The sequence below is a fragment of the Macaca thibetana genome, chromosome 2 (genome assembly GCF_024542745.1).
Source record: "Macaca thibetana thibetana isolate TM-01 chromosome 2, ASM2454274v1, whole genome shotgun sequence".
NCBI lineage: Eukaryota > Metazoa > Chordata > Mammalia > Primates > Cercopithecidae > Macaca > Macaca thibetana.
In genome coordinates, this window is record NC_065579.1 from 121,613,702 (window position 1) to 122,190,417 (window position 576,716).

A 576,716-nucleotide genomic window follows, 5' to 3' on the forward strand; every position below is an offset into this window, starting at 1 on the left:
ACCTCCACCTTTGTTCTTCTTATTCAAGATTGCATTAGCTATTGGAGTTTTTGATAGTTCCAAATGAGTTTCAGATTTTTTTTCTATTTCTGTGAAAAATGCCATTGTAATTTGATACCAAAAGACAGGTAACAAAAGTAAAATTAAACAAGTAGGACTACATCAAACTGAAAAGTTTCTGCACAGCAAAGGAAACAACGAACAAAATAAAAAAGCAACCTACAAAATGGGAGAAAATATTTGTAAACTATATGTCTGGTAAGGGGTTAAAATAAAAAATATATAAGTAACTAATACAACTCAATATCAAATATAATAATAAACTGATTAAAAAATGGGAAAAGGACCTGAATAGACATTTTTTCCAAAGAAGACATACAAATGACCAACAGGTATATTAAAAGATATCCAACATCACTAATCATCAGGGAAATGCAAACAAAACCACAATGGGATATTACCTCACACCTGTTGAGGATGGCTATTAACAAAAAGTCAGAAGATAACAAATGTTAGTGAGGAAGTAGAGAAAAGGAAATCTGTATACTGTTGGTGGAAATGTAAATTGATATAGCCATTATGGAAAACAGTATGGAGGTTCCTCAAAAAATTAAAAATGGAACTACTATATGATCCAACAGTCTCAGTTCTAAGTATATTCAAATGAAACAAAATCACTATTTTGAAGAGACACCTGCACTGTCATGTTCATTGCAGCATTATTCATAATAGCCAAGATATGGGATCAGCCTAAGTGTCTATTGGTAGATGATTGGATAAAAACAATGTAAGAGAGATGTGTGTGTGTGTGTGTGTGTGTTTGTATGTGTATACATATATGTGTGTGTGTAATGGAATATTATATTTTTAAAAGTTTTTAAAAAGAAGAAAATCTTGCCATTTGCAACAACATGGATGAGCCTGAAGGACATTATACTAAGTGAAATAAGCCAGACACAGAAAGACAAATACTGCATGATCTCACTTATATGTGAAATATGTGAAATCTGAAACAACACTGACCTCAGTAACAGAATGTAGAACAGGATGAGGGATGGGGAAGAAAGGGAGGATATTGGTCAAAGGGCACAAATATTCAGTTATAAGATAGGACACCTAATATAAACTGTGTTGACTACAGTTAATAATAATGTATTGTATATGTGGAATCTGCTAAGAGAGTACATCTCAAGTGTTCACACCACACACACACACATACACACACCCCCACACAGTAACAATGAGATGATGGATAAGTTAACTTGATTGTGGTAACCATTTTTCTTTGTAGACACATATCAAAACATCATGTTGTATACCCTAAATATATGCAATTTGTATGTGTCAATTATACCTTAATAAAGCTGGGTGGTGGGAAACTAACCCCAAATCTCGGAAGCTTGCAGCTTATAAGAAAAAGGGTTCACTTCTCATGTATGCCATCTGCTATGTCCCCACCCAAATCTCACCTTGCATTATAATAATCCCCACATGTCAAGGGCGGGGCCAGGTGGAGATAATGGAATCATGGGGGTGGTTTCTCCTATACTGTCCTTGTGGTAGTAAGTCTATGAGATCTGAAGATTGTATAAATGGGAGTGCCCCTGCACAAGCTCTCACTTGCCTGCTGCCATGTAAAACATGCCTTTGCTACTCCTTCACCTTCTGCCATGATTGTGAGGCCTCCCCAGCCATGTGGAACTGTGAGTAAATTAAACCTCTTTTTCTCTATAAATTACTCAGTCTCAGGTATGTCTTTATTAGCAACATGAGAACAGAGAAATACACCACCTATCATCTTGGGTCTTTACTCCAAGTCTTCTTAGTCTGGAAGGAGGCTGATAGAGTAGCCACCATGCTGAACACTGTCACACATTGTGGCAGAGGAAAAGGCTCCCAAGAGTCTTGCATTAGCAATTTAATGTTCCAGCTTGGAAGCTACCACTCAAAACTCATTGGCTGGAAATAGTCACTCAGCCTTACCCAAAAAACACAAAGAGAAGGACAATCCCACTATGTACCAGGAAGGCAAAGAACCAGCGATACTTGACAAACAGCACTCACAACTAAAACAGATCTCTGAGACTTTTTTGTTATATCCACACCTGAACAAATTGAAATAAGATTCCTTTCTTTAGAATTACAAAAAGGCTTAAGTATAGAAAAATTGCTGGAGAGGGACTTCAAAATTAGACTGGAGTCAGATTATGAAGGGTCTTGTATGTTTTGCTAAAGAGTTAGTGATTTTTTCCTGTGTTCAATGGGAAGTCTTAATGGACTTAATTCAGTAGAAAAAGGGACCATCGTTCTTAACCAAGGGATCACTTGATTAGATTGGTATTTTAGAAATGTCACTCTAGCTACCATATGGAAATACTGGATGATTTATTGAATGAGCGAATGTGTTGAAATGGGAAGCCAGTTAGGAAGCTGGCATGAGTAGACGTGGATTTGAAATAAAGCAGTGTTCATGGGAATGAGCAAGACAAACTAGATTGAAAGAAAACAACATAAGAAGTACAATTTGCAGGACTTGGAGGAAGCCTGAGATTTACAGTTTAGACAACTAAGTGGGTGTTAAAACTAATCATTTTGTTAGGAATGTAGAGGAGACAATAGTTCATAGGCCTTGTCCATCATGCATGGTCTCTGAAAATTCTGAGATTAACTTTTGACCTAATACCCTGCCTACATTTCTCACTCTTTTCTTTTCTTTCTGGATTAGTAAGGAATAAACTTCAAGTCCTCTTTTTTGTTCAAATTGTGATCCTCCAGAAATTTAAGTGCCAAGTCGATAGCATTCCCAGATTTTCACTATACAAGCTGCTGTTTTGAAATGAGCTGTGGTACATGGTGGAGTCTATATCTGATTTATTTAGTCAGTCCATACTGACTACTAGGGCCTCAGGATTTTGTTATAAAATTGGGCATGTGAAAATGGAAGTTCAGGTTGCCACAGTTTAGTTCAGATCTTCTCTCTGGAATAAATTGGAGATGGAATTTAATGTTCGACATTAGTTATTTAAATAAATGAATATATATGAGACTGATATAAATACAGAATATTTTTTAACAGATTGAACACAGTTCTTTTGCTAATGCTAAAGATACAGGTTAGGTAGTGAAAGTCAGAGTCACAAATTATGGCAGAGGGCAAAATTAGGGGAGATCCCAGATTTTTTTTTTTTTTTTTTTTTTTTTTTAATTTATTTATTATTATTATACTTTAAGTTGTAGGGTACATGTGCATAACGTGCAGGTTTGTTACATATGTATACTTGTGCCATGTTGCTGTGCTGCACCCATCAACTCGTCATTTACATCAGGTATAACTCCCAATGCAATCCCTCCCCCCTCCCCCCTCCCCATGATAGGCCCCGGTGTGTGATGTTCCCCTTCCTGAGTCCGAGTGATCTCATTGTTCAGTTCCCACCTATGAGTGAGAACATGCGGTGTTTGGTTTTCTGTTCTTGTGATAGTTTGCTAAGAATGATGGATTCCAGCTGCACCCAAGTCCCTACAAAGGACTCAAACTCATCCTTTTTTATGGCTGCATAGTATTCCATGGTGTATATGTGCCACATTTTCTTAATCCAATCTGTCACTGATGGACATTTGGGTTGATTCCAAGTCTTTGCTATTGTGAATAGTGCTGCAATAAACATACGTGTGCATGTGTCTTTATAGCAGCATAATTTATAATCCTTTGGGTATATACCCAGTAATGGGATGGCTGGGTCATATGGTACATCTAGTTCTAGATCCTTGAGAAATCGCCATACTGTTTTCCATAATGGTTGAACTAGTTTACAATCCCACCAACAGTGTAAAAGTGTTCCTATTTCTCCACATCCTCTCCAGCACCTGTTGTTTCCTGACTTTTTAATGATTGCCATTCTAACTGGTGTGAGATGGTATCTCATTGTGGTTTTGATTTGCATTTCTCTGATGGCCAGTGATGATGAGCATTTTTTCATGTGTCTGTTGGCTGTATGAATGTCTTCTTTTGAGAAATGTCTGTTCATGTCCTTTGCCCACTTTTTGATGGGGTTGTTTGTTTTTTTCTTGTAAATTTGTTTGAGTTCTTTGTAGGTTCTGGATATTAGCCCTTTGTCAGATGAGTAGATTGCAAAAATTTTCTCCCATTCTGTAGGTTGCCTGTTCACTCTGATGGTAGTGTCTTTTGCTGTGCAGAAGCTCTTTAGTTTAATGAGATCCCATTTGTCAATTTTGGCTTTTGCTGCCGTTGCTTTTGGTGTTTTAGACATGGAGATCCCAGATTCTTGTGCAGAGATGGATGGAAATCCATTAGTCTACCATTATTGAAGCAATTTTCACAGTGTACTACTAATGAAAGTCAAAATATTGAATATATCCTTTAATATTACCATACATGTATGTATTATAATGTAATATTACTAAACCATATATTGTATATCTCTGTGTTTCTAGACTTTGTGGCCCCTGTTTATAAGCTATAATAATTGCAATGTCACTCAGATGTCGTTTTCCTTTAACATCTGTGTGGATCTTGTTTAAGGATGGTCATTCTAGGATCCATTTCTTATATCTGTTCATAGAAAGTGAAATTCCAAAAACCATAATTCCCAGACTTTTTTGCAAACTGGCTGCTAACCAGGTTCAGCCAATGGGAGGTGATGTTGAAAAAGTGCAGGGCAGAAAGAAAGGAGCAGCCGGGATATTTCTGTTCTTCTCTCTGCCTTTCAGGCAGCATCTTGTCTGCAGCTGCATTCCCTGCATGTTCCCAGCTCCTACTGGATATACACTTCCTCTCTGTTCCTCATTTCCTCTGAACAGCCTCTTCTTTAGCTCCAGCTCCCATTGAGTAGCTACACTCCCAGGATTCCAGCTTTTGCCTGACAGTCCAAGACAAATGGTCCCTGGGCCAGCTCCTCCTCCCAGGTTTCATCTCCCTCCAAGCATCCCTAACTCCTGGGCACTGATAATGTGCCTCTTCTCTTGGTCCCCCAGTTCTAGCAGTAATAGCACCCTCTTACCATTGTTAAACTCTGAGTTGGCTTACCTTTCCCTATTCACTGTCAGCTCTTCTAACACCTCTGCGACTAGATCCCCAAATTAAACCTTTTACTGTAGTACCTTGGAAAGGATCCTCTGTATAGTCCAGAAAGATGGACTTTAGTCTTCAAGATGGCTTCAAGGGGATATTGAAAGTTACAAGGATAAGTCAGTGGCACAGACACTAAGGGACAAGATTTTGTAGTCACGCCTTGGTGGGGAAGAAAGTATGACTCTAAGAGGATCTTTTGCTGAATGGATATTTCAGAAGAAAGGTGAGACAAGGCTCTGAATGGGCTCTTTTATCTCCTCCTGCCCCATCCCCTTCTCCAGATTTTAATATTAACATTCTCAGAGCACAGTCTCAAGGAAAAATGGACAACCCATTAACAGTCCTATTCTCCATATTCTCACACCAAACATGCCCTAAGAGAAAACTTGGCTGCTTCCTCTGAGAACAACATTGAAAAAAAGAGAGACATTAATAGATTAATAAATTATTAAGCACTAAATCAGTGTTTAACAGCATCCTTTGAAAGCAATCTTTTGATGCCTCGTGTAGGATGGAAAAATGAGGTTATCTAACCAGTTAAGTTGCCTGACTCTAGCATATGTCTGATTTTTCACAGACAGAAGAGAGCAACACCTTCTACTAAATTCAATGGACTTAGAACACTCAGGCAACAAGAAATCAGAGCATGAACAAAAATAGTAGAGTCTACAAGTTAACCTTGTAGGCTTATGAATCTGACAGGACTGGGTTTGAATCCTAACTATTCCGCCTACTAGCTTTGTGACTTTGGGTGACTTAAACTAAATCTCTGTGCCTCATTTTTCTGAACTTTAAAATGAGGATAATAGCATCTACCTCTTTGGATAGTTGTGAAGATTCAAAAAGATACCTTTTGTAAAGTATTATTAGAGTACTGTTCTCTGTTCTCCGGAAGAGCTGAGAAAGTAAAGAGTTGAAGAAACTTGAAGGCTTAGCATTAGTGACTCTTAACCACTCAAATGAGTAAGAATTACTGGAGGAGTTTGTTAAGAATGTAGGATGTTATGCTCTGCCCCCTGAAATTCTGATTCAAAAGGTCTGGAGGTGTATCCTTAAAATGTGCATTTTTAATAGATTTATACCCAAGATTTGAATGCATGTAGAACAAAGATCCCATTATGAGAAATACTTTCATTTATTACTTCATTCTTTATCTATTTGCAAAATTTCCTTTGAATTCACTATTTCCTTTACATCCATGATTTGTCTAAATTCTAATGTTTACTCAGTGCATCATCTGCACTCTGCCAGTTCTGGCAACCTGGACGTGGGTAGTGGTTAAGTCACTTACTGACCAGATAGTTTTGAATAAGTCTCTTCATTGCTTGAAACCTTAGTTTTGTCATCTAGAGTGAGATAATAATATTTGTCCTGTGTACCTCTCAGGGCTACTAAAAGGATCAGTGGAGGAAAAGGGTATAAAAGCATTTTTAAACTACAAGGCACTATACCAGTGTTAGTTATTATTATATGGGGCCTGTTTGATTACAATCTCAACTGAGGTATAAAATGGAAGAGTTTTATTTTTCTTTACCTGATGCTACCTATGTGTTGTTGAAGCTTATCTTTATCACTATAGAGCAAGCTCTCTTAATATATCTTATTTCAATCCCATGACTTTTCAGTCATTATTGGTTATTAAATCAGTCTTGTTTTGGTCAAGTCTTAGTGTGGCCCATCTTCAATTTCACACTCAGCCCAAACTGTTTTTCTTTTCCCTTACCCAGCACAGGCTAGATTTATGGAACCAGTAGTTTAGAGGGAAGGGGGTATCATGCCAACACCTCATCTTTTATCCCAAACCCTACTCTTCCTCCTCTTCCTTCAACAGGGAGGGAGAAAAAGTAATGTGTTCTATGTCCTTAGATCACAGCACTGTGATGCACTGGCTGTTCTTTTTGTGGGCAGTAATGGCCACTTCCTTGTGTGAACTACCCCTGTGTAACATTGACTAGGTGGCTCTTTTATTTTTCTTTACCATGAAAGTTGATCTCTCATGGTCTACAGAGTTGTTGTAGGCTTTTGCAGACCCCAAAAACACAAACCAGGTGAGAAGTTCCATCCCAACCAGCTTCCCTAGTATCGATTACTTTTCAATGGATTTGTCCCCATGTTCCTGCTGGTAGCACTGAGTTACATACCCTTGACTCCAGCCCATTTGCTTCACACCTAGGTGGGTCTCACACAAACCTGAGGCCCTAACTCTTATCTTTTCTCTCCACCCCAGTTCTCATGCCCTATTGATATAGGAGGTAGAAATGAATTATTTAGGCAGATAGTGAGGGCAAAAGAGACCTCGGTGGAATTTCCCTTCTAACCAAAAGCAGCCCCCCAAATTATTACTTTTCTAACAGAACAGCCTGAAAAATCAAGCTGCAAACATAAATAAGGAAGCTAGATGCTTGCATGGGGGAATGCCAGCAGCTGCACCAATAGAAAAGGGCTACCTGGTGGTCAGGCATGTCCAACATGGAAGCTTCATCTTCCCTTTTTTCGTTACCACATGTATGGTAATAGATAAATGGACAACATGGCACAGTTCAGACAGAGAACCTGCCTGCATAATAAAAGATGGGGTGGGGGCACACAGAGATTTGTGCCCTATGCAAATGACACACCTGGTCCAAACAGTTTTTTGCACCCTATGTAAATCAGACACTGCCTCCCCACCAGCTCATCTATAAAACGCCCTGCATTTCACCATGGATCCAGCAACTCATTTCTCCAGGACCCCTCTCTGCAGTAGAGAGCTATTCTCTTTCTTTAAACCGCTCTTAACCTCACTCTTTGTGTGTTCTTGTCCTTGTTCTCCATGGCCATGAGACAATGAATCTCGGGTGTTAGTCCAGACGACAAGGCTATTTCACTATGGGCATGGATTGGATCCATTTTACGGTCATACCACCAATTTATTCAGCAATGCCTTTTCCCCCACATTGGGAACTCAAAAGTAGGCAGCAAGTCTGACTGCTCAGTGAACAAGCAAGTGGTGAAGGATGATGGTCGTCTTTCTTTCCCAAAAAACCACTAAGCTTTCTAAAGTGATTTTCTCATCCATACCTGCCCCCCGCCCGAGGAAGGGAAACAAAATGAGTTCCATCTCACCCTATCCCCACTCCCCAAAGAGAAGAGAGGATATGGTCAAGTGCAGTTCCATTAAACTGGCATTTCTCAGCAAATCCCATAATAGGTGAGAATCATATGGCTGAATGTGAGAGTAACAGGGTATGTTTTGATCACAGGTAAGGGTTACTACCAATTCCTCAAAAATTGGAAAGACCCACACAGAACCCCTTAATAGCTGTTATATGGTAATTATCAATCATAGCCTGGATGTCTCAGGACTCCCCAGATGTAAGATTGTGGTTATCATTAGGGCTATTCACTGACATGTCTTGTCTCTTCCTTTAGGTACATGTTGGGATTGTATTTCCTTGCCCCTTTCAAATTTGATATGGTCATGAGACTTGATATGACCTAAGAAACATGTGTCAGTTCTGGACTGAGAAATTTAGGACCCAGTGGCCCACACTCACGTTTCTGTTTTCCTGGCCCTAGCAAGCCAGCAGTGATGTTCCCGATGGTCCAGCCGCCACCAGATTGGATTGCTGAGAATACCTTTGATGGACATGAAGCACAACATGGAGGTTTTGATCCAAGACTTTTGGAATGTCATTGCAACATAATCTAGCCTAAGCTGGATACAAAGGGATGAGTGGAAGTCAAAACATTGAAAAATAATTCTCAAAGATAATCCACCCAGTTCAGTGGAGTAAATACACAATGAGTAGGAAGAGTGTCATAAAACTGCCTAATCTTAGAAGACCTGAGAATAACTGAGAAGGGGAGCACATTACGTTTGTCTAGAGAAGATAAGGAACAATCCCAATGACTACTTTTATTAGCAGTGGTCAAATTTCTCATTTTTTTGCATGACTGTGGCATGTGGTCCCATACTGTGGATACTCTGGTGATAGTAAAGTGAATGCCAGTGGAGGAGGGCTGCACGTGTTTGGAAACTCAATAACAGTTTATGTAAATATGAGCAATGGAAACAATTTACTTCCCTTATTGAAGAGTTTAGTGTTGCTTTGTTTCCTTCAACTGATAACATTTGATAAAGTTGCAGAAATGGGAAATTTCAAAATTTTAATAATTTAGAAAGACTGTTCGTTTGTTTGTTTGTTTATTTATTTATTTATTGAGGTGGAGTCTCGCTCTGTCACCCAGGCTGGAGTGCAATGGCACGGTCTCAGCTCACTGCAACTTCCGCCTCCCGGGTTCAAGCAATTCTCCTGCCTCAGCCTCCCAAGTAACTGGGATTACAGATGTGTGCCACTGCCTGGCTAATTTTTTTATTTTTAGTAGAGACAGGGTTTCACCCTGTTGGCCAGGCTGGTCTCGAACTCCTGACCTCTGGTGGTCTGCCCACCTTGACCTCTCAAAGTGCTGGGATTACAGAAAGACTGTCTTTTTAAAAAGCAATAAAACTTCAGAAAAAGAAAAGACAAGCCCACGGATGAATAAAATATTTGCAGTACACATACATGATTTAAAAAAAAACTTGCCTCTACAATATACAAAGAACTCATAAAACTCAAAAATAGAAAAACAAAACTCAAGCAATGGCCAATAGATCTGAATAGACGCCTCACCAACTAATACATATAGTTGGCAAATAAGCATAGAAAAAGATGATGAATATCATATGTCATTAGAGAATTGCAAGTTAAAACAACAGTGAAATATCATTACACATCTATCAGAATGGCTAAAAAATATTGACAATACCAAATGCTGCTGAAGATATGGAACAATAGGAACTTTCATTCATTGCTAGTGGAAATAGAATATGGTACAGCCACTCCAGAACTGACAGTTTCTCACAAAGATACACATAGTCTTACCATATCATTAAGCATTATGTCCACACAAAACCCGCACACGAATGTTTATAGCAGCTTTATTCATAACTGCCAAAAACTGGAGGCAACCAAGATGTTCATCAACAACTGTGGTACATCCATACAATGGAGTATATTCAGCTGTAAAAAGAAATGAGCTATGAAGTCACAAAAAAAATGGAGAGACTTTAAATTCACACGCTAAGTAGGATGGTTAATGTGGCGACTTGGCTAGGTCATGGGACCCGGGTATTTGGTCAAACATTATTCAAAATGTTTCTGTGAATGTATTTTTTTTTTTTTTAGCTGAGATTAACATTTAGATCAGTAGACTTCGAGTAAAGCAGATTACCCTTCATAATATGGGTGGATCTCCTCCAATCAGTTGAAGGCCTTAATAGAAAAAGACTGAGGCTCCCTGATGAAGAAGGAATTTTGCCAGGCAACTGCCTTCAAAGTTGAACTGCAGCATCAGCCCTTCCCTGGATCTCCACCCAGCCAACTTACCCTGCAGATTGTATTGTATGATTCTAACCATGTGACATTCTGGAAAAGGCAAAACAATTTGACAGTGAAAATATAAGCGGTTGCCAGGGGCTCAGGGAGGTGGGGCAAGGATGAATAGGTAGAACATAGAAACTATTTATTAGGTCAGAAAACTCTTCTAAATGATACTGTAATGGTGAATACATGACATCATGCATTTGTCAAAATCCACAGAATGTACAACACAGAACCTTAATACAAACTATGGATTCCATTTAATAATGTGTCAATATTGGTTCATATTTTTCCACATCTATGCTAGAGATAATAAAATGAGACTCACAGAGTTGTCATGAAAATTAAATGAGAGAATATGTGAAACGTTCTGGGCCTTGTGACTGGCTCAAACAATGGCACAGATGTAACCATGTAGATGGCGCTCGGAGAAAGAGGAGGAGAGGAAAGGAAAAAAAGAAGGAAGAAATAACCAATTTGAGGGCAGATGAAGGCTTCAGAATATTACAGGTTTTTCATATTCAATTACTGTCATTATTACCTTCAGCAACATAAGACCCTAGATTCAAGTATCATCCTACAGGTTAGAAACAAAGGATAGAAAAAAGTAGAATCTTTAAAAAATAATTTCAAGTTATATATGAGTCATATTGAAACTCTTCCTTTTTATAGCAGAGAGGCAAAACGCCATCTAAGCTCCCAATTAAAAAAAAAAAAAAAGTCCGAATATTTTCCAGAATAAAACTGTAAGTTTGAAAGGAAAGTGGATATTTGGTCTCAGTTTCCACCTTCACTTTCACTTTGAATAGCCTGGCAGAAAAGTTAAAATCTAATCAGGACATATTAGAGTTTGGGCATTTTTGAAAGAATTAAGATTTTAGCACGATTTTACTTAATTCTTTTACAACTTTTTTCCTTCCTGATGCGAATGTTATGCCACATAGAAGCTGAAGAGCTGCGTAGCATGCCCCAGTTTCCACAGCAAAGGCTGAAAAACTTTAATTGTCTTAAACGAAGAGTCCTTTGCCCTGGATTTGCTGGAGAACCTCTATTTTAAGCGGCTCTTCTTATTATCCTGTCTCAGAGACTATTTTTCAAAGCCCTGATTTTGCCTGTATGCCAAACTGTAGGAAGTCATATGATTTGGGGCTGAATCTACTGCATAAGGTCTAGTATTTAAAGTGCCAGAGAAAACTTAACATTTTAATAGAGGAGACTTAGAAACATACTACCTCATTTGACTGGAGGTAGAAGTGTAGAGAATTTGTCCCAAGCCCCAAAGCTAGTTTGTGATAAGCCAGGATTTGTACCCAGATCTATGGGACTTCAGAGATCACACTGTTAATGACACTTTTCATTTCTGAGTTCTTGAACCCCAACACCTAAGTGATTGTCTTTGAGATGAATCCCATTCCAAAAGTACAATTCAGGGGGCAAAATTAACCTAAAGGGAATCCCATTCTTTGGCCAAATCCATCAAGAACTCTAAAACATATCAAATGCACAGTCCAAACACCTGAAATCCTCTTTCCTCACCTACCCTCACAGCCAACAACTGCCCTGTAACAACTGTCAGAATATACTCCCCACTCCTCCTTCATCTCAGGCCACTAGTAGATCAGCTCACTACTATAGGCCTAAATCCTTTGCCTTTCCCTCCCTTCTTTCCATTTTACTCTCCATTCTCACCCCACTCTCCCAGCCCCTTTTTCTTAACTCTGCATTCTCAAAGCCCCAAGAACCTGTCTTCTGAAGTCAGAGCTTCCCTAAGCCAAAACTATCTCAGAACCTTTTATTTTAAGCAAATATGGGGAGGAGAGAAGAGTGGAGCATTCTCAAATTGTAAATGCTAATATTTTGTCTTTTTTTACACTTGCAAGATCTCCTAAGTCAGATTTTAAATCTCACTCATTTCTGAATCTCTCATATATGATTTCTGGTTGCTACCCTAGATTACACTGGAAGCAGCAACCCTATTTCCAACATTATCTATTCAGGCTTTGCCATAAGGCTTTGTACCCTAAGAAACCTAAGTAACCCCTGTTTTCAATAATTACTCCTGGGACACTCATGGCATTTTTTTATTAGCCATTATGGCAGATTATGTTTTCCAGAAATGGCTGCAATAATCCATATCCCATCCCACATGCTCTTCTTACAGTGTGACCTTGACACTCCTCCATCAGGCATTAGGGTCAGTGTTCTCTCCCTTTGAACCTGGGCGTACTTTTGTCTCTACCAATGGAATACAGGGAAAGTGGCAGTGATTTCCAAGGCTAGGACATAAAAGGCATCACAATTTCTACCTTGGTCTTGGGTCACTCACTTTGGGAAAGTTAGCTGCCATGCCTTGAGAACTCTCACACAACATGGTAGAGAGGAACTGGAGCTCCAACCAACAGCCAGCATCACATTGTCAGGCATGTAAATGAGTCACGTAGTACGTAGGTCCTTCCACCCCACTCAAGCCTTCAAATGCCTGTAGCCCTGGCCAAAATAGGACCGCAACTGTGCAAGAGACTCAACCAAGAACTGAGCAATAGAAACTGGAAGTGATAATATATCAATATTGCTGTTTTAAGCCACCAAATTGTGGGCTGATTTTTTGCAGCAATACATCAATAAACTAGCCATTATAACCTAATCTTAAATTGATCCCAGCATTACATCAATCCAGACGAATTTTGATGTATGTTTCAGGGAAGGAACTGTTTCAAAAAAATTAAGGCCAGAATGGAGGTGCGGTGGGATTCTCTTATTGCCCCAAAGAAATAGGGAGCACTGGGACCAGAGAAAATGCCCTTGAAAGATGAGTGAATTCAGAAAATAGACTACTTTTACTTTTCAGCCTTTTCTGAGACCCTGAATTGATATAGTTGCTGTGGCCAAATCCTAATTCTCTGGATGAGAAAGAATATTTGATCATGGGGTGAGAATTTAAATCTTTCTCATTGAAGCCCCAAATGAACTCTGTATCATTCAGGATCATAACATTCACAGTCTCTGAATTTTCTTCTGTGTCGGGGGAAAAATTCATTCCCAGGTATGAGCCAATGTGGACTTCTGAAAGCCTACTATTAAAGAATTTGAGAACCCAACAGTAATCTGATGGTGACTTCAAGGTCAGGGAGGCACTGGTCTTGCTTTGCAGGGACACAGGCTGGGCTGGCAACATCAACAGTCACTGAAGGAGGGCCATGGCATACCGTCCAGAGGGATCAGACAGGCTATGGAAAAATGATGACCTGCCAAATAAGCTTCAGTACGAAGGGAAGGACAAGATGCCCTATATTTGTAGAGACACAGTTTTCTTCTTCCTCCTCAGGACACTCAGGTTCCTGCTTATTACTGCCCAGAATGTCTCAGTGAACAGGAAAGGGGACCTGCTAGATACCATTGGAAGGAAAAAATTGGTGCTGGTGATTAATTTCCCGAGACTCTAACTTCCACCTGCAACTGGGGTATTTCTCCCTTTAACTTGAACACAGCAAACAGCTACTTGGGGGAAGATGCATTTTGAGATATGTTTCTGAGTCAGGCTGACCCCTCTTATCTCCAAGGAATAATGGATCACTCAGGTTTCCTCAAGCCATGGGAGTTATTAGAAGAACAAATATGGAAATAAGCAAGATAGCATAAGAGTTATGACTGCTTCTTGACACACAAACACAGGAAACATCACATTCCCCAATTTTTCGAAATTAGATCAAATCTAATATCACCACCCCCCATTACCACATTGGTAGAAATCTAATCTTAGTCATTTCGGAGAAATGGATAAATAAGAACCCTGGAACCTATGGAAGTCCAGTGAGATTGGGCAAGAGATTCTGATACTTATAGTTCATTGTGGATAGCAGCTAGAATGTTCCTTGACTAAATTCCCCTACATTCATTCAGATATGCTCATGGCATCCACTCGCTTTAGGATTTGGCTCCCAAAGTCACAGCATATAGTCCTCACGCTCCAGACACGCACATGCCACCACTGTTATAGGGCTGCCTCTCCTAGGTGCTAAATGGAGGGATATACACCCTCCCCTCTAATCCCAGTGATGGAGAGCCCCACTCTTGCTCATCGCCTCCTGCCCTCAACCCCTAGAAGCCTATCCTTTTGACAGTGGCAGCAGCTGGTAAGAGCACTCAGTACCAGATACAGATAATAAGATGGTGCCTTGTCTATGCAAAATGTGAAAACAATAATAAAACTCACAAGTCTGTTTTTTTAAAAAAATTATCACCTTGCAGGCAATTTTAAAATACTCATTTCTGCCCAGGGGCAGACCATTCCTACTTCTCATCCTTGGTATGGCCACTACCTTTTGAACAGTCAAGAATTATGTTCTTATGAGCCTAGAGTTGGAAACAATTCTCTCTCTTTCTCTCTCTCTGTCTCTCTCTCTCTCTTTGAGACAGAGACCCTGGAGAGCCATGGCCCAATCATGGCTCACTGTATCCTTGACCAACTGGGCTCAGGTGATCCTCCTACCTCAGCCTCCAGAGTAGCTGGGACCACAGGTGCACGAAAATAAAATTTTCAACTTTTTATACATGAAGAGTTTTATAACCTGGTGTTATGGAAAGAACAGCAACTACAATACCTCTGGCTTCATGGGAATAAGAACCTGAGCTTTCCAGTGAATCCTCATTATTCTTGTTGCATGGAGCTTTCCCACTTGGCTTCTTGCCTCTGACCCAATCAATGGTGGGATAGGTTCATAGGGTGCTCCAATGTTGATTTATGAGGAAGGACCCTCATTTAAGTGGAATGTAGGTTTGGTAGATATAGTGAGATTTAACCTACCCAACAGAGTTTCAATTTGTTGGGTGCCTTTCAAGGTGGGTAGGTCAGGGAAAAGGATGGGGTCTGGAGTGGCACACTGCATGAGCTGTGTGAAATGCCTTTACATGTGGCTCAGATGGTTGAATAAGGCCATGCCAGGTCAGCATCCAGGGCTAAATACCTGCTACTGCCTTGGTAGGAAACTTCTTTCTGCCTCAAATTCCCTACCCAGGAGGGAGGATTAATACCTTCAGGATAAGCCCTCAGAGGATGTCTGACCAGATAACAAAAAGGAATAAGTGACTTCCAGGATAGAGGATACTTACCTATTTCATAGCTTAAGGTACATAGCTTATTTCCTAGCTATTACTAAGCTTAAGGTACCATTTAGTAAGGAGGAAAAATGAATTTAAAGCAGTGCATCTCAAAGTGTGGTCCATGAACCAACATTATCTGCATCAACTGTGAACTTGTTAGAAACAACCTTAGTTGTTTTAACCAAATGATAATTTGGAGCTGTTTATTACTGCAGCATGTGTATACTATTCTCACTGATATAACTACAAATCAAGAGTTGTGACATGGACCAAAACTAGTGCTTCAAGAAAATTTATAGCTCTAGATATGTATATAAGAAAAAAAAGAAAGGCTGAAAATTTATGAGCTAAGCAACTAGTTAAAGGAACTAAAACCAACAACAACCACATAGACTCAAGGGAAACAGAAGAAAAAATTTTTAAAGCAAAATAAAAAACATAAAGTTTAAATAGAGATAATTCAGTAAGTCAAAAGTCAGTTCTTTGAAAAGACTAGAAAAGTCAACAAACCTCTAGTGAGTCTGATCAAGAGACAAACAGAAGGCAAAATCTGAAGAAAAAAAAAAGTTATTTGGGCTAGAAAGGGGCTATATTGATCAGGATAATGCAAACCAGACACTCGAAAAACACCCCAAATCTCAGTGGCCTAAAATATTCTTATCACAATCCAGTGTAGGTCAGTTAGCTCTACTGGGTGACTGTCATCCAAATGTTGAAACAGACTGCAGAATTGTCTGTTTCACTGATAGGAACAGACAACTGCCACCAGAGCAACCAGGAACAGGGTGGATTTGAATGGTGCACCTGGACTTCCAGAATTCTAGCCCACTGGCTTTTCAGGCTTGCTCTTACTATTTTATTAGTCTGGAAATAATGTGACCCCACATTTTATGTGCTTCAATTTTTTGGACCCTGCTATGGTTAGGCTTTGTGTCCCCACCCAAATCTCATCTTGAATTATAATCCCCATAATCCACATGTGTCAAAGGAGAGACCAGGTGGAGGTAAGTGAATCATGGGGGCAGTTTCACCCATGCTGTTCTCATGAAAGTGAGTGAGTTCTCACCAGATCTGATGGTTTTATAAGGGACTCTTCTCCCATTTGCTTGGCCCTTCTCCTTTGTAGCACCTTGTGAAGAAGGTGTCTTGCTTCCCCTTCACCTTTCACCATGATTGTAAGTTTCCTGAGGCCTCCCCAGCCATGCTGAACTGTGAATCAATTAAACCTCTTTCTTTTATAAATTACCCAGTCTCAGTCAATTCTTTATAGCAGTATGAAAACAGACTAAAACAGACCCCACGTATTGTTTCTGATAGGGCCGTGTTGTATTTGTGTAAAAAACTAAGTCACAGAAGCATTTATTATATGTCACCATTTTTTAAAGCTCGAAAACAACGAAAATTAGATAATATATTGTTTAGAAATGTAAGCAAGTAGGGTAATAATATTTCACAAAAAGCAGGGGAAAAATAAACACAAAATTTAAGAGTGTGGTTAACTTGAGAGTATATTCAGGCAAATTCAGTTGTTTTAATACTGTTCTAGTTCTTGAGTCAGATAGCGTGTTTTCAGTATCCTTTTTGTTATTGTATTTTATGTCTAACTGTGTCCTATATGTTCTTCTGTATGTATTAAGTACTCCCTCTAGTTACCCTCAGTTTCCACTTTGATTTTTGACCTTAGCTTCTCAATTTCTCAGCTTTACCGTCTATGAAGTAGGGATCATCAGATTAGTTTCTACTTCTCTCATTGGGAAAGAGTAAATGACTATAGTAGTTCCCTCCTCATCAATGGTTTTGCTTTCCATGGTTTCAGTTACCCATGGTCAACTGTGGTTTGAAATACTAAATGGAAAGTTTCAGAGATAAACAATTCATAAGTTTTAAATGGCACACTGTTCTGGGTATGGTTATAATTGTCCTGTTTTATTACTAGTTTTTGTTAATCTCTTACTGTATCGAATTTGTAAATTAAACTTTATCATAGGTATATATAGGAAAAAACATAGTCTATATAAGGTTTGGTACTATGTATAGTTTTGGGCATCCACTGGGAGTCTTGGAAGATATCCTCCATAGGCAAAAGGGGACTAGTGTATTTTGAGATCTTAGTGCAAAAAGTGTCCATACATTTTAATTTCTTCAGCTTCTCCAAAAAGAAGCAGGCTTAGGACAGTGGAGAAAGGACAAGATGTTGTGTTCCTGTTGCAGTATGGGACAGTGGAGAAAGGACAAGATGTTGTGTTCCTGTTGCAGTATGGCTGTCTAGTTAATGATCTCATGATCCTCACACAGGATAGGCTTTCTGTCCTCTGGGGATAGAAGTGTGACACCCCAGGCTTTGTCACATGTGACAATGTATTAAAAATGAGTTTCCCATATTTGCATAAGAGGGAACTGTGGGACAAAAGGCAAAAAAGGAAAGAAACAGAGAGAAGAAAGGAGGGAGGTAGGAACCAGGATAAGAAGAAGACCAAGACCAACTGTCTTTAATGAACCTGCTTCCTTCCTGTGAGCTCCAGTGTCCCTGTGAGAAGCTAAAGTACTTTTCACTGTCTAATTCTACTTGCTCATCCAAGAACTGGTAATTCTCTCGAGCAACAAACAGGCGCTCCATAGCAAAGACCCGAAGTCATTAACTTGTGCCCAAGACCTGTCTCCCTACTTCTAAGAATACATTTCAGGGGTCCCAGAGAAAGAAATGATACTTTTAATATTAATACACAAAACAGGAAACAACCCCAGTGTGTATTTTCTGGATAATTCTACCCAAGAGAGTTAATGAGCAATAATAGTTTTAAAGGCTAGAGCAGTTGGGGCAATATTTATTCATCTGTCACAGCCTATGAAATACAAAGGATAAAACAAAAGGCATTACAGGTTGGGGAAAATAAACAAGCAGCCAGTGAGGCTGAGTGGAGCTTTTCAAAGAAGCTGTAAAACGTACTCCGATGCAAAAGAGGAAAATTAAAGATCAAAAGGAAATTATCATATTCAAGCGGTTCTGCAGTACACAGCCTCACCTCTCCTGGACTTTGAGGGGAAAGCCGTCAGTGGTAATAATTAAGGAAGCCTGCACTTGTTTTTTTAATAAATATTTCATGATATGTCATCTGCTTCTGAGAGGAGCCGTAACACGCCACAGTCACTGCATACTTAGCAGTTGTGGAATGACAAAAACTGGGCTAATTATGCTAAGATCATACAAATTTAGAAGCAAAGACAGTGAAAGCTGACAGGCCATGTCAAGGGCTATGAATTTGGGTTATACACAGAACTCCAGGAGTTAGCAGTGTCAGCTCGTTATGTGCCAGGCACCCCTGCAGGTCTTACTCACTGGGGCACCCTTGCGAAGAGTTCTAAAAAACACTTTTTGGCAAGAACAGCACTTCAGAGGCTTTCAGATGTGAGTGGACCAAAACCAGAAGAGCCTGCATCCCGCCTTTCCCAATGGCAGAGAGACCTTAAGACTCAGACTGCAAATAATCCTGCCTGTTTTGACCTCTTTAAGTAAGGAAAATTTCTTAATCTCTTTGAAGTTCTGTTTCATTATTCATTAATTTCCCAAATATATGTTGAGCACCTACTCAGTGTCAGGTACTGGCACTAGGCAGTGGTAGCATAGCTCTGAATCAGACCGGCATGTGTGCCCTGGTGGCGGTTTCATTCTAAAGAAAGACTGATAAGAAACAAGTGAAATATGCAATGATTCATGTTAAGAAGAAAGGTAAATCAGGGATGACGGATCAGAAGTGTTGGAGCTGAGTGATTGGGAATTTTTTGTTGTTGTTGTTGAGACACTCACTGAGAACGTTGTAGATGAGGCTGAAGGAAGTAAGGGAAAGAGCTGAGAGGATATCTGAGAGCTGAGAACCCCAGGCAGAGCGGCAGCAAGCACAAAAGCTCTGTGCTCAGCGTGTCAGAGAAGCAGTCAGGCTGCAAGAAGGCCGGGAGAAGAGTCAAGTAGGGTGAGGTTAATAGGAAATGAGGTCAGAGAGGCCATGAAGAGGTGGCAGATCACAAAGTCTTCACAGTTAATTGTAAGGACTTGGATTTTATGCTGATGAGATAAGCAACCATCAGAGGGTGTAGAGCAGAGGGACACTGATATGGCTTGGCTCTGTATCCCCACCCAGATCGCATGTTGAATTGTAATCCCCAGTGTTGGGGGAGGGACCTGGTGGGAGGTGATTGGATCATGGGGTGGTTTCTAATGGCTTAGCACCATCCTCCTAGTGCTGTCTCGAGTGAGTTCTCACGAGACCTGGTTGTTTAAAAGTGTGTAGACTTCCCCTTTCACTCTCTGTCTCTCCCGGCCATGTGAAGATGTGTTTGCCTTTGCCTTCCGCTATGATCGTAAGTTTCTTGTGGCTTCCCCAGCCAGTCTTCCGGTTTTAGTCAGTGTTCTCTAGAGGGACAGAACTAATAGGATAGATGTATAGATGTATATATGAAGGAAAGTTTATCAGCAGAATTGACTTACACAATCACAAGTTAAAGTCCCACAATAGGGATTCTGCAAGCTGAGGAGCCAGAAAGCTCGTCCAAGTCCCAAAACCTCAAAAGTAGAGAATCTAATACTGCAGCCTTCAGTCTGTGGCCAAAGGCCAGGGAAATCCTGGCAAACCACTGGTGTAAGTCCAAGAGTCCAAAGGCTGAAGAACTTGGTGTGTGATGTTCAAGGGTAAGAAGCATCCAGCATGGGAGAAAGATGGAGGCCAAAAGACTTAGCCAATCTGTCTTTCCATGTTCTTCTGCCTGCCTTTATTCTAGCCATGCTGGCAGCTGATTAGATTGTGGCCACCCAGATGGATTGAAGGTGGGTCTGCCTTTCCCAGCCCACTGACTAAAATGTTAATCTCCTTTGGCAACACCCTCACAGACAAACCTGGAACAATAATTTGCATCCTTCCATCCACTCAAGTGACTCTCAATATTAACCATCACACTTCCTGTACAGCCTGTTGAACCATGAGCCAATTAAACCTCTTTTCTTTATAAATTACCCAGTTTCAGGTAGTTCTTTATAGCAACGTGAGAACAGACTAATACAAACACACCAACCAACAATATTCCAGCAGCACTACTCTGGCTGTTATGTTGAGAACTGACCACAATGGGGCAAAGTCAGAAGTAGCGAGACCAGTCAGGAGGCTTTCGCAATAATTCAGGTAAGAGACAATGATGGCTTAGACTAGGGAGTAGCAGTAGAAACCCAGATGAGAGAGGTTCAGAGGCAGTACTGGCAGGATTGTTTTCATGAATGTGGAATGTCAGACTAAGCAAGAGTTCAAGAGTGAATCCAAGATTTTTGGCCTGAGCAATTGAAAGAACAGAGTTAACACTTTCAGAGAAGGGTTGCCTTTGTCCATCAGCTGTAACAGAATACCTGAGACTGGGCAATTTGTAAAGGCTATAAATTTATTTCTCATGGTTCTGGAGGCTGGGAAGTTCAAGGTCAAGGGGCCCACATCTGGCAAGGTACTTACAGCATCATCCCAGTCTGGAAGGTCGAAGGGCAAGAGCACATGGGAGGTGGGGAGGAGAGGGAGCCAAACTTATTCTTTTATCAGGCACCCACTCCTCACTGCAGTGATAACACACCCTTTCCTGCAATAATGGTATTAATCCATTCATGAGGGCAGGGCTGTCATGACCTAACACCTCTTAAAGGTGCCACCTCTCCACACTGTTGTTTTGGGGAATAAGTTTCCAACACATTAACTTTGAGAAATACCATAGCAAAGGTGTAACTGGAAAAAAAGCACATTTAGAGGGGGAAGAATATCAAGAGCCTGGCTTAGATCATTCTCATATGCCTGAGAATGTTCAGATATTGAGTGGGCAATTGGGTATGTGGATCCAAAGTTTAAGATGTAGTCTCAGCTCAATGTATTACATTGGAAGTCACCGACATCTAGCTGGTACTTAACGCCATGAGGCCAGACGATATTACCCAAGAAGTGAGTCTAAATGGAAAACAGTAGAGAACAACCAAAAACTGTGTCCCAGGGCATTCTAATACTTCTTCAAAATGGTGAATGATGACATCTGCAAAATGGAAGTAATAATATTGTATCTCATTGAGCTGTGAGGCCTCAAGAATGAATACATGGAAAAAGCACCAAGCTCGTATGTCCTAGCATGTAGTGTAACTATTAAGTAAATTTAAATGAAGCCAAACTACCCTGTTGAAGGTAATAATTCCTATCAACCAGGAGCAGATAATAAGACCTACAGGGGTTTAGGCGTTTCCTGCTTAATGTCATGGTGCCAAGGAGTTTTAGAGATAAGATTTGAACCTGGGTTTTGTAACTCTAAATCAAGGATTTTGTCTTTGGTTGCCACATGGTTTCCTGTTAATGAACAAGTCACATACCTGTCTTCAAGGAGCTTACACTTCAGTAGTGGGAGCGATAAGGCAGTGTATACATTTTAAAAGATTTAAGTGACAGTCTAAAATGTGAGGAGTCTTAGACCCCGTGTCCTATAAGCTCTAGTTGTGGGAACCCTTGGTCTCCTATTCATGTCCAGGCTATGAGATGTGGCCCAGTTGATCCTGCCTTCTTATGAGGTCCTCGTGGTTATTCATGGAGAGACAGTTGTGAAGATTTTCCCTCTCTAATTCTTAGGCCAACTGGAATGCTGGGTCTGGCATTACTCACTGTACCAGCTTGGAATTTAAGAACCATTTTAGGTGACCATCATCAACTTCTACTTAAAGACAGTGCCTGGCCAGTCAGTCCTTCATGGGAAAGCCTTACCCTTTTTTAGCCTTTTTGAACAGTTTCTTTACATGCTGATGGGGGAATGCCTGTGGATGAAAGCTTTTCCTTTTGCTCTAGTGACAGAGTCAGGCTGGCTTTGTGTAAGCAAAGGTGGTAAAAGGAACTCGTGATTAAATGACACATTCCAAGGTCTTAAAGCTTCCTAGATCAGAACTAGAACCACATAGAAATGCCAATTTTGGGTCTGTGGCAGCGTGTCATATGGCAGTTGTCTTTCACATCTTCCTCCTTTCATTATTATAATAATGTGGTAGAGGTTGTGGGGCTTCTATTCATTATCAGTATCCTCATTTTAGAGTAGAGAAAACTGAAGCTCAGAAAGATTCTACATCTGGCTTATGGCACCACAGCTAGGAAATGACGGACCAAAGATTTGAACCCAAACTTTCAGATTCTACATTATCAACTCTCATCATAGGAACATGCTATTGATTACTCTTTGGTGATTTGCTATCATTGCATAGCCAGGTAGTATCCAGACCTTCTGATTCCATGATCCCAGTACATAGTCTACATACTGCAGTGACATGCCATCTCTCATGATCAAAACAATCTTTAAGAAGTGCTTTTTGACCAGGCATGGTGGCTCATGCCTGTAATCCCAGCACTTTGGGAGGTCAAGGTGGGCAGATCACCTGAGGTCAGGGGTTCTAGACCAGCCTGGCCAAGAGGATGAAACACCATCCCTACTAAAAATACAAAAACTAGCTGTGTGTGGCGGTGGGTGCCTATAATGCCAACTATTCAGGAGGCTGAGGCGGGAGAATCACTTGAATCCAGGAGGGGGAGGTTGCAGTGAGCTCAGATTGTACCATTGCACTCAAGCCTGGGCAACAGAGCGAGACTCTTTCAAAAAAACAGAAGAAAGAAAAGAAGGGCTTTTTATTATTTTTCTAGTAACCTTCCCTAGGGTGTGATTTATAATGGACTCACACAATCCTGAAATTTTCTCTACAGCAAGAAACATAATTTTGATGTTCTATTTTAGAAATGCTGGTTTTCAGTGGCCATAGACATTCTCCAACATCCAGAAACACTTATCTACATGATCCCACAGTATCTTTCTCAAAAGGATTGATCGACTCATGGGTTTTCCTTTTCACCAAATTGAATCGGCTGTTGATTTGGCATTATTAAATGCCAGTTAAGTGCCTACACATGTAATGTCTACATCTGTAATCCACCCCAGATAAAAGTTCTCAAATGTCAGTAGTCACCCACATGCTCTTCAAAACCCCAAATCCACACCGGTCCCACACTTTCATGACTGCCTTTTTCACTCCCCACGTAAACATTCATTGTTTTCTAAATGTCCTTGTTATGCCAGCCAAAAATAAGTATCCACTCACAGCAACCCACTCAGAAAAAGTTTTCACTTCAATTCTTTTTCCAAATGTTCAAAGGGGGGATGGATATCACAGAATGTGAGACCCAACAACTGATTTTGATAAGGCCTATTGGATTTATGTTTTTCTCCCATATAATTGGCTAAGAAAGAAATATAAGCATTTCCCTAACTAAAAACCAAGGCAAGATCACTTAGATCATACCAAGTACAGTTTGTTCTATAGACAGAAAACCTGCCTGGGCTCCGTGGAAGTTGATTTTTTTTTTTTGTAGAAATTGATGGAGGATTTGCAATCCCCATATCCTGCTGGTCACTTCTCTAATATGCTTTAAGGACAGGAGAGAAAACCAGCATCCCCTCAATTAGTTCTTTCCTGGTAATATTTTATCACTGTACAAATGGGCCAGAAAGTGACTTTGAGCTGAAAACCTGGAGCCCTACAAAGACACAACAGTACTATTTAATGTCTGCCAATTAACCACCAAGCCTTGGAATCATCCAACTAATGAGACAAAGAAATAGCATGGCACTGAGAATGCTGTTGGACTTGCTGGTGAATATCCTTCCTGCTCATTTGTAGTGGAAAAAGCGGGGGGCAGGCATTAAAATTACCTCTGTAGGTCATTTTATCTGCAAAAAATGTGCATTTGTGGGAGCAAGGAAGAGCAATGTTCCCTCTGCCTGACAAACTCCCATCACACCAGCAAGCCAAGCACTGCTGATGCCCAGTGTCACAGACACTGCAAGCACCTACGATAACTTTTCTTCCCTATTTATTCTGCCTCTTTCCTTCCTTGACTGTATTCTGGGGCAAACATTAGCAGTTAAACTTATCTAGCTATTAAAATACTCATTCTATGTTTTAAGAAGATTATTTATGGGATGGAAAAATATTTATAACAAATAATTAGTGAAAACGGGTTTCAAAAAAAGTGGGTAATGCACGATCCCAGTTTTATTGTTGAAAAGAAAGAATGTCTAGAAGAATATCAAAACATTAACATGGATCTAATGAGACATTATGCAACCAGGAGTAATTTTAACATGCTTTTTTTTTGGTTTTAACTAAATCTTTCTCAATTTTACGAAAAAAACATTTGGTACTTAAAAATTACACATTATCAGGCCATTGCCATCAATTTAACAAACATTGGTTGCCTACATACTGTGGGACCTTGTAGTGCATGCTAAAATAATATGAAAGGAAAGAGGGTTCCTTGTCTTCCATAGATTTACAGTCTAGTTAGTTGGCCAGAAGACAAATAACATAGAGGTAATCTAAATATGATGAAAGATACTTCTAATTTTTAAATAAACATAAACATAGAATACTTTTAGATATATAGAAAAAATTGAGCAGACAGAACAGAGATTTCCTATATACTTCATACCCAGTTTCCTCTATTACCATCTATGTTAATAGAGCACATTTGTCACAATTAATGAACTAATATCAATACATTACTATGAACTAATTCCCATCCTTTATTTAGATCTTCTTAGTTTTTCCTCTAATGCCCTTTTTCTGTTCCAGGATCCCATCCAGGATGCCACATTGCATTTAGTTGTCATATCTTCTTAGGCTCCTCTAGGTTGTGACAATTTCTTAGACTTCTCTTGTGTTTGATAACCTTGCTAAATTTAAGGAGTACTTGTGAGGTATTTTGCAGAGTGTTTCTCAATGGGTGATATGGTTTGGCTCTGTGTCCCCACCCAAATCTCATCTCAAATTGTAATCCCCATATATGGAGAAAGGGACCTGATGGGAGGTGATTGGATCGTGGGGACAGTTTCCCCCATACTGTTATGCGATAGTAAATTCTCATGACAGCTGATGGTTTTGTAAGTGGTGGTTTTGCCTGCTCTCTTTTTCTCCTGCTGCCTTGTGAAGAAGGTGCCCTGCTTTCCTTTCACCTTTCACCAAGATTGTAAGTTTCCTGAGGCCTCCCCAGCCATACAGCACTCTGAGTCAATTAAACCTCTTTATTAATTAATCAGTCTCAGGGAAGTTCTTTATAGCAGTGTGAAAACAGACTAATACAATTCGGAATTTGTCTGATATTTGTCTCATGATTAGATTGGAGTTACTGTTTTTTTAAGAGGAAGATTACATAGATAATTTTTCACCATATGATAGGCCACTTTCACCATATCATATCAAGGATGCATGTTTTCAACATGTCTTAATCATTGTTGTTGTTAACCTTTGTCACCTGGCTGGGTGAGTTATTGTTTGTTAGTTTTCTCCAATGTAAAGTTACTATTTTTCCCCTATCCATACTGTAAATGCTCTTTGGAAGGAAGTCACTATGCATAGCTCACACTTAAGAAGTGAGGAGTGGTACTGCACCTTTTTAAGGGCACAGCATGCATATAAATTATTTGGAATTCTTCTCAGGGGAGGTTTTGCTTCTCTACATGTATTTGTCTATTCAATTATTTATATATACTAGTATGGACTCATGGATGTTTATTTTATACTGTGAGTCATAATCCAATACTACTTTATTTACTTTGTTGCTGAAATTTTCTCAGCTTTGGCCACTGGGAGCTTTTTCACTGCCCCTGTGACATGCCCCCAGTGTTGTGGTGTGTGTGTGTGGGAGGTGGGGGGTGTGTGTGTGGGAGGTGGGGGGTATGTGTGTGTTTTAGCACTTCCTTATTTTTTGGTAATACAACATGCTCCAGGCTTATCTTGTGTATTTTCTGCCTCAGTTCTAAAGTCAGCCATTTTTCCAAGGATCCCTGGTTCCCTTTGCTGGAGAATCATATTAGAAACCAAGACTTGGGCCCTAGGTGTGCTCACTGTTACTAAGGTATCATTGTTTTTAGGCTGTCTCAACAAACAAAGTAAGGCGATATATACAGATCTACTAACTCAGCTATAAACATATAAGTATTTCTACATGTAACTCTCTATATCTTACTAGGCTAAACATACATTCATACTGCTGCTGCTGAGTCTAATTGATTACCACATGGATCATTCTAGACCCTTCCCCTTGTTTATTTGTAACCTCCCACTCTAATAGTAAGAAACCAACAAAATCATCAGAACCTCTGGAAATATGGTCAACATCTCAACATGTTTCAAAGCTCCCATTTATTCTAATATGCTGTCAGAATTGAGAGCCAATGAACTTGTCAGATTATTCTAGTCCTCATTCCTACTTCTCCCATTCCTAGGTCTTGTCCTCAAGAAGTGTTTGAAAATATCTGTTGCTTGAATGAAGTTGAGGCTGAGGTTTGAGGTCATGTGGACATGCTATGGACATGGAAAGGAAGGAAGGGAAGAATTTGAGGGTTAGGAGCAGAAGATACTGCTAGAAAAAGAAGAGACAATCAAAAAAGTTAGACAAAAGAAGAGAAGTGAAGCCACTGTCTTCATGTGCATGAACTAAATGCATATAAAGGCCTTTGCTCAACATTTTTCCATCTACACAGAAGCAAGAGGAGAAAACGCAGGCTAAAATTCCAGCAAGTATGCTTAGCTATAAAGAATAATTTCTTCACTGTAAAGATGTAAAAATAGAGAACAGTCTGTGAAACACTAGCCCCTGTGAATCTATTAAAAACTCCTGCAGACACTGAGACTGAATTAGGTCAGCTGAAAAATGCAGTTTAGAAAGGGAGTTAAAACTGTTAAGAGAATGTTTTTCAGTCTTTCTTCTTCCAGAAAGCACTTAATACCCTACTGGATCAAGACCCCCATTCTGGTTTGAATGTGTCTTCAAAGTTCACTTTTTGGAAGCTTAATCCCCAATGCAACAGTGTTGGGAGGTGGGGCCTAATAAGAGGGGATTAGGTCATGAGGGCCCCGCCTTCAAGAATGGATTATGTTGTTATCTTAGGAGTGGGTTATTTATTAAGAGAGTGGGTTCTTGATAAAAGGATGTGTTTGCCTCTCCCTTTCTCTTATGCCCCCTCAAACTCTCTTGCCCATCTATATCCTCCATGGGATGATGCAGCAAGAAGGCCTTTTCTAACAGGCCTCTCAACCTTTGACCTCCCAGCCTCTAGAACTGTAAGAAACAAATCTCTGTTCTTTGTAAATTACCCAGTCTGTGGTATTCTGTTATAGCAACACAGCACAGACTAAGCCTTCTCCCATCCCAGCAACATGGTTATTTACTTACAGGTAAGATGGGCGGGTGACATCAAATCCCTGCCGAGCTTTACCTCTTTCTCTCCCACTCATCTACACATGCCTATGAGCCTCACTGTGTCCCCTTATTCTCCCAGGAGAATGCAGTGCACTGCCTAGCGCGAGATGGGCTCAGTTGGACATCTGTCTCAAATGCAGCATCTTACGTCACTCTTTCCCTTTCCTCTGCAGCCATACTGATCTTCTTTCACTTCTCCAAATATGTGCTCTTTCTCACCATGAGATCTTTGCACAAGCAGTTTCTTGCTCCTCCTTTATCTAGTTAACTTCTTCCCAGCTGTTCAATCTCAGCCCAAACATTACTTCCTCAGAGAAGCCCTCCCTGACTACATTGACTAAGTCAGTCTCCTTTGTCTTATGGCTTCACAGAACCATGTCCCTATCCTGCAGAGCCTATACATATACAATTGCTAGCTTTAGTCTTTGATTAGTATCTGTCTCTCCTTCCAGATTGTAAGCTCCTCTACCAAACTATAAAGGCATTGTTCTGGTTATTTATTGCTGCCTAACAAATCCCCATAAAATGCAATGGCTTAAAACAACCACCACCACCTTGATTTTGCACATGAATCTGCAGTTTGGGCAGGAGTTGGTGGGGACAGCTCATCTCTGCTCCATGTGTCTTCAGCTCCACTGGAGCTGGAGGTTGCACTCTGAGATGACTCCTGCACAAGGCTGGTAGGGAGTTTTGACTATCATTTCATCTGCACATGGTGGCCTCTCCACTGGATTTCAAGAGTAAGCATCCCAAGAAAAGGAAAGTAGAGGTTGCAAGTTTCCTAAGGCTTGAGACTAGAAATTGACACATTTTTGCCATATTCTACTGGTCACCAGTCAAAAACTCAGATTCAGAGAGAGAAGACACAGAGCCCCCCTTTCCCTCAATGCAAGGAGTGTAAAAAAATTGGGGGCCATATTTTAAAAATACACAAGCATGATTTTTGTCTAGGCTTCTGTCTCATTCTCTCCTGAACATTTGGCACAAAGTCTGGAACAGAAGAGATACCAAGCTGAATGAGGAAATACATGAGTGGTGCTCTTTGTGTACCAGAGAATCTGTGGTTGGCCAGGATAATTTTGAACTGACCCAAGCTTTGTGAGTATCTGAACTTTGTCTACAAGCCAGCCTGTTACACCAAACCAATACCTGGGAACCTCACTTAGGAGGAGGCCAGTTTATTCAAGTGCACTCCTCGATTCCTGACTCTTTTTTGTATAGTTGTGAGGGAAGATGGCAAACAAGTCATTCTCACAATTAGCAAAAATGGCAATTACAGACACTTGCCTGAAAACACAGTGTTACTTTAAATTAGTTACACATGACTAATGCAAGTAATACCCACCCACGGTTGACATTCAACACCACCCACAGCAGAGCTTGCAGCCGCTAATCTAAAACCACTGGGGAAATTAGGCTTGCATAAAGCTAGCCTGGGAAGAATCTACTCAGTTATGAATCCTGAAAGCAGCTTCATTCATTCATTCATTCCAACCCAGCTTTCTCCTCCACTCATTGGCCTGATTATAATGGAAAACCCTCACTGAGCTCCTACTATGCATCAGGCACCATCTTAAACGCTTTGCTAACATTGACTCAATTCATCCTCACAACAACCCATGAGCTTGTTTCTTTTTTTATCGTCTCTCTGGTGGCAGACAGACACGAAGATGACCCCATGATGCCCACCTCCTGGTATTCATGCCTTCATGTGATCCTCTCCCCTTTAGTATAGGCAGAATCTGTGACAAAGGGAATGGGATATGTTTGTTCACATTGTGCTTTTCATATGCTGAAGTCTCTCTCTTTCTGTCTCCATAGTCAGCTTTGAAGAAAAAGTTAGCTGCTATGAGTCCCACAGCCAAAAAGAAATGAAATTTGCCAACAACCTGAGTGAGTTGGAAGTGGGCTCTCCCCAGCTGAGCCTCCAGATGAGAAACAAACCATGGTTCACACCTTGACAGCAGCCTTGTAGGGGACCCAGCTAGGCACCAGACTCCTGGCCCATAGAAACTGTGAGATCATAAATGTGGTTGCTCTAAGCTACTAAGTTGTGTTACTTTGTGATGCAGCAGTAGCTAATGAACACCCATTTTACAAGAAGGACACGTGGGATATTAACCATGCTGCTGAGGTGATCCCTGGGATTTAAATTGGCTCTTCCAATAATAATAAGAGCTACTATTTCTGAGCCCTTACAACAAGCCAGGCATTTTGCCAGGTGCTTCACCCATGTTATTTCCTTTACTTCTCACAAAAATGTTGTGCAATAGGCACTACTCTCATTTTACTTTATAGCTAAGTAAACTGAAATCATAAAGGTTATTTGACCAAACTTACAGCTCTTTAGTGTTGAAACCAGGATATGAACCCAGGCAGCTTAACTCCAGAGCTTATTATTTACTCTTAACTCTGTATTCTTTTGCTTCCTGGAACAATGCAACTAACTGTAGGTTTATTCTCATAAAGTGGGAAGGCTCAGGTCTCTAACCCAGGCTAGGATTCTCAGAGCTGAAGCTAGGCAAAGAAACTGAATGGAGAGGTAAAAATTGTCTTCTCAAATTGCAGCTCCTAGAGGTAAGATAGTCATCAATGATGAAGCTACAGCAAACAAAAGTCTGAGCCAAATATCATAAGCATCATGAGGGCTCTGGGAGGGAGATTTAAAGTCTGAGTGAGGCAAGATCATGAAGACAGCACCCTCATCAGGAATGTAGTTGGAGAAAGAGGGGCTACAATAGCCCTTTTGTAAGTTCAACTGCCTCCCTGCAACCTCACAGGTACAGTCTTACGGTGAAAATCTAGAGAAATTCTGCAGGTAAGCTGGGCATGTCTGGGGCACCTAATCTGTTAACCAGGAGCACCTTGTTAATTATGGATCTATGAAACAGACATGAGAATATAGCACTATACACTCAGAATTGCTAGGGTGGCCTTACACCAGTTCTAGGGTAGAACCTGCCAGCATCCTATGGCCTGGTCATTTCAAAAACACTGCAGGACAGCTAGGAGAGAAGGCCAGGTGGAAATGGGATCTAGGGGCTGCTGTAACTTGATTTAGCTTGGCCTAGATTCTGTCTGTTCTGACGATGTAATAGGCCCCAAAGATGAGTGACACAGTCCCTGCCCTCAAGAAACTCACATTTGAGTAGAACACATACAGGTCAGCAAACCACTAGGAAACCAGAAAGTTTATATAAGCTAGAGCAGAGGTCCACATGAAATGTGATGGGAGAAACTAACTCCAAATAGCAGAACTTGGGGAGGATTCATGAAGGTAGCATTCTGTATGATTCTGGAAAAGTGGTTAAGTATTAAATAGGTAGAAGCAAAGAGAAAGGTTGTGTACTGAAGGATATAGAGGTAAGAGATAGCAACAGTATTCATAGAGCAACAAGAAATAAGTTTGGCCACAGTGTGAGAAGACAGGTAAACTAAGTAATGGGTTACAAAGGGAAAAAATAGGCTGGGGCCAGATTATCTAGGATTTGAAATGCAAAAAAAAGGGATATTAGATCATTATTATTTAGTATGAGGAGTTCTAGAATATTTGAAAAGGAAAGTATTTAAATTTGCCTGACATTTAGGGAAACATCATGTCTCCCTCGTTTAATACCGTCCTGAATGAAAAGGGCATTGTTTCTTAGAAAATTTCTAAGGAACACTGATCACATGCAAGTTTCCATAAGCCAAAGAGTCCTCTTATAAAATACGCATCAAAAATATGTATATTCCTTGAAGATCTGCAATGCATGTTAAGATATTAGAACAGCTTGGATGTCCTGCAGTAGAAAAACCTATTTAACTCTATTTCACCCAGTGTTTTCCCAACTATTTAATTACAAATTTCTTTCTACAACCAAACACATCTTACTATCTCTTGAAACTACAGGACATGTTACTGCAAAGGATGCATGCTCTGTCTTCTCCAGTTTTTCTACCAAAGAGCTTCTTAAAGTAATGCCCAAGTTCTTACTACTTCTTACAAGAAGGTTGAAACGACGATATCTTTTTAGCGTTTAATGAGTGAGTTTGGCTAAAAGGGATGAACTGAGGATGACTCCACTAAGTGCCCTGACATCTAAGAAAATATTGAGTCAGTCTTTTCTGCTTCAAAGAACAGGACACTTACAGGTTTCACTGTCGTCCTAGCTATTCTAAGGTCCCAGATGGACTTGTCTCCATACAAGTATCAGAGCATATTCCACATTAATTACAAGTGTCCATTAGAAGGCCCAGGAGTGGCTTTTCAGGCAAGTAAATGGGGCCAGAACAGATCTATGAAAGCACAGGGCCTGATATAAATCAGACCAAAACTACCAAGGGGTCTTCATTGGGATCAGGAGCATGATTCAGCCATAAAATGATTCATAGCTTCTTCTTCTATATAAACATTTTGTGCCCCATGGAAGGATTCTTTACCATCTATTCCAGGCAACAGACCCAAAGATACAGCACAGAAAGGGAGCATAATTTGGCTATAAAAATGTTGTAATAAGTGATTTTATATAACTGAAATGCCAGTTCCTTTACTACTTCCTCCCACTCACTTTACAACCAGTTAATATTTTTCTGAACTTTTGTGTTGTATTCCACTCAGCTGCCTCTGCAATCGTTTTTGCCTATTTTTTTGCCAGAGCCACAAGAATAAAGCTGTCAGATGGTCTGTAAAGCCATTTTTCTTGTCTGGCAAATTGTCTAGAAGCAACCAGAACCTCCTACCTGCTCTACTATGTACGATAAGAAGCCTGTCTTAACAAAATAGAATTTAAATATTCTTTTGACCCATGTTATCTATAGGCATATATAATGAAATAAGTGAAAATACATTTCACTGGCTTTTTTTTTTTACCTTGCTCCAATGGGATTGAGGTAGATATTCCTGTTAAGCAACTCTGGTGTTGACATGCTTAGAGAGATGTTATACAGCTCTCCAACAGGAATATCAAGATATTTGAACAGCAATAATAAATGTGGCTGCTCCTAGGGGAAGAAGGATACATCAAGAAAGTGCCCCAGAAGAAGAAGATTAAGAACTGAAGTGAGCTAATGGTATACAGTGGTTAGGATTTGAATGTGATGAGGATTTATAGTTTCAATTAGTCCCGGAGAACAATTTTAGAAAGTTATTAGCAAGCGACTGGCATTAGCAAAGATGACTCATTTGTGTATTGCCCAAGATTAGCTGGGTCTTTTAGTTGTTTACAAACACGCATACTGGCTCGTATTGAATGTGTAGAAGTGACTGCAACATTACATATTCAGAGCTCTTTAGCAGAAATGAAGCCTAGAGCTTTGGTTTCTTACTGTTCCTGTGTGGGCAAAGCAAAACTCAATTTTGCACCATTTTCTTTAGTTCACAAAAGAAGGTAAGTTTCCCCACCTGTTCTAATCTCCGACATGCTATTTCAAATGAATAGTTTTCCCATTCAACAAACTCCTTCATATTTAAAATTCTTAAATGCCTCAAATACTCCATGTTGTGTTGCCTAGAATACAAACTAATTTTTTAAATCTCCCTACTGGATTGTTTTCTACTGAAACCCGTAAATCTTTACATTGGACTGTGCATATTTTTCTCTTTTAAAGCCTTTGGGGCGTTATTCATACAGGGCAAAAATTCTCAAATAGATTAGAATCCTGGTTGAGGCATCTGCAAACACAACAAAAAGCACTCAGTCTCAGGGAGTTGAAAGCTGTGCCTGGTTTTGTTCGTCAAAAGCCATGGAAGGTATTACATCACCTTGAGCCAGCAGACCTTGACCTTAGCCTCCCACTGAGCAATGAGACAGTTTCCCCAGGCCCTGAATGTGGGAAATACAAAGGAACCCTTCCCACACACAGTGACATTAGGATTCCTCATGGGATGACAAGGCCTTGCTCCAGGGATGATGTTTCCCACTATAGGAGAACATCTACTGCCTTTGATGAGCTGAGTCTACAGGGCTATTGAAGGTATGGTTCTTTGACCTCAAAATTCAAGTGCCTAAAAAATATCCATTTCTTTATTTTCTCTATTTTGTAACCTAACTAAAGATATTCCTTATTTGAAAAACATACACTTTAAATAGAAATATATATTTTCCGAAATCTGATTAATGTGTCTAAATCTTTGTTTCTTCAGCTGAGAAAAACTAGTGTGTGACATGGAATCTGGGAGGCGTATCTGACAGAAAACAGTGCCAGAGACTGCCCACATTGACCAGTCCTATTCCACTGTGGACTTTTGAGCCTGAGCATCCTTCTATTATACTTCTTTGTCAATAAATGCACTACTATGCACCCATTACCTTCTGGGCTCTTATCTTCTTGTTTCCTAACCCTCCTATACATAAATAAATTTAATAGACCCAAGTATTTACACAGGTAAGAGAAGCTGAGATCCCAAGAGGATTTTGTTTTCGTCCTAAAATCCTAAGGCAAAGAGACACCAAGGATCCAGCTCTCTTTGTGAGATGAGGAAGAAGATAACTCAAACATGCTAATATCTCTAAAACTTTATCCTGCCTTTAGTCTGTTGCAGGTATAAAGAGTTCAGAGTTCTACTGTTCATTTTTTCCCTTCCTATCTAGAAAATGAATGTCTTTCTCTCAGTTTTGATTATCTTTGGACTTGCTGGGGGAGGTGGGAATTTGAACATGTGGGACTAGATTCTAGAGCCATGGGGAGATAAGGACATGGTTTTGGTAGTGGTTATGAGTACAGAGCTATGATGTCAACTCCAGCTTTAAGGATTATGGCCTGGACATTGACCAATCAGATAGACACCCACGAAATGAGTGCTGACTGATACAGAAATGATATTGCTGTACTGCTAAATACTGGTAGACTATTAGCGACTATTAGCTCAGAAATATTATACATGTTGGGTGATTTGATTGAGCTAATTGGAATAGCAATCTATAACCAAGCCAGGAAAGATACTGAAAAAATATGCCTCTCCCCAAGTCAGAGATATTAACAGCAATATAAAATAATACATATTGTATGTGCATTTGTATGAATATTATGTATATACTCATACACAAGTAAATATATACTCATACAAAAACAAATAAAAGGCCAGGTGCAGTGGCTCATGCCTGTAATCCCAGCACCTTGGGAGGCTGAGGTGGAGGACTGCTTGAGCCCAGGATTTCGAGACCAGTGTGGGCAACACAGTAAGACCTCATATCTACAAATAAAAACATTAGCTGGGCATGGTAGCATGTACTTGTGGTCCCAGCTACTGGTCCCATCTGAGGTGGGAGGATCGCTTGAGCCTGGGAGGTTGAAGCTGTAGTGAGCTATGACTGCACTGCTGCACTCCAGCCTGAGTGACAGAGCAAGACCTCATCTCAAAAAAAATCCCAAATATATGTATACATGTATATATATGTACACACACACACACACACACACACACACACCTGTATCCATCCAAAGGTAAATAACAAATAATATGTTGACATGGCAATTTTAAATCTACGCTTCAGAGATATGTCAACCAAAAAGAGAGGGAGCTAAGGTTTTGATCCACCAACTCCAGTCAGCTACTAATAGGAAGTTGCTCTGGGAACATTAATTCTCTGGCACTTGCATCCTGTCCCATGAATGTGCAAGTGAATGGGCTCCCTTGACCAGAGAAAGCCCTTAGGCAAAGAGACACAGTAGCTCACAGTTGGAAGCCTTTGGGTCTCTTGGCATGGAAATGGAGAGTGCTTAGGAAACATGGGCAGGCCAACACTGTCAGTGTCTGCTGCAGGAGCCAGCTGCTCCAGGCTGTCTGCCTCAATTCAAGTCCAATGGATGGAAGAAGACCCTCCCTTTCTAATAATTCTAATTAGTCTGACCAAAGTTCTGGAATGTAAATCTTATAGCCTCCAGTAGGTTCCAGTTTCATTGCTGTGGTTAGTCAAGCTTGGGCATGTGACACCAGCCAAACCACATGCGTAATTTTTTGTACATTTCAAAATAGCTAGAAGAGAAGAACTGTAATGTTTCCAATACAAAGAAAAGATAAATGTTCAAGGTGACTGATATCCTAGTGACCCTGATTTGATCATTAAATATTAGATACACGCATCAAAATAAAACGCATACCCCCAAAATACATACAACCATGATATATCATTTAAAATTTTAAAACATACATAAGGAAAGTAGGGAAGGCTGATATCTCTTAGAATTTCAGGTATTGGTATGTTAGGAATAGGGTAGAATCAATACAAGGCAGAAAAGATAAACCCAAGAAAATGTGACTTGCTGATGTTGCAAGTGCTGAAATATAGATACAGTCTTCTCATTGCAACTCAGCCATGAGTTGAAATCTCTTGGAACACATGACTGTACCTGAATCTCTAAAAGGCCAGTGGTGGGGATCACAATGTTGTCTAGCCCTTTGTCTAATGCATTTTTTCTTTTTTTTTTTTTTTTGCCCTGGGTTTTGGCTGTAGTGGTTGGGAGACCTTGGAAAAAAGAAATTCAGGTAAAAGGAGCCAAAAATTAAAACACAGAGGCAAATGTCAGCCTAGTTATTCTTTCATACAATAGAAGGGTGGAGGAGTTGTAAGAAATAATTGACTTTGTCAATGGGCAGCTTAGGATGGTCAGTATAGAAGACCATCTATTTTAGATTTTACAATATAAAGGCTAAAGCGATTACAGACTCGATCTCCCTAAGAAAATAAAAATAGGGAGAGATACTTAGAACCAATGAGCATTGAAAGATGCTTGGTTATATTAGTTATATTTAAACACTATAATATTTTATGGGTTCTATGTCTGATCAATGACAGAACAGGCTATTTTATTTCATTTTAAGTTTTTCATAAGTATTACATCACTGTATAAATTAAGAACAATGCAAATTCTATGTTTGCACACTTAAGAGAAACTATATTGTTATCACAGCAAGAGAGAATTTCCCTTCCCAACAGTTTTGACAAAAGTATTGGCCCTCAGAGGCTCCAACCAGAACAGATGTCAACAGTGGTTCTGAAGTGCTCCTTTGCAGGTGGAGAGGTCAAATTGCCAGGCCATTTAGAGAAATGTTAGATGAACTTCTACTGGTATTCTCAGTCTTGCTTTGATATACGACTGCCTGTTTTTGTTTATACACAAGTGGTAGAGGAAGAAAGAATGCTACTTGACCTAAAAAATTTTGCATTTGACCTCATTATATGTATCAGTGTTTGACAAATGATGCTTCCTGATGGAAAGAGCACCACTGGTTTAAGAGCTCTTGTGCTGCATTGTGATACATAGAAAGAAATGTAACTCACATGTGGTTGCTAAGAATTTTTCATATGCAAACACTTCTTTTGAGGGTACTGTAACATGTGGGATCTGCAAAGAAGCTCCAAAAGGCTGAAATCTACTTTGTGTACTCTGAATTTTAATATGCGGGGAACAGCAGGCTGTCTACCCATACAAATTGGCTTTTAAAACCAAGCATTTAATCTTAAGGCAAATAATCTGTTATTTTAATAATTAATTCAACTCCTTGAAAAAGATGGTTAGAAGCCAGTTACCAAGAGATTTAAAAATAGTTATTTTATTGGGTTCAACTTTAAATGAAAGTTTAATGTTTAGAATTAGGCAAGTGAGGATATGAATGTTTGAATAATAAGTTTAGGTTATTTTGATAATAAATTCAAAAGACGATTAATGGTAAGTTTGTAGCAACTGGTGAAATAAACAAGGTCAAGAGAGGATTCAGAACAGTATATGTAGAGGACTTTTGGGGAAAATGAAGAGAGAAAAATATGGAAGGAGAGATGGTCAAGATGCAGCAATTCTTTCCCTTGGTTTTATGTCAAACTTCTTTTCTATTTTTACTAGAGTGTCATGAAACATGCAAAAGGATTTCAGAAAACAAAATTTCACAGTGAACTTTTAGTGAGAGAAGTTTTTTGTTTTTTTTTAAATGTTTAAAATAGAAGAGGTAAAGAATATCAGTACCAGTGGAAAGGAACTAGATAGAAATTCACAAGGACTAGATTTTAGATTTAGCTCTACCAATATCCAGATAACTTTGGACAAGTCTTAACCTTACTCTATCCCAGTTTCTTTTAAAAATAAAGATGATGGACTTAACAATCCTAAATATTTCTTTGAACCTTAAATTAAGTGGTTCTATGCAATAGTTTAAAAAAAAGTTAATGTAAATCTTACAGCCTCCAGGAGGTTCAAGTGCAACGCTGTGATTGAATCTTAAATTATGTGATTCTAGACAATGCTTTTTTTAAGTTTAATGCATTAATGTATTAGAATTCCAACAGAAATCCTAAATCAGATATCAGTAGCAATTGTAAGCACTGACATATATTCATATGAGAAATAAAACCAAGTTAGAAACATAATTGAACATTTTCTCAAGCTGGTTTCATGTTCTCCAACAGCCTACATAGTGAGTGATGTTATTTAATAAAAATTAAAAGGCAATAATAAACATTTTGAGTCATATTTATTTCCTTTAATAAATATAATGAGTGTTTGAAGGCAAGAAAATGGTATTTTAACTCTGCTTCCTTTTTTCCTTTTTTCTTCCACTAAAATCTATTGAATTTTCCTCTAGCTTTTTAGGGAGGCTAAAACAAACAAAATCACATCAATGTATATACGGCAAGCATCTTCTTTTCATAGGACTCTTTGCCTGTGCACTGATTCCTTCCCTGTAGGTTAGCAGTTCAGGGAATAGTGTTTATTTGTTAACTCCAGGTGCTAAACGGGTTCAGACACAAAGCACTTTATTGAAGAACCTGGATTCCATAAAAATAATCTCTGCATTTCTTTTATATAAAAGGAGATCTGGGACTAAATTCAAAATGTTTTAAGTCTATTTTAAGTAGAATGAAGTCATTGAAGATTAGAAATTGATGTTTAGGTTTCTGGTTTGTTCAAAGAAATAGTGCTGCCGTTCTTGAACTGGAGGTTAGACAAGGACCAGATCTGGGAGGAAAGATGATGACTTCATCCTGTTTGTGTGCACTGGAGGTGCCTTGGAGAGGGTCAAATGGAACGGTCCTAGGAGACATAGAACGTATGAGTCTAGAGTCTAGTAAAGAGGTTGTGGCTGGAGACATCAGCCTGGAAGTCACTGGTATGTCTTTCTGTTTATTAAAACAACGATCCCATGAAAAAGAGTGCCTGAGAATAAATTACTACGAGACAGACACCTCCCATGCTTTACCTCAGGTATGCACTGCAACAATTTCATGGGTAAATAAAGTTAACTTCATTTTACAAATGAAGAAACTGAGGCTCGGAGGCAAGCAGACCAGAGGTTTTCCCATGGTGAAACATCCTATACTTTTTATTAGGTCAAAATAATTACATGTGGCTCTTCCCTCCCCAACCTCCATTCTAATCAGAATAAGCAGTTGCTGGTGGAAATTGGTCAAGGAGGAGATTTTGCCTATGGTTTCTCAGAGGACCTGTGTGACTTCTACTCTAGAGGATGTATGCTATCAAATAATGAGAAGAGATCAAATTGAAGAGAAGAAAAGCCACAAGCCATCCTTTTTGCACAATCAACTATACAGTAAGACAAGTTTGATATTTGTATTATTATTTCTCATCCTTACTTGAGCCTTGCCAGCCCAAGAGTTTAATTTTCTTGCAATCCTTTTTCTATTATTATCATTCTATTTTCATTAAGTGTCTGTCACTGGACTTCTCTGTGGTCAGAATTCCAATATCTCAGGTAATTGTCAATGCTAACTTGGACTTCAGCATTATCCCACCATCATGGGTTTTTCCTTATTGACCTGTCCAGCTCTTTTTTTTTTTTTTTTTTTTGTCATTTCAACCTTGACACTGGAAGCCAGTCACAGACACACACACATACACATACACAGCTATTCCTGGAAACACAGGGCTGAGATTGGAGTCTGCTGGGACTAGGGAGGGAGAAACTATGCAAATTAGATAACTGTAAAGCAAATACCGTAATAACTTGAAGTTCGTGCTAACGCAGATTTCCAAGACCCAGACAGTCCCCATGGAAACAGGACTTTGCTGTTGCAGTTACATCAGAATTATCTTAGGTAAGTAATCAGTAATAGCACACACTGTCTTTCCTCATTGTCCTTGTCACAATGGTGAATCCTCAACTGCAAAGAGAGAACAAAAGGAGAGGCTGGATGATAGGTAAAATGCCCTCTAGAAAGCCCCAACAACAATGGAGAGAGGCAACAATGGGAGTTTAAGCAATAAGGGTTTTTTTTTTTTAAATAGATAACAATGAATGAGTACATTTATCTGCAGGCTGGTCAGTAATTTGCTAAAGAGGCTACAGTTCTGGATATCTCACTTCTATCAGTGGATATTTACTGTGCCCCAAATATCAAGACTTTATGTTAGAGCCTGGCGAGGGGCAAGTCTAAAAGTCTAAGTTCCATTGAGCTTGGAGCTTATACAATGGTGATGGGTAAGAGTGGAGTTTTTAAAACAATAATATAAAATCTTGAATACAGAATTAAGTACTGGGCATTAGAAGGGTCCCAAGGAAAAAAGGGGCTTTAAAGTGTATGCTTCACTGGTATCTTGATAAATCCACCCCTGATTTTAGAAATAGAGTGTAATAAATAATGATAAACATAAAAGCAACAATACCAGCAGCAGTAGCGGCTACTCTGTGCTCAGTGCCTAGCTCTGTGCCAAGCACTTAACATGGATTGTTCCATAAATTTGATAAGAATCTCACAACAACCCCCATGAATTACATACCATTTTTTGGTATGGAGGAAATTAAGGCTCAGTAACTTGTTAAAAGACATAAAGTGGTAGAAGTGGATTCAAAATGAGCCTTATTTTAAAAAATAATCTCTTAACCACCAAGATATAAAGTTCTCAAGAAGTTCTCAATAGAATCATCGCAACATTAAGGGAGGTACCTGAGCCAGTCTTGAGAAGTTCAGAAAAACTTTTTTCTGGGAAAGATAATACTTAAAGCGGCATTTCTCAACCTTACCAATATTGACATTTGGAGGCTGGATAATTCTTTGCTGTGGGAGCTGTCTTATGCATTGTAGAGGGTTTAGCAGCATCCCTGGCCTCTACCCCGATTAGATGTCAGTAGCACCCTCTCTTCAGTTCGGAATAACAAAAAATGTCTTCAGACATTCCTTATGTCCTCTTGTGGAGGAGGTGCAAAATCTCCCATTTGAGAACCAATAACTTAAAGAATGAGTAAGAGGTAACTACATGAGAAAGTGGCAAGTTTTGGTGGGGTGTGGGGAGGGGCAATCCAGAAAGAGGGTGCAGCAAAAACAAATGGAGAGCAGTAAAAAATAGCATGACAGGCATGGTAGGTACCCGTCAGGTAAGGAAAGCAGGCACCTGGATGCTACTTGAGGTTACAGCCCATGGCAGGGGATTTGTTGGTGGCAAAGTAGGAAGGTACCAGTTTACACAGGTCATTGTGTTACATGCTAAGGAGTTAACGTTTTATCCTATAAGAAGGAATGGCAAACATAAAACTCTCACAACACCTGATAGGGACAGGATCACAGGTACATTTTTCAATTGTTACTCTCATTGCTTTGCAGATAATGTATCTGATGGGGACAAGTCCAGTTCAGTTAAATTTGCCTTTTTCTTTACTTTTTTCTTTGTTTTTATTTTTTATTTTTTGAAACACGATCTTGCTGTACTGTCCAGCCTGGAGTGCATGGTACAATCATGGCTCACTTCAGCCTCCACTTACAACTCCTGGACTCAAGCAATCCTCCCATCTGAGCCTCCTGAGTAGGTAAGACTATAGGCACGTGGCACCACACCTGACAAATTTTTCTTATCATAGGATCTCGCTATGTTGACCAGGCTGGTCTCAAACTTCTGGCCCCAAGTGATTTTCCCACTTCTGCCTCCCAAAGTGCTAAGACTACAGTCCCGCCCTCCATGATCTCTAGATATTATCCAAAAGTCCCAGAGAAATCGGTGCATGGATGGTTTAATGACAACCCACTTTCTTCTCTGGAAGAAAGAACTCAGTACAGCCCTACCAGAAGGTGGGATGGCAATGCCATCTTCAGACTTGAGTGTTGGGGAGGCCTTTTCTGCTTTCCAATAGCAAATGTTTTACAAGAGAAATAGGGCACAGAGCAGATGAAGGCAGCCATGGAAAATCTGTATGAATTATCCACTCTGTTGATCTGTGCTTAAAATACAGAAGGGAAAGTAAAGAATCAAAAATGTGTCCATGAGCATCCCAACTGACTTACATCCAGATTGAACAATTTGAATGCTAAGAGCAGCATTTTGATAGTATGGCAGACATTGCTCATTGCCCAGTTAACCCATTCTCCCCTTCATCCTTACTAACAACATCTTGATTTTGTGCAGGCAACAATGTTCCCAGCTAAAATTACCTACTTTGCCAGACTCCTATGCAGTTAGAGGTGGCCCAGTAACCCAAGATGCATGCAGGCATTACTGGATTGGGTTTCCAAAAAAAGCTTTCAAAAGGGGCAGGCTCAACTGCATGACCCTTTGGGCTTTTGAACTTCCTTACCTGGAAATGAGACCTACAGCTAAAAATGAAACAACTATCTTGTTATCATGAGGTGACTATCATGAAGATGAAAACCTCCACACCAAATAGGTGGAAAGAAAAGTAGGAAAGAGGTGGAGAGAATGATTCAATCTTTGATGTATCCGTGCTGCATTGCTTCCCTCAAAATGTCTCAATCGTTTTATGCAGCTGAGCAAATTCATGATCTCAAACAGCAACTCAAGCAACTCCAGGAAAGAAAAAAAAAATTGACTACAGGAGGAGATATCTAAGAGAATCCTGGTGATACTTATGGTGCTACAAGAAAAAAATAATCCTCGCACCCAAGAAGAAACAATGAAACCTTATTTTTCATGTAAATTTCTACTCCTGTTTGGTTCAAGCATTTGAACTGCTGAATAAGATTTTTTTTGAGTGCCGCTGAGGGAAGTATTATCAATCTAGAATGCACCAGAAAGAAAGCAGCAGAAAGATTACAAACAACTTTTCTAAACCCTTGTCAAATGTTTACCAGAAAGAGCAGCACGAATTAACAAACGCAGACATTTTAGTTAAAGAAAAAAGTAACTCAACTCTGATTCCTGAGACATATAACACAGGACGTCTATCAACCCATTTACCCTCATCCAACTGAAATGGCTACCAAACTCTAAAATTAGTAGGGCATGTTGGGAAGACATCTTATTCCTTGTATTACAGATCTGTTGACATGTCAGTAGCATTTTCCTTTGCAAGTTATAAAATTTCCTTTCCTCAATCTTCAAATAGGCACTTCCCCTTCCCCAAAGTCTCTTTTGTCACCAACTGCCATAACCAACCAATCAGCGAAACAAATTTCAGTTCATAAAAGAAAACCATGGGTGACCTACTGAGTACCATAATTTCATTTCCATAACAAAGACTGATATGCAACCCATGCCCAAAATCTGGAACAGCTATAATTGTGGCTGAATAGTCTATCTTCTGTTGGGATTCATATCAAACTCTATGTTTGAACTTGAGATACAAGAACTTTTGTATTATAAAACATAAAACCTAGGTAGTGAGTTTGAATTTTCTGCATTTATTTTCCATGGGTAATAAAAACTCATTGTTTCCAATGTTTGTGTAACTAAACTTTATCAGTTGGAGATAATCTTTAATTCAGAAGTTTTAGCTGTCTGTCAAGCAACACCGGTGAAAAGAAATCTGGAAGGTTCTTGACAGGCCCTCCTGAATATGGAAATTTAATGAATTAATCTTACTAATTCGTTGGTGAGAAACAGTAAACTAGCATGTGTCAGTGGGCACGCGTGTGGGCACGTGGTAGAAGAGGGTATAAGGAAGTAAAAATAATTTTTGTAGTATGGATGCACAAAATATTTTTAATATAAAGAAATATTAATTACCATTTTTCAGTGGGTAGCCTACGGAATCCATAGATTGAAGGAGTAGCCATAGGCAAAATGTAATAAAAATATTGGGATTGCATCATAATGGGGTGGGATTGTACAAGTTAATTGGCTATGAACAGACTCTCAAGAAGACTCTCAAGAAGAACATGCATTTCAAATGTCTGTAGTCTTCATTTATTTTTTCTTTTTTTAACTTTCGTGAGATATTTGCAGTGTTTACACGGAATGGAATTGTGGCATATTTTCCATAAAATACTCAGTTTAAAAAATTTATTTTTAAAAAGATTTTCTAACACTTTTCTTAAAGCTATAAATACTCCCCATCCAGTACTCTCTTTTCACTATCTCCCACTGGAAATACTGCAATTTCTCTAGCCCTAGATAAATGACCATTGGTTTTTTAGTACAAAAATTATATTACTCTTGATTTGATCCTAAGCCAGGTAGAATGTTGCTTTGAATTCAAACCCTTGCTAAAACACAGAGCACACGAAAAGTCTTTATTAATAAAGATTTATGATATTCCATGTATCAATATACCTAACTCACATGGACACAAACTATAAGATATACCTTTCATAACTGGAAATCTAGATATAATTTGGGCTGCAGGCATAGTGTGATCAAGGCTGTGGCTCATTTTCTTTGGGTTTCTCTTGCCATTGCTTTGTCTATGAAAGATTTGTTCTTAGGTAACTTTCCTTTTGTCTGCAGTACATCTATCAGTATGAACTGGGATATTGCAAAAAAGTGGAACTTCTCCCCAGCCCTAAAAGCCTTTCACTAGTTGAACTGGTTGGGAGACATGACTCTGCTTAGGCTTCTCGACCAATCACAGGAAAAAGCTTTCCTATACTTGGCTAGTCAGGATGGGGTGTACTCTTGGTGCTGGGGATAGAATCAGTTTCAGGGGCATCACATGGTGTTGTAGGAAGAAGGGTGGTTCTGAGACCTAAATAGAGGAGGAAGAAAGAAATGGCTGCTAGAGAAATAATTAACAAAGTCTACTGCACCCAGCATTAGTGAAATCCTAGGAAAGAGCCTGAATGTGAAGCAGATGAGAGACACGGGCATCTGTCTCTTGGTGGGGCATTTCTAAGAAAGACTCACATTTGTGAATTTTTATTTTATTTTTTTTAAGAGACACAAGATCTTGCTCTGTTGTCCAGACTGGAGTGTAGTGGAAGGATGACAGCTCACTGTAGTCTCAAACTTCTGAGCTCAAGTGATCTTCTCACCTTGGCCTCCTAAATAGCTGAGACTACAGGTGCATGCCACTAGACCTGACTAATTTTTAAAATTTTTGTGGAGATGGGATCTCACTGTGTTGTGCAGGCTGGTTTCATACTCCTGGGGACAAGTGTTCCTCCTGCCTTAGCCTCCCAAAGTGCTGGGATTATAGGCGTGAGCCACCATGGCTGACCCGTTTGTGAATTTTAATAGATGATTGGTCAATAAACCAAAGTAAAAGAAGAATCATGCAATATTTAGCTCTAGGAGTAGCCATTACTGGTTAGGAAGAAAACTTGAATGTGGGGGGATGGTGATTTCTTGTGTCATGTAGAATTTAAGATATTCACATTTCTTCAGGAAACCATAAATTCCTATGGCTGAGAAAGTACTTGAAACATTAGGTTCAGCCTCTGCCTGCAGGTAGGCAGGTAGGCAGGGAGGTAAATGTCTAAACTTATGATTTCCAGGCCTTTATAGAAATCTTGCCACATTTTCACAGGATTTTTCATAGGTTAAATTCTTAACAGCAAAATTAATGGATCAAAGAATGTTTCCATTTAAACATTTGACAACTATTGCCAAAATACACTTTGAAATGTCATGCCAATGTACACTATCCACCACAGTATTTTAAAGCACAATTCTCACATTTTTGCCAGCATTAAATGTTATCAAATCTTAAATTCCTACTAATCTGATAGATAATGTAAGTAATGTTTTAAGTGCCTTTAAGTACAAGCATGGTTGAATCTCTTTTTATATTTTTATTAACTCTTAATTTGTATTTAATTACTGTAAGGGGGTGATTTATCATATGTTTATACTAATTCAGCTGCCATTTGCAGCGGAATTAGTTGTGTTTTATAATGTCCTCCGTAAGAGCTAAGGAATTAATAATATTAAGAGCCATCTTAGAGCAGAACCATTTTTAGGGTGCCAAGTAGTTTTGTCACCTAGTTTGTAATTTATCAGTTTTATTTGACCTGGGGATACGGAGGAGGCCAAGCATGTGTCTTAGATTATTTGCTCTAAATATAATCTATCTTAGCCAACATTTTGATAAGTGGAGTGATTAGACAAGTTGGGATGATTTTTCTAAGATGAGCTCATTATTCTCTGATGAAGTCTACATCAGTGATCATGGGATGATGGGACTACTCATATGTTAGGTTTGACAGTTTTTGAGTGTGAAATGCAAGAAACTTTGTTTGAAACATTGGCTAGAAGACCTCTGCATCTCCCTTTGAGAGAGGCAACAGGAGTAGTATTTGGTTAGAAAACAATCAAGCAATCAGGTTAACAGCATAAATTAAATAGAATCAGCTAATGGGGGAAGTTCCTCCATTTCCATTTCAATTTCTCCTATCTTTGTGCTCTTCCCCACATCCAAAGGTCCATTCATCCTGCGCCCTCCCTCACTCACTAAGCTCCAGGCTCCCAACCTGTGGGGAATACTTATCACAGCCAAACTCTCTCCTGCCTCAGGGCCTTTGCATTTGCTATCCCCCTCTTCTAGCCTTCTTCTAGGACTCTCTAAGGCTGGCTTTTCTCTTCCAGTATCTACTGGAAGGTCATCTCCTCAGAGGTGGCCCCAGCTCTCTTTTATTACAAGACTCTGTTTCTGGCCGGGCGCGGTGGCTCAAGCCTGTAATCCCAGTACTTTGGGAGGCCGAGGCGGGTGGATCACGAGGTCAGGAGATCGAGACCATCCTGGCTAACATGGTGAAATCTCGCCTCTACAAAAAATTAGCCGGGCGCAGTGGCGGGCGCCTGTAGTCCCAGCTACTCGGGAGGCTTAGGCAGGAGAATGGCGTGAACCCAGGAGGCGGAGCTTGCAGTGAGCCGAGATCGCGCCACTGCACTCCAGCCTGGGCGACACAGCAAGACTCCGTCTCAAAAAAAAAAAAAAAAAAAAAAAAAAAAAAAAAAAAAGACTGTTTCTTTCTTTCCTGGTCCTTATCACAATTGCTTAATGGTATAATTTTTTTTTAATGTAAAGTGGAATCTTTTTAAAAAATAATTATTTTGCTTGTTTACTTATGCACTTTATAGAAAATAGGCTCCATGAGAAGTAGGATCTTGATTGTCTAGTTTGCATTAAATTTGTAAAATGTCTCTGTTTTGTGCTTGAGCAATGGAAACATTTCGAGGCCTCCGTGGGAATCAAATGATGGAAATACACTTCCCTAGGCTTCAGTAGGATGGATTACAAAGTCGAGGCTTCTTTCCATGATGCGGTTGAACACAGAGTATTTACAATAATTCACAACTCCCCATCCCCCCCAAAAAACCTGCAATTATAAGCACTATTGAGACTGTGTTTCAAGTTGAAAGTACACTTGCCATCAATTTAGCTTGTGTTGCAGTAACACTTTTAACCAGAGCTATAATTATGCTCACGGTATGAAAAGTTACATCAGTTTATACTGACACTTGATTGCTCAGTTCATCATTACCAAATGTCTATAAAAATGAACTAGAAGCTGGAAGCATATCCTTGACTCACTCTCTTGCTTAATTACATTTATGAACAGAAGCAATTGGTCGCATATATTATCTGTGGTTTAGAAGTTTGCATTTAACAATATTTGTCACAAGAATAGCACTAGCAAAAGGAAAGGCAAAACCAATACTATGCTTTCATTAAATATGTATATATATACATATATATATAAGTATAGGTATATACTTAAACATAAAGACATTTTATGTGTACTTTTTATGTTTTTATATATAAGTATACATTTTATTCAATTTATTTTTATTTGCATACAAGTATATATTTATACAAAGGATATATAATATCTATTTATGTTATGTATATTATTTATATAAAATGCATTATTCTCATACATATAAATAACAATTTGCCTGATCCATTAAATGCAAAATGTCCAAAGTAGCAACTGTTTGGGTATAACCTAGACATCATTTTTCATAAATTACACAGTCACTGCATTACAAATATTCCTTTTGATTTGTTATCTCTTATGTAGTCGTCATGCCTAAATTAAATAGACATTTTCAACTCATAAGAAAGGGAAATCTGAGTCCTTTAAGGAACAATTCTAAGTTGAACCTTAATCTTTCCCATATTCTCTCTACTTGTGTGTCAGATTTCTTCTTCTGTTTTTTTTTTTTTTTTAGACAGAGTCTTGCTCTGTTGCCCAGGATGAAGTGCAGTGGTGAGATCTCCGCTCATTTCAACCTCTGCCTTCCAGGTTCAAGCGATTCTCCTGCCTTGGCCTCCCGAGTAGCTGGGACTACAGGTATGCACCACCATGCCTGGCTAATTTCTGTATTTTTAGTAGAGACGGGGTTTCGCCATGTTGGTCAGGCTGTTCTCAAACTCCTGACCTCAGGTGATCCTCCCGCTGCGACCTCCCAAAGTGCTGTGATTACAGGCGTGAGCCACCGTGTCCAGCCTCTGGTTTCTCCTTAATGTCCTCAGATATTTTTATACTTTATAAGGTAAAGTGTAAAAATACCTCTTCTCTGAGGTTGGGAAGGTACTTGCTATTTAGAAAAAGTCAGGAAACATCCTCTTCTGGGAAGCATTCTTACTGTCTGATAATTATTCAATCATGACTCAGTTGCTTTATGCCTGCAATATGAGAAGTACTTATGACAGAACCTTTTGGTCTGTATCATAGCCCTATTACTATGGCTGACGAATGCCAGAGTGGGAGACGAGAGAGGAAAGGGGTCATTGTTTAACACGTTTCTTCCCAGAGCTAATCTCTGGCATTCAACTTTCTAAAAGTTGGGCTTCAAGACCATTGCATACATCATTAATAGCCAGACACAGCCTACAGACCTTACCCCAAAAGGCCTCTATTAGAATGGGATTCGACATATTGGCCTCATCTGTGTTAGAGTACAGGAAGTCTGTGGAGACTGACAGTGAGCATCTTTAATAATCTCTTTGCTGTAAATCCTGGAAGCATGGTGTTAGGGTAACAAACTAGGAAACAGAAGAGACTCTTGAAAACACCCCCAGGATAAGCAACCTTAGCCAGCAGCTGAATTTGATCAACTCCACTGACAAGGGCTGGTGGTGGTGCCCACTACCATCAGTTATTCAGGTTTACCCAGGCAAGGAGAACCAGATCGACAACCTTTTCATTGCCTGACACCCAAACCGTATCCTCTGCATTTAAGTCTTTTGGGTGAAAAGGCCTGGGGACCTAAGAAACATTTCCAGGGAATCTCATGTTTCTCAAAGTGACTATTTCAATGTTGATAAAAATTGGGCAGCAGTATGGCCCCCTCTAATCTCCGGGGAGCCAAGGTGAGAGGGAAGTCACTATTAGACAACAGAGAAACTGTCTCCTGCTCCTTGCCAAATGCAAAACATGCTTTCCTGAAGGTTCAACACCACTCTTCAAAATTCTCACTTTTTTCAAACCTGCTGTATTCATTTGCAGTTAGGATCAAAGCATGTCATCATTTGCACATACTAGGTACAGGTTGGAATAACATCCAGTTGTGAAATAACAGCCATGATATGAACCAGAAATCAAACTAGAAATCCCACAGGACTACATAGAACTGAAAGAATGCTTCCTCTTGCTGATACCCCACTCTACACCCATTCTAACATGTGGTGTTTTGATACATTCTGATGGGATGTGCTGAGTCTCATTCATATTAATTTGGCCCTCAATATGAATACAAGTATGAGTGAAATATGTAAGTGTATTGAACGAGACGAATAAGCCATATAAATCTCCCAACGTTGCCTTCAATCCATGTGATGCTTTTCTTGCAGCTGGCACTGTAGTCAAGAAAGTCCTTTTGTTTGTTTACTGAAACATAAATCTGCCAGAAGAGCCTAACTCTAAATTACTGTTGCATTTCTGATGGAAAGCTGCCACATAATTTAAATTCCAACAGCTCTACAGGTTCTCATATTTCTTATTTGTAACTTGCCACCTCACAGACAAAGTGCATTGTACTATCATTTTAATAAATAGTCTTTGAGCAAAAGCTGTTTTTCTTTGTGTCCAAATTCCATCTGTTTTTTTTTTTTTCCTCTCTTTACTGACACATCCTGAGATTCAATAAAGGACTTTGAAAAGTCATTTCATTTCAAAGGTAGCCATTACATTTCAACAGCCAATAAACCAAATGACCAAATAGAACGGTGTCTTCAAACCACCAGAGGAGATGAGTGAGTGACAATTCTGGTTTGTCATTTCCTCTGAAGGGAAAGGATGTCGTTGATTTCTCTTGTTCAGCCACTTAGTTGTGAGTAAACATTATTTTTTAGAAAATCAGTTTTCTCGGGTTTTCTCATCAACGAAGTATCTTCCCCATAACGGTAGATAATTACCAAGTGCATTTGTGAAAATGGAGTCTATCTTCACGACAGAGATGGTGCTTAGATACGGATTAAGCCCAGTTGGATTCACCGTCCGAGCTATGAAGAAATGGATATCATGTGACTTTTAATCTTGTATGAAACAAAAAGATTAAACTGTCAATATTACGATGAGCTGCCGTGACGAGCCCTGTGATAGAATCGCACTCTCAGAGCTGTTTCTAATGATATGTATGCAAGGCATAGATTTTTCCTGATAATGCATGTAATTAGAGAACAGAACAAAATGTTCTGTTCAAATTCATGACATGCCCAACTAATAAAGGAAGAGAGAATAAGGCCCTTACTATTTATTTGCACGAAAAAGCTTCAATATAGGATACACTTTAGAGAAATTAGTTTTAATCTAGGTGACTAGATGAGATTTTGACCCTGAACTGTTTTCTGAGTTGACCTGTGAGAATTTATGCAGCAATAAGACTGTGATGCTTACAAACCAGACAGGCATTGCTTTTTTTCATTAATTCCTGAACGTCTTATATAGTCAAGAGAAGCAGAAAATTGGTCCTTTTAAAAGCTCACTTTATGAGAATTTGCTTTTATGAAACATAATCACAAAAGCTGATAGGCATCTTAGCAGGAATATATTCTTTTTAAATGTAGACATTCAAGAAGTTAGATACATTGATTCAGTGGTGATGATTCTCCACTGACCTGTATAAAACAGAAATCTTTGGTTGTATATTGTTATGAATATATTTGGGAGGCCTCATGCTATCATCGTACCAGCTCTTCAGGGTGAATTATGGACCCCACAATCAGCACTTGAAAGAAAGCTTTATATCAACTCTTGTGTTTATTTTTCCATGATAAAGGTTAGTGTCACATCCACTGGATAGATGCATGAAATTACTTTTAAGAGTTTTTTTGCCCCCTTATTTAAAAAGAAATGGCTGATATCAACAGTATCCAGGTAATGGATCATGTAACAGCAGTAATCTACACTTACAATTCAATAGAAAGTAGCTAAGCATGAGATAAAAGGCAAAGGCCTCATGTACGTTTCAGCACCACTTGACACAGTAGTAAGTAAGAGCAGCTGTCATATTCCTCATGTAGATATGAAATATAAAAGCAGTCTGGCCCATATTAGTAAAAGGCACCAAGATCCACTTGGATTCCTAAGCCAGAAAGACAAGTCATCATTGCTTCCTTCATCTTTCCTTCCACTTCCAAGCCATCAACAACTTCTATCAATTTTCTCTTCCCATTTATATTACAGATTTGTCCCTTCTTTTTGGCTCCAGCCTGGCTCAGACTATCATTTCTGATTGCCTAGTGTTCTAAAAATTGGTTTTGTTGTTGTTGTTATCTCTCTATCCTTGGCCTCCTCTAATCCATCTTCCTACAAAGCACATAAGTAATCAGATTATATTGATCTAGCTTAAAACCTTCAATGGCTTCCCCTTACATTTAGAGTATATCCAAATGCAGTAAACTCAGATCCTTAAGATCTAGCCTCTTGTTCTGTGTCTCACATCATTTCCCATGGAGCCAACCAACAACACCATAGCCATAATCCTCAGCCATCCTCATTTTCTTTCCTACTTCTAGGCATGCTATTTCCTCTGCCTGGATCATTCCTCACCCTGCTTCCTCCTCATATCTCAGCTAAAATAGCCTTTCTTCTTGGTTGTAGTGTCCAGAGTAATCTTGCCCTACTCAGCTTTGTTGTGGTTATCAAAATCTGTATTTTGGGTGTAAATCTCTTTATTTGTTCATCTTCCTGTGACAATTAAGGCAGACACACTGTGTGTCTTGGTTGCTATCACATCTACATATCTACAAGTCCTCCATCAAAATTGGCTGAATGCATACATGAACATATTACAATAGCACTTTCATAGGGAGAGGCTGCCAAAATGTAGAGATGAAGATAAATTCCAGAGGAAGGAAACCGCCTGTTCTTGACTTGCTTTTATGTTCTGGAATCATAGATTTCCCCCACACAAATATTAAATGTGCAATTATATATACTTTTCACAAGGAGAAAGTGGGGAGGAATGAATACTCTCACATATTGCAATCATAAAGCTTGCTTAAAGTGTGTATTTTGGCTGGGCATGGTGGCTCACACTTGTAATCTCAGCACTTTGGGAGGCCGAGGCAGGTGAATCACTGGAGGTCAGAAGTTTGAGACCAGACTGGCCAATATGGCAAAACCCTGTCTCTACTAAAAATACAAAAATTAGCCGGTGTGGTGGCGGGTATCTGTAGTCCCAGGTACTCAGGAGGTTGAGGCAAAAGAATCACTTGAACCCGAGAGGTGGGGGTTGCAATGAGTCGAGATCGCGCCACTGCACTCCAGCCTGGGCAACAAGAGCTAGACTCCGTCTCAACAACAACAACAATAACAACAAAAATAAAAGAAAAAGAAAAAAGTGTGTATTTTATTTGTGAGTGAGTGCGCCCGATTTTTTTTCTGAAAGTGAGCTATACCCTCCTGGAAGCTGTGCTATCTCTTCTGGGCCACTTAAGTAACAAAGATACTAAAGTTGTTAACGCATCCCCAAGTGCTGCATTTATTGCCAAAGCACATGTACTCTGGTTATTTCCACTTGTGTGTATTCACTGTACAGAACAAGTGTAGCAGGCTTGTGATGATGTAAAAAAGTTCTTGGCTGACATTATTAAATCCTTTGTAAATCAAGGTACAAAAAGAGAGCTGAAGAAACTATGTTACAACAATATGTAAGAAAGATAAAAGATGTCATGGACACGTGTATGTTTTGAGTGGACAAAATATTTTACAATGTTATTGTATTTTAAGTACTATTTTCTTCTTCTTATTCATTGCCCAAAGAAAATTCAGAAAGCAAGTAAAAAATAGTTAATGAACAAATTACAATTGTATTTACTGAACTGACATCATTGTCAAAGGTATAAGTTTTATCTCATATAATTTAAAACATTAAAATGTAAGAAATATAATCATATTAAGGAATATAACAAGCTGTATGTAAATTTTAAGAAAAAATGGTAAAACTAATATAAAAAGTCGATTTTGGAGACACACATCTAACTCCAATGGTTATGAGTACAGTGTTCTCTGCAATTAGGGATAATTTAAAGGCAATTTTTATAAACATGGCTAAAATGTAAGTAAGTGTAATATTCATTTTCATAAACCAGGGACAGGCACTGTCAAATGTAATTCATTCAGTCAAATAAATTAGTCTGTCCAGTAAAGGTTAGGCACTAGAGTGAGTCTGACCTCATCGGGCAGAAGGGCTCATTCCTCTAGAGAACATTGCCTATCCCACACTGAAGGGATTCTGACCAACTCAGATGTAAAATAGCCTGGAAAGTCGGGCATAGAGACTCTGCCTCTATGGCTTACGCACTGGTGTAAGTCCTTAGCTGAGTGGACACGGTTATACAGAAACACACATGAGGTCCATGAACTTGTGGGTCCATATGCATATCTGCATGTGCACACATTTTACTATAGCTAATGTACTGGCGGTAATACAGTAATACTACAAAACTCAAGGCTCTTATAGCAAATGAGGGAGGTGGGAATCAGCAAGTTTATGTTTTTAAAATCAGAAAGATTCTTACTAATTGTCCCTCCAAAGGAAAGCGATAAAAAGTCAGCCTATGTCTTTAGCTCAGGCAAACAAACAAACAAACAAACAAAAGACACTACAGACACGAAGATCTGATGAAGAGAGACAGAAAGTATAGGACCATGCAATCAGAAGAAGGCCTTCTGCAAAGGAGTCACAAAAGGACCATCTTTCAAATATTAGAGGGGGAAAATACTTTTACTTAAAAAGAAAATCTCCACTTGACGCTAGAGTCCTTCTGGGGAAGTAGCAAGATTCATGTTTTTAGGAATTGGCTCTCCTAACACCTCTCAAGGTGGAACAAGCATGATAGACAAAGGAGATTAGAACTCCTGGCAGACGGTTTTCAGCAGCTGCTAAGAGAGGAAAAGCAAAATAGTACAGTCTTACTGTAACCACATATGCATACATACATGCACACAGACACATGTGCACACATACCCATGCAGACATGCAAATACATGCCCACTGTTTTAGTTCATTCAGGCTGTTACAACAGAATACCAGAGACTGAGTGACATATAAGCAACAGAAACTTCTTTCTCATAGTTCTGGAGGCTGGCAAGTCCAAGATCCAGGGACCAACAGATTGAGTGTCTGGTGAGGGCTTCCTCCCTAGATGGCAGTGTTTTCACTGTAACTTCAGATGGCAGGAAAGAGAGATCTCTCTGGAGTCCCTTTTGTAAGGGTACTAATGCCATTCATGATCATACTGAATCCATCCTCAAATCTCAATCCACTTCACTGGCCTTTGTGGGAATCCGAGTTGAGTAGATCCTAAGACAGGAATTCAGGTGCATGTGATTGACTGAAGGGATGTTTTTGATAAAGGGAGCCAGGGAGCGGGGCAGAATTGGACCAAGCAAGGATGTGGGCTCAGCTGGAACCTCCATTCAGCTGGATCTCAAGAGAAGCTCTGAAGCATAAGCTGCACCACAGAGTTGTCCCACTTTGAAGCAAAGGGGTTGGTCTTTTGATCCCTGTGTTTGGTATTGGATGTGGGCAATTCTCAGGTCTGGGAATAGCCTACTAGTTAAGAATAACCTTCTTTGCTGAGAATTCTCTCGTGAACAAGATAAATGTCAGCTACTAGCAGCAAAACTCATAGCAGCTGGGAGATGAGTGAGCTTTTCTAGTAAAGTAGATCTTGGCATCAAAAGCATCCACCATAGATATTATGGTTATAGAGAGTCATTTGGACTACATAGACCATCCTCTATGTGCAAAATTCACTGATGGTCTTGACGTTTCACAAAGGCAGAATTTTTAATTAAACTGTCCTAAAAAGACAATCTGGATGCATTACACACTACAAACTTGGCCATAATAATGTCCCATAATGTACATCTCTTAATTTATACACTTAATGTATACTTAATTTATCGTAAAGGTACGATCCAACCCTATTAAGTCTAGCAAGTAGTTACTGATCACTTGCTCTCTGCAAATCATGATGAGATATATCATTTGATCTTTTCAAGCATCCTGCAGGCATAAGCAGACTAGGTATTCTTAGCTTCTCGCATAACAAATTAGAGGACACAAAGTAGACCAAATGCAACTCCTTTAAATAGAGTTGAAAGCCGCAAAAGGGTTAATTTACTTTCCCAAAGTCACAAAGGTGAAATGTGGATAAACAAGAACCTTAAAACAGTCTTTTGGATGCTTTTTCTGTTTTTGAATAAGCATTCAAACTAAAGTATTCATAAGTGGGCATTTATAAATAATAAATATGCATGGTCCCAGAAGGATAAAAAAGAAATTTATCCAGCAATTAAATAATTGTAGTCACAGGAAGTTGTAAAGATAGTGCAGAGAGCTCTCCCCACCCAGTTTACATAATTATACTATAATATCAAGATAAGAAAATTGACACTGGTAAAAGGTGTGTGTATAGTTCTATGCCATTTTATCTCATGTGGATTTGTGAAACCACTGCCAAATAGACCTTCCCATGCCACTTCCTTATAGTCACACTTAGTCACAGCTCTCACCACCCCTGACATCTGGAAAACAATAATCTGTTCTCCATCTTTACAATTTTGTCATTTTCTGAATCTTACATAAATGGAATCATACAAACACGACCTATCAAGAAGGGCCTTTATCACTTAGCATGACATCCTTGAGTTTTATCCAGGGTGTTGTATTTATCAATACTTCACACCTTTTTATTTCTGGGTGGTATTCCATGATATGGATGTATAGCACTTTGTTCAGCCATTCACCTACTGGGGACATTTTGTTTGTTTCATTGATTTTATCTATTGTTTTTAATTTCATTAATTTCTGGCTTATAGTTAATATTTCCTTTCCTCTGCTTGCTTTGGGTTTAACTTGCCCCTATTTTTCTAGTTTCCTAATATGGGAGAATATTGATTTGAGGCATGTCATCTTTTCTAATTCCATGGATTGATTAGAAGTAATTGTATAGTTTCCAAGAGCTTGGAGATTTTTCTATTATTAATTTCTAGTCTGAGAACACATTTCTATGATTTCAATTATTTTAAATTTGTTGAGGTTTGTTTTATGGCCCAGATTATGGGTCTATGTTCTGTGAATGCTTGAACAGATTGTGTAGTCTGCTGTAATTCGGTAGAACATTCTATATGTATTGATAAGATCCTGTTGGTTGATGGCATTGATGATATATCCCTGATGATTTTCTGTACAATTGTTCTATCAATTGTTGAGAGAGTGGTGTTGACATCTGAAACTATAATTATGGGTTTGTCCATTTTTCTCTCAGTTCTCAGTTTTTGTTTCACCTATTTTGTGACTGTATCATTTGGTGCATGCACATTTAAGATCCTCATGTCTTCCTGGTGAACTGACATTTTTAACATAAATGTCTCTCTCTGTCCTTGGTAATTGTCTTCGGTTCAAAGTCTAATTTATCTGATATTAATATAATTACTTCTGGTTTATTTTTCTTGTCTTTCTTGTTTTTTACTTTAAAATAACAGCTTTATTGGTACATAATTCATATGCATAAATTTCACCCTGTCAACATGTACAACTACGAGGATTTTAGTATAATCACGGAGTTGTGCAACCGTCACCACTAACTAATTTTAGGACAATTTAATCACCAAAAAGAAACACCACAACCATTCAGTCACTCCTTCTTTATCTCTCCATCCAGTCCTTGGCAATTACTAACCTACCATTTTTTTCTCTATGAATTTGTATATTCTAGGCATTTCATGGAATTACATAACGTATGGCCTTTTGTGACTTTTTTCACTTAGTACAATGTATCCAAGATTCTCCATGTTGAAGCATGCATCAATATTTCATTTCTTTTTGTGGCTGAATAACATTTTATTCTGTGGATATACCATATTTTACTTATTCATTCATCAGTTGTCAGATATTTGGTTTGTTTGCACCTTTTGGTTATTTTGAATAATGCTACTATAAAAGTTAATGTAAAAGCTTTTGTGTACACATATGTTCAGATTTCTTCAGGGTGTATACCTAGAATAGGGGAACTGTTGGATCATATGGTAACTCTGTGTTTATCATTTTGAGGATATGCCAAACTGTTTTCCAAAGTGGCTTCACCATTTTACAATTCCATCAACAATGTATGAAGGTTCTCATTTTCTGCATCGTCACGAACACTAGTTTTTGTCTTTTTGACTTAGCTATCTTAGTGGGTATTAAATGGAATTTATTGTAGATTTGATTTGCACTTTTTGAATGACTAACAACGTTGAATATCTTTTTAGTGTTTATTGGCCAATGGCATATCTTCTTTGAAGAAATGTTTACTCATCTCTTTTGCATATTTTTAAATTGGGTTATCTGTTGAGTGGTAAGAACCCTTTATATATTCTGCTATTCTGCATAAAATCCCTTACCACATACATGATTTGCAAATATTTTTTTCCCATTCTGTGGACTGGTTTTCTGCTGGTGTCCTTTGAAACACAAAAGTTTTAAATTTTGACCACGTCCTATTTACCTATTTGTTCTTTTGCTGCTTTTGTGTTTGCTTTGGTGTCATACTTAGGAAATCATTGCCTAATTCAAGGTCACAAAGATTTATTCCTATACTGTTTTCTAAGAGTTTTATATTTTAGTTCTTAAATTTAGGGCTGCAATCCATTCTGAGTTAATTTTCTGTATGGTGTGGTTGATGTTTGCATGGAAATCTCCATTCATCCTTTTATCTTCAAACTATCTATATAATAATTTCAGTGAGTTTCTTATAGATGGAATATAGATGGGTCATCTGGCAACTTTTGTCTTAATTGGTCTACTTAGACCATTTATATTTAATGTAATTATTGACATATTAGAACATAAGTCTACCATTTTATGTTTTGTTTCTGTTTTTTTTTTTCTCTTTTTTATTTGTCTGCTTTCTTTTTCCTCTATTTCCATGGGTTACTTGAACACCTTTTAGAATTTATTTTGATTTACCTGTAACATTTTTTGAGCATATTTCTCTATATGTATAGCTCTTTCAGTGATTTCTGTAGGTATTGTATTTATATATACATACAACTTATCGCAGTCTACTGGTATCCTCTTTTTACCAGTTTGAATGAAGTATAGAAATCTTACCTTCCTTTACATCTCATTACACTTTTCCATTTAGGAAATAATTGCCTTAAATATATCTATCCTTTACATACATTGAGATCCCCATTAGATATTATTATAATTTTTGCTTCCTTTGTCAAAACAAATTTGGAAAATGCAAGAAGAGAGGGAAAGTCTATTATGTTTTGCTCTTTCCATCATTCCCTCTTCCTTTCTGATGTTTCAAGTTTTTTTCTTTTATCCTTTCTTTTTTTCAGAGAACTTTCTTCAGCCATAGATTAGGTCTACTGACAAACCTCTTTATTTTCCATTTTCTAAGAATGCTTTCATTTCTTACTGATTTTTGAAGGATATTTTCATTGGATATAAGATTCTGGGTTGACATTTTTTTGCAGCATTTTAAAAAAATGTTGTGACACTTCCTTCTGGCATCCATGATTTCTGATGAGACAGCCGTTGTCAACTAAATTTTTTATCCTATAATTAAAGCATCATTTCTTTCTGACTGCTTTCAAGACTTTTTCTTTATCTTTTGCTTTCAGAAGTTTGACTATCACGTGCTTTGGCAAAAATTTTTTGCAATTATTCTGCTTGGGACTTGTTCAGCTTCTTGAATCTATAGGTGTATACCTTTTGCCAAATTTGAAATGTTTTCAGTTATCATTTCTTTGAATACTTTCCTTTCATCCTCTTTCACCCCTCATCTTGGACTCCAAGCCATGAATGTTAGATTTAAAAAAAAAAATAGTTACCCTGTCTCTGAATATAACTCCTATTTGTATAACTCTATCATAGGCATGTGTACATATCCATAATATGCATATGCATATGTCTATGTACATTATTATATATATTTAATACATGTAATTGCATAATAAGCATGTATGACTTATTAATATAACAAATATATGTAATACATTAATTAAAATATAAGATACAAATAATATATGTAATCTGATAGAGAGAGAGAGAGCGAGAGTGAGAGAGAGAGAGTTTATTTTCTCCTTTGTTTAAAGTTGGGATTTCTATTACTCTATATTCAGGTTGACTGATTCTTTTTCTGTCCTCTCCATTCTACTGTTAAGTGAATTCATTTAATTTTCTTATTTCTGTTCTAAAGTTTCCATTTGATTCTTCCTTGTATCTTTTTATCTTTGAAGAGACTTTTCATTTTTCATACATTTCAAGTTTATTCTGAAAGAAACATTTTTATGATTGCTGCTTAAAATATTGATCAGATAATTTTCACATCTTCGTCAACTTGGTGTTGGTGTCTATTTATTGTCTTTTCTCATTGAAGTTGGAATCTTCCTGGTTATTCATGGGATGGATAATTATTTATTATTAAAACCTGAACATTTTGTACTTGCGAGGCTGAGGCAGGAGAATCACTTGAACCTGGGAGGTGGAGGTTGCAGTGAACCGAGATTGTGCCACTGCACTCCAGCCTGGCAACAGAGTGAGACTTCGTCTAGAGAAAACAAAACAAAACAAAACAAAAAAACCTGAACATTTTGATATTATGTTGTGAGATCTGGACCTTCTTTATATCTTTGGTTTTAGCAGGCCTCCTATGACACTGGTCTGTCAGGAAAGTGGATGCTCCCTACCAAGTATGGGGTAGAAACTCAGATTCTTGACTATTCTTCTGTTGTAACTTAGTGGTGAAGGGCTTCTCACCACCCCAGTGGCAAAAAAGAGGGGCATCTCTTTATCACCAGGTCAGAACAGGGATCTCGTTTTATTTGTGGTGTGTGGCTGAAGCAGATAAGTTATTGTCTAAAGGGGTTTTTCTTTTTTTGTTTTGCATAGCTTCCCCTTTCCTAGTCCTTTGGCTGGAGAGAGTGGGCTTTTGTTAGGGCATGTTTTGTTTCAACCATTGGCATTTCTGGATTGCTGACTTCAGGCAAAAAGAAAACTTGGAGGAACTCACCACCATGTCATTTCTGGTTCCAAGGTCCCTCGCTATCTGGGTTTCCTTCTGTTTTCTCACCTTTTAGAGTCTTCTTATGTTGGTTTACCTATACTATCCAGGTTTTTTAGCTGTCCTTACTGAGAGAAATAGGAAAAAGTACATCTATTTTATCTTTCTGAAAGCAGAAGCTCTCATCCAGGAAATTTTTAGAAACCCTGTTGTTCAAGCCCGCATTGGCCAATTTGAGTGTGATTGATGATTCTTCTATGGTCTCATTGGAGTGTCCACTGCCCTTGCTCTCAGTTCCTCTTCTGCCAGTAGTTAAAGTTATTTTACTGGTATGATGCCTTGTACCAAAAAATGTTAACCTTCTGTGTGGAGAGCTGAACCCAGCTTTTTCCTTGAGATTTCTGCCAAAATTAGAAGCTAATTACAGACTTTAAAAATTCCTTGAATTTGTTGTTGTTGTTGTTGTTCTCAAACTCCTACAAACTTTTGCTTTACTTCTCAGTTTAGTCTTGAGTATTTTATGGTTGGTCTGTTATTTCATAATTCCTAGAGTGGCAAAACTATGCTAATCTTTCAGAAAATCTACATGGTTAATATTACCATATTCAATGATATTAAATATAAGCCCTATATAACACTCAAGAAGAAGCACCACAAGTCTATGATTGGTTAGGCGGTGTATCAGTAGATTCTGACATAAAACAGAGAGCATGCTCAAATTAGGATATTTAGAGGAGGGTTTATTTTACAGAAACAACTTATCAAAAATATAAAAATAAAAAGAGACAGAAAACTATTTATAAAAGTGATATGATAAAGATGAAGGAGAATGTGTCTACACCACTAAAAAGGAGAGAGTCACACAGAGAAGTTAGTTTTGAGATCAGTTTAGAGAAAATACAAGCCAAAGCAGTGTCAAAGGGATAAAACATATATATATCTGGACCTCTCTTTTGTTTCTCCCTCCAGTCTCCTCTAGGAGCTCCCAATAGTTGAACTCAAAAGGAAGCCATAGGATAAGGAAACCCATGTCAGCCTCTTGGGACACAAAGCCAAGTTAAAAGAGGGCCTGTGGAATATATTCAGCCTAGATGGTTTATTTGTTAATATTCAGGTGTAAATCTGAGCAGTGAGTTAGGTGGTGTGCTGATGGAAAGTTAGAGTCAAGAATTTAAATTTTGAATCCTATAAAATACTCAGACCAATACTAGGAATTTGAGTAAGTGGAAAGCTATAACTTGCTTAAAAATTTATGCTTGTGAAATACTGATGATGGCTTTTAGCTAGTGTCCCTATAACCAAAATATGGGGTAACCTGGGCTCTGGGTTTCTAGTTTTTCCTTGATGAATTTACTTGGGAAGTTAATCATGAGTGTCAGGCAGAAATTACTGAATAACTTTTCAAATCTTCCAGTTTCTCTTCTCTATCTTCTGCCATGATTTCTGGCACTTAATACCGATCTCATGTTCAGGGAATGACAAGAAAAGGCTGAAAAAGTAGTAAGAAGGTAGTACATGATTGTTTTTCTTTCCTACATTCTCACAAATTTCAGCTTAGTAATTGAGTGATGCAATCTCCAGGATTAGCACTGAAATATTATTTTTATTCCCCTAATATAGTGCATAATTAGGAGATCCTTTTCATAGGAGATGCTTTCATTTTTAGCTTCTTTGAGCCCAAAGAAGTATGGAACCAACTTTGGAAGCAGCCTGGTTATAGCTTTAGTATTCAAATGGTATTTCATCTGCAGTTATCACAAGCCTTGAGATATAGGAAATCTCTCAAACCTGGTGATCCATGACTGATATTAATGCCAATACCTTCCCATGGAATCCTATGAAGGTGAACGCGGAGCAAATAGGAAATGAGAAAAGAGGATGGATTGGTGATTGCAAATAAAGGCAATTGACTATAGACTCTCTGTCTTCTTAGAGGATGCACCAAAGCCAACATACTTCATGAGATAATGTGTTCTGGAGTGGAAAGTGGGGAGGGTAATGGGAAGAAATTATAGCCCAGAGCACTGCTTTTAAAGCAAATGAAACCTCTAGAAATCGAGAGGTAGAAGGCCATTCAATCCCACCAGTTACTACTTTGACAATTGAGAGAGCAGAGAAAAGGAACAAGCTTTTGAAAGAGTTTTGAACAATCTATTGAAAAAATGGGGTCGTGTCATGTGCTGCATGAAGATGTTTCAGTCAGCGACAGGCCAGGCATATGAGAATGATCTCATAAAATTATAATACCATGTTTTTACTGTACCTTTTCTATGGCTAGACATATTCATATATAAAAATACTTACCATTGTGTTACAGCTGCCTATAGTATTTATTACAACCACATGCTGTACAGGTTTGTAGCCTAGGAGTAATAGCCTATACAATCTAGCCTAAGTGTGTAGTAAGCTATACCATCTGGTTTGTGTAACTGTCTGCAATGATGTTGGCACAATGACAAAGTCACCTAACGATGCATTTCTCAGACTGTATACCCATTGTTAAGTGTCGCTTGTCTGTACTCAAAAGTACACATGCTTCTCGAACTACAGTGGAGTTACATCCCAATGAACCCATCATAAGTTGAAAATATAAGTTGAAAATGCATGTAATACTCCTAACCTACCAAACATCATAGCTTAGCCTAGCTTACCTTAAACATTCTCAGAACACTTACATTCGCCTATGGTTGGGCAAAACCTTCTGGCAACACATTACAGTGTACAGTATTTGTTGTTTACACTCGTGATCACCTGAGGCTCTCTGCTGCTGCCCAGCATCATAAAGAGAGCATTTTACTACTTTCTACTGAATGTGTATTGATTTAGCACCATCGTAGAGCCGAAAACTCTTAAGTTGGACCATGGCAAGTCTGGACTATTTGTACTGATTTTGAGACAATTTTCTACATTGTTGAGGAGGACATAGAAACTATTAACATCTTTTAGTAGATATGAAACATATGGTATCATATCAAATTAGCTATGCTGGTAATTAACTCAGGTTAAATTATTCCATTTCCAGTGCTAGATTTTCTCATTATAGAATTGTTTCAAGTAAGAAAAGACAGATGGTACTTCACTTTTATTTTCACTTATTCTAGTTTTGGGTATTGTTTAACTTGCTTCTTTACTGGTAGAGTATACTACTGTATATTTTTATATTGAAAATGTATACATATTTTTAATGAGATATAGCAGTAAAACTTTTGAAGGTTTTATGGTTTCCCATGAGTTTGTGGTTCCTTTAAAAACTGGTGGCAGAAGACCTTGGGGAAGGGGGGAAGTGTCAAACAAATTGTTCTGGCACTTTCCCTAACATCGAATGTGAAAAAGAGAGTCAATAAGGAGTTTTGATGTTAGGAGTTCTTTTTTCTTTTCATCTTCCCTCCCCATCTTCAGTGAGTACTTTATGGACTATTAAATTAAAATTAAAAAATACTGACTCACAAGTACCTGTTACTGACCTTACCCAAAATGTCCTAGAAGTACTTATCGAAAAGAGAAAACCTATGCACTTAACCAAATGGGAATTTATGTTAAATAACAAACACCGAATGGTTTGGGTTTGGACTTTGCAGCTTGAAGGGGTCCTGGAACTGCTATACTCGCAATGTGACAAATAAATATTTACTTAAAAATATTTCTACTCGAGTAGAAAATATCAGTCTCAGGGATGATAAAAATAATTTTTAATATAGCAGGTTATGTTTGGCAAGCAAATGGAAACAGTACTTATTTGAAACAATTAACATATAAAAATCATTGCCCTTTGCTATGTGAAATTGATCTACAAATTCAATGTTAATAGAGGTAGGTGATCCCAGTCAGGAATTCCCAACCAGTGTGCCCTGAATGGATTAAAAGTACCCAGGGATCCAGCTACTCTAGAAGCTGAGGCAGGAGGATCATTTGAGGTCAGGAGCTTGAGAGCAGCCTGGGCAACATAGACTCTATCTCTCAAAAAATTAAAAAAAAAAAATAAAGTATGCAGGGATATTATTCCTTACATACTTCAGGGCTGCCTATTGGGAGGCCCCAGACCAGGCAGACTCTGGTATCTTCGACACGTATTTTATGTATGTTTTGATATGAAAATATCTGGAAAGCACTGGCTCTAGTTATAGACTATTACATTTAAAAAGATACGTGAACTGCTATGTATGGGAAGTTTGACCAGGACCGTTTATAAAAGTTCTCTTTGTAATAATAGCTTTCTTTTGAAGAGAAAAATACATGTACCCCTCAAAATTTGCTCTCACATTTGAAAAGACAGTCTATCTTCAGCTTAAGAGTGAGACTTCCTCCTATTTGGGAGAATGAAATGAGGGTTTAGAAATGATGCCTTAATATGACCAGGAAAATCAGAGTGTCTTTAATTCGGCGATGATCTAATTTTATGTAGAGTAAGTCTACAGCCTGAAGGGAGGCTGGTTGGAAAAAATATACCTGTGTTACATGATGTCATTATGCCATATACTTCTTCACTTGGAAAATATCACCTATGACAAGCCACTGTTCAAGGGGAGGGGCCCAAAGACAGCAGGAAACCCAGCCCTGGATGAAAAATGTTTGATATTGATAGTATTTGACATCAGTAGTTGTGATGTGTTTTCTCATTCGAAGCAATGGCAAAATAAAGGAAAATAAAATAGAGCTTACAAATATATCAACTCAAAAGAGGCCTGAGATCTAAATCTTTCTTCAGAAAATTGGGGTTTGGTTGGTGAGGAAATTGTAATTCCTAACAGAGTGTTTACTGGATTGAGCAAAGAGCCCAAATTGGTTCCTTCTCATGAGGGTGCTCAAAAGTCTGTGCAATGTTTCTGAAAGACAGTACACTATACAGTTCTATTCAGCTAGTCTCCATTGCAGCCTTGTTTGCTCCACAGTATAATCGTTCCCTGACTTCCTTTCCATTTAATGTCTTTACCACTTGCTCTACATAGCTTTTTAGTAACTGCATACTGAGTAGTTCTCATAGGAACAGGAGCTGAAATGACTGATGAATTCATAGAAACAGAAACATGTTTTCTCCCAGTGCAACTTGTCTTCCAGCAAAGTTTCATGTCCATGAAAAAATAATTTGCCATTAAGAAAACAACACTATTCATTTTAATTAATGCATTTTCTACAAGTAATCATCAAAAAGATCAGATGAGCCAGTATTTACAAATTCACATTTTTAGTAGGTGTGTTTGACTCCTCCATAGATCTTGTCTTCTGCCTAAATGTTCCTCTAAAATATTTTGATTTATTATGATTAAGTGTAAGCTAGGTTGGACCATTAATTAATTACAAAGAAATTTGAGTTAAACCCGGACATTAATAACAGCATTAGAAAAAAATGCACTGGGTCTACATGCTAAACAGAGAGCTGTAAGCTGGTTGTGAAATTTTACCTTCTTTGAAGATGACTGATACCAGGAGTTAAAACAGGCACCCTCTGGGTTTAATTTAGCCCACAGGGTGTTTTCTTTGGACGGTACCATATTTTAAAACAAATCAGAATTAGTGACCACCACTTGAAAATTAGGAGAGTTTTACACAAAATCAAGGATGTTTTTGATTTCAGTTTTTTTAAAAAATCACCTCTTAGCATGGCTGAGCCTGCAATCTTTAGGGACTATCTCCAGTTGGCCCTTTAAGCAAGTGAGCAGTCTAGTGTGGCAAGTTTCCCACCCAGTGCAAGTCACTCATTCATCCAAATAGCCACTCAAGAAATATTTCCTGAGCACCTACCATATGCCAGCAGACATTGTGCTAGATTCTGCCATCCTCAAACTTACAGCTTAAGGGGAAATGGACAGTAAGCAATTCTACAAAACTGCACATTTAGAGGAGTGCTATGAAGTAAAAGCTGCTATGGAAGCATTTCACAGGATGTCCTGAGCTATTCTGGGAATAGGAGAGAAAGGGTCAGAGGTTTCCCTGCAGAAGCACATGTAGGAGCTGGGATGTGAAGGACTGGAAGAGGTCACTTAGGCACAGTGTGTTCTAGGGAGAGCGAAGAGTAGAAGAGTTGAAGCGACCCTAGATTGTTCAAGGACTTCAAGGAAGTTCCGTATGTTCAGCCAAAGAACAAGTGGCTGGCTGGCATGAATGTGGCAAGGAGTAGGCACATGCAGGGTCAGACCTGGAGTCCTAGGGTTCATGGTAAAATGACTGGTCTTCATATTTAAGAGCAGTGGATAGACATTGAGGAGTTTTTCAGCAAGTATCAGAAACAAATATTTTTTGCTTCAAAAATAACATTCTGGTTTAGCGGGTGGGGAAAAGGCTCATAGGAGGCAAGAATAGAAGCAGTCAAGGATGATATGATCTAGAGTTGACCCTATAGAAAATGGCTCAAAAAACTGAAATGAAACTGAAAAACTTTAAAGATACTGGAAATTATACAAGGTCATAAAAGGAGGCATTCCATTTGCTGCCCCAAATCTACTCTCCCCTGCTCTGTGCACAGGAGTTTGGCCCACATAGACTGTCTCCACAAGTTCCCTTACCTGCTACTTTCTGGTATGTTCAGCCAATGGGCAACACCAGCAGGAGATCAGAGGGTGGCAGGTGTTAGGTCAGGGTATTTATTGAGCCAGCTCCCTCTTTGATGGATGGCTAGATCACTACTAATTACATTCCTTTTCCAAAGAGCACAGCTCTTGTCAGACTACATCTCTCTCCAATTTCTGTACCCTTTCCTGGTCCTTGCCCTTCAAGCTTTGAGACAGCAGTGGTTTCTCACTGTTACCCACACAGGGTTTCATCATTCATTGTCTGTTTCCCTTAACTTTGCCCATACATTTTTAAATAGTCCCTTCATTAAATTCTCCTTGGTTACCCCCATTTGAGTGTGCCATTTGTTTCCTGCCAGGATCCTTGAACTTAGCCCGAACTGGAAACAAGTCAATTTCAGTATTTAAAAAATTCCTTACCCTAGTATCTTTAAAGGTAAAGAGGCAAAAATCAATGGTAATAAAAATCACACTGACAAATCCAAAAGAGAAGCATTAGAGGCTTCATTCTTCTCACAAGCTCTCTTAGAATGTGATCAAGAAAGCATCAAGAATGAAAAAGCACATGAGAGAGGCGTAGGAAGGGATATGAAGTTGATATTGTTTTGTAGTGGATCCCCGCCATCAGCTCAGTTGCTGGGAGTATGGGTGGCTGCAGTCTCAGCTGAGGTGCTCTGTAGGTCATGCCTTCAGTCACAGAGTCAGCATGCAAAGACTGGTGGATGAGGGTGTACAAAGGCCCATGTAGGTCAACCCTGATGGTTATCTAAGGTCCAGGCTGAGGATCTGTCTGCCATTGCTGGTGCAATATCTACCATCTGCCAGTCCTGCTTCCCTCGACCCTCACAGATGTTGACCCCACGGACACTCTCCAATAAACTTTCTATATGGAAGCATCTACTTCAGAATCCCCTTCCTAAGGAACCTGATGGAAGGCCAGTATTACCATCTATTTTTTTTATATTAAAAACATAAAACCTCAAATGTCAGAAATGCAAATAGAGATATGATAATATAATAGAGAGAAGTTTTGTGTTTGTTTGTTGTTGTTGTTTTTTGAGATGGAGTCTCGCTCTGTCACCCAGGCGAGAGTACAGTGGTGCCACCTCGACTCACTACAACCTCCGCCTTTCTGGTTCAAGTGATTCTTCTGCCTCAGCCTCCCGGGTAGCTGGGACTACAGGCATGTGCCACCATCCCTGACTAATTTTTTGTATTCTTAGTAGAGATGGGGTTTCACCATGTTAGCTAGGATGGTCTCAATCTCCTGACCTCATAGAGTGAGTTTTATAAAAGTCTATGCAATATTGATTTTCTTAATATGGATTTCTATATTAATAACTAGATGTAGCCAATTTGTCTTTTTATGTATAGATGACTGACACAAAATTCTCTGTGTTAAAAGTACAGTATTCTTGTGGTTTTAGAAAGTAACACTGTTTTAAAGATGATTAAGAGGAATGACCTTTTGAGAAATATTTCACATGAAGATGTGTCTATCACAGGAGGCTGTTAAAAGGGACAGACAAGGGTTGTGGTATGATGTACATTTCCCCTAGGATATTCGTAAATTTAGCTACTGTTTACTCAGTCCTTGCTATATGCCAGACCATGTGGTAAATGCTCTACGTGTATCATCTCATGTAATCTACAAAATAACCCTTTGAGGGAGATAATTTTACTATCCCCACAAGTAGACTAGAAGAGCATCCTGCCAAAAGTAGGACAATGTGGGTTCAAGTCACTGAATCTTCATAGGCATTAATTTCTTAGCTGACATGGGCATGAGAGCTAACCTACAGATGTGTGGCAAGGACTAAATGAGATGCAAGAGGGCTGTGGAAGTGCTTTTCAAACTAAGTTATTATGCAAATGTTAGGAATGATAATCAATGTAGTTTATGTGTGTGTGAATGAGCAAGTGATCAGGTGCATGTGTGCTTGAGAGAATGGGTCCTCAACAGACTAGCAAATTGGCACCTTCATTTCATTATTGTATCCATCAATGATCATGATATGTGAACTAGAATTTCTATTTCAGATGGTTCAGTTGCCACAAATGAAAGGATCATATGCCAATAGGAAGAAAAAAGTGAGATAATGGGATCAGAAAAATGACAAAGTTGAAATTAGCTGGGCATGGTGGCATGCACCTGTATTCCCAGCTACTTGGGAGGCTGAGGTGGGGGGATTGCTTGAGCCCAGGAAATCTAGGCTGCAGTGAGCTGAGATTGTGCCACTGCACTCCAGCTTGAGCAATAGAGTGAGACCCTCTCTCAAAAAAAAAAAAAAAAAAAAAAAAAAAGGAAAAATGACAAAGTGGAAAAGCATTTTATAACACAAAACATGATTTCTACTGTTCCCTTTTCCTTTTTCAAACAGTATTGGTAATTATCATTGTTATTATTCAAAGCAGAAAGTGATCATTTCTGCATTCTATGGAGTAAACTGGTTCTTCTGCTCCTTGACAGTCAAAAATATGTTTGCTCAACAATACTCCACTCATCATCTTCAAAAAATTATCTGGTCAGAAGTCTTTCAAGTCTCACCAGTTCACTTTAAAATGACAAAACACTAGTCACAGAGTCAAATGGAGTTTCTCAGCCTCATGTCATCATGATTGGTGGGATTCATGTCAGTATTTTTTAAGAACTACAATAAGTTTCACTTCTATCATTTGGCGTGTTGGTTCACTGGGAAACATTTATAACTAATGCTGTTGTTCATATACAGACTATGGAAGAAGAATGCAGCTCCAAATGGGAAATATGCTGAAAGTCTACCTGCATAAATTTGACTTAATATTACTAACTTGAGTGGACAGATCATTGTTCACAGGCTTGGGTGAGTAAAACCAGTGTCTTGGAGCTTGAATTATAGGGAGAAGAACACTGGCTTATTAGACAAGCTTCGAATGCAAATGTGACACAGAAATTTCCATAGGCTCTGTTCTGATAATTTAAAAAATATATTTTTGAGAGCCTTGGAGAAGGTATTGCATGGAGTAGTAACCTAATTGTAAGGTTTGCACTTCATCTAATAGCAAGGATAATAAAATCTCAAGAACAATCTTTCAGGAACCTTTGGGAGTGTTTAAAAGATTTGGCATAATTATCACCATAGTTTTGTCTTTAGGCATAGAAGAAAAGGGGAGGATCTTCAAGTGATCTTGGAATGGCCTAAACATCATTCATTCATTTATTTATTCAAAATATAGTCCTAGAACAATCACTATATTCCAGATTCTGTGCAAAGACTGAATATAAACAAAACATAAAGCTTTTTTTTTTTTTTTTTTTTTTTTTTTTTTTTTTTTTTTTTTTTTTAGTTCTCAAAGTGCTTACAGACCTGTGTTTCATTATATTAAGAGAAATGGGCTCTTTCTCTTATTTGGACAAAAGGTAATTCTTCACTTTTGACTGTATGTTGCTTATGACAGTTACAATTGGAGAATGGAAAGGAAATTAGGAATGATGGGTGTAAGGGGAGAAGAGATAGAAGAAAATAATAAAACAAGAAGGAAATCAAAGGCAACGTTATCATAGTTGCTTCAGGGAAATTACACCTTGATCCAGAATTGAGGTACAGCTGCCCTAGAAGTGGTCAGCTCAATAACTCTTGAACCTTTGTTTCATCTTCCCCAACCTCAAATTCTCTCTCTTTAGAAGATGACTCTACAGGTGAATGACTGCACGCAAACCCTTCTCAAGCACTGTTTGTTGAGGAATTCTAGCTTAAGACAAGTGCTATTCAGACAGTTTAGCTAAGTCTGGGTCTACATCCACGGCCCCCTTTGCTAATTTAAACATACAGATATTTAACTGGTACCATGAGCCACACAGCTGTCTCTATGTGATGAGGTCTAGCCTTCTGTGAAAGTAGTTATAATTTTATTTTATCATATTATATTTCATTTTACTGTTCAGTGTGGTACAGAAGACCAAGTCCTAAGCTGGCAAATATACAGATAATAAATGTTTAATATCATTGTTTATTGGGGAAAATCAAATTAAAACCCCACAACATACCACTATACAATTATTAAAAATGAATAAAATAAAATTTAAAATTCTGACAGTACCACGTGCTTTTGAGAATGCAGAGCAGCTGCAACTCTTATATGTTGCTGATGGGAATGCAAAATGGCACAGCTACTTTGGAAAGCAGTCTGGTAATTTCTTAGAAAGCTAAACAGACATTTACCACATCACTCAATAATCCACTCAATCAAAATATTCTTCAGTTAATGAATAGATTTAAAAAATGGCGGTACATCCATGCAATGAAGTACCATCCAGCAATGAATAGGAATGTATTACTGACACATGCAACAACATGAATAGGAATGTATTACTGACACATGCAACAACATGGATGACTTTCAAATGAATGATGCTAAGTAAAATAAGCTAGACTCAAAGGGCTATACACTATATGATTCCATTTAAATGATATTATCACTAAAGGTGAACGATAGAGGCAGAAAAGAGATTAATAGTTTTCTGTGGCTGGAGGTGAGGAGAAGGGTTGATTACAAAAGGTCATCAACCTTTTGTATGGGGAAACTTGCTATAGCTATTCTGTATCTTGATTATAATGTTTGTTACAGCACTATATTTATTAAAAACCCATTGAAATTTACATTAAATTTGAATAAAATTAAATAAAAACACAATGTAAAAATTTATATTTTACGTTACAGATGATTTAATTTTATTCTACGAAAATTATACTTCTGTAAACCAGACTTGAATATAAAGCTTATGTATCAGCCACCAAAAACATTTCTAAGAGTTGCATGTATTTTTAATCTTATCTGGGTTCCAAGAATATAGTTTGTTCTTTAAAACATATATTTTTAATTGAAAAATAAAAATTGTATATATTGGTCATGTTCAACATGTTTTGAAATATGTATACACTGTGAAATGGCTAAATTGAGCTAATTAATATGTGCAATATCTCACATACTTTTAATTGAGTTGATTATTTTTTAGACAAATATAGAATGAAAGTCTAATTTCTTCTAGAATTACTAATATAGATTTCACTATTAATTATAGTCAAAAAGTACACTCTGTGGGAGAGCAACAAATATTCTCACTGAATGGAAAGAAAGAAAGAAGTGAATATGTGGATATATTTTACAAAGATATCAAGGTGAAACACTAAATAACAAATTGTTTTGATTTTCTTGCTGAAGAGGCACTATTACAAAGAAGGAACAAATTTCAAAGTAGAAAAACAATATTCAGAACAAATGATAAAGAAAAGCAGAAATGGTGTTAATTAGCAATGAGCAAAGGACTAAGCATGAAAAGTCAATTTGTTTTACAGAGACAGCAGTACGAATATACTCTCTATACAGTAGAAAAGGCAAGATGAAAAGTACACATCTTACTACTCCAGAGAGAACAGAATGAATGTAGTTGACATAACAATCCTCAAAATGACATGCAGAAATATTTAGCAGGACTCATTATATAAACTGAAAGAAGCCTTAAACCATACAGTCATGCTCAGTCCAATTACAATGAACAAATTTTCTAAATTAGCTGAATAGAAAATGAAACTATGTTACAAATCAATGGAAAATGAAACTCACATTTCAGTTTAATTTATACATTTCGGGTAATCTATAACTGTATAGATTACCTCACATAGGTATAGGAATAATTACTCACATATGAAGAGTGATTTTAAAATATCATCCCTAGAAGGAAAAGTGAGTCTTTACATTTGTAGAGAATGAAAAGTATAAAGTGGATATAGTGTCTTATAATCTATTGATATATACATGCAGATGTTAAACTTATTTTAAAAACAAAGTACTGCTTTGTTTAAGAAAATACCTACCTTTGTTCTTTCAGTACCATAAAAGCTATAATTTTATTTTCAATTCCAAAACAAAAACAATTTCCAAAACTTAAATTTGTAGCTAAAAATCTTCTCACAATGGACATTTGAATTTGTGGTACTTAGAGTCTACAGGTTGTCAAATGGCGCTGAGTGTCTTGCTGGAGCCAGCAATCTCAGGGCGAAGACTCTGAAGCTGTGGGCTATGGCAGAAGTTGAGCCCCTGAAGTGCACATGGAAATTCACTCACTGAATAATGGACTGCCACATGGCTGACTAGGGATACCAGTTATCCTTTGAAGAAAGATCAAAGTTACTGGCAAATAATCATTTTGAGTGGAAAATGGAGGGAGGATAGCCAGAACCTGTCAGAGTGCCCACATGAAGAAGCTGGGAGTACAGGAAAAAAAGCAGCAAAAGTCTGGCTGAGACTGACCCCTCAGCCAGAGCCCAGCAAAAAGGATAGGTGGGAGTGCTTCTCTGTTCTCCTTACCCCTCTGACAATCTGCTGACTGCTAAACTGATGGGAAGCCCCTCTGTCCCTATGACCAACAACAACACTATCAGTGTCAATGGCAATTAGAGATCTTCCTTGGAATAGGGAACTGGGTGGCCAGCTTGCACAGCCATGCAACACCCTCTTACCTCCTGTTCGAGACAGTGGACACCATAATAGTTGTGCACCTGTGGCACCACTGTCTTACCTGGAGCTCCACTCTTGAACTGCAATAACACCAGACCTCTCACAGACGATCCCCATAACGCACTCTGATTTTGGCAAACACAAGGAACTGGCAGATCTCTAGGAAGTTGTGGGTTTCCTGGAGAATTAACCCTCAGTGCATACCACCACAAGGAAGTGGAGAGCACAGACCGCCAAAGCCTTCCCCAGGACAAAGGAAACACAAGTGCAGTGCCAACCACTGAAGGGGGTACTACCAAAGGCTGGGAACAGACGTGGAGAGGGGGTCATCTCTCACCCCTGCCCCCTCCCCAGTAGACTGTTACAGACATGACTATGACTATGGTTATTTCCAATGAGCACGATGAGTGCACACTGGACAAGGTTGCTTTCCCCACTTCTCCAATGACTCTACCCCAGCTGAAGGCAAGCACATGCTCAGGAGAGTTCTTTCTGCACTTCAGTAGCTCCACCCCAGGTGGGGACAAATTCATGCTGACAGCCTACGGCTCCTACACTTAAGTACCATCTACTGGATGGCAGCCTGAATTATACCACCAAACAAAAATACATTGCTATGATATACAGTATCTGAGAAAGCAACAGAATAAACCTATCTGCAACCAAGGAACCCATACAGAACCTTGACCCTCTGACAGTATCCAGATATAACACCAATCAATCATACACAACATACACTATGGTCATATCCTCAATGGAAAAAGGAATAGAAAATTTAAAAGCCCAATCCAAGCAAAACGATATTCAAAAAAAGAAGTATCACTTTCCTCAGATAAGTATTCAGCACAACATCTCTGGCAATACAAAAAGCCAGCATGTTTTGGTTCCTTCACAATGGATCCTAGCCAGAATAAAATGTCAAAAGTGACACACATAGAATTCAGAATATGAATGGCAAGGAAGCTCAATGAGATCCAAAAGAAAATTGAAATCCAATATAAAGAAGCCAGAAAAAAAAATCTAAGATTTGAAAGACAACATAGTTATATTAAGAAAAAAAACAAACACAAATTCTGGAGTTAAAAAATTTCCTACAAGAATGTCAAAGTATAATTGGAAGTCTTAACAACAGACCAGAATAAGCAGAAGAAATAATTTCAGAGCTTGAAGACTGGTCTTTCGAGTTAACCCAGTCAGAAAAAAATAAAAAAGAATTAAAATAACCAATACCTTTGGGAAAAATGAGATTCTGTAAAATGACCAAACCTATGATTTATTGGCATTACTGAGAAAGAAGAGAAAGTGAGTAACTTGGAAAACAAATTGAGGGTATAATTCAATAAAATTTCCCCAATATTGCAACAGACATTGGCATACAGATACAAAAAATCCATACAACTCCTGTGAGGTACTATGTAAGACAACCATCCTCAAGGCATATAGTCATCAGATTACCTAAAGTCAACATGAAAGAATATCTTGCAGGTAAGTAGAGGAAGAGGTCCAATTATCTACAAAGGGAATTCCATCAGACTAACAGCAGACTTCTCAGCAGAAACCTTACAAGCCAGAAGAGATTGGGGGCCTAGTTTTAGCCTTCTTAAAGAAAGAAATGCCAGCCAAGAAGTTCATATGCCACCAAACTAAGCTTTATAAACAAAGGAGAAGTAAAGTCCCTCCCAGAGAAGCAAACACTGAGGAAATTCATCATCATCAGACTGATGTAAGAAGAAATGCTTAAGGAAGTTCTAGAAATGGAAACAAAGGAACAATACTTGCTACCACAAAAGCATATGTAAGTACAAAGCCCACAGACCCTATAAAATAACTACACAATCAAGATTGCAAAGCAGCTAGCTAACACTATGACAGGAATGAAACCTCATATATCAATATTAACTTTGAAAGTAAACAGCCTAAATGCTCCACTTAAAAGATATAAAGTGGGCCAGATGCAGTGACTCAAACCTGTAATCTCAGCACTTGGGGAGGCCAAGGTGGGCAGATCACGAAGTCAGGAGATTGAGACCATCCTGGCCAACATGGTGAAACCCCGTCTCTACCAAAAATACAAAAATTAGCTGGGCATGGTGGCACATGCCTGTAATCTCAACTACTTGGGAGGCTGAGGCAGGAGAATCGCTTGAACCAGGGAGTTGGAGGTTGCAGTGAGCCGAGATCGTGCCACTGCACTCCAGACTGGTGACAGAGCAAGACTCGGTCTCAATAATAATAAAAAAAGACATAAAGCGGCAAACTGAATAATAAACAAGATCCATTCATCTGCTGTTTTCAAGAGACCCATCTCAAATGTAAATAACATCCATAGGCTCAAAGTAAAGGTATGAAGAAAGATTTATTCATGCAACAATAAAAAACAGAAAAGAGCAGAGGTCATTATTCTTGTATCAGATAAAACAGACTTCAAACCAAAAACGGTAAGAAAAGACAAAGAAGATTATTATATAATGATAAGGGTTTAATTCAACAAGAAGATTTAACTATCCTAAATATATATGCAACCAACATTAGAACACTCAGATTTATAAAACAATTAGACTACTAGACACTAGTCTGGTAGTGTCTATCTAAGAAAAGAGATAGATGACCACATAATAATAGTGGGGGACTGCAACACCCCATTGACAGCATTAGACAGATAATTGAGGCAGAAAATTAACAAAGAAATTCTGCACTTATATTCGACACTTAGCCAATTTGACCTAATAGACATCTACAGAATACTCTGCCCAACAACCATAGAATATGCATTCTTCTCATCTGCACATGGAACAGACTCTAAGATTGACCACGTGCTCTGTCATAGAACAAGTCTTCTTAAATTCAAAAAAACTGAAATCATACCAAGCATTTTCGCAGACCACAGTGACACAAAAATAGAAATTAATTTGAAGAGGACCTCTCAAAACCACACAAACATATGGAAACTAAACAACTTGCTCCTGAATGACTTTTGGGTAAACAATGAAATTAAGACAGAAATCAAAAAAAATTTTGAAACAAGTGAAAATAGAGCCACAACATACCAAAACCTATGAGATGTGGTGAAAGCAACATTAAGAGGAAATTTTATAGCACTAAACACATACATCAAAAAGATAGAAAACTCCCAAATTAACAAGCTAATGTCATACCTAAAAGAACTAGAAAATCAAGAACAAACTAGACCCAAAACTAGCAGAAGAAAAGAAATAACTAAAATTGAGGAGAACTAAATGAAATTGAGACAAAATAAACTACTAGGGATCATAGAAACAAAAAATTGTTTTTGAAAGGATAAATAGGATTGATAGACCACTAGCTCAATTAACAAAGAAAGGAGGGAGAGAAGATCCAAATAAGCATAATCAGAAATGACAAAGGTGAATTACAACTGATTCCACTGAAATACAAAAGATCCTCAGAGACTACTATGAACATCTCTAAGTGCACAAACTAGAAAACCTAAAGAAAATGGACATATTTCTGCAAACACACAACTTCCCAAGGTTGCAACACGAAGAAACACAAATCCTGAAGAGACCAATAATGAGTTATGAAATTGAATTAGTAATGTAGAAAATCTATCAAGCAAAAAGAAAGCCCTGAACCAGATGGATTCAAAGCCAAATTCTACCACACATACGAAGAGCTGGTATCAATCCTACTGAAACTATCCCAAAAAAATCAGAAAGAAGGGATTCCTCCATAACTCATTCTGCAAATCCAGTATCATCCTGACACCAAAATCTAGCAAGGGCACAACAAAAAGACAACTACAGGCCAATATCCCTGATAAACACAGACACAAAAATTTGCGACAAAATAATAATAAACTGAATCCAGCAGCACATCACAAAGGTAATTCACCACAATTAAGTGAGCTTTATTCCTGGAATAGAAGGATAGTTTAGCATATGTGATTCATCACATAAATAATTAAAAACAAAACCATATATGATCATCTTAAAAGAGGCAGAAAAAACATTTGGTAAAATCCAACATCCCTTCTTAATAAAACCACCCAACAAACTAGGCATCAAGGGAACATACCTCAAAATAATAAGATCCATCTATAATAAACCACAGCCAATATTATACTGAATGGGCAAAAGTTGGAAGCATTCTCCCTAAGAACTAGAAGGACCACTATCATCACTCCTATTCCATATGGTACTTGAAGACCTAGCCAGAGTGATCAGGCAAGAGAAAGAACTTAAAGGTATCTAATAGAAAAAGAGAGAGTCAAATTATCTTTCTTCACTGCTGAGATCATTCTATACCTAGAAAACCCTGGCCGGGCGCGGTGGCTCACGCCTGTAATCCCAGCACTTTGGGAGGCCGAGGCGGGCGGATCACAAGGTCAGGAGATTGAGACCACAGTGAAACCCCGTCTCTACTAAAAATACAAAAAATTAGCCGGGCGTGGTTGTGGGCGCCTGTAGTCCCAGCTACTCGGGAGGCTGAGGCAGGAGAATGGCGTGAACCCGGGAGGTGGAGCTTGCAGTGAGCCGAGATCGCGCCACTGCACTCCAGCCTGGGCGACACAGCGAGACTCTGTCTCAAAAAAAAAAAAAAAAAAAAGAAAACCCTAAAAACTCAGCCAAAATGCTCCTATAACTGATAAATGACTTCAGTAGCATTTCATGATACAAAATCGACATACAAAAATCAGTAGCATTTATATACACCGATAGCATTCAAGCTGAGAGTCAAATCAAGAGTGCAATCCCATTTACAATAGCCAAAAGAAGAAATAAAATACCTCAGCATATATTTAACCAAAGAAATGAAAGATCTCTACAAGGAGAACTACAAATGCTGCTGAAAGAAATCAAAGATGATGCCAAAAATAGAAAAACATTTCATGCTCATGAGTTAGAAGAATCTATATCATTAAAATGGCCATAGTGCCCAAAGCAGTTTACAGATTCAATGCTATTTCTATCAAAGTACCAATATCATTTTTTTTCACAGAAATAGAAAAAACTATTCTAAAATTCATATGGAACCAAAAAAGAGCCTGAATAAACAAAGCAATCCTAAGCAAAAAGAACAAAGCTGGAGGCATCACATTACCTGTCTTCAAACTATGCTACAAGGCTACAGTGTCCAAAACAGCATGGTACTGGTACAAAAACAGACACATAGACCAATGGAAGAGAATAGAGAACCCAGAAATAAAGCCACACACCTACAACAAACTGATCTCTAACAAACTCAACAAAAATAAACAGTAGGGAAAAGACTCCCTTATTCAGTAAATAATGTTGGGATAACTAGGTGTACATTTGCAGGAGAATGAAACTGGAGCCCTACCTATTGCTGCATACAAAAATTAACTCAAGATCATTAAAGTCTTAAATGTAGGACCTAAAACTATAACAATCCTAGAAGAAAACCTAGGAAATATCCTTCTCTATATTGGCCTTCGCAAATAATTTATGGCTAAGTCCTCAAAAGCAATTGCAACACAAACAAAAATTACTAAGAGGGACCTAATTAAACTAAAGAGCTTCTGCACAACAGCAACAAAAAACTATCAAGGTAGTAAACAGACAAGCTGTACAATGAGAGAAAATATTCACAAACTATGCATCTGACAAAGGTCTAATATCGACAATCTATAAGGAACTTAAATATATAAGCAAAACCAAATAACCCCATTAAAAAGTAGGCAAAGGACATGAACATATACTTCTCAAAAAAAGACATATATGCAACCAAAAAGCATATGAAAAAGTGCTCATCATCAGTAATAATCAGAGAAATGCAAATTAAAACCACAATGAGACACTATCTCCCACCAGTCAGAATGGCTTGTGTTAAAAAGCAAGCATGCAAACAAACAAACAGATAGTAACAACAAAAAACAAACAAACAGATACTGGCAAGACTGCCAAGAAAACAGACACATACATGGTTGGTGGGAAAGTAAGTTAGTCTAACCATTATGGAGAACAGTTTGGAGATTCCTTGAAGAACTAAGAGTTGAATTACCATTCAACCCAGCAATCCCATTGCTGGGTATACACCCAAAGGAAAAGAAATCATTCTACCCAAAAGACACATGTACTCATATGTTCATTCCAGCAGTATTCACAATAGCAAAAATATGGAATCAACCCAGGTGCCCATCAGTGGTGGATTGGATAAAGAAAATGTGATACATATACACTATGGAACACTATGCAGCTATACAAAAGAACAAAATCATGTTCTTTGTAGCAACATGGATGCAGCTGGAGGCTGTTTTCCTATGCAAATGAACACAAGAACAGAAAGCCAAATACCACATATTCTCACTTATAAGTGGGGGCTAAACACAGGGTACACATGGACATAAAGATGGGAACAACAGACACTGGGGACTACTAGGTTGGGGAGAGAAGTGGAGACAATTGCTGACAAACTACCTATTGGGTACTATGCTCACTACCTGGGTGATGGGTTCGATCATACCCCAAATCCCAGCATCATGCAATATACCTTTGTAACCAACCTGCACATGTACCCCCTGATTCTAAAATCAAAGTTAAAAAAAGAACACAATTCTAAGATGTATGCATAGCCTTCCTAAGCTTTTAAGGTATTATGAATCAGAAAAAGTTAAGAACCACTGGTCTAAAATAAATACAAGTACATAATTTTAACATGGTGAATGCTAAATGCTCTCACCTCAGTGGATACAATTTTTAGCTGATTAGCTGGTTTTAACTTTTTTGTTTTTAAAAAATAAAAATTATGAGTATAAGACTAATACTTGTTAGTATGCATTTGGACACTGAAAAATACAATGTGTTTCTGTCATACAACCTTCTTTCCCAGAACCTAATCAGGCATTATTGCTAAAAATAAAGCAAAAAACACACTACACAATAAATCAAGAACATCCACATTGGGATATGTATCTTCCAGGCAATTAACAATATATATCTGTATTTTGAACTTTCCATTTTGAAATAATTACAGATTCACAAGAGTTGCCAAAAAATTGCAGAGGTAGATCCCATGTATTCTGCACCCAGTTTCCCCCTACATGAACATCTTGCTTAAATACAGTACAATATCTAAACCAGCAAATTGACATTGGTACAGTCCACAGAGCTTATTTAGATTTCATCATTTTGCATATGTATTTGTATATGTGTAGTTTCTATGCAATTTTATCCATGTGTAGAAATGTGTAACTACTACCACACACAAGTGTTCCATCACCACAAGGCTCCTTCATGCTATCCTTTTATAGGCACACCACCCACCACCATCTCTAATTCCTAGTAGCCACCAATTTGTTCTCCATCTTTATAATTTTGTTATATCAAGAAAATTTTATAAATGGAAGTACATAGTATGTAACCTTCTGAGATGGGCTTTTTTTCCCTTGAGGTCCATTGAAGTTGTTGCATCAATATTTTTTTTTCTTTGTGTTGCTGCACCGTATTCCATGGTATGAATACACAACTATAACATTAACCTGTGGAGGAATACTTGGGTTGTTTCTAGTTTATGGCTGCTACCAAAGAAAAAATAAAACTACTATGAACATCCGTGTTAATATATATTTGTATGTTATGTAGAGAGTATATATATATATATATATATACACACACACACACACACACACACAAAGTCTTACATGTGAATGCTGATACCAGATTCATTCGTAACAGTAAAAAACTCAATACAAACCAAATATCCATCAACTAGATTACAGATGAACAGTAGTGGAATATCCACATCCATACAATAAAGTATTGTTCAGCAATTAAAAGGAACTACTGATACTTGCAATGCCATGGATGAATCTCAAAGCATTATACTAAATAAAGAGAGTCAGAAATAAATGAGTAACTACTTTCAGAATAGGCCACGTGCCATGTCATATGGTATAGTTTGGATATTTGTCCCCACCCAAATCTCATGTTGAAATGCAATCCTCAGTCTTGGAGGTGTGACCTGGTGGAAGTTACTGGATCATGGGGGCAGATCCCTCATTGATGGGTTGGGCCATCCCCTTAGTGATACATGATATCTCGTTCTGAGATTACATGAGATCTGGTCATTTAAAAGTGTGTGGCACCTCTCCACTTCACACACACTCTCTCTCACTTTTGTTCCTGCCATGTGAGATGCCTACTCCCCTGTCACCTTCCACCATGATTGTAAGATTCCTGAAGCCTCCCCAGAAGCAGATGCTAGTGCTACGCTTCCCGTACAGCCTGCAGAACTAGAAACCAATTAAACCTATTTTCTTATTAATTACCCAGTCTCAGGTACTTATTTACAGGAATATGAGAATGGCCTAATACACCATAGAACAAACCTCAATAAATGTTTTAAAATAAAATTATCACAAAAATATTCTCCAACCACAATGAAATAAAACTAGAGATTGATAGCAAGAAAAATCCCTAAATTTGTGAAAGTTAAATAACACACTCCTAAATAATCCATGGACCAAAAAAGAAATCAAAAGGGAAACCATAAAATATTTTGAAATAAATTAAAATGAAAATACAACGTATCAACACTAGTATAATGCTGCTAATACAATGCTTGGAGGAAAATGTGTAGTCATAAATTTCTACATTAGGAAAGAATATCTCAAATCAATAACCCAAACTTCCATTTTATGATGCTCAAAAAAGAAGAACAAGCTAAACCTAAAACAAGCAGAAGAAAGGAAATAACAAAGATTAGGGTAGAAATACAGAATAGAAAAGTAATAGAGAAGACTGATAAAAACAAAAAAGTTTCTTTAACAAAGTCAACCAAATTGACAAACCTTTAGTTAGATTGACCACTATAAAAAGAGAGGAGATTCAAATTGCCAGAATCAGAAATAAAAGATGAAACATTACCACAACCTTACAGAAATATAAATGATTATAAAGGAATTCTATGAAAAATTGTAAGTCAAAAATTGGAAAATTTACATGAAATGGACAAATTTCTACAAAGACACAAACTATCAAAACTGACTTAAAAAGAAGTAAGCCATTTTACTAGACCTGTAACAAGTAGGAAGGTTGAATTACTAATCAAAAGACTACCCACAAAGAAAAGAAGACAAGACCAGACCCAGATTATTTCACTGCTGACTTCTTCCAAATATTCAAAGAAGAATAACAATTCTTCAAAACCTCTTCCAAAAAATTGAAGAGGAGTGAACACATTTCAAATTATTTTATGAGGCCAGTATTATCCTGATACTATAAACAGACAAGACATCACAAGAAAAGAAAACTATAGACCAATATCTTTTATAAACATGGATGCAAAATCTTTAACAAAATACTAGTGAACTGAACCCAGCAATATATATATATATAATTATATATCAAAATTAAATGAAGTTTATTCTAGGAATGCAAGGTTGATTTAATATCAGAAAATCAATTAATATAATACCTACAATGAATAGAAGTTTTAAAAATTACATGATCATATCAGTAATGCAGAAAAAGCATCTGATACAATCCAAAACCCTTTTAAGATTAAAAAAAAAACACTCAAAAATCTTGGAATAGACATGAACTTCCCCAATCAGATAAAAGGCATCTATAAAAAACTCACAACAAACCTATGCCTAATGGTACAAAACTAAATGTTTCCTCCTAAGAGCAGGAAGAAGACAAAGATATCCATTCTCACTCCTATTCAACATTATACTGAAGGGACTAGCAAGGACAATTAGGCAAAAAAGAAAGAAAGAGAGAGAGAAGGAAAGAGAGAAGGAAGGAAGGAAGGAAGGAAGGAAGGAAGGAAGGAAGGAAGGAAGGAAGGAAGGAAGGAAGGAGGGAGGGAGGGAGGGAGGGAGGGAGGGAAGAAGCAAGGAAGGAAGGAAAAATTAAAAAATAAAAGGCATCTGGATTGGAAAGGAAGAAGTAAAGCAATCTATATTTGTAGAAGATATGATCTAATATGTAGAAAATCCTAAGAAATCCATTTAAAAATATTAGATCTAATAAATGAGTTTAGCAAGGTTGCAGAATACAAGACCAATATATAAAAATCAATGTATTTCTATTCAATTGCAATGAACTAACTGAAAATAAAATTAGGAAAACAATTCCATTTACAATAGCATCGAAAATACTTAGGAATAAATTTGAAAAAGCAGTGTAAAACGTATACTCTGAAAACTACAAAAGTTGTTGAAAGAAATTAAATATGATCAAATAGCTAAGAAAACATTCCATTTTCTTAGATGGGAAGATGTAACATTGTTAAGATAGCAATACTTACCAAACTAATCAACAGATTTATCTCACTTCTCATCAAAATCTCAGCTGACTTTGTAGAAATTGGCAAGCTTATTCTAAATTCATATGGAATTGAACAGGAAGGAGAATAGCCAAAACAATCTTAAAAAAGAACAAAGTTGGAGGACACACAATTCCCAATTTCAATCCTTACTACAAATCAACAGTAATGAGGACAGTGTGGGACTGGCATAAGGATAGACACGTAGATTTATGGAATAGAATTGAGAGTACAGAAATAAACCCTACATTTCTAGATAACTGTTTTTAGACAATGATGCCAAGACTATTAAATATGGAAAGAATTGTCTTTATAACAAATGGTGCTGAGACAACTGTGCAGCTTCATGCAAAAGAATGAAATTAGACCCGATGCAAACTTTCCTTACATAAAATTAACTCAAAATAGATCAAAGCACTAAATGCAAGAGCTAAAATTATAAAATACTCAGAGGAAAATATAGGTAAAACTATCACCTGGATTTAGTAAAGGATTCATAGAAATGACACTACAAGCATGAGTAACTCGTAGAAACGACACTAAAAACATGAGCAACAAATAAAAAAGTAGATAAATTGACTCCATCAAAATTCAAAATGTGTTTCAAAGGATGCCATCAAGGAAGTGAAAAAAATAATCCCCAGAACGTGAGAAAAATTTTGCAAATTATGTATCTAATTTGCATCTAGGAATTTGCATCTAATCTACTACAAGGAACTTGTATCTAGTATACAAAACAAACTGTTACAATTCAATAAAAAATACTAATAATTTTTAAATGGGCAAGGGATATGAACAGACATTTCTTTAAAAAAGATACAAATGGACCGGGCGCGGTGGCTCAAGCCTGTAATCCCAGCACTTTGGGAGGCCGAGACGGGCGGATCACGAGGTCAGGAGAACGAGACCATCTGGCTAACACGGTGAAACCCCGTCTCTACTAAAAAATACAAAAAACTAGCTGGGCGAGGTGGCGGGCGCCTGTAGTCCCAGCTACTCGAGAGGCTGAGGCAGGAGAATGGCGTAACCCGGGGGGCGGAGCTTGCAGTGAGCAGAGATCCAGCCACTGCACTCCAGCCTGGGCAACAGAGCGAGACTCTGTTTCAAAACAAACAAACAAACAAACAAACAAAAAAGATACAAATGGTCAGAAAGTATGTAAAAAGTTGCTCAACATCCTCAGTGATCAGAAAAAGGCAAATCAAAACTGCAATGAGATAAAACCAACTAAAATGACTAGAATCAAAAAGTCAGATAGTAATAGGTGGTAGCAGGAATGTGGAGAAATCAGAACCCTCATACACTGCAGATTGGAATGTAAAATGATGCCAATGCTTAGGAAAACATCCTGGTAGTTTATCAAATAATTAAAAATAGAGTTACCCTATGACCCAGAAATTCTGCTTCATCTAGGAGAAACAAAACTGTATGTCCATACTTTTACACAATGTTCATGATAATATATTCATAATAGCCAAAAGGTAGAAACAGCTCAAATGTCTATCAACTGATGAATGTATTTAATATCAACCAAATGTACTATATGTATGTAAAGGAATGTTATTCAGCCATAGAAAGGAATGAAGTGCTGACACATGCTACAACATGAATGAGCCTTGAAAACATTATGCTAAATGAACAAAAGACAGGCACAAAAGACCACATGTTATATGCTTCCATTCATATGAAATGTCCAGAATAGGAAAATCTATACAGAAAGTAGATTAGTGATTGCTTAGGGACGTGGGGATAGGGAGGTAGGGGAGTGTTATCTAAAAGGTATGAGGTTTATTTTTGAGGGAACGAAAATGTTCTAAAATTGACTAAGGTGATTGTTGCACATATCACTGAATATACTAAAAACCATTGAACTTTAAAAGGTGAATTGTATAGTATGTGAATTATAGTTCAATGAAGCAGTTACAATTTTATTAAAAGAATACCTACCGTATGTTTCCATTTACATGAAATTCTAGAAGAGGCAATATTATAATGACAATAATTAAGTAGATCAGTCATCATCATGGACCATGTATTAGTCTATTCTCACAGTGCTAATAAAGACATATCCGAGACTTGGTAATTTATAAAGAAAAGAGGTTTAATTGAGTCACAGTCCCACATGGCTGGGGAGGCCTTACATTCATGGTGGAAGACAAAGGAGAAGCAAAGTCATGTCTTACATGATGGCAGGTAAGAGAGTCTTCACAGGGGAACTCCCATTTATAAAATCATCAGATCTCGTGAGACTTATTTACTACAGAGAACAGTATGGGGGAAACCACCCCCATATCGAAACCACATCGAACCAGGACTGGGGAGAGGGATGGACTGCAGAAAGGTCCAAGAAGAATTTTCAAGATTATGGAATTATTCTATATCATGATTCCAATGGTGGTCATGTTACAGTATACATTGTCAAAACATCATTTGTTCATTTAACATTAAAGACTTTTAAGATATTCAAATTATATCTCAAGGCTGATTTTCAAGATAATATTTTTTTAAACACCAAGTGACGTGAGATTTTGTTAGGTCATGAATTTTCCAGATAAAATACCAATGCCAAGTGACAGCACAAATATTTTGATAGCCTTGGTAAACGCTAAATACTTTATCTACTATATCCAGTTTTTTTACAAAAGCAGATATTTTACACATCATTGCAAAGTATTCTTCCATTAGGTGGTCAGACATTGACACATTTGGTCATAAATCGGTCCCAAAACACACATCTAGCTTTAAGATAAAGACCTTTAGTTATGTGATAGAATCTATAAAGTGGAAATTATATATGGATACAAAGCAGTTTTCTTCCCTAAATAGTTCTTCAGAAAACAGAGTTTCTTCATATGCAAGTCTTTATATGTTCTTTCATTACAGAGTACTTTTTAAAATAGTTTATTTTGAACTTGTCAAAATTGAGTCTTTAAAAGAATAGAAATAAATTTAACAAAGATTTGGTGTTTTTCTTGGAGAAATGCTCTCATTATGGCAAGACTGGATGTCATTGTAAGCAAGTCTTTTAAAGAGCAATCCAGAAAGTGATTACACTGGGGAGATTCAGAATACAAACCTACAGGACAAATGGTGGCCCTCATTTACTTGTATGCTCTAGCAAAATTAATATACCAAAACTGAACGGGGTTGAACTTTAAAAGTTAATGTTTGGGGTCCATGTGCAATGATTCTAGTTGTTAATTGTTAGTAGGTGAATACACAGTCATGTTCTGTGGGCCTAACCTACTGGTCTTGCTCTGCATTGGGAGAGAGAGATTCAACCAACCAAGGGATATGCTGAAACAAAATAGGAAGCTACATCTGTTATGGGTCTCTGACTTGGGACCAAGCCATCTGCCCATCAGAACTGTGGCCAATTTCACTGTTAGTGGATGTGCAAGTTTCACTAGGAACACACTGAAAAATAAAAAACAGCCCATTAGTTTCCCAGAGAATGAACAACAAGCATGATGATAATGCACAATTTTAAAGGTGGTGGTTTCACACACTTCAAATATCTCCATGGTAGTGGCCAAATAGCATAATGTTCGAGAACATGGACTGTGAAACCAGACAGCATGGCTTTGCATCTTGAATCTACCATTTATAAATCACTAACCTTTCTGTGTCTCAGTTCCCTCTTCTGCAAAACAAGGATATTAGTAGCACTTAATATCTACTGGGTTGACACGTGGGTTGAATAAGTTAGTAGATGTAAAGTGTTCAGAACAGTGCCAAGCAGCATTTAAGTTTCATTTATCACTTGAGGTAGGATAGGCAAATGTCATTATCCCCCTTTCACAGATGGGAAAAAGGCTTAGAAAGTGTGAATGAATCACACAGCCAACCAGTGGCTGAGTCAGAACCAAACTGTTCAACTTCTGACTCTAGTGTTCTACCCTATCAGTCACACACCCGGATATGGTTTGGATCTGTGTGCCCACTCAAATCTCATTTTGAATTGTAATCCCCAATGTTGGAGGTGGGGCCTGGTGGGAGGTGACTGGTTCATGGGGGTGGGTTCCCATGGTTTAGCACCATCCCATTTTGTACTGTCCTTGCAATGGTGAGTGAATTCTTGTGAGATCTGATTGTTTGAAAGTGTGTAGCACACAGAGAGGGGAACAACACACACCAGGGCCTATTGGGGGGTGGGGAGTGAGGGAAGGGAACTTAGAGGATGGGTTAATAGGTGCAGAAAACCACCATGGTTAATAGTTAATAGACGCAGAAAACCACTGTATACCTATGTAACAAACCTGCATGTTCTGCACATGGATCCTGTTTTTTTTTTGTAGAAGAAATTTTTAAAAAAATCTGATTATGCACTAAAAAATACAGTATGTAGCACCTCCCCCATCTCTCTTGTTTCTGCTCCTACCATAGGGGACATCTCACGCCCCCTTTTCCACCATAATTGGAAACTTCCTGAGGTCCCCCCAGAAGCAGAAGCTACTATTCCTCCTGTACAGCCTGCATAACCATGAGCCACTCTTTTCTTTATAAGTTACCCAGTCTCAAGTATTTCTTTATAGCAGTGCAAGAATAGACTGATACACATCCTTAAATTCAGAATCAAAGATGGGCCTGTCTCATTCAATGGTAAGAAAACCAATGAGCAAAGATCCATTCACTTTCTCACTGGGACACTAGAAACTGCAAAAACTTGTGTAGGCCATTACAGCAGGGCTTTTCAAAATGCCATCAGAGGGTCAAATATTCAGTTTAGTGGGTTGCAACTTTGAAAAAAAAGTAAAACACAGTAGAATAGGAAATACGATGCATCAAAAATTGTAAGGGTAATTACTATATTGTGATATGTTGGTTTAACTATGTACATTCTGTACTCATGTACACATATGAATGTGATCGTATTATTTTCCACAATTATTCACTCCCCGCGCCACCTGCCCTTCCTTGTTGGAGAATTATGCCAGGCATCCTACTCTGCTGCTAGCTCACTTGCAGGGTTCCCATGACCGTGGTGTGCTTCCTCACCATATTGATGTTTGCAGTGGGCCATAAGATTCACTAGAGTCAATGGAATGTAAGTATGCGACACACACCAAGCCTGAGCAGTAGTGTTTAGAGCAATTATATAGGTTTGCTCAGTGCTTTACTCTTTCCATTTGCCATAAGCACATCTTAGGATAGGGCTGCTGCCTTAGGCAGAGTTCTGGAATGACAGAACAGGGTTGTGGCCCTTCTACAGACTAGAAGAGAGAGTTACAGCCTAGAACAGAGCCACCACTGATGAACAGCCTGCATGTACATAATGAGGAATTAACCTTTATTTTGACACCCCTGAGATTTTAAGTTGTTTGTTACCATAATATAACCTGGCCAAAGATGACTAACAGGTATGTTTATGTGTGTTGGACTGATGAAATAAATGTATTTCTTACTGAGGAAGGTGGTCAAAAAATTTGAAAATCGCTTGATTAAATAACTGTCTCAGTCAGTTTGGGCTATAACAGAATCCCATCGACTGGGTGACTGAAACAACGAACATTTATTTCTTACAGTTCTGAAGGTTGTAAGTCTGAGATCAGGGTGCCAGCAGGATTGGGTCCTTGGTGAAGGCCATCTTCCTGGTTTACAAATGTTCATCTTTTTGTTGTGGCCTCACCTGGTGGAGAGAGTGGGAGCTCTAGTCTCTATATTCCTTCATAAGGGCACTAACAGCATTCATGAGGGCTCCACACTCATGGCCTAATTACTTCTAAAGGTCCTGCCTCCAGATACGATCACACTGGGGATTTAGGCTGTAGAATTTAATTTTGGGGAGACACAAACATTTGGTCTATAGCAATGACCATTTAGAAACTTGATTCTTTAAGACCAGCCTGGCTAACACGGTGAAACGCCATCTCCACTAAAAATACAAAAGTTATCTGGGCATGGTGGCACACACCTGTAATCCCAGCTACTCCTGTGGCTGAGGCACGACAATCCCTTGAACTCGGGAGAAGGAGGTTGCAGTGAGCTGAGATAGCACCACTGCACTCCAGCCTGGTGATAGAGTGAGAGTCTATCTAAAAAAAAAAAAAAAAAGAAATAAATAAATTTGGTTCTTTAAAACATTAGCTTAGTTCACTTGACACACTTAGGTATTTCTCTAGATTTCCTATTTGTTTATATTAGTTTGAAAATGCTTCACTTGTATTTTTATTTTTGTCTGCTTTTCATAGGACAGACTTTAATTCCTTCTATCCCTTAAGAATTAGACCAATATTTTTCAAATTATGGCATCTGTATATCAATTAACAGATTTTCAGACATATGCACTGCCTTACATAGAAAATTATAGTAAGAATGCAACAGTATTTATTATTTGGTGGTAATAATAATTACATTTAATGAGAGATTGTTTTGTAATATACTAATAATATAAACTAATATCATAAATGAAGTAAGGTACACAATGACATCTGGGTCAAATGTACATCCAAATTATGAAGACCATGTCAGCTCATTATCTGACACTGAAGATAATAATCATACCACATAACACACTCAAATGTTGGAACTTGAAGGATCACAGTGAATGGAATCTTAATCTTGTCTTCAGCTGTAGAAAGTAGTTTTTCTTTTGCTGTTACAGTTTTTGGATGGGTGTTTAATCATACCAAAAAACATGTCAATGATTTCTTTCACAGTTGAGTGGGAGTGAGGGAAACACACCAAGCATTTGAAATGAATTCAACTTGCAAAGACTGAGGTGTTTGTACCACAATTTGTTCTTCTTAAAAAACCCTGGTGTCTTATCTCCAACAATAAAAAAACAATGACAATGCTTCCTTGAAGTGATAGGTGCATGCACTCAAGACTGAATAAATCACTAAAATCTGCCACTTGAGCAAACCATCTGAAATGATAGAAAAGGTCTCTATTGGCATCATCACTGTAATGAAGAAATGTGATTTTTAAATCCCATCTTTCATCTTCAAGGTTCACTTAAGCATCTTGTTCCATAACAGGAGTGTGAAAGGGTAGAGTTTTGAAACTGCTACATATTCTTTTTTACAGTATTCTGTAAAGAGTTAAAATCAATAGCCATAATTCATTAATATTCATATTGTTTACTGTTTCTTTCATATTAAACCAAGATCTGGAGACATACTATTTTCTATAAATAGTGATATTAGATTGATAATCAGGTACAACTACTTTAATTCAAAATCCTTCAATGCTTCATATGTAGTTGCTGCATCTTTGCTACTGATTACAACATACGTTTTCTATTCCACCTTATAGCTTTTTAATGACCATCAAGCAAAATATCTCATCTGCAGAATGGATGCTCAATGGTAAATAAAACAGAAACTCATCAAGCCCTTCCCTCTCTTGGCTATAGCATGAAAAGGCTAAGAAACCTTAACATGGTATCCAATCGTGCTGCAAAGCACCTGCCTACTCACACAATGTGGTTTCTTCTCCCTGATGCCACTTGCATTATATAGTGACCATCGGCATCATCTGATGAAGGAACTTTGCTGAAGGGTCACTCGGCTTTCTTTCCAAATATGTTGCTAATTCTGCTACCTTTGCCATGAGGATGCAACTCTGCATGATGCCTTTGTTTTGTTCCCTTCTCTGTCCGCATCAAAACAATTCATCAGTTTTGTACCGGAAACGATTTTGCATTTCCCATTCTGAGAAAACACAATTAGTTTACCAGTTAAAATTTGAAGAAGATAAAAAACATAAATATTTTACAACATTATTGAATTTTAAAAATTGATAATGCACTGAGCATTGGGTTATCTATAGGTCCCATAAAATCCAACTTTTAGATGTTCATCATTATACTTTATAGACAAATTTTGCTGTTTTGCTGACTTACACCTAATTTTGTATGTGCCAGGAAACATAGATTGGGTTTAGTCTTTATGCTTACAATTTCATCTTAAGCTATAGTAAATAATAAAAAGTAAATAATTTTACTTGTTTCATCACTACTTTTAAGCTTGAACCATTTCCAGCCATTTATTTATTTTAGTCAATTGGTAGAATAACATAACAGCAAAAAATGCCCATGTCATAAAATTACTTTAGTTGAGATGAACTGTACCTTGTTATCTACTTGGAAGAGCATTAAAAAAATGCTTTTATGAGGCTATTAAATGACACTTCGCCACTGGTTGATTTCTGAATATGGGGATCATTGACTAGTGTTCTCATTTACCTTTCCAATTTCCTAATTCGGGCCTCCTTTAAAAAGTCACCATTCTTTCTTAGAAAGGGATATTAATACAGTGTCTATTCATATTAACCCCATCATGTTGTCATCATTCTTCTGATTAAAAATTAATGAATACTGAGAAACAAATTTTCCTCTATCAAAGGGCCAGTCTTACTTTTTAATGGTTTGTGTATTCAATCCAATCAACATTTTTAAGTTGTTGATGGATATTCTGAATATTACAATTTTTATCATTTTTAAATGGGTAATTTTGTAAAATGACAAGACCATAAAGGACTACCTTTGCATGTTCTCTGCTATAGAAAATCACAGGCACTTGTTTTTAGAGAAGAAAAAAAATCAATATTGACAAAAGTCCTGTAGAAAGATCTTTAATGCCTTTGGTCAGTAGTCATCATACCAGATGCAGTCTTTTTAATGTGGACCTTTTTGGTTTAATCCTTCTTAATCTTTAATATAACGATGATTAGATTAAATGGTAATGTATATTGAATAAAAATTTGCTAGCAAATATCTTTACTATAACACATTATTACATGAGATATTTTAATCAGCTGTTAAAATTTGATACATGTTGGTATTTTTAGTATTTATATGGCTAATATAGCTACCTAGATCATCCAACAATGTGTAACTAAAAATATTTATCATTACTAGAAATACAGAAGAAGTCATGGTTAAAACTTAGGCTTTTATGTCATTCTCAACTGGGCTAAAACCTTATGTTCTCACAAACGATGTGATCTTGATGAAGCAACAACTTCTCAGATCTGTTTCTTTATTACTACTCAATTGCAAGCCACATAAGGGTAAGGACCTTATCTACTGAGCTCATATTTTATCACCAGCTTTTAACACATTGCCTGGAATATGGTAGTTAATTAATAAATATTTAATGACTGAAATAATACATTGAATAATGGGGGCAGTAACATAATTTACCTCATAGGGTAGATGCAAACTTGAAATAAGATTAGGCATGTACAGCTTTAGAAGAGAAACATGATTAATTAGTTATTATTAGGGTGACCGTATAATTTGACATACATATTGGGACACTTGAGAATAAACAGAGGTTGCCATTAATAGTTACATGGGGGCAAAAGATGTGAACTAAGGCCATCCAAGTCAAAGTAAGGTATGTAGTCACTCCAGCTCTGGCAATTATTATTAGGCAGTATAGGAAACCAAGGATAGAAGGAAATGTATAATTGTAGATATGTAATATATAATTACTTGAAAATGGTTGCAATGTAGACAAATAAAACCACAGTAATAGTGTTTAACGTGGCAAAAACTGCCCCCACCTACTTGCCCAAAGCATTAGAGAGAAGGAACAGTAGAAAAATGACGTTTCCTGAGTCCAAATTTCCACATTGGTTTTTTCAGATTCTTTTAACTTACCAAGTTGAACTAGATTAATAATTCTCTTTCAAGATTCCTTGTCAAATCTCTCACAGCGATTGTTTTTCACCTCTCATATTCTTGGCCCTGCCCTGTCTAAGTAGAAGATCTCAAATTCTAATTCAACAGCTTACATATCGACCTGTTTCCTGGCCAATGTTTGTTCTTCCTCAGGATATCTCTGTACTATTACCTGCTCTCTCTTCTACCTCTTCTGTCTATAAAAAAGACATATCTTTCCTTTAGGCCATGGCTCCTCGTCCCACACTTTATTTATTTATTTATTTATTTACTTATTTATTTATTTGAGACAGGGTCTTACTCTGTCCTCCAGGCTGGAGTGTCGTGGTGCAATGTTGGCTCACTGCAGCCTTGACTTCCTGACTCAAGTGATCCTCCCACCTCAGCCTCCCGAGCAGCTGGGACCACAGGTGCTCACCACCACACCCAGCTATTTTTTTGTATTTTTAGTAAAGATGGGGTTTTGCCACATCGCCCAGGCTGGGACACTTCGCATCATATCCTCCAAGATTTTTTTTTTTTTTGTAGATGGAGTCTTGCTATGTAACCCAGGTTGAAGTATAGTGGCGCGATCTTGGCTCACTGCAGCCTCTGCCTCCTTTGCCTCCCGGGTTCCAGGGATTCTCCTGCCTCAGCCCCCTGGGTAGCTGGGATTACAGGCACATGCCGCCATGCCTGGTTAATTTTTGTATTTTTAGTAGAGACGGGGTTTCGCCATGTTGGCCAGGCTAGTCTTGAACTCCTGACCTCAGGTGATCCACCTGCCTCGGCTTCCCAAAGTGCTGGGATTACAGGCGTGAGTCACCGCGCCTGACCCAGGATGTTCTTCTATCAGTTTTTCACTCTATTCTTACTGGTTTCTTCAATATCTCCTTCCTGATAAGATTCAGAAGTCTGGATCTTATGCTCTGGAATCATAAACATTCAGGTTCTAATTCTGGGTTTTCGATCTCTGTGTGATCTTAGGAAAGCTGCTTAACATCACTGAGCCTCAGTTTCTTCATGGTAAAGTGGTAATTATAATGCCTAGCTCAAAGAATAGCAAGGAAGATTAAATGAGATAATGTACACAAAATGTCTAGGAGACTACTGGGGAAGATATTGGCACCTTAGATTCAAACACTGGTGCACATCCTCTCCTCTAAGCAAATAATAAGGGTAGGCAGAATCTTAAAAGAGAAAAGTAGTAACATATGTGGAGGCTAAAAAATAAGATAAATGTATCTGGAACCAAAAACTGAACAGAAATACAAAGTCATAAAAGGAGCTGAAAGTGGAGGCCTGTTGGACTCTGTTTCCGAAACAGGCAGTGGCTACCAAGAGCTAGGCTTCTATGTGTCAACAAGGACCAAAGGAAAGGCACACAAGCGAGGCGACTGGAGTCAGGCTCACTCCTAGAAGACAGGGATCCAGTATCTGGGGAGAAACTTATCCATCCCATTGGCAGCATCATTTTCCTTTTTCAACTACAGGCTGCAGTTGTTTTCTACTCACTCCCATCTTAAGGCACCTGTAAGTGCTGTGTTCATAATTCACAGTTTCTATTTCTCTTCCCATACCGCTAGACTTTTATTGAATGTGCATTTTGCATTCCTGTGAAAAACTCACAGTGATTTATACTGATATCCCAGTGGAGGAGGAACCTCAAGGTGACATTAAAAGGACTCAGGGTCCAGTTGCTGAATGTAGACAATGGAAAGAGGGAGCAAGAGGAGGGAAAAGAAGGAAGGAGAGAAAAGAAAACAAGAACAATCAACAAAAGTAAATTAAATACTGATTTATCTGCAGCAGAATTTATTCCTGAAAAAAATCTATTTTATAAAGGAAACTGATGATGCCTAAAATAAATGTTTAAGATATTTAAAGACAAAAATGAGTAAAACCGTGAACATAATAGATTATGACACATAGACTTGGGAGAAAAGAAATAACGATGAGTAAAGAAACTGATGAAATATGTCAGCAAATTTAATGAAGTATTGACTATTTTGGGTGTGTGTTAAACAACATTGTGTTTAGAGAAAAACAACAAGATGGGGAAAGGGAGCAATTTGGTTAATGAAATTGTGATAAGTAGGAGGATAGAAATGATTAAAAATAGATTTGTTTAAAATATTTATAATTAAATAGGTATGTGAAAAAAATTAAGGGTTGCCACTAAAAGTAAACAATACAAGATATGCTTTCTGTATTTGTTTTCTACATCTGTATAACAAATTATCACAAATTTTGCAGCTTAAAAAATACATATGTTATCTCAGAGTGTCTGTGGGTCAGGAGTATGGGCACAGGCTGGCTGGGTCTTCTCTGTTCAGTGTCTCACCAGGTTGCAATCAAAGTGTGGGCCTAGCTGTGTCCTCAACTGAAGTCTCCATTAGGAAAAAATCTACTTCCAACCTTCCTAAGGTTGTTGGCAGAATTCGCGTCCTTGCAGCTTTACGTCTGGAATCCCAGAATTCCTGCTAGTGTCGGTGAGACGCTGCTCTCAGCTCCCAGGAGATATTCCCAGGTTGTTGTCACCTGACTCCCTCCAAAGGCAGTTCACAAAATGACTGTTTCTTTGAGGTCAGCAGGAGAATCTCTCAGACTCCTGTTTCTGATCTCTAAACCTTCATTTGAAGGGCTCCCATAATTAGATCAGGCCCAACCAGGATATCCTCCCTCTTCATTAAGTTAACTGATTAGAGACTTAAATTGCATCTTCAAAATCCCTTCCCCTTGGCGGTACAATGTAACCTAAGCACCAGAGTGCTGTTCCGTCATATGCACCAATCCCGCCCACACTCCAGGGAAGATTATACAAGAAGGAAGGAATTTTAGGGGGCCACCTTAGAATCTGCCAACCACAGTCTGTCCTCTGAATCCCCAATAATTTCTATTCCTCCCAGATGCAACATGTATTTACCCCTCCCAAAGTTCCCACAAGTCTTATCTCATTACAGCAACATTTTACAGTCCAGTAATACCGTATATTTGTATGTGTATAACTTTTTCAACTGAAAAGGAGCAATAGGAAACAAAAATGAATGATAAACAGAAGAAACAAAAAATTGTAGAAAGAAATACAAACAAACCAATAATCACAACAAACATAAAGAAATTAAGTTTACTTTTTGAAAGATATAGATTTTTTAAATGGGTAAAGTGCACAGAGTCCAGCTATATGATTCTTAAAAAACTACAACAAAATGCAGAAAGATTAAAAGAAAGGAACTAAAAACGATATGGCAGTAAAATTGTAATCCCCAAATATCTAGGGTTCTAATATAACATCAGATAAAATGAACCTAAATCCAAATTATTACAGGGTTAAAGAAGAATACTACTAATGATACAAAAATAACTTCCTAAGATATATAATAATCATTAATGTATGCATATCTAACAGCATTCTCTCTCTCTACGCGCACACACACACACATACACACACACAATCATATTGAAACTGGGAACTTTTAACACAACTCTATTACGTCTATTAACTTAATAATAATAGAAGAGATTTGAAAACAGAATGAACATGTTTGACGTAAGGCAATATAATAAAATTTGTACCTGTATGTTCTCTTCAAATACAAAGGTGCCATTTACAGTAATTAACTGTATTACAATGAAATGTCAACACATCTCAAAGTTTCAATATCATAGCGACTATGTTATCTCACCATAATGAAATTAAACCAGAAATTAAAAATTAAAAGATAGATAAAAGATCTTATATTTAGAACTCTAGAACATTCACTCCTAAATAACATAATTCAAAGGAAAATAACAGTGAGAGAATTATAAAGTATTTAGGACAGAACACTAATGAAAAGACAGCTGAAACTGCAAAATTAGTAAGATGTAGATAAAAATATTTACAGGTAAGTTTAAATGGATCTATTCATTATCAAGAAAGACTAAATATAAATGAGTTAAGTATTTAACTAAAGATCTAGATAAAGAATTTAGAAAAAGTAACTCAAAATAATCAGAAGAAAAAATAACAAACATTATCAAGAAATACATAAAATAGAAAACGATAATACACTGGGGCGAATGAACGTGACCATAGCTTGGTTCTCTGAGAAACAGAAAAGGCTGTAGCAATACTAATTTTTTAAGAATAATAGGCATAAATAAACAATAACAGCAAGAAAAAAGGAGAAAGATACACCACAGATATTAAAAACGTAATAGTCTGAGAATCAACGTAATTACATTCTGCTTGTTGGTGATTGAGGTAAGATGTCAATTCTTGTGAAAAAGACAATCAGAAAAAAGGAGAAATTTTACTAGAACTCTTCTTGAAAAGTATTATTTGCTTTCAGGAAAGATCAGAAGACAAGAAACTGCCCTACAGATTTTGGATGTCGTTGTCTGAAGATGTGATGGTTGGTAGTGTGGCAACCATATTGGATCATGAGGGTGAAACCAAGGGAATAAGAGAAGCTAACAAGAACATTGCTGAACCCCTGAAGAACCAACTCCAGAACCGCCCTATTTTCAGATTCCTGTTATGTGGGATAATACAGTATTTATGTTTAATTACCTCTTATAAGAATATTCTATGACTTGGAGCCAAATACATTCTAATGGATATAACATTCTGGAACCAGTTTCTTAATTTTGTTTTATAAATAGGTTATAAATAGAGATGCAGAGTTTTTTTTCCCCCCCACTGGAATGGAATAATCTGAGAGACCTTCTCTCATGGATGGCTAATAGGTACAGGAGTCAGGAATGAAGAGAGGCTGTTATATAGAACGTTTTGAACTCTGATGGAGGTGCTGAACAATAAGCAGGATTAACAAGTGATGTGACAGAAGCTCTCCAAAGGGAAAGGACCAATGGCTCATTCCCCACCCATTTAAGGAGCCAGAGCTCTTGGCAATCTGAACATGGTTCTCGATTATACATACTCTTCATCCTCATAACTCTTCAAATGCCTTTATTAAACAAGTACACTTCTTGCACACATTACCCACCTGGACACAATTCTAAAATATTTTTGGTGAATGAACAGTTACAAGCCATGCCCTTCCATTTGCCAGTTACATTAGCATGCAGCTGAACCCAAATGTAAAAAAATAATTTTGTGATGGTATTCATTAATTTGGAAAAGTAATTTCAGCAAGTATCTTAGCAAAGTAAATCTTTAACATAAAAAAAAGCTGATGGCACACTTACTCAGATTTTGGTGGGTGACATTCTCTTGGATACCGGTTATATTCCCATTTGAGTTTCCTCTTTCTTGCTTTATGTGCATATAACTTTCTTTTTTTCCATAAAAGTACCTGAAATTGGAGAGAGATTCTTGTAATGATTTTTTTCTTGCAATATGTTTAGATGCACAACAACTGTATGTCATCTATAAGATCCTGTTACTCCTATTCCTTGATGGAAACATCGTGTCACTGGTTCTTCTCCCACTGGAGGAATATGCTTTGAGGGCTGAACTTTTATCCCTGTCTCTCCCTCATTTATTAGGAAAACAATGTCATTGTCTTCTCAGATTGCTGACATTTGAATAAGGCAGCTAAAACAAGTAAATGTTCTTATGTCCAGATGGAAATAGCAACCATGCACAAAATTTTCTTATAAAACAGATAATAGAGTGACTATAATAGAGGCTAGACCGGAAGTCAGGACTCTTGGGTCCGATTGTTCAATCTTAGGTTGGTTCTGAGATGCCAGAAAAAAACAGTATCACTCAAGAGTCTTTTGGTTCCTTTTTGGGCTGCACCTATAAATGGTAATTATACTTTTCTATTATAGAGTTCACCATCTATTGTGATGTGTAACTATCTCAAAGGAGTAGTTGACAGCTTAGTTAATGCATGGAGTATAAATCACATTGAGTCTCTCACAGGAATGCAAAATGTACATTAAATACAAAGTCTAGCAGCATGAGAAGGGAAATAGAAACTGTGAATCATGAACACAGCACTTACAGATGTCTTAAGATGTGGGTTATGTGGAATACAACTGCAGCCTGTAGTTAAAAAAGGAAACTGATGCTACTGGTGGGAAGGGTTGTTTTCTAGGGCAGGGCTCAGGAGATAGACAAGGCAGATTTTTACCCCAGACTTGAAAATGGGCCGTTGTGTGAGCCTTGGCAACTGTGGTACAGCCTACAAGGTCTAAAATGGCCTGGCCCCTGCCCACTTCTCTATTATTAGATTGATAGCATTAACGGCCCAATTCTTCATCCTTTCTTGTATCTATGCTTTTATTCTTTCTTTTTTGCCATGGGGTTTTAAGCAATTCCTACAAAGAGGTAGAGTATATTTGGGGTATCTTGATTTTGAGTTTGGCCATGTGACTTGCTTTGGCTAACAGGATTTTAGTGGTTGTGATACTAACAGATGTCTAGAAAGTGCTTGCATATATTTGGTTTTGCTCTTGCTCCTCTGGGATGGTGAGGGGAACATGCCCTGGCTAGGCTGCTGAAGGATGAGACACACAGAACAGAGCCAAGCTGCCCAGGTGTCCCAGCCAACAGCAACCTAGATCAACCATCAGCCAGCTGGTTCCCAGACATGTGAATAAGCCAAACCAACAGGAATAACTGCCCAGTTGTGCTTACCCTAGATCACTGTCACAGACGCATAGGCAAAATAGATGCTTATGGTTACAAACCACTGAGTTTTGAGATGATTTGTTATACAGCATGTGGCTTTCAATCTGATATACTTTCCAACACTTTCCCGTTGCTCTCCACACTCACTCCAGCAACATTAGACTTATCTATTTAAGAGAACTTTTCATGTACCCCAGGACAGGATCCTTGCACATGCTGTTCTCCCTCTGCCTGGAGCTGTCTCTTATGCTTCTCCCCTGGCCCCTTACTTTGGCCAGCTCCTTAGCTGAAATACATTTATTCATCAGTTCTTAGCTCAAAAGTAGCTTCCTTAGGCAAGCTTTCCTTCCAACCCAGAGTAAGTCAGCTTTCTTTACAATTGCAATATATTCTCATGTATTTGTGTTACTTTATATTAGAGAACTTTTTACTGATGTCTCTGTTAATGAATGATACTCTAATTTTTTGTGATAGTTAAGCTGGTCTCCCCCATGAGATTGCAAAGTCCATGACTTTAGAGGATGCAACTGTTATCTGCATCTCCATTGTATCCTGTTGAAGCAGATAATGTAGTGTATTAGGCACAGGCTACCTAATGTAGTGACAGGCACCAATTTTTATTGAATGAGGATATAAGTTGTATCCTCCACCTGTTGTGGGTGATGACTGTTGAGTTACATTTGTAGCCTTCTCCAGAATTATGCCTTGAGTGACTGGAGCTGCCTCATTCAAAGATACCTGAGAGGTACACAAACAAGCCCTCTCCCCAGAGGAAGCCTGTAATCAGTGACTCATAGATGTAGGTATGGAATAGTCCAGCCTGCTTGCCTCTGAATGAGATGACCTCCATGGTGAAATTTATGCCCTAGAGCTCCCCGAGAGATCGGGCCTAGGCTCGACTTCTACAATCACATCTTTGCCAGGTTCCTTTCCCTGCACTAATCTGTGCCTTCATCCTGCTTTATGCTTCTCCTGAGAACTTGACCTCAATAAATCACTTGCAGAAAAATTCCTATTTTAGGTTCTACTTCTCACCAAACCCAAATAAAGACATGCATTAAATTTGAGCATTTCTTGCTCAACCAAAAAATAAAATAGCCAAAAGAACCTTGAAATAGTATCCATTGGTATAAATCTTCGGATAGACAAAAATTATAGCTCACTCTTCTCAAAGAGTACAGAAATTCATAGACATCTGATAATTTGGAGGTTGGTTAGAACCTCCATGGTTATTAAAGCAAAGTTTTATTCATTCCTGGAAATGTTTATTCTCATAATTGTACCACTACACAATAATACATTTCTTAACAGCACTATTCAAGTAGAGAGCATATTTGATGTCTGACTGCCAGCATTTTCATCTCCCTTATATTTGTGAGTTTCTGCTTTCAGAAGATAATTAGAGAATAGGTGATGGTGGCTGGAAAAATGCCCGTCATACAGTCTTAAAAGAAAAATGATATAAGGCTACACACAGTGCAATCTTAAATAATAAAACAAACCTATCCATCTCTCTATCTAGGCATTGGAAAATCAGTGAAAGGAAGCATACCAAGATGTGAACAGTAGTAGTAAAGTTATGAGATATTTTTATTTCATCTTTTACAATTTTACAGTCTTTACATTTTAAACAGAAAGCATGACTGCAGTTTTTGAAAAAATGCGGTTTTAAAAAAGGGTAACTCAGCAAACAGATCAAATAAAGAACAATGGCACTTCCTCCCCCTTCCCCCACCCTCACCCCCCCGTAAATGAGCTCTGTTCAAAAGTCTGAGAAGGGAGACTTCTATTTCTGGGAAGATGGAGCAGATATACTTTCATTTTCTCCTCCCCACATGTAAACTAAAATTTCTGGACATTCTACATCAAATATAAGATGGCTTTGAAAAGTGAAGAAAATCAGATCTCCTAGGGATCTAAGGAAACAAGACACAACACAGTGGTGAGTTCCCTGGGTTTTCATTTTGCCTCATATATCCCAGACTTAGAACTGAAGAAGCTGGAGAAATGCCAATGGGCACAGCTAAGGAAACCCCCAACAAAAGCCTGTTGTCTCTAGCCAAAGGACCAGGAAGGAGCAGCCTAACAAGGCAGGACCCTTCTATACACACTCTACTTCAGTGGGACACCACAGAAGCAACCTGTGACCCCAGTCCTACTGAAGCCCACGAAGGCTGAGTGGGGCGCTCTGACTTCCACCCTCACCAGGCTATAAGGAGGAACCCAATCCTCTCTGGTATCAGAAAGGCTGAGTAGAGGGTTCGTTTGTTTATCTCTTCAAGACAGTAACAAGACTCCCTACCTCCTACGTGGGATCAGTGGAGAACATATGGGGAGCCTGGCTTTCCACCCCAACTCAGCAGTAAAGAGGTATCCGCCCAACTACTCACCGTTGTGGAGTCAGAGGAGGCCTAACAGAGAGGCAGGGCTTCCACCACCACTCCCAACTAAAGAGGCCGTAACTCTCCTCTGTGGTGCTAGTGGGGCCATGGCGGGGGGGGGTGCAGCACTAGGCATTCCTCGCTCTCCCAGCCTGGGGGATTCAGTCAGTGGAGGCGTAATGAGAAGTCAGAGCGCCCACCCACCCAGGAGTGATAAGGAGCCTCCCTTCAGGTGTGAACCAAGGCCACTTAGTTGTCCACCCAACATGGCAGCAGTGAGGTATCTCCTTCCTCCTCTGTGGGAGTAGTGTTAGAGGAAGCTGGCTCGAACAGATTTAAACACGATCCAAAGTCTCAGAACGTAACATCCACAATGTCCAAGTTTCAATCAAATGGCATGCTTCATACTAGGAAGATTCAAACTGAATGAAAAAAAAGGTGGTCCATGGATGCCAACACGGAGATGATAGGAATGGCAGAATCATCTAGACAGTTTAAAGCAACCATCATAAAAATGCTGGCACTGAACAGTTATGAACACACTTGAAATAGGAACAAAGAGAAAGTTTCAGCAAAGAAACAGGATATAAAGAACCAAATGGAAAGTTTAGAACTGAAAAATACAGCAACCAAAATAAAAAAACAAAAAATGGATGAGCTGAACAGCAAAATGGAGAGCATAGAGAAAAGAATCTGTGAACTGAAAGACAGAATGATAGAAATTACTCAATTTGAACAATGCACAGAAAACAGACAGAAAAAGTGAAAACAACCGCAGGGACCTGTGGGATTATAACAGAAGAGCTAATATTTATGTCACCGAACTCCTGGATTGAGAGGAGGAAGAAAGTGGGGCTGGAAACATACTTGAAGATATAATAGCTGAAAATTTACCAAATTTGGCTAAAGACATACACCTTTAGAATCAAGAAGCTGAACGAAACTCAAGATTTTCAAGAATAAGTCTGAGTATGATTATGTAGGCTATGAAAGCTACCAGATAATCACTTTGTTCAGGTTATAAAGTTGTTGTTTTTACCTATGAAAAGGACTCAGAGACCATCAGTGATGCTGCAGTATCAGTGTTAGACAGTGTCTAGCCAGATCGACTATTATGACTTCAGTTAGCCCAGGAAGATTCAAATTAAGTATAGAAATGTTTAAGACACTCCATTGTTCAATATTTTTGTGCATTTGATATTTTATGCATTTTCCACATGTAAGAAATATTTAGATTAACAGGTCAGTGTCCTGTTTCCATACAATCTAACATGTGTGACTAAGCACATGATTAGAAATTGGCAATTTTAAGTTGAAATCTTACTGAGTATGCAGGCAATATCAGCATATTTAAGAGAACTTAAGAATTTCTTGACTATTTTAAAACTTTAGTTAAATTTGTGAGAATTTCTTAAATGCTTGGAATGGCCTAGCATAAAATTGAAAACAAAAATGAAATGAAATAGATTAAATTTGTACAGGCAGTTTGTGTGTTTAAAGGAGTTTCACTGCTTGAAAACATGAATCAATCCCCTTAAAGGTGACTTTTCAAAATTGGATAGATTTATAAATAGAATGAGAAGATCTACAAATTCAGAAAGTTGGCTTTAAAATTTGTAACTTAATCAATTATTCACAATTAAACCTCTGAAAGATCTTTTCAATGTCTAAAACCTACCCCTAAAGACATAAAATCCCTCCCACTAACATATACATGAACACGTGGTATGATCATCATCTATGGGAAAAAATCTTAAGTTTTTCTAGTGTGGAAACACTAGAAAACTAGAAACTTGGCCGGGCGTGGTGGCTTACGATTGTAATCCCAGCACTTTGGGAGGCTGAGGAGGGCGGATCACGAGGTCAGGAGATCAAGACCATCCTGGCTAACACGGTGAAACCCCCTCTCTACTAAAAACACAAAAAATTAGCCGGGCGAGGTGGTGGGCGCCTGTAGTCCCAGCTACTCCGGAGACTGAGGCAGGAGAGTGGCGTAAACCCGGGAGGCAGAGCTTGCAGTGAGCAGAGATTGCACCACCGCACTCCAGCCTGGGCGACAGAGCGAGACTCCGTCTCAAAAAAAAAAAGAGAAAAGTGGAAAGTTGCATCACTTCTCCAAGTCCTGTCCAGTTCAAGTGAGTAGTTCTAAGCATGTCTGGATTACATTCCTTGAGTAGAGGAGGATATTGTCTCTTTAATCCGTGTTATCCCTGCAGCTGCCATGGTGCCAGGGAAGAGCAGATGTTAGAGAAACATTTGAATTCAACTTAATCAGCTACATTTTCCAAGCTCTATTTTAAAATGGTGTATTCTGCGACAGTGGTCCTGAAGAGGTTTGGCTTCCAAGGATGAAATGACTCAGAAGAACCTGAAGCTCACCAGCCATATTTGCAACCTGAGAGCTCATAGGATGACAACGTTGAGCAGAATGTAGCCCCCTCCAGCAATCTGTTACAATTAGGGAAGAACTGTTAGCTGCCTGGGACATGCTTTTTTGTATACTCAGGAGGCAAAGTTCTGACATGTTGCCTTTAACCAGCCATGTTTCTGAGGTGCTGATGGTCCTTACACAATGCCTCTTTCTAAATAGCAAGCTTCACCCCCATGAAACACCTCAGTATAGATCAACATACTGTTTGATATTCATTACTGGAACAAAATGTGGCGTACTTTCAAATACTAGAATTTTAGACACTGCACTTCAAAGTTAAGGAGACTTACAACAACATGAAAAACGTCATCAATAATTACAACTGATATTATAGAAAAAGTTAAGTTCTATATGTTGAACAAAACTGGGTGGCATATCCAAGAAATACATGCTCTTTGAAAACCAGCAACAAATTATATTATTCCAATTAAAGATCTAGAACTAAATTGAGCGTTCATTCTGAGATACTAAAATGCAAAGTGAGTGAGATTTTTAAATGTTATTTGAAAAGCTTTAAAACAAACTTACTTGGGTTTGTATTTACCATATTTTTTTGTTGTTTAATATTTATCTCCCCAAAAAGAATATTATTAAAAGAACAGTATAACTTACATAAGTTTTCACAATAGAACATTTGTAAATTCAAAATCTCAGAGAAATGTGTAAATGAATTTGCATCTTTTGAAGTTTAATACATTTATCTATTAAGTGTACTCTTCTCTCAACTTTATGCAGTGCTTTTTCTTTTGGTAATTTTTATCTTTATTATACCAATGACCCATATTTACTATAGTAAATTAATACATATAATTAAATCAGAGTTTCTCAACCTTGGCACTATTGACACTTTGGGTTGAATAATTCTTTGCTATGGAGGGCAGTCCCTGTGTTAATGAATGTTCAGTAGCATCCTTGGTCTCTACCTACTAGAAGTGAAGAGTGTTCCCAGTTTTAATAAAGAGAAGTGTCTCTAGACATTGTGAAGTTTTCCCAGGGAGAGCAACATTGTCCTTAGTTGAGAGCCACTAATTTATGAAAAAAAAACAAAGGCACCCATTTTTCTTCCACACTTATATTTTAGTTTATATTCTTATGGTCAATTTTCTCTATCTATATAGAGATGCATCCATGCATCTAGCTATAAGATATTCTATATATGGAATATATATAAACACATATTTAAAATTAGCATTATTACTTCTCTTTTGCAGCATGTATTATGAACTTTCTTTCACAAAAAAGTATACATTTATTTCTTCATTTTTTAAATGGCTACATAATATTCCACTGTTTATATACAATATTATTTATTCCATTTACTACTTTTAGATATTGAAGTTATTCCCAATGTTTGATAAAACTGTGCCTTTGGTTGGGTATGATATTCTTGGGAAACACTTTCTTCCCCTAAAATTTTCGCAGATTTGTTGCACTGTCTTTTGTTATTAAAAATGGCTGAGAAATATGAGTTTAGTAAAATTTCTTCTTCTCTGCATTTGCTCATCTGCATGTTTAGTCAAGGCACCCAAAGGATTCTTTCTTTATTCTTAAAGTTGAAAACCTGTCTTTAAAGTATCAACTTATTGATATTTCCTAAAATACAGTGTTTCTTTTCAGTCTTTTGGCAAAATTTCACATTCATTTCAATAAACTTTTATTCTATTATATCTTTAGAATAACTTTCATTTTTAGTTGCTGGTCTTTTCTACTTTAAGCACACCAATTATCCTTGTATTGGATTGTCCTTGTCCTATGTATTATTGTCTCCTAGTTCCTTTAATTTCTTTATTTCCCCCTCTGCATTCATGGTGAATCATACAATCCATCATTTTATACGTTTCCATTTTTTCTGGCATCTGCATTTTATTTATTATTATTATTATTATTTTGAGATGGAGTTTCACTTTTGTTACCCAGGTTGGAGTGCAATGGCGCAATCTCCACCTCCTGGGTTCAAGTGATTCCCCTGCCTCAGCCTCCCAAGTAGCTGGGATTACAGGTGCCTGCCACCACATCCAGCCAATTTTTGTATTTTTAGTAGAGGAGGGGTGTCACCATGTTGACCCAGCTGGTCTCAAATTCCTAACCTCAGGTGATCTGCCCCCTTCAGCCTCCTCAAGTGCTGGGATTACAGGTGTGAGCCACCATGCCTGGCGGGCATTTTCTTTTAATGAATCCATAACCCACATTTATTATGGTAAATTAGTAAATGTAGTTAAACTAGGATTTCTCAACCTTGATATTAATGACATTTTGGGTAGAAAACTCTTCACTGGGGGTGGGGGCTCTCCTGTGCATTGCAATATATTTAGGATTCATTACTTTTTGTGATTTATTGGTTAGTTCTTGAATATTGTTTTCCTCCTTCTCCATTGGTTTTCTTACCTCCCTTTTCTTCTTTTTCTGTTTTTGTGTATTTTATCACTTTTTGTTTATTAACTGAATTAATAGTTTTATTAAGCATTACACTAATAAGTTGTTTAGGGATTTAAAAAATGTTTTTCTTTAGTTATATGTTTTGCCAAAAGGGATTATTGGTCTATTAAAGGTGGTGCCTTCATTTTTCTGCCGTTGGCTGATCCCTCTTTCCTTTACTGAATAGCACAGATGCCATGCTGTTTCTGTTTCTTGTTTTCTTGGTCATGATGAACACAGCAGCTCTGTCTGCCTTCTCTTTGTTCTGATATATTGTGTCCTAATTCTCCCTGATCTGCTTATCTGAGATCAGTTGTCTACCTCTCTGAGAGCTGGGAAGCGCATATGCAATCCTTTCCTGAGGCTGTGTGCCATTGGTGGAAATGTGTTGTGTGTAGTGGGTAGGGTAGGAGAGGGTGGATGGGAGCTGTTCAGCTGGGCCTGTGTACAGTCTTGTTCGGAAGACCTGCACCATGCTGTCTCCTCTGTGATTTTGCTAAGCATCTACCTAGTTGGAGGTGTATGCTATTGCCATTTATTAGCCCTGGATGGTGGGAAGAAAAGGCGCTCTCTGGCTTTCAGTACAGAGATTTCAACAATTGTTTCTGTCACACAGATCAGCCCAGGCATTGTTTTCCTGTTTCAACTGTTCCCCCCAGAAGTCATTTCCATACCCCACAGAAGTAGCACTATGAGCATTTTCAAGGCTGTTAATCTGCACTAAAAAACTGACCTCTGGAAACATTATACTGATTATATAGTAAACACTAAATTAATGAAGAGTATCTGTTTTCTTATATTTTTGTCAACCTTGATTATTAATACTTTTATTTTTAATACAAGTAGATTTTTTAAAAACATAAAAGTATGAGAAAACATAGTTTAATGAATTTCAATGTATGCAAATATTTTACAATTTGTTTGAAATTCACATGTAATATTCTGAAAGTTTACAACTGTCAATGTGTCCACACAAATTATGTAACATTTGAAACAATTAACAGAAATTTAAAGGGTTCTCATTTAACTGAATGTTTAAAAGTTCTCTTGAAACGAAGCAATCTTGGAAGAAATTATTTAAAACATAGAATCATTAAAAAATATGTTTAATAAAGAACAACAATATAAATGTTTCAGGATAGAGTCATCTAGTTGGGAAACAATGACCTTTTAACTAGAGGTCCAAAATTCTTTTGAAAAATTAATAGATTTTTTATTGGAATCCAGGGAGCAAGGCTACTACTGTTCTTTTCATAAACACACAAAAAGTTAGTACCAATTGGCAAGGTCACCTGTTTGTATTCATGAGATCGTATACATGAAGAGTGATAAATAAAACCCAACCAATACTTTTATTAATGTACAGGAATCCCCCCTTACCTGCAGGGCATCCAAGACTCCCAAACGAATGCCTAAAACCACATATAGTACCAAGCCCTACACATAGCATGTCTTTTCCTAGACATATATACTTATGAAAAGGTTTAATTTATAAATGAGGCACAGTAAGAGACAAACAAGAATAAAATTGAACAATTATAACAATGTGCTGTACTAAAAGTTATATGAATATGGTCTCTCTCAAAACATTTTATTGTACCATACTAATCTATTTTCTGACTGTAGTTGACCACAGGTGACTAAAACTGAAATGTGAAACCATGGATAAGGGAGGACTACTGTATGTGATTCCTAATACAAGGCTATTTATTTATTTAAAACGATTTATCATTGTGATGTTGTTTGTGCTTTTTAATACAAGGTCCTTCAAAAATTATTTGTTTTGCTCAGGGCAACTAGTTATGAAGATTTAAAGCACATTAATGTTCAACATTAAAAGGTAATTGAAAAAGAAAACTCCAAATAGAATCTTCAAATCTTCTAGTCTCCCCCATTGTCTGATGTTTGAAAACAGATGTGTTAATGACTACTACATCATGGCTTACTTTCATTTTTTTTCTTCCCTAGCTAGGAAAGGAATTAGGAGAGCTCCCAATAAACATGCCTCTATTTTGCTGCCTCTACAAACACAAGGAAGGAACAAGAACAACAACAACAACAACAACAACAACAACAACAAAAACCTGACAATTATATATATCCCATAGCTGGCATATACAATTTAATTAATTCTGGATTTGTGAAATTTGGCATAAGGTGCCTAGGAATTGCTCCTGGCCTACTTAGAATATGAAAATATGAGATAAGACTGCTGGACCTAAACTTCTCCAGAAGAAGGGTAAAGGCTGCAAACTAAATTTTCTCCTAATATGATAAAACTGCCTCCAGGCTTTATCTCTTCTGCCCCTCTGCCTTTTGTCTTTTGGATGGTCATGGTTATAGATGTTGGGAAGGCACTGTTAAAGAGAAGGCACTTGGAATTAGATCCCTAGAGAATGGCCCTTGCCTTATGCAAGTCCAGGAGGTGCAATTCACACTGTAGTTCATATGACCTGCCAGTTGCTTATGGTGATCTTTCTGCTTCTAAACCTTGCTTCCCAAAGTATGAGATACACAGGGCAAGCAATACATTCAAGAACCCAGCTTGGTAAATGTCTTTGCCTCCAACATTCTTTCAAACGATCATTAAGTGGCACAACCTTTGTGAATTTGGGTCCCCACAGGTACAAAACAAAGACCAGCAGCTTTTGACTCAGAAAACCCAGTTTCAATCCTGACTAGCCACATGCTAGTTTTGTGCTCTTGGTCATGTTGCCTAAATTCTCTGAGTTACGATGTTCTCACCAGTAAAACAACAATGATAGATTCATAGAGTTGCTAAAGAGGATTAATTAGGATAGCATAGGTAAAGTTCCTGGCACACAGAAAGCAATTAATCAATGTGAGCCTCTCTGAAGTGAAAGTAATGCATCCTAATACCCAGGAGATTTAGACCAGAGAGCTATACTGTCTAATATGGCAGCCACTAGCAACATGTGATTATCAGTTAATTAGCATTAGACTTTAAAATTTAGTTCCCAGGATGCTCAATAGTCACATGTGATGGATAACTATATGGACAGCACTGATATTTACCACTGCCATCATACAGAAAGTTCTATTGGACAACAGAAGAAATGATAGAATTAAACAAGAACCCAAAGTCCAGAAGCCAAAATCTTTGCCATTAACTATGAAACTTCAGAGGAGAAACTTTATCTCACTTTGTCACAATTTCCTCACTGGTAAAATGGATACTGCCTTTGCAGTAATGTGGTGGGGATCAGGTACACTGAAGTTACTTTTTTTTCCTTGCTTTCTCTTTATATTCCCAGGACCCCAAGACTAAACAATACATGACATAATCACTAGCAAGGATCACTTTGAGGATGAGTTAGTTGATGGGTGCAGCCCTTTGGTAGTTTAATATTCATAGCCATGATTTGGTATTATTCCAATGCACCTGTAAGCAGTTAAGAACAGCATATGTTCAAAAGTGCAGGAGTTACTGCAGACAGTTCTTGTGGTGATGGAAAGACACAAACTAACAAACCTGAATTGGTTTTCATTGGCAAGTGGGTTTTTGTAGACTTTTTGTAGCTCTCACAGGGTTTAAAATGGAAAGATCAAATATCATATTCCCTACTTTTCCATTTCTGTTTCACTTTAATGCCTAAATCTACCTTTTCCAGGTTTGAAAACAATATTCCGTTGCTGTCATTTTGGGGGCAATGTTGTATTTTATTTATTTATCTAGAGCTGGGGTTGGCAAACCTTTTATGTAAAGGGTCAAAGAGGAAACATTTTAGGGTCATAAGGTTTCTATCACAACTACTCAACTCTGCTGTGTAACATGAAAGTAGCCACAGACAACATGCACACAAATGGGTGTGTCTGTGACAATAAAACTTAATTTACTAAAATAGGCCCTTGGGTCTTAGCTGCCAACTCCAGATCTAGAAAGATATGAAAGAACATATCCTTTTCACTTCCCCACATTGTTTTTCCCCCACTATGATATATATTTTCTCTTATTTTATTTTTGAACATAGTTTATCCTACAAATGATCACAATCAGACATCCAAATATTTACTTTAGTAATGTGAAAAAAATAATCTTCCTTCTCATTTTTATCAAGGTTTTGCACTTAAAAAACAATATAATTCTTCATGACATTTTTTTTTTCCTCAGAGAGAAAACTGAGAGGAAGAGATATGAAAATAAAATGTAGAAGAATTGTAATCTCGTTCTTGGAGGAGGGGATAAAGCAAGTAAATCATTTATTTGATTATTTCATAAAAGGGTTAATAACAAGTACATAGCCTTTTATTTTCAAATAAGCTCAAAGCCAAAACAATCAAAAGCATTGATTACAATTCAAGATGAGATTTTGGGTGGGGACACAGCCAAACCATATCAGGTAGTTAATACATTAAATGTAAACTTGTCTGAATTTTTATGGCCTGTAATACATTTATTATATAGAAGACCACAAAAATTCTTGTAAATGAACCAGGGCTTGGTTCAGGAATAGGTTACTGACCTGAAATTGATCACTGGAGTCATAAAGACTCAATTTTGGGAGGTGTCTTAGAGTTACCGAGAGAAGCTTCTTTCCTTCCTCTCTCCTTCCTCCCAATATTACTCTTTCTTTCACTTATTTGCTCATTTATTTTCTCTTTCCCTCTCCTCCCTCTCTCTTTCTTTTCTGAGGATGCTAAGTTTGAGAACCTCACATGTAATGGCCAGCAGCCACTATTCACCTGTAAAAATGGCCTGCCTGAGAATAAAACTAATCGAGACAAGCTACGCTAAGGATGCAAAAAGAACAAGCTCTGATGGCTTTGAGCTTATTTGAAAATAAAAGGCTATTTGCTTGTTATTAACCCTTTTATGAAATAATCACATAAATGATTTAATTGCTTTATCCCCTCCTCCAAATTGGGTTGACTGGAAACATCAATGATTGTGATTCAACATAGTGATTCACAGTCCTCTTCAGAGATCAAAACATTTAAAAATGTCTGTTGACGTAATACAGGTTTTTTTTTTGTTTGTTTTGTTTTGTTTTTACTACACCAACTAGTGATTAAGCTATCAAAAACCAAAACACACCTAAGAAGATGTTAATTTTTTCATTCATTGCATAGGCATCAAGAAAGGATGTAAGACTGATCTATCAAATAGTTTATTTCTCCATGGCAAACATGGCTCTAAACAATAATGACTTTTATACTTTGGTCCACACATGAAATTTATAAGAACAATGTAAGCTGGTAAAAAAACAAAAATGTTTGGTCTGCTACATATTTATACATTGAAAGGAAAATTAATGGTGGCAATTGAGCCTTGCTAAATGGAAGGAGTTTATACTGGTATCTCCCTTTGCGTTACGCAGACTGACATCACAGTTTAAACTGTCAGACATCTGAGACACATTCCTGGGATTCTGGCTTGTGTATAACTTTTACGCATTCAACAATCTCCTAACACAGAAATGAGTATCTGATAAAGTTGAGTGGAGCTGGAATAATCCTGGAATGACCCAAATTATCAAATTTTAGAGACACACCTAAGACACTAAGGCTAGTGTCTTTGTAGAAAAAAAATTATTTGAGGAATAAAATTGACTAAAATGAGAAATACATACAAATGTTTCAGCTTACAAAACATAATTTTATTTAAATTTGTATAGATAAAAATCTACCAAAATTTAAACAAAAACTTTATGCAAATCCTTTCCCACAACAAAATTGGACATCATGGAAAAACCCCACATTCAAATAAGGTTCCCATCTTTCTATCATAAACGGATAGATTCTGGGAGGATGAGGAGTAAGAGATAAACGAGGAGAGAAGATACTGATACCCAATACAATCTGATCTTCAGTGTTGTCTCATCTTGAAATGACTTAATAACAGAGATTTCCATAAGAATCAGGATTCATTTTTGACACAAAAATGGAAGCTTCCACTCCAAAATCACAAATAAGGCTTCTGGTTTTCTTTTTAGAGTGAGGTAAACAGTATATTCAATATTAAGGCAAATGGTAAAAACACATGGATGGTATATTAATGCAGACCTTCCATTATTAAATATATTTTGGAACACTCACGGATTTTTCAAACATATGTTGGAATTAGAAACCTGTAAAATCTGCTGCAGTGTGTAATAGCTATTTGCTTGAATGTCTTAGCAGTGCCTTTTTAGTAGCTAATGTGTTCAGTGTAATCTTGTGCCTTTTTAGTAATTAATATATTTCATCATGGGTTTGGGCTATGACCTGATTTGAGAAAGGAAGTTCTGAGAATCTGCCTAGCTGTGCCCACAAATCCATTGCTGTGAAGACTCCGGCAGCATCCAGCATGTCCATTTCTGCCTTCTCCTCACTCTGTAAAATGAAATGGGCTGAGCCCTTCAAAATGGGCAATGCAGCCTCTGATGGCAATCTCTTGACTGTTCCTGGTGGACCTGGAGTATCTTCTGGCCAAGTCATCTCATTCAAAGGTGTGCCTGGGGACTATTTAACATGAGAACTGCTTTTCTGCCCTATTAGAGTGAACAACTCCTTTAGGAGAAATGTAGGAGAAATGTAATAGAATTTAAGTGTCTAATGAAATATCTCACGCTATATCATTTCCTGTCCTTTTATCTAGTTGGCAAGACAGAGCCTATTAATAAACAAAGACCTTGAAAGCAGGCCTGGCTGGTTCTCCACCACAGACTCCTGCACCTCTTCTGCAGTGGAGTGCTATTGCTGGAAAGCAGCTGCCCAGCCAGAAACTACATTTCCCAGGCCCCCTTGCATCTCGAAGGGGACATGTGACTGAGTTCTGGCCAAAGGAATGTCACATGGCCATGACAATCTCCAAAGGGACTCTTCATACTCTGTTTTCCTCGTGTGCTTTCTAGAGTGTTCCTAGTTGGGGCAGCCCTGGAAGTCACCTTTTTGGTTTTGGTTGTGTTTTGTCTTGTTTTTTGTTTTTGAGACAGGCTCTCGCTCTGTCACCCAAGATGGAGTGCAGTGGTGTGATCTCAGCTCACTGCAGCCTCAACCTCCGGGGTCCAAGTGATCCTCCCACCTCAGCCTCCTAAGTAGCTGAAACTAAAGGCACGCACCACCACGCCCAGCTATTTTTTGTAGAGATGGGGTTTTTCCACATTGCCCAGGCTGGTCCTGAACTCCTAAGCTCAAGCAATCCATCTGCCTTGGCCTCCCAAAGTGCTGGGATGAAAGGCATGAGCCTTGCGCCCAGCCAAGTCACTTTTTGAAGATGGCAATGACTCCTCCAGCCTGGATACTTTAATAACTCTGTGGAGCCAAGCATCCTACCCACTCATCCTCTTAGACCTTATGGGAATGAGAAAGACCTTTCTATAATGTTAAGACTCTGAAATTTCTGCATTCTTCTGTTGTTACAGAAGGAGCTAGCATTATTTTGACTAACATATGACTTTGTAAATGCTGTGGAAGGCAGCTTCTGAAATGGCTTTCAAAGATCAATCACTCCTGCCTCCTGGTAGTCACATCTTTATAGAATCTGTCCCCCTTGAGTATGATCTGGACGCAGAGCCTTGCTTCTAATGGATAAGAACATGGCAAAAGTGATGGAATGTCACTTCTGAGACTAGGTTACAAAAGCCTATAGCTTCAGTCTTGCTCCCTTTCACACTTTGTTCACTCTGATGAAGCAAACTACCCTGCTCTGAGCTGCCCTCTGGAGAGACTCACCTGGCAAGGAACTGAGGGCAACCTCTGGCCAATGGCTGATGAGAAACTGAGGCTCTGGGTCTAATAGCCAAGGAGGAAGTGCATCCGGCCAACAACCATATGAGTGATCTTGGAAGCAAATTCTTCCTTAGTCAAGCCTTGAGATGTCTATAGCCCGGCTGACACTGTGATTGCAGCATTGTGAGAGACCCTGAGTGAGAGGATCCACCTAAGCCACACCCAGATTCCTGACCACAGAAACTGTGAGATAATCACTGTTCTTTTTGTTAAGCTGCTAAATTTGGGGGTAATTTGTTAAGCACTGATAGATAAGTAATGCAGATGTAAAAATTTATTATTTCATTAATACAACCTGTGTGCACTTTGATTCATTTGACTGTGGCAGGTGTTAGATACCAGGCTAAGGAATTTAGACATTAATCAATAAGCACGGCTTTCATGGAGTAATGACAGAGTGTGAAGCAAAAGCCCTGATGGACACAGGAGCAAATCAGTCTTTGGACCAGAAGGTAAACGACAGTTACATGTGTAAATTTTGTTTTAGACAGAGTCTTGCTCTGTCACCCAGGCTGAGTGCAGTGGCGTGATCTCGGCTCACTGCAACCTTCAACTCCCTGGTTCAAGCAATTCTCCTGCCTCAGCCTCCTGAGTAGCTGAAATTAGAGGCAGTGGCCACCTCTCCCAGCCAATTTTTGTATTTTTAGTAGAGATAGGGTCTCACCATGTTGGCCAGGCTGATCTTAAACTCCTGACCTCAAGTGATCTACCCACCTCAGCCTCCCAAAGTCTGGGATTAGAGGCATGAGCCACCATGCCCCATGTGTAAATTTCTATCTCCTCCTGCAGAGACATGGACTAGGCTCTTCTCCCTCTTCCTTTCTTTTTTTGAGCACCTTCCAATCTCAACACAGCTCCAAGACCTCCAGATAGGTGCAGGAGTGGTGCTCTTGATGTCTTCCTCCATCTCAGATCCTGCTCTTTCTGGAGACTAGTTTTTATCATGGTTCCCGCCTATTCAGGGAACTTCTTATTCAGTTTTACCTGAGTTCCTTTGCATGTTTATGGATGAAATGAGCTCTTGATCTTTTAACTTTTTGAGATAACTTTAATGAGTTCTGCTTCCTTGCAACCAAGTAATCTAAATAATTCAGTTCCTTAATTAATATCCTCTTTAGCACCGAACTTAGCACCAGTATTCACAAGGGAAAAGAAATGATTTGGAAATTCATGAGCACCCAGATGTGCTGGGCCACTGCCCTTGCTGGGCTCTCCACCCTGAGCTCTGTTGGGCTGATACCTCTCTCTGCTGAGCTGACACCATTCATTCACGAGGCATCTGTTAAATGGCATTTCTTTGGGGATGTCTTTCTTATCACCACCTCCCCATGCCCCAACTAAAGCAGGGGCTGGTACAATGAACTTCCAGAGTACCTGGTATTTCTAAAATCTTACCATGGATGAAGACTTATTGGGATGGCTCACTGATGTTTCCCTCGTCCCCTCCAAACATCCACTTTCCTTTGTCAGCGTTGCTCACCAGATACCTCCCAATATCTGTTAGCTAGCAGTACGTGCTGACCGATGGGGTAACTCCAGATGGGTTCCCACACACAGTGTGCTTGACGAGGAGTGGGTGGGTACTTTTTGACAGATCTCCTTGCTGTCCTAACAACTCTTTCCTAAAGGGTTGAAATAGACACCCCAAACTGCTCAAGGTGCAATCAGGAGGGATTTTTTGGGGGGTCCTCTCAGGATTCCCCAGGGGTTTTGGGAGTGGCTCCTTTCGCTAGGAAGGGCCCAGGAAGAGCTGGCTGTGCTCACTGCCCTAAGTGAGGACTCCAAGCTGTTACCACTCCTCCCAACCTGTAGCAGCTCCAGGTGCCCCAGACAAGTGAGGCCTTGCTCGAGGCTAACACTGGTGGACAGGGCCAGGGGAAGAAAGGGGAGGGAGCAGCTCCCCAGAAAACCAGAGCCCTTCTCTCCTCCCAGCTGCTCCTGCAGTGCTGCGTGAAAATGCCTAATTGCTTCATAATTCTAGGATCCACAAAAATGAATTTTAATTACACTTGCAGTTACGCTTTAATTACAGCCTTAATTATTAAGCATATACTAGGCATGCTCAGAACTAAGCAGTTTTTGAAGGGATTCTCATGTTCAAATACAAAGCTCATCTGTGATGAGAAATGGGTCATATGCAGAGCCATTGTGACCAGGCAGAAACTTGTTACAGAAGGGGAAGGGAGTAGAGAGAGACAGAGAGGAGAAAGAGAGAGAGAGAGAGAGACAAATGAAGAGAGAGACAAGAGACAGAGGCATGGGGAATAGTCCAAAAAGGAACAGACATATGAAAATAAAGAGACAGGTAGAGAGTAAGAGAAAGTAAAGGAAAAAAGTGAGTTTGCCACGTGCCTTACACACCAGCCTGTACCCTGATGCTGGCACACGTCTTTGCAGCATTCAACCTGGTTTCTTCTTGAAGGCATGGCTCTACTGCCCACTGACCCTGCCCCGGTAGTTAATAACCAGCTGCTTCCTCCTTCCTGTTGAGGGAACAACTGGAAGGGGAGATGGGGACACTCAGAGAAAAGCGGTTAAAAGGAAACCAGCTGGGCATGGTGGCCTGTAGTCCCAGTTACTCAGGAGGCTGAAGTCAGAGGATCGTTTGAGCCCAGGAGGTCGAGGCTGCAGTGAGCTGTGACTGCACCACTGCACTCCAGCCTGGGCAACAGAGTGAGACCCTGTCTCTATTTTCAAAATAAATAAATAAATAAATAAATAAATATAAATGAAATACAATAAAATAAAAATAAAACAGCAGACAGTGGAACCAGGTCATTGAAAAAGAAAAGGAAGAAAAGAATTAGAGGAAGGCTTGGAAATGATCACAAGTTTGTGCGTTCCTTTTTTTGTAAAATGATATTATTTGAGTATTTAAGGTTAGTTTCTTAATTCACCAAGTGTCTGACATCTATTCCCCAACCCTCTCTCTGCCTTTACTTCTAAATAGAAATTATCATAGCTGCTTTAAACTCTGACATGGAATTAAGTGTTCTAAAGAGAGTGTTTATGCCTGTGCACAGAATTACAAAGGAAATTGATCTCCTTCCCACATTTAAATGGTGCTACTGCCATGTTCTAATATTTATTAAATGCTGCATTGCTTTTTAATGAGCCTTCAGGACAACACTTTTAATAACCACCTGTACAGATAACTGATCAACTCATGCTGCTGGAACCTCAGGCACTTCTTAATATCTGCTTGTTGAGAGCCATTCAGTTAAATGGTTATCTACTCACTGCAGCCCTTAAAAATGGAAAATCAAAGGGGAATGAATTTAAAATGGAATCTTGCTCTACTACTAGGGGATATTATAAATAATAATTATTAAAATGTTAAAAACTCGTGACCTCCTCAGCATGTTACCAGTGACTTTCTGCCACTGGGTGGAGTAAGAGAGCTGTAAACAAAGATGCAAGGTTAATTTATCAAAATTTCTTCTTTGCTTTTATTACACACAAGAGAAAATAAAGGTAGTGGGCACATGGCACAGGATTTTGTTGGCAAGGTGCAAAGGCCTCCTGCCTTTTATCATAAGGCTGTGAAATCATTTTCCAGTCTGGAAATACGTAGAAACAGTAATTTAAAAATTATTATTTTAATAGGAATTCAGTTTTTTAAAAAAGAATACAGCACTTAGCACTCACGGAGTACACATTAGGTGCAACAAATGTTTGTTGGATACATGAATTAAGAGGTTCACAAGTATCTTAAAACTTAATCGTCAGAGCAACCCTACAGTCGACACCATTTTAATCCCCATTTTACAGGGGAGGCAACTAAAACACTTAGGAGGCTTAGGAACTGGCCTGACATCCCCAGCAAGTCAGAGGCTGAGCCAGGACTTGAACCCAGGTTCATCTGAGTGCAAAGCCACATAAACACGCAGCTGGCCTTTTAAGTGCTAGAAGGAATTCTAGGCATCCTTTTGGATAAGTCTCTTATTTTCACTAGAGGAAAATGAGGCCCCGAGATGTCAGACAAATTGCTTGGATCAAACAACCAGTTAACCCTGACAGGTCTGATTCTTGGTCTAGTGCTCCGAGTCAGGGCTGGCAAGTTCTAGCTTTTGGGCAAAAAGCCAGCCAGTTGCCTCTTTTTGTATCACCTGCAAGTTAAGAATAGGGTTTACATTTTTAAATAGCTAGGAGGAAAAAAATCACAGGAACATTTTATGATACATGAAAATTACATGAAATTCAAATTCCAGCATCCATAAATAACTTTTTCGTGGAACACAGCCAAACTGATTTGCTTAGAGATCATCAGTGGCTGCTTGTGCTTTGCAATGGGAGGGGTCAGTCGCTGTGGTGCAGACAGTATGGCCTCAAAAGCCTGAAGTATTTCAGCCCCTCTGCTGGAAATAACTGAGTCTTTTCCCCCCACTGGGAGAGGGGAATTCAGTGGAAATAAGCCAAATTCTCTAAAGCAGCAAATTCCTCCTCAAATGTCCACTGCTCCTGTACCCTTGCTCTTCCTCCCTTAGTCTCCTTTCAAGTGGCAATCAGATAGAGGAGGTCCATTTTCTTGGTGACCTATAAATTTAGATAACTTCTCATGTCTCTTTTGCCTTGTTATTTTATGTCAGAAACAGAATAATTCATTGAGAATCAGAGGGAAAACTTCTGCTATGTCAGCAGCTCTTACTTGTTTGAGATGATATGTGCCAAATACCTAGCACCATGCTTGGCAGCCAACATCATTAGCCATCCATGTGGCCTCAGTCGAGATACCGACAAGGGTTTAGATGATAATAAGGATAGATAACATTTACTAAGCCAAGGACTATTGCAAATTATTTAAAAACTCATCGGCTCCTTACAACCTTAGAGAGTTGCCCTATTTTTATTCCCATTTTGCAGAGGAAGAAGCTGAGATTTTAAACCCGGTTCTGTTCCCAAGTAGCTGAACAACCTGGGGAAGTTATTGCAGCTTTGAGGCTTTATATTTCTCCTTGAATGAGTATCTTAACTAAATGCTTCGCACCCCTAACATTTTATGAAGATTAAAGATGACATAAGATATTCTGTGTGGCTGTGTTGTACCCACACCTAATTTCCTCGATGATTTCTTCTCGCACAGTAAGAAGAAATCAACACTTGGGGTAGGAATGTGATAGTTATTCGGACTATCACAGAAGGAGCCCCCAGCTCCAGTAGCAGGAAGCCAATGGCTAGGTTCTTTTCTACACAGTTTCAAAGAATGATGTGTATGTGCTATGATCATGCAAGCAAGGCTTAGGATCAAGTTTAACATATTCACTGAGAGCTTATGCTAGTTGCTTATGCTTTCAATTATGTTAACCCTTAAAAAAAGCAACATAGATACTTAACCAAAGTGAAAGGAGCCTTAATATTAAACTAGAATGGAATGAACCCTCTGGCAAGCAAGAACACCTTACACTTCTATGCTTACCCGCCATCATCTGCTAAGGATAAGACAATTCTTTTAAAGAAGGGCTGTTTTATACACCCAGACATCTGCATGTGAATTTACCTTTCATGCTTCCCTTGAACCTTCCTGCTAGCTTTCAAGGCATGCATACTCTAATTTATGGATGATTTAAGAAATTTTCAAAGGTAATTTTAACAGTGTGAGACTTTTGTCGAAAATGCTGACTGTGGTACACCATTACTGCCTGAGACGGAATCACCCTCATCACTGCGTCACTGAGTGTGATCCTGTCCTTATGTGGGGAAATGACTGAGTGGACCTCATTGCTAATATTTTCCTTGGGAGGAAGTCAGATTCTAAGAGCTTAATATTGCCTGCCAAATTCTTACTTGACTCTCATGAGACATTTCAGAGCTTAGGGGAGAGGGAGATTTAGACACAGACAACATGAAGATTTTCCAGAATTTTAGGTCTTGCTCCTGGCCTTTTCTCTACACCAGGGATCTGCAAGCTATAGCTCATGGGCCAAATCTGTTCCACTATCTGTTTTCAGTAAAAAAAGATTTACTGTGGCACAGCCATGTCCATTCCTCTACCTATCGTCTATTGCTGTTTCTACACTACAATGGCAGAGCTGAGTAATCACAATAGGGAATATACAGTCACAAAGCCTAAAATCCTGCTCTTTACAGAAAAAGTTTGCAGACCTTTGCTCTATACAATCCAAATTTCTGGCCTTGTGCTAAAGGGCCAGGTGAAGACAAGAATCATCTTCATCTGGTGTTTCCAAGCTTGCAGTCCCTACTTCCGACTCTTGATATAGTGGTGGGAAGCTATACTTCTAGGAGAGAAAAAGCCCACCTATGGTCTCTTTGAATCGACAATGGCAAATATTGGCTCGAATTTCCACTCCCTCCACCCCTTCCCACATGTGTGGTTGGAAAGATCATAGAACTCTTTTTCCACTGAGCTGGGATATAGCCTCAGAATCTTTCTTGGCACAGCACTGCTCAGGCAGCCACTGCCAATAAAGAGAAGGTGGCATGAGATGAAAGCTGTCTTCCCTCATCTAAAACATTTCTCATGAAGTCTTTCCCCGTAGGTAGTTCTGCCTCAGGACAGCCTCAAGGTGGCGCTCTCTGGAAGAGTCTTAGCGGGACACACTAAGCCTCTACAAGATGCTACAGACTGAATCACGTGTATGTCTCCTCCTGATATCTATGTGCTCGCTCGCTCTTTTTGATGGCTCATCAAATATGACTTTTAAGTGGAAATTGAGGCAGGAAGAAATGAACTGACTACTCACTCAGAAGATACCCGAGACCACACAGTGGTGTCCTGATACCATAAGGCAGCACTCAGGATATGCCAGTCCTGGTACCTGCCCAGTTTTAAAACCTCTCCTTATAAAAATGGCCACACCCACAGCTGCTGCTCAGGGAAGCAACTTCAGGCTCTTGTTCCTGAAGGGATGACCACAGCCTAGAGTGGGGCAGCCACCCGACCAAAGGCAGCCCACTCCTGGGGCAGATAAGACCGATGATGTGCATTGGGGGATGTTTCCTTCGATGCAGAGGGACAGTCATTAGTGTAAGCCCTCCTGTTCTTTTTGCCTATCACTGGCTCCATCTGGGATTGGTGATGGTGTAGGGAGCTGACTGAATACTCGAATGGAGAAAGTTGGCATGGATAGACCCGCCCCTTCCTCTGGCCTTCCTTTTAGGGATATGCCACTCAGAGTGAGTCCAGGTCATCCTCTGCTCCTTGGGTTCCATCCTGGGGTGGAAGGTACACTGACGTCCAGTGGTGCCTGTGACTGGGTTTACAAAGCTGCCTAATTCTGGGGCTCAGAGTAAGGAGCTCACTGTTGGTCACACAATAAGGTGCATCCTCCAACTACTTTTTCCTTTGGTGATGAAGGTACTATTTTTGTTTCCTCAGTCTATTTTATTTCTCACTGGGATCAGAACCCAGGTGGAAAAGGGTCTGTTGGGCCCCTTCAAAGACCCTAACCCCATGGCTTGGTTGGATGAGCTGTGGACAACGGGAGTGGTGACTATTAGATAAGCTAATTAGATTGGCTACCTATGGGATCTGGACTGTTAGGGAACACCGTGGGATCAAGATGGCCTTCCTGAGAGGCCAGAAGGTCTCAGAGGCACCAAGAAAAAACACAAAGGAGTGAGAAAATCAGTTCTGTGGACCATACTCTGAGAACCACTACAGTAAAAGCAGTAGCAGACACTTTAATATGATAACTATCCAAAAGTCTTGTATACTTCATCAACAAACTCAGATTACTATACTCAAGCAGCCCCACTGAGTCATCATTTACTGTATTAATCTGTTCTCACGCTGCTAATAAAGACATACCCAACAATGGGTAATTTATAAAGGAAAGGGGTTTAATTGACTCACAGTTACACATGGCTGGGAGGCCTCACAATAATGGTGGAAAAGTAAGGGACGTCTTACATGGTGGCAGGCAAGAGAGAGCATGTGTAGGGGAATTCCCCTTTGTAAAACTATCAGATCTTGTGAGGCTTATCCACTATCACAAGAACAGCACAGGAAAAACCCACCCCCATGATTCAATTATCTCCCACAGGGTCCCGCCCACAACACGTGGGGATTATTACAATTCAAAATGAGATTTGGGTGGGGACACAGAGTCAAGCCATATCATTTACAGTATCAATCTTGGAACAGCTCAGTTTTCCCAAGCTCTGTGTTAGAGCCATAATTCCCTGGAGACCGAAAAAGTCCAAGGATATTTTGACCCTGCTGGTGTACCCCCATCCTTTGACATTAAGACTCCCAAACAGCTGTAGCCTGTGTTGTTCTCCGTGCTTGCCTCTCTTTTTGTATCTCTTTCTTCTTCCACTCTCTGCCACTCTCCTTTCTCTCTCCTTCCCTGAGACTGTCTGCCTCACATGCTTAGATCTGCACAATACGGACTTGATAGAAATAATAATCACAAAGGAAAAATGAAAATAGCACACACTCCAGTCAGCAAAGCCTAATATGAACATTAAAACATACCAATGAATTACATCTTCTTAGAAGTGTAAATGCAGCATAATTGATCCCAATAAAAGTCATAAAAGGAAAATAACTGACAAAGCTACAATGAAAAAAAGTTGATCAAGGAGTTGATGAGTGCATCAGTATTGGTGTATTTCTGATTAAAATGTTGATGTCAGACTGTTTCCAGGGTCAAAGTGATCAGAGACCCTCAGATTTTAAGAGTCTACTCTTCTCCTGTTCTTAAAGGGGGACAGGTCTCTATTAGCAAATTATATTATTGTTTGTCACTGGAAATAACTAGAAATGAATGCACACTATGATTGACCCATTCTTTCTGGTGATCCTTTCTGTGCCTGAGTTGTCACAACGGCCCACAATGTGTTAGTTATTCATACATTTCTAGAAAGGCTAGTTACCCTGCCTTAAACTTTTCCCAAAAGATTTAAAGGAGTGCATCTTTTATTTTCATACTCTGCTTAGTATTCCAGAAGAATTAAATAATTTTTATAATACCCAGACGATATTCATGCTGAAATATGCAAAATACCACATTCAAAGATTATTTTTCTTAATAGTCTCTGCTGATTGCACCAGAGGTCTGCCTGAGATACTAAGAAGCAGCTTTGACATTTCTAAATTTGTTAGATGTTCAGATTTGCATCTTTTAAGTAAATGTACTTCCAAGGTTTATGCCTGTGGTTTTTTAATTAGTTAATTAGTATATTAGTAAATACCATGTGCAGGTCAATGAGCTTTAGGCATTAAAGAGGATCAAGAGAGATGTAAAAAAATATGTCAGTTACTAGATGGCTGGGAAAATAAAATGGAAAAAATTAACAATATAAGATGATATCTATAAAACGGTAACAAGTGTTACCTGCTAATAGGAACTGCTTCTATCTTAGTAGAAGTAGCCATCAGGGGATCCCAGACAGCCACCAGACTCGTTTGCTGAATCTTCAGAAATATTGATAACTTCACAATGTCCACTGGATCATGAAGGAATTGAATGTGATAGCTCGGGATGAGATCAAAGAGGGCACTGTCTCCCAAATTTATGTAAAGAAAAATACACATAGTGACCTTTCTCAGCCACTACCCTCTTTCCACTATTATAGCTCCTCTCTTATTATAAGAACCTGGGATCTTTATCAAGAGAGAAAAAGGAAGAGAGCTTTGGACATTTCTGGAGTCCTAGCTGGTGTCCTTTTCTTCTTCTTGTGGAAATTGGCATCATGTGATAAACGTCCTCGGATAGGTACAGGCTCTCACACTCAACGTGAAACTACCAGGGATACTCACTAATATTCATATGTGTGATTTCTGCGAATGCAGGAGCCCCATAGCAAGACAAGACCTATCCCAACATTGTATTGGCCATGCATAATAAACAAAGGGAAGATGAAGCATTCTGTTATAACTGTACTCTTGGCACTGATCATAGGTGAAACAATGCAGAAATTTGGAGAAGGTATTATCCATAAAGGGAACTAAATGCAAATCAAGGCAATGCTTTTTAGACTAAGGAAATACAGACTCCTGATAATGTTTCCATTAAAGTCAGTGTCTAGAGTAGCTTTGCTCACTTTCATTGGCACAACCCACTTTTATGCTTATTCAACATGGACTATTATAGTTATAGTAGATTTAGAGATGTGAGTTAGCAAAGTAGTATAAAAGGAGAATTTTCAAGTTGAGTCTGGAGGATAGGTAAGATTTGAATCAATGCAAAGGAAGAAGGAAGGAGTGAGTAGAGGATCAAAAGTCAGTCATCAAGTAAGTCATCATCCATACCTGAGAGTTGGTACTGGGGTCATAACAGTGGTAAAAACTGAAGCCCAGCACCTGGGTAGATCAGAAGGCTGTCCTGGAGAGAGTAATGGTTTTATAGCAATATGTTATGGCTAAAAGAAGAGAGTGGGAAAACTGAGTAGGTACCGAGTTAACGACATTAGGTAGAACCAAAAACCCAAGCAGAATTGCCACAGATATAAAGTGACATGGATGCAAGAGCAGAGAGGAAAGGAGATGAGAGAACAAGGGGAATCTAAGGAATTTAAATTTGTGAACCAGGAGAATGATGGCATAGTTGATGGACTTGGGAACGTCAGAAAGGGAACTCAATAAGAGCGTGGGAGAGGATCAGAGACGAAGCTGCAACACTGGATAGAATGCATGTAGGGAAAGACGTGTGAATACAGAGGACCATCCAAGGAGAGATGTGACAGACAAAAGGAGAAGTTACGCTCCTTTTAAAGGCCCTTCATAAACCACATGCAGAACTGGCTGCACAGGAAACTGCTTTTCTGCAGGGACAGCTCAGTGAAAATGAAAAACAACCAAAACAAAAATATCTTGTCACAAATAGTGGTTCTCAGTACTTCCAGTGGAGAAAAAGTTGCCAATGACAGGGACCTTTGGGAAATGTCTTTTATCTTCCATCTAAATTTTTCACTTGCTTTCCTCTACGTCAAAACATAAATTCTTATTCTCCCACAATTTTCTCTACGTTTAGTTGTAGTTTATCCAACCTTAGAGTATGATTTGGTTCCTTCTGTTGTTTCTAAATAGAGCAAGTCTTCATTGTCTGCAAGGACAAAGAAAGATAAAGTGGTACAAACAGATGGGAACATTTTGGACACTTTTAGTGGTAGTTTCTATTTGACCTGACATTACACTATACTCTGTTTTGATGGATGAATTTCTCAAGGTTCTTTATTCGTATCAATATTAAAATTGGCTCAGACTCCCAGAACACACACCATTGTCTAGCTAGGGAGAGTGAGGTAAAAAGGGGTCTTTGTCATCCCAGTAGCTATTACAAAGCCAAGTGACACTAAAAATGAGATGTGATGGAAAAATGTTACCAGAGACTGAATTACAATGGTAAATAATTTCTATTGCTAATATTTATTAAGTACTTTCTAAGTTTCAGGCATGCTGCCACATGTTTACAACAGTCTGAAGAACTGTGAGATTTTCAGTGACCCAGATAGCAGACATTTCAAAACCCAATGGCACATTTTGTTACTAGTATCTATTTCCTGTGAATACAGTAAGTGGCCTTCTTGTTTGTTCTGTGACCATTCAGAAGATCCAGGATCCTTGCCATAAGTCTCTCTAACATGTAGCCCACAGTTTAAAGATTCTGTTGCCCTCCCACAATGTATTAAAAATATCCTGATGAGAAAAGTCTTAATCAATCAAATCAGGCTTGGTGTAGTAGGATTTTGTGGACAAAACTTTGTTCTCAGCTGTATAATAATTACAAGCTGTTTTACCAGTGGATCAGGAAAGGATTATTCTCCTCTTTGAAAATGGTAACTTTATAATTACATGTATTTACTTGCCTTATCAGAATAGAACTCACCAACTGAGACAGAGGATTATTTTTATTCAAAAGACTCTTGGGTGAAATGAACAGCTACATATTTGGGGGAAATTCAGCCTTTGCAACCAATTGTTTCTGGTATGAATAAAGAACAAATTACCTGAAATGAGGTTTTCTTTTTTTCCTTTTTGAAATGTATACAAAACTTGGCACAAAAATTACCTAGACAGTTAACTTGGCCCAACCCATGAAACTGTTGAGAAATGTGCATTTATTGACAGCTCTATACAGTGAGTGTACAAAGCGTTTTGGCCAACCAAACACAGTATACAAAATGTTTTCAGTGGTTTTATAGTTCTTTATCAGAATCCACCAACATCATATAATAATTTTTTTAAGAATTCATTTTTCTTTATTACTGTCCCATTTAAATCTGGAGGAAACTTCTTTGTCTCAGATATTTCTGAAGAGAAATTTGCTTGTTTCTCAGGTGTGCATTATGATTCCAAATTGAGCTCTTAATATACTAATAATAAACCTCCAGATAATTTGTAGACTGGATCCCGTTTCTCTTAGCCAAATCTTCTCAATTTTATTTTCCACCCAATACCAAAAGGTTTGTTTCAGCAACATAAACATTTTGTCTTTCTTTTGCCAAATATCTTTAAAAACAATTATCCCACCCCCTTCATTCTTACCAATCTCTCTAACATTCCCTAAACTCTCTCTAAAGTTGTTGTGACTATAAACACATTCTGTGTCTTTCGCTTTCTTGACTAGGCACTGTACCTCCTCTGGGTGGACACTTTCTTATCCTGGATTCTGAAATACAGACAAATTGGAGCCACAAATAGAAGAGTACAAATCGTGTCCTTTTCAGCATGGACTCGGTATGCTAAGAAGGTCACAGTTTGCACTCCTATTTGCTACAGGATGGTATGTGATCCTTTGGTCTGCTGGAGGAGAGAAAGAAACCTATGGGTATTAAAGAGTTCAGACGCAGTCACAGAGTTTTCAGCTGTGTCCCATATGCTTGGTGGCTATTCATTCTTCAAGTCTTCAGTTATGCTAGGTTCTAAGACAAAGAAGTGAGAGCAGTGATAATGCCTTTACCTCCTATCAAAAAGGCAGCCTCGGTAGATTGACTCTGGGCTGAGTAGCTTTGAAAACATTTTCATTCGGCGTATTAGAGCCCAAGGTTTGCCGCTAACACCCAGAATACGTGGAGAACAGGGGCCCCTGGCTGAGTGGTGGAATTAATTGTTCTAGGCAGGGTGAATGCAGATCCGAGCCAGGGTCCCGTTCTGTGTCTGATGATGTCCCCTGGCCTCTTTGCACTTTTCTGGATTTAGGCATTCTCTCCAGTGCTTGTTTCCAACGTATGCTCTGTACAGAGTTAATATTCCATCTTCTGTTCTTTATTCAAGCCCTGTCCCCTTGCAAGGTAAGACGGACCTGTTTCCCACCTCCACCCCCAGCCTCTCCGAGGTCATTCTCATGCTGCTGTCATTGGAGACATGGCTCTTGGAGGAGGGTCTGATGTTTTTGTCAGTGCATGCCCCTGCTCTTCTGTATGTTTGATTCTCATTGTCCTTTCTCTTCCTACTCTCCAGGTCTCTATTTTCTGCATGTCCTGTTCATCACTTTGCTCTCTGCCTCACCAGTGCCCACTTACCTCTGCATCTCCTTCCTCCTTCACTGTCCCCTGTGGACGTGTCCGTACTGGGACCAGTTTCACTTCACAGTGACATATTTCACCTCTCCTGCCTTATCACTCACATCCTCTCCCCATTTTCCCTGCAGATCCCCCTTCCTCCTGGTGTTCAGTTCATCATCATCAACTTAAACCAAGTAAGACACTGAGGGAAGCCCACGCTGCCATCAAGCCTCAAATCTGCTCCATTGTCTAAAAAACACTTCTTAATGCTTAAACTTTACCACACGTAAACATTAGACAAAGGCTCACAGGACCTGATCAAAGTATTAGTTAGGCTAGCTTTCTTAGATCTAATATATTAATTTCCAGGTAAATAATCTACTATATTTGGCCCTTTGGGTTTTCATTTTACCCCTAGGATAACGTGAGTAATTGAATTTATCCCATGTTAGACATCAACTGCCTCACCTTAGAGAAAACGTCCTAACACACTTTAGACGGGGTTGCGGGGAGCTCCTTAAGGTAAAAACCGCTTTCATAGTAATAGTGGTAGTAATAACAACAATAAGAGAATACTATGTTGACATTTGTACTGATAGGTCAAAAGTAATGGTAGGCAAAACTGCTGGCATGTTATCATGGAATCAAGGCAGTGGCACCATACTTTGCTAGTAATCATTGTACTTTTTTTTGAGATGGGGTCTTGCTAAGTTGCCCAGGCTGGAGTATAGTGGCATGATCATAGCTCACTGCAGCCTTGAACTCCTGGGCTCAAGCAATCCTCCTGCCTCAGTCTCCTGATTGGCTGGGACTAGAGGCATGCACCACTACCCCGACTGATCATAGTACTTTTTACTACCACACACTCACAGTACAGAAAAAAAAAATTATTTCACTAAACCTCAACCCTTGAGTACACATCTTTTTGATTCTCTTTGTGACCAAATGATAAACACACATAAAGCACTTCTGCAGCATCCTGAACTGTTGTGAGGAAAAGTGTTTGTGCAATCGTCTGGGTATCAAGCTAAACTGCTCGCTTTTCCATGAAATGCTGTAATTCCATGAAATTTCTTGGAATAAAGACTGACACACTATAGTTGCTCTGAGTTGGTTAGTTGGCAGACATTTTCTTAAACATGAGTGAAGTGAGTCTGTCCCATCAAGGAAAACAACTTAACTGTCTTGTGGTTGATAAAATTTGCACTATAAAGTGAAATTCAAATTCTAGACAATGTGCACCTGCCCTGTGAACTTAACAGCTTCCTAATAAAAAGCTTTTCTGATATGATGGTGGTAATATTAATGCATGTGATTTTTTTTTTTGATATTGTACATTGAAATGAGACAACCTTTGGAAGATCTGCATAATCATAAATTTCTGGATAATCAATGAATGATTTTGAACCATACATGGATAAAACTCACTTAATGTGTAAGACAGATCAATGGCTTTTAATGGAATATGAAAAATTCATCGAGATAGTTTCAGATTTCACATGGACACTAATTTTCAATAAACTATAAGCTATAGACTTTTAGTGTAATACCAAAGAATATTCAAAACTATATGAAAAGAGCATTAAAAACTCCCCCTGGCTGGGTGTGGTGGCTTAAGCCTATAATCCCAACATTTTGGGAGGCTGAGGCAGGAGGATCACTTGAAGCCAGGAGTTCAAGACCAGCCTGGGCAACAAACAAACAAACAAACACACAGACAGACAAAACTACTCTTTTTTTTTTTTAAATACGTATGTCTCTGAGGCCAGATTTTCTTCATATACTTCAACCAAAACATGTTATAACATTTTATGTAGATACAGATAATCTAGACGTGAAAAGGATTTACAAACCTGTAAAACAATATCATTATTCTTACTAAAACTTTTTAAAAACAGTTATTTTCACAAAATATGTAATACATACTGATATATAAAAATACTATAAAAATATACAATTTATTTTTTAAGAATTTTTTAAATTCCAAGAAATTTCAGTTATTAAATTTATTTATCAATTAAATCAAGTAAATATTGACAAATATAAGCCAAAAAACCAAAGTTTTTTGGGATCCTTAATTATGATGAATAATTCTCAGAGAAACATTTCTCAGAGTGTTTTTCCCCAAACACTAATCTCATAAAATGATTCATAAATAAAAGGGCTTTCACTCTGAAGTAAGTTTGGGATATCTGGAGAATCGTAACACTTGCCATACTTGGAGAGCTACAACCCACATTAGTTTGTTAGAGGCCCAGGGAAATCCTGCTGTATTGCGTTTGTTTCATATTATACAATCCAGTGTTTCCTTCTATTAGGAAGTCTGTGAATCCAGAACATGCTGGTCATCTGATCTTGGAGAGAGGGTACTGGCACAGCGGAAATCTACCATGACTCACCTTCAAGCCGGACCACCAGGGGCACCTTGAGTTCTAGCTCCCGGCAGGCTTTGGTGATCCCATTGGCAATGATGGCACAGTTGACGATACCACCAAAAATATTGACAAGGATGGCTTCAACCTGAAATCAAAAATAAAAAGTTACCCATCAAAATGCGGATCGCCAACAGTCTCAAAAACAACTGGCTAAATAATAGAGACCATTAAGATAAGACTCCTTGTTTTTTGTTTTTGTTTTAAACAGAGCACAAAATACAAAAAAGACTGATAACATGTTAAGCAAGCTCATATTAGTAATGAATTAATAAATATCACAACATAACATTACCAAATTTTCCCATCAATCACTCTTTTGAACTCAAAATGAATTTAATCATCATTCATTTGTCTATTATATAATATCTTCTTTTTTCTGAAAATATTGTCTATTCTTTTTATAAGTAGTATCATTTAAAATTTCTTGCACTTAGGCTTTTTTCCTCCCGATTTACAATTACATTTTTATATGTCATGGTGCCTCACACAATATTTCAAAATTAGAAACCATTTATTGTTTTGTATTAAAAGGTAAAAAAGATTCAAATGTTTTCATGCTTCCTTAATACCTCTTTGATATGCTAGAAGTTATGTTCTCAAAAATCAGAGATAGTTTAATTATCTTAGACAGTAACCTTTTTGATTAAGAAAAAGACTCTTGAAATAAGGAGATGCAAGCTTATAGCATAAGTAACAATGTAAGGAAAGTCAAGCTACTGACTGGAGCTTCTCAGAAATGTAAATGTAAACCCGTCATGTTAACTTGCTTGTACATATTCCATATTCAAAGGCATGTGGGCCAAAAAAAAAAAAAAAAAAAAAAAAAATCAACAAACAAACAAACTCTACTTGTCCTGACTTGATAAATAGGCATCAGAAAATCCTGTATAATTAACATGAAGAACGAGATAATGAAGAGAATTCATTACCTAGATTAATTGATAACACCCACAGAAAAATGGCTATTCATCAAGCTGGAGGCATCAAAATTCCAACAATAGAGTCACAATTAAATTATGCCACACTAATTGTAAAGCATATATATATGTGCTGCATAAAAATCCCATTATTTCAGTGTGTTAAATTACCTACACTAAACATATGAGAAGAGAATATCTTACATTTGTATAGCATTTAACTGTTTAGAAAGTGGATTACACAAATCCTTATTTTTATAGTGAGCCTTTCCAGAACCCTATTCATAAGGTACGGTGAAGGTTGACTCTCTAGCTGAGAAAGCCATCGGGTACATTCAGGGAATATTGTCCCAAGGTCACACAGCTGTCATGTGGCTGTGGCCAGGCCCAAAGTCAGCCCCCTAGATTGCCTACTGATTTGTTCATTGATGTCAGTTGCTAGGGCTGGGACCTTGGGCAACTTACAGAACCTCTCTTGAACATTTCCTCATCTGTATCACAGGAATAAAAAGAGGACCTAGCCCACAGGATGCTGAAAGGCCTAAATGAGATAATACATGTGAAATGTTTACCACATGGCTTTAAATGTACTTAATGGATATTTACACATGCATTTATTCAGCAAGCAGTGATGAAAGTGGGCAGGTTACCTAGAGAGCAAGTAAGAAAACCTTTTTCAGTAGACTGCAGCTCATGCTGAATATGGAATATAATGGAAATACAAACTTATTGTATTTCCATTATGTAAATATAATGGAAATACAAACTTATTGAAGTTCAACAAAAAGGTAATGTCTTAAGAATCAAAGAAATGAACAATATTTTTCAAACCAATTAGAGATTGGGGCTACTCCCAAAAAAGAAATCTCCCATTACCATTCACAGCAGGCCGACTGGTAAGCAGAAGCTTGCTTTCTAATGACAGCTATTAAATGCTGTTAGTATTGAGACTTGGTACAGCAGCAGTTTCCAAATAACTGTGGGATGGAGAGGAACTTGCCAGAACAATAGAAGAAAAACATTCAGGAGCAAGAACGACTCCACGGGGTCCGTGATAGAAACTCAGGACCTGCTGAGGCTCAGTAAGGTTTGTGCAGAGGAACTTGGCATTCTAGTAAAACACACATTGGCACCTGCATGCCTCTGCCATGTTCCGGCCTGCACGTTCCTTAAGGACAAGTTCGGATGTCAACTTCTCAGGGAATTCTCATGAAATTAGAATCACTGACTCTGTTTAACCCATCTAAAGCTTTATGATCATTTTATAGATTATAGTTCACATGATACTCTTATGTGAATTCACCTAAACAGGCAGGAGTGAGGGATAGGAGCGAAAAGGACAGAAGGGGCTTGAGACCCTGTGATTCAACTCTACTTAGTGGGTGAGTCCCTGGAGTAAATGTCAAACAGGAGCTGTGAATCAGTGTTGCCTCAATTGGCATCAGTTCCCATAAGTCTCTCATGTATCAGTATCTCGTGTTTAATTAAGAGTCCGACGTTAAAAATAGACACTCTTCATACAACCACTTGTGCCTAAAATTCAACTACTTTAGTTGGTGCTGAACTCCAGGAAAAGCCTTCTTTTCTAACTGCAGAGGAATAAATGGCTTTGTTAGACTTACTGAGAAATGAATAGCTGTTGTTCTCCAATGTACTTGATTCTCCTCTTACCTTCCTCTCCCCAACCCCAAGATGCAACTCCTGTGTTTGGATCATCTTTGTGCTTCTCTAAGACAAAGATTATGTATTTTTCCATTTTTTAATGATCAGTAGCCAGCACAGTCCATGACATGGCATAATCATGTACGAATAATGGTTTAACAATGAATGAATTAATTTCAACAGACACCTGATGAACATCTCCTTTGTACCAGGTACAGAATTAAGTTCTTGGGATATGCAGAAGGATAAAATATCATCAACTGTCCTCAGGGAAGAATTCAAAGACTAGTTTGAGAGCCAGACCAATAAACTGGCAATGACAATACAGGGTCTACAGATGGTCTCACACAGCCAAGACCAGCGCAGAGGCAGTGATGCAGGCTGCTGATATGACAGAGGATTTTTGGAAGAGGTGACGGTCTGGTAGACAAGAAGAAAAAAAAGAGCAGGATCTGAGATAAAGGGAGCAGCCAGGATAAAGGCAGATATGTCACCCAACTTAGTTTATTGAGGAACTAATGGTTGAATGGTGAAGTAACTTAAGATAATACAGGTGAGGCCGAGATTGTCAGGTGCCAGAGGCCAGGGATGGGAACTTGGATCCTCTTATTTCTTCCTTTTTATTTTATTTATTTGTTTTTTGAGACACATTTTCACTGTGTTGCCCAGGCTGGAGTGCAGTGGTGCAGTCTTGAGTCATTGCAACCTCCGCCTCCCGGGTTCTCATACCTCAGCCTCCCAAGTAGCTGGGACTACAGGCCCCTGCCACCACACCTGGCTAGTTTTTGTATTATTAGTAGAGACGTGGTTTTGACATGTTGGCCAGCTGTCTTGAACTCCTGACCTCTACTGATCCTCCTGCCTTGGCCTCCCAAAGTGTTGGGATTATAGGTGTGAGCCGCCAGGCCTAGCCTCTTCCTTCTTTAGAACTGGGTGGAGGCAAGTCTTGAAAGTAGCCTCCTTGAAAGGCAGAAGAGAAGTTATAGGAGGGGAACAGAAGGACAGAGGAGATTGAGTGCATGAGAGACAATGAGAAATACAGAACAACCATGAGAGAGCATGGGGGTGAGAGAAAGAGAGAGAGAGAGAGAGAGAAAGAGAGTGAGAAAGAGAATGAGTGAACAAGAAGTAGTAAGAGAAGCCATGAGAGAATGCAAAAGAATAAGAGAGAGAGAGAAAATGCAAAAGGGAGAGTGAGAAGTCATGAGGAAGATAGAGAAGCAGAAAGAGTATGACCAATACTAACAAAGTAATTGAGATTTCTACAAGAAGAGCAACAAGACCTAGAAATACGCAGGCTGCTTAGCTCAGGGAAATGGGATTGTTTAGGACACACGATATACCACAGCACCCTAAGAGGGAAGTCACCACCCTGGGTGGTGAGAAGATGCTACTCAACCAGAGATTATGCTATTCTCGCCTTCTCTCCTACTGTAAAGTAATTTGCTGCAGTCATGCACTTTAATGGAAATCTGATTTAAGGTTTAACTCTGGGCCAATTTCTATAATTAACTACTGTAATCTGCAATCTCAAACTGGGAATGAAATTAAGATAGTTTAAAAATGAAAGCCTCGTGACATCATTATTATTATTTAGCATTTATAAAGCATGTCAAATTGTCAATGTGTGCCTCACATGTTCATTCATTTTACAACTACTAACTGCTGTTCCATGACGTTATCAACAGTAACTTTTAATTATTTTCCCCCAGCCCCCTGGCAAAGAGAATTTTTTTTTTTTTTTTTTTTTTTAAGAATTCAGTGTTAGGTCTATTTAAGTACCCAGAGACTCTCCCGGAAGATCCCAAGTGCTTTTGGGAACCGAGGCTTTTTCTAATTCTCGGGTGACAATTATGAGGGTTGCTATTTACTGTTTCACAAAAGTAAAGATCATCTAATGAGGAAGCTGAAGTGCCAGATACAGGGCCCAGGTCCCCAGATCCCAGACAGCTGATCCCAAGGCAAGTTTGCGCTGGCAGCTGTGCAGGTGGTCGGGCAGTCCACGTGCAAGTTTTTCAAATGTCTGTGGGTGTTTTGCTTTGCAAAACACACTCTAGCTGCAGATTTTAGTCCACAATTAAAAGTAAAAACCAAACTTTGAAAAAAGAACAGCTACAGCCCTTGCTATTTATCAAGCTTCTGTCAACATCATCCCCACTGCCCAAATAAACAAACCAACAAAAATCAATACTAAACCTCTTCTTTGGAACATGGATCCTTTTGATTATCTGATGAACATTAGGGATTCCCCAGTCAGGTGAATTCACAAACACAACATTTTGGGGGGATAATAGTAGTTAAATCCCATGGCTGCCCTGCTCCTACAGGATATGGCCTCCAAGACCTCCAATGGCAAGTGGTAACCCACAGCACATGGATTCAGGATAGGGCTATGAGTTTCAGATAATGGCAAGTGTTAGTGCACACCATATGTATTCAGGAGAGGATTGTGAGTTTCAGAGGAATTGTGAATTTTTCGCAGCTGTCTATAGAATTTTTGTCTAAATGTGTACTTTTCTAGGCAAAGTGTCCATGGTCCTTAAGAGTTGATATATGAATAGCAATCACAAATACAACCATAATTAATGTTACTAAAGCATTTAGCAGGTTGTATTCAGTATTCTAATTATTGTATGTGTACTAACACATTTAACACATGAGTATCACAGGAGGTGGGTACAATCATCCCCAGATTGAGGTGAAGATCTGGGAGAATCAAGGGGTCACAGCTTTATCTACTGTCAAATATCCTTCTGAGCCAGCAAACCTAGAGAAGCCCTATAATGAGTGCTGGCTTAGTCTCTTCATGTTCATTACCACAGCCAACTCTGCCATACACTTGTGAGACAGATATCACCTACCTCCCTTTCGCAGATGAGAAAACCAAGACTCAGAGGGGTAAAAACAACTTGTGTCAAATTATGCAGCCTGTACGTTGTCAGTCTAACAAATTTAGCTTTTTCTTCAACATGATAATGACTCCCCTTAATGAAATAAAAATATTGCAAGATTGCTCAATAAAAAGAATTATTAATTTAATATATATATTCTTCAGGGCCTACTATGGGCCCTGTGCTTGTAGTCAGTAGCTAAGCCAGCAAGAAAGATTTTAAAATTAGGCAAAAAGGTTCTATATATCTAAAACTGCAAACCATGATAATAGTTATGAAGGGGAGGAAAATGCTAGGTCCTATGTGAGTAGTGGGACAAGACCCATATTACACTAGGTGGTGAGGGAGGGCCTCTCATAGGCAGAGACATTTATGCTAGAGTCTGAAGGGCAGTCCAGAAGATGGCAAGTAGATCAAGATTAAGAGAGGGAGAAAAGTATCTTAAGACAACAGAATGCTATGTATAAAGGTGGAGGGACAGAAAAGAGTGTGGTGCATTTGAGAACCTGAACAGAATATGGAGTGTCAGGTTCCTGGGGCCTAAGAAGTAGAGTGATGGAAACGAGATGGGCCCCCTCACAAATCATGCAGAGCCTCATAGGGCAAATGCCATGACAGAGTTTGAGAAGTCTTTGGTTTTAAGACACCTACATAGACTGTAGTAAGGTCAGGCAGGAAATTAACATTTATTGAGCATCTACAATGAATTTACAATAAGCTTATATATGTATTTTTTTTGGTCAAATGATCCTTTATTGAAATATTTTCCTTTGTGCTTAACTGGCTGGGCATTCCACAGCACCACTGTTGATGTCATCTATGATGTCATGGGGGTGGCGGCCATCAACATTACAGCCTACAGACTGGGCAGTGCCCAGGATCTCTTTAATGGTTCCAGAGAGTTCTCTGGCTAAGGATCGGTGCCGCATCTGTCGAGCAATGTTGACGATCTCATCAAAAGTGATATTCCCACTGTGTTTAATGTTTTTCTGTTTCTTTCTGTCTCTTGGTGGTTCCTTGAGGGCTTTGATGATCAGGGCAGAGGCAGAAGGCACCACCTCAATCTGGGCCTGTCTGTTCTGAATGGTCAGTTTCACTGTAATCCTCAGGCCCTTCCAGTCACCCGTTGCCTTGTCAATGTCATCACCAACCTTTTTTGGAGACAGACGCAGGGGGCCGATCTTGGGGGCCAGCGCAGAAGTGGCACCGACTTCACCTCCGGTGCACCTCAGGTATAGGACTTTGATCTCGTTGGGGTCGAACTTCGGCGGCATGGTGGAGGCGGCTGGTGTGGGATGAACCCGGATTCGGGACGACCGAAGAAAGTTGCACCTTCGCCCCCTCCGAGCCGAAAGCCGAGAGCTATATATGTATTTTTAACCTCCATTTTATAGATAAACTGAGGCTCAGAAAATTTAGGGTCTCCTAGTTATTAAGCAGTTATAGTTCAAACCAATGTCTGTTTCACTACAGCACATGCAGGGCAGTCAGGAACAGCTGGGTAATGATAGGGGAGCCACTGACATCCACCAGAGGTTGACAACGTTTCTCTTTTAAGAGCTCTATCAGTACAGATTTTAGGTTTTGTGAGCCAGTCTCTGTCACAGCTACTTACCCTTGTTGCAGCATGAAAGCAATCATAGACAAACAATATGTAAGTGAATGAGCATGGTCGTATTCCAATAAAACTTTATTTACAAAAACAAGTGGTGGGTCAGATTTGGCCCACAGATCATAGTTTGCCAACCTGACATAGATGTGACTTGGTTCATTTCCCCTCAAATTCACCGCAAGTATTCCATCACCCCTCCTTCTTTGTGTCATTTGATGTATCTTTGATAACACTTTTCAGACATTACGTTGTCTCTCTTTGTTGTGTTATTTTCTTGCCATCACTGATAACACTAAGGTACCCAGGAAGTAGTGGTGGCCAATTACATAAAGGAGTCCAACCAACTTTAACAACATTACTTTAAAACAAAACCTGTTACCTTAACAAGTTCATAGAAGGAAAGCCTCTGTTTTGTTCTTTTTTCCTCCCTGACATTGACTGGAAGTGAACAAATAGAAAACTTTCACAGTAAGTCAGCCACTTGGCAATGGTTATTGCAAATAGTTAAGTGCTGCATTGTATTTAGAAATACTGTAGCATATACAAGAAGCACAGTAAGTGCAACTATTAGGTTTTGTCTTTTCCTATTCCAATCAGGAATGCTAATTTAGTCCCACTGCAGCAGCACGAGGTTGATAAAAATCAAGCAAGCATGTTTATATTAGTCAAGATAAGGACTTTAAAAAAAAATCACAAGCTATTTTAATTCTGAACGTTGTTGCTTTTGTTTAAGCATCTGTTTTTGTGAAACTGTTTTTCTTTCTTTTTTGTTGTTTTTATTTTCCTGATGAATTCTAATCATGTCTTCTAATCCATTGGCAGCCAACGAAGAAAAATAAATGGTGAAGGAAATGAGATGCAGCTTGGATAATTGATGTTTGTATGCCTGGCTTTAATAAAAAATACTCTGCTAAATTAGAGGGGAGTCTAAATGGATTCAGTCAATAAGGAAGTGATTCAGGTGAGGAATTCAATCTTGGGCTTTATTGTAATAATACAAATAAACCAACAGATTGGTTCGATTGGGACCAGATTTGCCTTCTGCTGAAATTCTGGCAAGCTGCTCAGGCTCACATTTCTACCTTTGGTATATTCTTGGAGTTTGAAATTATTTTCTTTCGTATGAATTCAAATGCCACGATCCTTGGAATAAAGCAATTCATATACCTCCAAAATAGCTAAAATTGACATGTGAAAAATAGCATTCCTCGAAAGATACCCTCCCACTCTGCCCTTTTAATTTCTTCCAAGGAAAAAAGAAATAATTTTAGTGAGTCCACGATCCTGCCCGAAAATCTCAAAATCAAAAGGAAATGTCTTATACAACACCCTTAATACAAAACAAGATTTGGGAATTTTAAATTCATCAGTTGAGATGAACCAATCATTTTATTCCAACTTCTCTGAACTGAGAGCATGGAAACGACATCTTATGGATAGATCCTCTGGGGACAGTAACTTGTTGGAGAGTCAAGTTTCCATTCAGGTTGACCTCTGACAGCAGTCAGGTGAACCTAGGGAAATGGGTCTAATTGGACTCTAATCTGTCCTTACTCTGTTTATTCTCTTCTTCCTATATTCTTCACTTTACTTACATTCTATAATTTACTCCTTGCTAGAATAAGCAAAATTGTATGGAGGATTAAGGTTTATTGAGTGTTAATTTTCCTAGGTGCTAGAAATTATGTATTTCAACTTTCCCTGGTAAATAAACAAACTCAATGAGCTTAAACGTCACACAGCAGTAGGCAATGGAGTCAAGATTTAAACTAAGTCAGTCTTACTGTAAAGTCCATGTTCTTTCCACTCCCTCTGGTAGTCTCTCTATAATCAGAGACTCCCAAGATTAGTCAAGAGTTCCAGCTCCATGTTGGTCCTATTTCCAAGCTTCAAGGACATGCTTCTGAGTCCTGTATTCTGGTGCCCAAGTATTTCTTGCTTTCAAATTTTGCTGCTGAATTAAAATCAATCTTTTGATTTGTAAGATATCTTTTATAGGTTTGTGGACCAATGGGTTTTAGTTCTTTACAAATAAAGATATTTCCTGTTTACTGATAAAAGAGTTGTCCAGAGCTCATGGTTTGCATTTCCTAGTTAGATGGGGCTGGGGAGGGGTCATGAAGGTACAAGAGTGGGGCCTGGCCTTCAAACACTAAACTCTGTCCTGAGCTGAAACAGATGTTCCTAACAAGACCTCTCTCTGCAGACTGATAGCTCCTCCTCCCCATTTCTGAAACACTGAAATTTATACTGTTGCCACTAATACTCTTTGAAATTACGGTCATAAAAATTCTAATGGTGAGACATCATCATCAATACAGATTTTAGATATCAGGCAGTGGAATGGCCACTGGAAGGCATGGTAACTCTGTACGTGGCTGCTCGGAGAATGATGATGGGGGCACATTCTAGTTCCATGGCAGAGATCTTTGACCTGTTAACAATGTCTGTCACGGAAGTGGAGGAAAGAGTCAATGCAAGTGTATAATATATTTGTTTCCTTAACTTTGGAGTTACATGACACATATTAATTACACATAATTATAACTAACGGTGTAGCCTGTCAACATTGCCCCTCCTTTAATAATTTTTACAAAGAAAAGATCAGGCAGTAAAGAAATCCAATTCACATCCTGCATAACTACCAAGAATATATTAATTATGTAGGTTTAGGTATATGTAAAGCAAAAAATTTAAATATAGACTTCCAGCTCTAAAGAGAATGAAGACATCTTCCATTAGGAATACTGGTATAGCTTAACAGGTTAAAAACTAATGTGAATACTGCACCATATAAATTATAAAGCCATACTTCCTCCCAAAACAAGGACCTGTTTCCTTAAATCAAACTTCTCCAAAGTATATTCTATGGAGTATTAGACCTAAGTAATGCTCCTTGAAAAAATCTTCTGGTCAAATAATTTGGATTCTAGCTTAATGTGAGCTTTAGCAGACCATCTGTGTTCTAAGTTATAACACTTTAATTTAGTCATTTTCTGCAAAAGCGTCAATGGGTTGGAAATGTGATCTGCAGAGAGCTGTCAGAAAAGGTGTGTAGGAGCTGGTATATTTGTGATTAGGTGGCACAGAGATCTAGGGTCCTTCTTTACATAGATGCTAATCATTTCATCATTTAGGTCAAAGTTATAGTATCTACAAAAGTAGAAGCCTTTCACAATCAAGAATAGCAACTACAAAGGCCCTGGTCAGGCCAAGGGTGGCATATAAATGCTTCTGTAGTTGTCAGCAGACAGGGTAGTAGTGGTTAAGTCAGGTATTAACAGGATTTTCGGAAGAAGAAAAATCTAAAGACGGAAATATTGATTGGCATTATAAATAGGAACAGGAGACAAGGAGTTAAACGGACTGAAGGGCACAGAAATTTGGGGGAATAGCACAAACACAGTTTCTACTTTTTCCAGCAATAGTTCCCATATCCTTCTGAACTGAGAATCAGAACCATTGTCATGATTACAAAACAAAAACCACTTGGACATTTAGAATGGCAAATGCAAGGTTCTTTTTTGAGTGCTGTGTGTTTAAAATAAATCATGCAAAAACTACCATAATGTATAATTTGGCCACAGAGATATTCAAAGCTAAAAAAAAAATAGAGCAAAGAGATTTTGGTCATACTATTTCATAAAAGGGCATCAAAAGACTTCAAAAAAGAGGTATATAATTCTCTCTTAACAAATCAGCTATTAGAATTGACTGTTCAGAAATATTTGGTTACAAAACTGTCTTTCCAGCTTAACAGATAATTGCTTTCAAAGCAGGATACTCATTGCTTATAATGCAATATCTATATTTCATTTGTAATGGGAGTTACATTGGTGCAGATTAAGAATATTTATTGGCACATTCTTTCTGAGCCACATTTTGTCCAATCATCTCAGACTTATGTCATCTTGATGCATGTAAATATCCATCATCATTTGTTGGAGGGTTAATATAGAGAACACCCATAAAATTGGCAACTTGGTGAAGGACCCATTTATTAATCTATAAACAGGATGTCTATCCATCTATCATTGCAACGTATCAGTCTCCACAGGGTTACTGTCCCTACAAGCAAGAGGGAAAAAAAATATTTCCATGAGTGCTTTCTTCTCCTTTATTTGTGATTAACATCAATTAGAAAAAAAAAATAGCCAAGCAGAGAGAACCAAAACTTAGGACCACACAGATTCACACTTCACACCACAGAGAAATGAAGACAAATTTAGTTAATGGCAAAACCCACTGTTTCTGTAAATAACAAATCTAATGTAAAACAAAGGTGGAATATAATGATTCTGTGAGGTTTTAGGCATCTGTTCAAATAAACCTATTTGATCATTTAGTTTTCTGGAAAAATAAGGGGTTGATAAAGATTCATATCAAAATCCTAGTGGATAAATATCTGGCTGGAAAGAGTAAAAACATAAAATTCCAGCGAAGATATCAGTGATCTATAAGCTATTTCTTATAGGCTAAAATTTATATTAAAATTATTTTAAGTAAAAGTATTTTTAAAACACATACATGTTTTATTCATTACAAATCTCACTAGTATATTTGTGAAAGGCAATTTACTGCCAAATTTCTTTACAAAAACAAGTTTCCACTTCATTTCCCCAAATCCCCACCTTTTGTTCATTCCAGTAAAATGACTCTAATGCCAAACCTCACACTCAGAATCTTAAATTCTGAAATTTCAGAATTTTCAGTCACTGCTGAAAAAATTCATTAATATCTCAAACTTAAATTCAGGTGAATTAAGAGGAAAACCAAATAAAAAATAATGCAAGAAAGTTATAACATTTATTATAAAAATCAACATCCCATTTGAATTAAGGCTCCTCTGAAATGCCTGGGCAGGGCTGGTGCCCGGTAATACTTAATATCAGGAGGAATGGAATCTTGTAGAATTCATTCTACACTGACCAGCAGTATCAAGTGTCACTGTTGCCAAAAACATTCTCAGCTGTAGATAATATTATAAAATTACTAATATCACTGTCTGACCTTGCTGTTATCTGTTGTGTGGAACTCAGATCTATTTATTTAGCTGTTCAGCAAACGTCAGTATACCACGTCTGGAGCAAATTACAAACTACATTGGCAGAGCACTCCCCCACAGCTTGTTAAGTAAGGAATTGAACAAAATGCTTTCTACCTCAAAGTGTCTAAATCATTGATTGGCCACACCTTCTCTCATCCATGGTTAACTTTTCGTGGACCTCGAAGAGTTCTCTAGCTATTAGACTCCTTTTCCAAAAGGATTCCAGAATATTCTATTCTCTGAGGCACATGTTAAACAGACTATCAAAACATCATGATTTGGGACCTAGCTGTGCTGCAGAATTGTCAGGGGCCTCTCCAGATCCTCTCCACTCTTTTGCAACCTCCTCTTGGACCTGGGAGGCTGACTAGAGAGAACAGATTAACGGGTTCCTTTTGGATCTGACATCTGGGGAACCCTGGCAGGAGGAGAGGGAATCTGGGGCATTTATTCCCCCATCCTTCCCAGTATGATTGTCTTGGGTGGCTGTTTCCTCCACAGAAGGTATCTGAGCATCTCAAGAAAGTCTTCATTACAGGATATTCTCTTCTGGTCAAGTAGTCACCTCCTTCTCTCTCTTTCAGCTTTGGGACAGAAGCGATCCCAGGCTGCCAGCCCAGGTTCCCTTAACCCCACATACACCGTCATTATCAATATTTTAAAAAGTAAACTTTCCTCCATATACTGTGAGATGAGTGTGCCATTGTTTCCTTTTAAGACTGATAATGTGCCATTCTGACCAACCCAGCTTGCTTTTGGGAAAATCCATTCAACCTTCTAGAACTGGAAGGTTAATATTTTTTTCAGTTACCCCCTCTCCACAAGATAACCATGGTCATGGGTTACACAATGAAATAAAAGTCAAATAAATCTGCACATTCTCAGCACAAGCCATTAAATGAGTATTATCACAAACATTTCTTTCCTTGGCTCTTTTTGGGACATGGCTAATACCTAAGAATCTGAAATTGTTGCTCATTAGCTGTCTGGATCTACACCCCAGTTAAAGGCAGAAAAAGGAAAACAAGCTAAAGGCTTTATTATCTTGGGTCCTGTCCATTATAAATGACAGATGATGGCTTGTCAGGTGAAAACGAGCTTCTCAGCACTAAAATGGCTTCATTTAGTTTATTAGCCACAAACAGAACTAAGGAAAGTCCATCAAGAAGGTGACTTGCAATCCTTATTTTCAGCATAATGAAAGATGGGCTCAATAAGACTGAATCCCCATGTGGTCTCCTAGTCTGTCTAAAGAAGGAACATGTGTAACATGGAGACAAACTCGAGAAGATGGTTAATATTTAAAAATGTAGATCTGCAATCTTGAACAAAAGGCGTTGTTTAACTTCCATAAAATGCCAGTGACCCAGCTGCAAGTAGTCACCATACATTTATCTCAAAAGCCACATTATTCTATTCTACTAAGCAAATAAACTGTGTTATTGAGCTGTTAACAGTCAACCAAAAAAAATTCCCAAAAGGAATATGTATAGGATGGCTTAACAACCAAGAAAAACTGTGGGGAAGGAAACTAAAGCTCTCAAATTTCACATGGCTTTTCTAGGAATTGAGCAGCATTCAGTAAAGACAGATACACACACAGTACCTAAGTCTACAATGTAGACAAGCATTTGCTTTCCTGATATGCTAGAGCTTCCTTTTGTCTTCCCTGCTCTGTAACTCTCCTTTATTCTCTGAAATGTCTGGACAAATGTCCCTGTTTGCAGATGCCTACCTCATCCATCTTATCACACGTTTCTCAGTATGGGTTTATCACATGAACATGTATTTTCCAATATGTTAGATCCAAAAAATAGTTTTCAACCTGTTTAATGTCTATTGTGTGTCCTATCAAAGTAGAAACTTCTTGGGCTGACAACAATATTTTTGTAAATGTCTTGATGTGCCACCTTTTAATTTCCTTTTTATTTTCATGATTGCCTTGAATATCATGTCAAAGTTCTTACCCCGGAAACCTGGATGGTCTTCTGTGTTGCTCAAGGCTAGCTGAGGTCATCTCCCATTTTTTTGTTTGTCTTGAGTAGGTGATGCTTCCTGTAATGCCCATTTCTGCTACATGAGTTCCCTTTCGTACTATGCCATCTAACTAGACTCTAAAGTTCTTGTCACCTAGTTGAGAAGACTAATGTCCGCCTTGGCAGATTTGAGAACAGGAATTCCATCCCAGTTTCATGTTACAGTTCCAAATGACTGTTTTTATAGATGTATCGAGTACCTTGATGTTGGGGGTACTTCTTATGGGAGATTCTATTGACTAACTGACTTGCAGAGTGTTAATTTTAATTGGAAGATGTGGTTTCAAACTCAGTGCCAGGCAGGTGAGTAAATGAGTAGACAGGTATTAGATTAAGACAACAGAAAATACTCTGACATACCAGCAAGGACATTTTAAAAAGGGGCAGTTGCTATACAATCCATCCAATTGTTGCCATGGGAATGTAGGCCTATTATGCCCAGATCTTTCCAGTTTTCAAAAGCCAAAATTCTGGATTTTTAAAAACACTAGGCTTACTAGACAAAATGTATCTGAGAACAGCATCTGTCCTTACTGCTTAATCTATGTATTTCCCATGACTACACAGATGTATCAACATCCTGGAAGATGCTTTCCAAACCAGTGCATCTTTCCTGATACTGTTGCTACCCTCTCTAACTTTCAGATTTTCCCTCTCCCTCAAATAATCTGAGAATTTCTATTTCTTTTTTCTTTATGAGGTGTCATCTTGGCTCTGTTGCCCCGACTGGAGTGCAATGTTACGATCACAGCTCATTGCAGACTTGACCTTCCAGGCTCAAGCAATCCCACCTCAGGCTCTTGAGTAGTTGGGACTACAGGCATGTGCCACATGCCCAGATAATTTTTTAAAAAGTTTTTGGTAGAGATGGAGCCTCGCTATGTTGCCTAGGCTGGTCCCAAAATCCTGGGCTCAAGTGATCCTCCTGCTTAGCCCTCCCAAAGTACTGGGATTACAAGTGTGAGCCACCATGCCTGGCCAGAATTTGAAAATATTTCTGCATATAATGAAATATTCGGTTGGAAAACTGTTGCATGTGTGAATGACAGAATGCAGAATAAAGCTACAGAGAGAGAAAGAGAGAAAAGAAACCAAGCAAGTTTGGAGAAGGACACAAGTAGGATTTCTCAGGCTACAAAAACGACTGAAGAGTTACACAGCATGAATTTACATATGGCAGCAATCATACTAAGGCTGAAGTAGCTATCACTTCTTAATCACTTACTAGATGCCAGGCTCTTCCTAAATCTTTTATATGTCCTAACTTACTGATATCTCACCACGACCCTGTAAAGAAGGTAACTACTTTCCATATTTTACAGATGGCATACAGTATAGAGGCATTAGGTAACTCCTCTAAGCCACACATTTGGTAATCCTAAACCCTCATGTGACTCCAGATCTACTGTGTCGTATGGTTTGCCCTATAATCTTCCACTCTAACACCTTCAGTCACCCTACTGGCCAACTTGGCTCAAATCCTTGTCAGAGCTTAAAATGTCCTTTCTATACATCCAGATGCAACACATTCCTTAAACATGAGACAAATTCTCCCTTGAAGATCTCCTTCCATGATAGTTTTAAAATATGCCCGCAAATCCCTTAATGTTCTTCTCTTCAAGATGTAGAGCTTAATCATCCTCCTCTGGACCATGGGCTAGACTGGATCACTATCCATTCTAATGAGCAGAATATGGTAGACATGACAGTGTGCGAATTTTGAGACCAAGTTATGAAGAGTACTGGGCCTCCTTCCTCTTTGTTCTCTCTCTTGGATCACTCACTCTGGGCAAGCCAACTGCCATACCATAAGGACGAATGCTCAAGAGACGTCTATCCAGCAAGGAACCAAGGCCTCAGGCCTCCTACCAACTGCCATGTGAGTCATTTTGGAAGCAGACTGATCCTCCAGCCCCAATCAATCAAGTCTTGAGATGACAGTGAACCTGGCATACTTCTTGACTGCAACCTCATGAGAGACCCTGAGGCAGAACGAACCTACAACCAATACCAGATGTCACTTATCAATAAACTCAAGGTTGAATTGTTGGTTCACTGATAGGCAGAGTTTTCAATAAGAATTTAGGTAGCTCTTTCAATAAAATATTTTTCACACTTAAATTAATGGCAGATTATTGAATAAACATGAATATGCTTTTACCATTTAATGACCACATATGAAAATTGAAATGAATCCTTTGCCATACTGAAATATACTAAACTGCAAGTTCTAAAAAGTGACATAGATTCATACTTTTAAAGAGATGATTTTCCTAAATTTTACACTTAAAAAATCCCACTATAATAATACTGCTTTGGAATAGGCTAGCTTTTCTTTTTCTTAATCAGGACTATGTACAGGGAATATGAGATAATTTGGTATCCTATCAGAATCTTATTTCTCTGACATGAGTAAGTTGGGCTGATTTCTATAATGATCTGTTACATATGCCTTAAGTCTTCAAGTGCAATGTGTGTTAAATGAAAAGTACTGTGGAATTAACATCACAATTACATCTTAACAAATTGCAGGAAATAATCTAAATTTGTTAAGTACATTGCTAAGTATATGACTATCCACATAAAGTTTAATCAATTTCATGACAAAATCTACTTCAAACCCTCCGAAATTCTGATTGTGTTCCTTAATATAGGCTATTGAAAATTATTAAAATATGTGATTTAGTGCTACAATAAGTGAATTAAGGCAAGATCAAGATGAACTACAACTGAGACAGGTATCCACTAGAGGCCAGTGTACTTCGGCGTGGAGAAGGAATTTATAACCAATCCCTGTGGAAAAACCAACATTATTTCTACTATTCAAAAGTGGAGGTCTTGTGAATTGACAAAAAAAAAAAATGATGAAGAAAGCTTTTTTGATTCTCTGAAAAGAAAATTTCAAAGGATAAGAAAGATGAGTTAAGGAAGGATGAGTCATGAAAAATAAGAGCAAAGAGAATTCTTGTCTACAGAAAAAAAAAACAGTACTACACTGTACTGTTTGATGTTTCACCAACGTAAGTGTAAATTTTCAAGATACTTGGTGTAATTGTAAGCTTTTTCATAAATGTTTCATTTGGCAATATATTGGAAATAATTAAAGAACTCGAGTACTTAGAAAGTACCACAGTAATTTCATTTTCAGGGTAGTCGTCATTGCTAGCTGCGTAGACAAGGCCAAGGGTTTTGAAATGGCAGGGAACAAAACTGCTTGTCTGCAATTTTCTTCTCTTAAACAACTGTATTCAGAACAAGTACCAAATGGTTCCTTCTCAAATATGGAATAATTTATATAAACTCACCTAGCACTATATTCATACTGTAAAAGACATTTCTTAATAATGGTGCTACATGACGCTTACAATACTTTTTAACAAGGAACTGAACTAGTTTCTCAAAACTAAAAATAGGAGTGGAGATGAAAATCTGATTGTTTAGTAAAGCGTAGAGAGTAACAGTAGGTAGAATCCTGAGTCAGAGATTTTACTTTGTAGGAGTGAAGGCTGAATGATTTAACACATAACCCACGGATGTGTACTCTTTCCTCTTTTCCTCCAGCAGAGAAAGGCACCTTATGTAATGTGGGCATGCCGGGGAGATGAATGAATCAGAAAATCTTAGAGCTAGGCAGGACCTGAGGGTTCAGCCAGCCGCAGCTTGAACCTTTTCAAAGACAGGGAGCTTCCTCCTTTGCAAGATGGGCCATTGCATCCCTCCATTGCATTGTTGAGGCTACAGCTGTTTGAAAGTTATTCTTTAATCTTTATATTGTGGGACCTCATCTGATACAACAAAATACTGTTCTAGCTTCTGAGGCCAAAAAGAAGACATAAGATACAAAGATAAATAACACATGATCCTGACTTCGAGGAGCTGTAAAATTCCACCCATGGAGTAGGGTTCTGATTCTGATCTCTGCAACAAAAGCACTGGCTCTATCACTTACTAGGTGTGTGAATTAGCTAACTTCTTTGGGCCTCAGTTTCTTCATCTTTAAAATGGGGATAATAATATTAGTACCTACCTTTGCAGGGTTGGTGCCAGGATTAAATGAGATAATTAAAATAAGGCACTAAGCCCAGTACCTATTAACCAGTACTTATTATATACCTATAACCAGTACTTATTAGTAGTCAGCAATTATTGCTACTCACCACTTACCTGGCATATAAGTAATTCAACCCTTTCCAAACTCCTATGAGCTATGATTTTATTTCCACTATTTTTAGAGACAGGAAAACTGGGGCTCAGGGAGCTGAAGTAGTTTGCCAAGATCAGCAGCTAGTTAATAGCCAGACAAGGATTTGAACACAGGTTTATCTAATGACAAGAGCTTTCACCATTACATTAAGCTGTTTTGATGAACAGTAAAGCGAATTCCTAATCCTAAAGTGACAGGGCCAGTATTCACTGACAAAAGCTATGACACATCCCTAATTTTTCCTTTCTCTGATATAAATATAGTTAGTGCCAAAAGCTAACCACAAGATCCCTGCCTTCCTGGCCATGGCAGAACGGGGGCCCTGGAGATGGAAGAATCTTTGAAGTCCCTGAGTCCTGCTTCCAGTGAGCTATCTTGCTTGCTGTCCCAACCTCTGTTCCTGAAGCCCATACCATCCTGATTAATCTCTGCCTCCATAGAGGTGGGGCTTCCACTGCCTTTAACTGTTCCTCATGGGATAATCACAAATGGCCTGGACCTCTCCTGGAACTCAGGGATAACAAAAAAGTATTGAGAGAGAACTATCTAGTTGGGAATAAAGACACACAGGTGAACGTTATAAGAAATGCATTCAGTGAAACCTTTGAAATAGTTGTGTGTGCTCTAGGCCAAGTCATGGGTTAAAAACAAAAAAGGTCTGCACAATGTTAGGGTCAGAATACGATGGTATGCCATTTAAGAGTATTTCTAGGTTGCTTGCTTCCTGATACTACAAAAGCATGCTCAGTCATCTCTGTTCTCTATCACCAAGCACTCAGTCCTGTGATGAAAGGATGCTGGCATTCCATTTACATCAGCTAAATTTACAAAGAAACTGACTGTCTGTTGATGGCCTGTTTAGAGGAACCAATTAAAATAACTCTAAATCATGTCTGTAATTTTCTGAAGAGATACACTTACCACACCCCACTTAGAACACCAGGTCAGATGTTATCCTGGTCTCTTCTGATGTAGATTTTCTACTCCTTTGAACTTAAAAGATACAGTTCTGACTATTCATTAGGAAGGTACATAAGAAATTGGCTTACAAACTACAGTGAATCAGAATGTCCAACTGTCTGACTCTGGCTCTGAGAAATGTAACTAAAATCATGAACCGTAATACTAACAAAAAATTATGGTCCTTTATCTGGGAAGGTCTGTGCTTTCATACAGCTAGTAAGGCCAGAGGAAACAATTTAAACTCAAATCTTAGTGACTGTTTTCTTAAAGTCTTATATTAGAAGCATTCTCTCTCAAATGTTAATGAGAAGAGAAATTTATGTTGAGTTGACCCCCAATTTATGACAGTATGATATGAAATTTCCTCCTCCTTGTCAAAAATGAGGCTTCTCCAAATAAGTGTCAAACTATTATAATTTACAATGATTTAAAAACTGTTATTGACATGATCCACAGAGTGGATAATAAACAAGCAGGAAAAGAAATAGGATAATTGTGAGGTGAAAAAAAATTAGAACGACAGGTTGCATGATTGAATTGGAAGCTGAAAATCAAAACCTGCTGAACCATGCAATCATTTCACAGAGGCATGTTTCTCTTTAAGATGTTTAAGAAAAGGTGAGGGAAACATCAAAGACACTGCCAGGAAGGCAGGGATGGTTTGATTGCTTCATGAAGAGAATTAATTGGCATGTATTAGGAAGCTGCAGACTTTGATATGGGCAGCAGCACCCAGTTGGTTTGATTTATTATCATGATTACACAGAAACCAATTTATTTGCAAGGCATAAAGTATACACTTGCCATCCTAAATTCAGGAGAAAAATGGGGAAAATGGACTTGGGTGAAAAAAGGAAAATGAAATTGAATTGAGTCTGAAGTGACTTAACAATCAAATATAAGTCCAAGCATTTGTCACAAGTCAGGTATCTCGTCTACAAAACAGGTAACGTAATAAATGGACTTTACTAAAATGTACTGACCTGAAAATTGTTTGTGATTTTGTTTTATAACAATGCAATATACCATACTGGTGGTAAGTGAGAAAGATAATAATCTAGAACAATGTGTTCCAAAAACGAATTTGGCTGTATATTGGCAAATTATATTTTCATCTCTGGCTTCAGGAGAAGTAAGGGAAAGACTAAAACACAAAGTAGTAGGAGGAGTATTATTAAATATAAGTGTGGGATGGTGTGGGAAATAATAGATTATTTTCTTGTTACTGATTTGCAAAGGTCCATACACCACAAAGTAAAACTATTGTTCTTTCTCTGTTAATTTGATATTGAAGAATAAGGAGAATCTCAAAAGGACTACTCAATCCACAACTACCCTACAACATGACTTAAAGACACATGTAGGAGTCCTTTTCATATTTCAAAAAACAATCCTCCATTAGGCAGCATGATAAAGTAAAAAACAATCAAAGAAATATACACACACATACAAAGACATACACCATATGCATACTGTGCATGTGTGTGAGTGTGAGTGTGTGTGTGTGTATCTTAATTCTAAAGAAGGTGCTTGTTGTATGTTCCAATGAGACTTAGTAAGAAACATGACTGTCATCTCTTCCTTTCCCCTTGCAGTAATCCTAGTTTTACCATCAGGCACATATGGGTTTTTCAATAACCATAACTCAGATAAACATGTAATATCTAAGAATAGTTAACTTTTTATTAAGGCTGTTAGTCTGTGTGAGGTGTAATGCTAAGCACATCATAAGTATCAGGTCATTTCATCCACACAAGAAGTTCAGGTGTTGACACTGGAGATCACAGAGGTTAATAACTTGCCCATAGTCCTGTAGCTGCTTAATGTCTGAGCAGGAATTTCAATCTGGGTCTATCTGACCATGCAGCTTACCCAAACTCTTATCTAACCTGATACCCTGTCTACCACATTTAAAGACCCATTCTTTTTAAAGACTCACTTTAAAGACCCATTTAAAGACCCACTGTCCTACCACTGCCAGGGTACCCCACATACTCTATTACACTACAATATGACCCTAGACATATGATAACAGAGTCCTTTTTATAGTTCCCAGAACAATTCTCCCTCAGTAAAAAACAAGCAAAGAAGCAGGGATGCAAAACAATTCACTAGCAGTCAGGTGGGAGACCTGGGTTCTAGTCTTTGCTCTTCCCTGATTTAGGTACAGGACCTTGGACACATCTCTTCATCTCTCAGGACCTCACTTGCATCACCTATTAGAAAATCCTTGAGAAACATTTCTGCACAAACACACTGAATGTATAGTTAAGTAATATGTGTCAATCACAGTGAAGATCACTAGCACCAGATTGTTGTTTTTATTCCACTATGGTATGTTTATATAAATATTTTACTGCTATAAAAATGAAAGATAAATAGCATTCATTGGGAGAATGGGGCTTAGCAACTCCATGTTTTGTCATCTACTACTACATATCTAGGTCAAATTTGGCTTTTATGAATAAATGAAGAATGAAGACAAAAACTGCAAATTGGAAGAGTTTAATTAGAATATAAAGACTGTTAAGAGAACTGAATTGCATCTTTGACATAAACTGGACTAGGAAAATAATCAAAATTGGCTTTTTAAAAGTCTATTTGTGTTATGTTGAGGAGGAGGATAGTCTGATGAGAAACGTTTTCAATTCTTAGAATAAAAGCAAAGAAGATTTGCACAGTAATCAGTCTACATGCATACAGTACAGTCCTTCAAGGCAGGAAGTTGTTTACTCAAATGAGGCAAGTAAATGCAGAACAGAGGTGAATGGCTGTCAGCTCTACCTGAGGCGCAGAGACTAAGCTTCAAAACTTCGGGTTTTTCTTTCACCCTAAATAGCTTCGATGAGAAATACGATAAGACAGGGAGGTTTAAAATAAGAACATTCAGGCCGGGCGCAGTGGCTCACACCTGTAATCCCAGCACTTTGGGAGGCTGAGGCAGGCAGATCACAAGGTCAAGAGATTGAGATCATCCTGGCCAACATGATGAAACTCTGTCTCTACTAAAAATACAAATAAATTAGCTGGGTGTGGTGGTGCATGCCTGTAGCCCCAGCTACTTGGGAGGCTGAGGCAGAAGAATTGCTTGAACCTGGGAGGCAGAGGTTACAGTGAGCTGAGATCGCGCCACTGCACTCCAGCCTGGTGACAGAGTGAGACTCCATCTCAACAACAACAAAAAAGAACATTCAACATGATTTTACTAAGATCTTACAATATGTGTACAACTGTGTTGAGACGTGCGGACAAAGGAAATCTGTGACCAGAAAGCCATTCTTTTCCTTTGTTAATTTTATAATCTAGTGGTGAACTTCATGTTGAGAATGAGAAAGAGATTTCAAAGGCACAGCTCAACTAAGAACATCTTATAAACCATAAAGTTCCAGTTTAATAGCTACTTTACCATTTACTAAGATAATGCCTATAAGGAGGTAACTGTGGACTCTTTATTATCTGTGCATCTTACTAAAGGGCGGGCAATTGATGGATAGAGCATCTGTATCATTTACACTTAATAAGCATCTTCAGCTACAACAAGAGAGATGGTCAATACTCAGAAGGTTGTGGAGACACCCATCACATTAGGTGGAAGCTTCTGGACCTGAGAATGGAAGGTAGAATTATATGGTCAGGGTCTTTGGAGACAGATTTATTAGGCTGAAGAAGATAGATTTTCCTGGATCAGGCTGCCAAGGTTGTGGATGGTTAACAGGTGTAGTGATGTGGTTTGGCTCTGTGTCCCCACCCAAATCTTGCCTTGCACTGTAATAATCCCCAGGTGTCAAGGGTGGGACCAGGTGGATATTACTGGATCATGCGGGCAGTTCCCCCATGCTGTTCTTGTGACACCGAGTGAGTCTCACGAAATCTGATGGTTTTATAAGTGTCTGGCATTTCCCGTACTTGCATCCTCTCTCCCACCATCCTGTGAAGAGGTACCTTCCACCATGATTGTAAGTTTCCTAAGGACTCCCCGGCCATGCGGAACTGTAAGTCAATTAAACCCCTTATCTTTATAAATTACCCAGTCTAAGGTGTTCCTTACTAGCAACGTGAGAATGGAGTAATACACCTAGGAATAATTTTATGCATTTCCATAAAATGCATGTTTGTAATGTTTCCATTACAGGGCTAACCTGATATGAGTACTCAAAGTCTGGACACTATAATTCCCTCCTCCCAACATCCACCAACTTCATTTAGGCTTTTTCTGTGCCTGGCCTTTGAGTCCATCTTCCTCATGCCTGCCTCACCTCTTAGAGCCCAAATACTCACATATCATGTTGCCTTTATTAATATTTGCCCAGTTTTGTCTTATCCCCTGCTCTACAAGATTCTGTAAAGATGAGAGCAGAAGTTACTTCTTATTTCTACTATTTTAAAATAAAAATCTTTTAGACATTTTAACATTTCTGACATCAGAATCCCCCTTAGAATGAGTATCTCCCTTTTCTGAAGTGGGTTTTGTTCCTAAAACACCATTATTAAAACAGTGGGCTATCTTACTATAGCTAAGATTCAAGAGCAGAAGAAATACTGCATTCCGTTGTTTAGGTCCTGACCAATAACAGGACTGACTATACACCACTTCTTTTCCTCTTCTTCCACTTCATGAAGTCTCTAACAGATCTCATGTGTTTGGTGGAAAATCAAAACTGCAGAAATTGATAAATACTCTGATTTTGTTTTCTCTGTACTTGATCTTCAAGGATTGCTTTAGTGCAATATAAAAGCAAATGGTGGTTCATTTAAAAAAGATCAGTGAATGACATCTCTTAGGAACTCTTTTGTCACCGATAAAAATAGTTCCATCTACCTGGAATAATCTTGTAATCCACTTAAACATTTGTACATAATTCTTCAAGCGCTGATATACAATGGTGAGGGGACTCAGCCCACTGTGCCTGGGGAAGAGGAGAAAAAAGGGGGAATCTAAAGCCCAATTTACCACTTTATCTCACAAACATGATTATCTTTTTGAAATCTCTATTTCCATTCACAGAGATTCAAGGACTCTTTATTTTCCCAATTATCCTTCTCTGGATGGACTCTAGTTACCAACCTCCCTCCTAAAATGTAGGATGATGCATTGGAACTGCTGCACTCTGCAGCTACTTACTGTCCAGTGGTAATACAGGGATGTGTTTTGAAATACGGAATATGGTGTAAAATTGCCTGGACTCAACATACTAGCTTTACCCATACTAGTTCTGTGTCCTCGGGTTAGTTATGAATCTCTTCTATGCCTCCTTTTCTTGGCTGTAAAATAGATAATAATGCCTTAAAATACAATAATCCACATGAAGTACAAGAGCCTGGCACATCAAAAGAGCTCAGTAACTGCTGGCCATTACTAAAACCACCAGCACCACTGCTGACACCACCATTTTCACTACTGCTGCTTGATGGAGGACCCCAAATGAACTGCTGCAGGACAACGATTATGGAAGTGACAGCAGCATTCCTTGGCCTCCAAGATTTGGCCCCATTTTCTCTGGCTGAATATGTTGCTTAGCATTCCACTTTTAGCCAATCTGAACAATCTCTTTATTGTCTTCTCCTGCTCAATCATCTAGCCTAAAAGCCCTTACCTTCTCTTACACCCTTCCAACTCTTCTGCTATCAAGGCTGCTCATTGAGCCTACTCAACGTCTTCCACACACAATCGCCTCCCCTTCCCCCTCATCTTTAGCCAGAGAATCATTTTGCATTTGATTAAGTGGTCTTCTAGTTTTAAATTCAATGTCATATAAGATTACTATGATTTATGGCTTCCTAATTGACATGAATTTACTTTGTTTTTCTAATTATAGGGCAAAGAACTTCCTATTTTTACTTGGTATTGCCTTCTTGTACTTAGCATCATTTTAGGAATACGGAATAAGATCTAGGTAGTATCAATGGACTGACTCACACCTCTGTTTTAAGTGCATTATTTATCCCTAGAATATTGGGATGCTTGGAAAGTAAGAGAATTAATTTTATATGTCAACTTGACTGGAAAATGGGATATCCAGATATCTGGTAAAACATTATTTCTGAGGGTGTCTGAGAGTGTTTCCACAAGAGATTAGCATTTGAATTCGTGGGCTGAATAGAGAATACCCACCCTCACCAAAATGGGTGGGCACCATCCAATCTGTTGGGGGCCTATGCATAAAAAAAGGTGGAGCAAGGGAGGATTTGCTCTCTCTTTGTGATTATTTAGCTGGGGTATCTTCCTTCTGCCATTGCCACCCCTGGTTCCCAGGGCTTCAGACACAGAATGGATGCTAAGCCATTAGCTCTCTGGCTCTCAGGCCTTCAAACTACACCACCTGCCTTCCTAGGTCTCTAACTTACAGACAGCAGATAGTGGGACTCCTCAGCCTTCATGACTGTATGAGCCAATACCTTATAATAAATCTCTTTACATCTCTTATTAGTCCTGTTTGTCTGGTGAACTCTAAAACAGGTGAAGTAAATTTCCACTGGACACCATGCTACTGCATAAACATTCAAACCATTGAGGTTTCCAGTAACCTAAAAATAAATAAAATTTAGTCTCAAATAGAGACTTGTAAAATGTTACTATAAGCTCAAAAGGATTCTAACGTATAGTTAGAGAGGAATTCCAGCTCAGGAAGATCCTGCTTTCCTGTAATAAAGAATAAAACCCAATTATCAATTGTCTCACTTAACATAAGACAAAACTCCTATGAGAAAGATTCTGTATCTGAGAGTACTAGAGAATGCTAAGGAGTGCTATTCCAGGAGGTTAGACAAGACAAGATTGCCAAGGTTTAGTATTTTAAAATGCTTGCTCTTTCCTGAGCTAAAAAAATAGACTAAACAAGCAAACAAACAATAATAAAATCCCATAATCACAATTATTTCACTACTTGTAAATATCAGTGATATATTAGCACCTGAGGTCATTAAGTTTGGTTTGTACAATAACCAAAACATACTTGATAGCAAGTAAAATAGACATATAAGAAAGAATATGTTGGCTAAACAAAAAAAGCTCTGATTACCCAAAATGCTAATAATGGCTCTGAACAGACAATTAAAACTCTTCATTTCAAACTCTATTTGTTCAGAATGTGAATACGGACTCTTCTGAAATTTACTTTTGCAATATTTAAGGAAAAGTATTTGCTGAGTAAAAAAATATGTATTACAATAAGATTGTAAAGAACATACTTAATATATGCAAGAAAATAAACTTTTCTCCAGTGTTGAAATGCCTCATTTATAAATACTTGATTCCTTAATAGCATGACTCTCTTTTCTGCTAAAATAGGTGGCAGGCTGGGCACAGTGGCTCACGTCTGTAATCCCAACACTTTGGGAGGCCAAGGCAGCCAGATCACGAGGTCAGGAGATTGAGACTATCCTGCCCAACATGGTGAAACCCCATCTCTACAAAAGTACAAACAATTAGCCAGGCATGGTGGTGCGTGCCTATAGTCCCAACTACCTGGGAGGCTGAGGAGGGGAATTGTTTAAACCCTGGAAGCGGAGGTTGCAGTGAGCCGAGATCTTGCCACTGCACTCCAGCCTGGCAACAGAGCAAGACTCCATCTCAAAAACAAACAAACAAAAAATAGGTGGCAAAATCCATCTATTTGACCAAGCATCTTTGCCTACTTTAAACACATAAAATGATAAGTAATACTAAGGATGTAATTTACAACAGGATTTCTTCCTACTGATTGGCCTTATACTAAGGATGAACAAAAGGTTTTATATATTACTTGACAGAACAGTTTTTTGTTGAATGAAACTGATTATTAGTAATGGTTCCAGCCATCTAAAATAATCAAAGACATATATTTTATGTTATTACTCTTTTTAGAAAAAATTATTTTCCTTTAAAAGTAGCCTACCGATTCACATGTGAAACTGAATCTATTGTAAGATCTGGCTTTAAAATAACTTTGAGGAGGAGAGGACCTTGACAAGAAAGTAAACAATAGAAAACAGGTCAGCAACTCAAGACTTGACTTTATTGTTCATAGACACAAACGCTTGGTTTCAGAAATGCATTAATATTAAGGAAGCTACTGGTCAACACTATTTCTATGGGCACATTATATCCCAGAACTAATGTTGTCAACTGACTATCTAGTTGGTAGGAAAAGTCAGTTCAACCTTAAAACCTAAGTTAAATATAACAAATAATAACTATTTAGGGGCCAGCAGCTGGTGGCTCAGTTGGGCACTAGAGACCATGTTTGCTCTCTTTGGGTGGTACATTGAGTGTGTGTAACCTTAAGAAACGCAGGAAGGGGATGATGGATGGTCTGTTCAGATTCCCTTTGTCCCAACTGCATTTTTCAGCTGTCAAGAGATACTGTAGCAGGGACTAGATTTAACAATGGGAGGCTAGCCAGGGGGCAAACTACCTTTTCAAATACACCCCTGGCAGATGACAACAAGCATCTTTACTTTTAAACCCACCGGTATTGTTTTGCTGGTTTATTAAACTTGTTTCAATAAACAAGCAGCAAGTAACTGGCTGCATATTATACTAGACTAAGAAGCTTTTTATAGACAGCAATTGGTCTTAGTAAATGCTGTATCCTGCAGGTCTAGGACACTACTAGAGGTGATAATACTAATTTATGATCACCAAGGCCTGACCTGAAATACAAAGTCATATGCACTGGTGAAACCTTGGGCAAACAGCTGCAAAGGAAACTTTCTGTAGTCAACTATAAACGCTCCAGCTATACAATATTATATTCCAAATTTGTTGTTTATTTTTTATATCTCATTTCTATCCTTATGCCTAGAGCTTCCTTTTTCTTTACACCTGGTCAAATCCTGCCTACCCTTAGAAGCTTCATTTAAGATTCTTCTTATGACCTCTCCATGCATAATTATCCTTCACATTCATCCAACATGGTGACCCCGATCTGCTAGGTTCTAAGCCTCCAGTTGTTACCATATGCCATACCATTTTACCTTTCTGTCTTTTATATCCCTCTGGTTCTTCTATCAGAATATAGAGTTATCAAATAATCATATCATATGTCTTTACCTCAAGATTTTGAATTTGCTGAGGGCAGAAATTGAATCTTTGTTATTTCTGTTACGCTTTCACCTAGAAGGTCCTTCTGTTACACCAAAGTCAGAGTTCTAAAAGGAAGAGGAACTCCATACTCATTTATTGGATTGAATTAAATGGAAGGAATAACTAATTTCTCTCGAGCTTCCTTATCTTAAAATCTTCTGAATAGATAAGAAACAAAGTTGAGATGGTATCTTGTTATGCTGTATTGTTGTTCTCCCCTATGTTAGGAGACAGGTTGTCTATTATTTGTCTTTTGGGTTTTTCTCACTGTACTTCTGGGGGAGTGGGGAGGTTGCTGCTAGCCATTTCCTCTAATAAAAGTTCAAAACAGCCCTTCTATAAAAGCTATCCCATAAAACATCACTTTATAACCATTTGAAAAACCCTAAAGTTGACCTCCAGGAGAAACCACTTCATATGGCTTCCCCAAACCCTGTTTAACGAGTTTTAAAATATTTACCTGGAATGTTACTTGAGCTAAATATGTTACTGGTTTATTTTTTCATTCCATTTACCAGTTGTGACCTCATCTGTGCTTGAAATTGGCTGAAAGGAACCAATTTTATTCAGGGAAACTTTCGGATGCGAGGCGTGATGCCCACTAAGTATAAAGATAGTAAGGTGGAGGGTGGGTGTGGAAGGAGACAGAATCCTTTCTAGTTGTAGAAGATGGGGGAGGGGGCCCAGATTCAAGTGACTGAGTGACCTTTCTTTTTGCTAGCTGCTGTGTGAGGAAGAAAGGCTCTTTCTTCCTAAACAGAACTGAGAAATGAGGTATAAACTGAGTAGCGAGGTAGATGAGCCTACCACATTTGCTGATTAATAAGCAAACTGCTCAAATGCCCAGAGGGAGAGAGAGTTCCCAGCAGAATTAATAATAAATCCAGAGATTGGGTGAATTAAATTTAAGGTGTAAAGACTAAACCAGGGTCATATTAGCCAGGAAGTATGAGGTTCAGGATGTAGTAAAAAAGAAACTTATTTGCACAGAGATGCTTAGTTGGCCTAGCTCTACAAAAGCATCTATAAAACACAGCTTTTTAACTGTTTTCTTGCTGGTTTAATAATTAGCTTAATTTCTGTTCACAAAAAAATTATAGTTAAAAAAAAGTTATCATTACCTATGGGAACTCTGTCTAACTGAGCTATGAGGGCAAATCCAAGATGCCACCACACAAATACTAGAGGTTGACAAAGTGCATGGGAAGAAAGAGGTCTCGTGAGTACTGATCTTGCAACCCAAAATCATTAAAGTATGAGTAACTGCTACATATGCAAACTGAGTAAATGAAATATCTGTTAGAAATCTCTTTGAAAAGCAGAAAAGCACACAAATATATACGATCATTTCTGTTGTTTAACATAATCAAGAAATTGATGCTGCTAAAATAAGTTCAATTTAAAATTGTGGCCAGGCATAGTGGCTCATGCCTGTTATCCCAGCACTTCGGGAGGCCAAGGCGAGAGGATCTCTTGAGCTCAGGAGATTGAGACCAGCCGGGAAACATAGCAAGAACCTCTCTCTACAAAAAATGAAAAACATTAGTCAGGCATAGTGGTGCATACCTGCAGTCCCAGCTACTGGGGAGGCTGAGGTGGGAGGATTTCTTGGGCCTGGGAGGTCGAGACTGCAGTGTGTGGTGATCACGCCACTGTACTCCAGTCTGGGTGACAGAGTGAAGTCCTGTCTCTAACAACAACAACAACAACAATGTGGGACAGTGAACCGGCTTTTAAATATTATACATAGGGTACCTAACAAAAAAAAAGGTGTTAAAATTATTTCTCAACACTTAGGATTAGAGAAGGCCAGCAGTAATATTTTATACTCGCTGGGAGAAGGGTAGATGGTAGTCAAATCTGAATACAAAGCAAAGGCTTCATTTAAAAAATGCATTTCCTTCTTTATCAGATTTCATACATATGTGACTATGTGTACCACACAGCAACATGAGATGCAATGAGTTCATTTCTTTTCTCCTTTCATTCCAAATAAATGGACAAGAGAACTGTACTCAGAAAGAACTGGGTCAAGTCCAATCTCATACATTGTACTAGTTCTCAAATGTGCATTCTTTCTACGTCTCATCTGTTATTAGATAAGTTCTTCACCAGTAACTAATGATAATTAAATGTATAAATCTGTGAATAATTTACTTGTGCTTCTAAATGAAATAGAAAAGACTCAAGGTCAGTCATATAATAGCTTTTCTTGCACTCACTTGCTTTCTCCTGTTTATCTGCTTGAGTGGGTGAACTATAGGAATATCTCTCCTCCATGGGCTGGTGTAGCTACAGCTGACAAAGGTTCGAGGACCACAGTTCTCATTCTTAGCAAATCACAAGTACACTTGTATGACTGCGGTTTGCAGCCTTGTCATATTGATTTAGGCCCAAACAATATGCTTTCGGGATCCTTTAACAATTATTTTCCTTTTGAACAAAAAATAGGAAGAACAATAAACTTAAAAGGCTATAATACCTCAATCTTTTCCTTCAAATGCAAGGTGGCTCTGGCTGAAGCAGAAAATATGTATTATTAACACTAGCAGTTGTTAATAGTGGTAATGATAATATTTAATCTCCACCACATGGCGATAATGGGTTTTTTATTATTAAAGTAAGATGCAGCCTTTATTTATAGACATTATTAAGTCAGAGAAAATGAAAATGCAAAATTACTACACAGTTCAAATGGCAGCAGCCCTTAAGACGCAGTGGGGAGAATGTACATGCATCATCTTATGGATTAAAAAGAATACACATTATCTAAGCCCAATGTTATGTCCATACATATGTGCCTCTAAGGTTGCAAGAATAGGAAAGCTAGGGAAAGCAAAGAAAATATTCTTTTAGATGTGATTTTCTATTAAGAAAAATGGGCCCTAAATGTAATCAGTTTTTCTTTAACCAAGTACAGACAAGACAACATTATATGCTCACTCAGTTATGACTGTTTTCCCCTTAAATAACCTCACTTAGGAACAAAGACGAACATAGCTAAATGGAATTTCCACTAACCATTTAATGTAGTTAGATGTTCTTTTCTTCATATATTTTAGACTGAAGTTCTATTAATACTGTTTGTAATATAAGTATGTGAGAAATAGCGTCTCCCAAAAGTGGTCCTGAAATTGTATTTGCTATCCGAAGAGATGCATGTGTTATAGCAGTAAATTTGGTACTTGGGAAACTATTTTATTTGGTTTGAGCAATTCTAAAAAAATTAAGGACAAACATTAGTTTTGAGCATCACAGAAAGATATGTAATGAAGTCAAGTCTTAAAGTGCTTCAGGTAATTTTAAGAACCAAGGCCTCAAAAGTGAGAAAAATAACCTGCTTTTTTTGCAAAGACAAGATTACTGCTAATAATAAATGAACAGGAAAACAGAGAAAACCTTGCTTTGCCTCGGTTCCTGCAGGAGAAAAACTATCTGGTCTGAAACAACCTGAAGCAATTTCCCGCTCTCTAGCCTTTTGCCAGACACCCATATCACAGTGACCCATAGTGGACCCCAAAGAGAGCCCACAAGAAGATGCGTTCAGTCATTATGGAAGGCTTCACCATGCTAAATAATGGACTGGAGGAGGGAGGGTAAACCAACATCAAGAAGGCCAGAGGGCAAATCTTCACTGAATGGCATTTATAAAAATCCTGTAGCCAAACAAGACCAACGATTCAAAAATCTTCACTGGTTGCAGGATTCGGACTGGGAGAAACCAACTAGTAGCAATGTGCTAGTCAAGTCTGTTGCCTAGATTACTAGAGGACTTTTACTAACTTGTCACTATATCATCATCAATATTATTACTAGAAATTTACATGATACTTTTCATCAGCAAGTGTTAGGTAAAAATTAACCAGTATTTTTGTATAAACATCTCATTTAGTGCTTAAAGAAAATTACAAGTGATATATGACCACCAAATTTTCAATATTATATAATCTTGAATACAAATTATATATTTTTTGTAGGTATTTAAATACAAATGCACACATTTCAACTTTCTTCTCACTACACAATCAAATGTTTTTCAAATATTACCTGTGTTTAAACACCTACATGTACTTTGTCCTTTTTCTTTGCTTTTTCTTATCTTTTACTTATTATTTTCTTTTAAATATTGCCATTTTGTAAAATAACATATGATCAAGATAGGAAACAGAAAAACACAAAAAAGTAGATCAAATCACAGAATCCTAACACTGAAACACATGGAGTATTATTAATTTTGTATATTTCCTTCCAGTATGTTTCTGGGAGTGGGGAGAAGTTTTATGCCAGGGGTTGTTAAAAAAAATACTGTGTGAAAAGAAAGGGCAAGTAGCAGTCCCCAAGACTGAAAATTCAGTCTTCTTTAATAACTGAATTCTTTCATTTCTATTCATTAGATGTGAGTCAGCAGGTCTAGTCCACATGCAAAGGGAAGGGATTACACAAGAGCCTGAACAACAAGAGATAAGGATCAATCACTAGGGGCCATTTTAAAGGCTGCCTGAAAATATAATCCTGTGTTAAACATCTTCTTGCATCAAAAATGCTGGTATTATTTTCTTAAGACAAAATACCAGACATGGACTACAAGGCGAAATGATATGACAGTTTTTTTTAACGTCCTGATAGAATCAGTCTTTGTGTGGAAGGATACATCCCACTTGGTAATACATCTTATTCATTTAATAGTTGCTGACTCCTATTCAGTAATAAATTATTATAGATGTTCTCATCCTTAATCATATTAATATCAGTCTTTAACTTTTTTGGCTGTAGAGAGGCTGGCTTTATTATAAGGGTAAATTTCTTTCATTTTTTTAAAAAAAGAAGAGGCTTTTATGACATGTGGCAGTTTATAAAATATGGATTTAGGTGGGGAGAATTTCATGCATCAGAAAATTTGGTTGAATGTAAAGTTCTTAAGAGATGATAATGATTGTGATAAAAAATTATAATCATCAGAATAACTTAATTACTACTATGACTGAGCCACTATGAAATATCACTTTCCCATTTTATGGAACAGAAAACTGATGCTAATGTAGTATGATGGGTTTAAGGATATGTCCATCTTTGATACTCCCTTCAAGAGATGGAACTCACTTGTTCCTTGGAGTATGGGCAGGCTTAGTGGCTCACTTCTAGTGAAAAGAATATATATATACGTGATGCACTGTCGCTTCTGAGATTAGTGACAAAAAGACTGTGGCTCAGTGCAATCAAATTAGAACTCAGGATTTAAAAACTCACTCAAAACCACACAACTATGTGGAAACTGAACAACCTGTTCTTGAATGACTACTGGGTAACTAACGAAATTAAGGCAGAAATAAATAAGTTCTTTGAAACCAATGAGAACAAAGACACAACGTACCAGAATCTTTGGGACACAGCTAAGGCAGTGTTTACAGGGAAATTTATAGTACTAAATGCCCACCGGAGAAAGCAAGAAAGAGCTAAAATCGATCCCCTAAGATCACAATTAGAAGAACTAGAGAAGCAGGAGCAAACAAATTCAAAAGGTGACAGAAAACAAGAAATAACTAAGATCAGAGCAGAACTGAAGGAGATAAGGACATGAAAACCCCATCAAAAAAAAAAAAAAAAATCAATGAATCCAAGAGCTGTTTTTCTAAAAGATTAACAAAATAGATAGACCACTAGCCAGACTAATAAAGAAGAAAAGAGAGAAGAATCAAATAGACACAATGAAAAATGATAAAAGGGAGATCATCACTGATCCCACAAAAATACAAATCACCATCACAGAATACTATAAACACCTCTACACAGATAAACTAGAAAATCTAGAAGAAATTGATAAATGCCTAGACACACACACTCTCCCAAGACTAAACTAGCAAGAAGTCGAATCCCTGAATAGACCAATAACAAGTTCTGAAATTAAGGCAGTAATCAACAGCCTATTAACCAAAAAAAGTCCAGGACCAGATGGATTCACAGTCGAATTCTACCAGAGGTACAAAAAGGAGTGGGTACCATTCTTTCTGAAACTCTTCCAAACAATAGAAAAAGAGGGACACTCCTCCCTAACTCATTTTATTAGGACTGCATCATCCTGATACCAAAACATGGCAGAGACACAACAAAGAAAGAAAATTTCAGACCAGTATCCCTGATGAACACTGATCTGAATATCCTCAATAAAATTCTGGCAAACCAAATCCAGCAGCACATCAAAAAGCTTATCTACCCATGATCCAGTAGGCTTCAACCCTGGGATGCAAGGCTGGTTCAACATATGCAAATCAATAAACATAATAAATCATATAAACAGAACCAAAGACAAAAACCACATGATTGTCTCAATAGATGCAGAAAAGACCTTTGATAAAATTCAACACCTCCTCATGCTAAAAAGTCTGAATCAACTAGGTATTGATGGAATGTATCTCAAAATAATAAGAGCTATTTATGACAATCCCACAGCCAATATCACACTGAATGGGCAAAAGCTGGAAGCGTTTCCTTTGAAAACCGGCACAAGACAAGGATGCCCTCTGTCACCACTCCTATTCAACATAGTATTGGAAGTTCTGGCCAGGGCAATCAGGCAAGAGAAAGAAATAAAGGGTATTCAAATAGGAAGAGAGGAAGTCAAATTGTCTCTGTTTGCATATGACATGATTGTATATTTAGAAAACCCCATTGTCTCAGGACAAAATCTTCTTAAGGTAATAGGCAACTTCAGCAAAGTCTGAGGATACAGAATCAGTGTGCAAAAATCATAAGCATTCCTACACACCAATAACAAACAGCCAAGTCATGAGTGAACTCCCATTCACAATTGCTACTAAGAGAATAAAATACGTAGGAATACAACTTGAAAGGGATGTGAAGGACCTCTTCAAGGAGAATTACAAACCACTGCTCAAGGAAATAAGAGGGGACACAAAAAAATGGAAAAACATTCCATGCTCATGGATAGGAAGAATCAATATCATCAAAATGGCCGTACTGTCAAAAGGGATTTACAGATTCAATGCTATCCCCATCAAGCTATCACTGACTTTCTTCACAAAATTAGAAAAATCTACTTGAAATTTCATATGGAACCAAAAAATAGCCCGTACAGCCAGGACAATCCTAAGCAAAAAGAACAAAGCTGGAGGCGTCCCACTACCTGAGTTCAAACTATGCTACAAGGCTACAGTAACAAAAACAGCATGGTACTAGTACCATATTCCCTATTTAATAAACGGTGTTTGGAAAACTGGCTACCCATATGCAGAAAACTGAAACTGGACCCCTCCCTTACACCTTATGCAAAAACTAACTCAAGATGGATTAAAGTCTTAAATGTAAGACCTAAAACCATAAAAACCCTAGAAGAGAACCTAGGCAATACCATTCACGACATAGGCATAGGCAAAGACTTTCTGACTAAAACACCAAAAGCAATGGCAAAAAAAGCCAAAATTGACAAATGGGATCTAATCAAACTAAAGAGCTTCTGCACAGAAAAAGAAACTATCACTAGAGTGAACAGGCAACCTACAGAACGGGAGAAAATTTTTGTAATCTACCCATCTGACAAAGGGCTAATATCCAGCATCTACAAAGAACTTAAACAAATTTACAATAAAAAAACAAACAACCCCATCAAAAAGTGGGCAAAGGGTATGAACAGACACTTCTCAAAAGAATACATTTATGCGGCCAACAAATATATGAAAAAAAGATCATCATCATCGGTCATCAGACAAATGCAAATTTCTCTAATTTTGCACAATGCGAAATCATCTCATGCCAGTCAGAATGGCGATCATTAAAAAGTCAGGAAACAACAGATGCTGGAGAAGATGTGGAGAAATAGGAATGCTTTTACATTGTTGGTGGGAGTGTAAATTAGTTCAACCATTGTGGAAGACAGTGTGGCAATTCCTCAAGGATCTAGAACTAGAAGTACCATTTGACCAAGCAATCCCATTACTGGGTATAAACACAAAGGATTATAAATCATTTTACTATAAAGACACATGTACGTGTATGTTTACTGTGGCACTGTTCACAATAGCAAAGACTTGGAACCAACCCAAATGCCCATCAGTGACAGACTGGATAAAGAAAATGTGGCACATATATACCATGGGATACTATGCAGCCATAAAAAGGATGAGTTCATGTCCTTTGCAGGACGTGGATGAAGCTGGAAACCATCATTCTCAGCAAACTAACACAGGAACAGAAAACTAAACACTGCATATTCTCACTCGTAAGTAGGAGTTGAACAATGAGAACACATGGACACAGGGAGGGGAACATCACACACTGGGGCCTGTCAGGGGCTGGGGGTCTAGCAGAGGGATAGCATTAGGACAAATACCTAATGCAGATGACAGGTTGATGGGTGCAGCAACCCAGCATGGCATGTGTATACCTATGTAACAAACCTGCACATTTTGCAAATGTATCTCAGAACTTAAAAAAAAAAAAAAAAAAAAAGACTGTGGCTTCAGTGTTGTATTGAGTCTCCTGTCTTGTCATGTGTAGCCCTGTGGAGAATCATGGGAAGGAATTGAAGCCTCCTGCAAATATGCCTGTGTGTGAGCTTGAAAACGCTCCAAATACTTCTGAGACTGCATCCCTAACCAACAGTTCGACTGTAACCTCATGGGACACCCCTGGCCAGAACAATCCAGCTAAGCTGCTCCTGTATTTCCAACCCTCAAAAACTGGGAGTGATAACAGCTGTTGTTCTAAGCTGCTCAACTTTAGGATCTTTTGCTACAAAATAATATAGATAACTAACATATACAGTAATCTACCCAAGATGACATTGATAGAAGTGGCAGAGTTCAAGCTGTCAACCACTTCCAACATACTTGCTGTTAGGAAAGAAGGAGAGGGCATGAAAGGAACCAAGAAAAATAACTCAGAATATTTCCCCACTGCTGTTAATGAAAAGAGAAATAAAAGGGCAAACATACTGGCTTCCCATCTGCTCCTCCTCCCAAATCTTACATAAAACACTTTGCCATCTTTCTTCCCCATCAGTATCTTGTTCTGAAATATCTAAAAAACCTGTCAAGTAAAACGCCTTTTTAAAAAGGGTTGATTTAATCAATGAGGATGTCTACTTTCAAATCACAACCGAATTCCCCAGAACAGTGGTTCTCAAACTATGGTACCTGGAACAGCGGCATCAGTATTGGCCTGAAGCTAGTTACAACTGCACATTTAGGGTCCCCACCCCGGGCTAGTAAATTGGAATCTCTAAAGGTGGCGCTCAAGAATCTGTGTTCTAACAGGCTTTCCAGGGGATTCTTACGCACACTGCTCTAGATTAAAGACTCCTGTGAAATGATAGTGGCTGTCCTAGAACTTTCTTCCTACTGATGGCTGAAAGTGTTTTTCAGATAAGACCAAAGACTTTGGGTGGCCTTCAGCCTAATGAAAATATTTAGAGATTTAATTACTAAATGCCAACTCATACAAATGTAAAGATCTTTCCTACAGAGACTTTGTGATGAATTGAATGCATTTTTTAATCAACTGCTTGGCAAGCAGTATGAGTTTTCTTGTTTGTAAACATCTATACTAATGCTAAACATATTTATTCACAACTTGACAAGAAATACTGCCCTGTAATTAATCATTTCACAGTCCAAATTCAGACGAAATAAAAATGCACTCCTGAAATGTGCATCCCCTTCACAACTGTAAGAGTCACACACATAAATAATACAATCAGCCCTCCCTATCCATGGGTTCTACATCCATGGAATCAACTAATCATGGACTAAAAATATTCAGAAATGAAAAAAAGGATGGTTTTGCCTGTGCTAAACATGTATAGACTTTCTTTGGTCATACTCCATAAACAATGCAGTATAACAACTACTTACATAGCAAGTACATTGTATTAGGTATTAGAAGTAATCTGGAGATGATTTAAAGTATAAAGGAGGATATGTCTAGGTTACATGCATATATTGTATCATGTTTTATCAAGGACTTGAGCATGTGCTGATTTTGGTATCTGCAAGGGAGTCTGGAACCAATTCCCCAAGGATATTGAGGAACTAATGAAATTAGATCTCTCTGGTATCTAAATTGCACATATGTACAGTTTTTTTCTTTTTCTTTTTTTTTTTTTAAGACAGAGTCTCACTCTGTCACTCAGGCTGGAGTGTAGTGGTGCAATCTCCACTTACAGAAACCTCCACCTCCCGGGTTCAGGGGTTCAGAGGACTATCCTGCCTCAGTCTCCAGAGTAGCTGAGACTACAGGTGCCTGCCACCACGCCTGGCTAATTTTTTGTTTGTTTGTTTGTTAATAGAGATGAGGTTTCACCATATTGGCCAGGCTATTCTCGAACTCCTGACATTCTGATGTGCCCGCCTCAGCCTCCCAAAGTGCTGGGATTACAGGCGTGAGCCACTGCACCCGGCCATGTGCAGGTAGTTTTAGGCAAAACAATGCCAGGCATTCAATGAATGTTGGTCATTAAAAGGGTATATCACTTTTAGAGAAATATATAACTATTCACTTTATTCACTATAATCACTATTCACTTCATTTTAAATTGTGACTTATTAAAAACAGGTTATCTATTAATTGCATACTTGCATTAATGTAATCCTTAATAAGATGCAAATTTTTAAATAATCCTTTATGTTTGAGGAAGAAAATGGTTAAAAATCAAAAAAGGGTAACATTAGTTTTTTGAAACAGGTTAAAATCATCACTAGTAATTAGCTCATGAAAATTCATTGTTCTCTGGTTCACTAGTTTTATTTAAGTGTGTTCTCAAAATGCAGATGTTAACAGGAATCACCTTCTACTGAATAACATGCCAAAATTCAAGGTCAATAAAACTGAGTTAATTTAAAAAAATCATTTTACCTACTCACATCTAGGATTTCTACCTCATTTCTCAAATGTAATAATACTAGAAGTACCATAAAATACTACAATTAAATACAAAACTCACTATAAAGTTGAACCCCAACAATGAGAGGGAATGTGTTATCAAGTAATTACCAAACAGCGACTGTTTAAATACAGAAAATACGACTTTATAAGTGTAGGAATGCGTTTTTTTCCTACCGTCTTTTCAATATTCATGAGCAGTTATCACATGGCAGGCACTGGGATAGATGGAGGTAGCTACAAAATCAGAAAAACTCTGATTTGATTATGCCCACAATCTGGGGGTACAGAAGTGGAAAAATGTGTGTCATGGAGGGCAGGAGAAATGCAGAATACAATACAATGAGTGCACACAGAAAACAGGAACAAGATACTTTAGGAAGAAGCTTTGATTCCCACAATAGAAGTATTAGGTCATTAATGAACTACATTCCAAATCAACATATTTGCCAATGGAAAAGAAAGTTCATAAAAACGTCAAAAAATTTGTTCAGTTTTATTTATTTATGGAGACAATTATTTATGTATTTATTTATTGAGACGGAGTCTTGCTCTGTAGCCCAGGATGGAGTACAGTGGTGCAATCTCAGCTCACTGCAACCTCTGCCTCCCGAGTTCAAGTGATTCTCATGCCTCAGTCTCCTGAGTAGCTGGGATTATAGACGTGTGCCACCATGGCCGGCTAATTTTTATATTTTTAGTAAAGACAGGGTTTTGCCATGTTGGCCAGGCTGGTCTCAAACTCCTGACCTCAGATGATCCGCCTGCCTAGGCCTCCCAAAGTGCTGGGATTACAGGCATGACCCACCGCACCCAGCTGAGAAAATTTGTTTCAAAAAGTAGATAAAAATTAAAATATTAATATGTTGCTTTAGCAGTTATACTTCTAACAATTTATCAGAAATATGAAAGTTCATAAGAACATATAGCTGGTACCAGGAAACAATATACTTTTATAATAATGTTTAAACTGCATGAGAAAACACCATTTCTGAATCAAGTGTAAAAAAAGTGGTTTTTTTTTCTTTTAGTTATTCTGACTGCTTGTCATTGTTACTGTTGATTCTGGTAGTGAAAAAAACCTTTTGAATTCCATTGAGATAGTAACGAACATAGAATTATAACAATAGACAGATGGAAGTAATATAAAAACACTGTTGAATTTGAATATTTTTTGCTTTTTTGCTTTCACAGAAACACATTATTGTATATTTACTTTATGTAAGTGAGGTATTTTATGGTGTTTTCTAAATTCTATTAAGAACATTCTATAAAGAAAAGGTGACTGTGACAGACAGATTAAAATCCTATCCACAGGCAGGCCTATTTGGCAAACCACTCTGATTAAGTGGCTCCTTTTTATTTCAGGGATATATATCTCTTCCCCCTTTAGGAAATATGTGAATGTTTTCCAAAAGCAAGTAAAGAGTGCCACATCTTAAGCACTAGAAAGCCTATGAGCTTTATCTGGAATCTCTGCTTTCATAGGCTTGTGAAGAAAATCTGAACATGCAGAGAGGTAGTCACTGTCACATATTGAAGTTTAACAGTGACTACAGGAAGTATAAAAGCCCAAAACTCTACACTCATTCTGCAGTCATACAAAGAGCAGAGGGTGAATAATTTAACTTCCAAAAAAAGTAGTCCAGTCCTTTACTTCAAATTCTTCAATAATCCTCCTTTTCCTATAGGAGTCATCAGATATATACATAACACCTCTGCTCTATTTTTTTTATTGGGGGGCCACACCAGTGCACCCTGTTTGTTATTTGCTGAATATTTTATTTTCTTTTTGAGTCAGAGTCTTACTCTGTTGCCCAGGCTGGGGTGCAGTGACACGATCTCGCTCACTGCAGCTTCTACCTCCCAGGTTCAAGCAATTCTCATGCTCAGCCTCCTGAGTAGCTGGGACTACAGGTGTGTGGCACCATGCCCAGCTAATTTGTGTACTTTTAGTAGAGATGTGGTTTTGCCATGTTGGCTAGGCCGCTCTTGAACTCCTGGCCTCAAGTGATCCACCTGCCTTGGCCTCCCAAAGTGATGGGATTACAGGCATGAGACTGCACTCCGCCATTCTGAATATTTTAAAGCTTAAATACATTATTTGAAAAGAGAACAGTATCACTATCAATACTAAAAAAAATTAATTCCTATAAATTGAAGATAATAAAATGCAAATAACAGTAATTTTAAATTAACTAATTAATTTAGAGACAGGGTCTTGCTCTGTTGCCCAGGCTGGAGTGCAGTGGCATAATCATAGCTCACTGCAGCCTTGAACTCCTGGGCTAAATCAATCCTCTCAACTTATCCTCCCCAGCAGCGAGGACAACAGGCAAGTGCCACCACACCTGGCTAACTTTTAAATATTTTTTTTGAGATGGGGTTTTGCTATGATTTTTTTTTTTGCTATGATTCCCAGGCTGATCTCAAACACCTGGGCTCAAACAATCCTTTCACCTCAGCCTCCTGAGTAGCTGAAACTACAGGCTCAAGCCACCAAGCCTGGGAAAATGTACAATATTTTTATTAAATTGTAACTAGATACAGGCTGCCAGTGGCTCTGAGCCAAAGCAAAGTGTTAAAGCCATATTGGCACCGAGAGACTTTCTTGAGATTTTCTGGAATTGAAAAATAACTAAAGAGGGAATACACTTTCTCATTTTCCCCCCAATATTGTATTGTGAAAATTTTCAAGCATACAGAGAAGTTGAAAAAAATTGAACAGTGAACACCTATATGCCCATCATCTAGATACTATCATCTGGCATTTGCTGTATTTCCTCTTTCAGACATCATCTTTCTATTTATTCCTCTATGGAGGAATCAAGGCTATTTAATTTAATATTGGTATTTAACTACCTAGATTCTCAAGAATCACCAGGTTCCAATTCACAATTTTGGAAAGACTATTGTAAAAGATAACAACATCATTACCCAGCTCTTGGCCCATTCCAGAAGGCTTGCTACTATATCTGGCCCATGGCTGTCTTTCTTCCTTATCTCTAGTACCTAACACATAAGTGCAAAACTAAACTAACTCTGCTTGCCATAAATGCCATTCACAGCCTGGCCCTAATTCACTTCTTTGGCCTCATGGTATGTCCAACAGCTAGTGTTTATTGAGCGCCTACTCTGTGCTAGGCCTTGTTCTAGGAATTTCACTTGCTTATCTCATAAAACCCTCAAAACAGTTCTATGAAGAAGGTCTTCCCTCCTATTATTCCTAGTTTATAGGTGAGAAAGTGGTAACAGTGTCTTATAATTGAACAACTCAACACGCTGTCCAATTTTTGCAGTGGCCTCCACTCAGCCCATGTATGTTTCTTCTAACACCTTTCACAATTCTATTCTTAATCTGTAGTTTTGGCTGCTTGAATATATTTCCTACACTTCCTTCATCCAAACTTTACTCATTTGTTTAGACCTAACTCAAACGTCACCTCCTCCATGAGACATGCTCAAATATTTTAAGAATTAAATAAATGAATCAATATTTGCAAGGTCAAAATGTACATTTGATAAACTAACTGAAATATTAAGTCTTCTTTTTCGTAAGTGAGTCTGAAGACAACCAAAATGGGACTATTTCTCACATACAGTTGTCAGAAAAGAGTGACAAAACAAAAATCAACCAGATGTTAAATAATCCTCAAGGGAGGTACACCAACATGTTTAGGCATCAAGCAAGTACAGACGAATAAATCCAACCCAAGACACTCCCCTGTATCAGAGATAACATCTAATAAATTCCTCTAATTGTCATTCTGCAACTGAAACTATTCAGGACTGCATTTCTTAATTATAGTTCAATTAGTAGCTTTGTTTACAAGTCATGAATACCATTTTAATTTTGCAGATCTTGGCGACACATATAAGAATCTTCTAGCCATTGCACTGCATTTTGAAATCGCATAATCTTGCATGTTTTAAAGGAGCCTCTGGCATTATTTTCTTTTCAATGGAATCATAGATGAAGGTCTAAAGTAGACCTTCCCATTCTCTTTCTGAACTCCTTTAAGTTCTTAAACTAATTATAACCCTGAAATGCATCATTCATCTCTTTTGTGTGCCGAGTATTTTCAGCATATTTCTCTTCTTTACCCTGCAGCTGATTAGCAAGGACTACAACACTGAATATCAAATATTATGATTTTTGAGTTATATGAGCATTTTCTTTTTCACAGGAATAATACGAAGAAAATTACCTCAGTATATTCAGACTTCTAAAACAAAACACCATTAACCGGATAGCTTATAAACAACAGAAACTTATTTCTCACAGTTCTGGAGTCTGGAAAGATCACAATCCAGGCACCCGCAGATTTGATGTCTGGTTAGGGCCTGTTTCCTGGATCATAGGTGGTGCCACCTTCTTGCTGTGTCCTCACATGGCAGAAGGAATGAAGGAGCTCCCTTGGGCCTATTTCATAAGGACACTAATCACATTCATGAGAGCCCAACCTCATGAGCTAATCACCTGCTAAAGGCCCCACTTCCTAATATCATCACCTTGAGGGTTAGGATTTCAACTTACGAATGGTGGGGAGAGGAGCACAAACATTCAGAACACAACAAAATTATTTAGCATGAATATATATATGTATTGCTTTACTGGTTACCTGGCTACAAATCAGGAAGTAAGAAAACAATCTTTCAATGCAGTTATTTTCAAGCAGTGGGAAACTCTTGATATTCCTTAATAGAGGGGCCACATCAAGCCTGTGGCTCCCAAGAAGGCAATGCCTCTTGAAAACCGGTGTGTTCACTGGTCACATGTGTATCATACACAACTGATACACAATTCTAGCTGTGTACGCCAGAAATATATCTAGATATATCCAGAATGCCATGATGTACTTGGGCAAAACCTCAAGGCTGTCATTGTCGTGCTTTTTTTTGTGTGTGTGTGTATGTATATGTGTGCAAATGGCTTAAATATTCCATTACTGCCTATTGTTCTTACATAAAACTTATGGAGAAAATTAGATGTTAACAGGCTGGCTGATGACAGCCTTATATCAATATAAATTGCTTAAAATATTCTTAGGCATAAGTGGATGTAAATTTTTATGTTCCTTCCCAATATTGGATAAGAAGTTGACAGAGCTGCACAAAAATTGCAAAAGAAACATACTAAATCACAAGCTCTTTAAGTACAGGGATGAGGGGCGACATCTTACCCATTTATATATCTCCAGGATTTGGAACAGTAGCTGGTATACAGAGTAGTTGTTGAATAAACAATATGAAAAACTCAGCTTTGAGATCAGGAAACAGAGTAAAGGATAGGGTTGTGGTTGCACTGGTGGTTACAAGACAATACTTTTTTACCTTTCAAACTAAGAAAAACATCAAATATATAAAAAAAAATAGAGAGAAGGTGAAATAATATATAGTCTACCCATGTATCCTCTACCTACCTTTAGCAGTATTTAATGATTTGCCATATTTGCTTTCTCCCTCTCTTCCTCTCTATATCTATCTCTATACAGATATATGTAGCTATACATATATAGATAGATGGATAGTTGTTGAAGCATTTCATACTGAGTGGCCTACATCACGACACTTCACTCCCAAATGCATCTCCTAAAAATAGGAGCATTGTCCTAATCACATTACAACATGTAAGAAAATGAACAATTCCCCTATTATCATTTAATATGCAACCTGTAGTGAAATATTCCCAGTTATTCCAAGAATGTTTTATAGACACACATATCCAAAGCAGTATGCATTCAAAGTTCACACTGCATGTAGTTCTTAGGGTCTATTTCATCATGTTCAGTGTTTTAGATTTACTTATTTCAAGTTTTCTATTTCTATATATATTTTAGTCCATTTGTCCCTGAATTGTAGCAAGTATTTTGAAATCCATAACTTGAAACTGAGCTTTGTAGATTAAGGCAAAAAGGACATTGTAGATGCCTCTGGCCCATCCTCCCCACACTCTGAGTAAGTGAGGGTCTTCTGGTCCATCCTCCTGCACATCGGGCGTTACTTCGCTCTTGACATACACTTGTGATGTGGGGCATAAATCTCCATAAGCATCTTTCATGTTTGCCTAACCAACTCAGTTTAAATCCCATGACTAAAAAGGGAGCCTACTTTCCAGAATCGGATTGGAGGAAAAGAGGAGATTTTAAATTTCTTCCTGCTCCTAAAAATGGAATCTTTGAAAGTGATATATACTGGCAATGTAAAATAATTTTGATGGGGAGAGAATGCAGAAATTAACTTTCTAACTTAAACAATTTCAATTTTATAATTCTCAATGTTAACACAAACACTATAATCAAAATTCACTATACTGTGCTCTAGGTACTGGGTGGAGGGAAAAAAAAACACTGATGGACAGAGATCCTGTTAGGGAATATGGCAGATAAAGTGAAAAAGCATGAGGAATAAAGATTTTCAAATATGGGTATCTGAAAGGGTAGGCCTTGGCATTTTGTTCTACTACCCAGTGTTTCAGTCCAGCAAGAATACCACAATATTCCAGGTCATTACATCCCTCACCCTGCCCTAAGAATATGTGGGGTAAGGGGCACTGTTGTGCCCAAGGCTCTTCAAATTTAATGTATTATCAGCACTGTTATTACATTTAACTAATTCTATCACTGGAAGTAATAAGACCTCAATCGGGGTGATTCACTCCCATGATATTGACTGGTATAAGGCAGAGACTATCAGGATACCAAGTGTTAATTCTTTTTTTCTTCATTAGTGGCAGTATCTCAAGAGAATGTCAATTTTATAATATTTTCAGCATCCCCTTCAACCTGGAATCATGTGATTGCTATCTGGGTAGAGAGGTGGGACTTCGGGGATTCAGCCTGGCCTTCCTCCTCCTTTGATACTTGAATATCTTAAATTATACTGCATAGGACTCTTCTTTATTACCAATCAAATAAAAAATTAATTGGGTCAAAAATATATGGCCCATTATTTGCAAGGGCTATAACATAGGCAGATCTTAGGGAATATCAGCAAAGCCAAAGGAGAAAAATAGGTCCCTCAATGGAGAAAATCAATGCTCCTCAAATGTAACCGAAAAAGGTGCTTGTCTGCTCAATCCCAGTATCAGCCCTCATTCAAAGGTTTATTGGAATATACTGAATTGAATATAGATAGTAAAAGAAGATGTAGCCGATAATAGGAACAGAGTTGCCCTGTGATCCATGGTATGTGAGGGTATAGGGAAAAACACACTCAACTCAAACAAGGGGTATGGTAATTTCAGGCTTCATTAGAAACACAGGGAGGTGAAATCAATTGTAAGCCAGACAGGAAAGAATCAAAATCAGTTAGAAAAGAAATTTTAATTTCAAGCTTCTAAGGAGAAACTATAAATAATGCAAGGTTTAAAACATATTAGCAAAAATACATCACGGTATCTCTCTCAAGCAAAACAGCTAAACTTGAAACTTTCTTGAGGACATTCAGTTCTGAATATTTAAAAGCAAATGCACATATTTGCCAGAGAGAAAAACATGTTTAGAGGGAAAATATTAAAATGAAGTCTGGGATGATACACACCAAAATATTAATGTGGACATAAATGACTCCAGGTTATTTTCCTTTTCTTCTTTATACCTTTATGTAGTTTTTAAAATTTTAAATTATGAATGCATAATTTTTGTAATTAGATAAACAGCTTTTTGCAAAAAGGAAAACATTCAAGTCATCATATAATAACACTGTATGAACATTAGACATGAAAGGCTCATCACAAGCAAACATTTCCCAAATATCCTCCACAAGACAATCTAATGACTTGCTCTTAATGAAAGAATGGTCCCTTCTCTCTCCAATCTCCAGTTTTGGGTACTGCTAATGGTTAAGACCAGTGCCTCTGAGTTTGTAGACTCTAGTATGGTTCTCCAGAGCTTCAGCATTAAATGTATCTGGAAACAGGTAAGGTATCAGTCCAGAAGAAAAGAACAGATTTTTAGTTTCCTTCTCCTAAAAATGTCATGCTCTAAAGTGATACATGGAAATGTAAAACAACTTTGGTGGGGAGAATGTGCAGAAATTAACTCTGTAACTTGAATAACATCAATTTTATGATTCTCAATGTTATAACTATTAGAAGTACAGAATCTCTGTCCCTAACTGAGACCTGCTTGAATTGGGGAAGTGGGGAAGTTATTGGGGAATTACTGAATTAAGGAATTTATTCTACCCTTCTACTTACAGAAGATGCCCCAGGAAAACTGTGGATAGTGGTGCTATTTAAACTAAGAGATACAGAAATAAAATTATTTCATTTGTCAAAACTATATAAATTGTTTTCCATCAATATCTACTTATAAAAACAGAAGAACAAAAGCAGCCATTTTTTTAGCTGTTTTTATTGTTAAAACAGCTACTACTACTATTACTACTACACTACAAGAGAGCAATAACATTTATGGGACTTCTACCATGCATGAGAGACAGTGGTACATGCTTGGGATAGTCCGTTACAATGGTGTTCTTTAATGAACCACATCAATGTTTATAAAGGCCTTTGCATAGTCCCTTCCCCTTGGATCCTGGCTGAGTCTGTGACTTCCTTTAGTCCCTAAAATGTGGCAGCAGAGATGCTGAACCAGTTTCAGGCCAACGCCTTGAGAAGGCTTGGAAGTCTCTGCCTTTGCCCTCTCGGATGCTTACGGGCCACATAGGGAGTCTGGTTACTCTGCTGAAGGGGCCCTTTGGAAAGATCACATGGAGACAGAGAGGCCTTCAACAACCGGGGATGAGGGAAGAGGCCTGCCTTCCCAGAACCTGCCAGCTGAATGCAGTCACACGACTGAACACTGACAAGGACAGTGGAAAAAGGGCCTACCTAGCCCCAGGCCAGATTGCTGAATCATAAGAAAATAAAATGGTTCTATTAAGTTTTAGGGTGGTATGCTATGCAGAAATAATAACCAAAACAGTTCTTTATAGACATTTGACTCATTTTAATCTCATAACAACCCTAAGAAATAGGCACTAATAACATCATCCTTCTACAGAAGCATTTATCCAATTTGAATAATGCCTCCTATCAATAAGTGAAGGGGGTAGGGCTTCACTGCATAAGAACAATTCTGTATATTATCAAACACACGGCAGTTCCATTTCTGATCTGAGGGTGGGGCATTTCCTATTATTGACCGTGTCTTATCATCTCTAAAGTAAAGAGAGTGAATAACTCACTGAATGTCTAAGATTCTTTTCAGCTCTGAAATTCCACGACTCTAAATAAGTAGTCAGTGCTTATTATTTATACAGTAGTTTTCAACACATCACATCACATCACACACACAAGCAAAGGTCAGAGGGGCAAAAAGCACCTTGAGAACATCCCATCCCAACTGCCCAGGCCATCTGAATCACAGGAACCACTTCACCAGTCAGAAAGAGACAGCTGAATGCATATTAAAACACTCTGAGTATGCTGCCTTTCTGGAATATCGTTAAACAACTCAGTCTGTCATATGGTCCTTTGAGTTTTTCAATTAAAAAAGAAATGGCAAACGTAAATATTACCATCTCCTTTTCAGTCTGCTAATTTGTGTTTAGGAAAGTCTTCCGACAAGAAAAACACACGGTTAATCACCTTTGAGACCCAATATAACAAAGTAGCCTGGAAAGAGAAAAGGGGCTTTTTTTAATGATTTAAATTGTTATGTGGTCAATCAAATCTAATCTATTCTAATTTATTCACATGGAAGGTCAATTATCCAAATGCTCTTAATTCAACCTGCCTCCGATCTTGGTGACCAGTGAACCATCCAAAGGGCAGCTGTTTTGTGTGTGTGTGTTTTAATATGAATTCGTTATCACATTTTTACATTTTCCTCATTCTCAACTATTTAAGCTAACATGGCCTGCTTGACGAAGTACACTTAAGCAGAGGGAAACACACTTACTGCTCTTTGTATTCTGAAATAAAAACATTCTCTAAGGCCTTTTTGGAGTCAATGTACACAGAAAACCCACCAGATTCACGCTATCACCATCTGTTTGAAGGAAAACACCAAGCAGGCAGCAAATCTACTTCCCAGGCAAATCGCCCCGTTCCCTAAAACTATTCCATCTTCAAAACAAGCCTAAAATGCATGTCAGGAAAAACATCCATGTGTCTTTACTCTTTTTATGAAGGCTTTTGCTTGCTGATTTGCTCAAGGGTCAAGTTTAAATTTGAGTCAATTTGTTTATTTGTCATGTAATGAAAAAGAAATTTACCGGGGAAGAACAGAACTATTGAAAGTACCCCATGGTAAATGAGAGAAAGTATGCCAAAGTTCTTCGCACCAAGACTAAATTAGTTGAGAATTGTATTTGGATGCTAGGAACAAATAAATAAATATAAGAACTTAAACATACAAGGATTTATTCTCTTACATAAAGGAACACTGGTGGTAGATAGGCCCGGGATGGTAGGATGCTACCAGGAGTCCATCAGGAACTCAGATGCCTTTGGTTTGTCTCCTCTACCATGCAATGGTACCGTCCTAAGGTTATTTCTCCATCTAAGAGGGCTGCTGGAGCCCCTGCCATGGTAAAGTCATTCCAAGCAACAGGGAGGAGCAGGGAAAAGGGCTCCCTTCTCAGCTGCTTCAGCTTCTTAAAAACAGCCTGGCCAGAGGTCCCACATCAAAACTTTGGTTTATGTATCACTGGCCAGAAAGCAATGACATGATTCCACCTAGCTGAAAGGGAAGTGGAACAATATCATAGAACTGACATTCTGTTGAGATTCTACTATTAAGGAAGAAAAAAAAATTGATATTGGATGTCTCAGTAGGCCCTGCCTTATACCAATTAATGTATTGGTAGTAAATCACTACTGATTGAGGTCTTATTATTTCCAGTAGTAGAAGTGTAGCTAAGAATAGTAACAGTGGTAGTAACACCTTAAATCTGAAAAACTTCCACGTAAAAGTTACAATCTGGTTCACACAATAATCACATGATAGTACAGTAAATGTGACAATAATAATGATAGCAGAAATTAATAGCAGTATCTGTCATTTACTAAACACCAGATTCTGTGCTGAGTACTATAATACCTTATTCTCATCAATCTTCACATCAACTTTGTGAGGTTTTCATTAACTCCATTTTATGGAGAAGACATGGACTTCAGAGATGGGAAGTGACTTTTCTAAGGTTATACACTTCATGAGGAAAACAGAACTACAATTCCATCAAAGCCCTCCTGATCACACTGGTGTTAATCATTCCCCTGATTAGGTCATTAATATCCCATTTTACAGCTAAGGAAACTGAGGTCCAAATTATCAGAGTGCTTTAATTCACTATAATATTGAACCAATGGTAGGATTTTTATTATAAAAATCCTAACAGGGCCAGAAAAGGACTTAGGAAATCTAGCCTCTCATCCTAGCTCTATACTTTAATAGTGATCTTGATCTGATAGTAAAAATAATACATGCCCACTGGGAAGGAAAAATTAAAACTATACAGTAAAGAAGAGAGTAAAAAAATCATCCCAACACTAAGGTGGGGAAAATACAGGCAATGCAAACATTCTAGTGAGCATTCTCTGGGGTTTATCTGATAAGATATAAAGAAGGGGAGGGGAAGTGGAGGGACAGAGGTTCCATAATTTGTCTAACATCTCTGTGCTGCAGAGCCAGCACTCAGGTTCACTCTGCCCAAGTGCCCAGTGTACTCTGACCCAAGGCACTCATGAGTCCTACCTTTCCTGCTGAAAGGCATTCCCATTATATGCAAGATTTAAAACTCTATGAAAAGGGACTGCTCTTTCTTTTCATGGGTTTTTAAGAAAATGCCTTTTTAAATTTCTCTTGCAAGCTCTGAGATAAAGAAAACTGAAATACGACCATTAACAATTTACCCACAGCATGCATGAGTTTAACGCTCCAAATGATACTCAGGGTTCTCAACATTAACAGTGCATTGAAGCCAACTCATTTCTCATTTTCTGTTGCCAACTCCATAAATCTGCTTGAAGTCTTGAAAGTATAGATTATATATTTAAGTGATTCTTGTATTCTGGCAAGTAAAAACATAAAATGTAATTCAAATTCCATATAACGGTATCGGAAGAAGCATAAAGATGGCATTCTGAGGGGGAAGGGGTTTGTGCATTTAATATTTTTGGAATCATATATTATGTATCAGGCACTGGGAAAACAGAGATCAATCAGAAAAGGAGGACCTTCCATCTAGTACTAGTACTAGTACTAACTAGTACTAGTATTTTCATCTAGCAGCTAGGGGTCCCCAGCCTGGACACTAGTGTTGGGAAGGTTGGAAAATGCCTTGTTATGGTGAGCTGTTTGTGTGCTGTTGAACAGCATCCCTGACCTCTTCCCACTAGATGCCAGTAGCATACCCACTCCAAAATGACAATAATAAATGTCTCCAGACATTGCCAAATGTCCCCTGGTGGGTAGCATGGCACCCAGCTGAGAAGAGCTGATTTGGTCCATCCCCTCCAGTTCACAGAACCTGGGAAGATTTCCAAGGAGACAGGGATAACAGGCAGGCAAAGTGAGGAGGGAGAGGAAGAACATTCTGGGAGAAGGGTCTCTGGAACAGATGGTAGAGATCATGCCAGCAAGGGGAGGTAAGGTCATGCAGGGCCGGATGACACAAGCTTCTGAATCTCTGACTCAGAAGTTTAGAATTTAGTTTGCAGGAAGTGGGAATGTGGTATTATTTTACATATATATATATGTAAAAAAAAAAAATATATATATATATATATATATATGTTTTCGTCCACAGTTCCTAGCTGTTAACTCCCGCAGCCCCTGTTACAGCCTTTTGTTATAATGTTGGGGCACTTTAGGTCTCAGAAGCAAACCTCAAAAAACAATCTCTCTCGCTCTCTGACCTTCTCCTGCCTTCCTTTCACCTGCTCCTTTTTCTCCCCACAGCAGGCTTTAGAAACTGAAAATACACTCCAATCTTCCCCCACTTTTCTGATTGTGGGTCATTAGACCTTCATTTCAGAAGGGGTCCTGTATCATACCTAAGAAGAAGGAACGCTGCACAGGGAGGCCAAGAATCTGTACAGACAGGCCTTGCTGGGTGTTCCCACTCAGTCTACTAGTATTAGATCGTATCTTTTCTGTCTAGTCACATTTCAACATGGCTGTCAGTCATGCCCATCCAATAGAGTCTCCATAAAAGGTACAAGAGGATGGGGTTCAGGAGCTTCTGGAGAGCTGAATTCATGGAGGTTTCTGCAGGGTGGTATGCCCAGGAAGGGCCTAGAAGCTCTGAGTCCCTTCCCATACTACATCCTATGCATTTCTTTACCTGTATCTTCTGTAACATCCTTTATAATAAACCAATAAGCATAAGTCAGGATTTACCTGAGTTTTGTGTGCCACCCCAGCAAATGAACTGAACCCAAGGAGGAGGTCATGAGAACCCCAATTTACAGCTGGTTGGTGAGAAACACAGGTAAAACAACCTGGAGCTTGCAACTGGCATCGAAAGTAGGGGGCAGTTTTGTGGGACTGAGCCCTCAACCTGTGGGATCTGAGATTATCTCCAGGTGGAGTGTCAGAACTGAATTCAATTAGAGGATGCCCAGCTGGTGTCTGCTGCAGAATTGATTGCTTGCTTATTGGTGGGGAAAACCCCCCGCATAGTTGATCACAGAAGACTTCTGTGTTGACTGTTGTGGTGTGAAAACAGAGAAAATACAGTTTGTGTTTTTCCATTCAGGGATCAAGTTTGTGAGCAGAAACTGCAGTAAAATGCACAAAAAGCAAGTCCTATGAGGCGAGTGTGACCGTGTGCTGCTGCCATTTGATTGCTTTAATTAAAGAGAAGTAGCAGATGAAGTAATTATAGCCCTTCTCTGAGACGGTCTTCTTAACAAGGTGTTGAATGTCATTGAAAATTTTCTGGATTTTAAAACAGAAATACATTGAGACAGAGAAAGTATTTTGCACATTGCCTAACACATAGAGTACCCTCACTGTTAATTCCTCATTGTTACCATTCTTGTTGCTGGCTGTCTTAAAGCAGGGCGGGGCACTGATGGCTGATGTCAGCATTTCTCAGTATGGGCCCAAGGCACCCTGGTGCCTTGGAAGTGTTAATAATATCTGTACATGCATACAGATGTGCAGACACAGAGAATTATTTTCTTTCAAAAATTTATCTTTTAAAAAGGAAACTGACAAAGGATGTAGAATAACGGAAACATTTATCTTCATATATTTTGTTATAAATGCTTACCTAGTTTATATTTTCTTATTAATGAGAAGGGTATCTAAATAAAATATTTTCTTGAATTAATTTGTTTATGGGGCCATGCTTTTCCTGTTCTCGCTCAAGAGATCCTGTTGGTGTCCCACTTATACTTAATTGAGATACTGTTAGCCTGGAAAATACTGTCCTGATCAAGTTGACTGGGGCTGTATGGAAAAGGCCCTGGCTTTGGTAACCAGAGATTATGCCAGGGCCAGGGACCATCTTGAAATAAAGAGAAAGAAAGTATCATCCTGTGAAAAGGTCAAGGAGGAAGCCGTCTCGCCAGCTGTCTGCAAACCTCACTTCAAGGCAACCAATTGACAGAGGTATGAAAACAGCAGCAGGGCTAAGGAAACACATCTGTGAATGCCCAGACAATTGAGCATCATTGTTTAGGAGTTGGAAGGCCATCTCTTCCTGTGCATTTGAGGCAATTTTCTCTTGTGACATACTATGTTTTGTGTTCCTGAACATTTAACCTCTGGATTTGGACAGCAGAGACCTGGCCCAAGCTCATTCCTTTTAGGAGTCCTCAAATGGTTACTGAAAGTGACACTTTTCTAATTATTCTGTCAAGCATCAATCTCAGAAGTTCCAAGTTCTTCCATGCTCTGACTGACAGGGCAATCAGAACTTTACTTAAAGCATAAGCACCAACCTCTCCTGGACAGCAGGAGTGCCTCACATGTCCAAAGACAGAAAAATTCACAGCTCTAAGAAGGTAAGAAGCCCTTTTGGGCGTGCAATTTTACAAGTGTGTGTACGCATTCTTCCTGGGAATAGTGCTTTTTGATCTGGCATATCTTTGAAACGGGACATCCCTAATTCCAAATTTCAACCATCATTGCTATGATTTTACATATGCGCTGCTGAAAACTCAATCAAAACGCACGGCCAAAAAGCCAGTCTCAAAGATCTCTCTCAATCAAGGCAGACCAGAGAGCGCAGGGAAGGAGCAGATGTCTACACTCCTTCAACTCCAAGTCAAAACTTATAATTCCACTTTCTTACACGCTACACTTCTGAGAGAAAAATGTGGGCAAAAGGAAGCACAGGAACTGTCACAACAAGAGAATATTCTTATTAATCACATTTAGGCAAATTCCATTTATTTGTTCTTCTCCAAAAGTGACCTCCATATATTAACAGATGCCCTACTTTACTTTGTCTTTTAGAAATCAGTTGCTTGTAATCTCTGAGACAATATATAGAAAGAGAAATGAGATTGGTGGATCAGTCTTCAACTGGTTTGAAGGTGATGGTAAAAGTCTATGAAAGCTGCCAGCATGGTGCTAAAAATCAAAAAGGCATGGCATAGGGACATGGGTTATATGATGAGTGAGAGCTGCCAGGATGAATCGGAAGAGGGCCTTGACAGTCAACTGCCTGAAATACATTACAGGGCTAAAGAAAGCAGGGCACCTGTGGTTATGTCCCTGATATAAGCAGACAGCCACCATATCTTCAAGATCCCAGAGGCACGGAGAAAAAGTAGGTAATTCAAATAGAGGCAATTTGGAGACACCTAGACTAATACAATTAGTCTCCAACTAGTCTCTGTTTTCTCTTCCTTTTCCATAATGCGTACTCCTATCTTTGTCTAAGATTTCATCATTCTGGTGCTTAAAACCTTTCAGAGGCTTCCCATTTTATCCAGAATGAATTCAAACTTCCTGATTTGGCTTGCAAGTCCTTTCAGAGCTGGGCCCAGCTTCACTCTCAGCGCCTCCTCACTCACTCTGCTCTGAAACATTCAGAGCTCTCTCCTGCCTTCGAGCCTTGGCATGGGCTTTTCCCCTGCTCTTTTCACTTTGCTCCAAATCAATGAGGTTCACTCATTTACATCATTCAGTCTCCACTCAAATGTCACCTCCTGAGAGAAGCCCTCCCTGGCCACTCCATCTACAGCAATTGCTGTCTCAATGCTAAGGTCATCAGAATGCACCTCAGATTCTGAACTGCAGGCAACATGACTGGCTGCACTGGGGGCAAGGCTATGCTTCCCCTGGGCTGCTCCCAGTTGAGTAGGGGCATCCAATCTTCCTTCCCTCTCTCCTTCACTCAGAGTCGGACCTACATCACAGTCTGATGACTGAGCCAACCTCTCCTGGCTGCTTTCCCATTTTCTTTCAAAGGGATTTCTGCTGATAAAATCCTTGCACATTTAATCCTGTCTTGATGGCATCTGGGACCCTAGCATATTTATTACTACCCTGTTTTACTATCTTCTTAGTACTATAGAAAATTATCTACGGTGGCACCCAGCAATCAGCATTCTCCATGCCCTTCAGGCAGTTCTTGGACATGCTCAAGTTTGAGAAACAGTGACCTATTGCTATATGGTTAATTATAGTCAGAGCGAGAATCACGACCCAGCTGCATGAATTCCCATTCATTTCTCAGCAAGCAGTACTCTTTTAATGACACATACAGTCCTTAGGTTGTATCTCTGCTTAAATAACCTGCTTTAAAAAATTGGCCAGGCATGGTGGCTCAAACCTGTAAGCTCAGCAGTTTGGGAGGCTGAGGCGGGTGGATCACCTGAGGTCAGGAGTTCAAGACTAGCCTGGCCAACATGGTGAAACTCTGTCTCTACTGAAAATACAAAAATTAGCCAGGCATGGTGGCCTATGCCTGCAATTTCAGCTACTCGGGAGGCCGAGGCGAGATAATTGCTTGAACCTGGGAGGTAGAGGTTGCAGTGAGCTGAGATAGCGCCATTGTACTTCAGCCTAGGTGAGAGTGAGACTTTGTCTTAAAAAAAAAAAGAATTTATGCTGGTCGTATTTTTACATCCATTTAAAAAGATGGATTTAATAAAATGGGCATTAACATACTAGGTAAACTGAAGGAATTTCTAGAACACTGGTTTGATCAAGGCTGACTGCCTCCATGTATCTAACTGGCTTTGTAGCTTTTTAGGCAGTAAAAATAAACTTCTCAATGTATCCCCTCTCTTGTGAGGGAAGCTTAATCTGATGTTCTGCATTACTAACATGGAAAAGCAGTCATGGTATCAAGATGGCATCTGGCAAGATGAGATGGCACTGAAGTTTGTCGCTATCGATTTCTATGTGGCAAAATCTGGGTCTTGTTTTCCCTTTTCTCCCTTTCAATCAAGTACTCTCATCTCCAGGAAGAAATGCTACTGTTTTGGTACAGTGATTGCCCAACCACAGTGCAAGTAAGTGTGATAATGACAAAAAGGATTGATTACTATCAGGAAACATATGGACAGTAAGGTATGAAATATTACCCAGCTGAACATTCAAGATACAAAGATGTAACATGCTTTACTGCTTACAAAGGGAGGCAGCCATTGGGAAGTTTGCTTTCTCACATAAATCCTGACTATCTTTCCTTTGGGGGAAAAGTATATTAAATCTAGTCCATTAGAACATTTAGATACAAGTCAGGATTCTGACAAGTAGGAATATTTAATTTGTTTTGAATTAAGAATTGAGAATGGGAACTTCCACTATGATATGAATACAGAAACCCAGACCTTCCTTGCTAATTAATGACCTCTGGCCTACAAAGTCTTCAGGAGAATTTCTAAATGTTCTCTACAACTTTGTGTTTTCTCTTACCTCTTGAGATTGATAATATAAACACACCTCGCTACGCGATAATTATCCTCTGAAATCTAAGTTTTTACTATACTAGCTACAATCTCTCGTACATCAAAACAGCAGCTCTAGTATATTTTTCTCACCTGAAATATTGAGGAATAGGAAGTTATTCGGTTTCTCACAATTTTCTTAAGCTGAAAGGGTTTGGTCAAAGCACACGTCATACCTGCTTAATTTCCAGAGAGAACACCTTTGACAGGTGAAGCGAGAAAAAAGCTGCTCCACTGCCTTCCTACACATGGAAAAAAGATGAAATGTAAAGGCCTGCAATGACAGGTTTTTCAAATAGGGTTTTAGTAAAAGAATGTGTCTTTGGAAACTTAAACTGCAATTTTACCTTGAACAAGTATAGGATAGGATATCCTTTAAAGAGATGATTTGAAAACTATAAAATATTTATTCATTCAACAAATATCTAATAAGTGACTACCAGATCAGTATAACATCATAACCAAGAGTTACTGGAAATGAATAATAATTAAATATATAATATGGTAAGAGATATGTATGTTTTATCCTGTCATTTAATACTCATAGCAACCCTGCTGAGTTGTTACTATTAATACACCCATTTCACAGGCAGGAAAAAAAAATAAGTCTTAGAGAAGTTAACTCACCTGGGAAAGTCACAGATGTAAGAGGGAACAGAGCTGGAATTCCAACCAAGGCTGACTTGTGTTTTTAACTATATGGTCTAACACCAAACTAAGTACCCTAGATTATATAATGCATGCTGTCAAGAAACGTTATTGGGAAAATAAAAAGGAGAGAAAAGAGCCATAACACAGATGCCCAAATGAGTGCTACAAGAGGGGCAAAAATGTGAAAAAAAGCAGGCCGGATGGTGTCAGATTCTGTATGATGTGTGGGTTGAGGAGATAGAGGAGGGAGTCTGGCCTCTGAGGAGGCAAAAAATCGAACTCACTCAAACTTGTTTTCTGAGTGAATCTTCAATTTGTCTAAGACTTTTCTCTGGAGTTAGGAATTTGCTAAAAAAATTAGCAGCACCTATTAGGTGCCAATATAGTATAGACATGGACCCTGTCTTCATGAAGGGCACAGTCTAGCAGAAAAAGTAAGGCAGTTTTCAAAAGACGGTCATGTAATATTTTCTGCTTCATACTCTTGCAGTGCAACTTTGCCATTCTCACATTAAGAGATGGGGTCTGTTTCTCTAACCCATTCAACTCCTTGAACCTGGGCAGGACCTGTAACTGCTCTAACAGAAGATGATAGAAGTGACACACTGTCAGTCCTGGCCTGGAAGTTTCCATTTCCTGCCTCTTGGGAGCCATTCAGTATAGATGATCACTCTGAGACCACCAGGCTATGAAAACACCAAACTACACAGAGAGATCATATGGAAGGTTAAGAGAAAGAAAAAGAGACAGGCCAAGGAGCAATGAGATGCCAGGCATACGAGGAAGCCATCTTGTGTGTCCAGCTTAATTGAGTCATCACATGGCTCTGGCTCCATCAACTGCAGCTGCATAGCAGACTCCAAGCAGGGGCTACTCAGATTAGCCATGTGAATCCACCGAAGCATGAAAGGTAGTGATAAATTGATGTTTTTAAGCCACTAAGCTTTGGGATGGTTTATTAAGGAAGCAAAGGATAATGGAATCAGAGCTGAATACAAAATTACCTGTATGACTACATAATTAAACTAAACAAGAAAGAGTATAATTTGAGAAATCCCAACAAGGAGCACGCCCTTGCCTTCAATCAGGTGTAAGGGGCTCAAACAAGGCTCTCTGCATAATTACATTCAGCTAAGACAGGAAGAGTAAGCTGAACAAAGAAAAACATGGGAAGGGAAAGTTTGGGGCAGAAGATGGAGATGCGCTCGCACAGTCTAAGTCCTGAAGACGGAGATGCGCTCACACATTCTAGGAAGGGAGACAAGATTAGTGACCAAATTAAAGCAGATGGATAAAAATTGGCATGAGGTAGGCTGGAAAGTTGGGCATGGGCTAGCTCATTACAGAGTTATAAGCTATAGTAAGCAGTTTGAGCTATATCCCAAAAGCAATGGGAGCTAAGCAAAAGGATGGAAGAAAGATTTGTGGCCACTGTGACTGTCATGAGGGATTCAGGTGAAATCAATGGGGAACCTAACTGGTTCCCCAACTGGACATAAGTTCTTGAAGATCAAGGAGAGGATGCCCTGAAGGGACACTCAACCTTTACCCCAGACCTCACATGACTAGGAAGTTCTTAGCTATAATTTATTTTAAAATAATTTTTTTGGCCAGGTGCAGTGGTTCACGCCTGTAATTCCAGCACTGTGGGAGGATGAGGCTGGTGGATCACGAGGTCAGGTGTTTGAGACCAGCCTGGTCAACACGGTAAAACCCCGTCTCTACTAAAAAATACAAAAATTACCTGGGTGTGGTGGCACATGCCTGTAGTTCCAGGTACTCAGGAGGCTGAGGTGGGAGAATTGCTTGAACCCAGGAGGCGGAGGTTGCAGTGAGCCGAGACTGCACCACTGCACTCCAGCCTGGGTGACAAAATGAGACTCCATCTCAAAATAATAATAATAATTTTTTAAAAAAAGATTATGGGCCGGGCGTGGTGGCTCACGCCTGTAATCCCAGCACTTTGGGAGACCGAGGCGGCACTATCATCTGAGGTCAGGGGTTCGAGACTAGCCTGACCAACATAGTGAAACCCCGTCTCTACTAAAGATACGAAATTAGCTAGGTGTGGTGGTTCATGCCTGTAATCCCAGCTATTCAGGAGGCTGAGGCAGGAGAATCACTTGAACCCAGGAGGTGGAGGTTGCAGTGAGCCAAGACCATGCCATTGCACTCCAGCCTGGGCAACAAGAGTGAAACTCCATATCAAAAAAAAAAAAAAAAAAGTTATGTTGTCCAGGGAATTCACTTTCTCAATTCAAATTTTATATCTCACACAATGAGTTTAATTGTATGGTCTATACATAAATCTGATCTAATTCAGGGAATAGAATGTAACTAACTTTAATAAACTAAAAAAGAATGACACAGTTCGAATAAGAAACTTTTGAATGAGAAACTTAAATCCACTTTTCACATTTCATGTGGTACTCTCAGGCCCAAGTTAGCCAAAGATGTGCACATAATGAGCTTCTTATACTTCAGCCTCTGCTTTATTCCTCTGCTTATTCCTCTCATATACTTCAGCCTACTGAGTCTGTAACTGCATTTTCTTATTTACATGCTTTTCTCTACAATAATGCAATGGTTTGAATGTCCCCTCTCAAACTCATGTTTAAATTTAATTGCCATTATGCCAGTGTTAAGAGGTGGAACCTTTAAAAAGTGATTAGGTCATGAGGGCATAGCCATCCTCAAATGCATGAATGTCTTTATTGCAAAACTTAGTTAGCTGGAGTGGGCTCCTGATGAAAAGATAAGTTCAACCCCCATTTTCTCTCTGTGTCATACACTTTCTTGCCTTTTCACTTTCTGCCATGGGATAATGTAACAAGCAGGCCCTAACCAGATGGCTGAGCAGGTGCTAGCATCATGCTCCTGGACTTCCAGCCTCTAGAACTGTAAGCCACATAAGTCTCTTTTCTTTATAAATTACACAGTCTGTGCTATTTTGTTACAGCAGCAGAAAATGAATTAAGACAAATGCCTAGGAGTTTTCAATTGTCACCACTTAGATAGACAGATACCCATTGCCATCCTTTCTATCCTTGCCCTACACACCAAACGTGTGAAATAGGGGAGCTGCTGCTTTTCAAGCACAGCTGTTACAGACCTGAAATACCCCATTCTTCTGTTGTGCCTGTTAACTGGGAGGGTGATGGGTTATGTAAAAAGGGACACTAGAGCAAGAACCCACAAGAGCACTGCAAAAGAAAAACCTGGAGAAGATAGAAAATATTGCTAACACCGTTGGCATCAGAGTGGTGTTCATTTCAATTTTGTTTCCTTTGGTGTATCCTCTAGATAAGCAAGAGTTACTGGAGAAATCATTATTTACATCACATTACTGGTGAATTGAGATGGTATTCAAATGGCATTTGGCCAGAGAACCCTGGGAAGTCTGAAGCCTTCAGCTGTGTTTATGAGGCTGCCACACAAGGGTGATGAGGGAAATAAATGTACAAGCAAAGTAAGGCTAAGTAATATGACCTCTATTATCAGCTGAGGTGAGAACCCCCAAATTTTTGTAAGACAGAATAACTGTGTTGAGGGCTTCTTTATCCCAGTTAAGTTAATGACATTAGGACATCACACTTGCCCTCTCAACTTCCATGACCCAACTGCAGCCCCTCTAAATTCAAGCTCCTTAACTTACCACTCCATTGAAACCAGAAAGCTTCACTCTTCTACAGTTACAGGAAAAGTAGCCAGAAAGAAAGACAGAGAACTCTCCATAAATGGCTAAAACTGGTCTGGTAGAGGCTGGCCTAGCCTTTTCTGGGGCAGAATACAAAAAGGTATGGGAGAGAAATGATGATGACGATGAAGAGTAACAAGAAGGCAAATTAATTTGGCCAGTTTTAGGGGAGAACCTGGTCTGTACCCTCAGCCAGGTCCTGAGGGTAGCAGAGAAGGGACAACATGCCTGGGCTCTGGATCTTTTAACCAAACCCGGCAGCTCCATTCACCAAGGCCAACTAAATATGCTTTCATGGAACAAACCACATCCATAACTCTCCTCATCCTTGTAGTAGTTTCGTGAGAGGTGAGAAAACAAGTAGACACAAAGAACTTGTTCCTCCAGAGGCCACAATGTGATTAAAGAAAACATATTAGATATATGCATACACTTCCCTATGCTTAGAGTCTTTAATGACCTTGTTTTAAGACAATTATTTTTACAAAATTACTAAAAATAATTTGATATTACATTATAAATGGATAAAATCACTGAAAAAAAAAAACTCAAGTCTAGTTTCATATTGATTTCCTACTTTGTCCATCCATGAAGACATATAAAATGAGTCCAATAGGAACAAGCAAACAACTTATTTCTTAGACTCTAATTTGAGGCATTGTTAACACAGTGATGTTCATTTATTCTATATATGGAAACAGTGATGTCTAAAAAATTCACACGTCCATATTTTACTATTGACTTATACATTAAAAAATAATTTTTTTAAAAAACAAGACCATATTTCCTTTCATGCTGGATGTGAAGTCTGTAGCAACCACTAAGTATCATGTGTTAGATCTAGATTGGAAATCTGGTAATCAAAGACATATTACAAGATATACTGGATTTTATGCTATAATTTTTATATTTTATCACAATGGCTGTTTTCTGGGTTATCTTATAATGAAGTATCCTTGATAAAAATAACTTGTTTTTACCCAACTGTCACTATTACACTTAGATTTATTTACTTTAATTATATGCAGACCCTCCAAAGCCATCTGTTAATGTCTAAATATCTATTATACTTGTTAATAGGTTTTTATTTAACACTTGGGACCATTTAGCAAAATGCATTGTTCAGCAGATGACAGAAGCCAATCAACCTTAATTAACTAAACGGTCACCAGAGGACTATTTTAGGGAAGGATAGCAAAAAATAAAATTTTTCCAACTTGTAGGTGTAGGGTTAAAAAAACAAACACTCAATGTAGTCCCATATCTCCAAGGGGGGCTGAAGTGGGGATAATAATATACTTCAAATTCCATGTATAAATGTATACTACTAAACGTATTTAAGATGATCACATTATGGTGACAGCAAAAAGACAGGAAGACAGCTAAGTATCTTAAACATAGGAAATGATTAAAAGTATAAGAGTATAATCAAATAATGGGAAATAAAATGGCCACTAAAAATCTTGTTTCAGAAAAATATTTAATGATGCCATAAAATGATTTCAGAATATTATTAAGTGGAAAAAACAGTATGATCTACACTTTAATTTTTTAAAATATGCATTTATACAGAAATAAAAAGAAAATACTAGAAGTAGATAAATTAAATTTTAATAATTGTTATTTCTGAGCTAAGGAATTATGGATGACTTTATTTTTTCGAGACAGGGTCTTACTCCAGTTGCCCAGGCTGGAGTATACTGGTGCGATCTCAGCCTACTGCAGCCTCGCCCTCCAGGACTCAGGTGTTTGTCCCACCTAGCCTGATGACTTTATTTTATTTGTGCACTTTTCTGTATTCCAAATCCTTTGTAATGACTACTGTAAAGGATTACATTATGGAGCTAAATTATTTAGGAAATAAATCCCTCAGACACTTAATTCTGAAATTTGTGACTTTTTTTTAAAAAAAGAACTAGTGATAAAGCATAGAAATTAACTTAGAATTCCAAAAAAAAAAAAAAAAAAAGAGTATTAAAAGGTGTGTTTTAGAGACTGTTAAAAATAAAAATGCCTTCTGCACCAACCTCCCAGGCAATCATTAAGAGTCTTTTGACTACACGATATAACACACATTAAGAGTGGATACTGCACACTTCATTTTAGGGTGTTTTATTTGAATTTTGACCCAACTTCATTTTAAAATGATATTTTGTTTGGAAAAGACCTAAGGCTGTTTTCTACAGATAACCTCTGAGTAGCAGCACCACCAGTCTTGAACTTCCCAAAACTTGCCAAGTGCAGTGATAAAGGTATACATTATGTTTAATTAAAACCACTTGCTTTAAGTAAATGGAGTAAGAGTTTATCATTCACATCACCTCCTGACTTCTCTTATCACGCCTGCTCAGCTCTTCTCTGAAGGAGGCTACTGTTGTTATCCTTAGTGATGGAAAATGGGTACAAGGTCAGCATCACCTTCTTGTGGCCACTGAGGTTTAAGAATAAATTAACAGGCCAGGCGTGGTGGCTCACGCCTGTAATCCCAGCACTTTGGGAGGCCAAGGCAGGAGGATCCTGAGGTCAGGAGATCGAGACCATCCTGGCTAATAATACGGTGAAACCCTGTCTCTACTAAAAACACAAAAACAAAATTAGCTGGGCGTGGTGGCGGGCACCTGTAGTCCCAGCTATTCAGGAGGCTGAGGCAGGAGAATGGCGTGAACCTGAGAGGCAGAGCTTGCAGTGAGCCGAGATCGCGCCACTGCACTCCAGACTGGGCGACAGAGCGAGACTCCGTCTCAAAAAAAAAAAATAAATTAAAAATAAATAAATAAATAAAAAGAATACACTAACAGACTAAAATTTTTTAGAACTTAATTTCTATATATTGAAGAGATGAATATTACTGTGATAAAATGCCGCAAAATAATGCCCCCAAATGAAGCTTATTTGCTACTTTCTTGCCGGTCTCATTCTATAGACTTCTGTGGCTATACCAAGTAGCTGACAGAGATGAGACAAGACGTGATTTGATTGGTGACTATAAACGACTTGGCCCCCTTTCAGAAGAACATGCCAAATCTTCCTATATTTGCTCAAATTTAACTTGCATTATGATATTGCTTTCTTTCACATTTAGAAGGGCTCATGTAATTCTAAAATACTGTTACATATAAAGTTTTAAAATAGTTTTTTAAGAAGCTTCACTTTAAATTTAAACACACACTTTACTGGCTGAATGTAACCTTCCTTTACTTTACTGAATTTTGTCTTGGTTATTTGCAGTTTTTAAAAATGCCCATGCACATGTCCAGGGCATTCACAATCCCTACAAGTCCTTTAAACTCCAGAGATTTCTCTTAGGGAAGCCCTATTCCCAGATTTCCACAGGGTTATGGGTTGTGCCTTCATCTCTTTCTAGCTCTGGTCATAGTGGTCCCTACAACCCCAACATAAGTAGGCTCCACTTTCCCCAACCTCAGAATTGCTCACTCATGATGCCAACAAAGTGTGAGTGTTCAGCTCCAACCCTGATTTCCTTTCCTGGTCTGAAGAAAAAAAAAAAGAGGAAAAATCATACTTCCCAGCAATGAATAAAAATGCAAGTATTGTAGTCTTAGTGTCATGTCTTTTGTATTAGTGTCACATAAGTGAATGGCATAAGTGATCAACAAAATATTACCATACATACAATTCAGAGCTCCCAAATCATGAGTTGGCAAGTCCTGACACTGTAAGAAAATGTAGTTAAGTCAACTTCCTATTAGCAAAACAGAAAGAATGAAAATGATATTAAACCCTACCTATCTGAAACAAGACATTAAGGGCTCACCAAAGAAAATGTTTTTTCATTTGTAAGAAAACTGAGTTATTTCTCTTCATTGTAAAAATGGCAAAGAAACTTTTGAGTTTCTCCTCCACCTAAAAAAGGCTGTGTTGATTGGAAGTTCTGATTAAAGGTGAATGTGTCCCAATTCTGAGAGCACATACCCAAAGAGGCAGGTGCTCAAGGGGACAGCCTCTAACGGACATGCAGAAACTAAACATTTCCAAAGAGATCCTACAACTTGCCAGCCCACTTAAATGTCCTATTATATGTTTCCAATGAAAAGACATCTCCTGTAGTCCAAACCTTTAAATCAAATGATTTGCTGAGCATGAAACATTCAGGTGCTATCACCAACTATGACATACTGACTTTACATAGGCATTTTCTTTATGTGTCCACCCCACCTCCCCTGCCCCATAACTGATCTTCCTTCCCCAGTTTTTTTGGGTTTTTTTTTTTTTTTTTTTTTTTTTTTTTTTTAAGAGAGAGAAACGGAGTTTTGCTACATTGCCTAGGCTTGTCTCAAACTCCTGGTCTTAAACGATCCTCCCACCTCGGCCTCTCAAAGTGCTGGGATTACAGGCATCAGCCACCATGCCCAACCAAAATGTTTCTCCTTTGCAAGTGTGTACAGTTATAAACCTGAAATACTGCCTGGAAGGATAACATTATTGATGTTGATGTACAAAAGCCCATTTAAAGCCACAGAATTTGACTATTCCTTCCCTTTCCTTCTCCCTCTCTCTCTCACACACACACACACAAGCTAATTTTGCCTATCTGCTTAATAAACTTTCAATGGGATTCAATTTATGTGTAACTAATTAATAAGCACAATGTTAACCATTAATGTTTTATATGTTGATTCTGAGAAACCAAGAGTCAGGCCCACATTCACGTAATACAGCTGTCCCTAACCCCCAAGCCATGGACCAGTACTGGTGGTGTGGCAAGCAAGCGAAGCTTCATCTGTATGTACGGCTGCTCCCCATGGCTCGCATTACCACCTGAGTTCCGCCTCCTGTCAGATCGGTGGCAGGATTAGATTCTCATGAGCATGAACCCTATTGTGAACTGTGCATGTGAGGGATCAAGGTTGTGCACTCCTTTTGAGAATCTAATGCCTGATGATCTGTTATTCTCTTCCATCACCCCCAAATGGGACAATCTGGTAGGAAAACAAGCTCAAGGTATCCACTGATTCTACATTATGGTGAGCTGTATAATTATTTCATTACATATTACAATTAATAATAATAGAAATAAAGTGCACAATAAATGTAATGCACTCAAATCATCCCCCAATCACCACCTCTTCCACTGAAACCTCGCACCCTTGGACCCTCACTCAGTAGAAAAACTGTCTTCCATGAAACCAGTCCCTGGTGCCAAAATGGTTGGGAACTAATAATCTAAGATAAGAACTGAATTTGCCTTATAATATTCTCCTAACAATGTAGCTACCAGGCTAGGCAATTCATTAATTCCAATGGCATGAGTTAATAATTCCAGAGACTGCAGCAGTGGAAGCTAACAGGAAAAAATGGAAACTGGTGGATATTTTAAATCAGTGGCATCTACATGATTCCATACTTCGCAAAACCAGGGATAGCTGATTCCAGCTCTGATTCTGGTCTTTTGGAGAAGCCATGAATATTTTCTTGTGATAATCTTGAGGCGGTCTCTACAGCCAGAATAACCATATCTACTGCCCCCTGAACAACTGTCATGATTCTTGAATCTACAGATATATGTAAACTCTCCTTGTATCTATCTGCACCGGCCTCCCATATGCTCAGGGTATCACTCTCTGTATCACTCCTTCTCAAAGTGGCCACACCGTGGCATCACCTGGACAGCTTCAAAAGTCCCGATGCCTCACTACCTCCCCCATCCCAAGAAGCTGATTTAATTGCTCTGGAGTAAGGTCTGGGTATATGGAGTACTGAAAACCCCCCTCAGATGCTTCTAATGTGTACAAGCTCCACCATTTGGCTGATTTTTTTCCCCCTGAAGGCAAACTCTAGATCTTAATCATCTCTTGATTCCCAGTGTCCTCTTCACAGCACTTCTCACAATCAGTCTGTAATTAGAAAACTGGTGAGAGGCTGGGCGTGGCCTCTCTGTAATCCCAGAACTCTGGGGGGCCGAGGCAGGCAGATAACTGGAGGTCTGGAATTTGAGGCTGGCGTGGCCAACATGGCAAAACCCCATCTCTACTAAAAATACAAAAATTAGCTGGGCGTGGTGGCAGGTGCCTGTAATCCCAGCTACCTGGGAGGCTGAGGCAGGAGAATCACTTGAACCGGAGAGGCGGAGGTTGCAGTGATGTGAGATCGCGCCACTGTACTCCAGCCTGGGCGACAGAGCAAGACTCTGTCTCAACAAAAAAAAAAAAAAAGAAAGAAAGAAAACTAGTGGAGGTTTTACTGAGTCTGTCTGCCCCATGACACTGTATGCTCCATACAATCAGGAATTATCTCTCTTTTGTTCACCACATCCCCATTCCTCAAAGAGTAGCAGAAATATGGTACAGAATGAATATTTATTTTGTGGAATAAAAGAAATTAACTGATCTATAGTGAACAAATAAAATAAAAATAACAGCAGCTAGCACTTACACAGACACTGTTTGCCAGAAACTGTTTTAAGAGCTTTACAAATATTAACACATTTATTAATCACAACAAACTTATGATAGGTACTATTATCATGTCTACTTTATAGATGAAGAAACTAAGACACACATAGATTAAGTTCCCCAAGGCCAAGCAGTTAGTGGCAGAGTCACTAGGATTCAAACTTAGGCAGCCTGGCTCTAGAATCCCTTATCAACTAGCTCAACAATGCCTGGCCAGTGGGAGACGCCCCTTAACCGTCCTTTCCATGTAAATGACCACAATACCCATAGCCCTGAAGATGGCCACCACTGCCACAATTTTATGGAATGACAACAAAGTGCCAGACACTGCTGAGCACTTCATGTGTTATTTCCTCTAACACTGGATTAACCCCATTGTACAGACCAAACAAGTGAGGTGAAGAGATTTTGATCAACAAAAAGCCAGAAACTGGCGGAGCAGGAACTGAACAGAACTCTGTCTGTCACTGAAGTGCAAGCTCTCAACCAACATATATTTAATAACCCTTTTGGTTGGATAATTGAATATTAAACAAACGAAAAATCCTAAAAATGGAAAACTAATATGCATGACAAGAATACCCTTCAACAATTCCTTGATCCCTGGTTGTTTTCACTGTTCTCTCTGTACTTTCATTAGCATGTTATATAGTATCATACGTCAAAGTTGCATCATATACACATTTAATTTATGTAAATCCAACTATACAGGCACAGAGACAGAACAAGTAAGTGAGGGGGAAAGAACCAAAATTAACGAGTAAAATCTAGTGGGAGGCTGCAACTGTTATTCCATTCAAAGTACACAAGTTCCTGAGAAAGAAGGAAGGGAATGAGCTCTACATACCCTCGTCGGGTCAGCGTCTCACCATACTATTGGGACTCTTGTGCGTAAAGGCACTAAAACGTATGGGTCACTTAAAGAATTTTCAGTGTTAATGTTGGTAGTAAATATGTTGTGCCTTAAGAACTGTCTTTAGAGCTTCACCCTCATATGGGGTGTAACACCGCTATGCAGTGGCTACAGAGAGCTAGAGATGCCCAGGATCTACAAATGGGAATTAAAAGTAGCTCAAGTCATGTCTTCTCTGGCCCACGCTCTAAGACAGACATGAACATCCAATAACATGATACAACCTTAGAGGTGCAAGAAACAGCAATGGAGTCTCATCTTGATAGTGAACGTATGAAATAAAAGAAAAGCATTCAAATCTCAATTCCCAAATGGTAGTTGATATAAAGACTATTTATCCAATAGCTAGAGAAAGTCACATGCTGATTCTCTGACCACAGAGTAATCTGTAAAGGGAGCTTGTACAAAGAGCCATCAAAGTAAAAAAGAAAACAACAAAAGAAAACATTAAATTCTGTTTTTAAAAAAAGCAGTGATTTTTTTCATTCCTCACACATACCAAGGAAAAACTCATCAAAGACCTTATGTCACCTATCATTATGAATCAATTTTCTTGACCAAACATAAAGGTTGATTCAACATCTCCATCTTGAAACACTCTATTATCATGACATTTGTCAAATACTGAAAGATCTGACCACTGTCCTTCTCCCCAGACAGCACAAGGAACCCAGATAACAAATGAAGGTTGTACTCTGTAACAAGAATAGGCAGGAGACTGAATCACAGCGAAACACTTACAAATCAAGAGGGGGAAAGAAAGCACTGAGAGTGATTAAAGGCACGAAGAGCAGTAATAGGAAAGAAATCTCTTGTGAAAAGAAGCAATTGATGGTAACTTAATGGGGACAAAAATGAATTAGATCTACCTCAATGACTGAGCTCAAGATGAGGTAATTTCATAAAGTTTATAGAAAGTCACTTAAAAATTATACAACTTGCTGTAGTCTACTTTTGGAGAGCAGGAAAATAAAAGTTCTCCATGAGAGAGTTGATCTTTAGAAAAATGCATTCACAAACCACATTGATGAACTCTACCTATTATCTGGTAGATTATCCTTAATTCTCATCTGGGTAGCAAAGTCACTTTAGAACGGATACAGTCCTCTGCGTTTCAGGGAGAGACTTTGACACTGAAATAGAAGAGAATAAAAATCTTCAAATACAAGGGGTTATAAAGTGTATGGGGAAGGAAATAAAAATAAGTGTTAAAAGAGATGAGCTCTGGGCCACCATAGGGCACAAGAGTGTGCTGAGGCAAATTCTCAGTTTGGTAAGAATAGTACTCATGGTATATGAAACAGGACTTTCTGTGTTGTTAGTGACAGAAAATCAACTCTAATTTAAGGGGTTAAAGGGAACCAGTTGGCTTACACCTGGGAAGTATGCTGAAGTAACTCACAGAAATAAGGAGGAGCTACAGAGCTATAGCAGACATTCTAAAATGCAAGCAAACATGAGAATCATCTAGAAGGCATGTTAAAACTCAGATTCCTGGGCCTCATCCCAGAGTTTCTGACTCTGAAGGTCTGGGGTGGAGCCCAAGAATCTGCATTTCTCACAAATTACCAGGTGATGCTGATGCCGCTAGTCCAACCACACTTTTGAAAACCACAGAGTCATGGAAACCTAGGCTAGAGGAACTAAGCCCTAGGATGGAAGGAGTCTCCATCATACAGTTTTGCTCCTGGAGCTTACACAGGCTTTCACCAGCTGGTAGGGAACGTAGCCTCCGGGGCCACATTATTTTCTTTTATGATCCCAGAGGTAGGCAGTCGCTTTTGTGAGGTTCCGGGGAAAAGCCCTGGGGAAGGTTCTAACTAGCTTGAGGAACTTGTGGCCAGAGACCACCCCAGAAAGCAACCTACAATGGCAGGGATGCAGTAAAGCAATTGGCCTGGCCTGGGCAAAAGCTTACTCTGTGAGTAGTAGCTGGGGAAGAGAGGATCCAAGTGAAGACACACAGAGAGAAAGAAGGCATCACATTTTACAGCATCACCAAGATCAAGGAAGTATTCCCAAAGAGACAAGAGGAAGATTCATAGAAAAGCAGGGTGAGCAAAGAAGAATAGGACAATGCGATTATCACAGCCCATAAGAAGGTTCACTTTGGCATCAAGATGTATAATCAAATTCACTTATAATGCTGTTTTTTACAAACATATATCATCTATACTCATAGAGTGCTGTTTCTTACATAATCGGTGATGATGGATCAATTTTTAAAAATAATTCCCTAACACTCACTAACTTATTATAAAATGTAATAATGCAAATTACTAAAAAATTGATCTTCCTCTTGCATGTCATGGCAAGGGTAATTAGCAATAAAAGTTTATAAATGCTTACTCTCAGTATTTGTACTTAACACAAACCTAAAACAGCTCACAAACAGGCACTGGTACATAAACTGGCCTGGGTCCAACAACACACATTCAAGCATTACTGCTCTGGACCACGTGGACCAGGGTCTTGGTCACAACTACTTAACTCATTAAGAAAATGAATGAGCATAGCTGTGTTCCAATACAACTTTATTTGCAAAAACAGGCATTGACCAGGACTTGGCCATGGACTGTAGTTTGTCTGCCCCTACTTTAGAACAGGGCTTTTCAAACTCTAATGTGCAGAGCTCTCACCTGGAGATCCTATGAAAACACAGACTGTGCATTTCTAACAGCTTTAAAATTGTTGTCAACACTGACAGTCCATGGCTGACATTCTGCTTAGTAAGGCTCCACAGACAAATCTCAGTAAACCTAGAGACCGGTATGTGACCTTAAGTATAATACTTGCTCTATACTGGGTTTTTATTGAGCCTTAAAAAGACTGCAGAAAAGACTACATCTGTCATTCAGATACCTACCTTTCTCTGCTGTAAAGAGATTATTACAATCAGAAAAAACTTGATAAGGAAAGCCCCACTGGAACCAATAGCATCAAATATCGGATGGTTTCCTACTTTCTCGAATAGCTCGTAAAGTGACACATAGTAGGTGCTCAAGAAATAACTATTGGCAGGGCATGGTGGCTCATGCCTGTAATCCCAGCACTTTGCAAGGCCGAGGCGGGCGGACCACCTGAGGTCAGGAGTTTCAGACAAGCCTGGCCAACATGGCCCTGTGTCTACTAAAAAAAAACACCAAAATTAGCTGGACATGATGGCATGCTCCTGTAGTCCCAGCTACTCAGGAGGCTGAGGTAGGAGAATCCCTTGAAACTGGGAGGTGGAGGTTGCAGTGAGCCAAGATCTTGACACTGCACTCCAGCCTGAATGACAGAGTGAGACTATTTCAAGAAGAAGGAAGGAAGGAAGGAAGGAACAAAGGAAGGAAGGGAGGAAGGGAGGGAGGAAGGGAGTGATTATTGATTGTAGGCTGGATGCAGAAATACCAAGCTGTAACCACTAGGAAGAGAAATAGAGTATGCTGATGGGGCTTCAATTTATGTCATATACCTTATTTAAGGTATTTCACACTGTAGGATAAATTGGTGCAACTTTCAATTGGTAGTGCTTTTAAGGATGTACCTGTACAGAAAAACTGAATCGAAGAATTTGTTCTTTCAGTATAAGTTCTCTTCATGTTTCTATACTTTTGTATTTTTCACTTTTGCCTCACCCACCCTTCTCATTTGAATACCAAATATCTCTTCTTTGGAATTTGGTCAGCACTGTCAGCATTTGGATTAACTATTTGGTCATTCAGCTTAATGGAGAAGAAGGCTCCACTCATGAAATGCAACTACTGATCACAGGTTATCAAACACAGAAAATAACAGAAATCATCCAAATATGAGGTGACTTTGGTATTTTCTCTCACACCTGCTACCCAAATGCCAACACTTTTGGATCATAATGACACAGGGAAGATTCTAAGTCACTTTTGTCTCCCTCTCAGAGAAATGCGCTGCTTGGGATTAACGAGCAAGTGAAACCTAGAAGGTCAAGGATTAAAGCTCCAAATGGATTTTCTACTTGCTGTTTACAATCTTTAGGCCTTTGAGTATTAGAGCAGACACCTAAATGTTTGCTCAAAAACATTCTACTGAGTTCTAATTGAGAAAAAAGGATGTGTCCAGAATACGTACAGATAACAATTAATGAAACAACCCACAGATAAGCCGGAAGAAAAATAATTAACTCGGATTTGTACCAGCTGGCCCTTGGGAATGCTAATATGTGTGTTTGCAGTGCTCCATTTCAGAAGACCTCGAAGGTGGAAATGAAGCATCCTCAGGAGAGGTTCCTGGGTATGCAGATAAAATATCCACGGATATTCAGAAAGGACCTCTAATTGCAAGAGAGTTGCCACCCAAATTAGGGTAAAGTTGCTGTGTAAACTATTTAAGTGGATAAAACTTAAAAAAAAAAATCTGTAATAAAGCAAGCAACATTGCTCAGAACACTCTGGTAGGCCAAGACAAGAGAAAGGAGGACAGCTCTGCTGGGCAGATTCTTTCATTGATAGCATTCATGTCATTGCTCACAAACTCCAACTCCAAATCACGGAACGGCAATGACATTTTTTCCTCTAAGGTCAACTATCAGAGAGGTCTGCTTGGACAAATATATCAGAAATAACAAACACCTGGCATTTTCAAGCCCCCTTTCATTTTTATATTTCAAACTAGCAGATAGCACCAGCAGATATATTACATATTTTTTTTTTATTAGTTACTCACTGGCTTTTAAAATGACACAGGTGAGCAAGACGAGGTGTATTTCACTCACTGCTTTATCCTCAGTGCCTATAAGAATGCCTGGCAGGGATGACACTTAATATATTCTTGTTTGGCTGATGTTTCTAAATAGCTTTTAATCCAGTTTGGTCATTCTGTGATCTGGGGAACTAATAACTGATTTCACAAAGGGGTCTTTGTAGAGCTGCCCCCTGACATGATGGAGAACACCCCCTAGTCAAGTCATTCTTGCTGTGTAATGAATCTTGACCTCATGGTTGACACCCTGACTTGTACCTATGGCTGAGCTCCTGCCTGGTACTTGAGTCTTTCTAAAACCAAACTTTGGCTTACAGGAGGTTTGCCATGAATGCAGTTTGGCCCCTGCACTACAGTGTGGGGTTGGTGGCACTGGCTATTTGTTAAGAGAATTACCTATATGTTGTTTGAGAATTGCCTCCCTCTGTGTGTGCTCTGGCTATCTTCTAACATGCTGCTTTAGGATAAGGCCCCCTCCCTGCTGCCACAATCCTTTCTGTACAACCAACCATTGCCTGTACTCATTGCCTCTGGCTGCTGGATAGAACCTCATCCCACTCTCCGCAAAGAGGTCCTTCCTTCCAATGCTTGCCTGACCCTGGTGAACAAGTCCAGTCCTACATTATGGCCCCCACCAGACTGCCCCATTGTATTACAGTCTTGCCAGACACATGGCATTGGCATCTAGCCTGGAAACTGAACCGTTTCAGAAGGGCAACTCATTAACTTATTATGCTTTTCTTCCTGGCTGAGAATATTCAGCTAGATGACTTATATGGAAATTAAAAAACAGGCTGACAATATGAATTTGTTCTGAAAAGATATTTTTGGGGCATCTATCATGTTCTAGGTACCATTATAGGGGCTACAGATAATGAAGTATACAATAGTTGAATAAAACAAAAACCATGAATGGGGAGAAAATTCAAGAAAGCTCTATACCTTGGTTATTTTTAAAGAATATGGAGCAAAAAGCAACAAGAAATGTAGGGATGGGGAAGGTGGCAAACAAAATACAGTATTTCTGAGCAATTTTACAGAATTTTAAAAAAGAAGTGAATGAATAAAGAGATTATTCAGTGGTGAGGACTGTAAATTGTAAAAATCACATGAAAAAGAAAAAGGAGATGGGCACAAATTATCCCCAAGGACACATCTGATGAGGGTTATAAAGATGAAAAAGACACTTAATTTAGAAGTTCACCTGGAGTATGTTACTCCTTTACAAAGACAGAAAGTTTGGTGCGAATGCACAGAGAAACCAGTGGAATCTTAAGAGGGTTTTAGTAAAATAATTCATTTGAGGATTCTAGCAAGAAAGATAATGGAAAAATAAAGGTGAGTTCATTTTCTGACCAGTAGCAAGTCTCATGCTTGAGGCCTCCTAACCCTACTGACCTAAATATACCAGGAAGACATTGAACAGGAAGATCTTAAACTGAATAACCGGGAAGGTTCATTCGGCCACCTCTGGAATGCTTAGGTAGTTTAGCATCCTAGCAACTTGGAGGGACTGTATCAAATATTAATAAATGACTCACCATTAATTCTGAGATAATTAAAACTAACTCAAATTAGAAGTCCACAGAGGTAGTAAATGTATAAAATACATAAAAAATATGTAGCTTGGTCCTGAATTATATTGATTTTCCTTTTTTATTGTTACAAAACTGTTATGTACCCCAAAGCTTTTCTTTTTCCTCTCTAAGTCTTATGGCTTACTGTGAAACAAAGCTCTTCATACTTGTTACTATTATATTTGATTGCTGACTGCATCATACCCCGCTCTAAGCAAATCTGGTTTACAAAGTTCCACATGCTTTTTGAAAGAGATCTGATATATTAGGCTTCTTTAAATAAATATCTAAATAAAAATGTCCATTATTTAATACTGCTAGGAAAATGATGATCAGGAAGACTAACAACATGAGAAGATGTTCATCAGGCAATGATGGATAATGTTGGAAGAAAAATTTCTTAAATTATAATAGTGGTTGTATTACAGGAATACAATTAGGGAATTTTTAAAAATATCTCACTTTTAGTAGGAAATGTAAATTTGTAAAGGTGAAACAGCGATCATTATCTGATATAAAAAAACTTTCAAAAACATAAAGTGAAGATAACCTAAATTTGTAAGGAAATCATTCTTAACTGAAATGTCGAAAAACTAATTAAAATTTCTTCAAGCTTTAATCATTCCATAGCTATAAAGGCAGTATGTCTAAAAAGCCATTACTGGCATATCCTAAAGGTTCTCATAATCAAATCCTTCCTTTAGGGGAACAAGTAAACTATGAAAACAAAAGATATTTTACTTTACATTTAGACTAGGGGTTTCTGATTGTCCTTTCTTTAAAAGTGTCTCAGTTTGGTGTTGGGGTGCACGTCTGTAATCCCAGCACTTTAGGAGGCTAAGACAGGCAGACCGCTTGAGCCCAGGAGTTTGAGACTAGACTGGGCAACAAACCCTGTCTCCACACACACACAAAAATTCAATTAGCCAGGTGCAGTGGCATGCACCTGCAGTCCTAGTGACTCAGGAGGCTGAGGTGGGAGGGTCTCTTCAGCCCAGGAGGCCGAGGCTGCAGTGAGCTGCGATCGCACCACTATACTCCAGCCTGGGTGACAGAATGAGACCTTGTGAAAGAGACAGACAGACAAGAAAAAAGGAAGGAAGGGAGGGAGGGAGGGAGGCAAAAAAGGTGTCTCTATCGTACAATCTAAGAAAAGCTGCTCATAATTATCCAAAAAGCTACCCAGGCAATTCTCATTATCCATAGTAGTTATGGTCTATACAGTCACTATAAGCACTGAATTAAAAATAACCATTGCTCTTAGGGGAAATACACAGTTACATTTTTAGGAGCCTCTAGTCACAATATTTTCATCAGCAGATCAATTCCTACTTTTGTTTTAAGTATGCTTCTGTTTAAGGACACTTTATTTAATATATATCGTTGCTTCTCGTGGCCAAGAGCACTGTAACTCATGCCTGAATGAAGCTTATCTAGCACCTGTATGCTCTCTGTAGGGCACATCACAGACTTCTTACACTTAGGAACGCTAGAAAGCATTCAACACTATGCTTAGGGGCCAACAGTGAAATCATACACACAAAAAAGGAAAAAATGCAAAACACATGGCCATAAATAGACTGCAAAAGGACACGTTTTACAGTATGAAAGCTGAAACAAGAAGGCAGAGGATTGCCTTGTTTGATCTCATTTGGGAACATGTGCATTGGGTGACTAAAATTTTTCGCCACTCTACACATTCCCTTGAATGACCTTGAAAGTGCTGTGGAATTACAAATGACTTTTGGAGTACAAATTAATCTTAGCACACAGGCAAGTTTCAAAATACAGAATAAGCAAATAATGATCAACTATACTAAGAATACTAAGAGAAAACAATGTAGATTAGATTACAGTGAAATTCCTCCAACACTTTAAAAGTATTCCTTGGAAATAAATAAGAATCCTATTAATAACTAGAGGAACATGTCACTTCTGATCCTAATATTCATTTTGCTTTAAACAGACCGGGAGAACTGTTCCCTTTGTGGGAGGGGTGGGGGGGAATACCATCTTTTACTTGAAATTGTACCACGGTACCTTGATTTATGAAATGACAAATTTTAAAAGTCTTAAAACAAGTTTCAGGGGAAACTAAGGAAATCATAGTAAAAAACACTAACGGGCATGAGGTGATCTCAATATACTCTACACAAAAGTATTTCAAGTATACATACTTTATTATAGTGAGACATCAAAATTTATATAAACAAATTTAAAGACAAGAGTCAGGATGCAGGAAAACATGAGTGATGACATATATAAAACTACCCATTCCCTTGATCTCAAACACACACACACACACACACACATACACACACACACACAGAGTCCTGTATTCTAAATCACTGTGAGAGTGATGTAATAATGGAAAACTAGACAAAAAATATGAAATGGCAAGTCATAAAGAGGCATTAAAACTGCTGAATAAAAGAAAAAGATTAAAAAATGCTACCTCTCCTGTTAGTAAAGAATCACAAGACATGAGAAAATAAATGGGCACTCATCTCACTGAAGTTAGCCCTCCACAGGTCCTTCAACTATTATTGAGGTAATTCAGCGATACATGTGAAAACCTTAAAATCTGCATACGTTTTGACCCTTACGCTTCTAGGAATTTATCTTACACGAATAATCCCAGCTTTATGAAAAGTTACGAGTACAAGGAGGTTCACAGCATTATTTTAAATTTGAAACACCCTGAATATAAAATAACAGAGCACTAGGTTAAGTAAACTTGTATATCCAAACCAATAAATACCATTCCACCACTGAAAATGTTATAAAGAACTGTACCAGGACAGGTAAAACAGACATGAAAAAACGAAAGAAAGCAGACTATATAATATTGTCAATTATGTGATACAAGTCTAGTTTTGTCAAAACTAGTGTGTGTATATATATGTTTTTAAAAAAGGTATATATAAATATATATATATATGTAATCTATCTTATCATTTTCTGTTTTGTTTTTCCTTATTTTAATAATTAGGAAAAGGGACTACTATTTATACAATGCCCTAAAACAAAGACAAAAGACTATTTAGCAAACTACTAAGTCGAGCCAATTTCTTAGGCAAGCCCATATGGACATGTTGCTCGTTTAGGAATGAGACCATCTTTCCTAATTCCTAATTCTCTGACAGTGGGTGGGGCAGCATGGAAGGAGGAAAAAAAGGACTCATAGTATCTGCAATCTCCTGAATCCACGGGGCACATCCCACAAGACTACATCTCACCTCTACTATACAGGAAAGGAATCAGAGACCTTCACAGTCAAAAGGATTTCAGCCTTGTTCTTCTGAATGACTTTCCCAAGTTCACTACCCACATCTAATGATACCTTTACCAGGCTTTATCTGAATTGTAAAGTAACATCTCAAAAATAATAATAGTGCAACTTTCAGATGCCCTGCCACAGAAGATTATTCTTAAGATGCAGAGATTCTTGACATTATTCTTGACCACTATTGATTTTCTTTCTGAGAAATGCACTGTTTTTTAATTGTTGCATTCAATTCCTTCTTTTTTCGATGCAATAACATTAAGGAAAACAACAACCCTAACTATTCTAATAATTACATATTTTTTCAAACTATATGGCATTATACTTTGATTCATGGTCCATTTCTCTTTAACAGTCTACAAAGGCATCTACACAGACGACTCAATCAATTCCTGAGCTTGCTGGGACTAATGACAAAATTTACTAAGCCCCAAATCTGTTAAATTCTTTAAGTCACTTACTATAAAACAAACTAGGGTGCATTAAAATCTGGATTTTGAAGACAGAGTAAAGAGTAAAAATCTTATTTTCGATTTGTTTCTGAGGGTATGTCAGTGAAGAGCATGAAAATAGATTTTGAGTGTTCCATTAGGGATGGTTTGAAAATGTGGTAGCTAGCAGATACACTGATCATGTGGAAGATACAAAACCAAATGCAGTCACCAGGACCCACTTATTACTGAGAAGTATTGGCAGGTAAAATGGACAAGCGTGAGGTGGGCAAGGAGGGCCAGACATTATTGGAAATTTTAATTAACTGGACATCAGGAAAAGATATGCAAAAATCAACATTTATGAATTCCTGACAGTGGGAAAACTACTGCCAGGGGAAAAAAGAAAAGGGCCCGGAGTGGTAGACGGTTTTCCATCCTCCAGCTTATGCAGAGTGACTGCCCCTAAATAAGGAGCTACTCTAAGTGAAAGTGGAGACTAAATGACCAGCTGCAAAATCATCAACACAAAATTAATTTTATCATTCTTAACAGACTAGACTATCAGGTCAACTACCACTAGAAAGAATGGCTGCCTGGAATTTTAATCTTTTCTACTCTATACGAAAAAAATATGTATTTTCAAGCAAGCCTGCAAGAATAGAAATGCAGGGTAGTCGTTTCAAAAATAATGCTCGCATTGTATAAAGTATTGAGCACTGTATTCGAAAATAAATTCCTACAAGAGTTCTATTGCCCTACCAAGAAAACAATCGCTTGCAGATAAGCTATTTCAGCAAATACATGTGGTGTGTAATGAAATGGGTTTTGCTTTGTTACAGTAATTAAAATGGACACCAGACCTGAAGAGTCTCCAAGCAGACAAAGCTAGTTAGGCCTCATAAGTGATCTTAACTCTGCTTGATTTGCAGACATAAACAAAACTTGAGCTATTTCTTGTAAATGCCTATGTTAAAGAAAAACTTAAGACTAACCAATTGGAAGCAGAAAGTTCTAGTTATCTAACTTATGGTTACATAACTAGAACTTTCCAACAGGATAGACCAAATAAGGCAACAGGATAACTGTAACTAATCCAATATTTTCTTTGCTTTACTTTCGTGACCTATAAAAATCGTCCCTTTACGTTCTTTTGATGGAGCCCTGGAAGCACTTTTGGTTTGGAGCTGCTCAACCTGTGAATCACTGGTTATTCAAATCAACTCTTGACAATTTTATGGCACCTCAGTTTATGTTTAAACAGCTCCGTGCCTCTGTTATAAGCATGTATCTGAAAGAAAACAGGATATTCTTCTTTGTGCTTAAACTCTAAATGTGCAATAATTTAAAAATATGAGACAGCACAAGTAAATCCTAAAATATATTTATTAAAATGTAAGGCATTTGCATATACCTGATACTGAAAATATGGCATGCAGTTTTACTTCTCTGGCTTCACATTCTGAAGTTTCTGAAGCATATACCATAGAGCACAAAAAGAGCTGGCCTCTTCTCAAATTTATAACAAATGATATTTTGTTCTTCTTGCAAACATGAATTTAATCCTCCCTTTATTAAATTGTTTCCTTGGTTGTCTGAGCAGAGAATCATTGTAAGCTACTGAGTCACTTACACCTTCCATCTTCATGTCAATTTCAAAACAACACATGCAGTAACACTGATTATCACTGAACCTGTATCAGACACCTCCCATTTCTGTAGATGTGCATTTATTCTAAATCCAAGTTTTGGAAGTGATAATGGAATGAAACACTCAGAAAATATCAAAAGCTAAAGTTTTCACTGTGCTTTAGGAAGGTTTGCAAGTTGGTACTTAAAACAATGCTTTAGGGTATTATTTTCATGTCTATAGATGAGGCAATAGAAGTTTAAAGAGTATATTCAAATGGCTAACAAATACGTGAAAAGGTGCTCTACCTCATTAGTCATGACAGAAAGGCCATAATGAGATAATGCCTCATACTTAACTGAATGACTAAAATTGAAAAGACTAACGAGTAGCAAAAGTAAAGTAAAAGATAACAAATGCAAAAGAGTATACAGTACATGATTCCAGTGATACTAAGTTTAAAAATAGGCAAAACAAATCTGTGATATTAGAAATTACCTTTGAGGGCCAAGTACAGTGGCTCCTGCCTATAACCCAAGCACTTTGGGAGGCCAAGGCAGGAGGACCCCTTGAGGTCAGGAGTTCGAGACCAGCCTGGGCAACAAGGCAAAACCCCGTCTCTACTAAAAACACAAAAATTAGCCGGGCATGGTGACACATGCCTTTAGTCCCAGCTACTCAGGAGGCTAAAAGTCAGAAGAAAAAAAAAAAAGAAAAAAAGAAAAGAAAAGAAATTACCTTTGGAGAGAAAGCAGGGTAGGAAAATGATGGGGACTACATGAGGAGGCTTCCAGGATCACTGTTATGTTCTATTTCTATTTCTTTTTCTTTTCTTTTTCTTTTTTTTTTCAGATGAAGTCTTGCTCTTATCTCCCAGGCGAGAGTGCAATGGTGTGATCTTGGCTCACTGCAACCTCTGCCTCCTGGGTTCAAGCAATTCTCCTGCTGCAGCCTCCTGATTAGCTGGGATTACAGGCGCCTGCAACCACACCCGGCTAATTTTTGTATTTTAAGTAGAGACGGGGTTTCACCATTTTGGCCAGGCTGGTCTCGAACGGCCGACCTCAAGTGATCCGCCCGCCTTGGCCTCCCAAAGTGCTGGGATTACAGCCGTGAGCCACCGCGCCTGGCCATGTTCTATTTCTCGATCTGGCTGGAGGTTAGATGATATGTTCACTTTGTAATAATTCATCAAGCTGTATACTTAAAATTTGTATACTGTTCTATATGTAGATTATACTTTAATAAAAGTTTATTAAATTTTTTAAATGATACTGTCATATGAAATTATTTTCCCTCTAAATGGCAAGTGTGCATGTGTCTCAACTTGTGTAACAAAACAACCCTCTGAGGTTAAGCACTGCTACTATCACCACTTTATAAGTGAGGATATCAAGGCACACAGAAGTTAAATAGCGGGCCCAAGGTCCCACAACCAGTAAGTGGTAAAGACAATACTGGAACCCAGCCAGTCTGGCATGAGAATCCCACTAAGAGTCCCTTCCATTCTTCAACTTGTCCTTGGTGCTTAGGTAGCACATTTCTTCATAGATATTTCAAGGGCTTTGAAAATATGACTCAAAGTTGGATCTAAACCAGGAAGTACAATCAAATCCAATGAGGTGCCTTTACTAATGCCAATCATGTACTTTTGCTTTTCAAAACTAGGCCCTCAGAGAGCAAAAGATTTGTTTATCTTTGGCCAACAGAGTTGGGGTCACTGGGGAGATTCGTGCCAAGTGTCCTTTCCTTGTATTCACTTCACAAGATGTTTCGTGTAAGTGAACACAAGGTGTTCTGTGTAAGTGAACGCAAACTTACACAAAAGTTTGTTACATTTGCTACACCTTTGGAATTCTAAGTTCAGAACTAAAATAGAAACCAGGGTATAATTTGGAAAACAAAAACCCAAGGATAACATTCTATACAGTGCTTTTCTTTTAAATGTCTTCAAATTCTTAACAGAAAACCACAAAACCCTACTTCTATTTCCTATTTTATATTATTTTTGCTCTTTATGATTTAAAGAATACTAATGCTTAGAATTAGTGATGAAGACCACCAGCAGAACAAACTCTATTACTTTTCTCTCATCTCAAGCTCAGCTGGAAGATAAGAGAATTATAAAATATTTAATGATACACTTCATATGAATTCAGTTCAGTAAGTGAGTTTATCTTGAAAAGACTCTTGTTTTATTCAGCTTGGTAGAGGAACTTCATTTCACATATATGATAAAAATAATAAGAAACACATTAGTTATAGAGATACTTGTGTTAGGTCCAAGTGAAAATCAGCATTTGGGTTAACAGTCAAGCAAAAGAAGTAACATTTTCTGCTCTATGACTGACATCATGAGTGGAAATATATGTCAACCTGTAATAATTTTATTCAATGACGCTTGTTTACTAATCAACAGAATTATCTTAGACATACTGCAAATAAGCAGTTGTTAACATCAGTTGATAAAAGTTTAACAAAAACTGGTGTTCTGTAATTTTGACTTTCTGTGTATTCAACTAACCAACCATTTTATCTAACAAGATAATCGATACCTTTGAAATAATTAGCTTTGGGCTCTCAGGAACCTCTACTTTTGGGCATGTGGACACGAAATAATTACTGCCAAAAACTACAGCCAGTTTCCTTGCAAAATCACATCAACTCATCTATACTATTTTTTAGGTTCTGTTCTCTAAATTTTGTGAAATGAAGCCAGGATTGAAAATACTCATTACATTTCTATGTTTTTTAACCGGTTTTGAAATTTCAAGATTTGGAAAAAGTACTGTGAGATGAGCTGTGCATTCATTTTCCTGATATAGCATGAGAAAAATAAAATAACTCCCACATACCTTTATCTACCCAAGATGACAGCTAATCTCAAAAAAAAGTTGAAATAATCCAAGCATTTGAAAATATTCCATAAAGTCAAAATTTTGGAAGAGAATAGTTTTTTAAAAAGGAAAAAATGGCTCTGACAGTAATTTTTCCACTCTCCCTCCCCACCCTATAGGTTTTACAAAATTAAAATTTGAGGTGAGGCACTAAGAAAAGCTATTTCAGCGAAATCCAATGATTGTCCTGGTAGATTTCATCTTTCAATGACTCTCTATTATTCTTTGCACAGAGTTTCAGCAGATGCTGGAAGTTCAGTATTTTATTACAGTTGTCTGTCCTCTGGGTACTTTGTGGTTCGAGCAGCTTAAGGAGCTGTCTCTCTCGGTATTTACAGATTTCAATTGGTTTGGGAATCTCTGGGAGGAAAATGATTCTTCCCTTAGAAAGCAGTAGGAAGAAAGAATAAGTGAATTAATACATGATTAGGGAGCCACTGATAGGTATTTCTACCTAACCAATGAAAACAAAGCGCTTATGTAAGTGGAAACATTGTTCTTTTGGCGAATACCTTCCTCATGGCTGGCTGCCTTTGAACTTCAATAACTTTGCTATTCCTGAATGGCACTGGAGAATTGAAAATAAGTGCTAATAATACCTTGCCGTCTGTTTTGTGAGTCAGAAGAAAAGATAAGCAAAAATATAAGGCCACCAACTATTTAAGTCATGAGAAAAACAGACAAGTGTACTACCAATATAAGACAAAATTTTATGCATGCAAAACAAAACAGGCTATTGCCAGTATATTTATTAATGGGAAGCTTCCATATTTAGTTCAGACCACATTTCATTTTTTAAAAATCTGGTATTATTTTCATTTATGATTTTCTTAGTAATGATTCAGATTTCCTACATCTTCAGATACTTTAGTAACCAACTCAATTTATTAGATACTCTAACAATATTGAGAAAATGATTCTCAAATAAAGTTTAGGCCAATTGTGATGGCTCATGCCTGTAATTCCAGTGCTCTGAGAGCCTGAGGTAGGAGGATCACTTGAGGCCAGGAGTTTGAGACCAGCCTGAGCAACATGGCGAGACAAAAAAAAAAAATTTGCCAGCCATGGTGGCATGCACCTGTAGTCCTAGCTACTCAAGAGGCTGTGAGGGGAGGATAGCTTGGGTCCAGGAGATCGAGGCTATAGTGAGCTATGATCGCACCATAGCACTATGGTCTAGGTGACAGAATGAGACCCTGTCTCTAAAAAAAGTAATTAAAAAAATAGAGAAAAAGTTTTATATCAAATTGTTGTGGCATATACGTACTTCACAGGCCTGTTAAAAGAATGAAATGAAAACCATGTACACTAGTCTCTCAAAATATTTTGGTCTTTCTATGTAATAAGCATCTACCTAAACCACGTTATAGTCAACTGAGTATCTACAGGTAAAACAAAGCATACTGATATTTAACTTGGTTACTAAACTAGCTGATTAAATATTAACTGAATGCCCACACTGCCCCTAGCATGGGTGTGGTAGCTACATTCTAGTCAACTACCCTCAAGTTAAAAAGATGCACATGAAGCAGCAATAGAAACTATGAAACCAGGTACAGTTACTTGCTACTTAGTGCATATGTTACAAACTAATGGTCAGTGATAAAAATTAGAAAGCATACAAAAGAAGGTGGGGCCATTATTTCCCAGTGATATATGATCCTACAACCCTAAGATTTTCCAATATTTGGTAATACCTTCAGCATCTTTATGGAAGGAATCATAGTACACCTTCCCTCTAAATCATGTAAGCATAGGACCAGTCGCTTCTGTGTAAATTACCCAAATAAAGTTCATGCCAACCAATGTTTCAACTGGCACACTGTATTTTTTTTATTTCCTTCCACTTCTCAGGACTGTACACACAACCTCTGAAGTAAGATCCCAGGAGCTATTTATAAGCCTTTTACCCAAAACGAGAGTTAAATCATCATGTATTCCAATGCGATATAAGATAGAAGTTGCAGGCTGGGCGCAGTGGCTCATGCCCGTAATCTCAGCACTCTGGGAGGCTGAGGCGGGCAGATCACAAGGTCAGGAGTTCGACCAGCCTGGCCAGCATGGAGAAACCTCGTCTCTACTAAAAATACAAAAATTAGCTGGGCATGGTGGCATGCACCTGTAATCCCAGCTACTCAAGAGGCTGAGGAAGGAGAATCGCTTGAACCCAGGAGATAGAGGTTTCAGTGAGCCAAGATCGCATGCCACTGTACTTGAGCCTGGGCAACAGAGGGAGACGCCATCTCAAAAAAAAGATAGAAGTTGCATCTGGGGCTGCAAAGTACACATATTGACTTATCAACTCTCACCAGGAAGAACAAGTGAGCTCTTGACGGTAAGAAATTAAACTGACATATAATCTCCCTACAAAAAGAAAGGTTACCTTAGGATCAGCTGTGAGCAATTTGAATGCTTGATATACTTGAGCTTCCTTTACGCCACCTCCAAGATCCAAGAAGTTGGCTGGCTTCCCACCATTAAGGAAAATGATATCACAAGTAGCCATGGCTAGCCCAGCACCATTCACTGTGAAATGCAAATGGGACACAAGACAGGCTAAATTTAGCAACATGAAATGGTCCATAAACATTTTCCCTCCCCCATATTGCCAAGAGAGAACTCTGTCATTGCCAGGCCAATTTATGTCCTGTTTGGAATTCCATTAAACCAGATTAGTGCATAGACTTTTAGGATAAAGAATCAGGACGTGTATATGCAAACAATGAAGCAAAAAAGACTTGGGAATGAGGAACAGGATGTATTGGGAAGTTAAATCAATCTGGGAAACAGAAAGAAGGAAAGCTTTAAGTAAGTAACCGATTTGGGCCAGTAGTAAAGAAGGATGTTTTAGGTTCTGGAAAGTGTAAGCTTAAGAGAATCAGGAGGCAGAGAAACAAGCTATGAGAAGTTGCTAGGGCCTATGAATTACATTCTTTTTAATATACTTTAAGAAATAGTGAATGAAGAATGGAATTCTCTTAATGTTTTGCTTGCTGAGAATACGCTCCTCTGAATGTGGCATCTCTGGGACTGAAGCACAGTGGTCCCAACTTCAGTGGGATTTTATACCTTTCTACACTTAGTACAGTCATGCATGTTTATATAATGTTACCTGGATAAACTTAGAAACAAATGAACAAATGACAGCACAAAAACAATATTCCTATCCCCTTGTTCTTTTTTCAAATTAACATAAGCAATGCTCACTAGCAACCCAATCGTTAAAACTGGAACCAAAATGTGCCAACATCTTAGGAGCCCTTCTTAAGAAAGTAGGTGAAGAGTTTTAACATCAAAATTCTTGTTTTCCAGGGCTAAGTTTTATTGATCAATTACACTTATTTTGCTTCTTAAGCTTAATGATATAAAATTACTTTCCTCAAGACAGAAAAAAAAAATCTCCTGAACACAGCAGAAACTCACAAGGTAAAGTACCCTTCATTTTTCTGACCCTCCAATTCCCTAGAAAAGCCTATGAACTGTGACTAATTAAATTTGGAGTAACTCAAATAAAAATGGTTTATACAGAATCTTAAAACAATTTGAAATGCGTAAATCATAGATTTTGAGGCTGCTACGTGGTCAAACCATGCACATTCCTACAGAGGCTATAAATAATCTGTATTTAATTTGTTTTAAACCCATATACACTTCCCCTTTCTAAATGCCTACAAATATTGAGAGTGCATTAGCTTATCAGGATCAGAATGATGTGAGTGATCTGGTACATTACAGTTATTGCTCCAATACAAAGCAAGAGCTTTTGGTATCACTTATAATTGGATGTCATTTTCTATTGTACTGAACAGCAAACTCTTGGATGAGGTCTTTTCAGTTCTGAATATAATGATATTGTTGGTTTAATGAGCTACAAATCATTTTTATTTTAATTCCATTAAGATTAAGACCTCAGTTTCCAGTACAATGAATTGATTCTACCAGAAACACAGTCTTGTGCAATTAAGTCAGAAGCGTATAAATCTGAGCACTATAAGCTGTGAACAATAGAAGCTGTACTGCCTCTATAGCCTCATTCTTATCTCAGCTGGAGAAGCCATTTTCACAAATTTAGATGAGTGTGATGAAATCAATTGTTTTATTAATAAACTAACATAATGGATTAAACATTTTATCATTTGGTTATCACAGAATCTGAAACTTTAGTAAAGTGATTAAAGTGTATGTCCTCTTCTATTTCCTCTGATAAAGGAATTTTGTTTTAAACCTAAATTTCAGAAGAGTTCTAGCATATTAATACTGAGTTGAGCAGCAAAGGTTCTAATTTTTTACTAAGCAAAGTTTAACTGAGATGTTTTAAGTCAGTAGTTCTCAATTGGGGTGATTTTTGTATACCACAGTCATTTGGAACTGTCTGAAGACTTTCATTTTAATTTATTGATTTACATGGGTTTATCTGTCATCACAACTGGGGGTTGTTACTAGTATCTAGAGGTTAGGATGCTAAACATCTTATGATGTACAGGATAGCAAAGAATTATCCCACCCAAACTCTCAATAGTGCCAGAGTTGAGAAATTCTGCGTTAACCCAGTAACCATTAATCAAAACAAACTTTGAGAAGAAACTTGGATTGTTTTCTACGACCTTTCAGCTACAAAAAAACTTGTATGCTTACTTCTTCTTGGTAAATGACATTTCAGAAATCCAGGGTTCCTAAATTCTATAAAAATCCACAAAGCATTCTTTTGATATAACTGCTTCTTACCAAAGCAGGCAATGTTCCCATCTAGTCCTATGTATTTTAGATCATATTTGGCAGCTTCATTTTCAATGGGCTCATTCTCGGATTTGTCGTCCATAGCAAATATGTCTTTTTGTCGGAATTCTGCGTTGTCATCGAAGTTTATCTTGGCATCAAAACAGACAACTAAATAAAGAAGAAAACAATCATACTTGAATATCTCTTGAGGATCTATAAATTAAGTTCTTCAGGCTGGTGGGCACAAGAGAAGGGAAAGTAAGTGCTGTCATTTTTTTTCTCATGCTACAGGCAGGAGTGGCTACTGTGGCTTTCTTGACCTTTAAATTTTAGGGTTTGGTCCCTGTTGTCAAGGGACTTACGTTCTAGTAAAGAACATAGTAATTTGTATCTGTTGTTCTCATTTCAATAGAATAACAACAAAAGTTGCCATCAACCATCAAAAGTTACAGACTGGCACAGCTTCACAGATACAGCTTTGATTCATTATTTTTATTACATATTTTTAGTATTTAACCACTAATTATCAACTTTCTCTTCTATGTAAAGAGAGACTAAATAATACTATTAATTATTTTGTCCTCTTTTGTCCTTTTCTTGATACGGTGAAGTGAAATTTTTATTGAATCAGTATCCTCTCTAGTATTTCCAAAAGATTTAGTGGAAAGAATGCCAGGCTAGAATCACTCAATCTTTATTTGATCCTTAACTAACTCTGTAACATATATTAAAAATACAAATTGTATACACGTGACTCTTGAACAACATGGGTTTGAACTGTGAGGGTCCACTTACAGGTGGATTTTTATTCTCAAAATGTAAAGCCCAAGAGGGTTGACTTTTCACATACGCGGGCTCTGCAGGACCAACTGCAGGAATTGAGTATGAATGAAGTTTGGTATATTTGAGATTCCTGGAACCGATTCCCTGCATATACTGAGGGACAACTGTATTTAAAGCATACAACATCATGTTTTGATATACACCTAACACAGTGAAATAATTAAACACAGTGAAATGATTACTATACTGAAGCAAATTAACACATCTATCTTCTCATACAGTTTTTGGTTTTGGTTTTTGGTGTGGGAGAGCACTTGAAATATATTCTTTTAGCAATTTCCAGCATACATTACTAACTCCGCAACCTTGATAAAATAACCTAGTTCTTCTCTGGGCCTTGGTTTTTTAATTGGAAAAAATGGAAGTAACAATCCTTAAAACTAGGGCCATGCCCTTGATCTGTGCAGGACCATCTTTATTTTTTTTTGAGACGGAGTTTCGCTCGTTGCCCAGGCTGGAGTGCAGTAGCGCGATTTCGGCTCACCACAACCACTGCCTCCCGGGTTCAAGCAATTCTCCTACCTCCTCCTCCCAACTAACTGGGATTACAGGCATGCGCCACCACACCCGGCTAATTTTTTATTTTTTATTTTTTATTGTTAGCAGAGATGGGTTTCTCCATGTTGGCCAGCCTGGTCTTGAACTCCTGACCTCAGGTATCTGCCCACCTTGGCCTCCCAAAGTGCTGGGATTACAGGCATGAGCCACCGCGCCTGGCCTGTGCAGGACCATCTTATGGCACTTCAGATTCAAGTTATAAGACACGAAAAGACCAAGACTGGTCAGTTACAATGCCAGGATGCCAGGCATTATTGCACAATTGTCTCCAGCTTCTGGTGCTGGTGGAAATCTCCTGGACCCTGCAAAACTCAATCCGTGATAGAGATAGACTACAGGGCACTTTCCTTGATTTACAGCTCTCCTATACATACAATCAGGGAGAGACTGCAGTGGAGAGGGTGGCATTATTTGTGTCTGAGTTCTGACCCCTTTTATTATCTCTCTTAGTGTAGAAATTAGTGTTCTGTGATGACATGTCATCATAATGGTTTTTTGTTTGTTTTGGAGATGGAGTGTCACTCTGTTACCCAGGCTGGAGTGCAGTGGCGCAATCTTGGCTCACTGCAACCTCCACCTCCCGGGTTCAAGCGATTCGCCTGCCTCAGCCTCCTGAGTAGTTGGGACTACAGGCGCCCGCCACCACGCCCAGCTAATTTTTTATATTTTTAGTAGAGAACGGGGTTTCATCATGTTAGCCAGGATGGTCTCGATCTACTGACCTTGTGATCCGCCCGCCTCAGCCTCCCAAAGTCCTGGGATTACAGGTGTGAGCCACTGCGCCCGGCCAATGTTCTTTTACTTAACTTGGGATATTGATAGCCACGAATCTTTGACCAATAATTTATAGATACTACCTATTCTCCTGCAGCGTTGCTGACAGGCACCTGACTCTTGAAAGGGAAACAGCCACAGAGCATTTCTCACTTACTGTAAAGCAGTGGCTATAATCTCCTAATTCTACTTGCTTCTTATGAAAATAAAACATGGCTGTATATGGCATCTTGGCATTAGAGACCCTAGGTAGAGGGTTTTCTCCGAGGGTTTTCCTACCACAATATTCAAGCACTTTGATACAAATCTGTGTAGACCGGCATACTAACATCTAAGAATGCTTGTTATAAGTATATACACAGACCACACATGACTTAAAGTAGCATTGAGTGACAAGAGAGAATCTTATATGGAAGTTAATATCTGTTTAAATCCTTAGCCTTGCCCCAAAATGCCCAACCACTTTGTCCACACACTGTGAATAGCTGGAGTGAATGAGTAATTACTTTCCAGAATATGGAAAGCTTAATGACAGAATCCTACAATTACTAAAGGAATTGGCCAATATTCTCTGCTTGCTACAGTGGAATTTTCTCAGCAGTTAATGACCAGCATAATAATCAATAAAAAAGCAACTTCATACTTGGCTTTCCACTAGGTTTATAAATACATTCTAATTAATTTATTAGTAATTTTAGCTCCTCCATTACTCATTGGCAAGACTACTTATAACTGACACCTTCAAAATGAATGGACAAAGGTTATCAAATTGACTTCCTAAGGGAAGAGTTTCAAATAAAGGCATTCTTGGTTGAGATCAGTAATCAAGTAAATCAAAAGAGTTTCAAGCTGACCTTTGCTCCTTACAAGGACTATAGTTACAAGCTGCTTCAGAGAGAGAATAATTAATGGGTATGTATGCAAAGTTCAAAAGGCAATCCCAACTAAATGCCTGCAAAGCTAGATTTTCAGAGGATGCTTTTCTGTGGTATGACGTTCTCTCCAGGGAACCATCTTGACAGAACTTTGCAGTTAACCCAGAGCTTCAAGACGGTGATGATGGGATAAAAGGGGTGTATATCTACAATGGTCCTGTGCCAATTGTTAGCTCTCTGTAGAGAAAACTAAACAACCTAATTGGATCATTGCATGTATGTCTAAGTGTTTTGGGAAGTTAAAAACACTACCTAAATAGGAAGTAATTTATTTAGAGGACTTAGGAGTTAAGAAAGGGGATTCTAATTGAACTGCCACCTTCAAGACCTAAGTCTTTATTTAGTGGGTAAGGGATGAAAAACTTTAAGGATGTAAAGGGATTCTTTTAGACACATTTGTTATGCCTGTTTTGTATTTTAAAAGTACACTGTGGTAGTGTGATTTATAATAAGAAATATTATTTTGGTCTTCATCCCTAATTCCTGGCATAGCGCTCTAAAACCCTTTTGATTTCCTAAGCAATAGGGGTTCTAAGAGAATCTTGTGTTCTAACATTTTACCTTTGACCCTGATTCCTGATGCAGAGCTCCTAATCCCTTGGGATTTTCTGGAAGATAAGAGAGTCTTTTGTTTTATTAAGGTAAGTCTTGGTGGAGGCTTCTGTATGGGGCTGGTCGCCATAAAGACCAAACTATGATTAGAAGCTTGGAAATTTCAGTCCCACCTCCATGCTCCAGAAAGAATAATGGATCATCCCTATGTAATAAAGCCTCCATAAAAATTTCACAACTCCAGGGGATTGGAGAGCTTACAGGTTGCCAAACACAGGGAGGTGCTACAGGGTGGCTCACCTGTGGCGTATAGGGAAGCTTGTCACCCTTCATGCATACCCTGCCCTATTTACCTCTTCATCTGGCTGTTCATTTGTATCATTTAAAATATCCTTTCGGCCGGGCGCGGTGGCTCAAGCCTGTAATCCCAGCACTTTGGGAGGCCGAGACGGGCGGATCACGAGGTCAGGAGATCCTGGCTAACACAGTGAAACCCCGTCTCTACTAAAAATACAAAAAAACTAGCCGGGCGAGGTGGCAGGCGCCTGTAATCCCAGCTACTCGGGAGGCTGAGGCAGGAGAATGGCATAAACCTGGGAGACAGAGCTTGCAGTGAGCTGAGATCCAGCCACTGTACTCCAGCCTGGGTGACAGAGCGAGACTCCGTCTCAAAAAAAAAAATAAATAAAAAATAAAATAAAATAAAATAAAATATCCTTTCAAAAAAACTAAAATAAAAAATAAAACAACCTTTATAATAAATCAGCAGTAGTAAGTAAAGTGCTTCCCTGGGTTCTGAGAGGCTTTCTAGTAAATGATGGGGCACGTAGAGAGAGTCCTGAGAACTCCCAATTTATAGCTGGCTCATCAGAAGTACCAGAGGCTTGGTCTTACAACTGACATCTAAAGTGAAGTCAGTCCCATAAGACTGACCCCTTAACCTATAGGATCTCTTCCAGATAGATAGTGAAAGAACTGAATTGAATCATAGGATACCTAGCTAGTGTCAGAGATTAGTCAGTGTTGGAAAAACTCACATATCTGGTCCAAGAAGTGTTCTTCTGTGTTGAGAATTTAGTAGGAGAAAAATGTTTGTTTTTCCCATTACACATAGTTCCAAACAAACAAAGTGCTTTCCTGTCTTACCATCTATAATGTTGTACCATCTAAATGCTTTTCCTTGAATTTGACCACTTAATGTAGACTGGCATCAAAAATACCAGGGTATAAATGACAACTCTTGGCACTTTTTAGCCAGCCATCCCTCAGCACATTAACTTCTCTTAAACCCAAGCCTTGTCTATACAATGGGGATCAGAGTATGTTCTACTCTAGGTGTCGGTGGCAGGAGAGATTGTATGCAAAGCGCTTAGCTTCCTAGACAGTGGGTCCTAGCAGGTTATTAGATGACCACACCACCCTTTGATATGCACATGCTTTTTTATACTTAAGAGCTTCTCATTATTGCAGCCCAGGCTACAGAACTCCCCTCTCTTCCTAACAATAAAAGTTATCTGTTCCTTTATACTATGAGATTTCTGTTTAAAGCAAATCTAAGCAAATGTCAGTCATATTTTACGTATGTACAGGTTACCCATGGTTTTCAATAAAAAGCCATCTTCTGATTAAATAAGAATTTTCCCAAAGGAAGAATATTAATAGTTGGCATTTTAGGTATCATAAATAGTAGAAAACAAGATTTCTGTCTAAAAGATGAGGGTAAAACAGGCTGTTGGTGACTCTCAAATGATATCACACCTGTGCATAAGGCCAAGGCTAAAGATTAGTACAGAGCAGCTCCAAATGAAGATCTAAGCCAAGGGTAGCAAACTAAGGCCCTCAAGCCAGCCCTGTTTTCATGGATAACAGATTGGAACACAGCCTTGTACATATTGCCTATGGCTGCCTTCCCAAGACAAAAGCAGAGGTGAGTAGTTGCAATAGAGGCTGTATGGCCCGCAAACCCCCAAATATTTACTAACTGGTCCTTGACAGAAAAAGTTTACCAATCCCTGCTAAGTCACAATTCTCACACTTGTATCCACTTGTCTTAACCAAGTTATAGATACACAGGTATCATGTTTTATAGTGAAGGAGAAACTTAGAAAAAGTGCATTCCATTAACATGAAAACCAAAAAAAAAAAAAGTAAAATAACAAACAAAGAAATAAAAACCTGTGGCTACACAAAAGGAGTAGATTAATCCTTGAATACTAACTGACTCTTAGATGCTTATTTCCCCCTGTAAGACCCTTCTAAATGCACTGCTTGAACGGATGTGTTAAAAATGGATTGATGTCTTTGTCAACAGCAGGGCAATAAAATAAACTTGCCTGCTTAAACCCTTAGCTTTCTCATTTAGTAAAACAACAAACAATACAAAATACATTTTCAGAGGTGCTGAGCTTGGTCCAGACCTTAAGATTTTCAATGTCACATTAATGAAACCTCAATTCTATAGAAAATTCATCTTGAACAAAGGCCATTTTTTATACAAAGTGGGTGAAAGAAACATACCTATTAATATTTATAAAACAATTTTCACCATCAAAAGCACATTGTTACATGCTTGATAGATTATACAAATGAATTTTTGTTCTGAACAAATACCAAAGAAAGCTGTGGTACTTATATGCATAGGGTGTTTTGTTGTTTTGTTTAGTAGTGTGAGATTCTGTGAGCTGCTAATTCAACAATCTTGATGGAAAACATGACTGGCAGTTAGAGGCCTCTGACCCTAGAATTTTAACAGAAGAATGTGTCACAGAATTAAACAAAAGAAAAATAGATTTCAGAGGGGAAACTTACACATAAAAGAAACATAAAAACAGCAGGAAATAAGACTGTCATAATTAGTTTGAAAAATAATGTCTTCAAGCAATGTACTGCGTTTGATTTGTGATAAATAACCATACTGTGCTATTGAAACACGTCTTGCCAAAATGGCCTTAAAATGCTGATACTTTCAAATTAGTCCCACTTCCCATTAAATATTGATGTTCTGAGAGTTGTATACTTTTTAGAACTTTTTTTTACTGGCTGTGAAAAGAGAAAATAGATATGGGGTGGGTAGGGGGGTTAGTGGAGGTAGAGAACCGAAAATGTTCTTGAAAATAGTCTTGTGTATAAAGAGAGAAACAGAGAAACACCCACCAACAACATGGGCACTTGCTAACAAGAAGCAACAGGGTAGTTATTTAGGGAAATCAATCTGAAAAAAGAAAGGAATTTGATGTGCCAGTTAACTGTGGATCACCCAGCTTTAATTCTCATGGAATCTTAGCCAGATAGTCACTGTTTCAAATTGGATCTCATTTCTTTGGCCCAATGAATGAATTTCAGCTTCCAACTGATGAAGATGCCCTAAAGCAGAAATTCTTAATCTCTAGACTATGGACAGATTGGGTGAGGTCATTCTCTGTGAACGGGGAATGTAGTATTGTGTATTGTAGTTTAGCGTCATACATGCCAGAAGCACAGCCTCCAAGTTGTGACGACTAAAAATGTTCCCTGGGGAACAAAATGCCCACCCTTCCCATGGAGTACAACTTGCTTTAAAGACATCAGAGAAAGGAGTCTGTGTACAGATAGAGCTGGCTGAAGGTGGGAAGAAATATGACATGAAATCTCACAGTGGCTAGCAAAATGAATGAATGAATACATGAATGGGCAGGTAGATAAATAAATAATGATAAAACATTGCTTCTTGCTTGGCTACAGAATTAATGAATGAATTGGCACTGCATTTGGACAAACAAGGAAAATAACAATTAATTTCTATTGACTATTTAACAGTTTATTTTTGTTTCAATAAGGTTCCATCTTTCTGGTAGGTATGTTTTGACTCAGTGTCCCTTCTTCCATTAAGAAACTGTATGTCTCCTATACCATATGATTCTTGCTCAGTGGCTGGCATGGGCACAGACATATGATCCAAGCAGGGCCAATCAGAATCATTTGAAGGGATTTAGGGGGCTGCTGAGGGACAGTTATGGAGCACTGGGAGACATCTTTGCTGCCAGCTTCTGAGAGCCTTGCTAAGAAAGAAGCCAATTTGGAGGGAAGCAGGGCTGGAGAACCAGCAAATCCCTGATTCTCTTCAGGCCTTAAGCCAGTCCACACCTTAGACTTCCCTGTTACAGGAATATAACTTTTTAACAAAAACAAAGCTAATATAGGTTCCTGTCATTAGCAACCATTATAATCCTAGCTAAGAGTCACTAAACTACATTGCAGTTAGTAGTGTCAAATTATATTTTTTGAATCAGATTATTAATCACAGAGGAAAAAAGAGTTCTTGGACTGCAGTTCTTTCTCCATGTCGAAAATTCCCTATGGGTGACTTAGTAGCATAGATATTATCAAGGCCCTTGTTCTTCACTCAACAGGGCATCACTTGCTGTACAACTATATGAACAATAACCTGAATTATTAAAAATAGCACTCACTGACCAATGGAAGGCCAAAAAAATTTTCCTACAAAGAGGTGGGTACAGGCTGGGTGCAGTGGCTCACACCTGTAATCCCAGCACTTTGGGAGGCCGAGGCGGGTGGATCACCTGGGGTCAGGAGTTGGAGACCAGCCTGGCCAATGTGGTGAAACCTCATCTCTACTAAAAATACAAAAATTAGCTGGGTGCGGTGGCAGGCACCTATAATCCCAGATACTCGGAAGGCTGAGGCAGGAGAATCACTTGAACTCAGGAGGTGGAGGCTGCAGTTTGCTTAGGCTGCACCGCTGCACTCCAGTCTGGGCGACAGAGACCCTGTCTCAAAAAAAAAAAAAAGAAAAAGAAACAACAACAACAACAACAAAAAAGAGCTGGTGCAATGTGATGCTGAGCTCCTTAAATGTTTAAGTTTAAAGAATAATTATTAAATCAAAGTTGCAATGTGGAAATTTTAATGTGAAATGTTCTGCTACTACTGATCTAAACAGAAATAACGAATACTCAGATTATAAATATTAAGATTATCAATATTGCTAAAATATAAATGACTGCTTTTACAGCTTCTAAATAAAAGATAGCTTTAGGGAATTGTGATAATGATGAAGATCAATTTGTACATTTGGTCATTAATCACCATTTCCTAATTGGGTTTAATTTGACTACTGCTCATTAGAGTTATAAACCAACATACTCATTTAATTGTGATTATAATTCAATCGCTGAACTTTTATAGTACTATGAACAAATTAATAACGAAAGATAATTTTGCTCTTAAAAATATCACATAAGACTTATGTTTTAATGAACTGTATATAAAGAATGTTTTACGATGATTCCCCTAAAAAAAAAAACTCAAGACTCTTCCATTCTCTTAATAATTAAAAATCAAACTTCAGACTCACGACGTTTTGTAAACACACTCTCAGAAAAGGTTTCCATACCTCTGTTCCCTGAAGCCAGAACACAGCTTGTGACTGCTTCCCAAAGGGTTGAATAAAAAATGTATTGCAGCCATTTTTATCCCACTCCATAGCTACAGCTGAATTTCCATTTTTCTTAATATGAAGCAAACAGGCTGCTTGTGTATACTAGTTTAAAAAGCAATATATGACCTTTAAGAACTTTTGTTAAGCCTCTGCCTTCATTTCTTGGACTTAATTATCAACATGAATTCTGACTGGTATTCCCTGCCAAACTGGAGACTACTTCTAGGTCATGTCCATGAAAGCAAATAAGTAGTTTAAATGGAAGAAAGTAGAAAAAAGGTAGGTAGCTGCAGTTGAGTCTGGAGAATCAGAATCAACATGCATGCTGGACTCAGAGGGACATGGGTTCAAATCCCAGCTTCTGTAACTTCTGACTGGCCCCTGGGACAGTTACAATGGTTTTTCAACCCTCTATAAAATGGGGATAACGACTCCTAAATTTTCAGGCTTGTGGTAAACAATATGAAAGAATATAGGTATAAGCTTATCACAGTGCCTGGCATATAAGCTCAAGAAACAGCTTCTTCCCCTTCCTTTCTTCCCTTTATAAAATACTCACAATTTTATAGCCATAGCAACTTTTTAAAAAAGTATTTATGAATAAAGGTGGCTTGTTTATAAATGACCAAGCACAGATTTATATCAGATGGTCATCTGTATAAATCATGAAATACATTATTTTCAATGGCTTCCTAAACATAAAATCTTTGCTTGTTCTTGTCTAAAATCTATACTATTCCTGGGCTACTCTGAGACTACCTGAGAAGAGGAATTTCATTTTATGAATGTTAGGGACTAGCCATTTTGTATCTGATACTGCATGCATACTCATATATGATCTCATCTTATTTTCACAACACTCTATGAGCTAGGCATCATTGCTACCACTTATTTGATTGGAAAAAAAAAAAAAAAAAAAAAGACCTGAAACTTAGGCAGGCTAAGTAAGTTGCCCAGATCTGTAGCCAAAACATGGCAGATACAGAATTTATACTTAGGCCTCTCTGGGTTTCAAAGAAATAATAGTGTAGTTTCTCTGAGTCTAGCTACAGAATCTCTGAAATGGAAATGTGCTAAGGAGAAAATATTGTCTCATCCACCTTGGTCCAAAAGTTGATGTGTTTACACATAATGATTCACCCCAGTTACCAATTCAATGCAAATTCCTCTTTACTGACTGTAACATACTAGACAACATGCAAGACACTGGAGGTGAAATGTACTAAAAAAGAGAGGTTCATGGGGCTTACAGTCTGGTATCCCTATCCTATCCATCTGCTATTCCACGGTTTTGATAGCAAAAGCTTGTGAATGTGTGTGTGGAACTCCACTTTACCCCTTACCACACATGCATTCATAAGTTTTCGCTACCATATTAATAAGAACTTATGGAATATTTGCTGTATGCAAGAAACAGTGCCGTGGTGGTAGGTACTGAGATATAAAACAGTTATTTATACTCTATAAGTACCTGATGGATAGGAGCAACCTTCACCACAAAAATGCCACCTACTACTGCCTGAAGCAGAAACTGCTGTCCAAGTAAGGTGAAAGAGCTCAACTGGGGGGGACTTGGGGCTTTACCAAGGTGATATAAATCCAGCCCAGAACACAAGGTGAAATTATATACTGATTTAGGCAAACTAAAGACATTCAAAAAGTTCCAGTTCCATAAAGGCACATGTGTTCATTATACCCAAGTGTGTGGCTCCCATTTCTACACAAATCTTTACCTTAGTAGCAGCAGTGATAGGCCTAAAAAAATAAGGTGGAGACAAAGATGTGAACGAATGTTTCTTCTCTTTTAATTTATTATTATTTATTATTATTATTTGTAGAGACAGGGTCTCAATATGTTACCCAGGCTGGTCTCAAAGTCTTGGCCTCAAATGATCCTCGTCTTGTCCTCCCAAAGTGCTGGGATTTCAGGCATGAGCCACCACACCAAGCCTGAATGTTTTTAAGTAAAACAAGCAGTAGCTTTAGTAGCTTCCTTAGAGCCCTGGCATTTGGCTACAAACAAACCTAAGTGCTGAAATGTTCAACAGCATCATGGGAGCATTTCAAACTATGGCAGAAATTAAATTACTGTAAGAAATTTATGCAAAGCTGCTGCTACAGTCTTTTGTGCAATTTATAGTTTGCATAAATAATTATAATACATTCATTTGTTTTCTCAATTCTTTTTTTTTCTTACCTTGTCCTTCTGGAGTTTCGCCAAAGGGATTCACTTCCACCTGAGTAGCATCAATTTTTAGGAAGAGATTATACAGCTTCGTAATTTGATCTGCAGCCTAAATGTGATCAAGTGAAATGGAATTACACCAAAGCAGTAAAAGAAAATTTATTTTGCTGGATTAATGAAACTTTAAAAATAGCAAGTTATGTCTTTATTTTCAGTTAGGTTTTCTGAAGGGAAAAACAGAAAAACATAATTATTTTAATTTCCGCTGCTATTCATTAAAAGGAATTGCTCACCTCTCCTCCAGACACCAGAAGAGACCATTATCAAGAAAACAAAATATTTTCAGTACGGCCTAAAACGTTGTTAATCTTTTTGTAAATTATCATGTCTCTATTAGCAGAGTTATGCTGCAATATAAGCTACAATCATTAATACAAACAAGTTCCATTTAAGTAAAAGGTAAACATGATTTTGAGAGTTTATAATGACTAGATTTTCCTTATTGTGCTGAAATAAAAGTTGTTATATTAATCAATCCAACCCATAATCTGTGAAACAACAATTACTGAGTGTCTAACGAAAATTGTTGTAAAACAGGAAGATGAAAGTGCTCAATAGTGTAGTCACTGAACAGCACAATTCAAACTGAAAATAGCTTGTCCCAAAGGCATTAACCACAAAGGGCAAGAATATCCAAGGTCGCCCTGTTAAGCCCTGACTTCATTTTTCTCACTCTGCTTGAAATTCGCTCATTCATTCATTCTTTTCAACCAACATTTCTTCACTGCCTATGACACAGCTGGCTGGTGTCCTGAGAGCTGGCGCTAGAAATGAGAACATGAATGAGCCATGCCCCCACCCTAGAAAGCTCCTGTCAATAACGAAAGGAGCATGTGATGCACAGAGCAAGAGGGTCGATCATGGAGAAGAATTAGGTATCAGTCTCATTCCCGGCTCCATTTTCCAAGCCAAAGTTTTCCCACTGCCACATTTCACTCATTGTGCCAGCCTTGGATTATTTGCAGCAGATCCATTTTCAGTTCTCCAACTCTACTCTGTGTATCAGGGAAGCTGACGCTTACAGGCTAAGTTTTCTATGTTCCTGGGTCAGCTGGTTTCCAGCTGGGGCCAGCCAATGAGAAGCAGCGGTGAGAGATGGCGGTGGGAAGAAGGGAAGAACCAGGGTACTTCCACTCCTCTCTTTCTGTCTGGGCAGCACCTCCTCCTCTGGCTCTTGCTCCCACTGGAGAAGCCCACCAGGGTTCTAGCTTCTGTATCTAAGGTCCAGTAACACCACTGCCTCATTTTTGTTCCTGGAGCATGCGGATGGATATACTCTAGGTTGCCTTTCTGTCCACTCTTGACGGAGTCTCGCTCTGTCGCCCAGGATGAAGTGCAGTGGCGGCATCTCGGCTCACTGCAACCTCTGCCTCCCAGGTCCACGCCATTCTCCTGCCTTAGCCTCCCGAGTAGCCGGGACTGCAGGCGCCCGCCACCACGCCCGGCTAATTTTTTCTATTTTTAGTACAGACAAGAGTTCCACCGTATTAGCCAGGATGGTCTCGATCTCCTGACCTCGTGATCCACCCGCCTCGGCCTCCCAAAGAGCTGGAATTACAGGCGTGAGCCACTGCGCCCGGCCCTGTCCACTTTTAAACTACTCAGCTCTTGCAGCACCTATGAACGCATCCCTAAAGTAAATCCCCCCTGGTGTAAATATTGCAGGTGGTTCCAGATTTGACTGAAGAACTCCAGATTTAATTCATGCTATGTTAATGTATTTTATGTTTACCTACAAACATCTTTAAATCCAAATTTGAGGCCCAGTAGATATAAAAGAACCCACATAACGAGTATGATTACATATTTTTAATATTAAATATTTGTATGGGTAGATAACACATGTATATGATACAAAATTCCCAAAGAACTAAAGGGTTTTCCCTGACTGAACCATTCAACCACACAGGCCCCCAGTGGTAGCACACTCATAAATGTGCCCTTCATCTGAGAGATATTCTATGCCTAAGACAGTATGCATTCCTCCTTCATCTGTCTTAAAAAAGCAAACTTGTTCCTATGCCTCATTTCTTTACTTAACAGATTTTTAGAGACACTTCATCAGCAACACAGGTAGATCAATCATATCCTTTTAATTGACTAAATAATATCTTACTGTATTGATGTGCTATAATTCCTTTAACCTTTCACTTAAATAATGACCATATGCATTGTTTCTAATAGGTTGACATTACAGCACTGCCTTATGTATCTCTGGATATTTAACATACACTTGATTAAACATTTGTAGGATAAACTATCCAGAGTGAAGCAGAAAGGAGTATAGCCATTTTAAACATCAAAAGATTCTGCTAAATTGTTCTTTTTTTTTTGAGACAGAGTCTTGCTCTGTTGCCAGGCTGGAGTGCAGTGGCGTGATCTGGGCTCACTGCAACCTGCACCTCCAGGGTTCAGGCGATTCCCCTGCCTCAGCTTCCCGAGTAGCTAGGACTAGAGGCGTGCCACCAAGCCCAGCTAGTTTTTTGTATTTTAGTAGAGATGGGTTTTCACCATGTTGGCCAGGATGGTCTCAATCTCCTGACCTCGTGATCCACCCGCCTTGGCCTCCCAAAGTGCTGGGATTACAGGTGTGAACTACCACACCTGGCCCAAATTGTTCTTCATAGAATTCGTCCCTGATTTCCACTCCTAAAAAGTGAAAATTATCAGAGACACTATTTTCCAATTCACAATCATTAGCCATTTGTATCTTTGCCAATGGGTTAGGTGAAAAAGGGTATCTCACTGATATGGTTGGGCTCTGTGTCCCCACCCAAATCTTACCTTGAATTGTAATAATTCCCATGTGTTGCAAGAGGGACCCAGTGGGAAGTAATTGAATCATGGGGACAGGATTTTCCCATGCTGTTCTCATGACAGTGAATAAGTCTCACAACATCTGGTGGTTTTATAAAGGGGGCTTCCCCTGCACAAGCTCTCTTGCCCGCACCATGCAAGAAGTCCCTTCCCTATTCCTTCGTCTTCCACCATGATTGTGAGGCTTCTCCAGCCATGTGGAACTATGAGTAAATTAAACCACTTTCCTTCTTAAATGACCCAGTCTCAGTGATGTCTTTATTATCAGTGTGAGAACAGATGAGTATACTCACATATAGTTTTAATTTATTTTATTATGAATGAGTTTGCACATTTCTATGAGTTTAAGAGATATCTTATTTTTTTTTCTGTGAATTTTGCCTATTTTCCTGTTGAGATTTTGATCTCTTATTAATTTATAGGAAGAGAGTGTGTGTGTGTGTGTGTGTGTGTGTACAATAGAGTCTTGCTTTGTCACCCAGACTGGAGTGTACTGGCACAATCATGGCTCACTGCAGCCTTGAACTCCTGGGCTCAGATGATCCTCCCACCTCAGCCTTTCAAATAGCTGGACTACAGGCACATGCCACTAGGCTCAGCTAATTTTTTTAGTTTAATTTCTTCTAGAGATGGGGGTCTCGCTACGTTACCCAGGCTGCTCTTGAATTCCTGGTCTCAAGTAATCCTCCTGCCTCAGCCCCTTTAACATTTACCTTTTGAACATTCTTTTGTTAGTTTTGCCACATGGAAATTTCACAATAATGTCACTCTTATATGGCTTCTGGCTTTGTGTCAGACTTTTAAAAGGCTAGTCCCATTCTGAGAATATTTTTTAAAATTCTCCCATTATTTTTTCTAGTATTCTTTATAATTTCTTTATTTAATGTTTCCATTTTTTTTAATCCAAATAAAATTTGAGTTAAAGTGTGAAGCCAGTAAATACTTCACTGCTGAATATTTTTTGTATTTTAGGGGGTTTTCTAGGTCATCAATGTGAGCTTGCAATGTGAGTTGCATGGGGCAGGCATCTTATGTGTCCTGGGCACTTTGGCATCCACTGTCGTCATACAACCTCTGCAGAGTCAATACTTGATAAATATTGGTTGAATTAAAGATTAATTCAATTCTAAGGGGGACTAGGGGGACTACATAATAGAAATAACTTCTGGGTACACATATATATATATATATATAAAATCTAATCCAGCTACTTCAAAACTTTTTTAAAAACTGTGATAAAATAAACAAAACATAAAATTCACCATATCTCAACCATTTTTAAGTGTCTACACAGTTCTGCAGGGTCAAGTTGGTATATTCACATTGTTGTGCAACCAATCTCTAGAACTTCTTAATCCTCCCTCACTCTGTATCGCTAAACAAACTCCTGTTCTCCTCTTACCATTCTCCTCTTACCGCAGCCTCTGGCAACATCATTCTACTTTGTGTCTATAAATTTGACTATTCTAGATAGCATCTCTCTCTCTGTCTCGCTCTCCATCTCCCCATATATATACACACACATACACACACACACTCCTCTCTCTCTATATACACACACACATATATACCTCCATATATATCTGCATATATATGTATAGATATCTATAGATAGCAGACATATAGATATTAGAGATATCTAGATACATACATACATAAAATAAAGGATATGCATATATACATACACTAGATACCTGTGGAATTATCCAGTGTTTGTCTTTTTGTGACTGGCTTATTTCACTTAACACAATATCCTCAAGCCCCATCCATACTGCAGCATGTGTCAGAATCTTCTTTTACAAGGTTCAATAAAGTTCCATCATAGCATATACCACATTTTGTTTATGAATTCATCCACAGATATACACTTAAACTGTTTCAGAACTTCTTAAGCCTACACCAACTTTGTTTAGTACAAGCCTGCGTTTTCCACACATTAATCCCATTGTAATTATACATTAGCACAGCATTTTGGGGATATTTTCTGTTTTAATTTTTACTGTTGTGCAAAGCCGGACTGTAATTTTTTGAGCAAGACTAAAACATAATTTGATCTTGGAGATATCTCCAAACCAAGCTGGTTCTCCCTTGTAGCTCTCACAATGACAAACCCTTGTAAGATGTCTTATTCCAGAGGCTATACACTAAATGGTTATAAGGGCTAGGCAGACAGAATGTGTAAGTGTGACCAGGTGTGACATGGAATGGCATGGCATGTGGCAAGTTGAAATTAGCTTTCCTGCTTTCTACATGGGTTCAAATGTTTAAAATAAGCACACGTCAAAGAGAACATTCTCCTGGTCAACTTGTAGTCAGTCGCTTACTATTGCCATTACTTTCTCAGCTCATAACCACTGTGTACAAAGGTTTTCTGCACTTTTGCCACCAACTGTGATTTTGTCTATTAAGCAATTTTTAAAAATTAAAATCTATAAAATCAAATATATGTAAATGAAAACCTGACAAGTTTATACAAATCTTTAAAAATGTCTTAACAGGAGCATAATGAGGAAGGGCCTCAGAACCACGCAGGCACAGTTGTGTGCTGCATCACCAAGATATTGTTCCCAAAGTCTATTCCATCATGCCTGGCCACTCCACCCTCAACCCTCCACCCAGTGGAATATGACATACCCCTGGAAACCCAGCGGGTGCAAGCCAAGCGGTTGGCCGTAAGAGCCCAGCTGAAACGGGAGAGTACTTGCTTCAGTACAACGACCCTAACCGCTGACAGCTCATTGAATATCCTGCCTTGATTTGTTGGACCTATGAAAGATCAGCAAATGTCTATCCTAATTTCACCCCTAAAAACTCACTCTTGGGAGCTTTGTGTGGAATTAGGCACCTCTTCTTCTCGTTTTATGATTTCAAAACTGACAGAGATAGGAAAGAAAAAATTATCCAGGAAGGCAAATTGGATCGAACATTTAACATCTAAGTCTAGCAATGATGACTATGTGTATTCTTGCTGAAATAAATCGTCTATTAATCAAAACAAAGTCTCAACAGGTTAAGAATTTTAAATATCTTTCCTGCATTCCAGAAATTATCATCAATATTCACATATGGCTCTCAAATCTAGCCAGAAGTACAAACCACTTCAAGAGGTGTTAGTGATCTTACACTGACTTGGAGCATCCGATCTTTCATCAGCCTAAATCCTAGAGACACATGTTGACAACTCATGGCACTCATGTTTTCAGAAACTAACAGTATAGATGATAATTAAGACACACTTGACAAACTTGTAAGTTTCAGTCATATGATAGACCCCCTTTATCCTCTGTTTCCCTTTCTGTGGTTTTAGTTAACCATGATCTACTGTGAGTCCAATTTATTAAATGGGAAGGACAAAATTATGGACTAAGATCCTTGGATGGAACACAGCACTAAAGTCACTGACAGATTACAACCTCTACAGCCACACTTTGATGAATTAAAAAGAAAGAGACAAACTTCTAATTATGATGTTCTTCTAAAAGGTTATCGTGAAAAACCTTCAACTATCCAGGATCCCCAACCATTGACATTATCTGTTCCTGACATCCAGCCATTGACACCCATGGCTTGATGATCCACGATCATCCAAAGTAGATGTCCCTCCTAAATTACTGCCAGGAGGTCATGAGTAGCCCAATGCTATATCGTAATGCTCCCATTACTCACCCCAGGTCTTACCATGTAGATATTGTATCATCTCACATCATCGCAAGAAGGGTGAGTATAGTACAATGAGATATTTTGAGAAAGAGACCATATTCGCATCACTTTTATTACAGCATATTGCTATTGTTCTATGTTATTATTGTTGTTAATATCTTACTGTACCTAATTTATAAGTTAAACTTTATCCAAAGTATAGATATCCAGAAAAAAAGAGTATATGTAGGGTTTGGTAGCAGGTAAGCTTCAGGCATCCACTGGAAGTCTTGGAACGTATCCTCCACAGATAAGGGGGAACTACTATATCAAGCTTTTCTATGTCTTAACGTTTTTCAACAAATTCTCACAGAAATAGACTTTAGTTGGGAACAAATACTTGGTAATTTTATGAAAAGTAAGATATCTTTATTTTTGTTGTGTCTAATATTAATCACATTTTAGAGACAACAGGCATGAGTCACAGGAACGATATTAATAATTTTACAAGACTATCATCTTACATGATATTCAACCATGAGTGAGGTACCTCCAAATGCCTAAACCACATCCTAGATGAAAATTAAGTAACTTTCAAAGTCACACTGAACCTAAGGGGCCTCTAAGATACAATTTTTTAGGAAAAGATCATTGATGATTGTTTAAATGTTTTTCCTTCTACACTGTCCCATCTGCTCATTGTACACTGGCTCTCTAGAGCATTTCACTAATCCCCACAGCTTGAGCACGCCCCATAAAGCACAGATTCCCAAGCCTACAACTCCAATGCACAGCTTTCCCTGAGCTCCCAAGCCATATATCCCTTCTACTGTAGAAATACACTTACGTGTCCCTAGATGAACAACTTCCAACATGTCTACAGCTGAGATCAACCTCTCTCTCCCTCTGCCCCTGCTCTCTCCTTCACATTCCTTTATCCATCCCTCCTCCTGTATCCTCTCAGCCAGCAGGCAGATGTCCACTGGTCTGTGAGCCCCTGAGGAACAATAGTTATTTTTCATTGTCTCTGTTCCCCAGGGCATAACAGCCTGAGCAGCAACCAATCAGTGCTCACTCCAAGCTGCTGAGAAAATGAAGATTTAAAGCCCTTCATAGAGTTAGCAGTGAAAAAAAAAAAAAAAAAAAAAAACAAATTAAAACATTTTATTTCCTTTCCTCGATAAATTAATTCAAAGGTATACTGACAATATGGCCACTTACTGACCCCTGAGTTCTCACATTTTCATCTTCCTTCCGTAGGTAACTCATTTAAAACCTAGAGTGTTTCAGGTACTAGGAAAACAAGAGTAAGACATTCAAGAGCTATAAATAACTCTTAATTTTCTCTTATAATATGTAGTGAGGGGGGAGTATCTTGTGATGTACATTATACTGTTATTAACTTCTCTAGAACTCTCTATTATGTTCACCTCCTGAGGTTTTAAATATGTGGTCAGCAGATTTTGCCCATTCCAGATTTATTTTTCTGTCATGAAAAGCCACCTATTGCTGAGTCTCTAGGAACCTCTTCAAAGTGGACAACTAGATGTGTTGTTTCACCTAGTCAGGCACATGACAAATGTTTCTTGGGCAATAAAAATAGATGCCAAGCACTTTGCCAGCTGCTGGCAACACAGCATTGAGTAGGATGGACAAAGTCCCTGCCGTGGTAAAGATTAGGATCTAGCAAAGGTGACTGCAAATAAATAAGAGAAATAGAGATGTCCAAAGTGATATGGAGGAGGCAGACAGGGTAACTGCACATATTCTGGAGCTGACTGCTGGACAGTGCAGCTTGACCACAGTGGCTATATGGAAAATGGGCTCTTGGTGACCACCACTGCCACAGGAGAAGCCCCTTAATAAACATCAAATGAATGGCTAATGTAGCTGGTATCCTCATTTGCAGGAGATGAAACCAACCACTGTAGCACATATTCAGGAATCTTCCAGGATCTTCCTTTCAACAGATCACTTTCCTGGCATCTCTTTGCTAGTCTCAGAAATGGCAATTAGTTCCTCTAACTGTCCATTGAATCCTGGCCCTTTCTCTCTCATCCTGAGGTTTAGTTCCAGATGACCCTGTCCCATTCTACCATCTTCAATCTTTTGCTTTCAAAGTGAGCCTTTATTCATTTTCAAGTAAGTAGTTTCTCTTCATTAAAGCATATATATTTCTTAAAACCTTATTCTGCTTTACCCCTCTTTGACTTGCCTACTGTTGTCATTAAACTTCCAGACAGAGTCAATCAAAAGAAAAAGACAAGACGGAAAGAAAAGAGTGCATCGTCTACTGTCTTATGGGAATAGTACTGCCTAACCAAAGGACATACTCTGTAACCTCTCCATAAAGTCCCAGGCCAGAGAACATACATACATGCACACATGCACACAATCTAGGGCCATTAAGGTGGCCTCTCTGAGTAACAGAGGAAGGAAAAAGTAAGTTTATCTGATTTAGCTGTGGGACTAGGAAGCTTGCTCCGCTAGACACATAATCAGGTGCCATGCGCTGGACCAAAGGCAGAGCAGGGCACGATGCTAGGACAGATTCTGTCCCTCAACAACTCTAAGGCCAATGTTTTGGTCTTTGAAGCCAAGGGATATTACTACAAAACTGGCATATTTTAAGCTGTTCTCAATAAAACATCAACTTTATGCCATCAATATTCATTTCAAATGCCCATTATCTATGAAAGAATAGCAATTAGCTAAATAACATGTATTATTAATATTAATACCAATAAGAATGGACCTTTATGGAGCACTATAATAAGGACTTTCACACATTATTCTACTGAATCCCCACAATAAACCTCTCAGGAGTTGTCATCATTCCCATTTTATAGAAGATGAAACTAAAGTCTGAATGAGCTGAATCACACACCTACCTGCCAGGTGGCTAAGTACCAGCAGTGCTACAGAAAAAATACAGATTACCATCCATCATAAAGTGTATGTGTCCACATGCAATACACATGCACACACATATCAAAATTCATTCAAAGACACATCATAAACATCCTCTTTTAAAACATCAGGGAAATATTTTTCTTCATCATAAACAGCTGGAAGAAGAAATTAGAAAACAATAAGTAATCCTGTTTCCTGGTAATCACAAACACTAGAGGCAATTAAGAAAGTTCCCAAATGTTTTCTGAAACAAGTCAGACACACCATCCCCCAATGGCTTATATACCTGGCTTTTCAAAGGCCCAACGAAGCCTAGATTTTCTGCCATCCGCTGAGCTTGGCTGTCTTTTATTCCTTCAAAAATGTCAATTTGCTCCTAGTAAAAATAAATCAAATAAACGAAATTTAGACAGTCAACTGAGAAGATTTACAACCTCTAAAGAAAATGCTTTGTATTTATTTGCAAATGAGTAATTAAAGTGTGGCACCTATCCAGAGATCTCTGAGCAGGGCTACCGCAGATGCCTGTAGGGTATGTTTTAATTAGCAGACCATCTACAAAACAGCTCTTCCAAAAACTATATAATTCCTCATGGTGGCATGCTGACAAGAAACTCTGATGCCAGTTTTCACTTTTAATTACTATACAGATGGCATTGACGAATATTTAGTCAGTTAATTTTTATGACATCTTTTGGAAGACCTCCAAAGTGAGGTTTTCCTGCCTACTATTAGTTAAGTTTAAAGCCTGTCATAGATAGGTTAAATATTACTTTATGATTTAAGCACTCTATTGATGATAATGATTACTGATACCTTAGCTCTACAAAATGCTATTGTCTCAAAGACACCGAGCACTGTCATTATACATTATTTCATGCATCCTCTTAACAAATGGAATGGCCTGCTTTAAATAATGTGAACTTTGAAAACAGCTAGGTGTTATCGGTAAGTCTGCATGTAAAGTCTCAATTCAGTTTCCAAGGTAATTAACTTAAATATATAACATTAGTGAAAATATTTTAAAAGCAATCACTGAAGTATGAGTACAGTAGGTCTTCAAATAACATTACTTCATTCAAGGTCGTTTTGTTATAAGGTTGAGAAAAAAAAAAAAATCAATTCCCAGCCAAGGCCACTGTCTGTGTGGAGTCTACAAATTCCCCTCTTGTCTGAGTAGGTTTTCTCTGGGTCCCCCGGTTTTCTCCCACATCCCAAATCTGTACAGGTTAGGTCAACCGGTTTGTATACACAGTCCCACTCTGAGTGGGTGTGGGTGTGATGCGGGTGCGGGTGTGGTGTGTGAGTGTGCTCTGCAATGGGATGGTGTCCCATCCACGGTGGGTTCTTTGCTTGCACCCTGTGCTCTAGCCATCAGAGACCCTGAGCTGGAATAACTGGATAAATAATTACGTTACTTGTTTTTATGAAATCTTTCTGAAATGTATACATAGCTCCTATTTATTATAATGTGTAACATTAGAAGTGTGTTGGTCTTTATTTAGGAGTTGCGTGATGTTTTTGTGAGCAGAAATATGCCATAGGAACTTAACTCTTGTTTATATCAATTAGCCTATGTATGGTAACATTGGTTTCCTTATACATTGTTTCCATTCAAGTCAAAGTTTCCAAGAACCTGTTGAGGATGCTAAGTGGGTGTTTATTGCACATTATTTAGACAAAGAGATATAAGAAATAAAATCTCCCCTTTTCAAAGGGAAACAAAAAATCATTTTCTAAAAGAAATAATAAATGTTTCTGGTGGAAAATTTTAATGCAATTTTGACCCCAAGAACCCAGATTAAAAACTTGAATTTTAGTTCTGAAAACTTATGTTTTTCTCCTTATAGCTGAGGTAGGTTAAGAAGCACTTAATACATATCACCTCATTTAATCCTTATAATCCCACAGGGTAGAAATCACCCCATGTTCATTTTACTGATTTAAAAATGAGGTTTCGAGACTTTGAGAAACTTGTGCTCTGATTAAATTTGATCTCACATCCCTGACTTGAAACTAATCTTAATATCAATAAACGAGTCAAGATTTCAAGGATTGAAAAAAACTGACAGAATCTGGACTTCATAAAGATTCTAGTTTACATCAACAGTACTGAGAGATCACAAAGCAGTTTCTAGTACATCTACTAAAAGAGAATTCATTCATCTCCTAGGAGAGAATTTCTAGATCATATATAATATTAAATGAAAGAGAGTTAACCATGAGAAATGAAAATATAGCAGTCCTCTCCCATTGGTTAATTCTTGAGGAAGATTGGATGGAAAGGAATCAGGGAGGAAGAAAAGGCAGGAAGAAGGAAAGAAGGAAGGATGGGAAAAGCAAAGACAAAAAGTCCTTGAACACTAAATACCTTGATTCCACTCAACTTTCAACTGGATACTTAGAAAGAAAAAGGGCTCAACATCTTCATACCTTAAATTGTAGAGACAGATTTACTGCTCCTGGCCTTAGACTCCACATTAAATATTTAACATCTTCTACAATAACAATCAATTAATAGCACGTAGCCAGGAATTTAAACATACCTTAAAAATGAGCTCTGGGTTTGAAGCAGCCACCTCTTCAATGTCGATGCCCCCCTGAGGGCTGCCCACCAGCACGGGGCCATTGCAGGACCGGTCCATCAGAATTGCCAGGTAGGTTTCTCTGGAAATGTCCAAGGCTTCAGCAACCATCACCTACCACATTAGTGGGAAAGTCAAATTAATTCAGCATTAAGCTGATTTCTACTTGGAAATCTATACAAACTTGCTACAGCAATCAAACGGCTTCATTTTCAGGCTCTTAAAGCCCAGTGAGTGAGTTTGCAGAGCTTTGAGAGTTCTGCTCTCATGGTGCACACAATGCCCATTTTCACCTCCTTAATTGATTCTGTTAACTTGTTCAAGTGACACGCATTTGGTTTGCCTCAAGGAACCTTCCCACTTTAATCTTCTTTTTTTCCTTCCTCAAGAAACTGTGTCACTTAAGAAATACTCTAGAGAAGTGGCTGTTATTTTAATTTGAGATATTAACAGTTCATATATATATATATATTACTACACTGACTTTTCTCAGATTTCTCTGGTGGAAAACCAAGCATGGTGACCACAGACGGATTCTTTTACAGTATGTCTGATGCTTCATATGTCTGTATATTTCTGTCGCTTTGATCACTATATTTTATTTTGTTTTATACTTTCTTTTAATTTACAAACAGAATATTTACTTGTTCAAAAATAATGGAAACGATACCAAAAATATATAAATCAGAAAGTGAAAGCAGCCCCCTGCCGCATAGCTCTACCTCAAACAAACCCCTCGGGCCCCAGAAGTCAGCGCAAATATGAGCCTAGCAGGAACCTTTGTGATAACTAGAAAAAGGCACCCCTTCCTCTGGGAGTATGTAGTCACTTGTCAGGACCATGACTGGGCAAGGGACAAGTGGGATGAAGAATGTCATTCAATTCCACGAGTGAGTGGGGACTCACTGCCTCAGCCAGGTGTCCTTTTGCTCTGTAGGACTTGAACTGCATGTAACAGCCCCACTGGGAAAACCACTGCTAACATTCTAGTCCTTTTCTATGTATCTGCAAGCGTTGCAGTAATGGAATCATCAGGAAGCATATTATACACACTAGGATGCCTTTCTTTTTTTAAATCTCTTTTTTTTTTTTTTTTTTAAGACAGAGTCTCATTCCATCACCCAGGCTGTAGTGCAGTGGCACGATCTCAGCTCACTACAACCTCTGCCTCCCATGTTCAAGTGATTCTCATGCCTCAGCCTCCCAAGTAGCTCGGCTTACAGGTGCCTGCCACCATGCTTGGCTAATTTTTGTATTTTTAGTCGAGATGGGGATTCACCATGTTGGCCAGGCTGGTCTTGAACTGTTGACCTCAAGTGATCTACCTGCCTCGGCCTCCCAAACTGCTGGGATTATAGACATAAGCCACCACGCCTAGCCTCTTTTTTAAAATCTTAATACTACAACTTAAATATCTTGCTAAGGTCTTCTCTCTTCATTGTGATTACATGGTACTTATATGATAATATTTATTTAACCATGTTCCTGTTTTTATTTATTTTTATTATTATTATTATTTTGAGACAGTCTTGCTATGTTGCTCTCAGGCTGGAGTGCAATGGCACAATCATGGCTCACTGCAGCCTTGTCCTCCCAGACTCAAACGATCCTCTCACCTCAGCCTCCTGAGTAGCCAAAACTACAGGCACGTGCCTCCATACCCACCTAATTTTTGCTTTATTTTTTGTAGAGATGGGGTCTCACTATGTTGCCCAGGCTGGTCTCAAACTCCTGGATTCAAGCAATGCACTCGCCTCGGCCTCCCAAAGTGTTGGGATTATAGGCACGAGTCATGGTTCCTGGCCTGCTGATAGACATTTACATGAACTTCAATTTTCCTAAGATGCTACTTTAGTGAGTATTTTTGTACATATATCTTTGTTCATTACTTTTAGTATCCCTGTAGATAAGTACCCTAAAAGTGAAATGTCTAGGTTTTAAACTGTGAATATTTAAAATTTTGATAAGTACTGTCCAAGTGCTTGAGAGAGGTTGTTCCAACTTACACACCTAAAGAGAACAGTGAAAGATGTCTTGGATGTTTAAAGAATATAAAAACAATCCCATAAATAATCAGTAATAGATGTGAAAACAATGAAAGCAGTTACACTGCTTTTCTTTTTTTTTTTTTTTTGGAGACAGAGTCTCGCTCTGTCGCCCAGGCTGGAGTACAGTGGCGCGATCTCAGCTCACTGCAAGCTCTGCTTCCCGGGTCCACGTCATTCTCCTGCCTCAGCCTCCCGAGCGCTGGGACTACAGGCGCCCGCCACCAAGTCCAGCTAATTTTCTGTATTTTTAGTAGAGACGGGGTTTCACCGTGGTCTCAATCTCCTGACCTCGTGATCCGTCCACCTGGGCCTTCAAAGTGCTTGGATTACAGGCGTTAGCCACCGCGTCCGGCCACATTGATTTTCTTACAAGTAGTTTGGTGATGGGTTCCACAAAAAAAGTTACAGATTAAGGATTAAGTAGCATTAGATTTTAACTACTCAGATACCACAAAAATACTTAAGTTTTAGGTCACATGAAATGGGATAAATATATGATGATCTAAAAAGCTATAATGGAATGAATACAGAACTCCTCTTTTTCAAACTTTTTTTGAATTTACCATTAGTTAAAAATAAAACATACAGGTCTTCCTATTGATTTATCAGAAATGGAAGTTCATAAGTGTATAAAAACTATTTCTCAGCACACAGTGTTAGAATTAGCACAGAACCACTCTGATTTAAAGTTGATTTTTCTCACCAACAATGAAGGTCAAACCATCAGTCAGTACTTAATTCTCTCAGCCTTCAGGCTGCCTGAAACCGTCAATTCTTTCAGAATTTCTGATTGAGGAGTAGGACAATATTTGAAGCAAAAATACTTAGCCCTATTCTTTCCTTATAAAATACAATAACAACTTGTCATTTATAGAAATAACATAAAGTTTGCCTTTCTAAGCATCAACATTAATACAAACATTTTAAGAAATTAAGATAGTCGTTTCTTCTAAAACTTTCTCTAGAAGAGAAAGCTGTTTTAAGAAATTTGGCACAAAATACAAAATGAGGAATGTGTTTGGTATATGCTTTCAGGTCCACTAGCATAACACTGTTCATTTCTAATACAGAGTTAGTTTAGTAAATAATACTTAATGACTTTCAGTAGTTATTCTTAGAGGCAACACAAAATTATAATTTTTTAGGGTAAGTGTCATTCAAGAGTCCTATTCTTAACCTTCAAAAATGTTGACAGATGTGCTCTGTATTCCACCAAATTTCTATTTGTGAAGCCCAGCTGCTGTCTGAAACAGCTCTTGCTTCATAGGAATAATGTATGACTCTTTAAGACAATGTCACCAGGAAAATGATAATTATCAAGAGATAATTCAAGAAATTTTATACAACAAAGACCAGTTTGTTGACACCGTCATGCCTTCCAAATGACCGAGGATGACAGAGTATTTTAGGAATTGTTATAGAGAAATCTAAATGGAATCCACAAACATTCATCCCTGAGCAACTCCATTAGATACATTTCAAAAGAGCTTCACCTGTGAGTTACACAAAGAATATGTTGACACGTCCTCTTTGTGGAGTCCACCAGTATAGAAAGCTTTTTAACTTTCTTTGACCTATCTACCACTGAATCTGTTTTCTTAAAAATATCATGCTACTTGAATTGTGGTCAGGAGATGAGTGCTAGCACACAAACTATTTGTAACACACCCATGAACAGAGAAGATTAAAAGTACATTCTTGAATTTTAAATTCATTACAGAGCAGTAACCACTACTGGTACTGAATCCTGGACCACATGATGAGTAGCGCTGTCTCACGGGCCCTAGTACTAGCCCCAGGAACACATAACGCATTGGCACAGACTTAGGAAACAAATATCTGATGTGTATAAATGTGTGTATGTGTTTAAATAGCTTCTCAAATAAATTTAGAATCAAAAGCTTCTATAATCTGGGGACTTCTACTTTTGAGAAAATGGAGTAGCCATATTTTTCCCTATTCTTCCTGCTAAGTACAAATAAAAACCTTGGATATATATATACATAAAACTTAAGGTGACTCTGAAAGTTATAGAGAAGAAGGGAGACTAGCTAGGGAGCTTGAGGTCCAAGGAAGCGAGTGGTAGCGCGTCTCCTGTGTTTTCTTTGGCCTCATAAATCTTAGGCAGGGTGCTGGGTGCTAGAGAAACCAGCAACCCAAAAACATTAACAGGCACAGACAAAGAAATCTCCAGGCTCACATGGTTTCACTAGGGAAGTTCACCAAGCATTTAACAAGAAATCAACACCAACTAACAATGAGTATGTTGGACACTGAAATTAAGAATCCTGTGTCACTTGTAATTGCTGTAAAAGAGAAAAATGTATGTGTAAATCTAACAAAACATATACCAAACGTGTATGCTGAAAACAATACAACGCTGATGAAATAAATCAAAGGAGACCTAAAAAAAAAGGAGAGACGTATCATATACATGGGTTGCAAGACTTAATATAACAAAAAATCAATTCCCTCCAAATTCATATACAGGTTTAATAAGATTCCTATCAAAATTTCAGCAGGATTTTTTCATAAAGACAAAATTGTTTTAGATTGTTCATAAAAAGGCATAGGAACTCGAATGGGTAAAACTGTTTTAGAAAAGAATAATAAAGCAAGAAGAGTTATTCTACTCAATTTCAGAACTTACATAAATACAGTAATTAAGACTCTGTGGTGTTGGTGGAGGGACAGACACAAAGATCAATGGAACAAAATAGAGAACCCCAAAACAGACCCAAAGAAATATGCCTAGCTGAATTTTGACAAAGATGTAAAAGCAATTCAATGGAGAAAAGATAAGCCTTTTCAAAAAATGGTGCAGGAACAATTGAATATCATATCCCCCTTGCCCCTTAAAAAATAACCTTGACCTAAGTCTCACAATTTATTCACAAGTTAACTCAAAATGGATCACAAACCTAAATATAAAACAGAAAACTATAAAACATCTAGAAAAAATATGAGAAAATTTTTATTACATAAGGCAAGGTAAACAGGACTTAGACCTGATACTAAAAATGTATAATCCATAAAGGAAATATTGATGTATTGGACTTCATCAAAATTAAACACTTTTGCCCTGCAAATGACCCTGTTGAAAAAATGAATACATATTGTTTTGCAGTTCTGGAGGTTGGGAAGTCCAAGTACTGCCATTTGGTGACATGGCCTTTCTTGCTTCATCCTCACATGGCAGAAAGTGGAAATGCAAAACAGGTCTAAGCTAGTTTCCTTCAGCCCTTTCATAAGGCACTACCAGGGATGTCCAATATTTTGGCTTCCCTGGGCCACACCGGAATAAGAAGGATTGTCTTGGGCTGCACATAAAATACACTAACGATAATTGAGCTAAGAAACTAAAATTGAAAAAAATCTCATAATATTTAAGAAAGGTGACAGATTTGTCTTGGACCACTTTCAAAGCCATCCTGGGATGCATGTGGCCTGTGGGCCGTTGGTTGGACAAGCTTGCACTAATCCATTCATGAGGGCAGAGCCTTCATGATTAATCACTTCCCAAAAGGCTCTACCTCTTAATGCCACCACAATGGGGATTAAATTTCAACACCCATTTTGGAGGGAACATTCAGACCATAGCATCCACGAACAGACAATTCACCAATGACAATCTACAGATGGTGAATAAGCACATGAAAAGATGTTCAACATCTCTAGCCATTAGGGAAATGCAAATTAAAATCACAATGAAATATTACTACATACGCATAAGAATAGCTAAAATAATACCACCACCACCAAATACGGGCTAGAATGTGGAGAACCCTGATCACTTACACATTGCTGATGGCAATGCAAAATGGAACAGCCATGCTGGAAAACATTCGTTAGTTTCTTAAGAAAACTAATCATACAACTTCCATATAGTCCAACAATTATCCCCCAAAATGAACATTTATATTTATATCAAAAACGTGTTCATGAATGTCCAGAGTGGCTTTATTTGTAATAACCAAAAACGAACCAACCCAGATGTCTTTCAACAGATGATGGTTAAACAAACTGTGGTAGGTACATCCATATCATAGATTGCTACATAGCAAGAAAAAGGACTATAATGGGATTCTTACACACTGGATGTCTGTATCAAAACATCTCATGTACCTTGTAAATATATACACCTACTATGTACCCACAAAAATTAACACAAGAAAATGGAACTAAATACTGATAAATACAACAACTTAAGAGTTTTCCACAAAACTCTCCCTGAAAAGTAAAAACAGCATGTTACCACTGCACTGTCCTGCAGCATGGTGCACTGGTAGAGACCACTGATCTGTGATGCTATGTTAATGGAGCAGACAGCTGCCATCCCAAAAGGCGGGACCCTAATTTGCTGCTAGGACAGGACCTTCTAACCATGGATGCTTTTCAGGGCTGACACATGTGATCTGTGTAGTTGTATAGGGATTTAATGTTTAGCAATAGCTGTCTTGAAATTTTAACACGGGTCCCCTGCCTTTTTATTTTGCACTGGATTCTGCAACCCAGATAGCTAGTTCTAGTGTCTGGATACACAAAAGGAATGGTGAAAGGCAGACTGGCAGGAGGGAGAGTTAGGTTCTGGTCTCAGCTCTACCACTCACAATTTCATGATTGAGGCAGGCTACTTTCCTGTGGGCTTTATTTTCTATGTGTGGATGAGGGGTGTGTGTCCACATACTATACATACTTGGGTGCTTCAGCTGATCTTCCTAATGAAATATACTCCCAGCAATAAAAATGGCTCAAAATTGTAGTCATCCCAAAATAAGGAATGGGGCATTTAGAAAAACCACCACAATAGGTAATTCTGACAGACACACCTGGAGTGGAGGGCCACTGTGTGGGAGCAGCGAATGTCCCTCATTGAGTATAAGGCTGTCATAGCAAGCACTTCTCAACTAAATAGAATACATCTGTGTTCTCAGAGGGACAGCCATTGCTTGGTCACTCACCGTCACCCACTTTTGCTAAATGCTAATGATGATAAATAATATTACTATCATAGAGCCCTTTTTATTTTTCTTCAAAGACATACCACTTACTAAACAGATTAGATGAGCTTTAAAAAATAAAATGGCACATTGCCAAAGAGCAGTATTTCATTAGATTTTGTCAAAAACTAAAAGATGGGTTTCTTTTCTATTTTTTAACACATACATAGAAAATGACCCAAAGCATCCATATTACCTTGTTAACTTTCACACCTTCTTTTGGAGTTTGTTTTGTCGCTAGATTGTACCCAATCATCTGTTTAGCCAGCTGTCCCACAACATTTGGGCTAAGAGAAAGAGAAAACAAAGAGAAAATGAATGTTTGTTGAAAATCATTTTAAAGCAGAGTCCTTACACAGAGTCTCATGTCTACACTGCAAAGGGTTCACCTTCACCCTCACAAAATCCATGGGTCTTTCTGCTTCTGTGCTACGTGTTTAGCACTGTACTAGAGGTTCACTGAGAGCAAAATAAAAATGAGTTCATGAATGAATAAATGAAACAAAAGATGCTTTGTGACCTCTTCACCCAAAAAAGTTACAGTCATAGTAAAGAGATAATGCTAAAATGCATACCAGAATCAGATAAGAGTTGACTGAAGATCCGGCAGCGGAAAACTGGGGAGATATTGAACAATGAGAGGGATAGGAAGAGGGTAAAGATCAAAGTAAATAGTAAAAAGGTGTGTGACAGGAACAGGGAGGAGAGGAAAGTGTTCAGTGCTACGAGACACAGTAGATGAAGGTGAAAAGACAGGCCAAATAAAGGAAGGCTTGGACTATCAGAGGGGAGGTACCCCAGGTGCCACTGGTAATGGGGAGTCACTGCAGGTTCTTGAATAGGAGTGACATTATGGAAGTAGCATTTCAGTTGGAAGTGGTATCATTTCCAACATTTATGATGAATCATTGATTGTCTAGGAGAGAAGGACTGTCAAGTTTTCACCAATTAGTAAGAAAAATCATTTTGTGGGAGCAGAAGGGAAACTAGGCCACTGCCAGAGCCCTCTACCTATGATTTCAGTTTGTTCTAGTTGCTTTGGCCCGCTCCTACCCCACCACAAGCATCCTCAGTGTGCCTTTCAATCTTGAGCAAGATCTTCCATAACTGCTTGGCCGAAAGACAAGGAATAACAACCTCCAGACTTACTCTTTTGTTAAATGAACACCTCCTTTCAAACCACTATTGAAGACACCTTTTCCTCTTCCTCCAGCTAAGATCTGGGCTTTTAAAACAATTTCTTTTGCATCTGAAAAAGAAAAATCCAGAGTTGGTAGCTGATTTTAAAATCTTTTTTTTGTTTTTTAAGCAACAAGGAAAGCAATAATGGCACATAACTTCCGAGTAACTGGTAAAAGCTCTCTCAAACTAACTTTGAAAACAAATGCAATGAAGAACTTCAAAAAAAAAAAAAAAAATCAATGTGCCTAATACGAAGCTTGTTTACTGAGGATATTCAAATGCTTCCTACCAGTTTAATCATCGAATACTTGACCTTCCCAAGGGAAAGCAAGGCATGTGTTCCCTTGCTCTTTTGAGTGTGTCAGAAAAAGCTAAATAAACCCTGGAAGGAGGTATTAATTTTCCTGTGGAATGGCACTCCCATATGGCAGAAGCACCAGTCTGCCAGTAAGAGGAGCTAACCATCAGAGATGTCAAAGGGAAGACTGGATTATGTGGGGGAAGGTTTAAAGACAAGACACAAAGGTCATAGTTAATAACTACATTATTGGAAACCAATAGTTTTCTGAGCAGTTGTTCTATATATTGATAGGGTTAGGCAAGGGAGGAGGAAATGGATTAAAACTAAAAGCAAGCAGTATTTTAAAATTATTGGCAAGGTAACAAAATATCCTGGGGCAAAGTGGTTGTGGAATCTTTGTTTCTCTTCACACTCTAGGAATGAAAGAACTCTCTAATCTTGACTTTTTAGATGAGAGTTATTAACACAAGTACGTTCCCTTGCAGGGAAGTTGGGTGCGTGAAGTAGCCCAGTGACAAATGGGGCCTTTAGCAAACAGGGTAGCTCCCCTCCCCAACCACCAAAAAAAAAAAAAAAAAAAAAGCCTCCAAATCAAATATGTTTAATAAACCAAACAGCACACATCTGCAGACCACAGCTGATACTGATATCCTCTGTTTGTGAGTCATCTTTATTTAAAATCAGAGAACCCAATCGATCCTCTATAAGGCCGTAAGAGTATTCTGGTTCAGTATCACAGATTTAGAATCTGCAAACCCAGGTTTCAATCTGGCCTTCATCCCTCACCCAGCTGTGTGACATGAGGCGAGTTACTTAATGTCTCTGAAACTCGGTTTATTCAACTGTGAAATGATGATGAGGGTTGTTTTAGAAATTAAATGAACATACATGAATGCTTTATCCCAGAGCCTGAAAACTCATGATTAATTAAAAACTATTGCCTCGACCAGTTAGTTCATTCATTACCTTTGTATATTGTAAAGAATGAAAGGGATCATTACAGAGATGGCTAAACCAAAAAACTAACATTTTGTTGGTATCTGCCACTGCTCAATGAAGCAAGCGCTCCATTAAGTTTGGTTATTTCAGCTACTACTGTCACTGTCATCATCACTGTAACTCACAGGCAAGCAAGTAAAAGTTCAAATGGAAAGAGCCGTGAAAGGTTTTATCATGAAGGCAATGGGGAGCTACAGAAGTATTTTACAGAAGGCATTCGGCCAGCTGATGTCACACCATTGAGGCTCCTTCACTGTCTTTATTGGTTAGTCTTCTTGTCTCCTATATTTGCTTACACTCAGAAAGCTGAAGCCGACCTTGTTCTCAGAAGCAAACACAGTTTTTTCTTAGAATGCTGTCCTGTGTACCCTCCGGCAATAATTTCTGCCCTGGATACGGACCATCACAACATCGGTCAAGCCCTGTCTTAAAATAAACTGGTTTCCATCAAGCTGAGTAGAAGACAAATTAATTGTCAGAAACTTACAAGGAAAGCAACCAAGTAAAATGAATGCACTGCATATTTAGCATACTGTAAGAACAGTAGTAAGAGCAAGGATATTGGAGTTAAACAGACCTGGTTACAATCTCCAACTGCACCTGTCACTTTCTTTGCAGAGAAGAAACAACTGAGATTCAGAAAGGTAAAAGTAGCATGCCCTTCTGTAAAGCAGTCATATTAAAGGAGTCTACAGTGTAAGGATGATGTGAAGAATAAATGAAATATAGTAAAGTGCCTGCCACAGTTTTTTAAGTCAAAATATGACAGCTATCATCATTATAATAATTTTCAGCAATTAAGAAAAAATGGCACACAGGAAGACATTTCCTATTTTTCTTTGGAAGACATCAACTGGAAAAAATACTTTTTGCTGTCTACTCAAATTTTTAATTGTGATCACTTCAAATTCTTTAAAATAACTGGCATTCCATTGCCATTATCATTTTTCATATCCTTGTCATCCCAAAGAGATGCTTTCCTCTCTGAGCTTTCCAGCAGCAAAACCTGAAAGCCAGAGAGAATACCTAATTGGGCATTGTTAATTGGCACTACATAGGCTTGATTAGATTAGCTTTAGTCATGAACCATCAAGACACAGAAACAGTTGTATCCTCAATGAAATGCTGTCAATTGAACGTGTCGCTATTTGACCTCCAGTCAAAAGCATTCCATGCAAAACAGTTGGTAGACCAAGCAACCAGTTCAGAGACTCTGAAACCATAGATCAGGACAAATAGAAAAAGACAACAACCTATGCACATCTGCAACATACACCCCAGGCCAAAAATGAGTTCACTAAAATCATCTCTTCTGATTACATCTCAAGTGCTAAATCAATATAGTAAGTCAGCAAGTCAGCAGCCCAAAGTAAAGCAAGTTTTTCTCATCTTGAGAAAAACTCTCATGAAGTAATTTAATTCAATGCTTATTTACTCAAGGTGCTGAAAATTAAGTAAAATGACTAAATCCCATTCAACAGTAACTCGTCTCTTCATTCAGTATTTACCAAATTGATTCACATGTACTAAATGTCACTGTGTCTATTTATTTAAAGATCGGATCTCTCCCAAAGCTCAAATTTCTTTTTTTTTTTTAACACTGCCTCTTGCCCCAATCCTGAACAATATTAGAAAAGAAAAGAAAAAAAAAATCCAATACATGAAATGCAATTTTTGTCTGAATAAGATGATTTAACCATCCTTTAGAAAAACAAGCTAACAGGACAGAGGAAAAAACCCCAATAGGTATTGAGGGTTTTTTTGTTTTTTTCTTTTTTTTTTTTTAGACAGAGTCTCACTTTGTCACCCAGACTGGAGTGCAGTGGTGTGATCTTGGCTCACTGCAACATCTTCCTCCCGGGTTCAAGCGATTCTGCTGCCTCAGCCTCCCGAGTAGCTGGGATTACAGGCACGTGCCACCATGCCCAGCTAATTTTTTATATTTTTAGCAGAGACGAGGCTTCCCATGTTGCTTCAGCTGGTCTCAAACTCCTGAGCTCAGGCAATCTGCCCATCTCAGTCTCCCAAAGTGCGAGGATTACAGGCATAAAATAGATTTTATATAGAAGTGGACTGCAACCTAGACATTGATAATTATATTATTGGACTCTGAGTTGGTATAACTCGGGTCTGGATAACTCCAAAGTCTTCGCTCTTAATTGCTATTTTTATATGCAGTAGCCTGAGTATGCAATGTCTTCACTAAATTTTGTTCCTTTCCTAGTGAGTTTCTGAAAATAACCAGTACTCATGGTTAAGTTTTCACTCAGTTTAATGGGAACCAGTTTATTAGAATTTACATATATTTTCATAGAAAACACTGTAAGACATATCTGACAAACTTATAAACATATAAGACTCTCAAACACAGTATCACTTAAGAGAATGATATTTAGAGCCATTTAAAAAGTCTAAGCAAAACCTCACTCTGTGGTTTTTTTTTTTACTTTATTGGCTGAATTATAACAATGCTTTTGCAAATGTTTTCTTTTCATTCTTTACCACAAGTGTTATTCTAATTATAATACAGTTTTATACCAATTTTTATAGATCCCCAATAGTCACATGCTGGATAATAAACATTCTTGGACGCAGCGGATCTAAAGGGAAAAAATCAATTCATTAAGAAAAGCATAATCTAAATAGAATACACATTTTTAATTAAGCAAGCTTTGTAAAATGTGGTTCACTTAATTTTCTTAGAGATGGCTTTCTGAAAACATATTTACACAAAGTAATGTTCACAAGACATATTTCAGAGCCATAATAGGAATCATAGTAAATGTCTGAAATGTTAATCAAATATATTTACAAAAGCAAGTTATTTTCAACTACTTTTTAAAAACAGTTCAGTGATGAATCAACTATTTGTGTCACTGAGCTGGTTTTTATTCAGCATTGCTCTTTTCTAAAATATAATACTTTCCTAAATGCTAAATGTATCACTGATACTGCAATGAGATGACTACTACAACGATCATCTATTTGGAGTCAATAATGTTGGACTTGTTGTGGAAACTGATTTCCATGGTTCACTGACTGGAGCAAAATTGGAATATCCCAGTTCTCAGCACAATTGCATTGTATAACACATAGCATGGCAATCACCTTTCATGAGATTTGATAGAATTCCTAATTGAGAAAGTTAAATTGTATTGCAGAATTTCAGACTTAACCTATTACCAGAAGGCAAGGAGAAGGGAAAGTGAAAGGCAAGAGAAGAGTCGAAAGATATTGGGTAAAGACGAACTTTTAATAAAGAATATACAATTATACAGAGATAAGCTAGAGTTTCGGTGCCAAATTCCTGAAGGAAATGAGCTCACTTCTATGTTTGCATTATGACTTCAAAACCCAAACACAAAAATAGAGAGTTACCAATCTTCAATCATTACTATAATATCACATATAGACTGACACATATTTCCTCAAGTAGCAACTGGGTTGGTGGGAATAAGATGATACTGTGATAATTCTCCATATGTCCAAAGGCATCTTTGAGACTGAAATAATTATTTCAGTTTTCAACATGTCCGACATGGACTTTTCAAATTTGGGAGAGAATTTCAAACACACAGCACATTAGAATAAACCACTTCACCGCTGGTCACATCACTTGACTGAATGAGACTGGAGATATGTGGCTTCCCAGTAGACTGCTGCCCATCAGAGATTTGAATCGTATATGTCTAAAACAGCCACTTTCAAATATAAGTAAAAGACAGAAATAGAACCATCTCCAGGACAAGGATTTTGTGATACAAATAAGAAGTTATCCAGGGAGATATTATTTCTTTTCTTTTTTTCTTTTTTTTTTTTTTTTTTTTTTTTTGAGGCGGAGTCTTCACTCTGTCGCCCAGGCTGGAGTGCAGTGGCGTGATCTCGGCTCACTGCAAGCTCCGCCTCCCGGGTTCGCGCCATTCTCCTGCCTCAGCCTCCCGAGTAGCTGGGACTACAGGCGCCCGCCACCGCGCCCGGCTAATTTTTTGTATTTTAGTAGAGACGGGGTTTCACCGTGTTAGCCAGGATGGTCTCGATCTCCTGATCTCGTGATCCGCCCGCCTCGGCCTCCCAAAGTGCAGGGATTACAGGCATGAGCCACCGCGCCCGGCCGGGAGATATTATTTCAAATCAAGAAATCCTTAACTGATAACGCTTTCATGTAAGTTTTAAATCTAAAATTTCCTTTTGAATATGATTCCATATTATGAAAAAAAATCCTTTATTCGGATACTGTGGGGGCATGATAATGCCATTTTGAAGAGTTTGAGTCTTTAAAAATGATATCTTAACACAAAACATATTTATGCTTTGGATGGAATAATTTTAATTTTAGTCCCTATAAAAATTCCTAACGTTTATTAAATCATTGTTTTTTTCATATTTGCTATACTCTTTAAAATATTGTATATTTATTACTGTATTATAGGCCACATTAAAATCTGTAATATAAATTAGGCTACTCTTCTGATCTTAGTCACTGATCTTACTTTATTGCTTTCATAACCGTTAATATACATTTTGTTGGTGATAAAATTTTTAAAGGTAGATAAAAATTACCTCTAGAAAAACCCAATTCAATTGTAATATCTTACTATTTCTCCTCAGTAAAAGATAGTTTTGCTCTTTTCATGTAGTTTAATACTAGTAAGCCAATCTTACACTGTGTCAATTATATTAAAAGATACATTTCTACACAAAAGCCTTAGGACAGAACTCCCTAACACTGATGCAAAAAAAAAAATACCCATGTGACCTCATTCAACACCCATAACTAATTAAAGAATTTTTAACACTGTAAGAATGAAACCACAGGACATTAAACAAATCTTCTGCAGATGAAGCCACTTGAAGAAATGACAGTTTTTCAGAAGAATACAAGTTTCTTCAAAAGAACAAACTTCCAGAAGAAATCTCTACTGATTAATTACAGTTTAGAGCAATCGTATTATGATATACATTGACAGTAAAAATACCTGTGTAACACTTGTAATTTCAAGAGATGCTGGAAACAGTCATGGAAGATGAAAAGCATTTATGAAAGCCAAAAGCATTTCTACTGCATTATGTGTACGTATTTAAAGAGAAGGAAGGATAAAGGAAAATTAGCTATAAAAAAAATCATGTTTCCCCCTGATTTTCAAACCAAAGATGTGAGTCAGCCAGGGTTCAATTAAGGAAGCAGAACTACTATGACTTATAGACAAGGGATTTATTATAGGAATCAAAGCTTGCACAATTACAAGAGGAGATGAGAAAGGGCAGGTCTAAAAGTGAGGTTGGAGGATCCTAGAAGCCCCCAGCCAGTCAAGCACAGGTATCAGCACCTCCAGATGGAGAAGTGGATGGCAAAGGAGGAGGTGGGGAAAAGGACTTGGGACTTGCTACTAAGTGCTACAGTTTGGATGCATGTCCCCACAATATCTCTCGTTGAAATTTGATCTCCAGTGTTGGAAGGCAGGCCTAATTGGAGGTGCTTGGGTCATGGGAGAGGATCCCTTATGAATAGATTACCTGGAACTTAAAACAAAATTAAATTTAAAAATAAATAAATAAATAAATAATCCATACTCACACAAATTCTGTGCAAACTCCTCTTTTAGTCAACTCGAACCCAAAACTATACAGGGAAGGGAATCCTGGAAAATGTAGTGCCAGTTTAAACAAGGTGACACAGTACAAGTCATCACACCTGATAGCTAAAAATCTGACAGCAGAGCCCACAAGTGTTGTGGGTTCAAAATGAACAGCTCTGAAACGTTTCTGAGTGGCTTGAGAATCCATCTCTCCGTTAGCTGCATATTACTGAAGGCTACTTGACATTAAGGGGATTCTCTTGTCGACCATAACCAGTGATGAGGAAGGGTAGAACAAAAGGTGGCCACAGCCAGAACAGCTCTTGGTGTGCACACACTCATATCCTGCTGGTGGAATATAAACTCATGAAGGTTTCATTTTCAGAGCCAATTGGAATGACTGTGAACTTTAAAATGTATGCAATATATACACTGTCTTGCTGCACCTATATTTAAAGATGTTTGTTTCACTTTTATAGCAATATTACTAATATTCAGAGATCATCCACCTTCTTGATTAGAAATCTTATATTTTCCTTAATTTCTGTTATTTAAATCCATTCCTCTCTCAGACCCTCCTCCATTAGTGATGGGCGCCCTCATAGGCAATCACAACTACTGTACAGAATCTTGGCCCTGCTGTCTGTTCATCGCCATCATTCACTGCCTATGGTCTCTGGACCATACTCCTGCCAGTGTTCTCGAGGTATTCCTGTCCACAAGGAAGGTGAGGACAATCCTTCACCTTCACATGAGTAGGTCCTTTCAGAGGGGATCCTAAAGCATTGTGGCTGAGCCCTTAGTGTCAGTTTTTTCCTTTACAGCATGGACTATATGAACACCCTCCAGGGAAGACTCTGGCTCAATCAGGCACCACTTCACGCTAAACCTGAGACCTCTGTGCCTGCAGATCACCAGGCCCTGCTGCCCAGTCATCTCCTTCTCATTCAGACACATCATCCCTCAGGAACCCTTCACCTCTCCAACCCATTCTGCTCTTTAGAGGAACTCATTCTCCAGACAGTCAATGCAGACTGAAATCAAACTCCTTCTCGCAGATCCTGAGCCCAGTGCAAATCAAGGAATCAGGCTGGGCAACTTATTTCATACAGCTGAAAAATTCACAACAGTTAAAAAGTATCTGGAATCTTTGGAGGCAATTAGGAAGGCCATCTGCTCAAGACTGATAAAAAATCCTTTGATAGCACAATCATACTTCCATGAAAACTGACATGAGAATTAAAGATTTTCATTGCAATGGAGTTATACTAGTGAAACACTAAAAATAATCCAAATGTCCACCAACATTTGGACACTATTGGGAAAATAAATTTTATGTATCCAAATAATAAAACAATAAAATGCCATATGTACAGTCATTAACAATAATTAAGTATACTTTCTAAAATTACACTTTAGGTTCTGGGATACATATGCAGAAAGTGCAGGTTTGTTACATAGGTATACACATGCCATGGTGGTTTGCTGCACCCATCAACCCGTCATCTACATCAGGTATTTCTCCTAAGGCTATCCCTCTCCTAGCCCCCAACCCACTGACAGGCCCCAATGTGTGATGTTCCCCTCCCTGTGTCCATGTGTTCTCATTGTTCAACTCCCACTTATGAGTGAGAACATGCAGTGTGTGGTTTTTTGTTCCTGTGTTAGTTTGCTGAGAATGATGGTTTCCAGCTTCATCCATGTCCCTGCAAAGGACATGAACTCATCTTTTTGTATGGCTGCATAGTATTCCATGATATATATGTGCCACATTTTCTTTATCCAGTCTGTCACTGATGGGCATTTGGGCTGGTTCCAAGTGTTTGCTATAGTGAACAGTGCCGAAATAAACATATGTGTGCATGTGTCTATATAGTAGAGTGATTTATAATCCTTTGGGTATACACTCAGTGGGATTGTTTGGTGAAACGGTATTTCTAGTTCTAGACCCTTGAAAAATTGCCACTGTCTTCTACAATGGTTGAACTAATTTACACTCCCACTAACAGTGTAAAAATGTTCCTATTTCCCAACATCTTCTCCAGCATCTGTTGTTTCCTGACTTTTTAATGATTGCCATTCTAACTGGCGTGAGATGATAGCTCACTGTGGTTTTGATTTGCATTTCTCTAATGACCAGTGATGATGAGCTTTTTCTCATATGTTTGTTGGCCACATAAACGTCTTCTTTTGAGAGGTGTCTGTTCCTATATCCTTCACCAACTTTTTGATGGGGTTGTTTTTTTCTTGTAAATTTGTTAAAGTTCCTTGTAGATTCTGGATATAGCCCTTTGTTAGATGGATAGATTGCAAAAATTTTCTCCCATTCTGTAGGTTGCCTTTTCACTCTGATGATAGTTTCTTTTGCTGTGCAGAAGCTCTTTAGTTTAATTACATCCCATTTCTCAATTTTGGCTGTTGTTGCCATTGCTTTTGGCATTTTATTCATGAAGTCTTTGCCCATGCCTATGTCCTGAATGGTATTGCCTAGGTTTTCTTGTAGGGTTTTGATGGTTTTAGGTCTTACGTTTAAGTCTTTACTCCATCTTGAGTTAATTTTTGCATAAGGTGTAAGGAAGGGGTCCAGTTTCAGTTTTCTGCATATGGCTAGCCAGTTTTCCCAACACCATTTAGGAATAGGGAGTCCTTTCCCTATTGCTTATATGTCAGGTTTGTCAAAGATCAGATTGTTGTAGATGTGTGGTGTTATTTCTGAGGCCTCTGTTGGTCTATATATGTGTTTTGGTACTAGTACCATGTCGTTTTGGTTACTGTAGCCTTGTTGTGCAGTTTGAGGTCAGATAGTGTGATGCTTCCAGTATTGTTCTTTTTGCTTAGGACTGTCTTTGTTTTAGGGGCTCTTTCTTGGTTCCATATGAAAGTTAAAGTAGTAGTTTTTACTAATTCTCTCAAGAAAGTCAATGGTAGCTTCACGGGTATAGCATTGAATCTGTAAATTACTTAGGGCAGTGTGACCATTTTCACAATATCGATTCTTCCTATCCATGAAGATGGAATGCTTTTCCATTTGTTTATGTTTTCTCTTATTTCCTTGAGCAGTGGTTTGTGGTTTTCCTTGAAGAAGTCCTTCGCATCCCTTATAAGTTGTATTCCTAGGTATTTTATTCCCTTTGTAGCAATTGTGAATGGGAGTTCACTCATGATTTGGCTCTGTTTGTCTATTATTGGTGTATAGGAATGCTTGTGATTTTTGCACATTGAATTTTTATCCTGAGACTTCGCTGAAGTTGCTTATCAGCTCAAGGGGATTTTGGGCAGAGACAATGGGGTTTTCTAAATATAAAATCATGTCATCTACTAACAGAGACAATTTGACTTCCTCCCTTCCTATTTGAATACCCTTTATTTCTTTCTATTGACTGATTGCCCTGGCCAGAACTTCTAATACTATGTTGAATAGGAGTGGTGAGAGAGGGCATGCTTGTCTTGTGCCAGTTGTCAAAGGAAATGCTTCCTGCTTCTGCCCACTCAATATGACATTGGCTGTGGGTTTGTCATAAACAGACCTTATTATTTTCAGATACGTTCCATCAATACCTAGTTTATTGAGAGTTTTTAGCATGAAGGGGTGTTGATTTTTATCAAAGGCCTTTTCTGCATCTATTGAGATAATCATGTGGTTTTTGTCTTTGGTTCTGTTTATATGCTGGATTACGTTTATTGATTTGTGTACGTTGAACCAGCTTGGCATCCCAGGGATGAAGCCGACTTGATCGTGGTGGATAAGCTTTTTGATATGCTGCTGAATTCAGTTTGCTAGTATTTTATTGAGGATTTTAGCATCAATGTTCATCAGGAATACTGGCCTGAATTTTTCTTTTTTTGTGTGTCTCTGCCAGGTTTTGGTATCAGGATGATGCTGGCTTCATAAAATGAGTTAGTGAGGAGTCCCTCTTTTTCTATTGTTTGGAATAGTTTCAGAAGGAATGGTACCAGCTCCTCTTTGTACCTCTGGTAGAATTCGGCTGTGAATCCATCTGGTCCTGGGCTTTTTCTGGTTGGTAGGCTATTAATTACTGCCTCAATTTCAGAACTTGTTATTGGTCTATTCAGGGATTCAACTTCTTTCTGATTTAGTCACGGGAAGGTGTATATGTTGAGGAATTTATCCATTTCTTCTAGACTTTCTAGTTTATTTGCATAGAGGTGTTTATAGTATTCTCTGATGGTAGTTTGTATTTCTGTGGGATCAGTGGTGATATCCCCTTTATCATTTTTTATTGTGTCTATTTGATTCTTCTCTCTTTTCTTCCTTATTACTCTGGCTAGTTGACTATCTATTTTGTTAGCCTCCTCAAAAAACACAGCTCCTGGATTCTTTGATTTTTTTGAAGGGTTTTTCATGTCTCTATCTCCTTCAGTTCTGCTCTAATCTTAGTTATTTCTTGTCTTCTGCTTGCTTTTGAATTTGTTTGCTCTTGCTTCTCTAGTTCTTTTGATTGTGATGTTAGGGTGTCTATTTTAGCTCTTTCTTGCTTTCTCCTGTGGGCACTTAGTGCTATAAATTTCCCTCTAAACACTCACTGCTTTAGCTGTGTCCCAGAAATTCTGGTACGTTATGTCTTTGTTCTCATTGGTTTCAAAGAACTTATTTATCCACTGGTTTGAAATTCTCACTGCCAACATATCAGTCTGAAGTTGAGCTGGGATGCTTGGTGGGGGGAGGGGCGTCTGCCATTAGGCTTGAGTAGATGGTTTTCCCCTAACAGTATAAACAAAGTCGCCTGGAATTTCGGACTGGGCAGAGTCCACCACAGTTTGGCAAAGCCACTGTAGCCACACTGCCTGTCTAGATTCCTCCTCTCTGGACAGGGCGTCTCTGAAAGAAAGGCAGCAGCCCCAGTCAGAGACTTATAGCTCAAACTTCCATCTCCCTGGGATACAGCACCTGCTGGAAGGGGCGGCTGTGGGCGCAGCTTCAGCAGAGTTAAAAGTTCCTGCTTGCCGGCTCTGAAGAGAGCAGCAGATCTCCCAGCACAGTGCTTGAGTTCTGCTAAGGCACAGACTGACTCCTCAAGTGGTCCCTGATCCTGATCCCCAAGGGACAGACTGCCTCCTCAAGTGGGTCCCTGATCCCTGTGCCCCTTGACTGGGAGACACCTCCAGCGGGGGTCGACAGACACCTCATACAGGAGAGCTCTGGCTGGCATCTGGCGGGTGCCCCTCTGTGATGAAGCTTCCAGAGGAAGGAACACACAGCAATCTTTGCTGTTCTGCATCTTCCACTAGTGATACTCAGGCAAACAGGTTCTGCAGTGGACCTCCAGCAAACGCCAACAGACCTGTAGCAAAAGGGACTGACTGTAAGAAGAAAAACTAACAAACAGAAAGGAATAGCATCAACATCAACAAAAAGGACGTCCACACAGAAATCCCATTCAAAAGTCACCAGCATCAAAGACCAAAGGTAGATAAACTCACAAAGATAAGGAAGAACCAGTGCAAAAAGGCTGAAAATCCCAAAACCCAGAACACCTCTTCTCCTCCAAAGGATCACAACTCCTGGCCACCAAGGGAACAAAACTGGATGAAGAATGGGTTTGACGAATTGACAGAAGTAGGTTTCAGAAGGTGGGTAACAACACGCTCCCCTGAACTAAAGAGCATGTTCTAACCCAGTGCAAAGAGGCTAAGAACCTTGAAAAAAAGGTTAGATGAATTGCTAACTAGAATAACCAGTTTAGAGAAGAACAAAAATGACCTGATGGAGCTGAAAAACACAGCATAAGAACTTCATGAAGGATACACAAATATCAGTAGCCAAATAGATCAAGCGGAAGACAGGATATCAGAAAGTGAAGATCAACTTAATGAAGATTAGAAAAAAAAGAGTGAAAAGAAACAAACAAAGCATCTAAGAAATATGGGACTATGTGAAAAGACCAAACCTACATTTGATTGGTGTACCTGAAAGTGATGGGGAGAATGGAACCAAGTTGGAAAACAGTCTTCAGGATATTATCCAGGAGAACTTCCCCAACTTAGCAAGACAGGCCAACATTCAAATTCAGGAAATACAGAGAACACCACAAAGACACTCCTCAAGAAGAACAACCCCAAGACACATAATCGTCAGATTCATCAACGTTGAAATGAAGGAAAAAATGTTAATGGCAGCCAGAGAGAAAGGTTGGGTTACCTGCAAAGAGAAGCCCATCAGACTAACAGCGGATCTCTCTGCAGAAACCCTACAAGCCAGAACAGGGGGTCCAATATTCAACATTCCTTTTTTTTTTTTTTTTTTTTTTTTTTTTTTGAGACGGAGTTTCGCTCCTTCTGCCCAGGCTGAAGTGCAACGGTGCAATCTCGGAGAAGCTTCAAGCGATTCTCCTGCCTCAGCCTCCTGAGTAGCTGAGCTGGGATTACAGGCATGCACAACCACGCCTGGCTAATTTTGTATCTTTTACTAGAGACGGGGTTTCTCCATGTTGGTCAGGCTGCTCTCAAACTCCTCTCAGGTAATCTGCCCACCTCAGCCTCCCAAAGTGCTGGGATTACAGGCCTGTGACACCACCCCCAGCCCTCAACATTCTTAAAGAATTTTCAACCCAGAATTTCATATCCAGCCAAACTAAGTTTCATAATCAAAGGAGAAATAAAATCCTTTACAGACAAGCAAATACTGGGAGATTTTGTCACCACTAGACCTGCTTTACAAGAGTTCCTAAAGGAAGCACTAAATATGGAAAGGAAAAATCGGTACCAGCCACTGCAAAAACATACCAAATTGGAAAGACCATCAATACTATGAAGAAACTGCATCAACTAACGGGCAAAATAACCAGCAGGCATCATAACAATAGGATCAAATTCACACAAAACAATATTAACCTTAAATGTAAGTGGGCTAAATGCCCTAATTAAAAGACATGGGGTGGCACATTGGATAAGAGTCAGGACCTGTCAGTGTGCTATATTCAGGAGACCCATCTCACGAGCAAACAGGCTCAAAATAAAGGGATGCAGGAATGTTTACCAAGCAAATGGAAAGCAAAAAAAAGCAGGGGTTGCAATCCTAGTCTCTGATAAAACAGACTTTAAGCCAATAAAGATCAAAAGAGACAAAGAAGGGCATTACATAGTGCTAAAGGGATCAATGCAACAAGAAGAGCTAACTATCCTAAATATATATGCACCCAATACAAGAGCACCCAGATTCATAAAGCAAGTTCTTAGAGACCTACAGAGAGACTTGGACTCCCACATAATAATAGTGGGAGACTTTAACACCCCACTGTCAATATTAGACAGGTCAATGAGACAGAAAATTAACAATGATATTCAGGACTTGAACTCAGCTCTAGACTAAGTGGACCTAATAGACATCTACAGAACTCTCCACCCCAAATCAACAGAATACACACTCTTCTCACTACCACATCACACTTATTCCAAAATTGACCACATAATTGGAAGTAAAACATTCCTCAGCAAATGCAAAAGAATGGAAATCATAACAGTCTCTCAGACCACAGTGCAATCAAATTAGAACTAAGGAGTAAGAAACTCACTCAAAACCACACAACTACATGGAAACTCAACAACCTGCTCCTGAATGACTACTGGGTAAATTAAGTACACTTTTAAGTATAAATGTCAGAAAATGCCCATACACAAACTTAGCTTTAAGCAGACCTTAATGACTAGTATTTAAAAAAAAAAAAAAAACACTTGAAAATAGTTACATAGTCATAATAAAATCTAAATAACCAAGGTTGTGTGTGGTGGTTCATGCCTGTAAGCCATTTTGTGAGGCCGAGGCAGGTGGGTTGACTTGGGAGGCTGAGGCAGGGGGGTTGCTTGAGCCCAGGAGTTTGAGACAAGCCTGGGCAACATGGTGAAACCCTGTCTCTAAAAAAGCTACAAAAATTAGCCTGGCATAGTGGCACACCTGTAGTCCAAGCTATTCGGGAGGCTGAGGAGGTCACTTGAGCCCAGGAGGTCAGGGTTGCAGTGAGCCATGATTGTGTCACTGCTCTCTAGTGTGGGCAACAGAGTGAGACCCTGTCTCAAAAACAAATAAATGAGCAATAACCAAACTATTAACTGAGGTTACCTTGAGTGGGTAGGGAGTAGTATTATGGGTACAACATTATATCTTTTATGTGTTGATTTAATTTTTTTGCAATTATCATGTGTTAGAAAAATAAAAAATAAGAGTTTAAAAACTGTGAGTAAAATATGGGCAGTTATTCATAGTAGTTTGTCTTGAATATTTACTCATTTCTATATGAGCCTTTACCATTATACCACATGGAGTCAGGGGTGTTTATATTTGAGGAAGTCTCTAGAAGATATCTTAACGACACATGGCTGAATATCTTATAACATGACCTCCTAAAGAGTCATGCAAGAAAATTGAGAGTGGCAGGAAAATGTTTTGCCCTATTAAAATATTAGTGAGCACTTACTTACTCTATGGGAATTCAAAAAGTTTTTTAAATGTCATGGCCATTGCCTTTTGTAAACTTAAAATTGACTGGAAGAAATAGACACAAACAAATTACTGAAAATTTTTTATTTAGAATAAGCATTAAGAAGCAAATTAGGAAGGGGAAATGGTGTCAAGTAAAGCTGGGAAGGAAAAAAGAGAGAAGAGCTATTGACATGGTTTGGCTCTGTGTCCCCACCCAAATCTCATCTCAAATTGTAATCCCCTGTTGTGGAGGGAGGGACCTAGTGGGAGGTGATTGGATCATGGGGATGGTTTCCTCCATGCTGTTCTCATGATAGTAAGTAAGTTCTCACAAGATATGATGGTTTAGAAGTGGCACTCCCCTTTTCACTCTCTCTCTCTCCTGCCACCTTGTGAAGAAGGTGCTTGCTTCCCCTTCGTCTTCCACCATGATTGTAAGTTTCCTGAGGCCTCCCCAGTCATGCAGAACTGTGAGTCAATTAAACCTCTTTTGTTTATAAACTACTAGTCTCAGGGAAGCAGTGTGAGAATGGACTAATACAGCTATAAGGAGAAGAGTACTTGGCCACTGTCAGGAAGAAGAGCTGTGAGACTTCTAGGAAGATGGGATTGGAGAGCAAGGACATGGAGGGAAAAACAACTAAAAAAAGGCTACTTTGCTCTTCTGTTTATTTCTGTTTGGCTTTCTTGGTTTCCTGTTTAAATTAGAAATCGCTATAGCACCACTTCAAATAAAGCAGCAAATCATGCCAGAATCCCGCACTATAAATCATTCAAATTTGCTATTTCAGATATTCAGAAAACTTCTACAGATTAAAGTTTATTTCCCTATGTTCAAGAACAGCATATAAATAGATACATTGATCATTTTTGTTAAATTTAGGTATTTTACCCCAAATGTTTTTAAGAGCTCTAATAATTTTATCATGCCAGTCTTAAAACAGCCCCCAACCAGGTAAGCTAACTCTCAGATAAAACAGCCTCCAACCAGGTAAGCTAACTCTCCTATAAAAGTTCCTCAAGGGCTCAGTGAGATTCATACTAAGCATTAGTTATTAGCAACAATAATAAAGTATATGCTCCCCTCCTCCCATCCTGCAAAGAAACACATATTCCACACTTTAAATCTGCTGTAATTCCAAATGCCAGAGATACAGAATTCCAGACAACAGCTTGATATTGTTGCCATAAAAAGGAATCCAGGAGGTATTTATCTTCAATTTTAAAGTTTGTAAAGTGGTCAATGACATGCTGGAGTTAAGCAGAAGCCAGGAATGACCTACCCCAAGAGAGATGAAAGATCTCAGAACCACTTTCCCGTGATACACACATCTACTGAGGTCCAGCATAATTTGTTATGTTGCTTTCAAATTGCACTGTGTTTTAAATTGCAATGTCTTGCTCTTTTATTGCCTGTCTTGATGCATTCATTGTGTCTGAAATCTAAGTCTATTGCTTGAATGCTAAACACAGAGGGGACTCTAGATTACATCCTGGAGGATGAAACTGAGCAGTATCAATGAACTTGGAAGAGTTTACATTTGGCTTTCAAGGGTTGTGCAGGCCTGAGAAATAGCTATTTCCTTTTCTCTTTATGCCACTTTCTTTGGTTTCCTCCTTCCTCCTTTCCTTCCTTCTCTCCTTCCCTGCCTCATGCTTTCTTCCTTTCTCCCTCCCTCCCTCCTTTCCTCTCTCCTTTTCATTCTTCCTTTTCTCACCCATTTCCCTGCAATGCTTCCAAGTTATTTAATTTGTATGTTCGACTATATCTGAGATAACTAATTTCAGTTTCAGCAGCCAGAAAGATCAGCATTTACTTCAGATTCTACCCTCCATTACACTCTCCCTCAGAACCACTCCCAAATAAGGATTTATCCACTTAAATCCCTGTGAATTAGAACACTCATTATCAATGTGCTACACCTAACCGCAGAAGCCATAAAACCTGCATCTACTTTCCTGGATTGTTTTCAAAATGACATTTCTGATTATATGTGAGCATTCAAATCTCTTCTGGGACTTTCTGCATCTTATTTTTCAATGCCTGGCTTGAGCTAGAATTCATACTGGGGGAAGTCAGGCCAAGTGTTATAAATGGGAAATGAGGGAATTAACAAGCTGGTATAAATTTTACTTCTTGGAGTAAAAGAATACAAAATTTTTTGACTTGAGTTTGGAATTATACCACCCAAGACAGCACAGGAAAATACTTAAGAGATAGCATCCATATCTGGTAAAACTGAAATAAAATTTGGCAGCTTTTAAGTAGTTCTCCAATGGTATTAGGGTGACAGAGAAATCAAGTCCTGTTTCATATGAACCAAGCAGTCCGATAGGAAGACACCCTTTGAAATTCCAATCATTACAAGAAATTTGTACTAATGATTCATATTTCAGGCCGGGCGCGGTAGCGCACACTCTGTAATCCCAGCACTTTGGGAGGCCAAGGCAGGTGGATCGCTTGAGGCCAGGAGTTTGAGACCAGCCTGGCCAACATGGTGAAGCCCCGTCTCTATTAAAAATACAAAAATTAGCCAGGCATAGTAGCACATGCCTATAATCCCAGCTACTTGGGAGACTGAGGCAGGAGAATCACTGGAACCTGGGAGGCAGAGGCTGCAGCAAGCTGAGATTGTGCCACTGCACTCCAGCCTGGGTCACAGAGTAAGACTCTGTCTCAAGACAAACAAACAAACAAACAAAATTAGCTAAGCACGGTGGCAGGTGCCTGTAATCCCAGCTACTTGGGAGGCTGAGGCAGGAGAATTGCTTGAACCCGGGAAGTGGAGGTTGCAGTGAGCTGAGATTGTGCCACTGCACTCCAGCCTGGGCGACAGAGTGAGACTCTGTCCCAACAAACAAACAAACAAACAAACAAACAAAGAAGATTCATATTTCATCATCACAGCTGGAGAACTAGCATATAAGTCTATTCCTCCTACCCACAGACAGCTTACTAATATGGCTAATATTTTTTCTATGCCCTCACATTCTCTGCTATGGTCTGAATGTTTGGGTCTCTTGTACTCAAAATTCATAAATTGATATCCTATGCCCCAAGGTGATAGTACTGGGGACGGAGGGGCAGAGCCCTCCTGCATAGGATCAGTGCCCTTCTAAATGGGACCCCAGAGGGTTCCCTCATCCCTTGTACCATGTGAGGACACAGCTAGAAGGCACCATGTGTTAACCAGAAAGCAGGCTTGCCTCAGACACTGCATCAGCCTTGGTCTTAGACTTCCCAGGCCCTAAAGCTATCAGAAACAAATTTCTGTTGTTTATAGGCCAGCCAGTCTCTGGTATTTCCTTACAGCAACCAGAATGAACTAAGATACTCCCTGAACACATAGTGTTTTACTCCATTTTCTACTTTAGTTTTCAGCAGCACTGACATCCAGAAGTAAACAACACATCTACAGAATTAGCTGAAATATTCTCCTTCGTCCTCAAGCGCTGGTGTCCTTAAACCCAGCTGCAGCCTCTTCCAGGTTCCTGACCCTTTCTCATTGCCTCCCAGCACGAGGTGGAACAGTCTGTCATAATGCATAAACATGGTTTGACTGTGGGGAGGTGGCAGATCTTGCTACCCTAGAAGAATTTCCCAGGATACCTGTCCAAAAAGCTAAAAACAGAATAACTCCAGAAAAAAAGATGTCCTAGCCTTATGCAAAGGGAACAATTTTTATGAATCAACTAAATTAACATTGACTTGGGAATGCTATCAAGTCTAACAAAGCAGATGCCACCCTTCCTCTGAAGGCCCTTGGAGTTCAAAGGAGATGCTACACCAAGGGGGACCCACGAAGCCAGGGAGGTGTTCTGTCAAACCTAATGAAGCCACTCTCCAGTTTCGCTAATCACGCCCCTTACACCGCCTCTAGTATGAACGTTTCTACCAAACGACACATACGGCATGATGCAAAACAAAATCGCTTCATTCTCCTGAAAATGACCAGTACCAGGCACACAGTAGGCCCTCGGCATACAGTCATTCATTCATAATCATCACTTCCTTTACTCTATGAAATCATACTCACAGTGTTTGCTAGGAGCTTACTGAAAAATAAGATTTGTGCTGAGCGTATTCACCATTTCTGTTTAGCAAATGACCCAACTGAAGTTAAGGGAGTTTCCCGAAGTCATACAGCTAGGAAGAAACAGAGTTGAGATTTTTAAGCCAGAAAGATCATTTTAGAGACTGTACTTTAACTTCCTCACATAGAGCCTTATTACTGATTTTTCCCCAATGTTTTATTATTAAAATTTTCAATCACAGAGAAATGTCGATATCCACATACAACCTAGATCTACAACTGTTCATATTTTGCACATTTGCTTTGTCACATCTCTCAATCAGCACAACCCATCTTATTTTTTCATGCAATTCAAAGTAAGTTCCATGCATCAGTACAGTTACTCTTAAACTCTTCAGTATCTATATCAGTTATTAGAGTTTAAAAATATTAGAGTTTAAAAATATTAATTTATAATAAAGATTAAGAACCAAATAAGGTACAGCTCCTTTGGGGAAGAGATAAAATTTAACTACAGGGAAATACCCAAATCTCATGTGTGCCAATCAATAAGTGTTAACAAATGCATATACTTATATGACTCAATTCCCAAATCAATACATCTATTATTGTTTCTGAGAACATATTACAAGAGTATCCTTAGGACAAACTAGCGAAAATATTGACAATAGGGATCACAAGTCTCTTCCTAAATACTTACTGAAACTAAGCATAACAAAATATTTAATTTATACACCTTAGCACAAAGCTCAATGTCCAATGCCTGGCCTACAAGAGGCCCCCAACAGGTATGAGACTATTCAAAGGTGTATAAAAGAGGAATCAGCTTCCCCATTATCATCTCCAAATCAGAATACTGCTTGAAACACTTCTAAATCAGTCATAGCCAATTAATTATATGCAAAATTACTGAGTTCAAAAGGATTTTTTTTAAAAACCATGAACATAGTAACTCTTTAGAAATAGAAACAATTCATTATTTACACATAAGTTTTTACAGTAATGATGTTGTGTAAGCTCAGTGGAAATTATCAAAAATAGCTGCATCCACAAGTTTCCTTCCACCACACCTGCCCAAGTATTTTTGTGTGGCTCTTCCATTTTCAACAAGGGATTGAATTTTCCTGGAAATACTTGCAACCTCAGGAAAACCCAGGATGATGCTTGGAGCTTAAGACTGATACTTAAGCAATGAAGTGATGAAAACGACTATCTTTAACCAAAAGCTTTTCTATGCTGTTAATGTCACTGTCACCTGCCTGAAGCTTGACATCATGGGACTTCAGACTTTTGATAAGCCTGCAGGATTTTTGAAAGGAAACCACCAGAAAGTACTTAGAAGATAAAAGCCAAAACATATCTGTGGTACAAACTAGAGTACGTTACTTTTTGCAAACTTTAGAAAATACAGATATAAATGTCTAAACACAGTCTGAAATGATATTAATATAAAGTCCACATCAACAGTGGTTATCTATAGGGAGTAGGGGTTGATTTTTACCTCCTTCTTTATAGTTTTGTTATAACCTGCATTCTTTACAGTGACTATTTATAATGAGAGAAAAACTATTTTCGAATTTAAATAAAAGATGTTTCTTTGACCTGGTAAGAAGAGTAACAGTACATTGCTATGAGGGAGAAAAGCCTAGTATAGTGCAAAATATATAACATTAAATATATGTACATATACACATCTATAACTGAGGATAAATCTGGAATGAAATATGCCAAGGTATTAACTCTGATTACTGGTAGAGAAAGGTTGTAATTGATAATTTTTTCTTTTTTTTGACTGCAAATTTGCTACAAGAAACGTATATTATATCTGCAAGTGGAGAAAATGACAGCTATTTTTAAATGAGCTTAGTACACATTAGATTAAATCAGCTGCCTGAGATGTGTACACAGAGACCATTCAGCTCTACTGGGCTTAACACCACTTCTTCATTTCATGGGAGGAGTGACTCAAAGTAACGGGCAAAACTGACACTTCTGAATTCAGCTGCTAATTCTCTGGTCGAACACTGGCCATATTCTTCCCTGGGCCTGGGGCACATACATCTGACCTGCTCCATGTGGGTAACAAGATTGGTCTCTGTGAAACTCGGGCCACATTACTGCATCTCAAGTCATTGACTCCTTTCGTGAAGCAGAATGGGGTGATGCACTCTCTTGAGGTGTCCCCCAACACCAACGTCTAAGATCTACAAGCAGGACTGTTAACACATCTTCCTTTTTTTTTTCTTTTTTCCTTGAGACAGGGTCTCACTCTGTCACCCAGGCTGGGGTACAGTGAAATGATCATGGCTTACTGCAGCCTCGAACTCCCGGGTTCAAGTGATCCTCCCATCTCAGCCTCCCAAGTAGCTGGGAGTAGCTGAGAACACAGGTGCACACCACCATGCCTGGATAATTTTTTTGTTTTTTTATAGAGATGGTGTTTTGTCATGTGGTCCAGGCTGGCCTCAAACTTCTGGACTCAAGCCTCCCAAGTGCTGGGATCATAGGTGTGAGCCATCACACCCAGCCAAAACGCCTCCTTTCTGTGTACATCTGTCTTACCAAGTTTACCATCTGTCTTAAATTCCTCCTAAAGAAGGTAACTTACCAGAGATAATCAGGTGCAGTGGTAAGTTCATGAGCCACAGGCCAGATGGCCTTGGATTAGAACTCACCCTTTGTCGCCTTCTAGCTGGATGAGCGGCTTTGGCCAAGGGAATAGAGGTTTGATTTTCTTATCTACAAAATGAAGCTGATAATAAAAGTGCTTACCTTTAAGAGTTGCTATGAGTATTAAATGGGGGGGGTGGGCAAAAGGCATCGAAAATACTTAACACAATGCTTAGTTTATACTGGCTTATACGTATCAAGTAAATGGTAGATGATAATGATAAATATGTTGTCCATTGGGTAAAATAATTTTTGTAGTAAGTAATCTATTACTGACTTTTGCCAAGTGTTAAAAACATATAAAACACTTATTTATTTATGTCTTGTATTTTCTGCAAGTATTCAGAAATAAGTAAAATGCGCTCATGGTTGATGAGACGGTACAACGCTAAAAAGGGTTAGATGCTTTCAAAAGCTGCCCAAATTCTAAAGACATATAGTACTGCCCTGCCACCTTCCGATGGACTAATGCGTTTATACATAAAATGAGTACCTCTGGATCCCAGATAGGATTCGCCTGCTACAAATGCACATCATGTTTTTATTTATGTTTTGATAGTTTGTTTTGTTCCAAGGCCTGTGTCTTGTCTTGCTTTTCGCTAGTCTCCCTTGTGATATCCATGGCTGTCACTAGTGTTGGTGGCCTTGGAAATCCACCACATTTTCTGGCAGAGAACACAACACTTGACTCCATCTGGAGCTGCTCAACTTTGGGTCTCATTAGCAGGCTGAGGCTTGTACCAGCACAGCACATCTCTCCCCCAACATTGATGCAGGGACTGATCCAGCCCTGTGGCAGCCTGGGAGGGAGAGAAAATGAGCTGGGAAGCAACCAGACACTGAAGCTTGGCTGGCGTTTTGTGCGGCAGAGTGAGCATACACAGCTATCTGTCCTTTAGTGTGATTACTGATGTCGCCATTATTGTTACTATAATGGTTGGGATTGTTGTTCTATGTCTTAAGGAGACCACATATTCAGCACTGGCTATGCACCAGGAACTATTCAAAGGTCATTACAAACCTCACCTCGTTTATCTTCACAGCAGTCCTCTACAGATAAAGTCACTTGCCCAATATCACATAGCTGTCAACTCCAGAGCACAAGATCCAGCCAGAGCTGAAACCTTATCCACACCACCTTAGCATGGTGCTAAGAGGCTGCCCACAGCTCTCACCTGTTCAAGCTCAGGTGAATATAAGAAGTTGGTGGGAACATGATGTGACAGTCAGCAAGAAGCCAAGCTACCCAGTTTCAAATATGACCAGAACTCCTGATGATGGCTTCTGGGGAAACTGCCTGCCAATTAAAATGGAGAAAACACCTGCACTCCAGCCTGGGCAGCAGAGCAAAACTCCATCAAAAAGACAGAAAGAAAGAAAGAAAGAGAGAGAGAGAGAAAGAGAGAGAAGGAAGGAAGGAAGGAAGGAAGGAAGGAAGGAAGGAAGGAAGGAAGGAAGGAAGGAAGGAAGGAAGGAAGGAAGGAAGGAAGGAAAGAAGGAAGGAAGGAAAGAAAAAAGAAAAGAAAAGAAAAGAGAAAACACAATGACCCAATAATAGCAAAACAAAAACCGTTCCTTTCAAGCTATATGAAAGGCTGTGCCCATCAGGTAGCTCACATGTATTAACGGCTTCAAGGACAATTTCTTTTATTGTCTATTTAACCAAACATTTTTGTGATTTAATATACCAAATTAAAATAAAACAAGGCCCACTCTATTGGTGTATTCCTCTAGTACTTTTATTATGCATGTGAAAAAAGACACTAGTCTGAATTGATGAGGTACAAAAGTCAGAGAGCAATTCTGCAAAGTAAAGGCAATACTGGCTGGTCTTAACTTCTCTACAACACTGTTACTGCAGACATGGATGTCTATAACATAGGAATACAAGAACATGGATTTCAGTTCAATAGTCTAGCATTAGATTTTGTGGATTACCATTCCAGTTCAACTCTTTCTACTTAGCTGTGTAAAACTGGAGGTCACTTAACCTCTGTAAACCTCAGTTTCTTTGTCTGCAAAACAGAGTGTAACAATAAATATTTCATGGGTTATTGGGAGAATTCAAAGATGCAATCTCTGTGAAGACTTTGCACAATGTCTGGCAACATCCCAAGTGATTGATAAATGTAAACTACTGTGTGGGTTTTATACCTTAAATTCTCTGATTTGGCCCCCAATCATTTGTAAGCTATTTCAGTGGTCTCATCATCTTCCTTTAAAAAATGCCATTCTTGCCTGAACACCTGTTAGGTGACAAGCAATATACTGAATGCTTTGTATACCTATTACTTCTAATCCACCCAATAATCACATAATTTAGAAACTATTGTCATCAATTAATTGCTTAAAACACCAGAATTCAACAGACAGTAAGACAGCCCATGCTTTTTCTATGACATCTCCCATCCCAACCAAGAAGTGGATATGAATGTTATCTTGCTGCCTAGTGCATCGAGATCAGGTACTGAAGGCTAACAATCCCTAATCTTGCCATCTTAGCCCAGACAATGACACTAGAAATTAGCTTTGCCATCCAATGTGGCATCCAGCCCCTGTGAAGACAGTACTCTTGTCCACCACAGATCTTCCATTATGGCCACTCCAGTAGGGAACTGTTCCCTTTGTCCATGGTGGCTTTGCCACAAAAGGTCCACTTGTGGCCTTCAATTAAACATTTGCTTTAATAAAATGACAAATGTTTAAAACCTCACCTTTTCTGTAGCTTTTGAGTTCAACTTACAAATCTTATCATTCTACTTAAAAGCCTAAAATTGTAAGTTTAAAATGTAATTCACTTTCAAGGGGGCTTTTGGATTTAAACAATTCAAGTTAGATACACTAAACTCCCTTAAGCAATCAGTATCATTTACAAATTTAATTTAACTTTTAATTTTTCTTAAACATTTTAAACTGCATTTACAAACTCATTATACCTATTTTCTTTTCTTAAAGTACTTCAACTTCTGACCTGGAAAGCAAAATCTACTGAGTATTAAATTGCACCAGCAATTCCCTAACAAATTAAAATAAAAGATTCCATATACTTTAAAAGCACTGCAATATTGTTTATAATCTTTGTCAAAAACTTTATCTTTCAACATAAAAATTACAAGAGTCATGGTAATTACTCAACTAAACATAGAAAGTGGAATCAATATCCACTTTGTCCGTTACTTTAATATGCTGAGTTATCTTAAACAGTAGAAACACATCAACTGAAAAATGTATGCAGAACACTAATAATTGATAAGCATTAATTATCATGGGTTTCAGAAATTGTATCGTGTTTACTAAATTCTAAACGTTCCTTGGGTTAAAAGTAACATAACCAGTAACTGAATACTTTTGAATTCCATGTCATAGACAAGGTCACAGCTCTAAGGAGCTGGGGTAGCCCTCTCGGTCAGGGTAGGAGTGATTTTTTGCATGCTCTTGATAGCCAGATTGGAGCTATTTTTACCAGTTTCCAAGACAAATGGGAACTCCCATACAGAGTGATCTCAAAGATGGCATCCCGGGGTTCCCTCAGGACGTGCTACTACCTGTTTTTACCAAATTCCATCTGATTTTGGCAGAGAGAAGTCAGCTACCCTCTGTAAGGCCGAAGCTATTACCTTTACTTACCATGTGAATGTTCTTCCACTGGAGTGTTGTCGTTGTTGTTGTTGTTGTTGTTGTTGTTAGGAATTTCAGTTGCTTTCTAATTGCCTGAGAACCTTGATGCCATGCAATAGAATTCTTTACACTCAGCTGTAATTCTTTTAAACTTCTATAAGTTGTGTCACTTGATTTAGGGAGATTTAAATTCAGTACTGTCAATGTAACCTCAATAAATTTGGTGCCAGACTCCTCTATGAATTTCTTTACTGCCTGACTGAATTCAGAATTATTTTCATTTCCTTCTTGTCTAGAAGGGGCAATATTAGTTAGAATTAGGTTTGGCTGTTAAGGGACCAAAAAATTAAAATAATACTTTGAAAACTTTACATAAGAGAGAAGTTTCTATTTCTCTCACATGAAGTCCCAAGGTGAGTTAGAGGGCTGGAGTTGCAATTGCGCAAAGATCACAGTCTGTCAACATATGGCTTCCACTTCATGGTCACACTGGCTACCAGTAGCCATAATAAAATCACACGCCCACAACTAGTTACAAGAGAGGTTGGGAAATAATTTATTCCAGGTAGCCATATACTCAGTGAAAAAGTGAGAGGTCCCCTAGTACCTGAGGACAAGTGCTGAGGGGGAGAAGAAGTGTTGTGAAGGTACTGGCGGCATGCATACTGGAGATCAAGCACCCAGGCACTGAGGGATGTTGGGGAGCTTCCTCACAAAGACACGGTAGTAGCATAGCTGACAGCACCCCAAAACTGAAGATGTTGGAGAGCACAGGGGTTGTGGGCAGAAGAGACAGAACAGTTGGGAAATTGATCACATTGATTAATAACAGTAAATTAAGGAAATAATGTATAAAAGATGAGAGCCAAGTTTCTTGCTGTTGGAGGAACTTCCAAACATGGAAATGTAGGAAGCTAGAAAGAACCCTGAGATTTAGGAATGGAATTGGAAGTATCAATATAAACCCAGTATTTTTGGTAACACAGGTAGACAGATAAATGGTTGCAGATTCATGTTTATGTATGTAAATGTACCTAGGGAGAGTAAAATGAATGTGTATATTTTACACTCACATATATTTGTGTGTATACTTACATATACATATATGTGTGTATGTGTATGTGTATACACACATACTACCTCCTGAGATGGCCTAAAAGCAGTAACGCCTCAACAATAATGATCACAACCAAGTGCCCAGATCTTAGATTCTAAATATAATCTTTCCCCAAAACAACCAGGGTTTCTTAGAGAAGTGGCTGATAGCAGGGCTGGGACAAAAAAGGGACAAGTTGACATTGAGATATCTTGTGCCATAAAGTAAGGAAGTGCTTAAAGAAATGATGAAGCCATGTCAAAAAGGCTTAGAAATGAAAGACAATCCACTAAATAAAACAAGAATTTGTAAGTCTTTGATTATATAAATAAGGTAGAAGAAAAGGCTCTTCCTTATACTAAAATACCAACCAGCAAACGATGGAAATGAGAATACCAACTGACAAAGAAAGCCAAGACAGGTGGGTGGAAGGTAGATAAGGAACATAATACTGGCATAATCTCAGAACATCTCCTCACAAAATTCTAATCACTTACAAAGGAAAAATGTCAAATACAAGGTGGAGAAACCTGGCATGTACCAATGTGAAGAGAGTAGGACAGGCCACATGCCTTCTGATGGGACATCTATAAACATTTGACTATCACTTCTATGGCATTTTCCCCGAGTGGGGGACCTGAATCTGGTCATGTGCAGATACTGGATGGATCCAGGTTGAGAGACGTTCTAAAGAGAGAAGATCTGACTTTAAAAAAACTATCAAAGACTCATCTTTAAAAAAGACTTTAAAAAAACTGATCAAACACAGGGAAAGATCAAAGAAATGTTCCAGAGTAGAAGAGATCCAAGAGAAGTGATACCTAAATGTGACATGTGTTCCTCACTGAAATCCTGGGTCAGAAAAGAAGGACAATCACCATTGGGATAGCTGGTGACCTTTTAGTGGGCTTTGTGGCTCAGGTGGCAGCAGTGCATCAACACTGTTTCCTGACTTGGAGGGCTGAATGCTGACGACGTAGCAGTGTTTTTATTATTTGGGAAATACACACCGACAATGTTTAGGAGAAATGCTGTATCATGTTTGTAGCTTCCTCTCAAATGCTAACGGTTGAGGAATCAGGATGAAAATGATATGGGAGATGTCTATATTGTACTTGGAATTCTTCCCTAAGCTTGAATTTATTTCAAAATAGAGAATTAATTTTTTTAAAAGATCAAGGCTCTATTATTTAGGAAGAGGGGGAGCCCTGAGAGACAGCTAGTGGTGTCTGCTGGTCAAGCCACAAAACATCCTACTGTATCTGCATATATTTCCTGGCTTTGTTCAGCTCTAAAATCATAGTCCTTCTTCCCATTGTCTCTGCTGCAGTTGTTTGCTATAACACCATTATCTCCTTCCCACTAGTCCATCAATGAGATCCAAACTTGCTTTATGTACAAACCAGTCAGAGTTACCAAGGGCAACATGTTTTGGGGCCAGATAACAAGATGTTTTTAACATCACAGTTTCTGTGCTGCATTTAAGAGCTTTTCGACACAACTCTGCCCTGAGGCAGAAATTGAGCAGGAATAGAAGAATGGAAATAACACACGTAAAAAACTGGAGAACGAATATAATACTCAGGCAATGTGGGGAGTATGAGATAACATAAATTGTAAAGTAGAAAACAGAAATGAGAGCAGGTTTCAGAGACATAGGCTTGGACTGCCTTTCTACCATGCACAAGACCACCTGTTGCTAGCATGATGACTAGTGTTTATTCCAAAAGTCTGGTCAATGAATCTCCCAACTAGAATTCTAGACATGTTTCTTACAGGTATAACTTAATGTTTGCAGACTTCTCCCTCACCGGAGGAGGAATAAAGGATAGGAAGAATCTCCTTCCTAGTATCAAATGCATGCAACTCTACCTCTATAATACTCAGGTGACATTTTAAGAAATACTAATATCACAAATTACATAGACATTTATAACACGGCTCCTAGCATCAATTTGTGATGAACAGAGATCGTATCTGATGTTCCTAATGAAGAGAATATCCGTTTTGTTCCTTTTCACATTCAAATTTATATTCCATAAACATTTGTTGAATTCCGACCACGTCCTGACCACCAAGATGAATAAAACAGCCAGTGCCCTTACGGAGCCCAAGGAGACAGATCCATAAACTAACAAATTTCATAAAAAGCACAGATGACATCAAATTATTTGTTTCTGGGCTTACCAAATGAAGTTCCAGACCTTCTATTTTTATTTTAACTTACTTTATTCTATTATAAAGTTAGGAACCACAGTAGGGAAACTGAACACAAACTGGCTGTAGTCTTTATCATTTAAATATGTAGAGCTGTATGATGTATCACTTAAATCAGTGGTTTCCATGGTCTATGGCTGAGCAGCATCAGAATCACTTGTAGTGCACCTTAATAATTGAGAAATCCAAAACGAACAAATCAAAATCCCAGGAATTAGATTCAGAGTTCAGTGTTTCTAAGAGTTCCACAGAGGGTTTTGATGCACAGGCAAATTTGGTCACCTCTGAAAAATCACTGTCACTAATTCTACCAAGGGTGACCTTAGCTCGCAGAACACTAGTTTGCAAAATAACAATCAGTCCCTTGGCTGTGAAATTCACAAGACTGCTGATTAATTCATTTGAATATGATTAAACTGTTTCCCTCTACCCCGGGTTTGTGAACGGTGAGGAACTGAAATGTTTGCTGCACCATCCATTATTAATGCTCTTCCCTTCCAAAGTCTGTCCCTTTGACCTCTGTTTATTCCGGCTTGTCTCCGATATGAGTTTATAGTTACTTATTATTATATGCAATTACATCATGCTGAGTGTGAGGACACCCCACAAGCTGTTAGCTATATTAACTTAATAATAGATTTCAGGGTGTGATTTCCAATTAATTTCATTTTCCATATGCACATACAGCTCCATGGGAAGCCAAAATTATAGAGTAGCCATATGGTGCCTCATAAGTAACAATTAAAACTAATTTTCTATTCTTTGACACTAAAAAAAAAAAAAAAAAAAAATCATACGGTTTAAATGCCACAGAGAAAACTGAAACTTGAACAGCATCTGTAGCTCTCTAGAAAGAAGATGCCCCACTTTCCACATTTGTGGCATGGATATTCCGGTTTCTTGCTTGGCTGTGGACTATGGTCCCACCTGGCTTGTCGCACATTTGATTCCTCACTGCTCTTACCCTGTTGGAATGTCTTAGAGCAGCTGTGAGAAAGTGCTGGGATTTCTATTTCACAACAGTGAGTCGAGTTGTAAAGAATAGTTCGTTTCCCTCAGAAACAGATGATATCCGGTAATAGAAATTTCCTACTGATCCATTTCCAAAAGGCAATATCTGAAACACCGGGGCAATCTGCCCAAGCCAAGGAGAAAATAAGCAGTTCCACTAAAAGCAGGTGATGTTTGTTAAGCAATAATGTAACTGTCCAAGGCTGAGGAGGACTGGAGAAAGGGCCCTCCCCTGGAAACTCCAGCTAGTTTGTTAACCAGATCGATGATCCTTTTACCCTTATCAAACAGTACAATTTAGTTAATTCTCAAGGGCCCTATTTTATCAAATTTATCAGCTGGGAGGTTAAAAAATAAAGGAAACATATCAAGACCCTATTCAAGATAAGCACTGTGACAAAAAATTAAAATCCTTGATTTTATTAGTCTTTCTCATAGGTTTCAACTCTTAAAACTCTCAAGTTTTTATGTGGGAGCAAATAATATCACAATGTATTAATAGATTTACTCTAAAGAATACCTTAACTACTTTGCTGAAAACATGACTAAATCTCATTACTTTTTATTTTATGACGAATCCCTTCTACAGCTAATAAATGTGCACAAGGGTGGCAGAAGGAACCATGAGAAGGTAGAGTAAGAAGTCAGAGGTCTTTTTAGATTCTAGTATGAACAAGTAAGAAAACCACCTGTATTAGTCTGTTTTCACAATGCTATAAAGATACTACCTGAGACTGGGTAATTTATAAAGGAAAGAGGTTTAATTGACTCACTGTTCCGCGAGGCTGGGGAGGCCTCAGGAAGCTTACAATCATGGCAGAAGGTGAAGGAGAAGCAAGTACCTTCTTCACAAGGTGGCAGGAGAGAGAGCGAGCCCAAGGAAGTGCCACACTTTAAAACCATCAGATCTTGTGCGAACTCACTCACTATCATGAGAACAGCATGGGGGAAACCACCTCCATGATCCAATCACCTCCCACCAAGTTCCTCCCTCCACACAGGGAGGGGACTCCAATTCAGATTTCAATGCAAGATGAGATATGGGTGAGGATATCTCACCCATAGGTAGAGCCAGACTACCATCTATATGTTTATTGTAAAGAAAAAAATAAAATTATCAGAGGTGAAACTTTGTGAAACTGACATCAAAATTTTTACCAATAAAAATTATAATGGCAGAGAATTTTTCACAGAGAATTTTCAGGGCAATAAAACTACTCTGTATAATGCTATAAGGACAAATATATATACATAAATATATATATATATATATATTTGTACAACACTCTCTGTACCTTCCTCTCAATTTTGTTATGAACCTAAAACTGCTCTAAAAAATTAAATCTTTAAAATATATCTATACAATGGCTACAAGAAAGACAAACTCTAAGTCCATGTTAGGAGTTGAACTATGCCCCCGGACCTCTGAAAATTCAGTGGCTGAAGTCCTAACCCCCAGAAACTCAGAGTGTGATCTTATTTGGAGACTGAGTTGTTGAAGATGCAGTTAGCTAAAATGGCATCATTAGGGTAGGCCACAATTCAATACAATAGTACCTTTTAAAAACTGAGAAATTTGGGAGACTCTGCCTCACAGCCTCAGAAGGATCAACCCTGCCACCACCTTGAGTGGAGACTTCTAACCTCTAGAACCATGAAACAACCAATTTCTGTTGCTCAGGTCACCCAGTTTGTGCTACTTTGCTATGGCAGCCCTAGGATATAAATATGGCCATGTTAGGCAAAGAATGTGAGATCTGGGTTCAAGCCCTGAGTCTGCCAACCACTTAGCTATGCAAGAGATGTCTCTAAGCTAGATGTCCTCTTTCAATGAGGAAGGTAAGTGTAGCCTCCTCACAGCATTGTGGTGGGGGTTCAATTATTAATACACAAAGCAGATGAGGTACAATGCACAAGTCTTGGTGTCCAGGTAAGTGTAGGATACCTGCATGGTTCTCTTCACCATGTTCCCAACCCCAGGAGTAAACTCAGCCTTTATGAGTGTGGGAGAACCTCACCTGCAATTTTAGTGCCTCCTCCAAGTAACTCCTTCATACACAGAACATCACACCAGGTCTTCCTTTTCATATTCCTGGAACCACAAACTCTCCTCCTCCTTCAAGTTAGGAAACAGCAAGACGTGGGAGTTTCTGCCCAACCTTGAGATGCCTTAGGTGGCAGTGATCAATTAAAATAGATAATCTCCCCTCCCAACTCCATTTTTTTTCCTTCCCTCTTTACCCATACTCACAAAGTGAATATAAAACCAGCATAACAAACACAAACTCAGCAAGTTAATACTAATGCAATTGTATACTTTGCTCATCTAGAATGCTAGGCTTCTGACTCTGCGAGATGCTAAAAGAACACAAAAAAATCCTCTTTGATGGCTAACATCTTCTTCCTTAAGGTAAGAACAACCCAATACTCTCAGTCATTTAGTATTATATTAGCTTTGTCTTATTCCCAGGGGCTGATTGCACCTTGTTTTAGTGACTCCTACAAATTGCACTGGTCAGAACTACCGTTAACAAGCACTGTGCCTATTATCTTTTTGTAGTAAAGGGTTAATGAATATTAAATACTACATTTATTTACTCTCATGCTGGTGGACATGGATGAGCACAGAGAAAATGAAGTGGGTCTTTAACATCTTTTGCTTTCTTGCATTAAAAACACTGCCAACATTAAGACATCCTTACATGTGGCATTTCCTGCTCAGCAAGTCTTAAAGTTCTCAACTATTTAAAAAATACCCTCCTGTCTGGCAAAATAATAACAAAAAGCTTAGCAACAGCAGCACCCTACTTGCTTTGTTAAATAACCATTCCAACAAAAAATGAGCTGGAAGATGAAGTGTATCTTTATATTCCAGCAAAAATAAATATTTAGAAAAACATGTTAGGTCAAACAAGTCCCCCTTCAACATTCAATCAACCATTCCCTCTTGGTTTGTCTTTTTTCCCCCTACTCTATTCCCATCCCTTCCATGAAAATTACTAAAGAAATTCTTGGGGTTTCACTTTTCAGTGGTGCATAATCAAAATTCAAATGAAATTAAATAGCTGTCATTATTATGAGTATCCTAGGATTCTTTATCCCTGTATATACCAGTTCAAAAGGCAGACAAATGCACACATGATGCACTTTTCTGAAGAGTTCTTACAAATAAATCTTGTGGTTGTTAGTTTGCTATTACATTATAAGGTTTTAAAAGTTACACTTTTACACTGTTGGTGGGACTGTAAACTAGTTCAACCATTGTGAAAAACAGTGTGGCGATTTCTCAAGGATCTAGAACTAAAAATACCATATGACCCAGCCATCCCATTACTGGGGATATACCCAAAGGATTATAAGTCATGCTGCTATAAAGATACATGCACATGTATGTTTATTGCGGCACTATTCACAATAGCAAAGACTTGGAATCAACCCAAATGTCCATCAGTGACAGACTGGATTAAGAAAATGTGGCACATATACACCATGGAATACTATGCAGCCATAAAAAAGGATGAGTTCGTGTCCTTTGTAGGGACATGGATGCAGCTGGAAACCATCATTCTCAGCAAACTATCGCAAGAACAGAAAACCAAATACCACATGTTCTCACTCATAGGTGGGAACTGAACAACGAGATCACTTGGACACAGGAAGGGGAACATCATACACATCAGGTCCTATTTTGGGGAGGGGAGAGGGGGGAGGGATAGCATTAGGAGATATACCTAATGTAAATGACGAGTTAATGGGTGCAGGACACCAACATGGCACATGTATACATATATAACAAACCTGCACGTTGTGCACATGTACCCTAGAACTTAAAGGATAATAATAAAAAAAAAAAAAAAAAGAGAGAGAGAGATACAATTCAAAACAAAAAAAGAAAATAAAAGTGCCCACTGGATTTTGCCATATGGGAAAAAAAAAAAGTTCAATACATCATTTGAAAAGGTTCCTCTTCTATTTTTCAGTCACTCATCCATGAAGCCTTTGGTTTCCAGCAAGGTTTTGGCCCCTCTCCCTACAGCCCTGCCCCTACGCCCTTTTGCATTTTTGATGGGGGAAATGGGAACAGGTAAGTGAGAGAATGAATGACTACTGTAAATACTTAAAGACATCAATTGACCATTCATCCCCCCTTCCCTTAGGGTAGAGCCCAGTAGAGCACAAACATTCTCACTGTAAACTCTTCCTTGTATAATCTTCAGTCATGGTGGTATCCCTTCATGTTTGCACTTTAAATATACCCTAAATGCCCAAGTTCTCCAATTTAGATTTTTTTTTTCTTTGAGACAGTCTTGCTCTGTCACCCAGGCTGGAGTGCAGTGGCGCAATCTCAGCTCATTGCAACCTCTGCTTCCCAGATTCAAGCGATTCTGCTGCCTCAGCCTCCCAAGTAGCTGGGATTACAGGCACAGGCCACCATGATCGGCTAATTTTTGTATTTTTAGTAGAGATGGGGTTTTCGCCATGTTGGCCAGGCTGGTCTCGAACTCCTGGCCTCAAATGATCCACCCGCCTCAGCCCCCCAAAGTGCTGGGATTACAGGCATGAGCCACTGCGCCCAGTCCCCAATTTAGATTTTATTTGGCAAACCATTCCCCCAATTTTATGTAATAAAGATGCAACACGATGGTTAATGGTTACGTGTACAGCAAGTTACATACACTTTTTCAACATTAATTTCCTTGTCTATAAGAAGACAGCCACTCCGGTCACCTCATAATGATGCTGAAGAATTTAAATAACTTGATTTTTATAAATTGCCTTAATACAACATCTGGCACATAGTTAAATGCTCAGTAGGTGTAAGTTCCTACTATTACTGCTATTAGTATTATCCTTATTAAGGCTAAAAAGTCTTGCAAACCTTAGTGAACTGTATATGTATGTACACAGATACAAAAATTATTTATATATTTTAATACTGTAATTTCTAAAATGGAAAACCACATAATTTACACTTTATTTTTCATTTTAATGATTAAATTAATAAAGTAATGATATGTTTGATATAGCTTAGGAATTATGTGTACGACTTATGTTCTTTTTTAAAATTATTTTTATTATAGTTTATAATTTTAATATATAATACATATATACATAATATATAATACATACTTCTAAAAAATGTGTTCTCTGAAAATTTCCCAATACCACAAAATCTGACTGGAAAATACCTTGTGTACTCCCAAAGCCAGAGCCAGAAATCACTATCTTAGAAAATTAGTTTTGGGAGTCCAACTGCTATGAACAGCGAAAAACAGCATGGTCTCTTAAGGAGTTCCAAGCCTCTTGCTCTGACTTTTAACAAGGCCCGTCATGTGTAAAATGCTCTATTGTTCCTCATTCCCTAAGTTGCAAGTCCTCAACTAGCTCAGAATAATACATTTAGCCTTTAACAAGAATAGTGAGAAAAATGAGACCGTGAGGATGTGTAAGTAAATATAATACGTCCATAAACTGGAACACCATGAACAGTGTGAAAAGAATGAAGCTGTTCCCTATATACTGACCTCTAAAATATTGTTCAGTGAAAAAATGGCAAAGTACAGAACACAATGTACAGTATGCTACCTTTTAGACTGAATGGGGTTCACTGAACTTCTTAAGGAGCCTGCAACTGAACTTTAGCAGATGTCAGAAAAGAAGTACTAGTTGTCCCTGAAGCTCTCCTTTGCCAATTAAGTAATATCTGTGAAAGAATAGAAGGAGAGGGATAACAAAGAAAATCATTAAGAATATTATAATTTTTCCTTCTAGAAAAATCAAGCGTATCTGCAATAGCAATGCAATTTGACCAATCGAACATACTCTTTCCTTCTGTAAACAGAGCAGGCTGCCAGCACAGGAAGTAACAGTGTCCATTTTTTGGACTGCTTTCCCCTTGGAAGATTATCTCCAAAGTACTGGATTGCAGCATATACACTTTGTTGAGCTGACTTACCGGGCTCACCAGCATTTTGTTTTGTTTTGGTTTGGTTTTTTCCCCTGCCATTAATAGTACTCACTCCAATCTTTACTTCATGCTTTACTTTGACTTAGACTATCAGCAACCTGCAAAGTAATCTACCAAAACAGAGAAAGAAATATATCAGCATGGCAAACTGTATTAGTGAAACTGGGTAGAAACAAAATGCCACAATTATAAACTCTATATTCACCAAAATGGACAGGAGTTACTAAACAAAATCCTCTCCTACAGGTACTATGCATCCCTGTCTTAATCATCTGTGTTTCAGATTCTATACAAAACAGTTAGCAAGCTTGTCCAATCTGTGGCCCACAGGCCGCATGCAGCTCAGGAAAGCTTTAAATGTGGCCCAATACAAAATTGAAAACTTCCTTAAAACATTATGAGAATTTTTTGCACTTTTTTTTTTTTAGTTCATGAGCTATCTATTGTTAGTATGTTTTAGGGTATGTGGCCCAAGACAATTCTTCTTCCATTATGGCCCAAGGAAGCCAAAAGACTGGACACCCCCGAGTTAGAGCTTAAAATCCAGGTACTGTAGTGGAAAGGTATCATATTTTTTAAATAATTAAAATAAGCATATCCTGCTATTTATAATCTTAGAACAATATTTTTCCTTTGTGGTGAAAATAAAATGTACCTTGTATTCTAATACAACTTCTATTCTTCCCACTGCTTTTTTTTTTTTTTTTTAACAACCAAACATACATTAGGTTTTCAAACTGTAGCATTTGAAATTAAAGTAATAAGTGAGTGACTGTGGTACCTAACAGAATCAATCAAGCCTTATCTTAAACAGAATTTTGACATGAAAACACATTAAATATGTGCTACGTGCTGGTCACTGCACTAGGTGCTGGGTATAAGGAAGCAAATAAAACAGACAGGTTCCTTGATTTCACTAGGATTATGTCTAGGGGAGAAAAGTCATTCCACACAAATAATTTCATAAACTGTTTGATTTAGTCATATATACTCTACATAGTTCCTGATTTATATAGAGTTAGTAATAAAAACTCCACTATATACAGTATAGTCTTCTTTTAAATCAATGTACTGTAGCACTACAGGGTACCTTGGAGATATCTATGTGAAAACCAATTATTTTATTATTTCAGTCTTACCCCAACCTTATAACCCAGTATTAGCTATTAAAATACAAATATGCCATACTTTTAAAAAATTAAAAACCTATTTCATTGGCCACTGGCTTAAGTACAAACTATGTAACATTGGCATGTACACAAAAACCCTTCATTGCCATCAGCATGAGATATGCCACTGCCCCTGAGAAGCATTCCTGACTCTCTAGGTAAAGTCTGTAAACTCTCTGGTTGCCATGATAATTTATCCAAATTTCCACTGTGATGTTTATCATATTGTACAAGAGTAATTTGTCATCCTCCATAACCTGTGAGCTCCTCAGATGCAGGAACACTGTCTCATTCACTACGTATCCCCAGCACTCTCACTAGTGCCTAGCATCTTGCAGCCTCTCCATACTGCTCTACTAAATGCATTGGTGAAAAAGGGGGAATTGAACACTACACGGCAGCTGTCACTTAAAGTACATATTGAGCTTCCACAAGGCAGATTCACTGCTCAAATTGGAAATGTTTTAAAAGTCTTGTTCAACTCAGCTGTCTACCCTATCTGAAAATCATTCCTTCCTCTTGTTATCTTTGATTTACTGAGGCACACTCTATTCCAGGGACCACAGTAACAACCTTGACTCAATCAGGCAAGGAGAGTATAGCATGGTGGAAGGATTCGCACACCTGTCCACTTAAGACAAGATTTTGCATTCAACGACAAGCATTTGAGTGAGCTACTCAAGCATCAGGCAGCTGATAAGCCTTTTCTGTGATCTTACTGATTTTCTGAATACGGTGAACATATTCTGCTCTATCTTTGACCTCACAAAGTTGTATTTTTACTTCTCAGGTTGCAAATTCAGAGTGGTAAAAATCATCCTAAAAACTTAACTGGAGGAAAATGGTTAAGTAAGTTTTAATTCATCAAATGACAGACTTTAGTATAATCATTAGAATTACATTTAGGGGGAATATTTTAAAATATGGAAAAAATCTCATATACCATGTTAATGTTAAAAAAGCTGAATACAACTGTATATAAAGTATAATCAAAATTTTGTGAAATAAATCTATATGAAAATAGTTACATATACATATGTATTTCCACACAGAAAAATAACTTAAAGGAGTTTCAACTCTTTCAACTATGATCATGTATTATTTATAAAAATTCTGAAAATAATGCATGCTTTTCTTCTAAAGTAAAAAACATAATTTCTTAACAGGCTCTATGGTGGATTTTGCAAAGTAACAATTCCTCTACTATCTTCCAATGATTCACTTTTCTTACATTTTTAAATTATATCTTATTCATGAAGAATGCATATACCAGAAGTAAAGATGAACCACTATGTTTCTCTCTGTGGTGAATAAATTACACTTTTAAGAAATTTTAAAAATATAATTATCTAGGACATTAAAGATTAATAGTTTCATTTATAATTATAGATTCCTTCCATCCTATGTTTTTATGCCTCATAATTGCAGTATGTCTAACCTACTTTAAAAGGCAAGAAAGACTGGGCATGGTGGCACATGCCTGTAATCCCAGCACTTTGGGAGGCCAAGGCAGGTGGATCACTTGAGCTCAGGAGTTAAAGACTAGCCTGGAAACATGGCAAAACCCATCTCTACCAAAACACAAAAAAATTAGCTGCCCATGATGGTATGTGCCTGTGGTCCCAGCTACTCGGGAGGCTGAAGTGGGAGGATTGCTTGAGCCTGGGAGGCAGAGGTTGTAGTGCACCAAGATTGTGCCACTGCACTCAACCTGGGTGACAGAGTGAGATACTGTCTCAAAAAAAAAAAAAAAAAGAAAGAAAAAGAAAAAGAAAAAAAGGTGGGGGAAGGAGGAAAAATATCAGTGGAAACTTAAAAATACTTTTAAATATAAAGTAATGCTGCATTTTAATGTGGCAGAACTATACTTCCTATATCAGGATTTTTTTTTTTTTAAGTGACAGGGTATGGCTCTGTCACCCAGGATAGAGTATAGTGATGTAATCATGGCTCACTGCAGCCTCAAACTCCTGGGCTCCAGCAGTCCTCCTGTCTCAGCCTCCCTAGTAGCTGGGGCTACAGGTGCATACCACCACACCTGGCTACATTTTTTCATTTTTAGTTTTCTATAGAGGCAGAGTCTTACTTTATTGTCCAGGCTGGTCTCAAACTCCTGGCCTCAAGCGATCCTCCCATCTCAGTTTCCCAAAGTGCTGGGATTATAGGCATGAGGTACCTTGCCCAGCCTCCTATGTCAGGAATTTAAAGACTAAAGGAAAATAGTAATTTGAAAACATTTTTGGCAACCTCTATATTCAAGTCCTTCTTTATTCCCGCTTATACAGAAAAACTTCATTCCATTTGGCAGCAGGCAAGGTGGCTCACGCCTGTAATCCTAGCATTTTGGGAGGACAAGGCAGGCGGATCACCTGAGGCCAGAAGTTTGACACTAGCCTGGCCAACATGGCGAAACCCCATCTCCACTAAAAATGCCAAAAAAAATAGCCAGGTGTGGAGGTGGGCACCTGTAGTCCCAGCTACTCAGGAGGCTGAGGCAGGAGAATTGCTTTAACACTGGAGGCAGAGGATGTGGTGAGCCCAGATCGTGCCACTGCACTCCAGCCTGGGTGACAGAGCAAGACTCTATTCTAAAAAAAAGAAAATTATTGCATTTGGAAAGAGGCTACCAGAATAATGGAACCCAAGTCAAATATCAGACCTTGCCTAAGTTTAGATGATCAACTTTTCCTTTTGTTCTTTTTTCACACTCGAAGACCCTAAAATTGATTTTTCCCCAGTTGAACCAAAGTGGAAGAGGGACAATGTTTTATTAAAAGATTCTTCATTTCCCAGCATAAACTATCTTCTTTATTTATATACAAAGAAAATCTGTCTCTCTGTTCTTGTGAAAATATTTTCAGAAGCTATCATTCCACAAAGTTAATTCAATTGTACTTGACTGAAAACAGAGAGAGGGAGAAAAGATGATGATGACAACGCTATTAGCTGCCTCAACAAAGGATAAAGATATGCACTGATCAGCTCTCTTAAGAAAAGCTGCACAAATTAAATTCCACCAAAATGTAAGAACAAGGGCATCGTGGAGAGCAGTCTTTAGTGACTTCTGTTGTGTGTGAGAGAGAGACCAGGACAGTAAAAGAACTGTGGTATTAGAGTCACTGAACTGGTTACAATCTAAGAAACATTCATCGACGGGCTTAAATGTGCTGAAGAAAAGGGTATTCATGTGACACAAAAGGCAACAGAATAAGGAGAATCCAAAATGATCCATCAAATGAATCAGACTGAGGGGCATGGTTTTGGGCCAAGTGGAGAGACCCAGCTGGCTACAACTCTGAAGGGAAAGCATCGAATAGATTTTAAAGTAGCAAAGTAAGGAAGGGATACAAATAAATAAAAGACTAAAAAGTAATATGATTCTGTGATCCTATGTAAGCCTAAGATTCCACAGCAACACAGAAAGAGATAAATGAAAGAGAAAACGTGAGAAAATGAATGTTTTCCATCCTGGTCTTAAAGAAAACTTAAGTGACTTCTTTTCAAAAGAAAAGCACAAGTATTTTCTGAACACAAACTTCGAATCATTAAAATTACCTTCCTTCATTATTCCTAAAGCAGCAAGTTTTTAAGAAATAAAGACTGAAAGCTCTAAGAACAAATTTAGAGCTATATGGAGTTTCCACTTTTTCAGTTTTCAATCCCTAAATCAGAGCTATGATTATTATAGTTGAAACTGTATTAGAAGCATGTTTAGGAAAGATGATTGGACTATTGAGCTTTTCAGTTATGATCCCCACCCCTATCCTAACTGGAATCCTGAAATTATCAAGCTTACCAAAGCTAATGTATTAATTCTCTCATTTCATGATTCATTAACTCAGTAATTTCCTGCAAGATACATGGCCAACAAAAATCTCAAAATATCCCTGAGGACATTCCAGATTAAAAATGCTAAACTCTTAGAACATAATCTTTCTAGCACTCATAGAGTTTACTATTTCTTAGTTTGTTACAACTATTTGCGTGAGATGCCTGTCTCCCCAACTAGGCTGTAACCTCCAAGCAAATGAATATAGATCAAGTAGGATTCAATATTTCTTTTTCTTATATATAGATCTGATCATATGTACTCTCACTTGGACTCTTAGGGGTGGGGCTATCATTCAGAGCCTCAGGGGCATGGCTGCTGCCCAAGTGGGCCCAGAAGGCTGGACTTTGGCCTCAGTGGGCCCAAAAGCAGAGAATAATGGAAACAAAGAGAATTATTCTCGAGTCTTAAAATATAATGGACTGGGCCGGGCGCGGTGGCTCAAGCCTGTAATCCCAGCACTTTGGGAGGCTGAAACGGGCGGATCACGAGGTCAGGAGATGGAGACCATCCTGGCTAACCCGGTGAAACCCCGTCTTTACTAAAAAATACAAAAAACTAGCCAAGCGTGGTGGCGGGCGCCAATAGTCCCAGCTACTTGGGAGGCTGAGGCAGGAGAATGGCATAAACCCAGGAGGCGGAGCTTGCAGTGAGCTGAGATCCAGCCACTGCACTCCAGCCTGGGCAACAGAGCGAAACTCCTTCTCAAAAAAAAAAAAAAAAAAAAAAAAAAAAATGAACTTTGTCCTGCTAGGTTTTGGACTTGCTTGGGACCCAGGATTCCTTTCTTCCTTCTAGCTTGTCTCTTTAGGACTAGAATGTTCATTGTATGCCTGTCCACCTATTTTGGAAGCAGATAACTTGTTTGGTTTCACAAGTTCACAGCTAGAGAAGAATTCTGCTTCAAGATGTATCATACCTAGAGCCTCATCCATGGCTAATTTAGATGAGATTTTCAACTTAGAGCTGATGCTAGATGGGTTAAGATTTTGGGGGCCGTTGGGATAGGGTGAATGTATTTTACATGCAAGAGGAAACAAATCAGGGATGGGAGGGGGCGTGCAGAAGGCAGACTGCTATGGGCTGTTTGTGTACCTCCCTAAATTCATATATTGAATTCTGAACCCCCAGTACCTCAGAGTGTCGCCATATTTAGAGACAGGGTCTTTAAAGAGGAGATTAATTTAAAATAAAGCCATTAGGGAGGGACCTGATCCAATAAGAAGATGTCCTTATAGAAGTGGGAGAGACACTAGGGACAGGTGTGCACAGAAGCAAGGACATAAGAGGACACAGCAAGGAGGTAATCATCTGCAAGTCAAGGAGAAAGGCCTCAGAATGGAATCAATACCTTGATCTTGGACTTCTAGCTTTCAGAACTGTGAAAAATAAACTTCTTTCACATAAACCACCCAGTTGGTAGCATTTTGTTATGGCAGCCCTAGCTAACCAATATGCCTGTCATTTACATTCTCCCTCAATTGTCAGTCCTGTGGCAACGTGCCACACTACTTCATCTACAAATGCACATTTGCTCCTTTTGTCAAGGACTGTGTAGTAGAAAATCTGGCCTTGCCCAAAGGGTGGTCTGGCTTTTGTCCTCAACTTCTAGGAGGTAACCTATGTCACCCCTATGGGAATATGTTTGTCTTGGGAAAGAACTATTAAGCTGGGGCCAGCTACAGCCAGTAGTCTTAGGTTAGGGGCTGGGCATGACAGAAAGATCAATTGTGTGATTTACAGTGGGGCTTTGGGTAACACAGAGGCTGAAATCAACGACACGGGCAATCGGTCAATCGATCATGCCTATATAGTGAAGCTCTCAATAAAAACTCTGGACACTGAGGCTCGGGTGAGCTTCCCTGGCTGGCAATACTCTGTACATACAGTTACAAATTAATGAGAGGAGGGTAATGCATCCTGACTCCATATGGAGAGGACACAGAAACCTGGTGTATGGAATCCTCCTAAACGCCACCTTAGATGTCTCCTCTTTCCCTGACTGATCTGAATTTGTATCTTTTCCATCATGAGCACTCAGTGAGTTTTGTTTGTCCTTTTAGCAAACTGTTGAAACTGAGGGTGGTTTGGGGGAACCTCACACTTGAAGTCAGTGTCAAAAGTAAAGACAGTCTTGGACACTGAGCCCTCTAAGTTTGCAGTTTGGATAATTCCATGTAGGGATGAAACCTCAGATGTTACCATCTCAGCAACACTTCTACCTACCCCAAACAGAGTTAATCATAATTTCCTTCCTTCTCAGTATTCCACAGCATGTAATCCTAATTTATCTGGTAATTACAGTGATTCTAAACCTGAAGAAATTTTGCCCCCCATAGAAGAGAACATTTGGCAATGTCTGGAGACAGTTCTGGTGGTTACAAGTGGGCGATGCTACTGGCATCTAGCGGGTGGAGGCCAGGGATGCTGCTAACCATCCTATGAATGCACAGGACAGCCCCCACAGCAAAGAATCATCTGACCTAAAATGTCTACATCGTCAAGTTTAAGAAACCCTGCATTAGACTGTTGACATTTACTGGATGAACCCCAGGTCTGAGACAACAACTCTTGGAGTAGTGAGACAATAGCACCCTGAATTCCAAGGGCAAGTGTCCAAATGCCAATTCCACATAAATCACTTCTGTTTAATGTCAGGCAAACATCCAAACCCTTGGCCCTCAACTATCTCATTTGTAAATGAAACTAAAATAGGATGTATTCCACAGAATTATTTACAGAAGAAATAAGATCATATACTAGAACAAGTCAGCAAACTGTTTAGACCAAAGTAAACACTGGCTAAATGTTCATCCTGTATCATTTAATTTTCCTTGTACAATGTAAAACATTTTATAAAAAAAAATTTGCACTGATTAGATTACTGGTAAAGGGTCACAAATCACTTTTTCTTTGGTTTAGAACAGATGTAGGACTCCTGGATATCATAAATGTGGGCTACTAACAAATTAAATATTTCTTTCTATGCAAAATTTGTTTTCTCTTACCAAGACCACTTATTGCTCTTTCCTTCCAATATCACCTCTTATTGGTGGCTTCCTCATGCATCCATTTTCTTCAGAGAAACAAAGTTTATACCACATATAAGAGTTACCATAAGAGGCAATGACAAAGGAAGCAATCAAGCAATCCAGAAAGGAGATTGTAGTCCACCTATTACAACCTCCTGTGAAATGCAACTGCCAGGTAGGCAGCTCCTTCCCATATGATCTTCTTCAAGGAAATTATAAATTGCCCCACATCAGACATTATTCAAGTCAAAAGCTTATCTATGCATATTATATCTGAGAACTAAAAAGGTTTAATTTATTTCCCCTGTGTCTGTGTCTCCTACAATCCTCCATCTAAGTGAATTCCCCAAGAAACAGGAATAACTTTTCCTTCAGACCCCCAAACTATCACAACACCTGGCACACAGTATATGTTAATTCATCTTTCTTGGATGAATGAAAGAAAAGATGTACAGATGGCCAAATGGATGAAAAAATTTAAGACCAAATGGAGGAACAAATAAAAGAAGGAATAAATGAATAATTAAATAGTTCTTTAGCCTATAAATAGCAGTACTACTAATTTCTGCTTGAGCTTCAACAACATTAAAATATCAGTGTTCTTACAAATATATAAGCAGGACACAATTGTTCAACAAAAGAACTTGGTTTGCAGCTATACTCTGAACGGTAAAAAAAAAAAAACAAAAAAAACAAAAACGTACTCTCTCAATGTTAATGAGTGATTTAACCCAAAGCAGTAAGAACAGGTTAGATTCTTACTGGGAGGAAGCTACTCTCCATTTTGCAACACCACACCACACACTCCAGGTTAAAACAGCCAGGAATACAACAAATATCATACTTACTGGGAGAGAATTAATGCTACTCCCCTAAGATAGAAGGCAAGATAAGGAAGTCTCCTCTTACCAGTTCTACTCAACATAGTACTAGAGGTTGACCCAGTGCAAGCAGGCAAGGAAGGAAAAAAAAGGCATTTACACTGGAAGAAAACAAAAAGATGTAACATGACCTATTCACAGAAGACACAGTTCTGTATAATGAAAATCTTAAGGAATCAATTTTAAACACAATTTGCATGAATAAACAAGAAAAGGAAGGTCACAAGATATAAAATCAAAGACACAAAAATCAATTGTATTTCAATATACAAGCAATGAATAATCTAAAAATGAAATTATTAAAGTAATTCCATTCACAGTAGCATCAAAAATAAAATACTTAGAAATAAATTTAACAAAAGAAATGAAAGACATATGCTTGAAAACTACAAAATATTGCTGAGATAAAGACCTAAATAAACAGAGAGATATTCCACATTCACAGACCGGAAGATTCAATATTGTGAAGATGGCCATACTCCCACAATTGATGTACAGGATCACCACGAACTCTAATCAAAATTCCAGCAGGTTTACTTTCAGAAATTGACAAGCAGATCCTAAAATGTATACAGAAATGCAAAACACCTAGAATTGCCAAAATGGATTTGAAAAAGGGAAAGAATATTGGAGGATTTTCACTTTCAAATTTCAAAATTTCTAATAAAGTTAACAGTTATTAAGTCAGCATGTTTCTGACATAGATTTGATTGCTTCCATTACAAATTACCACAAATTTAGTAGCTTAACAAAATGTATTATGTTACAATTCTGTAGGTCAGAAACTCCACATTGGTTTCACCAGGCTAAAATCAAGGTGTTACTGAGACAGCCGCATGGGAGGGGTCCCTGGAGAAACTCCAACCAGCCTGCCCACTGGGGTAGAGCCTGGAGAAGTTCAGGACCTTTCCAGTAGAAAGGAACCTGGCCCCTCCTTTCCTGTGTGAAACCTGGGATTCAAATGACCTGATGGGAAATGCTCTATCAAGGACTCTGGCCTGGTGAGAGTCCCTGGTTCCCCCTATTTTTTCCTTTTCACCCAATAAAACCCTGTCTTACAATTCAAATTGTCCATGAGCCTGAATTACTTTGTGGCTGTGGGACAAAGAACCCCATCTTTAGCTGAACTAAGGAAAAGTCCTGCAACAATAGCAGGGCTGCATTTTTTCCAGGAGGCACTAGGTAGCATCTGTGCCATTGCTCATTCAGGTGATTAACAGAATTCAGTTCCTGGGCTTGTAGTACTAAGACCCCTGTTTTCCTGCTGACAGTTCTCAGCTACTAGAGGCCATATACATTCCTTCGCTAGTGGCCCCCTTCCACCATTTTCAAAGCCAGTAACCACAGGTCAAGCCCCTGTCATGCTCAGATACCTCCTCCTCCTTTCATCTCTCATCTCTGACCTAATATGGAAAGGTATTCTGCCTTTAAGGACTTGTGATTAGATTGGGTCCCCCTAGTAATCCAGGATAATCTCTCATCTAAACGTTTATACTTGTTAACACATCTACAAAGTCCCTTTGGCCATATAAATAACATATTCACATGTTCCAGGGCTTAGGACATGGACATCTTTGGGGAACTACTTTTCTAATGACCACATGGTATAAAGATAGATACATAAATCAATGGAACAGAATTGAGAGTCCAGAAATAAATTCTTACATTTATAGTCAATTGATTTTTGGCAAAACTGCCAAGGCAATTCATTGGGGAGTGTATCCTCTGTTCAAAAAATGGTACTGAGACAATAACAAAATTTTAACTTAGACCCTCACCACATACCATGCACAAAAATGACCCCAAATAGATCACAGACTTAAATGTAAAAGCTAAAATAATAAACTTTTACAAGAAAATACAGGAGAAAATCTTTGAGATGTGACTCAGGTAAAAAGAAAAAAAAATTTTTAGATACAACATCAAAAGCATTCTCCAAAAAATAAAAAAATTAGTAAGTTGGACTTTGTTAAAATTCAACTTATAGACGTCAAATGGCACTACTAGAAACATGAAACGACAAGCAAAACACTGGGAAAAAGTATTTGCAAAATACATATTTAATAAAGGACTTGTCTCTAGAATTTATTAATAACTCTTACTATTCAATAAGACAAACTTCAATCAAAAAATGGGCAAACTATATGGCCAGATAATTTACCAAAGAATTTAGATAAATGGTCAATAAGTTCATGAAAAGATATTCAACTGCATTAGTTAGTTAGAAAAGGTAAATTAAAATCACAGTGAAATATCACTCTATACCTACTACAATAGCTAAAATTAAAGAGACAGAAAACAACAAAAGTTGGTGAGGACATAAAGAAATAGAAACCTTCATGCACCGATAATGGGACTGTAAAATGGTATAGCTACTTTGGAAAAAGTCTGGCAGTTTCTCAAAAAGTTAAACATAGAGCTAATGCAATCCAATAATTCCAATTCTAGGTATCTATTCAAGAGAAATGAAAACATTTGTTCACAAAGACTTACATGAATATTCACAGCAGTATTATTAATAGTAGCCTCAAAGTTCAAACAATCTAAATGTCCACCAACTGGTGAACAGATTACAAACCAAATATAACATATCCATATAATAAAATACTATTCAGCATTACAAAACAAATAACTCTTGATATATGCCAAGTCACAGAATAACCTCAAAAACAGTATGCTAAGAAGCCAGATACAAAGAGCCACATATCGTCTGATTCCATTTATATGCAATGTCCAGAAAAGGCAAACTTAGAGACTGAACGTGAATGAGGGGTTGCCTGGAGCTAGGGGTGAGAATGGCAATTAACATCAAACAGGCATTAGGGATCTTATGGGAGGGGGGTGAAAATGTTCTAAAAGTAATTTATGGTGATGGTTGTGGAACTCACTAAAGTTACTAAAAATCACTCAATTATACACTTGAAATGGGTAAATTGATGATACGTAAACTGCATTTCTATAAAGTTGTTTTAAGAATAACTTATTAAAAAAGAAAGCTAGCCAACAAGGAAACCTATGAGGATTATCCTAATAGGAAGCATGTGTTCTTGGGAAATTGTCGCAATTATGCTATTACCACTGAACCTAAGAATAAAAAAAGTCCATCTCTTTTAGACAGATTTGAAGAAAATTAGTGATAAAACACGAATCTAGTGGAATTCTAGTGGATTCTGGGCGGCTGTTCTCTGGACTCCTAAAGGACTGAAACAGAAAAACTAGGCACTTACTATCAGGCCATTCTTGTCACATGAAATATAGGTACCTCCGTGCAGGGGGCTTGACTGGGAATCCTCTTTCACTGACAGCTGAGTCCTCTTTATCTTGAATTTCCATATAACTGCAGCTGACTGAATATATTGGAAAAGATGGGCCTCCTTGGTATTTTCACAGCAGAGTTTCTGTGGACATGACTATTGCCATGAGAATAATAAGTAAGAAATATTCACCAATCAACAGAGTAGCAAACAGATAACACAGGTCAACATAGGTCTCCTCAAGAAATCCCAGATCAAGTCTTGTCTGAAAGACAGTCTCATTGAGTTTGCAGGGGTATTGTTCCTTTATAACCCAGCGACTCTCATTGAAGAGAGAGACACAGTATGCCATGACAGGATTTGTGTAAAGCAAAACACAAAAGTATTTCATATGGGCCAGTAAACAATCTGTACAAGTTTTAATAGGGGAAAAAAATAAAAAATAAAAAAGGTAGACTTAGGAAATTTTCCTGATTCAGAATCGAACAGAGTTTTCAGAAGTATTTCTCATTCACAAATGTGTTGAAACATTTTCCTCTTTAAATAGAAAATAGATGATTTGAGATAAACATATTTAAATTTCCAGAGCAATCTTGAGGAGCTGCAACAGTTTGGGGAAATGTCAAGAACACCCTCCGCTTGAGAAAACTGCTCTGCTCTGTAAGATGGAGATCATCTTAAGGAAATAGAAACCTTCTCGAAGAAACTTACTGAGTGCCACATTTTTCCCAACTGTTGATTTTTGTTAATTTCAGCTGAGAGTTACTCTCATTTGCCAACTAAATAAAAATATCTCAAACTGGGTTGGAGGCGAAAAGCATGTAAGTTGAGAAGACAGAAAATACTACAGGTTCACCTGATTCAGAGCTTGAACACTTCCAATCCTCACTAAGAATTGATAACCATATGTTTCAGATAAACTTCACTGTCAATACCAAACAGTGATTTAATTATTTTTATTTTTTACAAAAAGCCCAAAATGGATTAACTACCTGAGAGAACTCTCCTGATTGATCGACCCAGCTAGATGGTCTAAGGAAAGAATTAAGTCCAACTAGGACACTCAAAAGTGAAGTGCTGGCCAGGTGCAGTGGCTGACGCCTGTAATCCCAGCATTTGGGGAGGCTGAGGTGAGCAGATCACTTGGGGTCAGGAGTTCAAGACCAGCCTGGCCAACATGGCAAAATGTCATCTCTACTAAAAAGTACAAAAAAAATTAGACAGGCGTGGTGGCACTTGCCAGTACTCCCAGTCAGGAGGCTGAGGCAGGAGAAAAGTTTGAACCCAGGAGGCGGAGGTTGCAGTGAGCTGAGATTGTGCCACTGCACTTCAGCCTGGGTGATAGAGTGAGACAGTCTCAAAAAAAAAAAAAAAAAAAAAAAAAAGTGAAGTGCTTATACTGAAGTTACAAATAAATAAGATAAAAGGACTTTTAAGGAATCCTCTCTACTACAAAATAATTAGGACTCAGCAGAGTTTGGTTCATAAGTTTAAGTAGAATCATGAGCTAGAGGGAAAAAAAAAAGAATTGCACTAAGTAAAAGAAGACATACATAGAAATGACACAGGAGGAGATCTGATGTAAACATTAAATTTTCATAGGTACTAAATGCTAAATAAAAGACTTTCCATATTATAGAGTTCTTAAAATCTGGTGACATTTCAACCTGTGGAAACCTAACACGTTTTGCTCAGGGCAAAAATTGGGCAGCCAAAAGAATCTCTGCCAGAGCCTCTGTCTTCACTGGATCCTTCTTCTCAAATAAGGGCAGGAATGGCAAGAAAGAAGGCAAGGAACACTTCAAAGCCTCAGAAAGTGGTACGCAACCAGGGCAGCCAGGTACACGCCTCCTGTAAAGAGGTATCCACGCTACTCTCTAGCCAGCCGTCATGCTACATATTTTATATGCACTTTCTCCTTCAATTTTACTGAACAATGGAATTATATTTCCATTTGCCCAAAGACCTAAAGGCCAAGATCAGGAAGGATACCCTCTCAAGATCTTAAGAGCAATAGGAAGAAGAGAAGGTGTCAAATCTGAATTTCAAAAAGTATCATCAGTTGCAGAGAGCTTGGTGAGAGCAGGTGGAGTAAGAGGGGAAGACCAGGGGTTTATTTTGTATCTTCCTTTCTCTCTGGGCTTTCATCTCTGATTTGGTCAACACTTCTAATTCCTAACGTTTCAAAATCACATCTACTTTTGGTTAAGATGATTGATTTATAAGTTGCACAATGAATAAATAGCATAAACTCAATAATATAAGGAATACACAGTAATATGTATTACATATTATATATATAAAAACATATAATATATAATTTTAAATCCTATTTCTATATCCAATAGGTGGAGAAATAGTGGCACCTAATCAAGAGTAAGCTGGTGCCTGCTGGAACTATCTATTTTTCCAGTAAGTATTTAGACAAAATAATTAAGATAATTTATGTTTTCAAAATGTCTTAGATTGGCTTACCTAAAAACCAAAAGCATGTGAAAAATGTGTATGCCAATACTTATGTGAGGGTAGAATCTCAGGGAAGCCAGAAAGAGAGAGGACAGGGCAGTGAGGCCAGGGAGGAAGGAAAGGAATGCAAAATGGGATGTTGCCTAGGTGACCATGGCTGAACCAGAGATCACAGCTGGAAGCTTGGTTACGGGAGATGGGTGTCTCCAGAGAGGCCATACGAACCACTGTGTTTGGAAATCATCTCTGAAGGAAGAAGAATGGTGAAGATGAGGCAGAAAGGCAAGGCAAGGAATTTATCTGCAGGCTTTTTCTGACTCCTTTCTCTCCCTGGTCAAAGTCAGCCAAACATCGGTGGGAACAGCCTGAAACCCAGAGGATCTGATGGGGCTGAACTTGGGCCTCAGAGGAGAAAAAGCGTTCCCAGGCAGGACAGCAACATGGGGAGGCCCAGGGAGGTTGGGGTGACCTGGCACCAGTGCTGCAGCTCTCGAAGAAGATCCAGGAGCACCTGGCCTGGCATCAATTGGAACACATACAGAATATTTTCTAGGATTTTACAGTGTTTTCCAAAGGCCAAAATTTCTATCTTGCAATCCTAAAATTTCCTCACAAAGAAAGGAATTAGGAATTTCAGTATGTTATGTGCAATATCAGAATTTATAATTAAAATAAAGCTGAAAATAAAAGTATTTCACCCTTAAATAAAAATTTTCCTTCCTCATTAATAGATCATTTTACAATTGAGTTTCTGGTAAGTTAAAGGGTCAAAGTTCACAATTTATAAATTATGGCAAGATAAGGCAATTATAAGATTAAGAGTAGAAGAATTCAGAATGTCAAGTGGCATTAATTTAAGTGGAAATAAGTTCTCTACACATAATTTAATTAATGCCAAGTGCTCATAGAGCTTTGTTTTTCTGCGATGAAACTCGAAGTTGGATGAGACTAACACAATAATCATAGTCTGATACCCTGCCCTTCAGAACTACAAGTTTTACTGCCCATCATTTTTTTAAAATCCTATTACTCAGACTACGTGTAATATAAAATCAGGGGTAAAATCCAAACAGATGTTAATAAGCTTACTGCCACTAAATTACAAACCAAGTAACTTCCAGAGGGGTCTCTGTCCTGGCTTCTCTTTCTACCTGATTGGAAAGACTGTTCTAGGAGCACAGTGATATTCCAAGCTGGGCACTAATGTCCTTCAGTGTAGCACCTTTCAAACAAATCAGGGTGGGGTTAGAAAAAAACAAATTTTTAAAACTTGAACAGGGTAATGGAAAATAAAGTCCATGTCAGTTGTCAAAGATACTGCAATGTTATCCTTTGAAATGACGTTAGTATGTTTAAAAAAATTAACTTGTTTATCTTGTTTATAGGAAAACACATGACATTGAGTTACAAGGTAAAATAGTACCTATTATTCTGAGATACATAAACAGAAAGACACATTATAAAATATTTAAGTCGCAGATGTCAGTCAGTACAACTCCACACGACTTAAAAATCAAGGAGGTGAGTCAACAAAAAGAAAAAATAAAATAAATGAGAAACCATTAAATTAGAATATACCCTAGCAAATCTCAACATATTGATGTTTTATGGTTTTGTCCATCTTTATTTCTTATGTTACTTCTGTACAACTATATTCTAATACATTTTTAAAAATCAAACTTCATAGAATAAAGAATACAACGTAAAAATCCCTCACTTTTTTCTCTAGCATATTCAGATAAGCAACATAAGAGAAGCCCACACCAGTACCTGTTGCCATGATATCTGTATTTCATTTATAACACGCACAGATACAGCCATGTTTTGTGGCTGTGTGTATGTACTTATACATTCATATGTAAGTCTCTGGAAGGTCATACCACTACCTGACAACTGTGATTACATCTGGGTGGGAAAATTTTACTTGGTCTTCTTCATATTTTATTTTTTGAACAATTGTGCAACAAGCTCTTTTTGATTAAATTGAGGGAAATAGTGCTAAAAAGATAAAGTTAAATAAATGAAAGATACATCTGCAAAGTGGCTACATTTATCCTTTCACCCAGCATTTACTGAGTGCCTCCTCCGGGCACTGGGAGAGATGCACCAAAGCTGGCCAAAGCTGAGTCCAGAAATGAAGCCTGAGACAACAGACAAATGGCAGAGACTGTCCCTTGATTAACTATTACTCTACTTCTAGGGTGAGAATGTTATCTATAGGTCACAAAATTTGAAGCAGTTTCATCTTCCAAAACCATTGGTCAGTTTTGAACACAGTTGAGTTGAATATTATAGACTGTCAATCATAATTTCACAACTGAGTTGTCAGGGAGAAAAAAAAATTCCTACTGCACTTAGAAATGTCAAGTGTAACCCAATATATGTCAAATTAAATTGAGCTGTTTTTAGGAAATTGTTTAGAGCTGTTTATAACAGGGGGAAAACATGCAATCATCCTACATGGGTATATGAACAGGAGGCCTAGAAAATACCTTCCGAAAGTATGACCACCTGTATCTATCAAGAGTTGTGTTTGTGTTCCTGATATCAAGGATCCTCCCTCTCATGGTACCTTGTAAGGTAAATGGTGCTAACTTCCTCCGAAGAGTACTTAATCTTTTAACACTTGGATATCCAGTCACTTTTCTAATAAACATATTTCTCAAACATGTATCTCTGTGTGCTGATACAAAGGGAGTTACTGAGCATGTCACCAACGCTTAGCCATTCCCATGGTAGTCTTTTTCTTAAGACTAAATTCCAAAAATGCAGACAAATTAAGAAGGCAAAAGATCAAAAGTACATAGTACCCAGCTATTTTTTAATACTGAAAATAAGACTTGGTAAGCAGATGTGTCACACACATGTCTATGGTCAACATAATGGGGCTGTCTTCTGCCGTATTTGTTTGTCGAAAGGATTGGAAGGTCTGTCAATGAGAAGTGACTTTCTCTGGACAATTAATCTTTCTCTAAGAGATTAAACATTAGGTATTTGTTAGAAGAAGAGGACATGCAATGAAGTCATGGTTGCAATTCTTTGCTTTAATTCGATCAGTATTTACTGAGCACTTTCCTGTTGCAAGTTCTTTGCACCAAAGGTGCGATGGTGAAAAGTGAGCCTTGAACTTTTCAAGCTCAAAATCAAGTTAGGGAGACAGATGAAAAGAAGGCAAAGACAAAAGAATGCAAGATGTATAAAGTGCAGTGGCAGCATCTCAAAGTGATGCCTAACTCCAGTATGGAAAGTCAGAGACACTTCTTGGAGTACTAGGCTAAGGAGAGGTGAGCACTAAAGTACCAAAGGGAGGGAAGAATAATTACAGAAAGACCCGGTGGTATGTAAGGCAGCTTATAGGATTCAGTCAGGTAAGGATGACTTCCACCAATACAGTTAATCACCAGACATGCATTTAATGTGCAGAAATGGTAAATCAGTAAGAGTTGTAAATTAGCTCCCAAAAAGTTGGAGCACTAAATATTAACTTAAAATACCCAAATTAAGAAGCCAAATTAGGAACTCTGTTTAGTTCTCAGGTTAAACCAAGCTAGATCCTTTGAAAGTTTTGTACTTAACACTTAATAAGTACCAGAGAAATTTTGCCATGTGCATGACATATCAATATACCATATTTCCTTAAAAAAACTTATTTAATATTCAGGGGTACATGTACAGTTTTGTTATATAGGTAAATTTCACATCTCAGAGGTCTGGTGTATACATTTTTTGTCACCTAGGTAATAAGCATAGTACCTGATAGGTAGTTTTTCAATCTTCACCCTCCTCCTACTCTCCATCTTCAAGTAGGCCTTGGTGTCTGTTGCTCCCTTCTTTGTGTGTCCATATATACTCAATGTTTAGCTCCCACTTATAAGTGAGAACATGCAGTATTTGGTTTTCTGTTCTTTAGGATAGTTTGCTTAGGATAACGGCTTCCAGCTCCATTCATGTTGCTGCATAAGACATGTTCCTGTTCTTTTTTATGGTAGCATAGTATTCCATGGTATATATGTACCATATTTTCTTCATCCGATCTACCAGTGATGGACACCTAAGTTGATTCCATGTCTTTGCTATTGTGCATAGTGATATTGTGAACATATGTGTGCATGTGTCTTCATGGCAGAATGATTTACATTCCTTTGGGTATATACCCAATCATGCTGGTTAAAAGGTAGTTCTGTTTTAAGTTCTCTGAGAAATTGCCAGACTGTTTTCCACAAAGGCTGAACTAATCTACATTCCCACCAGCAGTGTATAAGTGTTCCCCTTTCTCCAAAATCTTGCCAGCATCTGCTGTTTTTGACTTTTTACTAGTAGCCATTCTGACTGACTACACCACACATCTAAACCATTCATTTCAATGGAATGACATTCCCCTCCCCAAAAAAAACACCTTTTATTACATCACACATGATCGTTCTCCCATAAGGCAATTCTCAGTCTATTCATTTTGATGTTTGTTTTCCTCCGTCAAACTTCCATAACCTCCCTCCAGTAACTCAACTGTCTCAGGGTAGTGAATGGGAGTTATTTGTATGCAGTGATAAAAGGGGAAATACTTTACATACCTTACATTGTCTTTCTTTTACCACTGAGTCCATGACATAGCTCCCTCTCCTCTGATGCCTTAGCCTCCCACTGAGACTCCAGTGGTCCTGGTATGTTCAATCACCAAGGCTCTGGGACACCACCTCCTGCCACACCATCTCTGGCCACGTCACTTCCAGCAGAGGGCCAAACCTGTTGTAGATGCCTCTGTCATCCATTGCCCCGTCCAAATTCCAACTTGGAAGAGCCACCCTAGGGAGAGCCACCATCCTCTCCGCTTGCCTGCCTCCTCACTGGTCTCCTGCTTCTGCTCTTGGCCCTCATACAGGCCAATTTCAGCTCAGCTAGAGGATCGTTTTAAAATATCATGTCACCTTGAGCTCAAAACCACAGCAAAGTTTCTCAAAGTGTAATTTACCACAAGACCCAGCAATTTCACCACTGGGGATCTACCTGTTTTGGTTTACTTTTGCTGTCATGACAGATTATCACAAATTTAAAGGCTTAAAACAATGCTCATTTATTGTCTCACAGTGTTTGCAAGTCAGAACTCTGGCAGGATGTAACTGGATTTTCTGCTTAGAGTCTCACCAGGCTAAAATCAAGCTATTGGCTGGGACTACGATTCGTATTTGCAGCTCAGAGTCCTCTTCCCACCTTACTAGTTAGTGGCAGAATTCAGTTCCTTGCAGCTACAAGACTGAGGTTTCCAGTTCCTTGACACGAGGCCCTCATCTTAAAGCCAACAATGGTACATCAAATCCTTCTCAGGCTTCAAATGTCTTTGATTTCTGCTACACCTCTCTAAATTTCTCTTCTGACTTCCTCTACTTCATCTTGTGCTTTTAAGGGTTTATGTGATCATACTGATCCATCTAGTTAATCCAGGATAATCTCCTGATCTTAAGGTCAACTGCACAGTAACTTCAGTTACATCTGCAAAGTCCTTTTTGCCATGTAATACCACATATTCAAGGGCACAAAACTAGGGGCAAAAGTCTTGGGGCCAGAATTCTGTCTATCGCAGCACCCAAGAGAAATAAAAATACATTCCACACAAAGACTTTTACACAAGTGTTCATAGCAGCATTAATCGTGATAGCCAAAAATTCAAATCAACATAAATATCTACCAGTTGGTAAATGGACAAAATGTGCTGTATCTATACAATGGAATACTCTTTGGCAACACAAAGAACAAACTACTAATACATTCAGCAATATGAATTAACCTCAAAAATATGATATTAAGTGAAAGAAGCTAGACACAAGAGACCACATGTTGTAGCATTCCATTTAAAGAAAAGACAAATCTATAGGGACACAATGTAGATTAATGGTTGCTGGAGCTGGCAGCAGTAATGAGATTAACAGTAAAGGGCATAAGGAATCTTATTAGAGGATGAAATGTTTTAAAACTGGACTACAGTGATGGTTATATAACTTGGTAAATTTACTAAACATCATGGAACTAAGCTTCTTTCACTTAATATCATGATATCATGTTTTTGAGGTTCATTCATGTTGTTGAATGTATTAATAGTTTGTTCTTTGTGTTGCCAAAGAGTATTCCATTGTGTCGTGTATTAGTCCATACAATGGAATACTCTTTGGTAACTGCTGCTATAAAGAACTGCCTGAGACTGAGTAATTTATAAAGGAAAGAGGTTTAATTGACTCACAGTTCCACATGGCTGGGGAAGCCTCAGGAAACTTACTTTCATGGTAGAGGAAGCAGCAAACACATCTCTCTTTACATGGTGGCAGGAAGGGGAAGGGCTGAGCAAAGGAGGAAGAGCCCCTTATAAAACCATCAGATCTCATGAGAACTCACTCACTATCACGAGAACAGCATGAGGGTAACCACCCCCATGATTAAATTACCTCCCACCAGGTACCTCCCCACAACACATGAGGATTATGGGAACTAAAATTCAAGATGAGATTCAGGTGGGGACACAGTCAAACCACATCATATGGATACAGTCCATTTTGTCCATTGAAATATATACTTGAAATGGGTAAATTTCATGATATATAATATATAACTTAATTAGCCTGTTAGAAAATTAAAAATAAATAAATAAAACCATCACAAAATTGTATCTTCTTTCATGCAAATTTAAAGCCAGCAACCCTCCAGTTGCATACAGAGCCCTACAGGATATTCTCCATATTCCAATTTCACCTCATGTCCCACAGCTTGCTTGCTGTCTTTCTCTAATCACCTGATACCTCCAGGAACATTCCTCCCTCAGGACCTTTCCAATTGATCCCACCAATCCAATCTTTCGAATTAGGTTAAAGTTGTTTTGGCTCCAGCTCTCCCTTAAATTAGTTGTGAATACACATGGTCTTGACCATGGAAAGAACATGAAGAGGATACTCAATGCTCCTCTCTGTTCCCTTTGTGCTCCAATGGGATAAGGGAAGATATAATGAAAAATAATGGGACTGTAAAAACTGGTACAAGTATTATGATGCTTAGAGAGCAGGCAAAGGACATTCTTCAGAAAAGGGATATTCCATCATCTGTCTCCAGCTGCCACTGGATGCCAATAAGCCACTAGAATATAAGAGCTGACTACACCAGGAATGCACATATCACTATCATGCTGATGCTTTTTCCCCGCTACCACTCATGTTCCCTTGTCCACTAAGAGTCCTGCTTTAGGCTGGGCACAGTGGCTCACACCTGTAATCCCAGCACTTTGGGAGGCTGAGGTGGGCAGATCACTTGAGGTCAAGAGTTCAAAACCAGCCTAGCCAACATGGCAAAACCCCGTCTCTACTAAAAGTAAAAAAATTAGCCAGGCATCCATGTGGTGGGTGCCTGTAATTCCAGCTACTCGGGAGGCTGAGGCAAGAGAATTGCTTGAACCCAGGAGGTGGAGGTTGTAGTGAGCTGAGATCACATCACTGCACTCCAGCCTGGGCAACAGAGCAAGACTCCATCTCAAAAAAATAATAATAATAAAATAAAAAATAAAAATTTAAAAAAGGAGTCCTGCCTTATTTCAGTTATTTCCCTGATAGATTTTCCTCCACATTTGTAAAATAATGCTGACATCAACCAACCTATATCCTAAACTAGCCAAAAGAATCACACTCACTTTATCAGAACTATGTGTGCTGCTTTCAAAAGAAACAATTACTTCTACTTTTCAAACAAGGATGAAGCATCCTACTTATAATTCTCAATGATTTCCGCAGAGATCAAGTAAGGTTCCTTCTTTACCACAGCCAAATTTCCCACCACCAGATTCACAAGGCAGAAACTTGAGAGTTCAGTGAACAGTACCAGTTAACCTCAGAGGGCTGTTGTAGTTTCTCAGTAAGCTCCTGGAACAACCTAGACTGCATGGGACAAAATTTTCTTTTTGCAAATGATGTGTTTTATTTTTTTTAAAGGAAGAGGTATGAATAATAATGAGATTCATTGATTTCAAGAGATCAGAAACAGGTAAGTTTTGTAGCAGAGTCTAATGTGCCAATTTCAGTCCTTAGGCAGTCAATTCATCTACCCTTCCCAATTGGTCTGATGTTCATGATCCTATGGGGTGTTTTTTAAAGTAAGTAAAGTAAGTATTTTAAATAAAGAAGATTAAGGATGTTGCTGGCTTCTCCTCTTTTTATATGTTCTGTTGGATGACCTTTTGAAATGCTCTAGACCAAAGTTTGTTGCTTTTGGTTTAAAGCAGCACAGTATGGTGGTTAGGAACACATGCTGGGACAGGCGGAGGTTCCAATTCCAAATGTGACATTTACTACGTTCGGAGATTTAAGTAACTTGTTCAAGGTCACACAAGTAATAACTGACATGAAAGGGATCTGAACCAAGATAGTCTGACTCCTATGGGTTTAGTCAGTACCCTAAGCTGCCTCTCATTTACTGTTATTACTACTGTTCACCCATCACCACCACCATTATTCTCCTCCTACTCCTGCTTCTCCTCATCATCATCATCACTATCAGACAGCCAGGTTATACGTAACAATTAAAACTGTTATTAATGTATCCAGTCTTGAACACCAAAAAGCCACATTCAGCAAATGTCATCCAATAAACAGTCACCACATCCATTTGTTTTTCTAATGCTATTCCGGTGAACTAGGGAAGAAAATGTCATAAAACTCATTTTACAGATTGGGGAACTGAGCTAAAAATGATTAAGTCTCCTAGCTTCCCTCGGTGACTGAGAGGCTGAGACAGAACTGATGACACCCGGCTCTGTTTGCTCGGCATTATCACTCATCTTAAAAATATTTAAGCTTCCCAAATGAAAATAGGTAGGACTATTTCTAGCCGTCTGATCTACCTGGAGACAAACAAGGCCAAGCAGGCTTGCTAAGCACATTGGAATAAAGAAAGTATTAAGACATGAGTGAGGGCCTATCATAAAGAATTCCCATGTTGCGTCTGCAGTCAGCATAATAACTGTGGCATTTCTTTTCGTTCTGCATTCAGCCTGGGTAATTCAGTGAAACCTTAAAAGTGACAAATGAATGTTGAAAAAGAGCTGACATTTCTTCCAAGATTTGAGAAGATGCCAGAAGGACCCTAGGAAAGTGCAGTGACAGCTGGAATGGAGGAGGACAGAGTTTAAAAAGCAACTTACCACTTATTTTTTGTGTTTAATTTTTATATTAAGACCACAGAAATAACAGGAGATTGTACTGAAAGGAGGAAAAAAAGCTCTTTTTTATTGTACAATTAATATTTCTAAATTAGCCGAAACCAGAATGATTGTCAAATGTGTCACCGAATCCTATAATCCAGTCCCTATGGTATCATTCATTGACAAATATTTCTATCCATTTCAAAACACACAAGGAAAAAAGACTCAAAGATTCTACCAGACCTTTAAAAAGGCCCTTAAAAATTCCAGAGCTTTATAATATTTTTCTACTACTTTGCTACATGCACATTTGCCAAAATTTCCCTAAAACAAACCACTTAAAATTAATAAATTACCTGTCAAGTCCCATAAAAACAGATGGTCACTTAGAGACAGGAAAAGATGTTAGCATTCTGTTTTACACAGCTGTTCAGACTAGGAAAAGATCATTTCATTTTCCATAACAGACAATGAACCTTGTCTAAGATTTCCAATATTATGCATAAAAATGAAAATATCATGCAGCTGCTTCTATGTTACACATCTGGTTACTGCTGAAGAAACATCTTTAATAGTAAAATGAAAATCATTATAATAAATAAGAACTAAAATTGGTCTTTGTTTTCCCTTAACAAGTATCATGCTACTTGTAAGTGCTTGGCTATCAAAAAATTTTAAGTTGCTAAATATTCCTAAATTGTGGTACTCTAATATGCTATCTAATGCAATTAAGAATTTATCAGTAATCTCCTATCCATAAGAAAGTACACACAGCTGAATATCTGACACGCCAATTGTTTCTTCCTGTTACTCCTTTCAAGAAGGTGTTTTAGTAATTTTATCAGAAATCTAACACATGAAACAATAAGTCAACACAACATTAGTGTCACACATCCAAAATGAGATTTTGATTTGTTAGTCTCCAACACATTACTTACGTTACTATAAATCGCGTGAAGATGAAGACATTTGGCACCTAAGAATAGTTATGAAATACCCAACACCAAGAGCATGCCTGTATTTATGCTCAGAGCTCTCTTGGTTCTATATTTTTAGCAAAAGACATGAAACTTGATAGCTAAATATATGACCACTTTTTCACATTACTTGCCAGGAGCACCAATGTTTAAGTCTTCAAAATGTCTACAAAATATATTGGTGACATTCAACTACTCTAAGAGATGGGGTATGTACAGCAGGGGGATTCATTTAATATTGGCAAAATGATTACAATTTGGACAGGCTACTTTGAATTAACTATTAAGTATTGAATTTGACCAGAAGTTTTCCTATCAATCCCTTGTTTAAAATTTCCAGTGAATTTCGCTGGAACAAAATCCAAGCCCCTTACAGGGCCTACAAGGCTCTGGTGACCTCTAAGACCCTGCCCATCCCTCTAACCCCATCTCCTTCCACTCCCTGACGCCATGCCTCCATGATCATCTTTCTAATCCTTGAAGTCACCAAGCTCCTGGCTATCACCCATGTGATCCACCCACTTGGAACGCCCTTCCCTTAGATCTTCTTGCAGCTGTTGAGCATTTACATCTCGCATCACAATGTCATTTCCACAGGGAAGACTTCTCCCACCATTAGTCCCACCCTTATTTTTCCATGACTATCTCACTTCCCTCTTTTATATTATTCATAGCATTGCTAACTTGAGGACAATATATTGTAATTCTTTACACGGTTTTCTGTCTTCTCTCACTAGAATTCAAGGCCACTCCCAAGAGATGCCTTACTCCAGTTATATCTCCAGCACCAAGTACCTGTACATAATACATACTAAATGAAGGAACAAACTGTTTTTCACTAAACTGACTAATATTGCGATTGAAGTGGCCAAACAATCCAATGGAATCCAACTTGTATCTTGGATACCCCACTACTGGCCTCATAATTAGACTTAATCATGGAACGAGGTGATAAGTCCTCAAGGCCTAAGGGATTGTCCAGAGCCTATATATCCCCTCCCATGCACATCCCCAGAAGTCTACCAAAATGGCCCATTTTGGGCCTCTTCTCAAGATGCGGCCTTCTGAGGGAAGCATGTGCTGTCCTCTAATTACACTCCTATGCTCAAGGGTTGGCTGTGTGCAGGAGAGGCAGATGGACCTGAACACACATACTCATGAGGCACCTCACAATGGAGAATGAAGCTGGGGGTGGAAAGAGGAACCACAGGCTAGGGGGTGGTAATCCCTAATCCCTGTGCCGCATTTTCCTGCACTAAACTCCACAAAGTCTGGGAATGCAAAATGGAAGCCAGGCCTCACAGGTCACTCTGAAAGTATGTTTGTCAGGGCAAGACATTTTATTCAATTTCAGATATACTTTAGTCTACTTGATGCAGTATTAGCTTGATTTATACATGCATTTATAAAATTTTGTATTTTGAACACATGGTGTATGGGCCTCTATTTGTCCTCCTGCCTTTGGTCCTGTAAATGTTAGGGATGAGGCCTAACTGCTACTCTGAGAACTTGATCAAGTACCTCAGTTCACTGAGTCTGTTTCTTCATTTGAGAAAGAGAAATAATTCCTGTCCTGTCAACACCTTATATTATGTGAAGAACAATACATACAAATATAAAACATAATTGTAAAACATTTCTATTATGTTGTGTCCCACATACCTCCCTATGTATTCCAGCAAGTGAGAACCATGATAATTTCCATCACCAATTCCAAAGCAACTGTGGCTTTTGAGAAACTTTTGAACTAGACAGGTGATATGGTTTGGATGTTTGTCCCCTCCAAATCTCATGTTGAATTGTAATTCCCAGTGTTGGAGGTAGAAGCTGGTGGGAGGTGTTTGGGTCATGGGGGAAGATCCCTCATGAATGGCTTGATGCCCTCCTTGCAGACATGAGTGAGTTCTCCCTCTGCGTTCATGTGAGATCTGGTTTTTAAAAGACTATGGCATGTCCTACCTCCCACTCATGCTCCCTCTGTCACCATGTGACATGCCTACTCCTGCTTTGCCTTCTGCCATGATTCTAAGTTCCTTGAGGCCTTCCCAGAAGCTGAGCAGATGCTGGTACCATGCCTCTTGTACAGCCTGCAAAACCATGAGCCAATTAAACCTCTTTTCTTAATGAATTACCCAGCCTCAGCTATTTCTTTAAAACAACACAAGAACAGACTAACACAACAGGGTTTGGCTTTTCACTGCCTATTTTTTTAGTGTTAAGTACTCTACATTTCTTCTCCATTCTACAAAGTTTCACATCTTTCCAGAAGAAAAAGATGTCCAAGTGTCTAAGACTTTGGACATTAAGAGAGAGAGAGAGTTCTTTAACAAAATTTTTAAAGTAAAAATTTCAAAAAAAGACTCTTTTCTAATTATTTATAGTTGTAGAGAGGTGCCAACTAAAAAAATATCTCATCTCCTATTTAGCCTATTGAATACTGACCTGTTTTCCAGGAAAAGTACATAATATACACTAGTGCTATGCATTTATTGATCTCTAATCGATTGCTGGGATGAACTGAACAAGAAATATACCCCTTGGGCTGTTTTAGATCTCTCCAGCTGTCTGTCCAGAAGCCTTTCCTCCCATTCCAGAGAAAGGATGATCTCAGAGATTTAATAAATCAAGAGCACAAATAGTGCACACAAGGAAGCTAGGACAAACAAAGAGAAATGCAAAATGAGCTGGCAGGTGGGTTAGGGTATAGCAGTAGATGAAACAGACTCTGCAGGGCAAGGGAAAACAGAATGAGTTGGTTTTTGTTTTGTTTTGTTTTGTTTTTGAGATGGAGTCTCGCTCTGTCACCCAGGCTGGAGTGCAGTGGTGCGATCTCGGCTCACTGCAACCACCACCTTCCAGGTTCAAGCGATTCTCTCACCTCAGCCTCCCAAGTAGCTGGGATTATAGGCGCTTGCCACCACAGCCGGCTGATTTTTGTATTTTTAGTAAAGACGGGGTTTCGCCATGTTGGCTAAGCTGGTCTCAAACTCCTGACCTCAGGTGATCCGCCTGCCTCGGCCTCCCAAAGTGCTGGGATTACAGGCATGAGCCACCACGCCCAGCCAGAATGAGTTTTCAATGGACTGAGATTGAAAAAAATCAAAACCCCTTTTCACAACTGATATGGTTTGGCTGTGTCCCCATCCAAATCTCAACTTGAATTGTATTTCCCAGAATTTCCATGTGCTGTGGGAGGGACCGAGGAGAGGTAATTGAATCATGGGGGCCAGTCTTTCCCATGCTATTCTTGTAATAGTAAGTCTCATCAGATCTGATGGGTTTATCAGGGGTTTCCGCTTTTGCTTCTTCCTCATTTTTCTCTTGCTGCCGCCACGTAAGAAGTGCCTTTCACCTCCAGCCATGTTTCTGAGACCTCCCCAGCCATGTGGAACTGTAAGTCCAATTAAACATTTTTTTCTTCCCAGTCTCGGGTATGTCTTTATCAGCAGACTAATATAACAATACATTAGATCTACCACATGGAGTACACTAGTCACTGTAGAAAAATCATAAACCACCTAAAAATAAACAACAGAAATCTGTATCACATTCCCCTTTAGAGTTCATCATATCAGAACTTTCCAATTTTCTATATAATTAAATAGTTTTACCTTGTCTCTGAAGTCTACAAATCGAATAAATGCAGCAGGAAACCTACCTGTAAATAATAACAGCAATAATAATAAAGGATTTAACATTTATTGTCTTTTTTGTTGATTGACTGATTTCCATACACTGATCTGAGTTATCGCTGTTAATTTAATGAGGACTCAGCAACAATCTGATTCAAGAAATATGATTAGTTCCTTTTGCAGATGGGGAAACTAAGACACAGGAAAGTTAAGAAGCTTGCCCAAGATCTCATGTGGGAAAATTAAAAGAAGAGTATTTAGACTCCAGAAGGTCTGGCTTTATAGAGGTAGCCAGTGGTTCACATGTAAGGGACAGAGTGAAGAACTGCCAGGAACTTGACACTTGATCAGCCAGCCCTTCAACAAATCTGTGTTCATCATTATCACACTCAAGGGTGCAAGGAAAAACAAACAACACAAATAAAGCTAATGTGAATCCAGGCCTGGAAACTCACTATCCTAGTAGAGAAGGAAGATCATACTGATAAGACCTTACGGAGCAGCTTCGTATACAATCTCTCATATGATATCGCTTCACAATATCCCTGAATTGTTATTCCCAGTTCATAGAGAAAGAAACAGAGACCAAATAAGCCAAGCAAGTTATTCAAGGTTACAAAAGTATTTAGCGGCATTCCCCATATATGAACGGTGTTAATTCAATATTAATTCAACCAGCATCCCCAAATAGTCTGGAGAATAGGTCCTCCTTGTTATTCAAGACATCAACTCAATGAGTGGGAAAGGAAATTGGTAATATCTAATCATAAGCATATGTAACTCCCACATCCTCCAAAAAAAAATACTGAATATCAAAGCCATAGCTCAAATCCAGACCTTCTAAATCCTATTCAAATATTGTTTCTACCACACCAGGTGCACTGTCAACCCACAATACTGTATAGAAAAACCCATGATGCAATTGTAAACTGTAAATCCTGATGGGTTAGGCCTTGACAAATCAAAATGAAGAAAATACACTCATTTCCCAATGTTCATGGCTTCCTTGTTTACTATAGAAGCAAACCACTATGGTGAACCTAGGTAGTCAATGAAGACTATTAGGAAAATTACCTTTGTTAGTGACAACCATTCTTCTGATACAATTTGTGTACATTACTATAGTCCAGGTGGATACACGGCAACCTCCACGTTTATTCCACCAATTCCTTTAACATGGTTTTAAAGATAAATACCACATTACATGTCTATAATATATAATGTATTTTCAAATAGTGGCTTGTTATTATATTCTTGCAATAATAATTAAAAGTTGTTCTTCTACCCTATAGGATATTTGCATCATCATACTCCAGCAAATAGCATATTCAATTGGTCTAACACATCCTCAATGCCTTTCTTCATCTATCACATCCCAAACATCAACAAGTCCTGACCTGTCCATCCAAAACACATCCCAAAGACATCTGCTCCACCACATCTCCTGTGTAAACCTCTCATTCACACCACCATCTTCTCTCACTTGGAAGACCATAATGACAGTTGATCTCTTTCTCACTTCTCCTGCAGCCCCATTAATCCATTTACCACAGGACAGTCCATAGGGTGACCGACTCATCCTGGTTTGCCTTAGGCTTTCTCAGTTTTAGCACTGAAAGTCCCATGTTCAGGAAACTCCTCATTTTTGAGCAATCAAGAGCAGTTGGTCACCCAAGACTACAGTGAACTTTTTATAAGATAGATAAGATCAGGTCATTGCAGAAATCACTAGCCACAATTCCTCATCTCTCCCTGGATCCCTTTTCCAAGTGACCATGCAGTTCTTCCCACTAGAGGTCTTGACCCCTTGTCTTTGGATTCCAACAATGGGCTATTAGCAGATGTGATACAGCAAGGAGCTTGAAACACACTTGCAGATGGGCTTGCTCTCTTGCATTCTAATGGCCACTTCCTTGTGAAAACTACACCCACACCTAGCCCACAAGTCCAAGAAGGATGAGAGGCACATGGTGCAGGCCTGGATCCAACCTGCAGCTTGCAGTCAAGCCCAAAGAGGGCCATCTCAACCCACTAATATGCAGACACTTGAGCAAGAACAAATGACTCCCTGAGTTTGGGGATGATTTGCTATCTAGCATTATCGAGGCAATACTTAACTGACATGGATTTCATCCAAACTTTTTAGTAGCTTCCCGTTTCACTTAAGAGTAAAATCAAATATACTTACCTGAGCACAAAGCCTTATATGATCTGGGCTCTAACCCATTTGCCAGACCTCACCATACTATCCTTTTCTCAACTTCATTCTCACTGATCTCCTTTCTGTTTATCAAATTGATTAAGCTGTTTCTAGTTCAGGATATTGGCCTCTCCTGTCACCTGTGCTTGAAACACTTTCATCCCAGTTCTCATGACTGGCTCCTTTTCATCCTCACAGGCCAGCTTAAAAATCACCTCCTCAGAGAAGCCTTCCTTGACTATCCTAAGTCCTAGATGATTTAATAACATGAAACCTGTGTATTTCTGTCACAGTATTTCTCACAATCTGTCAATTATTTGCTAATTTGTTTGCTTATACTCTGCATCCTCACCAAGCTCAAATATTCAAACTATCTTCTGCATATGTTAGTGGATACCAATTGAATGGCACCCAAAGGCTCAGAAAATCCCTTAGCCTGGTACCTTCTGGTGTGATGGGTAGAAGATATTTATTATTGAAAACAGACTGAAAATCAGTAAGACAGTAAAGCTATAGATGACTTTTAGCAATCATTGATATTGTTTTAAATTAAAAGTTCAAAAGGGATTTGATTTTTTAAGAGTTAGCTGGATATAACTTTTTTAAAACCAGAAAGAATTACACCAGATTTTTAGTTGTATCAGTCTTTCCAAATGAAATAATACCTCAAAATCAGACTCCAGTAACAATACCCCCTCCCCCTCCCCCCCAAAAAAATACTTTGCTTAAGTCAAAGAAAGCTGAACAAATAAAAATTTGTTTGATGTGGTATGAAATCACAAGCCTTTAGTGACAGAAGTTAAAAACAGAAGCAATGAAAGTATCATTCTCTATCATTAGTTACAGTTCCATACTACCGGTCATGTGGAAAATTTTAGCTATCCACTTCTTCAGGGACTTCAATGTTCACAAAAGACCCCTTTAAACTCCAACCACTGTGAAGTTAAAAGGCAGTGAATAGTGAAAGTAGCTGTGTTTCTATATTGAGAATACCTTTGTAATGTGAAACACAACAGACCAGTTCCTTGTTCAGCTAAAGGGGGCTGCTTGCACTATTCAAGACAGAGGCGAGGAGGCACCAGGGCTCCTGAGAGTTTTGACTAATAAAACCATCCCAAGAAGGGAAGACATAGAATGTCAGCCAGGCCTCAAGCAGGAAAGGAGTGCCGGGGTGGGAGTCTGCCCAGTCTAGGGAGTTTTGAACTTCGGGAGAAAGAGGGTGTGAAGAAATGGCTCTGCATCCTAAGTGAAGGTAAGCAACCTCATGAACATGGCTCCGGACGCTGGAGGCCCTGGTCCCTGGACTTTGGGCTTGGAAGCAAAGGCCATTGACTGTTCCTCTATCACTCTGAGAAGCTCCATTGTGCCTGGGCCTCTTAGATGATTATTTTATAAACTATGGATTAGGACAATGGTATATCTCAGAAAAGGCACGTGAGGATTCAGTGAGATAAAGCAGGATAAACACTTAACAGTGTTTATTATAGATACACTGAGTTTTCAAAACATTTCAGCCATGGTATTTTCTACCACCTAGCACACACACCAGATCAATATTTGATGAGAGCATAAGTAAATGAAAGTCTAAGGTTTTGTTGAAATGTGCTCTTTGTCTTGAAAAGGAAAAGAATTGCATAAAGGTAAAACAAGATGAATGTGTCTCCTAAGACACCAGGATGGCAGATCTGAACATCCTAGTCATGAGAAAATCATTCCATTTTGTAAATGTGCCATTGGCATTCTGGTGTATACATCATTCTCATAGGCTTGGTTGATGAACATCCAACTTCCTTAGTTTGATGAACTCTGGGTGGGTACCCATAAGTTTCCTGACCTAAAAGGCAAGGAGTGGTTTGGTTTACTTAAAGTAGTACTCCTTGACGGGTTGTCTATAGGATCTATCTCAGAAAGCAGCCATCTATACTTCCATCAGGAAACACACCTCTCTCTTACCCCTAACACAAGTAACTAGCTTTACACAGAAACAGTAAGACGGTCACAGTTACTACTTCTCTGTTTAAAGCTAGAACTGCCAACTTCTTGCTAATCATTTTGAAAGATAAATTTCATGAGAGCCAAGGAGAAAGAAAGAAAGTTAAGGACAAGGTTTCTATTTTGGGTCAGAGAAACACTCTGTTTGTTAAATGTATTATATTTAATAACGAGTCAGAAAGGGAAAGTAGTTTTCGTCTCTTCCAAGAAGGCTTCCCTGGCCACCCAGCATCTACAGTGGAATAGGCATCGCTTTTCCCTGGGTGCCCATGATATCTGGGCACACCTTTACTATCCCTGTATCCCTATGGGTTTACACATCTGTCTCTCTACCAAGCAGTGGACGTCTTGGAAGCACCAACCATTTGGAGTCATCCTTGTGCCCAACCAACCTCAGTACCTGATCATTTCAGGTACTCAATAACTGATAAATGAATTAATGTCCCATTGAAAAGAGGTTACTTAAATCACAGGCGGTTTTGAGCCCTCTCGTGTTTTCCTTATAGTCCCCTCACTTATAATACACACAACTCTGGCAAGGATGGAGAGCTACTGTCTAATACTGAGGAATATTGATTTATTTTTCCAGAAGTAGGGGAGGCAGTGACAAAAATGGCATTGAGATGAGTATATTTGGGACACCTTTAAACTGAAATGAGCACATATCCAAAGATCCTATAACTGAAAGCAGAGCTCATCAATGTAAATAGAACAAAAAGCCACTATGGACCAGGGACTTTTGTTAACATGACCTGCCAGGGATCAGAGAGAACCCACAGAAGGTGAAGCTGCCTTTGTCTAAGGAGATTCATTTCTAGTAATACCAGACCTAACCATCCCCACATTTCAACTAAGGCTGTTCTGTGGCATCAGACAGGAGGACCAGCCTGAAGAGAACCCTGGACACGAGGATGGCAACAGGCAAAGCCACCGAGTTGATATGTCCCTTCATAATTTCCCAACTTCCCACCATTGCCTATAGGGCTGCTGCTTCCTTAGTTTTACCTTCTCCCTTAAACAAAGCTTACAAACATGACCCAATGACATTAGACAAAAGCTACTGGGTATGCACACCAGAAGTCCTGCTTGGCAACTTTTAGCCTAGATGGAGGGTTCCTGGACATCTTTGTTCTCTTATTAACTCTTCAATTCAGTAACCACTTACGGAATTCATACTATGGTCCAGGTACCAGGAATGCAAAGGTGAATGGGAAACTTTTAGCCCTAGAACAAATCCAGCCTCGTCCTCCCTATCTGTTTCTGTACCCGACTCCCAGTAGTCATCCCAAACTGTCTGGAAGGCCCTTTCTTCTCTTGTTCATCCTTCATTTAAAAGCTGCATGAATTGATGGAATAATATTTAAAGCTCTCATCTTTGGCCGGGTGCAGTGGCGCACGTCTGTGGTCCCAGCACTTTGGGAGGCCAAGGCGGGTGGATCACATGATCGGGAGTTCAAGACCAGCCTGGCCAATATGGTAAAACTCCGTCTCTACTAAAAATAGAAAAATTAGCCAGGCATGGTGGCGGGTGCCTGTAGTCCCAGCTACCCAGGAGGCTGAGGGAGGAGAATCGCTTTAACCCGGAAGGCAGAGGTTTCAGTGAGCCAAGATCGTGCCCCTGAATTCCAGCCTGGGCAACAGAGTGAGACTCCATCTCAAAAAAAACAAAAACGGAAAACAAAACAAACAAACAAAAAAAAAACCTCTCATTTTCTTTTCCTTCTGTTTTTTTTTTTTTTTTTTTTGGAGATGGAGTCTTGCTCTGTCGCCCAGAGTGGAGTGCAGTGGCATGATCTCGGCTCACTGCAAGCTCTGCCTCCCGGGTTCCAGCAATTCTCCTGCCTCAGCCTCCTGAGTAGCTGGGACTACAGGCGCAAGCTGCCACACACAGCTAATTTTTTGAATTTTAGTACAGACAGGGTTTCATCGTGTTGCCCAGGCTGGTCTCAAACTCCTGAACTCAGGCAATATGCCCGCCTCAGCCTCCCAAAGTGCTAGGATTACAGGTGTTAGCCACCATGCCCAGCCAAAACTCTCATTGTTTTTCCTACAAAACAGGCTTCCTGTTAATGACAGCTGCTATCAAAGAGTCATCCTTAATCTTATTCAGGTAACCACAAACTTTATTCTTTAAATGGAGACAACTTTGAGAGTAAAAGGGATTTGCAGTTAATAATAGTTCTGGAGTAGCAGATGTATTCAAGTCTGTCCCAAGCAAACCATTAGGGATGATCACCTATACTTAGAGACAGAAATTCTAAGCTTAAATGCCAGATGAATCTTGAAGACTGTCCGGATTTCCGGAAACACCTATGCTTTATTTTGTATATGAAAAGTATCATGTGAAAGGTCACCTCACAACTATGATATAAGGAATGTGCTTCCTCTTTCTGGGTACACAGGCAACAGGTTAAATTTCAGCCCCTGCACCACCCAGTGTATGCTGTGATGTGGAACACACTACTTATCATAACAGCAAAAAGCACATCATCTACTGATGTTTCCTATGAGCCAGACACTGTTTAGGCCTAGATCACTCCTCCTATCAAAGCCATGAGTAGACACTACTGACATCCCATATTTTATAGATGAGGAAATGGAGCCTTCGAGAAGTTACAACACAGTTAAAAAGGAGTGGCACTATGCTTCAAACTAAGGCAGTCTCTTCCAGAGCCCATCTTCTTAAATACTACCGCAGTACCTTCTCAAAGACATCACTGAAGAGGTGATGATTAAGTTGAGCCACAAAAACTGGGAGATCATGACAATGATAATGATCCTAACTATCCATTATTGGAAACTTTAGAGTATGCAACTCTGCTAAACCTTATGCATGGCATGATCTCATTTTACTCTCCTGGCTCTCCTAGGAAGCAATATTACTAAGCCCGTTTTACAGATGACGAAACTGATGATTCTAGAGGCTAAGTAACTTGCCTAGGGTTGTGCAGCTATCATGGAGCAAATGCAGGATTTGAATTCAAGGCAAACTCCAGAGTCATCTTCACCATGTCAGAAGGTGCACTATGGAAGAAAGAATATGGATGAAGGCAGGAAGGAAACTGATGTGGCCACACGCTGGGAAACAGGCATAAAGAGAGGACAGTGAGGGAAAGGTAAATTGTGACTGTGTCATGCACAGCTGACTGTGTATGCCACAGTGAGTTAAAACTGAATCCACTAAACAAGGAACAGTAGTAAGAAATTCTGAGCAAGAGTGTCTCAAAGGAATCCAGGTTTTCTCATGTTTATGATGTTAATGGACAGGTTATTTATAAAGAAAATATATATTTATGTAAAGTTGTTTTTCAGTGCTACATCTAGCACCTGATGACTCTGGGAACAATTTGATTTTTGCATATCAAATACTTTTAGCACTGTTATTTTTCCCCTGTTATCCACATCCCATCTGTTTCCTCTTCCCCATACTGAAGTGACTGGTATATTTGCTCAAATAAAAGCCTGAAGACGAAAAAAAAATTCTAATACTTGGCTCACATTTAATTTGAGAGAAATAACAGACTCCCAAATCTCTTAGCTTGTTCCATGTTGAATGAAAGAAAAAAAATTACATAATTGAGATAGCTTGTTTACTTACCCAATTTTCATCCTAAGGTAGATCAAGTAATATAACTCTTTTAAACCTTCTCAATTCATTTCCTGACTTTTTTGTCCGTAGCCTAGAAAACTCAAGTGAAGCCTTAGTACTATTTGTGAACATCTGTTAAATATTGCCAATGCCTGTTACAACCACCTTGGGGAATATCGTAGCATCTTAAAAGCATACGTCCATATGTAATACTTATTCTGTTGCAATGTAAAGAAAGTATGATTCTCATTTTCTTTAAAAATTATGCAACATTTGACTTACATGCTCATCTACCTAGAAAATCTCAACCAACAGCATACGAGTCATTATATATTCATTATCAAGTTATCTGACAAGTTGTATAAAAAATATAGCTTCACACTTGGGTGTTATTGAAAAGTATTGAAAATTTTTATTTTTATCTGCTGTTGATGTTTTTAATAGTTGTTTTGTATTTCGTTTACGATAGCTCAAAACACTGGCTCTGTTCAATCCAAAAAAGAAGAAAAAAAGAAAGAGAACTTGGTGAGTGCCTCATTTGTGTGAAACATGTGTTTCATTTATCTTGGTTGCTATCTCAATCATTCCTTGAAGTACGTATTATCCCCTATTTTATAGTCAAGTAAATTGTGGTTTAGGGTAATCAGTCAAAGTAGAGCTGGGGTGGGAGCTCTGTTCTGACTGTATAGCCCATGTTTCTTCTAAGCCTTGAAGCAAAGAGACAAACGTTTTCAAAATGCCAAACACTACTTTCAGAAGCAACTGCTACATGATCATCAAGCCCATCCTTCCTTTTCCTAAGCATGGATTGAAACTGTATTTCCCAGCCACCCTTGAAGTTGGTTGAGATCATGCGATCACTTTTAGCTGAAATGATATAGTCCGTGCAAATTCCTACATGCAATCCTCCATGGTTGTTTTGCCTTTTGAGTGGTTGAAATGGGCATACTTTCCAGGTCATCTTTGGGAGCCATGTGTGGAAGACAGCGGAATGAAAAACAAAAGGAGCCTAGGTTCCTGCAGCAGACCAAGAACATCATGCTAGATGTTTATGTGAATAAGAAATAAATCCTTCTTGCACCAGGCTACTGGGAATGGGGTAGCTTATGTGCTTCAGATGCTAGCATTACCTAATATGCCAGTACAGAGAAAAACAATCCAAAAATAGCTACAAGACAAAATAACGCAATCTAGAGATTATCATAAAACCTTAAAATAATATTTTGGAAAAAAATATTTAATATTTAGACAATGTTCATTTTATAATATAGAATTTTAAAACAAAAATTATAAACAAAACTGTACTTAGTACCTTACCATATTTAGAAACAAGTTCATTCTCTCTCAATTATGTCATATACATATGTACACAGAAATTAATATTGCTGAATGAAGGCATGCATGAGAAAAATGAAAGAAAATATGTTAATATTAGTACAGGTTTCCTCTAAGTAATGAGATTAGAAGATATTTTTTACTTCTTTGTACTTTCCTATATTTTCCAATATCAAAATAATGAGCATGTTCCTTTGATAATCAGAAAAGATTTGTGTAATTATGTTTAAGATTTCTTTAAAAGGGGCAATCCACCCAGACAGATTACAGCAGTGAGGTCCTATGTCATTTACCCTAGGTAAAGTTTTTCTGCATTTATAGCCCATAAAGTACCCTCTGAACTTTCAAAACTGCCAAACTTTACACTGGGGTGAGTCAAAGGCCCCAGGGAATAATATTTCATGGGAAAGTCCTGGAAAATGAGACCATATGCCAACATAACTTCTTTGTCCATTCTCAATGAGGTAGCTTTAAAAAAACAAGTCAGCCAGGCCTATAGTCTTCCCACCTTGACCTCCCAAAAGCCAGTAATTTGGGAGGCCAAGGTGGGAAGATCACTTGAGGCCAGGAGTTTGAGACAATCCTGGCCAACATGGTGAAACCCCGTGTCTATTAAAAATATAAAAATTAGCTGGGCATGGTGGTGCACGCCTGTAATCCCAGATACTCAGGGGGCTAAGGCATGAGAATCGCCTGAACCCAGGAGGCAGAGGTTGCAGTGAGCTAAGATAGCACCTCCTAACTCCAGCTGGGGCAACAGAGAGAAACTGTGACTCAAAAAATTAAAAAATTAAAAATTAAAAAAATAAGAATAAACACAAGATAATACATAACTCCATTAATGACACACTGAAAAGACAGAAAGTAAAATTATGTTAGTTACCGTGGATACACAATCATGGGCATGAAGAGATCTAGTGGTACTCAGTACCAGTCATTAAAGGAAAGTCTTTCCCTTTGGTTTAGATGAAGATTCCAGGAGATAATATTTGTGAAATGCTCAGCACAATACTAGGCACATGGTAAAGGCCCAAAGCTTAAATGCCACCACTATTATTTTTATTGGTTAAACTGTAAGAAGAATTCATGCTTGCTTTAGTAGACTGTTAAAATTGAAGTTAAGGCATTGAGTTTCAAAGTACTGTTCTCATTTGTTTCTTAGGAAACTGAAAGGAAGCTACATGTACACTCCCATAAAGCCTGCCTGCCCACAACCCGCCTTGATCTCTCCCTTCACTCTGCAGGTCTCCTGCTGCTTCTATTCAGTGAATACCACAAGACACTTAGGGAAAAGATATTCTAGCACAGAGAAATTATAAGGAGATGACCAGAGAAGACCATTTATATTTGCAGACTTAGGAAGAAGAAAAAATAACATTTTATAACAGGGGGATCTCTTTGCCAAAATACATACAATAGAAAAATGTCATTAAAAGCTACAACTTGTTGAATGGGATATCCTCTTTATAAATACAGTTAGGGAAAACCATCAATTTCAATTCAGGTGCTCCTTTAAGGAGCATTTGCAAGTGAGCATGAGCAAGTGAACATTTTCTGAATAACAATATTTATTTGTGAGCATCTACTGCCTCTGAGGACCTATGAGAAGCACTCTATCGGATGACACTAGGTTCTTAGCAGCAAGCAACAGAAATTAACTCTAGCTGAAATAAGCATGAACTAAATTACAAAAAAGAAATTGGGAGGCTCACATAATCACCAAGAAGTCAGGAGAATCAGACTTAAAAAATGGGAAGGAAGCAAAGAGGCCAAAAGCAGCCGGGAACGCAATCAAACCACACCACAGAAACCATCTATCTGGTGAGGACACCACTGTTATTCCTAGAAAGCAGATACCGCTTCAACCTCTGATGGACCACATATGCCATTACCCTAGGAGCAGCTTTATATTATTGACTCCAAAGTCAAAATAATGGGCAGCTGATATGTTGGTAAAATGAAAACTTACTTCACAAAAATCAATGTTATCCTTGTCTGTCATTATAAGACAAAAATGACCATCATCTCAACAAAAAAGATATTAAGATCTTTTTGCAAGATCCTAACCACATGTGATAGGACAAAGCCACGACAATCAAAGAGGCTTGCAATGTATTTAATTGCCTATGGGATTAATAGTACATGTCAATCAGTAGCCAATGGGCAGCAATTCCTTTTTTACATAAAATACAATTCCTTAATGGTGTTAAGTAATTCACCAGGCTTTAGGACACGATTACATAAAACCAAAAGAGCAAGTTACCATATTGACGAATGGAAACATGTTATAGCTGAAAGCAATCAAAAACTAGCCAAGTTCAATAAAAGCTCCTTATCTCCATTTTAGGATGCATGTCATTAGCTCAGAGAAGATTAATTTCTCCATTCATAGTTCAATTTTCTTTCCTGACAAAAAATAAAAATGTGAGTTTTTGAAATGCAATTTTCTTGCTTAATCAAATGGTAAGAGTCTCATGTCAACATGCATGGAATAATTAATAAATTGTGGAGATTCTAAAAACTGAAAGGAACTAGTCCTAGACACGATTCATCTAAGTTTATATACAAACGCTTTTTTAAGACAGGTCTTTCCAGTGATATGAGAGACACAATCCTTCATTCACCTTCAAAGAGAACTGAAAAGGTAACATGAAGATCAGTCATTCACACAGTAGGTATTCTGTAATGATCTGCTGACTGTATTCATTAATTTAATCCATAAGAGAAGAAAAGTATGTACTTAATAAGCCTCCTAAGAAAATTGTATGCAACGTAAACAACTCCTCCTTTAAAGCGTGATTATAAAAGGTGGTTCCGATAAATGGCAGCAGCAATGAATATTATCCACATTAAAAACTTAATTCAAACTAAATTTGCTCTCTCAGACACGAATCCGTTTTCTATGCAAGAAAATGAGGATCTCACTCAATATCTTACCATTATGAACAGTGTTTCAGAAACAAAATGTTTGCATTACCCATTTTAAACAAATGTTCAAATTAACAAGCTTTCCCTAACTACACAGCAAAAGGTTCTATTTGCTCAGAGATAAAACCAAATGAATCATTAAGAAAATACCTGCAGATGACACAGTTTCTATATATTGCACCTTAAAATCTGCCATGTCTAGTTGTAATCCAATCTTCTAATTTGATTAATATGCATTTTCCATCTTTAAAATGCTGACCCACACATAAAAATCTCCCAAGAATATCATCACCAAGTTAGCAAAAAGGAAAATGCCAGGGGAGATTTAATCTAATCTGACTGGATTAAAATCCCATCATCTTTGTCAATTAGCTCTACAATCTCGGCATTTTTTTTAACTTTATCTTGCCTGTTTCCTTGCTTGTAAAATGACATAAGCAATGACTGAATTTGGCAACCAACTGGATATAATAGACATGAGAGATATTAAGGATGCAGAGGTATTTCAGCTGGGTAAGCACGGTGGCGAGAAGAGGAAGAGAAGGTTTGGAGCAACCAAGAGATGACAAGTTCCATTTGGGTCAGGTGTGCCAAAGACACCCATGAACAAGCGGTCAACAGACAAGTAGGAATGCAGGTTCAGGCACAAAGAAAGAGATAATTCGCACAGAGGTGACCCTGGAAATCACAGATATGATTAACATCACATTTATTTTCAAAATATTTTATAAAATGTCATTTCAAAACACATCAAAATATGAATAAAGTAGAAAGGTAAGCAAATACCTTTCAATTATTTACAAATCTTTCTAATTAAAATATGAACTCTCCTAACACATGATTAGCAGGATAGTTATTATGATGTCTCTGATCTCTCTGTGAGTTAGAATCACAACAGTAATGAACCTCCTGGAATTTGCTGCCATTGACGACAATGATGATGATGATGATGATGATAGCAATAAAATCTTATATAGCACTTTCTGAATGTTAAACGCATTATCATTCTAGGCAATTTTCTCCCATGATAGTATCATAATTATAGGGTGAAGGTCCCATTTTTTCAGTACAATCAGGAAGATGTGTGCAAAATCCAGTTTTAATCTTAACCTCAAATCTATTTGCTAAAATTTCAATTGTGCTCTTGGTTCTGTCAATCTTGTGGTGACAAGAATGTAAATACTCCGAATTTTTGCCAGATTCTTCTTGCTTTGCTCTCTCCAGCTAATCTCAGTGATGTGCACACAATTTTTATATTTATGATCAACTCTTTTCACTTTTAACCAACTAGAATTGGTTCCATATCCTCTTCTAATGCTATAAATTTCCCCTTAGACCAAAACGATTCAACAACAGAAATCAGAGGAGTCCTTCCTTCTACCAAAACTACTCACTGAGTACGGGAAGGATTACTCATTCATTCACCAAATAAGGAGCTTGAATTTTCCAAATTGCTGTTTAGCCCTAGATAGGAACAGGCCCTCTGTTGGCCATATCACCTTAAGGAGCATCACAGATATGCACAGGTGAAACCTGCATGCACACACACTCACACGCTCCTATATGCACACACACACAACCATGCATCATTCTCCATTCCTTTATCCAGCTTGATTTTGTCTATCCTTTTATCATTCTCAACCCTTTATCCAGTTTGTATTTCTTGAAAGCATACCTGAAGAACTAATTTTCTTTTACTTAAAATTGTTTTATTGTCTCTTTTTTTTCCCTCCCTTGTCCCAGCTCCAGCATGTCAATGCAACACTGTTCATTCCTCCAGAGCAGAAATTCTATTGAAAGCAAGATACAACCAGGTGCAATGGCTCTCGGCTGTAATCCCAGCACTTCGAGAGGCTGAGGCAGGAGGATCACTTGAGGCCAAACTGGGCAACACAGAGAGACCCCATCTCTACAAAAAATAAAGATATAAAAATTAGCCAGGTATAGTGGTGTGCGCCTGTAGTCCTAGCTACTGTGGAGGCTGATGTGGGAGGATCAGTCAAGCCCAGGAGTTGGAGATTGCGGTGAACTATGATTATACCACCGCACTCCAGCCTGGGTGACAGAGTGAGACCCTGTCTCTAAAAGAAGTCAAAAATAAATACAAATAAAAATAAAAAGCATAGTATACAATCCCCAACCACAATACAATGGCTAAATGTTCATAAAACAAACCCATAACTAAGAAGTCAATTAGTTCACTAAGTACATATCTCCAGGAATATCTCAAAGAGATTAGCTGCTATGCCTAAGAGAGGTGAGGGGAGTAATCAACTGGCTTCCAGAATTATCTTAAAAAACTTAGTTATACCTGTAATGCTAGTGCTTCAAAGAAAATAACAGGGAAATAAGATCAAAGACCAACTTGAACTTTACATTTCTTTGCTCTCACTTCCCAATCCCCAAACCACAAGAGTATAAAACAAAAATGATCCTTTCTTACGAAAAGGCTGGAATACAGTACTAACCTTTACTGAGTCTATTATCACAGTTCACTGAGGAGCTCTCATCCAGGTTTAGATCTAATTTTACTGGGATTTTTTCATGGTAAAAACCAATCTTGATAGTTTTTAAAAATGAAATTAATTTTCATTATTAAAATATGTCACTTCAATTTCTACATTTAATCTGAAAATTACAAATTAATTTTATTTCTAGAACGTAAATTCTATGAAGAAAAAGGGTTTGCCTGTCTTCCACAGCTATATACACAGTGCCTAGTACATGGTTGACCCTCAATAAATATTTGTTCCAGAAAAGAACACATATACATTTCAACTGACATAACATAGAGAGGGTCTGGTGTATTAGCATCTGGGAGAACTTTAAAAAGTTCAAAGAACAACAATTACTAGCTGAAGTACCTATGCACTTACTCTTAAAAGAGCATAGAAAATCAGAAAATTGAAATATGGAGAGTGCCTCTATCTTACACTCTCAACCTTTGCTACTGATCCCTGGATAAAACTGAGTTGTTACTCACAATTCTTTATTTTTAGTGGGAAACAACTGCATTCCCAAGGCTGAAGGATGCATATGCAAATCCTTCTGATGTCCATATCTGCACTGTGCTAGATGGTAGCCACTAGCCACATGAGTCTCTTGAGCACCTGAAATGTGACTGGTCTGAAATGAGATGTGCTGGAAGTGTAGAATTCCAACCAGGTTGCCGAAGATTGGGACAGAGAAATGAACACAAAATATCCCGTTGATAACGCCATTAATTCCATGCTGAAATGATGTTGTTTTAGATATATTGGAGTAAACAGAATGTATTACGAACATGAATTTTACCCATTTATTTTTCATTTTTTTAATGTGACTGTTAGAAAACTTTAAAATATTTATATGGCTCACATTATACTCCTACTAGACAGTGGCAATCCAGACTGATACCTAGAGAGTCTGCATGCCACACAGAGGGGGGATGCTCACTGAAAGGCAGACAGCAGTACCTGATCCCTAATATCTGGATCTGTAAGTAGGAAAACTGGCTAGATGTTCTACCACACAACAATCTCCCTTTGATATGGTTTGGCTGTACACACCCTAATCTCACCATGAATTGTAATAATCCCCACATGTCAAGGGTGGGGCCAGGTGGAGATAACTGAATCACTGGGGCAGTTTTTCCCATACTGTTCTAATGGTAGTAAGTCTCACGAGATCTAACGGTTTTATAAATGGGAGTTCCCCTGCATGAGTTCTCGTCTGCCACCATGTTAGACATTCCTTTGCTCTTCCTTTGTCTTCCACTATGATTGTGAGGTCTCCCCAGCCATGTGGAACTGTGAGTCCACTAAACCTCTTTCCTTTATAAATTACCCAGGCTAAGGTATGTCTTTATTAGAAGGATGAGAATAGACTAATACACTCTTAAAGACTCCCAATAGCATTGGGAAATAAGTACTATTAGCTTTGGCCTACCGATAAAGAAACTGAGGCAAGGACGGAGAAGGTATTTCTGCAAAATTACAAAGCTGGTAAAAGGGAGGGCAAAACACTGAAGCAAAGTTAGCTTGACTTTAAAGTAATGCTCTTGCCTTTGGTCTCCTCCAGTCACTCAGACGGCGCTCTCCCCATGTTCTAAGGGACTTCAAGAAGGATGTCAACAACTGATTCATCCTGCAATGAATGGCTTCTCAAGCCCTTCAGCCATGTTTCTCCCAGCCACTAATCCACAGCTAACAAAACTGGGCGAAATAGTGACTAAAATCTCTAAAAAACTACCATGGAGCGACATTCCATGTGCTGCTATCTCATGTAAAAGAATAAAGTTTTCCTAAATTGATATTTTTTGCTTCTTTAAATTGCAGTTAACATTTCCTTTGTTAGTTAACATGGATCACAATTTCCTTTTGTGTCATCAAATATTGTTGAAGGCTTCCATCCGTTCCCTCCATTATTGAGGGAATTACTGAACCATGCTCCACTGTTGCACGATTCTTCATTTCAAAAAGAGCTGGGATGAAAACTCCCTCATGCTCATACTGTAAGAATTTCTGAGGATACACCCTCCCTAAGGGATACTGAAAAGAAAGGGAAGTTGTCTGTTGTTCTACTTTTTTTTTTTTTTTTTTTTTTAAAGAGCTAGGGTCTCACTCTGTCACCCAGGCTAGAGTATATTAGTATGATCATAACCCACTGCAATCTCAAACTCCTGGGCTCAGGTGATCCTCCTGCCTAGGCCTCCAAAGTAGCTAGGACTACAGGCATATACCACCATACTAGGCTAATTTTTTTAGTTTTTGTATAAATGGGTTCTGCTATGTTGCCCAGGCTGGTCTCAAACTCTTGGACTCAAGTGATCCTCCCTCCTCAGCCTCTCAAAGTACTGAGATTATAGGCATGAGCCACCCCACAGAGCCTGTTCTAAGGTTTTTGACACTTAGGCCAAGTGCCTCCAGTGAGTGATCCTGGCGGAACTGAGGACACAGAGGTGCCTGTGAATCTCATGCAGCATGGGTCAGGCAGGGCGCGGCCTAGAGGAAACCTCTAGGTGCGCCAGGGAAGAAGGGCTCTATTCTCCTACACCCAGGCCATCACATTGAAGGCTGTTCTGTGATTCCACATCTCCTCCCAGGTCAGCAGGACTGAAGACTCACAGGAACAAAGCTCTGAAAGCAGACCCCTCCCCTTATCCTGCAGTCACCACGTGATTCCTGCACACTTACACACTTGTACACAAGACAATCTGGACTTTTTTGTTTTTGCAGTTTTAAGCTCTCCCCTGTATCTGTCCCTCTCAGTTTAACCCACAACAAAAAAAAATTAACTAGTGGGAAACCGCTACCTGTGAATTCACTGATTTGGGCAAGTGTATTTCACCCATTATGAATAAGCTTACTTAGTCTCTTAGCAGCCTCAAGAGCTTCATTCGCAGTGTCTGCTACAAAGAATCTTTGAACTCTCACTCCGTTGTCAGACATCAGTTTCTTGCTCTGGTATTCCTGCAGGTTCAGCCATCTTCTGGAGGTTAATTGAGCTGCCTACAGAAATTGAAGGAGAGAGGTAAGAACATTCATTAATAACAAGAAAAATAAAAGTCAACCTATATGGCCAGGCTTAGAGGTAATGTCGACTGGCAATCAGCAACCCAGAATTGAGAGAAGCAAAAGCAAAAAAAAAAAAAAAATCCACTTAAATTCATGCTTATTTATTTTTTAACAAAAACTGTTAAGGACAACTATACACACACAAATGAATGCAGGTTTTTTAAAAATGCTGAAAGCTGAGTGAGGTCTGTGATCTAGTTAATATTATTACATAAATATCAGTTTCCTGCTTTTGATATTGTACCACAACTACACGAGGTGTCAGTATTAGGGGAAGTTGGATGAAGGGTACATGGGGCTGCTATACTATTTTTGCAACTTCCTGTAAGTCTACAAGTATTTCACAATAAGTTATCTTAAAAACTGTTAAGGACTCTATTATATGGATATGGCTCCCCACCTCTCACCCCAAATAAATACAGAGCATAGCATTATTTTAATAACTGTATATAGACTATTAATCATTGTAAGGTTTTTCAGGAAATTTGTTTAAACACTCTGAAGTCACTGGGCCACAGACTAGTTCATTTCTTTACCATAGTTTTTAACAGAGTCTAGGTAGGGCCATTGTGTGTTTAACGAGATTATCTCTTTCATGCGCCAAGGTTGAGTGCAATAACCTGAAAGAGTCACCATTAATTAAATAGTTCCTAAACTGCAACTTGTGTATTAAAGGAATCTTGCTTAAGTTTCAAGTAGAAGTGGTTTTCCAACATGCACTACGTGTTTTTATCTGCGTTAAAAGGACATAGTCAAAGGACACAATAACATGAACAAATAAATTCTTTACATTTTATCCAATATCAACAGTATTCCCTACCAAATCCATAAGCCCCATTTTTAAAAGGAAAAAAAAAAAAGGAAAAATGAATACACTTAATGTAAGCTCCTTTCCATCCATGAGTCCTAGGCAAAGGAAACACTACTCACAAGAGGTAGGATGACAATATCATTAATGCACAAACCAAAACATCAATCACGCAACTGGATCACAAGACTGGTAGTACATGGACATCACCTGACACAATCCCTACTGGCTTCTGTCCATGGCTTTGGTGGATGTCCAAGGCAGTGTCACACAGACCATAAAAGTGAGGCCCACAGGGCTTCATCACATGGAGCCATTACCTTTCAGGACATCTACTGTGTCCTTACAATGTCATTTTCTTCTGGTATCCCCAAGCTATGATGTACTCATGGAGCTCTTTTGAAATAGGGTGATTCAAAGCTCTAGAACCCCACAACTAGACTGTGTTCTACTAAAGGGTAGAAAGTGTGCCTTAAACTTCTCTGTATCTCTATGAAAAAGGTGACAGTGCTTGACATATGAAAGACACCCAAAAAAATGCCACTTAGATGGCCAAATGAATCAACCCTGCCTTTTGTCTCCTGATACAGACAACTTTTCATTCCCAAAACTGGCCACCTCTAAAAATAAAAAAGTACAAGTTAGTCCTTAAGACCTGAAATAAACATAATACAATGTATACACAGTGGTAAAAAAATTCAAATTTCAACATGATAAAGCCTAAAGATAGCTCTCTGTTCTGTCCTTGTAGCTGCTGGTAATGATGGTTTGGTTTTGTTTTTAACATTGAAGTGGCCTATACTTCTTCTTTAGAAATAAATAATACTGGGATAAACATAAATTGCCAGACAAGCAATGCTCACATCATTTACTATATATTATTTTTTAACTATACATTATTTCTTAATCTTACTTTTTAAGTCTTGATGAAACATTAGTAATTTGAAAAACACAAACTTCTGTAAATGAACATACTCAAAGGCTTTATAGTCTTAATAGCGTGTTATATAACATACAAAGAAAAATACAAGTTTAAGGCATTTAGCGAAAAAGCTCCTTAGTGAAAGAAAACATTAAACATTAGCTGTGTGCTATTATCTAGGACCACTCTTAAAAGGCAAATGGGAACAATCAATAGATTATGTCTACGTTGACATACCAATTTAAAGCCATTAACCAAAGAAGAAAAAATATAGTTTGAAAAGAGCATTTGAGGGAGACTAAAAACAGCCACAATGTGGTTGTGGTCAATTCCTTTTCATCAGAACACTTGCCGTATTAATTTTAGATATGTTAATGCAATCTGCTGAAAACTAATTGCAATTGATCCAGAGGCCAGCTTCACAGACATATAACATATATTGACTGTTTCCACACTGACTCAAATGAAAGCCAGCTTAAAGTCTGTTGCTCTTAAATTGAAAACCAGGACAGTAAGCACAGTTCCAAAACCACTGATGACACCCAGCTATCAGTCCACAAAGGAATTCTTTTACAGAATAATCACCTATTTTTGTCAATCCAAGACTTGGAAGAGTAGGACCCTGACTGGCTCTAAAACTTCAAGACAACTTCACTTACTAAGAATTTGTAGCCGGGTGTGGGCAGGTGCAGTGGTTCACACCTGTAATCCCAATATCTTGAGAGACTGATGCAGGAAGATTGCTTGAGCCCAGTAGTTCAAGACCAGCCTGGCCAACATAGTGAGACCCTGCCTCTACACAAGGTAAAAACATTAGCTGGGTGTGGTGGTGCATGCCCATAGTCCCAGCTAATTGGGTGGCTGCGGCTGGAGGATAATTTGAGCCTGTAGGCTGAGGCTGCAGTGAGCTATGATTGTGCCACTGCACTCCAGCCTGGGTGACAGAGAGAGACTCAGTCTCAAAAAAAAAATCATAATTGTGATAAATCTACAGAAAAATAATTTATGTTTATTTCTGCATTTTCAGTTGTAAAAAAGGGTGAGGAGAAATCTGCTATGCAAATGGATGGTAGAAAGTATGCTGGAAATGTAATATAAACTGCTGAATAGTAATGATAATAGTTCCATCTACTATTAATTGAGCATTTATCTTGAGTTAGGCATTATATTAAATATTCATGGTTCATGGTTAAAACAATCAGGAAATGTCAAGAATTATTCTCTCTCTCTGTAGCTGTCATTAGTGCAAATCAAGAAATATCCCCAGTCTTCTTCCCTCTAGGCACTTTCTTACTTCAGCTGAAGTTAAGTGATGCCATTATCTACTACCTAGAGTTAGCATCAGATCTCCCAGGTTAGAGGCTCAGTCCCACAGGACTATACCCACTTCAGATGCCAGGCACAAGCCTCAGGTTATTTTACCTGTGCTTCTGACCAATCAGCTATCAACTGGGAGTTCCCATGACCCCCTCCTCGGGTTTAATAAAGTTTATAGGATGGCTAACAGAGCTCACAAAAACCACTGCTGACATTTACCAGTTATTTATAAAGGATATGACAAAAGACACTGGTGAACAGCCAGATGGAAGAGGTGTACATAACAAAGTAAGTCCATGGAGCTTCCATGCCCTCTCTGGGAGTACCACCTTCCAGATACCACCATATATTTGGCAATCTGGAAGCTCTCCAAACCTTGTCCTCTTAAGGTTTTATGGTTTTATTATATAGGCATGATTGTTACCTCATTAGCCATTGGCGATTAAGTCAACTTTCAGTCCCTCTCTCTTCCCCAGAGACTGGGAGGATGGGGCCGAAAGTCTCAATCCTCTAATTATGCCTTGGGCTTTCTAGTAACCAGTCACAATCCTGAAGCTACCTAGGGGACTCCAACCACTAGTCATATCATTAAGGTACAAAAGACACTCATCACTTCAGATATCCCAAGGGTCTTAGGAACTGTGTGTCAGGAACCAGAGGTAAAGACCAAATATGTTATTTTTTTATTATATCACAGTATCATATCAATTAACTAGTTCCAGCCAGTAAGTTGTGAGTACATATGTTGCATGACGCATTCAGGCCAACAGTTAATTGCCATCCCTCCCACCCCATCCAAGTTCGCCCTCTCTAGATATGCGGAATGGCAACATTCAAGATGGCAGCTGATCTATCAGCCAGGGACCAGAGTAAGGATGGTCATATACCAAGTGACTTTACATAAATGTGTAGTAAAAAATATACCTTTGTGGATTTTTAGCCACCGAAATTCTGGGGGTTGTTACTATTGCACAACCTTTTTGCCCAATTGGCTTTACTGACCAATAAAGCCATGTTACAAATTAGGAAACTGGGGCTGAACTTGCCTAAGATCACAGGTTACTAAGAAACAGTAAAGCTTCTGGATCAATTGGGTAACATTGTTGGTTCCCTGTGTTTGTATTATGGCCCCAGAGGCTCTGTGGTGATACAGACTGAGAAAAGAGATAAGTAAAATACTGTCCCTTTTGTCAAAAGTCTACCAGGAATAGGGCTTTCATGAAATGCTGACAGAGCTCATGTAAGGTAAAATGTAACTACTCCAGGCTTTGGGAGGGAGGGAGGTGGAAATGTGAGTAGGTCTCGTCCTAAGATGCTAGAATGGTAGAAGTTTATTTCAACTCCTAAGAAGAGCTACCTGTTATGACCCTAAACTAACATCTTTGCTGCAGGAGACATGAAGAATCTCTCAGAGAATCCATGAATTCTAAAATGCAAGCAATGGAATGGAGTATAAAGATTATCTGCCCCGTGCCTTTCGATTGTTTCTGCCAGTCATTTGCCAGCCTGCCCTCAGGACCATTCCACAGGCTCTTCTGCCTAAACTTGGCACTCTGTTCAGAGACTGAACAATAGGGGGAAGACACCAGGCTTTGTTGTCCTCTTTGTGGGTGCAACGGCATCTCCTCTGAAGCTCCAGGTCTCTCCAGACAGCTCTTTCTTCCACATTCCAGCTCCCACTGCCTCCCCTGCCATTACTTCTGCTTCCAACAGCTGGCCCTGGACTCTGCCAACACCACTTCCTTCCTCTCCTACGGCTCACGGAAGATTCCTGCTGTTGTCCATCCATCTCTGTGTTGCCTTCCCAGCCTGTGTGCCTTACAATCTTTGTTAAATTCTATTAAATGACCTCAAGGAATCCCTGTCTTCCCGACCGAGCCCTTACTGACTCAGTGCTTCGCAGGTTGAAGGTAAAGGGGAATGGCAGGATCCACTTTTACAAAGGTATTTGGGACCCTATACTGGAGAAGTTTCCCAGTTAGTCACATCTTTCAAATATTGGGGTTTCATGATACAAAGGGACCACTGGGGTCCTCAGTTTACAGTCAGGAACCTGGAGGCCTAATGAGGGAAAGTGACTTGCCTAGGGATCATATAGTAAGCCAGAGGCCTGATGAAAGCTGGACTGATTCTTAGCTTCTTTCCTTCCTTCACATGGATTTTGGCAAAGTGACCATCTTAGGAACAGCATCATGTTCTTAAACTAGCTGGGGTAGGTGGGCACCTAGGTTTTGTTCCCTTTGGACTTGTACGACATCCTTGCCATCCTTCCCTTCCTTCCTGTGTTTCTTTGACACAGCAAGCATTTCTAAGCTTGGAGGGGAACGGGAAAAATACAACTTAAAAGAAAAGCAGGCCGGGCGCGGTGGCTCAAGCCTGTAATCCCAGCACTTTGGGAGGCCGAGACGGGTGGATCACGAGGTCAGGAGATCGAGACCATCCTGGCTAACACCGTGAAACCCCATCTTTACTAAAAATACAAAAAACTAGCCGGGCGAGGTGGCGGGCGCCTGTAGTCCCAGCTACTCCGGAGGCTGAGGCAGGAGAATGGCCTAAACCCGGGAGGCGGAGCTTGCAGTGAGCTGAGATCCAGCCACTGCACTCCAGCCCGGGCTACAGAGCAAGACTCCGTCTCAAAAAAAAAAAGAAAAGAAAAAGAAAAGCAGCACATAAAGATTTAAGGGCCTATGGGAACAAGGGAGCAGAAGCAGAAGAAAAAGAATGAAAAATGAGGCAGGGGACAAAGAAAACCAAGAGATAATAAGACAGCTAAGTGGGCAAAAACTGACATAAAAACTCCAAGCACAAAACTGGACAGCTACACAGAAAAAAAAAAAAAAAAAAAAAAAAAAAAAAAAACGACATGCCCAAGAAATCATCCTTTGCCCCATGGTTTTAAAATTAGAGGTGTAGAGACAACTGAAATAGCACCTGGGGTGGGGAGGTGGGGGAATCAATAGAGAATATCAAAAGAAATGTCCCTGAGCTGGGTACCCCGAAAGGGAAAAGTGTCTACCCACTGGCTCTGCACTTGCTCCATCCTTCTTCAGCCCGACTTTGCACACTAGTATTGCTCACTTGGGAAGGCAGCATAAAGCAGTATTAGAAAGAGGCCAGGACTTACTAGTAATCAAGAAAACAGAAATTCAAACAAAACAGAAGAAGCCATTTTGCCAAAAGGAATGAAGATGCTACTGAAACACACACACACACACACACACACACACACACGAGATCTGATACTATTGTCGTTGAAGGTCTGGTGAAATGCACTTTCTCAGATACTACCCTTACAATAGAGCACTAGTGTAACCACCTTCCAAAACAATTTGACAGTGTTTATGAAAACTAAAGCACCCTCATCCTCTGACCTGGTAAGTCTGCTTCCTGGGTATCTATCCTAGCAAAACATGTACCAGAGATACATGCAAGATCTTCTCTGTGGAATCGTACATAACAAAAGGATAAGATTGGAAATGATCCAAATGCCCATCAAATAGGAGACTGGCAAAACAAACTATAATATACTCCGTGTGAAGTATTTAAAATTATCTATAGCAACACAGTATCACCATGTAACCATGTGTACCCCTACATTTCTCAGTTTCCTTGTAGCTAGTATGCCAAAACTTTTAAGAGACCATGTGCAACCCTCCAGAGCCCTATTTGTTAGCTACAAGGACCTGGAAGCCACATGTGGAGATGGTGGAGTCACAGGTGAGATTAGGCTAGATTATAAGAGTTACAACATGCGGAATGTCACCTGACCCACATATGCATGACTGAGAAATAAACGCTTGATGTGTTAACCACTGAGATCTTAGGAATAACTCATTACAACAGCATTGACTAATCTAGCCTATTAAGTCTGAACATGGTAGCACTGATTATTCTACAAGGCACAAGACTAAAAAAAACCAACAAGTTGCAGAACAATATATACAGTAGAAGAATGTATATTAGACACACATGTTCACACATGAAGCAATAATGTGTGTCTTCCAAGGAAACATAAATGCATAAGTAAATGAATAAGAAAAGGTCCAGATAATGTTCCCCAACCTACTGCCAGTAAACTTGGGAAGGGCAGACCAAGAAATTTCAACCTAATCTGTAATTTTAAAAAATTTTGTTAAATAAATTCATTTATTATTTATTCCATAAATATCAAACTACTTAAAAGCAACATTGAGAAAAAGAAATACAAGCCAGGCTTTAACACAATGGTGTAGCCTTAAGTCTCTATGAACTTGTTTGCAAAACAAAGGGCTTGCCCCTTACTTAAATGAAGCGGGGTTCTTCAAATGTGGTATGAAATCGAGGTGGGTGAGCGAAAGTCGCATTTTCTGTTATACAGAACTACCACCTCTAATATAAACTCCTGCTGTTAGATATGAAGAGGCTCTTAAACCTCATTTCGAGCTCTCAACAGCAGTGACGACAGTGGAATACAAACAAGGAATTAGCTGTAAACTCAGAGGAAAATATATTTCCCTCTCATTACAGGCATGGCAACGAAGGCAGATGCTTGGTGGGCTGTGGCAAGTCAAAAGTTAGTATGTGTTTGTTATATTTTAGTTTCGCCAATGTTGTTCTGTATGCAAATTAGCACCGATAAATCTACCTTAGTCACGTTACCTAGGAAATATGAGGCCTCAAATAAACGTGTTGGTGCAAATGAAAAGACAGATATAACTCAATGTGTCTCAATATAAGTGTCATAAAATAAAAGGCCTGCTTGTTTAAAACAGGCTCTGATGAAGAAGGCACTTTAACTGTGCCATCCCATAAAAGAGATTAAGTGGAATCCTGTTTGTAAGAGGGAAAAAATAATACCAATAATGCTGTTCTGTTTAGGCCTTAATATGATGACACCAGCATGTCAACTTCTCTTTCAGCATGAAAACATGCTACAGAAATAGGCAAGAAAAGTAACCATTGTGATTAGAAGCCTAAGCCTATGGAAAGGAACAAAATAATAATGTCAGATGTAGAAGGAAGAGTAGGAATGTGGGTACTGACACTGCTATTTTTCCCTCCACATTCAGGCTAAAGAGTGGTCTTCATTGAAAACAGAACGTCACTTTTGTTTAGCACTGCAATACTCTTCACCACTCTCCACTTGTGTTCTCCCTGTTTTGCACACTATAAGGAAATGAATCAACCAATTAATTAGCTCCCTGTGGCTGAGTTCTTAAACTCTAAAAGGGGTACAGAGAGATCCTACCTACCCTATGGATGGCAGAAATGGCAGCCGACATGAGTTTCACTTCCTCATTTATAAAATAGAGGATACTAACAGGCCCATCTTCAAAGGCTGTTGTAAAGATTAAATGAGTTAATATATGCAAATAAACTGAAATGGTGCCCATGACAAGTACTCAAAAAAAGTTACCCATTATTATTTAATTCAGAAATATAAAAGTGGAGGAAAGGTGTAACAAGTAGATATCTGGCAATCATTAAGATAAAAATAGGAGGTGATCATATAAATAATTTTGTTTTAATAGTACCCACTGAGCCCTGCTCATTGTTTTAAATACATTTGGGGAGGTATTTTTAAACTGTAATCATGGAATTTCTATACTCGAATCACTCAACAATCACAGAAAAAGAACAGTAATTGGCAAAAGGAAGAACTAGAAAAATCTCACATTCAGAAAGCATCTTAAAATGTGTTACTTAGGGCCGGGCGCAGTGGTTCACACCTGTAATACAAGGACTTTGGGAGGCCGAGGGGCACGGATTACAAGATCAAGAGATTGAGACCATCCTGGCCAGCATGGTGAAACCCCGTCTCTACTAAGAATACAAAAATTAGCCGGGCATGGTGGGCGGGCAGCTGTAGTCCCAGCTCCTCGGGAGGCTGAGGCAGGAGAATGGCTTCAACCCCGGAGGTGGAGGTTGCAGTGAGCCGAGATCTGGCCGCTGCACTCCAGCCTGGGTGACAGAGCGAGACTCCGTCTCAAAAAAAAAAAAAAAAAAAAAAAGAAAACCTGTGCTAATTAGTATAAGTAAATTCACTTTTCATCTCATCTGAACTAGGTTATCCCATCTCACAGAAGAAGTCTGAAGGTGAAAGAAGTGGGTTAAATAGCTTGTCTAAGGCCACTCATCTGATAGAGAGGCAAGGTTCAAACCCAGGTCCCCCGGCCTTAAAAAAGCCCATGAGCTTTCTATTATTACATCTGACTTTTTCTCTTTTTAGTCAGTCTGTAAATGCTGTGTCAACTAAAAACTACTTGGAACCACCACAGACAAAAACTATACTGCCATTCCTGACCTAAAATTACTGTTTTCCATTTTAAAGTATGAACGAATAAAGCGGCTGACAACTTGGTAATGATAATAATGATGATATGGTACCTGAAAAGCCAGTGTTGAAGGGATGCAAAACTTAATTAGGGTGGATGGCTAGAGAAGAAAAGTGCTTTAAAGTTCCCGCATCAAGAGAAACAACACTTGAGTTATTCTTCATAGGACATCCGACTAGGATCAGACCAGCTGCCCGAGGCCATTTTTGTTCCATTGACAACACATCTCTGATAGTACTACATGTCTTATCTAAGGCCTCCAGCAGTAAAGCAAGCAGCATCAGTTTAAAATAATAGTAATAAAATCATCTGTACTTCCAAAAAAGAATTGACATTTGAGCTTTCAGATTATCCAGAAACTGGATCATAGCAGGTTGCTATTTTAGAATTCATTCTTCTTGGGGTGCCTTGGCAAACTCTTACGTTATTGAACCAAATCAAATACTAGTGAACATTTCTGAGTCCCATGAAGTTCCAGAAACTGTGTTATTCCACTTGGAAAGCATTACCTCGTGAAATTCTCCAAATAAAGGAAGATACCAGCAGAAGTCCATTTTACAGATAAGCAAACGAAGGCTCAGAGTAACTAAGTGCCTGCTCAGGGTGACACAGCTGGTCAGAGGTAAAGCCATAATTCAAATACAGGTACGTCTGACTGAGGACCCGTGCCCTTTAAGGAGGCAGTGCTGGTGTATCATCTCCCAGTGCACAAACATGGGCCCTGAGCCTTGAAGTCAACCGGGGCAAGAGAAGAAGCAGGAGGCTCTGATTTATAGATTTCACTGCAGGAAGGTACAGAGTTGTACCGAATATGAGGTTCAATGGGAAAATGGGAAGGTGTGAAAGAGAGGTTGCTGGATGGGTTTCACCAACTCAAAAGAATTAAGATTCGCAAAGATATTGCCTTGTTCTTTTTATCCTAGGTTCAGCAGAAAAGCAGGATATATTTTAAGGAGCAAAGAAATGTAAAGCACTTTGTAGTAAGGACAAATGCCCAAAGGAGGGCTTGCTGCATAACTCTATACTGTTGCTCTGCCAGCAGCAAGAAAGAAAGGGAGGGAAAAAAAATACAACCTTGATAAACATTAGCATATTAGCACAATAGCAGAAACAAACGTATAAACGGCTCTAAAAATACCGAGCATCCTTTCAGAATCCCTGTCTGTTCCCTCCTGGAGAGTATCCTACCTCAATCACATTGCAGAAGAAAATCACCTTAATTTTACCTTGGGAACAGAAGTAGGCAAGATTTATTTATAGATAAAGAAAACAAATTAAGGTAATATAAACATATACTGGCATTTAACTCCTACCAAGGAAATCGGCAGAACCTATACTTTGTTCATTCATTTAACAATTTTCCACTGCATCCATAATGTGGTCACTGTGTTTGACATCCAAGATCTAGCAGTAATCAGCACAGACAAGTTCTTTGTGGTCACCAAGCTTTCGCCCTAGGAGGAGAGGCAGGGAAGAAAGACATGAACACATAAATGAAGAGTGTAATTACAGAGTAGCAAGTGCTATGAGGAAAATGAAAGACACATGATGAGGCCAGGTGAAGTGGCTCACACCTGTAATCCCGGCACTTTTGGAAGCCAAGGCAGGTGGATCACCTGAGGTCAGGAGTTCAAGACCAGCCTGGCCAACATGGTGAAACCCTGTCTCTACTAAAAATACAAAAATTAGCTGGGCGTGCGGGCACACACCTTTAATCCCAGGTACTCAGGAGGCTGAGGCAGGAAAATAGCTTGAACCCAGGAGGCGGAGGTTGCAGTGAGCCAAGACTGCACCACTACACACCAGCCTGGGCGAAAGAGTGAGACTCTGTCTCAAAAAAAAAGAAAAAAAAAAGAAAGACACATGAGCTGTGCAGGTCAATTTTAGACTGAGTGGTCACCTTTGAAGAAATGACATCCGTGCAGAAACCTGGAGACAGAAAAGAGGTATACTTGTGAAGGAACTGAGGCAAAGCACAGCAGGCTGAGAGGCCAGCATGTTCCAAGGCTCTGGGGCAGGAAAGGGGTTGGTACGTGCACGAATGAGGGAGTATGGTGACAGAGGAGCATGACAATGCCAGCAGGGACCAGATAATGCGGGTGCTGGTAAGATAAATCCAGAGTTTAGACTTCATTCACTCAGTTTTAAACAGGGAAGTGAGAAGATCAAATTCACGTTTTAAAAAAGTCACTGCTTTCTCTTTGGACAATAAAACCAATTGGAAAGAGCTGCATCCAACCAGATTAAGGTTAGCAAACTTTTTCTATAAAGAGTCAGATAGTAAATATTTTAGGGTTTGAGGCCAGGTGGACTCTGTTGCAACTATTCAACTCTGCCTTTGTAGTGCAAACTACCATCAATCATATACAAATTAATGGGCATGGCTATGTTCCAATAAAGCTTTATTTGGCTAGCAGGTCAGTGTGCTGATCCCTCAACTAGACTATAGAGAAGGGCAGTAGAGGTGGGGATAGAAAGAAATGAGGGGATTATGGATAAAGTTTGGTGATGAGGTAAAGCTTACTCGTGGATTAGATGTGGGTTTAAGGAAAAAAAAAAGAAATCTAGTATTAGACACAAACACACTTTACAATGTTAGTTTATATGCACATGGTAAATCTGATGTACTTGCTAGTCAAACAAAGGCACTTCTTTCAAAACAATCTTAACGTCAAATCTTTTGCCCGAACTGGCCTGTTACGGTTTGAATGTTTCTCCCCTCCAAAACTCATATTGGCACTTAATCTCCAACGTGGCAGTACTAGTGGTGGGATCTGTAAGAGGTGACTGGGTTATAAGAGCTCTGCCCTCATGAATGGACCAATCCATTCAAGGATGAATGGATTAATGGGTTAACGGATTATCAGAGGAGTGAAATTGGTGGCTTTCTAAGAAAAAGAAGAGAGATCAGAGCTAGTACTCTTAGTCCCTTCACCATGCATCCCTTGGGGACTATGTAGAAGAGTTCTCAGAAGCAAGAAGGCCCTCATCAGATACAACCCCTTGACCTTGGACTCCTCAGGCTTCATAACTGTAAGAAATAAATTCCTTTTCTTTATAAATGACCTAGTTTCAGGTTGTCTCTTATAAGCAACAGAAAATGAACTAAGACATGGCCTTTGTATTAATTATTGACATTTCTGTACATCATTGCACCACATCAGAGCTGCTGAGCCTTTGATCTTATAACCTTCTTCCATTATTTAATATCAATCTCAGCGGGCAACAGGCTGCAGTACCTCTATATGCTACAGTGGCCTATCTGAGATTCTCTCCTAGGAGAGAACACAAGGCCTCCCTGGATTAAAGAGATGCTACATAGAAAAAAACCAAAGACATTAAAGCTAAGGATTAATAAGATGTGGCCTATCCAATGGAATACTGTAAAATGGTTCAAATGAATGAACCAGCTCTTGAAATATGTCAATGCCAATATATTTACAAAGCAAAATATATGGGGAAAACTAGCAAGTTGTAGAACAAGAGGAACACATAAGAGTATTTACGCACACTTAAATAGAAAATAATAGTAAACAATCTTAGGAAGATACATACATGGATATATCAAAACCATTTGGAAGGTGACATGCCAAGTTTAGAACACTGACTATGTTAAAGGGTCAGAAGGGATCATGGATTTTCCAATGAGACAACAATAGACTTCAATTTTATCACTTTGAGAAAATATTATTTGGAACTTCTTCATACTGGACCCACAGATGACTGTGATATTAATCTCTATATTCTGTTTTTACCTGAATAAAAAGTTATCTATTTAATGTAGTTAATTTAATAACTACATTTAATTTCCCAAAGATGGGTTTATTAACAAAATGAAAGAAGGCAAGCTAGAAAAAGAAAACAAGAATTCTAATTACATTTAATAAAATTAATAATTTTCTAATTACTTTGAAAAGACTAATAAGATCTGAAGGAAACCTGAGATCATGACCAGGCAAAGGTCCATGTGACACATGAGTAACTGAGGCCTGAAGTTACAAGAGTAACTGACACACCCTCAACAGGCCAGCATTAAGTGCCCATCCCTGTGCTTAGGCACTGCCCTTGCAGCCTGCCAAGACAACATCTCTGTAGAACAGGTGAGCTCATGGAAGAAGGTGAGGATATTTGTGCCAAGTAGCTTGGTCTTATGTCAGGTTCATGTTCATAAAAATTGAGTCTCTGCTCACTTGTGGCACAAATAACTCTAGAAGACGTTTCCCGAAAATTAAGTCACTGCTCCATCTCATTTAAATATATATATATACCTATATGCATGTATGTGTCCACCCACTCAGGTGAGTCTCTGTGGTGGCAAAAGAGGGTCTGCGTTCCAAGAATCATCTCCATGCAAAGTGCTCATTTGAAAACAAATTAAAAAGAGTACGATACTAGGCCACGGACTCATTCTCTAAATTTTCAAAGAGGGGAAAATATCTTGTTCTAGGGCCATTCATTATTCGTTAAAACCTGCCCAACTATTTCACACACTTAGACATGCCATCAGAGCAGATCCTTTACAATACTCAGAGAAGGGAAAGTACTAGATATTTTTATTCAATCACGTTGCCCAAACATATCACCGGTGTGAGAGGAACAACAGCAGTGTTTTTCAAGATCTCTACATCAAATGAGCTTGCACGCTGAGCGGGTAAAGCAGAGATATTAGCAAAACACAAGCTTCCAGGGTGGCTGGGATAATGTACACGAAGGTGCTTTGTAAACCCTAAAGAACCTACGTGCACATTCACCATCACCATTACCATGGGTCAAACGTGTGCATCAGATTTGACTCCCTCACAGGGCCCTGCTACCTTCTCCACACCTTGCAGTTACCAATTTGTTAGCCCTCCTTAAATTACTCCCCAAAGTCCTTTCCAATAAATCCAGATGAAAGCTTGCAAGGGACAGACTTTATTTCAATCAACCCACTCCAGCTCCTTCTAACGATCTAATAGTGCTTAATAGTTTAGGATACATTTGAGTTTAATGGGATTTACCTGATAGCAATAGACTTCTCATCACTTCTTTATAGCGGCAGTTTTGAGTGACCTAGCTAACTCAATCTCACAAGCTTGCCTGTCACACTGGTGTGCCAAAGAAATGACTTACAGAGTAGGAAATGAGTGACCTTTGCTGGGGAAATTCCTGAGATCATCTCTCTGACATTTTGAATGTTCTCTGTGCAGAATGATAATTGGTGTCTGTGAGATCTGAAGTCCACTATTTGTGTTTAGAAAGACATTTCATTCTTGTTGATGAGTAAAATACTATTGCTATGGAAAACTAGATCTTAGATGCTTTTAAAGAAAAATAAAACATTGTAGAGAGCACCCTTTCTTTCACAATTTCATTGTCAAAATCTCCATTTATAGGAGAAATTATAATTTTGATGATTAAATTCCATTGCCCTCCCCAATATTCCACATAAAATGCCCTAGTTATAAACAAGAAAATCACATGCCAAATATTTCCATCTATGTTAGTCATCTCTTCCCTTATAGTAATTTGAATTTCTTTAGCCAGGGAGGGGGAGAGGGTAAATCATCCAAATAGTACTTTTATCTATAAGAATAATCCATAGAAGTTAAATTCAAGGTGAGCTTTCAGAAAACTAGATATCATGAAAAAGAAACTTCAAAATAATCCCTAAAAAAAAATTTATACCCAGGTGCAGAATGCACGATAATCAAATGAGCCTGCCACACTGTCCAGGAAACGTGTGAAATACATACTGTCATTCATTTGAAAAGTCCACTGTGATGACACAGAACTCAGAAAAGCATACACAAAAAGACTCCTACAAATAGACAATCTGACACAGTATCTAAGCAGCAAAGGAAACAATATCCTAAACATACTACACCCTTTTAAAATCGGAGGAGTCAAAGAACCTAAGAAACATAAAGAAAGTTCTATACTAATGATTCTTCTTTAAGGAACCCATAGTGAAATGCTAGATGATATTGCTACAAGCTAACAACTGGCCCAAACTAGAAGTGAACAGAGAATGAGGCAGAAAGGATCAAAATATGCTGTAATGTCAAGATGACAGTTCTGGGAGTTGATAATTGAGAAATAAGCTTAAGTGAGTGGCGTCAAAGGCTCTGTGGGTCATCTTCACCCTGCCATTTATTCACAGGTGACCTTTATTTATGTTAACTGAGGATATCAACCACCATGACCTTACAAGTTTGCTGGCAAAGTAAAATAAAAGATTTCTGTGAAATCTCTTTTCCACCTTGTCCAGGATCAAGAAGCAACACCAGGGAGGCGAGAAATGCACCACAATGGGGATTTGGTTCCATGACCTTCCACCAGGTAGATCCAGCCAGCATCTAAGTAGCTACCCAATGCAGGAGGAAGATAGATTCTAAACAACTCCCCCTTTTTGGCTATTACTCTCTTCTCTTGAGGACCTTTGCCTCTAAAGGAGGAGAGTCGGCTTAAAATTAAAATTGATCTCTGAAGCTCCTGCTGCCTCTGAAAACACTAGATATAAAAGCTACTCACCTTTTCAGGACAGAAGAAACACCAAGGAGGTATATTGATGGCTGGGAAAATGACCTGAGGCCTTGAGAACAAGCCCCCTCCCAAAAGCAATCTGCTGAACACCAAGTATCACCGTGTTAGCCAGGATGGTCGCGATCTCCTAACCTCGTGATCTGCCCCCCTCAGCCTCTCAAAGTTCTGGGATTACAGGTGTGAGCCACTGCACCCGGCCGCCAGGGTTATATTTTAAGTCTGAAGGCTGGGCACCCAGGGAGCAGAGCGGGGGCTCCAGCAACCAACAAAATGATCAGCATCAAGTAGCAAGCAGTATGCTGGACAAAAACAGCAATTGTAGGGTACACGGGCCCAAGAGATGAAACAGTGCCTCAGGGGACTACTAACAGGAAAAGACCAGTTACTGGCAGTCACTGATGACAGGATGCTCTAAGGCACAACAGCAAGAATGATGAAACAACACACACCAACATCATGAAAGAGAAACAGAAGAACTAATGCTGGAGGAGAAGTTGAAGGAGGACATAGCACAAAACTGTTTTTTAAAAGTATATGCTGGGCGCAGTCGCTCACACCTGTAATCCCAGCACTTTGGGAGGCTGAGGTGGGTGGATCACGAGGTCAGGAGATCGAGACCATCCTGGCTAACACGGTGAAACCCCGTCTCTACTAAAAATATAAAAAATTAGCCAGGCATGGTGGCGCGCGCCTGTAGTCCCAGCTACTCGGGAAGCTGAGGCAGGAGAATGGCGTGAACCCGGGAGGCGGAGCTTGCAGTGAGCCAAGATCACGCCACTGCACTCCAGCCTGGGCTACAGAGGGAGACTCCGTCTCAAAAAAATAATAAAAAATTTTAAAAAGCATCATACATCAGAGAGATGTGAGAGGTTCATATATGTATCAAAAAATTTTTAACTAGAAGTTTGAAGTGTTTTTGTTTTCAAAAAATGACTAGTAGAGATGGGTTGAAAGTAGACAGACTATAACCAGAAGACAAATCAGTGAGCTTAAAATTGAAGATGGGGGAATTTCATGGTCAAACATCTGGGAAATACAGTTTTATTTTCTTCACTTAAAGGTTCTCAATATATGCTTTACTTAAGGTTCTGAGGAGCTCAACCATTTAAAAAAATCTATTTAACTATATTTGCACAGTTATCCCCCAACCAATTTTGACTTGGCATCTGTGTTAAATCCCATGGAATTAGTTACTCCTTTGGGAAATGCCCTAGACTGCAAAACAGGACAAAGTACACAACTAACCATACACCATATAGAAGCAAACTGGAGCTGTTGCACATTTGTGTGAAAATACTTGTGTTTATTTGGATATTTCATAATTATCTTCTCAATGGATCTGAACAGCATCTTTGGGATTCAATGTAGTAAATCAAAAGAAAGACGAAGAGGACCCAGACTTGGGCCCTATCAGTGATGTGCCAGTTATGAAGTTATTTTGTCTCAGCTCCAAACTCTCCTTTCTAGGTGCCCATTGCTCTGCGGGGCTGATAATCCTGCAAATTACTTTCTCTTTCACCAGCTGGCTTCCTATTAGGGTCAGCCCATATGGGGCACACTATAGGGAGACTAAAGGGCTGGCAGATAAGAGATGGTATCTGTTCCTTTCTAATGTTTTGTCACCATAGCCCCTGGCCCCACACCTCCTCACCCTGGCAAAAGAAGTTGGTTTCAAGACCAGCTGGTTCCAGATTACAGGTGCTACCAGCACTCCCTGACCAGCCTCAGAGCCACTGAAACCAGCCAAGCAGCAGCCTTTCCTAAAACTCTGGGTCCCAGCTCTGCAGGACCTCTCCTCCAAGTTTCCAAGTTCTTGGAAAGCTTCAACTTCTTCCTTTTATCTTGGGTGGGGGTGGGGGTCGGGGGTGGGGAGCACTGCTTCCTGCAAGTTATAATCTCTGTTTTAGTTAGTGGTGGTTTTTTTTGGAGTTTTTTGCCCTTCTAGTCCTCCAATAGTTCCTTACTCAATTCTGTATGCTAAATTTTATCTGTTAAAATAACGAGCACAGTCTCTATCTTTCTAACTGGACCCCAAATGATAAAAGCAGGAATAGGAAGAAATGTATAAATACATAGAAATTTAGTAAATGCTTCCCTGTTTCATATTTTCTTATGTGTACTAATTTTATGTATGTATACGGCTAGACCAGCTCCATAGGGCAAACACTTGTTTTGTTCACTAATGAGTGCCCAGTGCCCAGAACACTGCATGAGACCTTGTAGGCATTCAACTTAGTTTTTCATTGAATGAAGGCAAGTATGAATGTGTAAGATGGTCAAAAGTAGATTTACCCCTATATGCAGTTGTAAGGAATATTTTGATACACTATTTGGGATGAGCAGATGAGACACCCAGAGGGCATGTTTAAGTAACCACAGATGGAAAGCAAACTTCTATCGAAGAGAAGGGAGTCTAGCTGACCACAGGACTCTTTGGTGAGTGGACATGCAACTAATATGGTTTGGCTGTGTCTGCACCCAAATCTCACCTAGAACTATAGCTTCCATAATTACCAGTGGGAGGTAACTGAATCATGGGGGCGTTTCATGATAGTAAGTCTCATGAGATCTGATGGTTTGATAAAGGAGAGTTTCCCTGCACATGCTCTCTTGCCTGCCACTCTGTAAAATGTGCTTTGCTTCTCCTTTGCCTTCTACCATGATTGTGAGGCCTCCCCAGCCATGTGGAACTGTGAGTCCACTAAACCTCTTTCCTTTATAAATTACCCAGTCTCAGATATCTCTTTATTTGCAGTGTGAAAACAAACTAATACAGCAAGTAGGGGGACTGCTCCATATTAACACAGGAGAACCTTATCCGTGAGCAGGGGGAAAAGGCAGAGAGAGGGGAAGAGAACAAGGAAGAACAGACACATGTGATGAGAATGCGTGAGAACAGATGTTGTGGATTCACATGCCTTCACATTTCTTCTCTGAAACCTGCGGCATAATCTGTTCAGTGACGCTTTGGTGTAAGAGCGTTTTCAGCTGAATATGAAGAGAGGCTGAGCACCATATTGAGTTAAGCATTGGCAAAGACAGATGTCATGTGTGGTGTTTTCTGACACCAAATATGTGTTATTTTCTCAGAATTCTCCAATTCTCCAACACCAACTGGTTGTTCAAAAATTCCATTCAATTCTGACACTAACTCCCATAGTTAGCACAAACCCCACAGGTTAAGGGCTCAGTCCCCCAGACTGCTCCTACTTCAGATGCCAGCAGCAAACAGGGTGGCAGGCCACCTACATACACAGGGGTTCTCACAATCCACTGCTCAGGTTCAATAAATCACTAGAAAAACTCACAGAACTCTGGAGAATATTTATGATTACTGGTTTATTATAAAGGATAAACCTCAGAAATGGCCAAATGGAAGAGATGCAATAGAGCATGGTATGGGGGGTGGTGCCCATATGTGTTCACCAACCTGGAAGCTCCCCTAATGTCAGTGTTTCAGAGCTTAATCAAGGTTTCATTACTTAGCCATGATTAAGAAATTGGCCATTGGTGACTGAACTCAATCTGCGGCCTCTCTCCCCTACTTAGAGGTGTTGGGGCAGGGGAGTGAAAACCAAAAGTTCTATCCACCCTTCTTGGCATGGCTAGCCCCTCCCTTGAAACTATCTAAAGGGCCACCAGGAGTCACCTCATTAGCATAAAAACCCAGGTATGGTTGAAAGGGGCTTATAAATAACAGAAGAACATTTTATAAATAACAAAAGAAGCTCCTACCACTCAAGGTTTTAGATCTGTGCCAGGAACCAGGAACCAAGACCAAATATATATATATTCATTATACCACACGTTACATGCTAGGAAAATCAGCTTTAATTACAGCATTCTCTAATCTCTGCCCCCCTCTCATCTTGCAACTCTAAAAACACAAAAGAGAAACTATGTGGTACAGCCAGGAAATGCATATTGAGCTTATAAAAGGATTCCTATGCTGTCTCTAAAAATAAAAAATAAAAAAAAAATTTAGAGAAATGTATTATGAGGATACAAGGCAATGCACACTCTATTTACAATAAAGGAATGAAACCTACTTTGTAAAGCAAATGTGGAAAAAAAAACTCCTTAATTACCTATCCTACATATTTCAAAATAAATGTTAAACAAATTCTAATTGCATCATGTTGTTTAATATTACCTATAAGAAATGTAAAGGCCTTAAGCACAAACACGTGAAGGACAGAAGGAGAAAAAAATCATTTAAACTGTAGACTTTGGTGGTTCTATTATACAGAAGATTAAATACTGATGGTCAAGGACATTAAACATAGAACGCAGTGAATTTCCCTTCTTTCGAAAACAACTGGAATAAAAAGATACTGCCATTAACACTATAAGCATTTAGTAAGTACTTGTGTAGGATAAATGATTTAAATATGGTTTTGTGGGAAGGCATCAAGATAAATGTCCATTCATTGGATAAACCCTTTTAAAACTAACAATTGTGCCAAGCACCTGATGTATAAAGATAGATGGCAAAATCCTTGCTCATAAGGCACTCCTAGCCACAAGGATTACAGGCGTCCAGCACTTGTACCAACCAGTGCTCCCACAAGCTGAACCTACAACAGACATTAGTCAATTGCTTCCTTTTCCCAAAAGAATGACCTCAGCCTCACAATCCTCATTACACAGTGTTCCACATGGATACCATCAACAGGAGTTGAAATACAAGGTGAAACCTACTTGCCTAGAATATTAAACTTTAATCAACTGTCCTGAACTCACATACGATACAAAGCCCTGTATCAGCAAGTTTTATTGTAATGCAGCCATGCCTGCCCCTTGATGTCTACTGCTGCTTTTGCTTTTGAGTAGTCTCAACAGGGACATATTGCTGCAACACTTAAAATATCCACTCCCCGGTCCTTTAAGAAAAAATTGGCAGACCAAGGTCCTATGAAGAAGACCAATGTCCTATAGGAAGATACAGATAAACTTCTTGAGAGTCCAGATGAGGAAATTGCAGCCTGATGCTCTCTTACAACAGCACTGAGAGTCCCACAGGAGGTCCTCACTAGCTACGTGACAGCATTTAGCAGCCTCCCAGCGCAGGTATGTGAAGACATTTGCTTTACTAAGCAAATGATAAGGCTCTCTGACTCTCATTAGAATCTCCCTGCTAGTCTTCCTCACTGGCCTAGACCACAGGAAAAGAAGATGACCCTCTTGCCACCTGCAGTGATACAGGTGAATGGCTGCAGCAGGGAATGTAAGGCCCAGAAGTCTAAAGTATTTACTATGGCCGGGTGTGAGAGCTCACACCTGTACTCTCAGCACTTTGGGAGGCTGAGGCAGGTGGATTGCTTGAGGCCAGGAGTTTGAGACCAGCCTTGCCAACATGGTGAAACCCCATCTCTACCAAAAATACAAAAATTAGCCGGGCGTGGTGGCATACGCCTGTAATCCCAGCTACTCAGGAGGCTGAGGCATGAGAATCGCTTGAACCTGGGAGGCGGAGGCTGCAGTGAGCTGAGATCACACCACTGCACTCCAGCCTGGGCAACAGAGTGAAGCTCCATTTCAAAAAAAATTTTAAATAAAAATTAAAAAAAATAAAGTATTTACTACGTGGTCATCTACAGAAAAAGTTTACTGACCCCTCATTTTTCATCGTAACACCTCTCAATGTATAATTATATATGTGGGTGATCTGTCAGTGTCTGCCACGTCCCATGAGACTATGATGGTCTCAAAGGCACAAACCATGTCTGGTGCATTCACCAATGCATCTCCCATGCCTGGGACAGACCTGGTGCTTCTTTAGTATTTGTTGAATGATAATTAATTAATTAGATACAAAGACCAAGAACACAATGACCCTCAATCTAAAACTGGGGCCACTGATTTGCCTTCATGGCAGACAAATAATAATGGTTCCTGTGACAATAAATTATTTGGCAAGGTCAGGCACTTCCCAGGGCTAACAGTTCAGTAATCATGTTTCTAGAATAATACAGATTTCAGCCCATATGCCCATCATTTATCTCTAAGACTTCAAAGTTTAAAAGTTTCTCTCTGCATCCAGCCATATATTATGTACAAATAAATAGACAAATAAGCCAGTTCAAGCACAAATTCTACAGGGAAAATCCAGAGCTCATTTTTTTTTTTAGACACAGTTTCACTCTGTCGCCTAGACTGGAGTGCACTGGTGCGATCTCTGCTCACTGCAGCCTCCCCTTCTTGGGTTCAAGCAATTCTCGTGCCTCAGCCTCCCAAGTAGCTGGGATTACAGGCACGCACCACCACACTCAGCTAATTTTTGTATTTTTACTAGAGACGGGGTTTCACCATGTTGGCCAGGCTGGTCTTAAACGCCTGACTTCAAGTGATCTGCCCGCCTTGCCCTCCCAAAGTGCTGAGATTACAGGTGTAAGCCACCGTGCATGGCCCAAAGCTCATTTTTTAATGAGCATCTACTATGTGCCATGTGGCATGCTTGGGCACACAGTGATGCTCAAGCATGCAGTGATGTGGTTAAGATCATGGACACTGGATCATGGACCTGTTTGAGCCCTGGCCTCACTATGATAATGACCACAACCACTTATTAATAATACAAGCTGACCAGTTATTGGGGCACTGTTTCAGTGTATTGATTTTGAAATCATAAGTAAAGGATGATCTCCAATTGCAGATGGAAAACTGAGGCACAGAAAGATTAAGACATGTTTGCAAGGTCACAAGGATACAAACCTAACTTCTAGAGCCTATGACCTTAATCACTTTACTGCCACGTTATTATGTGTAATCAATGAGATCCTGCTTTTGAGGATACATCACAGTACCTAACACAAAGCACACACTCAAAAAATGCTTTCACTATAACTATTACATCACCATAATCATCTACACTGTCAAGCACAGAACTCATTTGATCTTTCACAGATTTAACTAACGTGTAGGAAGATATTTTATAATCCTTCATATTGAGATATAAATCTGAGCTTGTCCAACTGTGCTTTTCACCATTCTCATTGCTAGAATCCACAAGCGTAGGAGGATGAAGGTACACGTAGTGCATTTTTTAATTAATGTGCTTAAGCCAGAAAACAAATGCAAGAACAAATTAATAATGAAAAGTAAAATGTTTTTAAGGTTATTTGAAAGGACATGATTATTTTTCGGGCTGTTTTGCAGACTGTCTCAAGTAAAATTTCTCTAATTTTATGCTAGATGAAGTACTTACGAACAAAATGTATCCATTAAATATTTATTATATCAATATTCATAAACAATGTAGTACAATGCAATCAGTTTCTGTAGTAAAGTCATTTACACAGAGGTCAAACCTTTCAAACACAGAAAAAGCAAACCAAAGTCTGCATGTTTTCAAACCCCAAGTTCTAAACCAAAAATCAGAGTTATTATACCCTGACTCCTTCATTCTGTATTTGATTTCTTCATGTTCTATAGCCTATAAAATAATGTAACAGGCATGATTACAATGATTTGCTCCCCAAGTTTGGATGAAATTAAATAAATATCACATAATGAAATGCCAGGAAAATACCTAGTTGTAGTAAATGCCAGTTAAAGAACAATGTTTCCTGTCAATGTCTATGTTCAATAAGTTTACCTGGCAACAGTAAAACAAAACTTTATTAGGCAGAAATATTTTAATAGACAGTTATTTCATGAATGCTGTGGGCTAGGAAGGGCCCTCAGAGGAAAAGCCATGTCAGCGTGAGTCTTGCTCAGTGTGGTTCCTTTCCTTCAAGGATGGAATCCTCTCTGCTTTCTGCCTACTTATAGTTACTCTCCAAGACTTTAAAATATTTCAATTTTTTTTTATTATACTTTAAGTTCTAAGGTACATGTGCACAAAATGCAGGTTTGTTACATATGTATACATGTGCCATGTTGGTGTCCTGCACCCATTAACTCGTCATTTACATTAGCTATATCTCCTAATGCTATCCCTCCCCCCTCCCCCCTCCCCACAATAGGACCCGGTGTGTGATGCTTCCCTTCCCGTGTCCAAGTGATCTCATTGTTCAATTCCCACCTATCAGTGAGAACATGCGGTGTTTGGTTTTCTGTCCTTGCGATAGTTTGCTGAGAATGATGGTTTCCAGCTGCATCCATGTCCTTACAAAGGACATGAACTCATCCTTTTTTATGGCTGCATAGTATTCCGTGGTGTATATGTGCCACATTTTCTTAATCCAGTCTGTCACTGATGGACATTTGGGTTGATTCCAAGTCTTTGCTATTGTGAATAGTGCTGCAATAAACATACATGTGCATGTGTCTTTATAGCAGCATGACTTATAATCCTTTGGGTATATCCCCAGTAATGGGATGGCTGGGTCAAATGGTATTTTTAGTTCTAGATCCTTGAGAAATAGCCACACTGTTTTCCACAATGGTTGAACTAGTTTACAGTCCCACCAACAGTGTAGAAGTGTTCCCATTTCTCCACATCCTCTCCAGCACCTGTTGTTTCCTGATTTTTTTAATGATTGCCATTCTAACTGGTGTGAGATGGTATCTCATTGTGGTTTTGATTTGCATTTCTCTGATGACGAATGATGATGAGCATTTTTTCATGTGTCTGCTGGCTGTATGAATGTCTTCTTTTGAGAAGTGTCTGTTCATATCCTTTGCCCACTTTTTGATGGGGTTGTTTTTTTTCTAGTAAATTTGATTGAGTTCTTTATAGGTTCTGGATATTAGCCCTTTGTCATGCTCATGGATAGGAAGAATCAATATTGTGAAAATGGCCATAATGCCCAAGGTTATTTATAGAGTCAATGCCATCCCCATTAAGCTACCGATGACTTTCTTCACACAACTGGAAAAAACTGCTTTAAAGTTCATATGGAACCAAAAAAGACCCCGCGTTGCCAAGACAATCCTAAGTCAAAAGAACAAAGCTGGAGGCATCACACTACCTGACTTCAAACTATACTACAAGGCTACAGTAATCAAAACAGCGTGGTACTGGTACCAAAACAGAGATATAGACCAATGGAACAGAACAGAGTCCTCAGAAATAATACCACACATCTACAGCCATCTGATGTTTGACAAACCTGACAAAAACAAGAAATGGGGAAAGGATTCACTATTTAATAAATGGTGCTGGGAAAATTGGCTAGCCATAAGTAGAAAGCTGAAACTGGATCCTTTCCTTACTCCTTATATGAAAATTAATTCAAGATGGATTAGAGACTTAAATGTTAGACCTAAAGCCATAAAAACCCTAGAAGAAAACCTAGGTAATACCATTCAGGACATAGGCATGGGCAAGGACTTTATGTCTAAAACACCAAAAGCAACAGCAACAAAAGCCAAAATTGACAAATGGGATCTAATTAAACTAAAGAGCTTCTGCACAGCAAAAGAAACTACCATCAGAGTGAACAGGCAACCTACAGAATGGGAGAAAATTTTTGCCATCTACTCATCTGACAAAGGACTAATATTTCAATATTTTGAAATATTTCTTATACTTTATGTATTTTGTCCAGAAGTTATCACTGTTTCATCTGCTATCTGTTAATCCAGTACAAGACTACTCCATTCCTGGAATAAAGTATTCATTTTATAATCATGGTGTTCAGAAGACTAAAATTTTGAGATGTGGTTGAATACAGAATAGAGCTGAAACATCATGTCCCCATTGTAGACACCCTCCATATATTATATAAGCCTAATGCTACAACTTCCTTTCATATCCACATGATCCTGCTGAGTTTAGCTTCTTCATAGCCAGTATATTGCAGTGCTCCGTGTCTTGTAAAAAGCTCTTTGGTGCCACAACAGGCAGGGAATTCTCTTCCTTTGCTAACTCTACCATCACCAAGGTTACTATCAAGAGTCTATAGTACTCTTCGGCTGGGCACAGTGGCTCACACCTATAATCTCAGTACTATGGGAGGCCAAGACAGGAGGACTGCTTGAGCCCAGAAGTTCAAGACCAGCCTGAGCAATATAGCAAGACCCAGTCTCAATTTGTAAACTTATATTAAAATTTAAAAAAAAAATTTTTTTAAGAGTCTATGGTTCTCTTGGAGCAGATTTCAAGAATTCTAGTGCAAACAAAGTAAACTATTAGTTATCTTATAAAGTTTATTTTCATCATTTCATTCTAATTAACTACACTTAATAATCTGCTCCTCAATGTGAATGAAAATTTCAGCAGTATTCTAGCTACAAGAGTCAGTAAACCATTGCCTAAAGAATCTAACTCATGTGGATAAGCAAACTACTCATCACTATTTATCTCTTTAACTAAAGGGTTCATTCAATCTTTGGGCCCTTGCTAGTATTTCTTAGTCTTTTCCCTGCCAAGTTCATGCTGGTAAACTTGATAGGCACAGTAGCAGGAAAATGGTATTTTTGCATATCTATCTTCCTCAGGAATCTGCTGAAACTCAGTGCAGATAATACCTATCTTCCAATTCTAACCACATGCTTGAGAATGTGCACATGTGTACATGTCATACTAACCTATCTTCCTTTTCCTGTTAGCTCCTGGCTTTACCACATAACAGCTGTGCATTCAACCCCTCTGTGCCTTTAATCCTCAACTGTAAAACAGGAATAATAAACAGGATTACTAGGAGAATAGGATGAGTAAAGTGCTTAGGACATCTGTCACGTAAGGAGAGCTCAGAAAATATCAGTTATTCTCATCTATTATACTATGATTTTTGCAATATTCAACACTGCTTCCAACATCATCATGAAGAGTCAGCAAAGCAACATGAAGTGACCTAGGACATTCAAATACATGAGGAAAATCTTCACAACACACCAGTAATTGTGCAAAAGAGGTAGGCACTGTGGCAGAACAATCACCCTTAAAAATTCATATCAAATTCCTGCCTCGGCTGAGGCTTTGCACTGGTTAACAAATTTTCAGACCTCTTGCCTACCTCTCAAAGCCCAAAAACTGTGAACTAAGCATATGAAACTCAGACAGGCAACTGAACAGTGGGAAAAGAGAATATTTACATTGTGTGTATCAGACATAAGTGAAAAAAGCTGAGATCTCAGTGAAGAGTGATTCATGGGTGACGCATATTCAGACTCAAACTGCAAACTCTGTCTCTTGGGCAGCAGCTCAAGTCTTACTTCTTTTTCACTTTAGCTGGGCCACTTACAGTCAGCCTTATGCTTGTGTCGTTCATGAAATACCTTCTGATTTGGTCAGTTTATACTCAGAATCCAGGACTTCCCCACTCTGACTCTCTCCTTTCTGAGATACCCTCCCACCCCCAATTTCCAGCTGCTTAGGGATCCTGAACTCTGTCCTTCAGTTCTCCAGTGCAAAAAGACTACAGGTTTTCCCACTGCACTCTCTCATCAAGACCAAAAAGCTGGAAGTAAAAACTGGAAACTCAAAGCATGCCTTTTGTTTCCCATTTCAACTCCCCTCCTTCCAATTTCTTTTTTTTTTTTTTTCCTGAGATGGAGTCTTGCTCTGTCACCCAGGCTGGAGTACAGTGGTACGATCTCGGCTCACTGTAAGCTCTGCCTCCTGGGTTCAGTTCACTATGTTCTCCTGCCTCAGCCTCCCGAGTAGCTGGGACTAGAGGCACCCGCCACCACTCCCGGGTAATTTTTTGTATTTTTAGTAGAGATGAGGTTTCACCGTGTTAGCCAGGATGGTCTCGATCTCCTGACCTCATGATCTGCCAGTCTCGGGCCTCCCAAAGTGCTGGGATTACAGGCACGAGCCACCGTGCCTGGCCCCCTCCTTTCAATTTCAACTCCCCTCCAAGGTCTCCCTGCCTTTGGCACTTTCCAAAACCTTCAAGTACTTGTTTTACATTTTCTCCAAAGATAGTTACTAGCTATGCAAACACCAGTCTGTTAAGAGCTTACATGGTCACACAGGAAATAGGGTCTGTCAATGATACATATTCCAGAGGGATTCAAGCTCAAGTGGAGATGTTCTTTTCTATTCCACACAGCCAGGGAACACTAACTCATGAACAGGGTAATACTTTGAAAGTTCATCCTATTAAATGACAAAGAGTCTTCACCTTAGGAGAGGAAGTCACTTCCAAGCAGAAACTCCAAAGGAATGGGTAAAGACTGGCCAAAGAATAAGTCCAGGAGCTTGTTTGGGATGAACAAACTATGCAGACAGCCTGAGAGCTATGAAAACACACAGAAAGTATGGTAATAGAAAGGGTCTAGAAAAGGAGAAGATTCTCATTCAAAGAGGTAGGAAAATGGAAACCAAGGCAGAATTTTTTTCTTTTTTTGAGATGGAGTCTTGCACTGTCGCCCAGGCTGGAGTGCGGTGGCGCGATCTTGGCTCACTGCAACCTCTGCCTCCCGGGTTCACACCATTCTCCTGCCTCAGCCTCCCAAGTAGCTGGGACTATAGGCGCCCACCACCACGCCCGGCCAATTTTTTGTGTTTTTAGTAGAGACAGGGTTTCACCATGTTAGCCAGGATGGTCTCGATCTCCTGACCTCGTGATCTGCCTGTCTCAGCCTCCCAAAGTGTTGGGATTACAGGCGTGAGCCACTGCACCCGGCCACCTGGCTAATTTTTTTTTGTATTTTTAGTAGAAATGGGGTTTCACCATGTTAGCCAAGATAGTCTCGATCTCCTGACCTCATGATCCGCCCACCTTGGCCTCCCAAAGTGCTGGGATTACAGGCATGAGCAACCGCACCCAGCCAGCAGAATTTTTTTTTTTAATAGAATCAGCTGATAATGTAATTTACTCAGAGATCCTGGTGGAGGATATAAACGTTCAGACCCAAAACAGCCAACATCCAGATGAGGGATGGCAGAGCCTCTTAAGTTTGACCAACTGGCTGCCCAGGGAGATGTAGAAAGTAAGACCTCAAGGCTTTGTCATGGTAGACATCAGTAATCACTCAGAACATCGTCATGAGTGATTACTGATGTCTACAACAGGAAGAGAGAGGAGCAGCTCAGTCTCAGGTATTCACAAGCCAAAATCAAGAATAAGGTTATGGGACTTGAAAAGAATAAGATAGGACAGATTTGTCAACATCATCATTATTAATATTACTAAGTTTCTTCAATATGCCCAGATGATGTTTAGAGTAATTCAAATTTAAGTGAAATTAAAAAGGGATATCAGACAGGCTAAAATAAAAAAGTGCCTTGAATCTTAATAAGCCCACAGTATATGAACTGCTTCTAATTAGATTCAGGAATATGACTCCTTTTGAAACCAGCTAGGAGAAAACACTTATTCAGAAGATTTCAATAAAAAATTAATAACCACTTGCTTCCACTTTATCATGCACAGTCCTCAATGGTGGATTTTAAAAAACGAAAGTACAGTCTGTCTCAGGAAAATTATACTTGTGAGTCCTTCAAAAGCTAGGACATTTTAATCAATAAAGTGTAAGGGCAATTTACTGACTTACATAAATGAACAAAATATTTGCTGTTCAAAATAAGTGAAGTCTGTCACTGAAACTGTTAAGGGTTTATATAATATACTACTAAATTAACAAAGAAAAAAAGCAGGCAAAGGCTGCCCTCCAACCTGATCTTCATGCTCCAGGGAACCAATTCTTTATCAGGATAATGGTGGCTGAGGTTTCCATAAGTTATTTTGGCACTATGCCTTTCTTTTTTGGAGAGAGATGACTTATCCAAGGTAAATCCAGTTCAGAAAGGGAGCATCTATGCCTCTAACTTTTGATCCATGTAGCTTTCCCCTATAGCATATTATGACTTGCTATAAGAGGACAGTTAAACAGGATAATTAAAGAGGGCAAGTTTCCCAACTAAATGACAACCATTAAAATTAGACATGCGGTTACAAATCAGTAAAAAGAGTGAACAGACATAGATTTTCTTAAGTACTAGTAAATTTCTACTTAGGTCCTAGGAAGTGGTGTTTACTTTATAATTACATGTTAAACTATATATATGATAGGTATTTTTTTCAGTATTTTATGCTACATTGCACAATTTTAAAAAGCTTTAAAGAAAAGTGTAAGCTTCTAAGCCTCATAGCCGTGAATTCAAATTCAGACTCTATTATTTACAAGTTGGATGAGTTTAGACAACTTACTCAACCTCTCAAAGCTTCAGTTTCCTCTTGTGTAAAATGAAGATAAATGATAGATAATGATAATGATAGCACATATTTCACAGGATTGCTGTTGAGTGTCAAAGAGAATATGCCGTTGGAATGCCTAGCACTTAGTGGCCCTGTCTGGGCTGGTCTCTCCATTGCAAAGGCCCAAAACCTGCCCCCTGCATTGTTTCCAAGCTGACATACATCAATGTATTTCCAGATTGCAACTACACTTGGCATTTCACCTCTTAGCTGACGGTGTGCAGCTGTTCATACTGCTGTAGGGCAACACACAGCTGAATGCAAACACAGTCCTTTTGCCTTACCTAGGAGCTCCACGTATCAGGGTATGCCCTATAGTTGAGAGACAGGCAAGTTTGGTGGATAAAGAAAGCCAGCAAGTGGACAATCGAACATAATTTGGGATTACTGGTCATCAAAGTCTAATTCCAGTAAGAAATCAATTCAATGGAAAGCCTTTATAGCAAGCAGACAGATTTAGAGAGGCTGTAAGGCACAGAAGAAATCACTTAGACTTGGGAGTCTGACAGATGGGTGTTCAAATCCTATCTTGGCCACTAACCAGTAACACAATTGTAGTGGATGCTGTAAGTGACTCACTAGTATCTTTTTCTAAACTATTCAGCAGCTTAGCCAATGATGGAGATTTCCGATTTTTGCCAATAACTGGCTCAGCAATGAGCATATGACCTAATCCCCAGCAGTGATAACCTACAGGAAGTCTAATAGGAAGGTTATAGGAAGAACTTCCTCTCCCCTAGAAGTTTAAGAAAATAAGAAAAAAAAAAATCTAGATTAATTAGGACCATGCGTTATAACTATCCAGTATCCAATAAATGGTCTCTAGTTCTTCAGAAGACACCTTAAAATGAGTTCTTAAAGTATTAAAATATCTTTTTCTTTATTGAAAAATCTATAAAATAGGCCCAAGTGTTTTAGGGTTTGCCAGAACTAAAATGTACCCTAGGGATCACTAGTTTAGTGGTTCTAAAACATTAATGTGAGACATTTTGTGTGAGGAACTCATTATGATATAACGATAGCAGCAGGAGGCAGAGAAATTCTAGGCAGACAAGGGCAGGTCCCTGGCAAAGCCGCACCTTCCAGCCGAAAAGCCTGAAACCCATGACCCAAAGTGAGAACTTCTATCTCTGTGTTCCCACTGGAATGTTGCCTTATCCTGAACTACTCATGGCCTGCCCTGCCCCCATCCTGTGTCTATCAAGACCCCAGACTCAGTCAGAGAGAAGCAGAGAAGTGGCTGGACACTGGAGAGAAGCAACTTCACTTCAGAGGGCTAGCTTGACAGCTTGACTTCGAAGAAGAGTCTGGCTGGAGACGACGGCCAGACTTGAGGGGAAGATTACCTGCCCATCCTCTCCCCTTTCCAGCTCCCCTTCCTGCTGAAAGTCACTTTCATCGTTCAATAAAATCCTTCACATTCACCATCCTTCAATTCCTTCACGAGACCTCATTTTTTCCAGATGTCAGACAAGAGTTCAGGAGCCACGAGTGCAGATACCAAAAAAAACCCTGTCACACTGACCCTTTGCCGTCACTGGTAGAGGGCAGCCACCCCACCCCATGAGGCAAAGGGCCCACTGACTATTAACACTTAAGCTGTCTGTGGCTAGCAGAGCTAAAAGAGCATTGTGACATGCCCTCGTGGGCTTTGGGTGTCACGGGCACCCCCACCTGGAAGCTGCCATGGAGCCCACGCAGAGTTTGCTCCTGCTGACACCCAAAAGCAGCCAGCAGGATCCCATGCTCGCTTGCCTGCATGCTCCTTCCCACAACGGGTTGAGGATGGCAGGCCGAATAAACAGAGTTTGTTCCTGCCAGCACCCAAAAGCACTCACTCCAGTTCCTGCACTCGCATGTTCTCTCCCACGAGGGGAATGAGGCACCCCTGTCACAAGTCCCGCAAAGGGGTCAAGAAAATATCCTGTGTCAATTAGAATGTAGTTCCCTGAGTTTTACCCATAGATTAAATCAAAGGGAGCCAGGAATCTGAAATTTTAACAGGTATCCCAGGTTATCCTAATGCAGGTGGCCTAAGGCTCACACTTAGCTCTCTCCACTTAACTCCCCAAACAGCATCCTACCTCTGGTCTCACCATCTCTACTTTTGCAGGTTACAGTTTACTCTGCATAAACAGCCAACGTGATCTTGAAAACTGAAATCTAACCACATGGCCTCTTTGCTACAAACCTGCCATTGGCAACACTCAATTAAAAAGCTTAACTAAGCAACGAACATAAACTTCTGTTTCTCTCCCCAATCCCAATTATTTATAACACAGGAAGACCCTGAGATATATATAACATATCAGGTTACAAGAATTCAACTTAATGAGGAATTTTAACAAACCTAGTTTGACTTACATGGCATTTATTTGCGTTTACAAGGATCATTTTAAATACATCATGTCTTGTGAGCAGCTGAAAGCTGGGAAATGACACATCATGCAAGGAGCCTTAGATCTGTACATTTGATGTGTGTTTATAGTTTGCTAGTTTGTTATACTGATTATCTTGTGCATCACTTGCATTGGTCTCATTGATTTCTTCTGTATGGTTTATAGTTTTCTTGAATGAGGCTTGGATTAAAGTTTCAATTACATAAACATTGAGTATTAAATGAATATTTGTTAAGTAGAATATTAAGTGTACTATATGTAAAACTAGAAAAAAAAACTGAAGGAACATAGGTAATAGGCCTGTTACAGGGTAAATAATGCACGGGTAAAGACTGCATAACGTCTTGTTATGTCATGCGATGATGAGTAATTCCTGAGGAAACCGTGTCCATTTTAACAGCTCACGTCAAACTTAACTGTTTATGTTATTTGTTTAGCAAAAATTGGTGTTAATTTTGAAATTTTGCCATGCATTCAAAATTTTGCTACTAAAATTAATAGTAACTATACTTGTGACTAAGGAGAATTTAGAATTTTTCCTAGGAAATTTTTAGGAACAAATTTTTTCCTAAGGCAGAAGAAGATAATAACATTTGCTTTCTGCAGATGAAAAAAAAAAGTATAGTATTTATAGTATTAGAGCAATGCAATTTAAAGCAATGAGAGGTTTTTCTCATATCTAATAAATTGGAAGACTTTTTTCTGTCACTTAGGTGTTGTGTTTTGTTTTGTTTTGTTGAGACAGGACCTTGTGCTGTCACCGAGGCTGGAGTGCAGTGGCCTGATCTTGGCTCACTGCAGCCTCGATCACCTGGGCTCAGGTGGTCCTCCAGCTTCAGCCTCCTGAGTATCTGGGACTATAGGTGCATGCAAGTAATAACTCCTGGGCTAGGTGATCCTCCTGCCATGCCCAGCTAATTTTTTTTTTAAATTTTTCGTAGAGATGGGGTCTCATAAAGTTGCCCAGGCTGGTCTCTAACTCCTGAGTTCAAGGGATTCTCCCGCAAAGACTTCCCAAAGTATGAGGATTATAGGCATGGGCCACCGCAGCCAGTCTAACTGTCATACTTGATGTTGGTCAAGATACTAGAAAACTCACATTCTTACATAGTGCACTTTGATTTTCTTACCTCTAAAAGGAAGCTGGTGTTTGGTGAGAAATAAATGAGTTAATCCACACAAAGTGCTTAGAATAGGATATGGCATATAATAAATTGTCAATAAATAGTAGTCATTATTATTGTTTTTGCTATTATTAATCAACATGAGTAGGAGTATAAATTTATACAGATTTTCTGGAGGGCAGAATGTTTCAAGAATTTGATTAGTAAGGAGAAATTTACATTCAAGGATATTAATCACATCATTAAAACAGCAGAACACTAGAAATAACACAAATGCCCACTAATAAGGAAATGACAAAATAAATGATGGCATCTATGTGAGTGCAGCCTTCTTTTCCTTCCAAATCTTTGGCAACAGAAATAATATTTGTAAAAATTTTTAATGCACGGGTGAGCACTTCTGATTTAATGTTAAGCGTGAAGGAAATAACATTGTCTAATTAGTATGATCCTAATTTTGTTTAAAAGAAACTGCATATATACATAAAACATACATGTGTGCAAAACAGTACAAAGTTCCACATTGTTATTCATAATGGCCTTCTCTAGAGCACAGATGATTGTAGGTGATTATTATGGATCTTTAAATAGTTTTCTGTGTTTTCAAATTTTTTGAAATAAGCACAAGCTAAATTTTCTAAATCAAAAAATTAGAAAAGATATGACATCACCTATTTCAGATCAGGTATCTAAAAATATAATATACATTTATTTTTTTTCCCCAAGAGTACATGTTTTTATACTAGTCATTTTATGTCAGCAACTTGGTATCCTCAAAATATTACTTACTCTTCAAAAACAGTTTCTTACAAAATCTCAAATTCCTAGAATTGAAGATTCAGTATAAAGCCAACTGCTACCTGTCAAGCTAGAAGACATCCTATTTTGAGAAGGTCAATAAAAACTACACAAGCCTAGTGACAGAAGAAGTCAGAATTTCAGGACAAAGGACCATAAAATATACAGATAATGACAAGCTAAGAAGAATTTTTTTAATCAAAAGCTTTTCTCTGAAATAATTTTTTTCATATACAAATGAAATATTTTAGGAAAGACTAGATGCTGGCTCTGCTGTCCTATCAAATAGTTTCCTATTGAGTCATTCATTCCTTCATTTCATACCATGAAATTAACTAAGACATCAGTAGCCATCAGGTAATTTCTTGAAACAAAATACAGAGCTAAGATTAGAACAATAACAACAACAAAATGGAGATTAAATGTTCTATGTCCTCTATGTAGCTGACCTCATATTAGAAACAAAAGCTTCTCCAACCATGTCTATGTTTGTTTGCAATATTGCCACTTAGTACAATAAATTCTACTGTATAGAAAAGTATGCTAATAGGTGTAAATAATACAGAAAATAAGTGTGAACTTGTGGTATAGCACAAAGCTTACCAGCCCTGAAAATTAAGAACGGATATTGAAACTCCAAATCTTAACTTCTCCATACTATTCCAAATATCACTGATTAAAGAGCTCCTCAGGTAAAAGGATGAAGCAACTCATATTTCAAATGGGATGGGGGTGGGGATGGCTGGAGGCAATATTGATTATTCTCTCAAATTTTTGCCAGTTATCCATGAACACTTTTTCATTAAATGAGAAATAAAATTATTCTCTCAACTTTTCCAGTTCTGATGATGCCATCCAGATGCCCAAACTTTCTTCCGGATAATTTAAAATTACTAATCATTCATCAAAGGCAGAAAACTCCTTGCCTTCAGTTTAATGTAAGCCTCCGCTAACCTGCAACTCGTCATCATCATGCTATAGAACCACCATGTGCTAGATGCCGGAGATAGAAAGATGAAAGAGACTTGGCCACTGCTGAGAGCGGAGAGGGAGTTAGGGAAACACATCCTGAGAAGTACTATTTAGGCTGAATCCCGAAGACGGAATGGAGAGATGCTGGCAAAAGGCATTTCCAGTAGAGGAAACTTAACGTGCAACATCCAAGTCCCGTGTTTGAAGGGACCTCACATAGTTCAGTGTGGCAAGAACGTGGGGATTTGTGTTTGCATGGAAGTCTACATGGAGCAGAAGGAAAGAGGATGACGCCCATAATAGTTTGGAAAAAGCATATGAAGGCTGTACATATACAATGTGGTACCAATATTACTCTCTGTAACACCCTTCTCATGATTCAGAAAGAATATCATGGAAAGTAAGAATTCAGCTTACTGATGAGTTAGGATGCGTTTAACCTTTCTTGCTTATGCATATCCAGTTCCTCTTGCATTATCTGTTGAAATGCTATCCTTCCTCCACTGAATTGGTTTTGCTTAGAAAGCTTTTAATTCTTTTGATGGAATTCTAGGATTTTAGAACTATTAGGTGTCCTGATATCATCTCTTACATGATAAAGCAACTGAATTTCAGAGAGGTTAAATGTGGGAAACCAGCTTACTGGTAAGTTCTGTGTGACATTTATCACCTATTACTTAGCTTGCTATTTCAAGAAAGCATACCATGTAATCCAATCTTACAGCATGCCAATACGTAAAATGATATATCAGAAAAATCTGTATGTTCGACTCATTAAAGAAAAAGACAAAAATGTATTATTATTATCATTATGAGTACTACTAATACCATCACCATCACCAACATTTGTTGAGCACTTACTATATGCACAGGACAGTCTGTCTTCACAACAGAGGATAGACAACACAGGTCAGAGCTATGATTAGAACTCGGGGAGTTTGTCTTGAGACCCTGTGTTTTTAATCCACTAAACTATATATTACAGTTACAGTATTTGTCTTAGTTACAGTATGTTATGAAAGCTGAATGAAAAGAAAATCTTCAAAACACCAATTTGATTCTATATAACAGCCATACTCTAGTGTAAAAAAGGAAATACAACAAAACAAAACAAAAAACCCACATGGATTTCTATTCTCAGTGACCATATACAAGTTTTTATTGCCCATACAAAATGGCCTTAGCTTCTGTGTTAGGATTGAATCATTTCCAAAGTTCGTTACCATCCTAAGATTCTATAAACCGCCATGGAAGTAGAATTACAATCAATATGTGCATTGTTTTTCCCCCATTCTTGAGGGAGTCAAGAAGACTTAAGCTTCTATCAAATTTTTTCCTAAGAGATCCACAGAAAGGAACCCGAGAGAAGTAAATTCATTATTACCAACCATTCAAATCCATTTCAGCATTTTTTATTCAATCAACATGTTGTAAACATTACTGAGATTATCACATGATTACATTCTCCAGGTTCCTGTGGTCCATTACACTTCAAAATTGCAGGGAAATAAAGCTTCTAAACAGAAACTATATAAACTGATTTCACCAAAATACCAAGTTTCAAGAGTCATATCTTTTTTTTTGAGATGGAGTCTCGCTCTGTCGCTCAGGCTGGAGTGCAGTGGCACGATCTTGGCTCACTGCAACCTCCGACTCCCGGGTTCAAGCAATTTTCCTGTCTCAGTCTCCCGAGTAGCTGGGACTACAGGTGTGTGCCACCATGCCCAGCTAATTTTTTGTATTTTTAATAGAGACGGGGTTTCACCATGTTAGCCAAGATGGTCTCGATCTCTTGACTTCGTGATCCGGCCGCCTGGGCCTCCCAAAGTGCTGGGATTACAAGCACGAGCCACTGCGCCCAGCCGAGATTAATATCTCTTTTAATGCAGACAGATAGAACAGCTCAGCCTGGCTTTGTTAGCCCAGAGTCCATGGGAATATTAAGCCAAATTCAATTTCACTTTCCAGAATCGCAAATGGTCCTGGACTCAAAAAATCTTAAAATCCAAGCAATGCCACACAGAGACACCAAACCATTGAGTTTGCATCGAAAACAAAATATATCCAAAGATCCAAGTATATATACTTACTTTACTAGAAGTAGAAGGTGGAAGTGCCCTGGAATGGAAATCAAAAGCTTTGTTCTAAGCAGCAAAGCTGGTCTCCCACATTTAACTTCTCTATAATTCAGTTGCTTTATCATGCAAGAGATGATGTCAAGACATCTACCAGTTCTAAAATCCTAGAATTCCATCAAAAGAATTAAAAACTTTCTAAGCAAAATCAATTCAATGGAGGAAGGATAGCATTTTAACAAATGATACAAGAGGAACTCAATGAGTAAAAAGTTAACCTCAACCTAACCTCACCCCTTATATAAAAATTAATTCAAAATGAATCATGGATTTAAGTGTAAAACTATGAAAACTTTTAGAAGATAACATAGGAGAAAACGCTGTCGATGTAGGGCTTGATGAAGACTTCCTAGACATGACACAAAAATCTTGATCCATCCAAAAAATAGATAAATTGGACTTCATCAAAACTTAGAACTTTTGCTCTGTGAAAGAACTCTTAAGAGGATGAAAAGCAGCTATGGACTGTGAGAAAATATCTGCAAACCACACATCTGGCAAAGGACTAGTAAATTGAATATATAAAGAATTTTTACTACTCAACATTATAAAAACACAATCTAATTAGAAAATGGGCAAAAGATATAAAGAGACATTTCAATGAAGAACATATGGCAGATGGTAAATAAACACATAGAAAGATGTTCAACATCAGTAGCGATTAGTTGCAAATTAAGACCACAATGAGATATCACTACATACCAATTAGGACGGCTGAAACTAAAAATAAGAAAAGTTAACAATATCCAATGCTGGCAAGGATGTAGAGAAACTGGATCTCTCATACATTCCTAGTAGGAACAAAAATAGAAGAGCCACTCTGAAAAACAGTTTGGCAGTTTCTTAAAAAGCTAAACATACACTTAAAAATGACCTAGCAATTACACTCTTGGGCATTTATCCCAGAGAAATGAAAATGTTTGTCCAAACACTTCTACATGACTTTTACAGCAGTTTTATTTGTAACAGCCAAAAACTAGAAATAAATAAAATGTCCTTCAGTGGGGAGATAGTTTTTAAAAAAAAAAAAAACAAAAAACTGTGGTATATTCATACCACGGAATACAACTCAGCAATGAAAAAGAACAAGCTATTGACAGACTTGAATGGATCTCACCTGCCCATCTCTCCAAACTCCTCTCTTCCCCCTACTCTTTCCTTCCCAGATACACTGGCTGCTTGTTACTTAAACATGCCAGGCACATGCCCCCATCTCAGGGCCTCTGCACTTCCTGCTCCCTCTGCCTGGAACACCCTTTCTCTAGATTTCCCCATGGCTCACTCTTTCACCTCCTTCATGTGTTTGCTCAAATACCACCTTACAGATGACTACTTCCTGGGAAACTCTAATTAAGGTACAACCCATTACTCACATTCTCTTCTTATTTTTCTTATCTCATCCTTCCTGCCTTATTTTTCTTAATAGCATATATGTCATCTGAACAACAGATAAAAATCTCTACTTTCTTTACAGCATCTTAGGATGGTAACGAACTTTGGAAATGATTCAATCCTAACACAGAAGCTAAGGCCACTCTGTACGGGCAATACAAACTTTTACATGGTCACTGGGAAAAAGACAATGCACAAAGAATATGCTTTGTTCCATTGTATCCTGGTGCCTAAAAATGTTCCAAGGTCATAGTAAATAGACAAATAGTACTTGCTGAAAGAATGAATTAAATATAGTTCATTCAATATATAAAGATAGTATATACTGGACTCTGCCTATCTTAGCGCCTCCCAAACTTCAGGTCACTCACACACCAACTGCAGTAATTTTCACAACAGATGCTCACCACAAGTAAAATTGTTAACTTGTTTAAGTCTACTGCCTATGTTTTTTACTTAAATACCTACTTTAGCCTCATCCTAAGCAATAAGTATTTATAAAATTACAAATTTAGAATGCTACTTATATACTTTTCATAATATACAATGCATTACTATTACATATAAATGTTCAGTAGGATATCCCTAAAATCATTCTTGATGCCTGCCAATCAGCAGTCTGTGCACCACACTGAGGCAAATGCTGTCCTTCGTTTGTCCTTCTAGTTTGCCAGACTTAGTGTAACAGGGTCATAAGAAAGCAGGAACCCATAAACATGGTTAAACTTTAGAGAAATCTCAGAGATGAGAATGGCAGCCAAATAGCATTCCCCTTCTGACGTCTGCTGGAAAGGTGCGATACCCCCAATCCTTACTGTTTACAACCACAAGTGAAAGCCAATAGTAACCCCTTGTCTATGCGGAGCTTTTCAAAGTTCACTAACAATTCCCCATCTCTGATTGTTTCCATTCCACAACTGAGGAAACTGAGGTTCAGAAAGGTAAACTGATTGACTCAAGGTCACATGATGTATGATTTTACCCAACATTTTCTGAACTGTGTATCAATTCATGCACAATAGGTTACAGCATCAAATAAGCCCAAACACGAAGCAGCTCAACACAACCATGCTTCTTGCTAAAGTCACAGTCCTGGGAAGGTGAATATGTAGATAGGATAGCTCTCCTCCACAGAGGCTCCACCATCATAACCACACAGCTTCCAAATCAACTTGGTCATCACCACCTAACAGGAAGGGAAAACACATAAAGGAAACATACAGGAGTTCTTTATAAGCTGGACTGGCCTACAGCTCCTCTACTCACATTCCGTTGGTCTAGAGCTATTCCGTGGCCTTATCCAGCTGCAAGGTAAGCTGGGAGATCCAGCACAGCCATGTGTCCAGAGAAAAGAAGAGCTGGCTTCAGTTAACAGATAATAGTTCCTGGCATGTTTTTAAAGAAAGCTCTGTCAAGGCTTTCATCTGTATAATTTATTGTAAAGTACATTAGAAAAAAATGTATATGTATCAGTAATTTACCAAGCCCATAATTTCATGGACACTATTATTTATAGAGGGGCTCAAACAAGGATTTAAATATTTTTTAATAGTGAACAGATTTAGAAGAAAAATGTGAAGTCAATCATACTGATAATTACACATCACAAAAAGCCCCGAAGAGGTATTACTATTTCTTTACCCTAGATGAAAAGTGTTAAACCAGTTGTCCGAGGCACAAAGCTAGTAAGTGGCTTACACGTCACATTAGCCATGGAAGAATCCTGCAGCAGATGCTCTCAGCACTCCATCTGCAGGGCCTCAGATGGTTCCACCATTTTTATACAGACTCACTGTGTACTCTTACTCCCAAGAGCAGCCCCAGCAGGTCTTTGTCTTGAGATGCTGAAGACAACATGCCCTTAAAGAAACTTGAAGAGGGTACATAAATACTTCAACTCTCTTGCCCCTAACTGCAACTCTGAGGTGTAACCTACACAGTTTCCATAGCTGTCCTGTGGAATTAAGCAAAGTTACCCTCTTTGGGATTCAGTTTAATAACACACCCTTCTCAGCCTCCTTCCCTTCAACTTCTCCAAACCCCTTTGAGTTTTTCCTGAGACTACCTCCCCGAAAAATCACTTTCACATGAATCCTTTTCTCAGGATCTGTGACCAGGAAACAATAAGAAAACTAGTAGGGTTACTATGGTCCAAAGTTCCCCAAACAAGAGTCACTCATACACAATTCTTGCTACATCTAGAGAACACTAATACCAGTATCGGTTTCTTTGTGATGTTTATTTTAACTTAAAGATAGAGGAAACTTTAGAGCACTACCTATACTGTTTGTATAAGTAGAAGGAAATAGCAGTATAATTAAAAAATAAAAGAATAAAATAAAAAATTTAAAAAAAAATTCTGATTATTTGAAGTACAAAGTCCTAAGCTGAAGATCTTAAAAGCACACAAGCACAAAACTGAAAATTTCTCCATGACAAAACCCTAAGGTTCCAAAGAGAGTAACAGTGAATTCAGCACTGTATGACTCACTGGTATTGGATGCTGCATCCCTGCGTTACCTAAACTCATCTCGTGTACTGCCCATGGATGTGTCCCATGCTCTGGGCAGCACTGTTTCAACAGCCATTTTGCAAAGTTAAGCATGTATCTAGCACACAGCATAATTCCTGACACATGATAGATGTACAATAAATTTTACACAGAGTTTAGTAAGGAAACTGAGTCTCTTCCCTAAAGCCACCCTGTTAATCAGTGGGCCAGAAGCAGGCAAAACTGAACCTTTTCTCTGCATACCATCTGCCCGCATTTAGAACAGAGATGTGATTCATTCCTAAAATGCCACTACGACTCTTCCTAGATGACTTCATCTACAGCAGTAAATCTACACATTTATATAGATTTTTTACTCTCTTAAGTTTGTTTTCCCCATTCTCCCCAAAACTTGTTGAGCATTCCATGGAACATTATTGCTGGCTAATTTTCACCCACTATTTGCCTACTGGCATAACCGTACCCACTTTTTATCACGCTCCTTTTCAACTACTGCTATTACTCCTTTTTTTCTTTCATTAGAACCCTCAGAAGTGATTTCACTTTTATGTTCATTATTGTTCATTTATAATCAGCTTTTGATTGCATGCTGATTGTTCTTAAATTTCAACTTTAGACTGCTGAAGAAAAACAGTGCTTGGTGTTATGCTTCTGATTACCAAAAATCAGCTGAATTAAGTTACAAAACTGAATTTCAAAAGGCCTGGAACATAGGCATTAAAATGTAGTGTTTTTGTTTAACCTTGGGTGAGCTGTCTGAATAAAGAGAATGGTTAAAAACTAAGTGAGATTAAAAATAATAATGAGGTTTGCTGGATTTATTTAAACTCAAAATAAAAAATACCAAAATTCATACATCTGAATAAGGCTCTGCATTTATTCCAATCTCTTGCTATTGTTTAAAATATTTCTAGAGCTCCTATTTGGGAAATGACATCAAGCCTGTGCCCCTTTCCTTGGAATATTCTTCCCAATTGCAACTTGTCTGTCTTTGATTTCACTTGTAGAAATGGACAGAGCTTCTCAAATCCAACACTAGCAAATAAGGTGTAGGAAACAATGTTTTGGTTGGAAAACAAGTGCAGGAAGCATAAAGCAAAAGAACTCATGGCCGTGGTCCATGAGCTAGCTCTCCAAGCAGCCAGAAAAGCATGCATCTCCAGCATAAGTTCAGAGACTCCAGAAATGCCAAGGTGAAAAAACAAAGGTCACATATTAGGTTGGTGCAAAATTACAAATTTCAAAAACCACAATTACTTTTGCACCAACCTACAATTTCAGATATGTTTGATCAAAAAAATCAATTCACACCCACATTGTCTCAAGGCAGGGTGGTTCTGGAGGTCTGTGAGGTCGAAACTATTTTCATAATAATACTAGGATGACTTTGTCACTCTCATTCTTCACAAATGTACAGAGCACAAAAAGTTCATTAATGTGTGTATTAGTATCCTAGGACTGGCATACAAAGTACCACATACTGGGTATCCTAGGACTGGTATACAAAGTACCCACATACTGTGTGGCTGAAACAACAGAAAGGTGTTCTCTCGCAGTTTAGGAGGCTTAAAGTCTGAGATCAAGGGATCAGAAGGGTTGGTTTCTTCTGAGGGCTGTGAGGGAGAATCTGGTCCATGCCTCTCTCCTAGCTTCTGGTGGTTCACAGGCAATCTTTGGTGTTCCTGGCTTGCAAAAGCGTGACTACTTTCATCTTCACATGGCTTTCTCCCTGGGTGTGTGTGCCCAAGTATAAATGTTCTCTTTTTATAAGACACCAGTCATATTGAATTAGGGTCCTTCCTAATGACTTCATTTTAACTTGATTTTCTCTGTCTCTCTATCTCCTGCCTTCTTTCTCCTTTGGAGATAGAGTCTTGACAGAGAAAATCGAGTTACATTAGGTCACATTCTGAGATACTGAAGGTTAGATTTCAACATAGGAATTTTGTGGGGGACACAATTCCACCCACTATCAGGCATAATTCAGTGGACTCATGTGAGTGGCATCCTGAAGAGATGTGCAGGGCAACAGCTGTGATAACAAGGAAGTTGTTTAAAATCTCTGAGGCGCAGTTTGCTCCTCTTTAAAATGGGTTTAGTAGCCAGGCATGGTGGCTCACACCCATAATCTCAGCACTTTAGGAGGCTGAGGTGGGAGGATCACTTGAAGCCACAAGCCTGGGCAACCAAGCAAGACCTTGTCTCTACAAAATTGAAAAAAAAAAAAAATTAGCCAGGCATAGTGGCATGTACCTGTAGTCCCAGCTAATCTAGAGGATGAGAACAGAGGATTCCTTGTGCCCAAAAGTTCAAGGCTGCAGTGAGCTGTTATATGATCTTGCCACTGCACTCCAGCCTGGGTGACACAGCAAGACCCCATTTCTACATAAATAAGTAAATAAAATAAAATGAGCTTAGCAATGTCTATAATAATGCCTTCCTCCTAGGGCTGCCATGAATACTCAACATGACAATCCTCCTCAAGTGCACAGCGCCAAGCCTGGTCCACAGAATGTGCCTGATAAACATCAGGTGTCTATTTGTACATGTGCTTCACTTCAGGTTATCCAGACACTATTAATAGCCATTGTACAGGCAAGTCCAACAGGAAAGGGCTGTGTGTGTGTGTGTGTGTGTGTGTGTGTGAGAGATGGCACCCTGCAGGGGAATGGCATTCTTGTTCCTGGCAAACAGGTTCCTGCCTTGCCTTGCTCCCTGAGTTACTGGATGGGCATCTGCCACCTGTGACACGGAACTAGAATAAAATGAATGAATGAATATAAACGATTGTCAAATAAACATTCATCAAGTCTACAATAATCATACAAATACACTAAACAACATGGTCCAAAAGTACTCAGTGTTTGTGTTCGTTTTTGAACTTGGTGGTGAAAGGAGGTGCTCCCTACCATTTTCACTTTACAAACATTTATTCTGTGATTTAAACCACAACTACTATGACCGCCATCACTCACTGATCACCAGAAATTGGGTAAATCATTATCTTACTTGTTTTTATTAATCTTTTTGAAACATATATAGAGCTTACATTTAATTCAGTGCTTAATATTAGCGGTGTTTTTGGTCTTGGAAGTTTGCTGATGTTTCTGTGACCTGAAGTATGCTGAACTTAAAAACTCTAGTTTACATCAATTAGCCTACGGAAAACTGGTTTGCTTTATGGTGAAACCATTTCTGTCCTCCAAGGCTGTGTAATTAACGTCTTATCCTCTGCCTACATTCAGTGCCGGAATGGGTATGGAAGCAGAGAACAAATTGGAATGCCTTTAGTGAGGACTTACAGTATCCCCAGAAGCCTGGCGTGCTCTCACAACACCAAACACATCTCACTGTAATTGCCCATTCCTCATCAGTCTCCAACAAACTAGACTGTAGGTTCCTTAAAGGTAGCAACTGTCTCATATCCCCAAGCTTTCTACAAACCCATCATCTACTGGGCCTAATAGTGGACCTGTGCTGCATCTGACCCACTGAAAGAATAAATGAATATGAATATTTAACAGAAATAGTATCAGGAAAGATATTTCTTAATAGACATTTTAGTTGGACATGGGAAACTGAAAATGTAGCCCAAGCTACATATCAGACAACATTTCTGCTCAGGTGAATGTTAACATAAGGTATACCTCCATTGAACACTCATGTTCATAGCAGCATTATTCATATAGCCAAAAAGAGAAAGCAACCCAAGTGTCCACCGACAAATTAATGGATAAACAAAATGATATATATGCATATCATGGAATATTATTCAGCCTAATAAGGAAGGAAATTTTTGCACATGCTACAACATAGATGAACTTTGAAGACATTATGCTAAATGAAATAAGCCAGTCATAAAAGAATAGCTATAGTATGAATCTTCTTAGATAAGGTTCCTAGAGTAGTCAAATTCACAGAGATCAAAAGTAGAACAGTGGTTGGCAGGGACTAGGGGAAGAGACTAGGGATATGGGGGAGATAGCATTGAATGGGTATAAAGTTTTAGTAGGGGAGGATGAGTAAGTTCAGGAAATGGATGTTGGTGATGGCTGCCTAACGATATAAATATAAAATAATGCCAGAGTATGGTTAAAATGGCAAAATGGTAAAAATGGCAAAAATGGTTAAAATGGTCAATTTTATATCCTGTATATTTTAATACAATAATAAATACATAACAAAAATTTTAAATTAAAGAATATACTCATTCATTGTTTTAGTACCTTTAGAAGCTTTGGAAATCAAAAACAAGGTTTCAGAGACAAAAAAGGCACTTAATGATCCAAATTTTTAATCAAAAATGCAATTCCTTTGCCACCTCCCTCAACACCCTAAAAGTTGATCACAAAACACTGCTTTGTGTCAATAAACAATTTTACCTAAACTATGACAATGTTGCTTAACGTCAAAATTCCAGGAAAAAGATTCTACTGACCTGAAAAGAAGGACTCTGAAGTATGCAGGAGGAAATAGATTCATCCTGTAGCACAGGACAAAACATCTTCAAGAAAGGAACACTGTGACTCTCGGCTTACCATAAGCATAACATTACTGATATACTGCCAATATTAAGCAAAATGAAATACCACCACTAAATATTCTCATTTGGGGCCCTTTAACATAAAGAAAATTTAGTATTTTTCTCTCATCTTCCTATAAAGTTTAACTCTGTAAGTTTCCCCCATATTAAAATTATATTTTATATAAAATATAGTCATAAAAGCTATTTTATACTGGTCATAAAAGCCTCATCATAAACTCACATCAAACAAAAAAGGAAGGATCCATTACACACTCACAACATGCCATGCTGTGAGTTTTGGACGTGGGACTCCAATCCTAAAAGCGCCCTCAGGCCCAGGCTCACTTAGGACCAGTCACAAGCCTTCTGCCTCCATATCCAACCATCCTACTCAACATTCAGCCATTCAGTCCTTCTGCATCATTTTAAAATTCATGAGGATAATCTGTTTACAACTTCGCCATCTCAAAATTTACTTAGTTTTTCTAATGTGCCAAATAGCATGTATATTTTTTTCCATGGTAATTATAAAAAAGTTAAAAACTGAAAAATTCCTTTTTTCCCTGTATTGTTGGCTTTCAGTTTTAATGACACATCACTTTAAAAGAGCCCTGAATCTTAACAAAGAAACACTCATCATTAATAGTTTATTCCCTTAATCAAAAATAATTAATAACTCTCCGCTTTCTTTGTATTACTTATTAAAGGCCTACGTAAGCCCTCAGGCTGAAATGAGAAGGCATACGAGAACTGGTTTTCCCCTCTTCCTTTCAAAGGTAGGAAAGGACTTATTAACTCAAATAAGTCCTTCAAGTCCAGGTGGTATAACACAGCATCTCAACAACAGGTAGGAGAACACAAGCAGAAGCTGGTGACAAAAAGCGAAGGATAAAAAACAGTTCCTTATAAAAATGTGAAGAGATCTCCACTGATAAGGAGAAAACCTTAATATTTTCTGGTAAAGCTAAAATGCTGATCTCTACTTCCAATCAATGCTGTGGGCACATCAATCAATGCTGTAGGCATGGGGAAGGGAGGGAAAGGGAAGGTAGGGGAGAAAATGGTGCCCTAAATGGATCAGGCCACTCCCCAGACACTGTACCCAGAGCCCTGAGCCCTGCTTCGGGCAGGAAGGAAAGCATGGTGCTGTTCCTCTCCACAAGCCTCCCGACTTAAGCCACAGACAGTAAGATGGAGGTGGATACCTTACTTAAAACCAGACAATATTGAAACAATAAAGTTTGGCAGGGCGCAGTGATTCACGTCTGTAATCCCAGCACGTTGTGAGGCCCAGGTGGGCAGATCACCTGAGGTCAGGAGTTCAAGACCAGCCTGGCCAACATGGTGAAACTCCGTCGCTACTGAAAATACAAAAATTAGCCAGGTGTGGTGGTGAGTACCTGTAGTTGCAGCTACTTGGGAGGCTGAGTCAGGAGAAACACTTGAACCTGGGAGGCAGAGGCTGCAGTGAGCCAAGATCTCACCACTGCACTCAAGCCTGGGCAACAGAGTGAGACTCTGTCTGAAAAAATATAAATAAAAATAAATAAATTCAGCTTTCAGAGATACTGAAATGTGAAAAAGAAAATAAAAAGGAATCTTACAAGGAAATATAAGTAATTGTCACAAGATCACAAAGCCATGGAGTGCTGAAGGCAAGAGTTAAACCCAGGCCGTCTGATTCCACTCATGGTGTATGTCTAGCGTCCTGGCGTAATGACTCATGGCACTGAACCAGTGCCAAAGCCGCCCAAATGATCTCCATTCCTGCATTTCTCCAACCCTCTCCACACTATATCCAGAAAGAGTACTCTAAGCATTAAACTGCCCTTGCTACTTCACTGTCTAAAACCCTTCAATGGCTCCCCATTGCCCTCCTCGAGAACAAGCTTAGCTTCATTACCAGGCCTACCAGGATCAGCAATCCTGTCCTTGCTATTGTCTCTGGCCTCATTTCTCACCTCAAACTCTATAAGGCAGCCCTCCTGAACCTCCTTAGGGCTCTCAAGTCACAACTCTAGGACTAAGACAGCCCACAAATGGAAATACAGCAAGCACAGGGAGAAATGGATGGCAGCAGAAAAAAGATGCCAGTCTCCCCACTCCCACCCAGGACCCAAACTTACACAAACCATTCCTCGTGCTTTGCCATGTCTCCATTATCAATTCACATATTATGCCAAATCCCTCCAATTTTAAAATAAAAATTAAATTCAGAGGTAAATGTTAGAAATCTATGCATTCATGGCCACTGCACTGCCTAAGTCCTATTCTTTTGGAATCATTTCCAGAAAGGGTAAAAGCTGACCATACCCAGTACACTGATCAAAGTCTGAACTCAGAATACCAGGAAACTCCGTCCTCCAACACCATCCCCCAAAGCCCACTCTGCAAAGGCAATGAAATTTCACAATTTCTCCAGCATTCTTGAAATGCTGAGGGCAGTAGTTTGTGCTAAGAGGACATTGAAAGGCATGTCCCAGGTGGCCTCCGGTTCATGCTGTGGCTACTGCCAATTCTTTAAGTGTTCCCTCACCTCAAATCTTTGATGCACGAGGTCCAGGAGCCGTCACTGCTAAGTCAACCTTGAGACGTGTAAATGTTTCTGAAATGAGTTCAACAACCAGGATGGTACAATTAAGCTTCCCATGTGAGCCTCCCCACTGCCACGTCAGGCCTCACCAGATGTTAAACCCAACTATGGGATCCTGAAGATAATCAGAGCCCGGCAGGCAGACCTTCATCCCTCTAAGCCTCAGATTTCCCAGAAGTAAACTGGGAACAATAACTCCTATTTCACATGGCTACTGCAAGGACTAAGTGAAATAAAATGTATGGAAGCACCAAGCCAGTGACTAACCCTGAGATGGGAGCACATGATAAATGCTTACTGAATCTGGGAAAGCAAAATTATTCTAGCTCAATAAAGCCTTTAGAAAAGGCCAGCGAATTTAGCTTCAAATTCAGTGCAACAGAAATAATCATCCTGGGCCCACCATCAGGTCATATGCCAAATGTCTTAAATATCATCTTATTTAATCTTTGTAACCATCTGTGCAAACGATCCCCTTTTCGAGTAGCAGTAGATCGAGGCTCAGTCAGGTTCAATAATGTGCTCCAGGTTGCAGAGAAAGAAATGGGATATCCCATAAGAATTTGAACTCAGTTGAATTTGAACCCAGACTTCGTATTTTTAATCCCCCTACTACTCTGTTGCCAAAACCCCGAAGCCAGAGAAAGACGAAGGTGAATAAGAGTCCAGAGAGGGCAACCATGCTGAGTTGATTAGCACACCTTCATCAGCACAAGTCCAAATGACCAAAGGCGAGTGTCACTCAAGGGCAAAGAGATGGGGAAAGGTAAGCAATCAGTTTAACTGCCTAGTTCAGCCCAAACAGGATCTTTCAGAGACAGAGCTTAATGATTTAACAGGGTAAGTCCTTTATCAGCATGAGGCGGGTAACTCCCTGGCACTGTGATTTTAAGCAAATGACTATAGGGCCTCTCTATGCCTCTGATTGCTTCTATAAAACATGGTGACTATGAAATCTTCCTTGCAGTGATGTTGTAAGGGTTAAAGAAATAATGTGTGGAGATTACTGCATACAGTCTTGTTACATACTACATGCCTAAGGAATAGTTCTACGATTGTGAAGGCCCTTTCACAACTAGGATTTCTATAGCCCCTTCCTTCTTCCTCACTTGCTGAAATGAGCCACATCACCCCTCAACTTTGCCTGTTCCTTACCTCCCTCTCCCTTCTCTGTGCCCCCCACTCATTCACTGAGACCACAGATGCTTACTCAATACCTACTCGGGCCAGCTGGGGAATCACTCACGCTGTTACATTAAGCTGTATCACTTTGCCTCTGTGGAGCTTACATTCTTACATTTGTAGGAGAGCGGAGAAGACAGTCGATAAATAACACTAGCAGGTACAGTCAAGTGTGATAAAGAACAAAGCAGATAAGATTACAGAGAATAATCCCTGGAAAGGCGGGGCCGGGTAAGATAATTAGGAAAAAGCCTATTTGAAGAATCAACTTTGAATCAGAAAGCTGATGAAGAGAGAGATCAGGCAACGAATGATCAGAGGGAATAGTGCTGCAGACACAGGGTAAGTGGTTGACAGAGGCCAATAGTGTCTTACAAGGCTAAGAACACAGCTCAACTGCAGCACCCACTATGTTTTAGTATAACTACGGGTTTATAGGCCAGTTGTACCAATAACCTCTGTGCCCTCTTAAGGTGGGAGCCATGTGTCTCTTCTTCCTGTCTGCATTCACTCAGTCATATTTATCTGCCCAACATTCTATTAAGCATGAGGTATAATAAGCATTTGGAAAATATTTGCTACATAAAAGATATTTGTTTGATTTTCAGTTGTGGGGGTTAAATTATTCCCTGCTGAGTTCTGGGCTTTCTGAAGCCCCATTCAGACTTCCTTGTATACCTGAAAGTGCCATTGTCCCTCAACTTCTGCTACCCACCGCCTCTCCCTTCTCCATACTAAACTGCTCACTACAACTATTCTCCCCCTGTTCTCTCACCTGTCTCTGCATGAATTCACCTGGACTGCCTTCTCCATCACCTCCACCTTCCTCACAAACTCTCAGGATTAACTTACAAATTTCATTAGTGTACTGATCTTATCATTTGTTCAAATATTTCCAAATCTCTCAAGTTCTTCAGTAAAACTTTTCCTTCAAGTAATAGAAAGTGATGCATCAAGCGACAATTGAAGATTGAGTGGTAAGACAGTTGAAGGACAAATGATCTGAGGTTACTTCTGTAATTTCTTTTCCTCCCCCAAATATGCCATATTCCTGTGACTTTCTGGGCTTTGCGCCTACAGAACTAGACCAGGGTACAAGGGCAGGAAAGTTTTCACCACTGTGGGTCTGTGCACTCAATCACTCACCCATAAAAGAAATGCCTTATTTACAGTAAAAAAAAAAAAAAAAAAAAAAAACAATTTGGGACAAAAGCTATCACTTCCCCACAAGGAAGGTCAACAGTTTAGCATCTATATTATTTGAGATGGATTCCCTTTTCTAAAAGCAGAAATTGCAGCTGTACTTCATTTTAAAATAAGAAAAATGTCAACTATGTATTCTCCTAGGCAAGAGGCAGATATAGGTAAGTCACAACTTCCAATGCGGCTGCCACAGCCTCATTTAGCTGATAAGAACTTGCACATAACCTTTAGTCCTTCACTTATAAAAGCCATGCATGCATCTTTCTCCTCCCACTTCCGTAAAGGCAGAAAATTAGGCTGGAGCCATTCTTTCTGAGTATACAACAGCAGGGGCATGGGTTTAAGCAGTTTTCTTCGACAACATACATTCCTCTGTGAGTCCCTGGACAGAAGCTCCGGGCTGCATTGAAAACATACAACAATGATTCTAAAATTGGAGGCCTGGCCAGGCACAGTGGCTCACATCTGTAATCCTAACACTTTGGGAGGCCGAAGGGGGCAGATCACTTGAGGTCAGGAGTTTGAGACGAACCTGGCTAACATGGTGAAACCCCATCTCTACTAAAAATACAAAAATCAGCCAGGTGTGGTGGCGGGCATCTGTAGTACCAGCTACTCAGGAGGCCAAGGCAGGAGAATCGCTTGTACTCAGGAGGAGGAGGTTGTAGTGAGCCAAGATCATGCCACCGCACTCCAGACTGGGTGAAAGACTGAGACGCTTTAAAAAAAAAAGTAAAATAAAATTGGAGGCCTGAAAGGCAATGCTTCTCCTACAAGAGAGCTCCATGAACTTCAACTAGCCATAAGAGAGGGCAAATACCCTAAAAGACAACAAAACCGTGCTTAGACTTAACTAAGAACGATTTCAAACTCAGTGCCCTCAGCCAACATTTCCCCTAAGACTTAACTGGTAGCATGCACTTGCCCACCATGGCAGTGTCTTGCTGTATTACACCACCAAGTACTGCACACTCTGTTCACTTGGCTATATGGACACAGCAATATGGTCCCTGTCTACCACGATTTAGTTCTTTGGAAAGACTTCTAACCATGGTTAGACTCTTACTGCTAAATTCACTGAACACTACTCTGCTAAAAGTTTCAAAGTCGGCCTAACTTAGATTTATAATAGGGGGTATGTACTGTACATTAATTACATGCTTGTGCTTTGGCTGCCAGGACTGGGATTCAGCCTCTGTAGGGTTTAAACCCCCTGAAAACTCCTTAGCAGACCCTGCAGGTCTCCATGCGATTTGGCCCTTGTATTCCTCTCAGACCTAGTCTACTACCACTTTCCTCCTCTAATTACCTAGACATGCCCAGCTCATTCTCATCTCAGTCTTTGCACTTGCTGTCTGCTCTGCCTAACGGCACTGTTCCCTTTAGTCTCACTTAGCTGGCTACCTTTCATCACTCATGTCTCAGTTCAAATGTCAAAAAGGCCATCTCCAGGATCACTTACATATAATGCTGAGCAATGTCAAGTATGTGTATGCATATATATAATTCCACCTACATAAAGTACAAAAATGAACAAAACCAGTGTTATAAGTCAGGGGACTGGTGGACCTTTGTAGGGTGGAGGTAATGACAGGCAGGAGCACCAGGGGGCCTCTGGGTTGTTGTTAAATGATCATTTTCTTGATCTGTACCTAGTTAGCTGGGCGTGCATTCAGTTTATGAAAAGTCATCAAGTTGTTCATTTATAATTGTGCATTTTTCATGACATCTTCTATTTCAGTTTTAAAAAATTATGCCAATCAAAAACACACTCTGTGAAATAGGTCTCCTCTGATCATCCAGTCTAAACTACCCTACTGTGAAGCTATTCATTCTCCATCTCATGACCCTGACTGATTTTCTTCATAGAATTTGTGATTGGCTGAAATCATTATATGTGTTCTGGCTCACTCTCTCCCACCTCCATTAAAATAAAGTATCACATGGCCAAAGACTCTGCCTGCCTCATTCACCACCCCCAAACCCCAGGGCCTACAACAGTCCTGCCAAATGGTATGGGCTGAATAAAAACTATATGAAAGATAAGAAATGACTAAAGTGGACCCTTTAAGGACACATTATCAATCAAAAGTCAAAATAGTAAAGCTAAGAGCAAAGGTTAAAAAAAAAAAATCAACGACACTAAGAATCAGGAATATGTGTCAAATGTTAAATTTAACCATAGGGAGGGGGAAGACAAAATGTCATTCCATGGGTATCTTTGAGAGACCAGTTAAAGTTATTTCTCTAAGCAGAAACTGGGTCTTTTATTTCTGTAGAGACAACAGTTTTTCACAAGGCCTGGTGGTATAAAGTAGGTCTGGGCCAAGAGTGGCAACAGATTTCTGGGATACTTGGTGAAGATTCTTAAGTATGATGGGAGAAGTGGGCCATGTTTACCAGTAATGTCTGCCACGGGCAAGGGACTATGCAGACATAATATCAAATCAGTGTACATGAAACAGATCATAGGAAGCACCCAAGAATTTGAAAATAGGCTTTCCTACAAGTCATGAGCAATACTCACCATTTTTATGGACAATTCTAAGATGGTCATAAAGAAAAAAATAAAAATGTATCTCTGGTGCTAATGACTTGGATGTTACACAGTTACTACTGGTCTGCAGATTAATTTGCATGTTGATATAATTTATTTTCACGAGGAAGGATATACTCACCAGGAAACAGCATGGTGTAACAGAAACGTAAAGGTAAGCCTTTACTCTGGAATACCACAAACTCTCACTGTAACCTTGAATGCGTCATCGAACTTCTTTAGGCCTCAATCTCTCTACCCATGAAATGAGCTGGCTGGACTAAATGATTGCTAATGTCCATTTTCAGTTGTTGGACATTGTATACATTTCTATCTTTAAAAAAAAAAACCTATTTTTGTCTTCTAAGACATTACAGAATAACACATCATCCACAAGTATGTAAATCATAGTAACCAGATGGCGTGTGTGAACAGATCTTTTTACCCAGTTTTCTTGAGAAACCAAGAGTATCTCTCCCCAACCAGATTTTCTCCTGCGTTCAGCCTCTTGTTTCTTGGTTAGGCACATAGGCTTCACATACTTCAGCTAAACACTCTGCATTTTAGGGTTCTCTGTACAATTTATGAGTTTTCACTGCCCTTGGGCCCCATGTTTCTCATCAATTCAAGGCTACACTCATGGTTAGCACCCTAGTTCTTGCTTTTTCTAACACTTAAATAATGAATAAGACTTAACTCACCTGGAGGTATTCTCCTTACTGTATTACAACAGTAATAACACTAACAAGTTATTAGTGAGTTTTAATTAGACAAAACTGCCATTCCTTTGCTACCTCACTATACTGTCAAGCACCTATTAAGAATATTACAGTAGTAAGTATTAGCACCTTTTAAATTTACATTAACAATAACAGAGAAATGGGAAAGCAGGAAACGAAAGGAGAGGGGTAAAAATAGCTCACAGATGTCATAATGAACCAAAGTTTAGAGTAACTCAAAAAACCGTCAATCGCTATTTTTTAAATTTTCTAAAAAACTATACTATGCACATCCTGGTTAAAATTGTATGAGTGATAATTTGCCTCTCATCAATTAAAAACGGGGAAATAGGCAAGGCATTAACTCTGCTGTGGCTGAATCCCTGACTGTGCTTTCTTTAAAAGGGGAGAGAGATAATCTACGGAGACTAACCAGTTCAGTGGTTGAGTGATTTCTCCAAGAGTCATCACCAACTCAAAACTTCCCTTAAGTCCTTCTGACTACTGTAACGCTTGCCATCTGCACAAGGTAAAAATCTCCTAGAGGCCAAGTTCCAATCGCTATCCAGCCCACCACTGACCCTCTTTGGTTTCATTCTCCATCGACAAGGAGGACATGGACAGGGTCAACTGTCTAATGCGTTTTAGTGACAGGCCTAATTTTTCATTGAAAAGAGGAGAAAGATCGTTTCCCATTTTTCTCCTTGGCCCATGGATTTGACCAACTCAGGCACCTTAAAAGTCTGCAAAAGCAGGTAGCCCGCAGGAAGTTCACCCGGGGGGGTGAGTTCCTAGTTGGGCTGAAATGGGTTTCCAGGCATGTTTATCACGTGGCCTAAATGTGCTCAGGGTTAGTGTGAGCCGTCTGAAAAGCAGAATTAGTATAGCTGACAATAAAACCTCAGGGCTCCAAAACCCGGTCCGAGAAACTTTTCTTAAACTTGCATCCAGCGCCTGCTTCAGCGCCTTCGCCGTGAGCCTGAGGGGCAGACAGCGGCGACTCCCGTGCTTTGGGCCGCTCACACCCCGAGGCATCCGGGGCCACCCCCGCGCCGCCCCTGCCCCACACTGGAGCGGGGGTCCCTCCTGGACCCGGGCGCGGCGCCGCTGCGCCTCCCGAAGTGGGGCGCCCGGGGGGCCGCGCACGGGGCCAGGCGGAGAGCAAGAGCAGCAGGGAGCTAGGGAAGCCCGGGCAGGCGGGCGCAGCTGTCAGCGCCCGCAGCTCCTGCCTCCACGCTCACCTGGGACCCGACCGCCAGGAAGCGAGGACGCAGTGCTAGGGCTCGCAGAAGCTTCCCGGCCTGCGTTGCCACGGGGGACGCCATCTTAAACAGGAAACCCAGCAAGGGGCAGTAGGGCGGGCGCGGGCAGGGGAAGGAGGCGGAGGAGTGGCGGGAGGAGGGGTCGGAGCAGAAGCAGGCGGGAGGAGGAGGCAGAGGCGGGCCTGGCCAGGCCGGCCCCCTGGGTCTCCGGGGCGCAGGCGTTCCTAAGGTCGCAGAGCTCTCGGTCCCCGACCTGGCCCCGGTTCACGTTGAGCGGTCCCAAGGCCTCAGGGCCTACTGTGCAGTCCGCGGGTTATGGTCCTGAGCAAAGACAGAGCCCGAGCCCTGCGGTCTTGGGGCTCAAACAGTCCCTGGATGGCCAAACAAGCGAATATTCGCCATGGCAGTGGGTGCTGGAAGGGTGGCTCACGTAGCTGACACTCTCCGCAGAGACCCCTGGTCTAGTCTTGGGGTCCCGGAGTCCTATCTGGAACAGTGGTGTTGGAGCTGAGACTTTAAGGAATAGGGACGGGTGAGGAGCCTGCAGCCCAGGGCTTCAGGTGGGTCAAGGAGAGGTCGGGGAGGCTCTCCATCCCTTAGGGAGTTGTGGGTGTTTTGTTTTGTTTTATCCTTAAACCAAGATCAACGTAAAGCTATTAGAGGATTTTAAGCCCAGTAATCAGAATGATAAAAGCGACATTCATCTGGAGTTGTGAACCCCAAATACGTGACACAGGTCTCAATCAATTTAAGAAGTTGGTTTTGCCAAAGTTAAAAACGCGCCTGTGACACAGCCTCAGGAGGTCCTGACGACAAGTGCCTAAGGCGCTCGTGGACACAGCTTGGTTTTATACATTTTAGGGAGATACGAGACATCAATCAATGTACATAAGATGTACATTGGTTTGGTCCGGAAAAGCGAGACAACTGGAAGCAGGGAGGGGCTTCCAGGTTGTCGGTAGATAGGAGACAAAGCATTGCATTCTTTTGGGTTTCTGATGAGCCTTTCCAAAGGAAGCAATCAGCTGTGCATCTATCTCTGTGAGCAGAGGGATGACTTTGAATAGAATGGGAGGCAGGTTTGCCCTAAGCAATTCCCACCTTAACTTTTCCCTTTAGCTTAGTGTTTTGGGGGTCCCAAGAGTATTTCCCTTTCATAGAGTTTACACGAGTCTAACCAATGTACATGTAATAAAAACGACAACAGCAAAGTTACTGAATATGTGCCAAGCACTTGACAAATATAAACCTGTTTAGTCTTCATAGCAACCTTTTAAGCGGGTACAAGTGTACAATTTCCATTTTGCAGAAGAGTAAACGGAGGTGCACAGAGAGGTTAAGTAACTTGCCAGAGGTGGCAGGTCTGATAAGAGATGAGATTCACATCCCTTCCACCCACCCCCAAATTAAGCACTATTTTAGATTTTTTTTTAACCTTACTCATTCTTGAGCATATGATCATGAAAAAAGGTACAATGTAACACAAGTAGACAATTGTTGCTACTAGCTTCTTTCCTAACCTCTCTGTTCGGAAAGTGGGGGAACTGAGGATTTTTATTTCAATATAATTTCTAGCCCATTTCGAGACCTAATTTTACCCACTAGATTTAGCATCTTTTGATGATGATAATGATTGCTTAAATCAATTATTGCCACGATGGTGGCAAAGTGGCAATGGTCTAACTCCATCCTTCCTTTATTAGTTTGTATTCTACTCAGAAAAACTGCGCTGTCTTCCCATCATCTCCACTGATGAAAGAAAAACTTCAGCTGAATTAAATGTAAAAGAGTTTAATTGAGCAATGAACGATTCAAGAATCGGGCAGTCCCCAGAATCACAGATTATCACAGAGACTCCAGTGCAGCCACGTGGTGGAAGAAGATTTATAGACAGAAAAAAGGGGGAAATGATGTACAGAAATCAGAAGTGAGGTACAGAACAGCTGGATTGGTTACAGCTTGGCGTTTACCTTAAACAGTTTGAACACTCAGCAATGTATAAATGGTTGAAATATGGCCACTGGGATTGGCCAAGACTTAGGTATTGTTTTAGGCGCATACTTCTAAGCTAGGTTTTCAATCTTGTCTACCTATTAAGCTAGGTTGCAGTTCGTCCACAAGGACTCAAATATAGAAGTACCGAGTCCTTCTTAGGCCATATTTAGTTCACTTCAACACTATTCTTCAGTGAATTCTTTTATTCACTTGTATCAGTGTGGACTCATGTTTCTTTTTTATTAAATAGCAAACGGATGCTCTTTCCTGATACGTATACTCTGCTGCCTCTGTTTTCAGTCATTTAATCTTCACAGGATCCCTGCAAAAGGGGTCCTACTGTTATTCCCATTTTGCCAGAGAGAAACTGGGCCACAGAGTTCCACATGACATTTACATGACTCTAAGGTCATGTGACTTGCCAAGGGTGACACAGCTTGGGATCAAATTTCCCAAAGCTGGACTCTAATCACTCTCCTTAACACCCTCCTCTTGACGAGACTGGGTTTGAGTTTCCATATTGTTCATCATTAGCCCTACTGGGTCCGCTGGGATAGAGCAAAGACTTGCTAACGTTTGAGAGTGAACGTTTAAACTTGTTGAGAGCTCTGAACATTTTGCCAAAAGGAGGAAGACCACCTATAGAATTAATCAAAGGCTGTTATTTCAGACTTTACTATGCTAAGGGAGTTGGCTACTGTCACTTTCCTTCCAAATGAGACTAGAAGGCATTTGAAAGAAGTGTTTGTTTTATAGAGATAAAGGAGAGACTCTTAAGACAGTCTTTGATTGATGAGTGTTCTTTTAAGATGCGATTTTTCTATTATGGTGGGATTTTTGAAAGTGGAGTGGGGAGAGGCTTTCTGATTGTCATCCAAGTATATTTGGTATTCTTTGGTTCACTGTCTACTGGTGCGTAACTTGGGGACTTTCCAGGCTTATCAGCCTCCTAAGAGTTTTCCTGTCTGACTTGGAAGACTGTCTGATCCTCGGCTCTGGGGTCCAAATCTTTCATCAGCAATTCCTCAGTGTCTTTACTCACATTATCTCTTTGTGCCTTCTCTGCAGCAAGTGGGTAGGGGAGAAGGGACAGAAGGAAGAAAGATAACCATTCATGTAGCATCTCCAGTGCCTAACACTGGACTTGGATTAGAAAAGGTAATCAATAAACATATGTGGAATGAGTTGCATTATAGATTTCCTTGTAAGATTTCTCCCTATTTCTTACTCCCCGCTTCCATCCTCCAACCTCCCCAAAATAGGAATCTAGATTCTACCAGAGTTCTGCCCTGTGCTTTCCTGGAACAAACATTAAGTTTTCAGCCAAACTGGACCTCCACCCACTTGAACACCTGTGGCTAGGGAAATGCCTGCTTCATAGGGTGCCAGTAAGTAGTCAGTGATCAGATGTTACATGTAAAGACCTTGCACAAGTAAAGACTTCATAAATGTTCTTTTTCTTCCTCTAGTGGGTCCATAACAAATATTTGCATGATATCGAATGTTAAACACCAGGGCCAATTTGAGATGTGGATTAGGAGACCCCTGACACTTTGTAATTTATCTTGATAGCACTAGAGAATTACAGAGATGTACAAATGCCAGACAAAAGTATTAAGATGTACAAATGCCAGACAAAAGTATTAAGAGTCTAAAGTGGTTGCCTCCAAGAAGAGGATAGAGAGTAGTGGTCAAGGAACCATTACATTTTGTTTTAGAGTTTCAAGTATTGGGATTCCTGGACTCCATCTCACACTCATGGAATCAGAATCACTTAGGATGGAGACTGGGACCTGCATTTTAAATAATCTTTTCAAAGTGATCTTTAGTTTGAGAAATAAAAAAGCAAACAAACCAAATCATAGGCATGAACTCTCAAGATGTTTCCTGGTGAATCCAAAGATGAGTTACTCTGGTATCCCCCATTTGTTTCCTAAATGTAGGACAAAAAGCTGATAAATCATAGGTGGAGATGATGACCGATGCTTTGAGAGAGCCTTGACACCTGGTACAAAACCCATTCTCTACCCGTGGTCTAAATCAGCTGGGACATGTAGAAGCATTGGCTTAAGGTGAATGAATAGCTATTCTATGCTTTTACTATGTCAAAATGGCAATTGTGAACTGCTTGAACAGTAACTACGGCCATAGGCAATAGCACTATTGAAAGCATTCTGCACTCTCTGGTATCAGATTGAAGCACAAAGTTAGACATCGCAAGTGTTGACTCTACGATTTAAAAACTCCATGGCCCTGGGCAGTTACTTAACAGTCTCAATTCCTTTATCTGTGAAAAGGGGATTATGATATGATAGTACCTATTTTGCCAATGAGATGCATTCTCAAACACTTGAGATCCCAGTGGCTGTTACCTACGATGCCTTCATTATTTGACTAAGAACTCTTTTTTGTGTGTTTATTTCTTTAGTATTTACATCTGTGAGCCTCAGTTTTCCTATTAGTAAAATGAAAGTCAAGTATGACATCTTATTTGAGCTGTGAGTTGACAGTGTAACACTTCTCATAAACTGCATGCATTTGATATATGAAGTTCTAAAACTCTACGATTAAGCTTTGTATTTCTAGCACCTTGGCTATACTGTTTCTTATTCAGTTAATCATTGCAAAAAGAAAAATAAAAACATCAGTAGGCCTACGTGCCTTCTCTTTCATCTTAGCAGTGCCTGTTAACAGTGAAATAATGTGCTCATTTTCATATTCGCACTGGTTACTCCACGGGCCCAGATTTACCAAAGAGACATATCATGAAACCCAGCAAAGGGATACTGCATCTGGCAGTTCCGGTGGTTGTTTACCATTACCTTTTCACTTAAGCATAAAAACTGTTTGACAAATAGTAACTCATTATAACCAGAAGAGTCGAATAGAATTTTTTAAGAAACAACCCTAATTTTCATGAATTACATATTTGAGTTCATGCTGCTGCGTGTCAGGAATGAAAATCACTATTACAATGATGAAATAAAGGGCATCTGTGGATGTCATTTGGTTATTTATTTTTTAATGGATAACAGATTTCTGGAATTTACAGGAGAAGAAACTTTTTGGCCTTTCATTATATGCATAGGTAATAGCCCTGTTGCAATTTGTGACAACCATTTTAACCAGTGCTTCAGTTGTATTGTTTGCCAGTGGCACAGAAAGAATGGTCATTGTGCTTAAGTTATTTTTCCCTCTTCAATAATGCATTAAAATGAATAATTTTGATGGTATTTCTCAGCAGCTTTATTTAAATGACAGTCGGTCCTCTGTATCTGTGGGTTCCACATCTATGACTCAACCAACTGCACATTGAAAATATTCTGGGGAAAAAATAAAAAATAACAATACAATAATAAAAAATGATACAAGTAAAAAAATACAGTGTAGCAACTATTTTCATAGCATTTACATTGTATTTGGTATTACAAGTAATCTAAAAATGACTTAAAGTATACAGGAAGATGTGCATACGTTGTATGGAAATACTATGTCATTTTATATCAGAGATTTGAGCATCCATGAATTTTGTTATCCATGGGAGTTCCTGGAATCAATCCTCCATGGACAGTGAGGGACGACTATGTAAGGTGCCCAGAAGAAAAGGGATTTATGACAAAAAGTGTCTCCTTTGCCAAAACTGAAGTTGCTCAAGAGAAATTCTCACTGCACCCTGGAGAGAATTCACAGCAAGCAAGTTTAGAGCAGTGGTGACAGGTCAAAGTCAAGATGAGAAAGAAGGAAGAGTAAGGAACATCATTAACTTAGGGAAGGCCCAGCTGGAGACAAGGTCAGTGGAACAAGAGAACAAGATGAAATGGTGGAAACAAGGGTGATGATATTCTTTTGGCAGGGAGTTTGGAGCTGGATGAAGAAGATGGTAAAAGCTGAGGAAAGAACATTTACACAAAGGACTATGGATGCTCTTGAACTAAAAGAGAAAAGTAGCATTAGATTGATTGTGGAAAAGAAGTTAGAAATAAAACCTAAATTCCTTTTGCGATTGGAACCTGTGGAGTTCAGCACCTTCAATATTATTAAGAAAGCTTCTTTTAAACAGTAAAGTAAAAATTAAAGGAACATTCTTTTACAAATGTCCTGCCTCATTAGAAAGTGAGCAGCCACAGCACTGATTCTTTTTCTTCTTCTCTTTTTTGTTTTTTGAGATGGAGTCTTGCTTTGTCACCCAGGCTGGAGTGCAGTGGCATGATCATAGCTCACTGCAGCTTTGAGCTCCTGGGCTCATGCAATCCTCCCACCTCAGCTTCCTGAGTAGCTGGGACTGCATATATATGCCACCATGCCCAGCTAATTAAAAAATATATGTTTTTATAGAGATAGAGGCTCACTGTGTTGCCCAGGCTGGTCTTAAACGACCGGACTCAAGCTATTCTCCCTCCTCAGCCTCCCAAAGTTATGGGATTACAGGCAAGAGCCACTGTACCCAGCCACAGGCCATGGTTCTTAGCTTAGGTATGTAACAGAATTCCTTTGGGCCATCCTCTCCAGAAATTCTGATTCAGTAGGTCTGTCTTGGGGCTTAAGGATCCGCATTCTTATAAATAATGCCCCCACTCCACTGTCTTTGTTGTAGGTGGTTCATGCTTCATGGTTGGAGAAACACCAACATTAGCCAGGCGCGGTGGCTCAAGCCTATAATCCCAGCACCTTGGGAGGCCGACGCAGGCAGATCACTTGAGGTCAGGAGTTCAAGACCAGCCTGGCCAACATGGTGAAATCCCATCTCTCCTGAAAATACAGAAATTAGCCAGGCATGGTGGCAGGCGCCTATAATCCCAGCTACTTGGGAGGCAGGGGCAGGAGAATCACTTGAATTCAGGAGACGGAGATTGCAGTGAGCAGAGATCATGCTGCTGCACTCCAACCGAATGACAGAGCAAGACTCCGTCTCGAAAAATAAATAAATACATAAATAAATAAATAAAGAAGCGCCAGCATCGAAGGTAGCACTTTGGCATAGCTAGAGGGAAGATCAGCAGCTATCCAATTCCCACCTTTCACATTCCTTTCACATTTTGTCTTCCCTTTCTTCCCGTACTTCTACCATCCTCCTCAAACTTTCCCCATCCCCTCTAAAACCTAATTTACTACATGACAGCAAGGAGAATGGACTGAGGCTCCAAAAGATGCCTCTATGCTCTTCCCTCTATCTGAAACACCCTTCCATGCTGTTCACCAGCATGAGTTTCTCTCATCCTTTGAGTTTCAGTCACCCCCTTCAGGAAGCCTCCCTGAAGCAGAAGCTAGGGGTATCTCAGTGGTTATTAGAGGTTTGTTACTGCATTTGCTACTTGTCTGCTTCATCCTTCAGGATTTTAAAATCTGCAATGACAAGGACCGTGTTTTTGCATTGTTATTACTCTGCCCACAGTACAGTGCCTGGAAGACAGGAGGTGCCCAACTGCTATTGACTGGATGGGTAAATAAATAAAGATGAAGCTGGTGCAAAAATATCCCTAATTAGAAGATGCAAAGATTCATGAGTGTCTAGAAATCTGCCAGTAGTCCCCAGTGAGAAAGGAAGTGGAGGCCCATGAAGGGAAATAACCTGCCCTGTGTGACGCACTACACTAGTTGTTTTTATATACAGTTTCTCAGAGTCCTTGGACACCTTAGAGCTCCACCTCGCTCTTTCTCCTTCCCCCTCCTTTTATTGAACACTTAGGTGCTTTCTGAATGCTTTACAAAAATTATCTTAATCCTCGCCACCGACGTATTTTACAGACGTACAAACTGAGTCTTAAAGCAGAGAATAAGTGGCCTGATGTAATGAATAGGAGAAGACCAATTCCAATCAATCTGGAATTGATTCTAGGCCAGAACTGTCCAATAGAACTTCCTGCAATGAGGAAAATATTCTATATCTGTGCTGTACATTATCACAGTCGTTAGCCCTATGTGGCTATTGAATATTTGAAATATGGCTGGTGCGACTGAGAAGATCAATTTTTAATTTCATTTCATTTTATTTAATTTATACTTAAGTTTGAATAGCCACACATGGCTAGTGGCTACCATACTGGTCAACACAGGCTATCTAATTCTGATGTACAATCTCTGCATCATCATTCCATTTTCTAAAGTGGGTTTCTCCCATAGCAGTCGTTAAAACAACAATTTGGATACAAAGAGATTATTTAAGAGGTGATCCTAGACAGCAGGAGAAGGATTGAGGAAGTGAGATGGAGAAGGTGAAAACTAATAAAAGACTACATTGATAGGGTGTAGGCACTTGAGGTTTTTTTGTTTGTTTGTTTGTTTTTTGGAAACCTTCGAGAGACTTATGGAAAATGCTATACAATTGTTTCATTGAGGAGCACAGAACTGATCATGTTTATTCACCAACTCTCATGCCTTATTGATTGAAGGATGCTCTTAGGGGCATTCACACCTGCTCTGAACTCCTTCTTCGTCTCCAGCCTGCCTCCCCTATGGGCCCTTTCATGGCCCTATACCTAGATAAAGCCTTAGGGCCAAGAGATTCAGGTGCTCGAGGCTGGGTCTATCCGCCTGAGCTGCAAATAACTTCCAGGGTGGATCAAGGGGGATGTGGGGTCAAGGTAGACTATATTGCCTCTCATTTACAATGAACCATATTAGATCATTTTAGTGTTTTATTTGGAATAGGAAAAGAGGCATTTGAGTCTGTTAGAAAAAAAGGTTCTGTATTTTGAAAAAAAGTTTTGGAACTATAGCTCTAAACTATATTCCTACCTGTTTTCCTGACCACCTCAATTACTAACTTGTGTCCTGTTCCATATTATTTCTAGCACAGCATGGATTCTCTAAACATTCCTGCAGTCTGGGCCCTGCAATGTAGCTGTAAAAATGCTGCCCTGGGATTTTCTCAGTGCAGACATAAGGAGACTCAAGCATTCTAGAAAGTGTTTGTTTGGTTGACTTTTATTGATGTGTATAAAAAGATTAGAGACAGCAAGAGAAGAAAATCTGAGAGAACCTATACTTGGTTTAAAAAAAAAAAAAAAGATTTTACAGCAGAAGTAGATAGAAGTGGTGCAAATAATGATTTCTCCTCTTCTGATATCAAGCTTTGTTAAGTTCCTGGAAAAGCAAACGTGATTATGACAGAAGTAAATTGACTGAAAGCCAAGTCAAAGAGGCAGATCAGCTTCTGAAGGAGGTCTGCTCACTTCAGCAAAGAAAGCAGGGCAAAGAATCCTAGCCTTGTCACCTAGTTAGGCCCCTAGTTCCTACAACCATGGGCTGAAATAATGTGGAGAACTCTTGATATTGTAGGCAAAATGAATGTTAGCAGAGTTCCATCAGAGATAATGGCTGGCCATGAGCTAAAGAGAGTTTAGCCACCACAAAGAAGAACCTGCCTGTGGAGATATCTCTAAGCTAAAAGCCGCTGCAAGTTTCCTTTCAAAATTCTACCTTGAAAATTTGAAATAACCTCAGATCAGTTAGCCAAAGAGTTTCCAGAAGAGTGAAGTTCATAATGCCACAAGGAAAAAACTAGAGGGAGACTAAAGTAAAATTTCATTTTTAAATTTTAATTCATCTAGCTGAGGTTGGAAAGAGTAAAATTTTTACATGAAAATATTAAGTATCTAGAAACTCTTATAAAAAGAAAAATTAAAAAGCACAATGATAGACAAAAAGGATGAGAATAAACAATTCAGAAAAAAAGATAGACGTGACCTATAAACAAGAAAAAAATGGCTAACTTCCCTGACTGCATTGAAGAAATGCAAAATAAAATATAATACTGCCTATTAAAGTTGTACATTTTTAAATAAATTAAAATGCCCAATGTGGATACAATTGTGGAGGCAGTGAGCACTCTCCTTCCTGTTGGTAGAAGTGGAAACTGAATTGTTACATCCTTCTAAAGGATAATTTGGCAATCTATTAATATATTCAGATCCTAGAATAGTTTAAAGCCTCTAGTCCAATAATTTATTCTATCTATATGTTGTCTGTTCATATATTTTCTCTTTATATATCTATAATCTGTATCTACATATATATCTAGCCTACTGCCTATCTTTGTAAATAAAGTTTTATTGGAACTCAGCCATACCTGTTGGTGCATGTATTGTCTATGGCTGCTTTCCACCTGCAATAGTAGAATTCAGTAGTGACCCTGGAGACCATACAACTAAAAACATGTAATATGCAGCCCTTTGCAGAAAAAGTTGCTAAGCCCTGCACCAGAATATAAACTCATTGACATGTAAGCTCAATGAGTGCAAATAATTTGTCTGCTTTGCTTGCTGTTGCATTCCCAATGGCTAGAACAGTGCCTGGCACACAGTAGATGCTCAATAAATATTAGTGAAATCATCAGTTGCTCCTGTTAAAGTATATTCATATTGTTTTTACATTTACTGGGTTTTGAGTTTTACAAATAATGTTGCAGTGAACACAGATCTTTGCTTACTTTTGCAATTGTATCAGACAAAATATTTTAAAAAAATAGTTAACAACTTTAACAACTTGGAAAAATACTGTTGGTATCTCAAATTTTTAAAATAGACTAAAACTTTTATAGATGACTCTAAACTTTGTTTTTAAAACTCCGTGTGTGTGTGTGTGTGTGTGTGTGTGTGTGTGTGTGTGTGTTTATGTGTGGTAACTATAAATAATTTGAAGGCTAGGAGGTGGGTGGGGTGATTTTCATTTCCTTTCTTTTCTTTTTTTTTCTTTTCTTTTTTTGAGATGGAGTCTCGCTCTGTTGCCCAGGCTGGAGCGCAGTAGTGCAATCTCAGCTCACTGCAACATCTGCCTCCCAGGTTCAAGTCATTCTCCTGCCTCAGCCTCCTGAGTAGCTGGGATTACAGGTGTACGCCACCACGCCCACCTAATTTTTGTATTTTTAGTAGAGACCAGATTTTACCATGTTGGTCAGGCTGTTCTTGAACTTCTGACCTTATGATCCACCTGCCTCAACCTCCCAAAGTGCTGGGATTACAGGCATGAGCCACCACGCCTGGCCCATTTCCTTTACTTTCTAACCTTTCTACAATGAACACAAATTGATAGGAAAAAAAGAAAATCTATTTCTCTAAAAAAATTAAAAGATCCTTTTCCTTTTGTGACTTCCATGTCCTTTTTTTTTTTTTTTTTTTTTTAACTGTAATGCTTTCCATTACTACAAATGAAATCCAAATTCTTCCACCTAATGCTTCATTCTATAGAGCCTCTGGTTTAAGTATGTATTTCTGACTGTCTCTGCAATGACTCTCCTGCACTGATGGTTTATTTACCCAGACTGTGATATTCTTTGTCCTCAGAAAAGGCCATATACATTCTACTTTGGCACAGGTATTCACAGCTTTTGACCTGTCCAGAATGCTGCCCTTTCCACCACCTTCCTGAGCCCACTGCTGCAGTGCTTAGCTCTTTCCAGTAGCCTTCCTCAGTCCTTCTCACAGTCAAATCCTCTGCCTCTAACCTCCTGCAGCATCTAAACCCAGTTGCCTTCAGGAGACAAAGCAAAGAAATCTAAATGAATAAATTAAGCCAAACAAGGGAATAAGGAGTCATGGGAGCCTTGGTAACATGTATGTGTCCTATCTAAAAGCAGTCAAATAAAATAAAGAACTGAACAATGAGATCGCTTGGACTCGGGAAGGGGGACATCACACACCGGGGCCTATCATGGGGAGGGGGGAGGGGGGAGGGATTGCATTGGGAGTTATACCTGATGTAAATGACGAGTTGATGGGTGCTGACGAGTTCATGGGTGCAGCACACCAACATGGCACAAGTATACATATGTAACAAACCTGCACGTTATGCACATGCACCCTAGAACTTAAAGTATAATAATAAAAAATAATAATAATAAAAAAAGAAGACCAAACAAAGGCAAGGATGTTGACTAAATTTGCCCTGTAGACCATGACGTTATACTGCCTGATCTTATAACCTATTTGAAACTTTACTTTAAAGCCCATGGAGTTCAGGAATGCAGAGAGAGCTGGGGGAAAGTAAGAATTAACTTCAGTTCATCATAGCATGATTCACAATAGCAAAGACATGGAATTAACCTAGGTGTCCATCAATGGTGGATTGGATAAAGAAAATATGGTACAGGTACACTATGGAATACTATGCAGCCATAAAAAAGTATCATTTCCTTTGCAGCAACATGAGTGTAGCTGGAGACCATTATCCTAAGCAAATTAACATAGGAAAGCCAAATAGCACATGTTCTCACTTGTAAGTTGGAGTTAAGTATTGGGTACACATGAACATAAAGATGGAAACAAGAGACACTGGGGACTGCCAGAGTGGGGAGAGAGGAAAAGGGACAAGGGCTGAAAAACTGCCTATTGGGTACTATGCCCACTACCTAGGTGATGGGCTCCTTCATACCCCAAACCTCAGCATCACACAATATAACCACGGAACAGACACCCCTGAATGCACATGCACCCCCTGAATCTAAGGTAAGTTCAAGTTATTAAAAAAAAAAAGATGAAGATGGAGATAGGTTGATAATGAGAGAAGAACAAGCGGTTCTGGGATTAAAGAGAAAGGTGAGGCTAGGGCTTAAGAACGGAGTAAGGGTGTCTGTGGTAGAAGATATACAGTAATTTTTTAAATGAAATTCTAATATTTTATTTTTTAAGATACAATAAAATATCTCTAGTATTACTATGAGTTAATCAAAACAGTCCAAGAAAAGATTGCTTCTTATTTATTTATTTATTTATTTATTTATTTATTTTGAGACAAAGTCTCACTCTGTTGCCCAGGTTGGAGTGCAGTGGCATGAACTCTGCTCACTGTGACCTCCACCTCCCAGTTTCAAGTGATTCTCCTGCCTCAGCCTCCCAAGTAGCTGCAACTACAGGTACTCACCACCACACCCAGCTAATTTTTCTATTTTTAGCAGAGACAGGGTTTCACCATGTTGGCCAGGCTACTCTCGAACTCCTGACCTCAAGTGATCCACACACCTCGGCCTCCCAAAGTGCTAGGATTACAGGTGTGAGCCACCAAGCCCAGTCTCTTGCTTTATCTTCTATATCTGCCCCAAACTTCTGCCTGTTGTAACAAAAACAATAAATGGCTAAGCTGTGTTGGATCTATGTTATGTTCAGGCACTGTGCTAAGCAGTTTTACTAGAAATGTCTACCTCATTTCGTTCTCCGAATAGCTTTAGGAGGTAAGTGCTATCGCACTGTTACAAAATTAGAAGGAAAACATACAGAGGAGCAAAGTAGTTTACCTTAGATGACATGGCTAAGAGGTTTCAGGACTGACATTTTAACCTAGACTCCAGTCTAGAGTAGTTCCTTTTGTTTCTCCGGGGTACAGCTCTGAGGTAAAAGAAAGGGAAGATTTGGTAACAAGGGTGTAAATGAGAATTTAATTCCCTCTGCACTATTGTCCTTTTGGGCTGGACCATTCTTTGTTGTGGGGGGCTGTCCTATGCATAGTGGGATATTTAGCATCATCCCTGGCCTCTACCATTATATGCAGTAGCCAATGCCCCCTCCTTTACACTTGTGACAATTCAAAATCTTTCTGGATACTGTAATGCCAAATATCCCCTGGAAGCAGGTGATATGGTTTGGCTGTGTCTTCATCCAAATCTCATCTTGAATTGTAGCTTCCATAATCCCCACTTGTTGTGGGTAGTTACTGAATCATGGGGATGGGTTTTTCCCATGCTGTTCTCATGATAGTGAGTAAGTCTCAGGAGATCTTATAAAGATGGCTTTATAAAGGGCAGTTCCCCTGCACATACTCTTGCCTGCTGCCATGTAAGACGTGCCTTTTGTCTTCTGCCATGATTGTGAGGCCTCCACAGCCATGTGGAACTGTGAGACCATTCAACCTTTCTTTATAAATTACCCAGTCTCGGGTATTTCTTCATAGCAGTATGAAAAGGGACTAATACACAAGGGTGGGGAGGAAGAGTAAAATCTCCCCTGGTTGAGGACCAGTATTATAAATATTTGTTCTTAGAGCAGAAATACTGTAACACTTAATATTGCCAATCTCACCTTTTTGACCTTTAATAATCCAAGATATATCTCCTCCCTCCACTAAAAAACCCACTAAAAACAACAGAGATTATTGCATGAAATGTTTTATTTTCATATATCTCATCTTTTAGAGTGGATTAATTTTTTAAAAATATAACAAGAGAGAAGCAAAAAGTTTTAACTCATCAAGCAATCATTAAATGAATTAAAATAGTAATTCCAATGTCATTAGTTTGATTTTAGCCAAGCCGAGGAAGCACTATTCTAATATTCTGCACAAAATAGCAAATTTCAATTTGAAAATTCTCCAAGCCATTAATGGTCCTGCTATCCATCTGATTTAGTAAGGGTTCAGAGGATTTGTGAGCTAAACTTTCTCAGGAAGTCATTTTTATGCTATCAGCATTAGCCTGTGCCATTAAGATTAGCTTTTCCTTGATACAAGGAGTTTTTATGTTATTGTCTGTGTCTTGTGGAAAATAATAATTTTTAATGAAAGAAACCTAAGATTAGCTCCAAATTCCCCCAGTGTGATTTCATCTCATCAGTCTTTGCAAGGGGAGAGTTTGGTGTTCCAAAGAAAATCAATTCAAACTACTAAAAACAACTGAAAAGTATGAAAAACATTTTTAAATATTTGAGTATGACTTAAAATACATGCTTTATTTATTGGTCAGTGTGAACAACCCCAGAAGGAAAAAGAGTGCTGTTGTTAAAGGTATCTGGCATCATGGACCCAACCATCACCAGGAGTTTCTCACTTCATCTCTGGTGAGTTTCTCTATTTAGCATTCCTCTTTCGAAGCAGTGGTTTTCTCAAGATGAGGAACCTAGGAGCTCCAGTGTCACATCCATACTTCCCTTTGACCAAAGAGGAAAGACAGCCCCAGCTCAAGTCTCAAAATATCTAAAAGACCCTCATGAGGTCAGCTGAGGTCCCAGATGTATTGCTGGAAATCTCAGTGGCCAAAGAGATGGCTGCTATGCCATTTGAAGTCAGATTCAGGTACAAGAGGTTTTATTAAGGAAAATTTCTCAGTAGAAAATGGTAAGGGAATAAGAAGGCAGGATAAGGAAGAGAAAATTACTGGTCAAAGCTGCAATTTCAGATGAAGCACCAGCCTAGGCCCACAGAGCGCTTAGAGCATAAATTGCATGTCAGAGTTTGTCCCCTCTCACAGCAAGGGAGCTGGGCAAAACATCACTGTGCCCGTCATTGGTTACAGTTTGCCTTGGTCAGCAGGATGTAAACCCCGGCTCTCTATAGGCAAGTTAGCTCAAAGGCAATCCTCTGAAGAAGGTTGCAGGTGCAAACTTTGCAGCAAAAGGAAGAAGTAGTTGGGGACTGGGCACACAGCATTTGGTAGAAGGGATCTGAAAGGGCCACATGGTGTTCCCTGCACATGCCAGTTCCTAAGGGTCCAAAGTGTTGGGTCTGTATGATTGGCAACCCCAATAAGCACCATGCTTTTGAGCCAGGTAGGAGAGGTTTACCAAAAGAGGGACAATGCTGTTGCTCTTTTGAAGAAGAAAGAAGTGATGGGCAGACAAAATCTGTATAGCTTCAGCTGATTTGGACTTACCAAATTTGACCCCAAGCAAGTTGCATTAAGGTCCGATAAACACACACTTAGAAAAGGACAGTTGCATTTACTGAGCATCTAATACTGTTTTATCAACAGCTTTATTGTAGTAAAATTTGCATACAATAAATGGCATGCATTTAAAGTGCACAATGTGATAAATTTTGACATATGTATACATCCATGAAGCCGGCACCACAATCAAGGTAATGAAAATCTCGTTTACCCCAGAAGTTTCCTGTGCCATCTCACTCCTCTGTATTCCTCCATCCTCAGGTAATCTCTCATATGCTTTCTATCACTATAGATTATTATGTATTTTCTAAAATGTTATATAAATAGAATCCTAGAGTATATACTCTCTTTTGTCTGTTGTATTTATTTTGAGATTAATTCATGTTGGTTTCTGCATCAGTCGTTCATTCTTTTTTATTGCTGAGTAGCATTCTGTTGTAAAGATGTACCACAATTTGTTTGTCTGTTCAGCTGTTGATGGCCTCTAACACTTTTATATGTCATGTTACATTTATATGTCATATTCTTTTCACACAACTGTGAGGTAAGTCTTATTATGCCCATTTTAGGGAAGATGCATTTAGACTTCAGAGAGAGAAACTAAGTTACCTAATTGCTCAGCTAATAAGAAGCAGAGCTTAGATCTCTGTTTTTTAACTCAATAAAGCCTATTTTTTTCTTATCTCACCATCTTTCTAAGCACAGATCTGCACACAAAGTTAGACACTCATTAGTTGATTTTTATCTACTCTAATTAGCACAGCTTACATATTCAGAAAAGCTTCTCCAATTTTATGCACTTACTTTCAGCTTTGATGCTGTATTTATACCACAGTTGGGAAATAACCTATTTTCTTCTCTCTTTTCTCTTCAAAATAATAAACCAGAAGAATTCAGTATCCAAAATTTGGTCATTTTTACTCTACTATACTGAACGATTAGCCCATTTTACTATCATGCCAAATGGCTCACAATTTAACAAATCAACAGTAAGCGTGCTCTATTCAGATGCCTTGAAATTTCAAAGTAAGATGGCAAAGGATACTAGATGAAAAACATTAAGAATTTCAGCAGATTTTGCAGTGATGAAACTTTATCTTACCTCTTAGAAAATGCCATTGCAACGGTGAAAACCCCATCTCTAGTAAAAAAAAAAAAAATACAAAAAATCAGCCTGGTGTGGTGGCGGGTGCCTGTAGTCCTAGCTACTCGGGAGGCTGAGGCAGGAGAATGGCGTGAACCCGGGAGGCGGAGCTTGCAGTGAGCCGAGATTGCGCCACTGCATTCCAGCCTGGGCGACAGAGCAAGACTCTGTCTCAAAAAAAAAAAAAAAAAAAAAAAAAAAATGCCATTGCACTGACTTTAGTGCCCTAAACTTCTAAATTGCATTTCACTTACATGTTTTCACTTGTGTATGTACAGTCTCCCCAATTCAATTGTGAACCCTTTGAGAGCATCTAGCAAGCCAACTCTGTATAAAATCTAGATGTCCAAGTTCAAAGCTCTAATTCCACTCAACCCAGATGGTATACTTTCTAATCCTGTTGGCCTAATGTTTCCAAATGGAAAGAATACAATTAGAAAGATTTTACTTGAGTTATAGAAGCCTCATAAAGCAGTGAGAGCCTAGAAGCTAAGGAGTCATGGGGAAGTTAAATAAAGCCTTAGTCATGAAGATCCTGTTTAAGCTCTGTCTATATCCCCTAAGTGCTTGCCTCTGTAATCAGCTTACTGAAAACCCTTTAATTCTCTCCACCTAAGGTCATTTCTCTGTCTTTGGAAACAAGCTTGGCCAGCATGCAGGGCAGGCTAGAAGTGCAGAAAGGTTAATGCTCCAGGAATCAATCCTAAACCAATAACAGAGAGTTGGTAGATAAGTACCCTAGCACCTTTGCTTCTGGGGATGGGTAATTCTAAAGCTGTTCTACTTTGTTTTGAGTTCCCCCAGTGAGTTGGGTTCTGTTACCCACAGCAGTTACCTGCTCAAGACATCACCCTTTATTATCTTCCTTCTCTGTCTTATGTCTCAGCTTTTCGCCCTGTGTGTCTTGGAATCACTTCTCAAATAAGCTTCTAGCACCAAAATCCCTGTCTCAGAGGCTAATACTGGGGAAAGCCAAAGACAGACGTTAACCACCATGGTACGTGTATAACATGTTGGGTTAAATATTTTATATACATTTATCCGTTCAATCCCCATAATGAAGATAAGAGGTGGATATTTTTATTCTCATTTGATGAATGAACGAATCGAAGTCTGAAAAATTTACCCATGTTTACACCTTACGTGGCAAAGTCAGGTGCCCCGCACCCCCAAATGAGTGAATCCCAACCCTATGTTTTGTATTTTTGTTTTTTTGGTTTTTCTGAGACAGAGTCTTGCTCTGTCACCCAGGCTGGAGTGCAGTGGTGTGATCTTGGCTAACTACAACCTCTGTCTCCTGGGTTTAAGAGATTCTCATGCCTCAGCCTCCCAAGTAGCTGGGATTACAGGCACCCACCACCACACCCGGCTAATTTTTGTAATTTTAGTAGAGACAGGGTTTCACCATGTTGGCCAGGCTGGTCTCCAACTGCTGACCTCAGGTGATCTGCCCGCCTTGGCCTCCCAAAGTACTGGGATTACAGGCATGAGTGACCATGCCCTGCCTCAACCCTATGTTTTATACACTATAAAAAGTCTCAAGCTAGCTTCCTTGGAATTGTGGAGTACAAAATTAACACAACTTCACCTGTTAGCACTGGAAAATGTCAACATCTTTTTCTTATATTTATGGCAGTGCCCAGGAAAGGACTGGATACATTACAGCTCCCATTAAAAGCTGGTTAAACTGCAAGGATTTTTTCTTTATTTGTTGTGACTCTTATGAAACCTTGACAAGCAGTTTAGAATGAACATTGGCTCTGCTAGCTGTGTTTGCAGAAGTAATATCAAAATGATATCCTATTCATGTTTCTGCAAGAGTAATGTCTACCATTCATTCTGGCCTTACTGATGGTGTGCTGATAAAATTACTGTAAGTGAACATTCTCATTCTGTGCCTCTCATTATTGAGGAAGGAAACTCAAGGAGTTCCAAATATATTTTATTTTTTTAATATGATAACATGCACACACAATTTTCCTCATTCTTGAATATATGCAATTTATCTATCGGAGTAGGTTTCATTTTTTATGCACTTGCTTTTATTCCTTTCTCATCCATATGTCAGAGAGAAGGGATTTTAATCACTGAAGGAGCATTTGTATAATAAAAGTGATCTCTGCAATTCCTTCAGAGAAGAGCATGAATAAATAATCTGTACATTCTTAATGCATTGCTCCAAATATGAGTTTCAATTTGCACAGAAGTTTCAATAAATTGTTTTGTGTCCCTAAAGGCCTACAGATGCCTCATGGGATACATTGTAAAGGATTCCATTTAGAAAGAATTTTGCTTATGAGTAATATATTCTCTACACTTTTCTTCCCTCTGTTAATGCCTAATGACATTGAATAATATAATCATTCTTTCTTTTTCTTTTAATAAGTGATAGGTACAACATGAACTTCAGTCTAAAGTTTCTGAATTGTTCAGAATTCATCAACAACTTTTCATTCAAGGATTTCAAAGCACAGCATACAACAAAAATTGAGGTCAAATTGTGATGTGGTTTGGCTCTGTGTTCTCACCCAAATCTCATGTTGAATTGGGATTTTGAGCATTGGAGTCAGGGCCTGGTCGGAGGTGATTGGACCATGGAGGTGGTTACTAATGGCTATGCACCATCCCCCAAGTGCTGTCTTGTGATAGAGTTCTCACATGATCCGGTTGTTTGAAAATGTGTAACATCTTCTCCTTCTCTCTCTGTCTGTCTCTCTCTCTCTCTCTCTGTCTCCTGCCATCCATAAGAAGACATGCTTGCTTCCCCTTCACCTCTGCAATGATTGTAAATTTCCTTAGGCCTCCCCAGCCATGCCTCCTGTACAGCCTGAGAAACTGCGAGTCAATTAAATCTCTTTTCTTCATAAATTACCCAGTCTCAGGTAGTTCTTTATAGCAGTGTGAGAATGGACTAACACAAATTGTAACTTGAATTTGTATAATAATTAACTTTGCATTTAACAAGTTATGCACACTACACTAAGTTTTATGTATTTTGTCTTTACAATATTCCTATGATGTGGGTACTATACTCATTTTATTGATAAACAAACTGAGACTGAGAAACGATGCTTTGCAGGAGGTCACACAATTATTACAATGTTTAAATATTAATCACAAATTTTGTCATTTTATACCTTTTTAATCAGTACTATATAGACATTCCCCTGCAGGTTAACCTAAATGTCAAATAATTTCTCTCTAATAGTTGGTACTTGTTCTGAAGGCATTAAATAGCTTGTGATTTACATTATGTTGTTGAAGGCTTTACATAATACTTTGATTGAATTATTATAAAAGGAATGGCAGTTAACATTGTTGTTACATCTCAATCCATGTTAACCAATTCAACTTAGACAACAACATCAAATTTTTCATGTTTTTGTTGCTTTGGTGGTTTAGAAGATTTCAGAAACTCTTTACATATATATGCCAATGATTCATTTCTAGATTCCTTGTGCTGGTAGTATGGGTGAAACATACTGTTTAAAACACAAATTAATTACAATGGGCAGAATAAATAAAGATTCTACCTCTTAAATTTATTTATTCATTTTATTATGATGATGATTTTTTTGAGACTGAGTCTTGCTCTGTTGCCCAGATTGGAGTGCAATGGCGTGATCTCGGCTCACTGCAACTTCCACCTCCTGGGTTCAAATGATTTTCTGCCTCAGCCTTCTGAGTAGCTTGGACTACAGGTGAGCATCACTACTCCCAGCTAATTTTTTTTGTGTGTTTAGTAGAGACAGGGTTTTGCCATGTTGGCCAGACTGGTCTCGAACCCCTGACCTCAGGTGATCCACCTGTCTCAGCCTTCCAAAGTGATGGGATTATAGGTGTGAGCCACCACACCCAAACTACCTCTTAAATTTAAATAATTGTTTTAGCTTAAGGATGTTATGAAGCTTCAAGTCTGTTATCTAGGAAGCTTGTAACACTCTAACATTAATAGAGTATCATTTTTGTAGTTGTTTATAAAATTTCATGTGAAAAATGGGACAGAAGGGAGCCAGCATGTTTTAAAAAATATTTTCGGACCTCTAACCTGTGCCAGGCATATTCCAAGGTGTTAATTACTTTCATTGCATTGTGGTAACAGTTTGAGAAGCAGAGTGCTGATAGTCCACATCCATTTTATCAAGGTTATGCAAGGTCAAGAAATTTGCCCAAGCTGAAGTCACTTGAAAGTGTCAGGGTGGGGATTTTTTTTTCCTTTAAATTTTTTTCTTTATAATTTTTTTATGTGTGGATATTTTTAGTAGAGATGGGATTTTGCTATGTTGCCCAGGCTGCTTTTGAACTCCTGAGCTCAAGCAATCCGCCGCAAACTCCCAAAGTGCTAGGATTACAGTTATGAGCTACTGGACCTGGTCCGGTGTGGAATTTTAATCATGGACCATCTAACTTCACAGTGCAGGCCTTTTCTGTTTCAGCATATCCCAAAACATGGATGACACAAACCAGTAATTACGAAGATGATAATCAGTGCTATGTGAAAATTACGTTTTTATATGGGCCAAATAAATTTGGTTAACAATAGGTGGAACAAAGTCAATCATATTTCTTTACTATAGGATTTCTCAGAGCCCATAATATGCTAATTCACAAACTAAATCTGAGTTATGGCAGGCTCCTAGGATTCCAACCCCCCAGCCTACCTGTCCTATCTGATCTTCCTCTGAGTGAGGGTGGGATTTGTGAAACTGATGGGATAGCACTCCTGTGACTAGGCTATATGATGTAGCAAAAGTGAAGGATCACAAATCAGTTGACTTTGCATTAGTCAAAAAAGAGAATCTCCTGTGTGGGCCTGACTTAATAAGAGGGACTGGGCTCTTCATGCTGACCTTGAAGAACAGACAGCTAAATGTGACAGCCTATGGAGAGAGTCCATCTCTCTCTGCTGAGGGCCTCAGTTCGACCTCTACCAGGAGCTGAATTCTACCATGTGAGCTTGGAGGAGGACCCCAAATTCCAGAAAAGAACGCAGCTAACACCATTATTTCTCACTTGTTAGACTCTGAGCAGAGGACCCAGCCAAGCTAAGCTTGGACTCCTGACCTTGATAAAAAATGGTCGTTGTTTTAAGCTGCTAAGTTTGTGGTGATGTGTTATGCAGCATGGAAAACTCATACAGAGATATAACATTTTGTTTTCAAGAAGTCTTTCTTTTTTCCCCCAGAGTATCTTATGGGACTGGTTTTCCATAGAATCCACTTTGGGAAATGCTGTGTTTTTTATGGCATTCTTTTCTCCTTCAGAGAAAGACTGATGGTTAGGCACAGCCTCTGTAACCAGGAATGGCTGGAGCTTGTGATTAAGAGGAGAAGGGATGCACGCCCCTTTGGTGAACCTGGCCTCCATGTGGGATGAAGGTTGAAGCTGATGAGTTAGTGAGATGAGGTTGACTTGATGGTTGGTAGTGAGGTGAGGTGAGGTTGAGTGGGATGGTAGTAAAGGTTGAGTTGATGAGTTAGCAATGTTTAGTGAGAGTGATGGTTAATTTTATGTGTCCACTTGACTGGGCTATGAGGTGCCCAGATATTTGGTGAAATATTATTTCTTGGTGTATCTGTGAGGGTGTTTCTAGATGAGATTGACATTTGAATTGGTGGACTGAGTAAAGCAAATTGCCCTCATTAGTGTGGGCAGGCTTCATCCAATCTGTTGAGAAGGCCTAATAAAATAAAAAGCTGTGGCAGAAAAAATTCTCTTTCTCTGTCTATTTTCAAACTGGAACATCAGTCTCCTCTTGCTTTGGGTCTTGGGTCTCCAACTTGCCTACTGCAGATCTTTGACTAATCAGTCTCCATAATCATGCAATCCAATTCCTTATAGTAAATCTATATCTATAGTTGTATCACTTATTGGTTCTATTTCTCTGGAGAACCTAGACTAATACAGCTGGGTTCACAGTGACAGAGAGTGGTAGGGACCTGGAGTCATGAGTGGACTACTCAGACAGGTCCTCACATTATGATATTTATCCTGGGGAATTATTACAGCTCCAGGCACTTCCCTTCTCATCCTTACTGATTATAAAATTCACACTATCAATGTCCCAGAATTGATGAACGATTCCTTCCAAAAACACTAAGAGAAGGAAATCAAAGTGCCTACAATTTACAATGATGAACACAAGAGTTGGATACACCATTTTTTGAGTGGGTCTTATTGGGCCATCTTCCTCTTAGAAAACATCATATTTGTGATGTTTTAGACATGGGTAGTAAAAGAGAAGGGCATATCCTAGACAACATCTAGGTTTCTGACATGTTAATAGAATGAATGATTGACAGTGGCTATTCCTGAGAAAGGATCTCAGTTAAGTGGAGAAAGATCATTAGGTAAGTCATGTTGAACTTGAGATGCTTTTGAAACATCCAAAAAAAAAAAGGAGCTGTTGAGATCTGCCTGGGCAACAAAGTGAGACCCTGTCTCTACAAAAAATAAAAAAGTTAGCTGAGCCTGCACACCTGTCATCCTAGCTACACTGGAGGCTGAGGCAGAAGGATTAATTGAGCCTAGCAGTTTGAGGATGCAGTGAGCTGTGTTCACACCATTGCACTTCAGCCTGTGTGACAGAACAAGACCCTGTCTCAAAACAACAACAACAACCAAAAAGGAACTGTTAAAATTAAATATGTGGTCTCTCCCAGGCTGAGCATATATATATATGTGCTCCATTTGCATAAAGATCATAATTGAATCTATGATCATGAATGAGATTATCCAAGGAGGGGGATCGAAAGAGAGGCCCTAAGATTCCTGAGGAATACCTATGGCTAATGGGCTGGTAAAGGAGGATGAGCCTGAAAAGATGACAAGAACCTTTTGTAAAAGCATTAGAAGATAGAGTTTGAGTTCCTACTTGAAGGATAATTAAGTTTCTGACTATAGATATCAGTAGGAAGGACATTCAGGGATAGAGGGAAGATAATGAGCTAATCATTCAGGGCAAAGTGAGCAGGGCAGATGAAGGCAAGGGCAAGATACATAGTTTGATTGTTGAGGCTGAGAGAGAGAGAATTTAAAAAGGAGATAATTGCCTTATAACAAGCAGTCTGAAATGCCATTGTACAGATTTGTGTTCATGTAGCGGACTTGTGGTTTTGAAACTCAGGAGGCCAGGTGTTAGTGCTCTGCACCTCGTGCCCTCACATCACTGTGGCACCTTTGCTGCTATCTTTTCACGTGTGGCTAACATAGTATTTTGAGACATGAATTTGTTATCTATAGAGTCACAGATATGAATCTATATTATGTTTCCTCTGTGTATTTCCTTCAACTCAAATAGGAATATGCTGTATACACTCATGTCCTGTTTTGTTTTTCCACAGTGAAGACTGCAGGTTGGAAACTCAAATTACCTGGAAGGATGAGGCAGGGAACATACGTAAACAGGTCAAGTGGACTGGGTGCAAGAGAACCAGGAGATGATGAGGTCTGTAGTAAACTGAAGAGCCACTTTTCTCCTTTAAAGGATTTAAATCTAACTTAAGCAAGAAAACAAAACACTGTGCAAGCCATACAATGCCTGTCTGTGCACTGTAGTCAGCCCCAGGCCACCTGTTTATGACCCCTTGACTAAATTTTGGAGGAATTGGGTGAAGAAGATAATAGAAAAGCAAAAAGTCTAAAACTTACAGGTATACATACCAAAATGTGCTAAAGAAGTAAAGGGGAGCCTATGATTTCCTCTCCCCATCCCTCAAGATTAGAGGTATCGCTCCAGATTGGGGAGGGGTTGGAGAGACAAAAGGGAAGTTTAGAAGGTGCCTGAATCCTGCCCTCAGGGCTGCCTGGAAGGTAGTAAAGCCTCAGGACAGTGGCTGTCCATGAACAGACACAGCATGGAAGCAGCAGAGACCCTGTGCACTGGAAGGGCCAGGTGGACAGGAAGAGTGTAGGGGTAATCGGTGCTAATTCCTTGATCCCACACATTACTGAGAACCAGGAAAACCCCTCTATTGTTGAGACTTTTGGCTCAACTGAGGATCCCTGCACTATGGCTCAACCCTGGAAATGTGGGAGAGGTCACGAGTTAGACTGAGATTTTCTTTCCACAAAAAAAAAAAAAAAAAAAAAGGAATAATCAGAAATTAAGCTATTATTTTAAAAATACAAATACAGATATATGACAAATTTTACCTACCTGGGTCTAAGGCCCAAGATTCATATCTGTTATGTACATTCTGGAGTTCTACAGAAAAATTATCTGGAAGTAAACTGAATTCACTGCTGTGGGTGACCAATTACCCTGATTTGCCAGGGCTCTCTCAGTCTTTCAAAGCTAAAATGCTAAAGCTGGGGAAATCCCAAGCAAAGCAAGACAAACTGATTCCTCTATCACTGCCAATGAAGCACTAGCACATTCCTGCCCGGAACAAGTGTAGGTTTTTGAAGAGGAGAGTGTTATGATGAGAGCTGTGTTTTGGATTAATCTACTTGCCGTGCGTATAATGAGTGGGAAGAGAAAAGAGGCCCTGAGACCAGTTCCAGTTGGGCAGTGGCTCTGATGAGAGAGAGACAGGAGTCTGGATTAGGAAAGAGGGTGTCAGAACATAGAGTAGAGGCAAGATTCAGATGATGCTGTAGTGATAAGTGATTATGTCACCAAACTGGGGGATGTGGAGTCAGGTTTTGGTTTTTCATTTAGACTAAATGAAACCTTAGCCATGCTAGCTGATTTTGAGGCAGTACCTCCATCAGGCTATGCCAGTAGTTCTCAACCAAGGAGAGACATTTGGCAATGACTAGATGTTGTTGGTTGTCTCAACTGGTGAATGCTACTGGAATCTCATAGGCAGAGGCCAGAGATGTGTATAAACATTGTACAACACACACGACAGCCCCCACAAGCAAGAATTACCCATCCCTAAGCGTCAACCATGCTGAAGTTGAGAAACTCTAAGCTATGTGAATCAGTATGAGAAACACATTACTATTATCATATATAACATATATTCTAGGTCTATGTAATGATGCATGCTCTTACAGAAAATATTTGTTACATTAGACAATGAACTTTTTCAAGTCAGGTGTTTTTGTCTCTGATTTTCCAGAACCTAGTACATAATAGATGCTGAAAAATTGTTCAATGACTGAAGAACAATAGCCATCACTTTTTTGTGCTGTTACCATGTGTTGGGCACTTCTTTATAATAGAACTCAGTGTTCACAACAACCCTCAGTGTTAGGGTTATGATCCCCTCATTTTATGGATACAAATCTGACGATCAGAGAGGTAAGTCACTTTCTATTAGGTTGATGCAAAAGTAATTGCGGTTTTTGCCATTACTTTTGCATCAACCTTATAGTAACAAAAGGAGCCAGTACTGAAACCCTTGCATTTCTGACTCTGATGTTTATTTTGCTAACTACAACACTGAACCAACTCTCTTTTAACCTGGACCCAAATTGTGTTGGCCGTAATCAAATTTCCAATTACCCGAATGCTCTAATAAGGCCTTTATAAGCTTCATAAACTATCCTCTCCTCTTTATTTTTTTGTTTATTGCCACTCTCTAAACTTGCTATTGCCATATGCACGTTGAATTTATAAATGTACCATATTAGTCAGGAACATTCTTTTTTTTATAGCAAAAACATTTCTAGATGTAGTCCTGGGATTTTTGTGTTAATATTACCAGTTGGATAGCATATTTTATATTATTTTAGTAGATAAGAAATCCTTGATGATAACAGTGAGCAAAAATTGCCACTCCTCTTCCCACTAAAAAAAAAAAAAAATCTCATTCTATTATTTTGGGGTGAAATGTAACCTAGTGCATTTTCATTTTATTCGCTGCTTATATTGTTCTCTCAGTAAATTTATTCAGGAAAGAAAAAGAAAGTTAACTGAGATGGGGAAAATTCAACAGCAATGTACAGTGAGCTCTAAAGAATGTATACTGTCGTTTACTGCTGTTAGGCTGTCTGATGGTTGATTGCTTTCTGAAAGCTCTAAAAACAGGAGATCAATATGCTGCAAAAGTCTGTTTTAGCATTGCAGGAATTTTCACCACACTGTAGTGCTATCAGTAGGTGGCTAGAATAGACTAATCCTGCAAATAATTCATAAAAAACCCCTCCACATTTTTTACCATCTGGTCCCAACTTAACTTTTCCATCTCATCTACTGTCCCCATCTACACTCTTGTCTCATAAGATCAAATATCATTGACTGAATGTGCCCTAAATATCCACCTACCTGGATGTTCAGATCTTTTGGTCTAAAGCATTCTACTCTCCTAGGTAAAGACCAGTTAGTTCTTCAAAGCCAAATTCAAATACCACACCAAATATGAGGCCTTTCCTCACCTGGTTCTCTGTAACCAGCAATCATTAACTCACTCACTCAACACATTTTTATTGAGCCCTATGTTAGGTACTGTTGGGAAAGTGACAGATGAAACAGATATGGTTGCAACCGTTCTGGAGCTTATGGCCAACAGCAGCCCAGAAACATTAACTACTGCCTTTCCTAGATTCCCACACTGTTGCTTTTTGTCTCTGTTTATGTTCTATTACATCTTTATTATTTTTATCATGGGCCTACCCCTGAGCATCATAAACAATTCAGTGTCTTATTAATCTTTGCATTTTCTCAGTCCCATCCAGTGCCTGTAGGCACTCAGCAGACTTCTGTGCAGTAGGATTAGGTTTTCTATGTGATACCTGAAATAATCCAGTAAATCACTTATGTAATTCTGTGGTTCAATTTTAATTAATTAATTTATTTTTCATTTTTTTGAGACATGGTCTTGCTCTGTCACTGAGGCTGGAGTTCGGTGGCATAAACCTGGCTCACTGCAGCCTTGACCTCCTGGATTCAAGCAATCCTCTCACCTCAGCCTTCCAAGTAGCTGGGACTACAGGCATGTGCCACCACACCTGACTAATTTTTAAAATTTTGTAGGGAAGAAGTCTCCCTATGTTACCAGGCTTGTCTTGAACTCCTAGGCTCAAGCGATCCTCCCACTTCTGTCTCCAAAAGCACTGGGATTATAGGCGGGAGCCACCATGCCTGGCCAGCTTTTATTTTTCTAATACTGGTCTCTCTTTTCTCTTTAACTGTTGCCCTGGATTTAAGTGGAAAACTAAGCAAATAGTTTTGTCTATTCAAGGTCCCTTGGTTTCTTCTGATTTTAAATGCCCCAAAATTTAAACTTGATTTACTCTAGATCTATGCTACTCAATACACGTGGCTATTGAGCACCTGAAATGTGATTAGTTTGAATTGATCTTTGCTATGAATGAAATCCAATGAAATATACACTGGATTTTAAGGATGTAAAATATCTGATTAATACTTTCATGTTGATTATATATTAAAATGATAGAACTTTGATTATATTGGGTTAAATAAACTATATTATTAAAATTTTTACCTGTTTAATTTTGCATTCTCAAATGTGGTTACCAGAAAGTTTTTAATTGCATGCATGGCTTGCATGATGTTTCTGTTGGACAGAGCTACTCTAGATTATTGTCCTTCCCCTTCTCTGGCTCTTCTTCCCAGAGCAGTTGCCATAAGGGGGCTCCTGTCTCATTCTGGTATTTGGGGTGACAGTTCTTAATGTTGGCTTTGCCGGTAGCTAGCTTGTTTCACCTTGGAGTCCAAAGGTTGTATCTGCTAGGCACATAGGAAGACATAAGGGTCTAGATTCTTGGTTTTGTTTGTTTGTTTTTTGGTCTCCCTCAAGACTATACCTGTTAGCAGGGCTTCCCAGTTTCCTTCCTGGAAATATCTGGTTGTGTATCATTTCTGTCTCCATCTATAAAGCAATTGGTCTCAGCTTCTTAGCCCAATCTTCATGGCAGAAGAGCTGCAAATGGGGAAAACAACTTCGTCCCAAGAAGCAAAATACAGTTTGATATTTCAAACTGTCGTTTCCTTCATATATATTGATTGCTTGAGTGAAAAACTCGAAACATTGAGCCATAACTTGAGTTCATCTCATGGGAAATAAAACTTAATTTCTGTCACTGTCTCACTCACTTTCAAGGCCAGAGGAGTTTTCAAAGAGGATGCTGCAATAAGCCTCACAAGAACATAGGCTTTCTTGTAAATCACTCAATGGGTAAATGTTAGTTTTGCAGACCCAGATTAAGTCCCCAGGTAAACCCAGGCATTTATAATTTCCCCAGGATTTAAAACCTCAAGCTGTGAGAATTCTCAGTTTTCACTTGTGACCGGACAGAATGGAAAGATTCCCTCTATGACTACTTGGTCTATATATTTCATACCACTCTGGGCTCCAGTTTACATCCTAATTTAACGATTCAGTGTGCAAAATTTCCTCTTTTAATACTCCATCCATCACTAGGTTGTAGCTTCAAATAGACCATCGTTATCAAAGCTTCTTGGTGAATCCCTTTGAAAATATTGCTAAGCAAAATCGCCATTCTATTTTACAACATGTCAAATGATTGTCCATGGATGCTTACTCTGCCCTTTCAATGACTAATCTGTATAATCTGTAGTCCAATCGATGAGCTGTTTTCCTCCTCCCGGGCCCTGCTGTTGTTCATACCATTTCCCTCCCTGGTAAATGTGACAGTTGTAGCTGTTGTTATTTTTCTCAAATGAGTTTAAATTGTGAATTACATCAGCTCATCACAGCCAAAGCAAACCTCTTTTTAATTGCAGATCTCAAATGTCCCCCCTCTAAATTAAAACAAAATGCACACAATGCTGCCAACTGTTTTTCCAACTCTTCCAAAATGGAGTATATCCAAAATGCTACTGATGCATTGAGCCACATTAAGACATATAAACATTTAAAATCACTTACAACTTTTTTACTGTTTGGGGAAAATGTTAACATTTTAGTTGTGGGGGTTGCCTGTGAGGATGAATGTGAGTCTGTTGATTTCTATTTGTGCCCCTTTGAAGTAAAAAAGAATTTTGCCAATTTTCAATAATCCACCAAGGAGATTTCTATGGGTTTGCAGTCAGATATAAGTGGCTGCATTGCTCTAAGAAAGGACTTTGGGGATGTCCATTTTAATAGCTATGTAACCTTGGGCTTGTCCTTTAACTTCTGTGAACTTTATCATCCTCATTCGTAGACTTTGAATGGCAATATATGCCTTGCAGAATTTGGGGAATAATTACAAATAATGAATGTAAAGTGCTTGACTTGAATAGGCACTCAGCAATGAAGCTGTCATGAAGATGCACAAAGCGACAGCATCCAAATGTCACACGATAAGCAGGCCCCTGAGTCTTTTGGGTTTCATGAACCCAAATAATTTCACGTATTTTTATTTTTAAATTAAATTTAGTTTTTAATATTTTTATGGATTCAAAGGGTACTCGAGCAGTTTTTTTTTACGTGGGTATATTTGTGCAGTGGTGTAATCTGGGCTCTTAGTGTACCCATCACCTAAATAGTGAAAATTGTACCCAATTTCAATTTTTTTTTAATGGAACTGATATAAAATGGACAAAATTTACTTTTATTTTCTTAAGTGAAAGCAACAAAGAAGAAAGCAAAGCCAACTAAACTCTCATCATTCTTGCAAAAGAAAGAAATTTAGCAACAACAACACAAAAGGAAGGACAAAATCTAAGAAAATAATACGACTCTTTAAATTAAATAAATGTAGATTCATGACAAAAGTTTTTAATTTTTCATTTCACCATGAATGAAAAAAATTCATCCAAAGCAGGCATTGTTGAACTGCTGAATACCCAGGAAAGGCTGGAACCCCTTTCTTTGTTCATGTGTTTGTCCAAAGCCTGTGTTTCTCTCCTTTGACTCTTGTTTTCTGAATGACCAACATGTTAGAGCCATATCTAATAAGAGAAATGGGATGATGGTGAGCTTCTTTTTCCCATGGAGGCTGAATTTAAATGCTGCCAGGATGTGTTGCTTTCTGATCTATTTTCAGTGACTCTTCATCTGACCTGAAAACATGCATGGTTGCTTGTTCACTGATGTTCCCATCTGTACAGATCTGCTCATATTCTCAGATTTAACAAGCCTTATTTTATCACTTTCATTTTCACTTCCTATTTGCAGAATATCACAAGTGAACTCCCTGAAAATTCTATCATCTTTGGTTTTGTTTACAATTTCTTTAGAAATAATGGTGGCCCCAGATATTTATTTCTCCTCTATGACTTGCAATGATTCATTTCTTAATTTTTAAGGATGTAAATCCTACAAAGTTGGACATTTGGTTCAACATATATGTATCAAGAGCCAAAGTATGCATTCTGTAACCATATGCGATTGTGTTCCATAAGAGAGGAAGACTTTGAGGAAGAATGTTATATGGTTATAGAATTAGAATTTGGAATTTAAAGATAGCCTTATAAACAACAGACCAAGACCTTCCATTTTAGACTGGAAAATTGTCTAAGGAGGAAAAAGACCTGCCAACAGTCATGTAGCTATTAGACCCAGGATAGAGGATGATGTGGTTTGGCAGTGTCCCTACCCAAACCCATCTTGATTTGTAGTACCCATAATCCCCACATTTCATGGGAGGGACCAGGTGGAGGTAATTGTGTCATGAGAGCTGTTTTTCCCATTCTGTTCTTGTGATAGTGAGTTAGCTAGTGAGTTAGTTCTCACGAGATCTGATGGTTTTATAAAAGGGATTTCCCCTTTGCTTGGCACTTCTCCTTGCTGCTGCCACATGAAGAAGGACGTGTTTGCTTCCCCTTGATTGTAACATATTGTAAGTTTCCTGAGGCTTCCCCGATCATGCTGAACTGTGAGCCAATTAAACCTCTTTCCTTTATAAATTACCCAGTCTGGGCTGTCTTTACTAGGAGCATGAGAATGGGCTAACACAGATGACTATAGAACTATATTGTGAAGGATATTGTATTAGTGATTGAGCTGTTACAGAATGTTTCGTATTCTGTAATTACTTAACTAGTAATGTGCTTGGAGTTTTGGGTTATGACTTATCTATGATGTACATGTGATTGTCATGAAATTTAAAGATATGAAATGCTTTTAAACTGAAATAATAATTATAAGACACAGTCAAGAAGAGAAATAGCCACTGAGGCATGAATATTCCATTTGTACCCTGAACCCAATTTCTGGTTAGATTTTAAGCATATTAACTGCATGGGGAGACAGTACCTAGAAATGACTGCTTCAGTGCCAAAAATACTGGAGTTTGAACCCTCAAAAAAATGACTTTTTGTATGAACTTCAACAATTGCTTAATCTCTTTAAGTTTAGTTTCTAATTTCTAAAACAGCAATGCTGACCTCAGAATTTTTTTTTTTACCGAAGCTAGTATTGTGATAATAAACAAGTAGAATGTATTCACTCATTGAAGCAAGATTATATCTTGAAGGTTACTGCTCTGAATAATGTTTTCATTAACAAGATATTAACTGAGCTTTTGAAGGTCAAAGTTAGGTGATCATATATGACAAAATTACAGGGAAAATTATGTTAAAAGTTTGAACAAAATGAAATATGTAGTGAAGCCATACAGCATGGTTCATGGCATCATGTATAATGATATATGGTAATAATGGTATCTGACAGGGATCAGCAAACACAACACAAGGGCCCACTACCAGTTTGTGTAAATAAAGTTTTATTGGAACACTGCTATGCCCATTTATTTACATATTGTCTATAAATATGCTGCTTTTGTGCTACAACACTAGAGTTGAATAGTTGTGACAGAGATTATATGGCCCACAAAGTCTAAAGTACTTACAATCTGGACTTTTACAGAAAATGTTTGACAATGTATGGTATATAATGATGCTGATACTATGGGGTTTTTTTTTCTCTCTCACTGAGAAGGCAGCACATAACCAAGCATCCTTTATATTTCCTTAGCATTGACTGCAGTGCTTTGCTCTGCATTCTGCACCTGTTAAGCAATCTACACATTCTATGGTGTGCTTTTACTGTCAATTTCCTATAACTTTAATAAAAATAAATTATTACATAGGATAGTGCTATGGTTTGAATAATATATTTGTCTCCTCCAAAACTCATGTTGAAATTTAATCCCCAATGTGGTGTCATTGAGAAGTCAGGACTTTAAGAAGGGATTGGGTCATGAAGGTGTTGCCCTAATGAATGGATTTATGCATTCATGAATTCATAGATTCATGTGTTAATGGGTTAGTGTATTATTAAGTGAGTGGGATTGGTGGCTTTATAAGATGAGGAAGACGGATCTGAGGTAGCACACTCAGCTCCCTCACCATGTGATGCCCTACATTGCCTTGGGACTCTGCAGAGAGTCCCAGCTAGCAAGAAGGTGCTCATCAGATGCCGTCCCTTGACCCCAGACTTCTCAGCCTCCATATCTGTAAGAAATAAATTCCTTTTCTTTATAAATTACCTAGGTTTAGGTATTCTGCTATAAATAATAAAAAAATGGAGTAAGACAAATAGTTAAGGTGGACAAAGTATCTTCCAACATGGGTGTTGTGAGGAGCTACTTACATTCCTAAAATCTGATTCATAAAACATTTATCCTAGCACAGACTTTTTGGGTTTAGTTCAGTGATTCTCAAACTTGAACATACATCAGCATTTCCTGCTGGTATGGTAAAAACACATAGTTGGCTCCACTCCTAGATATATGATTCAATAGAGGCAGTGTAGGGCCTGAGAATTTGCATTTGTAACAATTTCCCAGTGATGCTGATGCTGGTGGTTCATGAATCACCTTTGGGGACTTCCACATCTGGACTGCATGGATTGATAGAATCGTAACCTCTACAAGAGGCTAGACATATGTAATTTATACATTTAAATATATCCAGCTTCTATCACAGAGCCTGGCCCATGTTCACCCAGCACTCAATACGTATCTGTCAAGTGGATGAATAAAAAGCCACTGCTGGTTGCCTGCCAACCTGGTAGGTGAGAGACTTGGTTTGAAAGCTCTGCCTTTGGTTGTGCCAATGACTGTGAAAAATTATCTAGAAACTTAAGAAAATCTACATGGAACTCCTTGTGGTATGCCCTGAAATACAGACTATAGAGGAAATATTTTAGTGGCTCTGCAGGCTACATGGTCTCTGTTGCACCTACTGAATTCTGCCACCATAGCAGGAGAGCCACCATAGACAATATGTAATGAATGGGCATGGTTGTGCTCAAAGCAGGCATTGAGTAAGATTGTTTGCTGACTTCTCTTTTAAACCATGAATTTTAAATGATTGCATAGTATAGATGGTACATACATGGACACATGTGCCATCAATGCCCTTTAATAAATGTTGTTGTATTATAATATACATGTAGAGAATTGTATTTATTGTCTGTTGCAGTTTGATGAATTTTGTCAACTGGATATACTTGTGTGACCTGTACCCAGGGTATAATTGCCTTTTGGTAGATATGAATTGTTTCTAATTTGGGACTTTTACTAATGATGCTATTATGAGCATAGTACCTGATATACTTTATTTTATTACTACATTTGAACATTGGTTGTATTAGTTTTCTGTTCCTTCTATAATAAATTACCATGTACTTGGTGGCTTCAATAAATACAAATTTATTATCTTACAGTTTTGCAAGTCTGAAACTTGGTTTAAATCCAAGGTGTTGGCAGGGCTGTGGTCTTTTCTGGAGGCTCTCAGGGAGAATCTGTTTCCATGCCTTTTCCAGCTTCTAGAGGACACCAACATTCCATGGCTTATGGCTCTTTTTTCCAACTTCAAAACCAATAACCTTTTATTTCTCTGATCATCCTTCCATAGTCACGTCTCTCTGAACCACAGGAAAAATTCCTTGATTTTAAGGACTCATGAGATTGAATTGGACCTATTGGAGAATCCAAGATTTTCTACCTTCATCAAGATTCTTAATATAATCACATTTGCCTTTTGTCTCATAATGTATTTACAGGTTCTGAGGACTAAGGTGTGAATATTTGATGGGGAGTTGGATATTAGTCAGGCTAGCACATTGGTTATATGAATTAATCAACAAAGACTACTCTAGTTTGTAGGAAAGCAGAGTTTCAACATTTTTGCCAAATTTGCTTTTTCAAATTTTTAAAACAATAAAAAAATATACAATAGCATAATCAGTTAGCTAACATAGATCATCTGAATAATAGATACCCTTGTAATGAAAATATATATTAAGGTACCATTTACTCTTTCAGTATCATGAAACAAAACCCAGCCTACTCAGGTAGAACGTAAGCCGTATGCTATGTAGAGCTCTAACAGAAGACATTCTTTAGATTGCTATCTGTCTGTTGACCAACACACGCTCTGACAATAGCTCCTTTATGTCCTCTCCTTTCACTTGACAAGCTCTTTTGCACTCTTTGCCTTCTCATCACACATCATTTTTCATGTGATTGTTTGTTGAAGACTCATACACAGATGCTCTGTCTGGTCTCTAATGGGGCAAAAACACACAGGACAGAAACACGCAGACTGGGTGTGTTTTCTACTCTGAGATCACAAGCCTGAACATTACCATTTTTTGAACATCTTCCCAAGGGATAGTGCAAAGGGAAAAAGGGCAGAGTTTCTCATGTGTAAGAACTAATTTCAAAAAGTTCCGCAAGCATCTTTAGAGAGCTGTTCTTTAGAGACTCACTCTCCAACCAAGATCACTCTAAATGGAAAGAGAATGAATGGAAGTGCATTCAGAGAGCGCAGCCTGACCTTCTCGGGTAGTAAGGAGCCTTGTAGGAGGGATGGCTATAGAAGGTTTAGCTGCTCAGTCTAAGACAAAGAAAACCCAAAGTCGGTGAGAAGAAGGGGTTAGAAGAGCTGTCTTTAAACATCTAATGAAGTATAACATAAAAGAGGGCTTATACTGGTTTTGGAGAATGCTAAAGTAGCAATTTTCAAACTTCAGTTGTTCATTTGCATCACTTGGGAAGTTTCTGAATGCAGATTCCTAGTCTCCATTTACTGAAGGTTCTGAAAGGGCGTGGGACATAAAGCCAAATTTTGAACAAAGCACCAGAGTTGATACTGATAGAGGTATTTCAAAGATTTTATATATATATATATATAAATAAAATATATATATAAAACATTTTATATATATAAAATATATATCTAAATATATATATTCATCAGATATTTATTGAGCATTTTCAATATGACAGGCACTGTTATAAGAGTAAGGATATAGAACTGAATAAGACATACTGGCTTCCTATCCTCAAGTGGCTAATATTCTAGAGGGGGAAGGTGGACAATGAACAAATCCATTAAGAAAATGTATAGTATGTCAGACAGCAATAAGTGATAAAGAAAAAAAAAAGCAGGAAAAGGAGCTAGGAAGTACTGGAGAGAGGAGTGAAGTTGATTTTTAAATAGGTGAACTTACGTAATTTTTTTTCTTGAGACACTATCACTTTGTCACCCAAGCTGAAGTGCAGTGGTGTGATCTCAGATCATTGCAGCATTGACCTCCTGGGCTCAAGTGATCCTCCCACTTCAGCCCCCCAAGTAGCTGGGAACAGACGTGCGCCACCACGCCTGGCTAAGTTTTGTAGTTTTTGTAGAGACGGGTTCTCACTGTTGCCCAGGCTGGTCTTGAACCTGAGCTCAAGTGATCTGCCTGTCTCAACTTCCCAAAGTGCCAGGATTACAGACATGAGCCACCACACCCAGCCAATTTTTTTTTTCTCTTTTTTTTTTAGACAAAATCTTGCTTTGTCACTCTGGCTGGAGTGCAACAGCATGATCATACCTATTTGTGGCCTCAAACTCCTGGGTGCAAGGGATTCCCCTGTCTCAGACTCCTGAGAAACTGAGAGTACAGGCACACAGCGCCATGCTGAGCTAATTTTTAATTTTTTGTAGAAACGAGGTCTCACTATGTTGCCCAGGCTGGTCTTGAACTCCTGAGCTCAAGCAATGTTCTCACCTCAGCCTCCCAAAGCACTCAGATTATAGTCATAAGCCACTGCACCCAGCTGAGTAATTTAAATTAAGGAACAGAATGAAGGAAGGGAGAGAATAAGATATGTGGTTTCTGGAGGAAGAGTGTTCTATGCAGAGGGAGCAGCAAGTGCAAAACAATTTCAGGAGATGTGTGCATAAGAAGTAGTAAGATGCCAGTGTGACCTTGCAAATTGAGCAGGGAGGAGTTAGCTGAGACTATCTGTGAGGTGAGACACTCTGTTTATTCAATAGGGACATGAGGGAGGGCAGACTCCTTTGGAAAAGCAATTGATACATTTATTCTAAGAAGAAAGAACTTCAAGCCATCTTGGAAAGTTTGCATTCAAGTGCATTGGTATGTCTGTTGTAGGGAGAATTCAAATATCTGGTTGGTTGTTGAACCAAGTCACTGGTTTTCAAAACTGGCTGTGCCTCATAATCACCTGGGAAGGTAGAGGTGGCCATTTGCTCTAACAGCACTTCTTTTGTGTGTGTGTGTGTGTGTGTGTGTGTGTGTGTGTGTGTGTGTGTGTGTTTGGCTAATTATCTCTCCATGATTTGAAGTTTTGATGGGACTGATAATTGAAATACCTCTCTTTCCACGGTCAAGAAATAGAGATATAACCCAAGTCAAGTTAGTCACATCCTTTCTATTGGAATTTAATCAATTTAATCTTGACTATAGTGACACATGCATGGATAACAGTAGGGGCCAATTCTTTTTTACTATGACCTGTGGAGAAGCCATCCTTTAAGTTTTGTTTCCCAGATTCCCATAACCCTCAGTTCTTATTCTTTCCAAGGTCTGAATTTTAAGCATTTTCTTTCATTCTTTGAGCCACACTATAAACTTCCAAAATATTTATTTTCCCCTTAAAGAGGCTAGAGTTGTTTTTTATTGCTTGCACAACAACAAAAAGACAGCTCTGATACAGAGATTCACAAACATACATCTTTCCAGGTATGACTCTGATTCCATTGAATAAGATATTCAGGGATAAAATTCTAGGATTCAGTATTTTGAAAGGCTCTTTAGGTAATGCTGATTCAGTTCTGGTCCTGCAAAATACAGGCTGGAAATCCTGGATTCGATGCTTCAGACATATCCTTGCCATGAACTTCTGTGCCTCCTGACTGATTTGGAGAAAGACCGTCCAATTCTGATGCTAATTATATTTCTCTCCTTCCCTCCAGTAGTCATTCTCTTCTCAACCAGGTTCATTAACTAGTGAAAACTCAAGCCAAGTGAAAAAATTGTCTGGACCTCTATGTTAAGAGCCATGTGTAGACAAATGTCAAAGGAAGGAATGTTTGCAGGAGTCCCTACTTTGCCAGGGTCTGGCTTTGGGAGGTTGGGTAACAAATTCCCGTAACTTCATGTACTTGTAGAGAGCACACTTTCCAATTATGCTTCAGGAAACCCTATGTTTTCCAAGAAAGATACAAGGGGGCTATTGTGATATATATATGCTTATTTACTTATTTATTTTCAGTTTGTTCTGTGTATTCTACCTCCCAGTGTGAGTCCCACAAGGGCAGTGTCTTAGTCTGTTTTCTTTTGATTTAACAGAATACCACAGACTGGGTAAATTATAAACAATGGAGGTTTAATTTGGTTCAAGGTTCTTGAGGCTGGGAAGTCCTAAAGCATGGTTCTGGCATCTGATAAGAGTCATCCCATGGTGAAAGGTGGAGTGTGCACACAAAACAGAGAGAGGCACCAGGGGCTGAACTTACTTTAAGAGGAAGGGCCCAATCTCTTATTAAGCCCCACCTCTTAACATTGTTGCATTGGAGATTAGGCTCCCAGCATGTGAATTCTGGGGAGTCACATTCAAACCATAGCAGTCAGCGACCTTTTCAATTTTGTTTCCCTCTGTATGCTCAGCTTCTAGAATAGTTTCTAGCTCTTAGGAAGCTTTCATTAAGTAGTTTTAGAGTGAATTAATTTTTAAAACATCAGACCTTTACAGAGGTTTTACCAACAGTTCTGTTATTAAATATTATTTTGAAAGCCTCTCAACTATAATCAGTATTGTTCAAATTCAATGCTACAGACAAGCTACATCAGAATTACCCAAGGAACTTAAGATGTAGTTTCCTGAGATGTTCCTGAAGGGGCTGTTACAGTGAGCCAGGGGATTCGTATGGTATGTTTATGATTATTACTATTATGATTGACGTTATTGCTGTAGTGATGGCTGTTTTGAATTTGCGAGGTTTAAATGCACTTGACTAGATGATTGCTAAAGTCCCTCCCTGCACTGACATCCTAACAGGATGGTCCTGATGAGAAAAATAAGCTGAGACTTCACCTAAGTGACCCTGAGATTCCTTCCTTTCAAAATTTGGCTCTCTTCACAAGGAGTTGCTATATTGCCTCAGAGGATTTTGCTTCCTTGCTTTAGGGATAGGGAAAAGAAATCCCTTGAAATAATTTCAGGGCTTTGGGATTAAAAAAAAAAAAGGCAAGCAGAAGGGGGTGATTTCACATTCCTCTTGGGACTCTGGGATTTCGCCAGGATAGTAGAAGTTCTCCAGGATAGTAGAAGAATTAATAAATAAGACATTTATTAAAATGTCTTAGGTATGCTTCTCCTTTGTGGCAAGCACTATGGATTAGGCAGCAAAGAAGGTAGACAGATTTTCTGCTCCACAGAGCTTACAGTCTGGTGGAGGAAACAGATATTAGATAAACAATGGCATAAATAGGGATTTAAATTTGTATCAAGACCAATTCCTTATTTGGGAATATAGCAGTTGAACCACTTTATTCTTAGTGGTTCTTGTATGAACTATATTTTAGAATAACCGAAAAGCCCCAGGTGATCAAGGAAAGTTTATTTTTGTATGTGAAAAAATTCTTACTAATAAAGGAGAAAGGAGTGATAGAATCCACAAATCACTATTTTATTTCCCTCAAATAAATAGTGAATGCAGGCTACACTCATCAATGAATGGAGTCATTAAAAGGAAAGTTTGTGGGGAAATTGGCAATGAAGGAATTAGGCTGTTACATTCCTACTGTTACCTAGCATTAATTGTCTCAGTATTCTGGAGGCCAGAAGTCCAGTATCTGGCAGCACTGCGCTCCCTCCAGGGATTTTAGGGGCAAATTAGTTTCTTGCGTCTTCTAGATTCTTGGTTTCTGCCCCAGTGTTTCTTGGCTTGTGGTACATCACTGCAATCTCTGTCTTCATCTTCATAAGACCTCTGTGTTTCTCTTTCAAACTCTCTCTGCCTCTCTTCTATGAGAATATATATGATTGCACATATAGTCCACCAAGATATCTAGGGGAAATTCCTCTTCTTAAGATGCTTCAGTGAATTACGTCTTTTGCCATATAAGGTAATATGCATAGATCTGAGGATTGGGATGTGGACATATCTTTTTTGGGGCCTCCATTCACTCCACCACGTGTGTCTCCCGGTGGGATGCACTGTGAAGCACATAGCCTCACTTGCCACCTTTCCTTGACAGAAAAGCTTTTCTGTGTTTAACCAAACCCTTGGAGCTTATAATCATTTACAGAAAATATTGGAAATAGAGAAATAAATGAAATAATCCAGGCATAGTGGCTAGCTCCTGTAATCCTAGGGCTCTAGGAGGCCAAAGCAGGAGGATCACTTGAGGCCAGCCTGGGCAAACTAGCAAGACCCAATCTCTAAAAAAATTTAAATTTAAATTTATGAAAGAGTAATAAGTGAAATGACTTTCTAATCAGGTAAACACAAAATGTGGAATGTTCTACAGGACAATGGACTTTTTTTTTTTTTTTTTGGTACATATCAATGGCATGGAACAAGGTAGAAAATGGGTTGTTCTAGATTACAAGATTTAAAGACACAGCAACCAAGTTTTGTTTTGGATCCTATATGAATACTAATTAGACCAAACTAGCTCTAAAAAAGACATCTTTGAATTGATGGAGTAATTTGATTTAGAACTGGGTGTGAGTTGGTACCTAGGAATTGGAATGAATTTGATTAGCAGTGACAATAGCATTGTAGTTGTGTCACGTACTTCTTGTGTCCTGTGTCACATCCACTCAGTCCACCTTTTCCTCCCAGCTGTTGTGGCTACCCCTAGTGTTGCATAGGTAAAACTCTGTAGCACCTCCCCTAAACCTCACCACATACCTCTCTTTCTGCTCTGGGAGCCTCTGTTCCCCTGTGGGACACCTGTGGAGACTGTTCTAGCTATTCTGTCTCTTTCTGAAGCATTCCATTGCAAATCTGGGTGTGTAAGAGTTAATGCCCCGTTGGGTGATTCCTGACCAATGGGTAGGAGAACCAGTGGATAAATACTTCCCATTGTGGTCACTCAATATGTGATCTAAATTGCATTCTATAGCTCCTCTGAGAGTCCTCAGCAGAACCCAGCCCCATGTGCCCATGGAATTGGTTCTCTGAGAATGTACCCTTGGGTAGGCTTTCCCTCCTTCCCTGTTTCACTCTTCTCAGCCCCACACTCCTTGGGATCACTTCCCAAAATAACAACTTACATGCAAGCCCTTGTTTCAGGCTCTACTTTTAGGGGGAACCCAGGCTGAAATAGTGTTTTTTGTAAGAAAAAAAAAACAAAAAACAAAAAACAAAAAAAAAACCTATCAGGCTGGGTGTGGTGGCTCATGCCTGTAATCCCAGCACTTTGGGAGGCTGAGGCGGGTGGATCACCTGAGGTCAGGAGTTCGAGAAAAGACTAGCCAACATGGTGAAAACTTATCTCTACTAAAAATACAAAAATTAGCCGGGAGTAGTGGCACATGCCTGTAGTCCCAGCTGTTCGGGAGACTGAGACAGGAGAATCTCTTGAACCCAGGAGATGGAGGTTGCAGTGAGCCAGGATTGTACCACTGCACTCCAGCCTGGGTCCAGCCTGGGTGACAGAGTGAGACTCTCAAAAAAATAATAATAATTTTAAAAAATAGCTGATTTTTTTTTTTTTTTTTTTTTTGTGATGGAGTCTCACTCTTATTTGCCCAGGCTGGAGTGCAATGGCATGATCTTGGCTCAACACAACCTCCGCCTCCCGGGTTCAAGGGATTCTCCTGCCTCAGCCTCCTGAGTAGCTGGGATTACAGACATGCGCCACCATGCCCGGCTAACTTTTGTATTTTTAGTAGATATGGTGTTTCTCCATGTTGGTCAGGCTGGTCTCGAACTCCTGACCTCAGGTGATTCGCCCGCCTCGGCCTCTCAAAGTGCTGTGTTTACAGGTGTGAGCCACTGCGCCAGGCCAGCTGATTATGTTTAAGGGATGCATATTGAAGTAATTAGACATGAAATGGCATGATGCCCGGCTTCAGGTTTAAGTGTTTCACTAATATCAAAGAAGAAAGAGAAGAAAGAGCTAGATGAAACAAATGTAAATTTATAACGACTGTTGAATCTGAGTATTGAGTACACAGGAGAATATTGTCGAGTACTTTACGATTTGTTATAACAAAACATTTAAAAGGTTAAAAGTATTACAAGGTCTGTGAAATAGAGGAACAGACTACTCTGAAAGTACATACTAGAGGACCTAGTCTAGGTGGGAGATCAAAAAAGACTTGTCTGATGAAATGGCTTTTAAGCTGTGACTGAAAGGATGAAATGGATTTTTCAGACTCTTTCTCCTAAGGCACTTAAGTTGCCTTCGTGAATCCAGCCATAGTTTTAGAATTACTTCTGCACTCTTGCTTAGAACACAGGATCCTAGGCCTGCCACCCAGGACCTTCAAGGGCTGGCTCTCATTTTAGTACTTACTGCTTTTAAATGGCTCATTTCCTCTGTATTGAGTGTCTGCTCTGGGTGGCAAATCATTTTGTGTGAAATATATTCATTCACCTGTATACACCTTACAGTATCTCCAAGTGACTCTTTGAAACCTATCTTTTCTTTGTTGTGAACGATAGAGAGGAAATAGGAGGGCTATTTTAGGGTGGTCCAAAGTTGAATGAACTGTCTGGTAAACGTGACTGAATAACTACCTTCCTTGCTATTTGCAACATCGGAATGCTTAGATCTATTTGATGCCAGCAGATTCAAGTGAGGTCGTCCGTGCTGTCATTTTTGTACCGTAAATGAAGCTGTGGGGAGAAACATTTCCCCTATTAGAGTACATTCATCCTCTATGCCCAACAGATGAAAGAGGATTTCATAGCTGTATAGCTGATTGGGTTAGGAAAATGCATTTTGCCTATAATTTCAGTAAATAGCCTGTCAAGTCAGTCTTTTTAATTTGATTTGCTTTGTAATGCCTTATTTACATACAGCAGTTTTCTCCACTGATATTGACATTTAATTCCCAATGCTTATTGATACTTACCCTTACTATCATGAAGTATTACCTTGCATGCTTAACTTGCTTTGTGTATCACAAAGGGCTTTCCATATCTCATTTAGCCCTCATAGCAACCTTGTGATGTTTTTTCTTTTTTTCCTTCCCTTTCTTTTCCTCTACTTTTTTCTTTCCTCCCTTCCTCCCATCCATCCTCCTTGCCTCCCACTCATTCCTCACTGCCTTGCCTTCTCTCCTTTTCCATTCCCTTTTCTTTCTTTCCTTTCATTCCATCATTCATTATTCTTTGTCTCCCCCTCTCTTTCCTTTGCCCCCTCCTTTCCTACCTTTCTTAATTGTAGCAAATATTTTTTAAACGTTAGTTTGCAAGTTTGATAGCTTGAGTTCAAATCCCGGTTGTGTCATTCCCTATCTGTATGACCTTAGGTAAGTTACTTGAGCTTTAAGCTTGAATTCACCCATTCATAAAATGAGCATAATAATAATGTACTTTCACAATGCAGTAAGTGCTTATTTGTTTACTGGGCTCAGTCTCTGGCAGATGGAAAGCAATCAAAACTGTTTTCTATTGTTGTTATTCCCATTACTTATTACACTGTTCAGATACAGCAATGACGTGACCAATGTAATTAACATGCCCCTGGAGTTTACAATAGGCCTATCGAGATAACTGAGGCATGCAGCCAGTAAGTGGCAGAACCAGGGTTTCAATTTGGACCATGTTGTTTTCAAGGTAAGAGCCTTCTTTGCTACTCTGCTTAATGCTTTAAACAAAAAATTATCAATAACTCAGGGTTCTTTTTTTTGTTTTTAGGAAGTAGTCTCAGGATTTGTTATAATTCTATGTTGTTGTTGTACCTATATATATGTATATCTAAAAAGAATTCCCTAATTACCGGATATGCAGAACTTGTTACTACACAGGTCAAATTCTTGCCCTTCAGGAGTTTGATATCTAAGAAAGAATTATTGAGTCAGTTATATTTTTGTAATTGAATATAATTTAAACCTGTCTTAGCTATCTGCCTATTGTTTGAACAAAATTTGATTCAAAATAATGTTTTTCCAAGTTTTGCTTATTTAAGATAAGGCCATATTGGAAAAAATCCATAATTTCACGTGATGGCTACTTGCCTGAGTGATAGATGACTGCCTCATGCCTTCAACAGGAAAAGTGGATGAGACTATTTAGAATTAGAGATTAGGGCCGGGCGCGGTGGCTCACGCCTGTAATCCCAGCACTTTGGGAGGCCGAGGCGGGTGGATCACGAGGTCAGGAGATCAAGACCACCCTGGCTAACACATGTGAAACCCCGTCTCTACTAAAAATGCAAAAAATTAGCCCGGCTTGGTGGCGGGCGCCTGTAGTCCCAGGTACTCGGGAGGCTGAGGCAGGAGAATGGCGTGAACCCGGGAGGCGGAGCTTGCAGTGAGCTGAGATCGCGCCACTGCACTCCAGCCTGGGTGACAGAGCAAGACTCTGTCTCAAAAAAAAAAAAAAAAAGAATTAGAAAATAACCTGATGATTTCATAAATTATGGCAACCACGTAGCATGATTCTAACCTAAACCTCTTGTTCAGTAGCAGTGCTTCCACTGGCAGCGTCTCATAACCTGTGGGTTGTGGGGTGTGCATCCCATTGCCATGTTGGCACTGTGGTTGCACTGTACAAATGAATATTTATTCATACCAATCACTATTTGCTTAAAATTTTTATGCACTCACCACGTGTAACACAGCAGTTAAGAATGGGTAATCTATAACTGCCAAAATCTCTGCTTTACCCTTTACTAGTTACATGAATTTTCTGAGCCTCAGTTTCTCATTTGTAAAATTAACAATGGGTAATGGACTTCATGGTGTTATTGCAAAGAATTAATGAGAAGTACACATAAAACATTTTGTGTAGAGTTTGGTATACAGGAAAAAGTTATTTTTATTCATCTATTTATTAAATATTTTTTGAATACCTCATATATACTGAACAAAGGCCAAGTGCTGAAGATGCAAAGGTGGATAATACCCTGTTTAGTTTACCTTCAGAGTTCACAAAAGATGGCATAAAAAAATATTTTCAGATAGCAAGTCAGGATTATGGAAAAAAAAAAAATGATCAGTGCTCAAAGTTTCCCAATTCACACAGTTGGAGCAATATATGTCACTTATATAGTCTGACAAGGCATTTAATTTTGCCATACGTATTTCAATAACTGACTTCAGATCTGACAGTTTCCTTTAAGGTGCAGTGTCTGATGTTTCCACTTATTTCAAAGAAATGTCTTTCAAACAATACTCTGCAAAAGTTGTATGTTAGAACATTATCAATTAACCTAATGCAATTAGAGCTCAACGTTGCTGATGTGATCAATGTAAAACCTCTAGCCTTTGAATATAACACAGAATAATTTATAGTTAAACTCCACTGGATTTTTCAAATTAGATTCCATGTTATTTTAGCTGAGTAGGAACTTTACAGAGCCTCAAGGCACTCAGAAAATATAAGCAACTGAAAAAAGAAAACAGAGACTGACAGCCTTACCAAAAACCAATCAAATTTGAAATTTAACAGAAACTTGGCAGTCACATATTGTTATGCTACCACTTACTATCAAATCAGTACTGGCCATAAACTGGGTTTGTTAATTATTACAGCCTCTTACTCCTGTGTGGAGGTGAAATGGGGAAGAAAAAAAAGATGGTCATAAACCAAAGACTCAGAAGGGCATATGCCAGCTTCGATGGAAAATATTTGCTGGCTTCAGGGCATAGCAATGCACATCCTCACAATTAATAGCATCTTTCCCTCATCAGCAATGCCAGTAGAAGAAGCCACGTGTTATAGTTTCTTTGTTTGCAAATTAGAGAATATTGGAAAATTATCCTGTACTTTAAAGATCAAAACCAAAATGGCCTGACCAATCTGGATTGATGTTTCGGTTTCTTTCTTTTTTTTTTTTTTTTCCTTTTTTTTCTTCTTTTAGAGAAAGGAAAAGGGCCTCACTCTGTCACCCAGGCTGGAGTGCACTGGTGTGTTAATAGCTCACTGTAGCCTCCAACTCCTGGGCACAAATGATCCCCTACTTCAGCCTCTTGAGTAGCTTGGACTACAGGCACATGGTTGGCTATTTTTATTTTTTATTTTTTATTTTCTTTGTAGAGATAAGGGTCTTGCTTTTTTGTCAGGCTGGTCTCCAACTCCTGGCCTCCAGCACTTTGGCCTGTCAAAGTGCTGGGATTACAGGTATGGCCACCATGCCAGGCTTCAGTTTCTTCTAAATGAAAACACAGTTTAAGTGAAATGCAACATGAGAATTTTGAAGTCAATTCATCTGATAAGCCAAGTAATTTACAGAAATGATCCATGAAGATAATGTGCAACAAAAAACAGATGCCAAATTACACTGGATATTTTCTGTTTTCAGGGACAATCGGTGGATCTTTTCCCCAGTGCTGGTTTGCTTGTTGCCTTGCTTCCTAACATCACCTTCGTTGCCCGAATCCTTTCCTCCACCTTAAATTATCCATTTTTATCTTTTACCCAGCTAATCTGAGCAGTGTAGTGCCAAGGTACATTTCCAGACTAATTTTCCAGCTATTCCCATTCCACTCATTCTGCTTTCCGACTTCGTGGGACTTTCACTTCCCCTGATGACCTTTTACTGTGACCACACTTTGACATTGACTATCACTCTCTGCTTTGCTTATTTTTGCTGTGTAATAAAGTCCCACTCATTCTCCTCCAAGACCCATTTCTAACATTCCCTCCTCTATGAGGCCTTGGCTGCTGTCTACAGGTTACTTGTTCCTTCACTATTCACATTATCCTACATTTGTTCATGTGGTTTTTGTCTGCCCGAGTGGACTGTGAACTCCATGAGGGACAGAACCTAATCTCACTCACTTTTGTATTTCTAGGACCCAGCACAGGCCTGGCACAAAGTAGGCAGTTTATAGATATTTGCTGGATACTGGGCTGCTGTGTATGGTGGTTAGCATCTTACCCAAAGACATCTAGCCAAGGGAAAGGGCACTAAAATCCAGCTTGTGACCATATGTCTAGGCCTATTTCAGCCCTAAGGAGGGGCACCTGTTTTGTAATTTCTTTACCCAGGAGGGCCCCTTTTTGCAATTTCCATAGGGACATAGTATGTGCTAGTAACTGACCTTGTTGAATAGACGTATAAAGAAACAAGTAAAAGAAGTTTCCCATAATCCTCTATAGCTATTAATATTACAAAACAAATGAACAAAAAGATGCAAAAGAAGCTTTTTCACAAGACTGAAATCATCTAGTCCAGTTATCAAAATTGATCACATTTGGCAGGTAACTGCTCACCTTATATGCTATTCAACTTCTGTTTGACTAATTCTTTGAAAAATAAATCCTCACATTTGCATCTTAGGTTAGATAATTCTGTTGTCAGTGGCATCTGAATAGTATTATTTTGAATGCAAGCATTTTTTATGACTATGATTTTTTATATTGGGACTGTCCATCTCTTTCTGTCCTACACATTAGTGGTACCCTTTGGACATTCTGTAGGGTTACTGAAATGTGTCTACAAATGGTTCATGGTCTATTATGTAAGCATCTTTGTGCTCAGTTGTAAAAAAGGATGATCCTAAGGTCTTAATTATATGAGTCATTGCAATTTTAAAAAATCAAAATTTCTAGGTGGAAGTCAGGCTGTTTAGTTGATTTAAAAATATTTCTGCTAGAGTGGATTTCTTCTAGCATGTTGAAAATGCTAAATCCCATGTTGTAACACCTCACCAGAAATTATCAGTAGACCAGAAGGTAATGTGGAATATGATCTCATCATTCATCCATTCATTCACTCATTCATTTACTAAAAAATTACTTACATTTCTCCAGTAATGTAATGCTTAACATATGGTAGACAATGAATATGTGTTGACTTGAATTTATTCATATATGCATTCTTTCATTCTTTTATCAATATTTATGGGGCTGCTACCTAAGGCCAGACATTATGTGATCGATGCAGATACAGTTTCTTGGCCTGTGAAAGCATCACACCAATCTCTGTCTTCGTGTCCACATGTTGTTCACCCTGAGTGTGTCTCTGGATCCAAACTGTATCTGCAGTTTCTGTATCTGCATTGATCACCAATATATTTCTAGGACTCAACATAATGCTTAAAATAATGGATATATTTTATAGTTTCCTCTCTGAATGACAGCAGGCCTTATGAGGCATTTAATGAGTGATTCTCAGTCCTGGCTACACATTAGAACCACGTAAGGTGCCTCTTAAAAATACCCGTACCTGGGCCCTAACCCTAGACCAATTAAATCAACATCAGTGAAGGTGAGACCCAGGCATGGCTACTTTTTAAAGCTCCCCAGCATATTGTGAATTGCACCCAACATTGAGAATTACTGAGTGATTCTGTGCGCTTTTTTTAATGTCACTGGTACATCACTGCTCTGGGTTGAATACTGTCCCTCCAAGATTTACAGATTTAAGTCCGAACCCCCAGCACCTCAGAACGTGATTACCTTGTAGACGTAATCAAGTTAAAATAGGACATTAGAAGGAGTTTTAATCTAATATGACCTATGCCCTTATAAAAAAGAAGTTAGGATCCAGAGACACACACAGGATGAATGCCATGTGGACACAAAGACAGAGATTGGGGTGAGGCTTCCACAGGCCAAGGAATACCAAGACAAACCCCCAGAAGCCAGGAGAGAGGGATGGAACAGAGTAAATCAACCCTTGCAGTACATGTGTATTTTGGACTTGTAGCCTGCAGAATGATCAGAAAATAAATTTCCTTGTTTTATTTTATTTTTTTGTAGAGACAGGGTTTTAACATGTTGCCTAGGCGGGTCTTGAACTCTTGAGCTCAAATGACCTGCCCGCCTCAGCCTCCCAAAGTACTGGGATTACACTGCACCTGGCCAACTTCTGTTTTTTAGGCTTCCTCCATCTCCGACCATGTGGTACTTTGTTACAGCAGCCCTAGTGAATAGTACAATCAGCGCCTTTATAAATGCATTTTTTAAAGACCTAACTTTAAAATGTTCTGCTTCCTTCAGTCCCCATTCCCTTCTCTGGGCCATCTCCCGTCTCTGAGCCCAGGCCAGACGCTGTCTCTCTGCTTCTTCCAAGGTGGCCTTATCTTTACTAAGAGTCGGTGTTGAAACACATGACCAGCCCACCTGGAGCTAGAGACTTACAGGCTGACTCCGTGATGAATAATCAATGTGCCATAATTCCACTTGCCAAGCAAAGCTCGGCGTCGACAGCGGCTGCTTCTGGCAGATCGATAAAGTACTTGAAGACACTTGTTTCAGTGGCTCTTTAAATTCTGCATCATCATTTGATTTGCTCTGATAACATTCAAGTCTTGCCTCTTTAAGTTATTGTTTTAGCAAATTCAATTTACAATTACTTTCAATATGAAAAGCTTAAGAGATTCGGTTTAATGCCTTATTAGCTGTAAAATCAACTGCTGTTTCAACTAGGCGGAGTGAGGAGCGGTGAAAAGGCTTCGGTTCTTGGCGAAGCTTTCCCTCTGAGCTTCTGACCAGGGGCAGCTTCTTCAGTTGTGGAGCTATCTTCACAATACTTGCTTTCTAAGCTCCTGGTCATTGGACCCAAATTCAAATTACATTTCCCTCCCGTGTCAGGGATTTCTGGGGTAAAAATAAGCTACTTTGAAGACAGGTTGCTCTCAGCCGTGATTTTTTGCTCATCAAATGTGATCCATGCAACAGGCACCTTTGAAAGCTCACCATGATAATTTTATTTTTAAATGGAGGGACTAAATGGCCATTACAGAAAGTCAGCCTGATTGGAGTGTGGGTTGGGGGGAGAGAGAGTTTGTTACTGTGTTGTTTGAATCATTTATAATAATGTACTTTTGTGTCTCTGGATAACTACATATTAGGAGTGAAGAAAATCCTCACTATATGAAATATAAAAGACCTTCTTACTACGGTGTGCAAAGTCCTGTAAGCTCTTTCCAGCACCTGCTGCTTGGCCCTCTTCTTCAGTCACGCACCCCTAGTTCATTGTCCTCCTGCTCAAATCTTTGCTGCCCCCATGAGAAGAAGCTGATGCCACATCATGGCCTTTGTGTCTATCGATAGAATGCTGTTCCCTCACATTTTTCCTGGCTGTCATATCTTCTTCTGATTAAATGTCACCAAACCAGTAAAGCCTTCTTTAATCATCTTCTCCCTCCCTGCCTCAGTCACCCTCTGTTCCTTTATCTTGTTCTGTTTTTATCACAGCATTCACCTCTTTGTGTGTGAAATTATTATTTATTTGTCTGTTTTCTAATTGTCAGTCTTGCCCTCTCCACCCTCAGATGTGAGAATGGAAACTTTGTGGGAGAAGGGACCTTTGTCAATGTTCACCTCTGTTTTTCCAGTGCCAATTGATGGGCACAAAGTTGACATGGAAAGAATAGTTGTGGGTGAATAAATGACAGAAACAGTGCTTTACTTAGTGCTGCATAACACACTACCTGCAAAGTAATTAGCTAAAAACAAAAACTATACATTTCTGGATTTCCTGGGTGGCAGGCAGTTCTGCTTTCTGGCCTGGGTGGGCTCAGCTGGGACAATTAGGGTGCCCGGCTTCTCTAGCTACATACTGTTTCATGCTAGGCTTCTTCAGGCATGGTGGTCTCAGGATTTAAGAACATGAGAGCTGGCTGGATGCGGTGGCTCACGCCTGTAATCCTAGAACTTTGGGAGGCCAAGGCAGGTGGATCACCTGAGGTCAGGAGTTTAAGACCAGCCTACCAACATGGAGTCTTGCCTCTTTAAGTTATTATTTTAGCAAATTCAATTTACAATTACTTTCAATATGAAAAGCTTAAGAGATTCGGTTTAATGCCTTATTAGCTGTAAAATCAACTGCAGTTTCAACTACGCAGTCTCTACTAAAAATACAAAATTAGCCGGGCGTGGTGGCACATGCCTGTAATCCCAGCTACTTGGGAGGCTGAGGCAGGAGAATCGCTGGAACCCAGGAGGCGGAGGGCGCGGTGAGCCAAGATCATGACATTGCACTCCAGCCTGGGCAACAAGAGAGCAGAAGCTGCCAGCAGCTTAAGAAGGCCTAGGCTTTAGGACATACACAAAGTCACTTCTTCCAGATTCTGTTAGTCAAAGGAAGCCATAAGGCCAGACCAAATTCAAGTGAGTAGAGAAATACATTTGGCCTCTTGAGAGTGGTGGCAATGGAGCATGGGACCAGGAACAGGATTCATTAGGGGTTATTATTATTATTATTATGTAGTGATCTGCCCCAAGCCCCAGGTGATATAGTTTTTGTGGGAAAGTTCATTCTGACCTATATATCAATGTCAGGTTTTGGAACATAGGATTCATATCTTATATATTCATATCCCAGACATTTGCATTTGTGCCGCCTGTCATAATACCCTGCACACTATAAACAATAAATGCCTCCTTGGTTTTGCTGTTGCTACTGTACTTATATTGCTATATTTAGGATACATTTTTATGTTTACACACACATCAGTGGATGTGCAGGGATTCTCCAAAGGCCTTGGAAATTTCAAGAAAATGGGAGTGAAGTCTGGAATAAATTATATTGATTTTATTTCAGACATTTAAATTTGTTTCATCTATTGCTTTTGCTATTGAAGAGTTGATTTCAACAAGGCAGACAGAGAAAAAATAAATTGGTTTTATTGAATTCACAGTGACCTGATTAAAAAAATAGTCATTACAAGAAAAATAATCTTACATCCTATTTTATTACAGATTTTTTCCTTCAAAAATTTATTGGTTTAATATAGTAAGAGAAGACGACGATGAATTTTATTTAGCATTGTGTGGAATGGTTTGGGGGCAGTTAGAAAACACATTTCTTGAACTATTGCTTATTCAGATGATTGTAAAGATTATTTTGATCAGGAAGGCACCTCTAGCTGTTTGATGCTTTTATACTGAATGAACAACAGTCCAAAGGTCTGTAAGACAAATCACACTGGTACAGATTTAGCTCATTATTTCCTGAAAAGAAATGTTGAAATGTTAGTTGCTACTCAAATTCTTTTCTTAAAACAAAATAAAACATTCGAGTTTGACTTAGAAAATTACTAGACTGCAGATGGGAACAGAGGAGAAAGTAAAAATCACCTGATGTCTTTAAACTTCATCTTGAGTGTTTACAATTTGGAAATAGCATTCAATGTTCAATTAAAATTTGAATGTCTCTATTTGTACTCAGGAGATGAATAGATTTGGATATACTTTCTGATAACTCCTTCACTATCCAAACTGCTGCTACTACTTACTATCTGAAATCAGCAAACAAATAGATTTGGGATAACACAGACTCCCTTGTTATCTGAACTTGCTGTGCAAAATCCCAATAACTGAGAACTGATTTGGATAGCGAGAGGTACTTGGATATAGGTTATCTATACTCTTTAATGGCGTTGGTAACCCTCTGATCCCATTGTCTATACTGTTCGTAAGTTACTCTTTTCACTTAAAAATATACTGTGAAAGGAAGATTGCAGCTGGGGAGCATAGTTTGTCAATCTCTCTAAATCCGCACATAAAAATAGAGCAACCAGACAGCAAACCCCTCACACTATGTTTAGCACAAAACCACGTCACAAGATCTCTTCACAAACTCCATATCCACTCCATGGGGTGAAATGTGTGTAAACAAATAATAAACATGATGCGATAAATGCTCTGTTCTGAGCTCCCTTGAGATGAGATCAGAGTACAGAGAGTTCCTTAAAGACTTCATGGAGCTTCAAAGAATATTTACAAAGAAAAATGGCATAATAGCAACTTAGGGGGCAACTTTCACACGTAGAGTTCTTCATTCAGTATTCCCCTCATGCTTCTTATGTTTAGTTTACTCATTCAAACGTTTTTTCCCTTGTCAAACTTGGTTTGCATGGTCAGTATAATACTAGTTGTACATGTCTGGTATGAAGTTTTAAGAGTTGCTTTTTACTTTTGTAAGATCAATTATGAATCTTTCAGGAGAATATGTGATCTTGTAGATATATCAAGGTGGATAGTAAAGACTACTGAATCTAATCCTTTGTTAAAGGTGGATTCATTCTTTGTCTATTCAATGCTGACTTTACTTTTAAACAATATTTTTCAACGAAGGGCACCATACCCACAAATAATTGCAAGTTTTAAATATTATTCAATGTTTAGATGCAAAAGGAGACAATGGTTAAACCCATTACTCTTATCCTTTGGCCCTTGATATATTTCATATTATGTTAGATAGAGTTTAAGAGACTACTAACTAGTTACAAAAGCTTGTATTGTTTCTTTATAATACAAGTCAGTCATGTTAATTTCAGAAAAAAAAATAGAATACATATTAAGAATGGGATAAAAGATTACCCAGGATTCCAGTTTGTTGTTGTTGTTGTTGTTGTTGTTGTTTAGAAACCGCGTCTTGCTCTGTGGCCTAGGCAGGAGTGCAGTGGCATCTTCTTAGCTTCCTGCAACCTCGATCTCCTGGGCTCAAGTGAGCCTCTTGCCTCAGTCTCCCAAAGTGTTGGGATTACATGCCTGGCCTCATTTTCCACTTTTTGACAGTGATTACTATTAATGTTTTAGTATTTATATTCTTCCAGAGTTTTTAATGCAAATACATTGTTTTACCAAAATGAGATAATGATTTATATTGTTTTTTAAGCTTTGTCTTTTTAAAATTTCAATAAATAATGCTCTGCAGCTTTGTTTTCAATGGCTTCATAGTATTTTATTGTATGGATGTACCATAAATAAATTCACTTATTATTTATTATTGTTAAATGTTTTGATTGTTTCCAAAATATCAAAGTTTTTTACTTTCAAGGTTTCAGTGAGCTGAGATCGCACCATTGCTTTGCAGCCTGGATGACAAGAGCAAGAATCTGTCTCACAAAAAAAAACAAAACAAAACAGTTGTAATAAAAAGCTACACATTTTTTTTGGCTAATTTGTCCAATTGCTTAGCTAAGAGTAATTAATAGACATGGAATTTATGGAAAAAAATGTACATTTTAATGTTTTCAATCAGATTACCAAAGGCCCTTCGAAGTGTACCATTTTATCTCTAAGTGGTAATATATTATGGTGCCCTATTATTCACACCTTTACAAGTAATGGGCTTTTTCTCATTGTTATTTTAATTTTCGTTTGTTTAACTATTAGTAAGGTTGAACATTTTTGTTAGTTTATATTTATTACATACTAGTAAACCAAAGGAGGAGTTAATAGTAAATGAGAAGAGCTCAATTAAATTAGGCCATGGAGAGCTTATTGACTGGTCCCTTGCTCAGTGATGTAGCATAAAAATAGAAGACTTTTAAAATAAACTTTCGTTTACCTATGTTGAAATAATATGCTGCTTTGAAAAATAATTCAGTAGCCCCCTATGTACTGAAAAACAAAAAACGTATGAGACACATTGTCAAGTGTCTTAATACTTAACATAAAAAGTCACAAGGTACGACTTTCAAAAGCGCTTTCAAAATTAAATTTGTTTACGTACTTGAAAAGTTAATTTTATTATATATTTTATTTTCTTATTGAAGTGAAAAATGTAAAAAAGTTTATCTGTGATGACTCCCTCTCACCTCTACCCCAGTCATTTCGTTCTTTTCCCTGGAGGGTATCAGGTTTTGAGATTTTAAAAATCATTCTTTTAGTGATACAATTTTTATAAAAATTGATTCATATAATATACAATGTTCTGGGCCTTGCTTTTTTTTTTTTCATTTGACAGTATAACTTTCAGGCCTTGCCATATCTATACATAAGATTTCCCGACTTGTCTCTTATGGCCCCAGAAAATTCTTTTATATGGATGCAACATTTACTAGTCTCCTGGTAATGGGTATTACAATTTTCTCCGATCTTTTGCTAGTACTAAAAAAGAATGCTGCAATTAACATGTATGTGTATGTGTGTGTGTGTGTGTGTGTGTATATATATATATATATATGCATACATATAAAATTTGAAAATGGATTTTTTTAAATGTCTAAAAGCTTTAACAATAAACAAGGAGTACCTCCATGGTAGTGGGGAACTGGGTGTGCCAGGTAAGATTTTACTGTTTATTTCATGAACTGTTTTGATTGTCTAAATTTTTTTCTTGAGGTTTTAGTACTTTTAATTTTTTGAAAATGATTTTTTTTTTTCTTGAGTTTGAATCTCGCTTTTTTGCCCAGGCTAGAGTGCAGTGGCATGATCCTGGCTCACTGCAACCTCTGCCTCCAGGGTTCAAGCGATTCTCCTGCCTCAGCCTCCTGAGTAGCTGGGACTACAGGCATGCACCACCACACCTGGCTAATTTTTGTATTTTTAGTAGAGACGGAGTTCCACCACGTTGACCAGGCTGGTTTCAAACTCCTGACTTTAGGTGATCCATCCGCCTCGGCCTCCCAAAGTGCTGGGATTATAGGTGTGAGCCACCACATCCAACCTGAATTTTGAAATTATAAATTAGTACAGCCATTATGGAAAAACAGTATGGAGGTTCCACAAAGAATTAAAAATAGATCTACCATATGATCCAGCAATCTCACTACTTGGTATATATCCAACGGAAATGAAATCAGTCTGTCGAAGAGATATCTGTACTCACATGTTCACTGCAGCACTATTTACAATCGCTGAGATATGGAATCAACCAAGTGTTCATCAACAGATGAATGGATAAAGAAAACATGTACAAAATGGAACACTATTCAGTCTTAAAAAAGAGGGAAATTCTGTCGCTGGTGACAACATGGATGAACCTGGAGGACATCATGTTAAGCAAAATAAGCCAGGCACAGAAAGACAAATACTGCATAATCTCACTCATGTGTGGAATCCAAACAGTTGGCCTCACAGAAGGAGACAGTAAAATAATAGTTACCAGGGGTCAGCCAGGGGTCAGGGGGCTGGATGGAGAGATGTTTGTCAAGGGCCACAAAATTTCAATCACAGGAGGAGTGAATTCGAATGATCTATTGTACTGGCTAAAAGAATAGATTTTAAGTGTTCTCACCACAAAGAATGATAAGTATGTGAGGTAATGCACGTGTTAATTAGCTCAATTTAGCCATTCCAGAATGTATACATATTTCAAACATCTTATTGTACACAAATATATGCAATTTTTGTCAAATAAAAATTTTTAAAAAATCAATAGATTGAAAAATTAGTATTTTAGATTCAGAATTATGATGTGGACAGATAAATACCTTTGGGAAATTGGCACTGGAAAGAATTTTGATGGAATGTTGCCCACTGCTAAAACAAATTTTCCCTCCTCTGGGTGGTGGTGGTGCTGGTGGTGATGCAGATAAGTACAGTAGGTCATTGAGAAAAGAGGAGTTTTTGTCCTTTAGATTCTGAGTCCTAAAAGGAATAAAGCTGAGAACTTGATTCTGTTCTTTTGACTGTCAAATTCCTCAGCTGAAAGCCAAGGTGACTGAAAACTGGCGGGCAAGGGGTTCTGTAGCTGAAGGAATTATTTACATGTAGACATTTAATATCTCTCTAACACACTGTATTGAGGCATATTTGTAAGTCCACAAGCAATCATTTCCTGAGAAACTAAAGATTAATATGTTTAAAATAATTTATCTCATTACATGTTGACATCAGACTTTTTACTGGCTCTTAATATTTCACATTGTAATGCTTGATTAGGTTGAATATTGAACATTAGCAAGTGTAGAAACATTTATGAAAAATGACATAATTTATTTCGTGAAACCAATTCCAAATACTTGAAAACATGGGGTTAGAATTAATTCATCAAGAATATCAATAAGCTGATAAAGCAGAGACATTTTCATTTCAATCATAATCTTTAAGCTATATTCACAGAAAAATTACTTATTAAAGCAGCCGTATGTGTGATTAATGGGTTGGTAGTGGTACTAATTACTCATTAGAATGCAAGGACTAAAATACCCTAGGACTTGAAAAAATATAATGATTTTTTATTCAAAGTGTTGGCTGGGTCCCAAAGTCTCAATGGATTTGTATTTTGAGCTATAAGAACACGGTTTTGATCTAAAATGAAAGAGAAATTATTTTAGGAAGTTCTCACTTGGTACTAACATAGTGAAACCCTTCTTTTTCATATGCTTATTTAATCAAAAGATCCCCCTTTGAGATCAATAACCAGGTTACCATTTGTCTACCTGCGTTTTCAAAGTTGAAACATTGGGATATGTATGTTTTTCTTTTCTTTTTCTTTTTTTGAGACAGGGTCTCACTCAGTTACCGAGGCTGGAGTGCAGTGGTATGATCATAGCTCATTGCAGCCTCTAACTCCTGGGATCCAGCTATTCTCCCACCTTTGCCTCTGGAGTAGCTAGGACTACAAGTGCCTGCCACCATGCCCCTGTTTTTTCTTCTGAATGCTTGATCATCTACGGACAAACATTTCTCCATTTCCCATGAGTGATTGTATGGGTGCTATTTTACAATGGTGGCCTATGTGACTGTTTAAATAATAACCAAATTTAAAAATTCATAAGTTCAATTGAGCATCAAATTAGCAGCATTAATCATTATTAGAATATAAGTAGTGCATGTAAGTATTTCTTACATATTAAAAATATTTTCTCCATCATTACCACTGAACACTGCAGCTTGGAGTGAGGATAGAGATTAGGCAGAAGAAAACCTGCTATTAAGTAAAGATGCATCTTCTGAAACAAATCTTAACAATAAGAAACAATTCAAAGGAAGTTAGATTATTTTATGATTTGGATATTACAATCATGCTAAAATTCCGAGTATCAACTATAATTTTCACATGAATAACACCATTAATTTTTATAAGCTAAAATGACAAAAAAAATCCCCACCCCACAAAATACTTTCATTTTAATTAAGCACCATAGAGATTTGCTGTGAATCACAGTGGTGTTTGCTTTTGACACTGGAGACAGAAAAGAGAGCTCAATGCTTTATTTTTCATAAAAAAGTAAAAAAGTCAAGAAAGATTCTAAATATATCAAAGAATAGCTTACATACATTGAAACACCAAAGTAACATTGTGAGATATGAAAGAGTATTATCTTGTGAGTGGTGAATTTACAAAAGGTTTTGTCTGTGTAGGAAAAAGAGGGTTTAGCAACTCTGCAACTTCCTTGTTTCATGGGGATAGTAGGGAAGTGTGGCAAAAGCGCCATCACGAACAAGCAAGTAAGAAATAGCAGAATGATATGAAGCAACTATAGGCATTAACTTGAATGCTTTGCTGCCCATAAATCTCATTAAATGTATACTTTTAAATAAGATTATTTAATGTAACAGTTGAATGTGTAGCAAGCCACAGTTCATTCTCTCAAATAGGTTCCTTATAATTTTATTTATCTATTTTATTTTACTTGTATATTGGAGCAGTTGGACTAAAATAATGTATCATTCTATAGGGACAGTGGGTCAAGATTTCATTAGTAATGGAAAACTGAAACAATCCTTCTTACACAAGATTGTCAACCCAAAAGCCCCACTGAAAAGTCTATTGGTTATACAAAACTAAATTTGTTAAACCTACTGCAGTAACAGAGAACACACCTTACCAAAGTCTTGGTAGCATATGAAAATAAGAAATTAGGTGAGGACACGTATAGGTGTTTAGAGTGTGGGCTGTGCAATTTTAAGGTGAATCTTGCCAAAGAGGACACTGGATGTGATGGGGCAGAGTCCATGACAGAGGACGTCTGGGCTGGTGGGCGCCGTGAGATGAAAAGTGGGAAAGCAGCCACAGTGAGCACTATGTTAGTCTTGCTAAGTAAACAGTCTTAGTTTATGCTCTTTTCTTCCAGGAGCAAGCCTCTAAGTTATTTTTTTTTTCTTTCTTAGTATTGTTTAATGTAGGGAAAGTATGTCCCACCCCAGAATTGTTTAACTTGGGGTCAGGAAAGGATGTTGGTCTCAGTGTTCTTTAACATGATGAGAAGGAATTATGTTGATGCCAGTCTGCCTGTAAGGTGCCCCCCAGAGAACTCTGCCTGTTAGTATTCATGTCCTTATGTAATCATCTCCCTTTGAGTGTCAGCTGGGTTTACTGGCTTCTCATGAATAGAATAGGACAAAAAAAAAAAAAAAATAGGCTGTAACTTCTGAGATTAGGTTACAAAAAACCATGACTTCGGCTGGGCGCGATGGCTCACTCCTGTAATCCCAGGACTTTGGGAGGCTGAGGTGGGTGGATCACGAGGTCAGGAGACTGAGACCATCCCAGCCAACATGGTGAAACATCATCTTTACTAAAAATACAAAAATTAGCTGGGTGTGGTGGTGGGTGCCTGTAATACCAGCTACTCGGGAGGCTGAGGCAGGAGAATCCCTTGAACCCGGGAGTCGGAGGTTGCAGTGAGCAGAGATCGCCCCACTGCACTCCAGCCTGGCAACAAGAGAGACTGTCTGAAAAAAAAAAAAAAAAAAAAGAGCATGACTTCTGCTTTTCTGCTTTTCTGCTTTTCTGCTTTCTCCCTCTCCCTCATGTTGCTCTTGCTCTGGGGGAAAGAGGCTGTGAGTAGCTCCATGGAGAGGTCCATGTGTCAAGAAACTGTCTCCAGCCAACAGATACCAAGAACAGGAGGTCTGCCAACAACCATGTGAGAGAGCTTGGTCACAGATCTTCTCCAGTCAAGGGATGAGATGATTGAAGCCAGGCAAGAGACTCAGAGAGAGAGACTCAGGTGAACTGTGCCTGAATTCTTGAGCCTTAGAAACTGTGCAATGTCAATCAAGAAAAATGATAAGACAGGTCTCATTCATTTTAGGAGGTTTATTTGCCAAAGTTAAGGACACACATCCAAGAGACAGGTCTATGCCTTTCTCTGAAGATGATTTTAAGGGGTCAAAATTTAAAGGGGAAAGGGCGGGATATTGAGAAGCACACGATTTTCATGTAAGAGAGGGATAAGGAAAAATATGCATTCATGCCTTTGTCTGGCTCAGTGAATCTGCATTTTTTACATAAGATGACATGGACAAAATGGGACAGGGGAACAATCAGATATGCATTTGTGTCAGGTGGACAGGGGAATGACTGCACTTGTAAAGATCAGCTGTCAATTTACACTGGGTGAAATGTAAAATTCACCCACTATGAAATGTGAAATGCCATGGTGATATTTTCACAGAAACACTTTGGGGTAAAGATCTTGGAGCTCACGAGGAATTTCCTTGTGGACAAAATCTGGGGGAATTGTGTAGCTTTTTTCATCTTGTAGCCATCTTATTTAGGAACCAAAAAAAAGTGGGAGACAGATTTGCATGACCCAGTTCCCAGCTTAACTTTTCTCTTTGGCTTCACGAGTTTGGGGTCCCAAGATTTAATTTCCTTTCACAGCAATGATAGTATTTGTTATTTTAATTTACTATGTTTCTGGATAATTTGTTATGCAGCAATAGATAACTAATGCATGTTGACGTCATGTTTTCAGGATGCATAAACTTTCTACTGAAATTTTTACTTATTTCAGAATATGCAGATTTATTGTCCAAAATGTTGGTTAATTTACTAATTTTGCATCAAAACTTAAGAGATATGCTTCACATGTTTATTATGAACATTTCTTCGTACTGCTGTGTAGAAACTGTCCATATTTGAAGCAGATAGTGACTACTCTATGGAGAGACAGCTGAAGGGTATGATGTGGAATTAATGCTTTCCTGAGGAACACACTGGATTAGGACCTTGGAAAGAACTACTCTCTAACCTAAGGAGTATTTCTCTGCAGCGTTGTCTCTTTGGCACATGGTAGGCCTGAAGTCTACTTGAGAAGAACAGATATAAACCCAATATCTGTGTCAGATGCAATTTCCCAGCCTTGGCCTCAAAGGAGGATTTCTGGACTCTCTGTTACAGTGAGTCCTGAATTTCCCTACTGCCCGTGGTTGCTCTTCCCATCACCCAATATCTTCTGCTTAAGGGAACAGTTTTCTTCTCCCATCACCAACCCAGGGAAATTCAGTTCTTGGGAGGCAAACACAATTTCAAGACTTTATCATTGTTTAAATTTGAAAGAAAAACATATCAAAGGTGTTCTGATAAATTTTAAAAGTGATGTATGGTCACTAATTGGGGCTAGCAAAACTGGAGGGCAAACTCAGAGAAATACAGCTTCCATGCTTGTAGAGGCAATTGTGAATGGACGATTGCCAACATTGTCCTGGAAAATTTCAAGATATCAAGTTTCTCTGAGCCACTGTCAACAAGCTAATAAATTCAACTGTTTATGGTGGGGGTGAGAAAGACACAAGAACAGCCAAAATACTTTTGGGTTCTGCATATTTCCCAGTTGGCTTTGGCCTTAGATTTGGTTTTGCATAAAGCAGAAACTAAATTCTATTTCTTCCATATTCTTCCATATATTCAACTTATTGTGGGCAATACACATCTACTTTGATTGTCTGCTTTTTGGTTACTGAATTTTATAAGCTCTCCTCCATCACTAGTTTTCTTTTCTGGTCTACCAACTTTTGTGCCCATTAGTTACTCATCTGCTCTTCCCCACCGCCGCCCCCCGCCCCAGTTTTGCAACATCTCTGAAATTGTTGAACAGGGATAAAGAAACTGGTTGACAATCTATAGATAAATATGCATAGAGCAGGTGCTGTGCAAATAACTTTACCATGCATTAACTCATCTGCCCTCACCCTAGCCACATCCTTCAGGATAGACTCATCTCACCGTCACCCCTGACAAGCTGTGTGCCTTGGTTTTTCTATTCTCTGAGCCTTATTTCCCTTTATCTGCTGTTTCTTCTGCCAACTTGAAAGCTTAACAAATTCACAATTCACACTGAGAGTCTTTCCAAGTCATTGCTAAAGTCTTTATTTATCAAAGCCAATAGTTTTCCCACCCTGTTTATATTTTCTAACTTTTAATAGTCTTTACTCACAAATGGGTCTCACATCTATTCATGTAGGCTGTTGCTAAGTCTGCCGCAAAATTGGCTTCAGAAAACCTTCAAGGGCCCCAAATATCTGCATTCCCATATTGTTCTGTTTGTAGCTAAAGCATCAAAGGCCTCTGTCTGAATCATTAGAAGGCAAAGATAGTGAGCCTTTACTAGCCTATAGCCTGGTGTAGATGACTCTCCCGGGTAATCCAGAAAATCTATCCAATTTTCTGGGAAGCTGGATTCAAGATGAGGGGATTCAAGGGGGCAGAGTGTACTTAGAACCTTGGATGTGGAATAGGCAGAGCATTGTGAATGAAGGTTGGACCCAGGTAAGTCAGAGTTTTAATCAAAAGGCCACACAAGAGTGCAATGGTTCCCAAATGAACTGTACATTGAAATCACCTGGGAATCTTTTACACAATACTGAAATTTGCTTCTATTCCAGACATTCTGATTTAATTTTCTGGAGTGTGACCTGGCATAATGATTTTAAAAAATTGATCGGTTCTAACGTGCAGCAAAATTTAAGAACCATTAGAGTAATGGTTAAAGGCTTGCACTTTGAATCTAGACAGATCTTAGTTTCAATCCCAGCCCAAAACCATATGACTTTGGGCAAGTTATTTGACCACTCTGACCTCCAGGTCTTTTTGCAAATTAGAGACAATAATAGTACCTGGCACTTAGGGTTACTATTAATAATACTAAATATATGCTTAGCACAGTGTCTAGCACACAGTAAGTACTCAGAAGACTCTAGCCAATATTATTTACTACTACTACCACAGTTTCAATGTTAGAAGAAGGCTTGGCAGTGGTTAAAGGGGAGATATACTTAGTAACCAAGACACCATGGGGTGGAGAAAAACATAGCTTCTCACCAGCCCTGCCTCCAGCAATCAGGCAGTGGGAATAATAGAGAAACCTTCTGCGTGTGTGTGTGTGCTTGTGTGTGTGTGTGTGTGTGTGTGTGTGTGTGTGTGTGTGTGTTACTCCCCTGGGATTCTGCCTTGCAGGATCTCATCAATCAACCCGTTTGACTTATTACCATTATGTATAATTTTGAGGTTTGTGTCAAAGGAACAGGTTTGTCGTGGTTGCTCTAATTATGGGGAAATCACGTGTAATACGTATTACACATGTATTTTTATGGCAGGTCTTTTATGAAACAGGCTTAGTTTCTACCAATTTAACAAAGGAAGATGGGGGTGGTCTAAAGCTTAATTGGAACAATTTTAAATGCATGTTGGACTGAAGACTTACAGATTCAGATGTTTCAAATCTGTGTTGAAAACCGCTGAGAATATACTCAGAATCTTCAGGATTTAATTCACACATAGATACGTATATTTTAGATTCACATTATCCTTTATTTTATTTTTAACTAGAGTTAAGCATAATTTTGCAGATACTCGTATTGTTAGCAGATGGCTGCATTCACACTAATAAACAGCATTTTTCAATTTAATTTTTATTTTGAGTTAATTATAATTATCTCAATTATCAAAGATTCATATGCAGTTGGAAGAAATACCATATGCCCTTTACCTAACATATTTCAAAACTATATAGTACAATATCACAACCAGAATGTGGATATTGATACAGTCAAAGACAACATTTCTGTGACTTCAGTGTTCTTCATGTTGGCCTTTTGTAGCCATGCCAACCTCCCTTCCACCCCCTCCTTAGTCCTTGGCAAACATTAACTTTTTTGTTTTCCATTTATCTAATTTTGTCATTTTCAGAATATTCTATAAATGGAATCATATAGTAACTAACCTTTTGTGATTGACTTTTATCATTATGCATAATTTGGTATCCAGGTAATACTAGCTTCACAAAATGAATTGGGATATATTCTCTCCTCTTCTATTTTCTGGAAGAGATTTTGTGTAGACTAAGTGTAAATTCTTCTTTAAACATATGCTAGAATTTTCTGATGTAATGATCTAGGCCTGGAGATTTCTTTTTCTTGGAGTTTTAAAATTACAATTCAATTTTCATAATAGCTTTATGGCTATTCAAATGATCTACTTCATATTGGATATTGGGTGAATTGTGGAAATTTATTTTTTTTAAGGAACTTGTCCATTTTATGTAAACTGTCAAATTTACGTGTGTAGAGTTGTTCATAGAGTTTTCTTATTATGCTTTTGATGTCTGCAGGATCTGTAGTGATATCCCCTATTTTATTCCTGATAATGATAATTGGTGTCTTTTTTCTCTCTCTCTCTCTCTTTTTGGCCAGTATTATTAAGGTTTGTCAATCATATCGATCCTTTCAAAGAACTACCTTTTTGTTTCACTGATTTTCTCCATTGTTGGCCTGTTTTCAATTTCATTAATTGCTGCTTTCATCTTTCTTATTTCTTTCCTCCTGTTTGCTTTGTATTTATTTTGCTCTTTCTTGGTTGTTGAGGTAGGAGCTTACATTCGGGATTTGAACATTTCCTCTTTCTAATGCTTGCATTTAATGCTTTAAACTTCCCACTCAGTATGTCTTTAACTGTGTCCCCACACATTCTGATATGTTGTATTTTCATTTTCATTTAGTTCAATGTAGTTTTTAAATTTCCCTGAGACTTCCTCTTTACACATGGATTATTTAGAAGTATGTTGTTTAGCTTCCAACTGCTTAGGGATTTTCCTGTTATCTTTCTCTTATCAACTTCTAGTTTGATTTCATTGTGGTTGGGAAGCATTCTGTATGCTTTCAATTTTTTAAATTTGTTGAAGTTTGTTTATTGACTGAGGATGTGGTCCATTTTTGTATATGTTTTATAGACACTTGAAAAGATTATGTATTCTGCTCTTGTTGGGTGGAGTGTTCTGTAAATGTTGATTAGATTCTGTTTGTTGATGGTGGTGTTGAGTTCTATATTCTGGCTGATTTGTTACCTATTTGTCCTATCTAACTGTTGAAGAAGAGTATTAAACTTTCTAACAGTAATTGTGGATTTGTCTGTTTGCCCTTTCATTCCTATTAGTTTTTGCATCTCATATTTTGCAATTTTGTTTGGTATATACCTATTTAGGATTGCTATCTTTTGGCAGATTGACACTTTTGTCATTATATAATGTCTTTCTCTGTCTTTGGTAATTTTTTTTGTGTGCTGATGTCTATGTTACATGATATAATGCAGTGACTCCTGCATTCTTTAAACATTTGAGATATAATTCATATATCATAAAATTCCTTTTTTAAAAGTATGCAGTTCAATAGTTTTAATATATTTACAAAGTTATGCAACAATGACCACTCTCTAATTCCATGACGTTTTCATCACTTCTCTTCAAAATATCATGTCCACTATTAGTCATTTCCCATTTACTCATTTCTCTAGCCCCTGGCAGCCACTAATTTGTTTTTTTCCTCTATGGTTTGCTTATTATAGATATTTCATGTAGATGGAATTATACAACAGTATCCTTCTGTGTCTGGCTTCTTTCACTTAGTACAATGTTTTCAAGACTCTTTTATGTAATTTGCGTAAATTTATACTTCCTTCCTTGTTATGATTGAATAATATTCCATTGTATGAATACAGCACCTTTTGCTTGTTAATTCACCAGTTGATGAACATTTGGATTGGTTCTACTTTTTAGCTCTTTTTAATAATGTTGTTATGAACATTTGGGTATAGAGATAGGTTTTTAATTCTTTTGGATATATACCCAGGTGTGGAATTGCTGGGTATCCGTTTAATTGCTTGAGAAAGTGTTAAACTTCTTCTTCTTTTTTTTTTTTTTTTTTCAGACAGAGTCTTGCTCTGTCACGCAGACTGGAATGCAGTGGCACAATCTCAGCTCACTGCACCTCTGCCTCCTGGGTCTCCTGGGTTGAAGCCATTCTCCTGCCTCAGCCTCCCCAGTAGCTAGGATTACAGGCACCCACCACCACGCCCAGCTAATTTTTGTACTTTTCTAGTAGGAATGGGGTTTCACCACATTGGCCAGGCTGGTCTCAAACTCCTGACCTTGTGATCCGCCCACCTCAGCCTCCCAAAGTGCTGGGATTATAGGTGTGAGTCACCACGCCTGGCCTAAACTTTTTTTTTAAGTGGCCACACCATTTTACCTTTCAAAGTATAGGATTCCAATTTCTTCACATCCTGCCAATACTTTTTATTGTCAGTCCTTTTGATTCATGCTTTCCTAGTGGGTATGAAGTGGTACCTTATTGTGGCTTTGATTTTCATTTCTCGAGCATCTTTTCATGTGCATATTGGTTATTTGCATAAATTTCTATTTAGCACTTTTGCCCATTTTTAAATTAGTGATGTCTTTATATTATTAATTTATGAGTTGTTTATATACTCTGGATATTAGACCTTTATCAGATGTATGATTTGCAAATATTTTCTTCCATTCTGTGGGTTGTCTTTTCACTTTCTTGGTACTGTCCTTTGGAGTACAATAATTTCCAATTTTTATGTATTCAAACTTACCTAATTTTTTGTTTCATTGCTGTCATATCTAAATGTTAAATATTGCCTAATTTAAGGTCATGAAGATTTTCACCTATGTTTTCTTTTAAGAGTTTTATAGTTTTAGCTCTCATGTTTACATCTTGATCCATTTAGAGTTTTCTTTTTTTAATATAAGGTGTGAGTTAGTGTCCAACTTCATTTTTGTGAATACATTTCTTTTGATTAATGCTTCCATGATATATCTTTTTCCATATTTTTAGTTTAACCTACTTATATTGATATATTTAATGCAAATGTTTTGTAGATAGTATGGATTCTATTCCTTTATTTGCTGTATTTAGGCCATTTACATTTAATGAAATTGTTGATGTGTTAGGGCTTAAGCCTGCCATTTTATTTTCTGTTTTCCGTTTATTCTGTCTGATTTTGCTGTTTTCATTTTGTTTCTCTGGTTTGTTTTCCTTTCTGTCATCCTGTGGGCTGCTTGAACATTTTCTAGATTTCATTTTCTAGAATTTGGTTTAGCTATAGTGTATCTTTTTATTTTTTGAGTCAGAGTCTCACTCTGTCACTCAGGCTGGAGTGGAGTGGCACAATCTCAGCTCACTACAACCTCTGCCTCCTGGGTTCAAGTGATTCTTGAGCCTCAGCCTCCTGAGTACCTGGGATTACAGGCATGCACCACCACACCCAGCTAATTTTTTTGTATTTTCAGTAGAGACGGGGTTTCACCATGTTGACCAGGCTGGTCTTGAACTCCTGACCTCAAGTGATCCACCCACCTTGGCCTCCCAAAATGCTGAGATTACAGGCGTGAGCCACTGCGCCTGGCCTATCTATAGTGTTTTTGAAGGTATCACTTTGTGTAGTGTTTTATAGCCTACTGATGTCATTTTAGCAGGTTGAATAAATTATAGAAAATTTGTCTTTCTTTATTTTTTATTTTTATTTTTTTAGAGACAGAGTCTTCCTATGTTGCCCAGGCTGATCTCAAACTCCTAGGCTCAAGTGATCCTCCCACGTTGGCCTCCCAAAAGTATTGGGATTAAGGCTTGAGCCACTGCTCCCAGCCAAGTTTCTTTACCCTTTCTTTTTTATAATTGTTTTAAATATTTTCTGTGCACACATTTACTATCACATCAGATAATGTTTTCATTTTTGTTGCACTCATCAAATGTAAATGAGAAAATTGGAGAGGAGAAGGAAAGTCTATTTATTTATCTGTGTTTTTGTTTGCCATACTCTTTCTTCCTGCTTGATATTTTATAGTTCCTGCTTTTGTCATTTCCTTTCTGTTTAGAGGATATCCTTTAATCTTTTTTCCAGGGTAGCGCTAGAGGCAAATTCTTTTAGTTTTCTTTTATCTGAGAAATGTCTTAATTTCCCCTTTATTTATGGAGGACATTTTCTCTGGATATAAAGTCCTGATTTGACACTTCTTTTTTTCAACACTTAAAAGATATTGTGAGAATTCCTTTTGGCCTCCATTGTTGCTGATGAGAACGCCACTGTCATTTGGATTGTTTTTGTCTTATAGGTGTCTTTTTTTTTTTTTTTTTGCCGCTTTCAAGGTATTTTCTTTGTCTTTTAGTTTTCAGAAGTATGACTATGAAGTTTCTTGGTATTTTAGACTGAATTATTTCCACTACCGCTGCTCCTCCCCATCAAATCCATATATTGAAGCCCAAATCCCCCAATGTGATTGAATTTGGAGATAGGACCTTTAAGGGAGATAATTAAGGCTGCTAAATGAGCTTATAAGAGTGGGGCCCCAATACTATAGAACCAGTGTCCTTTCAAGAAAGGGAAGAAACACCAGATCGTTCTCCCTTTTTCTCTCTTTGTGGATGTAGAGGAAAGGCCATGTGAGGACACAGTGAGAAGGTAGCCATCTGCAAACCAGGAAGAAAGGCCTCACCAGGAACCTACCCTGCCAGCTCATTGATCGCGGACTTGTGAACCCCGAAAATACGAGACAGCTCTCAGTGAATTTAGAAAATTCATTTTGCCAAGGTCGAGGATGCACACTGGTGACACAGCTCAGGAGGTCCTGGTGACATGTGCCAAAGAGGTCAGAGCACCGTCTGGTTTTATACATTCTAGGGAGACCTATGACATCAATCAACACAAACAAGCTGAGCACTGGTTCAGTCTGGAAATGTGGGACATCTTGAAGCAAAGGTGGGAAGACTAGAAGTGGGGAGGGGGCTTCCAGGCCATAGGTAGATAAGAGACAAATGGTTGCATTATTTTGAGCTTCCGATTCGCCTCTCCAAAGGAGGCAATTAGATATGCATTTATCTCAGTGAACAGTGGCGTGACTTAGAATAGAAGGGGAGGCAGGTTTGCCCTAAGCAGTTCCCAGCTTGACTTTTCCCTTTGGCTTAGTGATTTTGGGGCCCCAAGATTTATTTCCCTTTCCTTTAGCATCCGGACTGTAAGAAAAAAAGTTTCAAAATAAGTTTCTGTTGGTTAAGCCATCTAGTCCATGATATTCTGTAATGGCAGCCTGAGTAGACTAATATACTTGGTGTAAATTTTTCTGAGTTTACCTTGTTTGTGGTTTGATACTCACCTTGATTCTGTAGGTTTACGTCTTTTGCCTAATTAGGAAGTTTTTGGTCATTATTTCTTCAGATGCTTTTTCAGCTCTGACCTCTTTCTCCTCTCCTCTTGGGACGCCAATGACGTGAAGGTTGACTCTTTGGTTATAGTCCCATGGCCTCCTGAAGCTCTATTTATTTATTTTTAAAATCTATTTTATTTTATTTAGATTGGGTAATTACTATTGCTTTATCTTCCAGTTGACTGTTCTTTCATCTGTCCTACCCATTCTAATTTTGAGCCCATGCATTGAGGTTTTTTAATTTTGGTTAATATATTTTTCAAATCTATAATTTACATATTGCTGTTCTTTGTATTTTCTATTTCTTTGGAGATACCTTCTATTTCTTTGCTGAAATGATGCTTTTTCATTTGTTTTAACAGTGTTCTTAATTGCTTGTTAAAGCATTTTTGTGGAGGCTGCTTTAAAAGTTTTTGTCAGTTAATTCTAACATCTATGTCAAGTTTCGTGTTGGCAGCTATTCATTTTTAAAATTCAATTTGAGATATTTCACCAGTTCTTCATATGATGCATTTTTTTTATTGAAATATGGGCATTTTGTTCTGAAGGTTTTATGTTCTGAAGACTCTGGATGTTATGTACACTTTCTGTTTTAGCTGGCTTCCTCTGATGCTAGTGGGCAAAGTGAGAGTTCTAGCTCCCCAGTGGCCTTATATTATGAAAGGGTGAGGGCCTTTACCGCCCTGTGGGATACAAGTCTTGCCTTTTAGCTCTTCCTTCCTCCACAGCACAGTGCTTTGTTGTGCTTTGTTAAACAGCCTCTCAGGAGAGAAGCCTGGGCTCCTCAGTCAGCCTTGATTGCTATGGCTCAGGAAGGGGCCACAGTTATTTCTGTGGTATGTGGCTGGAGTAGACCAGTTATTTTCTAAAAGCTTTCCCCTTGCTGGGCAGCCTGTTTGCTAGCCTTTAGCTGAAGAGCAGAATTTGTGGGGATACTTTTGTCCGTGCCTATTAGCATTTCTAGATTTCTGGCTTCGTCAGTGGCAAGTTTGAAATATGTGAAGTGAAAAAGCAAAGACCAAAAACCCCAAACTAAACAAACCCAGGGAACTTTCCACTATGTTGTTATTTGGCGGTTAAGTTACCTAGCTCATCTGTCTTCTCTCTACCTTTCAGAGTCTCCTAATGTTTGTTTTCTATATAATGCCCAGGGTTTGTAGTTCTACTTAGCAGGTGGAATAGGAAGAAGTATGTCTACATCTTCCCTGATGTGGAAGTCCCCTGAATTCTATCATTTAACTGCTCATGATTTAAATTTTATTCCAATGTGGATTTTGGCTTTTCTAGATTTGACACAAACAGTTTTTTCTTTTTGCATGCACATCACCTGAACCAAGAGAGCACCCTAGGCCACGTGTCAAATACCCTGTGGCAATAGGTTAACATTGTTAAGTCTCCCTAATGAAGCATGTTGACAAATATGTTATACATACAATTCAGTGCTGACTTTATATTTCTGCATTTATATCTATACATATTATATAGTTTTATATACTGAGTAGCTTGTTAACATACTATCAGCAACCCATTCCATTTGGAATTAAAACTTTTCTGGGGTTTTTAAAAAGCTGTAGAAAAAGCAGAAATTAGCACTCTAAAATTGGTTTATTTTATAGGCAAATGTCAACTAATTACTCCAATAGGTTGAAAATTCTTGCTCATTTTAACTAGGGTTATGTTCATTTTCAGAGGAAAAAATCCCCTTCTGTCAAAACACATACCCCTTCCCCAACGACCTCCTTGTTATAAAAACTTAAGTGTTGCTTCATCTGGATTTTCCTATCATAGTCTTATAAATGACCAGATTATTAAGCATAGCCTTCCTGGGTATGTTCATGAAAATGAAGATTACAGTTTTCAGTCAACGGACACCTCCTTAGGAACCTGTGGATGTTGGATGTACAAGCCGCTGCCTGGGGCTGATGATACAGTGGGCAGGCTCTGACAGAGAGTCATCTGATTCAGCATCTCCTTCCAACCACTGCCTTTTCCATTCACTGATATTGTGTCCAGGGCATGCTCAGTTTTCCTGTCTTTCACTGTTCTCAGTTCAGTTACATCTTAGGGAATCCCTTTCTTATTGGTGCTTGTGCCTTTAATTTAATCGCGGTCCGCAACTCTTTCTCTTCCAAATGCTTCAAAAATCTCAAAATCATAGTTACTTCTTATACAAGTATGAGGCAAAGACCTGGAGAAAATCAAAAAGTGATTTTGCTAAAATATGTATATTAATAGTGGAAAGAGAGAATAAGATCTCTGGTTCTCTAACAAAAAAAATTATTCCTGTCTTTGTTACATTTCTGTAACTCTCTCTTTCTCTCTTTGCTATATTTCTATAATCTCCCTGGGGGCAAGGAAGGGAAAAATAAAACACCACTAACAATGGGTGATTAATGGCAGGAATAAACCCAAATCAAGAGCAAAAAAGCCATGCACAGACAAGTGAAGTTTGGTAAATAGCCAGTGTCCTCTAATGTGAATCCTTTTTGACATTTCTGGAATACAACCCACCTGGTGAATTCACCTGAGAAGAGGAGTTGAGTAGGTTCTCCTTGGTATTCTCATAGAAAAAGGTGAAAACATATACTATTAGTTGATATTTGTTGTAAAACAAATGAAGTCTTTTATTTCGGTTGAAAGTGATGGAGAGACAATAAAAAATCCTGAAACATAAAGGGAAAATTTTTGGCTCATGTACTTACGAAACAAGCTTGAGGCACAGATGGATCCAGGTGCTAAAAAGTTGAAGGCAGGAATTCATTTTTTACATTGCTTGACTTTGCCATCCTGTGTTGGTTTAATTTCCAAGTAGGCTTGTCTTTAAAAAAATGTAAGCAGCACGAGGTTTGCATCTTACAAAATTAGAGACCCTTGGGGAATTAAGATATTTTTCCCAATAGTTCCACTAAAAGTCATGAACATTGACTGTGACTGGAACTGCTAGTGTTATATGCTCATCTCTTGACCAATCAATGAGGCCAAGGGCTGGAATCCTCTAAATTTCTGACTTCTTGACCTCTGTTATGGAGTCAGTTCTATTTAAATATAAACTGAAAGTAAGAAAGGCATTCCTCTCCTCCCCTGCCCCCCAAAATTGAAATGCTATCAGCAGAAGAAGGAGCAAAGGATGCCAGGAGGTTAAATCAACATATATCTACTACCTACAGAGAAGATTGCAATGTGGATACATAATGAGGTCAGGGAGAATTAATCCCAAGAACACCAAGGCTATCCTTGCTATTGTTGGTTTAGGCATCTCTTCTGAACTAGGGGTAGGATTCTCAAGGTTCCAGTTATTCTTAAAATCTGTTTTAGAATCTTTCTAAAAGTATTTATCTATCTTGTCCTTTTCAATTAAAAAGCATGAGTTTTCAAGATGCATTTTAAAAAGAAACTCTTATTTAATATTGTTTCTTCTACTTTGTTTAACCTGTACCATCAAGGCAATATGAACCCTATTTGTGAATATGCTTTATTCTAGCAAAGTTACAGGCTACATAAGTTTGGGGACTAGACTGGAAACTTAACCACATTTTAAAACTATTTTTTTAATGGAAAAAAGATTCATGTTCTGTGCAACTTATTTACAAATGAACCATTGGAATACAATTGATTTACAAGCATATAATTCTAAGAAATCTAGAAGATGTATCAGTGAACTTCAATTTCATGGAATCGTTTTGATTAACTTAGTCTTCCTTCTCTATTCAAGTAACCAGGCATCTTCCCAGGGCAAAGTTATAGTTGATATGATTAGATATACAGGGGTTGGATTAACCATGTTTATTTCTATAAAAGGACCTAGAGATGAGTGTACCTTAAACAGATTCCATTTCCTTTCCTTGGCATGCAGAAAAGCAGTGTTTATATTGGTCATTGTTGTCTGCTGCCTTTGGTTTTGTGACTTTCAAGACTGATAGTAGTGTTGTTATAACACAGCTTAATCTTTCGGTAAGAATTCATCCATTTATGTATCCATCCATTTATTCACTGAGCAGACACAGGCATAGGACTCTAAAAGGTGAAGCCAACTGGGTCATTGGGCTTCAAGCTTCAAGCTTAAAAGAACCTTGAAGTGTTACATGCAACAATGTTCATGGAAGTAGCAAGAGGCCTCGTCGCAAATGTTGAACTTGCCTAGAATTCAAGGGCTGCGAGTATAACTACATTAGAGAGTGAAAGAATATCCTCAACCTGAATCTGAAAGCTGCATGATTCCGAGGCAGAGCTCAGAGAGCTTTCTAGGCTTTGGGTCGATGAATATAGAAACAAGGAAAGATCTCAGAATTTCACAGTCTAGTGGCGAAGTTGATGTGTAAAAATGTATTATAAAACAAGGCAGAGAGAAACATTTGCTATGCTGGAAGTATAAGCTCTGGACCAAGAAAGGACCTATGAGACACATAACCCTGCATTCTTGACCTTGTCTGTAAGTATGGCAGCATTTGGTTCCTACCACCTCTGCCTTCATCTCTCTGGTATCTTACTCTTTATAATTGCAAACAAGGAGACTCCCTGGGCCCAGAGATTCAAAAACTTTCTTGGCTCCTAGTACCTGTAGGACAAAAGAAATGCCTAATGATTTTGTTTGTTAAATAGTTAGATCCAAATGGTTTAAAACATATAATGCATTTATGTCCTAACAAGTTGGTAGCTGTTTGAAAAAATACACAAAACTTGAACAACAAAATACACAAAAATTGAACATTTTGTTTATCTAATTCTTAAACATCTATAGTATTTACTGATGATGTGTGTGCCCATTGGACACCACACAACTTCTGAAAGCTTGGCATCATATTAGACATTGCCACCCTTATTTCCCATTCCACATTGATTTTTGCATGGTACTGGCTTTTTATCACAGCATTGGCTGAAAAGCCAGCTTTGTAAATGTATGATGTTATCAGAAGGAGCTGGTGCTCATCTTTAGGCTGTGAACTACCTCCCAGTAACTCACACAATGTCAAAAGATCTTGAGTACTGCTGTACTCTTACAAATTTAAAATACCCTGTCGCACCCCTCTGTTTGCCGTAGCAGCCCAGTGCACTCTGAGAACTCCAGCTTTAGTAATCTTTTCTTTATTCACTTGGGTATGAGAGCCCAACTTCTAGTACTATCGGTAGCCTCAATCCCCAAATTTGAATTAAGATTTGGCCAGGGACTGGAGAATTCTGCTGAGTCAAAAACATGAACTTGAAGAGTGACCAATAACTAAATCAGCATTCGTTTTGTTGAACTACATTCATGGGGATGAACTATCAAATCTGAAGAGAATAACATAATACGCTCATTCCTTAAATCTACAGTCAACATAGCTCACTGTATTTTTATTCTTAATGATTCAGAAGCCCGTCTGAGTTTTGGGGTCCTTCACTGTGAGCATTTATTAACACAGGTCTAATAAATTCAGTGAGACCCAGTGTATAGATCTATCATCAGAATGTTGGTTTTATATTAACTGTACTATACAATATATTATTTCTTTAATTTGAGTAATGTTGCATTAGTCCAGGGCTGCAGATGACTTGGGAATAATTATTTTTTCTGACAGTGGTGAAAGAGAATGAGGCATAGATTTGTAGAAACAGAAAATCCTGGTGAAAATGGAAACACAATAGACTTGCCAAAGTTTTTGGTTTGTTTGCTTATTTATTATTATTTTTTTTTAAGGAGAGGATGTGTATAAAGGAGTTAATGTATTTTAAATATAAAAAAGATATATATATATTTTGAGATGCAGTTTCACTCTTTTTTGTCCAGGCTGGAGTGCAATGATGCAATCTTGGCTCACTGCAACCTCCGCCTCCCGGGTTCAAGCAATTCTGCCTCAGCCCCACAAGTAGCTGGGATTACAGGTGCATTACAGATAGGATTTCATCATGTTGACCAGGCTGGTCTTGAGCTCCTGACCTCAGGTGATCCACCCACTTCAGCCTCCCAAAGTGTTGGGATTACAGGCGTGAGCCACCGCACCTGGCCTACTTTTCATTTAAGGAAATCTTGTTGCTCTGTGATTCCTCACCCATGAGATCCATAGCATTCATAGGTTAGGAATGGACAAGTATCATCTAGAAGAAAGAGATCATTGTTGATTGAGTGTTGGGTCTGGGCTGGGGCCCAAGAATTTGCATTCTAACATGTTTTTCTAACATGCTGATTTTTAGAGTACTTTGAAAACAACCTAGAGAGATAATAGTATTGAAAGTCAAGTTTACTGAGATAGAATAAAGATTTATAAATTTTAGAGTTTCCATTCCCATATCAATACCAAAACCTGGAGTTCTAAAACTGGTTTTATCGTAAATAGATGTAAGTAGGCATTGCCAGACAGGACAAAAAATCCTGCTGTTACTGGACAGAGGTGGGGAAGGAGACAAAATGACTAAGAAGAGATAGAATGTTCTTACTCTTGGCCAGGTGTGGTGGCTCATGCCTGTAATCCCAGCACTTTGGGAGGCCGAGACGGGCTGATCACTTGAGGCCAGGAGTTGGAGACCAGCCTGGCCAACATGGTGAAACCCTGTCTCTACTAAAAATACAAAAATTATCCAGGCTTGGTGGCATGTGCCTGCAGTTCCAGCTACTGAGGGGGCTGAGGCAGGAGAATTGCTTGAACCAGGAGGCGGAGGTTGCAGTGAGCTGAGATTGTGCTATGGTACTCTAGCCTGGGCCACAGAGCGAGACTGTCTTAAAAAACAAAAAACAAAACAAAACAAAACAAAAAAACAAAGAATGTTCTTCCTCCCTTTCCCCTAACACCATCTTAGAGTCTAGTGTAAATCACTGGAAGTAGCCGGGCGCGGTGGCTCAAGCCTGTAATCCCAGCACTTTGGGAGGTCAAGACGGGCGGATCACGAGGTCGGGAGATTGAGACCATCTTGGCTAACACAGTGAAACCCTGTCTCTACTAAAAAATACAAAAAACTAGCTGGGCGTGGTGGCGGGCGCCTGTAGTCCCAGCTACTCGGGAGGCTGAGGCAGGGGAATGGCCTGAACCCGGGAGGCAGAGCTTGCAGTGAGCCGAGATCCGGCCATTGCACTGCACTCTGGGCGACAGAGCGAGACTCCGTCTGAAAACAAAACAAAACAAAACAAAACAAAACAAAACAAAAAAAAAACCACTGGAAGTAGCAATTAGTGGTTAATTTGGAGAAATAAAGGCCTCGCCAAAGGTGGGGCCCATATTCTTGCCTCAGTTGCTTTAGGTCTCTCAGGAAGCTCTGTGCCATCATGAGATGAGTGCAGAACTTGCCATGGTGGATGGCATCCAGGGGCAAAAAGGGGGTCTGAGACACGGCTCTTCTTTTTCTGTATGGCTTGTGCACGATGTTGAATACATCTAGGAGTTCCTATGAGACTCTGGTGGCTGGGTGAGGGGATGCAAAAGGTAGCCAAGAATAAAGAGTTGGAGAGCACTCCAGGGAGTGGACATAGCACAGTGCACAGATCTGTAGAACCAGGTAGAATTTGCCACTTGGTAGACACGCAGAGGGTCGGCAGCTCTCAGAAGGAAAGAAGGAAGACTGTCCATAGGGAAGAAGCTGAATTCCCCAGGAGTGGGCTTCGTGTTGCCCACATGGAGACAACAGACCAACCGCACACACTTGAGCACAGAATCCAGTGCATGAAGGCTGGGAGAGAGGAGCAACAGCACACCGGGAGAGTGCTGGGAGCTTGCAGAGAATGTCAACACCACAAGCAGACAGCTCTTCCATTCCCTGGGCTCAGAGCCATTCAGGAAAAATGAGGGTAAAACTGGCAGGACTGAGCACCTAATCCCAAAGCTCTTGGTTTACCTGCATGTGACTATTCTAAACTGGGCAAGCAGAAGTGTGTCTTTTCACAACAACTTGTCAGAATGGGAGCGCCAAAGAAAAAGGAAGGCAGATAAAGAAAACAACAGTATTCTGGGAGAAGGGGCGGCAGTGCTAGGGATTACATTTTAATCCTATCATGTTATTTCCAGGACAGATATAATTCAGAGGTACCTCAAGATGCTATAAATAATGTGATTTCAAATGTTTGTTTGAAAGGCCACACTCTTGTCATCTTCACCTTTTATTTAGTTCCAAAATTTCAACAAATGACCCTGAAGAGCTCTCTGTTGATACTTTGGGCCAAGATCTTGATAGACACTGGAATCTTAGGTGGCTTCCACCATGGCTGGGATCTGAGCTGGGGCCTAGGCACTGCTGACCATTAGGTCTTGGGCATTTCTGGAGAATTTCTGGTGAACTGGTGAGGGGGGCTAAGGGAAATTGGCCTGGGGGTCTAAGGAACCGCCTGAGGGGGAGTTCATCTTACAGAAGGAAAGCAGGCAGTCTGCAAATGTTCCTTTCACAAAGCTGTGGTTGTCGAGGGAGGAGAAGAGATGGTGTAGTGAATGATATTCTAATTTATTCCTAGTCTGGCTCTTGGATGTATCTCTTTATTTTCAGGTACAGTCTCAAAAAACCCTTTAAATGCCTTTGTACATTGGGGCCCAAGAGCACTGCTTGCAGGCCTTTGTTGTGAGCAGAGGGACAGGTGCTCTTCTTGCTTTGCCACTGAATACCAACAGCTTTGCATTCTTGACGGGTGGGGTGGCCATGGAGAGCATTCAGAGGAGAAATTAGATAGAGTCTGATGTCCCAGTTGGCAGGGCAGCATAGCCACAGAGCCTGGTAGATCACAGTTATTTGGGAGCCCATTTGAAATACCCCATAAGGACTTCTAAGGACTTCCAATAAATATGACAGGCCTTCTGTGAAGTACAAATGGCCCTAAATGAATAGGTGAGGGGAAAATGAAAATTTAGTCACCACCCTGAGAATCATTAATTCAAATATTTTATTTAGAAAAATCTTTTTTTTTTAAATTTTTTATTTTTAAAGGATTTTAACAGTTTAAAGGCTGGGAAACTGCCTTTTTATCAAGGCTAGACTTGCAGGGCTCAGTGCAAAATGAAAACACAGGGTCCATGTTCAGAAACCAAGACTTTCAAGGCAGCAACAGCAGAGCATTAAATCAAGTGCAGTGTGCTTCTGTGCGCAGGGCCCCGTGTGACTGTGCAGGTCGCACAGCCATGAAGCTGGCCCTAGGATCACTTACCAGCCAGAACAAACAGACAAAAATAAAATGTTCTTTATCCATCTCTCACTTTTTCTCCATCTTGCACCTCAAGTTCTAGCCAAATTAACTTTAGATCCTTTGAAAGTGTCTGAAGTTGGGTTCCCTGAAAGGTATATTTACTTGCAGGTGATTTTTTTGAGGAAGTGCTCCAGGGAGGCCGGTGAGAGCCTGGAAGAAGCAGGACAGGCGGAGGGGGAAGCTGAGCAAATGTGTGGTCTTTCTTTTCTCTCTCTCTCTTTTTTTTGTACAATTTTAAAATTTATTTTATTTTGCTATGTTTCCATCTTTCCATGTTTCCCAGGCTAGTCTCAAACTCCTGAGCTCAAGCGATCCTCCTGTCTCAGCCTCCCGAGTAGCCCAGCCAAGTGTGCTATCTTGATCCCAGGAGAAGGCCCATAAAGGGAAGGCTTCAGCTTGAGTCCCCAAGGGAATTTGAGTGTAATTTCATCTCAGAGTTATCCCAAGCTAAGGTAAGGAAGATGGACATTCACATCCCAGGCACTGACTAGTATTGGTTAGTAGCTGCCTAGTGCCTCTGGGCAAACCTGCTGGGCTCCTGACTAGCAGCAGGTTCTGGCCATTGAAAGGCAGGGAGTGGTAACTCCCATTTGTCTTTCAGGTCACCCCTTAGTCCCTGCATCTCTGAGAAGCCTTCCTTCCCTGATTCCCAGATGTCCCCAGACGATGCAAGCTTCTTGAAAAAAATGTCCTTGTCTTGTTCATTTTTGTGTTTCTAAAACCTAGGAGGCACCTAATGAGTATTTGTGGAATGGATGAAGAAATGAAGGTACCTCATCTAATGAGCGAGCATCAGCCCAACAACTTTTATTTTCTTCTAAAACATCTTGGGCTTGCTAGGGAGACATAGTCTTAAACTTCTCTTTCAGGGTGCTTCAGTGCCCCACGCTATTACTATTAGATTTGTTTCCAATATATTAAAAAGCTGATAAAAATTAATGCCTTAAAAACTCAAAGTATAGCCACATAAACAGTTCCACATACATGAGCCGTGAATTCACCAGTGACTTAAAATATCACAATACCGCCAGTGAATCAGCATTTTATAAGCCATTAAATCTCTCTTTTTTATGTGAACAGAAGGTGCATCCAGGACTTTTAATTGTTAAGAATTTTCCTTTTGATTCCCAGTGAGGACAAAAGCTATATTCCTTTTGAAATGGGTACAACCCTGTAATGGCATGCTTTCCTATTTGGATATGACAGATATCCTCTCAGGAACTAAACTCATTTCTGCACGACATACTTGAGACTTGGAGAAGTAAACTACAATTTATCTCCTCTAAATCGCACTCCCCAGTTCAGAGCAGGAGGCAGATAACCTCAATGTGAACTTTGCCTATGGATGTTTATCTACAGGCTCCAAGTAATATGGATTTATACTGGTAATATACAGACCATTTGGCAGATAACGTTGAGAGCAAACATTTTATTGCTGATTTCTTGTGAATTATACATGGCTGTGTTTTAATGGATTCTCCTTCCAAACTGCAGACTCACAACATGAGTAGTTATACAGATTTTTATTATGATCTTGAATATTGACTTTTAATTATGCAGTAGTTAACAAAACAAATAAGGCTGTCACTTCCATCAAAGGAGCATTAAGGATGGAGGGTATCTTTTGACATCTCTTCTACCTTTCTATCCCAGTGCTACTTGCTTTAACATCACCCATGCCAGGCGTAAAAAGGGAAAAATTTCACATTACTTTAAGAAGACCCTAGAGCAGTTTTTAATTATGTTTATTGCAAAATATACAGGGCTTACAGTAATGATAGCTGAAGGACACCTTAACAACCGTATTCAAGAGTAAGAAGGGATGTTCAAAGAGACATGTGAGACATTATTTCCATCTCAGTAGAAGACAGACTGGAGGCAAAATACATTTATATTGAACCCAAAGAAGGTAGACAATTGAATGAAATTCCTGACCACAAGAATATCAGGGGAAAGAAGTCATTAAAAAGAGCTAAATTCCAAGAGCTAAATTCCGCTCTTTTTGATACCTTTCGGTTCTTAACATGGCCTAATAGAAGATTCAGTAACTCAGTATCTGACAGCAATGGCCCAAGAGTTTTGTAGATCTGAGGTCAGCATCCAGAAACGGTGACCCCTCTAACACCCCTCCCATTCTAAGACTCAGTGATCTCATCCTTGGAAATAATAAGAGGTGATGAGAAACTTCTATGTGAACTGTATATTTTTAGATTCTATTTCTAAGTATGAGGAGGGTTAAAGGCTTTTGAATTTCTTTTCTGACAATTCAGGCAAGAAAATAGGTCAAGAGCTCAGTAAGACCAAGAAGATCAGTGATTTATTTCTGTACGGCAGTTGGTGTTCTTTTTAACCCTTTCTCACAAGAATATCCTGAAATATATCCTGTGAAGAAATGTTAATGTTGAAGATAAACGCAGGATATTGAGGTCTTGGTGAATGTTGGTTGTGTAATAAATCTTAGTAGAAGGTATGAATGGGGTCCAGTGACTCTTTGACAATAGTATAGTTGGGATGAAATCAGGTTAATGTATTTTGTTTAGACCTATAGAAAATTTGAGCTGGAAAGGACCTCAGAAATCAAATCTAATTATATTATTATTCATTTAGATTTCATTGGTGGAGCAGCTGAATCATTTGCCATCTGGATAACTGCACAGGTGCTGCAAATTCAATCCAGTATGATGGTGTTTCCATTCCATTACACTCTTCTAGGATGCCAGTTCTCTCTGCAACTTACCTTATAGAAAAAGCTAGAATTTTGTAGTTGTTTATTTCTTATCCCTATAGCAAAAAATGTAGAAAGATGATTTTTTTCATCTCAATCTGTGAAAAATGGCAACTACTTTAATGTCTTATACCAGGTTAAAAATTTTCCATCAATTCGGTGCCACCATGGCAACTTTCTAAACAAAAGAGCAATAAAAGGGTGGTGCTCATTATTCTTAAAAATCATCGTTACAGAAAACAATAACTTGGTCAGTACTATGAAACAATATCTTTACAAACTCTAGCCAAGCAACATCATCTATATGAAGATCCATTGGGCTCCTTCCTATTTCATCAATTGACTTCCCTGATTTGTTGGTTGAAATGGAATTAAATCCTGACTATATTGATGAAAATTGGGAAGTTCTTGGAAAATGGTTACTTTGAATGGAGAATGAATATATTTCGCAAGCTAACATTCAAGTGAGGGTATTCTCCTAACACAGAAGAACTTTAAGGTTGCCTCCACACTTTCGAAGAAATAAGTGCCTTCCTAGTAGAATTTCAGCCACCCTAGCCAATTATCAGTAATTATTTCTACCTTGACAATGAAATCAACCTTCAATAAGGAAAAAAAACATGACCATACTGCAATTTGAGGAATCCGTGTGTATTTCAGAGTCTCCAGGAACAATGTGTTGTTAAACAAAATATAAAATGTGCAATAAACTTTAGGTATAAAGGACTTTGTTGGCTATAAAATTTTATTTTACTGCTATCCTCCTATGGCTAAACATGTTGGAGATCAGTAAAGTATTAAAATATTTAAGATGACAGAACATGAAACCTAATTCTAGAAATATAGCAGTGAGAAGGAATGACAAGGGGCACACACAGAATGCCTATTCTATCAGCTGCATACTTTCCATCGTTTCAGTGTGTACTTAATTTTAGAAGATACAGAGGGTAGAGTGAGCATCCATGGTTGATCATCGCCATTACACTCTACACGGAGACACCAGTTGAAACTGAGAGTGATACCTTTATGTCAGAATCACAGTGTTGGAGCAAGTCCCACGTGGTCACTTCTTTCTTGTTTAAACACAGTCAGGATGTTGGAGAATTTTCCTGAGGCTCAACTTACTGTTTTCATGAGTCTATGGGAGCTTATAAAAATACATACTATTTAAATTTTCCTAAATGTGCATGGAGGCAAAGATTTTTATTTTGAAATGGAAAACCTCTTCTTTTCCATTGTTAAGGAGAGCCTTTGTTACAGAAATAAGTCTCCCTGTGGAAAATTATAGTTTTCAGGTGAGCTATCCGTACTAATCAGACTCAAGGTTGATTGGGACATTACAAAATTGTATGATTTTTCCTTTGGGATAAAAATTACTGAATGAGAGAAGCAAAATCCTAAAAATGAGAAGATGATGGTGTTTTCTACTGAACCATTTGCAAAGTAGAATTAGAAAATTCTTTGAATATTCTGCCAGACTTATATGCATGATTAATTAGGATGGCACCACCAAAACCAGCCAGATTCCTTGCTTTTAGACTATCTGTATTAAATTTGAACCTGATTTTTCAACCTCTAATTTTCTGTTATGTACACATGGTTTATTGTGGTTTTGTTGCTTTTGTTGTTGCTCTGTGTGTAGATACGTGTGTGTGGATATGTGTGTGTGGAGGGTGGGTGTTTCCTTATCGTACTGTTAGTTTGTAGCATACTTCCTAGCACATAGTGGGATATTAACTAATATATCTTAAAGAAAGACACTTGAGAACATTTGCTTTTGTACTGTATTTATGAAAGTAATACTCATTTTAGAAAAATATAAAAGAGGATAGAAAAATAGACAAGGAAACTAAGTTTACCCATAATCTTACCAATCAGAAATAATGTTATTAGTCTTTTGTGTGATTCCAATAATCTAATATATATATACACACACACACACATACACACAGGTATTTTTAGAAACACATACACACACACACACATACCAGACACTCACAATTGGTATCTGTATTAGTTCATTTTCACATTGCTATAACGAACTAACTGAGACTGAGCAATTTATAAAGAAAGGAGGTTTAATTGATTCACAGTTCCACATGCCTGAGGAGGCCTCAGGAAACTTACAATCACGGTGGAAGGCAGAGGGGAAGCAAGGCATATCTTCCATGGTAGCAGAAGAGAGAGAGAGTGAGGGGGGAACTGCCAAACACTTTTAAACCATCAGATCTCATGGGAACTCACTCAGTATCATGAGAAAAGCTTGGAGGAAACTGCCTCCATGATCCAATTACTTCCCATTAGGTCCTTTCCTCCACATGTGGGGATTACAATTCAAAATGAGATTTGGGTGGGGACCCAGAGCCAAACTATATTAGTATCAGACCAAATATTCAGCTATATACTCTTTTTATCAGTTTTACTTTAATGAGTTGAAAAATATCCTATCAAATGAAAAATTTTTTATAAAGTTTACCATGCCCACTTATGAATAAACTTTAAAACCACGAGCTTCAAAAACTAGAGTTGAAGAAAGCTCCCCTGTATTTCCTTTACTGGCCAGTAGTGACATTTATTGAACACTCACTAAGTCATAGAAACTCTTCTAAGCACTTACTCATAAAGTCCAGGTTTAATCTCTACAACTTTTGAAGTAGATGCCATTAGGATCTTCCTTTTATGAACTAGAGAGTGTGACAAATTTGCTCAAATTCACATAATGGCAGGTTTGAGAGCTGAATTTTCAACCCAGGTTTGCTGAATCTAGACCCTCAGGTCCAGGTTTGCTGAAACTAGACTTATGAACCTCTGGGCATATTACTGCCTTCCATGGCTATGGTATACATCTGGACAAGTCTTTGGCCCTTTCACCCTTTGATCATTTGGTCCTATTTATCCTATTGGTAAAATATCTCCTGTTCTTCAATCTCCCATCAGTACCTTAACTCACTGGTTCTCAACCAGGGCCAGTTTGCCCTCCTGGGGACATTTGGTGATGCCTGGAGACATTTTTGTTTGTCACAACTTGAAGGCAGATGTTACTAGTGTCTACTGGATAGGGACCAAGGATATTGCTAAGTACCCTACAATGTACAGGACAGCCCCTGCAGCAAAGAATTATGCAGCCCAAAATGTCAGTAGCATCAATGTTGAGAATGCTGCCTTAGCTCATTTCCTCAGCCTCTTTTGTCTGAACATAAATAGCCTTCTAATCAGTTTCTTTACCTTTCGTTTTATCCTTATGCACACTGCTGCTATGACTAGCTCTTTAAACACAGATAAATCATGCTGTTCTCTTGCTCTGTTTAGCTCTGTCACTCTGGAGGGCTACCTGGGTTCAAATTATGATTCAAACAGTTCTGGATTATATGACTTTGTGCAAGTGATTCACATCACCTGGCTCAATAAAGTTCTTGTAAGGATTTTAACACTTTGTAGCTAGCATAAATTAAGTCTTCAATAAATGTTGTCCACCATTTAAAAAAATCTTCGAAGGCTTTCTACTGCCTACAGAAGGAAGCCTATCTTTGTCAACAAGACATTCCTTCACCGTGTTATATCACTCAGAGCCTCTTCTCTGGGATACTGCCCTGGTTGCCCTGTGTCCAGTCCTGCAGGACTACCTGTCACCCTTTAGATTAATGGAGACTTGGGTGTCAGGTGTCTTTGCTCAGACTCTACTGCCAGGTTGAGAAGTGCATCTCCAGCTCCTCTGCTTGGACACATGTGTCCTATCCAAGACTTAGGTCAAATGTAACCTTTTCTATTTAACCTTATCCAATAGCTAGTCAGATTTACTTACTCCTTCCCCTGCATTTTCACAACATTTTGGTTATATCATCTCTCTTTCCATCCATCTATTCATCCATCCTTTGATCCTTTCATCCATCCACCCACCCATTCATTGGCTGTAATACATAGTAATTAAGAAGGCAAGCTCTGGAACCAGATTTTCTTAGTTCAAAAGTCAGATTCCAAAACAAAACTGAGTAACTTTTATCAAGTTATTTGGCTTTATGAAGCCTTAATTTCCTTGCATCTAAAATAAGTAACTAATATTATACAATTAATAAATTGACTGTGAGGGTTGAACATATGTAAATCATTTACCATATTGTCTGTTATGTACAAACCCTAAATAAATGTTAGCTCTCACCCATCTGTATTTGTTAAATTCCTACTCTGTGATGGGTCCTCTTTACATTACGCCTTACATTATAATAAGTTGTGCATGTGCCCAACTCTCTCATTAGGTGATGAGCTTGCAGAGTAAAGGCCGCCTCCCTGCCCCTTAAAAATAATCTCCTCTCCACTCGAACACTTGAAATATAAGTGAAAAAATCATTTTCATCAACATCTAGCCTGTGTTTCATAGTGTCCTTGCTGGCCAGTATTTCGCTGTTAAGATGCTATGCATCTACTAACGTGAGAAGTATGGCCAGTCAAAAGGAGCCTGCTATTCTCCTGGATTGGTTGCTTCCCGCTCCCACCCCTCTCCTCCGCATTTCCAACCCACATTTCAGCTGCCTCTCTGGGAATCATACAATCACAATGAATCTCTTCCTGATTATAATGGCCTTCAGCTTCCTCCATTATGCTGGAGCTGAAGAGATGATGTCAGTGACATATTCCTGTAGGAACAACTCAGTGACTGCTTAATTTTCCATGTAGATTTTGAATGCTTTGCATTTTGTTAAAATCCAGATTACAATCTTCCACTAAGCAAGTGGTCCAATTTGATTAATATAATACATTCTCCTTTGTTGCCAAACATTGCCAAGGGCAAGGTATTACTTAGGGAACCACCCCCTCCTCCCAACATACACACATATAAATGAAAAATAAGTAGATCTGCACAATCATTATTGACCTAAAATAGCACTTAGAAATGTATTTTTATTGTGAAAAATGACCAAATAAGAGTTGCTGACTGTTTGTAGCCCTGTAATGTAAGTCAGATAAATTGGTGCCCAGAAGTCTGACATTTCAAAAGCCTGAGAGTATGTTGCATTTTTTCTGATATGCCATTTTTGTAATTCTCCCAGCTATTTTCCTTTAGCAAGAAGCAATTCTTCTGTGCCCAAGCAGCTCAATTAGAGCATTGTAAAAGTTGTCATAATGACTTCTAACATAAGTGCCCCTGAGCAATAGGGATAATTTTGGAGGGGAGCAATTTCTGCTGTTACCTTCCTGGTATGGAAAATGGTGCTAGCTTGCTTGGAGAAGAAATGCACCTCCGTAACTGAACTCAGTTAACCTGCTCAGAGAACTAAAAACACACTATCTCACCTAGAGTGGTTTTCCTGTTTTGGTCTTTTCAACATCTTTGCACCTTCTGTAGCCAACAGCACTTTCCTTTTCCTCACGGTGCACATATATTAGGTGACTCCACCTCTGTGGTGGTTTATAACAGTACTCCCCAGCCTTTTGGGCACCAGGGACCGGTTCCATGGAAAGCAGTATTTCCATAGATGGGCTGGGGGTGGGGGATGGTTTTGGGATGAAACTGTTCCACCTTAGATCATCAAGTATTAGATTATCATAAGACATGTGCAACCTAGATCCCTTGAATGTGCAGTTCACAATAGGGTTCATGGTTCTATGAAAATCTAATGTCCTGCTGATCTGACAGGAGGTAGAGCTCAGGCGGTAATGCTCACTTGCCTCCTGCTGTGTGGCCCAGTTCCTAACAGGCCACAGATTGGTACTGGTCCATGGCCTGGGGGTTAGGGACCCCTGGTTTAGAATATACCCACAAATTATCCCCTTGGATATGAACTGGCCTTTGTGATTTACTTCTAATAAATAGAATGCAGCAGAAATACCACTGTGACATTTGAGCCTAGGTCAGAGGTCAGTGCATTTTTTTCTGCAAAGGCCCACGTTGTAAATATTTTCAGCTTCACAGGCCACACCCACATGGCCTCTGTCACAACTACATAGCTCTGCTGTTGTAGCATGTAGCAGCCATAGATAATATACAACCTTGGCTATTTTCTGATGAAAATTTATTTCACCCTGAAGCCACCATGCTAGAGAGGTTATGAGGAAAGAATACACAGAGATGGAAAGAGATGCCCATGAAGCCCCAGCGTCCAAGCCATCTTCCCTTGCAGGTATGTGAAGAGGAAGCCTTCAAGATGAGTCCAGCTTAGCCACCATCTGGATGCAACTACACTGTGAGACCCCCAGTGAGAACAGCTTAGCTGGTGCCGTCAACCCCCAGAACTGTGACAGATGATGATGATGACAATAATGATATAATGGCTTTGGGATGGGCACATGATCTAGACCTCACCTGTCAGTACATTTTAACTCCCTGCCAATACTACTTTGTACAGGAAGGAACATGTGCCTCAGTTTGATCCAATGAGATGCAGTTCCTTGATCTTGAGGAAGAGTGGAGGAACGCTCCTTTTGCTATATTTCTAACCAGACAGCTGAGGTTGCTCGTGGACATTTTGATACCACATGGGAAGAGCCTGTCCAAGAGAATAACCAACAAAGAAGGAAGCAGGGCAGATAAGCAGAGAGCTAGAGAGAGAAATTCTGAAGGCATCATTTGGGTATCATGATAGAGTTGTTCCTGAACACTAACCCTGTACATTTCAGTGATAGGAGCCAATTGTTTAAACTTTTCATTATAGTAATATATATATTCATAAATCATGAGTGTGTAGGTTGAGGATTTTAACAAGTTGAACACAGCCATGTAGCCAGGACCGAGGTTAAGAGACCAAAGTTTGCCACTCTTCCAACTGCCTATCTCTTGCCTCTTTTCAGCTTTTTTCTGAATATAACTAGCTTTGACAGCTTATATTAGTTGTTTTACTTTTTGTGCTTTTTACCAATGTAATCATACAGTATGCACCCTTTTGCATCTGATTTCTTTTTTCTCCCTTTTATTTTTAGTTGACACATAATAATTGTACATATTTATGGGATACAGAGTAGTATTTTAATACATGTATACAATGTGTAATGATCAAATCAGAGTAATTAGCATATCCATCACCTCAAATGTTTATCATTTTTTTTTTGTATTATGAACATTCAAAATCCTCTCTACTAGCTTTGTGAAAATATATGATAAATTATTGTTAACTGTATTTGCCCTACAGTGCCATGGAACATGAGAACTTATTCCTCTTATTTAGCTGTAATTTTGTATCTTGAGCCAAACTCTCCCTATCCTGCCCTGCCTCATACTCACCCCAGCCTCTACAACCACAATTTTCCTCTCTGTTCAGTTCTTTAACTCCCACATATGTATGAGAACACATAGTATTTATTTTTCTGTGATGACTTATTTCACTTAACATAATACCTTCCAGGCTTTTTCATGTTGCCACAAATGACAGGATTTTATTCTTTTTAATGGTTGGATAGATGCTATTGTGTATATATACCACTTTTTCTTTATCTATTCATTTGGTGATGAATATTTAGGTTGATCTCATATCTTGGCTATTGTGAATAGTGTTGCAATAAACATGGGGGTTCACATATATCTTTGTATAAGAATTGCCTTTTCTGTGCATCCTCTTCCGCATTTGCTATTTTTTGTTTTTTTGATAATAGCTGTTCTGATGGGAGGGAGATAATATCCCATTGTAGTTTTGATTTATACTCTCCTGATAATTGGTGATATTGGGCATTTTTTTTCATATACTTCTTGGCCATTTGTATATCTTCTTTTGAGAAGTGTTCTTTCAGATCCTTTGCCCACTTTTAAATCAGATCTTTTTTTGTGTGAATTGTTTGGTTACTTGTATATTCTGGATATTGGTTCCTTATCAGATTAATAGTTTGCAAATATTTTTTCTCATTCAACACATTGTCTCTCTATCATGTTGATTGTTTCCTTTGGTGTACAGAAGCTTTTTAGTTTGATATAGTGCCATTTGTCTTTTTTTGTTTCTGTTGCTCGTGCTTTTGAAGTCTTAGCCATAAAATTTTTGCATAGACCAATGTCCTGAAGTGTTTCCCCTATGTTTTCTTTTAGTTGTTTTATAGTTTCAGGTCTTATATTTAAGTCTTCAGTTCATTTTGAGTTTATTTTTGTATATGGTGACAGACAGGGGTTCTTTCATTCTTCTACATATGGATATCCAATTTTTCTACAATCTCTTTTTGAAGAGGTTGTGCTTTCTTTAATATGTATTCTTGGTGCCTTTGTCAAAAATTAGTTGGCTGTAAACACATGGACTTAATTCTAGATTCTCTGTTGTGTTCCACTGGTCTATGTGTCTGTTTTTATACCAATAGTATGCTGTTTTGTTTGCTGTAGGTTTGTAGTATGTTTTGAAGTCAGGTGGTGTGGTACTTTCAGCTTTGTTCTTTTTGCTCAGCATAGCCTTGGCTACTTAAGGTCTTTTGTGGTTTCATACAAATTTTGAAACAGTTTTTAAAAGTTCCTATAAAGAATGCCATTGATATTTTGATATGAATTGCATTGAATCTGTAGATTGCTTTGGGTGTATAATCATTTTAACAATGTTAATTTTTTTGTTCTATTAGCCTGATATGTCTTTCTATTTGTTGTTGTTGTTGTGTTGTCTCTTCAATTTCTTTTATCAGCATTTTGTTGTTTTCACTATAGAGAGCTTTCACCTTCTTGGTTAAATTTATTTCTTGGTATTTTACATATTTTTTGTAGCTATGGAATTGCAGTTTGATTTCTTTTTAAACTAGTTTATTATTGATGTATAGAAACACTACTGATTTTGTATATATTGATGTTGTATTCTGCAACTTTACTAGATTTATTTGTCAGTGATAAGAGTATTTATCTTTAGGTTTTTCCATACACAAGATCATGTACTCTGTAAAGAGGGACAATTTGACTTTCTATTTTCTAATTTGAATGCCCTTTAATTCTTCTCTTGCTAATTACTCTAGCTAGGACTTCCAATACTGTGTTGAGTAGAAGTGGTGAAAGAGGGCATCTTTATCTTTCTCTACCTTTTAGAGCAAAAGCTTTCAGCTTTGCCCCATTCAGTACAATGTTAGTTGTGGGTTTGTCATATATATGGCTGTTTTTGTTTTGAGGTATGTTCCTTCTATATTTAGTTTGTTTAAAGTTTTTTTTTTTTTTAAATCATTTTATAAAATTTTTTTCTGTGTTTATTAAGATGATCGTATGATTTTGGGGTTTTATTCTGTCGATGTGATGTATTACATTCATTGATTTGCAAATGTTGAAGCAACCTTGCATCCCTGGGATAAATCCCAGTTTAGCATGATGTATTTTGTTTTTTCAATGCATTGTTTGATTCAGTTTGCCAGTATTTTGTTGAGAATTTTTACAGCTTTCTTCTTCAGGGATATTGGTCTGCAGTTTTCTTTTTTTGTTGTGTCTTTGTCTGGTTTTGGTATCAGGGTAATGCTGATCTCATAGAATGTGTTAGGAAGAATTTCCTTCTCTTCAGTTTTTGAAATGGTTTGAGATTTAGTATGACTTCTTTAGAAGTCTGGAATTTAGCAGCAAAGCTATTCAGACTAGGTTTTCCTTTTTGGGAGACTTTTTATTAACAATCAATCGCATTAATTATTATTGGTCTCTTCAGTTTTTCTGTGTCTTCCTGATTCAGTCTTGGTAGGTTATGTATGTCCGGGAATTTATACATTTCTCGTAGATTTTCCAATTTGTTGGTGTATAGTTGCTCATAGTAGTTTCTAATAGTGCTTTGTATTTCTGTGGTATCAGTTGTAATGTCTCTCTCTCTTTTTTTTTTTTTTTTGATTTTATTTATTTGGGTCTCTTCCTTTTCTTAAGTTAGCTAATGGTATGTTGATTTTGTTTATCTTTTCAAAAAAACCCACTTTTTCTTTGTTGGCCTTTTGTATTTTTTTTTTTGTCTCAATTTCTTTTAGTTGTGCTATAATCTTTATTAATTTTTCCTTCTATCAGTTTTGGGTTTGGTTTGTACTTGCTTCTGTAGTTCCTTGAAGTGCATAATTAGGTTGTTTATTTGAAATCCTTGTACATTTTTGATGTAGTCATTTATTGCTAAAAATTTCCCTCTTGGTACTGCTTTTGTTGTATCTCATAAGTTTTGGTATGTTTCTATTTTCATTTGTTTCAATAATTTTTTTTATTTCTTTCTTAATTTCTTCATTGACTGAATAATCATTCAGAAACATGTTGCTTAATTTCCATTTACAGTTCTGTAAATGTCTATTAGGTCCATTTTGTCTATAGTGCAGTTTAAGTCCAGTGTTCCTTGTTGAGTTTCTGTCTAGGTGATTTATGCAATACTGAAAGTGAGGTTTTGAAGTTCCCAGCTCTTACTATATTATTAGAGCTAACTTGTTACATACCTGGGTGCTTCTTTGTTGGGTACATATATAATTGTTTTATCTTCTTGCTGAATTTGTCCTTTTATCATTATATGAGTTTATTTCTTTTTATGGTTTTTTTTTTCACTTAAAGTCTGTTTTGTCTGATATAAGTATAGCTATTTCTGCATGCTTTTGATTTCCATTTGTGTGGAATACACTTTTATATTCCTTCACTCTAAGTCTATGTATGTGTTTATGGGTGAAGTACCTTCTCATAGGCAACATATGGTTAAGTTTTTTAAAACATCCATTCAGTCAGTCTTTATCTTTTAACTGGGAATTCAAATTTTACAATCAAGGTTTTTATTGATGGATGAGAACTTACTCTTGTCATTTTGTTCATTGTTAACTAATTGTTTTATATATCTTTTGTTCCTTTATTTATGTCTTGTGATTTATCTTTGTGATTTAGTGGTTTTCTGTAGTAAAGACATTCTCCAGGTGTGAAGATGGTATTTTACTTTGGGACCTCAATTTTCTGATGGGTCCAAGAAAAGCCATTGACTTTCAATTTGGTCAGCTTTTTATTGTTGTTTTAAGGATGGAAATGACTGGAATGTGACTACCACTTTACATATCAGAACTGAAATGGGAAGCTCATACATTAAATTTTTAGAGGACTCACTTTTTATTCTTTCTAGAATCATTTTTGTGTTTTCCTGATATTTATTTACAAAGTTCTCATTTTTTAGTAAGGACTAGTGACCCTGGAATGATAGTCAAGTCTCTTTTAACTCCATTGTTCTAAATTTCTTTTAAAAACGTGTTTTGAAACAGGTTCCTGCTCCATCACCCAGCCTGGAGTGCAGTAACGCAATCATAGCTCACTACAGCATTGAACTCTTGGGCTCAACTGATTCTCTTGCCTCAGCCTCCTGAATAGCTGGGACAACAGGCAGGTGCTACCACACCCGGCTAATATTTTTTACTTTTTGTGGAAGTGGAGTCTCACTATGTTACCCAGGCTGGCTTCAAACTCCTGAGTTCAAGTAATACTCCTGTCTTAGTCTCTCAAAATACTGGGATAGACATGAGCCACCATGACTGGCCCATTATTCTAAATTCCAATCATTCACGAGTCTATGAAAAAGTTATAACAAATGACTACTTTGGAGTTCAATAAGCTCAGTAACTCACCCTCAGTCACACAACTAACTAACCCCATAGAAGAGACCCAAATCTTTCTGGTCCTCTGGACACATTGCCCAGTGATCTTGCCTCTGCATCTTTCCAAGCTCTAGTTTCACTCTATAATTTTCTTTCAAAACATGGTATGACTGTGAACCTAGTGTACTTTCTGTTATCTTGTTAGGAAAAAATTATAAATCTACATAATTCAATAGCATATACATTATTTGCTTTCCTTTGTAGATTCCAGGGAGCCTACCAACTTACAACACATTAAAAAATCATTTAAAGGCATTAGAAAGGTACTTTTTGGTAGAGCAAAAGTGTAAATGTATGAACAGTTTAAAATAACTTTTTTGGTTGTTGAATGATCTTCACTTTGAATACCGAAGGAGTCTGATTTCATTCTATTGGTTTTTCAATGACAGGTATGTCCTTAAAATTCAACTATTTATTTATTTAGGCTGTCACTAAAGAAAATTGCTGACATGGTAAGAGCCCATGGTATAAGTGCCCAGCCTGAAAATATGTGGAGTGTTTAGAGAGAATATCAAAAGAAGATATGTAAGAGAATGTGAATTAAGCCAGCAATTGTGTCTTTGAAAGGAGAGTGTTGATTTGGGGCTTCTGATCTTATGTTACTCCATTTCACTACTGATAGTAAAGATGTTCAAAGGCACCTAAAAGTCTGAACTATTAAGAAGCTATACTACAAAATCAATGTTAGTTTTGTCTCTCTCCCCTTCACAGACAGGCTTTTTTTTTTTTAAATCAATTCCTGTTTGGGGCTAATTGTTTAAAAGCCATGACTTCATTTTCAGGTTAAATACATGTCTGTTCCATTCTGAGAATTATTAAAAAAAAAAAAAAAAAAAAAAAAAAGAAAACCAGTCTTTGAGTACTATGTTCAATTTACTAAAAATATCTAGAATACTAAAGTATTTCCAAAGTCAAATCTTTGGTGTGACAGATGTAAAATAACATCCACAAGCTGAAGGGTCTTAGAAAAGCATTCTGCAGCTGCTTCAACAAGAGTACTGGGTGTCATTTATAATTCATGCAAGTATATTGAAGCTTTCTGCTGTCATCCAAGAAAGATGGTTTTCAAAGCTACAGAGTGCAATAATCCAATATTCCTTGTAGAGAGTACCATATATCTCATATAGATTTTACACTGGAGATCATTTCCATGCTGATGACCTCAAGAATACAATGTGATATTTTCAGAAAACACAGATTTATGCCATGTGCTATTTCTGTGGGCTTGGGGGACAACCATTAGATCATTAAGTTGAAGGTATATTTCTAGTCAACCTTCATCCACATTGCAGTGGTCACTAAAAAGAATGGGTATCTAAATGCTTCAAGAACTTCAGTTTTTGTGTTCAATATATTTTGCAGTGGAAAATGAGTTTGATGATCAGAGTGTACTCCTATAGAAGGCAAAATGACCATGAGAATAATTCAATCATTTCTTCTAAAGTATGGGACTTTGAATATTAGATCAGCTTATATTCAAAATTAAATATTTAAATTTGATTTAAATATTAAATTATTTGCAGGCCAAAAAAAGTGAGCTTCCTAAAGTGGCACCCAATACTTTTGTTAAAGCTGCTACAGAACGCTTTTCTAAGAAAGACCCTTCAGCTTACGGGTGTTATTTTATATCTGTCACACAAAAGATTTGTCTTTGGAAATACTTTAGTATTCTAAATATTTTTAGTAAATTGAACATAGTACTCAAAGACTGACTTTCATTGCCACTATCAGAACAGGTTAATGTCACAGGTCAACCAATAACAGGAAGTTATTACAAGCTCTGATTAACACTGCAGTGCATTTGAAGACTACGTAGTCAAAAAATAATCAAATACATTTTCAATAGACCAATCTGTGCAATGTAATCTATCATCAAAATCCAGTTACGAGAAATCGTCCATCCATAGTAATCTTTTGAGTAGCACCTGCCCTTCAATATTGCCCTCCTTTCTTTTCAGGATTTCACCAAATGGTCTGCTGCACTGTGCTGGAATTTCGAACTCCCCAGCATAGTAAACAACATCTTCTCAAGGGTATACAAGGCATTAGATAGAGAAAACACCCATTATAGAGCTGTGAAGCCTTTATGATATAGTGCTATGCTGCACCGAAGTAGACACAAGAGTATTTATTGAATAATAAAAGGTATCAATGAATGAACAAACAAACAAATGAGCTGATGTGTTGATTAAATGAATTTACTTCTTTCAGATTTACTTTTCTAAACTAAAAAAAAAATGTTTTAAACTTTGTTCCAAAATTATACAGTTCTTTTTTTTTTTTTTTGAGACGGAGTTTCGCTCTGTTGCCCAGGGTGGAGTGCAGTGGCTGGATCTCAGCTCACTGCAAGCTCCGCCTCCCGGGTTTACGCCATTCTCCTGCCTCAGCCTCCCGAGTAGCTGGGACTACAGGCGCCCACCACCTCGCCCAGCTAGTTTTTTGTATTTTTTAGTAGAGAGGGGGTTTCAACATGTTAGCCAGGATGGTCTCGATCTCCTGACCTCGTGATCCACCCGTCTCGGCCTCCCAAAGTGCTGGGATTACAGGCTTGAGCCACTGCGCCTGGCATACAGTTCTTAAAAAAATAAACTTTTTTAATTTTTTGAATTGCTTTATATTTACAGAAAAGTTGCAAAGATGGGGAAAGTTGCTTCTCCCTATAATTAGCTTCTGACATTAGTATGGTACATGTGTCACAATTAATGAACCAGTATTGATGATATGTTATTATTAACTAAATTCTATACTTTATTCAGATTTCCTCAGTTTTTACCTAATGCCCTTTCTCTGTTCTAGGATCCATCCCAGAAACCACATTTCATATTGCTGTCATGCTTCCTAAGGTTCCTCTTTGTAGGGACAGTTTCAGGGCCAAAATTTTAAGGGCCTTGAGTGTTTTGAGTGGTACTGGGCAGGTGTTTTTTAGGATGTCCCTCTACTGAGCTTTGACTGATGAATTGCTCATGATTGAATTGGGATTATGGATATTCAGAAGAAAGATCATGGATGTAAAGAACCCTTTTTATCACATCACATCAAAGATACCATGTCATCAACATAACTTATTACTGATGATGTTGACATTGACCACTTGACTGAGATAGTATTTGTCAGATTTCTCCACTGTAAAAGTTACTTTTCCCCACTTTCCATACTATACTCTTTTGTAGGAGGTCACTATGCACAGGCTGTACTTAAGGAGAGCTCCATCTCTTTGAGAGCAGAGTAACTACATTAAATATTTGAAATCTTTCTGCCCAGGAGATTTGTCTACTTTTCCAATTTATTTATTCAATCTATTGTTATTATTTTAGATTTGAGACCTTGCTATGTTGCCTAGATGGGTCTCAAATTCCTGGGCTCAAGTAATCCTCCTGTCTCAGCCTTCTGAGCAGGTGGGACTACAGGCGTGCAGCACTGCACCTGACAATCATTTATTTATGGCAGTATGAACCCATGGACATTTGTTTTATCCTTAAGTTATAACCCAATATTATATTATTTTGTTGCTAAATTATGTCAGTTTTAGTCATTGAAGGTCTTTTGTCTGACCCCCGTGTTGTTTTGATGTACCTCTATCATTGCGGGATTTCTTTTTCCTTTTTTGCAGATATTTCTTTAGTTTCTGGCACTACAAGAGGCTCCAGTTTCATCATACATCCTGCCCCAGCCCCAGATTCAACCATTTTTTCAAGTAGCCCTTGCTCTTTTTTGTTGTAGTGTGTAATTAATAATCAAGTTCTTGGCACTAAGTTCTTTAGGAATTTTTTTTAGTTCATATGTTTGTTGATAAGATATTGATAACGATTCCTTTAGTGATCAACAGATGTAACTTTTGGCAAATTATCTGAAACATGGAAATAATAGTTTCTACTTCATAGGACTGTTGTACATTTTAAATGGATTCACTAGAATAGTGCATGGAGTAACAGGAAACAAATAGTAACTCTAAATGGTATTATAACAAATTCATTGGAAATAAATAAACATTATTTTGTTTCCAAAAGTCAATCTGAATTCTCTGGAGGTTTTGTTTTTGCTTTGACATGTTCTCATTGCTACATACATAGACTAAGAAGTTAGAGACTCTGATTCTAGACCTAGCTAGGTTGTTAAAAAGAATTCACTCCAATCATCTAATGCCTCCTTTTCTAAAATGGGTATAATACTATTTGCTGATTGTAACCCCACAGGGTTAGTCTATTGGTATAACTGATATAAAATGAAGTTTATACAAATGTGTAGGTGGTGATATTACCACCATTTTTGTCAGTATCATAGACCTCTGATTCATTCATTGCTCTTTGCAGCTCCACCTTTTTCCCCCTTTTCTGAAAAAGTGTTGGCCATACTATCTTGAATCTATCTATTTATTATAAACTTTAATTATGTCAGGTTTTGAAAAACTAGTATTCAAGTTTAGACAACACAATTGCTTTCAAACGCTATTACAACAAATCCACATTGTGCAACTATTTTAGAGACTTAAAATTTAGTTACCATTTTTCTAATTAGTTCACAGACAGTAGTAAGCTGATGAGCCCTCCTGGTTCTTGGTCTTGAGAAATTTTGATTAAACTAAGCATAACTAAGCCTACTGAGTTACTAAGTCATAAAGAAAGTAGAAAGATAGACGTTTGGGATAGTAAGGGATAGCAGGAGAGCATGGCATTTTAAAAATGCCCTAGTATCAAATTATTGAAGCAAAGCAGTTGGCTACTGTCCTTAAAAGGAAGGGACATCAACGGTCTAGACAAGATCAAATATCAAAGTTGATGGGCTTTGCAATCTGACTATCTCGTTTTCCTCTTACCAAGGTAAAGCAAGGTGCTTCGACACACCTGATAGATTACAGACAGTATCAGTGTCACTATATGAGTAATGTTAATCTCCATAGGATGTATCAACCTTCAAAAACATTTAAGAGGTTTATGTAATTGTTTACTATCTGGTTATTGGGCAGTATGGATAAGAAAAAGGTGAATATTTAGTATTTAACTCTAAATCCTTTGAGCCTCACTTCCTTCAAAATACCTGGTCAGATCATTTGCAAAAATTCACTCTAGTTGATTTTAAGACTTAATGGCAACATGTTGAGAAGGAGAATTGGACTGGGTTCCCATGCTAAATATGTTTAAAGTCACTTCTCTGATTTATTTTCTTTCTTTCATGGACAGCAAATTCAAACTTAACTATTTGTATGTATCAATGAATACCTTTTGTTATGGGTGCAAGATTTATTTGCAAATCGGCAAAATGGTTAATCAAATATGTTGTGTGCATTATATGATCTCTTAACCTTTCTGTGTATCTGATTCATAAACAACCAAATATATTAATACTTCTTTTTTTCTTTTTTGAGACAGAGTCTCACTCTATTGCCCAGGCTGGAGTGCAGTGGCATGATCTTGGATAACTACAACCTCTGTCTCCTGAGTTCAAGTGATTCTCGTGCCTCAGCCTCCTGAGTAGCTGGGATTACAAGTGTGCACCACCACACATGGCTAATTTTTGTATTTTTAGTAAAGACGGGGTTTCACCATGTTGGACAGGCAGGTCTTGTGCTCCTGAACTCAGGTGATCCACTCGCCTTTGCCTCACAGAGTGCTAGGATTACAAGTGTGAGCCACCGTGGCCAGCCAATAATTCTCATCAATCCTTAGATGAATGTGGTCTTAACTATTTTTTTTTGAAATATTCGAGATTTATATTGAAGACAGAGCTGATATGCCAGTCGAAGTATTAAAAGTATATATGTAATCCCAGCACTTTGGGAGGCCCAGGTGGGTGGATAACATGAGATCAGAAGTTTGAGACCAACCTGACCAACATGGAGAAACCCCATCTCTATTAAAAATATAAAATTAGCCAGGCATGGTGGCACACACCTGTAATCCCAGCTACTGGGGAGGCTGAGGCAGGAGAATCGCTTGATCCCTAGAGGCAGAGGTTGCAGTGAGCTGAGATCACACCATTGCACTCCAGCCTGGTAGAGACAAAAGCAAAGCTCCTTCTAAAAAAAAAAAAAAAAAAAAAAAAGTATACAGTGCTAGAGAGACAGCAATCGAGGATGACACAGGCTTGCTGCTGAGTCAACTAGACAGGCAGTAGTGCCATTCACTGAAAAGCAGAAGCCAAAGGGAAACTGGAGCCTAATCAAGTATTTTAAACATGTCAAGTTTGAAATGCCTATGAAACACCCAAGTGGAAATGCTGAGTAGGCAGCTGGGCTCCAGGTATCAATCTAGTCTGGGAACTGAGTTTGGAAGACCCCAGCAAACATCAAGCTACAATGAGGCTTAGGTCACCTGAAGATTCCCAATTCCATGCAACAGAGGGCCTGAGACTGACATGGCCAACATTTAGACAAGAAGTCTGCCGAGGCTCAATCCAGGTCTCAGGCCAGAATTGTTAGGGCAAGAAGCTCCTGCCACCTAAGAACAGAGCCTGGCCTGGTGGGTGCCATGCTGATTCCCTGAGGAGGTTGCTCAGGAATGAAGGCAACATGGACAAAGGACCCCGGTGAGGGACTGGACCCGGGGATACCAGACTCCTGAATCTTCTGTACTTCCTCTAACACAGGTGGTCAGCACACTCTTTCACTCGTTATCCAATTTTATCAAAAATAGAGATTAGGGCAATGTGACATAACAGCATTAAGCACTAAACTGTTTGACAGGGATTCCTTTCAAAAGTGAAAACCAGTGTATGAGTATATAGCTTCTCCACTACTCTTTGTTACCAATAGCCACTTAATCTAATCCTAAAGGCTGAGTACAATATTCTTTCTACAATACCTTGAACACTCCAATTTATTGTATATTTTCTAAATGTATCTCTCTCTCTCTCTTCTGAAAGAGAGAACACTTCATCAGAAAACAAATGGGGTCTTGTGCCTATCTGATGGTCTCACACCTTCACAACAGCTCCAAATCCTTGGACCAGACAGGGACAGACCAACCCCAGGGTTCTCTGCCAACAGAAGTCCTGGAAAGGCTCTGCACTCAAAACAAACCCCTACACCACCCCAAGGGAGAGGGATTGTTCCAGGTTGGGGGAGAAGCTAAAAGAAACTGAACCTAAACTCTTCATCATGAGTGTCCAGAGTGGCTTTGGCTCTCCATAAAGGGCGAGGCCTGCAGACCCTTTGGCTCTTGTTTCTGGTGGCTCCATCTACAGGCTACACCTGGGCTGAATAAGCAGCAGCTCTGTGAGCCCGCAGGCCCTCACACCATTCGGCTTCTATCTGAGCCCTGTAGTCTCCAAACAAGGAAGGCATCAGCTGCCTCTTCCGGGGCAGGGACGTTCTTTTGCTGCGCAGGGTTTGGATTGCTCCAATAACCTGCTCTTCCTGTGTCAGGGTGGGTTTTTGCCTCTTGTGGCCCAGTTCCAGTTGCTCCACACATCAAGCCAATTCCTGGGCCAACTGCTGCACCTGGGCCTCAGCCCTTAGGGGAACTTCCTCTGGGGCAGGTTTCTCTGAGGCATTCTAGCCTCCATTTGCCACAGAGGCCGTGTTCCGGGTTTTCTTCTTATTCTTTTGTATTTTTGACGCTGCGCTGCCTTCATCGTCTAACGTCTGGAGTTGGCATTACTGCACATGGGTTGCCCTGGGCAGAGGCAGGCAGTGGGAGGATTCCGGGTGCTGGAAACTGGGCCAGGAAGCTGGTGTCTGCGGGACTCACGGGGAGTACCCAGGCCTGGGGACGCCACCCCCTCCCTGGCAAGATGTCCTAGGGCCACCATGTGCCGCAGTGGCCACCAGAACTATGACGGTCTTAGCTGTTAATGCATGTTTATTTTAGATTTGCCATTTCAACTGATTTATTAGTTTCTTTTTTCTCCCAGCCTCCTAGCTACCTTTACAAAATTGAAAATGGAATCCCCTACCAGCATAAACATTAAGGGTGAATTAACTTCAAGACTATGTAGAGACAGGAAGACTCAGATCCATGTGTACATGTTTTACCTGGGAATGGGGGTGGGTTTCAGAAGAATGGAAAATATAATTTTTTCCCCACTGATTACACTTCCTATGTTTCATTTTCAGCTTTCTAATAATAACATAGGGGAAAGGAAGAATTTGAGAGTTTCTCAGAAGATTAGGCATTCTTTGAAGAATTTGAGAACATAGAAGCTCCCCTGGCTGCTTTCCATGATTGAAATCAGTGATGCATTGGTTTCTTTGTGTGGGCTTTTGAAAGATCATTAGAAACCAACCTGAGGATCATGAGATTCTGGTGGACACAGGAGCAATGCATGGCAATACAGTGCATTCTAATGCAACCTACTTTAAAAGGTAAATAGATAAAAGAAAATAAAGAAGACTGAAAATGCAGAAAATTCAACCATACAGTCCTTTTCAAATTAAATATCTCTTCCCCTCTAATTCCTCTGTTCTAGCAGAGGAGGGGAGATGAGCTGCCACTCCATGCTCGTGCTTAACAAAATTATGTTAGGTTGGTGCAAAAGTAATTGCAGTTTTTGCCATTTAAAAATAATTGCAATATTATCTCCTAGAATTTTTATAGTTTCAGGTCTTAGGTTTAAGTCCTTAATCCATCTTGAGCTGATTTTTTGTATAGGGCTGGATGTTGGCTTAGGCAAGGATTTCATGACCAAGAACCTGAAAACAAATGCAATAAAAACCAAGATAAATAGCTGAGACCTAGTTAAACTAAAGAGCTTTGGCATGCCAAAAGGAACAGTCAGCAGAGTAAAGAGACAACCGACAGAGTGGGAGAAAATCTTCCTAATCTATACATCTGACAAAGTACTAATATCTAGAATATACAATGAACTCAAACAAATCAGTAAGAAAAAAAAAATCCCATCAAAAAGTGGCTAAGGATATGAATAGGCAGTTCTCAAAACAAGATATACGAATGGCATACAAACATAAGAAAAAATGCTCAATATCATGAATGATCAGGGAAATGCAAATCAAAACTACAATGTGATACCACCTCACTCCTGCAAGAATGGCCATAATTTAAAAAAATCAAAAAACGGTACATGTTAGCATGGATGCGGTGAACAGGGAACACTTCTACACTGCTGGTGGGAATGTAAATTAGTACAGCCACTGTGGAAGACAGTGTGGAGATTCCTTAAAGAATTAAAAGTAGAACTACCATTTGCTCCATCAATCCCACTACTGGGTATCTACCCAGAGGAAAAGAAGTCATTATTCAAAAAAGATACTTGCACACACATGTTTATAGTGGCACAATTCAAAATAGCAAAATCGTGGTACCAACCCAAATGCCCATTAGTCAACGAGTGGATAAAGAAACTGTGGTATGTATATATGATGGAATACTAGGCAGCCATAAAAAGGAATGAATTAACAGCATTTGCAGTGACCTGAATGAGATTGGAGACTATTATTCTAAGTAAGGTAACTCAGGAATGGAAAACCAAACATCATATGTTCTCACAGATATGTGGGAGCTAAGCTACAAGGACGCAAAGGCATAAGAATGATACAATGGACTTTGGGGACTTGGGGGAAGGGTGGGAGGTGGGCGAGATATAAAAGACTACAAATATGCTGCAGTGTATACTGATCAGGTGATGGGTGCACCAAAATCTCACAAATCATCCCTAAAGAACTTACTCATGTAACCAAATACCACCTATACCTCAATAACTTATGGGGAAAAAAAGTAATTACAAAAACTGCAATTATATTTGCATGAACCTACTAGTTAATATTAATAACAAGGGCCTAGTTTGGAGAGTCAGAAGAATTCTTAACCATAATTCAACCAAGACATACAGTATGTGCCTTCTCTTTGGTGGAACAGTGAATATACAGGCTACTGGCCTGTACTGTGTTTCGGCCAAACCACATTCTTTTGAAAGTCACAGTTTTAAATGACAGTCTGCCAGTGAAAATACAAATTAAAAAATATATTGACATATCTATATTCCCTCCCAAAAGAATACGCATTTGGAATAGATAAAGAGCTCTTAAAGTCAATGAGAAAAAGAGCAATAGCCCGGTAGAAAAGTGGGAAGAAGGTTTGGACACTTCAGAAAAGAGAATATATTAAAATGGTCAATAAACGGAAATAAAAGGTGCTCAACTTTATAAGTCATCTGGGGTATGCAGATTAAAACCACGATGCAATATTACACCACCCCTACCAGAATAACTAAAATGACTAAGTTGGAAAATACTCAGTGCTGATGAGAAAGTGGGGTAGTTGGAACTCTTATACATCATTCGAGGAACATCCACGTAGGAAAACAACTTGGAAGTGTCTAATAAAGCCCAGTATATGCATCCCCTATAACCCAGAATTTTTACTCTCAGGTGTATATCCAACAGAAATGAACAGAAATGTGGGTGTATGTTCACCAGAAATCATGTTCAAGAATGTTCATGGTATCACTAGTCGTGAGACACAAAAACTGGAAATGTTCATCAACAATGAGTAGGATAAATAAGTTGTGTTAATATTCACACAATTGAAAATTATACAGCAGAAAGAATAAATAATCTAAATCTACACACAACAGCATGGAGAAATCTCATGAGTGGAATGTTAGATCATAGCCTAGATAAACTTACCTGGAGCAGGTGCCACTGAAGCCATAAACTGGTAGGATGAATTGTTGGAGGCTCACTATGGACTAGCTTGAGAGTAAAAATTTGGGGAGGCCCAGTCTGAAGGAGGCCCCTCACACTTTCTTGGATTTTATCTTCAGGAAGCCCACCAGATTTTCATGGTGATGATCTTAGAAAACATCTCTCATATCTTGGTCAATTGGGGGAAAGTACCATTTTGAAATAATCCTAGAGCATTCTCCATAGCCAAGGTTTACTCCTCAAGGGAAACAACTTTACCAACATCTTATTTGACCATGGAGAAGGGCAGTTAGCCCCCTACATCCCTCTCTAGGCTTCCTGTATTACCTAATGGAAGGAAAAAAAAAAACAACACTAAGAAACACTTCTGAAGTCCAGCTCAGGGACTTGAGCCCACTAAAAGACTGAGATATGCTGACCTCCTCCAAACCTTACCACCACATCAACACAGCTCCAGAATAATCACAATGGGTTAGAATGGAAAGAGCTACAAAACACAGACTCTATTTAAGAAGGAATTCTTAGGGAAATCCAATGTGGAGAAAACAAGGGCACTGAGGAAACTAAAGTCTCTGCCATCTATAGCTATGGAAAACATGAAGCACAACCCATCAGCTGGACGGATTGACATAAAACCTCATACTAAAGACCTATTTTCCTCAGTTCTCATTATCTGATACATCATGTTTGACTTTTAACAAAAAATCATAAGGCTATACAAAAAGAAAAGGAAAAACACAGTCAGAAGAGACAAAGTATGCATCTGAACTACACTTTGATATGAAACAATGTTTGCAATAATCAAATAAATAATTAAAAATAGCTATGATTAGTTATGTTAAGGACTGTAATAGAAAAAGTATAAGTATGCAAGAGCAGATGAATAATGTAAGCAGAATACTAAAAACTCTAAGAAAGAATCAGAAGAAAATGACAGAAAGTAAAAACACTGCAATAGAAATGAAGAATGCTTTTCATAAGCTCATTACTAGACTGAACATAAACAAGAAAAAAAAAAACAATGAATTTAAAGATATATCAAAGGAGACATTGCAAACTGAAATACAAAGAGAAAAAGGACTGCAACCTCCATTCCAATATCCAAGAACAATTACAAAAGTATAACATGTAAAATTGAAGTACTAGAAGAAGAGAGAAAGAAGCAGAAAAGTGCAAAGGAAGTACAGTAGTTCCCTCTTATCCATGGGGTATACATTCAAAGACCTTCAGTGGATGCCTGAAAATGCAGATAGTACCAAACCCTATATATACATACTATGTTTTTTCCTACATGCACATATCTATGATAAGGTTTAACTCATAAATTAGGCATAAGAAGAGATTAACAATATAATAAAATAGAAAAATTATGACAATACTCAGAACCAAGCACAACAGAAAACTTATGAATTGTTTATTTCTGGAATTTTTCATTAAGTACTTTCAGAACACAGTGACTCATGGGTAGCTGAAAGTGTGGAAAGCAAAACCATGGATAAGGAGGAACTATTGTACTTGAAGTAATCATAGCCAAGAAGTTCCCAAAATTAATGATAGACACCAAACTGCAAACCCAGGAATCTTAGAGAACACCAGCAGGAATAAAAACCAAAAATCTACACCTAAGCATATCATGGGAGAAAACCCAAGACAAATAATTTTGAAAGAAACCATGGTGGCAAGGGAGTGAATAAGTGTAGAGGGGCAAGACTAAGAACTATTTTAAACTTTTTTGTCAGAAACCATGCAAGCAAGTAGAGAATGAAGTAAATATTTAAAGAAATAAAAGAAAAAAATCTCACTAACCTAGTATTCTATATCCATTGAAATTATCATTTAAAGTGAAGGAGAGGCTGGCCATGGTGGCTCATGCCTGTAATCCCAGCACTTTGCAAAGCCAAGGTGGATGGATTGCTTGAGCTCAGGAGTTTAAGACCAGTCTGGGAAACATGGTGAAACCTCATCTCTTCAAAAAATATAAAAAATTATCTAGGTATGGTGGCACATACCCATAGTTCCAGCTACTCGTGGTGGTGGGAGGGTGTATGGTAGGGGGCAGTGTGGGGTGGAAGGGAACTGAAATGGGATAATCACTTGAGCCCAGAAAGTCAAGGCTGTACTGAGCCTTGATTGTGCCACTGCACTCCAGCCTGGGAGACAGAATGAGACCCTGTCTCAAAAAAAAAAAAAAAAAAAAGGAAAATTATTAAGGATAAAAATGGGCATTAAATAATGAGAAAGGGGCAATTACTCAAAAAAATAATAATTCTTAAGTTATTCAGGTAACAACACAGCATCTAAATACATGAGACAAAAATTTATAAAATTGCACGAAGAAATAATCAAATTTAATATGTAATATTATGTTTGGAGATCTCAACATCCTTATATTAATAACAGCTAATTTCAACAAGCAAAAATCAGGAAAATGTTCAACTGAATAGCACTAACAATGAACAGAATCTAACTGTTCAAGTAACAGCAGAATAGTTGATCAAGTAACAGCAGAATACATATTCCTCTCAAGTTTGTGTGGGACTTTATCCAAAATAGACCACATCCTGGGCTGAAAAACATACCCTCACAAATTTAAAAGAATAGAAGTCTTACTGCATGTATTCTTAGACTATAATGAAATTTAACTAGAAATCAGTACCAGAAAAAAACTCGAAAATCCCCCAAAAGTTTGAGATTAAATAACATACTTTTATATAACACATAGGTCAAAGAGGAAGTCTCAAGGGAAATTTAAAAATATTGTGAACTAAACAAAATGAAATGTACATCAAAATTTATGGGATGCTCAAGAAGAATAGCTATTGGATGCTTGGCTTCATACCTAGGTGATGGGTTGATCTGTGCAGCAAACTACCATGGCACACGTTTACCTATGTAACAAACCTGCACATCCTGCACCTGTACCCTTGAACTTAAAATAAAAGGTGATTAAAAAAAAGAGAAAAGATAATTCTTTTCACCCACGGTTTCTTGTCTCCTAATAGTCCTTCTGTTGTATCTTTAAATAAATGTCTCAAACCTTAAGATATTCTTAAAATCTGAGATTGCAGATGTATTTTGCATTACAAGTCCTATTTTTTTTTTATATTTTAATGCATGGAATGCTGTAAAAGCAGTGTTTAGAGGCAAATTTATAGCAGCAAATGCATATATTAGAAAAGAAGAAAGATCTAAAAGCAATAATAGAAATGTGCCTTAGGAAAGTAAAGAGAGAAGAGCAATTTAAACCTCAAGTAAGCACAAGAAAAGACATAAAACTTTGAGCAGAAATCAATAAAGTTGAAAACACGAAGTCAACAGAGAAAGTCAATAAACCCAAAAGGCAATACCTTTAAAAGATCAATAAAATTGATAAATCCATAGCCAGGCTAACCAAGTGAAAAAGGGAGAAGACACAAATTATAAATATTGATTCCATAAACATTAAAAAGACAATAAAAAATACCACAAACAAATGTATACTGACACGTTTGGTAATTTAGATGAAATGGATCAGTTCATTGAAAGATGTAAACCATCAAAACTTAGGGAAAAGAAATACATTACCTAAATAGATCTATATTTACTTAAATAATTGATAAATCATTATTAATCTTTCAAAAAAGAAAGCATCTGGCCCAGATTCCTTCACTGATGAATTCCACCAAGCATTTAAGGAAGAAATAATATCAGTTCTCTATAATCACTTTTAGAAAATAGAAGTAAGAAGTATACCTCCTAAGTCATTCAAGGAGGCAGGCATTATCTTAATATCAAGACTGGGAAAATACGCTACAAGAAATGAAAACTACAGCTCAATATATTTTATGAATATAGATGCAAAAATTTTCAATAAAATATTGGCTAATTGAATCCAAAATGCATAAAAATAGTTATACATCACAGTAAGTGGAATTTATTTTAGGCATGCCAGACTGATCTGACATTTAAAAATCAAAATCAATTAATGTGATACACTATATTAACTGGCTAAAGAACTATTTTATTAGTCTGTCAATTGATACAGAAAAAGCATTTGGCAAAATCCAACACCTCCAACATCTATTTATGAGAAAAAGTCTTAGAAAACTAGGAATAAAAAAATCCTCAACTTAATCTGGAACATCTAAAAAATAGGCCTTCATGATATTTTATGGTGAGAAATGATATACTTTTCTTCTATTATTGGGAACAAGACAAGGTTGTTTCTTTTGTCACTCTTATTCACCATCCTACTGGATGTCCTAGTTAGTGCAACAAGGCAAGAAAAAATATATATACAGATTAGAAAGAAAAAAGAAAACTACGTTTGTTCACAGATGACATAATTATATATTTAGTAAAACTGAAAGAATTCCTGGAACCAATATGTGATTATAGCAAGGTTGCAGGATGCAAGGTTAATAGAAGTCAATTGTCTTTTCATGTACCACCAGTGAACAAGTGAAAATTGAAGTTGAAAACAAAATACAATTTTCATTCCTTCCCCTAGCAAAAATGAAATATCATCAACAAAATATGTGTAGGACATATACCATGTATATGGAAAATGTTAAGTCTGATGAAATAAATAAAGGAAGATCTAAATAAATGGAGATGTACCACTTTCATGGATAGGTGGACTCAATAATGTTGAGATATAAATTCTTCATGAATTGATGTATACATTTAATGCAATTCTAATAAATTCTCAGCAAGTTATTTTGTGGTTATTGACAAATGTATTCTATTTTTTAGCTTCATCTCAAAGGATGATTTTAAAATTTATATGGAAATGCAAGAGACCCAGAATAGTCTACATAATACTGACAAAGAAGGACTAAGTTGGAGAACTGACACTACTCAATTTCAAGTAGTACTATAAAGCTACAGTAATTAAGACAGTGAGGTATTCGTAAAAGAATAGACAAGTGGATTAATAGAAAAGAGGAGAGAACCCAGACATGGACACTCCCAAATATAGTCAACTGATCCTTGACAGAGCAAAATAAATTCAATTGAGAAAAGACAGTCTTTTCAACAAATAATCATCAAAAAATTGTACACATACATGCAAAAATGAATCCGGACATATACCTTATGCTTTTCACAAAAATTAATTTAAAATGGACCTTATTTCTAAATGTAAAACAAAAACTAGAAAACTTCCATAAGATAATATAGGATAAAATCTAGGTGACATTGGGTTTGATCAAATCATGATCCATCAAAGAAAAAAATAAAAAAAAATTGAACTTACTTAAATTTAAAAACTGTTATGTGAAAGATATTGCTAAGTAAATGAGAAGATAAGCCACAGAATGAGAGAAAATATTGAAACACATATCCAGTAAAGGAGCTAAATCCAAATGACACCAAGGCATTTAAATAATTCTATGTAATGAGCAAAAGATCTGAACATTCAACTCACCAAATAAGATATACAAATGGCATATAAGCATATGAAAAGATGCTCAACATCTTATGTTATTAGAGAATAGTAAATTAAAACAACAATGGGAAACAACTACACCATTAGAATGGCCAAAATCCAAATTACTGACAACAACCAATGCTGTTGAGAATGCAATGCAAGAGAAACTCTCATTCATTCAATTTTCAAATGTGACTATAAACGGTGCAGCCACTTTAGAAGACATTTTGTCTGTTTCTTATAAAGCTAAGCCTAGCCTTGCATTGTAATCTGCAATTGTGTCCCTCTGTATATACCCAATTACACTGAAAAATTATGTCTACAAAAAAATCCTGAACACAAATGTTTATAGCAGGTTTATTGTTACTTGGTAGTTACCAAAATGGAAAACAACCAAGATGTCTTTCAATAGATGAATGAATAAACTATAAGATACCTGTAAAATGGAATATTATTCAGCAGTAAAAAGAAATGAGCTTTCAAATCATGAAAAGACATGGAGGAAACTCAAATGCATATTGTTACATGAAAGCAGCCAGTGTGAAAAGGCTACATGCTGTATGGTTTCAATTAGACGACATTTTGGAAAGAAGCAAAACTATAAAGAAGAAGATCAGTTTTTGCCTGGTGTTCAGGGAAAGGGAAGATTAGGTTAAGCACAGGGCATCTGGGGAGCTGTAAAATGATTCTGTGCAATATAGTAATGGTGGACATTTGGCAACATTATGCGTTTGCCAAAAGCAATAGAAGTTTTTTGACACAAAGAATTACCATAATGCAGGCAAATTTTAGAAAATAATTTAGAAGGTCAAGGGATTCCAGGAGCAATGCAGACTTTACAGAAGAAATTCCCTGCATTACAAAGTATGAGATAACCTTAGTAAGGTGGAGAGAGAAAAAGGTCTTAACATAAATATCTTTGAAAAGGAATGGAATCTGTCAGACTAAAGGCAAAATGAGCTGCACAAAAGCACTGTACTCTAGCTGATAAAAATTATTTCTCATTGGATTCTGGTTAACAGGTCTTATACTGCGATACATATATACGGGAATTGAACAATTAAGCCTATAAATGGCAAACATGGGGAGTTATATTTCTCACAGTTGGTGTGGAAATTTACAGATCAACTAGGGGAAGAGTCTTGAATAATCCATGTGGTAATCATTACAGTTGTAGACATCAGGTAGAACTCATGTTTAACTTAATATAGATACAGGTGGTTATATATAGAAATATTCAAGGATGTTTATGTAAATACACAAAAGCACAATCATGACACACCCAAAATAAATAACACCCTGGTAACTATGGGCACACTTAATACTCAAATGCTGGAGTGCAATGGCGCGATCTTGGCTCACTGCAACCTCCGCCCCCTGGGTTTAAGCAATTCTCCTGCCTCAGCCACTGGAGTAGCAGTGATTACAGGCATTCGCACTTTTTGAATTTTTAGTAGAGATGGGGTTTCACCATGTTGGTCAGGCTTATCTTGAATGCCTGACCTTGTGATCTGCCTGCCTTGGCCTCCCGAGGTGCTGGGATTACAGGTATGAGTCACCAGCCCGGTCCTGTTGATTTTCTTTGTAATTATACTTTAAGTTCTGGGATACATGTGCAGAATATGCAGGTTTGTAACGTAGGTATACACGTGCGATGGTGGTTTGCTGCACCCATCAACCGGTCATCTATATTAGGTATTTCTCCTAATGTTATCTCTCCCCTAGTTCCCTACCTGCCAATGGGCCCTGCCTGTGTCCATGTGTTCTCTTTTTTCAACTCCCATTTATGAGTGAGAACATGCAGTATCTGGACTTCTGTTCCTGTGTTAGTTTGCTGAGAATGATGCTTTCCAGCTTCATCCATGTCCCTGCAAAGGACATGAACTCATCCTTTTTTATGGCTACATAGTATTCCATGGTGTATATATGCCACATTTTCTTTATCCAGTCTATCATTGATGGGCATTTGGGTTGATTCTCAGTCTTTGTTACTGTGAACCGTGCTGCAATAAATATACATGGACGTGTGTCTTTATAGTAGAATGATTTATAATCCTTTGGGTATATACCCAGTGATGGGATTGCTGGGTCAAATGGTATTTCTGGTTGTAGATCCTTGAGGAATTGCCACATTGTCTTCCACAATGGTTGAACTAATTTACACTCCCACCAACAGTGTAAAAGCGTTCCTATTTCTCCACACCCTCTCCAGCATCTGTTGTTTCCCGACTTTTTAATGATTGCCATTTTAATTGGCACGAGATAGTATCTCACTGTGGTTTTGATTTGCATTTCTCTAATGACCAGTGATGATGAACTTTTTTTCATATGTTTGTTGGTCACATAAATGTCTTCTTTTGAGAAGTGTCTGTTTATATCCTTTGCCCACTTTTTGATGGGGATTTTTTCTTGTAAATTTGTTTAGGTTCTTTTTAGAATCTGGATATTAGCCCTTTGGCAGATGGATAGATTGCAAAAATTCTCTCCCATTCTGTAGGTTGTCTGCTCCCTCTGATGATAGTTTCTTTTGCTGTACAGAAACTCTTTAGTTTAATTATATCCCATTTGTCAATTTTGACTTTTGTTGCATTGCTTTTGCTGTTTTAGTCATGAAGTCTTTGCCCATGCCTATGTCCTGAATGGTATTGCCTAGGTTTTCTTCTAGGGTTTTTATAGTTTTAGGTCTTACATTTAAGTCTTTAATCAATCTTGAGTTAGTTTTTGCATAAGATCTAAGGAAGGGGTTCAGTATCAGTTTTCTGCATGTAGCTAGCCAGTTTTCCCAACACCATTTATTAAATAGGGAACACTTTCCCCATTGCTTTTATTTGTCAGGTTTGTCAAAGATCAGATGGTTGTAGATGTGTGGTATTATTTCTGAGGCCTCTGTTCTGTTCCATTGGTCTATATATCTGTTTTGATACCAATACCATGTTGTTTTGGTTACTGTAACCTTGTAGAACAGTTTGAAGTCAGGTGGCGTGATGCCTCCAGCTTTGTTCTTTTTGCTGAGGATTGTCTTGGCTATGCAGGCTCGTTTTTGGTTCCACATCAAATTTAAAGTGGTTTTTTTCTAATTCTGTGAAGAAAGTCAGTGGTAGCTTGATGGGGATAGCATTGAATCTATAAATTACTTTGGGCAGTATGGCCGTTTTGATGATATTGATTCTTCCTATCTGTGAGCATGAAATATTTTCCCATTTGTTTGTGTCCTCTCTTATTTCCTTGAGCAGTGATTTGTAGTTCTCCTTGAAGAGGTCCTTCACATCCCTTGTAAGTTGTATTCCTAGTTTTTTATTCTCTTTGAAGCAATTGTGAATGGGAGTTCACTCATGATTTGGCTCTCTGTTTGTCTATTATTGGTGCATAAAAATGCTTGTGATTTTTGCACATTGATTTTGTATCCTGAGACTGTGCTGAAGTTGCTTATCAACTTAGGGAGATTATGGGCAGAGACCATGGGGTTTTCTAAATATACAATCATGTCACCTGCAAACAGAGACAATTTAACTTCCTCTCTTCCTATTTGAAAATCTTTGTTTCTTTCTCTTGCCGGATTACCCTGGATATGGTGAATAGGAGAGGTGAGAAAGGGCACTCTTTTCCTGTGCCGGTTTTCAAATGAATGCTTCCAGTTCTTGTGCATTCAGTATGATATCGGCTGTGGGTTTGTTATAAATAACTCTTATTATTTTGAGATATGTTCCATCAATACCTAGTTTACTGATAGTTTTTAGCATGAAGGGGTGTTGAATTTTATGAAAGGCCCTTTCTGCATCTATCGAGATAATCATGTGGTTTTTGTCATCAGTTTTGTTTATGTGATGGATTACGTTTATTGATTTGCATATGTTGAACTAGCCTTGCATCCCAGGGGTGAAGCTGACTTGATAGTGGAGTATAAGCTTTCTGATGTGCTGCTGGATTTGGTTTGCCAGTATTTTATTGAGATTTTGCACCGACGTTCAACAGGAATATTGGCCTGAAATTTTCCTTTTTATTGTGTCTCTTCCAGGTTTTGATATCAGAATGATGCTGGCCTAGTAAAATGAGTTAAGGAGGAGTCCCTTTTTTTCTGTTGTTTGGATAGTTTCAGGAGGAATGGTACCAGCTCCTCTTTTTACCTCTGGGAGAATTTGGCTGTGAATCCGTCTGGTCCTGGGCTTTTTTTGGCTGTTAGGCTATTAAATACGGCCTCAATATCAGAACTTGTTATTGGTCTATTCAGGGGTTTGACTTCTTTCTAGTTTAGTCTTGGAGGGTGTATGTGTCTAGGAATTTATCAATTTTTTCTAGATTTTCTAGTTTATTTGCATAGAGGTGTTTATAGTGTTCTCTGATGGTAGTTTGTATTTCTGTGGGATCAGTGGTCATCTTCCCTTTATCATTATTTTATTGTGTCTATTTGACTCTTCTCTCTTTTCTTCTTTATTAGTCTGGCTAACAGTTTATCTATTTTGTTAATCTTTTCAAAAAACCAGCTCCTGGATGCATCGATTTTTTTGAAGGGTATTTCATGTCCCCATCTCCTTCACTTCTACTCTGATCTTAGTTATTTCTTATCTTCTGCTAGCTATTGAATTTGTTTGCTCTTGCTTCTCTAGTTCTTTTAATTGTGATGTTAGGGTGTCAATTTTAGATCTTTCCTGCTTTCTACTGTGGGCATTTCATGCTATAAATTTCCCTCTAAAAACTGCTTTAGCTATGTCCCAGAGATTCTGCTACATTGTGTCTTTGTTCTCATTGGTTTCAAAGAACTAATTTATTTATGTCTTAATTTTGTTATTTACCCAGGACTCATTCAGGAGAAAGTTTTTTTCAGTTTCCATGTAGTTGTGCTGTTTTGAGGGAGTTTCTTAATCGTGAATTCTAATTTGATTGCCCTGTGGTTTGAGAGACTGTTATTTCTGTTCTTTTGGATTTTCTGAGGAGTATTTTATTTCTAATTATGTGGTCAATTTTAGAATAAGTGAAATGTGGTACTGAGAAGAATGTATATTCTGCTGATTTGGGGTAGAGAGTTCTATAGATGTCTATTAGTTCCCCTTGGTCCAGAGCTGAGTTCAAGTCCTGAATATCCTTGTTAATTTTCTGTCTCATTGATCTGTCTAATATTGACATTGGGGTGTTAAAGTCTCCCACTGTTATTGTGTGAGATTCTAAGTCTCTCTGTTGGTCTCTAAGAACCTGCTTTATAAATCTGGGTGCTCTTGTATTGGGTGCATATCCAGCTTTGATCCGTTGCTGGTGATGAGCTGCATTCCTTTGGAGGGGGAGATGCACTCTGATTTTTTGAATTTTTTGAATTTCCAGCTTTTCTGCCCTGCTTTTTCCCCATCTTTGTGGTTTTATCTGACTTTGGTCTTTGATGCTGGTGACATACTGAGGGGGTTTTGGTGTGGGTGTCCTTTCTGTTTGTTAGTTTTCCCTCTAACAGTCAGGACCCTCAGCTGTGGGTCTGTTGAAGATTGCTTGAGGTCCACTCCAGATCCTGTTTGCCTGGGTATCAGCAGCGGAGGCTGCAGAAGATATAATATTGCTGTACAGCGAATGCTGCTGTCTGATTCTTGCTCTGGAAGCTTTGTCTCAGGGTGTATCCTGCCATGTGAGGTGTGAGGTGCCAGTCTGCACCTAGTGGGAGATGTCCCCCAGTTAGGCTACTCAGGGGTCAGGGACCCACTTGAGCAGGCAAACTGTCCATTCTCAGATCTCAACCTCCATGCTGGAAGATCCACTGCTCTCTTCAGAGCTGTCAGACAGGGTCATTAACATCTGCAGAGGTTTCTGCTGCCTTTTTCTTTTTCTTTTTCTTTTTTTTTTTTTGCTATGCCCTGTCCCCAGAGGTGGAGTCTACAGAGACAGGCAGGCCTCCTTGAGCTGTGGTGGGCTCCACCCAGTTTGAGCTTCCTGGAGGCTTTGTTTACCTACTTAAGTCTCAGCAATGGCGGGTGCCCCTCCCCCAGCCTTGCTGCTGCCTTGCAGTTAGATCTCAGACTGCTGCACTAGCAATGAGGGAGGCTCCATGGGCATGGGACCCTCCCGGCCAGGTGTGGGATACAATCTCCTGGTGTGCCATTTGCTAAGACCCTTGGTAAAGCACAGTGTTAGGGTGGGAGTTACCCGATTTTCCAGGTGTTGTGTGTCTCAGTTTCTAAAGGGATTCCCTTCCCCCTTGTGCTTCCCAGGTGAGGCAGTGCCTCACCCTGCTTCAGCTCTCGCTGGTTGGGCTGCACCAGCTGACCAGCACCGATTGTCTGGCACTCCCCAGTGAGCTGAACCCAGTACCTTAGTTGAAAATGCAGAAATCACCCATCTTCTGTGTCGCTCGTGCTGGGAGCTGGAGGCTGCAGCTGTTCCTATTCGGCCACCTTTCTCACACCTGAAGTGAGTATTCTTAATCACCTACTTTAAAGATAAGAAAAACATATAGAAATTAAGCAATGTACATAATTCATTTTTAATGCATTAACAGGTCAGGATTTAAGTTTATAACACCACTTTAAAAACTAATAATTTATTTTATAACAGATTCAGTGTACACGTAATTGTCACTGATTATTATAACCTACAAGGATGGAGAGATGTATAAACTTTGAATAAATTGAGTCCTCTAAACGTCATATATACAAAAAATCCATAGCTGGATTCTCTTGAAAAATTCTACATCAATCATTTCCAATCAGGAACGTCTCAATTGGTCCCACAGTTATAACACTGTAGAATTATATAATTGCAAAAAAAAATTTGTAAATAAAATCACATTGTGGATGTGCTAACCAGGGCAGTTCATCTTTAAAAGAGCCCTAAAATTAATGATTTTATAAAATAACAACCAAAACCTAATTATACTTCTAAGCTATAGCATAATTAATACTTTTATGTATCAAATTTTCTCAATGATAATACATTTTGTATTAACAAAATTTTATTTTTAAAAGCAATTTTAGATTTATAGGAAAATTGAGCAGCTGGTACTAAAAGTTTTAATAATATCTTCTCTACCCAGTCTTTGCACACTGTTACCCCGATTATTCATCTTTCACTAGTATGGTACATTTGTCATAATTAATAAAGCAATACTGATACATTGTTATTAACTGATTTCATTCTTTATTCAGATTTCCTGAGTTGTTACCTAATATCCTTTTTTCTGTTCCAGGATTTCATCCAGTATATCATACTAAATTTAGTTGGCCTCTCTATTTAGACTCCTCTTGGAGAGAACATTGTCTTTCTTGCTCTACTTGTTCCAGCTTCAGCTTTTGGGAGCTCTTTCAGTAGACTTCTTTATTCTTTTGACATATTGTTACCAATATGACTTATTTTTAATGCACTTGTTTACTTTCTGGCCCTACAAGATGCTCCAGGATTATCTTGTATATTTTCTACTCCTGGCTTAGAATCAGCTGTTTCTCCAGGGAGCCTTTGTTCCTTTTATTATAAAAAGGTATTTAAAAATCAACATTTGGCTGGGTGCAGTGGCTCATGCTTGTAATCTCAACACTTTGGGAGGCCAAGGCAGGTGGATTACCTGAGGTCAGGAGTTTGAGACCAGCCTAGCCAACATGATGAAACTCAGTCTCTACTAAAAATACAAAACTTAGCTGGGTGTGGTGGTGGGTGCCTATAATCCCAGCTACTTGGGAAGCTTAGGCAGCAGAATCACTTGAATCCGGGAGGCAGAGGCTGCAGTGAGCCAAGATCATGCCATTGCACTCCAGACAGGAGTGAAACCCTGTCTCCAAAAAAAAAAAAAAAAAAAAAAAAAAGGCCAAATAGGAGCAGATCTGGTCTACAGCTCCCAGTGAGATCAATGTAGAAGATGGGTGATTTCTACATTTCCAACTGAGGTACCTGGCTCATCTCATCGGGACTGGTTAGACAGTGGGTACAGCCCACAGAGGGCGAGCCAAAGCAGGGTGGGGGGTCACTTCACCTGGGCAGTGCAAGGGGTCAGGGAACTCCCTCCCCTAGCCAAGGGAAGCCATGAGGGAAATCCGCCTTGAGGAGCTGTTCACTCCAGCCCAGACACTATGCTTTTCCCACCGTCTTCACAACTCTCAGACCAGGAGATTCCTTCAGGTGCCTACACCACCAGGGCCCTGGGTTTCAAGCACAAAGCTGGGCGACAGTTTGGGAAGACACCAAGCTAGCTGCAGGAGTTTTTTTTTTCATACCCCAGTGGTGCCAGGAATACCATGGGGACAGAACCGTTCACTCCCCTGGAAATGAGGATGAAGCCAGGGAGCCAAGTGGTCTAGCTCAGTGGATCCCACCATGACAGAATCCAGCAAGCTAAGATTCACTGGCTTGAATTCTCACTGCCAGCACAATAGTCTGAAGTTGCCCTGGGACACTTGAGCTTGTTGGGGGGTTTGGGGTATCCGCCATTACTAACGTTTGAGTAATGGAGCTGACAAAAATTTTGAACTGACCAGAGTCCACCACAGCTCAGCAAAGCTGCTGTAGCCAGACTGCCTCTCTAAGTTCCTCCTCTCTGGGCAAAGCCTCCAAGAAATATGGGACTATGTGAAAAGACCAAACCTACATTGGATTGGTGCACCTGAAAGTGATGGGGAGAATGGAACCGAGTTGGAAATCACTCTTCAGGATATCATCCAGGAGAACTTCCCCAACCTAGTAAGGCAGGCCGACATTCAAATTCAGAAAATACAAAGAACGCCACAAAGACACTCCTTGAGAAGAGCAACCCCAAGACACATAATCATCAGACTCACCAAAGTTGAAATGAAGGAAAAAATGTTAAGGGCAGCCAGAGAGAAAGGTCGGGTTACCCACAAAGGGAAACCCATCAGACTAACAGCAGATCTCTCGGCAGAAACTCCACAAGCCAGAAGAGAGTGGGGGCCAATATTCAACATTCTTAAAGAAAAGAATTTTAAACCCAGAATTTCATATCCAGCCAAACTAAGCTTCATCAGCGAAGGAGAAATAAAATCCTTTATAGACAAGCAAATGCTTAGAGATTTTGTCACCACCAGGCCTGCCTTAAAAGAGACCCTGAAAGAAGCACTAAACATGGAAAGGAACAACCGGTACCAGCCATTGCAAAAACATGCCAAAATGTAAAGACCATCAATGCTAGGAAGAAACTGCATCAACTAACAAGCAAAATAACCAGCTAATATCACAATGACAGGATCAAGTTCACACATAACAATATTAACCTTAAATGTAAATGGACTAAATGGTCCAATTAAAAGACACAGACTGGCAAATTGGATAAAGAGTCAAGACCCATCAGTCTGCTGTATTCAGGAGACCCATCTCACATGCAGAGATACACATAGACTCAAAATAAAGGGATGGAGGAAGATCTACCAAGCAAATGGAGAACAAAAAAAGCAGGGGTTGCAATAGTAGTCTCTGATAAAACAGACTTTAAACCATCAAAGACCAAAAGAGACAAAGAAGGCCATTACATAATGGTAAAGGGATCAATTCAACGGGAAGAGCTAACTATCCTAAATATATATGCACCCAATACAGGAGCACCCAGATTCATAAAGCAAGCCCTTAGAGACTTACAAAGAGACTTAGACTTCCATACAATAATAATGGGAGTCTTCAACACCCCACTGTCAACATTAGACAGATCAACAAGACAGAAAGTTAACAAAGATATCCAGGAATTGAACTCAGCTCTGCACCAAGTGGACCTAATAGACATCTACAGAACTCTCCACCCCAAATCAACAGAATATACACTTTTCTCAGCACCATGTCACACTTATTCGAAAATTGACCACATAGTTGGAAGTAAAGCACTCCTCAGCAAATGTAAAAGAACAGACCACAGTGCAATCAAACTAGAACTCAGGACTAAGAAACTCAATCAAAACTGCTCAACTACATGGAGAGTGAACAACCTGCTCCTGAATGACTACTGGGTACGTAACGAAATGAAGGCAGAAAAAGATGTTCTTTGAAACCAATGAGAACAAAGATACAACATACTAGAATCTCTGGGACACATTTAAAGCAGTGTGTAGAGGGAAATTTATAGCACTAAATGCCCACAAGAGAAAGCAGGAAAGATCGAAAATTGACACTCTAACATCACAATTAAAGAACTAGAGAAGCAAGAGCAAACACATTCAAAAGCTAGCAGAAAGCAAGACATAACTAAGATCAGAGCAGAACTGAAGGAGATAGAGACACAAAAAACCCTCCAAAAAATCAATGAATCCAGGAGTTGGTTTTTTGAAAAGATCAACAAAATTGATAGACCGCTAGCAAGACTAATAAAGAAGAAAAGAGAGAAGAATCAAATAGATGCAATAAAAAATGATAAAGGGGATATCACCACTGACTCCACAGAAATACAAACTACCATCAGAGAATACTATAAACACCTCTACGCAAATAAACTAGAAAACCTAGAAGAAATGGATAATTTCCTGGACACTTACACTCTCCCAAGACTAAAGCAGGAAGAAGTTGAATCCCTGAATGGACCAATAGTAGGCTCTGAAATTGAGACAATAATTAACAGCCTACGAACCAAAAAAAGTCCAGGACCAGATGGATTCACAGCCAAATTCTACCGGAGGTACAAGGAGGAGCTGGTACCATTCCTTCTGAAATTTTCCAATCAATAGAAAAAAAGGGAATCCTCCCTAACTCATTTTATGAGGCCAACATCATCCTGATACCAAAGCCTGGCAGAGACAACAAAAAAAGAGAATTTTAATCCAATATCCCTGATGAACATCAATGTGAAAATCCTCAATAAAATACTGGCAAACCGAATCCAGCAGCACATCAAAAAGCTTATCCATCATGATCAAGTGGGTTTCATCCCTGAGATGCAAGGCTGGTTCAACATACAAAAATCATTAAACATAATCCAGCATATAAACAGAACCAAAGACAAAAACCACATGATTATCTCAATAGATGCAGAAAAGGCCTTTGACAAAATTCAACAACCCTTCCTGCTAAAAACGCTCAATAAATTCGGTATTGATGGAATGTATCTCAAAATAATAAGAGCTATTTATGACAAACCCACAGCCAATATCATACTGAATGGGCAAAAACTGGAAGCATTATCTTTGAAAACTGGCACAAGACAGGGATGCCCTCTCTCACCACTCCTATTCAACATAGTGTTGGAAGTTCTGGCTAGGGCAATCAGGCAAGAGAAAGAAATAAAGGGTATTTCGTTAGGAAAAGAAGAAGTCAAATTGTCCCTGTTTACAGATGATATGATTGTATATTTAGAAAACCCCATCATCTCAGTCCAAAGTCTCCTTAAGCTGACAAGCAACTTCAGCAAAGTCTCAGGATACAAAGTCAATGTGCAAAAATCACAAGCATTTTTATACACCAGTAACAAACAAACAGAGCCAAATCATGAATGAACTTCCATTCACAATTGCTTCAAAGAGAATAAAATACCTAGGATTCCAACTGACAAGGGATGTAAAGGACCTCTTCAAGGAGAACTACAAACCACTGCTCAATGAAATAAAAGAGGACACAAACAAATGGAAGAACATTCCATGCTCATAGATAGGAAGAATCAATATCATGAAAATAGCCATACTGCCCAAGGTAATCTATAGATTCAATGACATCCCCATCAAGCTACCAATGACTTTCTTCACAGAATCGGAAAAAACTGCTTTAAAGTTCATATGGAACCCAAAAAGACCCCGCATTGCCAAGACGATCCTAAGTCAAAAGAACAAAGCTGGAGGCATCACGCTACCTGACTTCAAACTATACTACAAGGCTACAGTAACCAAAACAGCATGGTACTGGTACCAAAACAGAGATATAGACCAATGGAACAGAACAGAGTCCTCAGAAATAATACCACACATCTACAGCCATCTGATGTTTGATAAACCTGAGAAAAACAAGAAACGGGGAAAGGATTCCCTATTTAATAAATGGTGCTGGGAAAACTGGCTAGCCATAAGTAGAAAGCTGAAACTGGATCCTTTCCTTACTCCTTATATGAAAATTAATTCAAGATGGATTAGAGACTTAAATGTTAGACCTAAAACCATAAAAACCCTAGAAGAAAACCTAGGGAATACCATTCAGGACATAGGCATGGGCAAGGACTTCATGTCTAAAACACCAAAAGCAATGGCAACAAAAGCCAAAATTGACAAATGGGATCTAATTAAACTAAAGAGCTTCTGCACAGCAAAAGAAACTACCATCAGAGTGAACAGGCAACCTACAGAATGGGAGAAAGTTTTTGCCATCTACTCATCTGACAAAGGGCTAATATCCAGAACCTACAAAGAACTCAAACAAATTTACAAGAAAAAAACAAACAACCCCATCAAAAAGTGGGCAAAGGGTATGAACAGACATTTCTCAAAAGAAGACATTCATACAGCCAACAGACACATGAAAAAATGCTCATCATCACTGGCCATCAGAGAAATGCAAATCAAAACCACAATGAGATACCATCTCACACCAGTTAGAATGGCAATCATTAAAAAGTCAGGAAACAACAGGTGCTGAAGAGGATGTGGAGAAATAGGAACACTTTTATACTGTTGGTGGGATTGTAAACTGGTTCAACCATTGTGGAAAACAGTGTGGCGATTCCTCAAGGATCTAGAACTAGAAATGCCATATGACCCAGCCACCCCATTACTGGGTATATTATACCCAAAGGATTACAAATCATGCAGCTATAAAGGCACATGCACATATATGTTTATTGCGGCCCTATTCACAATAGCAAAGACTTGGAATCAACCCAAATGTCCATCAGTGACAGACTGGATTAAGAAAATGTGGCACATATACATCATGGAATGCTATGCAGCCATAAAAAAGGATGAGTTCGTGTCCTTTGTGGGGACATGGATGCAGCTGGAAACCATCATTCTCAGCAAACTATCGCAAGAACAGAAAACCAAACACCACATGTTCTCACTCATATGTGGGAACTGAACAATGAGATCACTTGGACTTGGGAAGGGGAACATCACACACCGGGGCCTATTACGGGGAGGGGGGAGGAGGGAGCAGGGAGGGATGGCTTTGGGAGTTATACCTGATGTAAATGACGAATTGATGGGTACTGACGAGTTGGATGGGTGCAGCACACCAACATGGCACAAATATACATATGTAACAAACCTGCACGTTGTGCACATGTACCCTAGAACTTAAAGTATAACATTAAAAAAAAAAAAGTTTAAGGAAAAAAAATAAGGTGTAAGAAAATTAGTAAAATGCATTGCTAGCACTCTGTCCTGAAAGGAATGAGGCACATCCCCCATATATCTCCCAACTTCCTGAGCCCAGCACAAACACATTCCTCCATATTTCTCTCAAACTTCAGAAAAACACCACCTAGGAAATCCCCGATAAGGACACTGCGGGAACCAATAAAAAATGCTAAATGTGCTGTAACCGAGAGAATTACCTTGTTCCCCTGTAACTTTACATATCCTGTTTACATCAGGCTATAAAAAGCAAGCACTCGCATTGTTCGGGGCCCTCTTGTATGCTGTGGAATGGAGGGACCAAGTTCGAACTTGCAGTAAAGATCCTTGCCGCTTGGCTTTGACTCTGGACTCTGGTGGTCTTCTTCGGGGAACAAACGGTCTGGGCATAACAGTCCTTGTAATAAATAAGTATTTAATAAAATAATTTCACTTAAATGAAAAAAAAAGAATACTCACTTCTGCTTTTCTTTTAGTGTAAATTAAGACAATCAGTGTAAAACTCTTAGCACCAAGCTTAGCATATTTAATATTAGCTGTTGAAATTATTATTATCTTGCAATGCCTGAAATTAATGATTTTATAAAATAACAACCAAAACGTAAATTAAATCTGTAGGTTGCTTCGGGTGGTATGGCCATTTTAACAACATTATGCCTTCCAATCCATGAACACAGGCTGTTTCCATTTATCTGTGTCTGCTTTAATTTATCTCATCAATGTTTGGTAATTTTCAGGGTACAAGTCCTCGCTAGTTAAGTTTATTCCTAACGATTTTATCCTTTTTGATGATATTATAAATGAAATTATTTTCTTAATTTCCTTTTGGGATAGTTTATTGTTTGTGTATAGAAATGCAAGATTTTTGTATGTCAATTTTGTATCCTGCAACTTTATTGTTCAATAGTTTATTAGTTCTAATTTTTTTTTTTTTTGGTGGAGACTTTCCATATATAAGATCATGCCATCTGCAAAGAGAGATCATTTACCTCTTTTTTCTGATCCTTTTTCTCTCTTTCATTTTCTGCCTAATTGCTCTGGCTTGGCAAACAAATGGCCAAGAGGCATATGAAAAGATTTTCAGCATAACTAATCATCAGTGAAATGCAAATCAAAGCCTCAATGTGATGTTAGGAAGTGTCAAAAACAAACAAACAATAAAACCCAAACCTGAAAAATCACAAGTATTGGTAAAGATGTAGTGGAATTCGAACCTGTTGGTGGGACTGTAAAACTGTGAAGCTGTTATGAAAAACATTATGAAGATTTCTTAAAAAATTAAAAATAGATCTACCATATGATCCCACAATCTCACTTCTGGATGTATATCCAAAGGAAATAGAAATAGTATGTCAAAGAGGTATGTGCACTCCCATGCCTAGTGCAGCATTATTCATAATAGTCAAGGCATGGAAACAACTTAAATGTCCATCAACAGGTAAACGGAAAAGGAAAATATGGTATATATGAAACTTCCCAATGGGTTCACCTTGCCTGCTGCCTAGACAGAGTCAATTTATCAAGACAGGGGAATTGTAACAGAGAAAAAGTAATTCACAAAGAGCTGGCTGTGTGGGAGACTGGAGTTTTATTCTTACACAAATCAGTTTCCAGCATTAGGGGATCACAGTTTTTAAGGACAACTTGGTGGGTGGGGGAAGCCAGTGAACCATCAGTGCTGATTAGTTGATTGATCAGGTCAGAGATGAAATCACAGGTAGTGGAAGCTGTCTTCTTGCACTGAGTCAGTTCTGGAGTGGGGGCCACAAGATCAGATGTGCCAGCTTATCAGTCTGGGTGGTGCCAGCTGATCCATCGAGTGCAGGGTCTGTAAAATATCTCAAACATTGGTCTTAGGCTTTACACTAGTGATTTTATCCCCAGGAACAATTTTGGGAGTGTCAGAATCTTATAGCCTCCAGCTGCATGACTCCTAAACTATACTTTCTAATCCTGTGGCTAATTTGTTAGTCCTACTAAAGCAGTCTAGTTCCCTGGCAAGAAGGAAGTTTGGGAAAGGGCCACTATTGCCTTTTTTTTTTTTTTCTTTTTTTGAGATGGAGTCTTACTCTTGTTGCCCAGGCTGGAGCGCAATGGCATGATCTTGGCTCACTGCAACCTTTCCCTCCCAGGCTCAAGCGATTCTCCTGCCTCAGCCTCCCGAGTAGCTAGGATTACAGGTGCACACCACCACACCAACTAATTTTTGTAGAGACAGGGGTTTCACCATTTTGGCCAGGCTGGTCTTGATCTCCTGACCTCAGGTGATCCACCCGCTTCGGACTCCCAAAGTGCTGGGATTACAGGTGTGAGCCACTGCACCCAGCATCACCTTTGTTTTAAACTATAAGTTTCTCCCTAAGTTAGTTCAGCCTATGCCCAGGAATGAACAAGGACAGCTTAGAGATTAGAAGTGAGATGGAGGTTTTTTTGTTTTTTGTTTTTTTTTAAGACAGAGTCTTGCTGTTACCCATGCTGGAGTGCAGTGGCACCATCACCGCTCACTGCAAGCACCACCTCCCAGATTCACGCCATTCTCCTACCTCAGCCTCCTGAGTAGCTGGGACTACAGGTGCCTACCATGCCCAGCTAATTTTTTGGTATTTTTAGTAGAGACTGGGTTTCACTGTGTTAGCCATGATGGTCTCGATTTCCTGACCTTGTGATCCACCTGCCTTGGCCTCCAAAGTGCTGGGATTACAGGCGTGAGCCACCGCACCCGGCCCAAGATGGAGTTTGTTAAGTCAGATCTCTTTCACTGTCTCAGTCATAATTTTGCAATGGCAGTTAAGACATTATGCTAAATGAGATATGCCAGTCACAGAGGGAAAAATATGGCTTGATTCCACTTATATGAGATTTCTAAAATAGTCAAATGCATAGCAGCGGGGAGTAGAATAGTGGTTGCCAGGGGCTGGGGGAAGGAGAAAATGGGGAGATGCTATTCAACAGGTATAAAGTTTCAGTTATGTAAGATGAATGAGTTCTAGAGATCTGATGTATGATCCTGTAACTGCAGTTAACAATATTGTATTGTGTCACAATTTGGTTAAGAAGGTAGACCTTATGTTTAGTGTTCTTAGAACAACAATAATAATAATGATGATAATAATCATACTAAGAAATTGGGCACCGGAGGCATAAACTTTCCATCTGGTTTGAATGAGCCTCCAACTTAAATAGTAATGCGTAATAGATTTAAGGAAAATGGTAATATAAATTAGAATGGTTATTTTCAATGATTTATGAAGCCCTGTAGAGGAGGTCGTTATTATTATCATTGCCATTATTATGCTGCTAATGAGTATCCTAGTCTTTAACTACTCCATGACCTTGGGCAATTTACTTCACGTTTTGGGAAGAAGTTCTTACCTGTATGATATGACGAAGTTGAAAGAAAAGAGTTTCAGGGTTTTCCCTCCAATACTTATTGTATTTTATTATCTTTTGCAAAAATGTGTTTTTTTTTTCCTGTCTGCCCCTTTTTATATCGGTAGAGTCTCCTTTATGAATTTTCATTCCCTATAGTTTTTCTTACTGCCTTAGTCCTTTTCTTCAAACTCAGTGCTATACAAACCAAATTTGCAATAAAGTTATCTCTAAGGACTCTACATAAAACAATATTCAAGAGCTTTAAACTCAGAGTGACATTTAAGGATAGAAACAGCCAGATAAAAAGATAAGTTTCTGATTTACTCTAAAATGAATTCTCTGAATCTGCATTTCTGAAGTCTAGCAGAAATGGTTGCTTCAGTCATTATGCATGGCAAGGTAAAAGCTCCAACGCCAGAAGAATTTAATCCAAGCTTTTCCTTGGTTCTGTGAGCTACAGAATTGTGTCTCCTTTCCTGATGATGAACTTTCCTGTGAATTCTCTTTCTTTGTGACTTACATATTCATGGCGACAGCCCTTACCTTCCAGGTTAACTAATGGCAAGAACGTGGTGACAGATTCTACTGCTGGGGAATGTTAGTGGGTTGGGTGGTGAAAGGTCATATTCGATCAATTCAGCAGAGGATCTTGAGCAGCCAGAGTGCTGTTGACACTCAATTACGTTAGAAAAAGAGACATGATCAACATGAGATTAAAATATATTATAAGAAATATATCAAAATGAGAACAATAAAGGAGGAGTCATGAAATCCATGAACAGAAATGATAAGTATCTGTAGTGCTTTAACAGAAATGATGGAGGATTTAAAAAGGCTAGAATATGGCTCTTACTCTTAAGCTTCAGATTTAGCTGAGAAGACAAGCCATCCAAAAAATAATTAAAACAAACAAACAAACAAACAAACAAAAATAAGTAATGTGTGATATGGAGGAGTTTGTAAACTTGGTGAAGAAGTTGTACATTGTGGAAGCTGTGGAACTATACATCATGGAAAGTGTGGAATTGTTCATTATGGAAAGAAACTTGGACTTTAAGAAAAATAATTTCATCAAAATTTCTAACTAATATTTCTCATTATTAAACTGCCTTATCCATTCATTCTGATTACTTATTCATTTAGTTTTTTTCAATTGTTACAGAGTGCCTTCTATGTGTTAGGCAGTGTTCTTGGTGCTGATGAACAAAATACAAATTAAATGGTGAGACTAAAAAATGAGATAAATAATATGTGGATGATGTGAAGTTCTACACACAAAAAAAATGAGCAGGGAAAGGAACAGGGAGCTTGTGGGAAAGCGACATTCAAGCAAACAGCTAGAGGTGGTGTGGGAGTTAGTTATGTGCATCTCTTAGGGAAAGACAGTCAAGGTAGAGGAAAAAGCCAGTTCAAAGGCACTGAGGCAGGCATCTGGCTGGCATATTCCAACAATACCAAAGAGATCAATGAGGCTGAAGCTGAAGGATAAAGAGAAGGGATAGTAGAAGACACAAGGTTGAAGGTGGAGGACAGTCAAATCATTAAGGACTTGGGAAATGCTGGCAAGAATTTTTACTTCTTTTTTTTTTTTGAGACGAAATCTTGCTCTGTCGCCCAGGCTGGAGCGCAGTGGCTCCACCTCAGCTCACTGCAAGCTCCGCCTCCCAGGTTCATGGCATTCTCCTGCCTCAGCCTCCCAAGTGGCTGGGACTACAGGGGCCTGCCTTGACGCCTGGCTAATTTTTTGTTGTTGTTGTTGTATTTTTAGTAGAGACAGGGTTTCACCGTGTTAGCCAGGATGGTCTCAATCTCCTGACCTCGTTGTGATCCACCCGCCTCGGCCTCCCAAACTGCTGGGATTACAGGCATGAGCCACCGTGCCCGGCCAAGAATTTTTACTTCTATCATGATTGTGTTTGTGCTTGGAAGTCATTGAAGGGTTCTTAGGAGAATGTTATGGTCTGACTTATGCTTTAAAGGATCACTGTGGCCCCCTTGTTGAAAATAACACTGTACAGGAGCAGGCAGACTGTAGAAACCATTCGTGAGAATATTAGAATAATCTAGCTAAGAGATTGTGGTAGCAGTGAAATTAATGAAAAAGTGGCTAGATTCTGGGTATATTTTGAAGGCAGAGACAAAATAATTTACTGACAGATTACAAATGTGGTGTAAAAGAAAGAAAAAAAGGATACCAAGGTTTTTGTTGTGTTTGGACATTATTTTGAAGAGCCAAAGTATGAAGACAGTGTAATCAATAAATATATATACTTGTCTAAACATTCAGATCTGGAGTTCATATATTAAGTTTTCTTTGGTATGCAGTTTGGAGCCAAGACACACACCACTTCAGGTTATTTACGAACATTCAGTAGTGATCCACATAGACTTGGTTGGAGTATGGGTGTTCTTGGTTTGCTTTGTTTTGTTTTTACAAGTACTCAAACTTTTATGACAGCTTAGTTGAGGCAGGCTTTGCCATTCTGTTTCTCTCTCTCTCATTTTAATTAAACTGTTTTGTTTTAGATAAATGTAGATTTACATGTAGTTTTAAGAAGTAATACAGAGATATCCTGTGTAGCTCTTACTCAGTTTCTCTTAATGGTAACATCTTGCAGACTTATAGTATAATATTGCAACCAGAATATTGACATTGATACAATCAAGCTACAAAACAATTCCATAACCACAATGATCTCTAGTTTTAGGTGCCCTTTTATACCTGCATTGGATGCTGGATTTTCTCAACCCCTTTGTTGGACTTGCGACAGGGGTGCCCCTTTACTGGGCTCACCACTCTCAATCCCTTTTAGGAGGGAGCACGTGAGTGAGCAAGTGCAGGATCCAGCCAGCTGCCACTCCAGGCACTGGGAGGAGCAGGCTCTGTTTACTCAGAACGAGCAAAGCCAGCCACTCTGTACTCCAGCAGAAGCAAATTCCATGTGGGGCCCACAGTGGTGCCCAGGTAGGGGTGCCTGCAACCCCAAAGTCACAGAAGGTGTATTACAATGCTCTTAGCTCTGCTGTCTGCAGATTGTGGTGTGTTATCAGCTCCATTGACCCCTTGCCTCATCACGTGGGGTGGCTGCCCTCCAGTGGTGAAGGCAAAGGGCCAGTATGACAGTCTTTTTTGACTACCCTCATTCGGTGGGTCCTGAGCTCTTGTCCAGCATCCAAGAAGAATGAGATTGTGTGGACACTTGAAGGATGGTGAAGGTGGAGAATTTTATTTAGCATTGGAAATGGCTCTCAGTGGAGAGGGGAGCTGGAGAGGGGGTGGGACAGTCAGGTAGTCTTCTCCTGAAGTCTAGTCATCTCTTCCCTGAAGTCTGGCTGGTTCTCCTGTGAAGTCCAGTTGTCTCCCAGAAGCCAAGTTGCCTCTCTCCAGTCAAGCCACCTCTCTATCCTCTTTTGACTGAGTCTGAGGTCTTTATAGGCACAGAATGGGGGGCAGGTGGACCATAGGTAGTTTAGGAAAACGCAACATTGAATTGGCAAAAAGGCATTATTCAGAAAGAACCAATTGGGAGAGAGTGGGCAAGCAGGAATAGTTTTCACTTTAGGCTGGGGGTTTCAGGCTGTTTGCCTTCAATGTGGGGTTTCAGTGGGGACCTACCCCAGTCTACCTAATGACTCTATCGCATCTACTTCCCTTTTCCCACTCCCTGTCCTTAACCCTTGACAACTGTAGCCTCTTTTTCTAAAAAAATTATTATTATAATTTAAGTTCTGGGGTACATGGGCAGAGGTGTAGGTTTGTTACATAGGTATACACGTGCCACGGTGGTTTGCTGCACCCATCAACGTGTCACCTACACTAGGTATTTCTCCTAATGCTACCCCTCCCCTAGTCCCCCATTTCCCAACAAGCCATTGTGTGTGATGTTCCCCTCCCTGTGTCCATGTGTTCTCATTGTGTGACTCCCACTTATGAGTGAGAACATGTGGTGATTGGTTTTCTGTTCTTGTGATAGTTTGCTGAGAATGATGGTTTCCAGCATAATCCATGTCCCTGTAAAGGACATGAACTCATCCTTTTTTATGGCTGCATAGTATTCCATGATGTATATGTGTCACATTTTCTTTGTCCAGTCTATCATGGATGGACATTTGGGTTGGTTCCAAGTCTTTGCTATTGTGAATAGTGCCACAATACGTGTGCATGTGTCTTTATAGTAGAATGATTTATAATCCTTTGGGTATATATCCAGTAATGGGATTGCTGGGTCAAATGGTATTTCTAGTTCTAGATCCTTGAGGAATTGCCACACTGTCTTCCACAATGGCTGAACTAATTTATATTCCACCAACAGTGTAAAAGCCTTCCTATTTCTCCACATCCTCTCCAGCATCTATTGTTTCCTGACTTCTTAATGATCGCTATTCTAACTGGCATGAGATGGTATCTCACTATGGTTTTGATTTGCATTTCTCTAATGACCAGTGATGATGAGCTTTTTTTTTTCATGTGTTTGTTGGCCGCATAAATGTCTTCTTTTGAGAGGTGTCTGTTTATATTCTTTGCCCACTTTTTGATGGGGTTGTTTTTTTATTGTAAATTTGTTTAAGTTCCTTGTAGGTTCTGGTATTAGCCCTTTGTCAGGTGAATAGATTGCAAAAGTTTTCTCCCATTCTGTAGGTTACCTGTTCACTCTGATAATAGTTTCTTTTGCTGTTCAGAAGCTCTTTAGTTTAATTAGATCCCATTTGTCAATTTTGGCTTTTGCTGCCATTGCTTTTGGTGTTTTAGACATGAAGTTTTTGCCCATGCCTATGTCCTGAATGGTATTGCCCAGGTTTTCTTCAAGGGTTTTTACGGTTTTAGGTCTTATGTTTAAGTCTTTAATCCATCTTCTGTTAATTTTTATATAAGGTGTAAGGAAGGGGTCTAGTTTCAGTTTTCTGCATATGGCTAGCCAGTTTTCCCAACACCATTTATTTATTTATTTAGTTAGTTAGTTAGTTTTTTGAGATGGAGTCTGGCTCTCTCACCCAGGCTAGAGTGCAGTGGCCCAATCTTGGCTCACTGCAAGCTCTGCCTCCTGGGTTCATGCCATTCTCCTGCCTCAACCTCCCAAGTGGCTGGGACTACAAGTAGCTGGGACTACAGGTGCCTGCCACCTCGCCCAGCTAATTTTTTGTATTTTTTGGTAGAGACAGGGTTTCACCGTGTTGACCGGGATGGTCTCGATCTCCTGACCTCGTGATCTGCCCACCTCGGCCCCCCAAAGTGCTGGGTTTACAGACGTGAGCCACCATGCCTGGCCCAATACCACTTATTAAATAGGAAATCTTTTTCCCATTGCTTGTTTGTGTCAGGTTTGTCAAAAATAGATGGTTGTAGATGGGTAGTGTTATTTCAGAGGCCTCTGTTCTGTTTTATTTGTCTATATATCTGTTTTGGTACCAGGACCATGCTGTTTTGGTTACTGTAGTCTTGTAGTATAGTTTGAAGTCAGGTAGCATGATGTCTCCAGCTTTGTTTTTTTTGCTTAGGATTGTCTTGGCTATGTGAACTCATTTTTGGTTCCATATAAAGTTCAAAGTGGTTTTTTCTAGTTCTATAAAGAAAGTTAGTGGTAGCTTCATGGGGATAGCATTGAATCTATAAATTACTTTGGGCAGTATGGCCATTTTGACGATATTAATTCTTTCTATCCATGAGCATGGAATATTTTTCCATTTGTTTGTGTTTTCTCTTATTTCCTTGAGCAGTGGTTTGTAGTTCTCCTTAAAGAGGTCCTTCACATCCCTTGTATGTTGTATTCCTAGGTATTTTATTCCCTTTGTAGCAATTGTGAATGGGAGTTCACTTATGATTTGGCTCTCTGTTTGTCTGCTAGTGGTGTATAAAAATGCTTGTGATTTTTGCACAGTGCTTTTGTACCCTGAGACTTTGCTGAAGTCACTTATCAGTTTAAGAAGATTTTGGGCTGAGATAATGGGGTTTTCTAAATATACAGTCATGTCATCTGCAAAGAGAGACAACTTGACTCCCTCTCTTCCTATTTGAATACCCTTTATGTCTTTCTGTTGACGGATTGCCCTGGCCAGAACTTCCAATACTGTGGTGAATATGAGTGGTGAGAGAGGGCGTACTTGTTTTGTGTCTGTTTTCAAAGGGAATGCTTCTAGCTTTTGCCCATTCAGTGTGATATTGGCTGTGGATTTGTCATAAATAGCTCTTATTATTTTGAGATATGCTCCATTGATACCTAGTTTATTGAGAGTTTTTAGCATGAAGGGGTGTTGAATTTTGTCAAAGGCCTTTTCTGCATCTATTGAGATAATCACCTGGTTTTTGTCATCAGTTTTGTTTATGCAATGGATTATGTTTATTGATTTGCATATGTTGAAACAGCCTTATATTCCAGGTATGAAGCCGTCTTGGTTGTGCTGGAAAAGCTTTTTGATGTGCTGCTGAATTCAGTTTGTCAGTATTTTATTGAGGATTTTCACATCAGTGTTCATCAGGGATATTGGCCTGAAATTTTCCTTTTTGTTGTGTCTCTTCCAGGTTTTGGTAACAGAATGATGCTGGCCTCATAAAATGAGTTAAGGAGGAGTCCCTCTTTTTCTATTGTTTGCGATAGTTTCAGAAGGAATGGTACCAGCTCCTTTTTGTACCTCTGGTAGAATTCAGCTGCGAATCCATCTGGTCCTGGACTTTTTTTGGTTGGTAGGCTATTAATTACTGCCTCAATTTAAGAACTTTTATTGGTCTATTCAGGGATTTGGCTTCTTCCTGGTTTAGACTTGGGAGGGTGTATGTGTCCAGGAATTTATCCATTTCTTCTAGGTTTTCTAGTTTATTTGTGTAGAGGTGTTTATAGTATACTTTGATGGTAGCTTGTATTTCTGTGAGATTAGTGGTTATATCCCCTTTATCATTTTTTATTGCATCTATTTGATTCTTCTCTCTTTTATTCTTTATTAGCCTGACTAGCAGTTAATCTATTTTGTTGACATTTTCAAAAAAACAGCTCTTGGTTTTATTGATTTTTTTGAAGGGAATTTTGTGTCTCTATCGCCTTCAGTTCTGCTCTGATCTTAGTTGTTTCTTGTCTTCTGCTAGCTTTTGAATTTGTTTGCTTTTACTTCTCAAGTTCTTTTATTTTTGATGTTAGGGTGTCAGTTTTAGATCTTTCTTGCTTTCTCTTGTGGGCATTTAGTACTATTAATTTCCCTCTACACGCTGCTTTAAATGTGACCTAGAGATTCCTGTTGTGTCTTCATTCTCATTGCTTTCAAAGAACAGCTTTATTTCTGCCTTCATTTCGTTATTTACCCAGTCGTTATTCAAGAGCAGGTTGTTCAGTTTCCATGTAGTTGTGCGTTTTGAGTGAGTTTCTTAATCCTCAATTCTAATTTGATTGTACCTTGGTCTGAGAGCCTGTTTGTTATGTTTTCCATTCTTTTGCATTTGCTGAGGAGTGTTTTACTTCCAATTATGTGGTCAATTTTAAAATAAGTGTGATGCAATGCTGAAAAGAATGTATATTCTGTTGATTTGGGGTGGAGAGTTCTGTAGATGTTTATTAGGTCTGCCTGGTCCAGAGCTGAGTTCAAGTCCTGAAAGTACTTGTTAATTTTCTTCTTGTTGATCTGTCTAATATTGACAGAGGAGTGTTAAAGTCTCCCACTATTATCGTGTGGGAGTCTAAGTCCCTTTGTTAATCTCTAAGAACATGCTTTATGAATCTGAGTGCTTCTGTATTGGGTGGATATATATTTAGGATAGTTAGCTCTTCTTGCTGCATTGATCTCTTTACCATTATGTAATGCCTTTCTTTGTCTCTTTTGATCTTTGTTGGTTTAAAGTCTGTTTTACCAGAGATTAGGATTGGAACTCCTGCTTTTTTTTGCTTTTCTTTTGCTTGGTAAATATTTTCCATCCCTTTACTCTGGGCCTATGTGTGTGTTTGCTCATGATATGGGTCTCCTGAATACAGCACACTGATGGGTCTTGACTCTATCCAATTTGCTAGTCTGTGTCTTTAAGTTGGGGCATTTAGCCCATTCACATTTAAGGTTAATATTGTTATGCTTGAATTTTATCCTATCATTATGATCCTAGCCGGCTGTTTTGCCCATTAGTAGATGTAGTTTCTTCTTATTTTTGATGTTCTTTACAATTTGGTATTTTTTTGCAGTGACTGGTACTGGTTGTTCCTTTCCATGTTTAGTGCTTCCTTCAGGAGTTCTCGTAAGGCAGGCCTGGTGGTGACAAAATCTCTAAGCATTTGCTTCTCTGTAAAGGATTTTATTTTTCCTTCACTTTTGAAGCTTAGTTTGGGGATATGAAAATCTGGATTGAAAATTCTTTTCTTTAAGAATGTTGAATATTGGCCCTCACTCTTTTCTGGCTTGTAGAGTTTCTGCCAAGAGATCAGCTGTTAGTCTGATGGGCTTCCCTTTGTGGGTAGCTCAGTCTTTCTCTCTGGCTGCCCTTAACATTTTTTCCTTCATTTCAACCTTGGTGAATCTGACGATTGTGTGTCTTGGGGTTGCTCTTCTCAAGGAGTATCTTTGTGGTGTTCTCTATATTTCCTGAATTTGAATGGTGGCCTGTCTTGCTAGGTTGGGGAAGTTCTCCTGGATAATATCCTGAAGAGTGTTTTTGAACTTGGTTCCATTCTTCCCATCACTTTCAGGTACACTAGTCAAATGCAGGTTTGGTCTTTTCACATAGTCCCATATTTCTTGGAGGCTTTGTTCATTCCTTTTTATTCTTCTTTCTCTAATCTTGTCTTCTCACTTTATTTCATTAAGTTGATCTTCAATCACTGATATCCTTTCTTCCGCTTGATCGATTCAGCTATTGATACTTGTGTATAATTCACGAAGTTCTCGTGCTGTGTTTTTCAGCTCCTTCAGGTCATTTGTATTCTTCTCTAAACTGGTTATTCTAGTTAGCAATTCATCTAACCCTTTTTCAAGGTTCTTAGCCTCTTTGCACTGGGTTAGAACATGCTCCTTTAGTTCATAGGAATTTGTTATTACCCACCTTCTTAAGCCTACTTCTGTCAATTCATCAAACTTACTCTGTCCAGTTTTGTTCCCTTGCTGGTGAGGAGTTGTGATCCTTTGGAGGAGAAGAGGCATTCTGGTTTTTGGAATTTTCAGCCTTTTTGTGCTGGTTTCTCCCCATCTTTGTGGATTTATCTACATTTGGTCTTTGATGTTGGTAACCTTCGGATGAGGTTTTTGAGTGGACATGCTATTCCTTTTTGTTTCTTAGTTTTCGTTCTAACAGGCCTCTCTGCTGCAGGTCTACTGGAGTTTGCTGGAGGTCCACTCCCAACCCTGTTTGCCTGGGTATCACCAGCAGATGCTCCAGAACAGCAAAGATTGCTGCCTGTTTTTTCCTCTGTAAACTTTGTCCCAGAGGGTCACCTGCCAGATGCCAGCCAGAGCTCTCCTTTATGAAGTGTCTGTCGGCCCCTACTGGGAGGTGTCTCCCAGTCAGGATACATGGGGGGATCCACTTGAGGAGGTAGTCTGACCCTTAGCAGAGCTGGAACACTGTGCTGGGAGGTCTGCTGCTCTCTTCAGAGCTGTCAGGCAGGGATGTTTAAGTTTGCTGAAGCTGTGCCCACAGCTACCCCTTCCCCAGGTGCTCTGTCCCCTATACGCTCTATCCCAGGGAGATGGGGATTTTATCTATAAATCCCTAACTGGTACTGCTGCCTTTTTTTGTGAGATGCCCTGCCCAGAGAAGAGAAATCTGGCAGTCTGGCCACAGGGGCGTTGCTGAGCTGCAGTTGGCTCTGCCCAGTTCGAACTTCCTGGTGGCTTTGTTTACACTGTGAGTATAAAACTGCCTGCCCAAGCCTCAGAAATGGTGGACGCTCCTCCCCCAACCAAGCGTGAGGGTCGCAGGTTGAACTCAGACTGCTGCTGTCCTGGTAGCAAGAATTTCAAGCCAGTGGATCTTAGTTTGCTGGGCTCCACGGGTGTGGGACCCGCCGAGCCAGACCACTTGGCTCCCTGGCTTCAACACTCCTTTCCGGGGAAGTGAATGGTTCTGTCTCCTGGTGTTCCAGGTGCCACTGGGGTATGGAAAACAAAACAAAACAAAACGAAACAAAACAAAACAAAAGCTCCCGCAGCTAGTCCGGTGTCTGCTCAAATGGCCGCCCGAGCTCAAATGGCTTGAAACCCAGGGTCCTGGTGGGGTAGGCACCACAGGGAATCTCCTGGTCTGCGAGTTGTGAAGACCCTGAGACAAGAGCAGTATCTGGGCCCGAGTGTGCACAGTTCCTCAGGCTCAGTCCCTCACAGTTTTCCTTGGGCAGGGGAGAAAATTCCCTGACCCCTTGCACTTCTTGGGTGAGGCGACGCCCCATCCTCCTTTGGTTCCCCCTCTGTGGGCTGCACCCACTGTCCAGCCAGTCCCAATGAGATGAACTGGGTACCGCAGTTGGAAATGCAGAAATCACCCACCTTCTGTTTCGATCTTGCTGGGAGCTGCTGACCAGAACTGTTCCTATTCGGCCATCTTGCCTGCAATCCTGCCTCTCTGTTGTTTATATCACACTTAGAACACTATAATTACTTTAAGAAAAAAATTGGTGACATTGAAATGTGTTTAGAGAAGAATTGTTTAGAATCAGGGAGGAGCACAAAAACATGACCTATGAAGAAAAATAACCAAGAATACAGTATTTATCACAATAAAAATCAAGCTCAGGGTAAAATATTTAGCTCTCTGATTTTGAAGGGCTCCCATGTGTCTGAGGACTTAGAGTTGTTCTGTAAGACCAAAAGATAGAGTGTTTTTTTAAAAACGGATTCCATTTCAATTTTAGGAAGAATTTTTCAAATTCAGGAAATATTAATACTTTCAGGTTTTTTTTTTTTTTTTTTTTTTTTTGGAGTCTCACTCTGTTGCCCAGCTCACTGCAACCTCTGCCTCCCAGGTTCAAGTGAGTCTCCTGCCTCAGCCTCGTGAGTAGCTGGGATTATGGGATTATGGGGTCACCACACCCAGCCAATAGTTGTATTTTTAGTAGAGACGGGGTTTCACAGTGTTGGCCAGGTTGGTCTCAAACTCCTGACCTCAAGTGATCTGCCTGCCTCAACCTCCCAAAGTGCTGCGATTACAGGTGCGAAACACTATGCCTGGCCTTTCTTTCAGGAGGTAAGTTCTCTCTTTGTTGAACTGAAGAGAGTTTAAGAAATCACTATGTAATAATTCAATATTTTTCTAGAGGTTTGAACTTCATAATTTTTTTCAGTGATAACATAGAAAGTATTTTTTCCTTTTGCTTCTTCCAGTGGCTTTATTGAGTTTATTTTTTAACTGAAAATAAAACTTTGTGCGATACTGTAGATAAGATGCAGCTATAACAAATAATACAGAAAGCTCCTAGGTACATTTTGCCCAGTTTCTCCCAATGGTGACACTTGTCAAAATTATAAGAACTAGGATATTGACCATGATAAAATTCAGCAATCTTATTCAGATTTTCCAAGTTTTATTTATACTCACACGTATGTATATTTGTATGTATTAAATTTTATACCATTTTATTACATGCAGGTTCTTGTATCCACTGCCACAGTAAAGATACTAACAGTTCCAACACCACAAGGATCCCCTTGTTGCCTTTTTATATCCACACTTACCTCTTGCTTTCCACCCTCCTTCTCCAACCCCTGCTCCTGATCCCCTAACTCCTGCCAACTACTCATCTACTTCCATCTAAATTATTTTTCGTATTTCAAAATGTTACATAAATGAAATTAACAGTGCTATGTAGCCTTTTGGGATTAGCTTTTTTCACTCAACATAGTTTTCTGAAATTCATCTAAGTTCTTGCTTGTATCAATAGTTTGTTTCTTTTATTGCTGAGTAGTATTCCATGGAATGTACTTGTCACAGTTTGTTTAATCATTCACGTGTTGAAGAACATCTGGGCTGATTCCAGTTTTTAGTTATTGCAAATAAAACTGCTATGAATATTTGTGTATGGGTTTTTCATTTTGGTAAACATAAATTTTAATTTCTCTGGGAAGTTTCTCCAGGAGTGCAACTGCTGGGTGTTATTGTGGTTGCATGTTTAGTTTTAGTTTTGTTTTGTTTTTGTTTAAGAAATTGCCAAGCTGTTTTCAGGAATGGCCAAACCAGTTTACATTCCCTGCCTGTCTTTTTAAACATCGTAGTTTATCTTCTGTTTGTGGAATCCTAGCTGGGCTAAGTGAATCCCAGTGTGGGAAGGATTTTAGAAACCTTGCCGAGACACAAAAAATAAAGTATGCTCTTTACTAATTTGAAGAAGAGAAAATCTTGTTTAACTAAACCTGTCTATGTAATAAGGTCATAAAAGAGGCTACACAATAACACAGAGAGGATCGTTCTTTTGGATTTTCAGAGAAGCCTTTGTTAAAATTCCACATGACCCAATGCTACTTAAAACCAAAGTCATGGGAATTGAAGGGGAAATGTAAAGAATCAAAAATCTAATTCACAGTGAGTTAAACAGTCTGCTTTGTGCCTGGATTCTTGTGTACTTACAGCTGTCTACAGCACATTCCATCTAGAGTTGCTAGATGCTCTCCTGGAAGGTATTAGCTTTCCCAGACCTGCTTTGATGTCCTAGCAGTACCAACATGAACAGAGTGTCATGGGCTGCGAGGAGATGGGAGAATGCTGACACCTTCTTTACTTCCTGTCAGGACTCTTTGGAATTAAAGATACATTTTAGTTATTGTTTTCATTTTGAGAACAAGAAGCTCATATAATTAATTATGATATTTACAGTTATAGCCACCATTTTGAGTTTCTACTATGTGCCAGGATCTGTGCTAAATTATATACATTATATACAATTCTCAAAATAAGCCTTCAAGGAAAGTATTTTTTTAAATCTCCAATTTATAAATGAGGGAGCTTAGGTCATCAAGATTAACCACATATATTCATTAGACTACTATGAAACAAATTCAAAAGACTTTATTAATTTCCATACTAAGGAACTCCAAATGCTCAGCTTCACCTATGACTTCTGTATCTACCGTGATTCATTACTGACCGCTGGGGGCAGGGGAAGAATTAGAAGGATGGGTAGTAGAGGAAGAGTGGCTTAGGGTACATAAATATGATAATCATACTTATAATCATATTTTGATTATGCCATCATTTATTGAGTTCCTGCTATGTGCTGGGTTTTCTGCTAGTTTTGATATATAAGGTCTTGATTTCCAACAAGAATATTCGTGTGTAAAACAGTCATGTAAATACATGAGGAAACGGGCTTGGAAAGGTGAAGTAATTTTTCATAAAGTCACACACCTGGAGAGAAATAATTCTAAGACTCAATCAGTGATCTACCTGACTCTAAAATTCTTGCACTATCTGTCTGTTTGCCTATCTCTGTTTATGTATATCAATGGGAAACACACACCCACACCCACACCCGTGCTCACTCATGCACACACAAATTTGTTATTAGAGAAATTAAGATTCTTGGTGATATGGTTTGGCTCTGTGTCCCTGCCCAAATCTCATCTTGCAGCTCCCATAATTCCCACCTGTTGTCAGACGAACCTGGTGGGAGATAATTGAATCATGGAGTTGGGTCTTTCCCATGTTGTTCTCATGATAGTGAATAAGTCTCACAAGATCTGATGGTTTAAAAATGGTAGTTTCCCTGCACAAGCTCTCTCTTTGCCTGCTGCCATCCATGTAAGATGTGACTTGCTTCTCCTTGCCTTCTGCCATGATTGTGAGGCCTTCACAGCCATGTGGAACTGTAAGTCCATTAAACTGCTTTTTCTTCCCAGTTTTGGGTATGTCTTTATCAGCAGCATGAAAACAAACTAATATGGTAAATTGGTACTAGTAGAGTGGGGTGCTGCTGAAAAGATACCTGAAAATGTGGAAGACATTTTCCCCACTATCTTGGGGATTAACACTGGGCTCCTTATAAATTATGCAAATTTCAGTAGTCAGCCTGAATGTCTCCTTAGAAAATAGGATTTTCTTTTCTATTGCATGGTCAGGCTGCAAACTTTCCAAACTCTTACACTCTGCTCCCCTTACAAAAATTGAATGCCTTTAATAGCACCCAAGTCACCTTTTGAATGCTTTGCTGCTTAGAAATTTCTTCTGCCAGGTACCCTAAATCATCTCTCTCAAGTTCAATGTTCCACAAATCTCTGGGGCAGGGGCAAAATGCCACCAGTCTGTTTGCTAAAACATAACAAGAGTCACCTTTGTTCCAGTTCCCCAAAAGTTCCTCATCTCCATCTGAGGCCACCTCAGCCTGGATTTCATTGTCTATATCATTATCAACGTTTTGGTCAAAATCATTCAACAAGTTTCTAGGGAGTTCCAAACTTTCTCACATTTTTCTGTCTTCTTTTGAGTCCTCCAAACTGTTCTAACCTCTGCCTGTTACTCAGTTTTTGTGGTTGGTAAGTCTGATGGAAAATTTTGCGTAGTTGTCTTCAACAGCTAACAGAATATAGAAGAATAGGACTAGTGCAGTATTATGCTCATTGACCTGGTTTTTTCATGTTTATCAATCCCTCCTTAGTCTCAACCATTCCCCTTTCTACTTATTTACTACAAAATTTTTTTTGTGACTAGTGAATAAACACTCATTTACTTGTAGCTGGTGGTACATAATTCCCACTATCTATTATATAGGAGCTCCATACTGTCTCTCATTTTCTTTTCTTTATAATAGACCCTTATCAAATATTTGAATGATGATGAATGAAATATTAGATTTTTCCCTACCACACTATTTACCTTCTTGGTATCAATTGCTCTTTAATGTTTCCACTGTCTCCAATAGCGACTTTCAAGAATATCTGATTGAAAAGGTAATTCCCTGTGCTTAAAATTGAGCATTCTGTTTAGTTCAGTTTAACAACATGTGATAATTTAGCGTTTAAGTGGGGAATCTTGATAGGTGCTCAGGGTGAGGAGACGACTAACACATCACCTGACTTTTAAGAAGCTCCCTATTTGCTAGAGGGTGCAAATGAGTTATTGATAAGGGCAGTTAGAGAAACCTGCAGAAGAAATGAAGGAAATTCATCATATCAGATTATCAGAAGAGATGGACAAAGATGGCTTTCCACAGGGGATGATACCTAACCTGGGTTTTGAAAGATGAATAAGAGTTTTCCTTTCAGATAAATTAGCAAGGACTGTCTTAAATAGAAAACATTTTTGTTCACTGAGTTAGCTCTGGAAATTGCAGGAAATGTTATGTGGATTTTGAAGATCTAGGCTCAGAATCAGAACCTGGGTTTTGATGTATTAGGACTGGGAGTTTCACCTCTACAGCATGCCAGGTAGAGAAGTGGTTGGTACAAGTAACAAATTTATAAACAATGGCTGCTTCACCTTTTATTCTAGTTCCTGGATGAACCTGGACAAAAAAATGACAGAATAGAGATCTTTGTGGAATACATAAATAAAACTATGTGTTTAAATGGTTTGAAATTATGAGTTCAAATCCAAATTTTCTCAACTCAAGGCATTAAGGTGTTTCATCTTCTTCTTCTTATTATTGCTTCACTGTGGGTAGGATGCATATTAAAAGTGCACAACGTTAAGAAGTTGAAGGACTTAGTTTGACAAAAACTGTAAAAAGCCCCTCCATCAACTCTAAGGATTATTATGTCCTTAGTAGAAGTAATTGCACATGCCCACACTGATAGTGGAATGCATTTCCTGGAGTGCTATGTTGAGAAAGATTCTGAGGCAATATCAACATTCAGTAGGGAAAAGCCCCATGTTCAATTATTCACATGCGTATATATGTGCATGTGTGTGTGTTGCTGGGGGCAGAGGGGAGTGTGAACCATGTGCTGCATTTCTGCCATCCCTCAATCAGGAAAATAATGAATGGGTGCCCAGAATAACTTGGGAAGCCTGATCACCTTATTTTTTAATAATTATACCCCATCGGTACCCACATCGTATTTTCAGCAAATTAACAAAAGATGATTTTGCAGTGTACTTCCTTGTCATAGTATTAACATTCTCACAAGCACAACCATAAAATCAGTTGACATTTACTCTTAATTTACACAGAATAATGGTGTTGGTTAGAGAGTGATTGATTACATATGAAGTTTAATACACAGTTATTTTTTACCTGGCTTTCTATTATCTATCTTTTATATCAGGAAAACAATTTAATTTGGTGAGTATCCATGCAGATAACCACTGTAGCTTGCACTTATACCTTGATAATGCCCTATAGGGATGTCTATACAAAGGAGAAGGCACTCAGTAAATACACATGAAATGAAAGAATAATTCTGAGTCATATGACAGGGGGAATGTGAAGGAGGCTGAAAATGGGAAAGAATTAAGATAAGATTCTTGAGTTTAATTTATGTGGCATAAATGAAATATGGGATGGTGAAGAGTACTCTACTGTTTTACTGTCACTTCTTGGAGAGGGCCTGTGTAATTCATTTAATGCTTCCCTTCTTGTGACTTATGTCATCCCAGATTCACAGTAATGTAAGTTTACAGCATTCCATATCAACATATACTCTCTCTCCACTGTGTTTGCAAACTTCTCTACTCCTGCTGCTTTCCTAGAGGAGAAGGTTAATTCCCAAAAGGTACCACATAGGGAGATGTTATAAGCGGAATTGTTCCAGATAAACAATGTCGGTCATGCAATCATCCCGATATGCATTGCTCAGTGAATTTGTGCAAGTCGAACCTCCTCGTGGGCATGATACTGGTGGTGTCCAGGAAACTAGGGTGTGGCTAGGACTGGAACAGCATAGGTTGAACTTTGCAAAATTAACTGTGTTCATTTTCATTAAAGTGTCTTCCTTATATCCTATTCTAACCAGAAAAATAAATATTTTACTCATTATAGATAAAATTTAGTGAGTGCTCGCTCTGTTGTCAGATACTATGCAACTTGATTCCATTTAATGCTTCCTAAACCCTGTCAGTTAGTGATATGGCTTGGCTTTTTGTTCCTGCCCAAATCTCATCTCAAATTGTAATCCCCAAGTGTTGAGGAAGGGGCCGGTGGAGGTGATTGGATTATAGGGGCAGTTTCCCCCATGCTGTTCTCCTGATAGTGTGTGAGTTCTCTTGAGATCTGATGCTTTAAAAGTGTTTGGCAGTTACCCCCTTTGCTCTCTCTCTCTCTCTCCCCCCCTCCTGCCGCATTGTGAAGAAGGTACTTGCTTCTCCTTCACCTTCTGCATGATTGTAAGTTTCCTGAGGCCTCCCCAGCCATGTGAAACCGTGAGTCAATTAAACCTCTTTTGTTTATAAATTGCCCAGTCTCAGGTACTATCTTTGTAACAATGCGAAAACAGATGAATACAGTTAACTAACATTATTTTCTCCAGTTTGCATTTTGGAAAATTGAGACTTAGGGGGCATAAGTAGTTAGTGTAAGATTGCATAGCTGAGTGTCATGGCCTAGTTTAAATCAAAGGTTGCCTAATAACCCATGTTTTTATCATGCTAATCACCATAAAGCATAGCCTTCTGTGCAGAAACTGTGGTTGACATCTTCCCATTTATCTGACTGATTTAATAGTCCTTCCTAACAGCCGGCTGCCTGGGGAGTTGTGTCAACCCTATAGAGCAAACATTGGGAATTCAGTTTATAACTTGAACAAAATATCTACATGTCAGGGAGAGTCCCAGAGAAATAAGACACTGGTTTATTCCCCTTATCCTCCTTTTTCCAATCTTTTATTCTGGTCTTAAAGCTGCTTGGTTGTAACTAATAAATGTTACCAGGTGAATAAATGTTCACCCAAAATACTGTTTTTGACATAAATAATGTAATGTCCAAACGATGCAGAAACTGCCTTAAATAAAACATGTGAATGCTGGGTCTTTCTTGTAATAATTTGAAAAATATCAATAATGTTGTCAGTTTAACAACAAAACATGCTATCTGCCCTTTTCATCTTCCTGGCTATATTAGAAAAAGAAAAATGTGCCCCTTCATCACATAAAAAGTATACTTTTCACCACAATTGTCTTAAGAGTTGTTCTTGAAGCCCCACATTTAATTTTAAAGTGAGCAAATGCAAATGTGTGAATTAGTAACAAGAATGTTTACTGGCTTTAGAATTAAATTACATGAACATGAATCTCAGCTGGGAAACTTTGGGCAACACACTTACTTTTTTTTAACCTCTGTTTTTTCATATAAAGTGGAGATAATTATACCTACTTCAAAACGTTGCTGTGAGGATTAAATGAGATAATGAATGGGTATGAATTTGTTAACCAATGTAAATTTCATAGTGGTGCAAGCAGGAAAGAGCTTTATTTTGTTTTCCTCCCCAACATGATCTTTAATTTCTCGTTCCTTAAGGCTATCTAATTGGAGCCCATGGCTGTTGGGAGCCTTCAGTGATAACAATAATTTCATTCAGATAGTTGTCTTAATTTGGATTTCCCCAGAAATGATCTTGAGAGGAGAATATGGGTGCAGTTAGTCTATCTGGGAAGTGGGTGCAGGTAGTACAAGTGAAGAAAAGAGGAAAAGAGGAAAACATAAAAACCAACAAAAGCTTTAGAGCAGGTCATTACTGTGAGTAGCTGGGGCTCCATCTCTCTGAAATACCACGTGGAAGACACCTTGGAACATTTTCTCTGGAAGAAGGGGATGTAGGAGTGCCATTGGTTCCCCAAGTGGATCCTCTTGTCTGCTCTAGTGCACACATCCCCTCTTACTCCGAGCATTGAATGGCTCACTGCTGCCCCCTGCTCCTTCTCCTGAGAATTGTTTTTAGTTTAGCTCACCCTCTCCAGTTGCCAAGAGCGGATGAATGACAGAGACACTCAAGGCCAGCCCTTTGCCTCAACAGGGGACGATTCTGATGCGTAATTTAAGCTACAGAGCCCTTTTCTACCCACGAATCTGGCTAGATGGACCTGTGATCTTACACTAGCTTGGTTCTTTTTTCTTCTCTCTTCTGTTTTATTCCCTCCTTTTACGGGTTTCTCCTGAGGCATCTCTATCACTAAAACTCATGCATCTGAATTTCTGTCTCAATCTGTGCTTCTAGGGAACTTGACATAAGTCAGGGCAATTATTTAACTATGCTCATCTCCCACTGCTTGAGGGTTTGGAGGCACTGACCAGCCGCTGCCTTCGTGGCCCACACCACAACTTATTTCTGATGGGGGCTCATTGTTTTCTTCATGGAGCGATATTGAGTGTGGCCCCATCAGGTTGGTCTGAGACAGGTGAAGATTCTTGGTACACGGGAGACTTGTCATGCTTGCCATGTAGACGGTTTCCACTGTTGCCCTCTCCTCTCCCTGTTACTGGGGTTAGGTGAAGACTTGGTACATGGGAGACTTGTCATGCTTGCTGTGTAGACGGTCTGCACTGTTGCCCTCTCCTTTCCCTGTTATTGGGGTTGGCTGCAACCAGTTTACCATCTTCAGAAGATCCCAGACAGGAAGTAAGTAGCAGCTTCTTGTTTTGCATATGCTCCCATAGTTAAGAAATACATATAAAACTCCTTCAAGAATTTTGTCACCGAGTTCTGTGTTGGGGAATGGGGATAGGTTGGGGAGCACTAACATATTTTTCTGTCCACCTGCAAGCAATCTGCCAGGGAATGAAACCTTAATCTGCCCATCTGATAATCAGCCTTCATTCACTTCATGGAAATGCCCTAACTTGGTTTGTGCAATAGCCACTCAGCCAACAATTTCCTGATTCAGCAATCTCTCTTAGCTCTAGTCTTCTGCCTATATGAGCTGGATGAGATGATGGGGATGTGGGTAAAATGACCAATTTGGCCACTTTCTTTTTTAAATATGAGGTTTTCTATAGGCTTTTGGGACTTTGGGACTTCAGTTGATTTCCAGAACCAACAGAAAGCATTTTAATATTATTTTATAGATGTAAATTAAAACTTAGACACTCACCAAGTTGTAGCTTTTAGTTTAATTACAACATCATTCTTTGGAATGTTTGAAAAGTCATTGTTTCTTAGTGTTTTCTTTAATAAGGTGACTTAGCATGTTTAATAAAAAGACCACAGGTGTGAGAAGGAGACCTGGGTCATCATGCTCCTAGCCCTGTGACATTTTAAAATAATTTCACCTTCCAACAGCCAATACATAGGATAATAAAAGCTGTTTAACATATCCCACAGGTTGTTATAAGTCTGAAATGAAGGAAAACATGCAAAGCATATTTGAAAGCAAAAGATAATGAAATGTCAGTTAATCATTAATAAAGTAACTCAATTTTAAGGGAGCCTATCAAAAGGCAATTTCTCCTTTCCTTCAGAGATGCTCACACTGATTCAACAAGCTGCTGTGACTGAGACCTGACTCATTTTTGGCAAACAGATGCCACTCTAAATGAAGACAAAGTGATAAACATATGTAAATATTTCATATGGAAGCAAAGTCAATATGGACAAATGCAAAAGACACAATTCCAATACTGGAATGCCAGGCTATGCATAGTCACAGCAAAAAACAACATGGATATTGGAGTTAACCCCATGCTGTTATTTAAAAGCTTACCAGAAACCCCTAAAAGGCATGGGCCAGGCATAATTTTGCCATTCTTCTCTAACTTCATCATGTCATATGCTGTCAATTGGGTGAGGCACAGTATAGAAAAAAGTGCCCTGTGTTCTAATTCCTGCTCCTCCTGACCTTGGATTTGATACTTCCTTCTCCTTGTTCTTTGATGGTCAAGGTGGCATGGTAATGTGTATCTCTGTTCACAGAATAGTTATAGATGATATGAGATAGTGTATGTGAAAGTGTTTTGGAAAACATAGTAATTCTGTAGAGGTATAAGGTAATATTAAACAAGTGATAAAAAATAAAGTTCTAGAACAGAGTGAGAAAATAGCCTGGAGGAAAGGAAGCCAGAAAGTGTCCTATATCACACTGTCATAAACTGCCCAAAAAGAGCAAATGTCTCTCTCTCTCTGTGTGTGTGTGTGTGTGTGTGTGTGTGTGTGTGTGAGAGAGAGAGAGAGAGAGAGAGAGGAGAGATTGCTAAAGCTTTGAAGACTTTTTTTTTTTTTTAAAGACAGGGTCCCACCCTGTTACCCAGGCTGGAGTGCAGTGGAGCAATCATAGCTCACTACAGCCTTGACCTCCTGAGCTCAAGTTATCCTTCCATCTCAGCCTCCCAAGTAGCTGAGACTACAGGCACCCACCACCATGCCTGGCTAATTTTTATATACTTTTTTCTAAAGATGGGGTCTCACCATGTTGCCCAGGCTGGTCTCAAATTCCTGGGCTCAATTGATCCACCTGCCTCAGCCTCCCAAAGTGCTGGGATTACAGGTGTGAGCCACTGCACCCGGGCCCTGAGGACAAATTTTATATGGTGTGGGCATTCATCTGCCCAGTGCCACCAAGTTTGACAACATCTCACATGTGGAGGAGCCCTTCCAAATAGCCCCTGGTCAATACATGAAATCAGTCGTTTAAATGTAAACCAATGACAAGTCAAACCATTTCTGAAAAACAAAAATTTATTTATTATGGAAAATTCCAAATGTATACCAAAGAGATAGAAAAGTGAATTCTATACACCCATCACTCAGCTTCAATATTATTACCATTCTAGAAAGACTATTCCTTTAGAAATATATTTTTTGATTTAAAAATTTTTATTTGGAAATAATGTCAAATAAGAGTAGTAAAGACCATTCCTTTAAAAATATATTTTTGATTTTAAAACTTTTATTTGGAAAGAATGTCAAATAAGAGTAGCTTAGATGGAATAATACAGAAAACTGTAACATAAATAGAATAATTTCAAGTAAGAACAAGAATAGCATAAAGAACACCCATAAACCCTTTATCCAGTCACCCATTGTTAATATTTTATTACTGTTCCTTTATCATTGGCACATACTTCCCCGCAGTTCCCCCTCTGCCTCATTCTCTGTACATTTCTTTTTCTGAATTTAGGATGATTTGTACCCCTCATAGGCATTTTCTTTTCTTTTTCTTCAGGTTCCATATCTATTCTTTTTTTTTTTTTTTTTTTTTTTTTTTTTCAGGTTAAAGATTTATTCTTTTTTTTTTTTGAGATGGAGTTTCGCTCTTGTTGCCCAGGCTGGAGTACAATGGTGCAATCTTGGCTCACTGCAACCTCTGCCTCCTGGGTTCAAGCTATTCTTCTACCTCAGCCTCTTGAGTAGCTGAGATTACAGACACCTGCCACTATGCTAGGCTAATTTTTGTATTTTTAGTAGAGACAGGGTTTCATCATGTTGTCCAGGCTGGTCTCGAACTCCTGACCTTAGGAGATCTGCTCGCCTCAGCCTCCCAAAGTGCTGGGATTACAGGCTTGAGCCACCATGCCCATCCTGTTTTTGAAAATTTTATTGTATTTTAAGTTCTGAGATATATGTGCAGTACATGCAGGTTTGTTAAATAGGCAAACGTGTGCCATGGTGGTTTGCTGCACCTATTAACCCATCACCTAGGTATCAAGCCCCATGTGTACTAGCTAGTTGTCCTGATTGAAATAATTTACATTCTCACTAACAGTGTAAAAGCATTCCTACTTCTCCACAGCCTTGTTGTTTCTTGAATTTTTAATAATTGCCATTCTGACTGGTGTGAGATGATATCTCATTGTGGTTTCAATTTGCATTCTCTAATGAAAAGAGATGTTGAGCTTTTTTTCATATATTTCTTGGCCACATAAATGTCTTCTTTTGGTAAGTGTCCATTTTCTTTGCCTACTTTTTAATAGGGTCGTTTGTTTTTTTCTTGTAAATTTGTTTAAGTTTCTTGCAGATTCTGGATATTAGACCTTTGTCAGATGGATAGATTGCAAAATGTTTCTCCCATTCTATAGGTTGTCTTTTCACTTTGATGACAGTTTCTTTCGCTGTGCAGAAGCTCTTTAGTTTAATTAGATTCCATTTGTCAATTTTTGCTTTTGTTGCAATTACTTTAGATGTTTTTGTCATGAAATCTTTTCCTATGCCTATGTCCTGAATGGTGTTACCTAGATTTTCTTCTGGGAGTTTTATAGTTTTGGATTTTACATCTAAGTTTTTTTTTTTTTTTGAGATGGAGTCTCGCTCTGTTGCCCAGGCTGGAGTGCAGTGGCCGGATCTCAGCTCACTGCAAGCTCTGCCTCCCGGGTTCATGCCATTCTCCCACCTCAGCCTCCCGAGTAGCTGGGACTACAGGCACCCGCCACCTCACCCGGCTAGTTTTTTGTATTTTTTTAGTAGAGACGGGGTTTCACTGTGTTAGCCAGGATGGTCTCGATCTCCTGACCTCGTGATCCGCCCGTCTCGGCCTCCCAAAGTGCTGGGATTACAGTACATCTAAGTTTTAAATCCATCTTGAATTAATTTTTGTACAAGGTGTAAGGAAGGGGTCAAGTTTCAATTTTCTGCATATGACTAGCCAGTTTTCCTAGCCCTATTTATTAAATAAGGTATCCTTTCCCCATTGCTTGTTTTTGTCAGATTTGTCAAAGATCAGATGGTTGTAGATGTGCGGTCTTACTTCTGAGTTTCTGTTCCATTGGTCTATGTGTCTGTTTTTGTACCAGTACCATGCTATTTTGGTTACTGTAGCCTTGTAGTATAGTTTAAAGTCAGGTAGTGAGATGTGTCCAGCTTTGTTCTTTTTGCTTAGGATTGTCTTGGCTATATGGGGTTTTCTTTGTATGGTGTGGGCATTTATCTGCCCAGTGCCCTACAAAGAAATTCCATATGAAATTTATAATAGTTTTTTTTCCCAATTCTGTGAAGAATGTCAATGGTAGTTTGATGGTAATAGCATTAAATCTATAAATTACTTCTGGCAGTATGGCCATTTTCACAATATCAATTTTTCCTATCTATTAGGATGGAATGTTTTTCCATTTGTTTGTGCCCTCTCTTATTTCCTTGAGCAGTGGTTTGTAGTTCTCCTTGAAGACGTCCTTCACATCCCTTGTTAACTGTATTCCTAGGTATTTTACTCTCTGAGTGATTGTGAATGGGAGTTCATTTATGATTTGGCTCTCTTTATTGTTGTTGGAAAGGAATGTTGTTGGTGGAAAGGAATGCTTGTGGTTTTCACACGTTGATTTTGTATCCTGAGGCTTTGCTGAAGTTGCTTATCAGTGTAAGGAGTTTCTGGGCTGAGATGATGGGGTTTTCTAAATATAAAATTGTGTTATCTGCAAATAGAGACAATTTGACTTCCTCTCTTCCTATTTGAATACCCTTATCCTTTATTTCTTTCTCTTGTCATGGCCATTTTTAATTTTTCACTGTGTATTTCCTAAGAATAGGGATATGCTCTTACATGACTACAGTACAGTTATCAACATCATAACTTTATATTGGTACAATTTTATTATATGCCAGTTTTATCAGTTTACCCAAAGATTTTTTAAATAGTACTTTTCCTTCTCTATTACAGGATACAGTCTAGAGTCAGGTATTGCTTTTGGCTGTCATGTCTCTTTACCTCCTTTAATGCAAAATATCCTTTCTTTGTTTCTGTACAACAATGATACTTAAAAATATACTCCTCAATACCCATATGTGTTAATGGAATGATCTTCATTTGGGCTTCATCTAATGTTTCTTCCTGATTAGATTTAGGTTATGCATTCTTGGCCAGAATATTGCATAGGTGATGGCGTATCCCTCTTGGGGTGCCACATCTGGAGGCAGGACTCCCATCTACTCCTAATTGGTGTTAATTTTGACCATTCGGTTAAGGTGTTGTCTGATTTCTCTACTGTGTAATTAATATTTTTTCCCTTGCAATATTGAATCTGTGGAGAGACACATTAAGAGCATGCACATATTTTTCTCCACATCAAATTTTCTCCCTACATTTTTGTATTCATTCATAATTCTTGGCTTATCTAATCTTTATAAACAATGGCTGCAAGTTGCTGATTTTCTATCCCAGTACTCCTTCCACATTTATTAGCCAGCACATGGTATTCTGCCATAAATAAGAGTCCTCTCATCTTCTCTTTTTATTTATTGTTCTATATATTTATTATCAATATGGAATAATACATTTCTTTATTCCCCAAACGGTTTTTAATAGATCAGTTAATTATTGCGGAGTTGAAATTACCCCATATTTGGCTAGTGAGAGCACCTTTAAGCTGGCTTCTGTATCCTTGGGCATTCTCCCATCAATTCTTTGAGCACTTACTTGATAGCATACCAAGATGCTCCAGGCTCATCTTACACCTATTTACCCAAGCCCTGGAATCAGCCACTTCTTCAAGGAGTCCTGGTTCCTTTTAGTGGGGAATGATATTAGATAGCAAGCTCTAGGTACTAGGTGTGCTCATTGTTACTAGGTGTGGCATTTTGACCCTTTCAATGTACAGAACTAGGAAATACATGCTATATACAGAGACATATTTATATATACACACTTGCATATGCATACATATATACTTAAATATGTACACATATTAATGCGCATGTACATATATTTACATATCTTTGAAATTTTGAATTCACACCAATACTCACAATTTTCAAACCATCCCTACGTGGCTCTTTCTTGTCTTTCGCCATTTCATATTTGTATGTACCTTCTTTCTCATTGAGAACCCTGGCTCCTAAATTGATTCATTTGCTCAACTGTCTAATACATCTAAAATAATTTCACAACTTTTCCCACACCATTACCAAAAAAAGCTTATCCAAAGGAGTTCAGGGTTTGCTTACAATTCTTGTTACCACCCTACTCTACTCTGCTGCAAACTGAGGGTGTATGGTCAATTACTTGGATTTTTTTCCCTTTCTTCCTTTATTTCTTTATCTTTTTTCTCTCCCTCCCTTCTTTCCTCCCTCCCTTCCTTCATCTCTTCCTTTCTCTCTTTTTATTTTTTATTCTCTTATTCTTTCTCTCTCTTTTCCTCCCTCCATCTCTTCCTCTCTCCTTTCTTTCTGTTCCATTTAAGAGCAATTATAGCATTCCTTTGAAATACGATTTAATTCATGTGGTTCACTTTACTTTCAGTTTTAGTCCCCTCCTCCTTCCACCCTTATTGATTTAGTTATTTGTATTATATAGAAGATTAAAGGCTTCAGAAAGTCAAAACTATATACAAAAAGGAATATTGTAGGATGTCAGTTCCTTCCTCGTCCCCTCCACTCCTTTGCCGGCCCAACATAAGAATATATATGAATGAAAATGTTCACATTAAACACAGTGATATGGTTGCCTATAGGGGAAGGAGAAGAGAATGAAGTTAAAGGGGAACTTATTGATCAATCAATTGATCAAAATAGGGTTTTACCCCAGGGATCATTGATGGTTATATACAATGAACCAGGGGATATGACTAACTGCACTCTCAAATACTTAAGTATAATTTCCCCCCACCCTGCTCAAAGCCATTAAGACAGATGGCAGAATTACACAGTGTATGTTCTGCTGAACATTGGTCCCATGAGCTGAGTGCAGGGAAAAAGCTGTTTCTGGTTAAATAAGTATGGATAACATTATATGTTTGATCTCTTCTTGGAAGTCTTTTTGTCAAAGTCTTTTCTGACAATTTCTTTTGTCAGAAACGATGGTTTCCTGACATGGAATTCTTTTTTATTTGTATAAATTTCAAGGGTAACAGTGTAGTTTTGTTATATGTACATGGATATTTTGTGTAGTGGTGAAATTTGAGCTTTTAGTGTAACCGTCACCTGAATAACACACATTTTACCCATTAAGTAATTTCTTATGCCTCACTCCCTTCCCACCCACCCACCCACCCTTCCAAGTCTCCAATGTGTGTGTGTGTGTGTGTACACACACACCACATATATATATATATATATTTTTGAGATGCAGTCTCACTCTGTTGCCCAGGTTAGAGTGCAGTGGCACAGTCTGGACTCACTGCAACCTCTGCCTCCCGGGTTCAAGTGATTGTCTTGCCTCAGCCTCCCCAGTAGCTGGGATTACAGGCACCTACCGCCATGCCTGGCTGACTTTTTATTTTTAGCAGAGATGGGCTTTTGCCATGTTGGCCAGGCTGGTATTGAACTTCTGACCTCAGGTGATCTGCCTGCCTCGGCCTCCCAAAGTGCTGGGATTACAGGCATGTGCCACTGTGCCTGGCCACCAGTGTATATTATTCTATTCAATGTCCAAGTGTAGAAATTATTTAGCTCCCCCTTAGAAGTGAGAACATGCAGTATTTTACTTTCTGTTTCTGAGTTTTTTCACTTAAGGCCCCAATTCCATCCGTGTTGCTGCAAAAGACATAATTTCATTCTTATTGTGACTGAAGAGTATTTCATTGTGTGTGTGTGTGTGTATATATATATCTATAAAGAAAACATTATATATATATAAAGTTTTATAATGTTATATATATATATATAATGTTTTCTTTATCTAATCATCTGTTGATGGAGCTTAGGTTGATTTCATATCTTTGCTGTTATAAATAGTTCCGTGATAAATGTTTGAGTTCAGATATCTTTTTGATGTAACGATTTCTTTTCCTTTGGGCAGAAATCCAGTGGTAGGATTGCTGGACGAAATGGTTGTTCTATTTTTAGTTATTTGAGGAATCTCCATGCTGTTTTTTATGGATTATACTAATTTACATTCCCGCTAACAGTGCATAAGCATTCTACTTGCTCCACATCCTTGCCAACATGTGTCATTTTTGAATTTTTAAATAATAATTATTCTGACTGGTGTAAGATGATATCTCATTGTAGTTTTAATTAGCATTTTCCTGATGATTAGTGATATTAAGCATTTTTTTTTCATATGCTCGTTGGCCATTTGTATGTCTTCTTTTGGAAAATGTCTGTTCATGTTCTTTGCCTACTTTTTAATGGGGTTATTTGGGGATTTGTTGTTAAGTTGTTTGACTTCCTTGTATATTCTGGATATTAGTCTCCTGTCAGATGCATTGTTTGCAAACATTTTCTCCCATTCTACAAGTTGTCTTTCACTCTGTTGATCATTTATTTTGCTGTGCAGAAGATTTTTAGTTTAATGAAGTCTCATTTGTCCATTTTTGTTTTTGTTGCTTGTGCTTTTGAGGTCATAGTCATTCATTCTTTGCCTATAACAATGTTCATAGAGTTTTTCCTAGATTTTCTTTTAGTACTTTTATAGTTTCAGGCCTCACATTTATATATTTAATCCTTCTAGAGCTGATTTTTGTATGTAGTGAAAAATAGGGACCCAGTTTTATTCTTCTGCATATGGCAATTCAATTTCCCCAGCACAAGTATTGAAAAGGGCGTCCTTTATCCAGTGTATGTTTTTGTCAACTTTATCAAAGATCAGATTACTATAGATATGTGGCATTATTTCTGCACATTTTATTTTGTCCCATTGATCTATGTGTTTGTGTTTACTACAGTACCATGCTGTTTTGTTTGTCATAGCCTTGTTATGCAATTTCAGGTGAATTAATGTGAGGCTTCTAGCTTTGTCCTTTTTACTTAGGAATACTTTTGTTATTCAGGCTATTTTTTGGTTCCATAATAATTTTAAGATTCTTTTTTTTTTCTAATTCTGTGAAAAATAACCCTGGTATTTTAATAGGGATCATATCATATCTGTAGAATGCTTTGAATAGCATGGTTATTTTAATAATATTGATTCTCCTAATTCATGAGCATGAGATGCTTTTCCATTTGTTTTTGCAACATCTATAATTTCTTTCATCAGTGTTTTATAGTTTTCCTTGCAGAGACCTTTCAGCTCCTTGGTTAAACATTTTACTAGATATTTTATTTTTTGTAGCTATTATAAATATGATTGACTTCTTGATTCAGTCCTCAGATTGATTATTATTGTTGTACAGAAATGCTACTGACTTTGTATATTGATTTTGTATCCTAAAACCTCACTTAATTAACTTAGCAAATCTCAGAGGTTTCTGGAGATGTCCTTAGAATTTCTAGGTACAAGCTCATATGTCAGTGAACAGAGATAATTTGACTTGCTTTTTTTCAATTTTGATGTCTTTTATTTCTTTCTCTTGCCTGTTTTCTCTGGCTAGGACACCCAGTACTGTATTAAATTGGAGTGGTAAAAGTGGGTATTCTTGTCTGTTCAACTTTTTAGGGGCATTTTTTTCAACTTTTCCCCATTTAGTATGATATTGGCTATGGGTTTGTCATATATGACTTTTATTATATTGAGGTATGTTTCTTCAATGCCTATGTTGTTGAATAATTTTATCATGAAGCAGTTCTTAATTTTATCAGAAGCTTTTTCTGCAGTTATTGAAATGGTCATATGGTCATTGTCCTTAATTCTGTTTATATGATGAAGCACATGTATCGATTTGCATATGTTGAACCATCCTTGCATCCTTGGAATAAAACTCCCTTGATGTTGGTGTATTATCTTTTTGATGTGCTGTTGGATTCAGTTTGCTAGTATTTTGTTGAAGATTTTTGCATTTATGTTTATCAGGGATATTGGTCTCTAGTTGTGTGTTTATGTGTGTGTGTCATTGTCTGGCTTTGTTATCAGGGTAATATTGGCTTGGTAGAATGAGTTAGGGAGGATTTCCTCCTCCTTGATTTTTTGGAACAGTTTTGAGAGGACTGGAATTATTACTGTCTACCTCTTTCCTTAGGTCTAGTAATCTTTGTTTTATAAGTCTGGGTGCGCTACTGTTCTTTGTACATTTGGTAGAATTTGACTATGAATTCATTTGTTCCTGGGATTTTTGTTGTCATTGGGAGATTTTTTTTACATTACTGATTCAATCTAATTACTCATTATTGGTCCATTCAGGATTTCTGTTTCTTTCTGCTTTAATCTTGGGAGGTTGTATATTTCCAGGAATTTATTAATTTCCTCTAGGTTATCTAGTTTGTGAGCCTATAGTACTTCATCGTAGTTTCTGATGATCTTTTGTATTTCTGTGATGTCATTTGTAATGTCTCCTTATTCATTTTTGACTTTATTCATGTGGATCTCCTTTTGTTAGTCTAGCTAGTAGCTTATCAATTTTGTTTATCTTTTCAAATAATTTTTTTAAATTTTGTTAATCTTTGTATCTTTTTTTGGTCTCAATTTCATTTAGTTCTGTTCTGATCTTTGTTATTTCTTTCTTTGGCCAGCTTTGAGTTTGCTTTGTTCTGTTTTCCTAGTTCCTTGAGGTGCAACATTAGGTTGTAAATTTGTGATTATTTTTATTTGATGTAGGCATTTAACACTATAAACTTCCCTCTTATCACTGCTTTTGCTGTATCCCAGAGGTTTTGGTATTTTGTATTTCCATTTTCACTCATTTCAAAACATGTTTTAATTTTTGTCTTAATTTCATTGTTTACCCAAACATTGTTCAGGAGTTGTTTAATTTTCGTAGTTTACAGAGTTCCACTTGGTATTAATTTCTAGTTTTATTCTGCTGTGGTCTGAGAAGATACATGATATAATTTCGATTTAAAAAATGTGTTAAAACTTGACCTGTGGCCTAATGTATGGTCTATCTTGGAAAATGTTCCATGTGCTGATGAAAATAATATATGTCTTGTAGTGGCTGGGGAGAGTGTTCCGTATTAACTGTTAGGTTTATTTGGTCTACAGCCCAATTTAAGTCTAGTGTTTCTTTCTTGATTTTCTGTCTAAATGATTTGTCTAATACTGTGAGTGAGGTGTTGAAGTCCCTCACTATTAGTATTACTGTCTATCTCTTTCTTTAGGTCTAGTAATCTTTGTTTTATAAGTCTGGGTGCGCTCATGTTGGGTGTATATATATTTAGGATTGTTATATATTCTTGTTTAATTGATCGCTTTATAATGACCTTCTTTATCTTTTTTTTTACATTGTTAATTTAATGTTTATATTGTCAGATATGAATACAGCTACTCCTGCTCACTTTAGGACTTTAGGTTTTCATTTATTTGGAATATCTTTTTCCACTCCTTTACCTTCAGTCTATAAATATATTTAGCTATAAGGTGAGTTTCTTGAAAGCAGAATATAGTTCATTCATTTAAAAAAATTTATTCTGCCAATCCATATCTTTTAAGTGAAGGATTTAATCCATTTACTTTCAAGGTTAATATTGATATGTGAGGTTTTGTTCCTATCATAATGTTAATTGTTATCTAGTTGTTCTATAGATTCTTTTTTTGTTGTTGTTGTTTTTCTGTTTGTCTTTGTGATTAAGTGGAGTGGTGTTGTATTGACACTTGATTTCTTTCTCTTTCTCCTTTGTGTAATTATTTAATAAGACTTTTAGGCTGGGCGCAGTGGCTCATGCCTGTAATCCCAGCACTTTGGGAGGCCAAGGTGAGTGGATCACATGAGGTCAGGAGTTTGAGACCAGCCTGGCCAACATGGTGAAACCCTTTCTCTACTAAAAACACACACACACATACACACACACACACACACACATTAGCCGGGTGTGGTGGCAGGTGCCTGTAATCCCAGCTTCTCTGGAGGCTGAGGCAGGAGAATCACTTGAACCCGGGAGGCAGAGGTTGCAGTAAGCTGAGGTTGCACCATTGCACTCTAGCCTGGGCAACAAGAGTGAAACTCTGTCTCAAAAACAACAACAAAAAAGTATTGATAATTTTATACTTTCCTGTGCTTTTATGATGGCAAATACTGACCTTTTGTTTCCATGTTTTGTACTCCATTGAGCATTTTTTGTAAGACTGGTCTAATGGTGACAAATTTCCTCAGCATTTGCTTCTTTGGGAAATACGTTATTTCTCCCTCATTTATGAAGCTTCTTTTTGCAAGACATAAAATTCATGGTTGGAAATTTTTGTTTTTCTTTGAACACTTTGAAAATAGGGTCCCAATCTCTTCTGGATTGAAAGGTTTTTTTTGGGGGGGATGAAGTATCACTCTGTGACTCAGGCTGAATGCAGTGGTATGATCTCGGCTCACTGCAACCTCCGCCTCCTGGGTTCCAGCAATTCTCCTGCCTCAGCCTCCCAAATAGCGGTGCCCGCCACCATGCCTGGTTATTTTTTTTTTCAGTAGAGACAGAGTTTCACCATGTTGGCCAGGTTGGTTTTGAACTGCTGACCTCAAGTGATCCACCTGCCTTGGCCTCCCAAAGTGCTAGGATTACAGGCATGGGCCACCGTTCCTGGACTTTTGAAAAGTTTTTGATGAGAAGTCCACTGTTAGTCTTATGGGGCTTCTTTTATAGCCGACTAGAAAATGTTCTCTTGGTGAATTTAGGATTTTTTCCTTCACGTGAACTTTAGATAGTGTGATGACTTTTCTAGTGAAGTACATCTTGTAATGTATTTTTCTGGTGTTCTTTGAGCCTTTCATACTAGAATGTCTAAATCTCATGATAGACTAGGGATATTTTTGGCTATTGTATTTTAAAATAGGTTTTCTAAACTTTGAACTTTTTCTTCTTCCTTAGGAATACTGGTGATTCATAAGTTTGGTCATTTCATATAGTCCCATGCTTCTTGAAGGCTTTGTTCATTCTTTTTTAAACTCTCTTTTATTTATTCTTGTCTGATTGGATTAATTCAAAAGACGTGTTTCAGGTTCTAATATTCTCTCTTACACTTGGTCTATTCTACTATTGAAGCTTTCAATTGTATTTTGCAGTTCCTTCAGTGATTTTATTTTATTTTTTCCAGAAGTTTTGCTTTTTTAAAAAAGATATCTATCTCCTTGGTAAATTTCTCATTCATATCCTGAATTGATTTTCTGATTCCTTTGTATTAGTTTTCAGATTTCTCTTGTATCTCGTTAAGCATATTTAAAGTGAATATTTTGAATTCATTCTCTGGCATTTTAGAAGTTTCCTTTTAGTTAGGATCCTTTGCTAGAGAATGGCTATGTTCCTTTGAGAGTGTCATAACACCTAGGGTTTTCATACTTTCAGAATTATTATGCTGATTTCTTCACATCTGGAGAAACAGTCTCTTCTTATTTTTGAATTTAGCTTTCATTGGGGCAGGACTTTCTTTCCTTGAGGATATGATTGTGAGGTATTTTGAGTAGGGCTGTTGACTTTGCTTATGGGTGCATTTGGTAGTGAAGACTGTATGATTTCCTTGGTTATGAATAGCCTTAGTATGGTGGCTTTCTCAAATGCCAGTTGTAGGAGCAGTGTACTGAGTGTGTGAGTGGATTCATGGCATCCTGGGTAGCTGGAATGGCATAGGCAATGGTGGTAGTAGAGGTCCTAAGAGGCTTGTCTCATTCCTGAGCACTGTGCAGTTGTGTCAGCAGATGTTGTAATGGACTGTGTGGGTTGACCTCTAGGCCAGTAGTTGGCGCTTGCTGGTAAAACCCAGCTGTGGTGGTAGCAGTAGGTTTGTGCTTGATCTTCGTAAACTGAGAGAAGTATTCGGTTGTCCCAATTAGTGGATTAGGCCCTAGAGGACTCAAGGCCTAGGTCCTGCCCCTCTGTCTAGGAGTGGGTGGCAAAGGTGGGCAAAGCCAACCAGGAAAGACTTGAGGTCCCTCAAGGTAAGTACCAGCCCTGACAGGGGTGGCAAAGGAGTCTTAGACCAAATATTTGAGTTATGAGTGATCACTGCTGCACTGAAGTCTCTGTACTGGGAGTGAGGGACAGTATCAGTGCCTCTTCCTTAGCAGTCAGGAATGAGGTCTTCTTCCCTTTCACACCCCTGCCCCAGTGTTCAGAATAGTCGGTTAGGTTCGACACTACAGTTTGCTTTTAGGCTGCAATGTAGCCCAGGACCACAGGAGATGCCACTCCAGTGACTCAACACTAAATCTCTGTGGCAACTGGCAGTGCGTGCAGTGTGGAGTCTCCACCCACAGCCCCAAACACTCGGCTTTCAGGCTGTGTTACTCTCTAGGGCAGCCATGCTGCACTTCTGTGCAGAAGGAGGGAAAGAGACCACCTTTTGTGCAATCCTGGGCTGAGGCCATCCTGTCAGTGGGGTCATAGTCGTCCCTCAGAGTCCCAGATAGAACACACTCTAGTTCGTCCACACCAGCCTCCTTGAGCAGCAGCAGTGGTTGTTCCTGCAGAAGCGTGTGGAGCACAGTTACTCTCTTATTGTCTACTCATGAGGCAGAGTGAGCAGAGACTGTCTAGCCAGTGGTGGGGGACTTCACTCTTTATCTGCAAAGCTCAGCATAGAGTTTGTATGACTGTTGAAGGCAGAGTCACTTTTTACTGCCCCAAACAGGGAGCTCTCAGGCTCTCCTGCTCTTTGTGGTGGCAGCACTAGAGGACCTCTTATTGGGCTACCTAGTTGGGGCAGGGGGCCTTTCCTTTCCTTTAAGTCCAGGCTAAAAGGCTATTCCACCAGTGGAGTGGCAGTCATCACTCACAGACTGAGAGAGGCAGCAGTCTGGCTAGTTTGTGCCAACTTCCTGTGGTTGCAGCAGTGGCTATGCTTGGAGTGTTGTGTGGAGGAGAAACAGGGGTCTCCTTCTCTATGCCTGGGCTGTAGCACAGAGGCTGCTCAGCTGGTCGGAGGGAATTTCACTCTTTGAGAACTGAGCACAGAATTTGTGCTCCTGCTGGAAATGGACTCACTTTCACAGCCCCATGCAGGGAGCTCTTGGGCTCTAGAAAGTCCTTTCATTTTCTTTATCCCAGGGGCTGCCCTTTTGGTGTGCTGTACTCGTCTTTCCCCCCAAGAAGTAGCACTACCTGAGGGCTACACTGCTGGGAATCCTGCAACTCCTTTAGGTCCAGCTAGCAGTGTTGCTACAGCCCTCCTACTGGGCACTGGGTAATGTCAGAGGGAGCTCCAGGGATATGTAGATACCAGAGTTGAGGTTCCTAGGGCAGGATACAGTACCTGACAGCTGTGCTGTCACAGTGGCATCCTGCTGCAGCCAGTGAGTCCGGGTGTTGGGTGAGTGACCCAGTGTGAGTTTACAGTCTGCTGCAATGCTCTCAAGTATTCTCCAAACTACCACCCATACTAGTGCAGTCATGAGGACAGAGGAGCTCTCCCATAGTTCCGATCCTAGAAGGCTGCAGTAGGGATGAGGGCTACTGAAACACTCGCACTTACCTTTACATACTGAGTCCCTCCAAGCTTCTAGCTGATTATGACTAAGTTGGCTTTTCTCTTCTTCTTTTTCTGTGCTTCAGGTTTTTCCTGTGAGCCCTCCACTGGGTTCTAGTGTTCTCTCTTTGATATTCTATTTGAGGTATGATTATTCATTATTTTTGTTCTTTCTAGGGAGAAATGATGTCCAGCGTCTCTAGTCGGTTATCTTAAACCCTCTGACATGGAATTTTTTGAATGAATATTTACTATAAACATCATTCAGAACTAGTTTTCAGGGGGACAAATTTTGGAAATTTTGAGTCCGTTCATGACTCAACCATCATTTATTGAGCACTTACTCTGTTCTGCATGCTGTTTGTGGTGTTGTGCATGGACAGTCAATGACACAAATATGAAGTACTTGTCCTTGTGGAGCACTGAGGTTGGGAAGATGGCGATAAGATAGGCAGAAATATAACAGTCGGGGACATGATGTCCATTATTGTATCCATTCTGGAAAGACGTAAAAAGCCTGATAATCACCTTTCTTCCTTGGGAAGGCTGCAAAATGCTGACCCAAAAGGAAAGAAAATGAGGGAATAAATGCTCCAACCAACCTGGGGATTAAGCATCCGGTTGAGAGGGAATACAATGAGGGACTTCAACCTTCTACATCATCTGTATACATTTGAGCATGAGCCAAAAATTAGGGGGTATAAAATTAAAAAGTAAGCGAAAAATTCTTGAGTTTTTAATCACATCCCCATGTTGATAAAATATTTATGAGTTCTCCTTCAATTAATTAGAATAAACTATGTAACACTGCAAGAAACAAATTGAAAATTTAATAAAGTAAGTTCACTTCCAATTTCTTTTGAAGAAAGAAGCTAATTATATTTAGTTCTGTAATTATAACTTTAATTAAAATATAATGCAAAATATTCCATAAAGTGAAAACAGTGCTGAGTAATATAATGGAGCCTTTAAGACAATTTGTTCTTTAGATGAAAATTTATAATTTAAAACAAAGCCTTTAGTGTACCCTTTCCTCCAAATTTCATCCTTTTGGTATGAATTAAATTTAACAACCTTCTTATAAAGACTAATTAATGTTTATTTACCGTTTTAAACCTATTTCCTCCTGTTTGTTGTGTGCTAAAATCTCCTTTTCATTTGTTATAGCTATCTTCCTTTTCGAGTTTGTTTAAAGAGATACTCCCGTTTCCCCTTTGCATATCATAATGTATAGCACATCCCTTTTGAGTTAGAACGTGGCTTGAAACTTTCAATGACTTAAAACTTGAAAGCTCAGATGCTCTTAGAAGTGTGTTCGCATATCAGTCCCCTTCACCTGGCTGGCACAGAGATGATTTGATTGCTGCAGGCAAACATCCCGGTGGAAGGAAATTTAGATCCTCTAAAATGAAATTAGGAAGGTGATAAAATGACCTTCTGGTGATGTTTTTAATAATCATTTGCTCTCAAACACTTCTCAGAGGAATAGAGTTGACTAATAGTTTGCCCAGATGTTAGACTTAAATTCCAAAGTCTACTAGAATGTGGGGCCATTTGCTGTGATGAAAGTCATATCCATTTCTAAAGGCCTTTTAAATTGCTCTTTAATTTTAAAGCTGCTCTGCTTTTACCCAAATCACAGAGGTTTATGGAAGGAAAATGCCTAGCTTGACAACTCAGAGTTTTTCTACTCAGCATCTCTTTATACTTTACCATTCGAGGAAAGATTCACTGGCTTTTCATCTGAATCAATTCAAAATAACTAAAAAATATTTATTGAATGCATACTGTATAGAAGATATTATACTTTCTGTGCAAAAATATCTCCCTGAGTACTTGTTAAAAATCAGATTTCTACACCACCACTGCCTCCCACTCACATATTCAGATTCAGTTCATCTTGTGTGAGTCCCAGGTGATTTTTATTCAATTAGTTTGAGAGACATTGTACTACTGGGTGTCTACAAGCTTCCAGAGTTGAGTAATATTAATACAAAGAACTTACAACCCTAGTGCCTGATGTTGTTAATTCAATGAGGGAACATACATATTTACAACTCCTTTTGCTTTCTATTGGGACAGACCTTATCTTGTTCTTTCTGGAGTGGAGAAGATGGTTGGAGTAAGTGAGGAGAGGAAATTGTCTGCTCTTTGGGTGTGGAGAATGGAAGTCCTGTTGCCTATGATTTGGGTCTCAGTAAATGTCATGGTGAGGTACAAAGTAATCAAGAAAGGCATTGATTGGGGGTGGCTAGGATGCAAGGAAGTGATGTACCCAGAATTAGTGTCTTGCTTGACGCTTTACTTTAAGGCCATAACCTTGGGTGCCTATTCCTGAAATACCTAACCACTCAGATTTTCAAACCTCCTGAGTTTTGCAGAAAAGATTGGTGGCTTTTGAAGGGACTTTATGTGCTTCATTTTGATCTGTTTTACTGTGTCTAGCTTAGGGTCTGCACATACTGGATGCGCTAATGTTTACTGAATGTTTAATTATCATGGATAAAAATATTTGAAAAAGTAAAATTTGCTCATTCTAATAAGTTAAACCACAGCAGAAACACAAAAAAACTCATTGTCTTTTGTACTGCCCATATCCTTGAGGTAACAAACGTGAACAGGTTGGGATGAATACTTTCATATCTTTTGCTGTAGGTAGGTTTTAATATATTTTAAACCAAATGATATCATACTAAACACAATAATCTGCATTTTTTTTTTTTTTTGGTGGTTTTGTGAAAGCATACGCCTCCCTGCAGGAACTGTTAACTGCTAGAGAGCACAGAAACCTAAGGTAGGGTGTTTCACGGGAGGCTAGATCTGTGACCCTTACAATTCTAGATGCCTAGCCGGAAGATTACAACTCAGTGATTCTCATGGAGGCAGAGCTGGGGGCTATTTTGCCACCCTGCTCCCCAGGGAACATTTGGCAGCACCAGAGGCACTTTGTTGTCGCCCGTGGGGGGTGCCCCTAGTATTTTGTGGGTAGAGTCCAGGGATTCTGCTCACCCTTCTACCATGCACAAGGGAGCCACTGCCCCTACCCCACCCCTGCCAACTCCCCACACAGCAAAGAATGAACTAGCCCAAAACGTTAATGGTACCAGATTGAGAAATGTTAGAATAGAGAACACTGAGGACTCTGTCCCTGAAAAGACAGGGATTTATTTTCACTCTTGTGAGAAATTCTACCAGAAAAGGATACAGAGCTAAATATCTCCCGTCAGTACAGAGCTTTTCAGTTTCTAATGTACTTTCTTGTATAATCCCTATTTGGTGCTCATAAATTGTGTGACTGAGGGCAAGTATCTCTATAAGCCTCTGTTTCCTCATCAACTAAATGGGCCTCATAATATCTATTATTTACAGGGCAATTCAATAAGAAGATGCACTATACCCGGCCCATGGGCAGTATTCAGTATGTATACGTTGTTACCATTATTTATGATTTGGGTTTCATCAAATGCGCAGAAGCCACTCAATGTGTTCCAAGTATAAAGACTTTTAATTTAGGGAAATAGAGATTTAGGCAATTTTGGGGAGGATGTGGTAGCAAAGGTCAATGGTCAGGAGAGATATTTCTAATCATCTCAGTCAGCAGCCTTGAACTCACCAGGTCTAGACACCCATGGAAAGCTGCTGTAACTCTCAAGAGCTCCAGGGTGCTGCAGGAATCCCTACTGCGCTGTTCAACCTGCCTTCTAGGGGAGAAAGTCTCCAGCAGACACCTCCCACCACTACAGGTGTCCACAGCACTGAAGCGGGGGATGCACACAGGTGTCCCCAGAAGCCACCGCCAACCTTTCCTGTGCTGCAATGCCCCTTTATGATCATGGCCTAATTCTCCTTTCTGCTTTCCAAATCTTGTACAAGTACTTCTCTCTGGCAGAATCCAACCTGGAGATGTTCCATGAAGGAAATTCTGGAAATTATGGTTCTGACTTCTTTGCAATGTAGAGGACACCACGGAAGGGGAAGACAAGGATGTTGAGGTGACAACAGACAGTTTGGCATACTTACTGCAATTGCTCTTATTTCTGCAGTTCTCTGAAATAGGCATTATCTTCACTTTTTAGGTGAAGAAATGGTCACTCAGAGAGGTGATTATATTCTTCTGAAGTATAATTTGTGACAGACCTGGATTCTGAATGTAATATTTTCTCCACTGCACCATCATTCTCTAGATGTGGTACAAAAAATTAGCCACGACTTTGGAGTCATTAAAATAAAAAAGGCTTTATTTCTCCAAACATTTTTCTTCTGTAAGTCTAAATTTCTTTATTATTCATTTGGGTTAAAATATTAAATTCCTCTTTTAAAGTCATAGTAAAGTAATAGGGGTGGCCATAAAAACATTACTGATGATTAATGTCTTAGTCCAAATATCTTCAAATATCCAATATCATCAAATTAGAATATTAAGTCAAAGGAATCCTATTGTCCTCCTGGCTGGTTTCACTACAAAGCAATGCAATAGAAAGAAAGTGGACTTAGAGTTTGACTTGGCTTTTGTGATTTGCTCTCTGAGTGACTTTGGGCAAAATAGTAGCTTTGCTGAGGTCTGGTATTCTCATAAATAGAAGGGAGATGACATCATTGCCCTCAAAGTTTCAATATGAAGATTTAATAAGATAGTATCAAGAGAGCATGGAGAAGCACCTTATTTCTTTACACACTTGTGCTAAAGAATATTTGAAATGCATCACTGGGTTAGGTGCTATGCTAAGCACTAGGAGGATAGATGAGGTCTTAGCCCCTATGGGACATATAACCTAGTGTCTTTGGGAGGGAGACAATATGAATAAATAAATAAAACTCTAAAGAAGATAGCATATAGCCTCACAATTGCAATACAGAAATAAACATGGTGATAGGCTATAGAGTGGGGATGTGGTAGGGTGTTTTGGATGGGTTGATCCACGCTAAGGTGGTAGATATTTGATCTGAGACCTGAAGTATTACATTAACTCTTTCTACAAATATTTATTTAAAAACCTGTTATGTGCCAGACACTATTCTAGGCACTGGAGATAAAGCAGGGAACAAGACAATCTGTACTTGTAATTTTAGTGAGGAGATACAGATAAACAAATGTATAAGTAAATATAGAGGGTGATCTATTTTATGGAGAAAAGTGAAGCAGGGCATATGGCACTGCTGGGAAAACATTTGAGCTGACATTGAAGGGAGTCATAGACAAGCCATGAAACTATCTAGGGGAAAAGCACTCTAGGCAGTTGGAAAGGCAAATATAAAGGTCCTGAGGCAGCAGCATGCCTGTTTGAGGAAAGCTAGGTTGCCAATGTGAGTGGAAAGAAGGGAATGAGGGAGAGGATAATAGAAGAGAAGCTCAGAGAGGTAAAAGGGTCTAGGCTATGTGGTCTTTTGTGGTTGATGGTGAAAACATTGGCTTTTTGTTTGAGTAAGATGGATGACAATGCCTGGTGGTAAAAAATAGACTGTAGGGAGCAATGTGGGATCAGGAATGCACATTAGGATGCTAGAGCAAGTATACACATGAGACAGGATGGTGCCTTGGACCAGAATGGTAGCAGTGGTGATAGTGGTAACTATTTGGATTCTGGATATGTTTTATTTTATTTTATTTTATTTTATTTTATTTTATTTTTGAGACAGAATCCCACGCTATCACCCAGTGCCATGGTGTGATCTTAGCTCAATGTAACTTCCGTCTTCCAGGTTCAAGCAATTCTCATGCCTCAGCCTCCTGAATATCTGGGATTACAGATGTCTGCTACCACTCCTGGCTAATTTTTGTATTTTTTAAGTAGAGATGGGGTTTTACCATGTTGGCCAGGCTGGTCTCAAAGTCCTGACCTCAGGTGATCCACCTGCCTTAGCCCCCCAAAGTGCTGGGATTACAGGTGTGAGCCACTGTGCCTGGCCTAAATTCTGGATATATTTTAAAAGCAATGTCAACAGGGAGGATATAATCAAAGGTTAGATTTTGGGCAAAAAAAAAATAAGGAGTCAGGGATGACTCCAAGATTTGGGACCAGAGTTGTTCAGAAAAGGTAGAGCTGTCGTTTATTGAGATGGGGAAGCAGGTTGCAGGGAGGGAATTAGAAGTTCTATTATGGTCTTGTTAAGTTTAAGATGCCAGTTAAACATCCACATGATAAGTGGGAATATGAAGTTTTGGGAAAAGTCAATGGTGGAGATCTAAGTTTGGGGTTTGAAAGCATATAGATGGTTTCTAAACCCATGAAACTAAATGCAATCACTGACTGTAGATAGAGTAGCTGAAAGGCCCGAGGTCTAATCTCTGGGGTGTGGCAATGTTTACAGGTGGAGAAGAGAAAAGTAGTTAACAGAATGGATACTTTAGGAAAGAAAGAGAAAGCCAAGGAAGGAAGTGCTTAAAGAAGGAATGTAGGTCAATTTGTTCAAATGCTGTGAATAACTCAAGTAAAATGAAGACTGAAATCTTGTGGATTTAGCAATGTGAGGTCAATGGTGACTTTGGCCTGAGTGGTTTTGATGTAGTAATATAGATGTAAACTTAATTGGAGAAGGATTAAGAGAGATTATAAGAAAATAAATTAGACTCTTTGAGAATTTTGTTGTAAAGAAGAACAAAGAAATGGGCAATTAAGGGGAGTGTGGGAAAGAGGCGTATGGTCAAAAGAAGGTATAATAGAAATGGTAGACTCACAAGAACTTCAAAGTACAATGATATATCAGACTTACCTAGAGAGTTTGCTCAAATGAGATTGTTAGGTTCTACTCAAACTTCAAGAGCTCATCACAGTCACCCGTGTATGGGGGGAGGTGTTGCACATTAAAACCAGACAGCTGGGCCCCCCTCTAGAGTTTCCAGTTCAGTAGGTCACGGGTAGGACTCTAGAATATGCATTTCCGTCATGATCTCAGGTGATGCTGATGCTACTGGTACAGGGAACACACTTCGAGTATTACTGCTCACGTACACAAATTCCTTTGCTGACCCTTCTATCCAAAGTAACATCCTATCCTCCCATCCTTTTCTTCCACTCTTTCACTATGTGCATCTGCCTTATTTGTTTTTCATTATTTAAATCCCTGTTGGCATAGTTTCTCTAGGAAAGGAGACCTATCTGTCTTGTTTACCATTGTTCCCCATGTGTAGCATCATAGTTAGCATACAATGGAAACAAATTTTTAAAAAAATGAATTAAATAAAGAAATGAGAAGTTCCAACAATAATAAGTATTGCTTTATACAATCTTTGAGATGCCTAATATTTCCTTGGAACTCTTTATAAAGATAAACAGAAAGCCATGTTTTGCCAAATGGCAAACTAAGAGTTAAATTTCAGCCTATGAGACACCCAGAGGCATCTGAGCTGGTTATTTACATTTCAAAATTCATTGTAACCAGCCTAGTGATCCCTAATGTGGCTGTTATGTGGTGTTTCAAATATGATCACATAACTTTCAAAGAAAATTCTGCTTGGAAAGCCATGAGTTGTTTTGTCATTAATTATTTACGTCTAGGTTCACAACTGCCACCATTTCAGAAACTTCCCTAGTTGAAGAAATAACATTAGAGGCGTGCTTCGATCTTCAATGCACTAATTAGCCTATAAGCCAACTCATTTGTAGCTGGCTCAGTCTAACTCATCCAGGTTTTACATGGGGGATATTTAAGGCCCATTTAGTTGGAAAAATTTACCTGCCAATCCAAGTCTCTGAAAAATACAGCACAAAACACAACAGGGTTGCCAGGTTTCTGTTACAGTTTTTTCATGAGTGTTAAGTGAAAACATCTCTGTTTGATAGTCATCATTTGGCAATGACCATTTCTTCACTAAGACAACATGAATAAAATATGTTACATTTTGTCATTAGCAGCTCATTCAGGGAAAAGAGAAAAATTGGACACTTAAGAACATTTTACTTTCTGTCATTTCAGACTAAATGATGCTCTTAAATGATGGCTAGTCAAACCTACAGAATCTCTTAGTAATATGAAAATAAGTGTGAAGGGATGCCAAAACCCAAAGGAATCTTAAACTTGCCTTCATCAAGCTTGTCACATCATTGCTACTGGTAGTAAAAGCATTTTTGTTTTACGTTGTAATGTCTAAAGAGAATAATATATTTTTTTTTGCCAGAGTAAAAAGTGATAATGCAACATTCATCATATTTTTTTGATATAAAATGGTCTAAAAAGGTTGAAAACTGACATTCGTTATTTTAGAGCTAATTTAAAAGCCTTGTGCATTTACAGAAGTTTTTCTGGTTGCTTTTTATAAAGTTCCAGTGTTCAATAGTCATTCGATTTTCAGAAGCATTTTTTTACATGGATTTCATGGATTTTGTTGGGTCCTCAGAATAAATGCTCAGGTTTTAATGATGGTGGTAGTACCTGACCAATTGATTGGTATATTTATTTTCTTATAGTCACTCAGCTGCTGCTCCTGTTGCATTGCAATGACCAAAGAAACAAATACTTGTCCTTTTTCCAGTTCTATAAGATTTAATCACAGCCCAAACTTTCACTCCTTTCTCTTTTTTTCCCCTCAAGGTCTCCAAAGCACTGATCTAATGAAAGAAAACTCAATCTAGGAGGTGAAAGAGAAACCAAGACTCCAAGACACAGTTGAAATGGATTGCCACGTTTATATGTATATCGATTTTTACATGACTACATTCAGAAACAAAATACAATCCTCTGTGATTAATTTATACAGTTTCCCTCTCAGTTAAATTAAAAACAAAGTGAATCCACAGCAGCAGATCCCCTTTTAGTTACAGATCTAACCTCTCTCAAGAAGCAAACATGGATTTATATCTCCCTCATTTGATGGTCAGCTTAGGACAACAACTGAATTCTTTGACACTATTGGGAATCTGCACAGTGAAATACATGTGATTTCTACGGAAAATTCCTATATAAGTCAAACTGCTACATTGGAGAGGTAAGAGATTCTAATTCTGCCATTTAATCATCTTCTGAATATTAGGCTGGGAAAGAGGAAGTATAATATGACTTAAGTTTTTGAGGGGACTGGGGATCTATGCACCTCTCTCCATGATTGTGACTGTGACTTAGCTAGTGCAGTCATGCAGCATGGCACACATATTGGCTGGTAAAATACAAGATAATTAAATAAAGTACATGAAACAATGTACTTTTTTTTTTTTTTTTTTTTTTTTTTTCTGAGACGGAGTCTGGCTCTGTCACCCAGGCTGGAGTGCGGTCGTGTGATCTCGGCTCACTGCAAGCTCTGCCTCGCGGGTTCATGCTATTCTCCTGCCTCAGCCTCCCGAGTAGCTGGAACTACAGGTGCGCGCCACCACGCCTGGCTAATTTTGTTTTTGTATTTTTAGTAGAGACGGGGTTTCACCGTGTTAGCCAGGATGGTCTCGATCTCCTAACCTCATGATCTGCCCGCCTCAGCCTCCTAAAGTGCGGGGATTGCAGGCGTGAGTCACTGTGCCCAGTCGAAACAATGTACTTTATTTAGTGGCTACAGATTCATTTTTATATGTATTAAAATATTGCTAGAACCACAACTCTTTGGTTTCATGCATAAAATTATCAGGACATTGTGAACAAAAAGGCCTTAATCTGAAACAAAGTTAAAGACCATTTTAGAGAAAATACTACAGTGGGGTATGCAAGTTATGCATGAAGAAAGTGAAGGACTGACGTATGGGAACTACTGCTAGGGTAGAGTTTTTTTTCTTCCTTTTAAGACATTTTGGTGAGCCTTGTCTGTCTTTTCTGAAGTATTTGGAGAAAAGGGAGGGAGGATAGAGTGGGAATGGACCTGGCCTCTTAGAGAACTATAGTTATTCGAAGTTCACCGAGTAGAAAAAGAGAAAAATTCAAAACTACATTTTGAAAAAACAGATACAAACATTTAGAGAATAATGTCATGAACACCAATATAGCTATCACCCAGATTCAACAATGGATTTTGTTGGGTTCTCAGATCAAGTCATGACCAATCTTGTTTCAATTGCATCCCATCCATTTCTTTTCATCCTCCCAGATTATTTTGAAGCAAATCCCAGGTATCATATCTCATCTATATGTATCTCAGCAGTAATCTTAGAAAGATAAGAACTTTTTTTAGAAACAGAGATTTCCAGTTGCTTATCTGGCAGGTAAGAAACACAGAAGTTGCCACTCTGTCCTAACAAGTACAAAGAAATGAGGTCATCAGACCCATCAGAGAAATGAGGTCACAGGGAAGACTACTGTCCCCAAAACTGGAGAGATTGGGAGCTACAATCCAAGATGAGATTTGAGTGGGGATACAACCAAACCATATCACCATGCTAACATCAATCAAAAGAAGTGGAAGTAGCTATACTAATTTCAGACACAGTAGACCTCAGAGCAAGGAAAATTATCAGAAATACAGAGGAGGTGTTACATAATGATAAAAGTGTCAATGCTCCAAGAAGACATAACAGTCTTTAAGGTGTGTATGCCTAATGACAGAGTGTCAAAATACTTGAAACAGAAACTGATAGAATTGCAAGGAGAGTCCACCCTTATAATTGGAGATTCCAACACTCCTCTGTTAGAAGGGGACAGATCCAAAAGGTAGAGGACATGGTTGAACTCAACAGCACCATCAGTCAACTTGTATTGCACATATTAGAAAAGAAAAATCTCAAATCAATAATTTAAGCCTTCACTTAAATTATTGAAAATAGAAAAGGAAGAGCAAATTAAATCCAAAGTAAGCAGAAGAAAAGAAATAATAAAAGCTAGAATGCACATCAATAAAATTGAAAAACACAAAGTCAATAAAAAAAATAAATGAAATGAATAACTGGTCCTTTGAAAAGATCAATAAAACCTCTAGCTGGGCTAAGAGAGAGAGATGACACAAATTGCTAGTATCATACATTAAAGAGGGGACATTACTACAGAACCCATTGATGTTAAAATGATGATAAAAGGTTATTATGAACAGTTCTATGCTCACAACTTGAAAATCTAGATGAAATGGACCCAATATCTTGAAGAATACAACTTGTCAAACCTTGCACAAGAAGAAAGAGGCAATCATAAGCCAATATCTATTAAAGACATTGAATCAATAACTAATAACCTTTCAAAATAAAAAGCACCAGACCCAGATGGGTTCACTGCTAAATTATACCAAACATTTAAGGAAAAAAATCATGCCAATTCTCTACAATCTCTTCCAGAAGATTAAAACAGTGGGAATAGTTTCTAACTCAAAGAGGCCAACGCTGCTTCAATACAAAAATCAGACAAAGATATTACATGGAAAAACCATATACAGTAATACCTCACACATACATAGGTGCAAAAATCCTCAACAAAATATTAGCAAATTCAATCCAACAATGTATAAAAATAATTACGCACCATGATCAAGTGTGGATATCTACAAACTGATTTTAAAGTTTCTATGGAGAGGCAAAATACCCAGAATAGCCAACTTGATATCGAAAGAGAAGCAAAACTGGAGGCGGTAAAAAAGTGGTGTGGTTGACAGGGGTTAGGTGAGAGGAAAAGATGAATAGATAGAGAGCATAGAGGATGTTTAGGGCAGTTAAATTATTCTGCATGATACTTTAATGTGAATACATGTCACTATACATTTGTCCAAACGCACAGAATGTCCAACACTAAGTGATCCCTAATGTAAACTATGGACTGTGGGTGAAAATTGTGTGTCAGTGTAGGTTGGTTGCATTAAACATACACTCTAATGTCAGATGTAGAGAGCAGGGTATGTTGTGTGTGGGGGGGACAGCGGGGTGGGTGGGGAGCAGGAGGTAGATAGGAACTCACTGCACTTTCTGCTCAATCTCACTGTGAACCTAAAACTGCTCAAAAAATAAAATATATTAACAATAAAAAAGCCAAAGTAGCAGTGTCACTGTTACAACATCAAATATATGAGTAGTTCCCAAATACCATAAATATTCACTCAATGTTCAAATTTCCCTGAGTACCTCATGAATTATTTTAGATTTTTACAGTTTGCTTGTATTAAGTTCCAATAAAGGTCCATACATTGCTATTAGTTGATTTGTATTGAGCTGTATTATACCAACGTGTCCTTGGTGCTTAGTTTTATTTTCTATTTTAGTGAAGATAAAAGGCAATTTTTAATCTATTGGAACCATTTACATTGCAACCTACATTTCTTAATTTATTAAGCTTCAAGCACTCGAATGTCCTCAAGAGTCTGCCAGGTAACATACATACTGGAGAAGTGGGCTAGATGAAGACTGTGACCAACAGGAGGGCTCAGGTTCTTTCTTTAGGTGGCAGCACTTTCTCAGCCCTGGCCACTACTACCCTGTAGAAATTTGTGTAGTAGGGGAGGGAGTATGACTAGATTTTTGAGAGAAGCTGGCAATCTCAATTTTCATATAATGTCTCCTGAGTTTTAAAGGTTGTCAAATAATGCAAAATTTTGAAAAACCAGTATGCAGGTCAAACAAAACACATCTGCAAATGTATCCAGCTTATGACCTACCAGCACATTATTTTTGCTACAGATAATTAAATGGACTGCTGTCATTTCTATTGCCTTCTATCTTTTCATTCTGGAAGTTGAGGGGAAACATACTCCCCTCCTTATGCCCTTGTCTCCCTCTCAATTCCAGACTGTGACTCATATTTTAGGAAGAGCTGATCTGGCCCAAATGCTTCACTTTACTGATGGGATACTGGGGCTCAGAGAAGACAAGTATGTTGCAAAAAATCAACTGGCCTTGTGGATTGTCTAAATCTTTAATCTAGTTCTGATGCCAGTGCAGGGTACTGTGCACCATAGCCGCTTATTAGTAAAGCAATGGTGCAGCACCATCATGCCACTAAACACGTTTCTGCTCTAGGAGCATAAACTTTCCCACGCCTTGGCATCCCATGACTTGTTTTGTTACTTGGAAGCAGAGAAGGAAGAAGGGAACTAACATTGACCAAGAAACTAGACAGCTCTGGACCCTGTCCTAGATGCATTTTGTTATCTTAATAACCATCACACAAAATCACCAAGATGTGGATACTATTATCTTTTTGAATACATGAAAAAAAGTGAGGTTCAAAGATTTAAGTCACTTTTTCTAGGCCACACAGATATTAAGTAACAGACCCAGGTTTGTGTAACTCTCAATCCTGGGTTCTTTCCATAACTCTATTAACTTCACACTGCCTGTCATTTCCAAGCTCCCAATGACACCCAATGTCATTTTCTTAATTTCTGCCACACTGTAACCTAAGACAGATGGCTTAGGGAGTAGTGCTGCTTTCCTAGAGGACAGCCAAGGACCATAGCAGCATGTTGTCTTGGAGGTTTCTCTCCCATCATCGCTACTGTTCTCTTTCCTCCACTTCAAGTCACCTTTTTGGAACTGACTTACCAATCAGGACCAATTTACTTTCTAGGTTAGTGTCCCAGCAGGAAACAGATAAAATATTCAAATGAGATAATTGAGTTAAGTTTTATGAAGGGGACATTACATAGGTATGGGTAGTGTTAAGAGAAACTCACAAACAATGGTGTAGGACTCCATGGCTAGTGACAGCAGGGAACATTTCCTGCTACCAAACAGCAGCCGTAGTCTTGGAAAAAGGCAGCCACTGCAGCCTGACAGCCTGGTCGGGGAGAAACTAGGGATGAAAACTGTGATGCCCCTCCCATATATGAAAGGAAGAAAGAAAAAAAGAAGGTAAGAAAGAAGGAAGGAAGGAAGGAAAGAAAGAAAAAAAGAAAAGAAGGAAGGAAAGAAAGAGAGAAAGGAAAGAAGGAAGGAAGAAAGAGAAAGACACGGAGGGAGGGAGGAAGGAAGGAAGGAAGGAAAGAAGGAAGGAAGGAAAGAAGGAAAAGACAAAGTAGAAAATGGAACTGGAGGTGCAAACAAAGAATATTCTGATTATTTCCTTCACTTTTCTACAAGCTGCTGCCACCTAAGCAGACATGAGCCTTGTTCTGAAGGGCACCTCTGTTAGAAAAGATCAGATGCTTCCCTCTCATTCTGAGCTTCACTGCTGTTTCCCTGGCTGGAATCCCAGCCAGCTTGCATCCAGACACACCTTCGGCTCTGCACTGGCATACGTGAGACGCTCTACCATCTGGGTCAGGCAACCAATATTTTCAAGCTCATGCTATAGGATCCTGAGAAGAAAAGCCGCCTTCTTTCCCAAGCACACCTGCACAGTTAACATCTGCATATTTCTGCTCTTTCTAGAGACTTGACCTGTGTTTTTACTTCACTTTCTTGCTTTCTTTGGCCCTGCTCTTTTACTTGAATTCCTAACAATATTACTCTCCCTCTCTACCTCTCTGCATCCAGGCCCAGAGTGCCAGCACATCAAGTTATTTTCATTTTATGAATATGCATATACAAAACCCAAGATATTTTCTGAGAGAAACTTCAAATTTGATCTGCAGGAAATATGCTGTTATTTCTGCCAATGGATAGAAGTATTGCTGAATTAAACCAAAAGCCAGCCGGTTCTGTGCTCTTGGAAAGTGTTTTGCCATTTTTCAGGGAAGAACTTTTTCAGTGTGCTGTTGTTGCTTTTACAAACTATTTTTTGTTTTATCAAACAAATAGAGAAAGTTGGGGTTTTGCCCTCCTTCAAAATACTTAGAGAAGACAATGCACAATCGATTTCACATGATGTAAACCTTAAGTCCCTTGCTTCAGAAATCTGTTTCCTTCCCAACTACACCAGAATCAGCACTTTCCTTCTCATGTTAGGTCCTCTTTGTGCAATCAGCAAAAATGTAACAATTTGATTTTTTTTTAGCTCCTCATAGCACTTTTCTCACTTATACTTGCTTGACAACAGCACATAAAGAGTTGGTTTCCCCCCATTGGCAACACAAAACGTGGTACAGACATGAGTGATTAAAAAAGACAGAGCAAGAGCAAAGGGCTCATATCTTAGCAATGGTATCATTACAGAAGTTTAATGCTTATACCAGTTGAACTTTCTGGCAAGTTAGACTAACGTTAGAGTAACATTAAGTTAGTCATTAAATACTGTGTATGCTACTTATAAATGCTGATTGGATCCTATTGGTTGATGATGTTGTTGAGTTCTTCTTTACACTTGCTAATTTTTTATCCAGTTGTTCTCTTGGTTGTTGAGAGAGGGGTGTTGAAATCACCAACTATAAATGTGTATATGTCTGTTTTTCTTTTCAACTATGTTGCATTTGGTAGCTTTGTTGTTTGATGCATACACATTTAGGATTGCTATGTCTTCTTGTTTGATTGACCTTTTTAATCATTATATATTTACCTTTTTATTGTATATATTTTATCATTATATACTATATATCTTTTTATCAATAAATATATCATTAACGTTATATATTATATATCATTGTATGTCATAATGTATTATTATTACATATTTTATCACTCTGTCTTTCTATGTTTCTGGTAATTTTCTCTGCAGTCTACTCTGTTATTAATATTAAGATAGCCACTTTAACTTTGATTTTGTTAATGTTTTGAGGATATATCTTTTTCTACTGTGTCATCATTTCATCAGTTGAAATGATATATAAAATCCCAGGCTCCTTTCATACCCCTTTAAACTCTTATATTTATTATATATAGTCATGAGCCATATAACAATGTTTTGATCAATGATAGTCCTCATATATGATGATCCCATAAGATTATAATGGAACTTAAAATTTTCTGTCACCTAGTGAGTTTGTAACTGTCATAATGTTGTAGCACAATGTATTTGTTACTCATGGTTTTGTAACGATGCTGGTATAAGCAAACCTATTGTGTTGCCAGTCATATAAAGGTATAGCACATAAAATTGTGTAGTGTATAATGATAGTGGTAATAAGTGTGTACAGTGTTTTTTAAGGTCTACAGTAGCATATGGTAATGTCCTAGGACTTCACATTCACTCACTACTTACTCATTAACTCATCCAGAGCAACCTCCACTCCTTCAAGCTCCATTCATAGTAAATGCCCTATCCAGTGTACCATTTTTTATCCTTCACACCACATTTTTACTATACCTTTTCTATGTTTAGATTTTTTTTTTTTTTTTTTTTTTTTTTTGAGACAGAGTTTTGCTCATTGCTCAGGCTGGAGTGCAAAATGGCACAAACTCGGCTCACTACAACCTCTGCCTCCCTGGTTCAAGTGGTTCTCCTGCCTCAGCCTCTCAGGTAGCTGGGATTACAGGTATGCGCCCCCATGCCTGGCTAATTTTGTACTTTTGGTAGAGGTGGGGTTTCACCACGTTGGTCACAAAATACTTCCCATAGTGTTACAATTGTTTAAAGTATTCAGTCAAATAACATGCCCTGTAGGTTTGTAGCCAAGGAGCAATAGGCTATATAGTATATAGCCTACATGTGGAAGAGGCTATACCATTTAGGTTTATGTAAGTACATTCTCATGTTTGTGCAATAATGAAATTGCCTAATGATGTATTTTTTAGAATGTATCCATGTCATCAAGTGACACATGACCATAATTTTCTATATTTTCCTCTATATACTTTAGAACTGTATCAGACAGTATTATACTCTTTGCTTCAATCATCAAACATAATTTAGAAAACACAACAGGAGAGGAAAAGCCTATTGTAATTACCCATATTTTTGCTTGCCATGTTCATTCTTCCTTTTTGATATTCCAAGTTTCCTTCCTTTATTGTTTTCTATTGGTTTATAGCTTATTTTAGCCTTTCCTTTAGAGTAAGTCTGCTGTTTCCAAATAATCTTAGTTTTCCTTCATCTGAGAATGTCTTGATTTTTCCTTCATTTGAGAGATAGTTTCAGTGTATATATTTTTTCTTTCAGCACTTGCAAGTGTTGTGCCAGTTCCTCCTGACTACCTGCTCCGATGAGAACTCTGTCATTCTAACAGTTTTCTTTTGTAGATAATGTATCATTTTTTCTCAAGTTGCTTCCAAGATTTATTATTTTTTAAAAAAAATTTTAGCTGATTGATTGTAATGTGTTCTGGCACAGATTTTTTAATTTATTTTTAGTTTATCTTGCTTATGGTTTGCTCAGCTTCTTGAGTCTGTAGAGGTTTGTCTCTTGCTAACTCTGGCAAGTTTTCAGCTGTTATTTCTCTGAGTGCTTATTTATTCTTGCTCTTTCTTCACCTCTCCTTCCAATGAAATCAATGTCAGATTTTTTGTGATAGTCCCAGAAGGCCCTGAGAATTTGTTCATTTTGGTTTTAGTCCTTTTTCACTATTTTGTTCAGATTGGATAATTTTTGTTGTTTTATCTTTACTGATTTTTCTTCTGTCCCTTCTATTCTGATGTTGAGCCCATTCATTGAGCTTTTTATTTTCTGTATTGTATTTTGGAGCTCTAAAATTTGCTTTTAGTTTTAAAATATCTTTGATTTGATTTTTAATTTATTGCCTAAGAGCTATATGTTTTCATTTGTTTCAAGCATGTTTGTAATTGTTTGATGAAGCATTCTTATGATGGGCTGTCTTAAAAATCTTTGTTAGGTAATTGTAATATCTTTGTCATCTTGGTGTTGACATCTATTGATTTTATTTTTCTTAATTCAATTTAAGCCCTTCTTGGGTTTTGCAGGGTGAGTCAGTACATTTTTGAAATCTAGGCAGTTTTCTTTATTTTATGAGACTGTGAATCTTGTTTAAACCTCTGTTTTAGCTTGCTTTCTCTGAAACTACTCTGACAGGGGAAAAAGAAGGCACAGTCTTGCTACTTCCAGTTGGAGATAGGCATCAAGGTTCCACGGTCAGTCCCTGTTGATACCTGTGGTAGAGACTTCTCGTTCTTGATGAATTGGGGTGTAAATCTGGCTCCTTGCATGCTGTCCACTGACATTGCAGTGGGGAATGGCCTCATTACTGCTGAGCAATAATGAACATCTTGACTCTTCCTGAGACCTCCTCTGACACCACCGCAGTGGGTAGCTGGAAAGACACCTCATTATTGCTGGGTGGAGATGAATGTCCAGGCCCTCCACTTGGCATTATATGATATCACCCTGCCAGAGATGTTGTAGTACCTCCTTATAGTCTTGGAAGGGTAGAAGTCTAAGCTCTCCATTTGACCTTTGATAGTATGGGTGGGGTTGGAGCCACATTTTTTTTTTTCTGTGGTATTTTGCTATAGGGGTGAAGTTGGTGTTTAAAATTTTCTGGCTTGTTAGGCTGTGCTTTTCCTGGTCCTTTGGCTAGAGAGAGAAGAGTTTTAGGGGGCTTTTTGAGGGTCTGTTTCCTTTGTCATTTTTGAATTGTTGAGTTCCTCACCTCCAAATCTGGTATATATGAGGCAAAAAGAACAGCCAAGGAACTTACTACTGTGTTATTTTTCAGGGTTCCAAACATTCAGTTTGTCTTCATGGAGTAACACTTTTTCCTGTAGAGGTATCTATAGTATTGTTTGTGTAAGGTGCTTTGGCTTTGGTTCTGGATGGGCATAGTAGTGTAATCTTCATATGATGTCTTTGGCTGTAATCAATATCAGTAGTGTCTGTGAATCCCTTATTGGCTTATGCTGCAGTTGTTTGTGGAGGCTGCCACACAGCTATGATGATATAAGGACCTTCATGGGTCAGTCCTCAAGCCTCAAGAGGAGGAAGAGTATGCAAACACTGATGGTGGCAGCGGTAGACCTCAGGCAGGCCTATAAACAATCTCTTGATAGACATGTACAAGAATTTTTCTAGATCTGTTCTGTCCAATGCAGTAACCACTAGCACATGGGAATATTAATTAAAATCAAAGTGAATTAAAACAAAATATGTCCTTTTTCACAGTAGCCACATTTCAAGTGTTCAGTAGCCACACATGGCAAATGGTTACCACATTAGAAAATGAGGTTATAAAATACTTTCTTCATCATCAACTGTCTATTGGGTAGCGCTGGTTTAGAGTACGTATTTAGGAGCAGAGTTACTGGTTTGAAGAGTATGAGCTTCATTACCTTTATTAGAAAATGATAAGATGTTTTCCAAAGTAGTTGTATTGATTTATACTTCCATTAGCAGTTGATAAGAATTCTTATTGTTCCATATTTGTGTTAAGAAATTTTGTCATATTGATGGGTATGAAAATGAAAAGGTACCATTTTCTCATTAACTAAAGAAAGTGGATATATTTTTATGTGTTTATTGACCGTTATAAAAGAGGCTGTTTAAATCTTTCACCCATTTTTCCATTGAGATGTTTATTCTTTTCTTATTAATTCATAGGTGTTTTAAAAGTATATTAAACATTAATCTTTTGTCTATTAAATGTACTACAAATGCCTTTTTCACTTTGTAGCTGTCATTTTTCTACTGTTTTTCTTAGTCAGAATAGAACAGACTAAACTGGGATAACAAATGAATCTCAACTCTTAGTGGAGTAATGAAGTCTGATGTTAGTAGCTGTACCTTATAAAACACATGGCCTTTACAGTTGCTGCAGCAAGGGAAGGAGAGCTGGAGAGTTGCATAGGTTATTTTTTAAGTGCTGTGTTTGGAAGTGGCTTATGCCACTACTGTCCAAATCACATCTGGCCCCAATCTAATGTGAGGGAGGTTGGAAAGTGTAGGGAAGTACATGAATATTTTGGAGGATTCACAGTATCTGCCACATGGTGCCATTTAAGGAATGGGTGCTCTAATTTTAATGTAATTGAACTTAATTCTCTTTCATTATGATTTTTTTCCTCTATCTTATTTAAAGAGTCCTTCCCTACTTCAAGGTCAGTTTCAGAAAAAAGTGGAGGATTCCTTGAATGGAATGGTGAAGCCATCTTTTCTACATTGCCTCTAAACTTGCCACCCTTTTGCTGTTCAAACTTAGGTCTTTAATTCATAAGAAATTGTCTTGTTTTAGTTAGGGGTTCAATTGTATTGTTTTAGCACCATTTATAGAAAAACTCGTGTTTCCCACTAATCTGTGAATCAAATATCCATACATTTCTGAATATGCTTCTGGATTCCAGATACTGTTCCACCACTCTATTCATCTATTCCTGGGCTCATACCACCATATCTTGAATATTAGATTTCTATAAAAACTCTTGATGTCTTTTAAGGCAAGTATCTTACCATGTACATCCTATTATGAGCTGTCTTGGCTATTATTAGTCTTTGACCTGCTCTTTGAATCACATAATCTTTTTGTCAAATTTAAAAGTAAAGCCAGTTGGTATTGAATATATAGATCAGTTTGGGAAGAATTGTTCTTTACAATATTAAGTCTTCCTGTCTATGAACAATGATAAATCTGTACATTTATTTAGCACTTATTTAATATATTTTAATAAAGCTTCAAAAGTTTGTGTTGTTAAGGTCTTGTATATCTTTAGTTAAATTGATTTGTTGGTACTATTTAAAATGTTATTTTTAAAAAACTTACATATTTAAACTGCTTATCATATGGAAATTCAGTTGGTTTTTCAGTATATTGTATGGTCTTTTCTTTGTAATTTTTAGATTTTTTTTCCCTGACTTCCACTCAATAACAAGGTATAGAAACCTAATTTTATTTTTTACTCCTAGGAGGTGTAGTTTTATTTCTAGTTTGTGTGCTGAGGGTGTAAATTTTTTAGCTCCAGGTATATGTGTAGTGTCTCCTATTAGATTTACTACCCTGAAAGTTTTTTCTCTTGTCTTCATTCCTCATGAGGCCATGAAAAATGAAGCCCAAAGTCATTTGGGCTTAGAAGATGCCCTCAGGGTAAAGGTGAGCTTTGATCCTTCTTTACCTGGGCTCTTGTTCTTCCTTAAGCCCTCTGGAAAATCCTTATATTTTTGCCAGTTTATCAATGCATTAAAATAGATGTTTATTTTTATTTGTATTTGGTTTTAGTCAAGAGGATCAATCAATTAGTTTATATAGTCTACTATGCTGCCAGAAGCTGAAATTGTATCTGTGTGTGTGTGTATGTATATATATATATAAAGTATATATGTATGTGTATGTGTATGCATGTATGTGTATAATATATGTGTGCATACATATGCACACATAAATGCATATATATACACATATACATACATATATATACACACACAGTTTTAAACCCCTTAAAACCCAATATTTATAATAATTCCAAAAAATGTAATTTTTTTTAAAGGCTGAATTTAAATGACTTGTTTCCATTGAATTATAAATCTCAGCAGCATTATTATTGTTATTCAACCTTCTTTACTGATTTATTTTTTCCTTCTCCATTTTTCTTTCTTATTTGGTTATTAAGTCAATAAAGTACTTTAAGACCTATGGTCAACAAAGTTGGCTTATCCTTCTTATTTGGTGGATTGACATTTTAAAACAATCTACCCAGTCTCCTAACACCACGGCCTTTATATTGCACATTCTGTGACAGTGAGAGTTAACGCTAACCTTGCTAGATCTTGCAGAGTCAAGTTGTCTCTGATAAAAACTTTCCTCCCATTTCTGCCAATTAATCAACAAGTGGCTTTTGAGTTTCTACCAAAAATCTGTTACTGTGATAATGGCAAACTTGTTCTGCTAGCCAAGGGGTGTTAAGCCAGATTTTCTCAAGGGTGAGAATCTGACTAGACTGATTTTGTGTGATTACCCTAATCCTGCCCTTTCTTTCACAGATTCCCTGTAGGAATTTCCCAGGGAGACTAAAAGGTATAGTTAATTGCTTTTGGAATCTTTTCCTCTGTGGATGGTAAAGCAACACATAGAACATTGAGATAAAAATTTAAGCCCATAAGCAAGTTGTGCCTATTGAGTTCAGGAAAATTCAAAATTAGTAGTTCACTTGGTGTTTTATCATTATAATAAATATGAAAATACTTAAAGCAATGTCCCAATTTATAAACTCCTTCTTTATTGATACATAGAACATTGGCCCACAAAATATCACCCGTGCTATATAATCTCACCATTAAAGAACTGTCCTAAATATTTTTCTATAATTACAAAAAATACAACAAATATCTTTCATGAAATTAATATTTGCCCAAATTGCTACAATACTTCTCTTTTAGTGGTCAATAAAGTTAATTGATATATTTTTCTCTCATCACTGAAAAATATTTATGTTTTTACACAATTGATCCTTATTTGCTGTTGAAAAAAATTGAAATAGAGATAAGGAGACAGACAAAACTCATTTCAATACTCAGAAATAATTACTCAACATTTTCAAAAATGTTTTATTATAAAATAACTTCATAGTTATAGGAAGGCTGTAAGAATAATACAGAGAACTCCCATATTCCCCTCAATGATTCCATATGTATATATTCAATATTCTACCTGTATATCTATTTACTATTTTTACTTATGTCACCATTTTTATATATTTATTTTATTATTTTTTATATATACATATAAACTTTTATATACATACATATATATATTTATATACACATAAATGATTCAGAAAAATATGTATATACATACACACACATATACATTTTTTTCTAAATTATTAATCATTTGAGTGACAGTTGCATCTATCATAATCCTTCACTCTGAAGTGACTCTGAAGTGCTTCAGGGTGTATCTCCTAAGAACAAAGTCATTCCGTTACATAACCACAATTCAATTATCAAATTTGAGAAACTAAGCATTGATATCATACTCTCATTTAAAATACAGCTGAAATTCAAATTTTATCAATTGTTTCAACAACATTCTTTATAATAATTTTCCATGATCCTGAGTTCAATCACCAATCATGTATAAAATGTAGCTGTCATGTTTTGTAGCTTTTTTTCAATCCTCAGCCTTTCTTTATCTTTCATGACATTGACAATTTTGTGGAGAACAAACCAGTTGATTTCTAGAATGCCTTTCAATTGGTTTGATATTTCTTAATTTTGAAGTGGCTTTAAAAAGGTTATATGAACTCACTTTCAGTCCTGCTTTCCTATTCTTTTGAGATGCTAATTTATTCTGACTTTTGGTCCCTATAATTCTTCCAAGATTGTTTTTATTTAGGTCACTAGTGACCTTCATGTCACAAAATTCAATGGTCAATTCTCAGTCTTTCATTCAACCTCTTAGCAGAATTTGATAGAGTTTATCTCTTCAGCTTACTTGAGAGTACCATACTGCATACGCATTCCTAGTTCCACCACACCAATTAGTTGCAAAATCATGGAGATTCTATCTACTGTGAACCTCTATCCATTCTCTCTCATCTGTTGCTACTATAACTTCCTGATATGGTTTTTGTGTGTCCCCACCCAAATCTCATCTTGAATTGTAACTCCCACAATTCTTACCAGTGGGAGGTGATTGACTGGCTCCTCTAGTGGGAGGTGATTGAATTATGGGGGTGGGTATTTCCTAAGCAGTGTTTGTGACAGTGAATGAACCTCACAAGGTCTGATGGTTTTAGAAACAGGAATTTCCCTACACAAGCTCTCTTTTGCCTGCTGCCATCCATGTGAGATGTGACTTGCTCCTCCTTACCTTCCACCATGATTGTGAGGCCTCCCCAGCCATGTGGAACTGTAAGTCCGTTAAACCTCTTTCTTTTGTAAATTGCTCAGTCTTGGGTATGTCTTTATCAGCAGTGTAAAAAATGGACTAATACAGTAAATTGGTACCAGTAAGGTGGGGCATTGCTGAAAAGATGCCCAAAAATGTAAAAGTGACTTTGGAACTTGGTAACAGGCAGAGATTGGAACAGTTTGGAGGGCTCAGAAGACAGGAAAATGTTGGAAAGTTTGGAACTTCCTAGAGACTTGTTGAATGGATTTGATAAAAATGCTGATAGTAACATGAACAATAAGGTCCAGGTTGAGGTGGTCTCAGATGGGCACAAGAAACTTGTTGGGAACTGGAGCAAAAATGACTCTTGTTATGTTTTAGCAAAGGAACTGGTGGCATTTTGCCCCTGCCCTAAAGATTTGTGGAAATTTGAACTTGAGAGAGATGATTTAGAGTATCTGGCAGAAGAAATTTCTAAGCAGCATAGCATTCAAAATGTGACTTGGGTGCTGTTAAAAGCATTCAGTTTTATAAGGGAAGCAGAGCATATGAGTTTGGAAAATTTGCAGCCTGTCAATGTGACAGAAAAGAAAATCCAATTTTCTGAGGAGAAATTCAAGGGCTGCAGAAATGTGCATAAGTAACAAGGAGCTAAATGCTAATCCCCAAGACAATGGGGGAAATGTCTCCAGGGCACATCAGAGGTCTTCCTGGCAGCCCCTCCTATCACAGACCCAGAAGCCTAGGAAGAGAACATGGTTTCATGGGCCAGGCCCAGTACTCCTCTGCTCTGTGCAATCCAGGGACTTGGTGCTTAGTGTCCCAGCAACTCCAGCCATGGCTGAAAGGGGACAAGGTACAGCTTGATCCATGGCTTCACAGGGTGCAAGCCCAAAGCCTTGGCAGCTTCCACATGGTGTTGAGCCTACAGGTACACAGAAGTCAAGAATTGAGGTTTGGGAGCCTCTGCCTAGATTTCAGAGGATGTATGGAAAGCCTGGATGCCCAGGCAGAAGTTTGCTGCAGGGGTGAAGCTGTCATGGAGAACCTCTGTGGAAGGGAGATGTGGGGTTGGAGCCCCCACAGAGTCTCTACTGGGGCACCATGTAGTGGCACTGCAAGAAGAGGGCCACTGTCCTCCAGAACCCAGAATGGTAGATCCACCGACAGCTTGCACCTTTTGTCTGGAAAAGCCGCTGGCACTCAACACCAGCCTATGAAAGCAGCCAGGAGGGAGACTGTACCCTGCAAAGCTACAGGGGCAGAGCTTACCAAGACTATGGGAACCCACCTCTTGCATCAGTGTGACCTGGATGCAAGACATGGATTCAAAGGAAATCATTTTGAAGCTTTAAGATTTGAGTTCCCTGCTGGATTTTGGACTTGCATGAGTCCCGTAGCCCCTTAGTTTTGGCCTATTTCTCCCATTTGGAACAGCGGTATTTACCCAATGCCTGTACCCCTATTGTATCTAGGATGTAACTCACTTGCTTTTGATTTTACAGGCTCATGGGCAGAAGGGACTTGCCTTATATCAGATCAGATGTTGGACTGTGGACTTTTTAGTTAATGCTGAAATGAGTTAAAGCTTTGGGGGACTGTTGGGAAAACATGATTGGTTTTGAAATGTGAAGACATGAGATTTTGGAGGGGCCAAGGGAGGAATGATATGGTTTAGCTCTGTCCCCACCCATATCTCATCTTGAATTATAGCTTCCACAATTCCCACATGTCTTGGGAGGAACCCAGTGGGAGGTGATTGAATTATGGGGGTGGGTCTTTCCTGAACTGTTCTTGTGATAGTGAGTCTCATGAGACCTGTTGTTTTTAAGAACTGGAGTTTCCCTGCACAAACTCTCTCTTTGCCTGCTGCCATCCATGTGAGACATGACTTGCTCCTCCTTGCCTTCTGCCATGATTGTGAGACCTCCCCAGCCACGTAGAACTGTAAGTCCATTAAACATCTTCCTTTCATAAATTACCCGGTCTCAGTTATGTCTTTATCAGCAGTGTGAAAATGGACTAATACACCTCCCTAATTTTACATGTGAGTGAATCCCGTTTATATTTTTACCATCTAGACTTCGGGTCTCTAGAAATCAGTTTTTCCTTTGTAATTCAGCTTACAGTCTTCTGTTGAAGTTACCTTTCTGAAACTTGATTGCAAGCAATCAAGTTGTTAGGAGTGTGGGTTCTGGCATAGAAAGACTCGAGTTGGAGTCTTGGCTCTGTAGAGCAAAAGACAATGAGTGGGAATGATGATCTACATCCAGGGTTGGCAAATCTGGCTTGCTGCCTGCTGTGTAATAAACTCTGTTGGAATGTAACCACACCCATTTATTTGTGTATTATACATGATTGCTTCCTCCCACAACTGCAGAATTAAGTACAGTCATCTATCACTTAATGGGGGATACCTTCTGAGAAATGCATTGTTAGGCAATTTCATTAATTATTTGAACATCATAGAGTGTACTTATGTAAACTTAGATGGGATAGCCTACTACATACCTAGACTAGATGGTATCACTTATTGCTCCTAGGCTACAAACCTGTACAACATGTTACTGCCCTGAATACTTTAGGCAATTGTAACACAATGGGAAGTATTTGTGTATCTCAACATAGAAAAAGTACAGTAGAAATATGGTATAAAGGATAACAAATGGTATATTTGCATAAGGCACTTACCATGAATGGAACTTGCAGGACTGGAAATTGTCACTAAGGAATAGAAATTTTCCAGGTGATATGAATTTTTCAGCTCCATTATAATATCTGAGACCACTTTTGTGGTCTGTCATTGGCCTAAATGTCATTATGTGGTGCGTGGCTATAGTTGTAACAGGGATGATAGGACCCACAAAGCCTAAATTATTTGCTATCTGGTCCTTACAAAGGAAGTTTGCAAATCTCTGATCTTTATCACAGAAGTGCCAGAATAATTAAATATAATAATACATGAAAAGAAAATACCAATGTACCTGACATTGTAAATGCTTAGTAATTGTGAGTGATTGTCATTATCATGAGTTTATAATCTCTACTCACTGACCTCTGTGTTGTCAATTCACCCAATTAATCAGTGATCTTCATTCCTATTATTCAACATAAAGACTCATGCTCATGGTGTAGTGCAAATATGGAGTTGGCATTTCATTTTTACCTATTTTGTCTTCTACCACAACCCCAGTTGTCTTATAGATAGTTCTTCCTTAATGTCCATTCCTCAAATATCATAGGCCCTGTGATGGTTAATACTGAGTGTCAACTTGATTGGATTGAAGGATACAAAATATTAATCCTGGGTGTGTCTGTGTGGGTGTTGCCAAAAGAGATTAACATTTGAGTCAGTGGGCTGGGGAAGGCAGATCCATCCTTAATCTGGTGGGCACAACCTAATCAACTTCCAGTGAATATAAAGCAAGCAGAAAAGCGTGAGAGGAGAGACTGGCCTAGCCTCCCAGCTTACATCTTTCTCCTGTGCTGGATGCTTCCTGCCCTAAACTTCAGACTCCAGGTTCTTCAGTTTTGGAACTCAGACTGGCTCTCGTTGCTCCTCAGCTTACAGGCAGCCTACTGTGGGACCTTGTGATTGTGTAAGTTAATACTTAATAAACTCCCCTTTATATGTATCATATTAGCTCTGTCTCTCTAGAGAAGCTTGACTAATACAGATTTTGGTACCAGAAGTGGGTGTTTTGCATGCCTGGCTCCACGCCAGTGAGCCAGGCTTCTTACACATTTAAAGTTTGAGGATAGGTTGAGATTGATTTGGCCCCAAGACCTCTAATCATTTGCTTTACTGAGTAAAATTGCATGGGGTGAGGGCTATTATGATGGGAAATGCCAAATGGAAGCCATTGGAGCTGCCTTTACCTAGAAAAATAGTAAATCAAAAACAATATCACACCCCTGGAGGGACTGCGGACATTAGTGCCATCATCAAGGACTTGAAAGACTTAGGGGTGGAGATTTCCACCACATTTCCATTCAACTCTCCCATTTGGTCTGTGCAGAGGACAGATGGATCTTGGAGAATGGCAGTGGATTACCATAAGCTTAACCAAGTGGTGACTCCAATTGCAGCTGCTGTACCAGATGTGATTTTTATTGCTTGAGCAAATTAACACACCTCCTGATACCTGGTATGCAGCCATTGACTTGGCAAATGCCTTTTTCTCCATTTCTCTCCATAAGGCCCACCAGAAGCAATTTGTCTTCAGCTGGAAAGGCCAGCAATATACCTTTACTGTCCTACCTCAGGGCTATATAAACTCTCCAGCTTTGTGTCACAATCTTATTCAGAAGGACCTTGATCATTTTTCGCCTCCACAAGATATCACACTGGTCCATTACATTGAGGACATTATACTGACTGGATCCAGTGAGCAGTCTTGGAAACACACTGGACTTATTGGTAAGACATTTGCATGCCAGAGGATGGAGAATAAATCTGACTAAAATTCAGAGAACTTCTACTTCAGTGAAATTTCTGGGGCTCCAGTAGTATGGGGCCAGTCAAGATATTCCTTCTAAGGTGAAGGATAAGTTGCCGCCTTTGGCCCCTCCTACAACCAAGAAAGGCACAATGCCTAGTGGGCCTATTTGGATTTTGGGGGCAACACATTCCTCGTTTGGGTTTGTTACTCTGGCCCATTTACCAAGTGACCTGAACGGCTGCCAGTTTTGAGTGGGGTCCAGAATAGGAGAGGCTCTGCAACAGGTCCAGGCTGCTGTGTAAGCTGCTCTGCCACTTGGGCCATATGACCCAGTAGATCCAGTGGTGCTTGAGGTGTCAGTGGCAGACAGGATGCTGTTTGGAGCCTTTGGCAGGCCCAATAGGTGAATCACAGTGGAGGCCTCTAGGATTTTGGAGCAAGGCCCTGCTATCTTCTTCAGATAACTACCATCTTTCGAGAGACAGCTCTTGGCCTGTTATGGCGCTTTGGTGGAAATTGAACATTTGACCATGGGTCATCAAGTCATGTGACTTGAACTGCCTGTCATGAACTGGGTGCTTTCTGACCCATCTAGCCATAAAGTGTCATGGCACAGCAGCAGCATTGCATCATGAAATGGAAGTGGTGTGTGTGTGATCGGGCTCAAGCAGGTCCTGAAGGCACAAGTAAGTTATGTGAGAAAGTGGCTCAAATGCCCATGATCTCCACTCCTGCCACCCTGTCTTCTCAACCCCAGCCTGCAGTGATGATGGCCTCGTGGAGAGCTCCCTGTGATCAGTTGACAGAGGAAGAGAAGACTAGGGCCTGGCTTACAGATTGTTCTGCATGATATGCAGGCATCACCAGAAACTGGACAGCTGCAGCACTCCAGCCCCTTTCTAGGACATCCCTGAAAAACAGCAGTGGAGGGAAATCTTCCCAGTGGGCAGAACTTTGAGAAGTGCACCTTGTTGTGCACTTTGCATGGAAGGAGAAATGGCCAGATGTGTGATTATATGCTGATACATGGGCTGTAGCCAATGGTTTGGTTTGATGGTCAGGGACCTGGAAGAAGCATGATTGGAAAACTGTTGACAAATCTGGGGAAAACGTATGTGGATGGACCTCTCTGAGTGGTCAAAAACTGAAGATATTTGTATCACATGTGAGTGCTCAGCAATGGGTGACCTTAGCAGAGGAGGAGTTTAATAATCAAGTGGATAGAATGACCCGTTCTGTGGACACCACTCAGCCTCTTTCACCAGCCACCCTTGTCATCACTCAGTGGGCCTATGAACAAAGTGGCCATGTTGGCAGGGATGAAGGTTACGCATGGGCTCAGCAACATGGACTTCCACTCACCAAGGCTGACCTGGCTACAGCCACTGCTGAGTGCCCAGTTTGCCAGCAGCAGAGACCAACACTGAGCCCTTGATATGGCACCATTCCTCAGGGTGATCAGACAGCGGTCTGGTAG

The 576,716-nt window shown here is 38.7% G+C and overlaps 2 protein-coding genes, 1 long non-coding RNA gene and 2 pseudogenes across 5 annotated transcripts; 2 read left to right on the plus strand and 3 right to left on the minus strand.

Moving 5' to 3' along the window:
- The first annotated feature begins 29,984 nt into the window (after nt 1-29,984).
- LOC126948881 (uncharacterized) lies at nt 29,985-34,172 on the plus strand. Of its 2 annotated transcripts, none has more exons than XR_007723562.1 (3): nt 29,985-30,027; nt 30,462-30,711; nt 34,018-34,172. It is a non-coding gene; the product is annotated as an uncharacterized LOC126948881 (long non-coding RNA). The 2 variants fall into 2 exon arrangements; XR_007723561.1 differs by having other exon boundaries at nt 30,007-30,114.
- A 96,263-nt stretch (nt 34,173-130,435) lies between these two features.
- On the minus strand, nt 130,436-387,734 carry SUCLG2 (succinate-CoA ligase GDP-forming subunit beta). Of its 2 annotated transcripts, none has more exons than XM_050781306.1 (10): nt 387,584-387,734; nt 332,063-332,204; nt 250,303-250,402; nt 249,350-249,440; nt 242,067-242,219; nt 239,807-239,896; nt 230,104-230,200; nt 218,814-218,975; nt 216,472-216,614; nt 130,436-130,804 (listed from the first exon to the last, which is right to left on the minus strand). In XM_050781306.1, exons 1-10 carry the CDS (start codon nt 387,665-387,667, stop codon nt 130,670-130,672), a joined length of 1,197 nt encoding a protein of 398 aa, XP_050637263.1. In that variant the 5' UTR covers nt 387,668-387,734; the 3' UTR covers nt 130,436-130,669. The 2 variants fall into 2 exon arrangements, with proteins under 2 accessions (XP_050637263.1, XP_050637264.1); XM_050781307.1 differs by lacking the exon at nt 387,584-387,734 and adding an exon at nt 363,599-363,804 and having other exon boundaries at nt 130,439-130,804.
- LOC126948876 (60S ribosomal protein L12-like) lies at nt 136,929-137,547 on the minus strand. The gene has a single exon (XM_050781317.1). It carries the CDS (start codon nt 137,461-137,463, stop codon nt 136,966-136,968), a length of 498 nt encoding a protein of 165 aa, XP_050637274.1. The 5' UTR covers nt 137,464-137,547; the 3' UTR covers nt 136,929-136,965.
- LOC126947763 (NADH dehydrogenase [ubiquinone] 1 beta subcomplex subunit 4-like) lies at nt 235,143-235,906 on the plus strand (annotated as a pseudogene).
- A 99,175-nt stretch (nt 387,735-486,909) lies between the features above and the next one.
- Nucleotides 486,910-487,592, minus strand: LOC126948873 (UPF0488 protein C8orf33 homolog; annotated as a pseudogene).
- Between the last annotated feature and the right edge of the window lie 89,124 nt (nt 487,593-576,716).

Excerpts from the sequence above, each read along its gene's own strand:
- LOC126948876 (XM_050781317.1), bottom strand. The coding sequence starts at position 137,463 with ATGCCGCCGAAGTTCGACCCCAACGAGATCAAAGTCCTATACCTGAGG.
- SUCLG2 (XM_050781306.1), bottom strand. The coding sequence starts at position 387,667 with ATGGCGTCCCCCGTGGCAACGCAGGCCGGGAAGCTTCTGCGAGCCCTA. Across the intron at positions 249,441-250,302 it reads GGTGTTCATTTAACAAAAGA|CCCAAATGTTGTGGGACAGC; the intron begins GTAAGTCTGGAG and ends TCTTTCTCTTAG. Across the intron at positions 130,805-216,471 it reads TGCTCACAGCTGATCCTAAG|GTTGAAGCCATCCTTGTCAA; the intron begins GTAACCTTTCTT and ends TTTTGATTTCAG.